The sequence below is a fragment of the Pongo abelii genome, chromosome 18, assembly GCF_028885655.2.
Source record: "Pongo abelii isolate AG06213 chromosome 18, NHGRI_mPonAbe1-v2.0_pri, whole genome shotgun sequence".
Lineage (NCBI taxonomy): Eukaryota > Metazoa > Chordata > Mammalia > Primates > Hominidae > Pongo > Pongo abelii.
The window spans coordinates 79,539,711-80,035,019 of NC_072003.2; the positions used below are offsets into that span (position 1 = coordinate 79,539,711).

At 41.3% G+C, this 495,309-nt stretch overlaps 1 protein-coding gene and 2 long non-coding RNA genes across 7 annotated transcripts; 1 reads left to right on the top strand and 2 right to left on the bottom strand.

Moving 5' to 3' along the window:
* Nucleotides 1-50,951: 50,951 nt before the first annotated feature.
* On the bottom strand, nt 50,952-438,958 carry LOC129050847 (uncharacterized). 3 transcript variants are annotated; one of them, XR_010137796.1, is made up of 3 exons: nt 438,838-438,958; nt 426,614-426,758; nt 50,952-51,834 (listed from the first exon to the last, which is right to left on the bottom strand). It is a non-coding gene; the product is annotated as an uncharacterized LOC129050847 (long non-coding RNA). The 3 variants fall into 3 exon arrangements; XR_010137795.1 differs by lacking the exon at nt 50,952-51,834 and adding an exon at nt 327,029-328,165; XR_008514700.2 differs by lacking the exon at nt 50,952-51,834 and adding an exon at nt 416,085-420,165.
* Nucleotides 438,753-448,639, top strand: DYNLRB2 (dynein light chain roadblock-type 2). 3 transcript variants are annotated; one of them, XM_003778668.5, is made up of 4 exons: nt 438,753-438,842; nt 441,268-441,343; nt 447,484-447,651; nt 448,510-448,639. In XM_003778668.5, exons 1-4 carry the CDS (start codon nt 438,753-438,755, stop codon nt 448,551-448,553), a joined length of 378 nt encoding a protein of 125 aa, XP_003778716.1. In that variant the 3' UTR covers nt 448,554-448,639. The 3 variants fall into 3 exon arrangements, with proteins under 3 accessions (XP_003778716.1, XP_002826713.1, XP_054390150.1); XM_002826667.5 differs by lacking the exon at nt 438,753-438,842 and adding an exon at nt 438,936-439,067; XM_054534175.1 differs by lacking the exon at nt 438,753-438,842 and adding an exon at nt 438,964-439,580.
* A 16,864-nt stretch (nt 448,640-465,503) lies between these two features.
* Nucleotides 465,504-467,267, bottom strand: LOC103892716 (uncharacterized). The gene is made up of 3 exons (XR_008514701.2): nt 466,971-467,267; nt 465,898-466,064; nt 465,504-465,709 (listed from the first exon to the last, which is right to left on the bottom strand). It is a non-coding gene; the product is annotated as an uncharacterized LOC103892716 (long non-coding RNA).
* Nucleotides 467,268-495,309: the final 28,042 nt, after the last annotated feature.

Below are 495,309 nucleotides of genomic sequence, written 5' to 3' on the forward strand. Positions count from 1 at the left end.
GCTCCAATCCCTCCATTGTCAAAGTCAGCAGCAGTGCATCAAATCCTTCTTGTGAGTGAAATCTTTCTAACTTCGTCTCCTGCTACCAACTGGAGAAAATTGCTAATCTTCCTATCTTCAAGTCAAAGAATTGGTAATGTTAATTACACCCACAAAATCCCTTTTGTCATGTAATGTAACAAAATCATGGGAGTAATATCCAGCATATTTATATTCCTGGAGATTAGAGCAGGAAATCTTGAAAACTTGGGGAAAATATTTTTTTACAGTTCTGCCTGCCACACTTAGAATGGGCTTTGTGCATTGGCCCTTGACTTCAATCTGATCCCTTAGACCTACAGTTATTGGCGTGGCTCTGACAACACCTTCCTCTTATTTCTGTGGCTGACATCTGTTGATTGACTACATCCCCACTAACCCTGGTGAAAAGATATCTGCCTCCACCTCCCACCTCATACCCAGCATTCCCTTCAGGCCTCATTTATGAGAACTGGAAAGTGACATGGGAACCTACTCTCCAAGCACCAAATTTTAATCCTAGTGTTTTTGTTTGTTTGTTTTCTCCCCACCCCACCTCCCTGTTTTCAGGATAAGGGAGAATATCTCCCCTTCCATAGCTCTCCCAGGTCCACTCTGAACCTCAGGGGAAATCTATGCCTTCTGGGATTTCTCTACATTACTATGCCTCCTTTCTTTAAGGCTGGCTGATCCTCAGAGTCATCCCAGTTTACTCTTGGCTTCAAAAAATGCTCAGAATAATGAATCACAACAAAAATGAGTTCTCCTTGAGATGAGTCAGCTGAGACAAGAGTGGAAACTCATGAACAGAAAACCAGTCTAACTTGCGTTGCCATTCGTGGTAACTTGGTTTCCGGACATCATTGCTCCTGGAAAGAGAAATGGTGTTTGATAGGAGCCAAGGAGAATCCTTGCTGTCATGACTGAACAGAAAGATGTTTTCACAGAGGCTAAGAAACAGGGGGTGGGGTACAGGTTTGTATTATGTGGGGGTAAAATACTTGGTTCTACTGCGCATCAAGCCAGAAGACAGAAAGCCAGGAAGATGAGAAAACCAAATTAAAATCAGGCAGAAAAGAGAATCTTCAAGGCTGAACATTACCTCCAAGAAAAATGTCCCCAAGTCAGTATCTAAGAAAGTGAATTGAAAGAGGCTTCTATGATCAAATATGGGGGAGGGGGAAAAGGGTGGAAAAGAATTAAGCAAGTTTTCTGACTGCAGAATATTTCACTCTTTAAATATTTAATGGGCATCGAGAATGTCCAAAGATGGGATACAGAAGGGTCAGTGAACTTTTTCTGTAAAGGGCCAGAGGGTAAATATTTTAGGCTTTGCAGGCCTAATGTTCTTTGTCGCAAGTACTCAACCCTGCCATTGCAGCAGAAAAGCAGCCACAAACAATATATAAATGAAGAGGTGTAGCTGTGTTCCAAGAAGATTTTATTTACAAAAACAAGCAGGGGGCAGGATTTGCCAGAATTTGATAATCTGCAAGGATAGGATATACAACATTAACAACATTTATTGGATCACAGAATCCCTCCATTCATTCATTCATTTGTTATTTTTATGGGACAAAATTAGGAGTTTCACCAGCAAGGCATGACTCTGGTTCACTACGGTTTCATGAACGCAAACTCGGGGAATATAAGGGAAATAACAGATATATGAGAATATAAGGGAAAATAAGGGAACTCAGAACACAGAAGACTCTCAAACAAAATTTGTTCAATAGAACACAGAGAATTAAATAGTACGATAAAACAATCTTTCCAGGAGAATGAAGTACACTGATAAGAGTTGTTATATTTGAAACAATGATTCAGAACAAGAAGCAACTATGTTTTAGAATAAAATAAAAAGGAGACTAGAAGAGAACTCAGGATGAGGAGAAAGAAGAGGAGGCAAAAAATAAGGAAAGAAATATTATCGAAAGAAGAAGGGGATGAAAAGGAAGAAGTGAAGGATCAAAAGATGAGTTTCCACCCACAAGAAAATGGCTTTCTCTGCCCCTGGCTGTGTATGAGAGCATCAGCATCAGTGTCCTGAAAGGGAAAACCTTTAATGAGGTGCTAAAAAACCCTCCTTGGCATTAATTTACAAGATCACTAGGCTGTCATAATTGCAGAAACATAAATCATCAAGAGATATTTCTTAACAGAAATGCAGGTCATTACAAAATACTGTTTAAAGTCACATTTACATATAAAAGGATCAAATGGATGTTTTCCCACTTGGTACCCACATCCCCTCCCCTCTCCACTGTGCTCCATGCACAGGAATCAGCACACAGCTCCAGGTAAGCCAGGGGCTTTGAAATCTTTACAGAGCATCCTCCCACAGGGGCTTGATGGATGCAGAGATGTGAGAACTGAAGGAAACCTTTGCAGGCAAAATCTCAGGACTGAAACACAGTGTCTCCACCTGATTAACTGCCACTTATGTTACTAAATGCCTGAATCCCTCACTTAACTGGGGTCTCCATGAGACCATTGGCCTTGTCTTTTTTTTCTGCATTGTATTCTTAATGCTCAGCCTGTACTAGAACACTCAGTAGATGCATGTTAAAAGCATTCATCAATTCTTCAGTACTCAGCTAAAAAGCTGCCTTCTTTCAGAAGGTTTCCCACATGTCCCTGTCTGGATGAAGGATCTACATCCTGAGACACTGTGGCATCCTGTTCTCTCTTGTGTGGTGGGACTTAGAGAAGTAAATTGACATGTTTACTGCAGCAATATTTACAATAGCAAAGATATGAAAGCAACCTAAGTGCCCATCAATGGATGAATAAATAAAGAAAATGGTGCATATACACAATGGCATATTATTTAGCCATAAAAAAGAATGAAATCTTGTCATTTTGCAGCAACATGGATAGAACTGGAGGTCATTATGTTAAGTGAAATAAGCCAGGCAAGGAAGGACAAGTATCACAAGTTCTCACGCTTATCTGGGAGCTAAAAAAAAAAAATCTCATAGAGGTAGAGAGTAGAATGGTGATTATCAGAGACTGGGAAAGGAAGAGGGGAAAGAAGATGAAGAGAAGTTGGTTAAAGAGTACAAAAATACACTGAGAAGAAATAAATTCTAGTATTTGATGGTACCGTAGGAAAATTATAGTTAACAATAATTTATTGTCTGTTTCAAAAAACCTAGAAGGTATTTGTAGTGCTCTCAACACACATACACACACACACACACACACACACACACACACGAAGATAAACATTTGAGGTAATGGATATCCCAGTTACCCTGATTTGATTATTATGCATTGTATTCAGGTATCAAAACATTATCACATGTACTCCCAAAGAATATACAACTATTACATAACAATAAAAAATAAATAAAAATAAGTCATGTTGCTAATACATACCTTTGAAGTGAATGGATGTTATAGAAATGATTATGTCTGTGTTCTTCCTTCCAAAAACCCACAACCTCAGTCCAATCATGAGAAAATCACCTGCCAAAACCCCACTTGAGGGCCATTCTACAAAATAGCCGACCATTCCTCCTTAAGACTGTCAAAGTCATCACACAAAAAAGTCAAAGAAGCTGTCACAGCCAACAGGAGCCAAAGGAGACAATGATGACTAAATGTAATGTGAGATCCTGGGTGGGAAAAGGATACTAAGAACTAAGAAAATCCAAGGAAAGTAGAGAGATCAGTGAATCATAATGTATCAATATTGATTCATCAATTGTGACAAACGGCCCACATTAATGCAAAATGTTAAAAATGGGAAATGAGTGCAAGGTATGGAGACGATCTGTAGTTTCCTTGCAACTTTTTCATAAATGTAAAACTACTGTCAAATAAAATGTTTAAGAAAATAAAATTGTGAACGAATAAAAACAGAAAAGCAAGGCCCCCATGAACACACTGGGGAGGGCTACCATTGTTTATTGTGAGAAAGGCGCCCCTCGGAGTTACGCAAACGGGCCTGGCTCATGCTGCACCATCCACACCTCTTTAACTCTAGGCCAGCTCTAAGTGAGGACCCTGGGTATGGCGCCCACTGCATCCATCACCACTCTTTCCCAAGTATCTTGTCTGTCCCATTGATAGTAGCATTTCTATTATGGCCATCGTTGCTTGATGCTTTCTCATGGAAGCAGAGGCTCCCCCACTTTGAAGTGCTAAGAACCACCTGGGGGTTCTTGTTAGAATGAAGTTTCCTGGGTTCCCTCCAGAGATTTTGACTCAATCTGTCTAAGGTGAGTCTAATTCATCTTTATTTTTAACAGACCTCAGAGGTGGTTTTGGTTTACACATTCTGATCAACCCTGATCTAAAAGGCTAAGCCCATTATGAAGTATCATTCTTTCACTTTTGTTTCCACATTTAGCACTGTGGTGCTAGGTACCATGTGCTTGGCAGATAGTTGACACTCAATAAATATTTGATGAAAAAATGAATGCATGCATGCATGAACTGTCAAGCTTAACATCCTAATTTTTGTTCTATTCAAGAACTCTGACATTGGATGTCATGCTTAGGGATCCATCGCTTTTAGGGAGCTGCAAACCATAGGGAATTAGACCAACAAACAATGTCCACCAACACCCAAGACCCTCCTGTGTGCAGATTGTGACTGAGAGCCAACATGGTGGGAAAGATTTTCTTTTCAAATGTGAGAGGGCTTCCTGCCATATGTTCTGAAGCTCAGGTCATTTTGCGATTTCTTCTTTTTCTATTTTGTAGGCTCTATTAGGTGGGTTGGTTTTCTGAATCAGCAGCTCAGTCATTAGTTTGGTTGCAATTGCAGGTAGAAAACTGGAGGCACTTTTTCCCCCACAGGCAGAAAGGTGCATCTGCAATTAACTAATTGCAGGCTGACACACACCTGGTGTAGAGGCTAGACGCACGCAGACACACACCTTGATATCCAAAATGCAGTCTCTGACCTGGGTGGCAGGAGAGACACACAGGATTTACGCTCTGAAGAGGTGAGGTGTTTGGGCAGAGAAAACCTCCTCTTTCTACGGGCACTCCTTCAGAGGTCATCCTTTGTGTGCCCTCAGGAGCAGAAGGACACATGGGAAGGTGGAACATTCCCTGTTCCCAGAATTCTTTTAGAATGGCCATCATTGTGTAAGTTAGAATATTGCCGGTTAATTGTTGGCTTCCTAAGAAAAATTATGAGCAGGGGAACGGTTCTGCATGGATTTAGTGTATTTGAATAATTTAGACCCCCGCCGTTAATTTGACAGGATTGTTTTTCTCTCGCAGTAGCCTGCTGCTACAAGAATTAAAACTGTCGGGAGTAGAAGGGGCTGTGCTGGAGCTTAGTAATGAGGTTTATCAGTCAATAAATGATTTTATACAGCAAATTAAACTGTAAATTTTGTTTGGGTGGTAAATATTTAGAGAATAAAGATATCTGGTTAATGAGGAGGGCTGGGTGTTTAAAAAAAGAGAGAAAAAAAAGGAAATGTCAACCTTTTAAATCTTGAATGTAGTTGGGATGGGTTGACAATATGCTCACTTACAGCTCTCTCTCTCTGTTTAAATAACAGAGAATGGCTTCATTGTTTTTTATTTAAGGACCCACTGGAAATTCTTCCCACCCATCTTTGACTTGTGCCTACCACCAGAATGAGGTAATATTTCTCTCACAAGTTTCTTAAGAACAAGTAAGAAAATAGACCTATTAAAATGCTCGTGAAGTAACACAGTATCTGACCCAAGGTTCATTTTTTCTACCATGATTTGTTTTTAAACACAGATACTCCAGAGGCCTGCTTGCCGGTATCATTGTCTCTCATAACATGTGGCTATTTAAATTTAAATTTATGTTAATTAAAATTGCATTTAAAAAATCTAGTTCCATGGTTGCATTTGCCACATTTCTGGTGTGAATGGTTACATGCAGCTAGTGGCTGCTGTGTTGGATGGCACAGATATAAACATTTCCATCACCACACGGAGATATGCCCTAGAATCTGTCTAATAACTGTGTACCTTGAGCTGGGGCACCCAGAAATTAGGGAATACCTGGGATAATTTAATTGGTACAGAATCTTCTTCTTATCATTATTATGTATTATGTATGTCTATGTATATGAAAAAGAAACTATACTATCATGTACATACATATACTTTCATATACATACAGATATTATGTATGTATATGTATGTATACTTTGATATACATACAGATATTATGTATTTGTATGTATATGAAAAACAGTATAACTATAACTCTTAACAAATCTGTGATTTCATACATATCTTTGGGACAAGGCATTTAAGTAATGTAAAGTTTTTAAAAACAACTCAGTTTAAGAATTATTAAAGAAATAAATATTGGTTAGGATTATTTGGCAAAAATCTTAAAGTGGTATATAAAGGAATGACTAATGTTTGAAAAATACTGTGTCAATGGACATCAAGGATTGGGAACATTAAGAGGTAAAAGAAAGAAGAAGTGAAAGTTTGTGAGCATGAAAGAAACATAGTGGAGTTGAGAGGATAGGTAAGGATGCTAAAATCAAACTTTTTCTTTTTAGTTTTTTGGAGATGGGATCTCACTTTGTGGCCTGGGCTGCAGTGCAGTGCTTATCCACAGGTGCAATCATAGCATACTACAGCCTTGAACTCCCGGGCTCAAGTGATCCTCCTGCCTGAGCCTCCCAAGTAGCTCGGGCTACAGGCTTAAATCAAACTTTTTGAACCTTCCAGTTTTGCTCTGGGCTGAATCAGACCATCATATTATCACATATTATAGCTACCTGAATCCTAAACAGTCAACACACACTCCCTAATTACAGCTCAGTTGGCATTGCCAGGAATCTCATTCAATATGAACTCACTGTATGTTTAAGATCTTTGGAACAAGGTCTTAGAAACTCTATGCAGCAGCCTAAAGATCACAAATATGACTGATATTTGCAAACAGACGTTGCAGGTTACAAGCCAAGAGTGAAGATTGGGACATTGCAACCTACACTCCCTGGCCCTCCATGTTGATAGGTCGAAAATCAAGTCACCATCAGTGGGACGGTTCCCTCTGCCCTCTTCTACCCCATGTGGCTTGTTCCTTGAGCCAACTCCCTTCATCTTCCTGTCCTAGTCCACCAGTCACATTCCAACTCTGCTCAGAGGACAGCCTTCATTTTGGAATCTGGCATTTTGAGACCTTGGTGACATAGTGCTATAACCTGCTCAAAAGAAAGTCAAGGAGACTAAAAGAGATAATCATAATCTTGCAATGTTCCAAACATAATCAACTTGAAACATTGGAAGAAGGCTTAATAAAAAGACTACTGATAAAGGTATGATCAAGGTCTAAGTAAACCACAAGGTTTAGCACCAAGAAAGCACCATTACTGTTGTTAGACCTGAAGGAACAAGGAAAGGGGGGAGGGGTTGTATGACACCTGGAGGGAGAGAACCACCTAATGGATGCTGTGATGGTGAGTGAGAAGAAGCAGCTTCTGTTGACCCGCAGGGAGGGAGCCAGAAGAATAAACAACCCAACCACACACCTCTCTCTTTTTCTTGTCTCCTTACTGATGCTTCCATTGGTTGAACCTAACTGAGAGCCAGACAGCAAGCATTTTGTTAATGAATCCTGCCTTCCAGGGCAGGGAGCGGAGTGCAGAGGGGTGGATTGCCAGGGAGGAGCAAAGGAAAGGGAAGCCACCAGCATACTAGTGCCCTCTGTTCAGGTTGACTAAGCCTCATTTTTCCTCCAGGTATGGGTGAAGGGGGTGTTGAGGCCAGGAGACTTGTGCTCTATTTGCACCACAGTTCCCTTGCAGGAGTTTATTCTCAATGGGGGCTCTCAGCTCTAGGGCATCACTGATTGTTCGGTGGTCCAAGGAGCACCTTTATATCCCATCTCCAAGAGGCAGAATCCATTAGCTAATTGTCTGGCTTCTATGGAGCTTGGCCACAAGACTTGGGAGGTGCCAGGCTTTCTCTTCCCCATTGTAATCTAAAGTCGCATACCTCAGTGCACCCACTTCCTAAGCTCTCAGGAAATAAGGCCTCTAGGCCATGTACAAGTATCAATGCTTTCAACAGCAGGTAAGAGAAAACCCGACTGCAAACGTGCTTGAATAGTAAGGATGTTGACTGGGTCACATAACCGGAAGTGCAGAGGTTCTCTGAACCTCAGATTCTCGCCCTGTCTTCTCACTCAGTCCTCCTCCCTTGCAGGCTTCAGTCTGACAGCAGGACAGTCGCAGCAGTTCCTGGCCTGTCTGCACACAACAATATTTGGACGAGAGGGGTTCTTGAAAACAGCTCTGTTGGTAGAAAAAGAACAGGAGTCTCAGATGTCACTATATGTTTTCTAGTACTCATGTTTAAAAATGTAAACAAGGAACTAGTGAAATTAAATTTCTTAAAATATATTTTCTTTAACCCAACATATGTAAAATGCCAGCATTTCAATACATGATCAATCGTAAAGAAAAAAGTTAAGAAGGTATTTTGCATTCCTTTTTCATACTAAGTGTTGGAGAGATGATGTCAATTTGGATTCACCACATTTCAAGTGCTCAGTAGCCATCTGTGTCAAGGGGTTACCTTGTTGGAAAGTGCAACTGTAGAAATTTCTAGAAGAGGGAGGAAGCCCCCCACAAACTGTGACTGGTATCCCAGTGGCATGATGGAGTCACATGCCTTTTATGAAACAATCAGTGGCCAGGAGACAATTTTCTTAGGACCAAATTAAACCCGTCTTTGATGCTGTGCTTGGAAGCATATGGGCTACCTATGAAGATGAGAAACATAAAATGTAAATTTAAAAATGGAATAAAATGACTTTCTATTGGAAGAGGGTGTGTTGTACCATTGAGTGGTCTACCAACAACGTCCATGAGAGACTGGCTTCTCTGTTAGAGACTTTCATTGACTCCTGGATGGAGGGTCCATTCTCTCCTTAAGTCCCTTTCCTCTAAATGAAGAGATCTCAGAGGTATGGGGTGGGGGGGTAGGGTAAGGTTTCCTCCTCTGAGGATGCAAGAAAGCTGACAGTGATGTAACAGACCCTGCCATTCAACTCTACAGAGATTGATTTAGGAGGCATCTGCCTCGTGGGGCTGATGGGGCCTTTTTGGGTTTAAAACTGCTTTGTCAAGTAAACCCTATCCGCTGTTTAAGCAACTTCTGTGCCCTTAGCATCCAAAGGAACCAGAATGAAAATTCAGGTGCTTTCCTTTAGGACTGGGAGAGGCTATGAAGTGTCAACACTCTGAGCAAAGGACTGTATGATAATAACAAAGTTTACCAATAAGTAAGCAGACACTAAATAATTATATGGATTCCCCAATTTAATTTTCTAAAAGAAAGTAATGAGTAAAAGAATGTGAGGTGGAAGCAAATGGGTTTGTGTTCTTTATTCAAGAAATGTAAGTCATTAGATTCTATTTTCTCACTGTTCATCCTTGTGATAAAGACGAATATTCAGGAGTTGTAGCAGTTGATTGTGGAATGCTGAATGTCCTCCAAGCATTGCTATTGCATGGGCTTGTTACTCAGGAGATGGAACTCAAACACAGCCTCTCTGAGCCTGAGGCCAAGGCAATGCTGTGTTCAGGTTAGAACCAAAAATGCCAAAGCACATGGTCCTCAGGGATAATGATTATTCCTGTGTGTTCCCTGTCTCTAGCTAGATCAAGGGAAGATCAGGCACAGAGAAAATATGTATTGAGTGAAAGTGAAGCTCAGACACACATCTGTCTATTGTGAAAGCATGAACTTTGCTTTCAGTGAATCTGGGTTTTATTTAGCAATCCATCACTTCCTGATTATGTGACCTTGGACAAACGCCACAATATTTATAAGCCTCAGTGTTCTCATCTGTGTCACGGGGATAATGGCTACCTCATGGTCTCAGGGTTTGGAATAAATGAGATGATCTAAGTCAAGCAGTTACCACTGAGATTGTCATGTATAGCAAGAGCTCAGTAAACATTAATTATTATTAATACTGTGGTTATTAATATTCACTACTGTTGCCACAAAAGCAATGATAATGAAGCCAAATCCACTGCATACAAAATACTTTACTCCTTATGCCTTAAGCATTTTGATAACAGACTAAGTTTTATTCACCTTTGCACGTGCCAAAACAAATAATAATAATGTACTGGAGAAAAAGAAGAAACTTAATAAATATTAGTTGAAGGATGAATAATTAAATGAATTTATGGGTGAGATGATAGAAAAGTTGCTATGTTTTCCCTGAAGAAAGAAGATCCCCTTAACAGAAGAGAGACTCTAAAGTGAGTTCCTAAGCCAGGCATCAGCACATTTTTTTCTGTAAAGGGCCAGATAGTAAATATTTTCATTTTGTGGGCCATACAGTCTCTGTCATGACTACTCACTTCTGCCATTGTAATGCAAAAGCAGTCATAGACAATACGTAAAGGAAGGAGCATGACTCTGTTGTAATACAACTTTTATTGTTTATTTATTTATTTATTTATTTTTACAAGAACAGGTGGCAGGTCACATTCAGCTCATGGGCCTTAGTGTGTGACCTCTATCCTAAGTAGAAGTCCTGTATGCAGCTCTGCTGACTGCTGTGTAATCAGTCACTCTCCCCTTGGCCATTCTGTAGCCTTTTGTTCATGCGTCTACTAGAGAGTTCATACTGAATTTTTCTCTGGTGCAACTTGACATGTTTACCACCGCCATATTTATCTTTGATTTTAGATCAGGAAGGAGTACCTTGCAGACTTCAGTATGAGCAAAGATCTGACCCCTGGGGTGCTCAGCCTCCTTTGAGGTGACTTCATGATGGAAGCTAAAAGAAGAGACTGTCATTCTTGCTGAACAAATGATCCCAGATGTTCCAGAAGGAAGGTATGCTTTCCCTGGTAGAAACTGTATTGACCACACAGAAACTTGTGCCAGGGTTAGGGAAAATTACTCTTAGGGTATTGAGAACCCCTGCTCCCAATTCAGCTCAGCACAGCCCAAATATTTCTCCAAAATCAGTGCATGAACAATGAATCATCCCTTTGTTGAATATGGCATCTGTTAAACAGCTTTTAATAATTTTTTAAAAATTCTTATTTTATCTGAGAACATCTGTGGCCATCTGGACACGCTCCTTCCTAGCATTTCACTTTTAAGTTGGATGTAACTATCAGATGTTCCTGCACAGATTCTGGGACAGATCTGGGTATCACTGAACAGGCATCAATTATACCGATGTCATGAGGCGTGTCAATCTCAGCAGGGAAAGTGACAGCTTTCTTATCATCAAACCAGCCAGCCTCCTGGTTAATTTGCTCGTATTGTCGATAACAGATCATGGTAGTGTTGGGTAGGAGCATACTGTTCTCCACATCATTCTTCCTTGTTGATTTTCTTCCCTCCCGAAAAAACTGAATTTGGCCGGGCATGGTGGCTCACACCTATAATCCCAGCACTTTGAGAGGCCACAGCAGGCAAATCACCTGAGGTCAGGAGTTTGAGACCAGCCTGACCAACATGATGAAATCCCATCTGTACTAAGAATACAAAAAAGTAGCCTGGTATGGTGATGGGTGCCTGTAATCCCAGCTACTCGGGAGGCTGAGGTATGAGAATCACTTGAACCCGGGAGGCAGAGGTTGCAGTGAGCTGAGATCACACTACTGCACTCTAACCTGGGCAACAGAGCAAGATACCATCTCAAAAAGCAAAACTAAACAAAACAAACAAACACTGAATCTTCTCTTTCTATTTTCCACATTGTGGGCATTATTCTTTCTAGAACTGAGTGCCCCTAATAGATCAATTCCTCCTTTAGCATGACTTTAGGACAATGCAGACTCACCTTTTTCCTTGAACTTAAGTCCTTTTAATTTTGCTTTTATTCCAGAAGAATATATGTCAGAATGTTTCCCCATTTTGGCAAGTCCTGGGAAACTGATTTAAGCAGGACTGGCAATTAAATAAATATTTAAGCCAATTCTCTTACAGGCAGATGACTAGAGATCACCTATATTAACTTGTTTCTGGGGACCTGTTAGGTATCTTTTTCTGTGCGTTTTAAGGAGTTTGGTTACAGCTTTTGAAGTGGTCCTCTTTTCTCTGTGCTTCAGTAAATCCTCTCCTATCTTTACTTTTTGAAATTAGATCCACATAATAAATCCCTACTACATGATTTTATACAATTAGAATATTGATTTCACTTTGTTTTGTTTTTGAATTTGCCTTTCTTTTTATTTTTCACAACATAGACTATTTAAGTTTCTCAGTGAAGCCTTAAAAGTCATTTGATGGTTTCAGGTGAACTATGATGGGCTCTTTTATATTTTCCTAAATGAAGAAAATGTTGGAATCTACCCTATGACACATTATTGCTTAAGCTTAAGAATGACTGTTCTGGCTCTTGATAATTAAACTCTCCTTTGCTAGTAATTTCAGGTCTATTAATCACCCATTTGAAAACTGCTTCTTATAAAATGTTTCTATAGACTTCTATCCTTATGCATTTCAAGTTGTGAAACACCAGAGGTTAGCAATGCCCCCTCCAGGAGTTTTGGGGAGTGTCTTTTTTGATGTTACATGCTAGGCATTCAATTGATCTGTCAACCCTAAAGTCAGTGGGCTGTGGTTTGTGTCATAATGATAGTTTTTCTATGATGAAACAAAAATTGTATTTGGGAATAATCAGAAAACTGTGTGAAAGTAGTGCTGAAGTAGACACTGGGTTGTAGCCCACTAAGACAGTCTTCATGTTCAATGCAAGGTGTGTCAGCCTGTTTCTCCAAACATAAAGTCTCTGCATTTCTATTTTCTCATCTATAAAAAAATAATTGTAAAGCTTAGTGTGCATTTTTGGATCTCTTCTCATCCATCCCACAACCTTTTATCTGAGAACGTCTCCCTTATAAGATCCATGAAGGGACCTCCAAAACCACATGGTGGCAAGTAAAGTTCCTATTCACTCCTACAGTGGTCATGTGCATTTGGACCAAAAACGATCACTTGCCCCAGAAAGAATCTTGGGTAGTTAGCTGGACTAATAAGATCCTTCCCTGCTTCGGAAAATAAAATTGGGATGTAAGCATACTGGGTCTTAAGCTGTGGACATTCAGAATGTAGTCTCCAATGGTCTAGTCATGTTTGTACCACATGCAGTGAGACAGAGAAAGAAGAGGGCAGAGACAGACCTGTAGAGAATTAAACTCAAAAGCTGATGTGATGGCAGGAAGGGGTGATTTCTTCACTTCCATTGGCAATATTCCAGTCCTGGCTCCCATTCCTCATATGCCTGGCTTCCACTTCTTCCTCTTGGCTTCCATAAAACCCTTCTGTGTCTTTCTACTTCACTCTCCTTTCCTTTTGTTTAATGTGATCTTTGCTACCGAATACCTTAAGACAGAAAGATAAAAGGAGATGTGTATCTAACATGCCTCCTTGAATGACTCAGATTTAGCCAATACTTTAGTTTCTCTTGCCATGTGCAGGCTGGCATGGGATATGCATACAGCAGACAGGGTTTGTATTCTGAGAAATGCTATCGCAATAAAAATTTAAATGGCGTGATATTATCTATAGGTTTCCAGGTAGTCAGTGTAGTTTACACAAGGAGAAAAAAGCCTCCTACAAGAATAACGTCTGAGTCCAAGCTTGTATCATTTTAACTTCAATGTGTGTGTGTGTTTGTGTGCTTGGGTGTACACATTTTTTAAAAACATTTTCAGATTCCTTAAATCTGTGTTCATCTGATCATTGGTTCAAGCCATCAGACCTGCCCTCTTGCCCACAATTCATACAAATGACTCTTTGTTTCCACCTTCTTTTCCACCTTCTCCTCATTTCTATGGTTTTATAAGAGCCTGGGGGATGAAATAATTCATTTTGATTCTGCTGGAGGCAGACAGTAAGGACCATTAGTATTGGCTTTTCCAGGATAACTAGGTGATTACATAGGGCAAGGAACAATAAAGACATTTTGTAAAATGAGTGCTTTATAGACATAATTTTATATATTAAAATAGCATAGTAGTTTGACCCTGGGAAGACTGAGGTTAGATTGTGAGAAGCTTTGATAGTTATGATAAAGAATATGGGTTTTAGCTCAAAAGCAAAAAGGTCCTCATTGAACTGATAGACTCTAAAAACAGCCTCCAGTAAACTTCACCTTCCTAGTATTCATGCCTTGGTATGGTTGCCTCCCACATGGCCTCTAGGCTGCTCCTATATTCACTTTCACTAATACAAAACAGCAGAAATGACTTCGGGCAGTGTTCACTTTTGTACTTTTGAGAGCCATAAGTCACCTTGTGAGAAGTTTCTCTACATTGATGGAGAGACCACATGGGGAGGCCACATAGGGAGGCTCCTTGCTAAGGTGCTAGACATGTAAGTGAAGCCTTCTTGGCAATTCTATCCCAAGCCTCCATCTGATTAGTGCTGCATGTAAGGTCCCAAGTGAGATCAGCAGAAGAGTCTTCCAGCTCAGCCCTAGTCAATCCAGAAGACTGTAAGACATAATATAACGGTTTTGTTTTAAACCAATGAGATAACCTAAATAGCTCCCTTTGCTTCTTCCTCTCTTACTTTGTTTTTCTGCATACCTTTTCTGTGTTGTCTTGTTGTCTATTTCACTCATACCCGAATTCCTTCCACATGACATTATTGCATGTATACTGTTATATAAAGGGTTCCTGGAAATGGCTTTTGTTAACACATTCTCCAATCATTTTTTCCTGCTCTTCCAATTCCCCTTGGCTCTTCTAGGGGCCTCATGTATCAGGGGAATGTTGGAGATAAAATACAAAGAGCAATCTCCAAGGAAGAATGATCATTGTACTCTTGAACATTCTGTGTCCCTCAGGGAAGTAATTAGCAACATCCAGCATTAATTTCCAAGGTTAATTGGCTTGTGGGAGTTGGAGTACAACATTCACAAACCTGAAGGGGTGGATTTTCTGATTAGCATGGCAAAAGACTCTTACCACTGTCCTCATATGGTATCCTGTCTCAAGTGACTTTCTGTTCTCCAGATGTGCTGACAGTCTAAACATAGGTAAAATAACATTTAAAAATACCAAGTATCTCTGTGGCCTGGGTCCTTCTGACTTGATCATGACTTTCCACTCCAGAGCACGGCATATGCCTGCTTCCACCCACCACACACGTTCAGTGGTTCCCTCTTCCTTCTCTATTCCTTACTCCCCCCCACCATCTGGTATCTGTCCAGGTTTCAGCCCAGCTCTGCCCACTGAGCTCCCAGCCGTGTAGTCTGATAATTTTCTTAATCTCTCTACGTCTCAGTTTCCTCATAAGCAAAATATAAAACATGAGCTTCATCTTAAATATGAGGCATTGTAGTGAAAGACATAATGCAATAATGGACAGCAGGAATTTTAGCATCACACAGACTTTCACCTGCTTTGCACATCTACATGGATAGACCTGGGCACATGCTGTCGGCTGTTAGGAGTCTCACTTTTGAATGAAGGTAAGATTAGTCCCTATGAAGCATTGATTCTGAAAAGCAAACTCAATAATGCATGCCAAACCCTGAGCAATGTGCCTGGCCCCTGAGAAACTACCTGTTCATAAATGTTAACTACTATTTTAGCACAGGGTTGCTGCTGCTTTTTAAGTGATAGATACATTTTGAAAATAATGTCATTATGGGTGTGTGGGAGGAGGAGGAGTCCAAACCAACAACCTGAAAAATATTTGACTTCAGTTGGAGCTTCCAAGACAATAGGACAGAAATGAGATGACAAAGATGCATCTTTAAATACCATTTTGTTCCTGATAAAGACTTCATCCTTCTCTCCGTAAAAAAATTATAACTGCAGCTAAACTTTCTAGGGATGCTTCCTGATTTTAGAAAGAACTAGCTTCATGCATGCTAAATGGGAATGAGCAGTATTTTTCCATGAACATTCCTAGCTGCTTTACATAGTTGCCTCTTTACCAAATACTATGTTTCCAATACTAAAATGCTCAAAATCTCTTGATCAGGATATTGAATTAGGAGTCCAAGGTTCAAGTCCAGGCTGTGTCACTTGGTGACTGTATGCCTTCAGAGAAGTTATTTAAGCTCTCTGAGACTTGATTTTTCCCTCTTGCAAAATGCAGATTCCATGAACGAGATCAGAATGTGAATTGAAGTATTGTTAAATGTGATTTATTTGGGGGCAATAAACTGCACCATTAAAACAAGTGTTGTTTGGCATGAGACTGCTAGGTGTCCCCAGCCAAGTACCCCCATCTCCTTCAGAAAGAGTTAGCAAGGCAAAGATGACCTGTCCACTCTGATTGGTTGTGGCTGCCTAGGAAATTACGATGAAAGGGATTCTAAGGATGCATCTGGCTGAGTGTTAGTGTTGAAATGTATTGGTGATGTCTGCCACAGTCATGGAGGGAGACATTACTGCTCATACATACTTTGCAATCTCAGATGAGGGTACTCCCTTTGGGGCTAGTTGACTTGAAAAGGTCACACTATAAACTCAGGGGTGGAGAGGAGTTCTGATTAACCAGGTGACTTTTCCTCAGCAAGTGGGAAGCAGAGGAAGCAACAGCTCCGAAAGAGAAGCCACTCTGCAAGCATGGACTCACCCTTCATTTCTAAATGAGCATGCCCAGAGCCCCAGCCACAGACCAGCTTCATTCCAACAGGTGAGAGAGACATGCACTCTTCACATTGCCCCAAAACTGCTCTGTCAAGCGTGACATTGAAGGACTGACACTGTGCTAGCCCAGAAACTGAGAAAGTCCACTGTTCCCGTGGCTCAGAAAACTCTCCTGGCTGCCTGGTCCCATTTGCAGACATTGAGCTGCAGCAGCTAACAAGCTCTGACACAGGCGGCCAGCACAGCTATTCACAGGCAAAAGCTCATTGCCCCAGCTCTGCCGGCCTTGCCTGTGCCTTGTTTGTTTTTCTACCCCGGGATGAAAAAGCACACAAATGACTCCAGGTGAAAAGCTCAAAGCTTTCTCAAACACCCACATAAACACATGGGTCTGAGCATGTTTATTCTTTCATGTCGTTTTGTTGTTTTGCATTCACAAAACCTTCAACAAGGTGTAAAGCACGACGTTTGTTTGTAAAACACCCAAACTTGAGTGGCTGGGCTGTCTGCCTTCATTATTTTAACCCTGGGATTGACAGTAAAAGACATAATATTTCAATAAAATAAAAGTATTGTCAGCAAAAAAAAAAAGTCTGATGACATACCGAGATGCAGCACTATGATAAACTAGTAAAAAAAAATTGATGAAAACCAGAAACACATAAGACTGCAATTTAATCTTTTTATTTGAAATATAAATATTGTTACTATCAAGCTTGACAGTATAGAAAATGTGTGCCCTGCAGCCTTCTGACAAAACAAAATTTATATTTAAAACTTCCTGAAATAATACCTTTTATCCATAGGGTTTTGTCACATTGCAATGGCTCTGAGCCTACTGTATGGCCCTGCACCTTTAATTATTTTATGCCTAGAAGACACATTTTAAATAGAACAGGCGGGTTACAAGAGTTTTGACAGCTGAAGCTGATTAAAATACTGACAACATGCACTCAATAGAATTCCCTGAGGTTTTTGTCAAAGACCCATAGGAAAGTTAAAGTATTTTTACCCACCAGTATGAAACATTCAGGCCAGGCTAGTGTCATTTGTTGCCTGGCCCTTGCCAGAGAGACGTTCAACAAAAATTCTCTTTTTTAAATGTTGGACGGCCGCAGACTGGAAAACCAGTCAGCTGATTGAGTTTGCTAATCTGTTTCCAGTTAACAAAGCCAGGGCCTCTTTCCAAGGCCAGCTGTTTCATCTCATTTGCCGAAGAGAAGAAAAGCTGGATGGCTTGCTTATTTATTTATCAGTCTCTTTTACAAGGGTGTTACCAACTGGGCTGGTTTCCTGGATCACGGCCGATCTAGTCCCCATGTTGTTTCTCATTAGGAAGTGTGACTTTTACAACTTCAAGTGAAAATCTAGTCTCTACCAATCCAGTCACTCCTGTTGCCCGATGCCCAGAACAGGGAGCTAGAAGTCACTGTAGTCAAGGAGCTGTACATCTGTAGAGGATCTCTGAAAGCAGAGGGTCTTTTTATATCTGAGGCTTGAATTTTTATTGCTGGATGTTCATGAGTCAAGGAATAGGATATGAACTCACCAGCTCATGAACATCCAGCCCTAAAATTCAAGCCTCAGATATCAAGAGATCTTCTTTTGCAGAGCCTGGTCTTGACCATTTTGCAACACTGCTCCTATGCCTTCTAAAACTTGTCCTACTCATCATTTATGTTGTTGTCCTCTAGCTCTTTGAAAAGTCCCAGGAGTGACCATTGTTCCATATCACAAGAATTAAAATTGTTAGTTTTCTAAGAAGCCAGAGGCTTTAGATTGATCTGTACACTTCGTGGAAGGAATCTGCTATTTCTACTAAAAGTTGATTATCTGGGATATAGGAAGGTCAGCAGGTCACTGAGTCTGTTGGTGACATCTTGAAATGGTGGTAGAAAGTCCTGCACCAGGTCATCTTTCCTGAGCCTTCATAAATCACTCAGAGACCAAGCCAATGCTTTGAGTGTCTACAGAGCTGGCTCCACGCAATCACCTCTTCCTCTCTCTGGGTATGACCCCAGAAATATCTACCTCTGCTTTTTCCTTTGGCCATATTTTTTAGATAGGCCTAGAAGATCCCTAGTCCTCTTCTAGGACAGGGACTCAACAGCTAGGGCCCTCTGTCACAGAGCTAAACACATTCCTGGCCTAGGAGTTGGAGAAGCTGAAGGAGGACCAAAGATGAGATACAGTAATGCAAGGCCCAGATGCTGCTTTATGCCAGAGAGGGGAGTCAGCAGATCAGTGATAATATGTGTGAGCTACAAAGTGGCAGACGCTTGCCTTTCACCCTCCACATATCCCTAGAATCTCCCCTGTGGCCTACCCTAATCAAAAACATAACAAAGAAAGAACTCTGGGAGACGGAGTTCAGCTTGACCTAGATGACATATTGCAAAGTCATTACAGGCACATAGAGGTATTCAATGCATCTGAATTAATAAGCAAAAGAAAAGAAGGAAAAAAGAGAGTAAGAGAGGGAGGGGAAGGAGGGAGATAGAAAGGGAAGGTAAGAGAGAAAAGAAAAAGAAGCAAAAAGCAAGGCTATCAAACTGTTCATAAAGGCATGGCATTCTGAACCCAGCATCTGAACCCCCAACACGCTTCCTAATGTATCTTCTTTTCTGGTATCTTTCTGCTCCTTCATTCCCACCTCCTGTGAGCCCACTATTTTCATAGGCTTTCCCCTAAATCCGTACTCTTAGATTCTGAAACAAATGAAAAAACAAACTAGAGTGTTAATGTGCTCCAAGATTCACCCCTACAATAAGATAGGGCTCAGAGCATTTGCTTTTACTCAGGGCTTAAATTTCAAGGGAAAGGATGAGTGATGGATGTCCAGGCCTGGGTTAGCCAACTACGGGGGCTCCCATTACCTCCTGACACTAAGGGGTCATTGATGATGCCATCTTTGAGCACACTCTTCCTATCTACGGTGCCCAGTGTCAAGAATGAAGGCACTTGGCCACCACATGCTAATGACAATCACATGGTCAAAGCAATGTGTGGATAAGATCTACAGCCAATGTCCATTGTCTTTCCACAGAGAAGACTGTACAGGATGTTTTAGACTTTGTGATAGTCTAGCTTGAGAATTTAAGGAGTGAATTCTATTGATAGCCAGCAGTCTCCACATATGCACACTATCATAATAATAGTATACGTAGTTCCTCTGATTGCTACCAGGTGAATATCCCTGAATTTTTGAAATCCAGTGAAAAATCTATAGCTAGACCATCCATAATGAGACCATTGTGGGGAAATCCTCCAAAACATTCAGAAATAAATACCACCCAACGAGCGAATGCTTCATCATTCTTTAGGATTCAATTCAAAGGAAATATCCTCCCCTGATCCTTTCAACCCCTTTTCACCAGGTAGGATGAGAAGTTCTCACTGTCTTATAAGTCTATTATCCATGCATTATTATACAATAATAAACATGAAGATGATGATAGAGGAGTATGGTTATTGGACATTTGCAAGCTACTAAACTGTAAGCTGTACACTTTCTGTCCATATTCTTATTTAATCCTTACTACAACCCTGTGAGATGGACCTTATTCTTCCCATTTTACAGATGTGAAAACGGACAATCAGATCAATTAAATACATTGAAAAGTCCATACAGCTGGTATGTGGGGCAAAGCCGTGAGTCTCACAGTTGGGGGAGTTTTCTGTCTTCAGCACATAACAAAACGTCTGGCTCACAGCAGATGTTCAGAAAGAGTTTGATAAATAAGGAAATATTGAATGATCTGCTGGGATATTAACTCCAGTCTTTCCACATCGGCATGTTTACTCCTGGTTCTCTTCATGAACAAGTCACCCAGCAATACTAAATTTGAAAGAAATTAATTTTCTCCTCCATTTAGGACTAGCTACCTAGTTTGTGAGGACCAGCGCAAAATAAAAATTCAGGGCTCTTCAAAATTATTAAGAATTTCAAGATGGTGAAAACAGTCTTAAACCACAGGTGGGGCCTTTCAGCACAAGGTCCCATGCACCTGCACAGATCACACACACCCCTGAAGCCAGTCCTGCCTCCACCCAAGATTGGAGATATTTTCGCAGAGGTCTTTCACATGGAGTTGAGGGTAGGCCCAAACTGGGTCATACTTTCCCATTCCCATACTCTGTTGTCTCTGACCCCAAACAACTTCCACATTCAGTGCTCAAGAGGAAACTACCATGCAGCCTTTTAGACTATATCCAAACATACATGGTCCTGGCCTTGCAGAGAAGTCCCCAGATACCTCCAAAAATGAGTAAGTGCCAACCCTAATGACGGTGGGAGCCATTGTATTGGTGGTCACTGCCATTCTGATCATGATTTTCAAGGAACTTCAGGGGTTTACTTATCACTTAAACAAAAGACGTGATGAATTTTAAAGACCCAGCTGCCCACAGTAAAACTCATTGCTGAAATTTGGGAGGTGCTATGTGTCTTAGACACAACAACATTTGCCAAGCTCTTGGTGGTTTTTTCACTTAAGGGCCTAATAAGTAAAATGTGGCCTCCTCATGCTGAGCAAAGTGGGACAGGGACTCAGACTTTATCCAAAACTCACTTGGACAACTGTCTTTTCCCAGGAGACCAATCAAACAAAGGAAAGCCAAAAGAGCAAGTAGGGAAAAGGACCACAAAAACTTCCAAACACAATGAATCCAAGAATGCATTCTTCCCCAGTACAGCTTGCTCTGTATCAGACAAAGTTTGGTCCTCATGTGGGAGGAGGTCACAGCGGGCAGGGCTAGGGGAGACAGTCTGAGTGTTCCACTGGCTCTGCTTCAGGCTGCCTGGCCCTGTTAAAACTCCCTCAGCATGTTCCCAGAGAGGACATCCCTGGAGTTCCTGTGTCCTGCCAATCCACCCAGGCCACCTACACAACCCAGAGAGAACACTAAAACGTGCTGTAGCATCACCCTTAATTCAACTAATTCAGGGAACTCTTCATCCAAACAGCATTATGGAATGGGTACTGAATTTTAAACCAGGTGACCCAGACACATTCAATGATACTGATGGTTCTTTACCATGGAACTTGAAATCTCTGGAATAGCAATATGCAATGGGAATTGAGTTAGATGGACAGATAGCCTGCCACACACTGGGTGAAAAGCAAACATCTGTCCCAATAAGAAGGCCTCCGATAACCTGGCGAGTTGTCATGAAGGGGCATATAACAATGCTGATTTCTAATCTCAAGTTTTGCCTGGCTAAGTGCAAGAAGGATACTGATTTTATATCCACAGTAGAATGAGAACAGATGGTTGCAATGAGATTGGTCTTATATTAGATTCCAAGAAATCAATTTCCATTCCATGCCATCCTAGACATTTTCTAATGCTCATTTGTCTCATCCTTGAGCTCTGTGAGGTGGTCTGAGGCCCAAGACGTAAGGGATTTGCTCTGGATCATATGGCTACTAAGTCAGAAATGCACTGCATGTCAGTGTATCGCAAAACTGGGGCAATTACTCCTAAAAAATTCACTCTAAAGACTTCAGCACAAAATGTCAAATCAGCCCAGCCCTGTAACCTGCAAAGGGGAACTAGCACCAGAGGTGGGTTGCCATTCCCACCCCTCATCAGTTGCTTCCTACACAGGAATCACAGGTTCCATTCCACTCCTTCATTGTTGGCAGTTTATTTGAAGGCTCTTGTTTGTGAAATCCCATTTGATGCCCAAGATAATTCAAATTATCCTCTCCTGCATCTGTTTTCTCTCATCTCTTTTCATCTGAAACACGATTATTATTATTTTGCTTTCTGGTTCCAATTATTAAAAAAAGATGAGCAAGGAGTGGAAAACAAGTTATGTGATGGATAAGAAGAGGAGCCCCTTTACACATAATTGGTCTTTGAGGTCTTTAATTATTTTTGTCTAACTTAAAATAACTAGGTGAGGGGAGTTGTCAGGGGATTGAGCCTCCAAAGACTCAGCCAGCTCGCAGAGGTGTTGGAGGACTGGTTAGCTTTGAGAACTCTGGGGCTTGCTAAGTAGATCATCTGGGGAAGGTTATATTTAGCATGACCACCTAATTCCAACTTGCTTGGTTTTGGGACTGGATGTCCTACACTCTAGGAAATCCTTCCATCCCAGACAAATGAGATAGTCACCCTAGTTAGGCTGGGGTGAAAAGGGCAGATGAGGAAGGGCAGGAAAATGACCCTAGGTGGCATTTTCGTGCAGCAAACTTGTGCCTATTCTGTGTCCAATACTCTATGAACCAGACCTACTCTTGCCTCTCTCAAAGTAGAAAGGGGTATCCAGTAGGGGTAACAGATATTTTCAGACATTTTCTGGAAAACTGCAAAGCAATATGGCTTATAATTTAAGAAATACGTGAACCACATGTACAGGTTAAGAGGATCTCCCGCCGTGGATGTTGAAAAAAACAGGCTTCTACTTGGCAGAGAAATTTGATCTGAGCTTTGAAGAATGAATATGGCATCAAAGAAAAGGCACAGAGGAAAGGACACTCCAGGTGGAAGGAACTCTGTGAGGGAAGAGCTGGAAGCAGGAGGGAATCACCGACCCAGCAGGGCTGGAGCAAACCCTCTTTGGGTGAAAGAAGATGAGGGTAGAAAGGGTCAGCAAACATTTCCTATAAATAAGCAGATAATAAATATTGTAATCACAACCACTTCACTGCTGTTGAAGTGCAAAAGCAGCCACAGGTGATATGTAAAGCAATGGGCACTGTTGCTGGATTCTACCAACACTTTTTTTTTTTTTTTTTTTAAGAAAACCAGGTAGGGGCCCCCAGGCCATAGTCTGCCAATTCATCATCTAGGAAAAAACGAAAAAACAAAAACAAAAAAAAAAACGTAGGCAGCAAATCTTGTTGGGCTTGAAATGACTAAGGAAGGTATTCTATAAGCATTAGGGGCCATTGAAGATAGGAAAGGAATGGATTTTCCTTTGACCTTTAAGGAAATACCAAGAAGTAGGAATTTTTTTTTTTTTTTTTTTTTTTTTTTTTTTTTTTTTTAGTATATCCATTCTTCTCTTTTAGAAGCTTATAAAAGCAACAACCAAGATAATATCACGTGGTTACTTTATTCCAAGGACTTCACTTGTATCATCTCATTTTACACAATAGCCTCAAAGCAAGACGTTTCTCCTTCCTTGTATTCCCATGGGCTTGGGGTAGAAAAATATCTGCTACTTCGTGTACAACCAGAATTGACTTCTGCAGCTCAGCTAGTTGACCAGAGGCTCAGAAAGGCAGTGTGTTCTCTGGCATTCATGAGCCATGTGGGTCAAGGCAGGAAGCACCTATGAGCACCCTAGGGAAGCAGGATTGGGGTAGGGCTCAGTTGTTAGAGTTTGGAATCAGCTACAGCTAGTGGATATCAAGAATGAGAGGCAAGTGAGGCACTTTCTACTATTGATAGGCACTTGTGTAGTTTTCTTATTTGAGCTATTACAAAGATTGCCCCTGTGGACGTTGTACTGCGTGTCTTTTGGTGAACATATGTCCACATTTGTGTTGGATGTATATTCCTTAGATGTGTTTTATACCAGCAAGTTTGCCAGACACATGCCCATTTATTAATCCCATAGATGCATGGTATCCTCTCTGGCTGTATACCGCTTTAGCCAGAAATCCTGAAGGCATAAGTACTTAATCACACACCCAAATCTCAATGAGGCAGAAATAGAGGGGATGGTCAGAGGGACACAGTGTCACCAATTAATGAGGAGGTGGGCAAGGCTCAGGGAAAATTTACCTCCAACCTGGGTCAGAAAATCCAGCTAATTATTACTTTATTGTGCTTTGATTCACACTTAATATCATTCTGAATCACTCCCCTTAAGCTATTCTTCTATGTTTCCCCTGCATAATGCCTTAAATAGAAATAAATTGCAACATTAGTTAACGGCATTACATCATGTGAATTTTAAACACCACAACTTGGGGGAAATAAAGCTTTATTAGGAGTCGAGTTATAAATCTGCATTAGACAAAGCTGCAGATATTTTTGGAAAGCGCCGGCTATTTGAGCTACTGAAAGAAAATCAGTTTCTTTCAATTCTCCTAATGCTGTGACTTTCACTGATACCATTGCCAACATTTCAGGGCCCTGTCTGTGACACAAAGCATGGGAATTGTGAACTTGGCTTCAGAAGTTGGGAGATGGGGAGGTAGGGAGGTGGGGAGACCAGGGTGGGGTGGGCATGGTTTCGGAGCTTAAGTTAAACTTAAAGTTGACCATAATATGCAAAAATAAAGAGGCTCTCAGTTGGAGGCAATCAGAGATGAATTTGGAAAAATCTGTTGTATTTTCTTACATCCAATCTTTAAAAGTCTTAAGAGTTCATGTCACTGAATATTCTCGGTATAAGGACAGCATGAATTGTATCAATTTACCATCAGATAGTTTGTCAAAACAGGAAGAATGTGAAATTCAGAGTCAGTTAAACCTTGTTCCAATTTGTGGCCTTGGGTAAGTTTCTTCATTTTCCTGAACAAGATTACCAGTTGTATAGGTTGCTCACTGCAAAAAGTTGCCCAGCTGAGGGGCGAAGTGAAGGCTGAAATCTTGCCTCTGCCCCCAGTCACCAAGTCACAGAACTGTCCACCATGGTCTCGTTTGTACAAAGTCACTGTCTAGGTTTGTGGTGGCCCTGACTCTGAGCCTTAGTTTCCCCAACTGTAACACACAGACAGAGTCACGAACATTGCAAAATTACTTTGGGAACTTCTTTTAAAGATCACACAAGTAAAGGGTGCAGCACACAGCCTGACACCTTATGTGTAATTGTTCTTCACAATTTTTGCCTTTCCAAATGTGATCTGAGAACAGAATATGTCCCGAGAGCGCTGCAGTTTTGATCTCCTGCCTTGGAGAGTCTCTCACTACCTTTAACTGGCAACAAAGTCCCTTTGAAGCCATTTGAGCAGATAGCTGATGCCAGATAGCTGGGTTTACATTCAGGGAAGCAAGCTGTTACTGCTAACTTGTCCTGCCCTGTAAAAGTAAAACAAGGGCCAAATTTCACTTAGCCTTCACCTAGCTAAATACCCAGTTGTCCCAAATTTACTTTTACAATCATTCATTCATTTAACAGATACCAATTGAGTGCCGGGTGTATGCCATTCTTATCTTGGTGCTAGGAGATGTAGCAGTAGATCAGATAGGGAAGGCGTCTCTTTTTTGGGGTGTTACAACGTAAAGGAAGCTTATCTCTTCCCAGATCCATCCACAAAGAGTTGCCTCTGTTTGGGTTGTCATTTTGTTATTAAAAGCAATGTAATGAATGTCACAGGAATTTGGGGGACTAGAAAAATAGTACTTATGATCACATAGCACATTATCATCATGTCTGTGGAAATGACAATGGCTATTATACAACAGAGTTTATCAAAGAAGATTCATGTAAATCAAGACACAAATGACAACAAATGATAGTTGAAGGTGGCCTTGTGATCCTACTGAAAAATATGATGCTTATAAAAAAGAACTAAGTCTGGATTTAACCAAAAGACCAGACCGACTGCTTTAGGTCAATTTCCATTCCATGGATTGGATCCCAAATATTCCATCGGATCCAGTTACAATCACTGAACCATTACAACCACTGGCATGAGATAACCATATCAGCTCAACTATTCAAGTTACTAATCTGATTTTTGCCACTTGACAATTGGACTAACTAATGTGGTTAAAATATGGTCGAGTTAGTTGCAGCATAGAGATATCATCTATGATTGATTGATCAAAGAGGGGAATATACAGAATGTCGAAATATAGGACAAGAAAAAAGACTGACTATGCCTGAGACTTGACCCTAAGTCCAAGAATTGCTTTTACATTAGCAGATGATCTGTCCATGGGGCAATTCATTGACCAATAGGGAAGTCCCCAAAGGTGTACCAAACGAGGTGCCATTACCCGTTCAATCTGGAATGACCGCACACTAAAACAGAAGAGACCGTCAGAACCGGAGAAACAGAACTAAAATGTAAAACTAGAAATATGGGAACTCAGTGCATTTAAGTTGGAAACTTGAGGCAAAAGATGGAGTGGGGAATATTCAAGACACAAAAGCCGAGGGAAAGTGTAAGCGACTAGCAAATCAAAAGAAAGTGATTTGTTTCTGTTGTAATTTTGCATCTGTTGCATGTCTGTTCTTAACATCTGCCCTGAGATTGATTTTGTGATAGTCCATGATTGATGGAGTAGAGTTTAGATGGGAAGGCCTTAAAGGAATAAAATAAGTCATATAAAACAAATAGTATAACAACACTCAAAGAACTGGGGTATGTGTGAATGTGGTAGACAATCATAGAAAATAATAACAATAAAAAGTTCAATGAAAGGAGACACGTTTTTGTGTTATAACAATGACATTATCATTCACTTTGTGTTAGTCTTTTCAACATATTTGAATGCTTGAGGTACTTACTTAATTTCATTTATATTATAATTAAAGACTTGAGCATTTGAGATAAAATTCCAGACTTTAGAAATCATTGCCACTTTATAAGAACATATATGAGTTGATAAGAGGGATTACCCTTGGCAAAGAGTGAGATAGACAGTTTTAATCTAGATGGCACAGTGGCTTTATCTGCATTTTTATTATTCTCATGAGAATTCATTTGGGAAACACATTTGTAATTAAAAATAAAAGTTTAAAAAGAAGTGATTTCTAAATTTAATTTTTTCAATTATTTTTAGATTCACATACAGTAAAATCGGCTTTGTGTGTGTAGTTCTGTAAATTTTATCACATGCATAGATTCTCGTAACTACTGTCACAATCAAGATATAGAACAGCTCTGTCACCCTCCCGAAAAAACCCTTGTGATATCTCTTTGTAGCACCCTCTCCTCCAATTCCTAACATTTGATAACCATTCATTTGTTCTCTGTTGATGTAGTTTGGTCTTTTCAAGAATGTCATATAAACAATATAATATAACCTTTTGAAGCTGGCATATTTTACCCAGTGTAATTAATATCTTCTAGATCCATCCAAGTTGTGGGCATCAACCATTTATTCCATTTTCTTCCTGAGAGTACTCCATTGGATAGATGCACCATGTTTTGTTTACCATTCATCCAGTGAAGGACATTTGGTTTGTTTCCCATTTTTAGCAATTATGAGTAGAGCTGGGATAAATATTCATGTGCAGGTTTTCATGTGAACATAAGTTTTCATTTCTCTAGGGTAAATACCCAGAAGTGAGATTGCTAGATCATATGATGTGTGCATTTAACTTTATGAAAAACTACCAAATTTTTTTTTCAGAGTGGTTGTACCATTTGAGATTCCCACCAACAACATATTAGAGTTCCAGCTGCTCCACATTCTCGTCATCACTTGATAGCATCAGTATTTTTTTGCCACTATAATAAGCATGTACTGGTATCTCATCATGGTTTTAATTTGCATTTCCCCAATTGCTGATGATGAAACATCTTTTCATGTGCTAATTTGCCTTCTGTATATCCTTTTCAGTGAAGTATCTATTCAAGATTTTTGCTCATTTTTCAAAGTTAGGTTTTTGCTTTGTTACTGTTGAGCTTTGAGATTTCTTTACATATTCTGTATATAAGTCTTTTGTTGTACATGTGACCTCCAAATATTTTCTCCTAGTGTGGAACTTATCTTTTCATTTTTTTTCTTTTTAGTCTTCGTATAAATTTATGAAGCACAAGTGCAATTTTGTTATATGGATATCATGCATACTGGTGAAGATGGGCTCTTACTCTATCACCCACATAACATACATTGTACTCATTAAGTAATTTCTCATCATTCATCCCCCTTCCACCTCCACCTCACCCTTCAGGGTCTCTAATGTCTATCATTCCACACTCTATGTCCATGTGTACACATCACTTAGCTCCCACTTACGAGTGAGAACATGCAGCATTTGTCTTTCCGTTTCTGAGTTATTTCACTTAAGAAACATCCTCCAGTTCCATCCATGTTGCTGTAAAAGACATGATTTAATATTTGTCCAATGGAAAAAAAATATCCAAAAAAGATACATGCATACATGCACTCATATATTTACTTAATTTATTTGTTTGTTTGTGTATTTATTTATTGAGACAGGGTCTTGCTCTGTCACCCAGGCTGGAGTGCAGTGGCACAGTCATGGCTCACTGCAGCCTCAACCTCCTTGGGCTCAAGTGATTCTCCCACCTCAGCCTCCTGCATAGCTGGGACTACAGGTATATGCCACCATGCCCAGCTAATTTTTTTTTTTTTTTTGTAGTGACAGGGTCTCACTACGTTACCCAAGCTGGTCCCAGACTCCTGGGCTCAAGCAATCCTCCCACCTTGGCATTCCATGTGCTGGGATTACAGACATGAGCCACCCTGCCTCAATCTTTTCATTTTTATAGCCATGTCTTCCACAGAGAAAACAGTTTTAATTGTGATGGAGCTCAATTATAAATGTTCTTTCTTTAATAAATTGTGCTTTTGATATCTTGTCTAAGAACTCTTTTCCTGTCTGCAGGTGACAAGTATTTTCTAAAATTATAAAAGTTTTTTTCTAAAGGTTTTAATATTCCCATTCTACTTTTAGACCCAGAATACAATTTGAGCTAATTTTGTGTAGGGTGTGAAGTTTAGGATGAGGTTCTTCAATTAATATGCCCAATTTTATAATAACATTTATTATAAACAATATCCTTTCTTCATTGAAGTGTCTTTATAACTTTTCAAATATCAACTGGCCATATTTGTGTGGGTCTATTTCTGGACTATCTCTTTTGTTCCATTTCATTTATGTGTCTCTCCTGTAACTAATACAACACTGTCTCTATTACTGTAGATTTATATAGTAAGTCTTACAATTAGGTAGAGTGATTTTTCCAACTTTATTTTTCTGTTACAAATTGTTTTAGTTGTTTCAGTTCCTTTGCCCTCCTCTATGGATTTCAGAATCAGTTTGTTTTTATCTACAAAAAAATCTGCTGAGATGTTAACTGTTAGTGCATTAAACCTATAAATCGATTTGGAGAGAACAGATAGTTTACTATGTTGAGTCTTCCTATTCATATCGTGGTATACCTTTCCAGTCATTTAGGTCTTCTTTTATGGCCACTTTGTAGTTTACAGAATACAGATCTTGTATATGACTTTTAGATTTATATCTAACTATTACATCCTTTTGATGGTATTATTTTTGTTTTTACATTTTGATTTCAGTTTGTCCCTGTTAGTATATAGAAATACAATGACTTCTGTAGTAACTTTGCATTCTGCGATTTTTCTAAAAAAACTTGTTAGCACTAAGAGTTTATATTTTTGTTGCCATTATTCATAGAGCCCCTGGAATTTTCTACAAATCCAATAGTGTATTCTGTGGGATTTTCTACAAATCCAATAGTGTATTCTGTAAACAGGAATTCTTTCTTTCCAATCTGTATATATTTTATTTCTTCAGCTTGCCTTACAGTACTGGCTAGGACTTCCATAAAAAATGTTTAATAGAAGCACTAAGATTAGAACTTCTTCCTTTGTTCCATATCTTAGGGGGAATGATTTTGGTCTTTCATCATTAAGTATAATGCTATGTGCATGTATGCATTGAAAACTTCATCAGACAATGTTATATTTTTGCTTGCAACCATCAAGCATATTTTAAACTCAGAGAAGAATTCACTATTTTATTCAGCCAGATATTTGCCATTTCTATTGCTCATCTTGTGTTTCTGATATTCCACGTTTCGATCTGCTATCACTTCCCTCCTGCTGAAGCACTTCCCTTAGAAATATTTTACAGCTGGTCTGGTGACAACAAATTCTCGCAGTGTTTTTTCATCTGAGAATGTTAGGGTGACTAACTGTTCTGGTTTGCCTAGTTTTAGCACCAAAAGTCATGCATCCTGGGAAACCTCTCAGTCCTGGGTAAACCAGGATGATTGGTCCTACAAGGTGTCTTTATTTTACCTTTATTCCTAAAGGATATTTTCACTGGTTGTTAATTTCTGGGATAACAATTCTATTCTTGCAGCCTTTAAAAAATGTTCCTCTCTCTCTGGTCTCCATGGTTTCTGAGGAGAAACAGAGAAACATTGTACAGTCATTCGAATTGTTATTCCCGTATAAGTAACATGATGTTTTTCCCTGGCTGTTTTCAAGATTTTCTTTCTTTATCTTTAGATTTCAATTATTTGATTATACTGTATCTGGAAGGTATTTCATTGTGTTTATGCTGCTTGAAATTCAGTGAACTTTGTGAACCTGTAGATTTATGTCTTCTACCAAGTTTGAGACATTTTAAGTCACTCTTTAAATATCTTTTTCTGTATCACACACTTTCTCCTTCTCTTCTGAGACTCCCATAATACAAAATTAAACCCTTCGGCATTCTTAAGGCTTTTTTTTCAGTTTTTTCTATCATCGTTTTGGGTCGAGTTTCTATTGATCTGTCTTCGAGTTTATACACTGACTTTCCTCTTTAATCTCAATTCTGATAAAGAACAGAGTGTGGTTTTTTTTTTTATTTAATTATATTTCTAAAATTCCTATTTTGTATATACCTTCTATTTGTTTGGTGAAAAGTACTATCATTCCATTCTTTTCCAAAATCATACACTCATGGTGTCTGTGTCTGTGAGTGTATTTCTGGATGAGATTAACATGAGAATTGGTGCAATGAGTAAGCAGATTTTGTATCCCATGTATCCCACATGTATCCCCAGAACTAAATATAAAAATTAGAGGAAAAAAAAAATCATTCCCTTTATCTGTATATATCATTTGTCCTGTTTCTCTGGAGAATTCTGACAAATACAGATAGTAAAGACCATCATTAAAGACACTTTTAGTATTTAAAAAAGTATACATCTTTACTTCTTGGATATTTTAATAATAGCTGTTTTAAAGTTTTTATCAGATACCCGTGCCATCTTGTCATTGGCTTTTATCTCTTCCCATTCAAGGGGATATTTTCCTGGTTCTTCGTATGCCACGTAGTGTTGGATTATATCCTGGATTTTTTAAATATTAAGCTAGGGAACATAGGATCTTGTTAAAATTGTATAGCAAACATTGACATTTTTGTTTCACTATGCAATCAACCCTATCGGGTCAGGCTGCAAATTTTCCCCAAACGTTTGTAGGTTGTAGTTGCAAGTTCAGTCCCATTTTCAAACACTATAGTGCTATTTGGATTTCTCCTGCCTGTGCCTCACCCAGTGAGCTGTCTGAGACTTGGGTGGTGGTCTGTCCCTTAGTTCAATTCTTTTTTTTTATTATTATTATACTTTAAGTTTTAGGGTACATGTGCGCAATGTGCAGGTTTGTTACATATGTATACATGTGCCATGTTGGTGTGCTGCACCCATTAACTCACCATTTAACATTAGGTATATCTCCTAATGCTATCCCTCCCCCCTCCCCCCACCCCACAACCGTCCCCGGTGTGTGATGTTCCCCTTCCTGTGTCCATGTGTTCTCATTATTCATTTCCCACCTATGAGTGAGAACATATGGTGTTTGGTTTTTTGTCCTTGCGATAGTTTGCTGAGAATGATGGTTTCCAGCTTCATCCATGTCCCTACAAAGGACATGAACTCATCACTTTTTATGGCTGCATAGTTTTCCATGGTGTATATGTGCCACATTTTCTTAATCCAGTCTATCATTGTTGGACATTGGGTTGGTTCCAAGTCTTTGCTATTGTGAACAGAGCCACAATAAACATATGTGTGCATGTGTCTTTATAGCAGCATGATTTATAATCCTTTGGGTATATACCCAATAATGGGATGGCTGGGTCAAATGGTAATTCTAGTTCTAGATCCCTGAGGAATCGCCACACTGACTTCCACAATGGTTGAACTAGTTTACAGTCCCACCAACAGTGTAAAAGTGTTCCTATTTCACCACATCCTCTCCAGCACCTGTTGTTTCCTGACTTTTAATGGTAGCCATTCTAACTGGTGTGAGATGGTATCTCATTGTGGTTTTGATTTGCATTTCTCTGATGGCCAGTGATGATGAGCATTTTTTCATGTGTCTTTTGGCTGCATAACTGTCTTCTTTTGAGAAGCGTCTGTTCATGTCCTTCGCCCACTTGTTGATGGGGTTGTTTTTTTTTTCTTATAAATTTGTTGGAGTTCATTGTAGATTCTGGATATTAGCCCTTTGTCAGATGAGTAGAATGAAAAAATTTTCTCCCATTCTGTAGGTTGCCTGTTCACTCTGATGGTAGTTTCTTTTGCTGTGCAGAAACTCTTTTTGATTAGATCTCATTTTTCAATTTTGGCTTTTGTTGCCATTGCTTTTGGTGTTTTAGAAATGAAGTCCTTGCCCATGCCTATGTCCTGAATGGTATTGCCTAGATTTTCTTCTAGGGTTTTTATGGTTTTATGTCTAACATGTAAGTCTTTAATCCATCTTGAATTAATTTTTGTATAAGGTATAAGGAAGGGATCCAGTTTCAGCTTTCTACATATGGCTAGCCAGTTTTCCCAGCACCATTTATTAAATAGGGAATCCTTTCCCCATTTCTTGTTTTTGTCAGGTTTCTCAAAGATCAGATGGTTGAAGATATGTGGCATTATTTCTGAGGGCTCTGTTCTGTTCCATTGATCTATAGCTCTGTTTTGGTACCAGTACCATGCTGTTTTGGTTACTGTAGCCTTGTATTAAAGTCAGGTAGCGTTATGCCTCCAGCTTTATTCTTTTGGCTTAGGATTGACTTGGTGATGCGGGCTCTTTTTTGGTTCCATATGAACTTTAAAGTAGCTTTTTCCAATTCTGTGAAGAAAGTCATTGGTAGCTTGATGGGGATGGCACTGAATCTATAAATTACCTTGGGCAGTATGGCCATTTTCACGATATTGATTCTTCCTACCCATGAACATGGAATGTTCTTCCATTTGTTTGTATCCTCTTTTATTTCCTTGAGCAGTGGTTTGTAGTTCTCCTTGAAGAGGTCGTTCGCATGCCTTGTAAGTTGGATTCCTAGGTATTTTATTCTCTTTGAAGCAATTGTGAATGGGAGTTCACTCATGATTTGGCTCTGAGTTTGTCTGTTATTGGTGTATAAGAATGCTTGTGATTTTTGTACACTGATTTTGTATCCTGAGACTTTGCTGAAGTTGCCTATCAGCTTAAGGAGATTTTGGGCTGAGACTCTGGGGTTTTCTAGATATACAATCATGTCATCTGCAAACAGGGACAATTTGACTTCCTCTTTTCCTAATTGAATACCCTTTATTTCCTTCTCCTGCCTGATTGGCCTGGCCAGAACTTCCAACACTCTGTTGAATAGGAGTGGTGAGAGAGGGCATCCCTGTCTTGTGCCAGTTTTCAAAGGGAATGCTTCCAGTTTTTGCCCATTCAGTATGATATTGGCTGTGGGTTTGTCATAGATAGCTCTTATTATTTTGAGATAGGTCCCATCAATACGTAATTTATTGAGAATTTTTAGCATAAAGCGTTGTTGAATTTTGTCAAACGACTTTTCTGCGTCTATTGAGATAATCATGTGGTTTTTGTCTTTGGTTCTTTTTATATGCTGGATTATGTTTATTGATTTGCATATGTTGAACTAGCCTTGCATCCCAGGGATGAAGCACACTTGATCATGGTGGATAAGCTTTTTCGTGTGCTGCTGGATTCAGTTTGCCAGTATTTTATTGAGGATTTTTGCATTGATGTTCATCAGGGATATTGATCTAAAATTCTTTTTTTGTTGTGTCTCTGCCAGGCTTTGGTATCAGGATGATGCTGGCCTCATAAAATGAGTTAGGGAGGATTCCCTCTTTTTCCATTGATTGGAATAATTTCAGAAGGCATGGTACCAGCTCCTCCTTGTACCTCTGGTAGAATTTGGCTGTGAATCCATCTGGTCCTGGACTTTTTTTGGTTGGTAAGCTATTAATTATTGCCTCAATTTCAGAGCCTGTTATTGGTCTATTCTGAGATTCAACTTCTTCCTGGTTTAGTCTTGGGAGGATGTATGTGTCGAGGAATTTATCCATTTCTTCTACATTTTCTAGTTTATTTGCATAGAGGTGTTTATAGTATTCTCTGATAGTAGTTTGTATTTCTGTGAGATCGGTGGTGATATCCCCTTTATCATTTTTTATTGCATCTATTTGATTCTTCTCTCTTTTCTTCTTCATTAGTCTTGCTAGCAGTCTGTCAATTTTGTTGATGTTTTCAAAAAACCAGCTCCTGGATTCATTGATTTGTTGAAGGGTTTTTTGTGTCTTTATTTCCTTCAGTTCTGCTCTGATCTTAGTTATTTCTTGCCTTCTGCTAGCTTTTGAATGTGTCTGCTCTTGCTTCTCTAGTTCTTTTCATTGTGATATTAGGGTGTCAATTTTGGATCTTTCCTGCTTTCTCTTGTGGGCATTTAGTGCCTTAAATTTCCCTCTACACACTGCTTTGAATGTGTCCCAGAGATTCTGGTATGTTGTGTCTTTGTTCTCTTTGGTTTCAAAGAACACCTTTATTTCTGCCTTCATTTCGTTATGTACCCAGTAGTCATTCAGGAGCAGGTTGTTCAGTTTCCATGTAGTTGAGCGGTTTTTAGTGAGTTTCTTAATCCTGAGTTCTACTTTGATTGCACTGTGGTCTGAGAGACAGTTTGTTATAATTTCTGTTCTTTTACATTTGCTGAGGAGTGCTTTACTTCCAACTATGTGGTCAGTTTTGGAATAGGTGTGGTGTGGTGCTGAAAAGAAAGTATATTCTGTTGATTTGGGGTGGAGAGTTCTGTAGATGTCTGTTAGGTCCACTTGGTGCAGAGGTGAGTTCAATTCCTGGATATCCTTGTTAACTTTCTGCCTCGTTGATCTGTCTAATGTTGACAGTGGGGTGTTAAAGTCTCCCATTATTATTGTCTGGGAGTCTAAGTCTCTTTCTAGGTCGCTAAGGACTTGCTTTATGAATCTGGGTGCTCCTGTATTGGGTGCCTATATATTTAGGATAGTTAGCTCTTTTTGTTGAATTGATCCCTTTACCATTATGTAATAGCCTTCTTTGTCTCTTTTGATCTTTGTTGGTTTAAAGTCTGTTTTATCAGAGACTAAGATTGCAACCTCTGCCTTTTTTTGTTTTCTATTTGCTTGGTAGATCTTCCTCCATCCCTTTATTTTGAGCCTGTGTGTGTCTCTGCACGTGAGATGGGTTTCCTGAATACAGCACACTGATGGGTCTTGACTCTTTATCCAGTTTGCCAGTCTGTATCTTCTAATTGGAGCATTTAGCCCATTTACATTTAAGGTTAATATTGTTGTGTGTGAATTTGATCCTGTCATTATGATGTTAGCTGGTTATTTTGCTCGTTAGTTGATGCAGTTTCTTCCTAGCCTCGATGGTCTTTACCATTTGGCATGTTTTTGCAGGGGCTGGTACCGTTTGTTCCTTTCCATGTTTAGTGCTTCCTTCAGGACCTCTTTTAGGGCAGGCCTGGTGGTGACAGAATCTCTCAGCATTTGCTTGTCTGTAAAGTATTTTATTTCTCCTTCACTTATGAAGTTTAGTTTGGCTGGATATGAAATTCTGGGTTGAAAATTCTTTTCTTTAAGAATGTTGAATATTGGCCCCCACTCTCTTCTGGCTTGTAGAGTTTCTGCTGAGAGATCAGCTGTTAGTCTGATGGGCTTCCCTTTGTGGGTAACCCAACCTTTCTCTCTGGCTGCCCTTAACATTTTTCCTTCATTTCAACTTTGGTGAATCTGACAATTATGTGTCTTGGAGTTGCGTTTCTCGGGGAGTATCTTTGTGGCATTCTCTGTATTTCCTGAATTTGAATGTTGGCCTGCCTTGCTAGATTGGGGAAGTTCTCCTGGAGAGTATCCTGCAGAGTGTTTTCCAACCTGGTTCCATTCTCCTTGTCACTTTCAGGTACACCAATCAGACATAGATTTGGTCTTTTCACATAGTCCCATATTTCTTGGAGGCTTTGTTCATTTCTTTTTATTCTTTTTTCTCTAAACTTCTCCTCTCTTCATTTCATTCATTTCATCTTCCATCGCTGATACCCTTTCTTCCAGTTGATCGCATTGGCTACTGAGGCTTGCGCATTCGTCACGTAGTTCTCGTGCTGTGGTTTTCAGCTCCATGAGTTTCTTTAAGGACTTCTCTGCATTGGTGATTCTAGTTAGCCATTCGTCTAATTTTTTTTCAAGGTTTTTAACTTCTTTGCCATTGGTTCAAACTTCCTCCTTTAGCTCGGAGTAGTTTGATCTTCTGAAGCCTTCTTCTCTCAACTCATCAAAGTCATTCTCCATCCAGCTTTGCTCCATTGCTGGTGAGGAGCTGCATTCCTTTGGAGGAGGAGAGGCGCTCTGATTTTTAGAGTTTCTGGTTTTTCTGCTCTGTTTTTTCCCCATCTTTGTGGTTTTATCTACCTTTGGTCTTTGATGATGGTGACGTACAGATGGGTTTTTGGTGTGGATGTCCTTTCTGTTTGTTAGTTTTCCTTCTAACAGTCAGGACCCTCAGCTGCAGGTCTGCTGGAGTTTGCAGGAGGTCCACTCTAGACCCTGTTTGCCTGGGTATCAGCAGCAGAGGCTGCAGAACAGCGGATATTGGTGAGCAGCAAATGTTGCTGCCTGATCGTTCCTCTGGAAGTTTTGTCTCAGAGGAGTACCCGGCATTGTGAGGTGTCAGTCTGCCCCTGCTGTGGGGTGGCTCCCAGTTAGGATGCTCGGGGGTCAGGGACCCACTTGAGGAGGCAGTCTGTCCATTCTCAGATCTCCAGCTGCATGCTGGGAGAACCACTACTCTCTTCAAAGCTGTCAGAGAGGGACATTTAAGTCTGCAGAGGTTCTGCTGCCTTTTGTTTGGCTATTCCCTGCCCCCAGAGGTGGAGTCTACAGAGGCAGGCAGGCCTCCTTGAGCTGCTGTGGGCTCCACCCAGTTCAAGCTTCCCAGCCAATTTGTTTACCTACTCAAGCCTCAGCAATGGTGGGCACCCCTCCCCCAGCCTCGCTGCCACCTTGCAGTTTGGTCTCAGACTGCTGTGCTAGCAAAGAGTGAGGCTCCATGGGCATAGGACCCTCCGAGCCAGGCACAGGATATAATCTCCTGGTGTGCCGTTTGCTAAGACCTTTGGAAAAGCACAGTATTAGGGTGGGAGTGACCCGATTTTCCAGGTGCCGTCTGTCACCCCTTTCTTTGACTAGAAAGGGAATTCCCTGACCCCTTGCACTTCCCAGGTGAGGCGATGCCTCGCCCTGCTTTACCTCACACTCGGTGCGCTGCACCCACTGTCCTGCACCCACTGTCCGACACTCCCCAGTGAGATGAACCCAGTACCTCAGTTGGAAATGCAGAAATCACCCATCTTCTGCGTCGCTCACGCTGGGAGCTGTAGACTGGAGCTGTTCCTATTTGGCCATCTTGGCTCCACCCCTCCCTTTGTTCAATTCTTCAAGTCTTTGGTGTGCTCTTTGTGATTAGAAACAGACATGCTCTGTGGGACAGTCAGCCCAGGAGTTCATACATAACATAAGGGGTTTTCTGTATTTTCTTAAGTTCCTCCCTTCCTGGTACTTCCTGCCATTCCGAGGCTCCTTTTTTTGGTTCCCCACCACCCAGCTGGGGCTTTAATTTCGTTGCTCTGCTGCAGGTTTCCTACAACTGTACCTACATCCACAAACAACTGGCAGGAAGACAGGGGAGGGAAAAAGCAACGAGGACTTGCCACATCCTCGGAACCAATGAGAGAGGAAGGTTCATCTCCACAAGAGTTTTAGTAGCTTGTGCATTCCCATCGCCATCACTGATGCTGCACTCTCACCACCATGTAATGATCAGCTGGGTGCTGGGGCTCAAGAGAGCAAAAATTTTCCAAAGTGAGGGATTTCCCCCACTTTTTTTGAGCTTTGGAAGTCCCCTTTCCTTTGCTTAGGGCATAGCTAGATGGTTGTGAGTTCTTTCTGCATTCATGGATGCCCACTTTTGTGCTTTGAGCTGCCTTGAGTCCAGGCTGTAGGATAGAGGAAGAAAGAAGATAGTAAACTCACCACAGGATCAATGGTACTTTGAATTTTGGTCTGTTTCCCAATCTACTATGCTACTTTTTACCTTCAGAGCCTTCAAACAGCTTCTCTAAGCATTATATTGAGCTTTAATAGCTTCATTCAATAGAAGAGACAGGATGGATACATCACTTTACCTGGAGTTGAAACCTGCTGCACCTATGTTTTCAGGTTTATTCTTGGGAATGTATATTTATTTCCATGGACAGAACCTAGGCACTGAAGTCAGAATTGAAATGGAATTTTTCTTTGACACTTATTAACTGTGTAAACATTAATACATGCTGTTTGGCTTCTATAAACCTCACCCTCCTTGTTAATCTGGGAGACTACTACATATCATTTAGTGTGTTGTCTCTTTCAAATAGGTAAAGTGTAAAGTGCCCGACACAGAGTAGGTGCTTAATTACTGTTCAATTATTGGTTTTCCATCCCCCTTTGTCTCCCTGATATCATCATCCTACAAAAAGGATGGTGGTGACATTGTTTAAGCTGAATGTGCAGCATCTTGTGACTGGGAAGTGGTGGAAAAGGAAGAAAAAAGGATCGTGGCTAGATGAACTTCAGGCAGCTTTAAACATGAGGACCTAAGATTCTCTACAAACAAGGTACAAAGAATACATAAAGCCACTTAAAACCATCAAGAGAGCAAGGCTGAGCTGCTACTGTCCTGTTTGGTATATCATTAGGAAGATTCCTATTAATATACCACAGCAGCTATTGACATTTCATTATACATGCTTAAGATATGACAGCAAGAAATTACAATATACATATTGAAAAGCCCAGCCTTAGATTTCCAACACTAGAAATAAAATGGAATATAGTAGAAACTGATCATTTAGCCAACTTAAAAAGGTAGCCGTTCCTTTTGGGAAGCAAAAGTATGGTTTCATAAAAAATTTATAAAAATTATTATATGTTTATGTATAGTAATATATAAAGGAAAATGCTTTACAAATATTAAGTTTGAGTGTCCAGAACATGAAAGCAGATACTTCAGCATTAAAATCGAGCCTTCCACATGGGCAAGACCTCCTTTGTTAAGGGCCATTCAGGAGGCTGTACTACAGACTCTGCTGTTTTCAACCTAGAGAGCAATTTTCAGCATTTTGCAAGGGTCCCTCACTTTCAGAACCTCAGCAGGGATTTGCTTTTTGGTGTCAGTAACAGTGGGGACATCCCTTGAGTGACAATTCTGTTTTTCTTTATGCCCTTCTTTGTGTAAGCTGCCAAACCACTAGGATGCAAATCTGTGGCCGGCCTCCATCTAGGGAACTAAAAGGCATGATGTGTTTATGTACTTTGCATACTGACCTCAGCACTGGTTTTGTCTGTGGTAAGCATGCATGTTACTCACACTATGTAAGAAGGAAAGGCCTCCGCAGAAACCAGTCTCTTGATCTCTAGGTCTCTGTAGTCTTTCCTCCTCACAGTTGCCCTGAGGATTATGCTGCAAAGTCAGTCTGAGGCTCTCATGCTTCTGCTTAGGAATGTTTCAATAACCCCCTATATTTCAAGACACAAGGAAACAGTAGGGTGTAGCAGCTTCAGGTTGTGGGTTGTGGGAGTTGCCTGAGCCATGCTTCAAATTCCAGACCAACCACAGCATGCCTTGAGCAAGTGACACAGCTGCTCTGTGCCTCAGTTTCCCTGTGCCTCTTCCACCTACCCTTTTAGCTCAGATCTCCTTGTGATATTTCATATGTCCAACACTCCAGTCAAATTTGATTGTCCCTTTTTCTTTGTACATACTTAACAGAATCTTCTCCAAATTTGCTCAAGCCATTTTTCCTGCCAAAATAGCCTCACTCCACTCAACAAAATTCAAACCATTCTTCAAGTGTCAACTCACATATTTTTCCATGGTCTGAAATTATCTTTCTCCTCATCATTCTTGTAGTATTTTGTCCTTGCTATCTCTCTGCAAATGCATTTATTTTATTTAATCTACATCCTAATCATTATGTAGTACCTACTATTACATTATAAGGCATTGGGTGAATCTTTGAGAGAATATATAAAAACGAAAACAGAAAAATAGGATCTTGCTCCTGATAGAGCTTTAACCAAGAAGGGAAAACACAAAAATGTTTAAGGTTAGGAGACCATGAAAGAATCTAAATGCCATAGAATTTTAGGATCCCTTTGTCGTTATTCTTACATATGTGTTGACCCTCTTAATTTTCTTCCTCATTGTATGTTTCTTATCTGCTTGTGGAACAATAAAGATGATAATAATGATGATGTATTTATTGCACATTGCTTGTGCCAGACACTGTGCTAAATGTGTTCTATCAGGTACTCTCAAACTTGGCTACACATTACAAATACCTGGGGAGACCTTAAACTTCCCAATCTGTATCCCGACCTGTTGAAACAGAAGTTTTTTAGTGTAACTCAGGCTTCTGTATCTTTAAAGCGCCCCAAGTAACTTCAATGTCCAGCCAAGGCTGAGAATCATTGCTTTCCATGCATTGTATTAGTGTTTTCCAGATTATCCTGGTGAAAACTATCATCTGGAATATTGGTTTAAAAAAAGCAAAAACAAAAATCAGAAGGTCATGGACCCCAAAGCCACTGCATCAGAATTTCCAAGGGAGTGTCCCAGGAAGCTGCATTCTTAACGAGTGACCTGGGTGATCCTTATCCTCAAAAAACTACAGAAACACTGCATCATATCATTTTATTTGCATGACAATTCTTTTATTTATGTACTATTACGTACTATTAATCTCACAGCTTTATAGATGCAGAAACTGGAGGGCAGAAAACTTAAAGCACTAGTACAAGGTCAGATTGAGCCAGGGTTTGAACCCAGGCAGTCTTATGTCAGAGACCACATCTTTAACCACCACTGGATTGGGTTGGGACACACTAAAATTGAAAGAGGGCAGAGGTCCAAGTAGAAACAGTAGACAGCTTGGCCAGGCGCAGTGACTCACGCCTGTAATCCCAGCACTTTGGGAGGCTCAGGTGGGTGGATCACCTGAAGTCACCAGTTCGAGAACAGCCTGGCCAACATAATGAAATGCTGTCTGTATTAAAAATAAAAAAAAAAAAATGAGGCTGGGCACAGTGGCTAACGCTTGGGAGTCTGAGGCGGACAGATCACGAGGTCAACAGATCGAGACCATCCTGGCCAACATGGTGAAACCCCATCTCTACTAAAAATACAAAAATTAGCTGGGCATGGTGGCACACACCTGTAGTCCCAGCGACTTAGGAGGCTAAGGCAGGAGAATCACTTGAACCTGGGAGGCAGAGGTTGCAGTGAGCTGAGATCGCACCACTGCACTCCAGCCTGGCAACAGAGCAAGACTCCGTCTCAAAAAAAGAAAAGAAAAAAAAATGAAACAGTAGACAGCTAGACAGCTTTTCAATGGCTGGGACCTTGTCTGATGCATCCCTGTGCTCCCTCACGTAATAGAGTGTCTGAGACCTAGGAGGCATTTAATGTTTGTTGAATAAATGAAAGAAGTGATTGATGAAGCATGACCCAGCAAACCTATCCTGGAAATACTGACCGCAGGTGAAAGTCAAGTCACTTGACATTTGGATGGATGGCATGGGATGTGACTTCTCCATTTGGGCCTCTGAAGCTTCCATCATCTTTCTGTGTGACTTGAGGCCAACATTTAGCTTGCCTCAGCCCCGAATCTATAAAATTGGAGGAATGCCATTCATCCACTTCCTCGGGTAGCATTTTGGAAATCTCAAGTTGTATACAGACACCAAACAATGATACAAATGTGTGCCGAAGGCAGACTGTGCTTCAGCCCCCAACACATGTGCACCGCTTATCGCTAAATTGCTCATTAGGATCATTGTTGGAAAACCAGCACAGTTCTCCCACCCTATGATTTCCGCAAGTTCTAGAGAACATCTTGTAACTTAGCACCGACTTTCTTTCCCCTTCTATCTGTGCTGTCTGGGGAGGTTTCTTGGAAGGAGGTGCAGATGAGAAGAATTTTGAAATGTGCTAGAGAGAGAAGGTCCAGGCATTCAATTCAAATCCCCCCTGTTGGTGAGCCTTGGGCTGGCACATCACCTTGCAGAGTCTCAGTGTGCTCATCTGTAAAAGGAAGATACCAACAGCACCGATGTCTTGGGATTCTGTGAAAATCAACCACAACAATGTTTATAAAGCTCTAAAAATGCCTGGCACGGAGTCAGAGTGAAATAAGTGGCTGTTGTTGTCATGCAATATCATCATTCTTGGTGTGGAACGAATCTGGACAATCTGGATTTTGCTCTGGGAGATCAATATATTTCCAACGTTGATAGAAAAGGATCCTCTCTAACAACCTTCACCACCACCATCACTACATCCTCTCACACATACCTCCAAAGAACAGGATTTCCCAACGTCCATGGATGTGGCACAACAGCTGTGTTGGAGGTCCATCTGTCAGCAATAAAACAATCCAAGGACGAAATCCAAACAAGGGAAGCTATTTTCAAATGTCGTGTTTAAATCCCTTCTGCTGTATTCCATTGCACTCAGAGTAAAATTTCAGTTAAAGGGGCCACACCACTTAGCCCCTGCCTATCTCCCCTGTCTTTTGTTCATCACGATCCAGGCACTCAGGGCTTCTTCATATTTTTCAAACCCACTACATTCATTTCCACCACAAGCCATTGTTCTTGCTCCTCTCTCTTTCTGGAACAGTCTATCCACAGAGCTGTCAGTGATTGACATGTTCTCTTCTTTAGATCTCTGCTGAAATTCCAACTTTTCAGGAGCTGATTTAGCAACCCAAGCTGCACTCCATCCCACTCCTGGTTCCACCAGGCACTTTATCATGTAACTATTTCCTTCATAACACATATTTTACTATCAAACATTATCTTCTGTGCTTCAGTTTACTTTTTTTCCTCCTCTTACTAGAATATAAGGACCATAAGAACGGGGACTATGTATAGCTTATTTACTTGTTATCTCCAGAACCAAATAGACCGCCAAGCTCATAATAAGTGATCAATAAATATTTGCTGAATGAATGAATGGGTGCGTATGCCAATAGCACATAAAACATATGCTGCACCATTTTGATATTTTTATAAATAAATCTCTGCCTTCATTAAATAAATAATTTCATAATTAAAGATCAAGATATCCTGGTTCATCATTCATTCATTTATTGCGTACTTGCTCAGTACCTGCAATAATCTAGTCTTTTCCCCGGGGTACAAAGATGAAGACATCAGTCTCACCCTTGGAAGCTTTCAGGGTAGAGGTGAGGGCAGTACGACTCGAGGTTATTGAGCCCCAATTCTATGGAGGCACGACCCTCAGTGGTTTAATATGGATTAACTCCATAAAATACTTCGCATAGCCTATGAGGAGGGCACTGATGCTGTCTCTATTCGACTGATGCTAACACTGAAGCCTAAAGACATTAAGCATCTTGACCAAGATGTGACAGTAATAAAGTGGGAGAGTGAGATGTAGAATCTCTGAAACTCTCTCCTCGGCACTGCTGCTCCATGTGGGGGATGCATAGGTTCCTGGGAAAGCAAGATGACTCCTTGAGGTAATTGATGGTCTTCAGAGATAATGTTGGGTGTAGAAGTTGTCTGCACACATGGCCACCAACCATCCCTGCCATCCCTGTGAGAGCGTGGCACAGTTTGCATAGAGTTGGAGTACATTTCCCCATCTCTGAAATCTAGGTGGGCCTGTGCTTGCTGTGACCAATGCGATGTGGCAGAGTGATGTGTGAATTTTGAAATATAGTTCTTTAGAGTCCTGAAAGGTTCTACAGTCATTCTCTGGGGATCTAGCTGTCATGTAAAGAAGCTCAGACTAGACACCTGAGTGGGAGACCATGTGCAGAGAGAGAGAAAACCAGCCATCCCCGGACATTCCCCACAGCAGAGCACTCAGACAAATGAGTCACATCACAGCAACATCATCTGGAATAGAGACAACCCGCCTCTACCCGACCTTGCTGAAATTGCAGAACTGCAGGCCAATGCATGGGTGTTGTCTGAAGTCACTAAATTCTAGGGTGGTTTATTGCACAGAAATGTAATAGATAACTGAAACTTTGAGAGAGTTTCTACCTCAACCAAATTCTATTAAACAGAGGCCCCGAGCTTTGGATGAAGTGTTGGTGATCTAAGTATGGGACCCAACATTTGCTTCCTCCATTTCCCTGAAGATTGTCTTAGAGGTAAATGTTGACTTAGAGGCAAGTGTAGCCTATAGTATGGTTTTTTTCCAGCTATTTTTCTCCTTTACTCTTACGTAAATGTTGCATTGAGATGGAAGAGGCTGTACTGTGAAATATGGCCACATTGAATCACCTACATTGAGTGGTGTTCACACTAAATTGGCTGTGCCCATAGTCTAGATGCAGGTGAGTTGATATCAAGGAGATTTTTAAAGGGAAATTGTATTTTTTTCCCTTGGACTCTGAAACTCTCCGCTCAAACTCTGATCCTTTTCCAGGTGAGGGAAAATGGGTGGTAACACTAGTTACACAATCACTATTATCCTGGTTAACCAGTCTATAATGCACATTAGTGTGAGGATTATATAATGCTCATTTCAGAGAGAAATATATGCACATTAAGGTTTTCAACTGGAAGTAGAGCCCCTTGTGCTTAGAAGGCTCTAAAAAGCAGGCTTAACAGCTGCCTCACCTACTCTCTCCATAAAAACCAAATGGCTCAGAAATTACTCTAAAATATCCAAATTGATTAAACTAATTCAGATTCATAAACCAGGACTTGGAAATCTTCAGTGGGTGCATCTGTCCATTTCCCATCAAGTTCAATGAGATTTCTATTATGCATAAAGTACCAATTGGGCAAATTCACACTTACATTTAATTTATGCATAATATTCGTTTCTGAACTTCTTTGTTTTAACAAAGATATAATTGATAGGTATAATTTTGAGCCAAAAGAAAGAAATGTTGATATAACAATGCAGATAGCTAGGCATAATGAAAAGAACACCAGCTTTGAAAGCTAAGTCTACAAGTCCCTGTTCTTCTTTTAAAAGATACAAACTTGTGAAAATATTTAAAGATTTCTGAGTGTGTCAGGTGCTATAGATTGGCTGACCTGACCCCTTCCTAAGTCCCTTCTCTCTGGCCACTCCTCAGTTACAGGTGCCCAAGCAGCAACCTCTGATCAATGAAACGAATGTGGAAAAGTCTGCGGGATGGGCTTCTGGGGAGGCTTTGGTTTTGGTGACATAAAGGGATGATCTCTGCAGTGTGGCTATTCATCCTCTTGTCCTTCATCCTTTTTCATCCTGAAAAGTCTACAGGATGGTGATGAGGAAAGAGAAAAAGGGTGTAGTCATTTACTGGCATAGTGTATTCAGAAAGTTCTGGAAAGCTTACCACTAGACTTCCTTGTTATATAGGACAAGTAAACCCCCATGTGTTTTATCACTTTAAGTTCAGGTGTCTGTTTCTTGCAGCTGAAGGCGTTTTGGTTTTTGCTGTTTGTTTGTTTCCCTCTTAATGATACATGAGCTTCCTCTATGCCCTAATAGGTAAAATGGCTACAGTGATTCCTGCTCTGCAGAGATATTCATGAGAAGTAAATGAGATGATAGCAAGGAAGAAATAAACAGCCATATAAAGGCAGGCGGTTGGTGCTATGCTCCCAGATAGGATATTGAGGGACACTTTTGTCTTTGTTTTATTTCAGTACTCTGTTACTATGATTATCTTTCCAAATACTTGGCAATTTTTTTGTCTTAACTAGGAAAAGGAGTATGGATAATGAGTTTCATTGAGGAGAGGGAAGTAGAGTTTTTTTGCTGTTAATGTTATAGAATCTTGAGCTGGATGCTGTGGCAAGAGCTATTTGGGAGGCTGAGGTGGGAGGATCACTTGAGGAGTGGAGTTTGAGGCTGTAGTATGCATCGATCATGCCTGTGAATAGTCACTGCACCCTAGCCTGGGCAACATAGTGAGATCTCATCTCTAAAACATATAAACATGTAGAATCTTATGTATTTATATTTTCCAATCTTTTGTTAATGCCTAGTTTTTCTAGTGGATTCTTACATATACATATGCATGTACACATGTGTGGGTATGTATACACACACACCATCTATGAATACAGTGAAGATGACACAGCTGAATTTGCCAGTAACAACTCCATGTGTTGGAGCTTTTTGCCAATTTAAATTCTCTGGTTACTTCACTACAGGTCAGTAATAATCTGTATCTCTAAAATGTCATAATTGACCCATTAAGTCATACAATTTTGCTATTTCCAAAGCATAGTTTTACAGTATATGGACTGAGTGGCAAGTTGACCAAAGAGGACATTTGTTTGTTTTATTTTTAACCACAAATGGGAAATCAGCTTATTCCATAAACCTGGCTTTAGGGAGATTATTTCATTAGATTGCAAGGTAATGTTATTAGCAGGCAGAAAATTCCTTTTGGCTTCCGAACACTCTTAATCCAACTCTGGGACTGTAATACATTCCTAAGGTATTTTTCATTGTTCTCAATACACTAAAAACATTGACTTCAACTTGTAAAGCCATAAAATATTTGCAGTTCTTTTCTAGTAACAATACCAGAAATCCTACATCACGCTGGTTTAATTCTTGTTTTATTTTATTTGGTTCCATTTTATTTTTCCCAGAAAGTGGAATCTGAGATAAACTCAAGCTCCCAGCTTTAGGAGAAAATACACAAAGTACCCTTCTATTCATTTAGCAGTGTGTGTGGAAGATTCAAGGAGGTCTTCTGAGAAAATAAGCCACACATCCTTCTGGGACCCAGTAAAACATCTCACAGTGCATTCTGAGACCCAGTTGCCTCACTGGGAATCAACCACCTCAACCATTTCCAAGGGAAACCAAGAGCCCAGTGTCACTTGGACAAGTTCCGTGTCCTTGAATTACTTATCTAACCAGGAAGCCAATTATTGCTCAAATTTTGTATTTCCAGAGCTCAAGACTTTTTGGTAATTCTCCAAGGAAAAATCAAAACAAAACTTTTTCAAAATTATAAATGTCCTCTGTGGAATTTCTTGCAAGCAAGGGTATTTAGGGTCACAATGTCAAAATGCCCTTAGGACCCAGTGTTATCGTTTTCTCTTGGTTTCCTGTTCCTGGAAAACTGCTCTCTAGATTGTTTTGATTAAGCCCAGTTTGAGGAGCCAGATTCTTAGCACATTCTCCACCATATTTTATGATAAATCTCATTCAATTTCCCGTGTAGGGTGGCAAGCTTTATTGCTTAACAAACATTGCATCTACCCTGCCATAATTTATATCTGAATGGGTTTATTATAGGCGTTGCGTTTCATTCATTGTGCAGCTAATTCCATAACATGCTTCCTGCTTTCTGTGTGGCTGTTTGGCCATTATCAGCTTCCAAGACAATTGAATCTTTCCCTTGCAGTTTCACAAAATGGTTTATGAATATGTAATACAAACTGTGTTAACAAGGCAAATATACTTTATTTCTTTTATGGCTGTTTCCAGGCTGTGGCTGGGAAGAAGAGGCATAACAGTGTGTCTCACTTAGGGTATGTTGTGCCCTTAATATAGTAATGCGCTCCCCTTAGCAGGTCTCTTTGAAGGCCTGCATTGTCTTGGAAAGAGCCATGCACTTTTGTGCGGCTCCCTGTGAAATGAGCCCCAGTCGGCCTCCCATGGATTCAATTATCTTCTCTACACGGATGGCACGTTCTTCTCCTTGCCTCCCCTAAGCTCGCTCTCCTGGTGTGGTCCTACGTGGCATTCTGACTACAAAATAGCTCCATTTGGGCGCCCTGCTGTCACGGTGGGAACAGAATTGCTCATTTTCTGCATATGGCTCCTTCCCTCTGCACTTTTCCCCAGGACCTTCACACCAAAGTCAAGGGCTTGTCCAGCTGAGTGAGAGACACTGATCAATCTCTGCTTTGGAAAGCAAGGGCCCACCTGGTCAGCAGCTGTTTATTATTCCACAGTGACTTGCTATGCAAGGCCAGGCGTGATGACTCATGTCTGTAATCCCAGCACTTTGGGAGGCCGAGGCAGGCAGATCACAAGGTTAGGAGATGGAGACCATCCTGGCTAACACAGTGAAACCCCGTCTCTACTAAAAATACAAAAAAAAAAAAAAAAAAAATTAGCTGGGCATGGTGGCGGGCGCCTGTAGTGCCAGCTACTCTGGAGGCTGAGGCAGGAGAATGGCATGAACCCAGGAGGCAGAGTTTGAAGTGAGCCGAGATTGCTCCACTGCACTCCAGCCTGGGCAACAAAGCAAGACCCCGTCTCAAAAAAAAAAAAAAAAAAAAAAAAAGGAAAGGAAATAGCTATCCAAATGCATTTTCAAGCTCCCTTGCACCCACCACTGGGGTGTGGGGACTGGTTCCCACCTGGGTCACCTCCCTCTTAACAGCATCCAGGAGACCACTTTAAGTTAGAAATGTGTAAAAGATATGAGATGTGCCCTTTATTCAACACCCATTATTCCAGGGATTTTATATCACCATATTGTTTTTGAAATAGGGATTTTTCCATTCACAGGTGAGAAAATTGAGGCTCTGAGAACTTGAGCAGCTCCTTTTAGATAACACTTCTAATGAAGGACCAAAGCAGGGCAGCAACTTGCCAATATCTGAGAAACAAAATCCATGGCCACCTGCTAAACTGATTTCAAATCTGTCCACTTATGTTCATACCCACTACCACCATCTTTGCTTGAACCAGCATCAACCCACCTGGAATGTTGGGAAGCTCCTTCCCAGATGCTCTCCCACATCCATTCTTACCTCTATCTGGTCCACACTCCACCCTGCGGTCAGGTGTTTCTTCTGAAGCAGCACCGTCTACTCCACTTTCTGCAGTGCAGGGCGTCTTCTAGACCCTACTATCCTGTGTGGTAGCCACGAGTCACGTGTGCTTATTGAGTATTTGAAATGCAGCCAGTGGGACTGAACAGCTGACATTTTAAATTAGCAAGTTTTTAGCCATTTAAAGGGACAGAGCCACACATAGCAAATGGCTACTAAACTGGACAGCACAATTCCAAAGTATAAATCTGACAAAGTCTCACTACAGTGCAACACAATTCAAAATATTCCCATTTCTCTTTGATTAAGAACCCAAGTCTCTAAGCCACCTTGCAAAGGCTGTGATTAATCTCCCATGGACATGTTCTAGGATGAGTATGCACCATCTCCACCTTACCCTCTGTGGACCAAGCCCTCTGCCCTCCCTCCACTTTCGAAACCATGCCATGTTCCTTTCCTGCTTGGGGCCCTCACTCAGAATATACTCTCTATGGAATTTTCTCCTGCATGTGCCTCAGCCCACACGTCAGTATCCTTCTCCTTCAGGGAAGCCTTCTCCAACCAATGATTTTCATCATCTCTCCGGACCTGCTCATACCATCCTTTTCTCCTTCCTATCACTCCAGGGCCACACTGTGAAATTATGTATTTAGTCTTTTAGTTTTCTGACTAAAGCCATTCTCCCTCTATTAGTTTCTGACTGCTACATAACAAGCTATCACAAACTTAGTGGCTTAAAATAACACAAGTTTATTTTCCTACAGTTGTGGAAGTGAAGAGTCTGAAATGGATCCATAGGACTGTGTTTCTTCTGGAGGCTCTAGGGGAGAATCTGTTTGCTTACATTTCCCAGCTTCAGGCCACCTGCCTTATTTGGCTTGCAGCCCCTTCCCCACAGCCAAAGCCTCCTGACCCTTCTGCCCACCTCTTTTGTCGAAGACCGTTGCGATAACATTGTATCCACCTGCATAATCGAGGTTAAGCTCCTCATCTCAAAGTTCTTCATATCTGAAAATTTCTTTTTGTCATGTAAGAAAATACAAGTTCTGGGGATTAGGATTCGGACACTTTGAGGGATCATTATTCTGCAAACCACACTTCCCAACTTTATTATAAATTTTGCAAGAGCAAGGTCTAACTACCATTGCCAAGTACGGTATCTGGAACATTGTGTGTGTGTGTGTGTGTGTGTAGGTATAAATATGTTCAATAAATGAACAATGTAATCTCTTTATCAGAAAGAAAGCACCTTGCAGAAGAAACCACATACCAACAGCTTACTAAGGAACTATGTAGCCCATATATTTTTGGACACTATGATTACCACTCCCCTTATACCAACTATAAAGAGAGGTAGAACTACAGCCCCTAATTAGCCTGTCCCCTTCGTAGGGTTTGTGAATGTGTCTGTCTGGGCTCTGGCCTGCCTTCTCTTTCCTTCCACCAGGCTTGTTCAGCATCACTGTTGCCAGTCCTGATTGATAACTCACACATTGAATTGATCATATCCTTGAATTAGAAGACAGATGGCACATGAACAGGAATCCAGGCAAATCAAGGCAAACACCTTGGAAGTGGCCACAGTATTTGGTCTGACCCCACGGCAGCACTTTCAAAAAGTTGTTTATTTTTTTCTCTGAGGATGTTGGGTGGAACAGCAGACATTAATAGGTTTCCACAAGCCACAGTGGCTATTTTTCAGATCATGGGTTCATATACATCAAAACATACACACACACACGCATATTTCTGTATAATCTGTTTTTTTAAGGCGTACAACAAAAATCTCATGTTGACAGCTGTTCACCGATCAGTAAATTTCAATATATATATTCATAAATCATGCACCATTCAAGAATGCTTTGGAGCTGAGTGGGCATTAAAGTCACCAAATCCAATGCCCTGATGTCTCTAGCCCTTTCTGTTATCACTGAGGAATCTGGAATTTGTCGCAGGCCTACCCACCTGCTGGTGGCAGGGAAAATAATTTGATTCCCAAGGTCTGTGCTTTTTCAATAGTTACAGTTTCTAGAAATGTTTCCTAGAATTTTGTTCCTTAGGTTTCTCATATTCTGATCTTGTTGTGAATTTGGATTTAGAGTCTAACAAATCTAGATGAAAAGCTTGGTCCTACTCACTTCCCGTGTTTTTTGGCACTGACCAAGTTAACTTCTCTGACCACTTTTTCTTCATGTGTAAAAGAAAAGAGAGGGGGCCGGGCATGGTGGCTCCTAGCACTGTAATCCTAGTACTTTGAGAGGCCAACGCTGGTGGATCACTTGCGGTCACGACTTCAAGAGCAGCCTGCTCAACATGGTGAAACTCCATCTCTACTAAAAATACGAAAATTAGCTGGGCGTGGTGGCGTGTGCCTGTAATCCCAGCTACTCAGGAGGCTGGGGCAGGAGAATCGCTTGAACCCGGGAGGCGGAGGTTGTAGTGAGCTCAGATGGTGACACTGCACTCCAGGCTGGGCGACACAGTGAGACCTGGAAAGGGGAGGGGAAGAGGAGGAGAAGGAAGAAAAACAAAAAAGGAAAACAAAGGGAGAGAATATTAGCTTTCTCATGTGGTTGTTGCAAGGATTAAATGAGACAATGCTTGCAGAATCGCATTTTACTGTATTTATCATCATATTGACAGAGCATTCTGTCTCCCTCCTCTCCTTCCTTCTGCTTTGTGTCTGCCTCTATGGAGACCTCTTCTTCTCTCTGCAGTTTGTCAGTTCATCCGCACCCAATACTTATCAAGGACTACCATGAGTCAGAGACTCTGCCAGCACTGGGCACAGAAGGAAGGAGGCCTTGTCTGGGACATCATGGTGCTTAAAGTCTAGAGAAGTGTCCAGAGAAGTCAACAAGTGGGAGGGTATGCGAGTGGGAAGGTATGGTGGGTCAGGGTGATTCAGGAGGCACAGCTGGGCCATAGGAGAGAGAACCCTGCCTAACTTAGGCACCAGAAAGCATCTAGTAATAAAAGTGATATCTGTGCTGACACCTATGGAACATGCAAGCATTAGCAAAGGAGAACAGGACAGTGTTCCCAGCAATGGGACAGGCATAAGTGAAAACCAAGAGGTGAATGGCACAGACCACGGAAGGGTGGAGAGAGAGGTTTAATTGTGGCTGGATCTTGAGTTATGGTGTGGGGCTAAAAGGCAAGACTCCGAGTGGGCAGGGGAGAATGCAGCAGGACTGAGAGACCAGGCCTAGGGTAGGGAAGGAAAAGAGATCCATGTCCCCTGAGGTCAGTCCATTCCTGCACCTGACACTGAGCTGGGCCTTGAGGATGTAGCAGGGGAGGAAACAGAGCAGCTCCCTGATTCCATGGCCTTCCAGTCTCTCGGGGAGCAAAGCAAGAGGCATGGCTAGCACATATGAGGAGCTCCAAGCATAGGAGTTACCAGGGAATCAAGTGTGGGGCTCTGGATCACGGACCACAGGAGAGGCAGACATTTCCAGTAGAGCCCAGCTCCTCAGGCTGCCCTGGAACTTCACAGTGGTCCATGGGATGTGGCCTCCCTGGGCTCTTACATCAGTGCTCACAGAGTCAGGAATGTGAGCTTTTCAATAAAAGTGCAGGCAATAGGCCCACAGGGAGCCCTGGCTCAAATGAGCTTTTATATTTTTATGTGGAACATAATCACGTTTAGCCATGATCGAGGCTGCCCGTTACTGCTATTAGAGCGTTTATGGTTCTAAGGGGGATATGAGACTTTGACAGTACGTGCTTGCAACTAAAAGCAACGGGGTGTGCTGAGGCTAGAAGCCACCTTGAAATGCCAGGAACACATCACTTGGGCTGATGTGCATTGCCTTTGAAAGCTGGACTGACAGGGCTAGGTGTTCACAGGTTCCAGAGAGGGTCCTCTCAGGAGGGACAGTGGGATCATAAAAGTAATAACCACCCAATATGTGTAGGTTCTTTGCATGCTTTATTTAGCATCTTCAGGATCCCTAAAGGTTTTTCCCATTCATTAGGCCTGTTTTCCATGTGTTGAAACCCAGGCTTAGAGAGCTTAGTGGTTTCTCCCAGAGGACATAGTCAGCAAGTGTGTTAGTTTCTTGTGTCTGCCTTAACAAGTCACCACAAACCGGGTGGCTTAAAGCAACAGAAACTTACTCTTTCTCACTTCTCAGAGGCCAGAAGTCCCAAATTAAGGTGTGGGCAGTGTTGGTTCCTTCTGGGACCCTAAGGAAGAAATTGTCCCTCAGCTCCCATGGCTGCTGGCACTCCTCCACGTTCCTTGGCTTGTGGGTGCATCACCCTATCTCCTCCTCCCTCCTCACGTGGCTTCTCTCTGCATCCCTGTATCTTCTCTTCTTCTTTTAAGGATGCCAGCCATTGAGTTTAGGGCCCACCTTCATGCGGGATAATTTCATCTTGAGATTCTTAACTGAGATTCTTAACTATGTCTGCAAAGGCCCTCTTTCCAAATAAGCTTACCTTCTGGGATTCTGGGTAAACATGAATTTGGGGAGGACACTACTCAACCACGACAGTAAGTAATGGAGACAGGGACTGAGCCAGGCCTCTCTGGGTGCAGCCACCCACACACAGGACACATGGTTGGATGATGCTTCATTTCCTCACAGCACCTCTGCTTCCCTGTGCTCCAGAGCACCCCCACCCCGCCCCCCCGCAGCTTTATCTTACTTCCTCACTGCAAGCTGGCTCCAATCCACTTCTCTCTAGTACAGACCAGGTCTCTGCAAAACTCTCCTTAGCCAGGGACACAGAGAGCCCTGAAAGAGTCACAAAGCCCCCAGAAACCCTATAGGGAAACACCATGGTACTTAAAGAAGCGAACCCTACTGCTCTTGGAATGTGACTCAACACTGAGTCTTAGCTCTGCTGCTCATAAGCTAGTGACTTTGGGTAAGTTCCCGCACCTCTCTGAGCCTCATTTTCCCTATCTGTAAATTGGGTACAACATCCCTTAGGTGTGCTTTTTGGAAATAAGCAGGTTAAAGGGCACACAGCTTCTGAAGGAGCTTCTGAAGGTTCCTGGCAAAGAGTAGGGGCTCATCAGATGTTTGCTGAATTTGAATCTACTTGCTTCTCTCAGTGACAGAGGGGGAAAGTGCGACCCCTAAAAAGAGAAAGGTTATTTGGGCTCCGTCAAGTACAAGATAATATAGGGGAGTAGCTGTAGATATAATTGGACATGTATCAGGCACAAGCATACATATATACACATGCATATACCCCAAATGTGTTGAATCATTGCTCTGTGGAAATATCTATGCCCCATTTATCGACCCATCCATCCATCTCTTCAGTTGAGAGCCTATGCTATATATCAGATCCCGTGTAAATGCTGCATTTACTTAGAGTAAGTGCATTTAATCTTCACAACTAACCTTGAGGTCTCTAGTTTCATATCCTATTGTACTGACAAATAAACATCACTTCCCCCAAGTTGAGTCACCCAGAAAGTGTCTGGGGAGCAGAGAGCATGTGCAGTTACCTCTTGCTGGCTGGGTCGGAAAAAGTTGAGGGAAAAGGTGGCATCTGAGTGGTGCCTTGGAAACACAGCTCATGAATCATCTGCGGCTCACTGTGCGGTGGAGGGAACATGGGAAGCAGAGCCAAATAAATTCAAGTTCGTGCTCTGGCTCTGCTGCCGGCTGGCTCTGTGACCTTGAGGTACTGACTATATCTTTCTGAGCCTTTATTTACTTTGCATATGTTGAAAGTGGATGAGGCAGGATATGGTGGTTCACACCTATATTCCCAGGGCTGGAGGAATGCTTGAGGCCAGGCTGGGCAATGTGGCAAGACCCCATCTCTACAAATTTTTTTTTTAGTTAGCAGGGGTTGGGGGTGGGGGTGCATGGTGGTATATACCTGTAGTCCTTGCTACTGGGGGAGGCTGAGGCAAGAAGATCACTGGAGTCCAGCAGTTTGTGGCTGCAGTGAGCTATGATCACACCACTGCACTCCAGCCTGGATGACCAAATAAGATCCTGTCTCAACAAAAAGGGGGGTGATAAGAGAACTCATGGGATAAATGTAGGTAAAAGGTATAAGGGTAGAAAACTGTTTGGCAGGACCAGTTAAAGCAGAACGAGATGCATGGGTGTATAACAGAAATGCACATGTGTGTATGAAGAGACATGCACAGAATGTCTATTGCAGCACCATCCATAACAACTCCAGATGGAACTAACCCAAATGTTTACCTATAGTGAATATCATATGCTATGCTATATTCACATGATGGAATACTTTAGAGCAAAAACGATGCGCAAAGTACAACTACCAGAACAATATAAGTGGATCTCGCCCATATAATGTTCATCAAAAGAAGCCAGTACGTACTGTATGATTCCAATTACATAAAACTAAAACACAGGCAAAAACTAATATATGGGGTTAGAATTGGGGTTAGTGGGCCGGACACAGGCTCACGCCTATAATCCCAGCACCTTGGGAGGCTGAGATGGGAGTTTGAGACCAGCCTGGCCAACATAGTGAAACCCCATCTCTACTAAAAATACAAAAATTAGCCGGGCATGCTGGCCACATGCCTGTAATACTAGCTACTCAGGGGGCTGAGTCAGGAGAATCACTTAAACCCAGGAAGTGGAGGTTGCAGTGAGCTGAGATCACTCCAGCCTGGGTGACAGAGTAAGACTCTGTCTAAAAAGAACTGGGGTAAGTGGTTTCCTTGGCAGGGGTGAGGGTGGAAGATGGTGAGAGGATGTACCTGGGGCACTGGCCACATTCCTCCCAAGGAGTTATGTTTGTGAAACCCCTCGGCCTGTAGAATTATGACCTGTGAAATTTATATACATATACACATGTAAAATATTTTAATAAAAGTTTTTTACTCATATGGCACAGCAGCTGGCTTCTAGAACATTTTCAGCAAGTGCAAGTTTTCTTTACTTGAATGATTGAATCACAATCCCTCCAAGAAAAGAACCCTCCATCTGCCTATGATGTTCTCAGTGACATCAAGCCACTGGGGCAGTCACAATATGGGGAGAGGAGCCATGCAAAGGGCCAGGAAGGCACAGGAGAAAGGTCAGAACATTGGAAAGGAAGAAGGGAGGCAGGCAGGGGTCTTTCTCATATCAGTTTAAGTCTCTGTGAGTTCCCGGAGCAGAGATTCCCTGATGAATATAAAAGTAGGCATCTATTAATGGTGCCATCTATTTTTTTCCCCAAAGTTTGGAAAATCAACCTGGACTCTCAGCAGTATCATCCTAATCTCTGCAGATCAAGCCATTGCCCACCTGGCCAGCTTCCCCTCTGCAGCCTTTTTTTCTCATCCCCAGATAACCAATCACACTGACCTTTGCCTGGCTTCCATATCTCCAGTTCTCAGCTTAAATAACAACCCCACCTATAATCCTAGCACTTTGGGAGGGCAAAGCAGGTGGATCACCTGAGGTCATGAGTTTGAGACCAGCCTGGCCAACATGGTGAAACCTCATCTCTACTAAAAATATAAAAATTAGCTGGGTGTGGTGGCACGTGCCTGTAATCCCAGCTACTTGGGAGGCTGAGGCAGGAGAATCACTGGAACCTGGGAGGTGGAGGTTGCAGTGAGCCCAGATCGCACCATTGCACTCCAGCCTGGGAGACAAGAGCGAAACTCCCTCTCAAAACAAACAAACAAAAAACCCTCAGACCACAGTAACTTCCTCCTCCTAAAGGACTCTCTTTCATACATCTGTGTTCTTTTGTCACTTTGGAATTGTCTCAGATTTTAATTCATTAACACTCGTTTGTCTCTTTGCTTGTTTATTTTCTGTTTCCTCTTCTACCAAGTTCATGTCCACCATTAAGTGCATCATTGCCCCTCTCCAGTGAAAGCCAGCAAGCACCCTTCACACAGCAGCCTTGTAAAAGACAGTCCTTGAATACATGGAATCAAAGGCATCTTAAGTTTGTTCATAAAAACAACAGATTTTCTCCTCCCTTAAATGTTTAAACAGCAAGAGTATTTTCACACAGGTAATTCCAGATTATTCAGATCCTCAAAATCCTAAGTTATTGTAGAAGGGTGTTTGCAATACAGGGGTTAGAAACTATAACACAGGAACCAGAAAAGATGTGAATGAATGACAAAGGGCCAGATATCACAATAGGGAGTGGTGGGGACAGCAGCAAACTGAAAGCCAGTACATGACCAAGCAAAATTCAGCAACTGCCTGTCAGTTCTGTCCAGCTGCTGCCATTTTGGAGTGCAGATGTCTTGTTGCCAGATCCCTCAGTTTTCTAAGAGAGGACATCAAAACCCCACATTTTTAATGTCAACTCTACCAGTGTTTTAATACTGGTAACGCATTCAGCATTTCTTAACAAGTATCTACCCAGTGTATAGCAAACTATTTCTGTAGGCTGCCTGCAGTTGACATCCTCCCTTCTGACCCTCGCCAAGCATTTCAGAAAAGGTAGACAGGCCTGCAGAAAAAGGAGATGGCTCATCACACATCACACAGTGAGTATGTGGCAAGGCGTGGTCTGGAACGCAGGCTCGGAGCTCAATGCAGTTTCCACTTCACCCTCAATGAGAAACACCTCTGTGCACACATTTGACTTAATTGAGATAAACCAGCCATCATAAAATTAAATTATGTCTCAAATTAAACATACTATATGGAAAAGATCCTATGTGCCTCTCTTTATTAGCATTAAATGAAAGCCCATAGCTCATGTGTAAGAGCCCATCACAAAAATCTTAGGGAAGAGGAAGAAGGCTATTTCCACATTTGACATTAATTTCCAGCCAACCTGGAGTCAGGGTGTCCCTACAAGGTGCCGTGTTGGAAAATGCTCCATTGTGAGACCTGAGCCCTCACTGCTTGCAGCAGCCCCTTTTTAATTCTGTCTCAGCAGCTCGGGCCTAACACTGTTATAGAAAAAGTAATCGTAAATCTGCATGAAGTTTCTGATGATTAGTTTTGCTTGGAATTGGGCCAAAGAGTCAGAGTTTTGCCAATTGCATATGTACATGTAAGTTCTTTCAAGAAAGAATTTGTTAATCCTTCCCACTAGGCTGAGGGTAAGGAGTTGAGGGGCCTCATGGAGGAGACAGTCTCCCTGACTTGACTTTATGCTGAAAGGTTGTGCAGCCACCTTAGTAAATGCTCTAATGACAATACTGTCTCACTTTATCCTCACTGTGGTGCAGACGGACACAGATTATACAATTTTTAGACAGACGAGGAAGCTGAGACTAATTTTCGGTAACTCGCCTAAGTGTACACAACTAGAAAGATGTTACACTTGAGTCTGGCCCTGTTCTCTCTGATTGCAAAGCCCCTGTTGCACAGACACGCAGCTGACATGTACACATTATTCTATATCAAATGATGCCAACTACTACATTTTACCAATTAGCCAGCGGTGAATGATCCATGCGGCTGATTATCATCTACCTGGCTTCCTTCCCCCTCCTTCTTAAAACTCTGATAATGTGCAGGGCATGATAGCAGTTGACTTAAAGAAAAGAATGAAAGAAATTAGAAAAGAGAAAAAGCAGCCAATGGTAAAGTGGTTCCTATGCTATTTAAAATATTAAATAAAGAATAAAAGAATGTAAAAAGAAAAAAAAAGCAATGCAAGAGCTCCAAATTACAGGTATAAAGATTATTTTAAATTTCATTTAATTAACCAGCGCTCTGTTTTGACAATGAACAGTGGGTTTTTGATGGGTTACAATGACTTTAGGAATTAGAAGATAATAAGAAAGCAGTATGCTGAGGTCGACAGTCAAGGGCTTGGGTTTCAGGCAATCAGGGCTTATATCTATTCTCACCTCTCTCTAAATACCTGTCATTTGGCACATTACCTCATCTCAACCTCTGTACCCAAAATAATGATGGCATTCTCTGGTGACAGATTAAATTTCCAATCTAGTCAGAAGCAGGAAAACAGAGGCCTTCAGAAGGGAATTCCCACAGGCTTTAAATTGACCTCCTATGTGCACCTGCACCCATGTACCCCACCTTCTTCTTGTTAAAGTAGAACTTGGAACCATAGCTACCTGATTCTGAAGTCCCCTAGGGTATGGGAATTGGAATTGGAAGATGTTACTGTATTGGCAGTGTGGATTTTGTTATTGTAAATGTGAAAGAACTTGCCACTCCAAAGCTGAGATAGCTTGATTTTCAGGCATTTTTTTCAGGCATTTGAGTTCTCTCCTGATGGCTGTGGGACCACCAGGCAGGAATCACTTACAAGTTGAGGACATCTGTGAGAACACACACACACACACACACACACACACACACACACACACACACACACGTGTGCTGGAAATTCTAGCAGGGAAGATGCAACAATTCCACCCTTGTTGCAAGGCATCTCCGGCCTAAGTTCATTTGGGTGACAATGTGGCATTGAGAATCAGGCAGACTTGGTTCCAAGTCACTCACCGGAGGAAGCCAGAGTGTGTGGGTGGAGATGCAGGAGGGAAAGTAGAGTGAAAGCACATGGACGTCCTCTTCTGATGGTTTCTATTTTACCACTCAGTGCTACAACAGGAAACTGATTTCTTACCAGGCGAGAGGATGGGGGCAAAGAGAGGAGACTGAGTTTAAAGAACAGAATGATTCATCTTTTTAAGCTATTGTGTTCCCACCAGATGAAGGACAGAAAAGCAACTGTCATTGAGCAGGTTTAGGTCATCACATATTTGGAGAGCTTTAAGAATCCTTTAGAGACCATCTTTCTTCATTTTTCAAACAGAAAACCAGGTCCTGAACAGAGATTAAATGCTCCCTCACTTCTTGGAACAGATTAAGGCAGTGGTTCTCAACTAGGGGCTATTTTGCCCCCTATCACAACCCCTGTTCATCTCTACAGGATACTTGACAATATTTGGAAATGTTTGTTGTCACAATTGGGGAAGGGGAGAGGGAGAGGTATTGCAACCAGTATCTGTTGAGTAGGACCAAGGATGCTGCTAAACATCGTATAATGCATGGGATAGCCCCCATCACAAAGAACAATCTAGCCCAAAGTGTGTCAAGAGTGCCTAGGTTAGAATACCCTGAATCAAACTGACATTTAACTTGTACAAAGCCATATTACACTCTCTAAACAGCCTGGGCATTTGGTCAACCAAAAATCTTTGAATACTCCCTCTCTCCAGTTGTTTGTGACCCCATAGCCCTTAAATAATTGACTTCTCTGGAGCTTACCATGTGTCCTTAGAGTTCTTGATTCCTATCTTCTAGAGTTAACAACCAATATTTGGAAACATTTGGGTGTAATAACTGCCAGATAGAGGTGCATGGCTGAATCAGGAAATAATAAAAGTTACGTTTTCAACTAAGAGAGCCCCTGAAATAAAAGCTAATAGAAAAACTGAATCTTCAAGGGTGTGTTATGAGTTTAAATGAACTGCGAGCTAAAATAAACTAGCTTGATCTCCCAACACAAATGGCAATTGTGGGTTGAATTTAGTTTAGGTATGCTGCAGTTGTAGGTAAACACACTGAATGCTAATGGTTTTATAATAGTCTTATTAATTCACCCTTCGTAGTTAATGTTTAAGATAAACTCTGTGTCTTTAGAGTAATTTATGCATTCCACTTTTAGAGAATTCCAATTGAATGAATATGAACCTAATCATTTTACACAAATGTTCTCCAAGGAGGGAGAAGAAAGTATGAACCGGGCAAAGACTCCCCACTGCTTTATTCATAATGGATCAGCCAATTCATTCCTTATTAATTTAATGGAGTACAAGTAAGCAGCGTAACAGCTTGAGTTTAGGAGTGTTTCACAAATGGGGCTTTTTGTCTGTCATCACTTAATCCTGCAGGCTAGGCCTCATAAATTGAATAAAAGAGGGAACTGGGTTTTAATTAAGTCCAAAGAATGAGGCTGCATCAAAAACACAACCACCACTGACAAACACAGGGGTGAAGTGTGTTTGGTTAATATCCCATGCTAACAGCATCCTGGCCCTGGGAGCCCTGACCAGAACCTTTTGATGTTGGGCTAGAGGGGAAATCCTTTCCTCATCATGGGCTTGCATCCTGAAGGGCAGTGAGAAGAAAGCCCATGTCTCTGAGCTCTTGCCAGCCCAGGCCTCCCCACAAAGCTGATGCTGAAGCAAAAAAGGCATTCCTGCCCCTGGTTTTGCATCTGTCCACATTTGGCTGGGAAACAGATTTTTTGACCAGGAGCCCAGTCCAGGGAAAAGGTGAATAATCTTTCCCAGGATCTTGTGTGTCCTATTGGAACGAATCTGGACTTCCAAGCCAGACAGACTCAGACTCAAATCTCAACTGCACAATGTAATAGCTACAGGTCCATGAATAGGATGGAGATAATGCTTTGCTGGGTTACTACTAAGATAAAGTGAGTTTATGTGGTCAGGCGCTGTGCAAAATGAGTGACTCATTGAGGATGTTCAATGAAACACAGTTAGCATCATGGTGATCATCTCCTACCTAAAGTAGAAATGTCCTTTTATAGAAACTGCAATAATAAGCCAAAATGGAAAACATTTCTCCATCCTTTCCTATAAAATTTCCCAGAAACCTCCACTTACTGAAGCCTTTGGTGGATCACTCTACTTCTGAAAAACTCCACTCAAGGTTCCTTGTGGGACATCTTGTCTGCCCCATGGCACATGGGGAGGCAGAATAATGGCCCCCAAAAGTGCATACATCCTAATTCCTGGAACCTGTGAGTGTGTTACCTCACCTAGCAAAGACGAAGACTTTGTGGATGTGATTGAACTAAGGATCTTAACCTGGATTAGCTGAGTCATCCCAATACAATCACAAGTGATGATAAAGAAAGAATGAAAGAGATGGGAGAGTCAGTGTCAGAGGGATAGAGGGTGGGAAAGGCACCAATGCTGGCTTTGAAGATGGAGGGAGGAGCCACGAGCCAAGGAATGCAGGCAGCCTCTAGACAATGGACAAGGCAAGGCAGTGGATTCTCCTCTATAGCCTCCAGAAGGAACACTGCCCTGCAGACACCTTAATTTCAGCCCAGTGAGACCCAGTTTGGGCTTCTGACTTCTAGAACTGAAAGATAAATTTGTGTCATTTTAAGCCACAAAGTTCGTGGTAATTTGTTACAGCAGTCATGGGAAACGAAATTTCTATTTCTACTAAGTCTACTAAATGAACTAAGTTTCATTTCTACTTTAAGTATGAGTGCCCAGCCAAACCACCCAAATCCCACTGTTTCTTTGGAAATAAGAATCTGTCGGATGAGTTCAGCCTTGTTCTTTAGCCGACATACCGATTATGATTTCTAGTTGTCTAATTTAAGATTATGAACTCCTCCATGACAAGCACAGAGACTATCAGGTTCTGTTCAGAACAGAGTCCCGCACACGTTTAAGAAATTTTACTGTTTCAAGAGAAGTGCTAAACTGCAATTTTTCTGGGACTATGAATTCCTCAAAGAACAGCTATCATTGTAATAGAAGGAGCTCCCCTCTTAATAAAAACAGCAGAAACAACGTCAGCGAGGACGTCTACCACAATGAGGATGACGTGGATGTCTTATTGAACAACAGCCTCACATCGTATTCTGAATGCCTATTTCACTAATGAACACACTGAGAGGTTAATAATTTGCTGAATCAAGATTCATACTCTGTACTTTGGTCCCAAAGCCCTGGATTTTTCCACTACCCAGAAAACTTGAGAATAGATGCTAGTTTTGCATAAAGTCATTTTAACTATTTTTGTATGATTATGATATTCATCTCATTAAAATTTTAGGAAAATTTTTAAGAAAAAAGATAAGGAACATTATTTTAAATTCTGCCAAAAAAGATAACACTCTCCCATCCTTTTTGATAGGAACCAGACAGAGGACAAGAGTCCACATGCTGAACCACTTAAATACACATGGCAGCTAAGAAGACAAGAGTTTTGGCAGGCCTGGAGGCTAAGAGAGTTAAGAGAATCCTCCTTGCCTAGTACAGTCCCAAGCTGCATCATAACCAGATGAAACGAAAAAGTCTTTTCTCCCAATCAAGCCAGCAGGAGAGCAAGGGTCTATGATACCTGGGGACAATGCACCACGCTTACACCCTCTCTAGCCACATGTATGCTACTGCAGAATTGGCAAAGATAGGTATGTTCCCATAGATGCAGCATGCATACATACTGGTGCCTGGAAACCATAAGCCCCTCCAAGGCTTTCCTGTGCTAAGCCTGATTTAGGAGCTGGTCACCCATGCCTGACTCAAGTCCAAGATCTGGGCTGGACAGCCTCTTCTGTATTTTCTAATGTGTGACGCCTATACTGTGTGCCCCTTCTGGGCTCCTCATGACTCCTGCCAGTCCTTTCATGGGTGGAGGCTTTGAGTGATCCTTGAGAACCAGGAGAGTAAGGAGTGACTTATATAGGATCAGAATAACCATGCAACTTCATCCCAGGAGCTGTGTGCTCAGTGGATGATTAAATGTGCTGTTTACTTTGTATCCTCGGTTGTCTACTCAGAGATCTTTTATTAAAGTTTGTGTAATGCTTCCTAGTCATTAAAACAGCATTTTGTAAATGGGCTTACTTTGGGAGGCTGAGATGCCCAGAAGCATGGAGGCACCTGTCTGGGGTGGAGACACCTGAGGCATTATTTACAGATTTATGTATTAAACAAACAAACCTGACACTCCTTTTCTATTCCAGAGTGCAACCCTTTTTAGTCATCAACCTGGGGGAGAGATCTCTTCTGCACATAAAAGTATCCCCACAGCATTGTGATCACACTGGAGAAAGTGGACGGGATAAAGAGAAGGAAGGACGTTTTGTTGAGTGCCTTCTATGTGCTGTTTGCTCTGCTGAGCTTCAAGTTTCTCAAATATAAATGGGGGAGAGGCTGGGTGCAGTGGCTTATGCCTATAATTCCAGAACTTTTGGAGGCCAAGGTGAGCAGATCACAAGGTCAGGAGTTCCAGACCAGCTTGGCCAACATAGTGAAACCCTGTCTCTACTAATAATACAAAAATTAGCTGGGCATGGTGGCATGCGCCTGCAATGCCAGCTACTCGGGAGGCTGAGGCAGGAAAATTGCTTGAACAGGGACCTGGGAAGCAGAGGTTGCAGTGAGCCGAGATCACGCCACTGCACTCCAGCCTGGGCTACAGAGTGAGACTCAAAAAATAAATATAAATAAATAAATGAGGGAGAACCATGATTCATAGGGTTCTTAATAATGAAGATAACAATACCAATGCCAATAACAACTGTCAGATATTCTGCATGCTGCACATTGTGCTAATTCTTTCCATGCATTTTCTCACCTAAGCCTTATAACATCCGGGCGGATAGGTACCATTTCACAGATGAAAAGACTGAGGAACAGAGTTTAAGGAAATTTCCCAAGATTGCAGAGCTACTGAAGGTCACAGACAGTATTTTGTCCTTGAGTAGTTAGTCTTCTAGAGCCCATAAGCTTCACCTCTGTGGTATCTGCTTCCCGTTTCGCAGGCATCACATGTCCCACTATTTGGGATAATAGAGCACAATGCATAGTACAGTCTTCCCACTTCAAAGCAGCATGATAAATGGAGACTAACAGTTCATCTAACTGGAGACGGCAGAGAAGGCTTCCTAGAGGAGGTGGCCCCTCTAGTATCTTGCTTTTCCTACAAGCACCCCTGTAGGCCCAGCTTTGGGAGGTTGGGGTAGGGGGGGCACATAGGTCCCAGATTGAAAAAGTGCTTCTGTTCCTTCCAACGAAGAGAACAGAAAGAGGTCCAGAGAGAGAGAAACATACAGGTGTCCTTCTTCAGCTTTCATGAACCTGAAGGCTGATTTCAAACAAGTTGTGCCCATTTGGGGCTGTGCCTAGAGGAAGAGAATGTTGGAATCATTCTCTTCTCTTCTTGTGCAACCACTTTTAGAGGCAGCTTGAGAAGAAAGTTTAATCAAAGTGGTTTTCAGACAGTGAAATACCTGAGTCAGGCCCCCACACCTGTGAAGGCCACTCTGTTCAGACTTCCTATAACATCTCTTATGGAGATATTCTATAGACTATATATAGGTATATATTGAAAAATATCAACTCAGGAATGACTTTCTCTCTGATAAGTGTTGAAAGAGCCTCTTTCATTAATAGCAAATCCTTTTGTTTCTGCCTTGCCCCTTCAACAGCAAAAAAAAAAAAAAATTTAAAAAGAATACAAATGCCAACTGGCCTTCACTCAAATGCACTTTTTTAAACCTAGGACTGCCTTCCTTATCCAAGTAATGGCTTTCAGACAGATTATAAGATCTTGTACCAAATTAAGCAAAAGATTGGAAGAATAAGGACACACTAAGAAAACACGTGCTGCCTCTTTAATATCTCAGATTTTCTTTAAACATAAAATTATAGCACAATGCACAAAAGGACGGAGGCATTATCCTTTATCACAATACCCAGCCAACTTTAACTCATCTCAAGTGTTATTATAAGAAATAGAATTTACTGCTATGGACTTCTCTTCAACACCACTCCTTCCCTGTTTAATGAAATGTCATTATTCCAATACAAACCCTTTCTTCTTGCAGCCTGTTCCCCCCCACCCAACCACTATATTTCATTTCCTGCAGTTACATGATATTATTGCCTTTTTTCCACAGCTATTGATTTAGGTGTGTATGGTTATTACAATGCAAAATAAAACAGCTCCCCCATCCATTCTACCTTGTACCATTGAACATTAACTTAATTTGTTTCAAATCTGCATTTGATTTGGCAAGGAAACCATTTATCTTTATGAAGAAAGCCCTCATAAAGTAGAGCGTTTAGGAGATCACTGCTTTAAAAATTTAATAGCCTTGTGTCTTATACACTAGAAAAATGAATTAAACCTTCAAATAGTATATGTCTCAATGTAACCTTTTTGCATTTCATACTATGTTTAATTTATTATATTCTGGAGGAGGAAAAAAGTTAGAGGACAGATCGCAGCATGCAGCTTGCTTCAGCATCGCATGAATAAAGTCAAGGTTTACCACTCATAAGCAGTGTGATTTGCAGGAATTCTCGTTCATCTCACGCTGAAGTTGACATTGCAATTTCAGGTGCTGCAAGAATGGGTTTTGTCCAGGGTTTTTCCGTGATAAAAGAAGGGGGTCTCTCCCTGGAACACTTGAAGTGCAGCCTGAGGGTAAAGGGAAGGAAGGGGGAAAGTAGAGCTAATAAAGGTATAATGACGCTTTAAAAGATTTAGAAATAAGAAAATGCTCCACTCAGAAGTAACAAGGTGCCTCTAAGAGGATGAGAAACAGTGTCTGAGCTTAGGTCCCAGAAAGGACCAGAAGATACTGGTATCAATGCCAAAAATAGCATCACGTGGGCCCTTAAATATATACTGCTAATAGATACTCATAGTTAAAAATAAAAAATTTAAAAAGAAATAAAAAGGAAGGACTGAGGCTGCAGCCCTTGCTCTCTCTCTTTATTGTAGACCTTCTTTTCTTTCTTGCTGCCTCCACCTGTCATATGTGTGGGTAACACAGGTTAGTGGGAGATGAATTTTAAAGAATAGAAAATTATCAACTTAACAACTTTCAGCTGAATGAAGATAATAGTTCAGTTCATACTTTGAAGTGTAGGGTAAGTCCACCATCATCACTACCATCACAATCATCACCCCCAGGTCTACGACTACTACCATCACTATCACCACCATCATCACCAACACCATCACCACCACCAGGGCTACCACCACTATGACCATCACCACCCCAGCACCACCATTATCACCAGTACCACCATTGCCATCACTATTGCCAATGCTATCACCATCATTACATGCGTGCTACCACCACCTTCACCATTACCACCTCATAACTACCAACATCACCACCACCATCACTACCACCAGCCATACAATCACCATCATCATCATCATTACCACCAGAGATACCACCACTACCATCACCATCACTGTCCCATCACTACCACTATCACCATCACCATCAACACCACCACCAATACCAACACCATCACCATCATCACCACCAGGGCTACCATCATCATCGCCACCACAAATACCATACTTTTATATATCCAATATGCTAAACTCTCTCCTTCAAAAATTCAACATTATTGAATTGCAGGTATCCATCCCTTTTTGCCAGAGAATTCAGGAAGTTGCAGGAATGGAAAGTGAGTTGCTCGATGTCACAAAGCAAGAGCCAAGATATGAATTCAAGTGTTTCTCAGTCCCAAACCATGTTGCATTTTTTGTATGTTTTCACTAAACCAGTTCAGTCCAAAATAATCTCTTATTATTTAGGACATTTTTTGTTTTCCAAAGATTCAGATGCTTGATTATTATGATAAAGTTTGAAACATAATCTGTTGAATTGGTCATGCTTGTAGAAAGGGTAATGGTCCCAGTGACTTGGCTAGAGAATGGTTCAGAGGAATGGCTCTCTGTCTCTTTCAATCACTGAGGACATCCAGTGCTGTTCTGGGAGCCTGCAGTGCCTCCTCTCTTTGTATTGTCTTCCCTATTCTTTACGCGCCTCTTCTTAAGCCCTTCTTTCTCCAGCTAGGCACTCCTGATTATGCCATCTCTAGCAAATCTCTTTTTTCTGCAGTAAGTATTTGTAATAAACAGCCAGCATTTATCTTATGCTTACTATGTGGTAGGCTTTGTGCTAAGTTCTTTCCATGGATTACCTCATTTAATTTGTACATTTCTGTAAATTGATATATCATTATGCTAATTTTAATGATGATAAAACAGAGGCTGAGATTAAACAACTTGCCTGAGGTCACCCGTGTACACTTGTGAACTGAACCCTAAATTCTGTCCCCCTGCATATTCTCCTGTACTCTGAGCACTCTGTTCCTTGCAGTTTGTCACCAAATTGCATTCTGTGCCTTTTTCACAACAGGACCTCACCCAACCTGTAATAGCTCCCAACAACACAGAGAAGAATATTAGGGATGTGGGTGCTGTTACATGCATTTGTGTTTCTTGATTGACAATACCTGCCAGCTGGACACCCAGAAACACACCTGTAAAGCAAAGTTAAGTTTATTGGCTTGTTGGAATTTGAGAAAACCACACCAAAGGGAGCCACATGTTGTCTAAGTAACAAGGTGCTAGAAAGAACTTACAGGATTTGGGCTTGTGTGAGGTGATTTTGAAGTAGATTCAAAAAAGTGGGAGTTTGCTCTCAATTGGGCACTGTGAGGAAGGGGAGGCAATTCTATGATTGTGTATCTTAGCACATCTGATCTATGGGGGGACAGACAACTGTGAGGTTTCAGCTGTGATTGGCAAGGAAGCTGCAGTCACCATATTATCTGGGAAAGAGGGACGGTTGGTATTTTGATGATCGGTACTTTATGTTGTATTTTTGAACAACACTCATGTTTTGTCTGTACTGAGACATGATTACAGAGTGGTCTTGTTTTTGCCTGACTCTGTCATGGTCACACAGACATTGTGACATTGGTGTTCCATAAAATTTTCATGTGCAACAGAAGAACACCAGGCCTGCTCTGAGTGTCAGGCCAGTTCCCAGAATTACAAAGGGCCAGTTTTTCATGTTAGATCGGCTCTCAGCTGTTAGCAGCTACTTTTCTCTTTCTCAATTCACTGTTGTTTCTCAGGAAAATGTCTGTGCCTGGAGCTCGAAACCAGTGAGAAAGTTTTCAAAGCACACTTAAGACCAAAGCCAAGGTAGGAGCCAGGCTCACCAATAACCATGGACCATCCAGTCTAAGATTCCACTGAGATCTACTTCCAAGCACATTCATTACAGGTATGGCGACCAGAAGAGTATTGTGGTCAAGAAAAAACACCCATAGAGTGTTTGGATTCATATTTTACCTTCACTAGATATTAGTTCTGTGATCTCAAAGACCTATCTTAGCTTCTGAGCTACCATTTTCTCATCGGGTAAAAGGAAGAGAATAATACTGCCTTTGTCATAGGGTTGCCATGAGAATCTATGAAATAATATATAAAAAGTGCTTACCAAGTAACAGACACATAGTAATTCCTCAGTAAATGGTAACCAACATGACTTCTTTTGCCACCCTCTTTGCTTACAAGGCTGCTGAAACTTTGGTCTTCTTTCTTTCTTTTAAACGTGCCAAGAGCCCTTGCTCTTCCTGGTGTCTTTACCTGGTGAGCTCTGCCCCATATATCCTTATAACTGTGTGGTGCACAGAATAATGGTCCCCAAAGATGTCCATGTCCTGATTCCCAGAACCTGGGAAGATACTACTTCACAAAGAAAAAGAGACTTTGCAAATATGAATGAGATAAAGACCTGAAGATAAGGAGATTAGCTTGATTTGTTCAAGTGGGTTTAATGTAGTTAAAAGACCCCTTAAAAGTGGACATGAAAGGAAGAAGAGTCAGGAATATAGATAGACCCACCACTGCTGGGTTTAAGCCTGGAGGAAGGGGCCACAAGCCAAGGATGGTGGGTGGCCACCAGAAGCTCAAACAGGCAAGGAAATGAATTCTTCCCTGGAGCCTCCATAAAAAATCATGGCCCTGATAACATCTTGATTTGGACCTAGTGAGACCTGTGTCTGACCAACAGCACTATAAGAAAATAAATTTGTGTTGTTTTAAGCCATTAAGTTTTAAGCCATCAAAATAACAACGTTATTTGTTACAGCAGCCAATACAAAACTGGATCCTTCCCACTCAAATCTCAGCTCAAATGTCACTACTCAAGAAGTCCTTCCAAACTGTTCAATCTAAATTACACATCCCATCCCTGCTCCCCAGACGCTGTCCAAGTCTCTCATTCTGTTTTTCACTTGGTACTTATCACTCTTTGCAATTACCTTCCAATGTATTTCTTTAGTTAATTCCCTCTTGCCCCACGTGAACTTGTTCTCCTCTGTATGAACACCACCGAAAAGAGCACTGTAGCAACAACATCTAAAAGAGTGCCTGGAATTTAACAGGAGGAAGGGGCCACAAGTCAGGGAACTTCTTACCTCTCATGTTCTTCAAACTGACCTTTAGGAAATTGAGCGTGGCATACAGTCTGCCATAGGCAATTAAAAAAAAAAAAGTCAGTTTACTCAGAATTGCAAACAAATGAGATCATCATATTTGGGACATGAGTGTTACTGTTTCTCTATCATTGCAAAATATCAGTAGTCTATTTTCACATTCTTTCCTGTTGAACCCACACAGAACCTCAGAATCCTTCCCAACCCAAAGTGCAAGACAGCCATTGGACATCAAATGTGGTTGAAGTATTTACAAGATAAAAAAAAATTATGTACTATACTTAAAGAGTAATGACTGAAAACAAAGGTTCAGAGAATTGTAGAAGAAACTAGGTACATGAAGGCTGAGGAAAAAGCGTAAATATAATAATAATAATTGATTGCCTACTATGTGCTAGGCACTGTCCTAAGCTTTGACATGCAATATCTTATCCAGTCCTCACATTGACTTGTTGAAATAGGCCTTATTTTTATTTCACTTCTGACAGATGGGGAAACTGAGGCATGAAGAAGTTAAGTACCTTTCCCAAGGTCACAGAGCTAATACGTGGCACAGTAGATATTTGAAACTCAGAACTTTAATTCTGGACACCTCACAGTTAGTTATTATATATACATATTGTCAGCTTGGGATATGGAGTGTGAGATCTCTTCCCTTGAATATTTGAAGGGCTGCCAAATAGAAAAGGATTAGATCTGTTCTATGTGGCTTCAAGGACACTGAGACAACCCTTCCCATTTGCATAATACATTCCCATAATTCACGCATTTAATCCTCAAAACAACCCCATGTGGTTGCCATAAAATCACAGGAATCTGTGATTGGGAGAGGAGAACTGCCTTGCCCAATTCACACAGTTCAAAAGTAGCATGATCAAACCTCAAACCCAATTCTCTTTACTAAATGTCTTGGGCTTGTTCCATTATGCTTAATTACCTGTAGCATGCATTCAACCAAAGTGGACTCTGCCTGTGCTATAGATCTTGCACTCTGCTCGGCTCTGAGAATTCAAAGACAAATCTGCTTTTAGGAAATTTATAGTCTAGTGGCAGAAATGCAAAAATAGCCCCTTGAAATCTGACATTATAGAAGCTATAGGAGAGATGTGAGATATACCAGAGAACAAAGAAAAGGGAGCCAGTCTCAAGGGGAGTGACATATAAGACAGAGAAGACCAGACCTGGATGCACAGACAGTATAGAGAGATCATTTTGGTTCAGTGTAATAAAGAACTTCCCACCAAATTTGCCAAATATAGAAACCTCATTTATTCTAGTGTCATCATAGAAGAAATTTAATAGATTATTTTTAAACTGCATAGCCAGAAAACCTCTAGCTACTAGCTGAAAGACTGAATTTAGTGGACCTTTAACTTTTTGCCAGCCTAAATCTTGTACGAGATCTTGGCTTTTCCATGAATTATTTGATGATTTACATAACTCAGTTGTATTTCACAAGTATTTGGTGGGCACCAACAAACTTCAGGCACTAAGGACTCAACCACTGTGTTTGAAAATGTTTCAGCCCAAGGGAAGAAAGGCATATGAGCCACCACCACATTTTTTAAACTAAGTGAGTCCCTGGAAGTATATGCTTACTGAAGTATGTTGCTCTTTTGTCAATTACAAAGAATTTTCTACAAGACATTTCTTGTCTTCAAAAATGACCCTCGAAAGTAGGCTGTTACCTTCTGAATATTCATTTACTCATTTAATCCACAAATATTGATGGAGTCCCATGCCTCTGTTGGTTGCTGAAAACTTCTTCAACCCAACAAAAGGCCCTCCTGAGTCCAAATGCAAGTGAAATGAATCACTGTCAATTAAGCCCTGAAGGGTCATGGTTGGTGTCTGGCATCCTTGGACCATTGCCATGGAAATGAAAAGGGAATCTGGAAGTTTGGCCCATTACTTCTTAGGAAAGTCTTCAATAGGAGCTTTCAACAGGCAATAAAATGAAATGGTGATAATAAATAGGCAGGTTTTACTCCACAGTAGATACTTCGGGGTAGACATAATGATGCTCCAAGGATGCCCACATTCTAATTCCAAAAACCTGTGAATATGCTACCTTATGTGACAAAAGGGGGAGCTTTGCAGATGTGATTACATTGAGGATCTTGTGATTGGGAGATTCCCCCAGATTAGTCAGTGTATTCAATATAATCACAAGGATCCTTACAAGAGGGAGGCAGGAGAATACGATTTAGAGGGAGGCTTGAAGATGCTCCGCTGCTGGCTTTGAAGATGAAAGAGGGGGCCATGAGTCAAGGAGTGCAGATGGCTTCTAGAAGCTGGAAAAGGCAAAAAAAAAAAAAAAAAGTGATTCTCTCCTAGACCCTCTGGAAGATTGCAACCCTGACAATACCTTAATTTTAGGATTTGTGACCTCCAGAAAGAAGCGATTTGTGGTTTTTACATAACGAAGTTTGTGCTCATTTATTACAGCAGCAATAGGAAAATAATACAGTGCAATGGTCTGAGTCATGTGCATATCAAGTAATTTACATTCATTTACTTAAAAAGAAATACTCACTGAGTATGATGTTCCAGGAATTACTCCAGGTTCTGAGCATACTGCAGCAGCCCAGTTTCAGTGGCTGCTTGTGAGGAGTTTATATAATCTCATGAGTAATAAATTTAAAAATGGCCCAGTAAGCTTGGCATTGCTACCTCCATTCCAGTAATAACAAAATGAATGCACAGGCCAGGCACAGTGGTTCACGTCTGTAATCCCAGCACTTTGGGAGGCCAAGGCGGGCAGATCACCTGAGGTCGGGAGTTTGAGACCAGCCTGACCAACATGGTGAGACCCCATCTCTACTAAAAATACAAAATTAGCCGGGTGTGGTGGCATGTGCCTGTAATCCCACATACATGGCAGGCTGAGGCAGGAGAACTGCTTGAACCCAGGAGGCAAAAGTTGCAGTGAGCTGAGATGGTGCCACTGCACTCCAACCTGGGTGACAAAAGCAAAACTCCATCTCAAAAAAAAGAAAGAAAGAAAATAAAATGAAGGCACAGAGGAGTAAAGTAACTTCTCCAAACTCTTTTGAGTTATAAATGGCCCAGCCAGGACCCAAATCCATCCACCTCACAAAAAGCCAATGCTATTTCCATCACTGTCCCATTTCCTTAGGGACAGTTCAAAAATGCAGATCTAAAATTCTTTCTCATGCCTAACCCTCCTATTTTCCTCTACATTCCCTGGGAAGCAGCATACATCCTTTCCTTGGATAGGACAACTGCCATTTCTAAAGCTGCTTTGAACCATGGTATTTCTTAACTCTTTTCTCTTTGGGATCACAGACATGTATCTTGTTATATGCGCCTCCTAATATTTTGATTATTTTGATGCAAATCCATCACTCATAATAAATCACCCTGCTTTCCAAATGCAATCGATTTTAGAAGCAAGGAAGCAAAAACTAAGTAAGCTCTGACAGTCTTTGGGAGTGTCCGTGATGGGAGAGACCTAAGAGGCTAAAAGCTATTTTCCTCACTGTCAACCCACTGGATGATTTTCCTTGCACAAACACATACCCATACAGTCTGACTAATGCTTGCCTTTTTGGACATATGTGAGCAAATAAATGTAATTACAAGCAAGATGTAATCACAATTGCTTTGCTATTAAAGCTGCTGTACACTCTTATAGCTTGGTTAACAATATATGCAGAAGGGTGGAATTGTTTGCTACTCTCCCAGGAAGAAAAACATGCAGAAGTATGGCCTCTTTTATATTATATCTGCAAAAATACAACATTTAAATGCAGAATTTGACTTTCCAGGAATTGCACCGAAAACCTTTTAACAGAAACAGCAGGGAGAGAAAGCTTTTTAAATCATGATACTCCATGAAGGATTATGAAAATGGAGGTCATCACACAAGACGAAATTGCAAGTACAATGAGGAAAATCTTCTCCTCTGTGTAAATACATGAGGACAATATGTTATTCTCTGTTAAGCTATCAGGGAATATTTTCAGCTTCTAGAAAAAAGAAAAGGAAAGCAGCCACCTTGTCAAAATGGATCTATTCAAAGTGATGTGCTTGGCTGGTACCTGGTAGTAATGGTCAGTTTCTTTTATATTGAACCAGAGTGTCTGAGAAGAGCTACCCTAAGACTCTTTCTCATAGCTTGTTAGACAACTGGGGATACAGAGGCTCACTGGAGACTTTCACCTGCATCCAGTCCTTGAGAGCAAGGAAGGACAAATCTACTCATGTCAGAATGTCTGAATGCCATCACAGCAGGCCAATGATGCAATCAATACAATCGGGTTTTTATTAAGTTTATATTCAACTAACTTGTCAGAAACTTCTGACCCTACCAATTGGGTTACATGACCAGCACTGTGTGCTGGACTCTTTGGTGAGACTGTCCAGAGAAAAGAGGTTACTGAACAATGTATCTGACTGATAAGTCATAGTGAAAGATCTGTAAAAGTAGAACCTTCACGCTACCATCTGTGTGTGTAGTGGTATACCCAAACATGAATATGCCTTGGGTAGGGGTCATGATTGATCAATAGATAGACAGATAGATGAGATAGGTAAGTAAATACGTTGATTTATTATTATTTTACTTGACATTTCTTGATCACTTACAATAAGCTGGGCAACTATCTCAACACTGAGAATATAAAGAAAAATAAGACATGGAGGAATTCTGCCCTCAAGCATGCTAGTGTCTATCTGGGAAAAACAGACAAATAAATAATACATCAATAAAAAGCAGCAAGCCCCATGCAATAGTAGGTGAAAGGGAGGCTGTTTTTTAATTTGTCCACATAAGGTCCCAAAATCTTGACTTACATTATGAATTGGGCTTATTAAGCTCACATACTTTTGTTAAACTCTAAAAATTGTATTGTTGTTGATTTTTTAAAACGTTGGACTTGTATTGAGAGCTAGGCATTTTATGTGAATGACCAATGCATAAAATAAAATAAACTATACAGCATTTTCTATATAATGAGCTTAAGTAATGCTGTATTTCTTCATTTCTGAAGTTCAGGTTTTTCACATTTTCAGCATAGTTGAAAGTAGGATGTTACCTCTTTCCATGGAATCTCAAAATTATAATTGGCATAACTTTCTTCTTTCTTAGATATACAATTATGTTATTATATATAAAATTATGTTCTGGCTTACTCTTAGAGGCTATAGACTATTATCTATATGAATATATTAATATATATTAATAATTATATAGATAGTACTGATTATGTACTGCTGTGCTGATAAATATTGTTATATAGTGGTGTGCTAATAAGTGTTTAACAATGAGATTTCTGTGGGATAAAAGCCCAATTTGTAAAATTTGCCACTTTTTGGTGTAGATACTCCCACCATGGTTGATTTCAAGCTATGAAGGTGACATCAATGAATGTGAGTTAAGAAAAGTTGCCCACAGTTGGCTCTGGAGAGCCCACCCAGGCCAGCACTAGTATATTACTGCACACACCTAAATCTAGGGCTATTTTCAAGCTCCTTCCAAACCAATGTGGCTCAGGTGGCAGACCAATGTCTGCTGGAACAACCTGTAAAGCTCTGTGAGAATGCTTTAATCATTATTACCCTGAGAATATTGTTATAAATAACCTATAGCATGGTTCTTATATTAATTTGCAGTCCCTTCTTATTAGGTTCTTATTCTTTGTTTGTGAGGGGAGTATTTCTATCTTTAAATCCTTTATCCAGCTTAAATCCTTTTGGTCTTTATCTATTTTGACATGTGGAATGTTCTTCTCTCAAAACTTGGGGTAACTGGTTCTTTCTCATCATTTAGGTCTCAGCTCAAATGTCAACTCTTCATAGAGGACTCCTCAGATGACTGTTCTAAAGTATTTCCTTTTCCCAGTCATTCTCTCTAAAACAAAGCTAGATTCAAAATGGTCTTCACTATCTGAAATTATCTTACCTATGTGTTTACTTGTGTAATAAGCTACTCTGTCCTGCACCAGAGTGAAAGCTCCACTCTAGCAGAAACCTACCTTCTTTGTCTATAGACAAATCTCCAGGGCCTGGAAGTCTACCTGGCACTGTTACGTAGTAGGCATATAACAAATAGTTCTTGAATGACCCAATCAATCATTCAGTCCAAGATTATAATATCAACCAGATATGTGCCTTTATGTTATTTTCTCATGAGGAAGAAAACTTTCTCTACATAGTAAAATAAACTAATCAATCACGTGGATGCCATAAGAGTTTAAAGTCTTCTATTTTTATTTAAAAAATATTTAGAGTAGACCTAGGAACTTCCATTTCCAGGCAAGGTGGAGTAAAAAATACCTGATTTATCCTCCTTCCTAAAACAACCGTAGAACAGACATATGAAACAATGGTTTGCAAGACACTGGATATCAGTCAATGAAGGACAGTGATCCAAAAGAGATGGGAAACAAATTGCCCCAGCTTTCTCAACCTGCTTAGGAGTATGCATGAGTAGTCTATAATATCACACTTAATGGTAAAAGACCACATTTTTTCTCCCTTTGATAAGAAAAGATATCTACTCTGACCACTTAAATTCAGCGTTGTACTGGATACTGTAGCCAATGCAATAAGGAAAGCAAAAGACAAAAATGTCATCCAGGTGAAAAACAAACAGTGAAAAATATGTTTATTAATATAGGACATGATCTTCTACATAGAAAATCTAGTGAAATTCACAAAAAAAGTGCTACAACTAAAAATGAGATTAATAAAGTTGCAGGACATAATGTACAAAACTCAATTGTATTTCTATATACCATCAATAAAAAGCTGAATTCTTAGAAACATACAACTTACTAAAATTGTAAGAAATTAAAAATCTAACCTTACCAATAATGAGCAAAGAGATTAAGTCAGTAATTAAAAACTCCCAACACAGAAAATCCCATGGCCTGATGACTTCACTGGTAATTTTTACCAAACATTTATAGACGATTAATGCCAAGCCTTCTCAAACTCTTCCAAAAATTAGATAGCAAGAACACTTCCACACTTATTTTACAAAGGCAGCAAAAATCCTCAACAAAATACTAGTAAACAAAATTCAACAGCACCTTAAAAGATCATACACCACGATCAAGTGGAATTTATTCCTAGGATGCAAGAATGGTTCAACATATACAAATCAAGAAATGTGATATGTCACATTAAAAGACTGAAGTATAAAAACCATATGATCATATCAATAGATGCAGGAAAATCATTTGACAAATATTATTTCATGATAAAAAATTCTCAACAGATTAGTTATAGAAGGAACGTACCTCAACACAATAAAGGCCATATACAATAAGCCCACAGCTGACATTATACTCATTGGAGAAAAAGCTGAGAGTTTTTCTTTTAAGATCAGGAACAAACATGCCTACTTTCCCAAAGTCTATTTAATTTAGTACTGGAAGTCTCAGCCCGAGCAATCAGGCAAGAAAAAGAAATAAAAGCGCATCCAAATTGGAAAGGAAGAAGTGAAATCGCTATTATTTGCAGAGGACATGATTATAAAGACTCCACCAAAAAATGTTGGAACTAATAAACAAATTTGGTAAAGTTACAGAATATAAATTTAGCCTACAAAAATTCTCATTTCTTTACACTAACAATGAATTATCTGAAAAACTAATCAAGAAAATACCATTTATGATAGAATCAAAAATAGAACATTTAGAGATAAATTTAATCAAGACAGTGAAAGATCTGTATGCTAAAACCTATAAAACACTGATGAAAGAAACTGAAGACAGCACAAATAAATGGAAGGATATCTATGTTCATGGATTTGAAGAATTAGTATTTTTAAAGTGCCCCAAAGCAATCCACGGATTCAGAGCAATCCCTGATTTCAAAATATACTGAAAAGGTATACTAATCAAAACAGTATGATATTGGTATAAAAACAGACATGTAGCCCAATGGAACAAAATAGAAAGCCTAGAAATAAATTCACATATTTACAGTTAATTGATCTTTGGCCAAGTTCCCAAGAACATATAATGGGGAAAGGACAGTCTCTTTAATAAGCAGTGTTGGGAAAATTGTTTATCCACATGCAGAAGTATGAAATTTCACACTTATTTCACAACATATATAAAATCCAATTCAAATAAAAACACGTAAGACTTAAGCTGTAAAACTTTCAGCAGAAAACATAGGGGAAAGCCTTCTTGATACTGGTTTTGGCAATTTTTTTGGGGGGGAGGTTTGAACCCAAAAGCACACGTAATATAAATAAAAATAGACACATAAGATTATATCAACTACACAGCTTCTGCAAAGCAAAGGCCATAATCAACTGAGTGGACAGAAAACCAACAGAATGGGAGAAAATATCTGCAAACAATGTATCTGATAAGGGGCTAATATTCAATATTTATAAAGAAGTGAAACAGCTCAATAGTAAGAAATCAACTGAATTTTAAAAAGAGGCAAAGGACCTGAATAGACATTCCCCAGAAGATGAGATGCAAATGTTCAACAGGTATATTAAAATATGCTCTTTATGGCTTATCATAAGGGAAATTCAAATCAAAACCACAATGAGATATCACCACACACCTGTCAGAATAGCTAGTATCAAAAAGACAAAAAAGTAAGTGTTGGTGAAGATGTGGAGAAAATGAAACCCCTGTATGCTATTGGTGAAAAAGTACATTAGTGCAACCATTATGAGAAACAATATGGAGATTCTTCACACATTACATACTACTAATTCAAATTAAAAATAGAACTACCACATGATCCAGCAATTCCATATTCCACTATGAGTATATATCCAAAAGAAACGAAATCGATATCTCAAAGAGATGTCTATACTCCCATGTTCATAGCAGCATTATTCACAATAGTCATGATATACAATTAACATAAATATCCATCAACTGATGAATGAAGAAAATGTGGTATATATGTACAATGGAATAGTATCCAGCCTTAAAAAAAAAAAGAAAATCCTGTAATTTGCAACATGAATGAACCTGGAGGATATTATGCTTAGTGAAATAAGCCAGGCACAAAAGACAAATGCTGCATGATCTCACTTATAGGTGGTATCTTAAGAAGTCAAATTCACGGAAGCAGAGAATAGTAGAATGATGGTTGCCTGGGACTGGGGGCAAAAGGTGGGAGGATGAGGAGATGTTGGTTAAAGTCTGCAAAGTATCAGTTCAACAGTAGGAATAAGCACTAAAGATCTATTGTACAACATGGCTACTATAGTTAATCATAACATACTGTATACTTAAAATCACTAAGAAAGTCAATCTTAAATATTCTCACCACCAAAAATAATAAGGATGTGAGCTGATGGACATGTGAAGTAGCTTGATTTAATCAGTTTGCAATCCATACATATATCTAAACATTACTATAAATATACACAATTTTATTTGTCAATTAGACCTTAATAAAGCTGGGGGAAAATAACCCTGGAAATTGAAATTTTAAAAATTTAATTTCAAAATAGGAAATACTCAGGAACAAATCTGACAAAGATATAAAAGATGTGTACCCTAACATGTGTAAAACATTGCTGGACACATTAAAGACCTAAATGAATGGAAAGATATACTATACTGTGTTCATGGGTCGGAAACTTCAATATGATTAAGATGTCAGTTCTCCCATATCAAAATCCCAGTGTGGTTTCTTTAATAGAAATTGAACAATCTCATTCTAAAAGCTATAAGGAAATGCAAAGGACCTAAATTAGCCAATACAACTTTTAAAAAGAATAAGGCTGGAGAGCTAACACTCCCAGATTTCAAGACTTATAATAAAATTTCAATAATCAAGATACAAGCAATTGATTTTTTACAAGGTGCAAAGGCAATTAGCTGGGCAAAGGATATCTTTATTTTAAATGGTACTGGAACAACTGGGTATCTACATCCAAAAATATTAACTTTAATCTATATCTTGAACAATATAGCCCTGCATTTATTTTTTTTTTATGTTTCATTGATTTTATTTGTCTTATCACATTGGCTGTGACTTCCAGTGAAGTCTTGGGCTCAGAGATGGTGAAATATATAGTTCTAAATTAAAACCTACAACTCTAAAACTTCTAGAAGAAAACATAAGAGAAAACCTTTTTGACACTGAGGTATGCGAAGATTTCTTACTCCTCTAAAAGTATGCAGAAATAAACAAATTGATAAACAGGACTTCATAAAAATTTTAAATGTCTACTCATCAAAAGACACTGTTAGGATAATGAAAAGATAAGCCACAATCTGAGAAAATATTTACAAACCATATGCCAGATAAATAACTTGTATCCAAAATATATAAAGAGCTCTTGAAAGCCAATACTAAGAAAACCCAATAAATAAAAAGATACATGGGTGGGAAATAAGCACAAAGAAGGTGCCCAACATCATTAGTCATTAAGGAAATGACGATTACAGCTACCAGAAGATACTTCTACATACCTGTTTGCTTGACTAAAACTAAAATGACTGATCACACCAAGTGTTGGAAAAGATTTGAAAAAGCTAGGAGTCCCATACAATTGCTGGTGGAAATGTACAGTGGTATGACTACTTTAGAAAGCAGCTTAGTGGTCTCTTAAAAAGTTAAACATCAGGCTGGGTATGGTGGCTCACACCTGTAATCCCAGCACTTTGGGAGGCCAAGGCGGGTGGATCACCTGAGGTCAGGAGTCCGAGACCAGCCTGACTAACATGGAGAAACCCCGTCTCTACTAAAAATACAAAATTTGCCCGGGCATGGTGGCACATGCCTGTAATCCAAGCTATTTTGGAGGCTAAGGCAGGAGAATTGCTTAAACCCGGGAGGCAGAGGTTGCGGTGAGCGGAGATTGCGGTGAGCCGATATGGTGCCATTGCACTCCAGCCTGGACAACAAGAGTGAAATTCCATCTCAAAAAACAAACAAACAAAAAAGTTATACATCTAACTACCATATGGTCCAACCATTATTTTCCTAGATATTTGCTCAAGAGAAAGGAAAATATTTGTCCATACCAAGTCTTTTACATGAACGTTTGTAGAAGCCTTATTTGTAATAGCCCCAAACTGGAAACTACCCAAATATCCATCAACAGGTAAATGGTTAAACAAACAGCTATATTCATACAATGGGATATTTCTTGACAGAACAAGAATGAACACTTGATACACACTACAACATGGATTAATCTCAAAATAATGAGGGTGAAAGAAGCCAAGCAAATATGAGTACACACTGTATAATCCCACTTACATAAAACTCTAGGAAAGACAAACTAATAAATATTGACAGAAAGCAGATCAGTGATGGTCTAGAGGGAAGGAGTGGCTGCAAAGGACACAAGGCAACATGTAGAGTAATGGAAATGTTCATTATCTTGATTGTGTGATGGTTTCCCCACAGTATACACATATCAAAATGTATCAAATTGTACATTTCAAATCTGTGTAGTTTATGTCAATTATACTTCAATATTGCTGTGGTTTTTTAAAAAGAAAAAGAGATATAGAAATTATTTTAGTGCCAGAATTCTTAAAATATCACCATACAAAGTGGATTGATGAATCAGAATAAAGACGTAGATAGACTAGTATTGATGATTCAGAATAAAGAGGTGGATGGACTACTTATTGATTGATTGACTGATTGAGACATTGTTCTCATTATGTTGGCCAGACTGGTCTTGAACTCCTGGGCTCAAGGAATCCTCCTGTCTCAGCCTCCTGAATAGCTGGGCCTCAGGCAGTCACCACCATACCTACTTTTTTTTTTCTTTTTTTTTACAAACAGGGTATGGCTGTGTTGCCCAAGCTGGTCTTGAACTACGGGGCTCAAGGGATCCTTTCTCCTCAGCCTCCTGAGTAGCTGGGAATACAGGCACCAGCCAAGGCACCTTGCTGCATGGACTAATTTAAATAACCAGTTTTAGCATAATTTATTTATTCTGGGTAGTGGAGTCTAAGTGCCTAATTATTAAGTAATCAGTCTGATCACCTTCTGCCTTTTTAAATCAGTTCTTCTTGTTAATGTGTATTCATTCGCTAAGTACTGAGCACCAACTGATAGCCAGCGGTCTTCTAATAAAGTATTTTAAAAACATGAAGTCTCCATTTCATGAGACTTGTATTCTAGTGAGTGAGACAGATGATTAAAATGCAAAATGAATCGATAATTACCCTTAAGTGGATAATCATTTTGTGTACCTACTATGTATTAGACAATGGAAAGGAGAGGTGAACAAGCTAGGGTTCCAGTCCCCTTGGGAATGTAATGCCCAAGCTAAGAGATGGACATCAAAGAAGTGATTATAATAAAGTGTATGCCATGGGACTGCATACTGGGGAAGCAATTTTCAAAGGGGTCATCCTAGACTCCCAGAGAAAATGAGGTGGAAGCTGACATTTTTGCTCTCCTGAGTAGCTATTTTGCAGCCATGTTTCCTAAAGTTTGAGGGTTATGTTTTAGGATAGGCCTCCAGATGGTCCTATGTGATCAAATTACAATCTGCCTTCTCTGAAGTACCAAAAAATAAAGTACAGATAATGTATAAAACACCAGACACCCAGCCCCAGCAATACAGAAGATAATAGGTCACTGTGGCCAAGAAATATTTAAATTGTGATCAGAGTATATTTTAGTCTTTCCTAAATAGATGAAATATCTAGTCCCCAAAACTTTCTATTCTCATATCTTTAGACCATGTGTCTATTTTTAGCTACATTATCGCAGTAAATAAAGGTCAATTAGCAGAAGCATTAAATTCTGAGTAATGCCAATGTCTACCTACTAAGAGAGAATGAATTCTTTAAACGCAGCAAGGAAGGAATGTGCACACATCAAAGGCGCTATACAGAGGGCATAACTCTCAGAGGTGCTTAAATTCTAAATCAAATCACCTTTTTTAAGTCAGCAAACATCTGAAACACTCACTCCATCAGTCAATATCAGATTTTCTGTGCTCAGAATCGTCTCCTTTTGAGTCCTTACTCAGGAAGAAACACAGAGTTTTTAGCATGAACATCAATAGTACTTCATGAGATAACATAAAAGGATAAATCAATTATTTTTTTCTACAGGGCAAAGTGGTCTTACAGGAAATTTGCTGTCAGTTTCATCCTATGAGACCTAGTCTTCACTAGAAAGTCAAATAAAGTCAGCAACAGAAACAAATAAGCATTCTTCTAATCACCTGGCTTTGGGAATAAGAGCAATTTCAGTGGTGCCAGAAGAGTAACTAGGGTTTTTTCTATCAGAAGTATTTTTTATATCTTGTCCTTGAACTTTATCAGGTACCAAACCAAATTTTCCTATATTTGACATCCCAAATAGGCCATCAAGAAACCAGAATATTTGAGCCGGAAAGAGTTTGAAAGCCTCTAACCCAACCTCTTCAATTTAGAGATGAGAAGACCGAAGCCTAGAAAGAGAGTCCAAGGTTTCTCTAATATCTCATTTTTATTCATTCAATAAATATCTACAATATCCTATGCATGTGTCATTTAATTTCCATAACATCATTGGGACAGGAGTTATGCTAATATTTAGATGGGGGGAAAAGATGGGACTATGAAGTCTTGAAAGTTGTCTGAGTTATTAAGTGACAGAACTGGACTTCAAACCCACATCTTAAGAGACTCCCAGTCCAATCATCTCTCTAACTTGACTCTGGCTGATGTCAGAAATGTTACAACCCATAGCTCCAGTGTTTAAACTTTTTCTCTCAGTAAAGCAAAAGGACTTGAAAAAACTGCAACTATTTAGATTATTTTTTGCCACAACAAATTCTAAAATTTCCTTTGCTTACCAGTAGCCTCTGGCTAGGGTCTAGGGCTGTGGGTAATAACGCTGTTGTCGTGCTTTCAAACTCTTGGCTAATGTGTTCTTACTGTGACCCCATTGCAGTACTTGCAGAATTGGAATAAATAGAGCATGGACGGTGTTCTTGGAGGAAAAGTTTAAAATTAAAGGATGCAGCTGGTTAGAGGTTGTTCCTGGGAAAACGGTTATTGTATCTGAGGTCCCATCAGGCTTGCAAATACATCAGATCCTCAGAGGACCAGTCACCCACTATGAGTAAAATGTCCACAGCAACCTTTCTAAAATGCATATCTGATCATATCTCTCCTCTCTTCTCTTTAGCCCTCTGGATAAAATCCTCACTCATTAATAGGGCTTGCAAAGCTTTTGAGATATGGGCCATCTTTCTCCATCTCCATTCTTCCAGGACAACCTGACTACCACTCTGCTTTCTTCATACATGCATACCCACTTTCCATTCTCAGCCTCCCTAAACTTCCCTCTCACCTCCAGATCCTTGCACAAGCTCTTCAGCCAGTGAAACTCCCCTCAACCTTCAGGCCTCTGCTCAGATGTAAAACTCTCTGAGAAGACTTTCCTGTGGCCTCAAGACTGTAGCCAATGTCCCTAGACTGGACCTCCTGCTCTCTCCACTTCATAGCCTTATCACAGCATAAGGGAATCAACTGTTTAATTTTGTCTGTTCACCAATATATTGTAAGCTCCCAATGCACCAATGTACCCAATGCCAGGCTTACTGACTGGCACACAGGAGACATATAATAATTATGTAACATGAATAAATATATGAATGAATGGATAAATGGATAAGTAATTATATGACTTGGCCTGTAAGAGTTATACTAAAGTTGCTTCAATTGAAAACAACAAAAGATTGGAAGTTTAGATTTTTTTTCAAGCGATTTTTTGGAGAGGTCATGGGGTCAGCCTAATTCCATGATCTGTAAACAAGACACTGCACAAAGGATGCACTGAATGCATATTCACCTTCTACATGTGAGAGGCTCCAGGACAATCCAGCTCTAAAGAAAAATCCACCAACAAAGGAGGTGACTCTAAAAGCAAACATACAATGTCTGCTACAGAATGTATTCCTCATTGATACTTAAATAGAACCCGAGAGAGACAGAGGCTTAATGAACAAAGACTCCAGAGAAGGCAGCCTGTCCCTGGGTAAAATGAAATCACTCCCGATTACCTGCGATCTACAGCAGTCATGAGCTCCTGTACACAATTTAAAGGTTATCTTGCAATTTAGAAAGAAAAAAAAAATTGCCAATTGAACCTAATGGCAAGTGACACTTGGGCTCAGCCACGATTAGAATCAGGCAGCTTTCTTCGGGTGGTTTAGTAGCAGCGGCTTCCCTGTGTTCACAGAGGGTTAATTCTGTGATCCTTGGGGACACCTTAATGGCCCTAGTTATCCAAACCTTGATTCAGAGCAGAGGCCACAGATTATGTTTTCTCTGCACATCGACAGACATATTAGGACATGAAGTGAAGATGACAGGTGGCGAATATTTCCTTTCTCCTCGGAAATGCCCCAGGAGAGTTTTCTATGGCGACCTCCTCAGACCCTGGCTTTGCATTAGAGTTATTGTCCTGAGAGAAGATTCAGTTAGAGCCTCTGATTCATTTCTTATAGTGCTCTCTTGTTTATTCTTGGTGGCAGCTAACTTGTAAAATTTTATTATGTTTTTTTTTTCTTGGTTTGTGTCATGGAAGAGCTAAAAAACAAACAAACAATGATTCTATCATCAGTTCTAAATGCAGCTGTATAAATCCACACCAAGGCTGGATGTCTACAGGGGAAATGCAAGATAACAGGTTGTTCTCTTCCAAGTGGTCGTTCTCTGGGTTTAGATTTCGTGTTTCTAACAGCCCAGAAGACAAAGGGAGTGAGGGAGGAAAGCATAAGGCTTGTGGGTACTATTGGTATAGTGGTCATTGGTATATTGGATTTCAAATTCTATCCTCTGTCCACACTGGTATTAGGGTGATCCTTATCAAGCACAGTATGATCCAATCACCACCACTAATCAGTGATTCACCAAAATGACCATGGCTTGCTGTAATTGCCACATTGAGGGCTTTCCAGATTCTGTTGCCCTGAGCTTCAAACTATGTATGCCAACTATACTAAATACACAGTATCCATCATAGATTCACTTTTTCAAGACTCTATGCCCTGCTTATACTTTTCTGTTAGAACACTGTTTATTTTCTCCCTCCATCCTTTTTTCCCTAACTGCTACTTATTTGTCCAGAATTAACTCAGATGTCATCTCTACCAAGCTGGTTCAACAATACCCTACTGAAATTAATCAATCTACTGAAATAACCCATTATATTTGCTGTTTGTCAAAACTACTGTCTGCTGTTCATGGTAGCTCATGCCTGTAATCCCAGCACTTTGCGAGGCAGAGGCAGGCAGCTCGCTTTTGCTCAGGAGTTCAAGATCAGCCTGGGTAACATGGTGAAACCCTGTATCTACAAAAATATATTAAAAAATTAGCCAGGCATAGTGGTGCATGCCTGTTGTCCCAGCTACTCAGGAGGCTGAGGTGGGAGGACTGCTTGAGCCCAGGAGGTGGAGGCTGCAGTGAGCTGGGATTGCACCACTGCACTATAGCTTGGGTGACAGAGTGAAACCTTGTCTCAAAAAAAGAAAAGAAAACAAAACAAAACAGAAAACCTACCCTCTACATGAGCATTCAGACCATGATATATTCATCTTTATATTTCCAAAGCCTAGCACAGTGCTTGGTACATGATGGGTATTCGAAACACCTTCACTGAACTGTTCATACTTTAACCTAGAGGCCATTATCTCCAAGACAGGATATTCTTCAAAGCTTGGTGGGTATTCCCTTATTTGCTCATGTAGCAGACTATTTAATCTCACTTGTAACATTAATTAGCATTTCTTTAAATTTGTCTATCTTTCCCTCTGGATCAGAAGCTTCTCAAGAGCAGACCAGAAAGTACATCCTCTTTGTTCACCAGGGCATGCCTGGAGCCACGTACAGTGCCTAGAACAAGATATGTGTTTAGTAGAAACATGCTGAATAAATAAATGAATGAACAAGGTATACAGATAAAAGGCCCCCTTCACAACAACCCTCTGGAGTTCAATAGTTTGAAATGCCTTGATTGTCCCTTAAAAGGTGAAAAGAAGGAGGAAGAGGAAAAAGATTAAAGTTAATGAACATAAATAAGAGGAAAGAAAGGAAACCGTTATCTTTAACTGACTGACTGTGCACAGACCCTGTGCTGGCCATTTGACGTGTGTGAATTCACTTAACCTCTACAAGTCTCTGTGGTAGAAAATGAATTCTGCTTCTGTTTAGAAGTGATGAGAAAGGCCCAGGAAAGCAGAGCATGGGGTCGGCATGGGAAGGAAACGCTGCAAAAGGATTTAGTGACTGCAGGAAAGTCTTTTGTTCAGGAGATGTTTTCATCAGCCCTTAGTATTTTATTGCCCTCCACCTCTTCCCTGCCTCTCTCAGATGCTGAGGAAAACTAAAAACCACCAAGAAAGTCAGATGGTTCCCCATTATATCCATACAAGTTCAAATTTCCATTAATTCCAGAAGGTTTTGCTGTCTCCACTGATTATTTCATCTTGCCCCCTGTTTCCCAGCATTCTTGGATCTAAAATATGCATCAGGAACTCTAGTGTCTCAGTAACGGTAAGCTATAGTCATGCATTTAATCAACAAGAAGCCACAATTTTATATTCACTGGCTAATGATGCTGTCAATCAGTTTTCCTCCTATCCTGCCAAAATCCTGACTGTCTGTTTGCATGACCTTCTCAGTGTGTTTATACACTTTGGGAATCCTCCCATCGAGATTTCTTCATGGCTTCAACACATCTTCAATTCCCTTAGAATTGGGCAGCCAAGTCCCTCCCTTCTGGGATCAGTAATCTGGATTTCCATTAGCTGGGTTGGTGTTCCTTAATCTGAAATTCCTGACTAAAACACCAGGTCTTGGACAATTTCCCAAATGTAGTAGAGGATGAATTCCCTTCTCCTTCTATCCATCTATTCATCTTCTATGCAACCAGGACCGTTCCTATCTCTTCTTGTTAAAGAATGGCTCTCTGTTCCCTTTGAGTTCTCCCTTCCCTACCTTTTGTACCATATTCCTGAATCATTGTAAACTCCCACCAGGTCAACAGTGGGACTAAGAAATGATGAAGATCATAGTCCCTGGATGGCAATGTGGACTTGGATTTCACTGCAGACACTGTACGGGTTGCTGGAGCAGTTGGGATGCCTGTCAAATGTGCAAGAAACTCATAGTGGTAAATTATGCTGTTCCTAGGCTCACACATCCGAGGGCTGCAGAGAAAATGAGAGGTTCCCAGAAAGCTTCTACTCTCTGCCTTAGGGATCATATAAATCTCACATTTGAGAGTGGGCTTGAGAAGTCAAGGGCATCATTACTATGTCATCTTGTTCTGCAGTTCTGAGGCCAATGAAGTAATGTAAGTAGCAGATTGTGTCCATGGATGCAAAAGATGTTCACAGAATCAAGTAAGACACATTTCACTCTCTAGGTAAATGATATAGCACAGACCAGCATGTGAGAGATTTTCAGTTTAAATACAGCTCAGACTCCATTATTTATCATTATTGATAATTTGAATTATTTTTAATGAAGGTAATCATCTTATGTTGATCACAAATTAATTTGAATAATCTACAACCCACTCACCTCAAATCTCCTCCTCAGCCTAAATCTCAATTAATGCCCCCAAAACTCTAAACCGGAACCTTAGAATTATCTCTGACATCTGAATCTTCTTCTTGCCTCTCTTTCTCTTTCTCTCTCCTCTTTATTAAAAAGTCTCTCCAGTCCACTTTTTATTTATCTCCACTGGCATTTCCTTTGTCCAGTGATTCTCAACATTTTTAACATTATCATCTTCCTAAAATGCCTTTTAACACATTTTTTCTTATCTCTTCCAATGAAAGTTTAATGTCACAAACACTGTGTATCTGGTAATGCACTGTGTGTATAGCTGTGCTTTACACATTTAAAAGCTAAACTTGTTATCACCCCTCAAGAACCAAATTTTGCTACCCCTGGGGTGATATCACTTTGTTGAGAAGATATGCCTTTATCAAGTTCACTGTCATCTTATTGTTGCTCAGCCCCATGCCATCAACCCAACCCTAGCAACGTTGGGCTCCAAAGTGCTCAGCAACTTCTCTGCACATTCCCGCAGCTTACTGTGTCCTGCTGTGCTTATGGCCTGCTTTGCTGTGGTCTGCCACACCATGAAAAAAAACTTCTGTATACTCCCTGAACCACAGGAAACCTGTAGGCTTTTGAAGATTTGAGGTTCTTGCCCAAAGAAAAAAAAACATATTTTACATAGGTAACCTCCACTCCCTACCCCCTTCTTCGTTACTCTTTCTTCCCCATCTTGTTCTAGTACAAATAAAACATTTCTCTCCTCACCTAGCTCATATAGATCCTCTCACAGTCTAAGCCACATCTCAATAAGGAATGGTATCTGAACACATAGAAGGTGCCCCAGGAAGGAGTTCTGACAAATGGAACGGCCTCCAGCTTCTTTCTTTTCTCTTTTTTTTTTTTTTTTTTTTTTTTTTGACAGAGTCTCACTCTGTAGCACAGGCTGAAGTGCAGTGGCACAATCTCAGCTCACTCCAACCTCCGCCTCTTGGATTCAAGCAATTCTCATGCGTCAGCCTCCCGAGTAGCTGGGACCACAAGGACATGTCACCACGCCCAGCTAATTTTTATATTTTTAGTAGAGACAGGGTTATGCCATGTTGGCCAGGCTGGTCTTGAACTCCTGGCCTCAAGTAATCCACCCACCTCAGCCTCCCAAAGTGCTGGGATTACTGGCATGAACCACACTGCACCTGGCCCTGCCTCCAATATCTTACACCTGTGCTTCTGCAATAATCTCCTTGTAGCTCTCCTTATATTTCTGACATCCCCTTTCTAAAATATTCATATCATTATTATACTCTAGTAGCCAAGATGCTCTTTCTAAAATAAAATCTTATCATTTTACTTTTCTTTCAAAAATTATTGAATGGCCACTCTGCCAATAGGAGAAGAAAGTTTAATGATAATAATAATGATGATGATAATAGCATCATATACAAAAACTATCAGGATATGGCTGCTATTGTCTTCTTATCCCCATTGCTCATCATATTCTGTTCTTTTTCCAGTTTTCTGTACACTCATATTTTTTAAGTTCCATCTGTATTTTCAGGAAATCTCTTCTTCATCCTTCAAAACCCAACTCATTTGGAACCATAAACTGGGCCAAGGTCCCAAATTCTGTGCTTACATGGCCTTCCAAGTAAACTTTTATACTAACAGTCATTATGATACATAATAATTGATAGTATCTATAGTTTCTTCTGCCAGGCAGAGTTTATCTAAATACCTAGTGCTTGGCACACAGTGGCCACTCATTAATTATTTGTTGAATTGAACTGCACTGTCTTACAAGGATGCACGATCTAAAAAGAGTGCAATTGATTAAGAATCCGACAGATCTTTAAAGACAAAGATGAAGGTCTTTGAGAACCATGATCTCACAAGCATGGCTTCCAGATACACGCAGGTGGGAGAGAAGCTCTTTCCATTAGGAGTAGAAGCCCTGCTCCTGACCTGTGGCTGCTGTAAAGCCCAGAACACCAAACTGCCATAACATAATGACAGACAAAAGCTGCAAAATTAAATTCAAGCTCATCTTGCAATTTTGTGTTTAGCCTTCTGTTGCCAACTAGGAGGTGCTTACACAACAGCTTAAGGGTTTACCACTAATGCCTTCCTTAAGACAGTATTGTCTGCTGGCAGTCAAAGCTCCACACTAAATTGCTGGTTGTGGTGGTGGCTGTGTTAGATAGCGAAAAGTCAGGAAAAAAAAAAAAAACCAATGGGATTAATCTTTCAGCTGTAATCCATTGTTGCTGGGTGGGAACAATGACTTTTGAGTTTCATTATGGCTCCAAATGAAATGGATGGAAACATCCCCCTCCCTAGTCTATATTATGAGCCTTAATTTGGGGTTTGTTATAATATAGGCTTATTCTCTCTCCTCTGAACTTGACCATGTTCATTCCTCAAGCTCAGGAGAAAGGGGATTTCATATCTTTCCCTGGATCATCTCCAGATCTCAAGTTTACATTTGATTTCACGAAAGAGAACTATCTCACCAAAATCAGTATTAGTGTGAATTGTAGTTGACTTGGACATTTCCTTCAAATTTGCTGAAAATTTCTACCTAAACTGTGATTCTAAAAAAAAAAAAAATCTTAATAGATGGATTGTGTTAATGAAGTGTGAACAAATTGGACTGGTTAAGGCTGGGGAGGAATTTTGCTTTAATCTGGCTGGGGAAGAGATGAATGCCATGTGGTCAAAAACAGGGCCCTAGAATCAGTTTGATCTGAGTCTATCATTCATGCTTTTTCAAGTTCATTTTTTCAAGTAGACTTTTTACTGAAGTCTAACATATGTAAAGGAATATTCCACATTATAAGTGTGCAGCTAGATGAGTCTTCACAAACTGAACAAACCCATACAACTATTATGTTGGTGCAAAATTAATTGCAGTTTTTGTAATTGCCATTACTTTCAATGGCAAAAATGCAGTTACTTTTGCGCCAATTGCACCCAGATAAATGAACATTACAATTAACACAGGAGCTCTGCTCATGTAACCTTGGTCACTACCAAGCCTCAATGTAACAATTCTCCTGACTTCCATCACCCTGCATTAATTTTGCTTGCTTTGTTGTACAATCATACAATATGAACTATTTTGTGGCTGCTTTTCTTTACTCAAATATTGATGAGATTCATCTATGTTTGTATATGGCCATAATTCATTCATTCTCAGTATTGTATAGTATTCCATTGGGTTAACATACCACAATCATTTTATCTATTCAATTGTTGATAGATATTGAATTGTTTCCACATTAGGGCTATTACAAAGAAGTCTTCTATGAGCATTCCATGAACATGCCTTTAGGTGAAAACGTTATGTGTTTCTGAAAAAGTACCTAAGAGTGAAACTGCTAAGTCACAGAGTAACTTATGTTCACCTTTTCCTGACCTCAATTTCAAATTCACCCTTCCTACTCTTCTTGGGTGACATTAAATAAGTCACTTACGATTCTCAAGCCTATTTCTCCGTCAGTGAATGGACAGAGTTAAAAAGTTGTTTTAACTCTGTCATGTTAAAAATTTGTTTTAAATATAAAATCGAGTGGCCGGGCACAGGGGCTCATGCCTGTAATCCCAGTACTTTGGGGGCCAAGGTGTGCAGATCACAAGGTCAAAAGATTGAGACCATCCTGGCCAACATGGTGAAACCCCGTCTCTCCTAAAAACACAAAAAATTAGCTAGTTGTGGTGGCACGTGCCTGTAGTTCCAGCTACTCAAGAGGCTGAGGCAAGAGAATTGCCTGAACCTAGGAGGCAGAAGTTGCAGTGAGCCAAGATTGTGCCACTGCACTCCAGCCTGGCAACAGAGTGAGACTGTCTCAAAAAAAAAAATTATATATATATATATATTTTCAAGTAACTTAAAGCATCTGGCACAGTTCTGATGTATAAGTAATATTTGTCCTAAAGATGTTTAGTGCTCACTGAGTAATCTACATGCTCCCGTATCTTTCCTGTCCTTTCTGAAGATCAATTGGGACATATGCCATGAGTTTTGGCCAATGGGATGTGAATGGAAATGAGTTGTGCTGCTTCTGGGCCATGAAGCCACCCATTCAATTCTCTCTTCTCTGCTTCAGAGCCCTGGAAAGCAAGTGTTGAAGCAGGGGCATCACAAGAAGTTGGGGTTCTCCAGGGTCCCCGAGGAACTATATGGAGCAGAAACTTCGCCAACTGGCATCGACATGTTATATGAACAAGACAGAAATTTTTGCAGTGTTGAGTCCCTGGTATTTCTAGGTTACATTATTACTGCAGCATACCATAGACTATCTGGAAAAATACAATAATCAAAGGATGAGATATGGCTCCGCCCCAATGAAACCACTAGAATTTCCCTTCAAAGAGTGGTATGACTCAGGTTCAACACAGACATCACATATTACTTCATTTCTGAATTACAAGGAAATCTTTTCTTACACTAAAGAGGAAAATTTGGAAGTGATCTTTTGCTGGAATGTGTTAATTGAAGAATCTCTCTTCTCTGTTAAGAAACCAGATTGTAATTCCAAAATTGTGTCTGATGTGCCCCAAACATAGCATTGCCTTCTAAAGAGAAGGCCCTTGGTGACTATTAGTTTAAAAACATAAAATTCTCTCCCACCAGGTTCAAAGCCAGCCTCATTCTTTTGTTCCTGTAAAGACTTTCTTTCTTTATGTTCCCTGGTGTCTATATGGCCTATGAGCTTTCTCCTAATGATTAAACTCCTAAAAATACTACAAAGCATGCTTAATAAGGCTTTTGTGTTTTTCTGGTTGCTATAGAGACTATTTAGCGTAGGACTTTAAGTACATGTAAATATGTATTTTGGGTAGTGTTCAAAGACATGTATAATTTACCCAGCCATAACAGCTACTTCAGAGTGTTGCAGTTCAGTATGATAAGGCATATGTAAAGCATTTTATAGTGTGTTATTTATAATTATTTACTTAACAGCCTACAACAACTTCTTCCATTGTGTAAAGGAAACAGGCATTTACCCTGTTTTAACAATGAATATCATTTACTCCATTGTAGCAATTGATAGTCTTGGGCACCATGCAGGCTGGTAAATATGCAATTGGTATAATGTTGATGCAGGACAGAAAACATGTTGACAGAGAGTTACTGGGAAAACAAAGGATCCTGCTGATGAAGCCTTGAGCTCATTAGAGAAGTTGTTAACTGAGCTACTCTGGCAGGAGAGGAAACCCCTGGAAAGAGGCCACTATCTGCTTTGAAGTCCCCCCCAGGGACGTACCCATAAGTGAAACAACAGAGATAATGGCAACAACAACTAATAGTTATTAAGTAAACTTGACTATGGACCGCAGGCATGGTGCTAAGTGCTTCACATTCATGATCTCATTTAATCCTCTCAACACCATAACTCTATGAAATGAGTACTGCCATTATCTTCACTTGTTGCATAAGGAAATTGAGTCAGAGAGGTTACACAAGTTGCCCAAGATCATCACAGGAAGATGGTGGATCCAGGAGTCAAATCGCGTACATGTTCCTCCAAAGCTTGTGCTTTTAAGTGTTGCTCCATATCACTGATGTTCCATCAGGGATTTCTTGAGCTACATCAAGCTTTCTCAGCAATATATCCACTAGACCTGCAGCACACACATTTTCTAAGCACACTGAGTTTTGGGCAATGTTCAATTCTACTATCTAAAGAAAAAGACGAGATCTCCACTGTACAGATACCTTACACATGTCATTTTTTAAGCCTCATGCATCTTCAGCTCATAGACTTCATCACCCATTTTGTTCAGATGAGGAACTAACTCTGGGGACAATCCTGTCCAACATGACACAGTATGCATGTAGAAGAGCCAGTACTCAATACCACATCAGGTATAATTCAAAAAACCTTCTCATTATTAAAAAGCACAGATACACGTGTTTCTCAACTATGGGACAAGCTGTTCCCCAGGGGATGTTTGATAATACCTGGAGACATTTTTGGTAGTCACAGTGGGTGGGGGAAATACTATTGACGTCTAGCAGGTAGAAGCAAGGATGCTGCTAAACATCCTACAATGCATAGGACAGCCTCCCACAACAAAAAATTATCTGCAAATGTCAATAGTGCTGAAGTTGAGAAACTCTGACTTCATGTAATTAAATACAGGCCAAGATGGAACAGGCAACATTATGTCTGTTGAAGTTAAGTTGAAATTATGCTGGTTGTTCATTTATCTGCTAAGCTGGAAAAATGGATTTTATGATTTAGGATTTTAAAACTTTGAAGAGTCAAGTCTTCATTTGTATATCCAGTTGTTTCGGAAAGGCATATAAAAGATACTTATAACCCAAAATATGTTCAATGAAACTTGTGATCAGTATGGACCCTTCTAGCATCTGAAATGAGATGGTAAGAGGCTCTGAGCTCATTCAGATACAGAGAAAGCCAACAAAGAATGTTTATCTGGATATTAAGCCTGATGAAGGCAAGAAATTTTCTGGTTAACTGCTGTTTTTGTCTTTCCAATTATAGTAGCTAGCGCATGGTCAATGCATGCTCATCACATACTCTAGTGAGTAACTGGTTCCCAGTGAGAACCATGTAATGGCTCCAGATGAATCCACCCTATCTCTCCTCCCCGATTTTTTCCTCGTAGCTCTCACAACTATATACTCACTGAGTCAGTCAGTCGGTTAATAAATATCTACTGCATATGCATTTCCTCTGGGATCTGTACTAGACTGGAACTTGTTCTCACCACTATTTTGATTTCTGACAAAGTGAAAAATCTAGTATCATTTTTGCAAAATACATTAAGCTCTGTAAGGACAGATGACTCTTCTCTGGTTTATTCAGAGCTGCATCCTTGAATGAGTCCTCTTCTAGGATAGTATCTGGCATATAGGAGTTGTCCATTAAGTATTTGTTGCCTAACGAAATAAATGAAATTACCATATTCTATGATGATGGGAAAACCCAGAAAACAGGAACAAAATTCAAGAAGAACCAGACTACTTACAAAATAGAAACACCAGGGTAAAACCAGTTCTAGACAAGTGTTGGATGGGTATACACAGGTACAAGCTATACCTGCAGGATGGAGAATGGAAAAGCATTCTAGAAGAGAAAGAAGTCCAGGGAAGTCCAGGGAAGTAGAGACAGCTGATAGCTTCCCTTTTGGTAAGATTCATTGTCTATTTACTCTCATCACTGGGGCTCCCTTGAGGGGAGCAAGCCTTATGTTTTAGCTATTTATACTTTGTTTCCTAATGGATCCAACCTTCTGATAGTTGTTAGAGATATGGCCCTGGATTAATAGAAGTCCTTCCCTGGACTTTAGGATTCACCCTTAGACATAAGAATAAACACAATTATCCTTTATGGAGCATTTTTCCATGTGTCAGATGCTAAGCCAGGTAGTTTATTTCTATTCTATTTACAACTTAATCTTAATTGGAACACCACAAGGAAGGTACAACCATTCCCATTTTGCAGTTGAGGAAGCTGAGAGTAAACTCTGCATAATGGCTAATTGCTTTTGGCTTTACAAAATAATGCATTCTAAGGAGAGAGTGTGAAGTTTCTGGGAGGGAACTCCAGCTAAGAGAGTGGTGATGATCTTATAATGCAGTGTTGGTCCTTCATGTCATCATGGGCCTAGCTCAGCTCCAATCATGCAGCTTTGCTGGGATTCCCAAGCAGGAAGTATCTAAGCAGGAAGCTGGAAGTGGTTAAGAGGTTTTGAAAAAATTAGCCAACCTAGAAGAGCCATAATAAAAGGAGGTCAGCAGTGTCAATCATTGAGTCCAAAAGGATGTAAGGAACTCTAGGATCAATATCCAGCTGGTCTGGACCATGGGCATGAGATAGAGAGCAGTCCAGTTGTCAATGGAAGGAGGACCTCACATCAGACAGGTGCACAAGCATTAGGATGAGGTTTATACAATTCTAGGAGACGGCTGCAAGACACGTAGTCCAGCCCTGGACATCTGGGCTGTCTTGAATTAGATGAGGGGTCCATACTGAAGCCCATGGGATAGACACAGGTCCAAGATGCACTCGAAGCATCAAGCTGAAGGAACATTAGGATTAGAAAAATCTCTGATGGAAAGGAGGGGGTAGGAAGAATCTTTCTGGCAAATATTTGTCGAGATTTTTTTATGTGCCTGCCACTGGGAATATAGTCATAGGCAAGAAACAAATGCTGTCTCCACCGAGTTTACAATCCAGCAAGACAGACAAATGAGATATACGTAACCTTCTGGTCAGCCCTGCTACAACATTCACCAATGGAGAAGGTGTAGTTGATCTTCTATGATTTTGCTACTCAAAATGTGGTTCATAGACCAGCAGCATCAGCAACACCTGGGAGTTTATTAGAAAAAAAAAAATTCTCAGGCCTCATCCCAGAGCTCCAGAATCAGATTCTGCACTTTGGCAAGATCCCAGGGGACCCCTATTTTCATTAAAGTTTGAGAAGCAGTGGTCTGCAAGCCCTCCTTCCAGAGCACAGTCTTTGGTGTACACCACCAGCACATGGGGGTTTGTCATCTCCTGCCACAGACATCCTCAGAGATATGAAGGTTATACCAGATTCAGCAGAGAACAGGCAAAGGGGAAGCAAAGTGTATTCTCAGTAGCTCCTGGAAATAATTACCGTTCTCTTAATAATAAATGAATAGGCTGCAGTCCCAGAACACATTGAGAACAAAGCAAAACATGTCAATATAAAATCCAGCAAATAAAACAATCAATTTAAAATAGATTTCTCTAAATGGTTTGCCTGCTTGGGCTAAGTGCCCCACCTCTGGGCTCACATAGCATATTGTGCTTATTCCTGCCTCAGTTCTTACTTTTTGATCTTGAACTTTCCTGACTATAATTTCTTTGAGGACCCTCTTCCCTGAAAAGACAAGAAAAGGATCTGGCCCCAAAAAGGATTAGAGACAGCTGTAAAAGGCTAAAAGAATAGTTCTCTATATGACATACTTTCAAAAGAAGAATAATATAGGCAGTTCCAAATTCCTTCACAAATATGGACTGAAAGGTTCACTCCCCATCCCCATTACCCAAAACCTCTCACCCCCTTGGAATATTCTAGACTGTCAGTGTCCGGTGTCAGCAATTAGTATTTGCCAACACAGTGAGTGGAGTCTGTTCTCTTCTGAGACTTTATGTACATTCACCAAAGACAACAGAAGACACTCACATATCTATTCCCTTCGATGGTGCCTTCCCATACAAACTCTGGCTTGGCCACATAACTTGCTTCAACATATAGGACAGAAGCAAACTCAATAGAAGCAGAAACTTAAAGAAACATTTCCATTTCCTCTGTCTTGTTCCCTTGTCTTCAGTAGGAGCCTGAACAAGCCTGGATTTGCCCACTGGAGGATGAGAAGACACTTGAAGCAGAGTCCAGAACACAGAGAAGAGTCCAATTAAGATCAGCAAAGCTGCCTAACCAACCCACACCTACCTACCCACAGAGAAATGGATGAGCTCTACCAAGCCCAGTTCACCCCAGTGGAAATGACTACCCATCTGCATATGCAAAGCTGAATAAATGCTTATCACTTGAAACCACTGGGTGTGGGGTTGTTATGCAGCAATAGCTAACTGCTGCAAGCCACCAAGTATAAGAAGCTTTCCTTCAGAGAACACCTAATTTCTTTTTACATACAAACCCGCTTTGCATTTGAATTTCTTGCTAAGGCTGAGCAGGCTTTAGGTATGAAAAAAAGTAAAGAAAAAAAGTCACAGAAACAGACCTTGCCTTCAAGTATGCTCATGTTTTGATGACACTTAGAAGGTCACTTAGAAACTGCTTTGAGTCAAGAAATTATCCCCAGAGGCTATTAAGAACATTTTCAGGGTCTATTTTGCTTCTTAATGTCTATGAAGGAAAACTCTATAAATTAAATCTTGTGTGAATATGAGTAGTAGAAAACAAATCGAACTAACTTAAACAATTAAAGAGAATAAGTAATTAAGGGTGCATGTGTCAGGATTTTTTTAGTTGTGAAGGACAAAAACCAAACTTAAACCAACATAAGCCAAAAATAAGGCACACATTGACTCATGTGACTGAGGAGTCATCCAAGGATGTTCTGATTTGAGTCACAATTGAATCGTGGAACTTCATTGTGTTCTGTTGTTTCCATCTTTGCCATTGGCCCATGTGTCCTTCAATCCTCTGGGAAAGATGTCCATTTAGCACATCTCCCCAAATTCCAAATTCTCCCCTGTTCCAAATTCCAGGCTCTAGAGCTCTGAATCCAAATTTCAAATAATCAATGAAAGGAAACCTGATTGTCCGGCTGCAGGTCAGGTGTGTACCTCTGATCTCATCTTCTGTCATATGGCATACAGACAGCGTGGTAGGCCTGGCCACTCTCAAATAGGACCATTGCGCAAACACCCCCAAAGCTAATGTCACCTGAGACACTTTTCCTCTCTCTCCTCCTGTCTCACTTCTTTCTCTGCCCTCACTGTTCTCCAGCATTCATTTTCCATACGTAGGATGGTGTTGAAAATGTTTGCAAACTGAATATTTGTTTTTAAAAGGATAGGTGACATAAAACCTCTGTCATTTTATTTTCCTCTTATGTCTGTTTTGCTTTTAAATAAATACATTCATCTCACGGAATGAAGGGGAAAGAAAGACAAGTATAATATTAATACCCAAAGTTAGAATGTTAATAATCTCAGAGGCTCTGTTCCTGACAAGATGTGTGACTTTCTAAAAGTGACTTCACTTCTCAGAGCATCGTCTTCTGAGCTATTAAATTCTCAGCAGAGGTTATAAAGTCTACCTTGGATGGTGGCTTCAGAGAGTCTGTAAAGCTCTAGATAAAAGCAAGCTCTAATTCAATGACAATAACGACGACTGTTATCACCACTGTTACTGCAAATAATGACAATAACAAATGATGTGGGGCTCAGGATTCAACAAGGTTTGGGCACTCATGAAACAAACCATGACAGCTGAGTGTCTCTTCCAATGCCTTTGAACCTCACTCAGTGGCCTTCAGTCTGATGAGCTGGCTGTGCTCTCCCAACTTCTGCCTTAGTGTTTGCTTATATCTTTGCATTTATGTGTGTATCTCTGATTTCTGACTTTATTTCTCTGCCTCCTTCCCTCTGACTCTACCTTTGTCTCTCACTCCCTCTCCTCTTTCTCTCTTTCTGTCGTTGTTTGTCTGTCTTCTGTCCTCCCTTAGTTTCTCACTCTGTCTCACCTCCCCAGATTCCTCTGTCTACCTTCCTTTCTGTCTCTTTCACTCACCCTCTCTAGTGGCCTTGGCACTAGATGGATTTCCCCACCTTGCTTCTGTCATCCAATCTGGCACGATATGTGCTTCCTTTTCCCTGTCACAAGCAATTGTGTCCTGTCTTGACAGCTTAAACAACAACAACAAAATAGTTTGTGCCAACCTCTGGATGCTTAAGCCAACATGGTCTAGCTGACCCCCTGCAAGGGGAAGGGTTCACCCAGTTTGCCAAACATGAGGCCCATGTGAGCACCACGGCACCAAGGAGTCACCTGGCTGCTGTCACCCAGACAGAGGTCCCACCCATTCCCTGGAAACCCCTAGGAGCAGGGATGCTAAAGCAGATATCCTGCCGTTTGTTAATAGTGGGCGGGTGGGGGAGTTTCCAGGCTTGGCTGTGATGAAACTGAAAAGGTTGAATCATTATTAAATGTTTAGAGAATGTGAAGCTGGCTTCCAGCCCTGTGTTTTCTGTAATATCAATTATTCCCAGAGAATGCTGCTGCTTGTTGGGCTGTGAGGTACCCAGAAAGAGGAAAGTATCACCAGCTCACCTCTAAGCTGCAGAAATAATATTGCCAAGGTAAGAGACTATGTGGGTGATCCTGAGAAAGACTCAAGGGAAGGGGAGGGATGACACTGACTAGGTAGATGAGCCAGGAAGAATAGAGATGATGAGAGGGTAGATAACCCACAGAAGAGCTGTTGACTGTTCCCCTGAACTTATTAGACAGATGTCCAAGAAGCTCCTATACTGTGAATGGTGCTTGCCTATAAACTACCGGACTGCCTTCACATCTCTGGGAAAAAAATGGAATTACTATTTTTGTCCCAAGAAATTTTGATCCTGTGCACAACCACAATTCCCACCTGCATACAGGAGTCTTTTTACTGTGGATCTCCAGCTCAGACCCCTCCTCTGAATTCCAGAATTCTGCCTCTATCATCTTCTTGTTGTCTCCCCTATGATGTACCAACAGCACTTCAGATTCAACCTGCCTAAGACTAAAGTTCTCCCGACCCAAGCCTAGTCCCTGCTGTCTCTCAGGAAATGGCCACACCTGTCTGTTGTTCATATACTTTATATAACTTTTTTTTGTTTTGTTTTGTTTTCTGAGATGGAGTCTCGCTCTGTGGCCCAGGCTGGAGTGCAGTGGCGCGATCTCAGCTCATTGCAAGCTCCGCCTCCTGGGTTCACGCCATTCTCCTGCCTCAGCTTCCTAAGTAGCTGGGACTACAGGTGCCCGCCACCGCGCCTGGCTAATTTTTTGTATTTTTAGTACAGACAGGGTTTCATCATGTTAGCCAGGATGGTCTCGATCTCCTGACCTCGTGATCTGCCCGCCTCGGCCTCCCAAAGTGCTGGGATTACAGGTGTGAGCCACCACACCAGGCCACTTTATATAGCTTTTGAAGCATAATCAAGAACATATAAAAATAAGATAAAATGTAAGATCACATATAAGATAAAATAAGATAAAAATAAGATATTACATACGTATATTACGTATATACATATATCTTATACATATTATATGTGTATATTATACATATAGAATACCTTATACATATTATAGATGTATATTATACATATATAATACCTTATACATTTTATAGTTGTATATTATACATATCTCATACATTTTATGTATGTATATTATATATAATACATATATACCTTATACATATTATATATACTCATATACCTTATACATATTACATATATTATACATATATACATATTATACATCTTACACATCTTATATATGTATATATTTTATATCTTAAGTATAACATATTAAGTATAATATGTAGAAGATATTATATATGTATATAGATGAGATATAAAATATATCATCTTCTTCCTGGTTTTACACAAAAAGTAGCACAACACACACACAGAGTTCTGCCTTGCTTTCTTTTACTTAACAATATACCTTAGAGATTGTTCCATTTCAGTACACAAACTGATGCCTCATTTTTACAGCTGCATAGTGTTCCATTCTATGGGTCTTCCGTAATTTAGGTAAATCAGTCTCTGGTCAAAGTTCTCACCATCTCCATTTCCTTCAACTCTTTAGCCAATCCCTCCCTAAGTCCAATCAATTTACCATCCAGCCATTTCTCTGAAACATCTTATCACTTCATCGTCATGTCCACTTCAGCCCAGATATAACAGCCTCATGGCCGAGCTCTCACCTGGACAAAGGCAACAGCTTCTGACTGATCTCTCCGCAATCAGCACCCCATAGCCAGAGAGAACCTTCCAAACTCTAACCAAGGAACCCCTTGCCTGCTCAGAACCCTTCAATTACTCTCAACAAAATGACCCAGAAATCATCAAAAAGCCCTAGAAGGCATGCTCTGGCCACCTTCTTCTCTCTGCTTCAGTGCTGAATGTTTCCATGTTCCCTGAAAATATCACACTCCTTTTTGCACACATTACCTCTTTAATCTGGAAGACTTTTTCCACACTCTCTGAAATTCCATCCTCTGGCTATCATTTATTTTTCATTTAATTTCTGCACAGGTAATACATTCACAGGATTCATAAATCCAAGTCTAAACATCCACATAGAATAAATTATCCATCTCACCCTGCCCACATCCACCCAATTCTCCCCATACCCTATCCCCACATCTCCATATACTTCAAGAGATTTTTAAAGCATATTCAAGCACCTATTCATAACCATATTCTCTCCTTTCTGGCTTTACAGAAAGGGTAGCATACTATGCATGCAGATCTGCACCTTGTTCCCTCTTGTTATTTAGCAATATAGCTTAGAGATCGTTTTACTTCAGTACATAAACTGATGCATCCTTTTTAGTGCTGTGTTGTATTCCATTCTACAAATATCCTGTAATTTATGTAAACTGTTCCCAAAGCGATAGGTACTAATTTTTTTCTATTTTAAATAGTACTGAAGACAATAATATTACACATTTCATTGCAAGCAGGTATACCTAGAAGAAAAATCCAAGAAAATAAACATTTTTAAAAGTTGATGTATTTGCAATTGCGATAAATGTTGCTAAAGTGCCCTTCATGAGGGTTTCAAATGACATTCTCACGCACTAGAGCCTGGTAGCCGCACTCTTACCAACAGATTGTTTTTGTTTTCCATCTGGTAGGTACAAATAGATTCTACCAGATATTTTTTAAAGACATACAGATTTGATAATTAACCAGTGTGATGCTTGCGTATAATGAGATTTGAGTGGCACACCGGGGTATACAAATTGAGTTGGACTAAGGATGCCAAGATCTGGACAGCCCATGGCCAAGGGCATCAATGTGCCAGCAAACCTCTCTGTCATACCAGTTAGAAAAATGCAATTTCAAGGAAAACATGTGTTTCTTTTTGGTTTTTGTGTTTTGTTTTGTTTTGTAAAAGAGTTTTGCTCTTGTCGCCCAGGCTGGAGTGCACTGATGTGATCTCATCTTACTGCAACCTCTACCTCCCTAGTTCAAGTGATTCTCCTGCCTCAGCCTCCCTAGTAGCTGGGATTATAGGTGCTCACAACCATGCCTGGATAATTTTTGTATTTTTAGTAGAGACCGGGTTTCGCCATGTTGGCCAAGCTGGTCTTGAATTCCTGACGTCAGGTGATCCACCCGCCTTGGCCTCCCAAAATGCTAGGATTACAGGCATGATCCACTGCGCCTGACTGGAAAACATGATTTTTATTCCAATTTCATAATTTAAAAAATTGCTTTTTTTAAAGAGCTGTGTTTATTTTTATTAAATGTCTATATTGAAGTTTTTACTTTATTCTTTTCCCAAATTGTAAACGAATTTTTGTATTTTTTTTATTATTATACTTTAAGTTTTAGGGTACATGTGCACAATGTGCAGGTTAGTTACGTATGTATACATGTGCCATGCTGGTGTACTGCACCCATTAACTCGTCATCTAGCATTAGGTATATCTCCCAATGCTAAAAAAAATGGCTTCTTAATCCAATTAACATAGGGGCATATTTGAAGACAGTGGAATTAGCTGGAGTGACCAAAGAACATAAGAATAAAAAGAGACTGGGAAGGACACATAGGCCTTGGTTATAAAGAAAAAAAAAAGCTTTCCTCATGCTGTGCACGCACAGGTGCAACTAATACTCAGCCACGTGACAACCTATGGAGTGGCTGCCTGACAACACAGGCTCAGGCAAGAGGCTTTGGGGTTAGAATGAGACAGAGCATAGACTGGAGACTCAGTCCTGCAACAAACCCCAAATCTAGCCTCAGCTGTGCAGCCTCATTTGAGGTGACTTGACCTCTCTCCATGACTCAATTCCTTTATTTGTAATATACAGGAGAATAATTTCTTAGAGTTGTGAGGAGAGCTAAATTAGATAAACCCTTGTAGAGTGCACAGTATTATCCCTGGCACAGTGGAAACACTAAGATGGTATCTATTATTTCATAATAAGTCTATTATAATTGGAATTATTATTATTGTACGGCATTAGAATGTGAGCCACAGCTCACTCATCAGTATAAGATACGTGGGCCTTGGGTCAGACAGAATTGGGTCTCTTCCCAAGATTTAGCTTCTCTAGTTGTTCTACTGGTGAGATTTTAATACTGTTCTCTTGCCTATCGAATGGGGGGAATAACTTTTATAAGGATGGTATGAGGTCAGAAAAACAGAATGCTTAGGACACAAGAGACTCCTCAGTAAGTCATGGCTATCATTCGAAACCTCAGCACCTAGCAGGAGGGGCTAGAAAATTGGAGTGTTTTATTTACTTATTTATTTTTTCCAGAGAACTTCATCTGGTTTTCCTCTACAGTTTGGACACAGACACACCCTCCCAAATAACAAGATCTGCAGTTTTTCCTTTACTGCTCAAGTGGATTCTCCAGGCCATGTAGAATCCACAACTGCGGCCCCGAGCCCTCCCCAGCCAGCTCCACAAGTCAAAGCTCTAATTCACTCTGAAAGGGCTTCAGCACCACCCCGTGAGGTCCTTAAATGTTTTATGAGCTCCCTGAAATGCTCAGATAATTAAAAACACTTTCTTAACTTAATAGCTTGGCTTAATGAAACCAGGACTTTATGTTTTATTTGGAAAGGGGTGAACATCCCAGTCATACTTATTAATATTTTTAAGAGTATGCCCAATTGTGTCCAGGGATGGAGGGAAATCATTGCTTCAAGGAGGGAAATGGGCTTTCCTGAGTTTCTGACAAGTCTTGGGCTTATTAGAGCTCATTACATCCAGGAAGCCTGAAAACCTAAATTAGCAATCACCACATATGACGTGGCAGGCTATTATTAAGGAGGCCACTTATTGTAGAAACATGGAATTCTCAATTAAAAAGTAGCCCACCTAGGCCCCAAAGGTTCAAGAGGATTACCTGTGTCATCTAGGCAGTCACTTCAAAAGCTAGCTGAGAAGCAGGCTCCTATGAGAGCAACTTTTTCTGTCAAGTCCAATAAACATGATCCTTTTAGGAAAAAATGCTATAATCTAAACAGGTTGAATGTAAACCCAATTGGTTTGGAAGGATAGAGGTACCAGTGAGACACAAGGATTCCAAACTGTAGTGGCCACCTGGTCCCTAGAAAGAGCAGACTGTTTAGAGTCCAGTTCTTTCCAGCAGTGGCCACATGGTACCCTGGGATGGGCTTGGACTTCAAGGTCACCTGCAGCGGTGTGCCAGAGCCAGTCTGTACCAGCCAATGAGAGAAGATTGTGTGCATCTCCTCCCAACTCTACAGTCAGTGATGTCACACTGACAGCTTCAAATCAGCCATGGTGGAGGTATTTACAACATGGAAACAGGCAGACACTACAAACCAGTGCTTTATTTTATCTTCAGGTAGCCAGGAGTTAAATATTACCCAGTACACCACTGGATTAGGTTCAAATCCTGGTTGGACAATTGTGAATATGGGCAGGGATAGTTTATTTAACTTTCCCGAGCATTCATTTCTCTATTAAAAATGGAGATAAAACTCTTTCCATACACAGTTTTGTTTTTTCTCCATGGCACTTACCCCCACCTAATATTATAATAAATCTGTATCTGTTGATGTTGTTATTCTGCTTGTGGTTATGTCTTTCTCCATAAAGCTCCCTCATTTATTCAAAAATGTGTACTGAGCACCTACTATGTCTCAGACACTATTCTAGGTACTTGGATACAGTAGTGAGCAAAACAGACCAAAATTTCTATTTTCATGGAATATACAAACCATAAATATAGTAAAGGGTATGTATATCAGATGGTGATAAGCACTATGCAGAAAAAAGTAGGCTGGGGAATAGAGCATGTTAGGATCAGAAACAGGCATTGCGACTTTAACAAGGGTAACCATGAGGATATCCTTTAGAATGTTACATTGGAGAAAACTGCAAGAGATGAGGAAGTGAGCCCGCTGGCCATATGGAAGGGAGCATCCCAGAGAGAGGGAAAGGGGACCGATGGCTGGGACCGTGACTAGAGTGTTTGAGGAATCCACAGAGACCACTGTGTTTGGAGCAGAGGGATAAAGGGCATGAGCCACAGAAGATGAGATAATAGCAGCGATGCGGTAGGATTTTATAGGGCATTCTGTAACCAACAGAACTTTCTGCAAGGATGAAAATGATCTATGTGGGTGTACACACAATGGTCGCTACTAACCACAGGTGACTATGGGGCATTTTAAATGTGGCTAGAGCAATTAAGGAAATCAATTTTTCATTTTATTTAGTTTTAAATAATTTTAATTGAAAAAGCCACACTTGGCTAGTTGCTGCAGTTCGGGACAGTGCAGTTACAGACCACTGTAAATATTTTTGTTGTTTGCCCTGTATGAGATGAAGAGCCAACAGGGAAACCAAACAAAACAGCTCTATGATCTGCCTGACCTTATCAAGTCTGGCTTTGGCTGCTCTGTGAAGGAGAAATTGCAGGGCAAGGCCAGTGAGAAAGCTGTGGCGGCCATCCAGCAGGACACGCCAATGGCTCCATGACAGAAAGGATTGCATTTTGCTCTCTTCTCTAGTTCCAGCACCTAAAACATAGAAGGTATTTTAGGATATCTGGGGAGTTAAATTGAATTAACTAAATAAGATTTTTATTTGCTCATTCAGTGCAATTTCTTCTGTCTTGCCTAAAATTTATGGGTTGGCAATGACATGTGAATGACATATTTGTCAGGTATGTAGGCAAGAGATTGGCCGAATCTGAATATTATTTGATACAATAAGTATAGCCCAAAGTTTATTCCATAGACATGGGTTTCATGGAATGTTAATGGGTACTAAACAGTAAAAGATATACAAATAAATTATATGATTAAAGAAGTTTGGGAAATGCCAACTTAAGCAAAATAAAAATTTCTTTACTGCAGTAAATATCAATGCCTTTCATATATTAATATAAATTGTGTCACTCCAACAGGACACAAACATGTAGGAAATATCTTCCAACTCTGTTTGAAATAGAGCCCCTCATTTTTCCTTAGCTGGGCATCTAGTCCAGTGGATGTTCAACAGAGCACTCCTCAGGAAATATTGCATTTGCTGAATCATGGAAAGAGAGACTGAATACAGGCTGCCACCCCAGACATTCTCTAACACATCACTCTGCTGTATTTTCTCTGTAGGACTTAACACTATCTCAAACTATCACCTTCATTTATGTGTTGACCTGCATATTTAACTATAACTTATGCAAGCAGGAAACCCAAGGGAGTTGAGGGGTCTTGTCTATCTGCTGACATATGTACTCAGTCCCTAGCACAGCAGAAGGCGACAACAAAAACATTAACTGAAAGAACAGCCAGTTAATGATCCCAGATAAATGGTATAGGAATTCAGTCCCTGGAATCCTTTGTTCTGGATGGCCTAGGGGACTCTGGAGAAGGTGCAACTCAGCCCAACCTCTGCAATGAGGAACAAAATGCTTCAGAGAGGCTAGGGCAGGCCTGCCAGGCAGAGCAAATGTTGTTTGCCCAGCACAGAGCTGTGAACATGCACAGTGGACAAAGACCATCCTCCTTGGGTTGGTGAACTGTAATCTCTTAGTCACATCAGATGGTGTTCAACTCTCTGTACAGAGTAGGGGGTCAGAAGGGATCTGGGATGGTTGAATGAACAACAGTTCTAATAGCTAATATCAGTCAAGTGCATGTACTAAGGATTTGACCAGCATCATTTAACTCTCTATCCATCTCATTTAACTCTCCCAGCAATCCAAGGGATGGATATTATCCCTTTCTATTGATGAGTAAGCTGAGTCTGAATTAAGAATCAAATGGTCTTAATCACCACGCAGTATTGCCTCCTCAAATAATTAGATTGTCCTGAGTGGACACGTTCATTTTTTAATAAGAACACAGTGCAAAAGACAAATACTGAAACAAACCCCAAGTTAGGACCTTAGAGGTAGAAGGACCACTCTATACTTGTCAGGAGTGTGGGAGCATTCAGGGAAATTTTCACAGAGAAGTTAATATTTGAGCAGCATATTAAGACGGGATGGCTCTTCCCTTGGCAAATGGGATTAAAGAGAGGGCATCATGAGAAGAAGGCACAGCCATGGGCAAAGCAGGAAGACTGGAGGTGGCTTACATGTTCAGAATCGCAGGCAAAGTCCAGTCTCCTTCAACTCACATTTAAGTGAATGTTTGAACATTCAAATTGATGTTTGAAAAACCAATGACTGCCAGACCTCTCAGGGGTCATACAAAATTATTTCTTCAGAGTGTCCTGGCAACAAAAAGCCAATTAAAGCCCCAGGAGTCAGTGACTGAGCACACACACAAAAAAAACAAATCCTCTGAGTCAACAACTCCCCTCCTCTGGTTCTTTCTCTTCCTTGATCATATTTCATTGGAAGAAGTAGCCATGAGTAAAGCAACCATGAGGGTTGAGTATCTCCCTTACAATGGAACCCATGATAATTACTGACTGTACCTTCTATAATAAGCCCTATAATTTATTACTCCAGCTTTGCTTCCTGGGCTTCATATCAATACCCCTCATGTGCAGTGGTGGTAGCGGAATAAGTGTCAAGTACTGAGCACAGACTTATTTAAAACTTTGTCCCTGAAATTTACTTTCACTGCAGTATATATGCCATAATCAGGAGCCCAAATAGCCCCTGGCTGGGATAAAAGATAGCACAGGATTGAGGAGAGACACACAGCCCTGGTGTGAGGCTGACCTGTCTGGATGCTGGTCCTTCCACTTTTACCACTCCCTGACTTTTTTCCCATTTCTAAAATATAAGTCCTACCTTTCAGGGTTTTAGAGGAAATAAAAGTTAATAATGCATGGAAAGAACCTGACCCAAAACCTAGCATATACTAAGAAGTCAATATATACTTATTTCCCTTGAATATCTACACTTTTAAGTCATTGTGCATGGGACTGGATCTCCATTGGCTCCTGTTGAGGGCCTGTCCCATGTTCTGCTCTGGGGTGGAAAAGGTGAAGGGTACACAAGTTGGAGAAGATGTACCTTTACCTATGGGGGGCTTATGGCTTAGCTGAGAATGCAGGTTGTATAGACATGTTGAAACCAGATAATGAGGATGGTTCTCATTCAAAAGTGGCTTCACACATTGTTTCAGTGCTAAAGGAGTTCAAAAGATGCATGATGGAAGGCTTCCAGAAGATGAGACTTAAAGAATCACTAGGATTTGGAATGGTAGAAAGTAGGGAAAATGAACACGATGAGCCAAAATCCTGGGTTGAGAGGGTCTTCAGATGATTACAAAAATAATAACAATAACTATTAGACCTGTTAATATTCAAGCACTGTTCCTCAATTTAGTAACAAAGTAGGCTCTAGAAAATTCTAGGAAGGCACAAATTTGAAATGTAAGCTTACAATTCCTCAGACATCAAGGTGATGTTTTGTTACTGGTCGAAATTCTCTTGATTGTAGATGCATGGGCATGGTTCTCTGAGATGGTGCAATTAACCTTTGCATCTTCACATAAAGATCAGTCATTTTAATGAGGCAAAAACCTTAGTATGCTCTCTGGCTTCACTTCAAAATGATGCTCCAGCTCTTATTGGGGAAAGGTACTAATCATTTCAATGTTTCTTAATGCCCCTAAAGACCTGTCTATATTTAGAAAAGTTGTGCCTGGGATTTTGTGACAGTATATGTGGAATTTGCTCATGTCATAATTTTATCTTCATTCATGGCTTCACATGACTCTAAGAAGAATGCACGTTGAAGCAGAAAAGCCATCAGGCACTTCTCTGGTTTGGGTTCTGCTGGATGCAATGCTTAGTGAGAAACCACCCTGAGAAGAAAAGGTTGAAGAGAGTGATTTACATGAAATGTGAACAGTGAAATATCATTAAGTCATAATCAGTTTATGTAGAATTAATGCCAAGTCAAAACAAAAACTGTTTTCTATCATTCTACCTGAGCTCTTTGCATAGACCCATGCCAGCTAAATCCAGGTCTATTTATCCTGTTCTTGAGAATCTCATTTAACAGGACACACAACTCACTCTTGTGCCTGCTCTTTACAACTAACCAACCTCTACCCTAACCAACCCCTAGCCTGAACATTCATTCTTGTTTAGTTGAGGCATCACAACTAAATAACAGGTGGTCACATAAACACCTATCACCACTGCCTACCCATGCCCATTTTCCACAAACGTAATCAGTTCTGTTACATCACTCTAAGTTTTGAATTATCAATACATCTCAAAAAGTTCTAGTTCCAATCATCATACTATATATTCTGGAAAGAAGGGACAACCAAGAGTTCAAAAATTATTTACTGAGCAGCTACCATACGCAAGTGGCTCTCCTGGGGTTGCAAAAATAAGGCAAGGTTTTTGGTTTCAAGAAGTTCAGTGTATTAAACCACAAGACATATTGTCCGTGTCCTTCAATGATCCTATTAGAGAATACTTATTTATTGATAAACAATTTGAAAACAGAGCTGAATTCACTGAATGCCTATATTCAGTGTGATGTCTTGGGACAAGACCTAATTCCTCTTTCTCTCCTTTCCCACCTGATAAACTCCCAGTCACTGATCCTTCAAGAAGGAGCTCAAAGGATTTATGCAACTTTGATAGATAAGAAAATGTTACTCCATCTATTATGTCACATCTTGTGGAGTAGCCTTAGTTTCTCCATATAAGCTGTTTTACTGATGCATCTGCCTTCTTTATTAGACTTAAGCTCCTTAAATACTGGAACTTGACTTTTTCATTTCTACACCCTGGCATCTAGTTTATTACCTGATCCAGTACATACTTGCTGCCTGAGTATGATGAACAAGTTTAGTGCCTGATCCAATACACACTTGCTGCCTGAGTATGATGAATAACTGAGTATGATGATTGTTGTTCTAATACGTATATGCTCCTCTGAATGCAAATACGTATTTGCTCCATTCTTTCAATGCAATTCCCATTTTTTATCGAGGTCCAGCCTAAAACCCATGGTCTTCAGATGATTACAAAAAAAAGTAACTATTAGATCTGTTAATATTCAAGCAATATTCCTCAATTTAGTAACAAAGTAGGCTTTGTTACTCAACCCTACTCACTTCATCTGGGTATTTATCCATAATTCTGGGGAGATACAAAAAAAAAAACGCAGCATGTAGGCCAAATCATTCATATAGATGTGTTTGCATGTGTCTCTGGAATATGTCCTTTGTTTTTATGCATATACCTATCCTATATCTTTGAAGCAATGTTCTTCTCACTATAAAACCTGCTATTATTATTTTACTCAATGAACCCATATTCTATCTTTTCTGATGTAAGCATGGCTACTACTGCTCTCTTTCATTTTCCCTTTACATAGAATATAGTTTTCCATCCCTTCTCTTTCAGTCTGTGTGTGTCCCTATAGGTGAAGTGAGTCTCTTGTAGGCAGCATGTAGTTAGGTCCTTTTTTAAAAAAAAAAAAAAAAAAAAAAAAAAACATCCATTTGGCCACTCTATCTTTTGACCACAGAGTTTAATCCATTTACATTAAAGGTAATTACTGATAGGTAAAGACTTACTAGTGACATTTGTTGTTTTCTTGTTATTTTGTAGATCCTTTGAATAAATTCATGTTCTAAACTTCTGTTTGTTTGCTTGTTTGCTTGCTTGTTTGAAGATCAAACTGCATTTATGAAGTAAAGACTTCCTTTTTCTGACTGGTACTCTGATCAGCATTAATAAGCAAGACTACCTCTATGAGTTAATAAAACTCCAATCCAAACAAAAAAAAATTAGCATGTTATACTTTTTGGACTGTGCTACTTTTTTTGTAGGTAAGTTCTTAAATGATTTGTGTTTGAAATACTAAGTAGGATTTTAGAAACCCCAGTAATACTTTTGCAGACCCCTAGAAGTATCCAGACTTCACGAGTAACAGTGATCATGAGTAACATGATTATCTGTCAATTACATGCCAGGTACCTTTCTTGTCCTAGCTTTGCCACCACTATGTGACCTTAGAAGTTATGTTCCTCCACGTCTCAGTACCAAATGTATAAAGTAGAGAGGGTATTCTCCTAAGAGTTATATACATTTAATGAGATAATGAATAAACTCCTTACCTAAAGTGCCCACTGCATACTTAGGTCCATGGTCCTGCCCTATCATCAGTAGGTAGCTATTACTATTTTTCAGACTTTCTATGACCTGCTCTTTTTTCTAACTGTCTTGCTGCATAACTACCTGTGGCATTTCAGAGTATGAAGTACTAGATTTTAAGGAAGAAATAGGATTGTGTCACAGGACAGGGAAGAATTAAGGCAGATAAGCTTGGGGGTTTTCATAAATCATGTAGATTTTAATTGGAAGCAGTGGTGTTTGCTACGGCTGGAAGACAAGAGGAGGAATAGGTCATTACCTGAGTATGTCAGCCCTCATCCAGTGGGATTGAGAACTTGGAGAGAGGGCCAGCAGAGAGTTATCATCCATTACTTAGACTTAAGTATATCAATTACTTGTTGATGAAGGCTCATGAGCAATCTATACCATGCTATGTTCATAAGCAGTATTACTGGTTGAGGCAAAACTGCTAAGGTAATATTGGAGTGATTTTCCCAGTGAAATGTGATATTCTAGTTCTCTCTTTGGCTCACACTGAAAGAGAGGATAAAATTTTAAAATCCAACAATTTAATACTCCACCAATCCAGGTTTGTGGAAGGCTTGTGGGGAAGAAGTCAGATCCTCCTAAGTTTATTTTATTCCAGGTCTCCTGGATCCATCATAAATGGAATTTATAGTTGGCTCTAAGAAGTGATGAAACCCCACGCATTCTTGTTTTTGCCCTCACAATATTGTAGCTTCCCATGAGCCTCCTTCAACTTTGCCCCTTGTTCACTCATCTTCTCCCTCCAGGGCATTGGCAGCCACCAGGTCACTGTTTTAGCAGTCTGTTTTGGATTGTTTTCAATCATTTTATGGCCTGTGAATTGTCTGGGTTAGAAGCTGCAGGCAGCACTAGTGAACAGTTCATGTTAGGAGCAAAGACATGAAGAAAATACTTCCTCACGCACTGTTTCTTGGAATTCTAGTCCATGAACTTCACGTGATTGTAAAATGAGAGAATGGTATGATGACATGTCAATATGTACATAACACTGGTTACCACTGACTATGAATCTCCTGGGGTGACCCATTCCATTGAGAATCAAGATTTCTTTCCCCAGTTTGCTTTGCCATTCTATTTCCAAGCTGTGTAACTGCAAATTTTAAGAACTGGCTTTAATTTCATTTTGTAGGAATCTAGTCAGGATCTCTAGTACATTAAATCTCTTTAGAGTCTTATTAATCTATTAAAGAAATCTCTACCAATGTATAACCAGTTTTAACTTGGAACAATTTTCACCCACATCTGTGTCCTTAGAAATCATTATTTACAAGCTATCCAACAGGCCTGGGAAAACAGAAGCTTTCTTTAAACAGTACATCTTCAGAGCAGACATGTATTATATTTATGTAATGAAGCGGTTGTCTGACTAGCTATATAACAACTCAGGTGTTTTTAAATAAGTAGAAAAAATGTAGCATGGAAACTTAATTCTGCTCCTGGAGCAGGTTGATAAATCTAGCCAAACATTTTTATTTTTTACAGTACATTAAGGGAACGTTTTTATGTAGTACAGTCATAGATCTTCACATTATTGGGAAGTGTGTTCTTATGTTGATTTTTGTCTTCAGAATTGCCTTAGGAAGACGTTCTTTCACTGGGAGTTCTATTTATGTTATTCTGGGGGAGAAAACTGTGCCCAAACTTGATTTGAATTAATTGAGGACTACAGAATGGTGTCTTCATGCCCCTCACTGCCAAAGGCTTTGTCTGCAGAAGAGGAGTTTTGCTTTTAAAAGGATAGCCAAGATTTTCAAAAATGGATGATGAATACATGGTTCGTCAAACTATTCTCACAACTTTTGTGTACTTTGAAATTTTCCATAATAAGTAGTTCTTTCAAAGGAACTGGCAATAGAAGGGGAAAAGGATATCTATGGGAAACCTATTAAAATTCATTTCCCATAGATACATTAGCATTCACTGTGTCCCAGACTCTGAGCTAAGAAGTATAGAGTGGAAACAAGAAACTGTCCTCAAGAAACTCATTCTCTAGTTGAAATAATTTTCAGGGACTGAATGTTTCCGTATCCTCAAAACTCTTATGTTAAAGCCTAAATCCCCAAAGTGAAGGAGTGGGAGCTTTGGGAATTAATTAGAGAGATGATCTCACCCCCTTCTCTCTCTCTCTCTCGCTTTCTCTGCCATTGAAGATATAGCAAAAAGGAAAGCCAGCCATCTGCAAGACATGAAGAAGGCCCTCACCAGACACTGAATCTGCTGATCTGCTTGTGCCTTGATGTTGAATTTCCAGCCCCCAGAACTGTGAGAGAAAAAAAAAATCTTGTTTAAGCCATCAGTCTGTGGTATTTTGTTATAGCAGCCTGAACTGACTAAGATAATACTGTATATAGATCTGGAAACTACTCAGCTATAAGAAACTAAATGGTGTTTAGTTTATCACCCCTGAAAGTTAAAGGGGTGATTTAACCGTGGTGCTCTGGGAAAATCTTCTAAAGGAGGTGATTGAGTGGGCATTAAAACATGATCATGGCTTCAAAATTCTAAGGAGGGTATGTGATATGGTTTGGCTCTGTCCCCACCCAAATCTCATCTTGAATTGTAGGTCCCATAACCCACACATGTTATGAGAGGGACTCTGTGGGAGGTAATTAAATCATGGGGGCCAGTCTTTCCGGTGCTGTTCTCAGGATAGAGAGTAAGTCTCATGAGATCTGATGGTTTTATACAAGGGCAGTTCCCCTGCACATGCTCGCGTGCCTGCCACCAGGTAAGATGTGTCTTTGCTCCTCCTTTGCCTTCCACCAAGACTGTGAGGCCTCCCCAGCCATGTGGAACTGTGAGTCCATTAAACCTCTTTTTCTTTATAAATTACCCAGTCTTGGGTATTTCTTCATAACAGTATGAAAATGGACTAATACAGTATGCTAGTCCACAGAATAGTATAAACATAGATAAAGAAAGATGGAGAAATAAGGAGTGTTCCATGTTCCCTGACTCACAAAAGAACGGTCTGGAGTGATTCTATTAGTAGGATTCAAAGGGAAAGGTGAGCTAAAGGCACATTATACCCAGAGAATTAAATTTCAAATGAGGCATTAAAAATTTAACCTGAAGAATTAGAAACTCATTCAAGGGACAGGGTTAAAGACATATCATCCTCCCACTTTGATTTTAAAAGAATAATGTTGCTAGTTATGGGAAATAAGAATTGAAGAAGATAGACATTGAAGATATTTAGATATAAATACTTTTAATCTATCCATTTCTTTATCTAGTCTCAAACTTCAATATCTCCTGCATCAAAAATAAGCGATGTACTCTCCGGTTTCTTTGCTTCTACTCTGACATCATAATCTGTTCCTCCTATTTAAGCTAGTGTGGTGAAGTATACAAAGAGCTCTCAATGAATCACACCGCCTTTTGTTCATAATCCTTTGCAATGTGACTTTGTTGCCCCTTCCATCAAGAATTAGAGACTATTTTCCTACCCCTGAATCTGGACTGGCTTTGTGAACATGCTTTGAGTGTGGCATAAGTAACACTGTGTGGCTTTTAATGATAGGCCATTGGTAAAGCAAGCTGGGAAAACAAAGGCCTTGCAGTTTCTGGTTTTGCTCTCATCAAATGCTCCAGCCACAATATATGAAAGCCAGAGATAGACAACTGAACAATAAGAAACAGCACGAAAAGAAAAACCCAGCCAACAGTTTGACAGTCACCTCCAGTGACTCAGACTTGTGATTAGAACCATCTGAGACCCTCCAGCCCCTGACATGCTGCTGGGTGACTGCATCCACATAACTAATCCCAGATCACAGCAGCAGAAGAACCACCCAGCTGAGCCAAGCCAACACAGAGACTCTTAAAAAATACAATAAATTATTGTTTTCAACTATAAAGTTTTGTGTCATTTGCTACGCAGATATAAGTAACTGAAACAGAAGTTGGTACCAGACGTGGAATGTACTCACAACAAAATTTAAAATATGTGGCATTGGCTTTGGGACCCCTTAGTAAGCAGAGGCTTGGGGAAAAGTGAAGAGACTGTTGGAGGCTAAGTAAGAGAAGGGTAACTATGTTATATTGTGATAGAAATATTAGCAAAAGTGTCAATGTGCAGTAACTTGAAAGATAGAAATTATACCTAATGAACTCATAGATCTGGCTAAAGGAATCACAAAACAGAAATTTGAAAGGGCCAATTGATTTTGCTAGCAGTGTCTGACAAGGTAAAAGAAAAAAAAAAGAGGAAGAAAGGAACTATTTAGTTTTCAAGCAGAATTAGAAGAAAATACAGAAGACCAAGGACTTACTGAGTTAAACAAATAAAAATGTCATTCATTCCCAGTCTCCACAACTGGTAAAAACAACTCTATATTTCAGGAAATAAGCCCTGGATCCAAGATCAAGTCAAACTTGGGACTGTAAGATTCTGAGTTAAGACCTTTGAAAGATTAAGTTTGTAAATTTTGATCTGCTCTACTACAAAAAAAAAGGATTTTAAGAATTTAAGGTTCCATCACACAGTAGGCCCACATGTAGCCCAAAACAGATACAGTTTATATCAAAAAGAATTAGGGATGTGATTTTTGATGTTTGGAGTAAACCAAATCAAGTTTTAGGAAATTTTAAACACATTAGATTAGTGACAACATTGGCAGCTTGGACGAAAAAAGATTAAGATAGTAGAAGATATAAAGAGGTTTTTGGTTCCTCCTACAGAACAAAGGTATGCTGAGAAAGCTACTAAGCTGCAGTAGGATATTTATTAAGACAAAAATAAAAACTTTTCAGAGGATATAGGTAAGAGCCCAGAATTAAAGGGGAACAATGGACTATGAACCACTCCTAGAATGTATAAAGAGCTGGCATGGTTGCTTGCATCTACAGCCCCAGCTACTCAGGAGGCTGAGGCAAGATGATCCCTTGAGACCAAGAGTTCAAGATCAACTTGGGCAACATAACAAGATTCTGTCTCTAAAATATATAATTTAAAAAAAAAGAAATGAAAGTATAAAGAGATCCTACTCAAAAAATAATTCTCCAGCCCTAGAGTAGGAAAAGCTGGGAGCAGGTGCCTGGCTGGATTTCAGAATCACTACCTTCCAGTGCCTGCTATGTGCTTCCATTTCCTCCCCATTTTGAACAGTGATATCTGTTGCTCTTATCAGATGTGCCTGCCTCATCATTACATACTGGGTGTGAGGTAAGCACATAGCTAGTCATTTCAGTCACATTTCTCTGGTTCAGGAAAACCCTCAGTCAGGGAGCCATGCCCCAAATGCCTCATCTGTCACTGGACAAGATGCAGAACATAAGATGCTTGACTTTGAGCCCAATGCTGTAATTGCATGACATTTGATAAGTTTTTAAAGGAGTTGGGTGTAATTTGCTTATGGGATAAATGGAAATTACTTTGGCCAGAGGGTAGACTGCTGTAGATTAATAATGATATAAATATTCACAATTACTTCCAACAAAAATGAGACATATTCATTTTTTGTAAATGTAACTATAACCACGTTACACATTGGTTTAAATCCTTTCCTTCATTAATCCAGTTTACAAATATATCTAAAGTCTCTACTATTGCTTAGCAAATCTCCTGGTCTCTGGGGATAAAATCAAATTAAACAAGATCTCTGCCTTCATGGGACTTGCAATCAAGCAGAGTTAAACAAATAACATAAATAAATAAATAACATCGCCTTAGGTAGGATGCTAGAATTGGGAGTACGGGGATGTAACTTTTATAGATGTCAAGGAATATCACTCTGAAGATCAACTACTTGAGATCTGAAAGTATCATCAGAGAGAATCATACACAGATCAGAAAAAAAGGATGTTACAAGAAGAAGGAACAGTGAGGTGGAAATAAACTGGACTTTCCTTAAGAAAAGCAAAACTGCTCGTGATCTGGGTTAGAAGAAACAAGGGGGAGAGTATGAGGCACGTAGATGTGGAAACAGGCTCAGATTATGCAGTAATACCATTGTTGTCCACTGTGGTAGAGTAGAACGTGGTTCAGTATACCACTGGCTTTCCCTGGGGTGCCATCTTTTCAAATGTAGGTATGGATGCTTGACTCCATGGTGCTATTAAGCAGTGGGTAGATGCTATCTATCTATCTATCTATCTATCTATCTATCTATGCAAATGAAACCACTACTCACATAAAAATATAGAAAATTTCCAGTATCTCAGATCCTTGTTCCTCTTCCCAGCTTATACCTGTCCTAAATGAAGCCACTATATTGACCTCTATCACTATAGAGCAGTTTTGGATGTTTTTGAACTTCATATTAATAGTATCATACAGTAAGCATTCTTTCATGTTTGGCTTCCTTCACTCAATGTTATATCTGTGGGATTCATCTATTTGCAAATATCAGTAGTTATAAATAGCTGGTTTTACCCTCTCCTTTTCCTTAATCACATTTGCCATCACCTATAATGCCAAGTGTCTGGGTATTTGCCCATATGTTTATTTCACACCTGCCTCCTATGCTAGAATGTAAGCTCCCCCACACATGGTCCTTGTCAGATTTATTAACTTCTGTATACCCAACACCTGATATGAGAAGTCAACAACAAATATCCACTGAAGGAAGAAGTAGGAACCTGCCCACAGCCTCGACACTCTGAGAGCCACATCTACCTGGAAATGAAAGTGGATCCAGCAGTCAGGGCAAACGGAGAGATTCTGAAGTTAGAATGAACAAAATAAAATGTGAAGGTGATAAGCCAGCGACTTGAAAGTGACTCAATGAATCTAACTTGGGTCACCAAGAGCATCTTAATGCTATTAAAAAATGGAGAATATGAGGATCTGGATTACATGTGTTCTTTTCAACCCTCTTTCACCTTATTCCAATAAGAGGACTGTACATTTCTTTTGGGGAACAAATTTTTCCTCAACTCCTGTTCCATCTTCATGAAACATCAATGTGGAGCTCAATTATAGTAGCTCACTTTCCTGCCCTAGACAAGTCAATAGGAGAATTCTACTTTTCTGGTCACTGTGCTTTCACTCGGGAGTAGACATGTGACCCAAAGAGGGCTGGACACAGAGTGCCCTGAGGTTCAAACTATGGACATTGGGAGAGGAGCACCCTACTCCAGTGGAATCCTGAACTGTAAGAAAAACACAGGCTGAAGCTGTCTATGGCCATCTTCCTGAATTTCCTGAAAGGAGTTCTAATTATGTATGAGAAAGCAGAGCTATCACATAAAAATAGAAGACAGAAGAAAGGAGAAAATCCTATTGACAGAGACTGGGCCCCTTTATCCAACACCTTGATTTCTCACTTATGAGATACAATAAGTTCCTTTATTTTCTTTAAGTTGGTTTGAGTTGTATTTCTATCATGGAATATGCATTGCATTTCCTTCACTCTCATTTTGAGGAGGAAAAAGCAAGTCTACAAGTGAGGAACTGCAGATGACTCTTCTGTCCAAGCCACGTACAAAACTGTTAACACAGAATAGTTTTACTCCTCTGAAAGCCATGCATAAGTGAAGTGCTGAAAACAGAGACTTAGGTGGTCAGTAGAGGTGGGGTAAGCTCTATTCTTCCCTCCAGCCTGATGCTGATTCTCATTTCCCAAAACTCAGTGATATCACTTAGTCATGATGCAGTGATGGAACGCCATCATTTTCATCCAAAGCATTCTACTTCTGGCACTCATCTAGGAATAATTTAAATAAGAAGAAAAAAAAAGTTGAGCTTGCGGTTGGATAGAATTCCATTTGGAAAGACCAGAACTTCTCAGTTGATTGGTGGCTCTGGGCCCTGGTGAGCAGAGGCAGAGTGGCCCCCCTGCCTAACTCTCCTTCTCTTCACATCCTGACAGTAGGGGCTCCACCGTCAACCCAGTGGGTGCTGGTGGGGGAGTTAAGTGAAGGCTAGAGATGCATCTTTCTGATTCACGGTGGGATCTAAGACAAGGCATTTTCCCTTCTGAGCCTTACTTCATTCATCAGTATAATAAAGGAACTGAATGAGGGGATTTTAATGGACTTTGATATTCTAAGAGTCTATATACCAAGGGACAGAACTTCCTTAAACCACAGGGTCTTTGCATATGCTGTTCCCTCTGCCTGGGTGCCACTCTCTATCTAGTAAATTCCTACTCATTATTTAGATCACAGCTAATGTACCACTTTCATAGGGACACCTTCTGTGAGTCCGATGAAACTACATGCTTCCATTTGAGAACGCTTAGCTGAAATCATTCTGGGGGCTAAATGGTTATTATCTGTTTCTTCTGGTAGATTTTTAGTACCTGGAGAACAGAGATCAAGTCTACTTTTGAACACTTTAGACTTATGTACCTTGAGTGCATGTGTGGGCATGTGCATGTGTGTGAAAGACACAGACAGAGAAGAGCTTTCTCTGCTCTCTAAAGTTGATGTTTGGCCTGAGGAGTCCAAGTCAGCCTGTTCTCTCTGATAAAACTTGGCCAGTGGGTAGAGTGAGAAGGCATTTTTTCACATCTGCCTCTTTAAACAAATAAAACGTTTGGGTTACAGAAATGCCAAAATAAAGAACGGAATGACTGTAACTCAAACTGATTTCAGAGCTTACGCTGAATTTTTGCCAGAAGTCAGCTCATTAGCTAGAGCACCTTCAGGGATTTCAGAGCAAGGCAGGGAACGTGCCCACAGAGGGCTGGAGGCACTTCAGTGAAGGTGCACCACGTGCAGCACATGGAGAAAGGTGTAGACAAAATTCAGCATGCTGAAAGGGTGGGAAGATGTAGACCCTGCTGCTACATCAACCGTTGTCAGACTCCCAGAGTCCTCCCATCCCCTTTCATTTCAAGGAATTTTCCTGGTTTTTCCAATCCCACCTGGAAAGTGGGACCCTGGTTCAACCAGAGGAAAAAAGGAAGGGCAGAAAAGGTGAGAGACAGAGAATATGAATGAGCCACGTAGGAACAGATGAGGAGGGACCCAAGAAAGAGAGATGGTTAGAACAAGGAAAGTCCACTGAAGACCCTCATCAGAGGAATGAGCAGAACTGAAGGGGCCAGAGACATGCCTTGTTGCCATAAGAACACAACTGCTTCTTTCCAGCCAACTCTCTCATTTATGTAGCACAGACCACACAATCTGTGAGTCACCCAGGCATTGAACCTCTTCCTGAGCCTCACCCGAGCCCACATCACAGAGAAGCTAAGGGACACCCCCAACACCCAAGGGCTGTATTGGAGCTGCACTTTGAATCAGGCCTGACTTAGATGTGTGGTCTATGCAGCACTGTGACATTCCTCCACACACATAAGCCTTGACCCCAAAGCCCTAATGCCTTTCATACAGTCAGTTGGTAAACATACATTGAGTGTCATCTAAGTGTCAAGCACTGTGCCAGACATTAAGGAAAACCATGTATACATACAGACACAACTTCTGCTCTCACAGAACTTACAATCTGGTGGAGGGGGTGTGGGGCAAGATGTAGTTCTCAAATAATAACAATACCAGACGCAGAAATTTCTCAAATAATAAATACCAAAGAGAGAAAGAAAAAAAAAAAAAAACAGAGACCAGCACTCAAGGGAAAGAAACAGTGTCCCATTACACTTTGTAATAAAGAAACGTGACCTAGAGATATGAGTAAGCACCTACTCAACGCCAATCTCTCTACTGAACTCTGAAGGTACAGAGAAAATGTGATGATATGTCCCCCAGGAACTTGCTGCCTGGAATAAGAAAGAGCCAAGTAAACACAGCAATACTGGGTGATGTGTGCTAAGATCCTGAGGCCCTGGGCAGAGCAACTGGGTATTTGGAAACACAGATCTAAGATCAGAGAAAGGTTTCCAGAGACTGTTACCTCTAACACCGCCTACAGAGAGGGAGTAGAAGTAGCTCAGACACGTGTAGAAATATGCCTTCAATACAAGGCATCAAGAGCCAGAGCATTAGAATGGTGGATCTAAAAAATAAAGAGGGTCTCTGAGTTTGCAGTCCTATTGCAGCAGGCTAATGGAAGCTTGGGGTTATTGTTTTTTTAAATTATGGCTTAAGGTTCACCTTCATTGCTGTAGACCAGTTATGTATTTCTAAATCAGTGTGTATTAACATCTCTTTGCATTAAAAAAAAAATTTAAACCTTGTGGCTAAAAGAAAAAGACTCTCCATTTAGGCCAGGCAAGAATATTCAGACTAGAAAGCTGAATTTTTGTCTTAATGTATTTTAAGGGGAGAAATTCAGCTCCCTGTCTCTCACTGTCTCCTGAACACCAACAGGAAGTACTAAGTCTGGCTGTGCATGACAGAGGTCCTCAGATTTGCAGCTAGGGCACCCAGTCACATTGTGTGGTGAGAGTCAAGTTCAAGAACTCCTCCTTGGCTGGAAAGAGTTCATTTTAACCAAAGAAGCGAGGAGTCGATGGCCTCTCAAATGAAACAGATAAGGCAAACAGAGGGTTCTTGTCAGAAACAAATGTTATGTCTCTCCCTCCTGAAAAGCTTACAGATGTTATCAGTAGGAGTCTAGTTGGGCCTAAAACGAGCCCCTGAGAAGTAATATTAACCAGACGCTTGGCAGATCGTTTATTTATCTCCCACTAAATTCAATAAAGAGACCCATATATAAATAAGAGAAAATAATGCGACTGTTAGTAATTTATCACTGGATAGAAAGCCATTGTTGCCCTTATCTCTTCAATGATGTTCTATTTCCAACTGGTAATGAATTACGAGGTTGCCACATCCCTCCCCAGTGGCAGGTCACTGGGGCCAAGCTGGGGGCTACAGCTCAAAACCCCGTTCAGAAACCTGGTGGCAGCTGTCTCAGGCTCATGCCCTCTGCCTTTGGAATCATGTGTGGACAGCCCAACGCCAAGGCCTGGAATGTCCCTTCTCCTCTGCGGGGGGGAAAAAAAAAGACATTATTTCTAAGAGGACCATATTCTTATCTTTTAAGTGCCTCTGCAGGAGGCATGGTTAAGAGCGCATTAGTAAAGCAGCATTTTATCCCTTATTTTGAAGTTCCCATCTTCCTTTTGGCCATTTATTCAAACAGTGTGTTCCACTTGGCTTCAAAGAAGTGCGTGAGATGGAAAAATCAATAATTTAAGGGAGTTTGTGTTCTAGAAATCAAAATGGTGGCTTGTTTTATCATAATATTAATCTTATTGATGGTGGTGGTAGCGAAGATGACAATGGTGATGGTGATGATGGTGATGAAGATATTGATGATGATAGGTAATATTTACTGCACACTTACTGCATTCCAGATATCACTTTAAGCACTTTATATAAATTATCTCATTTTTATTCTTCATGCAAACATATGTGTGGGTTTTATGTTTAGTTTTCAGGAGGAAACTAAAGCCTGAAAGGGTCAGTGCCTTGCCCACTCGCACAGAGCTGGTTAGTGGTCGAGTGGAGACTTAAACACAAGGATAGGATATGACTCCATTGTCTTTCCCACTAGCTGAGTTGAACAAATAAAGGACATACCTTCTAGGTGATGTTCATGATGAGGAAGAGCTTCAGAGGAAGTGAGGTCAAAACCATTGGTTGGCATCTTGAATAACAGAATGGAGCCTATGGACTTCTTAGGGCTACTGGAGACATTAACATTTTCAAGAAGGAAGGCAGCATGGCCCGGTTTGAATTTTAGGACTGTAATGACAGCATTACAGGAAACGATCTAGAGTGGCAACAAGGAGTCCGTAAGATAGGGAGACAAAATAGTTTGGCCATTGAGTAGCTGAGGTAGGAGAGGATGGGAACTTTAAAGAAGGTGATGGCCATGGGGCTGAAGAGGAGGGCACAGTTTATGGAACTAATTGACAGGATGTTCTGACACCATGCATGAATTGGCCCAGCAACAAGGCCAAGCCCTAAGTCCCTTAATTTAATTGCATCTTTAATTAGTCTCTTATGAAAGTGTATCCTTGAGGCTTTTTTGCAATATTTGGGTCCTTTTTCAACGCTTTATGGTATTCCCAAAGAAGGGGAGGACCATCTGAACCATCAGTATTGTTGACAGAATAGCCATCAATTGGGCTACATAATCTTCTGGGGCCTATCCTTCTTCATACCCTTTATCCATCTGGCAATGACATTGGGCCCCTGGCTGAGAAGGATTAGAACACAGGTGGTATGTGACCCAGAGAAGGCTAAGATTTCTTTCCTGTGACTATAGAATAGACACTAAGAGACCCCAGCTTCAGGCTGCCCGGTTATCACAGCAAACAAATGGATGGCCATTTTCAGTTGTGATTTGGTAAAGAAAGTCAGACTACAGCAAGAAAGAAGGAAAGACTAAATACAAAGAGAGGAGCAAAGACAAGAGATGGAGAACATCCTGATGACATGTCGGGTTCAAGTTTGAGCCTGATGGTAGCTCTTTCCCGACCCTTGAGAACCATTAAATATTCCCTAGCCTTATAATACAATGCCCCCCTTCCAAGTTCCTGTAGTTCAAACTGACTTCAGTTGCTTATAACCAAAAGACTCCTAACTAAGAAGACCTAGTGTCTAACTTGTTTTATAGGACCACTGACACCCTCATAATATTTATACCAGCTTCTTCCTCAAGACCTTACCAGTTAATTGTCTTCCTGGTAACAGAATGGGAAGAGTCATAGAAAGTGTATTCTCTGGGGAAATATTATGTCCTGCAGACAAAGTTAAAAAGAAAGCTCAATTGTTGAGTATCTACTATACTCAGGCATGTTACCAGATCCAAACATTAGCTCTGAATCGCATATATTATTGGTTTTAAGAGGGATAATTAGAAAGCATAAGTGGGTTATTTATGCTTTTGTGGACTGATCTATGAATGTTCAGCCCCTCTCCATAAAATCTATGACTACAAAGTCCATGCCATCAAAGAAAGAACCTTCACACCCTCTCTCTGAGCCATGCCATCATGGCTCTGTCTACTGGATACTACTGGCTGAATGCATGACCCTCTGCAGAACAGACAAGGAGAACCTATCACTTCTAAGAGACCCAGAGGCTGCCAGAATACAACACACCCACCTTCACTGGAAATGTCTTCATTCTTCTGCCTAGAGTGCTGAGAATTGTAACTTATTACTGAGCCAGAAGCCCTTTCTTACTTCCCTCTGGGGTGTAAATAAATTTTGCTTTGATTTTTGGATATCCAATGAGTCTCTTTTTGTTTATACAAAGCCCCACTCAGAGACAAGGTATCTGTTCACATTTATATCTTTAAAGCTAGCAAATGCATCATTACGTAGATGTAGACAAGGAATATTCTACAAATGGTCTTCCTTCCCAGAATGGTCAAGGAGGAAGACTGAGAATGAGAATGCCCAGCCTCTGGTTTGATAGTGGATCTTCCTCACAGCTGTTACTTGTCTTAATGTTTCAATACCATGTGACTTTAAGAGGCTATGTCACAGACTGACCCCATGAAGATAACAAGGAAGAATAAAGTGTAATTTATCCTGACCCACAGAGGAGGACAAGAGAAATGATCATAATTCATCTGTCACATGGACTAAGTAAAATGACCTTGTTGTTCTGGGTTCTACGAGGCATGTGCTCCAGGTTCTTATTGGCATTGGGAACATAGAAAGTGTGGTTTTGAATAGGTGAGGCATCTCCATGACCCAAACCGCTCTCTGAGGGCCAAAGAACATATTTTCTCTATCCCACAATCAGGGTGGGGTGCTATTTAACATCTGAAGATGTTCACATCATATAATTGTAGCTAACATCTTCTCAGCACTGACCATATGCTCTGCCACTGTGCTGAAAACATTATACAGATTGTCCAATTTGTCATAAAAACCTTGTGAGTTAATTCAATATTTTACACGTAAGGAAACTGAAGCACAGAAAAATTAAATAAAACTTGTCCCACATAGGACATCAACCCAAAGAGCCTAATTCCAGAAACTGTGCCCTTAACTGTCTAATTTATTCATGCTGATATCTGTACATCAGCCTGTGGATGCCAACATTTGGGACCAGGTAAAGAAGGTGAGGAAAGGAAGTAATATTTGAGTACTTATTATCTGTTTCTTACGTGAGAGCCACTTTATGTGCATTATTTTGCTTACATGTCAAAAATAATCCTGTGAAGCTCTGAGATTAAGTGACTTGCTCATTATTAAGTGGCTAAAAGCTGAGTCTGTATTTGAATCCACATATTCCTGGCTGCAAAGCAGGAATTCTTTCTACTTTTAAAATGTTTCCTTGTGTGTTTTTTTTTAAAGCACTACACAAATCACATAAATGACAAAATCAAAATCCCAGGAACTTATTTGAAAGTTTAGCTAAACCAACTGAAATAATGTGAGACAGATACATTTAACTTGGTGCTAGTCTTCATAACTCCTCCTTCTCCCTCAAAAAAAGTCATTTTCCTACCTCAAAGTTAAGAGGATATACTCCTATTTTTTACTCTAGAAAGTTTCAGGTTTTACATTTAAGTCTATAATACATCTCAAATTAATTTTTGTCAATGGTGTGAGGTAGGGGTGTCAGGTTTTTCTATAGGCTTATACAGATGCGGCACAAAATCTAACCGACCAAACATATGTAAATCCATTTCTGCACATTATTTTGTTCCATTTGTCCAGTTGTCTATCTTTATACAACTACCATACTGTCTTTATTATTGTAACTTTATAGTATGACTTGGAATAAGATGGTTGAAAACCTCTATCTTTTTTGGTTTTGAGATTGTCTTAGCTATTAATAGTCCTTTACATTCCCAGATAGATTTTAAAATTGATCTGTCAATTTCTATTAAAAAGCCTGTTGAGATTTTCATTTGAGATTGTGTTAAATCTGGAGATCAATTTGGGGAGAATGGACATCTTGACTATACTAAGTTTACTGACCTAAGAACATGGTATGTCTCTTTATATCTCTGTATTTATTTAGGGCTTTATCAATTTCTCTCAGAAATATTTTATATACCAGTTTTAGTATACAAATGTTATAATATTTTTGTTAAAGATATTTCTAAATGTTTTTGATGTCATTGCAAATTTTATTTTTTTAATTTTATTTTTCTGTCGATAGTTGCCAGTACATAGAAACTTTATTGAGTTTTGTATATTGACATTGTATCCTGCAACTTTAATAAATTTGCTTATTAATTCTATTAATTGTCTTATAGATTCAGTAGGATTTTTGTGTAAACAATTATACTGTCTGAAAATAAAGATAGTTTTACTTTTTCCTGTCCAATCTTTTAATATTTCTTTTATTTATTTTACCTTATTGCATGAGCTAGGACTTCTAGCACAATACTGAATAAAATTGTTGAGTGGTCATCCTTGCCTTATGCTTGATCTTAGAGGGGAAGCATTAATTCTGTAGGTTTTTCACAAACACTGTTAACCAAATTGAGGAAGTTTTTTTCTTTATTACAGTTTGTTATGTTTTTATTGTGAATTATTACAAAATCGTTGCTGTATTTTGCCAAATGCTTTCTTTTTAAACTTGTTCAGTTGATCATATGCTTTCTTTCCTTTATGTTATCAATGTGGTTACATACATTGATAGATATATTAATAAAATTTAAACGAATCTTACATTCCTGAAATCAACCCCACTTGGTCATTACACATCATCCTTTTTATATATTATTGAACTTGATTTGCATATGTTTCAGAAGATATTTTTCTCTATTCATGAGTAATATTACTTTATAATTTTTTTAAATAACTTTATCAGATTTTTCTCTCACAGATATGCTGGCCTTAAAAAACGAATTGTAAATGCTCCCTCTTTTATTATTTTCTGAAAGATATTGTGTAAGATTGATAATACTTCTTCCTTAAACATCAGATAAAATGTACCATTGAGTCCATTCATACCTTAAGTATTCTTTATGGGGTAGTTATCCAGCTAGTCTATTTCTTTATGAAAGTTGTATGAAATTTGTAGTAATAATGTTCATATTCCTTTTTTTATCCTTTTTCATTCTCAGTATTTTTGATTTATGGTTTCTATTTTTCTTAATCATCCTAGAGGTGACTTTTGACTTTGTAAATTTTCTCCATTTTTGTCTTTTTTGCATTAATTTCTGCTCTTGTCTTCATTATTTTCTTTCTTTCATTTAATTTGGGTTTAATTTTATCTTCTCTTTCTACCTTTTTAAGGTGGGAAATGAGACCATTGAGTTTTACATCTTTTTTTTTTTTTCCTTTTCCAATATAAACACATAAAGCTATAAACGTCCATCTAGCATGCTCTGGGAACATCTCACAAATTTAGACATGTTTTATTTTTATCATTCAGGTCAAAATATTTTTAACTTTTTTTATCCTTAATCAAATTTGTTACATAAAAATATGATGCTCAATTTCTGAATTTTTATTTTTTATTTTTATTTTTTATTATACTTTAAGTTCTGGGATACATGTGGAGAACATGCAGGTTTGTTACATAGGTATACACGTGCCACGGCAGTTTGCCATACCCATCAACCCATCATCTACATTAGGTATTTCTCCTAATGCTATCCCTCCCCTAGCCCACCACCCCCCGACAGGCCCCAGTGTGTGAGGTTCCCGTCTCTGTGTCCATGTGTTTTCATTGTTCAACTCCCACTTATGAGTGAGAACATGAGGTGTTTGGTTTTCTGTCCCTGTGTTACTTTGCTGAGAATGATGGTTTCCAGCTTCATCCATGTCCCTGAAAAGGACATGAACTCATCCTATTTTATGGCTGCATAATATTCCATGGTGTGTATATGCCACATTTTCTTTATCCAGTCTACCATTGATGGGCATTCGGGTTGGTTCCAAGTCTTCGCTATTGTGAACAGTGCTGCAATAAACATACGTGTGCATGTGCCTTTATAGTAGAATGATTTATAATATTTTTTGTATATACCCAGTAATGGGATTGCTGGGTCAAATGGTATTTCTGGTTCTAGATCCTTGAGGAACAGCCATACTGTCTTCCACAATGGCTGAACTAATTTACACTCCCACCAACAGTGTAAAAGCATTCCTATTTCTCCACATTCTCTTCAGCATCAGCTGTTTCCTGACTTTTTAATGATGGCCATTCTAACTGGTGTGAGATGGTATCTCATTGTGGTTTTGACAATTGCTACAAGGGAATAAAATACCTAGGACTGCAACTTACAAGGGATGTGAAGGACCTCTTCAAAGAGAACTGCAAACTACTGCTCAAGGAAATAAGAAAGGACACAAACAAATGGAAAAACATTCCATGCTCATGGATAGGAAAAAATCAGTAGTGTGAAAATGGGCATACTTCCCAAAGTAATTTGTAGATTCAATGCTATCCTCCCAATCAATCTACCACTGACTTTCTTCACAGAATTAGGAAAAAAAAAACTACCTTAAATTTCATATGGAACCAAAAAAGAGCCCATATAGCCAAGACAATCCTAAGCAAAAGAACAAAGCTGCAGGCATCACACTACCTGACTTCAAACTATACTTCAAGGCTACAGTAATCAAAACAGCATGGTACTGGTACCAAAACAGATACATAGACCAATGGAACAGAACAGAGGCCTCAAAAATAACATCACACATCTACAACCATCTGATCTTTGACAAACCTGACAAAAACCAGCAATGGGGAAAGGATGCCCTATTTAATAAACGGTGTTGGGAAAACTGGCTAGCCATATGCAGAAAACTGAAACTGGACCCCTTACTTACACCTCACACAAAAAACTAACTCAAGATGGATTAAAGACTTAAACGTAAGACCTAAAACCATAAAAACCCTAGAAGAAAACCTAGGTGATATCATTCAGGACATAGGCATGGGCAAAGACTTCATCACGAAAACACCAAAAGCAATGGCAACAAAAGCCAAAATTGACAAATGGGATCTAACTAAATGAAAGCGCTTCTGCACAGCAAAAGAAACTATCATCAGAGTGAAAAGGCAACCTACAGAATGGGAGAAAATTTTTGCCATCTATCCATCTGACAAAGGGCTAATATCCAGAATCTACAAAGAACTTAAACAAATTTACAAGAGAAAAACAACCCCATCAAAAAGTGGGCAAAGGATATGAACAGACACTTCTCAAAAGAAGATATTTATGCTGCCAACAAAGACATGAAAAAAAGACCATCACTGGTCATTAGGATTTTTCATTTTTTAAATAGCTCATTATTATTTCTAATTTAATTCCTTTGTTATCAGAGCACATACTACAAAAAAATTAAGTCTCTTGTGTTTTACCGAGATGTAGTTTATTTGAGACCACTATATGGTCTATTTTGGTGAACTTCCATGCGTACTTTACAACAATGTGTATTTTCTTGTTATAGTAGTCTATTAATGGCAAGTTAAATTAGGTTTATAATAATCTTGTTCTAATCCTCTATATTGTTACTGATTTACAAATCATCTATTTGTCCTGTGAATTACACCACGAAATATGCTGACATTCTCAATTAGGATTGTGGGTTTTTCTGTTCCTCATTTTTGTTTTGTCACTTCTTTTCTATGTGTATTTTGAAGCATTGTTGTTGGTTGCATACAATTTTAGAACTGTTATTTCTTTCTGGGAGGCCAAGACGGGCAGATCACAAAGTCAAAAGTTCGAGACCAGCCTGACCAACATGGTGAAACCCCATCTCTACTAAAAATAAAAAAATTAGCCAGGCATGGTGGCAGGCACCTGTAATCCCAGATACTTGGGAGGCTGAGGCAGGAGAATTGCTTGAACCCAAGAGGCGGAGGTTGCAGTAAGCCGAGATCGCACCACTGCACTCCATCCTGGGCAACAGAGCGAGGCTGTCTCAAAGAGGCAAAAAAAAGAGTTGTTATTTCTAACGAGTTGACACTCTTATTATGAAGTGTCTATGTTTCTGATAACATTCCTAAGACTGATGCCTATTTAATCCGATAGTAGTATAGCAACAAGAATTTCCTTGGGCTTAATGTCTTTATGGTATATCTTTTTCTACACTATTATTTTCAACTTACCTCTTTCTTCTTATTTATAGGGAGTCTCTCATAGACATACGTTGATTCTTGTTGCCACTTGTTAAAAAATAATTTTAACAATCACTGTCTTTTATTTGGACTCTTTAGACCATTTACATTCAATTTATTTGTTTATGTTGTTAGATTTAAGGATACATCTTTTTATTTGGCCCATCTATTTTTATCCTTTCCTTAGTCTGCTTGCCTCCTTTTGGGATAAGTCTTTATTTTATTTTTTATTACTTTAAATATTCCCTTTCATTAGCTTCACTAAATTTTGTGTTATACTTCTCTGTATTAATCTGGAGGTTCCTCTAGAGATTGTGAGTCCTTAAATAATACTATATTTAGAGTTATCACTTTATATAGCATGTACAAAGTTTGCAAAAATATAATTCTATTTATCTCCTTCCTTTCTTTGAGGTATATGTGTACTATACACAAACACACACACACACACTAATATATACACACATATATATACTCTTTATACATACTAATATATACTTACATAGTTCCCCCAATACAAGTTTTTATTTTGGCTTTAAATAATCAGTTGTCTTCTTTTAAAAAAAAAAGAACAGTTTAAAATAGACTTTTCACTTATTCATTTAAATTTTTTAATGTTTATCCATATACTTATAATTTTTATTGATCTTTTTTCCTGAAGATCTAAGTTTTCATTTGGTATGATTTTTCATCAGCCCAAAGAACTTTCTTCAGCATTTGTCATAGTGTAAATCTTTTGGTGAAGAATTAGCTTAGCTCTCCTTTAACTAAAAATGTAATGCCATTCTCAATTTAAAAAAAATATTTTTGCTGAATATAAAATTCTAGGTTGGCTTTTATTCTTTACACACTTTAAAAATGCCATTTTACTGTCTTCTAGATGCTATTGTTTCCAATTAGGAATCAGAGACCATTCATATCCTTTTCCCTTGTGTGTAATATGTTATTTTTCTCTGTATGCCTCTAAGATTTTCTCTTTATCTTTCGTTCTCAACAGTTTCATTATGATGTGCGTAAGTGCCTTTTTTTTGTATGTATCTGGCTTTGTGTTCACTAAGCTTCTTGGGTCCATAGGCTAACAATTTTCATCAAATTTGGAAATTTTCAGCCATTGGTTATTAAAATAATTTTTCTGTCTGTCCCATCTGGTTTTTCTATGATTTCAAAGTGTGAGGATCACTCAAGGCCATGAGATTGAGACCAGCCTGCGCAACACAGCAAGATCCCTTCTCCACATTTTTTAAAATTATTATTAGTCAGGCCTGATGGTATATACCTATAGTCTTGTCTACTCATGAGGCTGAAATGGGAGGATTCAAGGCTGTAGGGAGCTATGATAGTGACAGAGTGAGACCTCACCTCTGAAGAAAAAAAAAGAGTATTCCTTTCCAAAAGGATCACAGCCCTGTGCCAACTGCTCCCCAATAGCTAGAAACAGTTATCTTACATATTTCATTGCTTTTTATAGTTACTGATGATAGGAAGGTGAGTTCAGTGTGAGTTACTCCACCATGCCCAAAAGTAGCCTTCTGTACTTTTCAATAGAAACAAGTAAAAGTTTTATATGGAGAACTTACTAAATGTAACCTACTAAATGTAAAGTTCACATTGTAGAAACTTTTGAAAATATAAGGGAAGGATGAGCAATAAAATCACAAGTCTAGGAGAGAATAAAGGGATCCAGCACCTCATAGTAACAGGACTTTCTACTCTTCAGAGCTAATGTCATCAACCTAGTGATCTAGTCTCTTCTGGACACACACACATTTTAACAATATTCTAATGTTTCCTTATATACAAATGTTTATCTTCCTATTTTTCACTTAAGAATAAATTTTTCCATGACATTCAGTATCTTTTGAAAACATTGTTTTTTTATGGCTACAGATGTTCTGTCATTTCTACTGGACATTATTTAACCACTTTTGGCATGCATTCCATTCCCACATTTTTAATATTTATAAATAAAGTTGTATTGAACATATTTGTATATAAATAATCACATGCATTTCTGACTTTTCCCCCAAGAAGAAAAATTACTGTGTCAAAGAGTATGAACTTTACTTAGGCTCTCTACATTATTCTTCCAAATTACTTTCCATAATGATTCTTTATGGGATAGATACAGATATAACTTAAACTCCTCTTCAGTGCTATATTAATGTTTATTTTTCTGCATTCTTGCCAAATCTAAACATACTATTTTTAAATCTTTGTGAATTTTACAGCTAACATGCCTCTTTATTTGTATGCCAATTTACCTTAATTTATGTACCAGTGAGGCTGCATATTTTTGTCTATGGTTATTCACATTTCTTTTGCATCCTGCCTTTTTTTGTATCTTTAGCTCAAGATTAATAAGAATGTAGTGATTTTTTTCTCTTAATGATTCATATGTGTAAGCTCTCTTTTTAAAAATCCTTTGCCAGAAAAAGTTCTGATATTTGACAAGTTCAATATATTTGTATATATAATTTATACTTACAAATGTTATATATAAATTTCATATAAACATTTATAATTGTATATAATTTATAGATTATATACATTTATAATTATATATAATTTATATATAAATTATATACATTTGTAAATGTATATAATTATCAATTTATTTGTATATATACTTATAAATTATATATATTTGTACATATAATTTATTAGTAACATATATAAATTTGTAAGTATACATATATATATATAGACAGAGAGAGACAGAGAGAGAGAGAGAGAGAGAGAGAGCGCTTCTCTTCTTAGGGAGCTTACGGTGAAACAGTCAATACTGCCTGCAAATAACTGCACTGCCCACAAAGAACAATAAATACTCTAAGGGAACTCAAATGAACTGCTATGGCAATTCAGATAAGAAAGAGAACGTTTCCAGCTAAAAGAAGCAGGAAATGCTTCAAAAGAGATGTTGCTTTGTAGCTATGCCTGTATGTATGAATGACAACAGTGGATCACAACCTTTTTTTTTTTTTTTCCACTTTTATTTTAGGTTCATGGGTACAGGTACAGGTATGTTATATAGGTAAACTCATGTCACAGGAGTTTGTTGTACAGAGTATTTCATCACCTAGGTGCTAAACCTAGTTATTTTTTCTGCTTGTCTCCTTCCTCCCCCGACCTTTCACCCTCTGGTAGGTCCCAGTGTCTATCATTCTCTTTGTGTCTATGTGTTCTCATCATTCAGTTCCCACTTATAAGAGAGAACATGTGGCATTTGTTTTTCTGTTCTTGCATAAGTTTGCTAAGGATAATGGTCTTCAGCTCCATCCATGTTGCCACAAAGGACGTAATCTTGTTCTTTTTATGACTTCATAGTATTCCATGGTGTATATGTACCACGTTTTCTTTATCCAATCTGTTATTGATCACAAACTTTAAGGTACATCAGTGTCACATGAAGGCCTTGTCTAAACAGACATTGCTGGTCTGAGGTGGGGCCTGAGAATTTTCATTTCTAACATGCTCCCAGCACCAGTCAGAGCCCTGACTTTGAAAACAATTAAACAAAGAAAACTTGGGAAGAAAGCATTAAGTATTCCTAAGAGAGAAAGCACAAGTGTTAGAGAGAAATCATAACTATTACATAAGCGAAAAAGAATTCATACAGAAAAACAGTCTGAACAAAAATTGAAGAGTTTGTTTGCTTGTTTTGAGAAAAGGCCTCACTCTGTTGCCCACACTGACATGCAGTGGCATGACCATAGCTCATTGCAGTCTCAAGCATTTGGGCTCACACTTGAGCTCACACTTGAGCCTCAGCCTCCTGAGTAGCTGGGACTATGGACACATGCAACCATGCCAGCTGAAAACGTGTCTGGGTCCTGAGACAAACGAAACAAACACAGCACTTTAGGGTTCTTTTCCCTCCCTAAATTATAAAAAATCTATAGGGAATCAAAGGCATTCTTCAAATCTCCAAGGACTATATTTTACCCCAGGTTTATATACAATGTAAGTCTATTCACAGCAAAAGGAAAGAAGTGTGTCCCATCATCAGTAATTTTTGGCCACATTGAAGTTCATCCTATACTAACACTTTTTTTAATCCATTCACTTTTTAGTGTTTAACTTATTTTAAAATTAACTTTATTTTTAAATGCACTACACTAAGTAAATAACAGGAAAAATTTTCTCTGAATTAAAAGGTAACTGTAAAAATCAATAGCATGAAAATAAAACTTTATTATTAAATTTTAATTTGATATCATTGCTGGCAATAGCTTCTAAGCCTGATGTCTGCCCAATCTTTGCTTAAAGGGAGACATTAAGAGAAATCAGAAAGAAGTGTTCCCTGATAAAATACAAAATGCCTAGTTAAATTTGAACTTCACATAAACAGCAGGTACTTTTTATGTACAAGTATGCCCTGTGCACTATTTGGGACACACTTATACTAGAAGTATATTTATTATTTATCTGAACTTCAAATTTTAGTAGATGTCCTGCATTTTTATTTGCTAAATTTGGCAACCCTGGAAAGAGATTAACACTATGTACTGGCATCACACGGATCATTTCTCCTAGACATATTCAGAAATGTAGAAAGAGAATTGGAAAGAAAATCATTGTCTTATGATGTGTCTTACTATTATCTAATGCCTTGTGTAGGTGCCAACTAAAGTGGAGAGAGTACCTCCAGGGATAAGGAAGGGTCCTTCACTTTGTAAAATGCTGTCCTGAAACATGGATGGAAAACAGAGAATAGATTTTCAGACCATCTTGGACTCTCCACAGGCAAGATTGGCGTCTCTGCGTTGAAAACATCAATTGATCTAACTTTTACATACCAGAGGAGAATCTAAATCCCTCTGGGGACCCTAAAGGGAGTTTCAGGAAAGAAGAAAATGGGAGATTAGTAGCTAAATTCTCAAGCAATTAGTTTGACTAATGGGGAAACTGTATATACAAATGGCTGGGCTTTTAAACTAGCTTTCTTTAAGATAACCATCAAATTCCTAGATGTCAATTGAGGTTAATAAAAATAAAAAGTGTTTCTGTTTGCCTGCAAAGTTTTTTCCTTTCTAATATTAATTCCTTATCATCAAAATGCCTACTAATGAATACTTTCTCATAAACAATATGCAACCTAAGAAACGCATAAGGTTATGTTCCAATTTGTGTTATATATTGTTGTGTCTGAGTGGAGTGCCCCTCCAATTAGTGTCTCAGATTTGTGTGCTTTTTCTCCCACAAAAGGAGACTCAAGGAAAGCATGGTGCCTGCTAAAATGGACGGCAGGAGTAAAGATTACAACGTATATCCATTCTCTAAGTACCCAGAATGTTGACTCTTCCAGAGCCATCAGATCTCTTCACCTCCTTGCCTGGATCATCTAAAGCTCTGGAAAGTCTGAGCAGGTTGTATGATTGAGAATTAAATAAGGGGAACATGGGCAGATTGTCAACAAGCACTAAAGGTACTTCAACTAAAAGTTAAGTGAGAGTTATTTGCAAGGGAATGAACAAATGGCCCCGGATCTAAGCAGGGTACACTTGGAGTAAACTAATAGATTACATAGCCATCACATAAACACACCAAAAAGTAAAAAAATAGAGGAAATATTCTTGATAACATCATGGCAGATGGTTTACATTAACCAGCAAATGTAAATGATAGATCACTTCCACTTTACAGGGGATGAAACTGAGGCAAGGAAAAGCAGTGACTTACCCCATTTCTATTGCCTCCAAATCCTGCTCCACAGTAAACAGAAAAGATGGGAAAGACAGCCGGGCACGGTGACTCACGCCTGTAATCCTAGCAGTTTGGGAGGCGGAGGTGGGCGGATCACCTGATGTCAGGAGATAGAGACCAGCCTGACCAACATGGAGAAACCCCGTCTCTACTAAAAATACAAAATTAGCCAGGTGTGGTGGCACATGCCTGTAATCCCAGCTACTTGGGAGGCTGAGGCAGGAGAATAGCTTGAACTCGGGAGGTGGAGGTTGAGATGAGCTGAGATCAAGCCACTGCACTCCAGCCTGGGCAACATGAGTGAAACCCCATCTCAAAAAAAAAAAAAAAAAAAAAAAAAAAGATGGGAAAGACAGTGTCTAGCCCCAGGCTGTCTTCAAGAGCCAGACTTCTTGGCCACTCTCTCCTCATAGTGGAGACAGGAGGCTAAGCTTGGCGACACGAGCTGCTTCAATGACTCAACCTGCTTTGTTCTTGTGGCACACTCAACAAGCAATCCTCTGATGGCAGTTTGGCTTTCCGTGCAACCATTCAAATGCCAGAAATTGGGGAGTTGTGACACCATGAGCCTCTTAGTCTGCAAAGCAGTGATAAGCTTGCAATGTTCTGAGCTTGCAACAATGAAGAGTAGATCTTGGATCATGTTGATCAAAGGCTGGTTTTGTCAGAGGTGTTTGAACTGGAGCAACTCCATCTTGAATAGGTGCTAGGTCATATAAGGCTGCACCTACTGGGCTGCACTCCCAAGAGGTGCGGCATTCTAAGTCACAGGCTGAGATAGGAGGTCAGCACAAAATACAGGTCACAAAGACCTTACTGATAAAACAGTATGCGGTAAAGGAGCTGGCCAAATCCCACCAAAACCAAGAAGGCAATGAAAGTGACATCTGATCATCCTCACTGCTCATTACATGCTAATCATAATTCATTAGCATGCTAAGAGACACTCCCACCAGCATCATGATTGGTCACAGATGCCATAGCAATGTCTGAAAGTTACCCTATATGGTCTAAAAAAGGGAGGACCCCTCAGTTCTTTGAATTGCTCACCCCTTTGCCAGAAAACTCCTTAATAATCGCTTGTTTAGCACATAATCAAGAGATAACCATAAAAATAGTCAACCAGCAGCCCTCAGGGCTGCTCTGCCTATAGAGTAGCCATTGTTTTGTTTCTTTACTTCTCTAAAAACTTCCTTTCACTTTATGGATTTGCCTCCAATTCTTTCTTGTGTGAGATCCAAGAACCTCCCTTGGGGTCTGGATAGGGATCCCTTTCTAGTAACAGTTTCTCCTCTTCCTGGCCTGCCTTATAAACAACATATGGGGGCTTTCTTGCTCATGCATTCTCTTTTCTTCCTCTCTCTTTGCAGATCAGGAAGCCTGAGGAATAGATTTGTGAGTGGGAAAAGCCTTGTTTTGTGCCCAGCCCATCCAAATACACCTTTGCCCTCATGGTTGTTAATTTCCAGGAAGAAACTCCATTTGGAAAAGGCTTTTAAATGCTCCTCATACCCTTTCTTTCAGATTCTAGATTACGACATCCCCATGGGTACCAGTGGAGGACAAGGACCATGAATATTCCACGTCTGTCTGAAACCTTTATCAAGCAGAGGTCAAGAACAGCTCTTTCCTTTTCAAAATTCAAGGCAAGTGTCCAAAATTTTCAACCATGCGGATTTTTAAAGCAACAAAATTGAGACTGTCTTACCACCTAGAATTTCATGATTGTTCATTTATTCCATCACTGTATAAGCAGTTGTTCTATTATTTTATAAAAAGAACTAGAGTTGAATTAAGACTATCAAGCTATACCTTATATCAATGGAAGACAAGATTCATGGTTTAAATATTTTTTTCTTAGTTTAGCTTATTAGTCTTTTCTAAATTATCCTAATCACCGAGTATTATACTTATATATTCTGAAGTATTTAAAAGCATAAATAAGAATGAAAAGCAGCCCCAGGCAACTTCTTGCATTATACTGGGCAACTGCTGACATTCTAGGATCAAAAACTGAAACTAATATATCTACTTAGTCTGGTAGTAGACAAGGCAGCCTTCATTCTGACTTCTGCCCAACAGACAGGAAAGAGGAATTTACTTTTGGTCTGAGGGGACTGCCCTAAGATCAAATTGTTCCCCAATAGGCACCACGTTGCGATTTTCACTATGTGAAGGGCTAGGGGGTCAACCCCAAGGTCCGACCAGGTGGTGACAGATAAGTGAGTTCCTCTAGGGACCCAACACATACCTCCACCCAACCCAGAAGACCTGGCCTGACTTTTGCTGGGATCCAGCCAGCCATTCCAGAGAGCCAGGCCATCCCTACTCTGTGTCGATCAACCCTTCTCTCAAGTTAATGTTTGTATGCGGGATGCCAGCCAGAAAGATATCTCTGATTGGTTTTAGGGCTTATCTCAGGACTAACCTTGCGGACAGGCAGTCTCCAGGCTTTGAGGGATTTTCCTGTAAATTGCCTGGATAACAAACCCACAAAAACATCCAGCTTTGAGATGAAACAATAACAACAACCAAAAATTGTTTTTCCTGCTCAGTTAGGCATTTTGCTTGTGGGGAAGGAGTTGCACATGCTAGTTTATTAAATGTTCGCAACAATCAGTACCTTAAGCTATACTATAAGGGCTATTTTAGGGGTGGTGGTGGGGGTGGGGGTGGGGGTGGATCTAAGTCTTAGATTGAATGAATTGCCAGAGACTCAAAGCTAGAAACTGAGCAAGGAGAGAGTTTCTTTAACCACCATCAGCTTCAAGCTGATTCTCCCGGTATAAAGCTTTGGGATTCTAAAGACTCCATGCCCTGCAGATGTGAGCAGCCATTGGCATACAAAATGGTCTCATCCTTATGTTGCTATTTCTATTTCAGCCCTTTATTTTCTTCTAGCTCTTTCTTTCATTTCCTGTGTGATCTTGGGCAAGTCTCCTAATTCCTTTGACTTTCACTTTCCTCAGCAGTACAAGCACAGTTCTTTCCCAGATCACAGGAATTTAAAAAGGAAATGACTATGCCCAGATGTGAGAGGCAGTTGAACCTGCTGTAGTGAAGAGTTTTGAGCCTGGGAGTAGATTGGCAGCATTGGAATCCCATCTCTGTGGCCTTGGGAAAGTGACCTAAAGATCTGTTCCTCAGTGGAGAAGAAGGAATTTGTACCTCATAGGACTGTTGTACCTTTTAAATAAGTTACTGTATTAAAGGGGCTTGAAATAATTCCTTGCACGCTCTATGTTAAGTTGCTATTATTTTGTTCTAAATAAAATCACCTTAGCGAAATCAAAAACACATGTTAGATGCTGAGTAATGGGCAGCGATGCACCCTAGTCTTTTGTTTGCAAAAAGATGAGAATGAGAGCACCATTTCATTGGCCATGGGCTGATGTGAATTTCATACCAAACATGATATAACATGACTTTGAGAAGCCAACAGGACAGCAACCCCAGACCTCCAGACCACTATTTCAGTGTCTTGCGGTGATTCCTCCCATCCTTCTGGAGCCTCCACAGAGGCTCAGCTGCCCTGAAGGCAGAGGCAGGGCTAGCCTGAAGCCGAGGAAATGCCTGTGTAACTCAAGGGAGGAACAGCCAGGGATGCAACTGTGTAGGTCTGGGCTTCTGGAAGAGTTACTCCTCACCTCACTCCCCAGGGTCAAACTCAAAAAAAAACTTCACACAAAAAAGCAATTTACTTAGCCAGTCATTTTCTAGATTTGCTCAGCAATTATTTCAGCTATTTGTGTTTAAATGAGAGTTTTCTCCATTCCTGCCCAGTGTCTTTCTGCTTCACTGGGTGCAGAAGCCTTGGCAGCATTTTCCCTCCTGATAGCTGAACTTTCGCCATCACGGAGGCTGGGGGAAGTGGGAGAGCAGCTAAGGAAAAGCAAAAGTTGCAGGTTCTCAGAGTTTCTGAGACCATAAGGGCAGTGGTTAAAGAATGGAAAATGGGCCGCAGAGTCACCTGTGTGGAAGTTTAGTAAGAGATGATATTTGTGGCACTTTTCCTAGAGTTTCTGACTCAGTAGGTTTGGGGCAAGGACAGTGGTGTGGTGATAAATACTTAGCAACCAGCTTTCCGGAAAAATATGTAAATAGCCCTGATTGGGGAATTTTCAGATTCCCTAGTACCAGTACTCCCATCATGACCAGTTTCAAGCTACTAATTTGATGTCACTGAACAAACTACGGAAGAGATGTGCACAGTAAGCTTTTCTGAGCTGTTAAGAGCTGGTTCCTGTACACCACTGAGTCAAGGCCAGTAATCTCAAGTTTATTAACTTCTCCTGGATGATTCTGACACAGTGAATACTGTAACAGGCTTTTTAGGGTAGCAGAACTAGAGATAGAAAAGCACTATAAGTTTGAGCCTAGAGCTGAGATTAATTTGTTTGGGGCAGTTGATACATATTCATGTGCCACCATCACTATTTTTTGTTATATTCATGTGTATGCTGTACTATCTATTGCTTATTGCTTTCTTTTAATCTAGTCATTATTTTATCCTTTCCCTTAATTACACTGTATAAGAAACTATAATCACCACCTTAAGTGTAAAACTATAACTAGTTGCTATAAATAAAAAGCAAATGTAAAGAGGTTATAATAAAAGCTATATTGTTAAATTCTAGTTATATACCATTTTCTATCTTATGTTCTGAGCCTGAGGCCTGCTTTTCCTTTGTGAACAAATGTTGGAGTGGCATTAAAGTTCTATTACCACCAAATGGTGACATTCTCCTTCAGATAATTAGATTGGAAAGTAGTTGAAAAGGGAGTAAAGTTTTCTCTAGAAAAAAACAAGTTACATAAAGCAGGATATTAGCACAACTTATAACATTTCCCATTCCAGGGCAAGCCAAATAACAGAGCCTCAACTCACTGAGCCTTCTTGAAAATGGGAAGGATTAAGGTTTAGGGTGGTGATGAGGAGGAGGAGGATGACAGTAATGCTGATGAAGTTGATGATGATGATGGCGATAGTAATGGTGATGAAGCTGATGGTGATGGTGACGAAGTTGATGATGGTGATAGTGACGGTGATGAAATTGATGACAATGTTGAATAGTGATGGTGATGAAGTTGATGATGATAATGGTGATAGTGATGGTGATGAAGTTAATGGTGATGATGGCAATGAAGATTAGTTTTTCATTACTGACAAGAAATTTGGGACAAACCCTCCATTTACATCACCCCTAACTGCAGGTGAAGAAACTGACACTCCCATCATGACCAGTTTAAAGCTACTAATTTGATGTCACTGAACAAAGTGGGGATGAGATGTGTGCAGTAAGCTGTCCTGAGCTGGTAAGAGCTAGTGAGAGAACTTAGTTTACTTGGCCTCAATCACATGTTGATCACGGAGCCATAATCAGCTCCTAAATCAGGCTGACTCCAGAGCCAATATTAAGAATATATATTTCAACTTCTGCATTGGTTTCTTTTCCTTTCCTCATTGTTTTGTGGGTAGACTAAGGATTATTACGTATGCAAAGCACCTGACCCATGCCCAGTCCACCACAGCTTCACCTGAGATGTTGGCATTCATATTTTATGTGATGATGAGCTTATGACATGTTCTACATCCCCTAGTTAGTGATCTATAACTGATTCTTCCCCTAAAGTTATTCTCAAAGCAGAGACCTATTTAGCCCTCAAAGGAAAGGCTCTTCTCTGACATGTCAAGTGCTATGTACTAGAGACTCACGGTGACTCTTGCAGTCTTTTAGCTAGCTGATCCTCCCTCTAAGGGTGAAAATAAATGGAGAAACATTGACTTGGCTCCCAGTTGATGAGAAGTTGTTTTCCTTCTCATTGACCTTCTCAAGACAAGAGTTTTGAACTTTTGATAAGGTCTTTCTTCATAGTCAGAAGCATTTCTGCAAGAAGGTTTCATGAGAAGTCATCAGATCAAATTCTGAAACTAGAAGGCAGGGCACACACCTAAAGACATTTTGGATTTTTTACACCATTCATTTTACAGTGAGAAAGCAAGACGAAAAAAGCATGCCAAACCTCATAAGCTCTCAGCCTTCAACTAAAAGTTGATGATCTATTTCCATGCTACCCTGCTCAGCTTTCCCAGATCTATAGCTGAGGGTAAATGACAGAATGTGCCTGAAGTCATGAATACAGTTGCCAGTGATGAGACACTTGGCATCAATGGGCCTGTCTGTCTCTCTAAAATGAGGGAGAAAACAAACACATATTTTTCTATTTGTCAATGTAGTGGGATGATGGCACTAATAATAATTATGAAGTCATCATGAAATTTTTAAAATTATTAAATGAGTTGTATCTGCAAAAAATCATTATAATATCTAAATAACTCTACAAGTATTGGTTATTAATGTCACCCAAACTGGAAGGAGCTATTATCCAGAGATGAAAATGAGGGGTAGTTACTTGTTCATGCCTGATGCATATAGAGCATTTTTATACACATGGCGGTTTTACATCATCTCACTGCCTTGCCCCACACCCATCAACCCTATGAGCTAAGTATTGTTTTTAACTCTGCTTTTGCAAAAAAGAAAACTGAGGCTTGGTAAAATTAAACAACTTATGTGTGGTCATATGACCAGTAAGTAGAAAAGTCAGAATTCAGACCCAGGTATTATAAGCTGAATTACATTCCCCACAAAATTTGTATGTTGAAGTCTTAATCTTCAGTACCTCAGAATGTGACTATATTTGGAGATAGGCTCTTGAAGAGGTAATTAAGATATATGAGATCATATAAATTGACCCTAAACCAATATTACTGATTTCCTTATAAAAAAGAGGAGATTAGGATACCAACACACACCAAGAGAAGACCACATGAAGATATGAGAGATGACCATCTACAAACCAAGGAGAGAGGCCTCAGAAGAAATCAACCCTGCTGGCACCTTAATCTTCAACTTCCAGCCTCCAGAACTGTGAGAAATAAATTTCTGTTCTCTAAGCCAGTACCAGTTTGTGACATTTTGTTACGTCACCCCTAGAAAGCTAATATATCAGGTCTCTCATTTCATATCCCATATATATTCTACTATGCTACTCTATTGTGTGTGTGTGTGTGTGTGTGTGTGTGTTTGGTTACACTCTAAAATGCCATTATGAGTATCATAGTTTATAGTTTTTCTCATTGAAAGAGTGCATATATCCCCAGTCTCGTTGATTTAGATTGCCAAATATATTTATGTGGATAAGTCAAATACTCTCTGGGCTTTGCTCCCAAGACTCACAGCTATAATTTACTGAAATTTTCTCAGAAGCTTTCCAAGGGTGATGATCCTCTTTGTGAGTTCAGCAGTTCAACAGGCATCTAAGGTTTGCAAAAGAGTCAATGATCATTGGCATGCCCTGGTCTCAAGACATACAGGCCTCAAGCTGGAGCACTGACTACTACAAACCATGGCAGTCATCACTAATTACTGATAATATTATTTCCCACGGAGCCCAGTATTAGCTCCAGAATTCTTCTCAACACTAGATTACAGGAAACTGCTGTAAGATGATTGTACTGGACACATGAGAATGAACCCATATTCCCTTTCAGAACAGTCTGGAACTCTTCAGGGCTAGAACCACTTCATTCATCTCACTGTCCTAGTGATAACATGGATTTGTCCAGTAATACCCAACAAGGATTCCTCTCCAATGGTGACTCCCCAAGACCTAAAATATCTCTGCTTCTGCATTTTCTAAAGCCATTTTGGAGCTGGAAAACAATACTCAGCTAAAACACTAAATTAAGAAATTAGTTCACTGAACTGGGGGATAGGTAGTAATAAATGAGAAGTATGTGAAGACCAGGTGACACAGAAATAGTGAATCCAAGATGTAAGACTAGAGTCCCTTACATCTTTCCTCCTGTGATGAAATATGTTGACTCTTACAGTCTTGAATCCCAAGAACTAACATGTGTCTTTACCAAGTATTCTAGTTTCATATTGTACCAAACTACATCCAAACTCCATGGCTTTAAATAAAAGGTCATTTTATTTTGTTCACAACTTTGTAGATGAAGAATTCAGGAAGGGTTTAGTTGAGTGGTTCATCTCTGATGGAGAGTGATACCTGGTGGACAGCAGACACTAGAGGGTCACTTCCAAGGTGGTATTTCTTCTCACAAGCCTGGGCTGGGAAGGTTGACTGCGGATGCTGCCTCCTGACTTAGGGATCCTTTGGGGCCATTAAACAGACCATCTACAAGTAGTTTCTCCTTGGCACTCGGCCACCTGGTTCAAAGAAGGAACATCCCTAGGGGGACCTTTCTAAGAGGTCTAGGCTGAGGCTGCAAGACTTTTTATGACCTGACCCACAGGTGCCTCTGAACAACATTTCTATTGCCTCCCATTGGTTAAGCAAGTCACTAAGGCCACTCAGGTCCAAGAACAAGGGACTAAAACTCCACCCCTCCATGGGAGGAACAGCGAAACATTTGTACTCATTTCTTATCTACCATGCCAAACACACCCAGGTGTGGTTAGAAACAAGGCCATGGAATAAGAAGAGGACATGACCCTAATGCCCTGGGAAACAGATCCTGTGTGATTTTTGAAGTTTCTAACGACCTTATAAACACTGTTAGTTGTGTTAGTTGCTTTAGCAAATGCCCAACACCAGCAGATTTTTTTCAGAAAGTTTCCCAAGAGCTAAAACCCAAGAGTTAGAAACGCCTCAGATACCCTGAGTTCTTTGCAGACAGAATTTCACCCCAGACAACAAGAGGGTTTTCTTTGTTTTGCCTCAACTTCTCAATTAGAGGAATAGGAAAAGGTTCTGATGATAACCTGCCCAGAATCTACACACCTAGCAAGAAACACAGGTGGGTTTTGCAGAAGCCAAGCAGGAAACAACATGAGCCTTGAAAACGGGGGCATGTTTCCATGCTGCTCCGCAATCCTTAAGAAGAACTCAGGATTAAGAGCACACCGTCAAAATCTCAGATGACATTGTCATGTAGCTAAACATTACAAAACTCTAAGAGCCATTTTTAAAACGTAGTCTGAGAAAATGAACCATAATACCAATATGTTCAGATCCCCCACCCATACTGAACATGGGAAACTGAGACACCTGGGTCTTCCAGGCTCTCTGACAACACTGGGTAAATGCGGCATCAGTGACTAAGAGACCTGCTCATCATAATGGACTACTTTCTTTTGATTGTTTTAAAATCCTAAAATTATTGACTGTTGGGTAAATAAACACCTCTGAAAATATCCCACACCCAGGGCCTTGCCTTCTTTCAGCAGTGCAGGGAGGAGGGGTGCTCTATATGACTGTCAAGCTGCCCGCTTTGTGGACTCAGCACAGGGCCCTCTATGCCGTGTGGCCACAGAGGCCAGGAGGTCTGCCCTTATCCCGCCATTCCGGCAGTGAAAGGGATGGATACTGACGACTCAGTATCCTGTGTAGAAGCAAGAGAATAGGGGGAGGGGGCTAATAAGCCATCCCTCAGAAACATAAAGTCAAATTAGAGGTGACATGTGGGCCGCTGGGAAAGCTCCAGGCCTTGGCAGAAGCTGTGGCGCTTAGCGGACAGGTTGCAAGACTGAATGAAGCTGACACTCGACAAGTCTCCTCTCCCCTTGACCTCCTTGACCTGCATACCCTGCCTGCCTCCTCTCCTCCCCAAAGCCACTTCACTCTCTAAACCCATTCCCTGGACTTCCAAAAGTTTGAAATAAAATTAACCACATCAACAAAACACAAGACAGCTGTTGGTGATCCCACCTCAGTATCCAATGGCATCAAATCATAGGACGAGAACATGATATTCCTTCTCTTATTGAATTACCCTGAATCTTAATTGTCCCAAGTATTTTCTACCATTGATCACTGAAGGAAAAGATGAATCCAATAACTCAGTGATAAACTCAGGAAGGTTTCCTCTTACTATCTTTCCCTGCCTCCTTCCCTCCTTCCTTTCCTTTCTTCCTTCCCTTTTCTTTGTTTCTAAGAGAGTTCTCATTCTAATCTTCTGACTTGCATACATTGATTTATCAATAGCTCTTCTCAGCCAACTCCGCCCTTGTATCAAAGAATAAGACCCTACAGGCAGCAGCAATACTTTGATGCTGGAATAAAACCTGGACCTGAGCCAGCTGCCTCACAAAACCCACCCATAATTCTGCTTTCCCTTCCCCCTCCTGGAGACAATAATCTCCCCAAGTATGTGGAGAAGAGGGTATCTCAGGAAAGATAAGAACCTAAACACAGATACAAGGAGAAAACCCCAATCCCCCTGAAAAGCTCAGGATTCTAAAAAAAAAAAGGAAGTTTAAGTATTCTCTAAGTAAGTTTAGGACATAGAGATACTTATGGCCCAAAGTATTGCTTGCCTTAACTGATATGACAGAAAGGTGTAGTTTCTGGAGCCATACAGGTCTGTGTTCAAATGTCGTATTTGTCACTTAAAACTGTGAACCCACAGCCAGTTACTTAACTCGTAAAATGAAGACCAGAGTTATTACATTGTGAGGTTGAACAGCAATTAAATGAAATAGCATTAAATGAAACAAGATGACTGGCACATCATTGGGCACAATCAATGCTGGTTTCCATGACAAGTAATTTACACATAAAGAGGCACCATCACACATCGACAGCTACCTCCCACTCCAAAAATATGACAGCCAGGCAGCAAGCTCCCCGTTCTACTACCCTGCAACCTCGTTTATTCAATCATTTTGCCTTCTTTTTATTTCTTCCTCCCTCCCTTCATTTGTTAGTATTTATTGAGTACCATTTCTATAATAAGTCTTGCTAAGAGAAGGCAATGGAGTTATCAATAAGAACAAATGCTTGTTTTGTTCTTCTCAGGGAATATGGATCTTTTGCAACAAGTAGCTGAATTGTGAGTAAGTTTTCCTATGACCTCATTCTTCCTTTATTACAATTGGCAGCGTTTGTTACATTTCAATCATTACCTAACAGTTCTATAGTGGTTCACAGCCCATAATCTACTTTCACATTTTATAAAAGCACAGTGAGCCAGAGATTAAAGGTCCAACAAAGGGTATATCACAAGCTCATCTCGCTTTGTTTCTGATCAGTGACCTGCACCCAGGGCAGGACAATAGGGCAACATGGGGTGTGTAGAAGCATTCTGTCTACTGAGAGCAGGGCAGAGCTCCGTGCTTTCCACAGAGTGCATCTGGGGCCTGTGCTTTGGGACAATTTTGAACAGCAGGGTTCAGACTCAGTAGCCTTTCCCAGCTGGGCCTATTGATTCAGCCACGGGATTGTGCAATGCACAAGCTCCATTACATGCACGGCAATGTAAATGGTGACCCTTGATGTTGTGTGGTGCACAGCCCGTACAGCTGTACATAACGGCCACTCCATCCCTTGCACTCGCTGGAAATGAACAGTTTGTTCAACTCTAAAATCTCAGAAACAAACTGCTAAGCCATAGTTCCTCTCACTGAACAGAATCGATGTCAGACCATGCTTGGCTTAGTTTTTCTTCAATCATTTAACCTCTCCATGACTTAAAGTTCTCATCTGTAGAAGAGCTAGATACACTCAGAGGGCTTCTGGGGGAATCACTGACTTAGTGCCTGCAAGGTACTGCACACCATACCTGGAGTGCAGTGGGCACACATACATGTTCTCTGAAAGCCTAAGCTCAGCAAGGGGAGTCTGGAAAGAGAAAAACCTGCCTTTGGATTGAAACCCGCCTTTGAAATCTGGCTCTGCCCTTTTTGAATTGTGCAGGCTGTGTGTCCTTGGTTTCTTCTTGTCTGTAAAATGGCTCTAATTATGCTTCCTCAAGAGATTTTTGTGAAGGCTCAGTATACATATATATGCAAACAACACAGGATGCTGCATTAAATCATTTCTTTTCACTCTTCTTCTCCCCAACAGCAAAAGCTAGGGGTGAGAGAAGGCTTTGTGGTGATGCTCAAAGCTCATATCAGGTTAACCAGGACTTACTGAGGTTTTGCAGTGTTTTAAGTTTTTTTCATGGGCTCTATGAATACCAAAATAAAGGAGACAAACTATCTGTTAGGACTTGTGCTTCTCAAATCATCTGATAAAAAACCCAATTTTCTTTTTTTCCCAGTTCATTGTATTTCCAATGAATACTAATTATGAGAATGTGATATGACAAAAAGAATAAAATGCAAGATGCAAGCCCAGTTTTTTTTGTTTTTTGTTTTTGTTTTGTTTTGTTTTGTTTTTTTTTGAGGCACAGTTTCACTCTGTCACCCAGGCTGGGGTACAGTGGTGTGACCTTAACTCACTGCAACCTCTGCCTCCTGGGTTTAAGCAATTCTCATGCCTCAGCCTCCCAAGTAATTAGGACTACAGGTGCCTGCCACCATGCCTGGCTAATTTTTGTTTTCTGTTGTTGCTGTTATTGTTTGTTTGTTTTGTTTTGTTTTGTTTTGTTTAGTAGAGACAGGGTTTCACCATGTTGGCTAGGCTGGTCTTGAACTCCTGACCTCAGGTGATCCACCCACCTCAGCCTCCCAAAGTGCTGGGATTACAGGCACGAGCCACCACACCTAGCCCCAGCTTTTTATTACTGTTAGATTCCACAGATATAAGATGTCAATGTCAAATTGCTCTACAAGTTTCTAAATGTTTGCTCTCAATTTCTGTGCTTTTCTTACAATGGATGGGTAGCCAGTAGTTTGCAGACAGGAACTAGACAAAGGACCACACTGTTAGCAGCTCTGATTGAAATCCAGCAGTCGGCAAGTGTGCATTCGTCTATGTCAATGAGGAGACCGTATTATCTCTATCTGAATCCTTTGAGCACTTTAATTTTTAGCTCATTTGTTGCTTTCTCTTCCAGGCACTATGTTTCTTGGCAGAGACTGTATATGCCATCCCTGGTCTAGAATAAATTCTTAACAAGCAGCCTCCAGTAAAGACAACTAATGTCTGGGTATAACGGTGGACTTTTGAGAAAATAACTCATCCCTAAACTTTGCCCCCTCACCCTGCAATGCTTAGTCTCGACAGTTGGTATGGATTGAATCCTTTAAATTGATCAGAGACCCACCCCCACATTTGTATACCCTCAACCCCACACACCCATTCAAAGCAGAATATGACTTTGCCATTCCTAAAAGTTCAGGTTTGCCATAAGGGCAGAGCTAGCAGTTATAGGAATTTAGAACAAAGGCTGTCTCATGAAAGCCAGCCCTGGGAGCCACCAGACCCTCCATGCCAGTCGAGAGTGTCTCTTTTAAAAAGAAATAATTGTGCTCTTCTGACTAGGATGATAAAAAAAAAAAAAAAAATCTACCTCTTTCTGAAAGGAAGCCAGTCACTGCTTTTAATAAACTCTTTGGCTACAAAGATGAAACAGGCAGACAACAACAACAAAGAAGATATTATTAACATAATTTCATGTAATTGGATAGAAGGGTAATATTTATTTTAATATTACAGAGGAAATATCCCACAATGCAGACCCCGGATTAATTCTTTATATCTTTAGACTGCACTTATCAAATAAAATTGTACTTATGGAAAAAGCAAACACATAAATCTTGCCTCATTGTTGGCTGGCAACCCTAGCAAAGGCTAATTGTATTATATATCTTCTGCAGCTCTGCCTAGTGTTTGCCAGGTCCAAATGCATTATTATTTATTACATGAACAAATGCAATTTTCTTCTTGGAATCTGAGTTTGGAATTCCATGAAAGCCTAAATGTATCCCTTTTCTATTCAGGAGGAAAAAGAAAGACCCCCAATGAGTGTAACCTATAAGAGTCTTCCATGAAGCTCAACATCTAAGTTTCCCTTCAGAGACACCAAATCAAATCTCATGGAGTGGTCTCCAGAACGCCACTAGGATAAAGGTAAAGTTCTTTTAACCCTGCTCTTTGAAATGTCCCTTTCCTCCAGGGAAAAGCTTTGCTATGGATTTGCCAGAATCTGAATCAATATTTGACTTAGCGCTGTTTGTTTGCTTGCAGGGTCACTATGCACTTGATTGTTCCATATATGTACTATGTCCCCTCCTTCTTTAAAAAATAAAATTTTCTTTATTTTGTTTTTTCAAAAAGAGATGGGGTCTCCCTATGTTGCCCAGACTGGTCTCAATCTCCTGAACTCAAGCAATCCTGCCACCTCTGCCTCCATAAGTGTTGAGATTGTAGGCATGAGCCCCCATGCCCGGCCTTTCCTACTCTTCTAACTCTGCCTCTCCCTCTCTCTGTGTGTCTTCTGTCCTTCACATATGGCAAGGCTAAGTCCCATACTGAAGGCTGGCTGGTGCTATCTTGCCCTATCTATTTGTCAACTAGTCTTAAAAGTGCTACTCCGCTGCAGGCTGGGGCTAGCAGATTTTTTTCTTGCTCTCTGTTGACATTCTTCTAGGATTGGTGAGTATGTTATATTGTTCTAGAACATGTTTTAGCCTAACCACATTAGTAAAATGGATTTCTGCATGTTCCATCTCACCACATTTCCTTGCATTGAGGTTTAGGTGCAAATACTAATTACGTTAGTTTGTGGTTTCTTTCTCGCAATTATTTTCACATATATCTCTTTTAGAAAATTCACAGGGAGGATGACTAGGCAAATGGAGATTAATCTGATCAAATTTAGTTTCTTACTAAAAGGACATTTAATAACAACCAGAACACCAACACAGAGTTTTACCTCTGCTCTGGTTCAACTCAGCACAATTTGAACAGCTGTTGTGTGCTAGACACTAGGTTAGGGAGTTTTCACAGACTATCCTATAGTCATCATAGCCACTATGGGATTCATAAACTTCACCCCAACTCTTCTTGAGGATGGTGAAAATGAGATGCAGAAAGGTTGGCAGCTACTTGCAGAGTTGGGACTTGAATCCTGACTTCCCAACTTCATCCCCAAGGCTCTTTCCACAATACCACCCTTGGAAAGGGAAAATCCTTGCCAGGATAGACAGTGCATCTAGAGCAGTGTAGCATGTTTTAAAAGGAATTTCTCCTCCACCAATTCAAGAACTGAACAAAAGCAAAAAGTGTAAACAAACACACACAATCCTGCCCAGAGTGAAACCCACTAAATACAAATACTACAGTGGTGCATTCTGCTGGAGGGAGATCGTTTACCCTCTTTCCTTCATCAGCCCAATTAAAATCTCATCACACACAAAACAAAATCAAAGACATAGAGAGAAAGACTGTGGATTATGCCTCTAAGATGAAAAGCTAGCTTATTCTTTCTCTCCACTAACCTCTCTGCTCATGCTTAAATGTAAGTCCAACTGGCCATATTTCCAAGTTGACCACATTTCCCAGAGAATGTATAACTTATATTCTCCAATTCTGGCAAGGTGTTCTCCCTGGTCCCTGAAGTTAGCGACTTCCATAGAAAAACAAATTTTGTTTTGAATGCCTAGCTGAGGAAGGGGTTGCTGCATATTTGTTTCCTGTAGCCAATGGAGATCCAGCTAAAGTTCAGGACAGAGACACAGGGAAAACAAAAGAAAAATATTCTTCTATTGGCTTACCATAGTCTTGTTTCTGGACACAGCATGTCCCTTGAATAGCAATGATACATTCTTTGGATCAAATTCACAGATCATTTCTGCAAAGTTTTGCATGACACTGAGAGAAGGAGCAACCAAAGGACAGCAATCAGTTGCATAAGTAAAAGTGAGACATAAAACTTCATAGCAAACCTCAAATGATGTCACCCTCAAGGACCTCAAGGCCACAAAATTCAGAGAGCTTCCCAAATAAGCCATTACTGATTTTCACTGAACTGAAAAGCACCTTGGACCTTGCTCCTTTCCATTCATAAAAACATTGTTATCAGTGAATGAGCTCACCACCCAATGCAACTGTAAGCTCTTTGGCACGTTAAGTTAAATCACTGTTGAACTCAACTCTTCCCTTTGAACCCTGGGGAATATTAACATGTTCTCCCAAGGGCCAGGGAGGTACATATGTGTCCTTGACCCTCTCAAAATGAGGAGGATGGAAACTCCCATTTACTAGCCAAGTATATTTGCTAGGTTGATGATGTGCAAAGAGGATTGGTCAGAAACCTATCCAAAAAATCAGGACCAGCTCCATTATTTGTGGGACCCAGGGCAAAACAAAATAAAAAACATGAGACCTCTTGGTCAAAGATTATTAGGGATTTTTAAGACAGTGACAACAGAACATTAAACTCAGTGTGGGACCCTCCTAAGCATGGGGCCCTGTGTAACTGGTCAAGCCACATACCCATGTAGCTGGCCCTGCTCACAATCACCAAGAAGCCATTGTCATAGATTTCTAATAATGAACTGGACAGAGAACATGTCAAGAAAAGATATGGGGTTTATTTTATGATCAGCTGGCTTTTCAGAATCCTTCATGGTATGGAAGAGCCATCAGGATGGACTGTGTCTCTCTCACCTAAGGAGCAAACTAAGACAGGTCTCCATCGATACAACATTTTGGTCCTGGAGGTCCAAGGTTAAAAGAAAGGGGTGATGTGTATAAGGCAACTGATGCAACAGAAGGAAGAGGCAATAAATGGCTGTGGCTTAGAAAAAATTCAGCTAACCTCCTCCATCCAGCAGGGAGAGCAGGCAGTGAGTGAGGCAGACAGAACTTAATCACAGCACTATACCACAGAAATGCAAGAGAGAGGACTAGTACAAAGAAAATTATTTTCTTAAAAGAGAACAAGACATGGAATTAAAAATGCCTAGGACATCCACACCTAAGCTCTACCAGGTGCATGGATAAAACACAGTTTAACCAGCCCAGAGTTGTTAGCAGAGATCAAACTCTTAAGGAAAAAAATAAAACTATTGGAGAAATTCTAAGATGGAGATTCCTAAATCTACTTTTACCCTATGAATTTGGAAAAGACAACCATTTTTCAGTTTAGTAGCAGATATATGTCAAGACTGAAGAATCAAGTGCTTCAGCTTCTTTATATTTTTACCATGGTGTATATTTACTATGCATATGTTACATTCAGAGTATATTTTACATTAAATACATAAACTTTATGTAATAAAAAAGGTCATTATAAAGAGGATACAGTAATAATCTCTGAACCTTTAGCACCTAAAAAACAGAACCAGAATATATAGATATGGACACAACCAAGATCAGAAAAAAACAAAAAAGCAAAAATCCCAGAGTACACATGATGCATAAAGGAGAAATATCAAAATACTAGGAAAAAAAAGACGGGGACTCAAACAAGGGGTACAATAGTTGAGCCAAAGTTCTTCTTTCTTCTTTAGGGGCCAGGTAGTAAAGGCAATTTCACTGTCCCCTTAATTTTGACTCTAAACTCAGATGTGCTGACATATTATTGTCTCTTCTCCCAAGAGGGACATTAAACTAAGGTATCGTCCATTCAATTTCAGGCAGACTCTGAATATGATGGCCTCTACACTTGTTTGAGAATAATATCTCACTCTTCGATATTTAAAGGGGCTGGGAGTGAAGGTTGTATTGCAGGAACTTTTTTTTTCCCCCATAAAAATGTATACTTTGACATTTAACAAAATTAACAAACATTAATTGCACATAAAACCCACTTTGCTGAATTGCAGTGAGTCATTTAACCCTATGGACTAACCCACCCAAGAGCTTACAGGAGGAGAAGCAGAGTTGGCAATTCTCAGACATTAAGACACTCAGCTGCCTACACTCAAGCTCATTCGAGGTCAGAGAAAGCTATGTTGCAGAAAAAGAACGTGAGTCCAAATTAGCAATTTGGCAGCATTCTTCAAAAAGAAAAATGTAACCTCAGGACTTTCCCAGTGCTCTCAATTCAGTCTGCCAGGACGTGTCAATGGATTGTAGTCTTATTTGTACCCAGGGCAAGGGACGTCACTCCCCACAGCTTCCCCTTTCCTTGCATATATATAAAAATTAAGGAACTTTTTTTTCCATCTTCAATTTTGTGGGGGGGGGGGTGTAGGGGGGGCACGTCTCTCTCTGGCTAATTGCTGATTTTCTCTTAGCCCAAGGCTATGACACTTTCTGTCACATCACTTTCCTCACCAGCAGTTCCTCATCACAAAAATCATCTCTTTGTACTGTCTTCTCAAGATGTGAGGGAATTGTAGCAGTCCATTTCCACTTCCTCTCCCCATGAGGAGTGTGCTTCTAGGAAACAGGTGGCCTACAACTGCAGCTTTTCCTCTTTCATCTTCCAGTGGGACGGGCTATCCATCCCATGAGGAAGGGCATGGGCCCTATCTGTCTTACTGACTATTCTCTATTTAGGCCTGGATTACTCATAGATCCATATAAGATGCTCAGTAAAAGTTTGATGAATGAATAATGAGTGGTGGGGTGGGATGATTTATTATTTCTTTTCTCTAAGAAAAATTTTCCCAAAAACAATGAGTTCCAAAGAAATCACATTTGGCCACCAGTGCCAGATTGCAAACAGATGATAACAATGCATTCTCCATGGGTCCTATAGTAATTTTCTTTTGGGTTGTGTACACCTCAAAGCACTGCAGCCCAATGCAGAAGGACCCACAGAACCAGGGCATGAGAGACCAACTTTGAGAAGAGCAGTCACTGGGATCCCCTTATCTCACTAAGAGCTTCTTCAGAAAAACATAGGAGATGAATTGTCCATCATGTAAAAGATGGAAACCACTGTTGAGTGTTGTCCTGCCTTCAGTCACTGCTCTGTTAGAAAGTTTCAAACACTGATCATGAGGGGTTGAGGAAATGTTAGTGGATGATACCTCCAGGATAGAATGCTGATATCACAAAGGCGTGCAAAACGGGATGAAGTTAAATGTCAGATTGACAAAGCAGAATTAAAAATAAAATGCATTAAAGAGCAGAGGCAACAGTCTCATTTTCCATAGGCAATGGAATTATCCAAATTTAATACATAATAGTCACGCAGTTCTATAGGCAAAATAGACTCAAAATACAGAAAATCAAAATCATTAGAAATAGAAGTAGAAATTAACCAAAATATCTGCGTGATATGAATTCACCACTGATGTTATTGTCTGCAGCCATAAACACCTCCTAGAAACAACTTAAGGAGACTAACCAACTTGGCCTCTAACTAATGATTCATCAAATAGCTAGCTAAATAAAACAATATTAAGTAATACTCTTTGAAAGTTCGGGTAGATAAACATTTAATTAAGATACAGAACATTTTAATATGTAAGAATGATTTAAAAGGTATATAATAATTTTGTGTCTTATAGAGAACACCTTTATTTTTTTTCAAATGTTCCTGGCATATCTACAAAAATTGATTATTTAAATAAAGTTCCAAAAACACAATTCCTGCAAACACCATAGTTTAATTTTTAAAAAGCAATGAGATTAGAAGTGTAGAGCAAAAGATTAAAGCAAAACTTGCAATCATTTTGAGCAAGCACACTTTTAAATATTTCACAGGTCAGAGAAAGGCCAAAATTAAAATTTGTACCTATGCTTATAAATACATAGGTATTATACAATATAAAATGCCAGTATATGACAAATAAATCCACATGTGATGTATTAAACACTGTCGCTGGAAGCAAGTTTAAAGCTTTAAATATTTTATACACTTACACATATGTATGTGAAGCGTGTTTAAATATTAGGTATATAAAATATTTCTAGGCCGGGCGTGGTGGCTCACACCTGTAATCCCAGCACTTTGGGAGGCCAAGGCAGGTGGATCACCTGAGGTCAGGAGTTCAAGACCAGCCTGACCAACATGGTGAAACCACATCTCTACTAAAAATACAAAATTAGCCAGACGTGGTGGCACATGCCTGTAGTCTTAGCTACTCGGGAGGCTGACACAGAATTGTGTGAACCCGGGAGGTGGAGGTCACAGTGAGCTGAGATTGCACCATTGCACTTCAGCCTGGGCAACAAGAGCAAACCTCGGTCTCAAAAAAATAAAAATAAAAATAAGTTTCTAAACTTTAAATATTATATATGTATATTATGTTATATATAGTATACATATATTTATATTATTTATATTATTTTTATTAACAAACATGTTTGTTATCTTTTTTTCTCTTCAGTTGCAAAATAAAGCCTATGAAAATCATGGTGAAGGCAGGTGAAGGGGAGAATACAGGTAACAATAACTTAGTAAATTAAGAAAGAGAAAAAGCACATAACTAATCAATATATGGAATAACTGATACCTTTACGTGGCAGGGCAGAAAATAAAATGGACTCTATGAAGTCAAGTAATCCTCCACAAAAATGGAGTGAAAGGGAAAGAGAACACAAAAGTACAATGTATATACGAGGAACAAGGCAGAGTTTTTAAAACAGAATCGTCTAAGAAATTGTACTAATTTGAAAAATTAAAAAATACAGTGAAATGTTAAAGCATTTTCTAGTATGCTATTAAAATTGATCTACCTGCCTAGATCAGTAACTATTTATTTGAATAGAATCTTTAAGTTTCATGCAGTCACTTACATAAAATGGCCCTGGGTTCAATGGATTAATAGGTAAGTGATTTCAAGAATTAACTAATTTTCACAACATATAACCTTATCCAGAACATATAAAAAGGATAGACAATTTCCCAATTTGTTTTAAGAAGTGAATGTGACTCTGTAACTGCACTGAAAATATTCCCAAGGACAAACTGCAATTCACTCTCACTTAAGAACATAAATGTAAAAATTCTAAATAATACATTTTCAAACATAATCTTACAGTGTATTTAAAGAATACTACATACTAAGGAATACTCATATCATAATAAAAGTATCAGTTAATAATTAGGGAGATAAATCATAGAGTGATCCTCTTCAATCTGTCAAAGAAAAGGAAATTTTTTTACCTCAAAGAAGCCAAAAAGATATTTAATAATATTAAGCACCAAATGATGACAGAATTTTATCTAAATACTTTCTTAACAACATAAATAGTATCCATCTGTAATAGGTTGAATAGTGCTTCTGCAAAAGTTTATGTCCACCTGGAACCTCAGAATACAACCTTATTTGGAAATGAGGACTCTTTTTAATTTTTAAAAAATTGTTTAAAATCGTATTTTATTTATTTTTACTTTTTACTGTTTTAATCTTTTTTTCCTTTTTTTTTTTACCTTTTTGTTTTACACTTATACTTTTTACTTTTGTTTTCTCTTTCCTGCCTTTTTTTTAAAAAGGATTTTAGGAAATATAATCTTTGCCGGTGTAATTATAGTAAGGACAGAGATAAGATCACACTGGGCTAAGGCGGGCTCTCATCCAATGAGAGCATCCTTTTTAAGAGACAGTAACAGACAGAGGCACAGAAAAAGAGGTGACATGAAGATGGAGAGAGAGACTGAAGTGACATATCTGCAAGACAAGGAATGCCAAGGATTGCTAGCCACCACCAGAAGCTGGGAGAGAGGCCTGGGACAGTTTATCCCTCTGAGCCCCCAGAGGGCTCCGACCTGGCAGACACCTTGATTTCTAATTTCTGGCCTCCTCCAGAACTGTGATAAAATACATTTGCATGGTTTTAAGCCACCAGTTTATGATACTAGTTACAGCAGGCCTAGGAAACACCATCTTAAATCACGAGCCAACATCGCACTTACCTGTGAAACACCAAAAACATTCCCGTGAAATTCAGTGATAAGACAATAATTCCTGAAAGACTATTATAACTGAAAGTGTGGCTACTAAAGAGAAGGCACAAGGCAACTTTGATTTCATTTAACTGGCCTGTAGGGTGCCTAAGATGATGCTCTGAAGACCAGGAGAGTTAGGGAATGTTTATCAATGATCCAGCCACAGATTAAGGTGTTTGACACTGGTCACGCATTTACTCTTGTTACTACTCCTCCTGCACATGAAGAAAAGAAGGCTCAAGAACTTGCTCCTGGCAGGGCTGGCAGGCTGCTGGAAGGGTAGACAGGATTTAGCACAGGCTGCCTGACTCCAATGCCTTGGTGTTCCCACTACCCCAAGATCCCTCCCTGGCCTAAGTTTGATGCTTCTTTCCAGGCTTCCTGTTAATGACTGTATTAATCCATTCTCATGCTACGATGAAGAAATACCCAAGACTGGGCGATTTATACAGAAAAGAGGTTTAGTTGACTCACAGTTCCACGTGGCTGGGGAGGCCTCAAGAAACTTACAATCATGGTGGAAGGCACCTCTTCAGTGAGGGGCAGGAGAGAGAATAAGAGCCAGGAAGGGAAATGCCAGATGCTTATAAGACCATCAGATCTCATGAGAACTAACTATCATGAGAATAGCATGGGGGAAAACACACCCACAATTCAATCACCTCCCACTGGGTCTCTCCCGTGACATGTGGGGATTACAATTCAAGATGAGATTTGGGTGGGGACACAACCAAACCATGCCAATGACCATGTACTTCCCATTCACACCTGTAACTGTAAATTCCTTCAGAACAGGGAACCTGCTTTCATCTCTATACCTACACTATCACAATGAATTTATTTTACACAGAATGAATGAAAGATTGGCTGGAAGAAGGAAGGAAGAAAGAGAAAGGGAAAGGGAAGTAGGGAAAGAAGGAAGGAGGAAAGGAGACAGAGAATTTGGGTTGAACACAATACAAACTCACACTTCCCATAAAGAACAGCTCCTTTTCCTCCCAAGCCGATGGCTTTTTCCTTGTGATCTATGAACATGCCCTGTACTAGGCTCAAAAATGACCCACAAAGATGTCCACATCCTAATCCTGGGAAACTGTGGATATCTTACCTTACATGGCAGAAGGGACTTTGCAGATGTGATTAAGTTAAAAACCTTGAGATCAGGAGACTATGTTGGATTATTTGGGTAGGCTCAATGTTGTCACAATCACCTTCAGAAGAGAGAGGTACAGGGAGATTTGATTACACAGAAAAAGAGAAGGTCATGTGACCACAGAGGCAGCAATTAGAGTGATGTGGTCACAAGCCAAAAAATGCTGGCCACCAGAAGATGGAAGGGGCCAGGACCATGTCCTCCCCTAGAGCCTCCAGAGGGAGCTTGGTGCTGCTGACACTGCAATTTCAGCCTGTGATACAGATTTCAAACGTCTGACCTACAGATCTGAAGAGAATCAGGTGTGTTGTATTAAGCCATTGAGACTGTGGTAATTTACTACAGTAGCCATAAGACACTAACACACCCTAAGCAGCCCGAAAAGCACCAATTCCTAGTTAAACAGAGCCCTGGGTGCAGACTGATCTCAAGGCCATCAGAAATTGTACAGACACAGTAACAATAAATGTTAATAGGTAACGAGAGAGAGAAGGGGGGGATTGATACTTTTTATACTTTACAAAGCTATTTAATATATATTACCATTTAATTTAACCCTTCATGAACCCTAAGGTTGGTAAAGTAGTTCCTTTAATCTCCCCAATTAAAATTTGATTTTGATTACAAAATCTCCGCAGTTTACAAGTGAAATAGCAGAGGTTCTGGGAAGTAATTCACTCAAGAAGAATAAATACTTGATATTTATTGAATACTTACTATAGGCAAAGTATTTACTCTTTCTAAACAGCATGTACTGTAATCCTTAGAACAACCCTCTGTTTAGGTAATTACTATGATAAACTCCATCTTCCATTCCAGTAAAGTGAGGCTGGAAAATTAAGTTACTTGCTTGAAATCACATAGCTGGTAACAGACAGGGGCAGGACTACAAGTTCGAGTCTTCTGGGTATAGAGTCTAACTTCCTAACCACTAAGTCAGATTTACCCAGACCTGAACAGGGGCCAGGGGTGAGTCACAAAGCTGATTCTAACCTGTTGGTACTAGTCTTGAAGCAACAGCCCCTCCTCAAAGCAAAAAATATCAGGCAGGCATCAGTCTGAATTCTTGAATCCCCCTTCTTCTACTTCTTGTGTTAAGTATGAACAAGTTATTTAGCTCTTCTGAGCTACCTTTCTTTAATCTGTAAGACAGAGATAAAAACTTCTGCTACAGGGTTACCATAAAGATTAAATGAAAATGCATCAAAAAGGCATTTAGCATAGTACCTGGCATATAGTAGGTGCTTGATAAATGTTGTTTTTTTTCTTTTCTGGAAATATTGACATATGGGCACGACTCAGAGATGAAGAGTACATGTGGTCAATTAGGCTATTCATATTCTCCTAACTGTGGCAAAATTATGGATTTAAAAATCTCTTTGTGGATCAATTTCTCTAAGAATATTGAATTACAGAGAGGCCACTCATGTACTGAAGCAAAAGGGAACAAAGAATGTGGTGGGTGGAGTTTTTTTTTAATTGGCCCACAAGGAAGAATCACTGAGATGCTGGCAATGTTTCATCACCCTTTTCTCTGTTTATAAAGACAGTTGTGGCCAAATGGTCTAAACCCATATGTACCAATGGGGAAATTTGAGCTTTATGTACCAAGAGTGGTTGATTTCACAGGTTGTTTAATGCCCAGACAGTTTTTAATATTTTCCCAGAGGTCTTTGAAAGTATTGGGTGTATTTTGAAAAGTCAAATAAATATTTGTCATTTTATATAGGGCCATCATTTTTTGTTTGTTTGTGGTTTTTCTTCCTCTCTCAAACACAAATCAAGTGAAATATAAGGTCTGAGCCAAGTGCCCATGAGCTTATTAAAAATGAGTCCAAATGAATTTGCTGGCAAATGCTGGGAGTATGGAAATGAGGCAACACCGAAGAATCCCTGAGTGGGCTGGAGAAGGAATGCTGTGCCTGCTGCCCTTTGTGGTAAGCTAGGACCAGAAACCTGAGTAGCCAAGAATTAGCCCAGAGAGACGTACAGAGGCAGGGATGGGCCAGGGGAGAGGCACCTCAAAGGCCAAAGGCCAGGGAGCACAGAAGGCTGAATGCCTGGAAATCATGAGCTACTGACAATTGCCCCCACCTCCAACACACACACACACACACACACATTCACATACATGCACACACATATATACACATACATACACACACACACGCACATTCTGAGTCAGTTATTTCATAGCCAGAGCATACTCATTTAAGGATATCCAATTAAGACTAACTTCACAGCAAGATCCCATCCTAGAGGAAGGGACAATAATCATAGAATATTTTTACATGCCCCAATCACTGAGTTCCAACAATCCTTAACATTAGAAAAACACTTAAAACACTTCTGTCACTTATTCAGCATACATATGCTGAAAATATATATGTATGTATATTTATACATAAATACACACACACACACACACACACACACACATATGTATGAATGGATCAAAAAGGTATTCAGCTCAGTATCTGGCACACAGTAGGTGCTCCACAAATGTTGCTTTCTTTCTTTTCTGGAAATATTGATATATCAGGGGTATGACTCAGAGATGAAGAATATATTTAGTCAATTATGCTATCCATATTCTCCCAACTGTGACAGAATTATAATCATATAAAATTATATTCCCTTCCTAGAGGAGGGGAACTTGCTGTGAAGTTAGTCTTAACCAGATAGCCTTAACTGAGTATCTGAATGTGCTCCAACTATCCGATAACTGACTCAGAGTGAGTGAGTGAGTGGGGGTGGGGGTGTGTGTGTGTGTGTGTGTGTGTGTTTGTGTTGGAGGTAGGGCAGCTATCCCTTGCACATATATATATTTGTGTGTACATATGTATATATGTGTGTATATATGTGTATGTGTGTATATATACACACATATACGTGCGTGTGTATATATACACACGTATGTGTATATATACATATATATATGGAGAGAGAGAACAGATATCTCTCTCTGCGTGTATCTATCAGTCTAGAGAGAATCAGAGAGACTAGATGACGCTTTGTAGACCCTGGGGTAAAATGATGAGGAAAAATTGGCATAGTCCTACCTCATTAAACTCAGTGTCTCAGGAGTCCTCCCTGTCCATTTGGGTTCTCGCCACATTAATTCAGAACATGAGCATTCCTCATGAACCATCCCCATCTCCCTCCCATCAGTGCACTGCCTCCCCCTTCTCCCTACACGCTCCAGCCTCAGAAAGTGTAACCCTCATTACATCACTCCACTTAGAAATCCATGATTCCCTGTTGCCTACAAAGTCCCAGTTCCTCAGTAGAATGCAGAATGGAGGGTTGGCACCAATTTTTATTGTTTCCCTCCAGCCTCATCTTTAAGCTCCACCCCTGCTTTATGTTCCAGAAACTCCAATAGACGCTACTGTCCCCAGGTCACTATGTTGGAGAGCATATGCTTGTCTTGATGCTTCTGCTCAGCATTTTAAGTGAGACTGCATTGCGATGTCTACCCAGATTTCTACCTATTTCACAGGCTTCTGTCTGATTGGTCCTACATTAGACACCATTAAAATGATCTTTTAGATTACTCCATATTGGAAATTTCCAAAATGCAGTCTACACGTGGCAAAGTGTATCCTTGTTTGGCTGTATACTTACTCAGACCTAACCTGTGACAGGTTCTGTGTTTGCTTTGGGAGCCACAGAGATGAGTAATTATCCAGGATTCTATCTAGTTCAGGGGACATTGATAAGAAAATAGAGACAGAGCAGTGTGATGTATTAAACAACAGAACACTACAGGATTCAACTAAAATTAAGTGTTCATAGGAATGAGTGGTTGCTTTTGACTCAAGGGTAAGAGAATTCCCATAGAATACCTGATTCTTGGGTAAGATTTCAGTAGATTGTGGTACACAGAATAAAAGCCCCCAAAGATGCCCACTGCCTAGTCCCAGAATCCATGAACAGTCCTGCTTGGCAAAAGGGACTTTGCAGATGTGATTAAGAAGACTGAGATGGGGAGATTATCCTGGATTTCTGGGTGGGCCCAATGTAAGCCCAAGGGACCTTATAAGAGGAAGACAAGAGGGTCAGCGTAAGAGATAAAGATTTGAAGATGCTATGAGGCTGACTTTCAAGATGAAGAAGGGACCAGGAGCCAAGAATTCAGGCGGCTGAAATTCAGACTGAAAAAGGCAAGGAAAGATATTCTCCCCTAAAGCCTCCAGAAGGAGCACAGCCAACACCTTGATTTTAGACCCATTTTGGGGTCCTGACCTCCAGAACTGCAAGAGAATAAATGTGTGTTGTTTTAAGCCACTAAGTTTAGTATCAATAGGAAACTAACTTACACACACACAGGGGTTTACCAGGAATTCACTAGAACAACAACAAGTGCAAAGAGAAATGTCCTAGACCACTGTGCGGTCTAAGAAAAGCTCAGCAGGGTCATCGGGGAGTCCTCAAACCAAAGACACTTGTGAGGGGACTCTTGTGTCTCTCTGGACCGGGCCTGCCTTGCTCTGTCATTGGCTGGGAGCTGCCTGCAGGAAGAGTGGCCCGGGCACAACCACTGTGATAGCTTCACAGTACAGCAGCTGGGCCCTGATCCATCTTCCTCCCTGGAGTTAGGGGCTTCAGGACAGTCTGACCTTTGCCACTGCCATTGTGCCTGTTAGAAACCGCAGCCCCTGCCCCTAACCAGCCCAAGGTTAACCCACCTTCCGCAAAGGCTCTCAGGATACTGGGTTGAGGCAGGTGTACCTCTCTTCTCTGTCAATGCACCTGGGATGGAGAGACGGTCACTCCTGTTCCCCCTAAGACTGTGATCCTCCTTTCTTTTTCCATCTTGTTTTTGTCTTATTCATACCTGGCAGATGAGTCCTGGTGGCCCATTCAGTTTGAGGGAAAGAACCACCTTTTAGTTCTCTCTTAAGAACTAGGAATTAGCCTCTTTTTTAAAGTTGGTATCTCACTGTGTTACCCAAACTGGACTTGAACTCCTAGGCTCAAGTGATCACAGTAGCTGAGACTACAAGTGCACACTACCATACCCAGCAGTAATTAGTCAGTAATTAGATTAAAACATTCCCCTTTGTGGTTTATTTCAGTCTTCCCCAGATTTTTGAAACTGGAACTCCTGAGGCCCTCTCTTTTCAAGAGACTCATCCTGCCCTCGGTGCAGAAATAAGACACCCAGCACCAGTATTAGAGAGGACTTGGAACTCAGTTATTGAACTGTGCACCTGTTGGTTTTGAGCTGCTCCCTACCCAATAATCTTTGCTTCTGGTAACTGGACACTTCCTTGCTGCAGGAAACCCATTCTATGGGGTCTAAGTGAGTGGGATTGAGTCATAGTGCCCCAAAAAGAAAGAATGGAGCAAGCAGGTGATTCTGCCTGACCAATCATTTTAGAAGAGACACATTTGGGATAGTCCAGAAAGTGAAACCAGATCCATTGGATGCTACAGCCCCACATTACACAAAAATAAGATATGTAAAAAACATAGCACAAAGTAAACACTCACCAGTTGTCATTTCCCTCTCATAACTGTATCCATCCTCTTTTTTTATGTGGTCAGGTCTCCTGATGTAGATACCCACCCAATCTACCTTGGAAATCTACCTAGCACCTTCCAGATTCAATTTACTAGGCCAGAATCACTCTATATTTTTCCCGTCATTTGGACAGAGCACTCTGATCTACTTGGCTGAACTTTCTTGGGCCAGTTTTGAGGCCATCCAATTCTTGACTGAACCAGACACTGACTCTGGCCTCCTTCTCCTCCTCCTCTTCCTCCTCTTTCTCTTCCTCTTCCTCCTCCTACTCAGGTTCCCTAGAGATCCCAGTAGGCCAGCTTCCCTTACCTACAATGAAATTGTCTGCACCATTAAATGCTAAATGCAGAATCCACTCAGCACCTTGAGCATGGTTTATCCAGTGCAAACAGCAAAGGCAGCCTTAAGGCAGAATCTGCCATTCAACATGTGTTTAGGAAACTCCACCTTCATGGCCTCTGCCCTGCACCAGCAGCAGGTGACCAGCCCCCACCTACGTGGGGAGAGAAGACAAAAGGGCTTGGAGATAGCACTATTATATGTGGAAAAGAAAAAACTGCTGAAATTAGTCACGAAAGTCCCAAATATTTCCTGTTGTGAAGTCCAAGGCATGCATATGTGCAGTGGGAATAAAGTTATTAAGAAAGTTTTTAACTGTTTATATATGACTTACCTACCATCTGGTTTGGCTCTTTACAGAGAAATGGGAGAAAGAACCAATTATGTCCTTATGAAGTGGGGCCATGGGTTAAAAGGCGGCAAGAAATGCGGCCATGGGTTAAAAACCACATCTGCCATTGACCCTAAAGAAGTCTGGGCTGGAGGTCTCCAGGCATGTCTGATGTGGCTGTGGCTTCTGTCTGTCTACAAGAGGAAGAGAGCATTCAACAATGTTTCTTGAGGGTGACTCAGTGACAGCAAGGACATCCAGCCTCTATGTGATCTGCTTATCAAGAATTTGTTCTTTCTTGAATGAATGACCTCAATCCATCAGTTTCTGAGAGGTGGGATTTTGGTAGAGTTCTAGGCTTATCATCAGACCATTGTTTGAGTTGTTTGAGTCTCATCTCTGCCCTGTGTTCGCTAAGTCTGCTGTTCCCTCCTAGGCAATTTTCCTAACCTCTCTGAATCCTCAGATCCCCAGCTGTGAAATGGAAAGCATGAATACATAGGTCCTTGTGAGGTTCGTGACCCCGGTTCACTGTGGGAGCTCTGGGAATGTCAGCAGTGATGGTTGTAAAGATGGAGAAGAGAGGGGCAGTTCCTCATAACCATGCTTCCCTTCGCTCGGCTTGCACAGGAGAGTTTAGTAAAATTGTCCCTGGTTAAGCCTGTAGAATAAAGGCCACCCGGACCCAAGAGGAGGCACCAGAAAGCCATTTGGTGTCAGGGAAGATGATGAGAAGTATCAATTTCCTCAGCAATGCTAACAAGCAGGAACATGCAACCCTCTGGACAGCTGATGGCTCTCCTTAGTGTGATCAGCAGACAGAAGTTCAGCCACTGGATAGCAAAGCTTGCAAATGCTCCTCTCTCAGGACTGCAGGATCAGATGGGAAATCTCCGGAGAGGAGAATCTCAAGAGACCTGGGGCGCTTCCTATTTTGAATGAGGCCAGAAATACCCCAGGCAGAGCTGTCTTCTAGCAGGATGTTCCCCCAAGCTGGCCACGAGTGGGGATTAGAAGCAGACACCAAAGGCAAGTACAACCAACAGGGGAGAAGTTGGATGAACTCCTTAAAAGTTCAAACATTTAATTTTGTCCTGATTTTGTTCAGGGCTGAGGGTTCATTTCTTATTTTACCCAAATCAATTCAGCAACCTCTAGAGAGAAGACAAGGGTACTGCTATAATATTTCCAATGCCATTGCTAAATCAATGTCTTTACTCTGTCCTGAAACACCTAAAATGTCACGGGAAGTTAGAACCTTAAGTAGCTTAAAATAAGAGTATTACCATTTCAGTTTTCAACAATAAATATATGAAGTGGGAGGCTTCAGTATTATGTGATACACGTGTCAGCAGGTCTGACCCATTTTCGTTGTTTTAGGGAAAGACTGGATTTGATTTGATGCAGAAGTTTTCTTCTGCATTGTTTTGACAGAACAGTTCCATCTCAATTTGCTTCAAGGTTGTGTGCACATCACACTGGTCTCTGGCACCTGCTTGGGGACACTCATGGGTAGTCACAGCCAAAATTGCTTTCTGAAGGTGCTTTCTGATATCGCCTAAAACAATGTAAGAAGTTGGAAAGGGCTCCCAAGCTCTCAGAAGGCATTTCATAACAGACAGAGTCCATTTAAAGCTTCTGAGGACGTCACATTTGAGTGGAGATATGAAGACATAAGTGGAGAATGGACCTTAAGCAAAGGAGAGGCATGCATCTCAGCTGTATTAGTCAGTTCTCATGTTGCTAATAAAGACATACACTGGGTAATTCACAAAGGAAAAAGGTTTAGAGGACTCACAGTTCCACGTGAATGGAGAGGCCTCAAAATCACAGTGGAAGATGAAGGAAGAGCAAAGGGACGTCTTACATGGTAGCAGGCAAAAAAAAGCTTGTTCAGGGGAACTCCCATTTTTAAAACCATCAGATCTTGTGAGACTACCACGAGAACAGTACAGGAAAGACCCGCTCCCGTGATCCAATTACTTCCCACCACGTCTCTCCCATGACATGTGGGAATTATGGGAGCTACAATTCAAGATGAGATTTGGGTGGGGACAGAGCAAAACCATATTACTAGCAAAGAGCATATTTAAGAACCCAGTAGGAGGACTGGTGTGGTGCTGCAGTCAACTTGCACTGGCTCACCAGAGCCAATCATATTCAACTCTTTCCATCTCTGTGATCGATGTCATCACGTTTGTAGCTGGAAGCTGACATTGGTATGAGTATTTACACCATAAAAATTGGCAAATGCTACAAATCAGGACTTTCTTAAAAAAGCACAAGGACCTTATTTTCTTACTTGCACTCTTGTTTGTAGCAGTCTGAATAGAATATTATAAAAGCTCAGTAACTGAATTTTCTGGGAAGTGAGTTGGAGATAGATAGTCACAGAATTCGGTAATCTGCCTTCTCAACCAACTGTCTAACCTACAGAACAGAGGAAGGGACCAAACCCTGGGCTGATAGCCTGAACATCTTGATTTTCCTAGTTGGTTCCCAGAGAAGCAGAGTCCTATCTGCCTTTAGAAGCGACTCTTCCACTCACTGAGAACACAGACCATCACACATCTGAGTCTCACTTTCTTCATAGCATTCAGAATTTGTCTCAGTTAAAGATAACTTTTGAATCAAACTATTAGTATAATTTGTACTGGGTTTTACTTTTCTCAATGCCACCAAGGGACACACAAGTGTGCAACATCACTCGTTTGTCTACCTGCATTAGAGCAAGAAGAGGCAATCTACATCTAGCCTTTTCTACAAAAGCAATAAAATATATATGGATACAAATTATTAACAAGGGCTTAATTTTAAGAGTAAGAGCCCTGCAGTCAGTCATATTTAGTCAAATCTTGACTTCATCACATTATTTTCTGTGGCCAGGAAAGTTTATTTTTCATCTCTGTACCCAGGTGTCTGTATTTGCATGAATTTTGATAGCATCTACCTCCTAAATTGTAAAGATTTAATGAGACAATGCAAGTATAATCCTTGGCATAGTGCCTAGTATGTGGTAAGTTCCCCACAAATAGTAGTTAAATGTTTTGAAACTGCAAAATTATAGACCAGAAGGGGATCTAAAGAGTACTTGGTCAAATATTCTTCATGGTAGATCTGCCTCTTACTTGGAACCACTATGTGCTAACTTGTTTTCTGGATGTATGTTATTATTTACAGTTCTTTAAAGAGCGCTACAAGCTGCATATTATTATCCAGAATTTTCTGATACAGCACTTTTAGGGAGAGTGTAACTGACTTGCTTAAGGCCATAGTTAACACATGGCTGAAAGAGAATTTTGACTTAGATTTGCCTGTCTTCAAAACATATACTGTGCTGCTTCAATAGGTAAGAAAGTTCAGAGAGAGAGAATAATGTGCACAAGCTTAAAAAAGGAATAGTTGATTCCTATTCACAATCACAAATCTGCTGTAATCATGAAGGACTTCCTATCAAGCATTTTTTAAGTTACCTTTTTAATATTTTTTATCACTATTTCTTTCTGGATGAAAATGGAAGAAGAGGAAAGAATTTATAATCAAATATTTCCCAGTTTGTATCTTCCTCACCCTAGTTGAGATTTGCAACCATACTCTTCTGAGCCATTGCTCCTGTTCCTGCCAGTCCTGAATCCGGAGATACCATGTGTTTAAGCAAAATAAATTGAGAGATTAAGGGTAGGGAGATGGGAGGTAGAAATAGAACATAGGATCATAAAAAAAAAAAAAAAGGAATAGGCCTACTATGATTTAAATATTTGAATTCCATGCAAGTATGGTTTCCACCAACCCTCACTCTCACTGATCATCACACAACTAGATTTAGATCAGCTCAAAATAAACTACATGTTATGTACGGACCAATAATGGGACTTGTTCACATGTGGAAACGGGGCAGTAAATGCTTTTTGGTTATCCAAGGGTATTAATCAAAACTTTGTTTTTTCCCCTACTCACTCCACATAGATGTCTAAGCTTCCAAACATTGCTTATAGTCCCGTCTCCCACTGGACTTGTGCCTCAGTTTAATTTTGGAAAGCAGAATCATAACATCTCATAATGACATTGTGAGCAGTCGTCCAAAAGTACTAAGTATAATTCTACACACACAATGATTAGCCATCCATATTTGCTTTATTTCTCTTTCCCCAAAACACAACTTTGTCATCCAGCTGTGTCCCAATTTCAGCACTAGGGAGGACGTGATGTTCTGTTGGGTATACTCTGAACCATGAGTAACCCCAGCCCTTCTTTACAGAGAAACTGATTCCTCTATCAAGGACTCTTCATCAATGACGGGTAGTGGTGACAAGGAATCAAAGTGCAATCTTGGAACATTCAGCAAACATTAACTACTTCATTAGTGATCATTTCACTTTGGGTTCCATTGTATGTCAATTCATCACAGTGAGTGTGGGCAGCAAGTCCTGAGTGATAAATGAGCACCGCACCCAGGTACTTTCATAATTAAGCCATGTGGAGGAAGCAGGAGGACCAGGCTCGGCATCCCCATCCTTTGATAAGTCTGTGTTCACATCCAGGTCTCTTTATTTGCTTTCGAGAAAATGTATATGGAGAAGGAGAACTGCATCCAAGCCCAGCTCTGCTGATAACCAGCTGTGTGACCTTGCGTGAGCCACTATGCTGGCCATACTTAACGAAGAAGGGTGGACACAGTCAGGAAGACCTAGCTGGAGATTCCAGCACTGAACTTCCTAGTTGTGTGACCTTACAAAACCAGAAAAGAAGAGGATAGGCCAATACCCAGATGAACAGAGATGCAAAAATCCTCAACAAAATACTAGCAAACTGAATCCAGCACCACATCAAAAAGTTAATTCACCATGATCCACTAGGCTTCATTCCTGGGATGCAAGGTTGAGTCACCATATGAAAATCAATAAACACGATTCACCAGATAAACACAATTAAAAACAAAAACCATATGATCATCTCCATAGACACAGCAAGAGCTTTCAACAAAATCCAACATTCTTTCATGATTAAAAAAAAAAAAAAAAAAAAACACTCAAGAAACAGTCATCGACATACTGAATGGGCAAAAACTGGAAGCATTCCCCCTTGAGAATTGGAACAAGACAAAAATGCCCACTCTCACCACTCCTATTAAACATAGTACTGCAAGCCTAAGCCTAGCTGTGTGGCCTTGACCTTACAGGTTGGCTTCACAACCCATTACAACTCTGAATGTCTCTCCGTATTCCACAGCAGTGCTATGCTTATTTGAATGTTTATGATTGTGTTTTGGTTAGTTTGTTTACCATGAAAAATCATCTGATCTGACCCCCCCATATTAATTTCCCACTGCTGCTGTAACAAATGACTACATAGTGGCTTAAACCAACACAAGTTTGGTTGCTAAAAACCCAATGCCTTACAGCTCTCTAGGTCAGAAGTCCAAAATGGATCTCACTGGACTAAAATTGCATTGTCAGCAGGTCTAGGGTCCTTCTGGATGTTCTGGGGTAGAATTCATTTCACGGCCTCTTCCAGATTCTAGAGGTTCCCTGTATCCTTGGCTCTGGCCTCTTGCTCCATCTGCAGAGTACGTTGCTCCAGTGTTTGCTTGATTCTCACATCTCCTTCTCTGGCTTTTATGAGAACGCTCGTGATTACATGGGTCCCATTCACAAATTCAGAGTAATCTCCCCAACCCTTGCCTTAATTACATCTGCAAAGTCTCTTTTGCTCTGTCAGGTAACATAATCACAGGTCTTGGGATTAGAACATGGGCATCTTTTGGTGGTTGGGGGTCAGAGGGCATTTTTCTGCCTATCATACCTTCTTACAGTCAGTCAGATTAAAATTACATGACAAATACCCAGGAGAAAAAGTTACAACCTCTACTGGCAACTCACTTTGATGATAACAAGGAAATGCAAAAGAAAGGACAAAATTGCGATCAAAGGAAATCATTATTTAGCTCAGCTGACTTAAGCAAGTTCAATCAATCTGTGCTCATTTTCCATCTGTAAAGTGAGGATTATCATGTTACCAATGAAATAGATTTTCTGTAGGGATTAAATGAGGTGATATTCTCAAAGCATTTGGCACAGTGGCCAGAACATCATGGATATACTAAAATTCTAACCCTGAGGCTCCACCTTCTTTGCGATTACTACATCATTCATGTAAGAAGAAAGGGACTAGTTGATGAATACTCAAGGATAAGTATCATTGTGACTTGCTGACCTACACAGCATCTCCAGTTAACTCTCAGAGAAGACCTTGCCGACTTCTCTTGCCAGACTTAATCATATTATTTTAGATTTTAAAAGTAGTAAGTAAAGTGGATGGCAATTTAAAATGTACATTTCTAAATTTACATTTCTAGGAGAATTTTCTCCCTTCTTCTTCACCATAGCTCTCTACCCAGATGTGTTAATTATTTCTCCCCAGAAGAGGAGACTGAGAATCAGAGTGGTCAAGCCCAAAGTCAAGGCACTTAAGAAGCAGAAAGTCAGGCTCTAGTCTTGCTTTTACTACTCCAAACCTCACGCCTTTCCATTGTGTCATGCTGCCTGCATATTTGTTTGCAATGTGTCAGACTTATGTATTATAGCTGGGAAAATAAGGGCAAGGAATCCAAAAGACATTAACAGGTGAGTCAACTTTAAAACAGCTGCTGATTCAAAAGAATCCTACACTGCTTATTATACATATACACACATATATACATATGTGTGTATATGTATATATGTCTATGTATATATGTGTGGGTATATATGTGTATATGTATATGTATATACGTGTGTATATGTATATATGTATATACATAGTGTGAGTGTGGGCAGCAAGTCATGAGTGATAAATGAGCACCACACTCAGGTACTTTCATATACATATACATATGTATGTATATGTATATGTATATGTATATGTATATGTATATGTATATGTATATGTATGTATGTAAGTTCCTTGGGCTCGAAATACTAGAGTTGGGCTGACCTGGGTTTGAATTCTGGTTCTGAAATTACAGTGATATTCAACAAGTAACGACCTCTCCTAACCTCAGTGCCAGTTCCTGCTGGGGTAAAGTCCCAAGTCACTGTCATTTGGGCACAAAGGTGAGAGTGAATGTAACTGCTATGTGACAGATTTGGGGGAGAGTCTATATTTATGGAAACATTCCAAGGAGGGTTTTACTCAATTGATTCTTCTAGAACCCTTGCAATTAAATGGAAGCAATAACAAAGGCTGACAGGCTTAGCTAAGGTGAGACCGACTTTCCTTCCATCTATCTTGGCCATATTTTCTAGGGACGCTTATTTGGGGGAGATAAACATTTAGGTTTGAAGAAATCATACTCGATTTCTCTGGAGCCTTCTTGCTTCAGCTGGATATGCAAAGAGTTACAGTTTGGAAGGTGCACCGTAAATCCAGTGACAGCTATTCTGGAACTGACTGGAGACACTTTCAAACCTAATTAAAGTGGTTTCCCTTTTTGGATTTGCTCCAGGTATCCATTTACTGCATGGGCTAGAAACTAATGTGTAGCAAGATTTGGGATGAGGGCCCTTATACTGGGAGGTTTGTTATACATGATTAAGCTAAACCGTTTAGTTTAATTTGCAATAAAAGAAATTCCATTCCATATTCAAGAAATAAAGTAAGTAAAAAGAGAATTACAAATTAAAAATCTATTTTTTGAAACCAAGTACCTATTTCAGGAATTAGAAATATTTGCTTTGGAATTATTTCCTCAACCATAAGCCCAGTTCCTTCATACATAAGCCCAGTGACTATCCTCTCATTGTCTTTTTCATTTTCTCTTCCTTTCTAATCTCATGCTGATCTCCTTCCATTGTGATGTCATTGTAAAGAATGAATGTCATAAGTTACTTAACACAGTACCTGGCACATAGAAGGTGTCCACTAAATCATAACCAACATTGACATCCATTGTCAACATAATCATCATTGTCATCGTCATCATCGTGGCACCATCACCATTAATGCCATTTGTCTGAGACCCTCTCTTTTGGTGAGGAAGGGTAGGTTACAGGTGAAAACCAGAGCAACGCTGAGAAATCTAACTGGTGCCTAACAATTGCCTTCACTGAGTACCCAAAGCTAATGTTATCTCAATGGTACAAAGGAAGAACTGAGCCATAGATATGTTAACAATATTGCTTATGAATATATGTTTAACTCTCATTCACCCTGCACATCTCAGCCCAATCGTTGGCTACTCAGGGAAACCTTCCCTGAAGCCCTGGACAATCAAATCTTTCTGGTATGTAATCTTTTCGTATCACGCACCCACCAGCTTTCTAATTCTCACAATTGCATGTTTATTTTTATTTCTATTATTGTTTGACTACCATCTGTTTGTGCCATAACACTGTAAGCTCCTTATATGATTTTGCTTACCGTTATACCCCAGTTCTTCGCACACATAGGTAATCAATAATTTCATGTTTTGTTTTTTAGAGACAGAGTCTTGCTCTGTCACCCAGGCTGAAGTGCAGTGGTGCAATCATACCTCACTGCAAACCTCAAATTCGTGGGCTCAAGTGATCTTTCCCCCTCAGCCTCCCAAAGATCTACGATTAAAGTATTAGCCACCACACCCAGCCAGTAATTAATTATTGAATAAATGAAAGGATAAATGGATGAATCAAAAATACTAACAATAAAAAGTGTTGGCAAGGATATGGAGACATTGGAACACTTATACATTCTTGGAGGAACTATAAAATGGTACAGCCACTTTAGATAACAGTTTGGCAGTTCTTCAAGTTGTTAAATATAGAGTGAGTTACCACATGACCCAGCAATTCTGCTTCTAGGTACAGATTCAAGAAATTTGAAAACATATTTCTCCACACAAACTTTTGCAGGAATGTTCATAGTAGCACTGTGCATAATAGCCAAAAAAAATAAAAATCCCATATTCTCATCAACTAATGAATGGATAAACAAAATGTACTCTATTCATACAATGAAATAGTATTTGACTGTAAAAATAATTTTAAAAAACTTGACACATGTCACAGTACGGATGAATCTTGAAAACATTATACTGAGATAACCCAGCCACAAAAAGCAGTACATTGTATGATTCCATTTATATGAAATGTCCAGAATAGGCAGATCACAGAAATGTAGACTAGATTGGTGGCTTCCAGAAGCTAGGGGAAGAGAGAATGAGAAGTGGCTGTGAAGGGATAAGGAATTTCTCTTTGGGGTGATAAAAATGTTCTGGAATTAGACAGTGGTGATGGTTATACACCATGTGAATCCGCTATTTACACTGAATTGTGTACTTTAAAATGATAAATCTGAGTACAAAGGGTCTTAGGGCAGTGGACATACCCTGTTTGATACTGCAGTGGGGGATAGATGCCATGACACATTTGTCCACGTCCACAGAACATGTGGGAGTGAGCACTAATGTAAACTCTGAGCCCTAAGTGATTGTGTCAATGTAAAAGACTCATCGATTGTAACAAAGGTACCACTTTGGTGGGGGATGTTGATACTGGGGCAGGCTGTGCTTGAGTGAATGCAGGAGGTATATGGCAAATCCTTTTGCTTCTGCTCAATTTTGCTGTAAATCTAAAACCTATCTAAACAAAAATAAGGTCACTTTTTAAAAATGGTGACTCTTATGTGAATAACATCTCTGTAAAGTTGTTATTTTTTTTAAAATTGCATAATGTGCTGGAGCTTGTCTGACTCCAAAATACCCAGACTCCTCCTCGTACACTAGGCTGCTCTATTAGGCAGTAGCGCCTCTTCAGGGGCCACGTGCCTGTGGCTGTTCACCCAAATCTCTCCTGGGAGCTGGGAAGTAAATGGGGGACAAAAACCCCCTCCCAATTCCTGCCACACATTCATTGGGAAGGTTTCATTCTAGGAAGTTCAACTTCGAATACTTTCATAATGAATAATTTTAGATTACTGCCTCAGAAGTAATTGTAATGCACCTTTAGCAAAGTCTGTTTTCCATCTTGTAGAGCTGTTCCACACTACAGCTGTTGTAGTAAATACATTTTTTAATGATAGAATCATGCCTTGCTGTTCTAGTTCATCCCTGATTTCTTCTTGTTTAGGCCAAAGAGCACAAAGCTTATTTCTCACTAAAAAATGCATCCCAAACTTTATCCAGCCTCCCACCCACCCATTCCTAGCCAACTTTCACAACATCTCTGCACACTTGGAAAATTGTAGATAGAGGACACAGAGACTCTACACAGGATCCTATTAGAGAGAAATGGAAGAAACAGTGTTTTTTGATAATTTAAGGGCCGGGGGGTGGGGGGTTACAGCCAATTTTTGTACATAATCTCTAAAGACATGGGTGGACTTCCTCATGGATCTTTCCATCAAGTTTGCCATTGGAAGGAGGTACAAATCTGACTTTTAAAGCTTCTATGAATAAACTATTACTTAGGTATTTTTAAAGAAGTGAAACAAATTTAGATAACACACACAAGTTCCTTTTTTAAAATTACCTTTAGATATTTCTACTTCTCCCCAGAGTGTCACAGCAGCCCAGATATTCTCCGGAACCATCTCTCCATATCACACCCCTACTCCTGTCTCCTCACTGCACCCAAACTCAGCCCCAGGAAATTTGGGTATCACCTTTCTGAGTTCCTTCCTCGCTCAGTCCTTCTATGTTCCTCATTTAATCTACACGAAAGCTTTCTAATATATATATTACTATATTTGCATTTTAAGGACTAAAAAACTAAGGTTCCGAGTAGCAAAGTGACATGCCAAGGTCACACAGTTGATAAGTGGAGGCAAAGGGGCTGTGATTCTTTACTGTTCGATGAATCTCCAACATCTCTTTGTGCAACGCTATGCTTCCTTCTTGCCAATCTCCTTTAGCCAAAGTTCCTTGTCTTACAGTATGGGGAAACTGACATATGCTGACATTGTTCCAGACTGAAATCCACAGTTTAGCCTTTATCCATGACCCCACACTGCAAAACCATGAAGTGGAATGGATGCAAACCAATAAATACCTTTTCTGTACCTGATAGGAGAAAGCATTACACACATGAGATACCTGGCAACCTTACTTCTTTTGGGTATAAACAAAACACAAAAACGTCTGTTAAAATTATTGGAAAATACAAGATGATCTTTGACCAAATGTTAAATGGAAGGAAGCTGGGTTGGAAGCTGAGTCCTGACTGATGAACAGTACAGGGAACAGTACCTGTGTTGGCAACCGATAAACCAAACCTGATAGTGGAAATTACAGAGTTCAGTGCTAACTGCATTTTCTTCTTCCTTACGGAGACTGTGGTTGATGGAGGTTAAATTTCTACTTTTATTTGCAAAGAAGGGGGAGTTGTGCCATCTGTATTTCTATGAGAGTCATGTGGATCAAATCTTCTGCTCACTCCTTTCGTAAGTTCTTCCCCTTCAGAGGATGACCTTCTAAGCTGGCTGTCCAGAGAGAAAGATATTCACTGGGCTGCGTGCCACCAGTGCCTGGGTCTCACAGGCAAGAACCAGGGCCCCACTTGTAGAGTGACCCTGTAACAGGGCTTCTCAACTGGGAGGATTCTGTCCCTAGGTAATGTCTGAAGACATTTTGGTTTTCTTAACTTGAGGGTTGGGGATTGTTCTACTGGAAACCAGCGGGTCAGGGCTGCTTCTAAACATACTGCAATGTACAGGACAGCTTCCCACGACAAAGAATCATCCCAACCAAAATTCAATAGTGCAGACATTGAGTCAACCCTGCTCAGAAATGACCCATTCTTACTTCTTCTTCAAGCCCTGCTTAGACAAAGCACTATTTCCGATGTGGGAGGAGAATCGGCCTCCCCATCTCCATTTTACTTTCTCCCTTTCCCAGTTATGGACCAAGTAACCTGGACCATCCAGGAAGGCGTTGCCTAAGCCAGGTCCTTGGCAGTCTCTGGAGAAAAGTAGCCTGCTGCATGGCAAGAGTGGTACCATCTTGAATTGAAACCATCATGATGGCCAATGTTTGAGTCCTGAATACCAAGGTGTTCTGTAGCAAGGTCTTTCAACAATGCATGCAGCATAGATTATTGCCCCACATAAACATGCCTTTCTTACCTCCCCAGTGGTCCTGAGTTTCAGCAAGAAAGTCCAAAGATGTGGCCAGCTGCACATGTCTTTACTCTAAAAGCTTGCTATTATAAAGGATGGCTTCTGGAAAGCGGTTGTGGGAATCCACTTTCTCAAAGCCACCTGAGACATCACTTTTGTATGAAAGTCCCTATCAAATATTTTCCTTCTGAGAAATTGGATTTTTCAATGTCTTTCTTTGGCCTCTCAACTCCCTCAGCCTTTGGAGGTAGGTTTGCATAGACCTGCTCACTCCAGTATAGCATCTGAGAGTACTGTGTCTAGCTATTCTGTTTCAGCACTGGTTTGTGAATTTGATTTGGCTCTTCCTGGAATTACAATTACAATACTCCTCCTCTAGTTTAAAGGAAAAATAGGCAGAGGTTCAGGAAAGAGAAGCAGGTAGCTTCCTAAAGCCCCCAGCCTAATCTCTGCCTATTATAGAAGTCATGCATTTCATGGCAAATGGATTTCTGCGCAAGACTTATGGTGTTGTTTTTCATTCAGTGTTTGCCCCTTTTTATACAGCTCCCTTAACTCAGGAGACCAGAGAATAATAGGGAGGATGGCAGGATTTATGTGCCAAAATCTGACATAGAACTCCAAAATGCTAGCATCATGTTTAAGTCTGCCTTTCCAGCAAACCGTCATCTGTGAAACTGGGAATTGGCTGTCAGAGGAAATGGGACAGAGATATTTCATTTGCAATGAAAATTCCAGATCATCCCAAACTCAATGACTGAGACACATTTTCAAGAGGAACAGATGGGTCAGATGGGTGCTTGTGAGCATGAAGGCTTCAGATACTCAGGGGAGAAAGTTGTTTTAGCCAAACCTCCTGGGGGAGTCCATCTGGTCCAAGCTATAACAACTTACCCCATGAAGAGGCTAGATGAAGCTGATAATGCCTGAAGCTCTGAGAGGGCAGGAGTTTGTAGGAGGTGATGTTCTTCTTTATGGTGACCAATGGGCCATCTCTGGGAAAGAAGAAAGAAAATGCAGCTCTGTCTGAAGAGATGGTCCATAAATCTGATCTACCCTTCATGGATGGTGGAAAGCCCATACATGCAACCCACATGTGACCCAGCCTGGCTCCTGCATAATGAAAGGTTGACAGTTTTATGAGTTCCAGGTGAAAGATTGACAACATTCAAGGGCAAGTCTTAGTGGACATTCAATTCCCACGAGGTGGTATCATTTTTCACAGCATGGCTTTCCATGCCGCAAGTCATTAAGCTTCCAAAATCCCAAATTCCTTAGCCCTGCACAACGTTAGCTAATATTTTAATACGATCATTCTCTGAAATACAACTTTCTCTGGGATGATGCGCATTCATAGGAAAAGCCAAGAGTAGCATATCTCTATAAGCACAGGCGAGTTTAAAATAACAGTGAAAAAAAAAAAAAGGGTAACAGTGGCAAAAATTTAGCAGGATAGTTCTTAAACTTTTGGTTCTAGAACCCATTACACACTTACAATCCATCTAGGTCCCCAGACAGTTTCTGCTTTTGTAGGTTTTGTCAACATTTATATTTTAGAAATTCAAACCAATACAAAAACCAATACAATTTTAAATGCTTATTTATCAATGCACTTAAAATAACAACCATAAATCCATTACATGTTAGCATAAATAATGTAAATTTATTAAAAAATAACCAAAGTTTCCAAAACAAGAAACAATTTAGCAAGATGACTGGCATTATCTTAACTTTTTTTTGCAAATCCTTTTAATGTCTGAGTTAATAGAAAACAGCTAGATTCTCACATCTGATCCTGCATATAATCTTTTGTTAACTTATTATCAGGGTTGAAATATATAAAGAAAATTCAATCTCACATAGATATCCATGTAGAAAAAATAAACCTATTTTAATAGCCTTTTTAGATATTTGCGGGTAGTTTTTTGATACTACACCAAAACTCAACAAGGGGTATTCTTTGAAAGATTAGTTGCAATGTAGAATCTGAAATCATATCAATGAAAATTTTTTTTTTTTTTTTTACCATTTTATTTTTATTTTTATTTATTTATTTTTTTTTTTTTTTTTTTTTTTTTTTGCAGTTCTTTTCTGTACTGGTTGTGTTTTTTTTTTTTTTCTTTTATTATTATTATTATTATACTTTAGGTTTTATGGTACATGTGCGCAATGTGCAGGTAAGTTACATATGTATACATGTGCCAAAATTTTTGTATTCTATTTAATAAAAATTAATTGCTCCATTTTGCATATTGACTGTCTAACTATACATGATGCATTGGTCATTTAGATCACATGGATTCCCTGAGTTACAAAGATATTTTTCTCCAATATTTTTATATTTAATTTATACATTATTTTTAAAAACACATTTGTAAATACCACCAATCTCATCCCAAAAGTATTCATATATTCGGAAGCCATCAAGCTCACAGTTGCAGATACAAGTTTTTCACTGGAAACCTTGACTTGTACCATTGGCAACAGATACTGTCAATTGTTTTCCTTAAAATGACAGGCTCACTTTACTCATTTTCAAGAAAATGTCCACCATAATCATAAATGATCCATTGCTCTTCCAAGCAAAAACGGCATTCCATGAAAAAAAACAGGCTAGTTCAGCTCACAACTCAAGCTATCACACAAGTGGTTTTCTTTGAACCAACCATTGTTCTTTGCTATGTAACAGAAGTACTTTCTACGTATTTCTGACTTATCACACAAAATATTAAAAGATATGAACTCAGGAGTTGAGATTTAATGCAATTAATCATTTTTACTAATTTATCAAGAGCAATCTTAAGAAAGCTGGCTTCATTCATTTGTCTGTTTTTTTATTATAAGCACCCAGCAGTGAAGAATGCAATGACGACTTGTACGATTGGACGCTATCACTTTGATTCCTTCTAAGGAATTTTTATTCACCACCATTTTATTCACCACGGCCTTTTCACCATTGGGGCAACTGTCAACTAGGCAAATAAGATCTTACTATTATTAAGAAAGTAGTTTTGACCTCAAAGACTCCCTGAAAGAGACTTGGGGACTCCCTGAGGCCCATGGACCGCACTTAGAGGACCGTCAATCTAGGGACTGTGGGGATCTAAGAAGCTTCGCTGACCACAGTAGAGACAAGGATCTTACCCCTGCTTGTAAGGGCTTATGAGGAGAGTCTACTCGGATCTCAGTTGCCAATTCATCTATATTTGTATTTCAAAAAGAGTACACTTCCTGTAAAGATGAAAGCAGTGCAGACATATATGATGTTGATAGTAAAATTCTCTATAATCACAGTCAAGATTTTGGATTTCAATACAGCTTTCCTCAAATTATTTTCAGTGTGTATGAGGTAGATAGACAGATGGACATGGGATGAAAAATATATATATATATATTCCATTTTTTGTTTTATATATATAACAAAACAGATTATATTATAAATTAGATATTATATAGTGTATATATTAGCTATTCATTGTATTGTATATATATTGATTATATATGTAAATGGATATATATAACAAAAAGATGGATTATGCCAGGTATGCTGATCTTTGTTTTGCTGCTATCATTTAACAGTATCCCTTAAACCCCAGTTCATGACAACACATGTCCTTCTATCTCGTTATCATCTGATGGATGCAGAGTAAAAATTCCACTTAGGGCAGAGATGCAATTTCATTACCATCATTCCAGGCCTCAGATGTGGGGTTGGAATGTTGTTCTTCTACGGGAGGCAGCCAGGAAGTGGCAGCAAGGCCCTGCTGGGGTTTTCTCTGAGACGCAGCCCAGGAAGTGCCTATTTTTATCAGCATCCCTGTCCTTTCCTTCCCCATGGACTGGAAGGCAGTCTTTTAGGGTGTGTCAGTTTCCTCTTGCTGCTATAACAAATGACCACAAACTTCATGGCTTCAAACAACACAAATTTATTCTTCACAGCTCTGGAAGTCAGAAGTCTGAAGTGAGTCTTGGAAGGCTAAAGTTACAGGGTCCACAGAGCTGCATTTCTTCTAGTTTCAGGAAAAAAATTGTTTTCTTACTTTCTCCAGCTTCTAGAGGACAGTTATATTCCTTGGCTCGTGACCCTATTCCTCTATCTTCAAAGTAAGTCAACTCTTTGATGGTTCCATCATCACATCTCCTTTTCCTTCATTTACCTGACCCTCCTGCCTTCCTCTTACAAAGACCCTTATAGAGAGTGTCCATCTGGATAATCCCCCATCTAAGATCCTTATTTTTATCACATATGAAAAGTTTCCTTTGCCATGAAAGGTAATATATTCACAAGTTTCAGAGATGAGGCCGTGGACATCTTTGGGGAGTCGCCGTTTTTCCCCAGATTCTTCTGGGAGACACGAAAAGCAAGTCTTCAGGAGCCATTCTGAGACAGTCCTGGGAGCCAAGGCCAGTTCATAGAATGGGGACCAGGGAGTAGGGGACCGAGCAGACAAGAGAAACTACCTGGAGTCTACTTCCCCTCACCCCACAGCCTCTGTTTGATCCCTTCTCATAGCTGAAAAGATAACCCAGGTTCTACCTCCTCCAGGAGGCCACCCTAACCCCTCCTTCCTCTCTCCCTGACTATGCCCACAGCTCATTCTGTGCTTCTCTGGGATGTTACTGGTAAGCCTTAAGGCTTGGAAGCCAACACCTGAGTTCAGGTCTTAGTCCTGTGTTTACTGTTTAACTGTGGGCAAATAATTTAACCTCTGTGAGCCTGAGATTCCTTAACTACAAAATAGGGGTCATCCTACTTCCCTCATAAGGGCATAGTGAAGAATTAAATAAATGTAGGCAAAAAGTTTGTTCATTGTCTGGTACTTCATAGATGCTCCATAAATGAAGTGACCATCACTATTGTTATCAAAGTAACTATCAACCCTTATGTTAATTTATCTGTTAACTTTTCCATCTTCATTTTTCAACTCTAAATCTCTTAAGGGCAAAGATCCAAATCAATGGATCTTGTTTCTGTGCCTATTGCAAGTGATACCCCAAACTGGGAATCCCTTCAGGAATAGGAAAATGCACTGGGGCTCATATATTCACTCATCAAACAGCCCCTGAGCCCCTGCAATCCGCTAGTCACTGTCCTTGGTGCTGGGGATACAATGAGACAATCCTCACTCTCCTGCTGAAAGAGATGTTTAACAGCATTGTTGTAACAGACACAAGTGAAAGTCACCTTGGAAGCCCAGAGGAGAAGCAAGCATCTGTACTCTTTGGACAGGAGGCAGGAGGAAGGTACCAAGGAAGGCTTCACAGAAGAAATGAGGCTAAAGATAGGTTTTACTGGATGAGAACATGTTGAGAACACAGGTGGAGGGGAGAGGAAACTGAAAAGCAGCTGAAAAGGCATGGTGATGAGGGAGACAGCCTGGCATCTGCTGGATGAGTGTAAATTAACTGTCTGAGTATGGTGGAGGGGAGGAAAGGCAGAGAAGACAGAAGTAAGAGATAAGATGGAGGAGGCAATGAGAGACATGTAATCAAAGGCCATGATAAGGGTTTTGGTCTTTACACTGAGAGCACTGATGGATGGTTTGCCCCATAGTGGGGTAATCAGATGTTATATCAAGAACTCTCCTTTTGGCCACACTATGGGGACGTCTTTTTTGTTGTTGTTTTGTTTTTTTGTTTTGTTGTTGTTGTTGTTGTTTTTGAGACAAGAGTCTCACTCTGTCACCAAGGCTGGAATGCAGTGGCACAATTTTGGCTCACGGCAACCTCCGCCTCACAGGTTCAAGCGATTCTCAAGCCTCAGCCTCCCAAGTAGCCGGGATTTCAGGCGCGCACCACCAAACCTGGCTAATTTTTTATATTTTTAGTAGAGTAATTTTTTTTATATTTTACTGAAATAAATACTATATTTTAGTATTTCATGTTGGCCAGGCTGGTCTCAAACTCCTGACCTCAGGTGATCTGCCCGCCTCAGCCTCCTAAAGTGCTGGGATTACAGGTGTGAGCCACCACGCCCGGCCAGGCATGTCCTGAAGGGAAGCGTGATGGAGTAAACAGAGGAAAACCAACTGGGAGCTCACTGCATTCATCTAGATGAGAAGTTATGGGGGTTTGAAGAGAGGCAGGGGATGTAGGGTGGAAGGAAAACTTAGGAGAGCTATTCAGGGGTGATTATGTTATGAATCCTATGTCCAGACCTCAATTTCTTCACCAGGCAGGTCATTAGAGCAATAAATTACAAATTAATCTTAAAAAAAAAAAAAGAGAAAGTGTTTCACGTGAATTCTTCCTCTGCCCTGTGTGTGTATATTTGATGACTCTGTGTTTCCTCAGCAAAAGTCAATGAAACAATTAAGTCTCTGCCCATTTTTCCTCATCCTGATCTCCAACAGTGTTAAGAAAGGCTTGCGCTACACTTTTCCCACCCGGGCTTGTTAATAATTCATGCATTTGCCTTCTTCAGTTCATCTGTCTTTGCTGCTTAAACCCAGTGGAAAAGGGGAGGTTCTGGTTTGGCTTTCTGAATGCCCCATCCTTACAAACATTCAAATGGCCACGTCTTTAATGCCCATGATGTGGGGCTGGTAAAATTCTCTTTATCTTCCACCAAAACTCCAATAAGGAATATTTTTTAATGATCTCTGCTAATTTTGTCAGCTCATTTTCTGACAAGTTCTGTTTCACATGGATCATTTTGCCCAGAATAACTAGGGCTAAACTAGACATGGGGATTCCATTGCTACTCAGAATGTCACTCGTGGACCAGCAGTGTCACTTCCACCCTCAGGCTAGCAGCGTCAGCTTTGCCCTGGAAAGGGGTTCCTCAACCTTGGCCCTATTGACATTTGGGGCCAGAAAGCCCTCTATGGTGGGGGCTGTCATGTGTATCAGAGGATGTTTAGAAGCATCCGTGACTTCTACCCACTGGAGGCAAGTAGCACCCACACCCACCAGTTGTGACAATTAAAAATATCTGCAAGCACCCTCAAAGACAAAAGTCTCCCCAGTTGAAAACCAATGCCCACGGCCTTGATTGCACTGTAAACGCTCCAGCCCTGGCAGAGAGCTCATGGGTCACGATCTGCATTTTAATAAAAACCCAGGTGATTCCCAGACACATTAAAGTGCAAAAAGCCCTGGGCTCCAGGGCTGGTGCCCAAACTTGGCTGCCTACTGGAATCACCCAGGAATATTTAAGATAATTCTAGTGTCTGGGCCCCACCCCCAGAAACTCTGATTGAATTGGTGTAAGTACAACCTGCATGCTGGGATTTTTAAGACCTTCCCAGGTGATTCTGATGCAGCCAAGTTTAAAACCACCATTCCTCCCATAGTTTAGCCCTAATCCTCATATTTTGCAGATGTAGAAACTGAGGTGCAAAAGGGTCCAGGAACTTTCCCTTCTGGAAATCAGTAGAGCCCAGACTTATACCTTAAACATGCATAGTAAAAGTATCCTAGTTAGCACTCTATTCACCTTTTCTAATACCGCTGACAACTGTGACCATTATTTGTGTACTTCTTTAATTTCTGTTTTCCTGATTAGATGCTGAGGTCTCTGAGGGCAAGGACAATGTTTGTCTGGCTCTCCACGGCTGTGTATCTCCCCAGTGCTTAGAATTCCATCTTGCATATAGCAAACAAGCCATGATGTAACAAGGGAATGGATGAACAAGATGCACAGACAACAGAATAAAGAATGAACCTATGTCTGCCTGGTGCCAAGGCCCAATTCAGCAGACACCACTGAGAAAGTCAGAAAAGCACTACTGGTGTTCTATATGTGGCTTAGTGCACTCGATGCTCCTCCTGACTGCTCACTGGCTGGCCTTCCAGACTTGGTGAGTGCTCTCTGAGGCCCAGGGGGTGCCAAGGTCCAGGTCTAGGGAGCAATTGGAGCATCACACTCTCCAAGGCAAGCCTCCACTACACAGGAGCAGTAAGCCCGTAGTCCACCTCTAACAAGCCTCCCATCTTCCTGTGTGGCCAGGCCAAGTATGCCTCTTTATAGATAAGGACACTGAAGTTCAGATGAGCTACTAGCTCTTAAGTGTTAGAGGAGCTAGAATTCAGAAGGACTCTGTGGTGCCAACCCTACCAATAATCGGGCATAGACAGAAGTCTCTCCAGGTGCCCTGGGCTCAAGGAAACACTTTGGATCTCAGGCCCAGCTGCTTTCCAGCCTCATTTTGTACTTTTCTCCTCCCATCTCACTGCTTCTAACCCAATAGAGCTCTCCATCCTCCCAGCCACACTGACCTGTTTTTACTTTCTTAAATGTGTCACATTCCCTCTCGCCTCTGAGCTGTCACACATGCTGTTGCAGTGGTCTGCAACACTCTCCCATGGTTCATTCTTCATGTCCTACAGGAAGCCTTCCCAAACCACTCCTCACCAGGGAGACAACTCTGCTTCACATCCCTGCAATACACTCCAACTTCTACCACTGCACTCACAACACTGTCTGACGATAACTTCTTATTTGTCATTGCTACAGTGTGGCAGGCTTTTGGTGGGGGGAGGGGACAGACAGTGGCCATGTTCACCTGCTTCACCTCATATCCCAAAATATCTAGCATAATCCCTGGCCCGGAGTGTGTGCTGAATAAACAGTTATTCAAGGAATGAACAAGCCAAATGCTGCGCATAGCACCCAAGCTAAGGTTTGGGCTTCTATGCTCCCTTTCAGCCACAGTAAAGTGTGGAATTAGAATAAGACAATGGGGCAGGAGGGAAAGAGGGAGAGAAAGACTTTGATTTTGCTTGGATATTCAGAAAGTTGCATTATTTGTCAAGTAATCACAAAAGAATCAATTGTTAGATTCCTGCCTCCGTAGGGACCTTATCCTTCATCAGACCTCCTGGAAATGACCTGAATTATCAAAGGAAAAGCAAACACTGCTCAGCAGCAACCAAGTCCCTGACCACATGCAAGAAGCAGGGCCACCCCAAGACAGGGAACCAAGAGCCTGGATCAGCCACGATCGAGACAGGCAGGCATCTGGCCTCCATCAGAGACAGTATCCCCACCCAAGCCTGGCACTGCGCCCAGGGATTAAGGGCTTTCTAGGACATGGAAATGCAAATATTTGCATGAATAAAATTTAGCAAACTAGGATGTACAGTTTCTTGGGCCAACTCTGGGACCCATGGCTGTGTGTGTGGCTATGAATTTCTGTCGGCAGTTCAGCAGTCAGGGAAGAGTCAGGAAAGACATGAGGGTCTCTGCCTCTCTTGACTCCCCAACCTCATCTTAGGTATTAGAGATGCAGCTCGAGCATGAGAAATTTTGGGGAAAATAAACTCAGTCCTCCAAAAGCAGGGGTCCTCCTCCCCTAGAAGAAGGTACTATTATCTGGAGATCCTACAAGTAGCCCGATTCTAGGAAAAGGAAGGGAATGCCAGGCAGAGGGGACAGCCTAGGCAATGGTGTGGAGGCCATCGTGAAAAGGGCATGTTCTGGGGTGGTGAAATTGATCTATCACATACAAAACAGAATCAGTGAGTTAAAGCATTGAGCCACATTGAAGAGGATTTTGAAAACTGATGATGATGATGTATCAAATATAGATAGAGCCTTAGTTTTAATGCCGCCTTCTCTTACTTAAGAAAATTCAAATGATGCTTTTGTCCAGTGTCTGCAAGGACAAAAGCTCAACAGCTGTCAGCCATGTATATTCTCATTTGATTCCCACTAAGCCCCAGGACAGACTATCATTACCAGCAAGCAGCAAGAGGAAAAACCAAACAAAGGAAAAACAAAACCAAGTCTGTGTTAATAAACACACTCAGGATTTGGCTAGGATGGTACGCCAGTGTCCAGACATGCTGGAGCATCCAACCGTAAGGCCAGGGTCCTCTTCAGTTTAACACACCAGGCTCTGGAGCTAGAACTCTCCACCTGGCTCCAGCAGGGTCCAGGAATGACTTGAAGCAAGGCAGCATGGCACTTGCAAGAAGTACTTTATGGAGATTTCTCCGGCAGTACAGTGGAGGATGGGTTGAAATTGCAGAGAACTGTGTGCCAGGAGAAAGGCAACTTCCAAGTCTGGGGATAGGAAGGTCCTATAGAAAAGTGGTAATAGACAATAAAGGAAGTGGGGCATTCAAGAGATTTAGGGGGTGAGTCAATGCACGTGGTGGCAGGAAACACAGAAAAAAAGGGAAGAATTAAAATAATCACCTATGTACAGGAGATAGTTCCATGTGGCTGTTTGGATAAACCTAGGCACTTGGAGTTCCACAAGAATTGCAGACCTTCAAGGACCAGGCCCTCCTCTTCCTTCTCCTCTTTCTCATCCTCCTGCTGCTGCTTCTTTGGGATAATTTTTTGAGATGAGATTCACATAACATAAAATTAACTATTTTAAGTGAACAACTCAGAGGCACTAAGTCCATTCACAAAGTTATGCAGCCACCACCTCCATCTAGTTCCAAAACATTTTTATCATTCCAGAGCAAAATTCCTTACCCACGAGGCACTCTTTTCTCAGTTTTCATTCCCTCCAGCTCCTGGCACCCAACAGTCTGACTTCTGTCTCCGTGGATTTACCTATTCTGGTTATTTCAGATCCGTGGAATTATATGTGGTCCCTGTGGCTGACTTCTTTCACTCAGCATGTTTTTGAGGTTCATCCACACTGGAGCATGTATAAATACGTCATTCCTTTTGATGGCTAAACTATAACTCCTAGTGTGGACAGGCCACAGTTTTTTTTGTTTTGTTTTTATTTTTGTTTTCTTTTGAGACGGAGTCTCACTTTGTCACCCAGTGGCACAATCTAGGCTCATTGCAACCTCCATCTCCCAGGCTCAAGTGGTTCACCTGCCTCAGTCCCCCAAGCAGCTGGGACTACAGGCACATGCCACCATGTGTTTTTAGTAGAGATGGGGTTTCACCATGTTGACCAGGCTAGTCTCGAACTTCTGACCTCAAGTCATCCACCTGCCTTGGCCTCCCAAAGTGCTGGGATTACAGGCATAAGCCACCGTGCCTGGCTCACAATTTGTTTACCCATTCATCCAATGATGGACATTGGGGTTGTTTTCTCCTTTTGGCTAATGTGAATAGGGCCTCTATGAACATGTATATACATTCTATTGTTTAAGTCCCTGTTTTCCATCCTTCTTGGTACAAACCTAGGCGTGGAATTGCTGGGCCACCTGGTAATTCAATGTTTAACTTGTTGAGAAATTCTCACCTATTTTCCACAGTGGCTGCACCATTTTACACTCTCACCACAAATGTATGAGGGTTTCAATTTCTGCACTGCTGTTTCATCAACAATGTCCCTTCCTGCCCAACAGTAGGAGGTCAGGCTATGTGACCTTGAACTTAGCATAGCCACTTCATTTACTACGAATTAGCCCACTCTGCAAATCAGCATTCTTCCCAGCCCGCCCTTACCTTGAGCAGCCACAGTCTCACCCTCACGCCATTTTTGTGCATTCCCTTCAGTCCCAATAAATCTGCTAAACCCAATCCCCAACCTCACTCCTTAGCCCTCCCTACCAGGATGCACTGTAACTGCTCAGGACCATTCTCTTGCACTAGCTGAATTCTCTAACGTGAGGACATCAAATCAGTTTCATCTTATAAACCAGCTCTGACGGTGTTGGCTGCCCAGACTGGCTGTGTTTAGAAGGATTCTGAGACTGCATCTGTGCTGAAGATCATCATAGAATTAATGAGAGTTGTGGAAATGGGAAGACAGTGAACACGCACCACACTAGCCATCACCACCCCAGTTTCTATCAGCTTGTCCATTACTTTTTTTTTTTAAGGCAGAGTCCTGCTTTGTCACCCAGGCTGCAGTACTGGCATGATCTTGGCTCACTGCAATCTCCACCTCCTGGGTTCAAGCGATTCTCCTGCCTCAGCCTCCCGAGTTGCTGGGATTACAGGCATGTGCCACCATGCCTGGCTAATTTTTGTATCTTTTTTTAGTAGAGATGGGTTTTCACCATGTTGGCTAGGCTGGTTTCGAACTCCTGACCTCAGGTGATCCATCTGCCTCAGCCTCCCAAAGTTCTGGGGTGACAGGCGTGAGCCACCATGCCCAGCCTGCTTGTCCATTCTGTTTGCTCACACATGCTCACCCCACAATTCTGCCTCTCACCTCCTCTCCACCACAACTCAGTACAATTTCCCCTCACAGTTCTTTCTATCTGTTATCATCCCCCAGAACGTTCTTAGACACTACAATTCCTCAGCACTGGCCAAAACCATTTCTTTAGGGCACTGTTTATGACAAATGATAGGTTTGGTTGTGTCCCCACCCAAATCTCATCTTGAATTGTAGCTCCCACAATTCCCATGTGTCATGAGAGGGACCCGGTGGGAGGTAACGGAATCATGGTGGGGCAGGTCTTTTCCATGCTGTTCTCCTGACAGTAAGGCTCAGGAGATCTGATGGCTTTAAAAAGGGGAATTCCCCTGCACAAGCTCTCTCTCACCTGCCATCATGGAAGTCCCTTGCTCTTCCACCATAATTGTGAGGCCTCCCCAGCCATTTGGAACTGAGTCAATTAAACCTCTTTCCTTTATAAATTACCCAGTCTCAGGTATGTCTTTATTAGCAGCGTGAGAATGAACTAATACAACAAATAATAGCACAAACTCTTCTAAGCAGAGGAACAAAATTATGGGTAAGGGTAGAAATGAGCACTCACATCCACTATTTTGTCTCCAGACATGGCCACTGTGCCCTGACATTGTGAGCAAGAAGATGGGGACTCCCTGGGTGAAACAGATCTGAGGGTACATATTGTTTTCTCTATTTCTTGTTACCTTTCAGCACCATAGGCAACAGGCAGGGTATTGGCCAAGAGGTTGAGGAGCTAGATCTCATTGCATCCTGATTTTGTCCTGATGTGGAATTGTCAAGACCTCATATTTCAAAGGCGGCGATTGTTTTGAATGCCAACAATAAACTCTTGCTCTTTGACTCGCTCTGTGAGCCCCACAGGGTTTTAGATTTTTTTTTTCTTTTTCACTTTTAGGGTTTAGATCTTTTAAAGCCAGCACTACACAGAGCAGAAGTATATGAGTGAATTCCCCTGATTAGAGCTCTGCACATTGCCAACGGTGAGCTTTCGAAGGGCTGATTTTAACAGTATCTGTGTGGAAGCCAGCACCATTCAGTCAAGTGAAGACTGTAGCTGCTGGTGGCTTCTTTGCTTTGCATTCCTATCAGAGCAGAGTTGAGCAGATTAAGAAGCAGAGCAGATCTGGAAAGGCAGGCACCTGAAATTGTGTGCTCTCTTCATCCCCCTGCCCTCCTTCAAACTCTGGCATCCCTCCCTGGACAACTGCCACAAAGCTTTCCCCGCAGCCCGTCTCACATCACCACACTGCAGCCAGAGACGTCTTTCCCAAAGGGAAATGACCACTTTACTGTCATCCTTAAAATCCTTCACTGGCTCTCTCATCTCTCCAGCAGGGATTTAACCTGAGTCTAGGCACTCTCAGGCCCTCAGCGCTCTCTAGCCAGAGGCCAGCAAACATTTTCTGTAAAGGGCCAGAGAATAAAAATTTGCAGTTTTGCAGGCCATCATGCAGTCTCTATCACAGCTACTCAGTTCTGCCCTTGGGTGAGAAAGCAGCCATAGGTAATGTGCAAATCAATGGCTGTGGCTATGTTCCAATAAAACTTTATTCACCAAAAGCATGCCACTAGCTGGATTTGACTAACAGCCTGCTCTATACTGTCTAAATCTATAAGCAAAATGATGTTCCAGTGTGCATTTCTGGGGAGTAGGTTGGTAGCTTTCAGCAAACAGCCAAAGGGATTAATGACCCCCCAAGTGCTAACTGGGGAGGTCATTCTTCCGGACGTGATCACCTAGCCTTCCAACCCTTCATTGACCACGCTGGATGGCTTTCAATTGTAGTATACAACAGGCTCTCTCCTCCATCTCTGTCTTTGCACATGCTCAGCGTAGGCTGCCAGGTCCTATCCAGTGAATTCCTACAGTCAATAAATACCTGAGTACCCACTATCCACTACCCATTGCTAGTCACTAGTATAGTTTTCAGCCTTAGGGGAATTTATAGCCTAACAGGGAAGGAGAGATATAAGAAAACTGATACCAGAAAATTGTGCATCTTGTGACAATTGTGCTAAATTGTTACGATTATAACATTGTGAAACCTTTGTGCTCAGTATAGGGAAAGAAAAGGAGAGGTTACTATGAGTTAGGTGACTAACCTTCCTAGCTGGGTTCCCATGAAGTGAAATATTCAATGATAAAACCAAGAAGTCCCGGTTAAACAGGCTGAGTTTATAGGGTGATCCTGTGTGAGCATGTACCAAGGGACCCTAAGTTAGCGTGGAGGCTCAGGGAGAACGTGACAGCACAGTGAGAGATCTACACCCTGTAACTGTTGTTTTCCTTTTTTTTGCCTTTCACCTCATGACCACTGTGTTCTATGTCTTTCCTTGTCCTTCTTTTTCCAACTATCTTCATGCTTTTTGTAGATCCACTCACCTTCTCTCTCAGCAAGTCAAACTCTTTCCTCTTTAAAGACAGAAGACTTCCTTTGCACGTGGATATTTTTTGTGCTATTATACTTAAATTTTGAAGAGTTTTGTTTCATTTTTGAGGATTATACTTTTCTTTTTGTATAAGGTAATATAACACATGGGAAAATTAGAAAGCATGTAGAAGTATGAAGCAACAAAAAGAATATAAATCAATACTCAACTCCTCCTTATCATCATGAACGTAATCCCAGGATAGTCTCATCACATTTTTTTGTACTGGTTGAGAGATCACATCCCTATTGAGACTCTTGCTGCAATAAAGTCCTTTGAGTATATCTTTTTATGCTTGTAATTGTAGCAATAAAGGTTTTGCTTGTTTGTTATTTTTTAATATAACTGTGTACGTTACACAAAAGGCCCATCACTTAAACAGTACTATTTCTATTCTGGTAAGATAGTAGTTCATGGGTGGATGCAGACAGAACAGATGATAGATATTTATCAAGGAATAATGACTAAGCCTATTTGTAATGTCTACTTGTTTTAAATGAGGACACTATGCGCATTTGAGCTAGAATATAATATTCTAGAATCATAGCACAAAGGAGTCCTGTAGTAACTGTATTTGCCCAGCTACAAGAGGAGTAAAATGAGCTGGCAAGTTATTATTTTATCTATTGGGTTGAGCCATATGGAATCAACACTTCTGTAGCACAAATACAATCAGGTATTAGCCATTTAGCCATTTCATATGGTTCAACCTGTATGTGCCAAGTGTTGCTAAGTTCTCAAACTTAATTTACTTTGAATAGATGCATCACAAATTCACTTTTCTAAGAGAAGGCCCATATATCAGTGCCATAGCTCTGAGTTCCAATCCAGAATCCACCGCTTCTTATGAGATACAGAGTATAAGCCAAGTCTTTGTCTCTCTCAGCCTCAATTTCCTCAGCAGTAAAACATGTACAACAGCATCTATGTCATCAGGCCGCTGAGCGGATAGCAGAGAACTTGCAGGCAAAGTGCCTGTCTGGTGCAACGGTACACAAGAAGGTGTTTGATCAAAGTGGTCTCCCTTAATGGACTTCTACTTGTAAACCAAAAATAAAACCCTAAGCCTCCCCCACTGACTGAACAGGCCCCCTCTGAACCAAGGGAGACCTGAGAAATTGAATTCTGGACCACGATGGGAAGGGAGGTCAGAGAAACCTGGTTATATTCCCTCCCTTTTAGGGACAGCTGACCAGCATTAACATTAAAATAGAGATCACAAGACTGAAAACACAGACTCTTTGGCAACAACTTACCAAATTCCACCTTGACTCTGATATGGCCTCACATGACAGAAAGCAGATCCTGAAGGAAATCAAAATGTTTTACCCCATAATATACGTATTTGACATATTTTGAAACGGCCCTGCAAAGCCATCTTTTGTGGGGGAAATGTTACATCTGCAGAGAATCTCCATTAGTGCAGCTAGGCCTTTTCTGAACCTAGGAGAGATTAAATGAGAGTCTGATGCCTTTAAGGTCTAAAAAAAGACATTTCCCATATTCTTTCTAAGGCATGCTACCTGGAGGTTTCATGTATACAATCAGAACCTCAGCTTCCACTATCCCCCTTATCTTAACTCAAGCATTTACTTGAAGTCATTAGATAAACTTTAACTCTTTCAACCAATCGCCAATTCAGAAAATTTTTGAATCTACCTATAACCTGAAAGCCTCCTCCTCTCCTAAAAAAGTTCGACTTTTTCAGGCCAAAGCAGTTACATGTGTTGATTTATGCCTTTGCCTATAACTTCTGTGTCCCTAAAATGTATAAAAGCAAACTGTAACCCAACCTGCTTGCACATGCTTTCTCAGGAATTCCTGCGACCGCACCCCAGGCCATGATCACTCATTTTGGCTCAGAATAAGCCTCTTTAAAATATGTGACAGAGTTTGGCTTTTTCGCCAACATACTGAAAGCTCAGCCACAAGATCACACACTTGAGATACTCTAGCACACCCCTTACAATCCCCCCTCACCCAGTTCAGGAACACAGTGAGCCCCAAATGGGCTTAGCTGACCTCCTAGAGGTGAGGAAACCTGAGACCCTGAGACTTGAAGTGGTGCCTTAGTCTGTTCAGACTGCTGTAACAAAATACTGTAGACTGGGTGGCTTGTGAACAACAGAGATTTATTTCTCACAGTTATGGAGGCTACTAATTCTAAGATAAAGGCACTGACAGATTTGGTGTCTGGTAAGCCCGTGTTTTCTGGTTCATAGACAGCCATCTTCTCACTGTGTCTGACATAGTGGAAGCAATGAGCGAACCCCCTTGGGCCTTTTTAATAAGGGCATCAATTCCATTTATGAGGGCTCTGGCCTTATGCCCTTATCACCTCTCAAAGGCCCCACCCCCTAAGACCATCACCCTGATGGTTAAAATTTCAACATATGAATTTGGTGATGGGGAGGAATATTCAGGCCACAACAAGTAGCTTCCCCAATATCAGGCTAATTAGTGCCTCTGTTACGAGGTCAGCCATATTCTGCCTTTACGTTGACATATGACCCCACATAGCACAGGCACTGATGCTGAGCCATGTGATCAAGTGGATATGACCATCCCAGTGAAGGGAGGCGGATGACGCCTGCAGAGTGAGAAAAGTCACCACCGTGGGACCTCACAAAGCCACACATCCATTCCGATGAAACAGCTGGGATCCAGATGCTAAGTGTTCACCTCTAAAATGAAGCTTTCACTGGCAGCTCAAAAGTCATCAGAGTTTCTCTGCAAGGGTCTCGGACACGTGCAAAGACATTCCACTGAGTCATATTATAAATGGATACTGAAAGTTATAATGCTGTTACTCAGAATCACCAGTTACTTCCAAAATAGGTAAATTCTTCCACCCTGACATAGTAGTGGGTTTCTGCAGCCTCTGCCTTTTGGGAAAATAAACACCCCCAGAAGCCCCTGGGCAGATTTTAGAGAGAATCAGGTGTAAAAATCAGAGGGCACTCTTCTCACTGTCTCCTGTAAACCTGCTGATTTATGGAAACTGGGAGAGATTGCATTGCAAGATTGAAATCAGTGGCACAAAGCTCCCTCTCTCTCTTTCTTCTGCTGCCCAGAGCACTTTGCAGAACTCAGAGAATGATCCCAGCACTCAAAATGGGAAAATAAATAGCTCTGAAAGGATGTTTGAGAAAAACTAGCCATTTTCTCAACTTTGAAGATAATAGAAGAGCTGAGAGTAGGAAAGACAGAAAAGTAAGAGAATAATAAAAGTTAAGTCTCAGCCTCACCCTTCTGTTTCAAGTGATGTGGTCTTGCACAAGTAAAGTAGCAATACTAGGACTGTGGCAAGGCTACTAGATGCTTGCTAATATCCCTTCTCTTTCTGGCATAGTAAATGTCACTTTGCTAACAGACCATTTTCCTGGCCTTCCTTGTAGCTAGGTGTAGCCATGTAACAATGAGCTTTAAGCTGTGATGTGATAATTAACTTTGAAAAATGGCCTCTAAGAAGAAGTAGTATGCCCTTTCACTTCTACTTTCTCATGGCCTGGGATGCATACATAATGGCTAGAGCTTGAGCAGCCATATTGCACCATGAGGTAGCATGCTAAAAATTGCAGAGCAGCAAGATAGACAGAGCCTATGAACATCCCTAAAGATTTTAGGAAGCTGTCTTATCAACTTTAAATTGTCTATCTCTGACTTATTTTATTTGCAAGAATAAAACCTTAGTGTTTAAACCACTGTAGGAGAGTATACTTTTAATATGAAGTCACACTTAATCATAATGATACAAGTACCAAATTTATAGATTTGCTGTGAGTCTTACAAAGCTAACATGAACGCAAAATACCTGGAAAAACTACAAGAATGTAAGATTTTTCCCTTTCTTTCACACGTACACTGCCCCCTCCACCCAATACACATACCACATATTTCAAGGTTAAAGAATTATTTAAAAATTCATTTTATATGTAAGAAAAAAAACATGGATTTTTTCTTCCTTTGGATGAAGACTCAAAGAATAAACATTACACATGGGAGGGTTTGAATCCTGTCAGGCTACAGGGTCATTTTAACGAGGCTGAGTTTTAAATTTTGACCTTTAAACATCTAGAATAAAATAACAACTAGTCTTGAATGATATACAGAGCTCCCTTCACGACTTCTCCAATTGTGATTCTAAAACCAAAGGCCAAAATAAAACTCTTGATTTATTGTTTAAACCAGCTCCTCCCTCAGTGATCTTCCTCCCTGGAAATGCTATCACCACCCACACTGTTGTTCTGCATCTGCCAAAGCCACCCTTGTTCCTTCTCTTTCCCTCCTGTCATCTGACTCAGCAGCAAGTCCTGTTGATATCTGCAAAGCCTCTCACAAATCCATCCACTTTCCCCTCCATAGTCCCCACTGCCTGATGCCAGCCCCCAGGGATTTTCCCCTTGACAGCTGCCATAGCTCCTTGACTGGTGTAGTTCTTTCTGGTCCTGCTCCCATAAAGAATCGTAACGATCTTAAAAATGAGTATCAGATAATGTAATGTGTCTAAGGAAATTTTCCAATGGTTTCCCAACACAAGTTAGTGTAAAATGCTCACACTCCCTACCTCACCCACATCTCCTTCAGCCTCTCTCCCACTTGGTTCCTTGACTTCAGTCATGTGACTGTATTTTTATTTTTTTTAATACATGAAGTTTATTCCCACCGGGACTTTTGTATCCGCTATTCTTTTCTGAAAAGCCCTTCTCCCACATCTTTACATGGTGTCAGCCTCAACACTCAGATTTCAGCTGCTACCGACGCCTCCTACCTCTCTAAAGACTTGCCTCACCCTATGCCCCGGTCTCTATCACTTCCCTCTGTTTCAGCATCATCATAACACAGTGACTACCTGATGTTTGGGGATTTGTTTGAAATTCCCTTTGGCTTGAAACTTCATTGGAAAAGGGATCTTCTACAATGTGTTCATAGCTACATCCTCTGTGCTTGGCACATATTCAGCACTCAATAATTATTTTTTAAATGAATGAGTTAATTGACCATGCCAATCAAAATATTAAAATCAGCTGAGTTGATTTAACTCAACTAATGAAATTAACATTATTAATATTAAATTTAAATTGAATCCAAACAGAATCACTAATATTAATCCATCCATTAAGTATCCCAGACTTTAATGGACCCCACTACCATCCCTACTACTCCACCCTGTACCTCAGCACCCCAGCCAAAGGCTTTCTTTGGAAGTATACAGCCATTTGTTTAAACAAGCTTTAAAAAAAAAAGGACTAAACTGTTTCTCAATAGTAGGGGGTATTAGTAACAAAAATATTCCTGTTTATAGTCACACCATTTCCCTCCCTCTATTGGCAAATGAGAAGTGTTAAGAGGTTAAACCACTTTAACCATCTGCAGTTGATGGCAAAGCTTTTTCTAATTAAACAAATCCTACAGGTACAACTAAGCTAAGGAAAGCTGTTCATTTCTAATGTTAGGCAGCCATAACTGAGATAAGCATTTCTCCAGCTTTTTTTGGTCTTCGCCTAGGAACACGCCAAGTCGAGTCAATCATGATATCTCCAGGGTACTCCACCCACTCACACACACCCTAGGTATTGAGTCTTTTAAGCATAAAAAATAGAAATAGAGAAAAAGCCTGACTCTAAGCTTAACAAGGTAGAATCAAAATGTGTTAATATTTTTATTGAACAGGAAACCTGTGAGTTAAATAGCAATTAATAACATGATTCTCATTTTCTTTACTAAATCAAGATCTCAGAGGAATATTCTTATTGTAACTGACTGCTTATTAAAGTTTTTAAACAGTGTTTTGAACAAAGCAAAGATGGCAATGAGAATGAGGTTTAATTACTGGAAGATCACTCATTCAAGAGATAGATCTAGGTTCAAATCCCAGCTTAACTTCTTGTAACCCTCTTAGCTTTAGATAAATGCCATAGTTTGGATGTGGGTTCCCTCTAAATCTCACATTGAAATTTGATCCCTGATATGGTTTGGCTGTGTCTCCGCCCAAATCTCATCTTGAATTGTAGCTCCCATAATCCCATGTGTCATGGGAGGGACACAGGGGGAGGTAATTGAATCGTGGGGGCGGGTTTTTCCCACACTATTCTTGTGATAGTGAATAAGTCTCATGAGATCTGATTGCTTTATAAAGGGCAGTTCCCCTGCACAAGCTTCTTGCCTGCTGCCATGTAAGATGTCATGATTGTGAGGCCTCCCCAGCCATGTGGAACTGTGACTTCACTAAACCTCTTTCCTTTGTAAATTACCCAGTCTCCAGTATGTCTTTATTAGCAGGGTGAGAGCAGATTAATACAATTTCCAATGTTGGAAGTGAGGCCTACTCCACCTCCAGCATTGGAATTGGAGGTGGAGGAGGTGTTTGGGTTATGGGTATGGATCTCTCATAAATAGCTTGGTGTCATCCTTATGGGAATAAGTGAGTTTTCCCTCTACTGGTTCCCATGAGAGCTGATTGTTAAAAAGAGCCTGGCACCTCCAGGCTCTGCCACTGGCCTCCCCTTCTCACCATGTGACGTCTGCACACAGCAGCTCCCCTTTGCCCTCCGCCATGAGCGGAAGCAGCCTGAGGCCCTCACCAAATGAAGATACCAATCTTCACTTGAACTTTTCCAGACATCAGCATTGTGAGGCAAATAAACACTTTTTCTTCCTAAGTTACCCTGCCTTAGGAATTCCTTTACAGCAACACAAACAGACGAAGACAGTAAGTAACCCAAACTCCTTGAACTTCCATTTTCTCATTTTGTGAAGCAGGGATGAGAAACTATTCTGGCTTTGCAGGTTGCCGAAAGTATTAAAGTGCGATGTTACCAGGCAGAAAGAATTTTGCCAAATAGGTAGCCTTAAGAAAGTTCACAGCAAGTATCATGTCCTTCTCTTTTATATCTATATGTATTATTATTTCAGCCCTGAATCAAGACATTATCAGCAATGATGATTATTTAACCTAATAGCTATAGATAATTAGTCTAATAACTATCGATATAACATCCAATCATTTCAGATGGTTAGATTAAATGCAAATGATCTGGTTTCTCCCGAAGGATTTTAACATGATTTGTTGTTTCCTCGTAATGTTTTTGTTTTTTTTTTTTTTTTTTGGAGAAGGAGTCTCATTCTATTGCCCAGGGTGGAGTGCAGCAGTGTGATCTCAGCTCACTGCAAACTCCGCCTGCCGGGTTTAAGCAATTCTCCTGCCTCAGCCTCCAAAGTAGCTGGGACTACAGGCACATGCCACCATGCCCAGCTAATTTTTTGCATTTTTAGTAGAGACAGGGTTTCACCATACTGGCCAGGGTGGTCTCTAACTCCTGACCTCATGACCCACCCACCTCGGCCTCCCAAAGTGCTGGGATTACAGGTGTGAGCCAACGCGCCCAGCCCCAAAATAAAAAGTTTTAACACAGCTCATAAGGTACCGGATAATTCGGATCCTGCCTCCCTTTCCTACCTCAATTCCCATATCAAATCCCCTTCATCCCCCTTGTGCTCAACACTCTAAACACAATGTCTTTTTTTTTTTTTTTTTCCTTTTAAACATTTCAATGTTCCCCTGGATTTTTTATGTCTGGCTCCTTCTCATTTTCTAGCCTGAGCTCAAAGGTCACCAGCTCACAGTGGGACACTCCATGGCTGCTCAATATAAATATTCTCCCATCACTCTTCCCCATCACCCTGTTTATTTCCAGCAGGGCACATAGGTTCAATCCAAACCTGTCCTATGCATGTCTGTTTTCTAGTTTAACATCTGCCTGCTCACTAGGATGTATGTTCCTACCAAGAGGGATCTTACCTACTTCTCTGCCACTGGCTCAGAACAGGCTCCCAACAAGTATTTAATGGATAAACAAGCAAACAAACTTGTATAGTGATTGTTTCGATTTTTTCTCCAAAAGGACAACAAAACAAGGATGTGGGTGCAAGTGGTTTACTTGGGAGATAGTTTACGAAAAGCCAACAAGAAGTAGAAGAATGAGATGGGGAAGAGAAGGAAACTGGGAAAAGGTGAATATGCCAATGAGTAACCACCATGGGCAAACTGGAGCTCTTGCTAGAAGATGCTAGGAGAAGAAAGGACTTGTGGTTACACACACTCCCCACTCCCACTCCAGGAGAGATATGACTGTTTCTATCCACCAGTTCACTTAAGTTTTTGATTGAGGACTACTAATTTCTAAACATTCCAATCTTACTCCAAAACGCAGGCAGAGTGGGCTCCGGCAGCCAGAGAAAGCACTGAAAAAGTAGCAGAGGCTGGCAGTTGGAAAGCAGGCAGGTTGTACACCAAAGTGCTAAGTTCCAAGGGGATACGTGACAGCAACCTTAACTGTTCCAACTAAACTCAAAACATACATTCCAGCACTGAAAATTAGGGCCATTTTCTCGAGTCCATGAGCCATGCTGCAAACACACATAAACGATACAGAGAGGAGTACATACATGACACACACACAGCAGCTAACTTTTCTGCTCTCTTTTCAAGTGACATCTTAAATAAAACAGGACCCAAGAAAACAAAACCATTCTGTTTACCATTAAAGAAAAAGTCACAGCACTATATGGTTAAATACTACTCCTAGGATATCTGCTCAAACACACTGACACTCCCCCAGCCCCCAACAGTGGTCCAAGAATGGCTCTTGCTTGGGATTCAACATGATTTTGAAACAACTAATCTCATATGAACATGGTTTATGCTGCAAATTATTCTCTACAAAGAGCTATTAAAAATCAGTGATGAGTGAAAATAGTCTTCAAAATCTCATGTCAACATTCAAACCCTAGATTGAGTTTCTCCTCTCTAGTTTCATTCAAATAATTATGTTCCCTGGATTAAATGATACTTTTTTAATTTGATTGTATCCCACAGCCATATGTTTATTTGGATGAGGGAGAAAGGTATCTTAATTTCTTATAATAAGAGCTTTCAGGAAATCTGGCACTTCAGTGGCAAGACGGTAATCAAAACTGAATTCTATACAAGAGGTAAATTATATTGCCTTCCAAATTAATTTGCAAATGGCCACAATACTAATAAAATGCAGGCAAGACTGTGATTTCCCTTTTGCAAAAGTCCAGCTCCTCAGTAACCAGGAAAAGCAAACTCGCTAAGGAGCACGAGGTCAGCTACATGCTACGTGCCAGGAAGCCTGAATTTAACCCAAGATATGTGCAAGTTTTGAAAGTTGGAGCACAACTTTGGAGGAAATTTGCCTCTTTGTATTCTGTTCTCTTGTGGTCTGTGGCTGGTCCTGGAAGATGCCAGCATCCAGCTCCAGAAACTGGAATGGCTCTGCAGTATTACAAGCCCCTAAGCCCCTTATTTAGGAGTTTGAAGCTGATCCAGGTGTTAGTATGTTGCTTAACTTTATTTTTAACACTTACAGCAAAGATATTCCTCTGAAATCTACTTCAGGTGGCAAATGAAACTCTTACTACACTATGAGCAGTTTGAAGGCAAGAACTGGTGTATTTATTTCCAATGGCTACTGCAGAACATATTATCACAAACTTGGTGGCTTAAAGCAACACTAATTTAGTCTCTTGCAGTTCTAGAGGCTGGAGAAAAATTAATTTCCTTGTCTTTTCCAGTTTCTAGACACCAAGAACATTCCTTGGCTTGTGGCCCCGTATCACTCCAATATCTGCTTCCACCATTCCATCTCTTTTTCTTTTGAACTTCTTTCCTCTCTCTTAGAAGGACCCTATCCTTGGGTCCATCTGAAAAATCTAGGATCATCTTCCCATTTCAAGACCCTTAGGCCAGCTGCAGTGGCTCATATCTATAATCCTAGCAAGTAGGGAGGTCGAGGCAGGTAGATCACTTGAGGTCAGGAGTTCAAGGCCAGCCTCACCAACAGGGCGAAACCCCATCTCTACTAAAAATACAAAAACTAACCAGGCGTAGTGGCACGTGCCTGTAATCACAGCTACTTGGAGGCCGAGGCAGGAGAATCTCTTGAACCCAGGAGGCAGAGGTTGCAGTGAGTCAAAATCATGCCACTGCACTCCAGCCTGGGCGACAGAACAAGACTGTCCAAAATTAAAAAAAAAAAAAAATTAAAAAAAAAAACCCCTTAGTCATATCTACAAAGTCCCTTTTGCCACTGAGGTACATATTCACAGGTTCTGGGGATTAAAGCATAGATAGCTTTGTTGGCACTCTTCTTCCCATTACAATGGTAATCACCACTATGATCTGAGCGCCTAGACCAGAAAAGCCACATCCAGCTAACATGGAATATAGTAAAATAGCAACACAGTGAGGGCATTTGGAGCATGTGACTTGTGTATGAAATCAGGCAGGCTGGGTTGTGAATCCTGGCTCAACTGTTAGCCAACCAGCTTCCAGAACCTCTCTGAATCGCAATTTCCTCACCTGTTTAAAAGGATAGCTAATAGTACCCACTTTGAGTCATTGATGGCAAACATTAGATAATACTGGTTGAGAGAGTTTTTCCCAATGTTTGTCACAATCCAAGCTCAATAAGCTCTCACTGAAACACAGAATTAAACCAGGAGTCAACAAATGTTTCCTGTGAAGGACCAAAGAGTAAATGTCTTCAGCTCTGAAGGCCATAGAGTGTGTCACAGCTACACAGCTCTGCAACAGTAGCACAAAAACAGCCCGAGAGAGTACATGAACGAACAAGCAAAGCTGTGTTCCAATAAAACTTTATGAAAATTCTGATTTGAATGTTAGTTTTCACGTCATGAAACGTTTTTCTTTTGATTTTTTTCCCACTTTAAAAACATTCTTGCCCTGTAGGCCACTCAAAAACAGGTAACAGAATGGATTCGGCCCATGGGTCATGGGTTGCTGACCCCTAGACTAGGTAACTTCCAAACTCCCTTTTATTCAAGAGTCTATGATCATGTGAAAAAGAATAAGATGTTGGGAAGTGGGGGAAAGCAGCGACAGTTAAACCTAAGCTCTAGGGAATTTGCCTCTGAACCTTGTATTCAGTTTCCTTATGCTCTGTGGCTAGTCCTGGAAGATGCCAGCAAACACCCCCAGAAACTGAAATGAAGAAGGGATCTCATTTAGGACATAGCTTTGCAGAATAACAAGCCCCTAACCCCCTTATTTAGGAAGGAGTTTGAGGCTGATCCTGCTCTTAATATGTTAGTTAACTTTATTTTTAACACCTACAGCAAAGATGTTCCTTTGAAATCAACTTCAGGTGATGGGCGAGTCTCTTACTAGACTGTGAGCAGCTTGGAGGCAAGGACTTGCCTCTTAAATTTCTCTTTTTAAATAGCTGGATTACCTTCACCAGCTCATTTAAACTCTTTAAGTATCTGTTTTCTCATTAGCCAAATGAGAAACACATACCTCATATGAAAATTATGGAGATTAAAATGAGCAAATCACACAACACAGTGTCCACAGTGGCCTCTGCGACTCAGTCAACGTGGGTTTTCATCTCTTGTAATCTACCCTGGAGAAAGGATGTTTCTTCATTGGAAGAGTTTGGCTTTTTAAAAAGACAATTCCTAGTAACAAGATGTAAATGCCCAAGAAGGCTTTCTCCCCTCTTAATAGAGCACCAGGCCTGGTGATTTACCAAAAGTGACGACACACCAGGAACAGCAGTGGCTCTCACCGATTTTGCACGCTGCACTGGCCTTAACGAAACTGGGCTGGACAGAGAGAAGGCATCTGCTGCTGAGTCCCTCAGAATGCTTCCCTTCCTACTGGAGGTTGAGACTTGAGGGACAGTCCCGGGGTTGAATCCAAGGTTAATTTCAGTTAAATTCAGGGTTGGGAATTTCTCAACTGATTAAAAGAAGGAAGAAAGCAAATGTGTTGTGTCTTGCACATTCAATTCAATCTCCCTATCCCCACCCTCCCATCCCCCCATAACAAAACCCTTCTCCCTGCAACTTCCACTACAGCTCACAGAAGCACACAGCGATGAAACACCAGCTAAGCGCTTACATCATTTTACAATCAAGCATCTCCAAATCTGTTTATCTGATCAGCCCCAAATTCTGTCACAGCGTTGACATGTGCATTTCTAAATAATTTCAGGATGTCAACCTGAATAGACCCGCAGAATCGGAAAGTTAATTATCTTTGACAACTTTGCCAGCTAATTTCCTATTTATATGTACCAAACCGGGGGCCTCTCTCATCCCCTCTTGTCACAAAGGATTTATCAATCAGATCAAGGCCTAAAATTGTCTGCCAAGGCATTCCAGCTTCCAAAAGGGGCGTTTATCTGTTTGAAATCTTACCAACCATCCAATGACAGTGAAGTTGACATGAAACAGAAGAAGAACTACTTCCTTTCTCCTTGCGGCCCCAGCAGCTGAGGACCCCTCTGGCCAGCTACACCCTCCTGTCCCCCAGCCCAGCACCCCCACCCTCTCTTCCTCCTCTTGTGTTTATCTGCCTGCACTTGTCATGCCCCAATTTCCGAAGTGACAACAGCCTCACCTCTGCATTTCAGCTGACAAGCCCCGCCAAATGCCGGAGCCCTGCCTGTCTGAGCCAATCCTCTGACCCTCACTTAGAAAGGCGCACCCTGAGAAACCCAACAGGCCAGTGTTGACAGATGGCTTGATGGTGGTGGTTGGGGCTCCTGTTGTCACTACTTCCCTCTGACAGTTAGTCATGTTTAACTTTAATGGCCATTTCCGCTGTCAGGTTCCCTAGAAAGGAGCTGCTGCCTTACAAGACTGCAGCAGGCTGTGGCTGAGTCGGGGGCAGGCGCCAGCGTGGGCAAGGCTGCCTGGAGTTCTGATGCTGGTTCCTCATCAGAGGAGCTGCCGAGGAGGCAGTTGCAACCAGGACAGGATAATCAGGCTGGCTTGGACCTTCCCAGTTCCTGCCTTCAGCCACCAGAGGCACTGCATAGGAGGAAGGGCGCAGGCAGGAGGCTTTCCAATCATTCCTCCATCTATTCAACAGGCATTCACCTAACACGTTCTCCAATCTGATCACCGTGTGCATAAGGCCCTACCTTTCAGGAACTTCCTGTTTCATGGATGATATCCATTCACTTCTCTTGTTCAGCAAATCCATACCAAGGACCTTCTATCTACAAAGCACTATTCTAAGCCTTCTGAGCACTATCCTAAGCACTATTCTAAGGATATACCAGTGAAAAACAAATAAAGAAAAAATAATTCAAAAGAGCTGTTCTCATTCTATTGCAGGGGTCAGCAAACTAGGGCTAGTAGGAAAAATCCAGCCCACCATCTGTTTTTGTAAATAAAGTTTTATTGGAACACAGTCACAGCATTTGTCTGCATATTGTCTATGGCCGCTTTTGTGCTACATCTGCAGAGCTAAGTAGTTGGAACAGAGAACATATGTCCTGCAAAGTCTACAATATTTACTATCTGGCCTTTTACAGAAAAGGTTTGCTGACAGATAATTTCAATACAACAGGATAAGTGGCAATAGCAATTTATAGTGTCCAGAGGGAGCCTGGTTGGCTTTGTGAGGTCTGTGTTGTTCACTGTTGTTGCCACAATGCCTGGAAGTGTTTGGCACAGAATAGGTGCTCACCAAAAAGTTTTCCTTGGCTGGATAAGCGAAAGAACAGATACTCTGATGGGTAGGGGAATGGGTAGATGGAAAGGTTTTTAGAAGGTTTGGTGAAGGAGGTAATACTTACGCTGGATGTTGAGGAATAAAAAAGTATCTACCAAAAGAGGAAGAGGGGAAAAAGTTTTCTGAAAGAAGAAAATTCACTTGTCATATTTACAATGCAGGGGCATGAAACAGGATGGCAAATTTGAGGAAAAGAAAGATGGTGGAACATAGGAGTCTGGGTCAAGTCAAAGGGAAGAGGTTCACCATAAAGACTTGCATTTATAATCTTATTGAAGACAGGCAGCATGCATACCCTCAGGCTGAAGCCAGTGGAACTTCACAGAGTGCCCCCATACTTTGGAATATCTTCTTTAAAATGGAACTTGTCCTCCATTTCTTCCATCTGGGGCACTCTTAGGCCATTTAACCCATGTATGGAGTCAAACAGATGCCCCAAGGAGCTCTAGAACAATGCCTACGGGGTCATCCTGGGCCCTCCTGGCCAAGCCCCAGTTCCAGGAGGATGACCTAGCAAGCAACAGGCTCCCATTGGCTGGCATAGGATTTATCTCATGGAATTATGTGAGATTGCACCACTAAAATGCTGCTGCCAGGTGGAGTTTAGGATGACTATTATTTATGTCAGACACACGCTGAGTTTGGGGCTTTGGCTATTGACAGATCATTGCCAATCCTTGGGCCTGTAGGGTGGGCACCGGTATTGGCTTTTGCCATGTTCTGACAGCAGTGCCACCTGCAGGATATAACACCCAAGGGCAAATGGATGGTGGCAGGTGTCCTTTATCCTGTGTTCCTCCTAGTCTGCTGCTGATACCCAGGGGGGCTACCCACCTCCTCTGAAGGCTCCATGGAGAGTGGGGTTGACCATGCCTATCTCTTCTGAGGGCTCTACAATGTCAGATGGCTTTTTAATCGACATCCTCTCTTGCCTCTGTCCATGTGTTGATGTCCTGCTCTCCTATGTTAATGTCATGGTGGAAGAGAAGAAGATACTCTTTGCACAAACAGATTACTCTTCTTTCTCTATCCATGGGCCCTTGTCATCCTCCCCTGTGCTTCCCACTGTGTGGAAGACCGGCTGCTATCATCAAAAGAGGTCACGTGCTGGGAGCACTGTGATTACAGCCTCAAAAAGTTCGTAAGTTGACATGTCTACACATCCTATGTTTAAACAATAAAATTCTGAATGGTAGATTTAGTATGATCAGAAAACGAATCATGGTTCCCATTCTCCTGCATCCTCTTGATAAGATTGCATTTATGGTCATCATCGATGAAGCACAACCTTTGAGAGAATCACCGGAAACCAGTATTCAAAGGCAGCATGAAGCATGATGCAGCTCATGAATAATGACAGAACCAGCATTAAATAAATGGCCTTGGGATTTGTAGAGCAAGATGAACTGTGTTGCTTCAATATAAATAGGTTACAGAAAGCCATTGCGTTGGGAGTAAAATCAGTGTTGCTACCTTTTGCTCATGGTAGAAGATATGAAATTAGCCAGGAATGGCAGATGGGATAATAAAGAACATGAAGAGATGGTTTCCGGAATTAATAGTGCCTGAACTCTGCAAATGTATTGATTGGACAATAAATAAATTTATGTTCTCTGCCCACTGTTCTACGTATTCATCAGTAAATTGCTATATCTCATATGGACCCATAAATTCTATAATACATTTTAAAATCAAATTGTTTATATAGACACAATTATTGCCCAAGGTCTCACATACCCCGAGCGGTCCTGAAGGTACAAAATGTGCATTTCAGTCCCAGAGAAGCATGTTAAAAAAAAATAAGCCAACAATTAAAGAACCAACAAGTGACCTGGAGGAATCCTAGCCTTTACTCCTTTTCCTTGAAGGACATCTAGCATTGACCAGAAAATTCCTGACATTTTTTCCTCTCCTAGTTCTCACCTCCAACATTCTCCAGAGGCTTTTAGCCTTTTATCTGATACAACTCCTCCCAAAGCAGTCTGCTCAGTCTCCCTCCATCCTCCCCCTTCTCTCTTCTGTTAAACTTCTATACAGCTCAGTTTGACTTTCATCACCAAGTTAATCCACAACCCGGCCTTTCTCATCTTGTTACTCCAGCTTTATGGGCCTTCCTTAGTCCAGCAAGATGACACATAAAATTAACCATTACACCACATTAACAGTAAAGTGTAATAATAGAGTGTTAAAATAATAGAGTGTCCAAAATAATAGAGTATTAACATCCAATAGGGTACTAATATAGTTCAAATACAGTACTAATTTCCAAATTAGTAGGATGGAAAAAGGAAAGAAGAAAACTCAACCAGTTCCAATGAAAGAGTATGGGTAGAAAACAACAAGAAACAATTATGGTAAATAGCAACAACAAAATAAGATAGCATACATAAATTGAAACATATTGGTAATCATAATGGTAAATAAACTTCAGTTAAAAAAGATAGATACATATTGGAATAGAAAATTCATAAAATCAGACCAGAATTATCAAAAGTAAAGGGAATATATGTATTGTCATGTTCATATAATAGACAAATACTAGCTAAAAGTAAGCAGTGTAACAATATTAATGTCAGACTAAATATATCAGACTCTAATATAACAAAAAACATTGTTAATGATAAAGAGTTTTATGACATGATTCAAGGAATGTTTTCCTTGCATCTGCCTTATACTAGCATACACCTGATAATATAGCCTCAAAGACAAAGCAAAAACAAACAGAATTACAGAAAAAATGAACAAATGCACAATCAACAGAATATTTTAATGCATTCCTATCATTAATTGGTTAGTTCTTCAGTATTTGACTCATTACCTGATTTTCCATCTCAAAAATCTAAAAATGGCCCCAGAAGAAACAAACTCCACTGCTTGCATTTAGAGTTTCCTCCCAGATGGACTTTTAGGAACGGGGTGCCTGTGAACACTCTCATGCCACAAACAACCTATTCATCAGCTTATGTTTGCCAGACTAAGTTTTGAGATTTCTCCCAAAAGGCTGAGATAGGAATCAAAATACAGACCATGGTACGGGCCAGAACATTACTTTCCAGGGGAAATAAAGACTTAAGTAGCTGGATACAAAGGCTGCGAGAGGCTGTGTCAAGAAGATCTTGAAATTCTACAGCAGGTTTTGTCTTTGTCTCCACTATCAAAGCAGAAGGTATACGTGTCAGAAATAACACAAGATTTGGGGGCTTATGTAATTTGTGATTAATTTCACCTGGATCCATTGGTACTTGGGCCTCCGCATGTAAAAACTAATCTATGGAATGAATATAGGTAAAAATTTGTGTCACTGAAGCTGTCAAATGGTACATGAAATTCAACAGTCATCCCAAATACACCTTCTCTAACCAAGGTCACACACACTCATGTATCTGGGGGGCTCTCAGGGGGATATGGGGGATGTCTTGATATTAATCCTAGATGTTAAGTGCAGGTCTTCAGAAAACAAGAAAATGAGATTTTCTTTTGTGTGTTTAGATTTTTTTTTAATCAATAGACTTTATTTTTTAGAGCAATTTTACGTTTATAGAAGAATTGGCCAAGCGCAGTGACTCAAGCCTGGAATCCCAGCACTTCGGGAGGCCGAGGTGGGTGGATCACAAGTTCAGGAAATCGAGACCATCCTGGCTAACATGGTGAAACCCCATCTCTACTAAAAATACAAAAAGTTAGCCAGGCGTGGTGATGGGCACCTGTAGTCCCAGCTACTCGGGAGGCTGAGACAGGAGAATGGCGTGAACCCGGGAGGCGGAGCTTGCAGTAAGCCGCGATCATGCCACTGGACTCCAGCCTGAGTGACAAAGCGAGACTCTGTCTCAAAAAAAAAAAAAGAAGAAGAAGAATTGAGCAGAAAGTACAGTGGGTATAGTGGGTTCCATCTACTCCATCTCTTCCCTTCTCCCCCTCAATTTCCCCTATTATTACCACTTTGCACTAGTGTGGTACATTTATTACAATTGATCAATCAATAATAACACATTATTATTCACTAAAATCCACAGTTTACATTAGAGTTTACTCTGTGCATTGGATAGTTGTGTGGATTTTGAGTTTTGTTTTTAGGTTACTTTTTCCCTACATTTTTTTAGCACCTAAGGACTCCTTAAAATTTTCTTTAATGTACTAAGGCAAGCACATTTGTAAGCAGTAACTAGACTCCTTTTACAGTTACCTAAGGATACATCATTGTGAACAAACACTTCTGATTGATTCAGTCCAATTACACATAGATTCTGGAGCACTTACTGTACAGTGGGTGCTGAGTGCATAGTACTGGAAAAGAGAGAAAGAGTCTTTTTCCTCACAAAACTTAAAGTTTAATGAAAAAGATGAATATTCAGTAAGTCATTAGAAGGAGGCTTTCCTTTGAAAGGACACACAGAGGCTTCAAGAATCTAGCACACAAAGTGAGGAAATGCTGTCACCGGCTTCCTAGCCGTGGCTGAAGCAAAGAACTCTGATGTTCTGGTTCACTTTGGGGCCATCTCTCAAGTCAGTTCATGATTTCCAGGCGGTCTTGTCTAATCTGGAAGCTGGCTCAGGTCCCCACTTGCCTGGGTCCTGGGCATCTCAGAGTGCCCGAACCAGGCGCCTCTGAGGGGTCTGTCCTACAGGGCTTGGGCCCGTGGCTCCCAGAGCCACCTCTTGTCACATCCCTCTCTGCGGGTGTGAAGAATTAGCTGCCTCACTGCACTGACACCCTTTGTCTGGCAGTGCTGAGCTGGCCAGTTTGTGCCTGGATTTATTTCAGTCACGAATTTCCTGAGCTGCAAGGACTGGCTGAAGGGACAGGAACACTCTGAGACTGTTTGCCTTGTGTGTTAGTTTACTAGAGCTGCCTTAAGTGGCACAAACTGGGTGGCCTAAAACAACAAAAACATGTCCTCTCACAGTCTGGAGGCCAGAAGTCCAACACCAAGGCATTGATAGGGCCATGCTCCCCCTGAGGACTCTAGAAAAGAATCTGCTCCAGGTACACCCAGCTTCTTGGGGTTGGCCAGCCATCCTGGGCGCTCCTTGGCCTCTCGACATATTACTTGGATCTCTGCCTCTGTCATCATACCATGTTCTTCCTGTGTGACTCTACATCTCTGCACCCACATTTCCCTCTTCTAATGAGGACACAGTCATTGAATTAGGACTCACCCTAATCCAGCATCATCTCCTCTTAACTTCATTACATCTGCAAGGACCCCCCAACCCCCACCCCGGCCAACCCCACTTCCAAATAAGATCACATTCACAGGTGCCAGGCATTAGGACTTGGACATATCTCTCAGAGGGGACACAGTTTAACCCATGACACCTTCAATTCCCAAGGTTGGTTCACAGCTGGTTTCCCCCAGCGTGAAACTCAGTGGAAGTGAAGCTGACACTGGCAGAAGACACAGACATTGTTTCCAGACCCTTCAGCTGCGTCGGCGAATACCTGAATGATGATTGGGTCTAAGAGCTTAGGCAATGCCAAATGCCACATGCGTAGGTGATTTAAAGAAGGAACAGCCAGAAAGTGGGGCAGTTCTGCAAAACTGGAAAATCCAGGTGCTACAATTTCCCAGAGTCCTGAAGAAGATCATTTTTTGATCCCAAGTCAGACCCAGATGTCAGATGGGTCCTCGACTTCAGCAATTAAATATTGTCCATGATATATTTATTTCAAAACGTATTTGCTAAGTGTCTACACCACTCTAGGCACTGAAGATGGGTTGGTGGGGAGTAAGACAAATGTCTAACCATGGTGCTCATATTCTAGTAAAAGGAGACCAGCAATCGATAAGCAAATAAGTGAAAAGTAGAAAAAGGAACTCCTGCAGGGGGCATGGAATGTATGGAGGGAGTCAGGAGAGTGAGTGAGCGAGAGGCCATTCTTTGGAAGTCTGGCTTCTAATGGGGATGCCAAAGACAGAATGAATGCAGCAGCAGGCAGGCAAAGCAATGGACGTTCCCAGCTTGTTATTTATTTGCGGGATGGGAATAATTTGTATGTTGTCAGCTGCTGAAAGATTTCATGAGAGGGGTTTCAATTGCAGAAAGAGAGGACGTTATAGACGGCTGAAGGTCCTGAGGGCAGGAGATGTCTAGCGTTGAGGAATATCAAAAGTGGAGGAGGGAATTCCAGGAAAGGTGTGGAGGCAGGTGTATCACAGGGAGGAGCACACACCCATACCCTCCTCGCTTTCCTCCGTTGTCTATACAATAGGAGCAAGCTCTTCCAGCTGGGGATGGGTCCGGATCTGGAGGAGTCATCAAGTTCTCCAACTGTCATGAAATGGAGTTGAGAGTGGGACTTGGGGCTGGGGAAGAAGATTGAGGCAGAGCCAGCCAGGTGGAGGTTAGACATCTTGACTTCCCAGGAGCTAAGGAAACACAGAACTCCTTATAATGTGCTGGTTTTTTTCAGGAGCTCCGGATTCAAATCTTGGCTCCAACACCCTGGACAGTGGACAGGTCTCTTAATCTTTCAGCACTTCAGTTGCCTCATCTGTAAGTTGGTGATAACAAACTTCAAACTTCCCTGGGCTGCTCTAAGAACTGAATGAATGACTCCATGCTAAGTACTTAGAACAACGTCTGGTACATGGTGAGGCTTACTCAATGTCCATTATAACACAGGGACTTACCCCCTCTGTTACTTCAAGTTTGGGATGCCTCATACCTGCCAGGCACTGTTCCGGCTGTGGATAAAATAAAGACAAATATAAAGTCCTTGCCCTGGAGGAAACCACAGCCCATTAGAGAGCCACATATGCCAACGCAGAGGCAGAATCGCTGGGCAAAACAGAGCAAAAGGACAGAAAACTTGCTGTAGGCATGAAAGAAAGTCCCCATCCTCGTTGTTGGAAAGGCTCTCAGCCCACATTTTAGCCAGATTAGCTGGAATGTGAGAAATCATTTCCAGGAAGCCAAAGGTGCCCAGACCAGCTCCTGTCCTTTCTGCATCCTGTTTCCAGGCCTGAATAGGCTGAGCTCTTTGCTGCCACACTGTCTAAATTCTGCACCACTGAATTAGGGGGCTGTCCTGGCCCACCAAGGCTGCCTCCATCACTGTCTCTGCGCATCCTGGCATCTGGTCTGAAGGCTGCAGGCAGCAGTCAAATGCTCCCCTTGACACACGCTCAGCTAATGAGCCAGCTGGACATCCTGAGGAGAATTCCCTCTGACGACGTCCTCTGCAGACAGCCTGCAAACAAAGCTTCTGTGCACACTGATTTGAGACAGTGCCATCGTGTAAGGGACACTGTAATAATATTGCCTAACTCCATATGGTCCGCTTAACCTTCCAGCTTTGGGGGATTCAATCTCAGATTCACCATTCCCTATACATGAACAAGTTTAGTACTGACTATGTTTTGCAGCAATTGTCCAATACAGGTGTACATGCGGCAACAAATGATGATCTAATGCTTCTGCTTCCCAGGTAGTTCAGTGAGGACCACTGAATGCATCTTGCTTGGAAGAACCCATGTACGGTTACGCATCCCAACCACTCAGAAGCTCTGTGAACTTGTGCTCTGATTCTCAGTCTGCTCACTGCGAGATGGAGCTAACACTTCCTTCTCTCCCAACATGTCTGAGAAGACACAATGAAAAAATTCTTTGAGAAGCATTTGTTGGAAACAGGTTGGAAACTCTTCTTAGGTGCTGAGCAACTCTGGAAAAAGGAAATGCACATAAGAGCACCAGCCACCTAAAATCGTTTCCTGACAAGGCAGAAAATCAGTGCACTTATTAAGAGCCTTAGAATTTCCAAATGGAAGGAACCTAAGCGATAATGCAGATGCTCTCATTTAATCAAGAATCTCACTCCAAGAGGTTAGTGATAGGGCCAAGGTCACACCACAGGAGGATTAAAACTAGAATTTTGGGTCTCTAGGTCCTAGTCCTTTCACCACTGTATGGCACAGCCATGTCCCCGCTTATCCTTTGGAAGTCCTTGTTGCAGCCATGTTTATTGCAAAAACTCAAGGGTTCGTCCAGTGGAAAACACATACAAGAACTGAGAGTTTAGTTCCCTGTGTCACTTGCTCTTGTTTGAGGACCTGAGTTCTATCCTTGGTTCTTCTGACTTTCTCTGTGATTCTGTTTCTCACTGACAAATTGCCCTGAGGGTGGGCCTATATCCCCGCGACACTTCACAAACACCCCCAGCGTGTCCACATCTTTTCTAAACATGAGAGCCTTTATAGCAATTCCAAACACAGTCTCACTGGAGTTTGGGGACCAAATAATTTGTGAGAATTACTGGGGGTTGTTGTGGGCATTGTCAGGTAATTATCATTCCTGGCCTCCAGAATGCCAAATAGCACCTTCCCCACTTGTGATAATTAAAAATGTCTTCAGGCATTGTTAAATGTCACCTGGGGAGCAATGCCCCTCTTAGTTCAGAACTGCCTAAGACTGCGATGCTTCCAGATTTGTTCTTTTTGCTTAGTCTTGCTTTGACTATGTGGGCTCTTTTTTGGTTCCATATAAACTTTAGGATCTTTTTTTCCATTTTGTGAAGAATGATGGTGGTATTTTGACGGGAATTGCATTGAATTTGTAGATTGCTTTTGGCTGGTCATTTTCACAATGCTGATTCTACCCATCCATGAGCATGGGATGTGTTTCCATCTGTTCTTGTCGTCCATAATTTTTTTCAGCAATGTTTTGTAGTTTTCCTTGTAGAGGTCTTTCACCTCCCTGGTTAGGCATATTCCTAAGTTTATTTTCTTTTACTTTATTTGCAGCTATTGTTAAGGTGTTGAGTTCTTGATTTGATTCTAAGCTTGGTCGCTGTTTGTGTATAGCAGAGCTACTGATTTGTGTACATTGATTTTTGCACCCTGAAACTTTGCTGAATTCATTTAACAGTTCTAGGAGCTTTATGGATGAGTCTTCAGTGTTTTCTAGGTATATGATCATGTCATCAGCAAACAGCAACAGCTTGACTTCCTTTTTGTCAGATCACAGGGAAAATCTCTCTTCCAACCTCCTCTTGAGCCCACTCTACCCAGACCATCCCTCCTCTGGGAAGGGGCCCAGAGATAAAGTTGTAATCATGACTCTGTCTAGTTCTCAAGCCAATGTATGGTCTTCAAGCTCCACGAAGGCTGCCTCCAGAGATGGCCTTACTGGCTTCAAACAAAAATAAACAAGCCTGGATGGGGCCCTAAAAAAATAAGTGATTACTTGCTATTTTTTATAAAAGTATCATTCCAGTCTGCGGTATACACAATAAACTTCTTTTGTGTTTTCCTGAGTCATCAAAAACAAGTTAATTGAAGACTATTTTCTGATATCTTCTCTTAGAAAAAATTACTTGAAAATTCCTATTTTTGAACATTAGGAAAAGGTGGTTATTTTTAAAATGAGTTGTGGGGGATGGAAAAGGTACCCAAAATAATATTGAACAATCATTTATTAGAAATTTACTAATTATTGTTATTATCATCATCATAATTTTTATTTTCTAGCTTCATCAAAAGAGTCACAATTCTCAAAAGCACAAGAGGCAATCGACTGCATCTAATGAGATACAACCACGATATGGACGTCTTCTTAGTATTTCACTTCTTGTCGTCAATCCAGTGGAAATTCCAAGATACCACTGAATGAACAATTCTCAAGTCAACACTGAAGAACGCATCAAGATTTCCATTAAAAAAAGAGAGAGAAAACCCAGCATGTTCCCAGGCTTTTATTCATTTGTGTACCTATAAGAAGCAGCTGCAACTTTACATACAAGTGATTTCTTTTTACATAAAATGTTTTTTTGCCATTTTTAGTCACTGAAGCATTAAAAAAAATAAATACAGTGGAAGCATTTGAAAGGGCTTGCTTTAAAAAATAATTTTGTTGGTTTACTGAATGACTAGTTCTTGGTTTTTTGAAAAGTTTGTCGTACATCCTGTTCCCAATTCAATTTGTTTTTACCCCCAAAGACCTCTGTGCTTTTAACTGCTACTCTGATTTTTAAGGCAAAGATTTCTTTCTCCTGAAGATGTTCTGCTGCCTGAGATAAATGATATTCAGGGATTTTGAAAGTACTTTTAAGCATGCCATTAAGAAATCTAAATATGAAGACTATGAACATCAGAGGCAAAGGTGTCAGCAAGCAACCTGCTGTAGAAGGAGATTTTTCAGTCTACAGATGAGCAGATGTTATATTTAAAAAAAAAAAACAGTGTAAGAAAGCACCATTCTATATCTCACTTTTACACTTCACTCAAGACTCCATATGGACTGGTCTAGTAGCTTAAATGTCCACCAAAGATGTCCTTATTCTCCCCAAGCCAGCTAGCATCATTTCCTCCTTTATCCACTTTGCTTCACTCTCTCCTCTTTGTTTAGAAGTGGAGAAGGTCAGGACTCTACTTAATAAGTTTAAGTGCCTTGGTTGAGTAAACTTAGGGCCTTATAACTATTTCTATAACCCAACCCACACACTTACATACACTTCTGTCCTTCCTTGATTGCCCAGGTTCTCATCTAATTGGCAAGAAGCAAGTTCTCTATTGATGAGTAACAATCATCCCAAACTTAGTAGGCTAGAGGAGCTTGTTCCACATACTTTATTTCTCTTGGTTCTGTGGGTTGATGGTGGGTCTTCTAATCCAGGCCAGCTCACATGGGATGAGTGATCCAGGCTGGCCTCATTCATATCTCTAGAAGTTGGCTCAACGTCAGATGGGGCAACAAGATGGGCATGCATTTGGCCACATGTCAACATGCATCAGGCACACCTGGGTTCTCTCATGTGGTGTCGCCTCAGGACTCTAGAGAACACCAAGAGGACAGTCTCAGTGCAGTTTCCAGGCCTCTGCTTGCTTTAGGTTTGCTGTTGTCCCATTGGCCAGAGCAAGTCCTGAGGCCAGTTCAGAGTCAGTACAGGAGGTCACTACCCAAAGGCTGTGCTAGGAGAAGACAAATCACTTGTGGCCATTTTAAATCATTTATCACATTTAACAAATATTGTTAATTATCACATTAAATACCGTTGATCCTCATTATCCACAGATTCCGTATTTGCAAATTTGCCTACTCACCAAATGTATTTCTAACCCCAAAATCAACACTCTCAGCACTTTGATGGTCATTTGCAGACATGCATATGACAGTGAAAAAACAGCCACCCCACAGGCACGTTCCCAGCTGCGGTCAAACAAGGCCATGCTGTGCCTTCCTTTTTTGAGATAGAGTCTTACTCTGTCACCCAGGCTGGAGTGCCATCGTGTGATCTCAGCTCACTTCAACCTTTGCCTCCCAGGTTCAAGCAATTCTCCTTCCTCAGCCTCCCGAGTAGCTGGGATTGCAGGAGCCTGCCACACACCCAGCTAATTTTTATATTTTTAGTAGACACGGGGTTTTGCCATGTTGGCCAGGCTGGTCTCGAACTCCTGACCTCAGGTGATCCACCTGCCTCGGTCTCCACAAGTGCTGGGATTACAGGCATGAGCCACCGCACCCAGCCTCATGTTCTGCCTTGTTTCAGCTCTCATATTGCAAACTAGTAGCCTTCTTGCAATCTGTTTAGTGCCACAGTTTTTGTGTTTTTATGCTATTTGCTGGTGATTTCACTGCTTAAAATAGCCCCCAAGGATAGTAATGAAGTGCTGGCCCTGAGCACAAGAAGGCTGAGATGTGCCTTATGGAGAAAATGCACAAGCCTTGCTCAGACATGAGTTACAGCACTGTCGGCTATGAGTTCAATGTTGAAGAATTAAGCAGTCTTTAAACAGAAACACACATAAAATAAAGTTATGTATTGGATCCGTTGACAAAAATATTGTGGCCAGAAGCTCAAAAGACCCTAAACCCTTTTATTTCCCAGGAGCAATGGTTCAGTATTTGCTAAGTGAGTGTTCACAGTGACGCTACAGAATAGACTTAGCTACCATGCATATCGAGAATCAGCTGTGTTCACTGAGCTCCTTCTTCTGCCAAGTGCCATGCCTACAGCTGGGTGTTTGGTGAACTCCTGCTTTCAGGCAGCTTAAAGTTTAATGAGAGAGGCATGCATTAATTAATGACACTAATGAATGTGCAGTTTCAGGCAAGTCAGGGAAGATGCCCTAAGGATGTGAAGTGCCAACCGAGACCTAAAGAATGAATGGGAGCTCTACAGCTCAAACCCCTGGAAAAGCAGCTCTGAGCTGTAGATCTGAGCACAGGGGTGCAGTGGAGGGCATCCTCAGGAACATCTCCTGAGTAAGGGAAGCTGCATCAAGCAAAGGGAAAAGTGGCAACAGAGGCCTCAGCCAAGCCCACAAGAACTCTGGAGCTGAGCAAACTTAGCAGAAATGTCCCTGACAAAGCAAGAAGGCTGGGACTTTGTACCCTTACATCAACCAGTCATAAACTGATATGCAGTAGCTCCCTTCAGTTGAGGACAATCCGTGGGGAAAAGACTCAGCTGTCAGCCAATGACAGTCATGGAAGTTTTACAAATGAATGCTTTATAAAGTGAGCACTTCCCTCCTCCCCTCCAGCATCCCTAAAAAGGAAGGGCCACTCTGCCAAACAGGGGGAAGAGCACGTGCAAAGGCCCTGTGGTTAGAGGGGGGCATGGAACATGTGAGCAGTGTGAAGAAGACCCACACATGGCAGGGGCCTGGAGAGCAAGTATTAAAACAAGTGTGGAATGAGAGGAAGCTCAGAACAGGCCATGACGAGATCATGGACCCTCATAGGCCATGATTAGAGCTTTTATCCTCAACCTAAGAGTAATGTGAAGTCACGGAGATTTTAAGCAAAGGAAGTGACCTGCTTCAATGAAAAGAACAGAATTGAGCAGAGTAGGGAGAAGAGAGGCTGTGCAGATATGAGAAGACTGGCTTGTGTGTATTTAACAAGCAGCTAAGCAGGTGAGAAGAAGTGAATGAAGGTGAGAGGTGTTTAGACAGTAAGTCAACAGGACTTGATATGACACAGATGTGGGCAGCAAGGAAAAGAGGCATCACAGACACTGCTTGGTTCCTGATCTTCCCAAACAAACAAACAGAGGTACCCTGTGCTGGGATGGAGACTTCCAAAAGAGGACTAGGTTTGAGAAGATGGCAAGAGGAGGAAACTCACATTAGAATCAGCCAAATTATACTCAAAACAGTCAAATGGATATACCTGGCTGATACTCCAATTCACATGTTTGGCACTCAGAGATATGGGATGAAGATTTAAATGTATGAATCATGGCACTGAGATGGCAATGGAAGTCTCAGATGGGGATGAGACTGTCCAGGGAGCAGAGCAGAAGAGGGCCTAAGACTAGGAGCCATGGACATTCCACATTCAGTGGCCAGGTGAATAAGACAGAGGCAATAAAGGACCCTAAAGGACATCAAGACAAGTGGATGGAAACAGGAGGAAAAGAGGCCACAGGCCCCAACGAAAGACGTGGTTTCTATGAGGGAGTGGGCCAAAGTCAAGTGCTGCTGAGGAGGTCTGCTTGCATAAAGACTGAAAACTTTCCACTGGATTATTAGCAGGTAATAAAGTTGGTGTCGGTCTCAATTGTGAGAAAAGAAATAGGTAGAAGATTGTTTTCCATTTAAGGAAAGATAACTCTGGGTTTTAGAGAGACTAGCATCATCATGTTGCTAGATAAACTTGTTCCTTCTTTTTCTGCATTTGGCTCATGGAAGGAAAAGCTACAGGAAATCTTAGCATTCAGAGAAATGATTGTGTATGCTTTAAAGCCAAGGAAACACTGTCTTTGATTAGCTTGGAAACAGCCAGGTCTCTTTTGCTAGAAAGAAGATCAAAAACTTGGAGAGAAACCAAATATATGGAATATTGAGCAAGAATGAGATACTCTCTGAAACCTAAGTTTTACAAATTTTAACACCAAATCCTCATGAGTTTTCAGTGAGCCCTACATTCATTATTCATTCATTCATTCTAAATTGACACCACCACATTGGAAATTATTATAACAAGATTCAAGAAAATAGTCCTATTCCTTATGGTAGTGATTCTTCGTTTATGAATTTTATCCAAGGATCTAATTTAACAAAAACATACAAGAAATAAAATTATACGCAGGCATTTATTCAATGATGATTTTCTCCAAAAGCTGATCTTTGAAAAAAACAAATGTTCATTATTTGGGGAAAATTTTAATAAACATTTGTAAAGTAACAGGATGCAAATACTGGGTAATTATTAAAATGACTTCATAGTACCACAAGAGAAAATGTTGAAGTGAAAATAAAGTACGAAAGAGTAGGTTTGGTATTGCTTTATCTGTGTAAGTTATATATGGAGATAAAAATGAAGTCACTGAGTTACATAGTGAGGTCACAGATTTTCAATCTTTAAAGCCATTAATATTTTCGTTTTGCCTATTCATTTAAAATATGCAGAAGTAATATCTGGGAAAGTAGCACTGTAAGAAGAAAAATGCCTTCTGAAAGAGGCTTTGATGTAAAACTGAACAGAAACATAGCACTGTGCTCAGAATGAGATTACGTCTTGAATCCACATTACGATATTCAAGATGAATTAAATGGAAATGGCCTTCTCCATTGTTACCTTTAGCACTTACTGATGGGGGGACAATGATGTCTCCAATTTGCCTAAGTGTTTGGCATCTTTGAAACTTTGTTTTATCATTCACATCACCTCTGCAAAAGGAGTCATTTTGTACTAGCAGAGAATCCTACGTAATTAAGCAGACAGAACCTACTTTTCCCGTAATTATACCTGGAGGGATTTGAAAGTCCAGCTTATGAAACCGTTAAGGAAGGTTACAACTTGGGGGTTGGCTGGTGGATCTTCTCCCCTGCTGTGACCAAGTGCCGGAGATCTGGAAGAATTTAACAGCTTCCTGAGCACTTTGCCACACTGCCCCCACACTGAGAGAGGTATGGGAGTAAACCAGTACCTAAGGGGGCTTCTTTCCTCTTTGCCACTCCCTAGTCCCTGCTGTAGAAGTAGGAGGTGCTTTGTGGCCACCTCCTGGCAGGAAGGTCTGGCTCTCACAGCGGTCCGATCTGGGAATGTTGGCTGAGGGGTGATGGATTCTGAGCAGCCACACAGCACTCCACTAACATTAAAATATCTCCTCTCTTTTTTACCTCCCTGAATCACAGGGCTCATTCTAGCTACTGTAGCTGTCTTCTTGAGAAACAAGTGATCATTAAGGCCTGGCATGGATGTTCCATCTTAGCTCTGGGTGTCTACAAAAGAAAGGTGCCTCTTCTGTTCACAGAAAGAAATGTTTTGTTGTTCGTAATGAAATAAGAGGAGAAAAGACACACCATAAACCGATGACCAGACACCAACTTCTTCTGATCGCTAATTGTTGATCCCAGGCACTCAGATTCCTATAGAGCATACATGTTAGATTGAAAATAATGCTTGCAACTGACAATATCCACAGCAGGGAAAAGAAAGAAAATGGCCAGGTGCAGTGGTTCACGCCTGTAATCCCAGCACCTTGGGAAGCCGAGGCAGGCAGGTCACCTGAGGTCAGGAGTTTGAGAACAGCCTGGCCAACACGGCAAAACCCCATCTCTACTAAAAAGACAAAAATTAGCCAAGCGTAGTGGCACACACCTGTAGTCCCAGCTATTCAGGAGGCTGAGGCAGGAGAATTTCTTGAACCCAGGAGGTGGAGGTTGCAGTGAGCCAAGATCGCACCACTGCACTCCAGCCTGGGTGACAAGAGCGAAGCTGCGTCTCAAAAAAGAAAAAAAGAAAACTTGCACCAAATGCTGCACCAATTCAATGAATATTCCCTGCCTTTTACATAGTGATGATCTGGAGTTGATTGTGCTGATGCAAAAAGTCATTGTATTTGCAACAAAAACTATCCTTAGAGATTTGTGACTTTCGACAACTAAGTATATACTTCAAAGATGTGGAAGCATTTGGGGGAAGCAGAGTGAAAACCAAATATATTTTCAGAGCTTCTTTAAATTATCTGCTTCCCAAACCTTAAAGCTACACTCCTCCTCCAACCAAGAACCTATTTCCCAACACTGGACAGCAAATATCGGCATCTTAAATCATGGCCAAAGACCAGCCAGGAGAAGTAGAATCTCGTTTGCCAAAGCCTAGGTCTTGTTAAATAAATTCTTCCTTGACAGCAAAGAAAGCCCTGGCTAGGGAAATGGCTCCTTAAACATTTCCATTTAATTCAACAAAGATTTACTATGCACCTGCTGTTGGGACTACAGTCCAGGAGCTGAAAATGTTGGGGAGTGCATTTTCATGCATTTGGCTGAAGAAGGGGCAGCCGATTCTGGACCTCAAGAAGTATGTTAGCATCATCCAGACACTTTTCTGGATTTCCTGTATCTTCATCCTGCTCCTAAAGCCCATCCCTTTTATTCACTGGGGCACATATTTCTGTCCCTCATCAGTTCTGCCTGTTATAGACAACTTTGCCCTTTCTCATTTACATTTCTAGTATCTAGCCCTGCCCAGAACCCAGCCCAGTCCTCCCTGGCCCCCCGTCTCACTCAGCCTAACATTTAACATTCACCTCCCTACAGTCTTCTAATTCTCTAACGCTTCACTCATTTTCCATGTTGAATATCTGCCTTATGCCAGACAGTTGCCATCAGCACTGCCTCCCAACACTTGTAAGATCAGGCACACGCTATGGGCAGTACAAGAATCTGGGCCTATGAAGGTTGCCCCAGACAGGAAAGATCTCACTCATACACTCTGCAAGCTTACCACCTATCTAGGAAGAAATGCACCACAAATGATAGTCAGAATGGATCCAAAAAATCAGGAACCAAACCTGTGCTGTCTATAAGAAATGAGCTTTAAATATAAAGATATAGATATGGTGAAATAGAATAGATGCAAAAAAGTACCCCAGTCAATCAGTAAGCACAAGAAAGCTGTTGCAACTACAGTGATGTCAGACAAAGTAGACAAATAATATTTCCAGAGATAGAAAGGGAGCATTTCTTAATAAAATAAAAGGATCAATTCATCAAGAAGACATATGAATCATCAATATATATGTGCTTAATAACAGAGCCTCAAAGTACATGGAGTGAAAAATTATTAGAAAGTCCTTGTTTCCAAAAAATAAAAAATGAGTCTGTTGGTTACTATCACCCCTAAGGCCTAACTATATCATCTGTTTCCAGGTGGTTTTGGCCAGAGCTGACTTCACATGTGACTCCTAGGCAGACCTGTACCCCAGGCCTTTGCAACCAGCATGTGACTCATGCAGAGTCAACGAGATCCAATCGAGGGCTTAAAATGTTTTTTGAACCATAGAGAAAAATCAATGTAGTGCTGCTCCAGGGGAGCTGAGAACTGGAACGATGCTACTAGCAGCCATCCTTCCTTTATGAGAAAGGGGCCGAGATCAAGGGAAGCAGAGCAGAGGGATGAAGGCCTTGACACCATTGTTCAAGTCTCTGAATTCAGCCATGACTGAAGTCATAACCCCTGGACTTTTCTGTCCTGTTAGCTAATAAACTCCCTTTTTGTTTTAAGCTGGTGTATTCGGCCATTCCTACATGGCTATAAAAAATACCTAAAGCTGGGTAACTTATACAGAAAAGAGGTTGAATTGGCTCATGGTTCTGTACGCTGTACAGGAAGCATGGTGCCAGCATCTGCTTGGCTTCTGGGGAGACCTCAGGAAGCTTTTACTCATGGCAGAAGGTGAAGCAGAAGCAGACACATGACACGGCCAGGGCAGGAACAAGAGAGAGAGTGAGGGTAGGTGCCACACACTTTTAAACAACCAGATCTTGCAAAAACTCACTTACTATCAGGAGGATAGAAACAAGCTATGTGAGATCCATCCCCGTGACCTAAACACCTCCCACTAGGTCCCACCTCCAACACTGGGGATTATAATTCAACAGGAGATTTGAGCAGCGACAGACATTCAACTCTATCAGCTGGTTTAAGTTGAGAGCACTTTTCTTCAAACCAGAGAGTTGCAATTAATATATCACATTAACCCCCACCCATAGACACACATACCAACACTCTATATATCTTGTCCCCAAGGATAAGCTCCACAATTGAAAATCTGCTTTGATAGTGGATCTATGTGATGGATGAGATGACAGTCAATCCCTTGGTGTGGGGTAGGGAGCGATGCTGAGAATCGCTGCTGCCTATGAAATGTCTGGATTGCATCTGTCACGAGAAGCAGTCCTTTGCTTCCTGGTTCCGTCTCCTTTAGGTGGGAAAAGAGTAAAATAAATGAGAACAGGTTGAGAATTTCAGAGATATAAAGGATCTTAAATCTCCCGCTCCAGAAATCCTGAGGAGCAGTCAGGGAGGTGCAGACTGTAGGTATGGGAAGAAAATGCTGAGGGGAAGTGGGTTTGGGCCAGACTCCCTGTTACAGGATGGGGTCAAGACAGAGGGGGTGGCACCCCAAGCAGGATCTGAGGGTGCAGGTAGCAGCGAAGTGGTCAGAGCGGTGTTTTCAGAAGTGTAATAATGCATCTGGCTTCCTCAGTGCAGCCTGGCAGCACTGAATCTAACAGAAACCACAGGATGGTAGAGTTGCCAGGGAAAGAAAGATGCTGATGAGACATAGGTTCCATGATGAGCACCATTAAGATGAAGTAACCAATAATTAGAGAAAACAAACACCTAGGTAAAAGGAAGCCTGGGCGTGAATTCAGCCCCCACTGCACAAGCAGGCACTGATTGTCCACGATACAGTAACAAAATCAATTGCCGGGAGTTTCCACTGCCTGGAATGGCTGCCAGAAGGTTTTGCACACATCCCACCTTATCTCCAAGATTATTAGCTTAAAAGGGACAAAAGTCTTCAGTGGAACTTTGATGGCAAAATTCTAAGCCTCACTGAGTAGGCTGTAGAATATTTCAAGAAAAGGGCCTCCCCGGTGCACCAGGAAATTGAAAAAATTTGCCCCATAAAAACAAATGGCACACACTTTGCCACTCTGTGCCTCGCCTGCTTATCTGTAAAATGGGAACTCACTTTGTAGGTTGATGGGGAGATTGAACCAGATGACCCTGTGAAGGGCTACAGCTTTTCCCAGACACTCTTGCCATTTTTCTTCATTGAGACCCATGCCAACAGGGTTGAGAGTTCTCACTACTCACTCTCTAACAATTATTCATCGAACAGGGTTTGTTACCTAAACAATAATCTAGTGTTCCTAGTGGCCCGCCTACCACAAAGAGAATGTCCATGTGCCCGGCCTCCTTCTGTTCTGAGATTTTAGCTGGAGGTGATAAAAAACAAACAAACAAACCAGCAGCAGCAGCATGATTGGCCCTGCTGGAGGGAGGGTCCCAGTCAAAGGAATCACCAGCTGTCCTCCAGGAAAAGTGGCCAACCTGACAGGGGAACAGGGAAACACACCCCATGCCCAGCCAGGCCATTTTTCTCACTGGGTATCTCTGTTGATGGTTGAGGTTTATGGGATAATTTGGGAATTAATGGGTGATCCCCTCGGTAGCACCTCTACAACTGCCTGAAAGGCTGCCAGAGCCCTGCCCAGAGCTCTCCGTCTCCAGCATCATCACCATGTACCTGTTGAGTACTCAGGTGCCCAAGCACTGTGCTAAATACTTTACTCATTGGCTCCATTTATGCCTTACTGCAACTCAACGATGTCCGAACTATTATTGTCTATGGATTCTGAACTCATAGTTCATTGGGAAACTGAGTCAGAGACAACTTAGATATTCAGTTCCAGATCATAGACTTAGAAGCAGCAAAGCCTGGATTGCAACTACATTTGCCTGGCATCAGAGCCCATACTCTGAAACCACAATATGTTCTCTTCCTTCTCTCTGAGCCTGAAATTCAGATGCTGCTAGCACCTTTCTCCACTTTGACCAGCTCATCCTGCAACCTCTTGCCGTGCATGGCTGGAAAGTGTCCACTTTCAGGAAGGACCAGAAAGAAACCCAAGGACCATTGAAAAGAACTGTCCCCTTACCAGACACAACCACTCTTCTTCTCCCCATCACAATATTTGTAAAGAGGTGTGTGAGGGTGTGAGAGAGACAGACAGTGAGAGAGAGAGATTTTAGAATTTGAACAAAGGTAAATAAGAAAATTGGAATTAACAATATCCTTCAGAATTAGGTCACCTCAAGGTGGGAAGTCAAACCAGCTATTCTGCAAAGCCCCGTTATTACCTTTTGCAGTTCAGTAGCAGACCTGCACATGTGCCTCCAATCTGCTCCAATTTCTGTGTATTTAAATAAACTAAGTCAGGCCTTTTATGCCCTTCCTCTGCCACATGTTTCTTGTGCATGAGATCAGAGGTATTTGACACCATGTACTCCTGTCCACTAATCCAGCCTCTGCGAGGCAGTGATGATAAATATCATTGCAGCAGTTATCATTAGGACTGTTTACCATGTACCATGGACTGCTACATTTATTTTCTCCACCACTCTTTAAGTATTATTTTTATCATTTTATAGATTAGGAAACTGTAGCTCAGAGAAGCTAAATAACTTTCCCCAAATCGCACAGGTATTGAAGTAACAAAACTGGAACTCTCATCTGCCCAAATTCAACGCCTATATCCCTAACACCTTTGATAACACAAGATATGAGAATATGTGACTGTACCTTCTCATTTGTAGATCTAAAGTAGACTTTGAGGAACTAGACTTCACCTACCCACCCCAGCACAGGAATTCAACTAGTTAAATGACTCTGATTTTTCTCTGGAAAGAAATAATCCTAATACCAAGACTTCAATTACTCTGTGCAATTAAGTCCTGAGTGCTTGTTTGAACAATTAACTGAAATAATTATAAATGTATCTCTGTTACTACAATTGCGTATTAACAAAGGCTCAGGGCCAATTAATCATTACTCCATCAATATCTAATTTGCATAAGCCTATTCTCTTTAAAGACTCCATGTTTGGGGTGACAGGGCTCCTTCATCGATTATGGAAATATTCCCATCAAACTTCCCTGAGGCCGTCAAAAGGAATAAAAGGGGTTGTCTGTCCTCGGCTGCTCAGTACTCCATCCAATCCTCCCAGGGGCAGGGAAGGATGGAGAACAAAGGGGAAAAGATACAATTAACATGCAGTTCTCCACTGGGAGAGGGACTGACAGGGCTCAGGTTATGAGGATGATGGGCAGAGAGGGACATCTGGCCCACCCGAGGTCAAGTGAAAACTAGCATGGGAATCTCTTTTGGAGCCATCCAAATTCATTCATTCATTCAACAGATCCATCAACAGATATTTGCTTTCTGCTGTGTAATAGGTACTTGGGGCTGCAATAATGAATGAGCATCTTCTGGGTTCTCACTGAGTCAGGTAGACAACTAACTAGACATCAAGAGGGTTCCCTAGAAACAGATACCGAGATGGAGTTTGATGTGCAAGATGCTTATTAGGGTTCAGCACCTGTGAAAGGAAGGGAAGGAGCATGATTGGGCAGAGGGAGAAAGTAGGGTGTGATGCAGGCTTCACAAAGCCTCAGCCCACCTGGTGTGGGGCTCCAGGGCAAGCATACCTGTCAGAATTAGCCCAAACCCGGTGGAAATGGTGGCTTTGACACCCCACCTTGTTCAGGCACTGGAAGTGGTCTGCCCTGGTGGAGATGGCTCCCTGCAGCTGAGGGAGACCAGGAAGAAGCCCACGGTGGGCTGTCTACACTTCCTGCAGCTGGGCATCAAGTTCTTCCCTGAAAAAGGATTTGGGCTGTGCAGCTCTATGTCTGCCACAGTGGAAAATTGCTAGAGAGAATAACAACACTCTGAAGAAGGAGAAGAATGGTGCCATTGCAACAGAGAAGGTGCCCCTCATGCTGGCCTTAAGGGGCCTGGAAGTCAGAGTAGGCTTCTTGGAGGAGGTGACTTCAAAGCTGAGATCTGAGAAATTAGCAGACCGTAATTATGCAAAGAGGATAGGGAAATAATGTTTCAGGCAGAAGGAAGTGCTGAAGCTTAGGGTCTAAAGGGTTGTTACAAAAAAGAACAAGATTAGGCTGCAGACACAGATGTAGGTTACTGTTCAGTGTTGATTTAGCTCAACCAGCACTAGAGAATGGGACCACTGCCCAGAGTTCTCTCCTCCTCTGTAATCAAGGTTTTCATTCAGATGGACGCTGACATTTCTCAGGAGGAAGGCAAAGTGAGGAGACATCACCATGGAGATAGGCGTGGCAGGGCCATGACACATTCAACAACCTCTCTTCCAAACCTGAAAGTGAACTGTGCTGCTCAGGTTATTTATATATAGTAGTAAATAGGCAACACTGAGACATTTTTAAAAATAAACTATTGCAATTTTGTTTAGGGTTTTTTTTTTTTTTAATTTGCTATGCATCAATGGCTGTGCCTTCAGAGTTCCGGAAGATAATATTTCATTTAGCAAGCCGTCACCAAGCTCTCCTGGCTGCCATGTGCCCTGAGTGTTGCAGAGATAGATGAGACAAACTCCTGATCTCAAAGAATTTAAAAGTCCTACTGCAGTTACAGAATATTGCAGAGAAAAGACTGAATTACTGACATTAAGCAGAAAATGACGATTGCTGAAAAGAGCTATGGATAAAGGGAAAAAGTTACCAATGCAGAAAATATAGACAAGTATGGAAATCAACTATACAAACTATGCAAATCAACTATACAAACTATACCAATCAACTTTTTTCCCTCTTAACTGCTTGAGAAACTTCGTGCCTGCATCCTTGTGTGTGTGGCAGGAAGAGGAGGAGGAGTAGAAGAGGATTCACTCCGTGTGTGCAGGTAAATGCTACAAGGTGGCCACAGGGGGACAGTTGTCTCTGTCCCTGGGAGGAGAGCTACTACCAAAGCAAAGGCGTCATCTTAAACAGCCTCGACAACTCAAACACAAGGATAAAAATAGAAGCCCCAGAAGGATTTAGTGAAAATAAAATGAAATCTGAGAGCCCCAGAGGCAACCCTGGATTTGCTAGAGAGGCAAAGCTTAGTGCAATCTGGTGGACCCCAAGGTCAAGGGCAGGAAGCATTATAGCAGGCGAGAGCTTAGGAAGGGGCCGCTTGACCTGGCCCCGGGGTGGACAAAAGCCTAGGAGAACTAGATGAGACTAATGATTTTAACAAGACTCAGGCTTCACTCAGTGCTCTCGGATGCCTTGAGAAACTCTTACTCTTGCAAAACCACAAAACCTGCCTGACTCAGGAAAGACAGAGGGAAAGAGAATGCTTTACACAAAATACAATTCCAGATCCCTCATCAAGAAATATCTTCAAATGATTCCTTATAGGCAAGGCCCTGCAGCAGACACAGCAAAGAAAGTCTTCAAAAAAGCCTGGCCCCACACAAACACTTCTGGATCAGCATTTATGGCAGGCCTGCTGTATGCACAGCATCAGTACTGTTCACTTCAGCGACACCTCAACTTCATCCCAAGCACACGGGCATAAAGAAACAAAAGAATGCCTGTCACTGAAAAGCTCATGAGCTACTTGGCAGAGACCATACATAACCTAAACCAGCAATTCTCAACCTGGTTGCTCATATGAAACAGTTGGAAATCAATTCCGGGGCCCCATCCACAGATCCCCAGACCTATTGAATCTGAATCTCTGCTAGAGGAGCCTAAGAACCACTTGAAAGAGAAAGTTCTCCAGGTTGTGCTAGGGATTACCTGGATTTAGGAAAATATGCAGCATTTTTTCAGAGAGAACATCTCCCTTCTTAATATTTTTCTAGCTGAACACCTTTGGTTTTTAATACACAAGCTTCATAGGATGCAAATATTTACCAATATAACATCACTGCACCAATGTTGGTAAAGGAAAACATATATTTATCTCCCCAATACTCAGTGCAGTATAGTTTTTAAGACAATATGCAAATAAAGAATTGAGTGTCCTTCCAAATAAAACCAGTACAACGTCAGAATAATATGTAGCTATTTGAAAGCTGAGGGTCAAAAACAGAACTTGTGTCTCCAAACATGGCCGGTGCTAAGAAGTGTACTGTAGCATCACTGCAGAAGAGGTGGCTGATCCCTAACATCCGTATTAATTGTCTGACATTTTGCAACCAAAGTTTTAAACATTTTACATTCTAACATGATAGCTTGTTCCATATATAGGTATTTTACCTTGTCTTAGTTATGATTTAAAAAATTTGTTAAGGGTTGGGGGCTACTGGTTAATGCCATATAATTGTTCCTATCTAAAATAAATAGTTACAGGTCCCAAGTTAATCTTTTCGGGCAGAATGTGTGAGGTTGGGGAATAAATTATTGATGCTAAGTGGGAGATGACTATAATTCAAGTCTAACATGGTTCTTGCATCTGATAGGAGCAATATTCAGCACAGGGGGAGATCAACTCTACCTGTGTGCACCTGCGAAGCCACTGTGAGGCCCGTGAAAATGGCACTAGGCCTCAGCAGATGGTGAGGTGTTTTCCAGGCTGGAAAATGGAAAGGGGAAAGGAGATGAAATTTTAGGAGGAGAAAGAATTCCATGAGAAAGCAGAGATGTTTGAAATAGCTTGGTACTAGCTAGAGAATCTGACTTTGTGTATCTGGAACTTAAAGTGCATGTGAAGAGCTGAGAAGAAAGGAGAGTGGAGGCCGGGCATGGTGGCTCACACCTGTAATGCCAGCACTTTGGGAGGCCGAGGCAGGTGGATCATCTGAGGTCAGGAGTTCGATACCAGTCTAGCCAACATGGTGAAACCCCATCTCTACTAAATATACAAAAAATTAGCCTGGCTTGGTGGTGCACACCTGTAGTCCCAGCTACTCAGGAGGCTGAGGCAGGAGAATGGCTTGAACCCGGGAGGCAGAGGTTGCAGTGAGCCAAGATCGCACCACGGCATTCCAGCCTGGGTGACAGAGCAAGACAGAAAGAAAGAAGGAAGGAAGGAAGGAGGGAGGGAGGGAGGGAGGGAGGGAGGGAAGGAAAGGAAGGAAGGAGGGATGGAAGGAAGGGAAGGAAGGAAGGATGGAAGGAAGAAAGGGAGGGAAGGAAGAAAGGAAGAAAGAAAGGAAGGAAGGAAAGAAAGAAGAAAGGAAAGAAGGAAGGAAGGAAAGAAAAGGAAGGAAAGAAAGGAAGGAAGGAAGGAAGGAAGGAAGGAAGGAAGGAAAGAAAGAAAGAAAGAAAGAAAGAAAGAAAGAAAGAAAGAAAGAAAGAAAGAAAGAAAGAAAGAAAGAAAGAAAGAAAGAAAGGAAAGAAAGAGAAAGAAAGAAAGAAAGAAAGGAAGAAAGAAAGAAGGAAGGAAGGAAGAATGGAAGGAAGGAAGGGAGGGAAGGAAGGATGGAAGGAAGAAAGAAAGGAAGGAAGGAAGGAAGGAAGGAAGGAAAGAAAGAAGAAAGGAAAGAAAGAAGAAAGGAAAGAAGGAAGGAAAGAAAGAAAAGGAAGGAAAGAAAGAAAGGAAGGAAGGAAGGAAGAAGAAGGAAGGAAGGAAGGAAGGAAGAAGGAAGGAAGGAAGGAAAGGAAGGAAGGAAGGAAGAAGGGAGAGTGGAAAGAGAGGGATGGGTAGGTCATGCATTCATTCATTCATGCATGCATTCAGCATGTGTTTAATCAGCATCTACTATGTGCCAGGCACTGTTCAAGGCACTGAAGATACAGAAAGAAAAGAGACAAACCAAAAAAATCATCATCATGATCTCTTCCCTAAAATAGCTGAACACTCAGTAGGGGAGAAAGACATTAAACAAATGAACACAGATGGTCTTTAAGGTTATATAATGTGGGGAGAGACCTAAAGTGGTTTTGATGATCACAGGAAATTTCCCTGATAATTTTTTTTTAAGCTGGACTCTGAAGGTTGGGTCCCAGTTTATTAGCATAGGATACTGGATCCTTTGAACATTTTAAATGAGTTCTGGTTTGGTTGTGTATGGCACCTATGTCCCATTTACCCATTTTTTTCAGGTTTTAACATCCAGAAGGCAAAAATGGGTTGGCAAGGAGCCATAAGAGATGTGTTTGAGACAAATAGAGCAGAGAGGTAAGTGAGAGGCACAGGAAGGGAGGCTGTTGATGGAAAACCAGACATATGGAGGGGCAGTTTCTACAGTGGCTGTGGCTTAGCCCATTTGGACCAGTGCTCTCTGGCTGTGGCCAGCAAAGTCCTCCATGTAGTCTGCATTCAAGGACAGGCAGCGTAAAGCACAAGGTAACACTGATGACTTTGTATCTGGAAATGATTAATATTCCACCTTGGAGAGCAGCTCAGAGTAGCGCCATTCTTCTCAGCTCCTGAAAAGCACGGGTGGTCTCAATTGGACCTTGGAGAACATGAACAAACCGAGTAGGTGGCATTTGCACACTTTGGCTCCCCAAAAAATCCATCAAAGCATTTTAGAGACTGTGAAGTCCATAAAGATGGTTAGGTCTGCATTGTTCATTCCATCATTCATTCCACAGTTACTTTCTGAGTTGCTGCTATGGGCAAGCCACTGTGCTAGGAGAGGGTAGGAGGGAAGACATGAGAGGAAGCAGGAACTGCATGTGCAAAGGCCCTGAGGCTGCAAGGAGCATAGCAAGTAGGACAGACCTTAAGAAGGCCATTGTGGGAGAGAACCAAGGAGGGAAATCCTTGAGGGGAAAGGGGAGAGAATGGGCAGAGCCAGGTAGGCCATCCCATGCACAGTGAGATTACACTGAAGAGTTTTCAGCAGCCAGCAGCCATAAGTTCAACCAGCTTTGTTTCCAAAATATCATTCTAGCTGTACCATGAAGAGATCAGAGGGTAAAATGAGTGGCTGTGGTAAAAGCCAGTGAATTAAGAGACAAATTCACCCATTACACCAGGGGCTAATTGAGTTTGGACTAGGGAAGAGCTATTCAAACCCTAGTTTTCAGCCCAGCAGTATCACCACACCTGGGAGCTTCAGAAAGGCAAATTCCCAGCTCCTACCTAAACCCACTGCATCTAAATTGCTAGGAGTGGGGCCCAGGAATCTGATCTTCAGGTGATTCTTAGAACTCTCAAGTTCGAGAAACACTAGACCAGGGTAGTAGTGGCCCTGAGAAACGTTGTATGAAGATTTATTTTGAAAAAGTGAGTAAGTGGATCGATAAGAAATGATGAGTACATTTTGATAAATTTACATTATAGAATATTATGGCACTATTAAGAATTAGATGATGTATACAGAAAGATACTTTTGATGTACTATTACATGAAAAAGGAAAATGCTGGAGAAAGAGTATAACGGTTTATTAAAAACAGGTAGACATGCCTCTAGCCCCTATGTGTATATATTTGTATGTTTATATAAGAATATAAAAAGCTATAGAATACCATATATCCAAATGTTAACATCAGTTCCCTACTGGGCAGGGAGTGGAGAAGGATTGAAAGTGATTATTTACATTTTTATATATAGTTTTTCTTTTTTTGTTGTTAAAAACAAGCAACTTCGTAAATGCTTTTATAACTTAAAACTAAAAAAGTTTTGAATTATACAAGTATATAAATATACTCCTCAATAATTCAAACGCAACTAATACAGCAGTCATGCACACGCTGGGTGAGGGGCCCCAGCAGAAAGCACACTGGCCTAGGAATGGACAGATTTGCCTTCTAAATTGGGTTCTGCCCTGATTCCTGGCTGCTTCCCCTCCTTGGGCCTCTGTGAGATGAGACAGCTGTGCTAAAGCTGGACCTCCATACTTGTCCTTCATTACCATTTTTTTAAGTTTTTTTGTCTTTATGGTTCCTGGGTTTAGAGAAATGATCCTTAAACTAAGCTTATTAAACACTCAGGCGTTTCCTTCCATAGTGGTCAGTAAAATATCAAATTTCTGTCGGGCTTTTTAGACTATCAAAATTCAACCAAATCCCTTTTTAGGGGGACAACTGAACAAGAGGATATATATCTAGGGCCTTTTTCAGTCAACAGCATAAACACTCCTGATGCTGTGATTTTTCTTAGAACTTCCTGTGAAGAGTGTGGTCACTGGCAACAGGCAAAACAGAACATCACCAGGCTTCATGCGCTATGCTCATCCGGGCATGATCAACACAACGAAGGCCTACAGAGGTGCCTAGCTGTCCCCAAAGCATCAGTGTCAGGGGGCTGGGGTGGGGGGAGGGGAGAGAGGCCTTTGAGTGCAAGCGGCATTCTAGGCTCAAAAGAACCAACTGTGCTGACTCAAAAAAAAAAAAAAAAATTTTTTTTCAAAAATGCCTGTGGGTAAATTTGAGCTGCCCACAGCTCCCCAGGGGCATCTCGAACTTGCTGTCGAGCCATTTCTGTGGATTTCAGTCAAATTCTAATTTTAGTGTTCATTAAACACGGGTAATTCCCCAGCCGGTCCCTGCCTCACCTCGTACACGGAGTACATTGGCAATATAGGTCACCCAGGCTTTGAAAGCACTCCCATATCAAAGAGAAACCTTTTCATTATAAGTATTAACTTTATAAATAATGAACTTTAAAAAATTTTCCAAAGCTGTGGGGCAGGCATGAAGAGAGATGGCATCCTCCTTGTGAACAAGTGCATGAGTGTGGCTTGTTTTGGAGGTGACCATTCATGAGGTTTGCGTTCGGGGAGCTGGTATGGTGTGAAGAGGTACCTGCATCTATTCCTCCATTTGGAATGATATTTATTTAGACTAATAAGATGGGAGTGTGTAATGTTGGAAAAATTCACACAGGCAAATTCGTGCACGTGCACACACACATCCATCCATTATGGGCAGAGCCATGTCTACAGACAACAAACTGCATAAAACAGCATTTTATGCCTTTCTTTGCTTGTAAACACTTTCTTATCATAGCTGTATCAGTTAATATCTTTTTATGTGAAAGTAACTAAAACAAAAGCATGCTTAAATCCTAAGGATATTTAATATTCTACCCAACAGCCCAAAGGTGTTGACTCAAATACTAGCTGAATAGCCTCACCATCACAAGGTGGCTGCTGTGGCACCAGACATCACTTCCTCCAACAAGAGTATTCATGTGACAAGTCTCAATTGTCACATTAGGCATCAGAAATGTTTTCTTCCCTGTTAATACATTTGCATACATAGTTCCCGGCACCTTAACAAAGGTTCCTCCTTTTCTGTGCTCAGTTAACACCTATCCATTTCTTAGGACCTAACACAAGTGTCAGCTCCTGAAAGACCTTGTCCACCCTGACTGTTATCCACCCTGGAGTAGTCTACCCTGTCTGTCTCATTTTGTTCCCTACCATCAAAGCTTTTCTCATTCCTCCATGTAATTGTGTGTTTACCTGCTTTTCTCTGGACATTGTGAGCTGGATGAGGCAGGAACTGTGATTTGTTGGTCTCTGGATGTCCTGTGCTTTACCCAGGGCCTGTTCCTCTGTGTCTGTTGACTGAACAACAAAAGAAAATTGTCCAGGTGCCATTCTAAGCTCAAAAAACCAAATCCCTATGCATGGGGCATGGATTCAATGAGAGAGACCAGACCTGCCTTTACCAAGGCACAGGTGGGGAGGCCAGTTCTGCAGATGTGCAATGCAGGGACCTCATCTAGAATATTTGAGAATGGCTCCTACCTGCCAAACTCCAAGAGATTAACACATTCTTTAGGGCCCAGAGATTATGACGGGACTTCACAGAAGCTGTTAGAAGAACATGGGCACAACTAACCTACACTTTGAGATTGTGGTGGGGTGTAGGTGACCATCAGGGTAGACAGAGAAGGAGGTTTCATCTTTTTCTCCATTGGCACCCCCTGGCCAGTTTCCAAGAAAGGGCCTGGTTCTGCTGCTGCGGGCAGGACACATCTGTGGTGGCAGCAGGCCCAGGGAGCTGGCTCAGGGCCTAGTGGCTCTTGGCAAGTCAAGAGGAACAGGGTGGGGAGAGCCATTTTCCCCTCCTCACTCCTGGCCTCACAATCCTGCAAAGGCCAAGACCAGGCAAGCAAACAGAAACCAACTCTCTGAGAGCAACGGGCCAGGCTGGCCCGGGGCTGCAGTCAGCTTCAGGGCAGCGAGGAAACCCTGGGGTATGAGAGGTGTGGCTTCCAATCCAACCCAGTGCAGAGGGGAGCAAGTGGGAAGATGACACAGAATGACCACATCTTCTCAGTCCCAAAGAGGCAGCCTTGGGGCAGAGCCAAACCCTGTGTTTGAATCCTAGCTCTGCCATATAGGAGATACGGAGCCTTGGGGGATTTATTAACCTCTCTGCACCTCGGTTTTTTCATCACTAAAACTGGGATAATAATACCTGCCATGTTAGGTTGTTATGAAGATTATACAAGTTAATACCTTTAAGTGCTTACAAGAATGCCTGGCACATAGGGCATGCTATCTATATAAAATATAAACAATGAAGTGAGATAATTCACTAAAACATCAGGGAACAGATAAGCCTAGACCTTCCAGTTTACCTGGACTTTGGATGTTAGGCCCTGTCCACACAGCACAAGATGAAGGGGAGAGTTAGAAGCCACTACTAGTTAACCTGGTTAATTAAACCAGGTCACGAATGCTATGCACCAAGCATGCTACATCAGTGCCTGAATCATTGTTATCATAGCTTTCATAATACTGATGGTACCTTGTTCCATAATACACCTGAAAACAAATCAGTTCAGACCTTATACATGAGCTGGAGCTCAAAGGGTGTGCTATTTGAATTGTATTGCCACGGACCAGGTAGAAGGGAAACAGTTTTTGTGTCAAAGATTCACAGAATTGAGGGTATGAGGATGACTAGACTCAGACCAAATGTGAGGTCCAGAGCTCACCTGGAAAACTTTAAAAGGCCCAGGATCGCGTGGTGGTGGGCGCCTGTAGTCTCAGCTACTAGGGAGGCTGAGGCAGGAGAATGGCATGAACCCAGGAGGCAGAGCTTGCAGTGAGCCAAGATCGCGCCACTGCACTCCAGCCTGGGCGACAGAGAGAGACTCCCTTTCAAATAAAAAAAAGGCCCAGGATCTAAACTCTGGAGAGAAGACACGTCTCCAATGATGAGATGCATGGAAAGGGGGAAAGAACATGGTCTTCTTCTCAAAATATAAAATTAAACCATTACCATCTTGATGGTTTGATCAGCATCTGTTCCTTATACAGAAAGTACATTTTGTACTGGGGCTTTGTCCAAGTATTCAAATGTGTGTTGCTCCAATATTCTCCAGCTCCTCGCCTACCAGTCCTGGAGTTAATATTGTTTATGGGCTGTTAGTTTCCTTTGATTATTTTTATTGATGCCTGGTGCTTAAGAATCAGCAGATTGATGGCACTCCTGGAGCCAAACTCTGGGCAGATGCTAACCTGAGTCCTTTTCCCTACAGAGAGGACGCAGACACCGGAACACCAGAGGCAAGCCCCTGATGCCATGTTGAGCAGTCACAGAACCAGCCATTGTTGGGAGACATTGGGGGCATTAAGGAAAACCACATACAAAGCCACAGCTGTCATTGCTCCCATCATACCCCACAGGTAAGGCTGCTCCCTCCACTCCCTGACCCGCCAGGTACTTCTCTGATGCCATTGCATATGTGGTTCCCTTGGCCCAGGGTAATCTTTGCACATCTCTTCCTACAGAATAGTCATTCTGAAAGACTCTGCTCCAATTGAACCTTGATCAAGAAAACTTGTCTAAATTCTCACTCTGCATACTGGGAGAACCCTAAGCTGGCCCCTATTTTAACCCACAGACAAAGCCTCCTACTTATTTGAAGTTTTGCACATAGACTCTCAGATCCTCAGAACAAGAACCTTTCTTCATCTCTGCATGTCCTTCTAAGCGCTGTTCCTTGCATAAAAAATGAATAAACAATTTTCACATCTAAAGCATACATATAAGTGTGTAAATCTGTTAACCGTTACAAAGTGTATCAGTTTCCTGCGGCTGATGTAGCAAAGTGCCACAACTTCATGATTTGAAAACAACATACATTTGTTATCTTACAGTTCTGGAGGTCAAAGTCTGAAATAGGTCTTATGGGGATAAAAGAAGGACTGCATTCCTTCTGAAAGCTCTAGGGGAGAATTTCTTATCTTTTCCAGCTCCTAAAAGGCCATGCACATTCAATGACTCATGCCCCACCTGCCTCCACTTCAAAGGCAGTAGCATAGCATAGCATCTTTAAATCTTTCTCTCTCCCCTCCCTCTCATGCACACCTGCTTCCATTGCCCAACTCCTTTTTTTTGAGACCGAGTCTCGCTCTGTGGCCCAGGCTGGAGCGCAGTGGCATGATCTTGGTTCACTGCAACCTCTGCCTCCCAGATCCAAGTGATTTTCCTGCCTCAGCCTCCCAAGCAGCTTGGATTACAGACATGCACCACCACACCCAGCTAATTTTTGTGTGTTTAGTAGGGACAGGGTTTCACCATATTGGCCAGGGTGGTCTCAAACTCCTGACCTCAAGTGATCTGTCCGCCTCAGCGTCCCAAAGTGCTGGGATTATAGGCGTGACCACTATGCCTGGCCACGCAACTCCTTTTCTGACTCTGACCCTCCTGCCTCCCTCTTATAAAGACCCTCGTGATTATATCTCAGATAATCCAGGATAATGTCCCCATATCAAGATCCTTGATGCCATCTGCAAAGTCCCTTTTGCCATATAAGATAACATATTCACTGGTTCAGGGGATTAGGACATGAACACCTGTGGGGCTATTATTCTGTCTAAAACATGAAGGGAGCATGAGACTGTGGTAAAGCACTGATGCAGTACTTGGAGGAATCTGGGCCCTAGTTCTGATGCTGTTACTGCCTCCTGTGTGATCCTGGGGAAATTGTTTAACCTCTCTGAGCATAATTTTCTTCGCCTATGGAAACTCATGGGGTTACTTAGAAATATAAAAAGATTTATATTCAACAGAAAAGCACTTTTAAATACCAGGACACAAAACAAGCACAAGATCTGGTTTTTTCAGATACATTTTCTTTTTTAGGGATCTGCCAGCTAGACAGCTCTATTTAAATGGACTCGAAGTGAGACAGGATACAAACACACCACATTATTTAGAACACTACAAAAGCCACTACATCATAAAATTAAGGGATATGACCAGTGAGGCACTCAAAGGTAAATTCACAGCTGAATATTTTTTAAAAGCTTATATATAAGAGCCCTTATTGGATACCAAGCATTATCATACTTGATTCTCAAAACTACCCTACTATTATAACTCATTTACACTTAGGAAAATAGAAGTCTTAGAAATGTTAAACAGACACAAGAAGTGGTGGAAATAAACCGAATTTAAATCAAAGCTTCATAGTGCAAAACCTCTGTTCCTCAATCACTGTTCATCCTGGCTATCATAGCTTTTTCAGGGAGGCATCCAGTTTTGTTGATTTTCTTTTTATCTTATGTAGCAAAAACTTACATTATTACCATAGTCCCTTCTTACAATTTATGGGCACACCAGCCTGATTTATGAAGGCAAAAATCTCCATGGTTTTTGTAGATCTGCCTCTAGGTTGCCAGAACTCCATTTGCCCATGGTCATGGTAAACTTCTCCCTACAGACAACCCTTAACCAGTGATTGGCAGGTATAGGATATAAATGTCCCAGACTCCTCACACCTTGAGTGGGAAAATTTGGAGCTTTTGTTTACACCACTTCCCAGAGTTTCCATTCAGGTTTTAGCCTGAGTTGCCCACTATAGCAGTTGGCTTACTACCTCACCTCTTACTGGCTGCCTGCCCTCCCCTGTACAGGTGCTGGGCCCTTGGTTGGGTCTGCTTCTAGGATGGGGAACTCAAATGAGACATGTAGATAAGACAACCTAGAAACTTATAGTGGTTCCCAACATAGGTAAGGAAAAATGAAACAAAACACAACCCCATAAGTGAATTAAAGATAAAACAGCATTTAAAATGGTGGACTAAAATTGACATAAAACCAAAAAATGTGGACAACAATCTCAATATGCTTTTCCTAGAACACCAAGTAAAAAAAAACAAATGTTGAGAGGGAAGTTAATAGGTAAGAAAAACACATGGCAAAGTTCCAGCTCCAACTTATGGATAACTGGTGTTGCAGGAAACCAAAACAAATGAAACAAAAGTTAAATGGGAGCTACAATGAAGCTGAATAATTTATTCTGAAAGTGAAAAGGCAAGCAACATTAACACAAGTAATACCTAGACATAACCTCTTTTATTGCTGTTATTTTTTTTTAAATTCAAAAATAGAAGACTACTAAGAGTATTTAGGCAGAAAACTCAGTTTAACTATAAAAGAAGAGAATGCATGCTGGCCTTCCAACAACACATCCTAGAAGGAAACTGAGTAATGTCCATGTTAATGGTGTTTTAAAGGAGGAAAAAAATGGCTACCCTGTGAATATTATACCCAGCCAAATAGACAGGCATATCTGAAAATGATTCAGTGATAGATACGTAGTGACACATAAATTGTAACATGCGTTTTAGATTTTAGGGGAGAAAATTACTAAAATATTAGTAAAATGGAAAACCAAAATCTCTACATTGTTAATTCTGCTTTGATTAAAATCAAATTTAAAACAATCTCATAGTTAACTTTTGAGAGATCCTCAGATTTCGATTATTGATACAAAGCTGTGAGAATGCCCTAGGCAAAACGTTATCACATATAAATTATTTATACTGCCTACGTAATGTAAATAAGGGTATAAGATAGGGAATATTCAGATGCTTTTAAACCTACTAAGAATACAAATATTAGCCAATGTAGTAAAAGCTCTGTCAGTATGTTTTTAATCTTTCAAAATTTGAATTCTGACTAGTTTATTTGAAGCTCTAATGTCAGATTCTACATTAAGTTTAACTTTAATTGTTATATAATTTTAAAATTGAGACAATAATAACTTTTTTATAAATGGGAATTTTTATTTGCTCATTGTACTTTTGTTTTAGGAAACAATTTTAATTTACTCAAATCTAACTATGAATGTACTGAAGTTATAATTAACCAACATAAAAACAGTTCCTATCTCATCAAGTTATGAAATAAAACAAACCAACAGAAAACATCTCTCCTCCACTTTGTACAAATTATGATTCAAGCGAAACTCAGTGGTGACTACAATGAATACATTTTTAAATAGCACTGTGTCATGACTTTTTTCCCTCAACATGCAGAATACATGGACAAGAGATAAATCAAAACAAAGAACTCGAACATCAGCACAGTGTGTAAAATGATTGGTGGTAAATAGTAAAAACTTCTCCATGATGATAAAGTACAAATACAATAATATGAAGACAACCATGGAAAGATGTAACACATACAAAATCACAGTCCTATACAGAGTAAAAATAAAATCCAGATTCTGCACTACATTACCTTCTTAAAATATATATAAATATATATAATATATATAAAATATAATATATATATATATATACATTACTACACAACAATCCAAAACTTAGTGGCTTAAATCGACCATGGTGTATTCTGACTGAAGACCCCATGGGACGCCTGAATGGCTCTGTCAATCTGGACTGCCGGAACTGATCTCCTCGGCCACACTGGCTCATGCATCTGTGGGTGGCGGGCAGTTCATCTGGGCCTGGTAGTCATGGACAACCTCAGTTACCAGTCTGGCGGCTGGCTTGTCATCCTCTAAGGCCATCAGGTGATAGGGCCAAATATCTCTCAGCAACCTGCAGGGTCACCCATGCTTGCTTACACGATGGCTGCAGGTTTCCAAGAGACACCAGAAGGACACAAACCCTGATGCGGCCATTGTCACTCCACCTTATGCCATTGGCAAATCAAGTGTCGGAGCTGGCACAGACACCAGACTCCATCTCCTATAGGAGGAACTGCAAAACCATACTGCAAAGGGCACAGACACCAGGAAGGGGAAAGAATTCAGAACTTTTTCCACTGATTTTTGTAATCAATCTACCATGATTAGGGAGAGGATAATGGGAGGAAGTAAAATGGTACCATCTTCTTGATATTGATATAAAAATTATATTATTGGTATGGAATTATATTGATGACATAGTCTAAATTCAGAAAACTACACTATAAAACATTGTGGTATCCTATCTGTAAAGTAAAAAGATATAAAGAACTCATAAGTAAGTAATAAAAGGATCAATACTCTTAATTTAAAAAGCCAGGCAGGGTGGCTCACGCCTGTAATCCCAGTACTTTGGGAGGCCAAGGCAGGGGGATCACGAGGTCAGGAGATCGAGACCCATCCTGGCCAACATGGTGAAACCCCACCTCTACTAATATAAAAAATTAGCCTAGCATGGTGGCAGGTGCCTGTAATCCCAGCTACTCAGGAGGCTGAGGCAGGGGAATCGCTTGAACCTGGGAGGCAAAGACTGCAGTGAGCCGAGATCGTGCCACTGCAATGCAGCCTGGTAACACAGCCAGGCTCTGTCAAAAAAAAGAAAAGAAAAAAGAAAAAAAAGTGGCATGAGGCAATCCATGAAAGCAGAAATGTCATTGCTTAATCTGAAAAAATGTCCAACCTCATTAGCAACCAAATGGCCACTTTAAATGCATTTATGTGCATACACACATGTAGAAGTGTATATATGCACACACATACATATATTTACACACTTTTTATAAAAAAGATACATTTATGAATGTATGCTAAACACATTGAAAGGGTACAGTTTTAGTCTACAGCCATACCACCTTGAATGTACCCCATCTTGTCTGAAAAGATGCAGTTTTGCCTTCCATATTTGCAGACATTTTCTTTTTTTTTTTTTTTTTCGAGACGGAGTCTCACTCTTTCGCCCAGGCCGGACTGCAGTGGCGCGATCTCAGCTCCCTGCAAGTTCCACCTCCCGGGTTCACGCCATTCTCCAGCCTCAGCCTCCTAAGTAGCTGGGATTACAGGCGCCCGCCACCACGCCCGGCTAATTTTTTGTATTTCCAGTAGAGACCAGGTTTCACCGTGTTAGCCAAGATGGTCTTGATCTCCTGACCTCGTGATCCGCCCACCTCAGCCTCCAAAAGTGCTGGGATTACAGGCGTGAGCCACCGCGCCCGGCCCATTTTCTTAAAATGATAATACTTGCTGTCCTAGGAGTAGAGTTACTCTTATATACTAGTGAGAATGTAGTTTCTATTAAGTTTTCCGGATGCCAATTTCTCAACCTGTATCAAAAGCTTCAGCAATCAGTATGTTCTCTGGCAAAGCATACTAGGAAAAAATCAGCCATCTGTAACAATTTAGCTACAAGTTTTTTTAGAATGTCATATACAACAGTAAAACACTGCAAAGAACCTAAGGATCAACTGAAGGAAGTGAATTAAGCAAAGTAAAATACTTTGCTTAATGTAATAGAACACTTTTTGATCATTAAAATTATGTTGGGGATTAACTGATAGGTTTATTACATAATATTTGGAAAAAAAAACCACTATTTGTCAGATCTTTTTGTGTAAATGTGTACACCAACTGAAAAACACAAATACTAAGATGTAAATAAGAAACTGTACTTTTAAAGTTTTTTATTTTGCTTTTATTTTCCTGTTTCTCTAAAATTATTTTGTGATGCTATTACAATAAAATATAGTTAATTAATAGACAGCATGGTAAAATATTTGTAGCAAATGTGAGAAAAGACGGCTCAGCATCTGCCACATAGAAAGACTTACGAAAAGAAGTATTTGGCAAATAAAATGAACACATAAAACTACAGAAACAACTAATAATGAAATAATCTATTTCAATGGGGAGGAAATATATGCAAATTTCAACACTGGCTGAGTATGGTTAAAAGAATTTGTATACTTTTTTGGTGGAATTATAAATGTGTACAACCCTTCCAAGAAGCAACTGCACATGATTCAGGAGTCTCTAAATATAAGCCACAAAGCTGTAAAATATTAGAGGAAAGCATCAGAGAATATGTTAATGATCTTAAGATAGTCTTTCTGTACAAGACAAAAATAAATACCAAAACGGAGATACTCACACACAAGTCAAAATAAAAATTATATGGCAATAGAACCTCTAGCTAAGTTAAAAGGCAATCAAAAGATCGTGAGGCAGGATGAGCCTTCCAGCTATGGCTGAACAAGGAGATCAATGAATCATTTCCCCGAGAGCAACTCTACAGCCGGACAAAATTGACAAAGCCAACCATTTCCGTGCTCTAGAAATCACCAAAGGTATACAGCTATCTGAGAAGTACGTGTACCTGTGAAACTGCTGGACTTTAGGTAAGAGGAGGACAGCAGAATCCACCATGCTCACCCCACCACCATCACTACCAGCAGCAGCACTACTATGATCACCACCACCACCACCGTCACCGTCACCAGCAACATCACCGCCACCATCACTAGATTATTGCCCCTCTAACAGTTATATTGTCAGAGGCTCTGCCCAGTGGGGGGTAGACCAGCAGCTTCTCTGCCACAGTTAAAGGAGAAATGCCTAAGTCCAGTGGCGTTATCAATAGAGATAATGATCATGGAGGTGAGGAGGGCCCCTTGTTCTACCTGTCTGAGGTTACAATCATGTTTTGGGGGCAGTGTATTCCTGACTGAGTCTGCCCACATGCACAGGGAGGACCGGAGAGAACACAACATGGTATACCCCAACACTGGAATGCAGTAAAAAGAACTGCAGGCCTGATATTAAATAATGCTACAACATAGATGAGCCTAAGAACCATGATGCTAAGTGGAAGAAGCCAGACAGAAAAGATTACATATTGTCTGATTCTATTTCATATGAAATGCCCAAAGAAGGCAAATAGATTGAGACAGAAACAGATCAGTGGCTGCCTAGGGCTAGGGGTGGGAGCATGGATACACCGAAAATGGGCACAAGGGAAATTTCTGGGTTGGTGGAAAAGGTCCAGAACTGTATTGTGAGGATGAATGCACAACTCTGTAAATTTGCCCAAAAAAATCCCTGAATTGTATATTTAAAATGGTTGCATTTTATGGTAAGTTAATTATATCTCAATATAATTGTCTAAAAAAAGAGGAAGACAATATATGTGTATCTGTCACAAAAAGAGTGATATTGTTAAAACATAGGTCAGGCCGGGCGCAGTGGCTCATGCCTGTAATCCCAGCACTTTGGGAGGCTGAGGCAGGCATATCACTTGAGGTCAGGATTTTGAGACTAGCCTGGGCAACATGGCAAAACCCCATTTCTACCAAAAATCCAAAATTAGCCAGCCACGGTGGCATACGTCTGTAATCACAGCTACTCGGTGGGGGCTGAGGCAGGTGAATCACTCGAACCTGGGAGGCAGACGTTGCAGTGAGCTGAGATGGCGCCACTGCACTCCAGCCTGGACAACAGAGAAAATCTCCATCTCAAAAAATAAATAAAAATAAAATAAATAAAACATAGGCCAACAACTCAAAAGAAGACTGGACTAAGCAGATAAACAGGCAGTGTACAAAAGAACTACAGATATCCGTCTACATTTAGCAGGTATCTAATCCACCCAGAAATCAGGGGAATGCCAGTGAAAACACTGCGGTATCATGACCTCTTTCCAGCAACCTGACGAGAGAATGGTTGTTTCCATTTTTCAGATTAGAAACAGGCTCAGAGTGTTACAATAATTTGTCCAAGTTCATTCCCTCAGTACTTAAGTGAGAGCACTCTATCATTCACTTATAATCTCGCCTCCCTGATCTTTGTTACTGTTACCTTAATCCAACATATACAGGTACAGTAAGAATATCCAGATGCTACAGATCAGGATGGGCCGGGCCAGGCTCACTTAGTTCAGTAATGTGCTCTGCCAGGAATTTGTATTATTCCTATTAAGATCTAATGGCCCATCAGGGCCTGTTATAGATTTTTTGTTTTTCTCTTTATGGGTAGATATTGAGATTTCATTAATGTCAATTTATCACCAGAACCCTAAGCCTAACTAGTGTCGCCGTGGTTTGTTGCAGAAGCGGCAGGCAGTCTGTGAGTGCCGTGTTAGGTACAGTTTTAGGAGATTTTGCCCAAGCCACACCTGCTGCTCTATTTCAGACGATCTGGGAATCAGACAGCATTGGCTATTGCCCCAGCCACATAACTCACATAACCTTGCATCCCTGAGCAGGCCGCTTCACCTCATCTCTCTTGTGCCTCAATCTCCTCTTTTGTAAAAAGGGCCACTCCAATCTTGCTGAACTTAGAGAAGAGGCTGGATGTGAATAAGCTTAGGAAAATTTAACACTGAAAGAGTCTTCACTCATGCTATCTCCAACCCCACAACAACAGGCACAGAAAAGAAATCTTGTGTTAGGTTTTAAAGGTCTTAGCGAGCTATACTAACCTGGGTTTTAAACAACAAACCCAACCCCAAGCCACCCAGAACAAAAACACACTGTAATCAAAACGAAAGGCAAAGGCCTCCTACCTGCACAAAAGCCTCTGTTCCAAGGTTTTTGTTCCCGGAATTTGGGTGCCTCCAAGTCTTCCCACAGGCGCCTGAAGATCTGGGAAGGAAGGACGAGCAGCCAGCTTACCATCTTCCTATGACCAGGGCACTCAGCAGATACGGGGATTCTGAACCCAGATCACCTGGACACCAGATGCTCAGCAGTGCAAGGCTCCACCAGGTGATTCTGATGTGCCCTAACCTATGAAGTGCAGAAGGTCTCAAACTTAAATGTGTGGCAGAACCACCTGGGGAGCTACTAAAGAACAGAGACCCAGGGTCTTCGAAAGAGAACAGTACCTGGGACTCGGTCTGAGCACCAGGTTCTCCAAATGATCATAATAGGAGCCAAGTGTGAAAACCAATAGGTGAGGAGCTGTCTAGGGGTAGAGCATCCACTCTTCTGGGGAAGGTGCTCCTTGAGGTAAGGGACATCACCTATGCAGTACCTGGCATGCAGGAGGTATTGACTAAATGATAATTTTATCTTACTTACATGGCACGAGGGGAAAGAGAAGGCTATTTTGGACACTTTAGGACTGCAGGAAAGGCCCACAGAGATGCCTCTCTGCATTAGTTTGGTAAACTATGACTAGTTTCCATATCTTCCCAATCTCATGGTAGAACCAACTGTGGATACCAGCAATTTAACAATATGCCCGATGAGAACAGTTGTGTTGGGGCTGGAAGTAGAAAGGGAGGGATTATTTACTAGGAATTCCCACCTGCAAACACTTGCCCTGTGACCATCTCAAGGAATTTGTAATGAAATCTTCAAAAACCAAGGATGAGCGAAAAACAGGGTTTGAACGAGTAGAGTGCAAAGCTTTCTATCATTTTCAGGGCCTCCCCATCATAATAACCATTAATATTCAAAAATACAATGGGATAAGATAACATAAAAAGTATTCATTCACTCGCTCATTAATTCGTTCATTGAGGGCATGGTGGTTGACGGTCTGGAGTCTGGGATTGGGCTGCCTGATTCTGCCACTTGCAGTTACACATTTGTATCACTTAATCCCTTTGTTCTCAGTTTTCTGTTCCATAAAGTAGGGGTAATAACACTAACTCCTGGAGAATTTGGGTGGATTTAACAAGTTGTGTAAGTATCAGAACACTGTCAGGCACATAGTATGCCCCTATACATCCTAGCTATTATCACTTAGTTTTTCATAAGCAGCGGCCCTGTGCTACATGCTGAGAATGTAGAAATGATGCCCTCAAGGGGCTTTCAGGAAGGTACAGGAGATGGACAGGTGAGCCAACGAGTGTGGTCCAGTGTGGCAGGGCCCAGAACAATGACAGGAAATAAAGACAGAGGGGATGCAGAAGCTGGCACTGGAGCCAGATGGCTCTAGGGAGTTATTTGTTGGGTAAAATGGGGGTATCTCAGAAACTCCCCTGGATGTTAAAGAGGCTGGGAGGCTGAGCACGGTGGTTCATGCCTGCAATCCCAGCACATTTGGAGGCCGAGGCGGGTGGATCACGAGGTCAGGAGATCAAGAACAGCCTGACCGCATGGTGAAACCCCGTCTCTACTAAAAATACAAAACTTAGCTGGGCATGGTGGTGCATGCCTGTAATCCCAGATACTCAGGAGGCTGAGGCAGGAGAATCGCTTGAACCTGGGAGGCAGAGGTTGCAGTGAGCCAAAATCACGCCATCGCACTCCAACCTGGGCAACACAGAGAGACTCTGTCTCAAAAAAAACGAAAAAGGGAAAAAAGAAGCTGGGAAACCACTGGCTTAGAAGAAGAAAATGAGTAAAAGAAGGATAGGAAGGAACTGCTGGTGGAAGAGAGACATGAAGGGCTGCTGTGGGAAGGGGAAGGGACAAAGTGGCCTGGTGGGACTTTGAGCTTGCCTTTTGGATGTCCTCACCACCAAGCTGAGTCGCAGTTCTTCACCCATGTTGTTAATCTCTACTGATTCTTCTGAACTTTTCCTTCAACGATCTCATCCCAGTTTGTAGTTAGCCATTACAAATGATTACTTGTGTATGTTGATATGTTTGTCATCTGACCCTCCAAAAGTTAGGCTCTAGGAAGGTAGGAACCTTATCTGTTTCTCCATCACTGGGAGCTTGGCACTCAGCACATACCTGGCACATAGTAGCAGCTCAATAAATGTGTTGCATAATGAATTAATTGGGTAGCTGCACATAGTTGGATGTGGACAGTTCAGATGCATCTGAGAATTTGTTTAATTAGAATTACAGCCTTCTTCCTCCAAACCATTCTCAAACTCAGGCCTCAAATTACTTGCCTTCCTAAGGATTTTTCCACCATTCTCTATTTTTTTGACACTGGTGTTTCTTCAAAATCAATTCTCTGAGTGTCTGTCCACGCCTCACAGGCCAGATCTTAGTCAAGCCCATTGTTGAACTCCAACTTCCAAGATGGTGCTTGGGGTACAGTTCAAATCTAAATTTTATTGGTGAATCTGTTGGTTACATTTCAGGCAAGGCAGAAATAAAAAGCACACAGCTCTCTTGTCAACAAATTTTATCCCCCAGATCCTGAAAAATGTGGACTGTACATGAAAAACTCATTTTAAAAAATGAAAAGCCTATATTGATATAAGGCCTCAAAATATACTTTTCAAAACACAATGAAATCCATATTTCACCTGGACTGTGAACAATCCCAAGAGAATGTTAAATAATGCCACGAACGACACACCTTCAACAGATTGTTGGGGAATCAGAATGTGGACTTTTAAAGGAATCTCAGATCAGGAATTGTGGGCTCAGATGTTAATGTCACTTGCCTAAAATAAAAGGCACAGGTAACAATAGCCACAATGGAACACAGCAGTGTTACTAAACTCTAACTTAATGCTCCCACTTGCCAAACTCAAAAACCAACTCTCTCATTCATCCATTCCACAAAATTTTTCATGTGCATCTTCTATTTGCCAGGCACTGTTCTTCAAGTTCTGGGAATATGGCAGTGAGCCAACCTGACAAAACCCCTTGAATTTATGAAGCTTATATATTCCTGGAGGAGACATCCAATAAACGAATAACTGTGTAACATTTTGGATGATGAAAAGTGCTCCAAAATAAAGCAGAGCAAGAAGAGAGAGAATGTTGGAGATGGGGGGAAAGGGGTGGCGCTGTCTTAAATAGGGTGGACAGAGCCACTCTCACAGAAAAGACAGTGTTTGATTAAAGATTAGAGGGAGGTGAGAGATTGAACCACATGGATTTCTGGGGGAAGAACACTCCAGGACCTAGGGGATGAAGTATGCTGAGTTTCTGAGGTGGGAATGTGCTGTGTGTGTAACAAACAGCAAGGAGCAGTGGCAGCGAAAGATTGAGGGAGACAAGGAGAGAGAAGTGGGAATGAGTAGGGATGGGGGAGTGAGGAAGGTGAGGCTGGCAGAGCAGAGGGCTTTTCAGTCTTAGGTAAAGACTGACTAAATCTCTCTGTTAAACAGAAAAGTTTACAAGAGTTTGAGAAGCATAAAATACCAAAATGAAACTTTCATCTCCTAGAATCAGAAAGATAGTTCTAAGATGGCTAATGAATGAGCAGGGTGTCAAATGCCTTCAGATGTAATTTACCACCACCTAAAGTTATTGGCATACGAGCAAGGGTCGCATTGCCATATGTTGGAAATACACCACAACACTATTCCTGTTCCCTCTTTTTCCCCTGAACTCCAACACAGGTACAGGTATATGCTTCTTTCACTAGAAATGACAGAAATGGACATTTCCAGACAGTAAATGGGCCCACTGTTATTTTTAGGGCTTGGACAGCTGAAGCCACTGAACTCAAAAGTGCTCCCTTGATCAAAGAATCCTACAAGGATTCCTCAGCCCTGAGAGCTGTGTCTCTAATAGGATTATGCCTGAATTAAAAGACGGAACCATTTCTAACTGAGGGCACTCTCTGGCTTTGAAGTTTGCCTCAACAAATGATCCATTTTTCTACAAACCAGAGTCGGAGAATGACAAGGAAACTTGCAACTATTCCCAAATGGAGAGCTTTGCACAAGATCATCAGGGGAGAGGAAGCATTCGAACGAACACTCTGCATCTGCCTTTGAGCAAATGATGGCACAAAAGAGAAATATTTTTCTCTCCTGAAGCATTTGACAAGACTGTGGTCATTTTTCTCAGAAGCAAAAAGTGTCCAAGTCCTGAAATCATGTGTGTGTATGTGGGGGTGGGGGTGAGGGTGTGTGTGTGCATGAGCACAAACTTTTACATGAGCTCATTGCAGACTCCCATATGACATGTAAGTCAGCATGCATCAGGTGCCTACACAGTGTCAGGTGGATAGAGGTTAATGGCACATGTATTTTCTATTTACTACAAGGAGATCAAGAAGAAGAGGAAGAGAAGGAGGAGGAGGAGGAGGAGGAGGACGAGGAAGGAAGAGGAAAAGGAGAAAATGAGGAGGAAGAAGGAAGAGGAGGAGGAAGAGGAGGAGAAGGGTAGGGGCCAGGGGAAAAGTGATGAGGGGAAGAGAAGGACAAATGGAGGGGCAGAAGGAGAAGAAGGGAGAGAAGGAGGAGGAGAAGGAGGGACAGAGGGAGGAGAAAGAGAAGGAAGAGAAGTGAGGAGAGGAGGGAGAGAGAGAGAGGAGGAGGGAAAGAAAGAGGATGAGGAGAGAGAAAAGAGGAGGGAAGAAGGAGGAGACCAGGAAGAGGGAAGAAGCCACCTCATTCTCCTCATGTGCAAAATGGAAATAACAATGACATCTTCTTCACAAGATAATTGTGAGAATTCATTGATTGGCATAGGTAGTGATTGGCCCATAAGAAGCATCAAATAATGTATTTCGTTCTTTCCCTCCTTGCTCTTTATCAAGCTATCACCAGTTCACTTTTTTATGTCTCCCTCAGGAAAGCCTTCCCTGACCTCACCCAGATCACCTCTGTGTTCCCCACCTCACTCTGGTGAAGCACCCAGGTGTGCACAGGGCTGGTTCCTTCTGGAGGCTCTGGTGAAGAATCCTTTCCTCACTTTTTCTGATGTTTGGTGGCCACCTGCCTTCCCTGGCGGTGGCTGTGTCACTCCAATCGCTACTTCCACCAGCACTTTGCCTTCTCCTCATCTATAGACAAATTTCCCTCTCCCTTCATCTATAAAGGCATTTTTGGCTACATTTAGAGGCCACCCGGTTAACTTGAGATAATCTCCCCATATCAAGATCCTTAATTTAATCATGGCTGCAAAGTCCCTCTTGCCATAGAAGGTAACATTCACAGGTTCTGGATGTGAAGATAATAAACATCTTTGAGGGCCGTTATTCAGCCTATTCCACTCATGTTCTACATTTGTTTGGAATGTTTTTAGATGTAAACAACAGAAAACCTGGCCAACCCCGACTAATTTTTTCACATAAAAATAAAGCTGGAAGTAGGTAACGTTGGCTTTATGTAATCATGTCAACACAGGCACCTCTGTAATTCTCTTGACCCTACCCTTCTGGTCACAAAATGACACCTGTCACTGTAAACAATGTCTACCACAAAGGCAAGAAGTGGTATAGGGGTAACACCAACCTCATCTTTTTATGTTTTATTAGGAAAGCCAAAGGTTTCCCAGATACCCTCCCAGAATATGTGCCTCATGTTCCATTGACCAAAACTGGACCCTGGTTACATGGACCTAGTCTCTGGCATTGCATTTCCACTGTTTTTTTCTATTGGTTCTTGTAAAGAGTCACTAAATCTAATCCTCACTCAAGAGGAAGAAATTAGACCCCACTTTCTGAGTGGACAAGTATCAAAAATTTTGTAGACATATTTTAAACCACCATATTTACCAATTGTTTTTATGCTTTGATAATGTCCTTTTCACCTGAAGTCATTACTTGTACTAACTAGGAGCATGTAACATACCTTGTTATGGTAGCAATGGTGGGTAGAATAGCTGTCCTGTTTTAGCACTCAGGAAGCTCCAGTAACTCTGCAAAATACTTTAGTTTATTATTTCATTCAATCCTAACAACAACCTCATGAGCCTGGTATTTACCTGGTAACAGATTGGTGATTGTTTACCACCCCAGTAACCAGCCCTATGGGAGAAGCATAATTCTTGCCCCTTGACTGTGGGGTTGTCCATGTAGCTTACTTTGGCCAATGAAATGTCAGCAGGATTGAGAAAGGGCTTGATGAACGCTTGGTTGATTGGGCTCATGCTCTTGCCCCTCTGCCGTCGCCATGAGAGGGGCATGCTTCAGCTAGCCTGCTGCTCCAAGAGGATGAGGGGCATGTAGAGTAGCTGCCTCCCAGCAGCCTGCAGTCACGTGGGGGAGTCCAGCCAAGATCTGCAGTCTCCCGACTAAGAGCAGGCTAGTTCATCTCACACATGGATGTTTGACAAATTTTTTTTAAGTGAGTTTTGTTTTAAGCCACTAAATTTAGGGAGGTTTTTACAAAGCAATGGTTAAACACTACAAGCATCATCTCCATTTTCCAGATGTGGAAACAGAGGCTTGAAGAGGTAGAGAATTTGCCCAAGGTAACCCAGCTGTTAAGTGGCGAGGACAGGATTAACACCCAAATCTAGCTGCATTTCAAACCCATTCTCTTAGTTATTATGAAATTCTACTTGTGTTGAATCAATTTTTGAAGTTTAAATCATTCTCCCTACAGCTTCCGCCTTTTCCTTTATATTAGAGAACAACATCCTAGCAACAGACTAACAAAATTATAGAAAAAGTCAATAAGGGCCTCTTAGACCAAGAAAAAAAATAAAAATATAAAACAGAGTCACATAGCTCAAGTCCCTTCTGACAAAGCCCCATCGGTCTGACAGAGCAAACACAGAAAGGATTTAAATTTTAATTTCACTGTAAGGGTTTCTTTGGCTCAGAAACAACTCATCTCCCTTAATTTATCAGAAGATACAGTACTGTAATAAAATAAGACAAAAATCTTCCAAAGTGTAAAATGCATCTACTCTCAGAAGGTTTCCAAATTGTATATTAGTTTGCATTGAATTTATTTTCCTGATTAGATTGCCTTTTAGCTATACCAGTCCTAGAGGGATATGATGCCAGAATCACCAGGCAATTTTGCAAAGAAATCCATCAGTCCAAAAGGAAAGACTGTGTACTCTCTCACTCCAGGACTTCACAGTGAAGTTTGTTTGTTTGTTTATTTGTTTGTTTTTGAGACGGAGTCTCACTCTGTCGCCCAGGCTGGAGTGCAGTGGTGCGACCTCAGCTCACTGCAACCTCCGCCTCTGGGATTCAAGCGATTCTCCTGCCTCAGCCTCCTGAGTAGCTGGGATTACAGGCACACAACACCACACCCAGCTAATTTTTATATTTTTAGTAGAGACGGGGTTTCACCACTTTGGCCAGGCTGGTCTCGAACTTCTAACCTCAAGTGATACACCTGCCTCAGCCTCCCAAAGTTCTAGGATTACAGGCGTGAGCCACCATGCCCGGCCTCACAGTGAATGTTTTTACCAAGTGATCGAGGTTGGACCTCCTCAGCGAGGTCAGGAGAAGGAAAGAAGCCTGGTGTGGGAGACGCAGCTACTATGAGTCACCTGCATGCCAGCTGTGTTCAGTGCCTGTGTGCTTGAGGTATCTTATTTAAATTTTACCATCATTCTATGAGACATATCTTGTTCCATTTTTACAAATTAGAAAACAGAGGTTTGCAGAGTTTTAAGGAAACTTAGGCAGGGGTTACTCAACTAGTAAGAACAAGAATTAATATTTGAGGCTGGGCATGGTGGCTCATGCCTGTAATCCCAGCACTTTGGGATGCCGAGGCAGGTGTATTACCTGAGGTCAGGAGTTCGAGACCAGCCTGACCAACATGGAGAAACCTTGTCTCTACTAAAAATACAAAATTAGTTGTGTGTGGTGGTGCATGCCTGTAATCCCAGCTACTCAGGAGGCTGAGGCAGGAGAATCACTTGAACCTGGGAGGCGGAGGTTGTGGTGAGCCGAGATCACACCATTGCACTCTAGCCTGGGCAACAAGAGCAAAGCTCCGTCTCAAAAAAAAAAAAAGAATATTTGAGAGTTTTTTCTAATCATATATTTTATGTGGCTTTTCATTAAAATATTCTAATTCATTTGTAGAAATAAAATTATAATTTCTGAGTCAAACTTCTGTTGAAGTTTTGGGACTGGTGAATAGGAGATTCTATGATATAGAAAGCTTTTAACTATAAGTAAGAAAAACGTATTAATAGTGCATTAAATTATGAGATGTGTCTATCTAATATAACAGAGTCCAGAAGTGTGGTGGCTCCAGGGCTGGTTGACTCAGGGACAGGGACTGCACACAGCATCAGTACCACCACTCTTGTGCCCTTGGCAGACGTTATCCATCAACCACAACCTTCTTTCTGTTCAGCTCAAACTCATATTCAGAATCTTTCTTAACTAGAAGCTTTAAGAAGCTATTATCAACCAACTGGAATTAGCAAGCCATGCTAAAGCTATTCTTTTCTGATTCAGACTCCTTCTTGCCCAATGAATCAATAATTGGGAAGCACCTGCCATGCCTTCAGCTCTCCTGACAACAAAAGCGGTTGGAAATACAAGAGAAGCAGAGCAAATGGCCTCTCCCCTGAACAGGCTGAAATCTTGCTGGAGAAACAAAATATAGATACATGAAACAATGAAGGAACTTATTTTAAAACTGCACTAGGGCAGATAATAAAGAACAAATTCTCTACACCATTCGTAAAGAGATACACTCTAAAGGGATAATTTGGGAGTTACCCGGTTTGGTTTGGTTTGGTTTGGTTTTGGTTTTTGACCTGGGTCTTGCAACATTCTTATTAGGAATACCTCTACTTCCCACTAGGAAATGTCTTGCATTGATTTCACTTTATTATTCTATTCATAACCTATCTGATCAAAGCTAGAAAACTTCTGACAATATACAGGCTTTTTCTTTAATAGAAAAAAATATAATTTATGGAATACTCTTTTTGCTCAGTCATTAATAGGACGATATTAGTGTTTACTGTGTTGAAGCTTTTTTTTTTTTTCCAGAATTCTCCTCAGGCCATGATGACAAAGATAATTTTAGGTGTACTGTATATTTGTTGTTATTTATATTCATCCCCAAAGGTAATTCTTCTAACATATTTAATTTTGTACAATGTGTTTTAAATAATTTCTGCTGTCTTCCTCCAGCTGCTTCATAAGTTAGATAAAAACTTGATTCACGGTCTTTATTTCAGGTTTCAGGTTTTGCACTTTGCATCAAATTTTGTTAAAGAAACAACTCCCTGCATTGGAATTTGAAAATACCACTCAGTGAAATCTCAACTGTGCTGCAGTATTTTAAAATAAGATGTGTATGCAATGATGTTTAACAAGAGAAAGAGCTCATTTAAGGAAACTCGGAAATGATCATTTTCTTGGGTATCTGTTACAGCTAATTCTCAGCAAAGGGGCCAAGCAGAAGTCTTCCAACATTTAGAGACAGGACAGAAGATTACCAGGGAAAGGCATGGCTGAATCTGGAATTATGGGCAAATTAAGAAAACTCAAGATTAATGGCAGAGTGAAAAATTCAGTCATCATAAATTCTCAGACTCCTGTGGCCAAGAATCACTCCTGTGACCTACAGACCCTTATACATCATCGGCACCCACCATCGCTGCACAAACATCACCTTTGTAGGGCTGTTGCTCCCCAGCCCTCCCCTATATCCTTGCTTCGAGTCAGCATATGCCCCCACCGCCCCCCCATCTACTTGCTCTGATGTTGCCCAACCAGTCTTTGGTTTTGATTTATAACATAATCGATAAGAAATTGCAAGTCATTTTTTTGGTGTTTTTTTTTCTACTTTTACAACTTAATCTTTAAAATTCTTTGGAGATTTCATAAGTTTCTAAATTTAAAATTGTTTTTTCCTAATAGCATTCCATATTAATTTGGCCAGTAAAGGCAAGTAACATAAAGAGCTTTAGGAAATCCTCACAGGATATCATTTTATCACAATGAATAAAATACAACAGGTTTCAATTAAATGTTAACAAAAAGATTTTTTTCTTATTATAAAATCAAGACATGCTTATTGCAATACATTCAGAAAGCATTCAAAAGTATAAGGAGGAATTTCAAAGTCATCTTCAATCTCCCGGAATAACCACTGTTAACATATTAGGGTGTCTCAACAGAGACTCTTTCACATGCATGTACCCACATGTGTGTGTGTTTTCAGTAAAATGGGATCAAGCGTATATGATTCCTTGCGTTTTTCCACCGGATAATATACCACGGGCATTTTTTTTCTATGTCAGTAAGCATAGATTTCAATAATTGTATTAAATACTGCACAATATTCCACCATATTGATGTACCAAAATGTACTTTTCTAGCCTTATGTGATTGATCATATAGAGCAATTCCAGTATTTCAATATTATAAACCAGCCTGCTATGAGCATATACTTGGCATCCTTACCCAATTGTGGCCTAGATGATTTTTGCAAAATCACAATAATAGTTCTGCAATTCTGCCTGTTAATAAACCTTTCATGGTCACCATTCTCTCTGGATATTACAGGTGCTTGATGCAGACCCAGTAGCTGTGAATGCAGGATGACTAAAGGAGAGACATTCCTACACACCACCTTGGCTGAGGATGTCAAGAGCAATAGGATTAGGGCCTTTAAGGACTTCTTCAAGTGTTTATATAAAACACTCCCTAGGGCTCCAGAAATAGCTGGGAGACTGGAGGATGGGAAGCTGAAAATCTTCCCTGTCTTGATAAAGGTAGCTCAGAGAAAGACTATTATTGGTTTCTATTAATGTGACTGACTTCTGAGCTGTCAGGAGGCAAGCTTGCATTTTAGGGCAAATGAATAAATGTGTTTTGGATGTGCTACTAACAAAGGGACCAGCTTATTTTAAATTCTCCCCAGACACAAAACAAATAAAGAGAAAGTCTCAGAATCATCACTTTCAGATGCCAGCTCAGAGACCACCTGGAGAAACCTCACTGTCCCTCAGCAGTTCCCTGGACTGCCGCTTAGAAACCACCAGAATCAGGAACAGCCACCGCCAGAGAACAGCTTCATCCATTATCCGATGCTGCCTCCTTCTGCCGGCCATTAGCAGGTGAACCTTTTTTCCCCCCAAGGAGCACTGTTGCTGACTTCCAGTGTATGTAGCCAGGGTTTTAGGAGTATGGCTGCAGGGTCTGATGGAGCTCCGCAGCCATGACCACTCCCTATTAGGGAAAAACTTTAAAGCCATGGTGCTGGCTTTTCTCCTTATGATGAATGGGCAGCATGGCAGTGTGTTTTGTTATGCCAACACCATCATAAACGGCTTTAATAATTGCCTCAACCTCTCTGAAATCAGTTGTTTCTACAATTAATGACTGATTTCACAGGGCATTAACCATTCCCAGCAATAGTTCATTAACTGCTGGCGAGTGGGAATAAGCCATTGTTGGACGGTACTGATGCTGCCTTCAGAAGATTTGCCAATGGTGAGCAGGGACACGTGCCCAGAGGAAAATAACAATGAAGGCAGCTTTTCTGAGCACTTGGAGTCACAGTGCAGGGTGGTGGATGTCAGCAAGGTACTTGTAATATCTCAGCTCCAGCCTTAAGCTGTGGCAAGAAAGCCAAGAAGCAAGAGAACAGAGCTGAGAGCTAACCCAGAGAGGACTGTGCTGTCCACTGCAAATGGTCTAGAGTCTGCCTTATCTCCAAGCTCCTGTGATAAAGGAAGGTGGGGATCCATGGAGGATGATAGCAGGAGGTTTGGACAATGAATGGGGAAAGTGATAATCTGATTGTAAAAACCAATAGCCCTCTCTCCAGCACAGGACTTGAGCTTCATGAGAGCTGGCAGCAGGCCTTCTTCTCCTCAGCAAAGCATCTCCAAGGCCTAGACCAGTGCTGTCATGTGATAAGGGCTCAATAAGTATTTGTTGCATGAAGCTTAGGCACGGTGGCTCACACCTGTAATCCCAGCACTTTGGGAGGCCGAGGCAGGCAGACTGTGTGAGCCCAGGAGTCCGAGACCAGCCTGGCCAACATGGCAAAACCCCGTCTTTACTAAAAATACAAAAATTAGACAGTCGTAGTGGTATGTGCCTATAATCCCAGCTAGTCGGAAGGCTGAGGCACGAGAATCACCTGAATTCAGGAGGCAGAGGTTGCAATGATGCAGTGAGCCGAGATCATGCCACTGCATTCCAGCCTGGATGACAGAGCAAGACTAGTCTCAAAATATACATACGTACATACATATATATATATAAAATATTATAGTTATATATGCTTATGTTTATATATTATATACTATATATTATATATTGGTGTGTGTGTGTGTGTGTGTGTGTGTGTGTGTATATTCATTGTTGAATGAATGAAGAAACTAGAGACAAAGAGAAGCTCAAGACCAGAGCAAGACATCCTGGTTCAGAACAGAAACCAAGACCTGAAGGGAAATAGAGACAAACCCCTATTTCTGAAGGAGACCAAAAGGAGACCTAGAATAGGCCCGAGTTACAGATCATCTGCCTTTGAGGTTCAACTTTCTAAGGGCTCTATGCTCAGTCAAGATCATCTTGGAAATCAGACAAACTCAGAGACAACCCACACAATGCATCTGCGGGAAAATAGGACTGGGAAGGTAACTGTTTCTTCCCCAAGTGGTGCGTGCATTCAGACGGCCAACAAGGACACCATCTTGGTCCCTGGAATGACTCCTTTGGCCTCATCATAAACTCTTCTCTTTCCTCTGCTTTCTAGCCCACTGGCTTCCTCTTGGCTCCTCCCATACATCGTGATTTTTCCCACCCTTAGGCCTCTGCACACACTGCTCTCTCTGGATCTAGTGTGTTTCCCTCTCCTTTTTGGTTCAATCGATCCCTACCATCCCTCAGGCCTGGCTCCATCATGCTGCCACAGTGAAACCTCCCGACCACTGGAGGTGCTCCCAGCACCAGGCACCCCTTCTACACTGTTGCAGTCTGTCAGTGCCCTGTTGCTGTTTGGTCAAGACTCATCCCCCAAGGCTGTAAACTTCAGATACCCACATGCATCACATTCATCATTGTTTCCCCAGTGCCTAATACAGTGCCTGGAATGCAGTGGGTTTTCAATACATATTTTTTAAATGAATAAATGCTGATGAATGAGGTCCTTTATTTTCCAGTGGGCAACTAGATCAGAATAAATGAACTGGAGGAATCTGTCAAGTCCTCCAGCAACGAGATGTCTTCACAGTGCACACCTTTGACCATCTTGGGGAATGCAAAGCAGAGGAAACAACAGCAACGATCAAAGCAAATCATGGGCAGAACTGGCCCATTTTCCTCCTGTGTGTTTTCCTTTGCCTACTCAGGCTAAAACAGCACATTTCCTGGGAGGCTGGGTATCCTTACGGATGAATTCACCACTTTCAAGCATTTGACAAGGGTTGACTTGTTCTCATCTAAGTTGACACCCTGATGCTGGATCTCATGGGTCTCTGGCCTAAAAAAAAAAAAAAAAAAAAAAAAAAAAAAAAAAAATACACTGGAAACATCTCAAATCCTTCTGAAAGTTAAATTGGAATCCATCGACCTAATCTCTATCATGGGCATTATAAATCATTTTTAGATTAGTGTATTTTTGTTTTTGTTTTTATTTTTGTTTGTGCCTCTTAAAAATAGAAACAAGAAGAAATATGCCCCAGGGAAGGCTCACAGGGCCAACTGGGACCACTGCAGCTTTGTCATCGGAGGCTCCGCTCGGGGCTGAAGGGGCTGGGATTAAGGGAAAAACCAGCAAATGAGCTCAGAAAGGCAGGAACAAAAGCTGAAAGAGATGATCTCACCTCATAGCGCCAAAGGAACAAAGCTCCCACCCAGCCCCCTATGATGTTGCTTCAGTTTGGTCCTAGCCTTTGTAACCAAAGCTTAACGGTTTACGTGGGTGACGTGCAAGGCACTTTCACATTCATTAACTCATTTGATCCTCATAACTGGGGGAGGCGAGCAGAGCAGGGCTTACTCGGCCTCTTTCATTAAAGGAGAAAATAAAAGCTCAGCTTTCCAGTGTCAGTGACCCAGTCAGGGCTTGACACCTACTCTTTTGACCACCCCACCCCCTATCAGTTTCCATTGTCCCATGCAAATCTTCCTCCTAGTTTCAAAATAAAATCATAATACTAGCTGATATTTACTGAGGGCTTATTATGTAATGACATAATGACAAGGACTATATAAAAATGTTCTACATACATTAATTTATTAAATCCTGTCAATAGGATTCTGAAGGTATGTATTAGGTTCATGTAGCAGCTACAACAAATTGTCACAAACATGGTAGCCTCAAGCAACAGAAGTCCAAAATCAGTTTCACTGGGCTGAAAACAGAATGTCAGCAGGGCTAGTTCCTTCTGGAGGCTCCAGGAAAAATCTTTTATTTGCCTCTTTCAATTTCTGGGGGCTGCTGGCATTCCTTGGCTTGTGGCTGCATCACTCCAATCTCCAGGGATAGTATCTTCAAATTTCTCTGTTTTACCTTTATCTTTACATTCCTTCACTCTGCCTCCCTCACACAAGGACCCCTGTGATGCCATTAACAGCCTACCCTGATAATCCAGGATAATCTCTCCATCTCAAGATTCTTAACTTAATCACATCTGCAAAGACTTTTTCCAAATAAGCTAACATTTGCAAGTCCCAGGGAATTAACATGGATATCTTTGGGGGACCATTTTCAGCCCATCACAAGTGGGTAATGTTGATATTCTCCACTTTGCAGAAAGAGGAAACTGAGGCATGGAGAGATGAAATCACAAGCCTAAGGTGACACAACTAGTACAGGTAAAACTAGGGCTGCAACCCAGTCATTCTGACACCAGGGTCTGCTAAGCTGTCCTGTCTTCCTAACTTGCCCATAACTGGGGCAATCATTTTGAAGAAACAGAATAAAACACAACTCCAAAGAGAGTCTGAATATTTTCCCCTTAGCATTAGATTTGCAATTGGCTGTGGTTATGGCCCAGTGAAGTACGGTGTCTAGGAAGTGGGCCTTAGTCCTAGAATGTGGTCTCTTATCCACAGAGATTTTAGGCAGAATCACTCATCTGGCTTTAAACAAGCCATGTCTGAGAGGCTCTCATCTTGGGAACCACATCTCGTTTTCCAAGGAACCACTCTAAGGCATGGGCTGGTCCCCTTGCCTCAACCCCCAACATCCAGGTGCTTTGATCCAGCAGAGGTTCAGGGAGCAATCTCCATTCTAGTAGAACAGGCCAAGGAGAGGCTGGGTGTTTATGATTCCCACATAAATAGAAATAATGTTGTTTTGGAGCTTCTTTGCTACAAGCTTAGGGAGCTTACAGTCATGGTAGAAGGCTAAGGGGAGCTGGCATATCACATGGCGAGAGTAAAAGCAAAAGAGAGATAGAGGGAGGTCCACACACTTTTAAACAACCATATCTCATGTGAACTCTCACTTATCACCAAGGGGATGGAACTAAGCCATTCATGCGGGATCTATATATACAAAGTCCCACAACTCTAATACAATCATTTCCACTTTAGGTCCAAACTGGTCATGGGAATCCAAGGGTGACCCAACTTTGCAACAGCTTCTAGAAGTTTGCACCCAACTAAGAACTATGTATGTGTGGACAGAGGTGAGAAAAGACAGAATGACACACTCAGGATTGATGGGAACCTAGGAGACCATACCCTTTGACACTGTCTCAGAAAGGAGGTGATTTCCTTTCCACTTCTTCACTATGGACCTAGGTACAACAGACATGAAAGTGATAGTTAAAAATGGAATGAGCATGTGTATTGACTCAACTTCAGGTCTCAGATCCTGCAGGATTGACTGCAACCGGCAACAACTCATCTTCTTGAATTTCAAAATATAGCTGAGCCATCAGTAGCCCAGTGTGTGCACGATGGTCTATAGGAATGGCATCTCACAAAGGTAAATGGGGAACTGGAACATTGGGTGACAGCAAGAAATAAGGCAATGGATTGGTAGGGTTCAAAAACAAGTCTGGAGCAAATGTGAGTAAGGAGAGAAATAATTATTTCACAGTTTTCTCTCCATGGCCGGAGGACCATGTATTCATGTTTTGGATGAATGTTACACACCCAAGAATCAAAAAGCCAATTTACAAAGTCTCAAGGAGTCTCTTTCAGGCTATACTGAGTTACTACAGATGTCTTCAAAGAATAAAACTAAATCACAGCAACACACTCCTCTACTCTGCCGAGTGATCACCTTCAGGAGCTGGGGCCACTGCAGAGTCAGTCATTGTTTTTGGGACGGGAGTCATATGCTTTCCCCAAAGTACAAATGTGTTCCTGGAAGCCACAGCATCTCAACAGTGGAATGAAGCCCTGTCAGCACCAAAAGGTATGGGCAAGGCACCCAGTAAAATAATGGATTAGGATTCGAGATCAGGGTTCACATCCCTAACAGCCTCTTACAGACTCCATGCCTTCTGAGGAACCAGGGTAGCCAAAACAGAAACGAAATGAATCACATGCCACGGTATGTTATGGAATCTTTCTGATTTCAAGTTTTCTAACCCATGCAATGGGCATACGAATCTCCACCTCGATCTTTAAGAAGTTCCTGGGGCCAGGCGTGGTGGTTTTTACCTGTAATCCCAGCACCTTGGGAGGCCAAAGCAGGAGGATTGCTTGAAGCCAGGGGTTTGAGACCAGCCTGGGCAACATAGTGAGACTCCATCTCTAAAATAAAATGTTAAAAATTAAGTTCTTAGGAAAAATACATATATGAGAATGCTGTGTAAACTACAATGCACTTAGACTATAGATTTTTCAAACAAGAAAAGGATAAATAGCAGAAAAAAGATTATCTCTAAAACCAATTTCACATGTCATAAAAACACGTATTTGCTATTCTAGTATAGTTTCATTGGAGTTGAATAAAGGGGATTTTTAAAATTAAGTCTCAGACTCATCCCTATACTTAGAGGACAATTTTATCTGTGAAAGTGAGCCACCCATCTCAGCTAGAGTTGGACCTTCTGAGTCAGCGTATATGCTCACACCATAAAGCCTGCCTCTCACCCATATCCAACAATGACATCTACAATCTACTAACTTGCAATTTCATCCATTTTTTTTTACCCCAGAGCCAGGACTTATGCAACTTTAATTGCTGGGCCTTGTTCTTGCAGAATTCAGACAACAGCCCCTGTGCCAGAAGACCCCTTGCCACTACTCATCTAGACAGTTGGGTAAGGTAGCATCAGCTCCATAGACAAGGCAAGACCACAGACAATTCCCTTCCCCACCCCAATGAGGAGTTCTGCCTTCTGTGTTAGGATAGAGCAGAGCCCATTGTTTTCATAACATGGTGAATAACATACAGGGTATTTGTGAGAATTAGAAAAAGGGGTATCTGCTGGGTGGAAAAATTAGGAAAACATGCCCTGATCTCTGAGTAAACACAGTCCTGGACCAGTCCCCAGCTTGGATAGGATCCAAAGTGTTTTCTTTGGTCTACTAGGTTCTTGCCTGTTGGGTACCCATGTGCCTGGGGAAAGTCATGAAATTCCTACCCATTTTAGTCATGCAGGCCACTTGCACACATTTGCTCTTGACTTCCCTCTGCCAAGAATGTCCTCTCTTCATCACCATCCACTTTACCTGAAAAGCTCCTGTGCATCCTTCAAGATCCAACAAAGATAGTTCCCTAGATGAAGCCTTATTTCTCCCATAAGTTTTTCACCATCACCCTTACTTTATTGTAAGACCTATGAAGGCAGGAACCTGTCTTTTTTCCCTCACCTTTGACCCCCGCCTGCAGAGGCCAGCCCAATGCCTTACACATAGTAGCCGCTTATCCTGGTTGGTTGGATAAATTAATCAGTCTTTTAAGCCCCCATAGCACTTTGCACATATCTTGATAAACCTCCAGTGCCCTGTGTTGGAGCATATACCACCTTGTACTATGAAAGTGAGTTACTGGAGGGGAGGTCTTGTGCCTTTTGAGTTTGACATCCCCCAACTACTGCACAGAGCTGGGCAGAGCCCAAGTGCTCAGAATAGGCTTGTAGACCCAAGGTTTCCAAAGCATGGATGTAAAATAGCTGCTTCCAAATCTTTCCTTCTGAGGATCTATTCGCCTCCCCTCTCTCAGCAGTCAGAATAGTAATATGAAAGTTTCATGCACCTCACAGGGGCTAACAGCTTTCCTTAGGAATGAGGATCTGCTCTGAAGGCTTCTATCTGTTCCTCCTCAGCCATGAGCCGCTGACCTTATTCTGAAGGATAGACCAGGCAGACCCCAGGACACAGAAGACACTGCAGACAGGATTGGGTTTCCTTACTTCCCCATCTGTAAACTTTGTTGACTGTAGCTTTAAATATTTATGACCAATGCAGGAAGTTTGGCTGGAGCAGAGAAGAGCTGGTGGGGAGATCTGTTTCCCTCCAACCCGGGATGTTAGCAGAGTGCACGTTCAGCACTGTGCTCCTTCCCAAGACCGGGCGCTCCCAAATGTCAGCCCCAACCACGGTGGGTGGGGGTGACTGTGTGGGGATTTGAAATGATGGTTTTGTTCTCATCCATAAGCTATTTTTCTTATTCTAAGGGATGTACTCTTGACCCAATCATGGAACATTGACACAATGCATAAAATTGTCTCTCATCCCATCCCTCCTCAGAGGGGCCCAGCCATTGTGTTAAAAGACACAAAAGGTTTGATTGGGGCCAAAATTCCAAATCCATGCTGAGTGGGCAGGAGAAGCCAGAAGTAGGATGCTGCAGAGAGATGATGCGTTTTCTTTTTCTTTTTTTTTTAGGGAAGAGAAGAAACCTTCCAGATACGGCCTGTCCAATAGTTCCCAGCAGAAATACTGCAAGGAAGATACATCCTGACAATCACCACTGTTTATGCAGAATCTCTGGCAAACAGCATCCAACTCAGCGAATTTTCAAATATGTATCACCCCACCACAATATTCACCTCCCCCACACCACTTCCCGCTAGTGGATTTGGTTTAGGATCGTTTTCATGATTTGCACTCGTTTTTGTAAGCAACGAGAGGACCGACTCCAAGAGAAAAGCTAATCAGAGCTCTACCCAGAGACTCTGCAATTGAAATCAGATGTGCTGAAGGAAAAAGTAATGGAAACACAGAAAGGGAAGGGCTCACTGCTGATTTCATAGCAGAGAGGAGTAGCTGATGGAAGGGCATGGTCTCTGAGCAGAGGATCTGCAGGAATCCAGATGTGCAGTCACCCATTGTATTTATCATGCACAAGGCAACATCTGCATAAAACACCAAGCATTTGTGGGACCCAAACATCAGGCAAATAAAGGGTATTTGGGGAAGAAGGTGAAATAGCAAAATGGTTTGTACTGCCTGCAAGTAGCTGTGAAGAACTATTCAAAGGGAGTGAGAGGAGACACTGTGATTCCAGCTTTGTGTCTTTCAGGCAGTTCCATAGAGCAGAGCAGATGTGGTGAGAACTAGCTAAGCCACATGGTGGTAAAAACAAAACAACACAAGCAAACCAGGGAAAAGTGCGCTACCACAGAGGTCATTTTTACTTCTAGATTGGTTAGTGAGGAACCTTATAGGTAAAAATGTGACTTGGAATGCGAATGATCAAGGGTCTCAAGTAGTATGAAGTCACGGAAGAAACAGGATCACCCACAACTGTGCAAGGGTGCGCCAACGGGACAAATGGAAAAAACCAGAGGGTTCTTAAGCTTGTAAATGGTTCTGTCTTAGTCCACTCAGTAATCCCGTTAGGAACTTTTTAATCTGAAAATAAATAAATGATTAAATTCACTTGGCCTCCATTAAATGATTGTAGCTAACTGATGGCATGAAGTTAAACCACCAACTTAAAGGTAAAAATGCATTCGAAAAAACAGAAAAAATGAACAAGACCTGCTATTTAATAGCACAACAGGGTGACTACAGTCAGTAATAACTTAATTGTACATTTTTAAATAGTCTAATTTGATTGTTTGTAACTCAAAGATTAAAAGGCTGAGGGTAATGATACCCTATTCTCCATGATGTGATTATTTCACATTGCATTGCATGCCTATATCAAATCATCTCATTGTATCTCATAAATATGTACACCTACTGATATGGTTTAGCTCTGTGTCCCCACCCAAATCTCATCTCCAGATGTAATCCCCATGTGTCAGAGGAGGGACCTGGTGGGAGGTGATTGGAGCATGGGGACAGTTTCCCCCATGCTGTTTTTCTGATAATGAGTGAGTTCTCATGAGAACTGACGGTTTTAAAAGTGTTTGGCAGTTCCATCTTCTTTATCTCTCTCTCTCTCTTTCTTTCTCTCCCCTGCCACTTGGTGAAGAAGGTGCTTGCTTCTCCTTTGCCTTCTGCCATGATTGTAAGTTTCCTGAGGCCTCCCCAGCCATGCAGAACTGTGAGTCAATTAAATCTCTTTTATTTATAAATTACCCTGTCTCAGGTAGTATCTTTTATAACAGTGTGAAAATGGACTAATACACCTACAATGTACCCACAAAAATTAAAAATAGAAAAAAAATTTTAAATGCATTCAAAAATTAGCAAAGTCTAAAACCATCCTCTGATGAGATTACTGATAGATTACTGATATCAGTCATCTTTTTCCTTATTTTTCAGTAATCTCTCCCTTTTCAGTTCAGGACCAGTGAAAATGACCCACGTCGTGATTTACATGTCTCATGAGCTTAGCATACACAGCTCTGGTCTTCCTCCAGTTATTTCTTACATCTCTTTTCATGTATTTGAACATGTACTCTTCTGATGTTTAAAGACACACATATATGTGTGGATAAAATGCACCTTATGGAACACATAAAGACACTAATAGTTGCTATATCCACTCACCCAAATCAGATTGGAGATAATTAGCATATTTAGCAGCTTTCACTCAAAGGAACAAGGTTCACAAAAAAGGCGCATTATAAAGTTGACCTAATAAAGAACTCATTTAAAAACAAAATCTCAAAATCAGGCACACAGCATCACCAGCTAAATGTCACATGTTTTACCCCATATACCCTGCCTCTTGCCTTAAAAAAATATAAACAGAAAGCTGTTCAATTTAAAATTTCAATTTATAAATTGCTCTGCTATGATCTGTAACCACCATTAATAAATGATGATTGACTTTACCATTCTGTAACCACCCTCGTTTCACTCACGATATGTAGTCAATTATTTAGCAATAATGATGGCTGTGTGCTACGTTACTGCTTAATTTCACAGGCCTGGCTATGTTTTCAGATAAAGAGAGAATACAGACAAAAATGGGAAGTGTCTCCTTTTATTTAACATAGCTCTATTTCAGAGTTGCCATTAGTAATGGTAAAGGTGGCCTGGGAGAGGAGCTGACTGCATTTTTCAGCAGGACGTAGAGAGTGGAGCTTACGTGGATACAATCTGCCTGTAAAACATTCACCCAAACCGAGAAAGAACATCCTCATCACAGTGCAGTGTCCCTTATCCTGCACCGGTAAACCAGCCTCATGACCTCTGATGACAAGGGAAATCAGACGCTGGCCATGCAGAGGGAGAACTGACGTGACTCTGTTACATGTGGAATTTCAATCCTACCCTGAGGAACTGCTTTTTCATTTCACACAAGCCCTTTCCTCGTCACCCTGACCCGCCTCCGTTCCCCGGTCACTCAACTTGTATCTTCACACACACAGGACAGGGCTGCCTCTTCTAGTTGTGTTCCAAAGGAGTGGTTCTCCTGCAGGCTTCTATGAAATGAGGTGGCTGTTTCCACACTGAGAGGTGACTCCACAGTACATACTGCAATGCTTGCTAGTGTGATGGTCGCACAAACCAGACTCTGGTTTCTCCCCTGAACTTGAGTTTCATCAGTCCATCCAGGAGTGTTGTGGGCTGAATTGTGCCCCTACCTCCCACCCCAATTCATATGCTGAAGCCCTAATCCCCACAGTGATGGTATTTGGAAATGGAGCCCTTGGGAGTTAATTAGGTTTAGATGCAGTCATGCGGGTTGAGTTCCCGGGATAGGAGTAGTGCCTCTATAAGAAGAGACCAGAGAGCTCAGTTGCTCCTGCTCTGCCATAAGCAGACAGAGCAAGAAGGTAGTGGCTGTCTGCAAACCAGCAAAAGGGTCCTCACCAAGAGTCTGCCCATGCTGGCCTCCTAACCTCGAACTTCTACCTCCCCAAATGGAAGAAATAAATGTGTGTTGTTATTTAGCCACTCAGTCTACGGTTGCTTGTTATAGCAGCCTGAGCAGACTAAGACAAGGGGTTAAAAAAAACAGCTTCAGATAAAAATGTAATTAAGAATGACAAACATCTGGTATTCTGTTCACAGGAACAAATGCTTCACGACAAAGTGAGTGAGGCCCATCTGGCCCCTTCTGGAGCCCAACTCCACCCTTTCCTCACCGGGCAAGTGACTTGGCTTCTCTGGATCTCAGTTTCCTCATCTATAAAACAGCTCCCCAGCTTATGTGCCCACCCCAGAGAGCTTCCATGAAAATCCATCAAGACAAGACTCATATACATTTAGCACAGTGCTGGGTACCCCAATAAATATAATAAGATTCCCAATGAGCTTGGAAAGAAGATTGCCCTGAGAAAGAATACAACAAGCTGCCTTCAGTTACCTGACGGTTACCTTCAGAAAAAAAAATTTCCCTAGTGACCATCAAGGTACCGACCACCTGGAAATGGGAGACATTGTGCCTCTCTCTAGACCTGTCTCTGCTCCCAAAGTGCAGCATCTGCTCCTAGCACCCCATGGTCCCAGACAAATGCCCAAACTCCAACCTGCTGATTAAGTTGATGATCTGGCTTTCTGACATCCAAATATGATCTCATCCCCCTTCCTCACCCAATATCCCGAACCCCACTATCCAACAACGACTCTGTTTTCATTTCAGTACCACCATCTGGTGCCTCTAATTCTATCAACACCCAAACATATGGAAGGAACAACAAGACCCAGCAACATGAACCATTATTTTTAAAAACCAGACCAGGTCCTAAATACCAATTGATTGCTAAAAGGGCACTTACGGAGGTTTATTAAGTACATAGAACATAAATCTGCTTGGCATGTAATTAATTCAAAATTATAGAAACACTAAATGTGTAATTAAATCTACACGGAATGTTTAGGGCTTTCGCTGGCATTTACAAAGGAAGCTAAGGGAAATTTATTAGCTAGCAATTTATTGCTCAAAATACTGGCAAATCAGGAGTATGTTGATGGAAATCTAGCTTGTTGTCAATCTGCTGTTAGAGGCCAATTAAAGGTTCAAAGCCTTACAAACCAGTGGCCAAACAACAGGGTTGCCAAGTGTAGAGTTTGTCAGCTTCCACCGTTCGTCCTTTCCTTTCCATCTCAACAAGTGTTTGTATACCCAGGATGATAAGCACACCATACTCGTTACTTAAATGCTTAATTGACACATTAAAATGTGGTCCACAGAAGACCCAGATGAGATAAAAGCAATGTTATATTTGGAATCCTCACCAACTGACAAACTTCACTATGTTTAATCAGAATACACTATTTTTTTTTTCTGGCTCACTTTAAGTCAAAAGTATACATGAAAAATATGCAAAGTGAAGGAGTCAAAAGTTATTCCAGAAACTTTCCAACTTGTTTCTAGCCTCTGCAGCAGGTTAGAGCTAGAAAGGACTGTCTGGTGTCCAGAGCTGGCCTGACCCTCCCGAAGGTGATGGTGTGTTTCACAAATCCCACACATCCCATTGGTCAACATGGGTACAGGTGCTCTGGGGTACCCTTCGGAGACAACTCCAGTGATGTCACTTCACAAGCACCTGGAAGACTCTGAGACTGGAGCAATCAGGTGGAGCACCATGCAAGCGAAGCCTGAGAGCTGTGTTCCAGTGCCTTCTGGGGGTCCAGTCTCCAATTCTTCATTTCACAATTTGTTCAGAAGTGTTTCTGCTTTTCATTGCTGCATTGCAGACAGCTGGAGGTTCTAAGCCTATGCTTTCTAGAAGAATCCTCCATACCTTCAGATTAGGAAGGACTGGGGTTTCTATTCATTCTGCTATGTGTTAGCATTGCATTTGACTGCAAGTAGCATAAAACCCAGCTACTAATATCTTTAACAGCAGGAGTGTACTTGTTCCTCACACTACAAAAACCTGGAGAAATGTGGTCTACAGCCCATGAAAGTCTCCACGACATTATACCGCACCTTTCTCTATCATTTGCACAGTTATTTCATTGTGTTCATTCATCACCTAATGAAGTAAAATAGGGGCTGCAGTTCTGGCCATCATACCTACACTTCAGTAGGGATAAGGAGAAAAGGGAACATTTTATCATCTGGCAAAAAGAAAGGTCATTGTGACAAGACTAGTACTGGAAAAATGAAAGAACTCCCAGCAATTTCATAGCCAATGTATACTTACTTACACTTCTTGGTGGCCATTGTGTTGTGTTACCTTTTCACCTCTAGCTGGAAGGTGGCACTAAGAAGGGTATTATAATGGAGGTGAAACCAATTAACTAATGCTGTCTGCCATGTTACCCCTTTCTCATTCAGGCCCAGTGACCAGATATGCAATGTTTGGCATAGAGTGAAAACTCAGTATTTGTCAAATAAATGAACAATCAAATAAAGGCTCTGAGACCCTCCAGAAACCACTTTTCTAGTTTATTTATTCAGCCAGACACTATGCTAGATCCAGGCAATACAGAGGTGAACAAGTCAAATATTTGCTATTTTAAGCCAGAAAAAAAAAAAAAAAGATTTTTGAATGAAGAAAACAGGCCCTCTCTCTTAGTCCTTTTTCACACTGTGATAAAGACATATCCGAGACTGGGTAATTTATAAAGAAAAGCAGTTTAATTGACTCACAGTTCTGCATGGCTGGGGAGGTCTCAAGAAATTTATAATTATCACAGAAGGTGAAGAACCACCTCTTACCTGGAGGCAGGCAAGTGAGAGCAAGCAAGACCAGGGAGAAGTGCCTTATAAAACCATCCGCTCTCGTGAGAACTCACTCACTATCACGAGAACAGCAAGGGAGAAACCACCCCCATCATCCAATCACCTCCCACTGGGTCCCTCCCTCAGCTCTGGTGAGAACTCACTCACTATCAGGAGAGCAGCATGGGAGAAAACACCCCCATCATCCAATCACCTCTCACTGGGTCCCTCCCTCAGCTCTGGTGAGAACTCACTCACTAACAGGAGAGCAGCATGGGAGAAAACACCCCCATCATCCAATCACCTCTCACTGGGTCCCTCCCTCAGCTCTCCTGAGAACTCACTCACTATCACGAGAACAACATGGGAGAAACCACCCCCATCATCCAATCACCTCCTCCCACTGGGTCCCTCCCTGGACAAGTGGAGATCATGGAGATTACATTCAAGATGAGATTTGCAGGGGGTGGGGGTGTGGGGGGACACAGCCAAACCATATCATCCCCTAACTAGAAAGAACTAACACTCTAGACCAGCACAGTCCAATAGAACTTTCTATGATGATAGAAAGGTTCTCAACCTGTGCTGTCCATTACAGTAGCCACCAGCCATGTGTGAATACTGGGTACTTGAATTGTGGCTAGTGTGACTGAGGAGCTGAATTTATTATTTTATTTTAACTAATTTCAACTTATATTTAAATAGCCACATGGAGCTACTGGCTACCATATTGGTCCTCACAGGTTTGGCCATCATGCATACACATTTTAAAAAATCAGCAGATAACATCTTAATAGAGGGATGTCAAAATGTCATGGGACTCTAGAGGTAGAATCTAACTAACAGGGAGAGCAAGGAAGATTAAAAAAAACAGAAGATGGGTTTTTAATCAGGGTTTTGTGAGATGAATAGAAGCTTGCCACTTGATAAAGGAAGACAAGGGAAAGCATTTCAAGCAGAGGGAAAATTGTGGGCATAGAAAAAGGGAGAAAAATGAGAGTCAAGAGAGATCCTAAAACAGAACCACTTAGTTAAGCCACTCCCAAATTCCTGACCCACAGAAACTGAGATCAGGAATGTTTCCTATTTTTGAGTGATTTGTTACACAGCAATAGATAATAAATATAGGGTATACCATATTGTGTGTGTGTTGCTAACTTCATCACGTGTAAATAGTAACGGGGTGCAGAAACTATCAGAGGGGATGCTGTAGCTTGGAAGGAAGTAAAGGAGGGAGGGAGGGAGAGAGAGAGAAATAAAGAGAGGAAGGAAGGAAGGAAGGAAGAAAGGAGAGCGAGAAAGAAAGATCTACAAAAAATGTCCATGTGCCAAGATGTCCACCTCATCGCACCCAGTGCTAGCCTCTCAGAAAAACCTCTAAAAGCTCAAGAGAGTCCATGCTTCCAAGCTCTCCTATTGCTGATGAACCCAAGGCCTCGTGAAAATATCTACATCTCGTGCATGGATGGCTATTTAATTTCAAAAGCAACATTTGAAATAACATTAAGTTAGCCTGTCTAATTGTAGTCCCTGTGTACAATTAACCTTTTCTGCCTGATAATAAGCTAACAAGAAGGGTATGACTATGATTTTAAGGGTAGAATTCATATTTTTAACTTCCATGTGCCAAGCTGAGTAAAGGGTTTTATGCAAATACAGCAAAAAATATAGGCCCCCCAAAAGTCATCATCATTAGGCTTATTTCAAAATCAGATCTAATATTAATTCCTAGGCAATAACGCTCTTTGGAATGAAGAGACTTGATTACTCTATAGGAATTCTAATGAATAGCACTGCCACTCCCCCATCCCCACCACTGCCTTCTCTAAGAACTTTAAAGAATTTGTTTCTTCCTTTTTCTTTTTTTTTTTTTTTAGGTAATATGATATAAAGTAGGAAAATAACAGCTAGGAAACTTTTGGGCTCTGGAGCTAGAAGATCCTGGTCCTTAGAAGTCAGCCCTGGCAGCAGGAGCCAAAGAGCATTATCAGAAAAGTAGAAAGAGGCTGCTTACCCAAAAGGAGGTCAGTGATTCTCTGCAGGACTTAGAACCAGTATTGAATGGGTATAACTAGGACAACTCAGAGGATGGGGCTCTGGAGCAACTATACCCACCTGGGTGGAAACGCCAGTGTGGGGTTGGGGAATAGGGGAGAACAAAAACATTGAGGAGCAGGAAAACCTTCAAGAGTTGTTTGAATTCAGTGTTGTTTAAATTATCCTAATATTTATGATCTCCCCCCATATCTCCTAGTATGGTCTAGGAGATATACTCAGGCAGACATAGCCAGCAGCGCCATCTTGTTTTCCATGGCTGGGGAATTTTCTCCTCCACCTCTTCTCTCTGCCTTCATTTAGTGTTGTAAAACTATGAGATATCAGACCTGAAGCCCTCACCTTCACAAATGAGGAAACTGAGGCCCAAGAGGGAAGGTGTCCCACAGCAAATTGCACACGTGTTGCCCTAGCTGGGACAGGAACCCAGGACTCCTGAGTTTTTATTCAGTTTTCTTCCAACAATTCAAAAGAACAAATTCAATACTCACCGCCTCCAGGCTCACAGGGGTCACAGAAAAATGAAGGATTCTTATTCATGAGAACTGATTGTAATGTGCTCATTTCTTCTGATTAGGGAATCTTAAGAAGACACACTTCTTGGTTCTAATCGATATGGCCTTTTTAAAAAATCAAGTTTGTTTTCTTCTACCTCAGTCGATTTCGGTTCTAGTAACAAGACAGAGAGGTGTGAATTTCATTCAAATGAGGCTCTCAGTCAACTTTTCCTATGAGACAAAATGATACTGGAAAAGTAGCCATAAGGTGGTCCTACTAGCTATGGGATTTGACAGATTATAGCATCTTCCAGAAGAGGTGTGGAAGGATTCTTTCAGGGTGTAGGGCTGTGAATGTGCGCCTCAACACCCCCAACCTGGCCACGAACCAGTGATACCTTCTCTATGCCACAATGCAGAGGAAGGATTTCTTTTTCTGTTCTTCTTTCCCTTCAGTTGAAAAATTAATACACACAGATGGGGAAAATATAAAAACATATCAATAGAGTATGCACATTACTCCATCACACTCCCAAACCCCAGGGCCTGTCCTCAAATATAAGCACTGTTAACTGGATTTCCTATATCTTCATTTTTTCCCACCAAAGGGAACATTCCATACTCACTATATTGCCTGTGGTATTTTTCACTCAATGAAAGATCTTTGAGATCTTTTCATGTCACTGTAGAGAGATCCACTTTATTCTTTTTATTTTTTCCACAGGGGATCCATTTTATTCTTTTTTTTCAAAACTTCAAAATGTCCCGTGGTTCAAATACACAATCATTTATTTACCTTTCTCTTATTAATTAACATCCCAGTTATTCCCAGTCTTTTGTTTCTAAAAATCTGTGCTGAACAAATAGAGTCATATACAGGTCTGAAGGATAAATTTCCAGGAGTGGACATACTGGCTTGAAGGATGTGTGCATTTTAAAATCAAGGACAGGATCACAGTCATCAAGGCCCTCTGTACAAAACCAGCTGTCCATCTCAGTAACTCCCTCAGCCTGACACTTTTCCCAGCTTCCTCCAGCCCCTCAAACCTTCCCTCCTCCTCCATGTCATTCAGGTACTGTGTGTCTCCTCCACTACATGACAGCTCCACTGAGGACCAAATCCCCAATCCCCTCTGAGCCCCACCCCATGAGCCAGTTTTCAGAGAAAAGGGACTCTCATTAAATGTTTGCTTGAAGAATTCGTGATGCCTGAATGGAAGATGGTGTGAACAGCAGGCAATTAACAAGGGGCTCAAGTTTTTTTTCAATGGGTTGTACTCTCAACCCTTTCAGTAGGAACATTTGAGGTCTCTTCTTCCTTGAGTGGGGTGGAAGATGTCTTCCTTTTAGGTCATGCCCATATTCTTCAAGGTGACACCGCTTTTGCTGAAGGGGTGAAGAGCAGACCGAATCCTCACAGAGCAGTGTCCATGCTGCGTGTGTGTGTGTGTGTGTGTGCGCGCACATACCTGACCACAAAGCAGGCCATTCCATAAACAACTAGAACAGACTGCCCGTGACCTTCCGGAGAATCCCACATTACCCCCAGCAAAGCCTGCCAGGGGACTGCTGGTGCTCTTTTGTTCCGGGCTGATTGGAGCTGCCACAGACGGACGGAGTGCATCTCCCAGCGGCAGCTAGCTGTAAGCCAGGCGAAAGAGCAGGAAGCCCTCCTACAGACGCCCTGGCTAGGAATTCATGGTCGCAAGCAGCCTGGGGTCTCCTCCTCCAAGGAAGGGGAGAGCTTGCAGAAGATAAGGAAGCATGGCAATGAAAACCAGAACAGTGGTAGGTGATGTCCTAAGTGCTTTGCACACAATAGTACATCTGATCACCACCCAGTGGTACCAGGCTACTATGATCTGCATTTAAAGAGGAGGAAACCAAGGTAGAGAGGTAAAGTGTGTTTAAAGTCACACAGTTTGTACGTCAGTGTGCAGTGGGGACACAGTAGCCATCTAGGCCACAGCTCCAGAGTGCATGGCTACTTCCCCCCAGGGCTGGGGAGTCTGTCCACACTGCAGGCATGGCACTGAGCAATCCACGCCTATTTCAGGTGGTCTTCCCAGCAGCCCAGTGAGGCAGGGACCGTGAACAACTCCATCTGTCAATGAGGCCACAAGTGGTCACCTCAGTGTGTGCAAGATCTCTCTGCTAATAATTAGAGGGCTTAGGCACCCCTTGGGCCCCAAAGCTGGTGGGTGCTCAGCATCACTGCTCTGCAAGGACTCTGCTCCTGCTGGGCACAGCGACCACATCTGCCCTCTTGTTTTACATTTAAACCGCAAGTGACACTTTGCATACGTTCTGAGGACCTTGGAAAACATCAGCCAAACTCAAGGGCTGGTAAAACCTTTTGGTTGTAGAAATTTTCAATGCCTGACACTATAGAGATGTAGACAGGCAGGGGATCCCAAACAAAATACACTTGGCAAAGAAACAGAGGTCATCAACAGTCATCAACAGACAATACTAATAGATATTATTTTGTGAGCGCTTATTGCCAGATACTGTGCTAGGTGCTTGACCTTTTTAAAATCATTTATTGCTCACAACCACCTTCCAAAGGAGATAGTACTGTCTTCACTTTAGAGAATAGACAAGGTACACAGAAGTTTAGTAAGTTACCCAAGTCACACAGCTTGAAGGGCAGGGCCAGGATTCTAGGACAGGTAGTCTAGCTCCAGAGTACCATTGCCTCACTTAGCAAGTTTAAATAAATATATAGGAGATGCCCAGTTAAGTGTGAATTTCAGATGAATGATGAGTAATTGTTTTCATTAAGAATGGCCCATGCATGTCTCCAGTCTGTGGGCTGCCTGATTCACACCGTCATGGGGGGTTGGCACGGTGTCTCACAGACTCATCTTCAGTGTAGATTTTGAGTGGGAGAGACACTGACAGCCTTCCCTATCCTCTCTGACCCCACCAAAGCCAGGAGACCCTCCCTCCCACACACCCCTCTTCCCACCTGCAGGTGCAAGGTATAAACACACATTGCTGGCCTCCAACAGAGTCTCCATCCCTAACCTGCCAGTGGCTTCAGATGCTAAAGAGGGAGGGCTCTTTATTCACCGCTGGACCATGGAGCTTGGTTACAAGCCCAGTGGCTTGTTTCTGCTCTCCCCGAACTGAGGTTTGGAAGAAAGCTGAAGCCATTTTGTTTTGCATTTACACGACATGGATGAGCTTGGAAATGGGTAAAAAGAAGTGAAGAACCCTCCTACCCCTCACAAAGTCCCAGGCATCAATTCTGGGCTTCAGTCTGGGATGAAAATATAGGAACAGATGAGACCCCTCTGCAAATAACAAAAAGAGCTCATAGGGATGTGTTATCAGGGGAGAGAGTGAGCAGAGGGTTTTTGTTTTGTTTTGTTTGGCGAGGGAAGCATGGATTAAACCCTCAAAACAAATCTAAAGCCAAAGTTAAGAGTAAAAGGCAGCTCAGAGACAAGACAGATTTTCCAGACATCTATGAGGCCTGCTGTAGCACGTGGGGGTGGATCCAGATGTGAATTTCAAGATTGCCATTTGGGGTGTTCCTTGGGGCTAAGAACCATGAAGATGCGCATCCCCCCTGCGGTTTTACGACCATGCTTAGCAATGAGTGATGTTGCCTGGATCTGCTCACCTGCTGGGACGTTCTGCAGAGGATACCCAGGCCTCGCAGCCACGGCCTCCCTCCTTCCCAGAGCAGGGCTTGCTGGAGGTACAGACCTCCCCCTGGCCCCCAAAGCTTTCTGTTTCCACAAAAGGGATTATCAGCAAAACAGCATCCTGCGCAGCAGGTAATCATGGGCCACTTTCTCTTTAAATAGCTTCTTTGTAACCGCAAATATGTATGTTTTTCATAAAGCTCTGAAAATTGTACTAGGCCCTGGGGAGGTACCAAGTGGAAACGCGGGTGCCCAGAGATTAGAACTCCACTATTCCAGAGGTACAATGTGCTGTTTGTAAAAATTATAATAATACACCTGTACCACCATTGTCAATGTGGGCCAGCCACACGGGGGCTCATTAGTATTGTATTAGGGCTGCATGGGGAAACAGATAATGGCCCATAATGAAAAATGCCAAATTTTCTATATAATAAAAATGAACTTGATTAATGAAAATCACTTTCAGGGAAAGAGTTACAGCGTTGTTAGAAATAAAAAATGATGTATTAATCCGACATTCTTACAGATGGTCCCAACCTCCTGACAACTGCTATTCATTTGAGATGCTATTAGCATGCATAATTATGCTAATTAAGTTGTAATTAAGCACCAATTCTTCAGAGGGCTTTTTTTGTCTATCATTTAATACAACTCAGTTGCAAAGAGTGCTTAAAGCTTTGTACAGTGTTTCATTCAAAAGGGGTTCCCAAATTTCTTAGCAAAGATTTAGCAGCTGAGCCATGGATAGGAGCTATAATCCTTGTTTTGGTTAAAGAAAAGTCAGTAAATACCAGCGGGGTCTGCCAGTTGTTGATAAAATAATGAACGCTTTCTGCTAAAATAAGCACAGTTCAAACCAGGGCAATTACAATGAGAACAAAATGTATAATTATCAGTAGTGATAGAACCATTGTCATATTACATGGTCGGTTTTATTCTTTTTATTTGAAAAAAGGGGACTTAAGGAGTACATTCAATAAGAAATAATTAGGGAAAATGGCATTCAATATTTTATTAAAAGGAAAATAAATCAGAAAGCTGAAAATATCTCCCAGGGGTGGGGTTGTGAAAGAGAGAAAGAATCAGAGATTTTGTTTTCAGTTCCAAAAGCTATTGAGATAAACATTTTAAGAACATCATAAAACGATAAAGTGTACATAAAATGGTTTCTTCAACTCGACTATCTATGGAGGCAAAGACAGATTTTAGGGAAGAAGTTAGTTAAACTAGCAATTTAAGAATACATGCTTACAGATCAGTTTGACTGAATTTTACCACTTTTGTCCCCAAAATCTATTCTATACAAGTATGTTGGACACAGAGTTAAGTTTTGCTTCATTTTGTTCTGTCACTGGTTCTGCATGGATAAAGCCAGACACAGCCAGAGAGCTTAGAACAAAGGGGGTTTAATGAAGGCCTTGGGAATGGTGTTTGTTCTATGAGGAGGAGCTGGCCAGCCAGGGGCATTTTCTGGGACACCAGTGCCCTGCTCACCTTCCTCCCAAGGCAGAGAATTCTGTTACCTAGGAGCTGCCTACTCATCTTTATTCTGCCCTGAGCTGAAAGGGAAGAATCAAGAAACAGACCGGAAGAAGCCCCAATTCTCTGTAAAGTTCACTTGAAGTGACTTATTCTTTTAAACACCAAGAGCCTAGGCCACACTGCAACCCCGTCTCACTTCCCAAATCAGTGTGATCAGCTGCAGTTAAAGGAATAGCTCCAGGAGGGAGCATTGGAAATACTGTTGGGCCACAGCTGGGCAGCCTTTCTCCCTCCCTCTTCTAACCATAACATTAAAAAAAAAAAAAAAAAAAAAAATTCTTTCAAATGAGCTTTTTGCTTTCTTTTCTGTGCTAATCTCAATTTGAACTCGGTCTTTGCATTTATTTTATTTTAAGCCTCTGGAAAACTTACTCCTTGGGTAGGACACACTGCAGAAACCACTCACTTTGTTTAACCTTCACTTTCCCTGCCTGCAGTTCAGAGCAGGAGGGAGGTAATAGAGATAAATGGTGCCCTGGACGCCAGAAGCCATGAGCTGGTAGCCTGCCTCAGCCACAGCGGGTCATTCAGCTAGTGGTTTAGCAGTGTCCTCATCTGTAAGGTGGAACACCCATTAGCTGCTCTGAACAGTTCGCATGTGATGAGTAGATATAGCAGACAGTACAGAGACAAGGTGATAACAGTGGGCCACCATGCGGATGTTTGGGATTTCCAACCAATAAGAAGTCCAGTGTCAATGGCCCTCCTCTGAGGCTGAATGCCCAACATGGATTCTCCAGAGCCCCCAGTGATCACGAGAAAGTAGGTTCCTTACTGGACCTGAAGATACTAGGCCCAATGCACAGCTGCTTGATAAAAATGAGCTCTTCCCTGCCTTTTCTATACTTGGCAATTTAAAAAATCTTCCTTTGCTGGTGATCATGATTGCTGAGGTGAGAAGGAAATGAAATGGTTTCCATTCACAAGGCTAGAATGGCAGAATGATGAGGGGGACAACTTAAAGACCAGAGGTAACGTTTAAAAAAAAAATAGCAAAATCAGCATAAGCAAACTAAAAAGCAAATGACAAACAGGGGCAAATATTTGCAACGTATATCACAACAAAGTTAATAACCCAAAGATGTAAAAAACTCCTATAAATAAAGAAAAGCCCAACGATTTTATAGCAAAAGGAACAAGAGATACAGGAGTTCACAGAAAAACCATAATGGTTCTTAAATGTGTAAAAAGTCATTCATCTTTGCTAATAAAAAAAAAAAAGAAAAGTAAAACTACAGCTAAACAGAACTTCTCACCTATTATATTGGAAAAGAAAACCCCCCAAAGTTTGAAAAATATATACATACAAACACACCCAGAGATATTACATATATAATTATTAAATATACATGGGTATATTTAATATACTATACAAACAAATAAATATATACTGTACTGGTGAGGTAAAAACAAGGACTTTAATACTTGTTAGTATATATTTCAATTGTACAACTCCTATGGTGAGAAATATTAAATGTCTAGCAAAATTATATATGCCTTTTACTTAGAAATGCCAAAGAAACACTGGAAAAAAAAATAAGATGATATGACCCAAGTAGTTATTGAAGCTCTATTTGTAATAGTAAAAAACTAGAAAAAAATGCAAATGTCCATCTGTATGTAGTTTATTACATAAACTATGGTACCCTGCTCCAAGTGGAGTATTATGCAGCTATAAAAATGAATAAAATTATATCTGATACTGCTCCAAAGTGATTATCAGAAAATATTAATTTTAAAAATGCAAGGAGCAGAAAGCATGTATAGTATATTACCTTTTATTTGGGAATGATCAGAGAGAGAAAAAGAGGGTGTGTATTTGTTTATAACTACAAAAACACAGGTACATATAGCGGTAGTGCAAAAGGCTAGACTTCTTAAATATGCTTTGCTTTTCAGCTATGCCTTTCATAACAAGCAAATGTTTAACCAAATTGTATCAAAATTTAAATCAGAATAAGATAAAGTACTTTAAAATTAAAAACTAAGTGAAACAAATAAATATAACTATAAAATGTAATATCATCAAAAGTAACTTATTTCAGCCTGGTGCAGTGGCTCACACCTGTAATCCCAGCACTTTGAGAGGCTGAGGCGGGAAGATCACTTGAAGTCAGAAGTTTGAGACTAGCCTGGCCAACATGGTGAATCCCTGTCTCTACGAAAAATACAAAAATTAGCCAGGCATGGTGGCATGTGCCTATAGCCCCAGCTACCTGGGAGGCTGAGGCAGGAGAATCGCTTGAACCTGGGAGGCAGAAGTTACAGTGAGCCGAGATCATGCCACTGCACTCTAGCCTGGGTGACAGAGGGAAACTCAGTCTTAATCAATTATTTCAAGGGGCTTTAAAACACAATAATTTGACAATGAATTCCAAATGGCTATATCCTAAGGTCAAAAAAATCCACAAATAAATCTTTGTTTTCAGCATTTATATTGTTGGCATCAACTTACAGTGTATTTTTTATTAAAAATACGTTTTTCCAAGATTTTCTACTGAAAACACCGTGCACAATGATAACCCAACACAAAAAACATCCCAGGCCCAGACTCTGGCCTCAAAATACCTTTTCTCACTTGTAGAAAGTAACTGCTTTTTGGAGAAATGTCTGGTTCCAGACCGAGCACAGAAAATGTGCAAGATGGTCTTGGAACAAGCAGAAAAGAGACATACCAAGTCTCCTAGAGTTACATCAAGAGGTCTCAGGAGCTAAGGCGAAGGAACTTCCACTGGTCAAAGACAGGACAATTTGAGCATGAAAAGAATCCTCTCTTGCCATTGATTGAAACATATAGATCATGTTAAAAATCCGTAAAAAATTTATAATATTTTTTAAAATATCAGTGACCTCTGGAGAATGCTAGGGAAGTAAGTCATTATTTGGAAACTGTAAAATAGAGAGGAAAAAACAATCAAGAATTTTCCCTCCATTTGCTAAATAAATTCTACTTCAGAGCAAATTTAAATCTAGAAGAAGAGAAAGGAAAAGAGGGCAAGAAAGAGGAGAAGAAGAAAATTTTTTTGAAAAATTGCAAGTTAAAAAAATAGAAACCACTTTGAAACAGTGAAATAATGGCTCTGGTCAATGATTATCAGTAGCCAATTAAATCTGACCAATTTTAACATCACCGAAAGAGATACAAGGAGACCTTATGTACCTGCTGATAGAAGTACTCAAGGCCATCTATAAGATTTAGATTTAAAGGGGGAATCAAAAAGAATCATCAAGCCACTGGTGATTGATTTCATCAAATGCCATCAAAACTCCATCTAACTCAGATATTATAAATAGACTTCTAGTTCTCTGATGAATTTCATGGCCATATGTATCAGAAAACAATATTATCAAGCAGATATTTATTCTAGAAATGCAAGGATGGTTCAATAATAGTAAATAATCATTTCAAATGATATAGATAAAATATTTTACACATTTCATAGCCATTTATGACAGAAAGTGTTAGAGAACCAGCAATAAAATGAAGTTTTTAAACCTAACACAAAATGGTTTCTAAAAACTGATGATAAAATTCATCAACTGTGAAATATTAGAAACATGGTTTTCAAAGTCAAAAAAACACAAATGTCCTATAATCACTTTTATTCCTTTGTCCCAGAAAGAAAAATAAAAACTATACATAAATTGCTTCTACAAATTGCAATTATAATTACTTGTAATAATTATATACATATAATAATTAAAAATACAATTATTTGTAATTATACAAATTACATAATTTTCTAAAATTCATATGGGAAAGCAAAACTATTAGATCTAAAAGGATAATTTAGAAAACTTCCTGAATACAGGTTCAAAATAAAAATATATAAATAACATTGCTACAAACTAGCACTCACCATTTAGAAAATATTACAGAAAAAATTCAAGATACTTTACTGTTATCAAGGGATAAAAATTATTAAAATGTGAAAGACTTGTGAATTATTAAAATGTGAAAAAATATAGTAAAAATCATTGAAAGACACTAATATTTATAAAGGGAAAGATATATTACATTTAGAAAGGAGAAAATTAATAACATTAAGAATTTAAGCCCCTCCAAATTAATAGGTAATTGTAATACAGTTACCATTAAAATCCCAACAGAATTTTTCATGGAAGCTGGCAAACAGGTCCTAAAATTTATACCGAGGGAGAAAGATTCCAGAATGGCAAACAAAGGCCAGGCTCAATGGTTCATACCTGTTAGTCCCAACACTTTGGGAGGCCAAGGCAGGAGGATAGCTTGAGACCAGGAATCTGAGACCAGCCTGGCCAACATGGCAAAACCTCTTCTCTACCAAAAATATACACACACACACACAAAAAAAAAAAGTTGGGTGTGGTGGCACACTCCTATAGCCCCAGCTACTTGGGTAGCTGACACAGAAGAATTGCTTGAACCTGGGAGGTGGAATTCTAGAGAGCAGAGACTGTGCCACTGCACTCCAGCGTGGGCAACAGAGCCAGACTCTGTATCAAAAAAAACAAAAAAAATAGTGAAGACAATTATGAAAAAGAATAAGAAGAGAAAACTGTTTCAATACATATTGCTATGTAACAAACCACCTCAAATCTAAGTTGCTTAAAACAACAATGATTTATTTTGTTCATAAATCAACAATTTGGATGGTTCTCTGTGGGAATCTCTTATCTCTACTCCAAGAAGCAGGAGAAGCTAGAAATGCTGCTCAGGGCTGGAATCTTCTAACACATCATTTACTCACCTGCACAGTGGTTGATATTAACTATTGGCTGGGACTGCAGAGGAGATGTTGGCTGCAACATCTACACATGCCCCCCCACCACCCTCCACGTGGCTGCCTGGCTTCCTCACAGCATGGTGGCTGGTTTCCAAAAGTAGCCACAAAGAGCCAGGCAGAAGCTGTATCACATTTTATGATGTAGCCTTGAAAGTCACACAACATCACCTTCACTGCGTTCTATTAGTTAGAAATCGTCTCTAGGCTGGGCATGGTGGCTCACGCCCATAATCCCAGCACTTTCGGAGGTCGAGGAGGATGGATCACCTGAGGTTGGGAGTTCGAGACCAGCTTGGACAACATGGTGAAATCCCATCTCTACTAAAAATACAAAAATTAACCAGGTGTAGTGGCAGGTGCCTGTAATCCCAGCTACTCCAGAGGCGGAGGCAGGAGAATCGCTTGAACCCTGGAGGCAGAGTTTGCAGTGAGCCGAGATTGTGCCATTGCATTCCAGCCTGGGCGACAAGAGCAAGACTCTATCTCAAAAAAAAAAAAAAAAAAAGAAAAAAGAAAAAGAAAGAAAAAAGAAAAAGAAAGAAATCATCTCTAAAGCCTTCCCAGAATCAAGGGGTAGGGAATTAGACATTTTGATGAAAAAAATGTTAAAAAATTTACAGATACATTTAAAAACCACCAAAAGTACACTCCCATAAGACATAATACTTAAACAATAGCAACTAAGAATGACCCAGGAATAGGTAGTCAAATAGGAATGGAATGGAGGTAGAATGAATGGAAGTGGAATGGAACGGCATGGCATGATATGGCATGGCATGGAAGTGGAATGGGATGGAAGTGGAATGGAATGGAATAGAATGGAATGGAAGTAGAATGAATGGAAGAAGTGGAGTGGAATAGAATGGAAGTGGAGTGGAATGGCATGAAATCAGCTAGGACTGGGTAGGGCAAGATAGAACGACATGGAATGAAGAAACAAGAAACAGAGTCACATGAACACTTGATTTAAAAAGGATTTACATTACCAATGTATGAGGAAACTATGAACTATTTATTAAATGTGCTACCACAAATGATTTTCATATAGGAAGTAAAATTAGATTCTAACTTTAAACCACAGAAAAATTAATTCTAGATTAAATAAATATATAAAACATAAAAATCAAAATCAAAACTTTTACAAGAAAGAAATATAAGAGAATATATCTGTGACTCAGTAATATGGAATTATTTCTCAAAAAAGCACCAATGAGATTGAGAAGTTAGGTAGAGCAAGATAGCCAAATAGAAGCCTCCACCAATCACACCCTGCCACACACATACAGGAACACCAAATTTAACAATTATTAATATCTACACACACACACACACACACACACACACACACAGACACACACCACCTTCATAAGAACCAAAAATCAGCTATCAACTCAGGCCATGGTCGGGTAGAGCACCAAGCAGGCCCTTGGAGTCCCCAGTTCCAGGACCTCGCTGTTGGACAGCATTTCTGAACCTGCTCTTGGCCAGAGAGGAGCCCACTGCCTTGAAGCGTGACTCCTAGGCCTGGCAGCATTCAGCATAACCTAACAGAAGAGCTTTGGGGCCTTAAGTAAACATCGGCATTAGCCTGGCAGTAGTTAACATATATGCACTCAATACCGGAGCACTCAGATATATATAAAGCAAATATTATTAAAGGTAAAGAGAGATATATGATATGATAATAGCTGAAGATTTCAACACCCATTGGACAGATCTTCCAGACACAAAAAAATAGGACTTAGTCATCACTACAGACCAAATGGACCTACTAGATATTTACAGAACATTAACTCCAACAGCTTCAGAATACACATTCTTCTCCTCAGCACATGGATCATTCTGAAGGATAGACCACATGTTAGGTCACAAAACAAGTCTTAAAACATCCAAAAAAATTGAAATAATATCAAGCATCTTTTCTAACCACAATGGAATAAAACTAGAAATCAAAAACAAGAGGAATTTTGGAAACTATACAAACACACGGAAATTAAACAATATGTTCCTGAATGAGCAGTGGGTCAATGAAGACATTAAGAAGGAAATAGAAAAAATTTCTTGAAACAAATGATAATGGAAACACAATATACGAAACTTACAGGATACATCAAAAGCTGCACTAGGAGGAAAGTTTATGTCTATAAGCACCTATATCAAAAAAGAAGAAAAACTGTAAATAAAGGACCTAACAATGCATGTCAAAGAACTACAAAAGCAAGGGCAAATCAAACACAAAATTATTAGAAGAAAATAATTAATAAACATCAGAGCAGAAATAAATGAAATTGACACAAACAAAATATAAAAGATCAACAAAACAAAAAGTTGGTTTTTTGAAAAGTTAAACAAAATGGACAAACCCTTAACCAGACTAACAAAGAAAAAAATAAGGCCCAAATAAACAAAATCAGAGATGAAAAAGGAGACATTACCACCTATACCTCAGAATTCACAGGATCATTAATAGCTACTATGAGCACCTATATGCCAATAAGTTAGAAAATCTAGAAGAAATGAATAAATTCCTAGACATATAAAACCTACCAAGATTAAAACATGAAGAAATCGCAAACCTGAGCAGACTAACAAGTAATGAGATCGAATCCAGAAGAAAAAGCTTTCCAGCATAGAAAAGCCCAGGACACTATGACTTCACTGCTGAATTCTACCAAACATTTAAATAAGAACCAATATCAATCATACTCAAACAATTCTGAAAAACAGAGAAGGAGAGAATACTTCCAAACTTATTATATGAAGCCAGTATTACCTTGATAGCAAAACCAAAGACATATCAAAAAATAAAAAGAAAAAAGAAAAGAAAACTACAGGCCAATATCACCAATGAACACTGATGCAAAAATCCGCAATAAAATACTAGCAAGCCAAATTCAACACATTAAAAAGATAATTCATCATGATCAAGTGGGATTTACCCCTGGGATCCAAGGATGGTTCAACATACACAAATCAATCTATGCGATACATCATATCAACAGAATGAAGGACAAAAACCATATGATCATTTTGATTGATGCTGGAAAATATTTGATAAAATTCAACATCCTTTCATAATAAAAAACCATCAAAAAACAGTATAGAAAGAATATACCCTAAGAAAAACCACATATGACAGACCCACAGCTAGCATCATATGGAATGGAGAAAAACTGAAAGCCTTTCCTCTGAGATCTGGAACACAAAAAGGATGCCCACTTTCACCACCATCATTCAACAAAGCACTGGAAATCCTAAAGCAATCAAGTGAAAGAAAGAAATAAAACCATCCAAAGTGTAAAGGAAGAAGTCAAATTATCCTTGTTTGCAGATGATATGATCCTATATTTGAAAAAACCTAAAGACTCCACCACAAATCTATTAGAACTGGTCAACAAACTCAGCAAAGCTGCAGGATATAAAATCAGCATACAAAAAGCAGTAACATTTCTATAAGCCAATAGCGAACAATCTGAAAAAGCAATCAAGAAAGTAATCCCATTTACAATAGCCACAAATAAAATTAAATACCTAGGAATTAACTAAAGAAGACAAAGATCTCTACAATGAAAATTATAAAACATTGATGCAAGAAGTTGAAGAGGACACCAAAAAAAAAATGGAAAGATATTCCATGTTCATGGTTTGGAAAGGTCAACATTCTTAAGATATCCATATTACCCAAAGCAATCTACATATTCAATGCAATCTCTATCAAACTACCAATAACATTCTTCACAGAAATAGGAAAAACAATCCTAAAATGTATTTGGAACCATAAAAGACCCAGAATAGCCAAAGCTATCCTAAGGAAAAAGAACGTAACTGGAGGAATCACATTATCTGACTTCAAATTATACTAGAGCTATAGTAATCAAAACAGCAGGGTATTGGCATAAAAACACAGACCAATGGAACAGAATAGAGAATGCAGAAACAAATCCATACATGTAAAGTGAACTCATTTTCAACAAAAGTGCCAAAAACATACATTGGGGAAAGGACAGTCTCTTCAGTAAATGGTGCTGGGGAAGCTGAATATTCATATACAAAAGAATAAAACTAGACCCCTATCTCTCGCCATATAGAAAAATCAAATCAGAATGGACTAAAGACTTAAATGTAAGACCTCAAACTAAGAAACTACTATAAGAAAACATTGGGGAAACTCTCTAGGACACTTTACTGGGCAAAGATTTTCTCAAGTAACATCCCACAAGCACAAGCAACAAAGCAAAAATGAACAAATGAGATCACGTCAAGTTAAAAAGCTTTTGCACAGCAAAGGGTACAATCAACAGAGTGAAGAGACAACTCACATAATGGGAGAAAGTATTTACAAACTTCCCATCTGACAAGAGATTAACAACCAGAATATGCAAGGAGCTCAAACAACTCTATAGGAAAATAAATCCAATAATCTGATTTTAAAATGTGCAAAAGATCTGAATAGACATTTCTCAAAAGAAGATAAACAAATGGTAAACCGATCTATGAAAAGGTGCTCAGCATCATGATCATCAGAGAAATACAAATCAAAACTACAATGAGATATCATTTCACCCCATGTAAAATAGGCTTTTATCCAAAAGACAGGCAATGATAAATGCTGGTGATATTATGAAGAAAAAAGAACCCTTGTATACTGTTGGTGAGAATGTAAATTAGTACAACTACTATGGAGAAGCACAGCAGGGTGAAGAAAGTCAATAATAATTCAATTGTACAATTTATTTTATTTTTTGAGTGAGAGTCTCACTCTGTTGCCCAGGCTGGAGTGCAGTGGTGCGATCTTGGCTCACCGCAACCTCCACCTCCCAGGTTCAAACTATTCTCGTGTCTCAGTTTACCAAGTAGCTGGGATTACAGGCATGTGCCACCACACTCAGCTATTTTTTGTACTTTTAGTAGAAACAAGGTTTTGCCATGTTGGCCAGGCTGGTCTCGAACTCCTAGCCTCAAGTGATCCGCCCCCCCACCGCAGCCTCCCAAAGTGCTGGGATTACAGGCATGAGCCACCACCCCAGGCTAATTGTACATTTTAAAATAACTAAAAGAGTACAATTGAATTGTTTGTAACACAAAAGATAAATGCTTGAGGGAACGGATACCCCATTTACCCTGATGTGATATGTGTTACGCACCGCATGCCTATATCAAAATATCTCCTGTACCCCATAAATATATGCACCTACTAGTACCTACAAACATTAAAAATTAGGATTTTTTAAAATGCACCAAATCATAAGGAAGTTGTGACTTTTGACTACAATCAAGTTTCTAGTTTCTATATAACTAAAGACATGATAAAATTTTGAAAGATAAGCCACAGAGTTAGAGAAACAATTTAACTGATTCGTTATCAGTTTAACTGGTTAGTATCAGAATCTATAAAGGATGTTTAATATTCAATAAGGAAGAGACAAATAATGCAATAGAAAAATTAGCAAAAGCTACATGCATTTAATTCATAGAAAAGGACATACAAAGATCAAGAAACATAAAATGTTCCTTAACCTTTTTATTTATCAAGGAGATGTCATTGAAACAACTCTAACATACCATTTTCACATCCTAAAGGTATGCATTTTTCTTTTTTTTTTTTTTTTTTTTTTTTTCTTGAGACAGGATCTTGCTCTGTGGCCCAGGCTGGAGTGCATTGGTGCAATGCTAGCTCACTGCAGCCTTGAACTCCTGGGCTCAAGCAATCTTCCCACTTCAGCCTTCCAAAATGGCTGAGACTACAGGTCTCTGCCACCACACCCAGATAATTTACGGGTTTTTTTCAGAGATGGGGGTCTCATTATGTTGCCCAGGCCAGTCTTGAACTCTGGCTTCAAGTGATCCTCCCATCTCAGCCTCCCAGATTTTTAGGATTACAGTCTTAAGCCACTACACCCAGCCTGGCCCTTTTTTTTACGATTACAGTCTTAAGTCACTAAGCCACTACACCCAGCCTGGCCCTTTTTTTTTTTTTGAGATGGAGTCTCGCTCTTTTGCCCAGGCTGGAGCACAGTGGCGCAATCTTAGCTCACTGCAACCTCTGCCTCCTGGGTTCAAGTGATTCTCCTGCCTCAGCCTCCCGAGTAGCTGGGAGTATAAGCACGCACCACCAGGTCTGGCTAATTTTTATATTTTTAATAGAGATGGGGTTTCGCCATTTTGGCCAGGCTGATCTCAAACTCTTGACGCCTGCCCACCTCAGCCTCTCAAAGTGCTGAGATTACAGGCATGAGCCACCGTGCCTGGCCTAGACACTTTTTTTAAAGTGACAAATGCCAAATGTTGTAGGGACCAACATACACTACTGATGGATGTGCATTTTGGCAATTTGACAGCATCTAATAATACTAAAGATACACAAGCCTTGCCAATCAGTAACTCTGCTTCTTTAATGTATGTGCTATAGTGAAATGCTCACACACATACACAAGAAGAAATTCACAAATGAATTAGAGTTTTGTGAGATCAAAATAAATAGATACATAAAGGAAACACATACATGTTCATCAGGAGAGGAAAATATAAAATATGTCATACTCAAATAATGAAAAATTCAACACCTAAAATGAAAGAACTTAATTTACATGTATGTTGATTTGTAAAAGCAAGTTGCAGGATGGCACTACATAATATACCACTAATGCATTTTATACAATGTTATCTATCTGTACATGCCCATGAAGTCAATGTGTACAATTATGGAAGTGAAGGATACTCACCAAGACATTCATTTTCTCTGAGGAAGTGGGAAGGGAAATAGGTAAGGCCAGTAAGGGGTATGAAGGAGGCTTCAATGATATCTACCATATTTTATGTCACAATAATTACAAAAATGAAAATCCAAAGCAAAATGTCAAAATGTTAAACTTTGTTATTTCTAATTAACCATCAGAAGTATTTGTTATATTACTTTTATGGTGAACTCATTTATATTAAATATGCTAAATGCTTAATAAATTCAGCTACTGGAATATCAGTGGCAAGTTTAAGAAACTCAACTCAGCCAGATTAGACAAAAAGGGAATGCACTGACTCACAGCACCCAAAGAAAGATCGAAAGACCAAACCGTGAGTAGGACAGATTTGGAGTAGATCTTAGAAATGAATTTGAACCAAGAAACTGGACTGCCACTTGGACTCTCTCACCAACATCGGTGTCCGTGCCTTTCTGCGTAAAATAAGACTACCCTAATCCCACAACTTCAACTGCTGTTGCTGCTGCTGCTACTACTAGCAGCAATGAGCATTGACATAGTCCTCATGGTGTGCACATCAAGAATCTAAGCACTTTGCGTTTGACTAACTGAATCCTCTGATTTCACTGCAGCACATACCTTAGAGAAATGGAGTTGCTGATCAGCAATGGTTGTGCATCTTTAATATTATTAGATGCCGTCAAATTGCCAAAATACACATCTATCAGGAGTGCATGAGTGGTCCCTCCAACATTTGGTATTGTGACTTTAAAAAGTGCCTTTAAACAATACCATCTTATGGATAAAGAAACTGAGGCACAGAGAAGTGAAATTACCTGCACAACTCCTACAGCTGGGGATGAAACCTAGGCAGGTGTATTTATTCCTGATCACTAGAAATTGACTTTCACCACCTTGAATAAAACTCTGAGTATTGAGTATTTCAAATATTTTTGTTTTTCTTATACTTTCTGCCACTGAAGAAAGACAGCTGATCTTTCTGGCCTCGGGTTTAAAAATCCAAGGAGAAGGCTGTGATTAACCTATTTGGGGTCAGGTGCTCCTCCTGGATCTATCATCTGTGGTCTGAGAGTGGTAGGATGGGGCCGAGGTAGCAGTATTAGGGCATGGAACAAAATGGAAGTTTCTATGGAATTCATAAAGTTAGAGCAAGGAAAGAAGTTACCAGGAAAAATAAAAACTCAGTTTCCTAAGGGGTTGGGGGAAAGTGAGGATGAGGGGCTGGGTAGACAAATAATAGATGCCCCATACATTTTAACATGACATTAAATATGGTGTCTGTTTTTTATCCCTTTGTTTTATTTAAAATGCGAACAATGAGCATGTCTTGTATTATAACCTAAAAAAAATTCAGAAAGCTTTTCAGCATTCTTTCAGTGGCTGCCTCTCCTCTGAATTCTTCTCCCTTGCTCACTCCCTCCCCACTGGAAACAGATCCTGGCACACTGTGTTGGTGTATGAATGGAGTCAATGTCTCCCACACCATGCCTGAATTCCTCCTGAAAAGTTGAAAATGTTCTTTGTAAACATTCCAGCGTGAAGAAACTAGGAGAGTTACTTAAAGGTCATGCTCACATGTTGTTTTAAGTGATTAATTAAATGTTTTCATTTTATATTTTGGAATCAGGGTCAGAGAATAGAAAGAAACTATGTGTTATAGCCACGCAGACTTCGGTTCAAATCTTGGCTCTAGTGCTAATGGAAATCATTTTGAACATTTTTTCTTAACCTTCCTTATCTCAGATTCACAATTTTTTAAAATAGGGAAAATAAGAACAGCCTCATAGGATTGGGGGGAAGAGGGTTGAGTCTGGAATGAGTTTGATGAGTTTGTCCAGGTGGTAAGGTGATCATAGATTTGTGGGAGAATTTGTTAGTTTCGTAGAAGAGCGTCAGTTATCTTCCAGAAATCTGTAATTAGAGATGCATTTCTAGGCTGTTTTTCCTTTATTCAAGGGGAGAAGATCAACCCCCTCGGGTACATTCTCTGACAGTCCTGTGCTAGGGAGTACTGCCCCTGGAGAAGAACCCTCTCATTGTGTCTTCACTTAGCATTCTTGCCAGAGGACACATATGTTTCATCCCATGTTTCTGCTGAAGGATATTCTCCAGCTTGTCTAAAACCAGGGCCCAAGAAAGAGCCTCCTTTTGTCTTTCTCAACTAAGAGTCAGCCTAAAGGGCATTAATAATAAGCTATCTTGCACAATTTCTTTCCGCTCTATCAGAGACAGAGCAGATAGAAACCTGCCTCTTAAGAGAGTATTCAGGAAAAGCGTATTATTGCTGGAGTCTTGTATGAACTGTTCAACCTGTGGTGGACAAGGAGAAAAGAGAGAAGGGCATCTGTAGGAGGGAAACAGATCCCAAACTAGAAGAATCTGGATCAGCTAGAAAGGCAAGATGAGAACACAAGTGGAATGCTTGACTCATCTGCAGGGGACATTCACCTTTCCGGCATAGGGAGCAACAGTTCACGTCAAAGACTTAACAGAAGTTCATGGCTGGATTTAACCCTCAAGCTGAGTTCTGGGGCAATCCCTCCAGCATGGTGTGGAGGGCCAGTGAGAGTGAAGAAAGATGAGATGTAGAAGGTGATAAAGTCATAGAGGTAATGGGATTTAAGGAGTGCTGGTGAGGATAAAGGGAAGGGAACCAGCCCAAGGAATACTTAGGAGGCTGAATCTGTGCGGCTTGGGGATTGTTTGGACCTATGAGATGCAGAAGAGGAACATGTCAAGGATGAGTCCCAGTTACAGGATGGAGTGTTGAGTTAGCTACAGTTCCATTTGTTGAAAAGGGCGTGTGGACATAGTAGCAAGTTTCAGGGAGTGCAAAGCCCCAGGGATGGCTCTGAACACTGAAAGCAAGCATTCCTACCTTCATGGCCAGGACACTTCCACAATAAATTATAAACTGACCCTCATCTGTAGATAATCTCTTGTAAATTTGGTTAGCATAAGACATTCACACAAACTTCACGTAAATTCATAAAATTAGGTTGGAGAATGAAATTGGTGGAATTATAGAAACCTTATTCTTGTGCTTCCCTCTTTCTGGATTTGACACAGCTGCCAGCACCTCTCTCTCCATCTCTCTAATTTCAACAAGGAGTTCAGAGTTTAAGTCCCATAAATTACCAATTACCACAAGAGAGGTAGAAATAAGATGCTGAGGGAATTCAAAGAAGGCGCAAGTTGTCTGCATCTGGGATATGGGGGATACGATCACAGACAAGCAGGAAAGCACGACTTGATGTAGAGAAGAGTGGCATCTACTTAATTACAGAAGAAGGCTGTAGATGTTATCAGAGGATGGATGGAAACTTTGAAGTATTAATAAAAAAGTAAGAGAGTTGAAGCACACAGTACCTGGCAAACAGTAAGCACTCATTCAATGAGTCTCTGACCTGGATCTCAATCTTAGCTTAGCATCTTCTCAGTCATGGGGCTCTCCTTCACTCACATCCACACCTGAACTTTCAGACTATAGTCTCATGGCTAACAAGGTCATATTTTCTCAGTACTGACTGCGATTTATCTTCTATTGCCATTCATTTTTTCTTTTGAATCCAGTAGCTCTTATTTGGAGAAGAAGGAATTAAGAGACCAGTATGCACTGGGAAAAAAGTCTAAAGTTGCTGGTATTGCATCCAGAATAGGAGTGAGAAGAGTAGATTGAAAACAGTCTGCAAAAAACAGAAGAGAATCTACACCATTTGTGGGCTGTTCAGTTTCCTCCTAAAGAAAATCTCCCTGGCAGTATCTGGGAGACACTCAGTAAATTATGTTAAATGAGTGAGTAAGGAAACGAATTAATATCCAATCATTATAATAATAGCTAATATTTGTAAAGGACTTATCGTGTTACAGTCACAGTACACAATGATTTACATTCATCTCTTCTTCTTCTATTTTCCTCTTTTTATTCATTGGTGGTTAGGTAATTTTCCTAATATCACAGAACTAGTGAGAGATGAAATCAGGACACAAACTCATAATTGCAGTTATTTCAGTCTCACACTAATGCTGTTGCTATATTACATTTTACATCAAACAGTCATTTGATATAGACATGTTTTCATTTCTAAACTCAGAGTAACAGCAACAACATCCACAATGAGTATTGAAACATATTCTTATTCGACACATACTGGGAAGTAAAGTCACTATAAAAAAATCCCCAAGCTAACAAGCTGGCATTTGACCCCAAGTCTGCTAAGATCAAGTGAGGTCTTAATGTAAGACTGAAGAACAGCTGAGTATATCTTTTTATTCCCTTATCCAACAAATGTTTTTTGACAACCTCTTAAGTGCCATTCATACGTTAGATATTGGGGATAGAATGGTGAATCTGACAGGCATAGCCTCCTTCATGAGTCTTAAAGTGGAGGAAACAAAAGAAATAGGCAATGAAACACTACACACATCTATAAATAATTACTTCAGCAATTGATAGCTGCTATAGGAGTAAAACACAGGTAGAAAGAGAGAGAATGGGCAGGTAGAGAGGGCTACTTTTGATAGGGAGGTTGGGGAAGGCATCTCTGAAGGGGTAATGTTTAAGCCAAGACCTGAAAGTTAAGAAGCTTGTCATGGTTAAAAATATCCAGAGGAAAGGGTTTTTTTTTTTTTTACATCCCTATAAGAAAAACAACAAAATAGTAAGCATTTCCATGATAATCCTTAATTTTCCAAGCATTTCTGGATGCATTCTTTCACTTTTTCTGACTGGGAAAAGCCTATGGAAATCATTCCATTTTTGGGTCCTTTCCACAGATGGACTCAAGTTATTTGTTCACATTCCCCATTGCTATTTTGTTAGTATGTTGGTTAATAATTGCAGGTCAACAATAAGGCTGGCTTAAAGGTCAACCAACTCTGAGAGAGAGAAAATCCTCCAATTAGTTAAGAATCAGTGAAGAGTGATGCTTGGAGCCAGGGTGAAGAGTATCAAAGAAATCAAAGGGAAAGGTTCCCTGACCATTGTCCAAAAAGCAACCAATTGCTCTTTAGGGAAAGCCACACTTGGCCTGCCTAATGAGCCTTGAAACTTTGAGCAAACAAATTCAGAGACCACATTAGAGGCAAACAGAGGGCAAAGAGAGGGGATCATTAAACACACTGATTGGATGTGACCCTCTCCCCAGTTGTGGAGTTTAGCCACCCTGGTGAGCCTTCATGGGGGAGGCACAGTCAGCATGGACTGGGCCACACAATCTCCTCCAGGAGATCAGCCCAAACCCCCCTTCCTATTATTTTTCCATTAAGTTTCTGGCTGCCTCATCTTTTATTCCACATTGGACAGCCAGAACAGTTTCACTAAGAAGACTCGGAGATCACCAGGATATGCAGTGTGGACGATCACTATAAACAGGGCAGTCATTGCTAATTCATCGTGACACCCTTTTCTCTGAGCCTGCAAGCAGCCTCTGTGTTCCTCTCAACACAAATCTATAGGCAGCTACTATCACTCAATAAGAATCAGAACACAATAAGAAATCTATGTGTCATTTCTGCATTCTAAACCATTTTCATATCACCGTCATTAATATTGAATCACCACATGGCTCTCTATATGGATAGATACATTTGAGATTAGCCATTATAGTAGTAATTGCCACTAAATGAGCACCTACTATGCACTTAGAGAGCTCTCTACAGATTCTACTAACCCATTTTCTTTGCAACCCCAGGAAGTAAGAGATAATGTTAGCCCCATTTTACAAATAAGGGAACAACAGGCTCAAAGAGGTCAAGTAACTTGCAAAGATGTGGATCCCTGTGACTGAGCCAAAACATAAATCAAGATATATGCTGATTCCAAACTTGGGGCACTTTAGAGCACACCATATCATGATTAACTTTTTTGAGATACCAATATGGGGCACTTAAAGAATAAAAATTTCACCAGTTTCTACTAAACACAGAGCATAGCCCTATCAATAACTAGCCTTCTATTTCACATGTTTTCATTTCTAAACTCAGAGCAACAGCAACAAGATCCACAATGAGTATTGAAACATATTCTTATTTGACATATCCTGGGAAGTAAAATCACTATTTAAAAAATCCCCAAACTAACAAGCTGGCATTTAACCCCAAGTCTGCTAAGATCAAGTGAGATCTTAATATAAGACTGAAGAAGAGCTGAGTATATCTTTTTACTCCCTTCCTCAAACAACAAATAGTTCCTGGCTGCTCACTATGTACTAAGTCCTGTACTGAGCAGCGGCGCTATGGTGATGAACAATATCCCACATATTCCACATAGTTGGAGTTTCCAAACTAATAGAGGATACAGACATTAAATAAACAAGTAGATAGAAGATCACCTATTTATCGTCATCAGCTCTAAGAGCCCTGAAAAATTAAAACAATGGTCAGTTCAATTTTGAATGTGGGTAGAGAGAAGTGAGAAAAGTCTTCAGATGGCCTGAAAGGATAGGTCTCAAAGAGAAGCAACAAAATCTAAACACTCAACCACATATTATCACAATGCCAACAATCTAATAAAAATTACTGGACATGTGGAGAAGCAATATATTGTGACTCATGATCAGGAGAAAAATCAGAAAATAGAACCACACTCAGGAGAGACAGAGATGATGCTATCAGCAGACTTTAAAAGAGCTTTTATAAATAATCTCTAAAATTAAAATAAAAACCTGTAAGTAAAGAGACAATTATATATATACATATGTGTGTGTATATATATATATATATTTAAACTAAATGATAAATTATCCAAAATGAAAAAGTCATGGGATGGGCTTAATATAATAAATGAAAGAAAATATCAATGAGCCAGAAGAAATAAAAATGGAAACCATCCAAATGATGCACAGAGAAAAAAAAACTAAAAAAAAAAAAATCAGAGTTTCACTGACCCTTTAAATATGAAGTTTCTACCACACAAATAATTGGAATCCCAGAAAGAGAACGGTAAAATATATTTTTAAAAATAACAGTTGAACATTCTTCACATTTAATTAAAACTGTAAATCCATGGATCTAAGAACCTCAACGAATCCAAGACAGAATAAAAACAAAAACCACTAAATGTGTGTGTGTGTGTGTGTGTGTGTGTGTGTGTGTGTTTTCTATTTAAACAATCTATTGCTTTTTCTCTTTGTATAATCTATTTGCTGAAAACAGGTGATACAGAGAAAAATCTTAAAAGCAGAAAGTAAAAGACACATTATATAGGAAACAAACATAAGAACAATTGCAATGCAAGCCAGAATAGAACAGAACAACATTTGAAGTGTTTTTTTAAAATCCAGCCTAGAATTATATATACAACAGAAATATCATTAAAAGTAAAAGTAAAATATACATTTTCAGAAAAAAATGGAAATCAGTAGCAGACCTACAATACAAGAAATATTAAATGAAGCTCCTCATGCTGAAGAGAATGGTAGTGGCTGGAGATGTGGACCTACATAAAGGAATGAAGAGAACCAGAAATGATTAACATGTTGGTAAACATGAAAAAAACTTTCTATACTAATTTCTTTTAAAGCCATTGCCTGTTAAAATAAAAACAATGTTTTGTGAAATTTATAACAGGTAGAGAAACAGAATGTATGACAAAAGCACAAAAGACATAGAAGGGAAATGGAAGTGTATGATAAACATTATTCATAAAGTGTTAAAATATTATTTGAAGAGAGAGATCATTATGAATCCTAGAGAAATCACTAAGAAAATGAAACAGAGCTATAGTGGAAATAAAACAGAAAACTAAAAATTATTCAATTAAAGTTTTAAGTAAAAAGAGAAAAAACAATAGATTGTTTAAATAGAAAACAAGGTTCAAATGGGTAAAATCAAACGCATTTGGATAATTCCATTAAATGTAAATGGCATATAGACTCCATTAAATGAAAAAAATTATATTTTATAAAAAGCAAGCTCCAAGTGTAGACTATCTGTATTGAACACTTTAAATGTAAAGACATAAGTGAGTTAAAAATTAAAGGATAGGAAAAGAAATGCCATGCAAACACTAATCTTAAGAAAATTGGAGTGGCCATATTAATATCAGAGAATGGAGACTTCCAGACAGATCAAGGAATATAGCTAGGGCATTAGGGAATATTTTAGGCTGATAGAAATATACTATATTGTGATGTTAGTAAATACATAAGTACATGTATTTATCAGACATCATCAAAAAGTACACTTAAAATGATTGTGTTTCATTGTATATAAATTGTACTTCCATTGAAAAATAACGATTTTTTTTAAAAAAATGAAGTAGAACCATATATGATGATATGGGAAGATATTCAAGATATATTAATGAACAGAGCAAGTTAAAGAATTAGTTGTATATGTATATACATATATTATGTATGTATTACATTATACATATATGTATATACATATATTATGTATGTATTACATTATACATATATGTATATAATACATATATTATGTATGTATTACATTATACATATATGTATATAATACATATATTATGTATGTATTACATTATACATATATGTATATAATACATATATTAACATATATACACTAACATATATGTACATAGACACTATATACACTAATTGTATGTATGTATGTACATGTACACACATGCATATAGTGTGTATATATATCACATAGAACTTTTTTTTCAAAAGGATACACAGTAGAATGGTTAATTTGCTGCAGAGGAACTGGGGTTTGGCGAAGTCTTTTAGTTTTATCTTGTGTCTTTCTGAATTGCTCAAATTTTTCAAATAAGCACATAAATTCCTTTCAGACACATCAATAGGGTTATCTGCATAGTTAGAATATTATGGATATATATATTACACACATACATATACAGCTTTTAATTTTTTTAATGAATAAACATTTTTAAAATAAACAGGCTTTCATTTGGTTGTATTTACTGAACAAAATACTAGGACAAATTTTCAAAGGCATTTGGTTTCAATGTCCAGAGATTACGATGTTGCTATAAATTAGTCATTTACATATTCTCCCCAGATGCAATTCCTTGGTAATTTCTCGTCTATTCGATAATCCTATATCGAGCACCACAGGAAGCCACCTAGAAGCTACGCTAAGACTCAGCATTTCACAAGGCAGAAATAGGTACAGAAGTTACCTTAACAGCAAATGTGATCCTAGTTGGTAAACAAACCCCCAGAACATACTTATTTCTAAGAAGGTTTACATAGGGCCAAATCTTTTTCTTCCTTAGCTCTGCTTGGAACAAAATAATATGTTGATTGTAATGTATCAATTTAAAATAAGCCAACCAACGGATCAACCAATAAATATTGATTCCAGTCTTTTTTACCTGTGCCTCCAATTAAAATGACTGTTCACCTAGATAAACCAGATCTATTTGAAAAGTCTATATCATGTCATAAGGGATATTTCAAGGTTTCACAGTTATTTGTTCACACCCCCATTACTTTTATTCGTAGGTTGGTTCATCATCACAGGTGATTAGCCAGGCTGGAGTAAAGGTCAACCACCTCTAAGAGAAAGAAAATCTTTCAATTAGTTAAGAACTGGTGCTGAGCAATATTGGAGCCAGGGTGAGAAATATCAAAGAAATCAAACGAAAGCATGACCCAATTACTGTCCAAAAGGCAACCAATTATTCTTTAGGGAAAGCCAATCTTGGCCTACCTAATGGGAGATGACATCTACCCCCCATGTCTATGCTGTGTCATCCTAATGACACACCCAAAAATCATAGGCAGGTGCATCTTGGTGTAGGAGACACAGGCCCATCACCATCCACTCTAGTCTTTCTCTTGCCATCAACCTTCTCACGCCTCCTTTCTCCAGCATCACCACACTCTTCATGCCCTCCCTATATACAGCCTTCCCTTTCACCTGGCGGCATTTTTGTTTTTTTGTTGTTGTTGTTTGTCTGTCTGTTTGTTTTTTGAGACAGAGTCTCGCTCTGTGGCCAGGCTGGAGTGCAGTGGCACCATCTCAGCTCACTGCAACCTCTGCCTCCCGGGTTCAAGTGATTCTCCTGCCTCCTGCCTCAGCCTCCCAAGTAGCTGGGCCTATAGGCGCATGCCACCACACTTAGCTAATTTTTTTTCAGTAGAGACAGGGTTTCACCATGTTGGCCAGGATGGTCTCAATCTCCTGACCTCATGATCCACCCACTTCGGCCTCCCAAAGTACTGGGATTACAGGCATGAGGCACCATGCCCAGCCTCGCTGCATCTTAAGATCCAGCTCAAATGTTACCTCTTCTGCAAAGTCACCCCCAGCTTCCGCAGGAAAGTAGTTACTCCTTTGCCCGCAGTCCTGAACCCTTACCTCTGGCTATGAGAATCCACTGTATTACCACTATCATGTCTCCCCTCCTACCACATGGGTGCTTCTCACTTTTGGATACACATTACAGTTAACCTAACGAGTTAATTTCTTTTTACTTGGGCTTAATTCCCAGAGATTTCTATAGAGTGAGTCTGCAGGTATGGTCTCGGCATAGAAGGATGATTTCCCCAGGTGATCCTAATGTGCAGGTAAGGCTGAGACCCACAACAGGAGGCCAGTGCTTCAAAACTTTAATGTGCACATGAATCACCTAGAGTCTTGTCAAAATGAAGTTCAGTGTCAGGTGGTCTGGGGAGGGGCCCAAGATTCTGCACTTCTAGCAAGCTCCCAGCTGCCCCTGCGGCTGGACTCAGTGAGATATCAGATAGCAAATTCCTTGGGAGCAGGTAGCTGACACTGTGGTACTCGAAGACTGTGTTGTCAGGAATTCTCATACATTGCTGGAAAGTGAGCATTGACCCAACCACTTAGAACAGTAATCTGGCAGAACCTATTAACCTTAAAATATGCACATATATTTTGACCAGCAACCTTGTTTTTGATCATTAGAGGATAATAAGAGCACACGAGGCTGTTTGTAAGGAATATTTAGTGCAGCTTTGTTTGTGATGACAAAAAAAACTTAAAAAAACTAAATGTTTAAGAAAGAAATGGTTGACTGTAAATTATTTTTATACCTTTATGAAATATTATGTAGCCATCGAAAAGAATGACTTAGAGCTAAGTCTATGGATAAGGAGATTTAGTTCTGACATATTGTTAGTAAGAAAAAAAGGTTACCAAATAGCATTCATAGTATGATTCTATTTTTTCAAACAAATAGAAAAAGCCTATTACACAGGTTTATGTGTGTGTCTAGGCTTGACTGAGATGGCAAAAGATGTTGAAATGCACACCACTGGAAGTTGATATCAATTTGTCTCAGGTATTGATGGTGAGAAGCAAGTGAGGATGGAGGAGGGTATTCACTTTAAAAATCTTTATCTCATTTTCTTGGCTTTGGTGAGTATAACTCACTTCTGAAATCTTTAAAGGGTCATTAATGAAAAGAAAACAAAAATGTTTGCTAATATAGACTCCAATATGAAATGCCATCAGATGTTATATTTCTAGTTCTAAAATTCAATTCAGATCACAACCCCACTATAAGTTCTTCACTGCCTCACTGGCTCACTGGCCCCAAGTCTTGAGGACAAAGTACAAGTTCCTTAGCAAGGTGTGCAAGCCCCTACATGACCTGTTTACTGCCTGCCTCCCTACCTTCAGCCCTAGCTTCACCCTCCCCCTACCTGTATACATGCCTTCGTCATCCCAAGCATTCCATGTTCTCACTGGTCTCCAAGCTTTGCACATGCAGTGGCCTCTCTCTGCAATGCCTGTCCTTCCCTCCTTCACCTGGATTATTATTATTTTTCCTTCAAGGTTCAGCTCAGAGTTTCTTCCTCTAGGAAGACTTTCTGACAGCTCTACTGCAGGACTGGATTGGATGCTGCCTCTGTGGACTCTAATAGCACCCTCTGTCCCAGACTAGTCATTCTCAACTATAATTTTCTGTTTACTTGATACGTCTACTAACTTTTCATTAAGGATAGGGACCATACTTTGGGCCATCATAAATGCTCAACAAATATGTGTTGAATGGCTGAATCGCTGAGTAAAGTGGATGGGTGGGTGAATGATAAAGATGAATGGGTGAATGAATGGAAGGAAGGATAGATAATACAAATAGATGGATGGACGGGTGATTGATGGATAGATGAATGGCAGGCACAGAGCTGCAATGACTTTCTCAGGATCATATAGCCAGTGGCTTCTAAGAAAAAATAAGTATATGATACCAAAAAAGTAAAAGAAAGAAAAGAGTAATACTTTATCCCAGGTCTATTTACTCCTTCTGATGATGCCAGAGCCACCTTTGGACAGTCCATGAATCTGAAAATCCTTTTGGGTCAGGCTGGAAACCAGGACTGTCAGTTTAAAAGCAATGTTAGTACTCATCTTGCCACAGCCTCTGCTGGAACAAATGCCCTCAGACAGGTGACTCAGAGATCAGAAGTGGTACCATGTATTTTCTTTTCAAGCTCACTCAGGACCGAAATGAGATCTTCAGGTAGTTCAGAATCCCACACCCTCACACACACGTATACAAGTGCACACACATGCACACACACACATGCACACTCACAGGCAGTGGGTCAGTACAATGCAGGAGAAAATAGCAAGGCCTGCGATGCCAGAGAAGCTGCTGCAGCTCATTTAACACCAAATGACTTGTAATCCATCAGACCTGGCATTTTCTCTCTGCCTTTCTAGGGTGTCTTAATAAAGCTCTCCAAAATTTTATTGCTACTAAGAAAAATCAAGCACATAAAAATGCCTAGTCACCAGCCTATTGCAAACTAAATTTGGAGGTGAGTAGCATGGAATCATTTTGAGAGTAAAAGGGGTGCCAACTGGACACTGAGAGTAAACTGAGGTGTCTGAGACAAAGCAGGGTATATGTTCACCTTAGACACGAGGGTCTCTGAAATCACTGGTTTCCTGGCAACCGGCATGTATTTTTCAAATTTTAGTGGGACATAACAGTTTATTTTTAACATCATTGATGGAAGCAATAACTTTTCATTCATACCTGTATTTCGGTTTTCTGGCATGGAACCTGACGTGTAATTGTCCATTGAATGAATGAACCACATCAGTAATCATCACAGTGGGTCCACATAACTCAGCTCCCCTAGGGCCATCCCCTGGTGTAGGAAATAAACTTCCACAGCAAACTCCCTGACATCTCCCACCCATGCCTCCTCTCTGCACCCTCCCCTTCCTGATTTACATTCTCAGACCATCTCCTCACTCAGCACTACTCAGCCCTTTACTTCTTATTCTCTGTCATTTGATCGACCTCCTAACATCCTGATTGAAGACATAAAATAGGCCCTGGAGCTTATGATTCTAAGAAGGACACCAAAATGTGCCCTTTATGTCCTTCAGAATCACACACCCTTGCTGGGCTCTTCCTTCTTTTGTTTTGAGATGGAGTCACGCTGTGTCACCCAGGCTGGAGTACAATGGCTCCATCTCAGCTCACTGCAACCTCTGCCTCCCGAGTTCAACCGATTCTGCCTCAGCCTCCCGAGTAGCTGGGATTACAAGTGTGTGCCACCACATCTATTTTTTTTTTTTTTTTGTACTTTTAGTAGAGACAGGGTTTCACCGTGTTGACCAGGCTGCTCTCAAACTCCTGGCCTCGAGTGATCCGCCCGCCTTGGCCTCCCAAAGTGCTGGGATTACAGGCATGAGCCACCACACCCAGCGTCTTCCATCTTTTGTGAGCTCCTCCCTCACACACTTTCTCAGTTGGAGAAGGAAAAAGCCAACTCTGCTTGCATTAACCATGTGATATTTCTTCCTAAAGAAAACAAACGCCTCCTAGGGTTGGTTTGTTCTCCCTTGTCTAAACCATCATCCCATTTGTGTTTTAGCTTCATCCTCAAGCTAGGTTGTAAACTCTTTGAAAGAAGGAGCTGTGTCTTCATACTTTGAGATTTCCACCAATAAGAATATCCCATGGTAAACAGTGTGCTTGCTTCACTATACTGTTTCCTTGAAAGGACCAAGTGCAAAATGCCATTAATAGTCATTTAATTTACTTTTCTTTTCTGGCTTTTTTCTAGATGAATGTAGAGGTATTCCCAAGGGTTTTCATATATTTACTTTTCACCTTGATCCCCAAAATTCTTTTTACAATATAGTCTTAGAATCCTTAATCACAACTTCTCAAACCATTTGAGTTGATCATCTATGATGAAAAGGATGAGGGCAAGAGAAATATTTTAGGTTAATGATTCTCAAATTTGAGCTTGTATCAGAATCCACTGGAGTGTTTGTTAAAACACAGAACCCTCCAGCAGTTCTGATTCCAGTGGTCTGGGGTGTGGCCCAATAATTTGCATTTCTAACAAGTTCCCAGATGTTGCTGATGCTGCTGGTCCAGGAACCACACATGGAGAACCCTTGCTCCAGCCTTCAAGAATTCCTGGAAGACACATGTGTCTGCATTCTTTTTTTTTTTTTTTTTTTGAGATGGAGTCTCGCTCTGTCACCCAGGCTAGAGTGCAATGGTGCGATCTCTGCTCACTGCAAGCTCTGCCTCCTGGGTTCATGCCATTCTCCTGCCTCAGCCTCCCAAGTAGCTGGGACTACAGGCGTGCACCACCTCGCCTGGCTAATTTTTTGTACTTTTAGTAGAGACAGGGTTTCACCGTGTTAGCCAGGATGGTCTCAATCTCCTGACCTCGTGATCCGCCCACCTCGGCCTCCCAAAGTGCTGGGATTACAGGTGTGAGCCACCGCGCCCGGCCATGTGTCTGCCTTCTAATAGTGCTAGTGTCAAGATTTCTGCCTTTCAATTCTTCAGTCCAAATCTTAAATCTAAATCAATCAGATATAGAAGCCAATATGTTTATTAAGCACATACGGTGGGTCAGGGATTTGGGGGAGGTCAGGAACTTGGTGGAGTGCTTTTCATGCATCTCTCAATTCATCTTCCACAACCCTCTGAGATATAGCCCATGATTGCCCTAATTTTACAAATGAGAACACTAAGGCACAGAGAGAGAAGCTCTTCCCAAAGTCACGCATATATGACTCCAGAGCCAACACCCAGGAGCAGTGTTTACATTGCCTACACTCCGATATTACAGAATAATACATACAGCCTATGGAAAAGTGTACAAGGCAGGAACATGCCTGAAAGTGGAGCATCAGTGTGTTGTAAAACATCCTATCTGGTCAGCAATCCCTGAGACAGATGTACTGACCTCCTTTTCCACCTCCAGTAATCTGGCAGATGTCATTCAAATGCACAACTGCCTTGAGTTGAGTTCTTCTGAGAGCAGACCCTGAGACAAAGACACGGATTCACCATACATGGGAGGTGATCCCAGGAGGCATAAATAAGGAAGTGAGAAAATGAGACAGAGAATAGAGAAAAGCTAGTAAGTTGTGGCCCACTGGGACTTGTCCCCCTAGAGATCCTCTTTGGAACCAGTTAGAATAGACTTCAGAATTGAACACCCATGGGTGGGGAGCCTGGGGCATTTATCTATTGACTTCCATCTGCTGTTGGTTGAGGGTTAACTCCCTCCGCTTCTCAGTTGTACCCGCACAGTGCTGAGCAGGCCTTGTCAACTTCAGAGAAGGCCAGGCAGCAAGCTAATATCTAGCTTCCACTAGATGCACAGAAATTTGGCAAAAAGAAACATCACGCCTTCTCCTTCCAGACTGGGTGGGACAGTCTAACGGTGTCCGTGTCTCACTGGAGAAGTTTCTGGTATTGGGATGAAGAAAAGATGCATACCAGAGGGAGTCCAAACTCCAATCAGTGAGTTTTTTTAAAAGCTCGTATTTGTATATTTGATGTGCAACCTAATTAGACCAGAGCATCTTTAATTAAGTGTGTCAGCCCCAGTGGAAGCCATAGAGTTCAATGCTAATAAAGCTGATAAAGATTTTTGTTTCCCAGACTTCTTTTATTTAATGCCTCAACCATGTTAAGCCAATCTGTAACGTATGGGCAGTTCTCCCACTATGGATTTATCATTTGGGTGTTTCTTTCTGTGAATTAATGCAATCAAACTCCTTCCAGTGTTAATTATTTTTCTTCGAGAAGCAAATCCCAGAATTTAGCAATAACCAGCTGTAATTTACTGTCGGCAGTGCAGCAGAACGATGGACTCATGCTGCCTGCCACCACCCCGGGCACATGGGGAGAGGCCTCTGTGCTCTGGGGCTGACCTAAGCTTTCAGTGGTTCCAGACACAGGCAGAATTCTTGGCAACAGCCAGCCTCACCACCCCTCTAGGAGCATAAATCTTGTGGTTTGTAATAAGCATCCCTTCTAGAATTTTTGCTGGTCACTAGGCGACTGCACGCCTGGCAGACTTTGTGAGGTGGGATATACTGCACACACCACCTGCCTGGCCCCCCTTGTCAGGTCTTGCTAATAGAACACTGGACAAAAGTGTTGACCTTTGGGCCTTTCTAGTGCTCTTCCTGATGGCTGGAAAACTTTTCACCACACTGGCCCATAGCTAGCAATCTCTCCTTCTCCAGATCTTGGCTTGAACGTCACTTCTGTCCATCCCATTTAACAAAGTTCTCAGTCACACTGAATTTCTTTCTCAGTTCTCCTTTTTATTCAAAGCCTTTAGCACATGATCATAATTACCTGCTTTGCTTAACTATCTGTTTACTTACCATGTGCTTTCCCGTAGAATATAAGCACCCTGAGAGGGGGTCATGTAGCCTTATTTAGTGCTGCATCTCCAGCCTCTAGCACATTTGTAGGGTATAGAATAGATGTTTAGTCAATAACTATGTCGTAAATGGATAAGGAAATCTCAAAGGGATGACTATGTGCTTTTTCTACTCAAGTCCTGTCTACATCAGAAATATTATAGGTTATGAAGAACCACAAGTTTAGTTTGATACTTGATTGGGAGAGTCACACATCAGACAATAATAGAACAAAAGAGATCAACAATAAGACAGAATATATAGCCATCCTTGGCTAAATGATGAAGTGGGTCAGAATTTAGAATGAGCAAACCAGAATTTGAATTCTGGCTGTGTGACCTCAAGTCAATCATTTACCCCGTCTGATTTTTATCTCTTCATCCACAAAAATGAACACAACCATCACCAAGGAGGTACAAAAGCAAAATTGGTAAGCATAATTGTTCAATAAATGGTCTTTGAAACTGAACTGCAGGAAAACCAGTCTCAGAAGAAGAAATAGTGCTGTCCTTGGAGATATCTGTATATACAAGTAAATATATACCCAACTGGATTATTAAATTTGTGGCATAGGCCCACATGATTATATAAAATGTAGGGAGTCCTAGGATCAATTCCCAACATGGTAAGTCTTGCTGAAGTTACTTCGCCATAGTTTTATCGTAGCATTGCATAAGATACATTCCTGTGTCTTGGATATCTACTTTAAATAAAAGACAAAAATAAGACTTCCTTCATTTATCTTCATATCTCCTTCACACGTTCCAACATTGCTCATTCCTGGAATGACTTGGATATTTAGGGACATTGGTGTGGAAATGCCAGGAGAATAAGGCCCCTTTAGGATAACAGATGAGTCTAGCAAGCTGAACCCCAAGGACTGGGTACTTTCCTGTCAGCTTCAGAATGAGGGGAAACCTCCAAGTTAGTATGAAGCAGAAAACTCAAATGAGGAAGGCAGCTTTCATTCGGGAATATCTGAAATATCTTACTCTTTGCAAGGCATAGATTGCCCACCTGTTTTCTGAAGGGCTATGTTTCTCTCTATGTATACAGGTGAGAAAGGAAAGTTCTAGAAAAATACTCCTGACAACTCAAGATCTCAAGTCTGCTATCCAGTAATTGAAAGGCACAGGAAGAAGGGAGAAGACAAGAGAGCTGATCCCCATGCCATGATTTCATATTATTGAGTTCTCTCCACTGTGATCACCCAATAGCTCCCCACAACTCCTTCCATGGAAACCTGCCAACCCAGTTGCACCCTGCTTGACTAAAACTCTGTCGTTAGCAGGAAAACGTGCATGTCTTGCATGAGACAGTCTGGCTTTTCCCCAGTCCATAAGTACCGAGAGGCCAAGCTCAGGGTGACAGTTCCACGGCGCAACCCCAGAGCCTAAGCCACCGTTGCCCATATGCTTTCTGTGCTCAATAAATGTTGAGTAAATGTTTTCACTCAGTCCTCAACATGATCTTTCTCATCTTTAAAAGCAGCTCTATGTTCTTCTATGTAGACAAACACAGAAGTTTTAGTCCATCATGAAAGGAAGAAGCTGCCTTTCTTCCCAGGAAGGATGGCTGAACACATGACTTGAACTTGACTGAGTAATCCGCATGTATACTTGAACTTGACTGAGTAATCCGCATGTGTACTTGAACTTCATCAAGTAAACTTCATGTGTGTGCAATGAAATTTCACTGAATGTGTGTGTCTGAGAGGCCTCTAGGGTGAACACATCTGAAGTGGATATAATGTAAAAGATAGTTAACTTTTCATTAATCTCTTTAGATATCTCTGTTTCTAGTCCTAGATTAACCTTCCTCATAGGACAGAGATACATATTGCCATATTGCCCTTGGATAACTAATCTAACTTGTTACTCATGGCTGGGCATGAATTAAAGAACTAAAGCTAAAATTCATTCCAATTCATATCTGCATTGATGACTTGTAGAGGGGAATTTGATAGTATGTGATATTATTGTTGATAATATTCTCATTGATGTTTGATATTTTATCACATAAACTTGATAAATTAAATACATTTGATAATATTCTCTTTGGATTCAGAAATGATCTGAAGTCAAGGGATACTATCAACAAATGGGAAGGAGAGGTTACATTTTGGGAAGGCTTGGATCCTTAGGGAAAATTATCCCACAGGAACAGGATGAACCTTATAAATTATAAGCTCATGAACAATGGGTATAAGTGAACATACAGGGGGAAATAATAGATACTGGGGACTCCAAAAGTGGGGAAGGTGAGAGGGGGGCTGAGGGTTGAAAAATTATCTCTTGGTTACAATGTTCCTTACTTGGGTGAAGAGCACACTAGAAACCCAAGCCTCACTACTTATGCAATCTACCTATGTAACAAACCTGCACATGGACCCCTCGAATCTATAAAAAATAAAAATAATAAAAATCTTAAAAATAATTATAAGCTCAAAATGGTGTGATTTAAGACAAAAATGGACGTGGACACAATTGCTGGCCATAAGTGGAATATAAGTCAGCAATAAAACAGACACCAGGAAACAGGTCCACAGAGAGGAGACTAAAAATTTTATCTGTCTCTACCCATGCTCAACTTAGAATGAAATGGAATGAAGTAAATATTTGAGCTGGAAGTGCTATTATGAATCATCTAGTTCAACTTCCTCCTTTAAGAAATTTCAAAGTGGGAAAGTGACTTGCCCATGGTCACCTTAGTAATGAACAGCTGAGCTGGGGCTGGGATTCTGGCCTCAGCTCACCCCTATCTCTCAAACTCCAGTTGTAGTTACATCAGGTGATAGGGATTGCTTTGCTCTAGCTGTGAAGAGAGCAGTAAGAAGACACGTCCAAATGCTCTCTTTGACCTAGGATTGTGAATCGATGAGGGTTAGTTGCATGTGGAAATAGGGTCGATGGCTCACCAAAACTCCTTCCATGGAAACCTGGCAACCCAGATGCATCCTGCTTGGCTGAAACTCTGGTGTTAGCAGGAAAACTTGCTGTCTAGCAACTTCTATAGATACCAAGGACCCATATTCCAAAGGTGGAATACGTCCCATTGTTGATTTAATTTGAAAACTTCGTCATTGAGGTGGTTAAGCAAATTTGCACATTTTTTCTTTGATTCACTTTCATTGGTTACACAGGGAATAAATAGTTTGAGAAATGTGATTTTCTGAGTCCACTGCCAATGTCTCTGGAAAGCCAGTCTCAAACCACTCTTTCCTGGATCAGGCTGTTTCTCAGAACATTTCTGTGCACAGAGTCATGTGGCATCTCTCCAATCTCCCAGCTCATGATGGCTACTGCTATTCCGGCCACTCTTCATGTTTCTGGTGGCATGCTCTGTTCTGCTCCCACAGGAAATCATACTCTTGAGGTGCCCTCAGTCACTAAGTCCCAAAGACAGGCTGGTTGGCTTTCTAAGTTCTTACTGCAAACTTAGCATTTTTATTTAAATAGATCTTTTTTTTCTTTTTTTTTCTTGCAGCCCCCTTTCATTTCCCCTGGATCCTAGAACTGGTCTGCAAATGCCTACAAGTGACCATAAGCAGCTACTCTCACCAATCCTTTCCCCAGCTTTGTTCTTGGACTACATCTATGAGTTCAGGATGAGTTCCACCCCAACATGATAGGTATTCTAGGGCTTAGGCATGTCCTCGGACCTACAATCTGCCTGGATGGGATTCTTCAGCTTCAGTCCAAACAGGCCCTTTAGGTTTTTAAAGAATTGAACACCTTCTAAGTGCCCCTATCACCTGTCTTGATAGATGTATCTGATGTCTCCCCAAAGCGGTTTATTCTTTGTTCTAAGAACCCTTCTCTACTTTGTTGATCAGTATGGCTTCTGCACAGGAATGCAACTGTTTTGAGAGCAGAAGCCATCATATATGTATACACATACGTATAGCATATTATATAAATATGTGCATTTATTCCCAAGAATATTCAATGGGCACTGCCACTGTGAAGCTCTACTTAGATTTGGACATATACACCATGCTTAGTAAATGCCACTTCTCTTGAGTTTAAAAATTTCAAAACCAGAAGTAAATGGGAAAGAATCTAAGGCAACTATTAGGAGAGGGGAAGGTCATAAAATCAACTTTCCCCGCATCTGGAGTATAAGACACAAATTAGAATACATTTGCTCTTTTATTTACCCCGTGTTTGCCTGCTTTCACAGGGCATTCAGCTTTCCTCTCCCTAATTTTGGGTAAGTGCAATGGGGTCAACCTAATGATAGGTTTGGGATTGGTGTTAATCACCATCTGGTGGCTGTTCGTCAGGCTTAATGTGGAACTGGCAGCCCATGGAAGGGTCATGGTAATGCCTGTAAAACCTTCAAAGCTGGTGTCTGAGCCTGTTAGCAAAAGGTTTATGTATCAAGGTTTCAGATGGATGCATGAATGTTCTTGTTAATGATTTTGTTCTGGGAGGGCTAGTTTCTGAGCAGCAGTTTAACTTGTTAGGCAGAAATTAAACTCTGCCCCATATGCAGCTCATTGTCCCTCCTCTCTCAACATAGGAAACTTTCTGGTAGAAACCATTATGACTCCTAGTACTTGAAATTGCTGTTTTTGAGATAGGAAGCTGAGATAGAAGTTCCCTGGTTCTGATGAGCTTGGGAAACATGGTCAGTCTGACCATGCTACTTACTGGTTTAAAGCTTTCAGTGTTGTCCTGCTGCCCATGAGATAAAGACTGGTATCATTAACAAGGATCACTGAGCCTGATCATATACCCACAGCCTCAGCATTCTCCTCTTGTGCATTTCCCATGTTGTATATATAGGAATATTGTAGGATGTATAGGTATATCCTACAATAATCCCATGAGAAATGTATATGTTATTATTATCAGAGAGATTAAGTATCTTTCTAGGTCACAGATTTATAAGTGACGTGAGTGGGATTCAAAGCAAGAGCATCCAAAGACCATGCCTTTGAACTTTCACTTTTTTTTTTTTTTTTAAGACAGAGTCTTGCTCTGTCACCCAGGCTGGGGTGCAGTGACACAACCTTGGCTCACTGCAACCTCTGCTCCTGGATCCCAGTGATTCTACTACCTCAGTCTCCCGAGTAGCTGGGACGACAGACATGCGCTACCACGCTAGGCTAATTTTTGTATTTTTAGTGAAGACGGGGGTTTCACCATGGTGGCCAGGTTGGTCTTGAACTCCTGACGTCAGTTGATCTGCCTGCCTCAGCCTTCCAAAGTGTTGGGATTACAGGCGTGAGCCACTGCGCCCAGCCCATGCCCTTGAACTTTCAAACTACACAAGATTATTATGAGGATCAGAAAATAAAATAAATTTAAAAATTGTGTATATGAGACTCTGATGCACTCTACAAAATCACGAATATTATTACATTTTTTAAATAATGAAAAAATAAACAGGGAAAATCTATTGCAATTTTAGATCATATGCACTGTGTTTTTCTTTATTCTCCTAGCATTTTACATTGTGCATTCTGGTAATATTCATCTAACATTCAAAGTTAAGGCAGAAAGATCTCTCCACTTCTCAAATGCACTTGTAATTATTTTTCTATTATTCTGTACGCTGTGCTTTCGTAAAGACATCTCTAATCTATCTTTTCTTGGCATCTGTGACCTGGTTTATTTTCTCCCCACACTCTGTCTGCTCTGAACCTTATAATGAAACCAAAGGTTAAATGTTTGTAGACTCACTCAACACCCACAACATTAAAACAATTGGATGGAAAATAATCTCATCTTGACATGCTGGGGGAGATATGCTGCACACCCATTAGAGTTAATGGGAGTTACAGCCAAAATCAAGGTGAAGCCTCTGCTCCCAAGGGCACAAAAGCAAAGAGAAGAACAGGGGAAGTTTAAATTCAAAAAACCCCATAGCTGCATAAAGAAGTCTAGGAACCTGAGTTCTAGACTTTGTGAAAATTATGTATGTTGGAAACTGGTCTCTAGCCCTGGACTTGGACAAAAATAGAACTAGCTCTTCCATTTAGTAGCTGTTTCACCTTGAGAAAGTTAATTCCAATTAGACTCCAACTTATTCATCTTTAGAAAAGGCCTAAGAGTAGTATGTAATTAACTCAATTATGATGGATTTTATTGGAAAGCTAAATAATATTCTACATACAGAATACATTGTACAAAGTAAATACTCTAAAAATTAACTAAGGTTAGAATTATTATTCTCATTATCACCACCATCTCAATTATCAGCAACTTCATCACATTTGCAGAACACGTATTTTGTTCTCATGTCAATTGGCTTCCAAGCCCATTATCATTACAAACTTTCAGGGCCACAGTTGCTACCACCTAAATCTGACCCCCACAGGTAGTCATAGAGTGTTTCCTTCATGCACAGTCTCAGTTCATCTCCCCGAAGGCTCTAAAGCTGACATTATCCCTATTTCACAGTTGGTAGATATGGAAGCTCAGAGAGATTGAGCTGTGTATTAAATAGGACGGCATCTGTCATATCTGATAAACAAAGAGCAAGGTCAAGGTTTTTACAGACCTTTATGTAGGATACACCCATGGCCATAATAACCCCATCTTCCCAGCCCTTTTCTGTTTTTCCTCACACCATCAACGAAACTCCTAATATTTGATCATAAGTAGCATAGTGTTTTCAGGAAAGAAGGAGCTTATGAACCTACAAATATGGATTTTACCCCCAGTCAGTCCAGAAGGTATTTGTCCTTTGGGGTTTTCTTAGGAGATATTGAGGACCATTGATAAGTACCAGCAATCAGCATTTGTGATGTCCAGTTGGATCAATACTTCCTGGGAACATCAAAGACTTCCCTCTAAATCATAAGTCAACCATCATCAACACAGAAAGTCCAAATAGAAGCATAGGGGAGGAAATAAGTTCCAACTCTTTTTAAAAATACCCCAGCCCTAAGAGAAAAATATGAGATATTCGAAGAATACAAAGGGATTTCAGATACATCCCAAATAGAAGATATGGCTATAAACACAATATACAGGAGAAAAGACACAGGTACACTCATCATTGAAATGTCCAGACTCTATTTCGTAGGCTAGGTCCCCAGGAAGCCTCACCCTAATTCTGTCTAAATACCCTCTTTCTAAGCTTTCTTAGGACAAGACACCCAAGACTTAAAGGCAAACTCTCATTCTTCTTGGATAGTGCTGTGGGAAACTGTTTCTGTGTTCCTTTTGTGGATCTGTTAAAGAAAAATTACTCGTGACACTTGTTAAAGAACCATGAAGTAGACTTCATGTAGGACCATCACAATAGGTACCAGAACCACTGCAATAGGGTCTCACAGAGTGGAAGAGAGATTGGGCTCAACTCTGAGTACAGCATGAGCAAATGAGGATTTACAAAGAGCATGGTAGAGGTCACTGGATGAAAAATTCCTGAAAGGAAACATCAGGAGTAAAGGGGGATTTTGGCTAAACTGACATAACAGAATTCTTGCTGAAGATAGGCTAGGGTGATTGGAAGTCACCTCAGGCAGGTGGAGGGATGAGAAACACAATTAGGTGCTGAAAGTGACCAGATATCAAGGGTGGGGAGTTCTGGGTAAACTGAATTAGCTGGATTCTTGCTAAAATTGGACAATGCAGACAAAACCATGGAAACCCAAAAGTCAGGCCCAGTCAAAAAGTTCAGAGGAGCTTGAACAGAGTTTGATCAAGGAGACGATCTTTGTCAGGTCTCCTCTGTGGGGGAGGATTCTTCATAAGCTCTGAAGTGTAAAATAAAAAGGAGAAAACTAGCCAAACATCAACCACCTGGCAGCCTCAGCCCCCTGGATACATCAAAGTGACAATGGATGTCATTTGGACAGGAGTCTGTGCATAACTGCAGTCCAGGTTGGCTCCTTCTGTCATCTCCGTTCCCTCCCGCCCTTTCCCACCACTGTTGTGGGGAGGGTTGCCTTTGTTTGAAATACCACCCAAAGCGTAAAACATTTCACACAAGTTGAATTTACAAATAAAGAGCTAAATTCCATCGAAAACTAAGACATAATGCCTTATGTCTTAAGTACACAGTGGGGCGGGGCGGTGGGGGCGGTGTCAAGGACATTCTCCTGCCAAGTCAGTTTAAGTTTTAGATTTCAGCTACATTTTTTTTGAGCCAAGACCCATTTATTTAATCCTCATGATTAATGGGGTGAGCATTGTCATTCCCAGAACACAAATAAGGAAGCAGAGTCAGGAGAAGTTAAATTAAAGTGCTCCAGGCCAAACAACCCTTCAACAGCAGAGCTGGATTCAAATCCAGCTATTCTAGCTCCACATCCAAGGTTCCTGGTACTATCCCACCACACTTCCGCATAGTTTCCCACCAAGATACGCCCTGTGCCAGTATTAGAGCGAGTTCTCTTTTTTATATGTCTGAAGCTCATGGTTGGCTTCACTTTGCTTTATCTAAACTACTCTTTCTTCACTTCCATCCCCTAGAAATATTCAACCTAAAAATGAAGGTAGCCTCCCCTTAAATTCTCTAGTGGAAGGAAAGAAAAAAAGTGGTTTTCTGTTCTTTTCTTGGATTCACAGACAACTGTGGAGATGCGGCATGGCCTCGGATCTTGGCTGCTATTGTCCTCTGTATGTTTTATTCTTTCACATACACCTTAATTTGCCCAGGAAAGAAACAGATATCTGATATGACAAGTGTATGGTGTTTTGTTTTTTTTTTCTGGAGATCTGACTGTTTATTTTTTCCTTGGAAGGGTTAGAGTGTCTTTCAAAAGTTTCAGCCCTGGGTTTTTGAGTAACGTATCCGGGTGGCATGTCTGTCACTCTCCACGGTCCTCAAGTGAGCCTTGGCAATGTTCACATAATGGCATTTGTTGACAGGTTGTTAGGGCTGACAGTGAATATGTTTGAAAAACTGTCAAGCTAGTGAAAAAAAAAATTAAGGAGAGAGCCTCCTTACATTTGAAACAGCATGTTAAACTGTAAGTACGTCCTCAAAATGCAGAAACCTCCATTCTCATCTAGTTACATGCTCACAGTGACAGCCTGAGAAGGTAGAATCCCTAAAAATTAATGTCATCTTGTCACTTGAAAGGTCATAAGGCACATTACCACTGAACTCTATTTATCTGCATAAAATTGAGTTTGCCTTTAATGCTCAATAACAGGTGAATGGAAGAGAGGCATCATTGCAAATGCAGTCAGGGTGATGCAAGGTGTTTAACTGGGCAAGCAGAACTGCCCAAGGAGTTGGCAGGGAGCCCTAAAATGTGGCATTGCAAGTCTAGTCACTTGGGCCACTGTTGTGATTGATCTTTAATCAATAGGTTTTCAAGGATTGAGTTAACTCACAAGCGGTAATGGAAGCAATGAACGGACAGAGTGGCAATGTCAGTTACCCATCTGTTTGACAAAAGAAAACCCACCATGTCCTGAAGGTTTCCATTACTAGGCATATCAGAGGTCACAGAGAATGACATAGGGGCACATCCATGGCATTTTTCTATGGCCATTGAAATGTGGTAATGACTAAATCTGACTGTCAAATGCACATTGAAGGTCATTATCAGCACAATTCTAGCCTGGATGCTCACTCTGGGAAGCCTGCAACCTGGCCAGTCACCCAAGACAATCACTGATCCATGAAATCACAATAAAACAGATTAAGAACACTTCCAAAAATTATGAAGCATGATGATGTAGGTGTTGATGCTGTCTGCTGTCGGTGTGTTCATTTCTAGCTTGCTTGGCCCTCCTCGTCTAGAGATTTTTCCCTAACCTTCTGCTAATATAATCCTGGCATCAATTTCCTCATTTCTTCAAGTATGAAATCCATTGTACTGGTTGGCTTGGTGACACCCAACTGTGGTCATCAAAAAGGTATATCTAAAATTTAGCTATTCCTGAGTTGCTTAATAGTCACATGTCCATGAGCAACTTATTTAAGTTCTCTGAGATTCAACTTCCTCATCTGGGAGATGAAATAATGCTATCCTTATCATTCAGTTATCCTGGAAATCAAATTTGGGATAATATACGTGTAAGCATCATGTAAAGTCTGGTACATACTAGGTGCCTAATATTTTTTGTTTGGAAAACATAGACCCCTGAGGGAACAGAGGAGATCAAGGTCCTAGAAGCTTCCACCAACTTTACTTAGTGACTTTAGTGCTGCAAATGAATTGCTTTCCTTCAAAGCTAACTAATCTCCTTTTTAAAAGCAAGGTGTTTCCCTAGGCATTAGTGTAGCTTATACCGGGAGCTATGGATAAACTTGTGCTCAAGTCTAAAAACCTTTTAATTGTTTGGTTCAGAATGTGAGCGTTTCTATCAGGGCCTCCATCCAGCAGCTTAGATCTAAACAGTATCCTGGACTTTGCAAGCACTGCAAGATGTAGAGTTTAATCAACCAAGAGCTCTAAGGGGCTGGCAGTACACCATGCCTGAGGGGCAGGGCTGCTGTTTCCTCCCCGCTCAGGGAAGAATTTGTCATGAAAGAGAGTCAAGTCCGATTTTACAGTGCTGTCTGTGAGATTACCCCAGGGGGCGGGCAGAAAGCTGACAATGGAGGAGTTCTAGAGCACTGGGATTTGCCTTTGCAGCAAGTGTTTCCAACTGGAGCAGGGGTTGCAAAGGCAAGAAAGTCAAAGAGACCCCTCTACAGACAACTAACAGGAAGAAGTGATAACAGCTGTATTTTTAAGTAAACACTTTTTATTAAAGCACAAAAAGAAAACTCAGAGAAGTGCACAAATCGCAAATCTATCTTCAGAAATTTTCACAAAGTGCCCACACTTCTGCTACCAGACTAAAAACAAACTCAGGAACACAGAGAATATGGCCAGCCCACTGCCTGCTCCCCACCAGAACCTATTTGTTACCCCCCAGTTATCAGTCCCTTCCTCCTCAAAGGCAATCACTCTCCTAACTTCTAACACATAGATTCGTTTTGCTTCTCTTTGAACTTTACATACATAGAACCAAACTGTATGTACTCCTTTATGCCTGGCTTCATTCACTGAATGTTATGCTTGGTAGATTCACCCGCTTGCTATGTGCAGCCATAGCTCATTTTTTTCATTGTCATATAGCATTCCACTATAAAATACACTACAGTTTATCTCTCCATTCTAGTGTTGACAGTAATTTCAGTTGTGTTGCCATTCTGATTTATATGAATAATGCTTCTATGAATACTCATGCACATGCCTTTTGCGGTCACATACATATGCTCTTATGTTGGGTATATACCTGGGCTGGAATTGCTGATTATAGGGTATGCAGATGTTTAGTTTTAGTAGATACTGCCAAACAGTTTTCCAAAGTGGTTGCACCAACTTTTTCATCTCATCAGCAGTGTATGACAGTTCCACATGTTCCACATCTTCCCCAACACTTGGTATTGTCAGACAAAATTCTGGTATTCTGATGGATATGAGTAATAGCTACTTACTTTATCATATACCTTATAAGCTCTGTGTTAAGCAGCTTACATATTTTATATGCTTAAATCTTTCAGTAGCAATATTCCCATTTTATCAGAAAACTGATACTCAAAGAAATTAAGCTATTTTCCCAAAGTCACCTATTTTCTAATTTCTAAGTGTCAGAAGTGGAATATGATCCCACCTCTGTATGATTTCAAAGATTATGCTATTTCCATGATATTATGCTATTCTCAGTTGATTCTTAATTAATTCAAAAGGCTTTTTTGTTCCTGCAAAGACTTCAAAACTTTTAGTCACAACAATGTGTCTTAGTCAATTCTGGTAGCTCTAACAAATTACCATAGATTGAGTAGCTTAGCAACAAACACTGACTTCTCACAGTCCTATAAGCTGGAAGGCCCAAAGTCAAGGTGTTGACCCATTTGGTTTTTGGTGAGGACTATTTTCCTGCAGATAGTTATCTTCTAGTTGTATTCTCACATGGGAGAGGGGAAGCAAGATCTTTCCTGTCTCTTCTTTTAAGGACACTAACCTCATCACGAGGGCTTCACCCTCATGCCCTAATTATTAATATTTCCCAAAGGCCTCATCTCCAAATACTGTCACATTGGTGATGGTATTTGAATTTGGGGAGTACATAAACATTCAGTCCACAGCATGATGTAACTGACCCAGTCACAAACTAATTTTTATAAATAAGATGATTTAAAAATTAAGACACTAAAAAGGGGAAAATTACCAGGAAAAGGAGTCCACAATACAACATGAAAATACTAATGGTAGGATCTTGGACATTGTGTCCAAATAAGACATGCTTTCTCTGAACCAGCTAGGCTCCCCTGGTCCTGTGCTTTTTTTCTTTTTTTTTTTTTTTTTTTTTTTTTCTTTAACTTCAAACAGACCAAGGAATAAAGAAGCAGAGCCAAAACACAGAGTAGGATGTGCCCAAGCAGAAAGTTTTCTGCTATGGAGAGAGACTTGAGCTGAGAGAGCAGACAAATAAATATTTTACCATCAGTATCAGTCTCCCAACTCTGGTCCCACTGGGGTGGTAGAGATGCTTCAGATGGGAAAATGATTAGCCTGCCCACCATCTCCTCTGATCCAAACATCTCAAGATCCGAGTTAGCCATATAAACGTAGCCCCTCCCTTTCTATTCCAGGTACCATCACTCCCCTCAGCTCAAGTATAAGCCTCTCCCCATTTTCAGACATTGAAAACCCAAAGCATACTTCTCATTGGCTTCTACTTTTTTTGTCCCAAGGCTACCTTACAAAGCTTTCTTCTGCAGCTCTGCCACCTTACCTCTCTTTTCTCTTTTCATCAGTGACCTGCTCTTTTTAGTCTAAAATTTCATTATGAAAGAGTGTTACAAATCTGTAAAACATGTCTGTAATATAGTCCAGGCTACTGTGAAAGTCTTTGGCAAGAAAATTTCTGCTGAAGATCTTAGAGCTGGTCTGAAGATGAACTAAAATTTAATAAGAATGATTTACGGTAACACTCTTAGAAGCATACTTGCATGCATAGAAGCATCTATACTGTTGAAAATAAAGTTGGAGTAGAATCAAATGAACATTGTAAAGATTAACAGTCATTTTGCATATTTTTCATTTAATGATCAAAAAATGAAGCATGTCCAGCAATCATACTGCTGGGTATATACCCCAAAGAAAGGAAATCGGTATACTGAAAAGACATCTGACTCCCAGGTTTGTTGCAGTGCTGTTCACAGTAGCCGCAATTTAGAAGCAAGTGTCCATCAATAGATGAATGGATAAAGAAAACATGGTACATGCACACAATGGAGTACTATTTAGCCATAAGAAGAATGATATCCTGTCATTTTCAACAACATGGATGGAACTAGAAGTCATTATACTAAGTGAAATAAGCCAGACACAGAAAGACAAACGTTGCATGTTCTCACTTATTTGTGGGATCTAAAAATCAAATTGAACTCATCGACACAGAGTAGAAAGATGGTTACCAGAGGCTGGGAAGAGTGATGGAGATTGGGGATGGGGGAGTGTGGCAGCAGTGGTGAAAGGGAGGTGGGTATGGTTAATGTGTACATGAAAAATAGTAAGAGTAAGACCTAGTATATGATAGCACAACAGGGTGACTATCATCAGTAATAACTTAATTGTCTATTTTTAAATAAATATGGGTATAATTGGATTGTTTGTAACACAAAGGATAAAGGTTTGAGGGGATGGATACCTCATTCTCCATGATGTGATTATTACACATTGCATGCCTGTATCAAAACATCTCATGTACCCTGTGAATATATACACTTACTATGTACCCACAGAAATTAAACTTTTATTAAAAATGAAATATGAGCCAAAAGAACAAGACTAGTACCTACAGATTTATCAAAGGCAAGAGAAAAATAAAATTTTCACACTTTCTCTTCCCCATGTTTACTGAGATGATTTAGTTTCTGAGAAGTTTAGCAACTTTAGATGTCACATATGTCAGGAGCAAAACAAGACCTACTCAGTCTTCGCCACCAAATTCAACCAAGGACGTGCATCTAAGATGGGACCCTGAGCAAGTAACTTAACCCATAGCAATATTTGCAAACCCTGAGAACTCTTTTGAGAATTAGATTCAATAATACATGTTAAGCGTTTATAATATCTCTGGGCACACAGTAAGCCCTCAATAGATATTAACCATCATGATCACAATGGTTATTAAGATGATGTTGATGATGATATAGATGATGATGATGATGTCTCCAATATCAATCATGGTAGGAGACAGGAGTCAACAAAGTTTACAAACCACCAATCCTGAAAGTGTAAAGAAAATACACACTGAACTGTTCTTTTCTCACTCTTTGTTTCTACTGTAAAAATTCCTTATCTGATAATAACACAAGAAGAAAATGGGGCATGCATAAGAAAGCAGAATTGGATGGTATGGGGGAAGACTTGGAATGCTCATTCAACTAATTCTGATGATAGCAACTGAAAGACAAGCTGGGGGGTTGGGGGGATATCTATCTGGCGAGACCCTGTGAGAGAGAAAGACAGCTCCACCACGTAACTCTCCCTCCAATGACAGGCTGCTTCAGGAGGTTGCTTAGGCATCACAGCTAGATGGACGACGTGCAAGGCAAACTCTCAGTCTTTTATGTCATCCTGAGAGAAGAGATAGAAAGTGTATCTGCAACTCTATCCCTACCTTCCAAGGTGGTTTAGAATTGAGTTATGCTGCTGACCAGGGCTGAGGTGGGGCACAGCTTTCCTAACCACATATCTGAGTCACCCAACCTCTAAATTGGGTGTTCTCTTCCCCAAATTCTGTAATCTACCACTGACTCACCAAAGAATTCATGCAACTTGGAAATGTGTCCACCATCTTAGTTCAATTCAAAAAACACCCAATAGTTCTAAGAGGTTGACATTCATTCTTTTGAGTTTGTATACCCTTTTGAATATGTGGATAATCTGGGGCAAATTTTCAAGGAAAACATTATTCTTCAATGACATATTCACTTTCTTTCCAGTTCTCTATTTTGAGAGCATTCCTTTTCCTGCCTCTAGTTCCCAGATCCTGTGTACCAGCCTTTAGCTGCCTCTGGCCCCCAAACCTGATGCTGCTAGTCAGGCTTCTTCCTGTCAGAAGCCCTACTATGTGAATGGAGACTGCTTGACAAGAACTATTATTTAAATTCCTCATGTCTTTGCTAACTCCAACTCTCCTCACTAGAGTCCTTTTATGCCAGCAATCACAGCTTAGTGGCAGAAGCCAAGCAATGTCAATGAGATTAATTGACACTGGAGTCATAGACCACATCACTGATTCAACCAGAATTCTCACACACTACTGGCAAGAGCATAAAATGCTACTAATCACTTTGGTCCACAGTTTGGTAGTTTCATGTAAGTGTACCCCTAGACTTTCACCTGGCAATTCCAATCCTACCTATTCACCCAAGAGAAAAGAAAATATGTCTGCACAGAGAGTTGTAAAAGAATGCTCATAATAGCTATATGCATAATCACCAAAAACTGGAAACAAATTAAATATCCAGTAACAAGTGAACTAATAAAAAAAGGGTAGTATATTCATGCAATGTTTTATTATCAACAATAAAAAAGGAAGAAACTATCAATACATGGCAAAATAGATGAATCTAAGAAGCAATATGCTAAATATAAGAAGCCATTTTTAAAAGTATACACCATATGTGTGGTGGCAGGCGCCTGTAGTCCCAGCTACTTGGGAGGCTGAGGCAGGAGAATGGCATGAACCCAGGAGGCAGAGCGTGCAGTGAGCCGAGATTGCGCCACTGCACTCCAGCCTGGGCCACAGAGCGAGAGACTCTGTCTCAAAAAAAAAAGTATATGCCTGATGATTCCATTTATATGATGCCCTAGAACAAGAGAAAACTAGTCAAGAAAGTGGGTACCTTTGGATAATGGAGATTGACTGGAAGGGTACCAGGGAACTGTCTGGAGTGATGTTAATATTTTATATATTGATTGGCATGTTACATCGATGTATGCATTTGTCAAAACTCATTGAATCAGACCTTTATGATACATTTTGATACACATATGTTATCTCTCAATTCAGGCAGCAAGTGACCCATGATCAGGTGCTTCCTAGGAATACGCCCCAATTGTGTGCAAGTGGCTTAGCAGCTTGTGGTTGTATAGCCTAAAGGGTTTGAGCTTAAGTTTCCCCACTTGTAAGATGGGAAAATAATAGTACATCTCTTAGAAGATTAAATGCTAGAATGCATGCCAACTGCCTAGTATAATGGCTAGTGCAAAGTACACATTCAATAAATATTTGTTTCTCTCTTACCTTATGTGCCCTCATCTTTAAGCCCACCTTGTAAATGTGGACTGTATCTCTATAGAACAAAATTGTTCCTAACGTCATTGGACTCAAGGGATAAAATAATTACAAACATAGTGTAGTAAAAACAATATACTCCTTGTATTTTAATATTTTAATTTTAAAATAAAAATTAAAAGTTACTTTAATTTTAAAATAAAAATTAAAAGTTACTTTAATTTTAAAATAAAAATTAAAAGTTACTTTAATTTTAAAATAAAAATTAAAAGTTACTTTAATTTTAAAATAAAAATTAAAAGTTACTTTAATTTTAAAATAAAAATTAAAAGTTACTTTAATTTTAAAATAAAAATTAAAAGTTACTTTAATTTTAAAATAAAAATTAAAAGTTACTTTAATTTTAAAATAAAAATTAAAAGTTACTTTAATTTTAAAATAAAAATTAAAAGTTACTTTAATTTTAAAATAAAAATTAAAAGTTACTTTAATTTTAAAATAAAAATTAAAAGTTACTTTAATTTTAAAATAAAAATTAAAAGTTATTTTAATTTTAATATTTCCCATTTTAAGTAAAATATACATCCACATTCATTATGACTGTGTACAAGCTAACAATTTTTACAATTAAATAAAATCTGCCTTCCGTTTTTCAGCACTATCCTTTAGCCTTTCACTCCTGGAACAAGTCAAACAAAAACCAAAAGAGCAAAATCCCTAGCAAACAGAACTTTATAGATATTCTGACAAAGAAAAATTAACCTTAGCAGCAACAAATTCCTCAGCGCCACAGAGCTCCTTGACTTTTCCCTGCTGTGTTCAAATTCCCAAAATTAGAAGATGCTGTTTCAGAAGGCGAGTAGAATGTTGGTAAGATCACAGGCTTTGGAGTCACGCAAATGATTGGTTCATCTGCCAGCAAGGCCATTCACAGGCTATGGCACTTTGCACTAGTTCCTAAACAATAGTCTGTTTTCCTCTTCCATTAACTTTTTCCTAAAACAACTAATTCCCAATGATGTATGTTGACTGAATGAATAAATAAATGGATAGAGCTATAAAAGTGTGTTCCTCATGGTGGTAATCTAAGCATTAAATAACATATATTTAAACACCCTGCAAGTCCCCAGCCTTTGGACTATTATACATAGTTTACTTATTCCCCAATCTGAATGGGTACTACAGTGAGAATGCCTTAAATATGGGTCAAAATCCTAGCACACATCCTCGAATCTTGAAACTGTAGTTATTCTACTTTGATAGTAACACACACACACACACACAATTATCTCAGAGAGCTGAGGACAAAGGCAACTGAATTCACCACGTAGTTCTGACTGTCCCTCTCAGTAAGCTGATGCTTTTCTGTATGATAAGAGTGTCTCACCAAATACAAGCACTGGCTTCCAAAAACATGTCCAATTCATACTGAAAGCAAAACAAAATTATCACCGAAAAACATTCTGAGATTTGCTCATAAAATTAGTAATTTTTTTGTCACTCATTGCCATTAACAAGTAACTTGTGACCAAATAAATGTCACCATCCATTTTCTTTAATTAAAATAATAAATATTATGCAGTGACACAGATTGGCATTTATAACTCCATTTCTGTGACACAGGATTTATAACCAAGGCTTTCTTTGAGGAACTCCACAAATAAAGGTTATTAAGCTGCCACAAGATGAACACAAGCTCAAGTTAATGAAATCAGACAAGGAAAGGCAGTGACACATTGAGCCCTGATGCATGAAGAAAAAGGGAATCCCTACACAAAGCAAGAAGCTGGGGCTGGCAAAATATATATTTCATTTTAAAAATTTTATTTTTCTAGACAGTTCACCTTTAAATATATGCACGATGAACTCAGAGGCAACAGTAATTCCACTACCACATCCCTTGAGGGTGGGCCAAACTGTGGCTTTCCTGTTGCCTTGGGAATCGCTGTTGACCAATCTATGGTGCATTCTAAGGTAGGAAGAGTTTTCAAGTAAAGTAAAAATCATTCTGTCATGTGAATCTCCTACCAAAGAAACCAAATGAAGTGCTGTAATGTCCCAGTCACCTACTTTGAAGACATGGTTCTAGGTTCTTAAAAACGGAAACAGGATTGCCCTTTACAAAAAGAAAAAGAAAAAACAACAACAACAAAAAAAGGATGATAAGCCTGATAGTATTTCCCAAAAGAAAATCTCTTCTTACCTCTGGGATTCTGCTCTGGCTCAAAGTCAACACATGAATCCAATGCTCTCAACTCAAGCTCCATCCCTGGCTGAGCCCCATCCCCAGCTGGTCCAATCTTATGAAGCCACCTACAATATGCCAAGAGCCTGGAAATCCAGCTCAGTGCAATGGACTCAAACATCCCTCTCAAACTGCTGCTGTTCGAAGCCTCCAAGAAGCACTGGATGAAGGGAAATTGCACCTCCGCTGTTAAGATTTATCTCTGTGGATTTATTTACACCTCAGAACTGCAGACACCCCAACTTATGTCACTCCATATCCCTCTGAAAGCCACAAGACGGGGCTGGGCTGGCTGAGCCGTGCCCTTCAATTACAGGATCAGAAGAAAGGCCCCCAATAAAGGACATGGCTCCCAGCCCCTGCATTACTCTATTTCCAGCTGCATTTCTTAGCTATGGCTAAAGAGCACATCTGTCTACCTGAGGTTCAGATAGAGATCAGATTGCTGAATTACTGAATATTTCAAAAAAAAAGGAGGGAGGCGGGGAAATACAGCAACTCTGAATTGGAGGAGCTTCAATTCTGGAAGTGGCCAGAGTGGAGTTCAAATTTTGGCTCTAATACACGCTGGATTAGACTGACACATAATAGGGACTCAGCAAATATTAGCTCTCAATGTGTTAGTCTGTTTTCACACTGCTATAAGGAAATGTCCAAGACTGGGTAATTTATAAAGAAAACAGGTTTAATTGACTCACAGTTCTGCACAGCTGGGGAAGCCTCAAGAAACTTACAATCATGGCAGAAGGGGAAGCAGGCACATCTTACATGGTGGAAAGCAGGAGAGGGAGTGTGTGAGTGCACAGGAAAAACTGCCATTTGTAAAACCATCAGATCTCGTGAGAATTCACTATTAGGAGAACAGCATGGGAGGAACTGCCCTCGTAATCTAATCACTTCCCTCCCTCCACATGCGGGGATTACAGGTCCCTCCCTTGACATGTGGGGATTACAACTGAAGATGACATTTGAGACACAGAGCCAAACCATATCATCCAGCATGGAGAGAAAACTGCCTTCCCATTCCCTGCAGTGTCTCAGATAATCTAGGACAGTATATACATGTAAACATATAGATTCAAATTATGAAAAAAAGATTATATAATTAGATATAGTTTATATGAAATATATGTTTAAGCCAGGCTTGGTGGCTCATGACTGTAATCCCAGCACTTTGGGAGGCCGAGGCAGGTGGATCACCTGAGGTCAGGAGTTCGAGACCAGCCTGAACAGCATGTAGAAACCCTGTCTATACTAAAGATGTACAAAATTAGCCAGGTGTGGTGGCACATGCCTGTAATCCCAGCTACGCGGGAAGGCTGAGGCAGGAGAATAACTTGAACCCGGCAGGTGGAGGTTGCAGTGAGCTGAGATCGCGTCATTGCACTCCAGCCTGGGCAACAACAGCGAAACTCCATCTCAAAACAAAAAAGAAATGTATGCTTAGATATATTGATTATAATTTGACATATTTTATATAAACACACACACATATCCATAGCGTCACTTATGTTCAGATTACAGATTACATTTCCTTCCTGTAGCTTCAGTTGAGGTACATAAGATGGATTTACAGTCTAAAATTGATGCCCACTTCAGCATTAGGTTAGGAAAAGGGACTTCCCAAATCAGCCACCCTTCCCCATTAAAGGGTGGGCATGCCCAGGAAGGATATCATGAAGCCTCTGGATATATAGACAAGAATCCTTCTCCTCTGAATGATGCCTTGGCATTCCTTGACCTCTGAGACTCTGCTTCTGTGTTTCCTCTTTTCTATCCTCTCAAAGCTGACTAGCCCCATCCTAGAGACTCATTTTACCTTTGGGTATTAAAAATATTCTCACTCAGCTACAGATCTAACCTGTGTACTTGGGAGCCATTCCCAATCTATAAAATTGACATAGTTACCTCACAGGGTCTTCTTGAGGATTTTCAAAAACAGTAAGTAGATAATAGATGATGGATGGGTGGATGGATGGATGAATGGATAAGTGGATAGATGGACAGACGGATGGATGGACAGACAGACAGATGGATGGATGAATAGATGGACGGATGGATGGATGGATAGACAGATAGATGGATAGATAGACAGATGGACAGATAGATGGATGGACAGACAGATGACTGGCTTAGCAAATGCTCGGTAACTTTAGCTATTGTTTTTACTGAATTAAGACAACAATGGAGGGAAGGTGGGGATGGTTAGTGGGTGCAAAAAAACCCAGAAATAATAAATAAGACCTAGTATATGATAGCACAACAGGGTGGCTCTAAAAACACTGAGATTTTGTGACTCACATGACAGAAAGCTCACTCCTCTGTGAGGCAGCCTTTATTCTTCCACAAAAATTTCCAGAGCTCAATTTTTTCCTTCCATTGGTTTTGAGTCCACATCCTGAGACCATGTCAATCCCACTTCTCAGCGACAATCTTTTGGATAGTTGAACAATGATCACAGCACTGAAGGTGAAATCTAGTGCAGGAAAGATCTACATCAGTGAGATGAAGAGGCAGTAACCTGTTAAACACTTCCTCCAGTCTCAACACAGAACTTCTGGTCAATGTGTTCACATTGTCGATGTAAGCTACCATCAGCACAGAAATCCACTTCTTTGTGTTTTCCCAAATTTCTGCTTTCTTGATCTGAATCATGTGATATTAGATGTCTTCAGTTTCATTCCCCTGCTATCATCTAAATCAGGCCTTGGTTTTCTGTCCTGTGTCAGTATTTGCAAGTAGACAACACAGCACACTGTCAACATATGCATTATAACAAATAGAAGACAAGGCAGGACCAAATAGAGGTGGGCAGACTGCAGACCAGACAAGTCTCACTCTCAGGTCTCAGCTCCAAGCAAAAACTTCAAATCCATCCTTGAGAAAACTGACCTGCAAATGAAAGCTGAAGATTGCTGTCCAATAGCCAAAACTGCAGATGTTAACTACCTGAAAGACAAACCTGTGTATTGAGCAAGGTGTACAACTTAGTGAGGTGTAAATCAGAAGCATCTATGTTATTCACCAGTCACCACCCTGGACTATAGTCTGTTGATTTTCTACCTCTATTCTCTTACTAAACTTTTGGATAGATTCCAAAGCATCATGGTCACGTCCAGTTATGAACGGATGTTTGAAAGCCCAGTCCACCTTAAAACTCCAAGCCCATATTCGCTTTGAAACTCTCCCCTTCCTCATCACCAGCTGGGCTTGCGGCTGAGAGAACTGGAGGGGATTTGCTTTCATTTTCACTTCTCCTCCCTTTCTAGAACTTTCAAAGGACAGAATCCCAGTGGATGGCTCTAAGGAACCTCTTCCCTGGCATTGAAGATTAGGAGGAAAAATAGTGACTTGACTGGCAGTGGGGAAGCCACACAAGTCTCACTTTGTCACTGTCTGAGGATTCTGTTGGCTGGCAACTGCCTTTCCCAATATGGCAGGTGGTCTCTTCACCAAGGATCCTTTCCGAGGCAGCAGACAACTTTCCCCAGATCCTGCCCATCATTGAGGACTCTGTAGACGGGGAAAGCTTTGTCCCTTCAGCCACACTAACGACCCATGCCCCTATCCAGCACACCCAAGCACAGGCAACATCAAAAGACTGCTTCTCCTCCAACTCCATGTTGTTTCACCTGGAGCTGAGGAGCTGAAGTCCCTTTCCTGTGCTCCCTGAGGGTCACAAAAACCTAGGGTGGGGTAGTCTTCTCAGTTCTGTTCCCAGGCACATCCTGACTTCAGAAATCTCTAAGGCAGAAGCATCAGCCCCTAGTCCCTAAGTTCAGATACACTCCCATGTTCCAGGGGACACATGCCAACATCTCCCAAGAATATACCAATACACCATGCTCAAATGGTACCATCAGGCTGGGCCTGAAGGCTGCCAACTCAGCTATCATCCAATTAGGTATGACATGCCTATTTTTTTATTCTTTAAAGCATCCCCAGTCTTCAAAAGTGATGTCCCTGAAGTTATTCCCTTACATGGCTTAGAGGAAGAGAAAAATTTTAAACTCCACTGCACTTGGAGTCAATAATTCCCAACACTGATAAGTTCCCCCCGTTACCATGCTTCTAACTGGGATGAGATTGGGAGCCAGTTGTGCAAACCCCCAGAAAGCTGGAGTGGGGTTGGGATCCAGGAAAGCACCAAATCCAACTATTGACCTCTCTCTGAAATGGGTGGGATCCTTAGTAATGGTGTTTTTAACTCCAAGGCAACAGGGAAACTCTCCCTTACAGACTCCTTGCAATGTCCTAAGAGTGTTCCCACTGCTTTTCATTGTTACTGTACATACGGATTACCTGGGTGTTGTGTTTAAATGTGAATCCACTTTCAGCAGGTTCAGGATGGAGCCTGAGATTCTCACAAGTTTCTCGGTGGTGGTGCAGCTGCTGCAGGTCTGCAAACCACTCGTTAGCAAGTATATTTCATTTTTTTCTCTCACTGCTTTCGAGCCCCAGTAAATCTTTATTCTGAAACTAATAACTAACATTTATGAAGTGACTCACACGGGGCAAACCTTGTGCTGAGGGTGTCACATGCATTATATCGTTTAACTTTTAACAACCTTTTGAAACAGTGAAAAGTTATTATGTTCACTTGAAAGTCTAACTGGCCTTTAGAAGGGCTATGCAACTAGACTCAGGCTTCAAGCTTAGCAAGTGGCATCACCAAGATTTGAGCCCAGGGTGCATGTTCCTAACCACTTCAGTCAGAAGAATGCAGACCAAAAGTGAAGATTATAGCAAAGAAACTAAGACAAATGATTGAAAGCTACAAGAAAACTTCATTAAGTGGGGCTTAGATCAGATTCAGATGTCCCTGAGCTGGTTGTGTCTCATAGGAAAATTGCAATATTGAGCTCCCGAAATGGCCCCAGACACATTTAACCACAGGTTTACATTGCGAACTCCATTACTTTTCCTTTTTTTTCATCTATATTTCGTTTTTCAAGCAGCCTCTTCTATGTCGGGGGACCACATGAATAATAGATATGTCATTTTTAACCGTCAACAACATACCTTGTAAATGGTGTATGCAAGCTTTTAAATAACCCAGCAAACCATTCCTCTGACATCATTTTTATACCACACTTCGCAATGAAACTAGAAACGACTTGAAAAAAAAGCACATGGATTAAACTACACAATCACATTCACCCACACATTTTTGTCTGCATTTAATATTTCATTGGGTTCTGCATTCCCTCCTCCACTCTGATAACAACCGTCTGCCATCAAGGGAAGACAATTAAACTATTTCAGCATTTTCCTGCAGTTAAATAGGCTCATCTTTCCCTGTGACAGTTAGTTTATGGAGTCAAGAGGGGATCCCTGCCGCTCATGCCTTCTTGTAAGTGACATCAGGATGATTAAGAAAAACAAACTGTTTCCTTCTAACAAGATCCTGGCTAGTCATAGGTTTTCACTGCTCTGGGTTTGGACAAGGTGACATGAATTTCTCGCCTGCCTGTGATGAAAGGGCATTTATCCTATGACAAAATCTTGTCACAGATGTGTGCGCCTACACACAAAGTAAATCTTTCAGCCTATTTGTCAGGTGATACAAGGGTGTCATACCCCTGGGGGGAAAAAAAATCTGTGGCTACTCCACAGTTTATCAACATTTGGCATTTGGCATTTCTGCAAATGCCAGGCACATCATGAGCACTTAACCAAAATAGAAATTGAATTAGTAAGTCATTAACCTAAGGAAATGACATATTCTCAATTTTCTTCTTTTTGACTTTTTTTTTTTTTTTTAGAAAATTTCAAACACATACAGAAGTAAAGAGGGTAGCATTATGACATTCATATTACCCACCAGCTTCAATAATTTGTTGACTCAGGGAAATCTTTTTTCATTTATATCTCCCCACCCACACCCTCCGTACTTTTTTGTGTGTGAAGCAAATATCAGACATTTGTATCATTTTATGCATAAATCTCAATTATCATCTAAATATTATTTGAATATGTTATCTCGTCTCCCTCCTCACTATCCTTTCTTTAGACTCTTTTCATTTCGTAGAAATGGGGTCTCACTGTGTTGCCTAGGCTGGTCTCAAACTCTAGGCCTCAAGTGATCCTCCCACCCCGGCCTCCCAAAGTGCTATGATTACAGGTGTGAGCCACCATGCCTGGCCTCTTTAGACTCTTATTACCTGTTGTAGTGGGTTAAATAGTCATGCCCAAAAGGATACATCCAAGTCCTAATGCCTGGAAATTGTGAATGTGGTATCCTTATATTTGGAAAAAGAGCCTTTACAGATGTAACTAATTAAGTTAAGGAACTCAAGATGAGGTCATCTTGGATTTGGGGTTGTCCTTAAATCCAGTGCCAAGTATCCTTATAAGACAAAGGCAGAGTGGGACTTGAGACTTACTGCCACACAGGGAGAAGGCCACGTGAAGACAGAGACAAAGACTGGACTGATGTAACCCCAAGCCAATGAATGTCTGGAGCCACCAGAAACAAGAAAAGGCAAAGAAGGATTCTCCTCTAGCGCCTCCAGAGAGACCACGGCCCTGCTGACACCTTGATTTTGAACTTCTGGGCTCCAGAACCCTAAAAGAATAAAGTCCTGTTGTTTACTAAGCTACCAAATTTGTGGCAATTTCTTACAGCAGCCACGAGAAACGAATAGACCATCCTGGACAATGACCATCCCAATGTCTTCTACCAACATGGCTTCTCCTACCTCCTCTACCAGTCACCCCGAAGATGAGTAACACAAACCCATCTGTGCTGCCCCCACACTTGAACTCTTCAATGGCTCCCCAGTGCTGTCAGGGCATCACCCAAGTGTCTTTGGATGATATGATCTGCACCAAACTTTCAGCCACAATTCCTGACACTCCCCTTCCCCACCCCGCACATTTCAAGCCTTCACGTTCCAATGGAGTCACCCAGTTACCTCCACTTGCTAATGCTTTTCCTGCCCCTGTCCCTTTTCATACTGTTCCATTTGCCTGGAGCAGGGCTGTCCCAGAGAAACATAACTGAAATGAGCCACAAATAGAAGAGACACATGTAATTTTAAATGTTCTAATAGTCACATCAAAAAAATCAACCTCAATGGTATATTTTAGTTAACCCAACATACCCAAAATATTACCATTTCAACATATAATCAATCAACATAAAAGCATTATTAAGGAAACACTTTATATTCCTTTTTCTGACACTAAGTCATTAAAATCTAGTGTGTATTTTATACTTAGAGCATATCTCTATTCAGACTGCTAGCCACATTTGAAGTGGCTACTTCAGTAATCACAGGTGGCTAGTGCTAATGTATTGGACAATGCAGAATATTCTGAATCCTTTTTTTCAGCTTCATGAAATACTATTCATCCTTCAAAATCCAGCTGATTTCACAGCTATCTTCTGTGAAACTTTCTCTGATTATTTTCTATCTCCTGCCAACAGGATCAATTATTCCCTCCTCCATCCTAGATATGGACCCTTGACATGGATCCAGTATAGCCACTGTTCACACTGTGTTGTATTTAATTGTCGCCTGTGTGTCTCTTCTACTAGACAGAGAGCTTCTCAGAGGCCAAGATTGACCTTATTCATCTTTGTATCTTCACACCACTGGAGTACCATGCATAACGAAAGTCAGAGTGATGCAAATAAATGTTCTCTGAAGTAAATTCTGTCCCTTCCCATGGTGAGCACAAGAATCCTTTCCAATTATTTGTGTTCCTGCAAAGTTGGTGGTCAAATATAATCACACAACTCAAAAGTGCACAGGATTCTGTGTTTTACTTGTTGTTTTCACATTTTTTATCTCCTTTTATCCTCCTTTGTAGCCCCCTTTGTTGGATGAGGCACGTAAAGTCCAGAGAAGCAATGGCACTTGAATAATGTCACAGAGCTATTTGAAGGTCGAGGCGGGACTTGAACCTGGGACTCTGGATGGCCAGCCCAGTGCTCTTCCACATCCTGAAACCATGCTCACCTCCTAGCTCCCTCCACCCAAGTCAGGAGAGTCAGAATCAGACCTCACATTCATTTGCATCCTCTGGACGGGAACTATCTTCCATCTCTTCTGTATTTCCAGACCCTCACCATGCTTCAAGGCCTAACTTGATCCTTCTTTCTCTTTGAAGTTTTCATTTTCTACCAGCCTCTTGGCCCACAAGGACATATGGCCCATCTTAGAAAACCCTGCCCTTAAATAAGACACCATCTTGTCTTGTTCCATATTGCTTTCCCTTATTTTTCTTATTAGATCATGAGCCCTTAGAGGTCAAGAATAATGGCTTATTTCCCTTTTGCTCCCTTCCCATGATTACAAGAGAAAAAACAATTTCTTATTAGTAAGTATCTACTATAAGCCAGGCACTCTGTTAAATGCTTTCATATGGATGCTTTTATTTACTCCTCAAAAATCCTACAAATCAAGTTCAATTGCTCACTTTTTAGAAGAATAAACAAAGCAACAGAGATACTAAATAAATCACCTAAGATCATCCAGAGCTGCACACACAGAGGAACTCACAAGGAAGAGACATTTCTAGGTCAAATGGCCTGAGTTCAACCAACCTGCACATGGAGTAGAATCAGGGATGAGGAATCCCAACAAACATAATAAAATGGCTGCACGCTTCACCCCTCTCGCCAGAAGGGGATAATGTTTCTGGTTCTTGTATCATGGAAAAATGAGTTGCTCTGTTGAGACAGGGCTAGGTCCAACATGACTTCTTTCTCTGAATATTCAAAATCTACCACCTTTTAACCATTATGGATATTCCCACATTGATCAGAAAGACACCCAGCAGAAGAGGGCGCTCTGGCGGGGCTCCTCTTCATCACAGTATCTCCCGCAACTTTCCTTCATTTCCATCCCTTGAGAACACATCATCAATGTCTTCTCAACACCAAGACAATTGTGACTGCCTTCCAGCTGATTGTCCTACCTCTAGTTTCATACCTTCATCACCCTGCCTGCCACACTACTGCCACAATCATCTTTTCCAAATGGATAGATGAACATGGTACTCTGATGCTCAAAATATTCAAAGGATTCAGGCACTGGGAACATATCATTGAAATTCCCTTGTCTAACATTCAAGGCCCTCTGCCATCTGGCCACTATCTTTCAATCTTATCTCTTAACCATTACTCAACATGCTCCAACATTTAAACCACATTCAACTGCTGACTACTATGGAGTCCCTGGTTCTCCAAGGGCCCCAACCCTCATTTATTCCCCCTGCCCCAGCCAGCCCTTTTAAATACAATTGGTGAGACTTTGGTTGTAGCATAGAGAGCATACTGGCTTCACCACGGAAACAGAAAAGATGCTCTGGTCCAGGAAGAGGAAATGATGGGTCCTCAGTGGTAAGGAGGGAAAGTAGTGAGAATGGAGGATGAATGAACAGAGACAGTCTTACATTCCTAGGAAGAGTGAATAATGCTAGGAAAAAGCACATGTGAATGAGCCAAGACAACTTTCTAATCCTACTGAGAAAGAAAATACAAGGCAAGGCCCATTATATGGGCACACCAGAGATTGTTAGAATGTAAGGCTCCCATACAAATTAAAGGGATGTCAATGAAAGAAATCAGTACATATAGCCAGCTTTCTGTTCCTTTGTATTGGGCCAAGCTAGCTTAGACGGGCTTTGTTCCCATGTCTCGATGAGCTGATGAACAGACCATTAAATGCAGTAAACTCTAAGTGAACTCTAATGATTACCTAATCCTTCAGCACATCACTATGACCTCGTTACTGGACTTATTGCTACCAATACAGAGCCTGCTCATGGTATCGGGGCAATGAGTTGTATACAACCCCCTTGCCCTTGGAAGAGGACACAGAAGTATGACTAATACTTCCTGGTGGCTTGGCTCATGCTTTTCTCTTTCTTACAACACTATAACTGCACACATGGAAATCTTGCCTGTTCAACATCTGTTTCCTAAAACCATTCATTTTGTCCTTCTTTTTAAACCCCTCTCTCCCCTCTGAGCCTCTACAGTATTTTACTTCATCTCTCTTACAGTACACAACACTTTCCCTATTCTATCAACATTATTTGTGCTTTAATTTCTTCCCTTCTTGCAGGGAAGGCTCTGATCTATTCATGTCTGGATCCAACTCAACATCTGGCATTGAGTAGTCACTCCATAAACACTTATGGAACAAATGAATAAATGAAACATGATGTGTTACATAGTTAAAACACTCATTATTTTTAGGACTTCTCCAATATCAACAGGATAGTTAATTTTAGGTCTAGTAAATCAGCGTAAGTGTTCAGCGATCTTGGGGTGCCCTTTCTAAGTGAGCACAGCCTGATAGGTCTTAACCCCAAAAGAGCCACCTTAGCTTTTTCCTGGACACAGAAAACAATGATAGATAATGTGCGTTGAGTGTTCATTGAGTTTCAGTCATTGTTTCGAATACCTTATATGCATCTTCTCACATCCTCACATCTATCCTGAGATAGACAAATTACTTATAATCTCCATTGTGCAGATGAAAAAGTCCACGTACAGGAAAGTTCGTTTCCTATAAATGGCACATAGCAAAGAAGTGTTAAGAAAAAGATTCAGGCCAGGTGCAGTGGCTCACACCTCTAATCCCAGCACTTTGGGAGGCCGAGACGGGTGGATCATGAGGTCAGGAGATAGAGACCATCCTGACTAACACGGTGAAACCCCATCTGTAAAAATACAAAAAATTAGCCGGGCGCGGTGGCGGGCGCCTGTAGTCCCAGCTACTCAGGAGGCTGAGGCAGGAGAATGGCGTGAACCTGGGAGGCAGAGCTTGCAGTGAGCCGAGAGCGCGTCACTGCACTCCAGCCTGGGTGACAGAGCAAGACTCCATCTCAAAAAAGAAAAAGAAAAAAAGAAAAAGATTGAAGGCCACACAGTCTGACTTCAATGCTTCACTTTCTTTCCACAGAAAATGGACCTGCAACGTTTATAAGACAGAACTTGCTTTATAGTGTCAACCTTACTAACTGCCTGCCCTTGGGTATTATCACCTAATCTCCCCAAGTGTCAGGTTTTCTCAAATCTAAATGAGGACATGAGAAGTGTCTACTTTACAAAGTTGTTGTGAGGGTAAATGGCCTCATGGATATACAGTTTCTAGCACATAGCAGGCACTCAAAAATGGAGCTATTTGTATTGATCAGGAATCATTGTGTTGCAAAATCTATTTAAATCAGCTATAGGGAAAACAGGAATGTATTCATTTGTGTAATGGAAAAGTCCAGAAAGATGAGTGTTCAAACATAGCTGATTGGAGGCTCCAGTAATTTCGTTAGGACTGGAATGCTTCTTCTCTCCATTTCTTACCTCTATATTTCTCTCCCAGTTGGTTCATTCCCTAACTTGTTTCACACAGTGGTTGCTAGAAATTCCACATTTATAGCCACAGCTTGGTGACTGCAGGAAAAAAGGGCACCTCTTACCCACTAATTGTGGCACAAGTCACAATTTAGTCTCATTGAGTCGCTTGGGTCACCTACCGCTCCCTGAACCAATTGCTGTGATGAAGGGGATGGGGTTTATTGGCTGATCCCTGGAACCAGGAAGCCAGGGACAGTCCCAACCAAATGAGAAGAGAGATGGGGTGAATTGCTAAAGAAAGAAAAGGTACCATTTCCAGGAAAAGAATTGTTTCTGGACAGGCAAAATATCCACTCACCACGAACATGTTCAATGTTCTCATGTTCTAAACAAACGAAGTTTCCTGGCCTTTGCCCACTAACAATGGGTTCCTCCAGCCCGTGTCCACTGCCAGCCTGTCTTACAGACTTCTTCAAGCTCTCAGCATGCATGGGCCCTGTACTTCCTCCCAGCTACTGCAAAGCTCAAATTAGTCACTCTGTGGGCCCCTTCCGAGGCATATCAGAGACCAGCTGTGCGAGGACCTGTCACCTTCTTGTCAGCGAAAGTTTTCTGTCCAAAGAACTTTCGTCATCACTCCTTTCTCAAGTAGCTGGATGTCACTTGAAGAGACAGCTGAAGTCACTCACAATGGCTGGTCTCAAATCAGCGCTCACTGGCCTTGTCAGTAAAAGCCTCACCCCGCAGCGAAAACTGTCACTGATCATGTTTAGAGATGTACGCAGAGGTATTAGATTAGAAGAGAGAATGCACAAGATGGGAGTTTAAAAGAGGCCAAGTTGCAAGGGAAATCTTAATGGGAAGAAGTGAATGCTTAAGGTTGGAAGTAGTGGGAGGGCATCTTTTTCCAAAACCCAGGTTATACTTCCATCAAAACCAGCAAGAGCACACACATATGCACACACACGCACACACACATGTGCACACACAGACAGCAGCAGCCTATATGTATATACAACTTACCACATGCTGAGGATACACAGACCTCTTGCCAACACATTTTATAAATAACTGAGCCTTGACAGGAGATCAGTAAGTAGTTAATTTATCCAGATTACTATAAATAGCTAGTTTTCATATCAAAGCACTGCTAAATAAGATCAGAAAACATATATTCACTCAAAAAACTCAATCATCTTTTGGAGGAAAAAAGAATAAAGAGTCCACATATTAATCAAGTTGCATTTGTTGCCTTTCTCTCCATATACTCTTTATTTAGGGGAGGACTTCTTGACCTCAGTGTTACTGACACTCTAGGCTAGACAGTTTTTTGTGTGGGGATGGGGGCTGTCTCATGCATTGCATGATGCTTGAGAGCATCCCTGATCTCCATCCACTAGGTGCCAGGAGTCCTCCTCCAGTCACTGCCAAATGTTCTGTTGGGGCAAAATCTCCCCCAATTGAGAACTATTGGTCTCAAGACGGTAATAAATGCTATCTTCAATATTACTATAGTAGAATAATTGGCTAATCATTAATTTATATACATCAGCTAGGGATGTGAATTGTGCATTCATTTTGGGTAGCTTTGGTTTCTATTTATATCATTGTTAATCAATATTTATTACTAAAATGCTGACTATTCCTATAGTGCTTAAGTGGTTGACAGTCATTTCTGTAACAGTTCTGCCCAAACCTTGGGAAAGAGCACAACACAGGTAGAAGAAAATAGGGGCTGTCAAAGCATGCAGATTGTGTTTGAATCCAGATGTGCTACTAAGTGGCTGCACAATTTGGGTCCAGTTTCTTATCTTCTCTATGTTTGAATTGTTATCACTGTAAAACAGAAAATATTTCCATTTTGCCACTGTAAAATGGAAAATAGTTATCACAGAGGGAAGCTGTTAGTATTTTATAAAAGGTGATTATGTTCAAGAAGGCATTGACACACAATGGATGCTCAAAAAATGTTGGTTTACCCGGAGAACATACTTTGCTCTAAAAGGATCTTGCTGTATGATTAAAAACAAGGCTTCCTCTGTGAGAGTGATTTATCAAGCTAAGTAGAGCATAATAATAACATTGCTCTGCCTGTATAGCTTTTTGTTTTTCATGGAGTTTTTAATTGCCTTTCTATTCTCCTCCAACTATTTGTCTTTATAAAATCCTTAAGTATTTCTAGTGTCTCAAAAATGTATCAGAGCCTTTCTCCCCAGATTATCTCCCTATGGGAAGTTTTCATCCTTCTGTTTCCATGTAAGCAAATGGTGTGGTAGTAACATAACCCAGCTCCATCTCAGGACTTCTCATCATTACTCTTCTAAGTGGGATACATTATTTCCTGGATCTCTTGGCTTCTGCCCTCTTTTGCTGATGGGTATTCTATATGAGAGGCTAAAATTTTAATGCATATATGACTGTGAAAATTGCAAAAATAAATCAAGTTATACTATATGTAAGTATGAAGTCCTGAAACTGTATTTTTAACCAATGAATCCCAAAAATCACACATCCAAGGAGCACTGTCACCATAGGGAACCACACATTTATTATAAGGGTACTGCCATGGCCCATACCATGTTAATTCATTCCTTGGAATATTCTTTCAGAGTCTATGTTGTGTTAGAAATGTCATAAGGGAGAAAGATTTGATTTGAGAAACAATCAAAAGTTCTACAGTAAAGTGAGATGAAAAAATGAAAAGTGTTAACGCACAGCTTTCTTCTGCTATGGGGAATGAATGAGTTCATGTCCCTAATGTTCCACCTTAGTACTCCTAACCTACAAGCTTTGACCAACTTAGAGAGGTTACAGGAATCCTAGAAAGAGCATAAATTTTCTTTAAAAGATTGTCTTTTCCTTTAAAAAAAAAATGGATGTGCATGCTACTCTATGAGAATTAATTTTCCAATAAACGTTTTTTTCTGAGTTCTTAAAATCATATACAAGCTTCAGAAAGATAAAGAGCATGCAGCATCATATAATCTTCCCTGTAACTCTTGGCAGGAGTCAAAACCCAGATTAAACAGCACAGAGCTAACAAGTCAAGGAACAGGCAAAAGAATTAGTAATCTGCACACAGAATCCAACTGATACCAGAGTACAGTAAATTGTAGAGGAGCTGGTCATTCTCTAGCTGCACTCACTCCCTTGGGATCTCAGACACTTCAATGTCTTTAAATGTTATCTATCCTGGTGTCCTCCCAACTTTACATTTCTAGCTCAGACCTTCCTCTTGAAACCCACCCTACACTGCTTACTCAACATCCATGCCTAAAACCCTAACTAGACATCTCACATACAATGTGTCCAAAAGCAACTCCCAAACTTTAACCCCAAAGCCTGCTACTCCCATAATCTTCTCCATCTCAGTTGATGACAGCCTCATCCTACCAGTTGTTCATGTCAAAAACCTTGGAGTCATTCTTGATTTCTCCCTTTCTCTAAGAACTTATATCCAGTCTAGCAGCAGATCCAGTTGGCTATACGTTCAAAATGTATCTACAATCTGATCACGTCTCCCCTGACCCTTGGACACACCAGATATGCCCACCTTAAGGCCAGCATAGGGCCATTTTCTTCAACTGAAATGCTCTTCCTGTAGATATCACACAGCTATTCCCTTTATCAGCCTTAAGTCTTTGCTCAAATTTCACTTTTTCACTGAAAGCTAACCTGACTGGGCCACTGAATACTGCAAACACTGTTCCACTACCTTTTGCTCTACTTTTTCTTTGCTTTTTCTTTTTTTACAGCACTTCTAATTAATGTACTGATTTATTATGTTTACTGATTACTGTGTCTCTCCATAGAATGCAAGCTCTATGAGAGTAGTGGTCTTTTTTATGGGCATAAACCAAACTCTTGGAATGGTGCCAGCCACATAGTAGATGCTCAAAGAGTATGTGTCAAATAAGTGCATTGAATGATTGCATTTTCAAGACTCTTTCTACAAGTGTTCTGACACCAAAAACATTAGATGGGTTTATTGGAGATTTGAGATTGGCCAGAGGGAAGCAATGAAAGGTCAAGGCAATAAGACTGTTAAGGTGATGCTGAAGTGGCTACACACAGAGTCATGGTTAAGCAATAACAACATCCATATACGCAGTGCTTTGCAGTTTGCATAGGAACTTACTAGCCTGAGGGAGCAGGATTGAGGTAAGGAAATCAGATCATTACAATGGCAAAATCACACTTATAGGAGGGTGAAGGAACAGGATGGGATGGAGTTGAGGGTTATGGTCAGAAAGGACCATTTCAACCCAATTTAAAACATTAACAGGCAGAGCTCAGTGGCTCATGCCTGTAATCCCAGCGCCTTGGGAGGCCAAGGCAGGCGGATTGCCTGAGGTCAGGAGCTTGAAACTGGCCTGGCCAACATGATGAAACCCTGTCTCTACAAAAAATACAAAAATTAACCAAGTGTGGTGGTGCATGCCTGTAATCCCAGCTACTTGGTAGGCTGAGGTGGGAGAATCGCCTGAACCCAGGAGGTGGAGGTTGCAGTGAAGCGGGATCATGCCACTGCATTCCAGCCTGGGAAACAAAGCAAGACGCCATCTCAAAAAAAAAAAAAAAATTAACAAATGAAAATAGTATAACTGATCAACAAAACTACTTAATAAGTAGATCAAGGGAAATTCTAACAGTATTTTGAATTCTCAACAAAAGGGCATATAATTAGAATGGAGTCTTTTCAGAAAATAAAATACAAATCATCTCATATGAAAAAAATTCATCTTGAATGGTGATAAATGCTGATTAAAACAAAAGTAAAAAATATTTACATACTGTCATAGGAAAGACTTAAAATATAACAATATGCTTCAGAGAGTATAGTAAGACAAACATCTTCCTTCTCAAGGCAGAATATAAGTTAGACAATCCTTTTGAAAAGAAATTTATAAAATAAATCAAGACCGTTAAAACATTCTATGCTTTGGCCAGGAATTCTACTTCTAGGAATCTATGCCAAGAAAAAAATATAGAAATGTAGACAGATTTATATATAAAGATTCAGTATAATGTAAAACAAAAATCTAAAAATATTATAATGATTATATAAATCATGGCATTTTTATAGAGCAGAATGTTATGCAACCATCAGTAATTAGATTTATGAAAAATGTTAATGACATGGGAAATGCTCATGATATAAGGACAAACAAACTGAAATAGGGACGATACCATAAATGGCATATGGTCCCAACTAATATTAGTAGAACTCATTGCAAACCAATTCAGAAGTGGATTTTTTAAAAATTTTAATCTCTGTTAGGGTTATTGAAAAACAATATATTAACTTTGAGAAAAGCACACTTTCTTCATGAAGAGAGAAGTTAAAATTATATACTTTTAGAGTGACTATTCATATAAACCCTGAATTTTTTTACGCCTAATGGTTCATTATCCATATATTTGCATTAAAGTAATTCTCTATTTTAATACATGTGCACTTCTCTCAGTCTCAGTTTCCTAATTTTTCAAATGAAGCATAGTCTAAATCAGGGGTCAGCAAACCTTTTCTGCCAAGGGTCAGATAGCAAATACCTTGGGTTTTGTGGGCCAGAGAGTCTCTGCTGCAACTGTTCAACTCCTCTGTTGGAGCGCAAAAGCAGCCATAGACAACAGGGAAATGAATGGCTATGTGCCAATAAAACTTTATTTATAAATGCAGGCAGCAGACCAGATTTGGGCCACAGGTCATAGATTGCCAACCCTTGGACTAGATGATTTATAGTCTTTGATTAGCTGATAGTTCAACCCCTGTTGCAGAGGTCTAAGCACCAGCACACACCTGAGAAGAGGAAAAAAGCAGTGTACCATCATGAGAACCCTACAAGCTTTTGAGTTGGAAGAATCTGAGCTTGAGACCTAACTCACTTCCTAGTTGTGTCTGTTGTTGCAAGATACTTTCATCACTAAGATTCTTAGTATCCTCTTATGCAAAGTGGAGGAGTAGCACCTACTTAACACAGTTATCCTATGCCTTCAATGAGATAATGGAAGTCAAAGCCCAAACCCCACAACTTATAAATAAGGAGTTCTCAATAACTGGTAGATAGCCTCATTAAGATAACTCTGATAAACCAGGCGGCACATAATCCCCAGGTGCTGAATGATTTGAGGCTCACAGTGTAGACAGGAGGACATGTTGAGTCTGCAGCAGAGAACTGGCCAGGGTAAACTAGGTTATGCTGCAGTAACAAACCAGCCCAGAGTCTCAGTGGACTGAAACAATAAGATTTATTTCCTGCTCATGCTACGTGTCTATGGCTGGGGACTCTGTTCTTCCTGTAGGACCGTCTGGAGCTTTGCTGGTTGTAATGAGTGAGGGGAAAGTTAGGTGGCTAGATTGCGTACTGACTCTTAAAGCTTCTACCTGCAATGATGTGCATCAACTCCATTCCTATCTCATTGGCCAAAGCAAGTTACATAACGACACATAACTCATGGTGGGCTAGAAGTGCTAGCTACCTTGCTTCTAGAATGGGGTTGGGGGAGATCTGCACTAATAAGTGCACTAGTTTAGTTAACTGCACTAATAACTGCATTATAACAAGATAGGAAAATAATAGGCAACATTCACATCATTTAGCATATTCCAAAGTAGTGCTAACTCCTTTACTTACAAATTGCAAAATCAAGTCAGGAGAATAAAAACAGAGCCAGAAGTGAATGGAGCAAGACAATGGATCTGGGCTTCCCGATGGTAAAACAAAATCAGGGGGAAAATGCCTCAGATAAAACTTGCTTTTCCTGAAAACGCTTTCACCAACTCTCTCTCCCTGCCATCCCCTTTTTGTAGCTGGGCTTCATAACCCTTAAGAAGGCTGTGATCAAAATCTATAATCTAACGTCATGTCTAATTCTCTGAACTCCCAACATAAAGATTGTATGGACTAAATGTTTGTGTCCCGCTAAAATTCATATGTTGAAGCCCTGACCCCCCCACCAGGTCTATACTGGAGATAGAGCCTTTAAATAAGTGATTAAAGTTAAGTGAGGTCGACAGGACGTGGTAGCTCACACCTGTAATCCCAGCACTTTGGGAGGCTGAGGCGGGCGGATCACCTGAGGTCAGGAGTTCAATACCAGCCTGGCCAACATGGTGAAACCCCATCTCTACTAAAAATACAAAATTTAGCCAGGCGTGCTGGCTGCACCTGTAATGCCAGCTACTCCGGAGGCTGAGGCAGAAGAATTGCTTAAACCTGGGAGACAGTGGTTGCAGTGATTGCAGTGAGCCAAGATCGTGCCACTGCACTCCAGCTTGGGTGACAAGAGTGAAGTTCTATCTCCAAAAAAAAAAAAAAAAAAAAAAAAAAGTTAAGTGAGGTCATAAGGGGGAACCCCTGCTCTGATAGAAGTGGTGCACTATAAAAGGGAAAGAAACACTAGGGCTTTCTCTCTTTGCCATATGAGGATGCAGCAAGAAGGGGGCTGTCTATAAGCCAGGAAGAAAGTCCTCACCAGAAACTGAACTCTGCCAAAACCTTCATCTTGGACTTTCCAGCCTCCAGGACTGCAAGAAAATATATTTCTGTTGTTTAAACCACCTACTCTGTGGTATTTTGTTATAGCAGCCCAAGCCAACTAACACAAAGAGGTAAAGCATACAGGCATTCTCACTGGATTTGATTTTCCAAATACAAACTCAGCTTGTTCAAAATGACATAACATTCAAACACAGGTCTATGGAAATCCAAAGCTAAGGCTAGGTTGCTAAGACAAAGATGCAGCCTTTAAAATCAGAAGTAAAAAAAAAAAAGTACATTCAAAATTCAATTCTGCTATCCATGCGGCCTTGAGCATGTTGTGTAAGCTCACTGAATCCCACTTTCCTCATCTATAAATCTCTCATGGGTTCTAAATGGAGTCACGTGTAGTGACACGGAGAATGGACCACAGGTTTTGTTTTCTCTCCCTTCCCTCCCCTATCATAGTCTTTGGCATTGAAGCTCAAGGTTGAAAGAGAGAGAAAGGTTCTTTGAACACAAGCACTTATGCCAAGTGTGCTAAGAGGAGGTTAATTGCGGCACACTCCTCCTATCTTGCCCACCCAACAGCCAACTAGTGCCTCACTGGCTACCCGTGCCAAAGGCTGAGCTAAATTGGGAGCAGGTGGACATGAGCAAAGGGGTTAAAGCACACAGGGAAACCTAAGTCTCTCCAAGCTCCAGTGGAGGGATGAGACAGCCAGTTGAGCAGCCAGTCTTTCATCTTCACTGTCTTGGACTTGGTTAGGATTGGAATACATAATTTGGACCAACTTCAAGACCTGTTTTAACATTCTCACGGACCCTATTTGTATACATGATTAGCCAAACATAAAAGCTATTAGAGAAAGATTTTATCACTCCTTCCTTCTCCTCTGAAGAACACCCTAGGGTTAATTACAAGATGATTCCAAAAGCATACAATACAGCACACAGTAGATGCTCAACACATATCCCCTTTCCCCTTTTTCTCTGTCTTATTGTAACCACCCCATGGATTCTTGCCTGCCACACAAACAAAGCCAATTCACTGGGATAATAGTGTTGCAGTCAAGAAAGAGTTTATTGTTGCAAGGCAGCTGAGCAACAGGATGAGAGATGTTTCTCAGATCCACCTCCCCAAGAGCTCAGAGGCTAGGGTTTTTTAACGATAATTTCATGGGCGGGAAAGTAGGGAATGGGTGCTTCTGGTTGGTTGAGGATGGAATCATAGGAGTGTCAGAGATGTCTTTGTGTGCTGACTCCGTTCCTGGGTAGGGGTCACTGGTCAGGGTGACATTGCTTTTTCTACCAGAAGGCAAGGTCTGAAAAATACCTCAAGCAAGAGTCTTTGATTTTACAATAGCAATGTTATCTATAGGGGCAATTAGGGAACTTACAAATCTTGTGACCACCAGCCATGTGACACCTGAGAAGTCAACAAGTAGGAAGCAATGACTAGTTATCATTTAACTATGCAGATGTCTTAGCCGAATTCAGGCCCATCCCATAATTCTAATCTTGTGGCCTTCCATTGGTTTTACAAAAGTGGGTCCACAAACAAGAAGGGGGTAGTTTTGACAAGAGCTATTATCATCCTTAAGGTTAAACTATAAACTAAATTTCTCCCATAGTTAAGTTGGCCCATGCCTAGGGGTGGGCAAAAGCAGTTAGCTTGTGAGGTTAGAAGCAAGACAGAGTCTGCTATGTCAGATTTCTCTTACTGCCATCATTTTTGCAAAGGCAGTTTCATTATTACACTCCCAAGGTTTCAGAAATCTCGAAATTGGAAGAGAGGCAGCCAACATGTATGGAGCAAGCACAATGGTGCCAAGCATTTCCCAAACTCTCATTTATGCCTTACAACTCTTCCACCAGGAAGGTACTGATGAGAAAACCAAGGTACTGATGAGAAAACCAAGATGTCAGAAAAGGGAAGTGACCTGACCCTAGCCTCATAGTCCTCGTTGTTGCTCATGCCCAAGTCTTCCCTGGTCCAAACTCCAGACTCTTTCACGCAGCCTCTTGCGATGTACCTGGAACTTGGAGTCTGGCTTGGGTTGTTTCATTCCATGCCCTGACACAAAAATTAGCCAGAAAAGGACAAAATCCCCCAGAATACTTGTACCCTGGAGTCCCAACTCACCAAGACAGACAGACCTGAAGGGAAAATGTTTGCAAGAGTGATACAAGGACCCATGGAGAAAGGAAGGGGCTAGGAACAGACTTGGAAATAGAGGCCAAGCTTCTAATATAGAATAGACAAGCAATTTTCTGTGAGCTGCTGATTAAATACCTACCTCCCTCAGAGCCTCAGTATCCCCATCTGTAACATGACAAGGTGGTTGATTAAAGTGGTTGCAAGCCTCTAGCTCGAACACTTCATCATTGGCTCAGTTTTCTAGACACACAGAGCCGAAAGCTTTGGAGCCTACATTTTTCAGATAATCAGCTCAATTCACAATTCTGCCCATACACACAGCCAAAACAACAGAAGCAATGGGCTTTCTTAAGTTGAATGGAGACCTGCAGAATACAGTCCCCAGTAAAGAGAAACACTCCAGCCAAATGCAGATTAGATTCTCAAATGGAAAATCACATTCCACAGGTTCCTGGAGGAGGAGGATAGGGGAGGAAGCTGCTGCTTCCAATAAGAACTTCATTCCAGAAATCCCACATAATGGCCTCACAAGCGCCCTGGTGTGATAAAGAGATGACTATTCCAGTTGAGAGAATCGAGTCCTCAGGGAAAGGTGGGTGGAGGACCAGGGAGGGCTCTTCCAAGAGAGGTTGAGCTCAACTCTTTAAACTGGAATATTGACTCTTCTGTTTCCAGTGTGATGATTTGAACCTGGTGAATACCTCATCCCTGCCAAAAGCCTGTAGCAATTAAGTATGTTTTCAATTGGGAAATGGAAGCCTATCAGTCCTGCCAGGAAAACCAGAGAGCAAATCTTTATTAGGGCCTTGGGGCTCACACCAATATCTGGGACTGTCACCATCCCCACTGCCAACACAAGGGAACATTCTCCCTGCCTCTGAAACTCAGAATTTGGAATCAGAAGACACCAAGACTATTTTTATTTCTCAGTAAACTTCCAGGTGAAAAAAAGTAACAAAACATACTCTGCTTTTTCATTTTCAATTGGAAATTAAAACTATAAGAAATTCCTCCATGTTTGTATTACTCCTTCTTTGAAGGTTTTCCTGCTCTTCCCCATCTCTGAGCACTATGACACCCCACTCGGGGCCCTGCTGGGCAGAGCTGAACACTTCTCTATGTCACCAACACCATCCCTATCACATCCTCCTAGCACGACACATGATCACATAAATTGGCGTGTCTTCATGTGCCTGATTCCTCCTGAATTATTCTCCTTCAGCTCTCCTTATTCCTCCCTCCCTCTGTTAGGCACCAGAAGCAAATGTGACCTAAAAGGAAGGCCATGAGCCTGGAAGTCAGGTAGAGATGGTTCTAACCTCAGCCATACTGTGAATCACTCTGGACTAAATGGTTTTACATCACTATGACTTCTTCGTCAGTAAGATAGAGGAATAAAGACTTCATCACAGGCTTCTTTGGTTGGTTAAATGGAAAAAAAAAAAAGTATGACAAGAGTCTAATATATGGCAATCACAAGTTGTTCTGTCTCTTTCTTCTTTCTTGTTCTCCCACCTCTTCCAGACACACAGTTTCTGTGGAAAGACTATAATTACAGCCCAGAACTCTGGCGTGGCATGGAGAGGAACCCATGAGAGCATGTCATGGAGGGAAATCATGATTTCCATTTTCAACTGTGCCTGACTCAGTGTTCATGCAGCAAAGAACAGAGTGTTTAAGGGTCCTTGTCTGGTCTCCAGGAAATTCCCAGGAGAAAGCAAACCTGGTCTGTACTTTCTGTAGCTGCTGACTTATGAATGAATGCATGCTCTTCAAAAAGTACTTTTTAAAGGTTTCATTTTTTCCAAAGCTATTGACTTACAACTGGTATCTGGCTTTGACCCCAGAACAGGTGGCTTTAGGGAAGATTCCTGGAAGACAAAGACATGACACCCAAACCTAGAACTTGGTTTTGAATAATTAGAAATAAGGTCAGAGAAGGGATGGCATCCTCAGGTAGAGGAAAGGGGATTATTTGACAAAAGTGTAGAGGAACAGAATAAACCTGGGGACCCAAATGTGGGGTTAGGAAGTGGTGAGGGATAAAAAGGTCCCATCTATCACCAAAGCTGGCATAGAGAGGGCGCTCAAACAAAAGGGAATCTATTAGAAAATGAACTAATCAATCTAAAAGGGCATCAGTTGGGTTGCTTAAAACCTTCTACATCCATTACTCTGATCCTCTTCAAGTCCTGCCAGAATCCAGATAGAGAGAGAGGACACCCTAGCTCTGTTTCCTGCCAGTATGTCTGTTAAACCAGGGCCTCTGCCAGGTGAGTCTCCCTGCTGTGGAATGATGTCCTGGGATGCAGAGTTGCCAATGTGTACCTATTCATTTGCACTGAGAGAGAGGCACACCTCATCTCAGGACCCTCACAGACCCAAATGGTTTAGGAAAGCAGATTCTGAATCAAACCAAGCTCCTCTGAACAACCAGCCACCACCACTTGGCCATACCTGTAGCTGTGGAGTCAGGACTCTCTTTAGGGTCTTACAAAGGGAGAATAAATTGAATAAAGATTAAGGAGTATGAGCAGTGATAGGGTTTGCCTCTGTGTCTCCGCCCAAATCTCACCCCAAATTGTAATCCCCACTTATCAAGGGAGGGACCTGGTGGGAAGTGATTGGCTCATGCGGGGCAGTTTCCCCCATGCTGTTCTCATGATATAGAGTGAGTTCTCACAAGATCTGATGGTTTAAAAGTGAGACACTTCTTCACTCTCTCTCTCCTGCCACCAGGTGAATAAGGTGCTTGCTTCCCCTTCACCTTCCACCGTGATCGTAAGTTTCCTGAGGCCTCCCCAGCCATGCAGAACTGTGAGTCAAACCTCTTTCCTTTACAAATTACCCCATCTCAAGCGGTTCTGCATAGCAGTGCGAAAACAGACTAATACAAGCAGTACTCTTGCCCACCCCTAAATGTACAAGTGTCCCAGGGCAGCACTCAGGCACCTGTTTTAAGAACCACCTGACCCATCTCTGCACCCAGCTACGCTGACTCGGGAGGCAGGAACAAGCCCAAATCCTGGCTGGTCCTCATGACTTTGATCCTTCAAATATTGCATTTAAGAAAAAAAGAAAGAAAACATGGAAAGGCAGTTAGGTTTCCATTTTCAGTTGTGCCTGATGTAGTGTTCATGCAGCAAGGAACAGACAGTTTAAGGGACCTTGTCTGGTTTCCAAAGAATTCCCAGATGCAAATTTCCCAGGAGCAAGCAAACGTGGTCTTTACTTTCTGTAGCTGCTAACTTATGAAGGAATGCATGCTCTTCAAAAAATATTTTGTAAAGGTTTTCTTATTTTTTCCAAAGCCATCGACTTACAACTGGCATCTGTAGCCTACCAAAAGTAATTATAATAAATGAAGAGAAACTAGAGAAATGTTGCACAGGAAAGGGGAAATAAAAAGGAAATTATATATATATGTACAAATGCGTGTAGATGTGTGTATATACATATATAAATTCATTTTGTTTTCAAATTTAATGTCAAAACAACTATAATTGCTCATTCTCCTTGTGTCAGGGGAGCAGGGATCATGTGCTCAGATGCCACCAAATGCTTCTTAAGTTCTCAACTACAAAGGACATTTTCCCTGCTCCATTTCATTATGGGAACATAACTTCACTGTCACCAACCACACAAGGAAAATCAGGTAACACAAGAAGGAAGGATTGTGTCATTGTTGTTGCTGCTGCCGTATACAAAATATACAGTAATTGCAGAAAACCTCAAAAATATACACTCGTGAGAAAGATAACACAGAATCCTGCCACCCAGATGGCTGCTGTTCACATGCTTGGTGTACACCCTTCAACATTTCCCCCCTGCACCCAGGCACACACCTATACATCATAAACACGCATACACATATGTGTGCATGCAGACATTCACATGGATATAGGTACTATTGTCCTTGACACTTTTTTCTTCAGAATTCTGGCACAGATTGGAGGACCCCTGGGACAGAGGCAAGGCACCACCACCCACTGATGATAACTGTGAAATGTCTAGAACAGGGGCCCACACAGGTTTTCTGTAAAAAGGCAGATGATAATTATTTTAGGCTTTGCAGGCCAGAGGGTCACAACTACTCAACGCTGCTATTATACCTGGAAAAGCAACCACCGATAATATGTGAGAAAGTAGCTGTGGTTCTGTTCCAATAAAGCTTTATTTACAGAGCAGGAGGCGGGCTGGTGGCCCAAGAATAGTTTGCCACTCCCTGGTTTAGAACATACCATAAACCAGAAAGAGTCAAGAGGACGGGAGACAGATTGAAGTGCATCCCTCACTGAAGAGCAAATTTCTTTTCCGTGGTCTGTGCTAGTCTGTTGCAGCAAATGTTTCTGTTTTAATGTGCATCCTCTGATAAAATAATGACTATAGATAATTAGATTAAGTGAAGTTCACCCTTGTCCCAAAACAAGCTTTTTGAGACAGCCAATTTAACTCCCTTTTTCTAGCTCCAGTTTCAGGGAGGGAGCCAGAACAGAAGTCACGCTGACATGTCACAGGAATGCAGCAAGGTGAGGCCAGGGTGGCGTTTACTCATGTAAAACACCCTGGATCACACACCATCAGCAAATGATTTATTAAAAGCTACAAGATAAACACCGATAAAGTCTTCAAAGAGAGAGGCCCATGACATCTGCACAGGATGAGCGAATCAGAATGATTAATAGGGAAGGAGACAGGCTGGAAATACAGAAGACCTGCTCCACCTGTGGGGAAGATCCTGGAGAACACACTTCCCATCTGCAAACAGCCTTCCAAACTCAGGCAATAAAATACACCTCTAATAACAAAAGCCGTTTTGCACTATTTTCCCCACTAGGTTTTGAGATGTAGCTCCTAAGTCCTTCATAGTGTTCAGATCTGTACTGACACAGCCTATTCTCAACAGGCACCTGAAAGGCAGGGAGACCCTGCTTCTCCCCTTGAATCTTAATGACCAAGCAAATCTTAACGCACAGCTCCAGCCGGTAGGTTTTGCAGATGCACATCCTGCACCCTCTGAGTCGCCCTCTCTCCCTGGATGAGCCAGGCCTTTCAAGGATCAGTGCCTGCACTTAACTCAATGTTCTGCTCAGCTGCTCACTCCAACCTTGCCCTTTCTTGCAGCTTCTGCAGAGATCCAAGATGTCTTCTGGGAATTTCAGCAAACAAGGGGAAATGACACTCCAATTAAACCTTCCTCTGTGATTTTCTGTTTCTTCCCACCTCACACCCATGTGCACACATTCAACCACACTTGTTTTCTACGCAGCTACCTATGGAAACACACTCTTTTTGTGCCTGTCTCAGTGTTGGTTCCTGGAGATAAAAAGATTAATAAAATGCAGTTGGTGACCTTTAATAGCTTGTAGCCTATTGGGTAAGACAGATATGGACATAGAACACTCAACATCATGCAATCATGTTGTCGTCAGGGTATGTAAAGAGTACGAAAGATCCAAGGATAAACAGACACAGGCACACACAAAAATGCAATACCAAAAAGGCTGCAAGGAAGGATTGGAAATAGATAATGGTAAATGCCCCCTTCCCATTCCAAAAAAGGGTGTGGGAATGTGGATTAGATGAAGAAAGAGGTGGAAGGTATGTCATGTTTGGGTGTTTTGGTTTTGCATTAAAAATGCATTATACTTAGTGGTATTATTTCTACTACCATGTAATTTAATTCTAAAATCCTCTCATTGCAGTTGAGGCAGGAGAAGGGTAACAGCACCTAGGGGAAAAAATTCAAGGAGGCATTTGCTCCTGGAAGGATGGAGGTGTAGGGCTGGCTAAAGGAGCACAGAGAAGAGAGCAAGGAACCGTGTGAGCTTGGGAAAGACCTCAGGACACGGCCACGTTGGAGCTGGGCCTTGCAAATTGGGAGAAAGAGAGAGATAATCCTGGGAGAGGAGATGATTTGGCAGAGAGAGCAGCATGGGGGAAAGGCGGGGAAGTACAATGGAGGATGATGAGTAATTATGAATGCCAAGGACAGAGAATGTGGGGTGAGAAGGAGAAAGAAAAACACATATATGAATACTTGCACACACACAGTCATACATGCACATGCCTTAAAGACAGCATTTTCATTAAAGGGTCAACTTGTATGCTCACCAGCAATATCTAAAATGAGATTGAGTGGCTGGCTGCCCCAGCCTCATGGTTCCAGTCCAGATGCCCTCATGAAGCTCAGTATTATTGCTTTACTCTAAATAGTGTCTATATCTTGATGGATCTTGAGATCCATTCCAAGGGTGCCACTTAGACCTCTTGTCTCTTCTTCCTCCATCCCTTCCTTGAGTTGCCCTCTTCTAGGGACCATTTGACAAAGCTAAGTCACATAATAAAATTTTCTACTAAGTGTGCCAGACATCATTTCTAGTGCCTCACCTATATTATCTCATTTATATATCACAAAAATCTAACATGCACATAGTTATTATTATCATTTTATAGACAGGGCAACTTGGGGTCAGAGTGATTAAGTCGCTTAACCAGAACACAGAGGAAAGAAATGAGGAGGCCAGGCCTCAAACCCACACCAGCTGATGCCAAATAGGGGTATTTGGTTTTTTGTTTTTGTTTTGAGATGCAGTCTCTATCACACAGGCTGGAGTACAGTGGCACAATCACAGCTCAATGGAGCCTCGACCTCCTGGGCTGAAGCGATCCTCCTACCTCAGCCTCCCAAGTAACTGGGACTACAGCCACAGTCCACAACGCCTGGCTAATTTTCCTATTTTTTCTAGAGATGGGGTTTCACCATGTTGCCCAGGCTGGTCTTGAACTCCTGGACTCAAGTGATCCTCCTATCTCAACCTCCCAAAGTGCTGGCATTACTGGCGTGAGCCACCATCCCCGGCCTGATGCCTAACGTTATGCTAACTATTGTGCTATCCTCTGCAGTTAATTACAGAAGACACCTGCACAAAAATGCATGGCAGTCAGTGCAATAGAGAAGAGATGAAGACCTAACTTGGGGTTTCTGAACAAATAGTCCCTGTCCATATAGCACGAGCAAAGGTGGACGTAAACAGCACTGAGAAGTGAGCGGTTCTAAAGGCGTGCACCCTGCAGCTGTCAGTATCAGGTAAGTTGTGGGGAATTACCTCGGAGGTGGCTAGGGTTGAATCCTGGTATCCCGTCTCTGTAAGGAATCAGAAGATGCTGCCTACAGCCTGTTTCTGCTCTCAGGCCATTCTCTTTGCTCTTCAAATATCGTGGGGAAGGGGTTTTGCATTCATGTTGTGGAGGGTAATTGTTGTGAGTTCATCTATCAAAAAGCCACTAATGGGTGCATTTAGATAAGAAAGAGTGAAATGAAAGTCAACCAAAGCCCAAGTCTCAGTTGTTTGACTTCTGTGCGCCCCAAGGCACAGTTGTCCAAAAACAGACCGAACTGTGGGCAAAGGACAGCTTGGCTGTTTAGAAGTAAGGAAAGCCTTTCCTTCGGTCAACCCTGATTATGCTCTACAGGGGCATTAGGTTACCACTGAGAAACTGTACTGTCCTACCCTCATCCCAAAGTTGGGGACTCTGTGATCTGACAGAACCCTCTGCCTGTCGGGGAGACCTGGCCGTGAGAGCAGGGCGCCCGGGCCCTGAAACCGCAGGGATGCGGGTGCACGCCGGGCCATGACAAAGGAAACAGCGCCATCTTGTGGCTCCAGGAGAGATTAGCTACACTTCCCGCCCATTGTCTCAGGAGGGCAGGAAGTTAACTTACCAAGAAGAAATTTGAAATTTGGAAAACAAAAGTCAACCGTGCCTTTATGGACAGCATGGAAGGCAAAACGTGGCCCAGTCCCATTTTGTCTGATCTGTGGCTAAGGGAGAGAAATAGCAGTGTGTTAACAGTCGTCACCACCAAATGTAGGCGCTCCTGGGTACAGCAAAGCATTCCCTCACTTGGCATTAGGAGGGACCGGTCCTTGACCCAAGCACAGGTCCTTTCGGGTGCAAAAAGAGGACCAAGATAGAGGTCATAGATTACGCTCTGGATGTTGGTGACAATGGCTGCAAATCAAAAGCACTTAAGATTTGTGAGGCACTTTGTATGCATTAATGAATAATTAATAATTAATGAGCTAATACTTAATGAATAATTAAACAGTTGCTTAAAATTAACCCTCATAGCAACCCCAGAGGAGGTAAGGTGCTAGTACTGTCTCCATTTTTCAGATGAACAAACTAAGTCCCTCGGAAACAATGCAGGGTACCCTGGGCTAGGTTACCCAAGTACCTAGGATGACAGCCAAAATTGAAACGCAAGCCTAACTCGAGTCTCATGCCCTTAAGTTACTTCTACAGTTTCTTACATGATGCTCCAGAAACCAGCTACACTGGATACACACAGCATGTATATTGAGATACAAAAATATCTCACCCTACCCTAAACATACCGAGTCAGAATCTCTGGGTGGGTGTGAGAATTGGCACTTTAGCAAGTTCCCCAGGTGATGAGATACCCAGCCCACAGGTGCCCTGGCTAAACTGTGTCCCCCAAAGTTTGTATGTTGAAGCCCTAATCACCAGTATGATGGTATTTGGAGATGGGGCCTTTTGGAACTACTTCTTTTGGATGAGGTTACGGTGCTGGTGCCCACATGATGGGATTTGCACCCTTAGAAGAAGAAATGACCGGCTGGGCGTGGTGGCTCACTCCTGTAACCCCAGCACTTTGAGAGGCCAAGGTGGGCGGATCATGAGGTCAGGAGATCCAGACCATTCTGGCTAACAAGGTGAAACTGTGTCTCTACTGAAAATACAAAAAAAAAAAAGTCAGGCGTGGTGGTGGGCATCTGTAGTCCCAGCTACTCGGGAGGCTGAGGCAGAAGAATGGCATGAACCCGGGAGGCAGAGCTTGCAGTGAGCCAAGATCGCGCCACTGCACTCCAGCCTGAGCGACAGAACGAGACTCCATCAAAAAAAAAAAAAAGAAAGAAAGAAGAAATGACCAGAACTCTTTCTCTTTCTACCGTGCAAAGACATACCAAGAAAGCAACTGTCTGCCAGCCAAGAAGAGGGACTTCTCTGAAAACCAGCCATGCTGGACCTTGATCTTGGACTTCTAGAACTGTGAGAAATAAATTTTTGTTGTTTAAGCCACCCAGTCTATGGTATTTTGTCATGGCAGCCCGAGTGGATTAACGCACCAGGATACATATCCGTGGGCCAGGTCATTCGAGCTCATCAATAAATATGCCTGTTATATTAATGAATAACCAAGAGATTTCAACACTCTGGCCCTTGGAAGAACTGTGCCAAGGACACATGTGTACTATTTCCAGGATTTAGCCTCTTTTCCAACCTACCTCAAGGTGACATTGCCTTGGAATCTGTCTTCCAAATGTAAGAAGAACGGCCTCCTTCCTACATCACTAAAGATTCACGGGGGAGGGATTCCAAAAGCGGATGTGATAACCTGGTGTAAATGTGCAGAAATGGGAAGAGTAATAGGAGCTTTGCTTTGTGTAGTGCCTTACAGTTTACAAAGCTCTCTGGCACACGTGATTTCTTTAGATAGCTGGACTTTTCCCTGTGAGGTAGAGAGGCCATATAATTATGACCTTGGTTTACCAGATTATAAAGCAAAGGCATATGGAATCGCAGAGCCCTGCCCGTGGTCACCCACTAATGGCATGGAGAACTCAGCCTAGTTGCAAGTGCAAGTAAGATAACAGAAAAACATGGGCTGATCAGGAAATAAAATTAGAGGAGTTGCCATAGCTTGAAAGAGGGGTTTGTCTATCAGGATGTTTGCAGCAAGAAAATTCAACCCAGATGCTCAAATGACAAACAAGAGGCCTCAATAACAAGATGACATACAAGGCATGGGCAGGGATCAGGGAACAAACACAGAATGGGGTGCCCCTTGGGATCAGCAACAGGGGAAAACTGTTCCCTCTCCTAAGACTAAAATAGCAAGAAGAGGAAGAGATGGTGTTATGAACTAAGAAGATGGACAGGGAGTAAAATAAATAAGCCAAAACAAGGACACCAAAAGACAGGCTCTGCTTCTAGAGAAGCATTTCTCCAAAAACCAGTCACCCCATATTCACTTGAGTGGGAGGCCTGTTTTCTAAGAAACAAGTCAACCAGTGGCCTTTGAATGGGTCTTCCCAAGGAAGCCTATTTCTCAACCTCAGTCATGCTGGGAGTGGGTACTGGGTGGTCACTCTTCAGTAAGATGCAGGGACAGATCTCCTGGACTAATGAGTCCCTTGTCTTCCTTCAGCCCAGCACACTTGTGTGAAGTGGGAAGTTCAACACCTGAGAAGTAGAAATAACACGATAGTTCTTTATAGACTCCCCAGACTCTATTTCAACAGAAAAAAAATTAAAAAGAATATCCCTATTGCTCATAGATTGTTTACTGCTCTGTCAAACTTTTCTTGATATATTCTTTCCAGTTACACAAAGCTTTTAAAGACAAGGATGCAATATTTTATAAGTATGTATAAGGCAGGGCTTCTCAACCTTGGCCAGATCATTCTTTGCTGTGGAAGGCTGTGTGGTGTATTGTGGAGTGTTAGTAGCATCCTTGGACTCAACCCAGTAAATGTCAATAGCATATCCCTCCCCCTCAGTTATGACACCCCAAAATATCTCCAGACATTGCCAACCATCCCCTTAAGGGCAAAGTCACTCCCTCTCCTAGTGAAGTCCTGTTCTAAGTGATCCCAATTTGATGAGCTGAATTCTTCCATTAACAATGAGAGGGCCAGGGTTAGGGTTAGGTGAGTGATGATCTTAAGACCCTGTCTTTATTTAAATCTTGATGTTTTGTTGAACATGGATTTTTTTGGCATTAAATTTTTTAAATATTGCATTAAAATATTATCTTCACTATTGATTGTATTTCATGACCCCTTAAATTTTGCATTTGAACGAAGTGCTTTACTTGCCTCCCTTAGTCCCAGTCCTGGGCAAGGTACCCCTGGAGCCATGAATACCAGGAAACAAAGTTCTTTTGCTTCCTTCTCATTCATTCATTCATTCAGTCAGTCATTCAATTTTCCCAAGTACCCCTAGTATATAACCAGCTTACTGTTTGCAATAGCTGTATAACAACTCAAAGTATGGGTCACCATAATTTCCATGACATTTCCTACATAATAAAAATGAGGAATAGGCCCGGCATGGTGGCTCACGCCTGTAATTCCAGAGCTTTGGGAGGCCGAGGTGGGCGGATCACCTGAGGTCAGGAGTTCAAGACCAGCCTGGCCAACATGGTGAAACCCCATCTTTACTAAAAATACAAAATTTAGCCGGGCATAGTGGCGGGTGCCTGTAATCCCAACTACTTGGGAGGCTGAGGCAGCAGAATCGCTTGAACCCAGGAGGCGAAGGTTGTAGTGAGCTGAGATCATGCCACTGCACTCCAGCCTGAGCAACAAGAGCGAAACTCCATCTCAAAAAAAAAAAGGTATAAATAGAACTGCATTTGATGCCTCATAAAAAGCATCTTAGAAGGAAAATACTAAGAACCAAGGGACCAGTTACAAGGTAAAGCAATAGTCCAGGGCGGACACGACTATGCCTCAGACTAGGCATTGGCTGTGGACATGGAAAGAAATGTGAAGATTAAAAAGATAGAGCCAACAGATATTGGTGGTGAACTGAACGTAGGGAATGAAGATGAGAAGTTTGTCAAAGGTAACTCCCAGCTTTCTAACATGAGTAACTGGGTGCAGGTCATTACAACTGATGAAATGGAGAAGCCTCCAGAAGGAGCAGGGTGGGAATAACCAGGCAGAGGAATCAGGTGGGAGGAAACATGTGTCCGGGATCACAAGATGAGCTTGGCAGTGAGGGAGAAAAGGGGTGCCTGGGGTGCATCCACGTGGAGTTCTCAAACATGGAGACTGGCCTGGAGATGCAGCTGCAGGTGTTAGCAGCATTTAGATCCTACCTGAAGCTGTGGAGTGCATGAGCTTTCCTATGGAGGAAGGAGAACCACAAGAGGGTCTGGGACCAAGCCCTAAGGGACTCTCATATTCAAAAGGCAGGTAGAATCAACAGCAGACACTGAAATTAGGGGGTAAAAGTATGATTCAAAACAGGATATTTGCATAATCTCAAAGAATCTTCCCCTGAGGTAATTAATAATTACAAAGGAGGAACAGTCATTTAATTTTTTTTTTCTTCTTCTTCTTCTTCTTATTATTATTATACTTTAGGCTCTATGGTACATGTGCGCAACGTGCAGGTAAGTTACATATGTATACATGTGCCATGCTGGTGCGCTGCACCCACCAACTCGTCATCTAGCATTAGGTATATCTCCCAATGCTATCCCTCCCCGCTCCCCCCACCCCACAACAGTCCCCGAAGTGTGATGTTCCCCTTCCTGTGTCCAGCAGCATTATTCACAATAGCAAAGACTTGGAACCAACCCAAATGTCCAACAATGATAGACTGGATTAAGAAAATGTGGCACATATACACCATGGAATACTATGCAGCCATAAAAAATGATGAGTTCATGTCCTTTGTAGGGACATGGATGAAATTGGAAATCATCATTCTCAGTAAACTATCGCAGGAACAGTCATTTTAAAGTCGATGCTACCTTAACCAAGTAATCAAAATTAATCTCACAATGAGACACAGTAACATCATGTGCCTCCTGATTTGATGCACTGAGAAGGACACAGCATCACTTCTGTGATTTTCTTGCCAAAAGTGCATAACCTCAGTCTAAACAAAAGCAAACATCAGCAAAACCCAAAATAAAGGACACACTACAAAATAACAAGTGAGTACTCTTCAAGTCTGTCAATATCATGAAATACAAAGACAGAAGACTTGTCCCAGATTGGAGAATAATAAGATGACATGATGACTAAATGCAATGTGTAATCCTGGAATGAAGGCTGAACCAGGCAAAAGACATGAGTGAACCAACTGGAGAAATCTGAATAAGATCTGCCGATCAGTTATGAGTGTCAATACTAATTTCCTGGTTTTAAAAATTATACTATGGCTATGTAGAATGCTAACATTCCAGGAAGATAGATGAAGGGCAGATAGGAATTCCCCTGTAAAACTTTTGCAACTTTCTTGTAAGTCAAAATAAAGAGTTTTTAAAATATAGGTAGAGAAGGAGGACCCAGCGAGAGACAAAAATAGTGATCAGAGAGGAAGATGGGGATGGCATTGAGGAAGCCAAGCAAAGAGCCATATTAAGAAAAAAAAAGGGTATTCGATAAAGTTAAATGTTGCTGAAAGTCAAATAAAAATTTAAATGAGTCTCTTGGATTGTATCTCCTTTTCTGTATACTTTTTATTGAGGCTTAATATCAAAAAAGAAAAGTTCACAAATCACAAGGGAACACCTATGTATAAAAACAGCCAATTCAAGATACAGAACATTAACAACACCAAAAAGCCATTTCTGTACTAGCTGTTATTGTCCTTCCTTTCTACATACGTAATGGGTGTTGTGACTTCTACCGCCATGGGTTAGTTTTGCCTCTTTTTAAAAAATGGATATAGGGCCGGGCATGGTGGCTCATGCCTATAATCCCAGCACTTTGGGAGGCTGAGGCTGGAGGATACCCTGAAATCAGGAGTTCAAGACCAGCCTGGCCAACATGGTGAAACCCTATCTCTACTAAAAAATACAAAAACTAGCTGGGTGTGGTGGTACGCACCTGTAATCCCAGCTATTCCGGGGGGCTGAGGCAAGAGAATCGCTTGAACCGGGGAGGCGGAGGTTGCAGTGCGTAGAGTTCATGCCACTGCCCTACAGCCTGGGTGATAGAGCAAGACTGCGTCAAAAAAAAAAAAAAAAAAAAGAAAAGAAAAATTGATATAAATGGGCCAGGCAGGCACAGTGGCTCACACCTGTAATCCCAGCAATTTGGGAGGCTGAGACAGACAGATCACCTGAGGTCAGGAGTTCAAGACTAGCCTGGCCAATATGGTGAAACCCCATCTCTACTAAAAAAAAAAAAAAAAAAAAAAACACACACACACACACACAAAATTAGCTGGGCATGGTGGTGCATGCGTGTAATCCTAGCTACTTGGGAGGCCGAGGCAGGAAAATTACTTGAACCCAAGAGGCAGAGGTTGTGGTGAACGAAGATAGCACCATTGCACACCAGCCTGGGCAACAAGAGTGAAACTCCATCTAAAAAAATAAATAAGTAAATAAATAATTGATATGAACGGAAACTTACTGGTCTGGTTTTATCACTCAGTACTATGTGAGATTTGTCCATGTTGTTTCATATCGTGGTAGTTCATTTTCATTCCTGCATTGTATTCCATTATATGAATATAGCATGATCTGTTTATCCATTCTATTGCTGATGGCATTTGGGCTGTTTCCACTTCAGGGTTATTACAATTAGTGCTGTTGTGAATATTTTGTATATATCTTTTGAAACATATATGGATGTTTATCTGCTAGGTATCTATCTATAAGTAGAATTTCAATTGAATTTTACACTATGGATATGACAGGGGATAGCTGTTCAAAAGATTGATTGATGAGTTAATGGGAGGCATCAGCAAGTATGAATAATGCTCACATTCCCCCAAAGCGGCTGCAAATGCCATTTTGTACTTCATTCTCAATATTCATATGTTTATTCATGAAGGTGAGAAAAGGCCAAAGGCTTCATTCCATGAAAAAAAAAATCACATTGTGGGGCAAAGAAAAGATCTAGGAGTCAAAAATACTTGGGTTCAAACCCCAGCTGAGCCATGTTATTTGCTCTGCGAGCCTAGGCAACTTGTTTTATTTCTCTGAATTTTGGGTTCTTCAGTTTTAAAATTGAAATAGTATCTCCAATTCCAAACGTATTGCATTTGGAATAATGCCTGATTCAGGTAACAAACGTGGTAAATGTTCCTCAGAATATCCTCCTGGGAAATCTTGATCCAGCTTCTCCCAACTTCCCACCAAAATATTTATGGAGAAAACATGAAAATTTTAAATCCTGCAAAATGAAGTCAGCCAAGTGATAATAACTCTGATAAATTTCCCCTATCTACAAGGCTAAAGGAATAGAAAAGGAAAAGCACATTTGATAGGTATCCCATGCTGTAGGCAACAGTGCAAAGCTTCTCTTCTGAGTGTGGATAGAAACTTCTCTCACTATGGGCCCCCATCGTTCAGAAAAGCAAAGTCTATACCAAAAAGCAAACAAAAATAACATCTTTCTCTTGTGTCCATACTGCTGTTTAAGACATCCAAGGAGGCTCTCCTGGACCAGACTCACCTCCCGCTATTGACTGGATGTTTGGAGACCCAGAAAACAACATCAGAGGACGTTAAGTGCCAGGAGGTCTAGAGGTGACTCATGGTTTCCTGCAGGTGTAGTCTCCACAAACTAGAAATGATGACTGTGTCCCTGAAAGCAGGGACTGTTCATGTCAATTATTTAATTTCCATCTAAAATGTCAGAACTGGAACTAGAGGACAATTTCAAGACAACAACCAGGAATCCAACCCAGGAATTAGGGTTTCCTGAAAAAGCAACAAGAACAACTGGACTAAAAGACATTATCTAAGTCATAGTTAGAGTTTACTTGGCTGGTGGGGATGGGGAGATAGAAACTGATGATGCCGATGAGATTAGTATGAACTCCGAGTAATATCTATGAAAATTTCTTCAATCAGACTGATCTTGGCAAATGTTTCAATAACAAAAATTATAAAATGAGTTCTATAAAAATCCAAGCAAAGGGAAAAAAGCGACTATGATGAAATCAAAATTAAGGCAGGTATCAGACTTTTCCTCTGCTGTATACGAAATACCAAAAAACAATGAAGAAATATCTATAGCTTTGACAGGGGAATGGTTATAACTCGATTATTTTATTGGGTAAACCACAAGAAGAAATTCTCAGAAGCCATTTCATCTCAGAAACAATATCATCCATGCATTCTCCTTCAAAACTGCTTCAAAACAAGCAATTGAAAATACATCTGGCCAACAGAAATGTAATTCAAAACTCAATGAGACTATTAGTATAAAAATCACTTTTAGTTATAAAAGGAACTGCATTGGTCACTGCAATAATGACGGACACCCCCTGAGGGCTGACAAGGCATATTAGTTTTCTAATTATGGTAGCTAAAAACAACACACACTTATTATCTTACAGTTCTACAGGTCAGAAATCAAAAATGAATCTTACCAGGATAAAATCAAGGTATGGGCAGGACTGCATTCACTCTGGAGACTCTAAGGGAGAATCAATGCCTTTCCTTTTCAATTCTAGAAGTTACCTGCATTCCTTCTCGTGACCCTCCATCCATCTTTAAAGCCAGCAACACTGAGCCGAGACCTCACACAGTAAGATCTCGCAAGCTCTCTCTTTCCCTTCCTTCTTCCACTTATAAAGACCCTTATTACATTGGGCCCACCTGGATGGTCCAGGATAATCTCCTATCTCTCACACTGGACTCACTCGGATACTCCAGAATAATCTCCCATCTGTTACATTGAGCCCACCTGGATGGCCCAGGATAATCTTCTATCTCAAGGTCAGCTGATTAGCAACCTTAATTCCACCTGAAATCTCTATTTCCCTTTGTTATGTAAGCTAACATTTTCATAGGTTCTGGAGATTAAGATGGGAACATCTTTGGGGGACCATTATTCTGTTTGTCCTCGTAGTGCAATAATCCTCATTTAATTAACTAGCTCATTTCATCTCCATTTAATTTTCATGAGTTAGAAATATAATTAATCCACTTTATAGAAGAGGAAGCTCAGGTTTAAAGCAGCAGCCTCAGAGTCCTTCCAGTCAACTGAAACATTTTCTTGGTGGGCTATGCTGGCTCACACCCATGATCCCAGCACTTTGGGAGGCCACAGCGTGAGGCTGGCTTGAGGCCAGGAACTCAAGGCCAGCCTGGGCAATATGGCAAGACCTCGACTCTACAAACATTTTTTTTTTTTTCATTAGCTGGATGTGGTGATGCATGCCTGTAGTCCCAGCTACTGGGGAAGCTGAGGCAGGAGGATCACCTGAGTCCAGGAGTTTGAGGCTGAAGTGAGCTGTGACTGCACCACCGCACTCCAGCTGGGTGATGGAGCAAGACCCTGTCTCAAAAAAGAGAAACAAAAAAAAATTCTCGGCATTGTGCAACGGCTCAAGCCTGTAATCCTAGCACTTTGGGAGGCCAGGAAAGGTGGATCACTGGAAAACAGGAGTTCGAGACCAGCCTGGCCAACATGGTGAAACCTCGTCTTTACTAAAAACACAAAGATCAGCCAGGTGTGATGGTGCATGCCTGTAATTCCAGCTGTTCAAGAGGCTGAGGCACAATAATCACTTGAACCCAGGCAACAGAGATTACAGTGAGCCAAGATCGCACTACTGCACTCCAGCCTGGGTGACAGAGTGAGACTCTGTCTCAAAAAAAAAAAAAAAATGTATAGAGAGCTTTCCATACACATAGTTCAGACTTGGAGTCCAGTCTTGCCGAGGGAGAGATCATTGTTGTCATTATGCAGAGGAGGAAACTGAATCCTCTAGGAGGTGAGTGACTTGGCCAAGGTTATTCAGGAAGCTAGTGGCAGAGTAAAGACCTGGACTCTGAAGCCAGTGGTGTTCTACTTCATTTTGGAGTCTTTCAGGAATTCTGTTCTCACTTGAAATCCAAGTTTCTTGTTTCCAGAAGGGAAAAAAAAAAATCAATGCTCATTTTCTGTGTTTTGTCATAGCACCCATCCTGGAGCTTAGTTCAGCCTACAAAGGACCCCAGGACCTTACAGCCACCACAAAATGTGCTTTTATCACTCACAATGCAGAGAACCAATAAAACAGCTAGCGAGAAAGAAACCACATCTTTTAACTCCATCATCTCCAGAACCAAAAGGTTTTCATGTCGTAGGAAAAGGAGGGCTTGAGCTATGATTCTCAGAAGAACAAACTGCATTTTCATTCTGATAAAGAGAAGAGCTTATCTTCTCTTGATTTATATGACCCCATGATTCCAGAAAAAAACATAGAACCCTACACAGCCAATGGGAGCAGTTAGTGGAGCCATGTGTCACAGTCACCTTACTTAGCAAAGATCACTAGATGGCCTTTAAAAGGTAACACAAAAATGCTGTAGAACCTTGCCAGACGTAAGTTTTTCAGATGGCCAGTTGAGAAGTATAAAATGTGGCTAGCTGTTTCTTTCATTTTTGAGAAAAACAAATGACAGCTGGATTTTAACTACCTATTGTATTTTTACTCTCCCAAAACAGCTCAAAGAGTACTTTTCTTGTGCAGAGAGATATTTGCAATGAAGCTAACATGAAAGAATGGCCACGTCCCAATTATCCATCCATTCCTTCATTCTGGATGCTCGGAGGGTGGCCAAGGAATGGGGTGACTAAGGATATAGTCCATGTATTACAACCTCTCACACAGGCTGGAAAATTCTGATGCATGCATTCCTTGGTTTATTCCATGAGGCCTTTATTTTCAAAAATATTGTCTTAAATTTACTTTTGTGGAAAACCCCTAGAATATCCTAAAATTGAGTAAATTGTAGATCCATAGCATTTTGGCTGCCTAGTTCCAAATATACTTGATACATTTTTTTCAAACGTTGCCCACCCACCCCGTCTATGCTGTTAATTCCTATTCTCCTAGTCTCTTTTAGACTAAATGTTAATCGTCTAAATGTTAATCCTCTTCAATGTTAATCAAAATGCAATACGGAATACATCAGTCAGCTATTGCCAAAACAATTCTACGTAACAAACCAACCTAGCACTCAGTGGCTTTTTTTTTTTTTTTTTTTTTTTTTTTTTTTTGAGACAGAGTCTCACTCTGTTGCCCAGGCTAGAATGCAGTGGTGCAATCTGAGCAAACGGCAACCTCCGCCTCCCAGGTTCAAGCTATTCTCCTGCCTCAGCCTCCCAAGAAACTGGGATTATGGGTGCATGCCACCATGCCCAGCTAATTTTTGTATTTTTAGTAGACACGAGGTTTTACCATGTTGGCCAGGTTGGTCTCAAACTCCTGACCTCAGGTGATCCACACACCTCAGCCTCCCAAAGGGCTTGAATTACAGGCATAAGTCACCACACCAGCCCTATTCTTATTTTCACAGATACACAAATCAGCTTCAACTCATCTGGGCTGGGCTACACTCCAGGACGTGGGAGCCGGGCTGCAGAGGCAGTCGAAGTCTAATTCACAGGTATTTATTCGAGGGAGTGGCTGTGTTCCACAGCCTCGTTCTCAGGCTCAGGGATGAAGGCCTAGCAACAGCCCTTGGCATGTTCTTTTCCTGCTGGGTCGCTGGATCACAAAAGGGCATGCCCAAGTGTGCAAGCATTTTCCAAAGCTCTGCTCACAGCACTTATGCTAGCAACCCTTCAGCCAAAGCAAATCACATTGCCAAATTCAAGGCACCAGAAAGTAAATTTCCCCCATCATGTGGCCTTGGTAAGGATGTGAATGTAAAACACTAGTACAGAGTATTGAACAATCGAGGCCAATCATGTAAGATAACACATTAAGGTAGAATAGTAGATGGCACTGTGTATACAATTTAAAAAAAACTGACTATTGAGCAATACTAGAATACTAGTTAACACAATAACTCAAAAGCATGCTTTCTATTTAGAGGCAGGAAACAGGGTATATATGGACCAACCCAAACAGTGGCATTTGAATATATGGTTTTCCTACTTGAGTGAGGTCAGGTTGAATCTTAGAGGTTTTAAGGTCTACGTCATGAGAAATGTTCAGAGGGAAAGAGTAATCTTAGGTAAATATATTTCCAAATTACACTTAGATAGAAAAAGAGGTCTAAACTGGAAGGTTCTCTGGAGTTCCTTCCAACTCTGTCTCCGCATGGTTCCTAGCATGTATCAGATGTAGAGGAAGACATCAGCCTGCCCCTAGATGGTAACAGTCACAACAGGCTGACAGTTGCACTGTCCCATAGCTGGTGCCCTCAGCAGCCAGCAAGACCTTGTGCAAAGAGCCAGGGCTTTAGAGACAGGCAAGAGGGGGTCATAGTTCAGCTGGACCATCAGGTGAGTCCTTTGCTTCTCTGGGTCTCAACTGTACCATCTCTGAAATGAGTCAGACAGACCAGGCAATGTCTATGACCCATCTGATTCTGCAAGCTTAAGATTTTATGCCAACTTGGATGCATGGAGGAGTCAGCAATGCTCAGGTATGAGAGGTGGTCTAGGTAAGAAGTGCAGTTACCGAGAGGCAGAGAAAACTGTATTGATGGGCACAAGCAAAAATTGAATTAACAGTCACATATGGCTGAGTTGTCGGTCACTACATGCCTCCAGGCGATTCCCTTATCAACCATTCAGAGTCCTAAGTTTTTTTCCAGATTCCATCTTTGAGGTTAAGACATGGTCTCTGGAGTGAGACCTAGGAGAGTTTCCAACTCCAAACCCCACTCTTTGTCGAGTCTCACAGTACCCCAAAGGCCTGGTTTTCTACAGTTCTCTCTCCCCACAAATGAGACCACAAGGGCTGTTTCTCTTGCAGCCCAGGAGATAGGAAAAATAATAATACAAGCGATAAAAGAATTTTTATACAGAAATGTATTTTGGGGCTACGATGTAAAGTCCCTTTAGCAGGAGCCACAATTTTCTTAAATAATCGTTCCCATAATTGGCTACTTGTGGGAACAACTAATTGCGCATGTAATCATTTGCCTGTACAACTCAGCATCAACCAGTAATTAAAGGCAGAGCCGTCCTTGCTAAATTTGGCTCCAGAAATAATAGTAATATTTGCAAGAGTTCAATGTCTTCCTGCCAAGGAACTCTAAGCCCCATTCAAATGGGTATTATTATTTTTCAAAACATCTTGGAAAAGGGAGACCTGCAACCTTGCCCCAAAGCAAACACAGTCAGAGAAGAACTCTGCTGAATAATTCCCCTGCTTGCGTTTATTCTACCAGCTATGTTGAGCATATATCGAGCATCCTCCATGTGCTGGGTCTAATCCTTCCCTAAGCTAGTGTCTCCTTGATCTTCTGAGCCCTTCTCTTTGCATACCCTTTCAAAGGAGGTGGGAGGATAGAAAAAAATCATCCAAATCTGCAAAAGACTCACCTTAGTTAATTTCTCACAGGCCATAGATAGATCCCAACTAAGCAGTGACTCCTACCTACCCCAAACCCTGCCTGCCACACAGCCACTGTGTTGAAGCAGTATTTGTCATTTTGCATCTGGAAGGTTGCCGCAACCTCTCAGCGGACTCCCCTGGTTCCATACTTGTGCGTTTTGGGTCCAATCTTTTACCCGAAGAAAGCATGCATTGGTCTTCAATGAAAAAGCAGATCATGTATCCTCTGTCTGATGGAGGGTTGAATTATGACCCCCAAAAATATATGTCCATATCCTAACCCTCCAGTGCCTATGAATGGGTTCTTATTTGAAAATAAGGGTCTCTGCAGCTATAATTAAGGATCTCAATATGAAATGATTCTGGATTTAGGATGGGCCCTCAATCCAATGTTTGGTGTTCTTCACAGAAAAGGAAGAGGGAGATTGGACACAGACAGAGGAGAAGCCATGTGAAGACAGAGGCAGAGACGGGAGGGATCCCTGCAGACTCTACCAGCTCCCCCATCACCACGCTCCTCTTTCCCATCACCCTCCAACCTCCAAAACTCCCTCCCTTGCCCCAAACAAGCTTGCTCTGGCTCCCAGCTAAGGCTACGGGATTTTGTCTTAGAGAGATGTGAAGTTCTTGAAGGGTTGTAAATTGAGGAAAGGAGAAGCAGTTGGATTTATGCAGTGAAACTAATGTAATGGGCTTTTGGGTACTAGACGATCTGCTGAACCTCTGGCCTCTACACCCAGCCTGTCCCTCTCACTCTGCTATCTAAGCTACTGGGACCTTCCATCTACCCCTTTAATGAGCTGCATGCCCTTCTGCCACAGGGCCTTTGCATGTTCCAGTTTTCCCCACTCCACTGCCATCCAAATCAGTCTTTCCTTGCTTTTTGCCCAGATAGATGGGGCAAACATGAATACCAGGAATCTGATTAGGAGGCTATTACAGCCACAGAACCTCATATTTTAAGTACTTAGCTCATAGTCTTACCATAAACACTGTCTACGTAGCGCTATATTGAATTTAGATTTTACCAAACTCCTCAATGTTTTAGAGCAGGGACTGACAAATATTTTCAAAAAAAGGGTCAGATAGTATATATTTGAGCCTCTGTGGATCATGTAGTCTCTCTGGGTACTTATTTGACTCTGCCTGTGAAATATGAAATGGTGATGGACAACACAGAAACAAATGGGTGTGGCTGTGTTCCAATAAAACTTTATTTACAGAAACAGGCAATGGGCCAGATTTGGCAAGCAGATCAAAGTTTTCTAACTCCTGTTTTAGACGAAAATACTTGAAGCATCTACTGGTGGTCAACTTCGGTTTCACTTTCTCTCTAATTCAGTCTAGCTACCCAATCAGTACATGGACAAGCAGTTTCAGGAGGGTATGCTTATACATTGGCAGCTCTAATCTTAGTTGAGATCTTTAACAAGAAAGTTTCAAAAGCAAAAACTTGCAAGAAGAAATTTTCCCTCCCATTAAAAGTTAATATTTTACATGATTTCCCCTCAAATAAATAGATCATCCTTTGAGCCAGCTAATCCTTAATAAATGAGAATCTTTACACCAAACTGAACTGAGCATCCCTATTCCCACAGCTATGTCCCCTCATCCTGGCCCTCTTTAAAGATCCATTGATTACTGCCAAGTCTCCATTGGTGGGATTAATTAATTTATGAACTTGTTATTACATTTCATTGATTAAAATGTCCCTTCTTAAAGATTTAATTATACCCAAAGATAAAAGATCTGCTAATTATTGTCCTTTATCTAATTGAAGTTTTGTATTACAAATAAAGTTCAAAGGTTTAAGACAGTTGCCCTTTGAAACAGTTGGGCAAAGATGAGAATTTAATTAGAGATGAGACACCATTCTGTCTGATCTATTCCAATGAGAGAAAGAAAGCAAGCTGGACAAGATAGCTGGTCAGAAAAGGAAAATCTAGAAAATCTGTTAACCTTGTTGATCACTTAATAGTTTTTAGCAAATAGCTCCAGTTACATGCACTGTCAAAACAGTTTGCGTTGCTGGCACAGTCACACATTGTGTGAAGAGCAGGAATTCTGCCAAGCAAAGATAGACGAAGTATTTACATTTTCTTAAAAGTCTTGATGTGTGAAAAAGTCTCCAAAGAAGATTTTTTTTTTGTAATTTCATTTCTAAGATATTCTGAAGAGGAAATGAAAGTCATTCAGTAAACAAACTATTGAGAAACAGAGAAGCCTTTTGAAAAATACAAACACCCTGAAGTCACAAGGGTCTGGGTTCAAGTCTGCACGGAGGACTGGTGGAGGACCCTCCTTCCCCTGGAACTGAATCTTCTGTGGATGAGGGTCTCAGCTTCTTGTGCTGCCCATAAAGGATTGAGTTCGGAATGTGGGGGGCTCATTGGTCCGTGCTTGGTGATTAGGTAAAGCCAATCTACTTAATGGAAATAAGCTCATAATGGAATAAGATGATCTATTTATTTAAGGGGAAATCATGTAAATTATTAACTTTTATTGGAAATACGGATAATAATTCATATCCTTTTGTCTCCACAGCCGACCCCCCTCTTTCCTACTCCCCATGTCCCACCCCTTACCCAAATCAATGTGGGACAGTCAACTGCTCTTCAATCTGTAACTTTCTTTTGTACCTTGGTTGGCCTCTCATAAAATCTTAACTCATGAGAAGGAAAGAAAGGAGAAGAAGGCATCAACAAGCCCCGCTGGCCATAAATCTATGACCATATTTTCTAGCCAGCTTTAAAATACTAAAGGCAATATTTCAGACTTTATCTGTTTGACTCCTATATCTATCTGTCAATTAATTTTGAATTTGTAATAACAGGAAAATATCCTTATTTATTGGCCTGCTAAAATCCCAAATCTTAACAACTGTGTGACTTTGGATATTTTGCCTAATCTCTCTGAGTTCCAAGTTTCCCCAACAGTTCAAGTGGTAATGGTGAAATAACTTCCTTCATGGGGTTGTTGGAAGATTTAAAGTGCATTTAAGGTACTTTGTAGGGCAACTGGCACCTAGTAAGAGGTTGATACACAGTAAATATAATAATGCCTTCCATGAGCTAGAGAAGCAAAAAAAAAAAAAAGAGCAAGGTACAGTCTCTGCCCTCAAGAAGTTCAGTGTGTAATTTCCACTTTCACAATGTTCTTATACTAATAATTCCATCAAAATGTGTCCGTAAGAGGGAAGCAGGAAGCAAGTGATATTGAACATCAAAACACCTTATGTTTCACATTTGCTTCTTTTTAAACAGAATTCATCTGCACAGAGATGTTCCTCCACTTATGTCTCCTGAGGCTGAAATGCAATAGAGGCTCTAGGAAGGGAAGACCCCTGTATACTCAATGGGGAACCTACTGGGCATCACATCACTAAAGCAGGTCTTTGGGGAACTGCAGACGGGATGCAGAAGATGAAGAGAAGATCTTAAGGCCATTCAAAATGGGTAAAAATGGAGGGAAGACAGCTGGGTGGGGTGAAGGACATGAACTGCTATCCTCTGAAAAACAAGGGAATTAGGGTCAACAAGAGTAGACTGAGATAGAGGCTATGACACAGGCAGCACCTTTATGTGCCACAGGGCTATCACATAGCAGGGGCCAAATATATGCTGTGTTGTGATAACATACAGCCATTATTGTGATCATGGCTGAGTTTTATTGAGCTCTGTCCCATGCTTCACATGCCTTATCTTGTTTAATATTCCTAGCAACTGTCTGAGGCACATTCTTTTATCATATCTATTTTACAGATGTGGAAAACTGAGGGCCTGAAAGGTTAGGACATTTGTCCAGGACTGTAGACTCAGTCTGTCAGACTCCAGATCTCATGTTCTAAAGCAGGTTCTGGATCATTGCATAGAAAAATATTTTACAATGGTGTATTAGTCTGTTCTCATGCTGCTAATAAAGACATACCCAAGACTGGGTAATTTACAAAGGGAAGAGGTTTAACTGACTCTGTTCAGCATGGCTGGGGAGGCCTCACAACCATGGCAGAAAGTGAAAGAAGAACAAAGTCAAGGCTTACATGGTGGCAGGCAAGAGAGCATGTGCAGAGGAACTGCCCTTGATGAAACCTTCATATCTTGTGAGACTCACTCACTGTCACAAGAAGAGCAGCATGGCGGTGACCATCCCCATGATTCAATTACCTCCCACCTGGTTCCTCCCATGATGCATGGGGATAATGGGAGCTGCAATTCAAGATGAAATTTGGGTGGGGACACAGTCAAACCATATCAGATGGATATTTCATAAGCTCATCAGTGGCTTTCAGACACAGAAGATTCCTAGCCATTGTCACATAGAGGCTGGACCACCCAAGGGTGAGGTGGTTATAAATGACACAAAATGAAACTAGATCAAAATATTCCAAAACCTCAACCACGTTTCCCTCCCACTCCGAGTTTATGTCTCTGGAAGCCTTCCTCATTTCTTCCCCAGTAGACCTCAGAGGCTCACAATTGGAGGTACAGCTCAGGGAATATAATCCCCCAATGTCCTGCTGTCCTGAGCAAAAGAAAATATTAGGGCATCATGTCAATTGTTAGACAATGAAGACTGAATACACTAATACAGTGAATACTATTCAGCTATCAAAAATAATGTGCAGATACGTAAAAAGGTGTCTTCAATATTAAGGAGGAAAATTAAGATACAAAATGAAATGTAGTATATGTTTATATTATATATATGTATATATTTACACACATGCCCAATAAGAGGAGATGAAAAAGGGAAGGAGATGAAAAAGGGAAGGAAGAAAGAAGGAGGGAGACAAAGAACCTGTATCAAGTTACAATTGTGATTTATCTGTAAATTTGAGGGGGATTTTGTTTATACTTTATTTTTATCATGAAAGTTTCTGGTTTTCTATCATTACCATGTATTTATGTACTAAGAAGAAAAAAAAACATATAGTTCAAACTAGGCAATTTCTTATTCGAGAACACAAAACAAGCTAGATTTGGAGTCCATTTTCTATCATTTGATCACTTAGCAGCCACACCTCACACGTGCTTCGGGATTGGCTTACTCTTCCCACCTTACGACCAAGCTGTGGACACATTTGCTTCCATGTTAATCAGTGTCCAGGACCCCCTCGGGCTGCTGACCTGAGAATCGCCAGCTTCTGTCCCTTTCCTTGGGCTGCCAGAGTCAGCCCCACGCTGGCCTCTTAGAGGTTTGCCTGTCACCTCCCTAAGGCTTTCTGTCCCTAGCATCTCAGTTGAGAACCCCCATCCACCAGGGCAGGTGCTCCAATCCCCACTCTCCAAAAAAGGAGGGCTCTGGGCTCAGACACCCCCTCTGCAGGTCCAGTCCTCCTGATGTCAGATCCTTTCCCTAAGACTCCTTCAGTCTCCATGCCTGAGTCCCCTGAGAGGCCTGCAAAACCTGACAATCTTTCTGTTCCATCCAACCCAAATCTTTTGCTGTTATGATCCTTGCTGCTAACCTAAAGCCCTTGCCTTCTCTGCGTTTTTGTTGTTGACTTGTTTTTGGTTTTCATTTGTTTGTCAATTTTGGTTTTGTACTAAGTCTGAGCACACTTCTACCCCACCTAGAAGAGGTGGGGAGCCTTGCCTCATTTACCTACAATGAGATATCTGAATGGAAAAAAATATAATGATGGATCGAGAGAAGCCAATGGCTCCACGCAACATTGAGGATTAAGGACAACATTGTGGGAAGAGAAAGAGACAAGGTGCCCTCCCAAGGCTGCACAGAGCTGGCCATGCAGGCTGACTCCGTGAGTTTGCACCAGTTGCTTGAGCTGGCGCTCAGAGTGGGGATGTGGTTCATGCTGTTTTGGCATTGTACGTTCCTTCCCTCCCTGTGCTGCTCTGCTGGGACACCAGGCCCAGGGGTGTCTCTCAAAATGTTCTGATCAGAGAGGATCCCAGGACCTGATTATGAAAGGCTGTGGATGCACAGGAGGAGGCCAGCCTGTGGCTTTGTTCACAAAGCACTCCTTCTTTCACACCACATGGTGAGACCTCAGATGCATCCCCACACTTCCCAGGCAGAAGTCCTTTTGAACAGAACAGGACCCTTCCCTCACCCCTTGTCAATAGCTAAAGACAGTCTGGGAGAGCAGTGGCTGGAGGGCTCTTTGTCCTGCCCTATAGGATGTGCTTCTAGAACCTTCTTGACCTCGAACAGAGATCAGCGCCCATATGATCTCTATCAGCAGCCTACAAATTCTGAAAGCATAACAGACATGCCCTGGGCAATGTCACATCTCAAAACTGTCAAGTGTTGAATCTATTTTCTTAACCTACTGAGAAAACAACTTGATATGTGTTATGAGCTTAAGAAACAACCTTATTAATGACATCAAGCTATTGAGCAGTATTCACTGACTGTCAATTTACATTATGTAACAGAACGTGAAGCTCAATTTCCTTGTGTCACATTTATAATGATTAAATTATCAACAGATGTAAAGTCGTTCTGAGCCATAACAAGGTCCTATAAGGTGCTAATTAACTTAGCACTTTTCTAAAAAAAGAAATTCTGCCACGTTTTGATAGGAAATGTTGCCACTTGGGTATACTTACTGGTCCTCAGTAGCATACTTAGGACATATTTTGAAGAGCTTCCTTTTTACCGTGTTGCTAGTTCCTGGAGGAATAATAATATCATAAACATACCAGTTATCCCATTTGAGTCTGAAATCCATACTGCAACAACCCTATTGATTCTAAAATAGAAGAAATCACCTTCTATTAATGATACAGTGATTACTAACGTTGGCGAGAGGGTCAAAAGTTGCAGCTCAGGCTGGGTGTGGTGGCTCACACCTGTAGTCCCAGCACTCTGTGAGGCCAAGGCGAGAGGATTGCTTGAGCCCAGGAGTTCAAGGCCAGCCTGGGCAACATAGTGAGACCCCCATCTCTATAAAAAATAAATAAAATTAGCCAGGTGTGGTAGTGCTTGCCTGTGGTCCCAGCTACTCAGGAGGCTGAGACAGGAGGATCACTTGAGTCAGGAATGTCAAGGCTTCAGTGAGCTGTGAACATGCCACTGCACCCCAGCCTGGGCAACAGAGCAAGACCCCATCTAAAAAAAAATAACTGCACTAGAGGAGCCAAGATGGCCGAATAGGAACAGCTCCGGTCTACAGCTCCCAGCGCGAGCGACGCACAAGACGGGTGATTTCTGCATTTCCATCTGAGGTACCGTGTTCATCTCACTAGGGAGTGCCAGACAGTGGGCGCAGGTCAGTGGGTGAGTGCACCGTGCGCCAGCCGAAGCAGGGGCGAGGCATTGCCTCACTCGGGAAGCACAAGGGGTCAGGGAGTTCCCCTTCCAGGGGTGACAGACGGCACCTGGAAAATCGGGCCACTCCCACCCGAATACTGTGCTTTTCCGACGGGCTTAGGAAACGGTGCCCCAGGAGAGTATAGCCCGCACCTGGCTCAGAGGGTCCTACGCCCACGGAGTCTCGCTGATTGCTAGCACAGCAGTCTGAGATCAAACAGCAAGTCGGCAGCGAGGCTGGGGGAGGGGTGCCCGCCATTGCCCAGGCTCGCTTAGGTAAACAAAGCAGCCTGGAAGCTTGAACTGGGTGGAGCCCACCACAGCTCAAGGAGGCCTGCCTGCCTCTGTAGGCTCCACCTCTGGGGGCAGGGCACAGACAAACAAAAAGACAGCAGTAAGCTCTGCAGACTTAAATGTCCCTGTCTGACAGCTGTGAGGAGAGCAGTGGTTCTCCCAGCATGCAACTGGAGATCTGAGAACGGGCTGACTGCCTCCTCAAGTGGGTCCCTGACCCCTGACCCCCGAGCAGCCTAACTGGGAGGCACCCGCCAGCAGGGGCAGACTGATACCTCACACGGCCGGCCAGGTACTCCAACAGACCTGCAGCTGAGGGTCCTGTCTGTTAGAAGGAAAACTAACAGAAAGGACATCCACACCAAAAGCCCATCTGTACATCACCATCATCAAAGACCAAAAGTAGATAAAACCACAAAGATGGGGAAAAAACAAAGCAGAAAAACTGGAAACTCTAAAAAGCAGAGTACCTCTCCTCCTCCAAAGGAACGCAGTTCCTCACCAGCAACGGAACAAAGCTGGACGGAGAATGACTTTGATGAGCTGAGAGAAGAAGGCTTCAGACGATCAAATTACTCCGAGCTACGGGAGGATATTCAAACCAAAGGCAAAGAAGTTGAAAACTTTGAAAAAAATTTAGAAGAATGTATAACTAGAATAACCAATACAGAGAAGTGCTTAAAGGAGCTGATGGAGCTGAAAACCAAGGCTCGAGAACTACGTGAAGAATGCAGAAGCCTCAGGAGCTGATGCGATCAAATGGAAGAAAGGGTATCAGCCCTGGAAGATGAAATGAATGAAATGAAGCGAGAAGGGAAGTTTAGAGAAAAAAGAATAAAAAGAAACGAGCAAAGCCTCCAAGAAATGTGGGACTATGTGAAAAGACCAAATCTACGTCTCATTGGTGTACCTGAAAGTGACGGGGAGAATGGAAACAAGTTGGAAAACACTCTGCAGGATATTATCCAGGAGAACTTCCCCAATCTAGCAAGGCAGGCCAACATTCAGATTCAGGAAATACAGAGAACGCCACAAAGATACTCCTCGAGAAGAGCAACTCCAAGACACATAATTGTCAGATTCACCAAAGTTGAAATGAAGGAAAAAATGTTAAGGGCAGCCAGAGAGAAAGGTCGGGTTACCATCAAAGGGAAGCCCATCAGACTAACAGCGGATCTCTCGGCAGAAACCCTACAAGCCAGAAGAGAGTGGGGGCCAATATTCAACATTCTTAAAGAAAAGAATTTTCAACCCAGAATTTCATATCCTGCCAAACTAAGCTTCATAAGTGAAGGAGAAATAAAATACTTTACAGACAAGCAAATGCTGAGAGATTTTGTCACCACCAGGCCTGCCCTAAAAGAGCTCCTGAAGGAAGCGCTAAACATGGAAAGGCACAACCGGTACCAGCCACTGCAAAATCATACCGAAATGTAAAGACCATCGAGACTAGGAAGAGACTGCATCAACTAATGAGCAAAATAACCAGCTAACATCATAATGACAGGATCAGATTCACACATAACAATATTAACTTTAAATGTAAATGGACTAAATGCTCCAATTAAAAGACACAGACTGGCAAATTGGATAAAGACTCAAGACCCATCAGTGTGCTGTATTCAGGAAACCCATCTCACGGGCAGAGACACACATAGGCTCAAAATAAAAGGATGGAGGAAGATCTACCAAGCAAATGGAAAACAAAAAAAGGCAGGGGTTGCAATCCTAGTCTCTGATAAAACAGACTTTAAACCAACAAAGATCAAAAGAGACAAAGAAGGCCATTACATAATGGTAAAGGGATTAATTCAACAAGAAGAGCTAACTATCCTAAATATATATGCACCCAATACAGGAGCACCCAGATTCATAAAGCAAGTCCTGACTGACCTACAAAGAGACTTAGACTCCCACACATTAATAATGGGAGACTTTAACACCCCACTGTCAACATTAGACAGATCAACGAAACAGAAAATCAACAAGGATACCCAGGAATTGAACTCAGCTCTGCACCAAGCGGACCTAATAGACATCTACAGAACTCTCCACCCCAAATCAACAGAATATACATTTTTTTCAGCACCACACCACACCTATTCCAAAATTGACCATATACTTGGAAGTAAAGCTCTCCTTAATAAATGTAAAAGAACAGAAATTATAACAAACTATCTCTCAGATCACAGTGCAATCAAGGTAGAACTCAGGATTAAGAATCTTACTCAAAACCCCTCAACTACGTGGAAACTGAACAACCTGCTCCTGAATGACTACTGGGTACATAACGAAATGAAGGCAGAAATAAAGATGTTCTTTGAAACCAACGAGAACCAAGACACAACATACCAGAATCTCTGGGATGCATTCAAAGCAGTGTGTAGAGGGAAATTTATAGCACTAAATGCCCAAAAGAGAAAGCAGGAAAGATCCAAAATTGACACCCTAACATCACAATTAAAAGAACTAGAAAAGCAAGAGCAAACACATTCAAAAGCTAGCAGAAGGCAAGAAATAACTAAAATCAGAGCAGAACTGAAGGAAATAGAGACACAAAAAACCCTTCAAAAAATAAATGAATCCAGGAGCTGGTTTTTTGAAAGGATCAACAAAATTGATAGACCGCTAGCAAGATTAATAAAGAAAAAAAGAGAGAAGAATCAAATAGATGCAATAAAAAATGATAAAGGGGATATCACCACCGATCCCACAGAAATACAAACTACCATCAGAGAATATTACAAACACCTCTACGCAAATAAACTAGAAAATCTAGAAGAAATGGATAAATTCCTCGACACATACACCCTCCCAAGACTAAACCAGGAAGAAGTTGAATCTCTGAATAGACCAATAACAGGAGCTGAAATTGTGGCAATAATCAATAGCTTACCAACCAAAAAAAGTCCAGGACCAGATGGGTTCACAGCCGAATTCTACCAGAGGTACAAGGAGGAGCTGGTACCATTCCTTCTGAAACTATTCCAATCAATAGAAAAAGAGGGAATCCTTCCTAACTCATTTTATGAGGCCAGCATCATCCTGATACCAAAGCCTGGCAGAGACACAACAAAAAAAGAGAATTTTAGACCAATATCCTTGATGAACATTGATGCAAAAATCCTCAATAAAATACTGGCAAACAGAATCCAGCAGCACATCAAAAAGCTTATCCACCATGATCAAGTGGGCTTCATCCCTGGGATGCAAGGCTGGTTCAATATACGCAAATCAATAAATGTAATCCAGCATATAAACAGAACCAAAGTCAAAAACCACATGATTATCTCAATAGATGCAGAAAAGGCCTTTGACAAAATTCAACAACCCTTCATGCTAAAAACTCTCAATAAATTAGGTATTGATGGGTCGTATCTCAAAATAATAAGAGCTATTTATGACAAACCCACAGCCAATATCATACTGAATGGGCAAAAACTGGAAGCATTCCCTTTGAAAACTGGCACAAGATAGGGATGCCCTCTCTCACCACTTCTATTCAACATAGTGTTGGAAGTTCTGGCCAGGGCAATTAGGCAAGAGAAGGAAATAAAGGGTATTCAATTAGGAAAAGAGGAAGTCAAATTGTCCCTGTTTGCAGATGACATGATAGTATATCTAGAAAACCCCATTGTCTCAGCCCAAAATCTCCTTAAGCTGATAAGCAACTTCAGCAAAGTCTCAGGATACAAAATCAATGTACAAAAATCACAAGCATTCTTATACATCAATAACACACAAACAGAGAGCCAAATCATGAGTGAACTCCCATTCACAATTGCTTCAAAGAGAATAAAATACCTAGGAATCCAACTTACAAGGGATGTGAAGGACCTCTTCAAGGAGAACTACAAACCACTGCTCAAGGAAATAAAAGAGGATACAAACAAATGGAAGAACATTCCATGCTCATGGGTAGGAAGAATCAATATCATGAAAATGGCCATCCTTCCCAAGGTAATTTACAGATTCAATGCCATCCCCATCAAGTTACCAATGACTTTCTTCACAGAATTGGAAAAAACTACTTTAAAGTTCATATGGAACCAAAAAAGAGCCCGCATCACCAAGTCAATCCTAAGCCAAAAGAACAAAGCTGGAGGCATCACGCTACCTGACTTCAAACTATACTACAAGGCTACAGTAACCAAAACAGCATGGTACTGGTACCAAAACAGAGATATAGATCAATGGAACAGAACAGAGCCGTCAGAAATAATGCCACATATCTACAACTATCTGATCTTTGACAAACCTGACAAAAACAAGAAATGGGGAAAGGATTCCCTATTTAATAAATGGTGCTGGGAAAACTGGCTAGCCATATGTAGAAAGCTGAAACTGGATCCCTTCCTTACACCTTATACAAAAATCAATTCAAGATGGATTAAAGACTTAAATGTTAGACCTAAAACCATAAAAACCCTAGAAGAAAACCTAGGCAATACCATTCAGGACATAGGCATGGGCAAGGACTTCATGTCTAAAACACCAAAAGCAATGGCAACAAAAGCCAAAATTGACAAATGGGATCTAATTAAACTCAAGAGCTTCTGCACAGCAAAGGAAACTACCATCAGAGTGAACAGGCAGCCTACAAAATGGGAGAAAATTTTCGCAACCTACTCATCTGACAAAGGGCTAATATCCAGAATCTACAATGAACTCCAACAAATTTACAAGAAAAAAACAAACAACCCCATCAAAAAGTGGGCGAAGGACATGAACAGACACTTCTCAAAAGAAGACATTTATGCAGCCAAAAAACACATGAAAAAATGCTCACCATCACTGGCCATCAGAGAAATGCAAATCAAAACCACAATGAGATACCATCTCACACCAGTTAGAATGGCAATCATTCAAAAGTCAGGAAACAACAGGTGCTGGAGAGGATGTGGAGAAATAGGAACACTTTTACACTGTTGGTGGGACTGTAAACTAGTTCAACCCTTGTGGAAGTCAGTGTGGCGATTCCTCAGGGATCTAGAACTAGAAATTCCATTTGACCCAGCCATCCCATTACTGGGTATATACCCAAAGGACTATAAATCATGCTGCTATAAAGACACATGCACACGTATGTTTATTGCGGCATTATTCACAATAGCAAAGACTTGGAACCAACCCAAATGTCCAACAATGATAGACTGGATTAAGAAAATGTGGCACATATACACCATGGAATACTATGCAGCCATAAAAAATGATGAGTTCACGTCCTTTGTAGGGACATGGATGAAATTGGAAATCATCATTCTCAGTAAACTATCACAAGAACAAAAAACCAAACACCGCATATTCTCACTCATAGGTGGGAATTGAACAATGAGAACACATGGACACAGGAAGGGGAACATCACACTTCGGGGACTGTTGTGGGGTGTGGGGAGGGGGGAGAAAAAAATAAACAAATAAATAAATAAATAAATAAATAAATAAATAAATAAATAAAATAACTGCAGCTCAGGGGAACCCAGCAAGTACGTCTGTAAGTCTCCAGAATGTTCAGCTCCCTGTAACCTTTGCTGGGGGCACGGTGGGCACAAACCACAACCCCCATCCACAGGCTCGGAAATACTACGTGGTCCCTCCATAGACGTTACTTCTTTTCTTTTCAAGATTTAGAATTTTCCAGATTCTTCTAATCTGCAGATGGGGTGAAGATCAAGATCATACATTGTTCAAGGCTTTCAGGTCATTATTTTATCAGTCCACAGAGTCTCAGTAATGAACCTCAACTCCTATACATTTTTTTGTCTTTTTCCTCCATTCAAAATGGTTCACATATTACAAAATTCTTTTTAATCTTTAGTTGTGATGTTTGCATTGTAATTACATGTTTACAAGATGCCTTTATCATTTAGAAACGTACATATTAAAATAGTCAAAGACAAAATGATGAGATGTCTCAGCTTTGTCCCAAAATAATTTAATGGTGAGGAAGAAGTAGAAGATCTAAATGAAACAAGATTGCTTACAAATCGGCCATTGTTGAGGCTGGGTGCTGGGCACATAAGACTTTATTACATTATCTCTATTTTGTGTGTTTGAATTTTTCCATAATGAAAAGCTATAATAAATTTCTCAAAACAAAAAAAAATGGATCAGATTAGGAATTGGTTTGTGTCACTTTGGATAAAGACTAAGAAAATACATTTCAATTGTTTTGTTGTTGTTGTTGTTGTTTTTTTTGTAGTTAAGGCTGTTCCAAAGTGCATCTTAGAAAAGAATATATGACGCAGCTTCAGACAGTGTTAACTCACTTCAACAAAATAATACAAGATTTTATCTCAGGCCATAATTGACCTGAGAGATTCTGAAATATCTATATGATATCTACAGCTTGTGGACATCATGTGTACAGAAAAACTGGCAATAAGAGAGCCACGAAAGGTCTGTGTACTGAATTGAACAGAGACGACACACTCGTATGGAAAAAAGAAGTTTCCTGTGCAGAAGGAAGCACAATTTCAAACAATGTCAGGAATAGGTGGACTCGAGGTAATAACTTGGCACTGGATGATTGTATTCGTTCGTTTTCACACTGCTATAAAGAACTACCTAAGACTGGGTAATTTATTTAAAAAAAATAGGTTTAATTGACTCACAGTTCCACATGGCTGGGGAGGCCTCAGAAAACTTACAATCATGGTGGAAGGCAAAGGAAGAACAACGCACATCATACATGGTGGCAGGAGAGAGAGAGAAAGAGAATGGGGAACTGCCACACACTTTTAAACCATCAGATCTCGTGAGAACCCACTCACTCTCATGAGAGGAGCATGGGGTAAACCACCCCCATGTGTCCAATTACCTCTTACCAGGTCCCACCCCCAACACATGGGGGTAACAATTCAACCTGAGATTTGGGTGGGGACATAGAGCCAAACCATATCAATCACCTTGTATTTCAGCTTGCAAAGATGAGTGCATAGGAAGACCACAACTTTATGATGAGGTAGGTGGATGCTGTGAAAACTGATTATGCAAAATGGAGTCACTTTGGTCACACCCAACTAAAATAGAGTCTGGGAGCCATAGGGAAAAACACTCAGGTCACAAACACCTACTCCAGGAATTATCTCACCAGCCCAATCCAAAACCACAACAGCCAGCTACAACTTTATGACTGCAAATTTTACCTAGTAACTGCTACCACTCACCAGTCAGAACCTGCCAGCTCCTGTAAGCTACCATTGAACTTCCTTTCAAAATAATTTACATAACCTTCTTCCTTTCCTCCAATACAACCCCAGCCTTTCCCTTAGTTCTTCAGACACATCTAGGGGCTGCTCTGGTTTATATATCTCAAATTGCAATTCTACTTCTCATATATTATTCCAAAATAAATCCTTTGCTTGGAGATTCATCTCTATGTTTTTTGTTGCCAGTACTAACATTCTAATCTTGTAGATGAAGAGAATGAGATTCAGAAAGGTAGAAGACTATCCCAAACCCATAAGGTTAGTAAGAAACAGAGCAGGTATTCAAATTCAAGTTGGGTTTGCTCCAAAGCTCAAAGCCTTTCTACGTCATGACCCCAGAGCTTCCAGTTCTAAGGATGAAAGAGGATGTGAACAGTCTTTCTAGGCATCTCAAAATACAGGGACAGAAATCAGTTTTCATGAAATCACCTTAAAATGAGCACAACTCAGCATACATAGACGTAGGGGTAGGCATGGTGAATTATATATTTAAAAACTATTCTTATATTCAAATATGACTGGAAGTATTCAGCAGGCAAAAACAGTTGGCCTCCTTTTGGACTAAGATTTGAGGAGGAAAAAAGGACCTTTCTAGTAGATGAAGTTGTAACATACAGTACTTAGTGAAATAAATTCCTTCAATGTTAATTGCTGACACATCTTAAAGAAAGAGGGAGAACTGGAAGGTCACAGCAGACCCGCATGGTCTCTTGGGTCAAGATCATTTATTATTGTAAAATTAGATGCCTGAGATACTCTGCCTCCCAAGTGAAGTGGGTATCTGCAATGGAAAGACATTTCTAGAAGTCACTTAGTGAGCAAAGACAGAAAAAAAACACACAGTTTTGCCTAGAAAACCAAGGAATTTAGTATTCCTATGGGAAATGGGTCAGTAGATAATATGGCTTTGTACCATATCTCCCTTTTCGAAAGAAATAAAAGTATATTAAAGGCTCTGATAAGTCCTGCATTATGGAGACCCACTGAATGCAAAATTTCCCACAAACATATTTGTATTTCATCAAAAAGCCATTTTTGCATATTACTTATTAACATCTCAAGAAACTACAATGCCTGGAGACACCTTTCATAAAGGGCTGAAGAATACTGATGGGATTCCTAGGGAGTTATATACAGAATCTGATCTGCAATCAAAAGGTGAGACATGGGGATTAAACTTCCCAAGCCCCACACACTGCATCCAAGTAGACCTTGAACCCAACTTCAGCTGTAATTCAAATTAATTTCATAAAGAGCCAACAGGTAGTACCTAGGGTGTTTTGTAAACTTAAGCATGTTTTCAGAAGAGAATACGTTCTGGGGCTTGATTCCGTTGTAGTATTCAGAAGCAACTATTTGGAGCAAGTAGAATTGGAAATGAGCATTAAAGGATGGGTAAATCTACTCAGTAGGAGAGAAGAGGAAAAAAGGATTCACTTGAAGGAAGGAGAATGATGTATTCAAATTGCTTATAGCTTTAGTCATCACTGATCAAGCCAGGTAAATAAGTCATTTTAATTTCAGGTGCATTAAATTTAGTATTAGTATTGGTTAAAAAAAAAAAAAAAGATTAGTATTTGTTTTTGGGTTTTTTTTTTTTTTTGTAAAATAGCAGGGATCCACTGAAAATAGTTCCATTATTCATAAGCAATTACACAGAAAAAGCTTATTTATCAGCCATTCTAAACAAATAAGAGCATAAAGTAAACATGATTGATTTCCTAATTTCTGTGAGCGTGCCCCAATAGATTATATTGAAATTCTTCTTAAAGGTAGCATTTCTGTCGCTGCTCCTGTGACTACTACACTTAGAACTTCGTAGAAGCAGAAAGCAACTGAATCTACATAATGAGCTAGTGTTTTCCCAATTTATTATTGCTTCACAGATTTCACTCAGAAAGACACAGGCTTGTAGGTACTGTTTACAAATGAATGTTGGCCACTCTATAGCTGTACAGTCATCCCTCAGTATCCATAGGGGATTCATTCCAGGACCCTGCCATAGATACCAGACTCCACAGCTGTCCAAGTCCCTGATATAAAATAGCATAGTATTATGCAGCCATAAAAAAGAATGAGTTCATGTCCTTTGCAGGGAGATGGATGGAGCTGGAAACCATCATTCTCAGCAAACTAACACAAGAACAGAAAACCAAACACTGCATGTTCTCACTCATAAGTGGAAGATGAACAATGAGAACACATGGACACAGGGAGGGGAACATCACACACCAGGGCCTGTCGGGGGGTGGGGAGCTAGGGGAGGGAGAGCATTAGGAGAAATACCAAGGTAGATGACAGGTTGACGGGTGCAGCAAACCACCATAGCACATGTATACCTATGTAACAAACCTGCACGTTCTGCACTTGTGCCCAAGAACTTAAAGTATAATTTTAAAAAGCATAGATTTGCATATAACCTGTGCACATCCTCCTGTATACTTTAAATCATCTCTAAATTACTTATACCCATTGCAGTGTCAATGCTATGTAAATAGTTGCTATACTGTATTGTTTGGGGACAATGACAAGGACAAAAATTCCACAAATATTCAGTACATACACAACCATCCTTTTTCCCCCAATATTTCGATCCTCAGTTGTTTGAATCCACAGACATGGAACCCACGGCTATAGACAGCCAAGACTATTTTTATAAGTGAGAAGCCTGAGCCCATGGAAATGACCATTGTATAGTTATTTTATATAAATATTTTACTTAGAATATTTCTCCCTAAGCTGTTTATATGTTCCTTCTGCCCAAAAAGTCTTACTCACCTCAGTTCCATCCCTGTTTCACCTGAGAATTTCCTATTCATCCTTCAAGATGCAGCTGAGGTGCCATCTACTCCAGAAATCTTTCTGTACTTGCAGACAATGGAAATCTATCTCAAACTACCTTACGCAAAAAAAGGAGGAAACGTATGAGGAGAAGAGGGCATGAGGAGCCATTCACTGGATCATGTAACAAGAAGTACCAGGACTAATGTCCAGCAGCAGACATGGTTGAATCCAGAAGCTTGAATGCTATTATTGGGACATTGTCTTTCCCTCCTCCTAGGTCTGCTTTCCTCTGTTCTTTGGTTTCATTCTTAGGCAGATGCCCCAGCAGTTCAAGACAGTGTTCTCACTGTAACAGAAGAGCAATGCTAGTCTATTACACTATTACACCACTACGCTATTAAAATCCACCCTAAAATCTAAGAGTATATTTTTTGATTTTGACATAAATCTCTGCAACAGAATTTTAACGACCTTAGATTGATGTGGGGGACTGTCTCTCCATCTTTTCTAGTATATGTTCCATTCATAGGCAGACTTTCTCCAAATGATAAAAAAGATGGCCAGGGCCACCCCAAATTTACACTCCATCCCATTAGCAACCCTGGCTAAATGAGTCTCTGCCAATGGCTACGTCATAAAATCCCCAGGGAGACACTTATTGGTGTGGGTCACATGCCTACTGTTGTTCCCAGGGGTTTCTGAGTCAGCTCCACTCAGAACATGCAGGATTTATTCTTCACAAGAAAGAGTTTCATTATCAGCAAAGAGAAGAAAGGGGTACTGGAGAGACAGAAACAACAGTTGTCCTTGAACCCTGTTCAGAGCCTCCTCGTCTGGGTGAAGATCCTCTTTCCCAAGCTCTCACATAATCCTGGAAAAACCTCCGCTGGTGCAATTAAGCCTGTCTTGGTGCATTACTGTCACCTGGGTACGTGCAGCACTCCACAGTTGCACAGTAAATATTCATGGATAAGTGCATGAAGAAATGAGAATACCATTTCATGAAGCTCCAAGGAGAAGTATCAGTGACCACAGTCAATCAGAGTGGCTGTCATGGTAGAAAAGGCATGTGGGTTTGAAAAACAGATGGAGAGAGGGTGATGTTTGCTGGATGTGTGAGTGTGAGAGTGATGGAGAAGCCTCCCACTGATGGGAACATTGTCTTCTACATACAAATAACTCAGCAACATGGCAGCCACTTGCCTTATCTTTTCCAAGTCACATTTTAAATACACTTTCCTATTGCCCCTGAACCTGAACTTGGCCATATCAGGCCACAGATACAAATATGAAGTTTAGAAAATACCAACCCCAGAGCTCTAAACCCCTCAGCTTCATCAACAGAAAATGAGCTCTTACCTCACTCTATGCAAACTTCCTGGGGATCTCTTGTCAATTCCTTGGATGGAGTTGATAAGACCTTCGATTTCCTTCAATAGAAATGTCCATTTTACAAGTGAGGACACTGACTCTAGAAGTTCAATTTGGCCACAGCTACACAGCTGCTTTCTTCCTGAAGCCTGTTCTTGGTTGTCACCATAAGTCACCATAATCCCTACAATCAGAGATTATTCACATAAAAAAGTGGGGTGGGGCTGTGCAGAAATGTGGTAAGGAAACACACATTTGACTGATGTATGTTGAGTTCTATAGATGTAGAAAGGCCCTGGATTCTGTGTGTTCTGGATTTTAATTATCTGTTTATTTTAAATGTACATAGAATAATAACATTTAACTGGAAAGTAAATTTCAAGATGGCAGGGGGATCACTTTTGCCTATTTCTTTGACACAAACCTCTAGAGCCTAGAACAGTACCTGGCACACAGTAGTCCCTCAGAAAAAAAATAAAACCTATTGAATAAATATTTATTGAATACTGTTCTAAGAACTTTACAGTAATTCATGCATTTAGTCCTCACAACTACCTTATGAGGTAAATCTCAGTATCCTAATTTTATAGAGGAAGAAACTGAGACAGGGAGAATTTAAGTAATCAGGCTGAGGTCACATGGATTCTAAGTCATGGAGGTGAGATTCAAAACCAAGCAGTCTGGTTCCAGAGCTTACCCTCATAACCAGGTAGGAACCATATGGGACAGCTGTACCAGTTACCAACTGCTGTGTAACAAAGCACCCCAGCAGGTCCCAGCTTGAACAATCTTTTTATTTTGCTCACAGTTTTGGTGGCTAGGAATTCAAAAACAGCATAGCCAGGCAGTTTGTCTCTGATCTTCTGGACTTAGGTAGGATAACCGTTATGTCTCCATCTACTCCATCTCCATCTAATTCCAAGATGATTTCTTCTGGGGCACATCTGGTGCCTTGGTGGGAATGACTGGAAAGCTGGTCATAGCCGAACCCCTCTCTCTCCACATACTCTTGAGCCTGTCAATGTGAAGGCTTAAGTTTCCCAGAACAAGTATTTTGAAAGACAGGAAGTGGAGGTTACCTAAGCCTGGGCCTGGAAACTGGCACAGTGTCACCTCTACCTTATTTTGTTGGTCAAAGAAGCCATGGGGCCAGTCCTCTCAATGGGACCCCACCCCTCAATGGGAAATATGTCAAAAAATCTGTGGCCATTTTTAGTCCACCAAAATGGAAGTCCAACACAATTTGGAGATAGTGCCTACCTACTTCACATAATTTTATGGATACCTCATAGTTCACAATCACATTTCTAGAAGAACGCTCTTCCACAATGAAGTATCAATGGCATTTCCATGTTAGAAGACCCTTTTGTCATTAAGACAAGACTTCACTATTACGGAATTTAAGCATTTCCCGATCTTCACACAAATCTTTGCAACGAAACTTTAATTACTTTGACTTGGGGGAGGGGGTCTCTTCAGTCATTTTAATGTGTGTTTTATGTTTCCAGATGCTCATTCCTAGTTTTAGGAGGAAATGTTTCTCATTATCATAAAATTTACATGCTCATACATTTCATTGAAAGACTTATTCTTTCTAGGTGATAATAAACAATTCAGTAATTTGGAGGAAAAACATCACAGAAATAATTGTGAAATGGTAGTACAGAAATCTTCAGGAGAGGAGAAAGAGGTAGGGTGGTAAAGTAAAAAAGAGCAAAAAGGGCAAGATTCAGTTCTGCTCCTCAAATTCATCCCACATCTTGAAAAACTTGCTCAGTCTCTGGGAACCTAAGTTTCACCACACGTAAACGGAAAGGCTTTTACAAATAGGGCCCTCAACTGTGGCTCAAACCTCTTATCTTGCTTCTAGTCCTAATTCTACCAATAACTGTAGGTCTAAACAAAAGTTACCATAAACCTAAATAAAAGGTACTCATCTCTTTGAATCTGATAGTAATGGTGGTGATTCTGCAAAGAGAGCTAGTGTTCACCAAATAGTCTGTGTACAGTCCCACATTTTCCAAACTGTCCTGCAGTTAGGATACGGTCATGTGATCAGTTCTGACCAGTAGACTCTGAGCAGAAGGAATGGTGTCACCTCCAAGCCAAAGCTGATGAGAAACCAGGTCTACCTAAATTCAAAGCCCAATTTTTTTTTTTTTTTTAATTGAGACAGAGTCTCGTTCTGTTACCCAGGCTGGAGTGCAGTGTTGCAATCTCAGCTTACTGCAACCTCTGCCTCTGAGTTCAAGCGATTCTCCTGCCTCAGCCTCCCGAGTAGCTGGGATTACAGGCATCTGCCACTGTGCCCGGCTAATTTTTGTCTTTTTTTTTTTAGTAGAGATGGGGTTTCACCATGTTGGTCAGGCTGGTCTCAAACTCTTGACCTCAGGTGATCCACCCGCCTCGGCTTCCTAAAGTGCTAGGATTACAGGCATGAGCCACCGCACCCAGCCTAAAGCCCAAATTTTTAACCTCTTCCCAATATGGTTTCCTTCATTTCCCTCTCTATACAATTACGAGTGTGTTCCAACTAATCTACAAGGCCCTATCAAGATCTAATTTTTTTTTACTATTATAGCTTTTGTGAACAAAAGAGTGGAATTCAGAAATTGGTGTTCAATGCTCCACAGATCTACACTGACAATAAGAATAAGAGTAATTTTATTTGTATTGATTAAAAAGAAATTACATCTAACTTTTTCCTGTTGTGTCCATGTTCATTGTGTTTGGAATTTTTCTTTGTAATTTGATTGTTTTGTTGATTCTTATTAAGTAATCTCAGGTTCCATAGATTTCCAGACTATGGGTTTGAATTGAAGGACTCAGGTGGAAACAACTCAGATTTGTGTCAGCTTTAATCAAAGCTCACTCTTCTTTACAGACACAGATTCAAGGCTGAAATTCATCTGAATAATGTGGTATTGTCCCAAGTCTTGGTCACTACTGAAGTACCCAGGTTTGTTTTCCTAGTATTTGTTGTTTGTTAACATTCAACTTCTTTTAATTTAGTAAGTACATGTGTCACTCTCTTGAAAAATTCTGAGTTTTGACCAATGTCCCAAGTCTTGGTCACTACTGAAGTACCCAGGTTTGTTTCCCTAGTATTTGTTGTTTGTTAGCATTCAACTTCTTTTAATTTTAGTAAGTACATGTGTTACTCTCTTGAAAAATTCTGAATTTTGACCATTCAATCTCAAAAGAAGAAAACTCCAATGAGGCTTGGAACTCCTAAACACTAGGATGGAAATGAGAACAGGAAGGAGGAAAGTGGAATTAATTGAGTTCTGCCTGCGGAGGAGTAGCTTCCCTCCCTGCATGTTCAGAATGTCCTAAAAGCCGGTGTTTGCCTGCAATAAAGACAATCGCAAGAAAAAAACAAGAGCAACATGGAGTCTTCTTACACAGAAATTGAATAAATGGAGAAAGTCGGGGTAGCTAGGGTGACTGCAAATGTGGACATCCCTGAGGAAATCACTCTGCATGCTGGCAGTAGGGGACCCAAAGCAAAATGTCCAGATTCTAGCCCATTGTACCTACAGAGAAACTCATTCGTCAACCATCCCTAAGCTTCCTATTGCCTGTTCTTACATATGAATGAGTGAGAATCAACAGGCATTTGAGAAATGGCTGCAGCTTGCCAGAGAAAGATCAAGATAAGCAAGAAATGTGCTGACAGAGAAAACCAGAGATAGTACCCCCCAAAAAAGGGGGAAAAAACTACACACTATTTTAAAGATATTGGGAAAGTATTTATATCCATAAAATAAGAATGGGAAGTTACGTCAAAGGAATAACCCAAGACCATAAAAAGACAAAGTAGAAGAAATCCCTCAGAACTCAGAACAAAATGAGGGAAAATCTACTAGGGAGGCATCTATGCTTATAAACAAAGAGGGGAAAGATCTGGACGAATAACATACCAGACAGTGAACTGCTGCCTCTGGGAAGGGGGATTAAATGGACTAAGTGTAATTCATTTTTTACATTATATATTCCTGTATTTTTTATAAGTATTTATTCATGTGTGATTAAAATATAGTTCCTGCTTTAATCTCACTCTCATCAAATAATTTTTAAGAGACTGTCCTCATATGGACCTCTCAACAAAGTATAGAATATGGTGACCCTCTGAGAAGGTATTCCTATTCCTGTTTTGAGAAAGTACTCCTATCCCTGTTTCTCAGCTGAAATTTTTGAGGATTCCACTAGACTGAATTAATGCTTCAGACTAGAGTTTTGCAAAAAGAAGTTTTGCCCTTGCACTTACTTTGATATTGTGATATAATACAAAATATATATTTGGTCTCTGCCCCCAGTTCCTGGCACAGAGCCCCTAAAGCCCCGTAATTTCCTGAGAAATCAGGGTGCTAGGAGAATCTTTTGTTCTGATATTTGGTCTTTGACCTGGTTTCTAACACATACCTCCTAAATCTCTTGGAAATTCCCGGGTGATAGGAGAGTCTTTTGTTCCAACGAGGTGACTCTTGGTGAGTGTCTGAGTGGGGACTGGTCACCAGAAAGACCAACCCATGATAACAAACTCAGAGCTTCCAGCCCCATTCTCCATCCCCCTGGAGGAGGAGAGAGGCTGGAGATTGAGTTAATAAGTAATCATGTCTAAGTGATGAAACCTCCATAAAAATCCCTGAGCTACAAGCTTCAGAAATCCCAGGCTGCTGAACACGTCACAGTGATAGGAGGGTGGCATGCCAGGAGAGGGCATTAAAGCTCTGCACCCCTTGCCACATACCTTCCCCTATGCCATCTCTTTCATCTGACTGTTCATCCAGATGCTTTGTAATAAATCAGTAAAGGTAAGCAAAGCACTTTACTGAGTTCTGTGAGTCACTCTAACAAATGATCAAACCTGACAAGAGAATCAAGGGAACCCCAAATTGACAGCCAGTTGGTCAGAAGATGAAGAGGCCCCTGAAGTGAGGGACAGTTTTGTGGGATTCAGCCCTTAACCTGTGGTATCTGACTCAAACTCCAGGTAGAGAGTGCCCAAATTAAATTGAATTGTAGGACATCCAGTTAATGTCTGCTGGAGAATTGAATTGATGTATAGGAAAAAAGAACTACACATCTAGTGTCAGAACTTTTCTGTGTTGAGAGCGAGAGTATAGTAGGAAAAAGCAGTTAATTTGTCTTTTTCCTACCTTCCACATATTAAATGAGAATTTCTCAAAATGAGGCCCTGGAGATTCTTTTTAACAAGCCCCTCTCTCAGGTGATGCTGCACACACCAAAGTGAAGAGAACCATTGTTTCAGATTCTAATTTTGCCTGGAACTGATAAAAATGGAGCCACCAAGACACTGCCCTCCCAGGAAACCAACAGCTTCCCTTGCAAACATTTTCTGGGACTACCTTGCAGCTCTTCAGATTTCCAGATCAAATTAATGGTTGCTTGACTGTCTCCAAATCTAGACTTGTGGTGGACTATTCCAGTTTGAGAAGCTATAACAAGAAATACTAGGTGGCTTAGACAACAGAAATTTATTTCTCACAGTTCTGAAGACTGGGACGTACAGGATCAAGGTGCCAGCCAATTGGGTTCCTGGTGTAGGCCCTCTTCCTGGCTTGCAGATGACGCTTTGCTGTACCCTGTCATGGCAGAGAACTAGCTCTAGTCTCTTTCTCTTCTTAGAAAGACACTAATCCCATTATGGGGGCTTTGTCTCATGACTTCATCTAAACCCAATCACCTCCCAAAGGCCCTTCCTCCTAATACCATCCTACCGGGAGGCAGGGTTCCAACATCCCATTGGGAGGTAGGGTTCCAATATTCCATTGGGAGTTAGGGTTCCAACAACCCATGAGGAGGTAGGGTTCCAACATATGAATTTGGAGGGAACAAAAACATTCAGTCCATTACATGGACCTTGAAATTCAGAGGTATTGGGATAGTGGGGGATGCGTAACATGCACCAAATTTGGATTTTCCAGACAAAGATCACAGCAAAAGCATAATTACAATGTTTGGGGATGGCTCAGCCTTGAGGTAGCCCAAGGTCTGAGCCTGTGGCTAGATGGCCAAACCATAAACCCCCGTTTCAAGATCAGCATCATCACCTGATGTTCTAACAGAGACAAAACAGGCTTCCAAAGCCAACCTATCCTGGAATACAAGCTGTTTAGATGCTGAGATTTTGTTTACTCCTGAATAAATTCAATAAAGTGCCGTAACCGTTATAATAAATGCAGATGTCACTAATTACAACACTAGATTTTAAGTGCAATGCTAGTGTCTCAAGTGGCCTTTAAAACTGAGTAAAATCACAACCAATTCAAATTTAATTAAAACTATCAGTTTAATTTAGTTTGCTTTTACAATAAAAACTATACTAACCCATTAACTGCCTTCCGAATCTCCCATTACCAGGAGCAACAAGCAGCTTGTAGGCCTCCACTTTGATGAACAGTGCGATGCATTCATTTACCTTGTTATCCCGTGAAGTTTCCGTTGTTCTAGATCAAGTAAATGGCCAGTTTTTGTCTTTGAAAATGAAACTTTTTCAGGTAATTCGCCACGTAGTTAGAATACGCTTTTGTCCAATTTCTTGTGCTTTTGAAAATTCATCCCAAAGGGTCATTCTGAGGGCTTGATCATGGTATCCATTCTTGAGTTGAACTCACAGTTGCCAAGAAGAGATCTTTGAAAACTGAATAAAAGAACACTGGGAATCTGGGCAGTGATGATATAACCCTAGTCCTGCTTGTGTAAAGCTGATGTCTTGGAAAAACCGTTTCCGTGTCCAGAGCCTCAGTTTCTTCATGTGTCACACTGAGGATATTGGAGCAGATCTGTATGTCTACAAACTCTATTTTCATGATAGGTGTCATATCCGGGTATTACCTGACAACACTTCTAATTCATATGTACTGAGTGCAATCAGTTTCCAAGGCACCATCTGCTTCCGCCTCATCCTAGATAATATTTATGAACTCATGCAGTTTAATGTACCCATTATATATTTTTACTAATAAGATTAAAGTAAATATAAAACAACTAGAATTATTTGAAATGCTTAGCTAACAGCATCTTGCATACTCCCAGGGGACTATGTACCACATTTGGAGAATATTAGCATCCCTGACCTCAGAGATCCCTTTCTGCTCCAGAGATCTGCAAGTCTATGAAAAAGAATTGTATCATTTTACTCAGGTGAGCAAATGCACAGACACAAAAAATGAACTGCCTGCAGGGCTTATTTGCTTCACAGGCAAGAAGGTAGTGTCCGTTGAGAGAGAAGGGGTGATAGAAATAAAATTCAGAGGGTTGTATATTTTATTTTAGAAGAAGAGAAAGGCATCCAGTAATTTGGCAAATTTATGACAAACTGGAAAATCCAGCTAAATGTTGAAGAAAGATAAACATTGTAGAAAAAGAACTGAAGCAAGAAGACAAAACAGACAGACCTGTGAAAAGGTTTGCAATCTTTTAACCACTCATGAGAGAAAAATTTGGAACACAGAAGGAACCTGCCTATGTCTGTTTCAGCCTGGGTGGTATCCCTGTGTTCATCGGGTGCACTCTACAATGGGGCATCCTGGCTTTAGGCTGCCCCTTAGGATGATAAAACTATAATGAGAAAAATCATCAGCAAAGGAAATAAACAGAAACCAGAGAAGAATCCACATGTGATCTGGGTGCGTCCACCTCACAGGATGACCTGGAAAGGATGTGAAAGGAGATTAAAGGATGCTATGGATGAGGTCATTGTATTAGCCCATTTTCATGCCACTGATAAAGATGTACCTGGAGACTGGGCAATTTACAAAAGAAAGAAGTTTAATGGACTAACAGTTCCATGTGGCCTCACAATGATGGAGGAAGGTGAAAGGCACATCTCACATGGTGGCACACAACAGATGAGTGAGAGCCAAGTGAAAGGGGTTTCCCCTTGTAAAACCATCAGGTCTCATGAGACTTATTCACTACCACAAAAACAGTAAGGGGGAAACTGCCACCACGATTCAATTATCTCCCACCAGTCCCTCCCACAACAATGGGAATTATGGGAGATATTCAAGATGAGATTTGGGTGAGAACACAGCCAAATCAGTCATTAAGGGAATAATTTGGGATTTATAGAAAAGGCTGGGTTTTACGGAGAATCGGGCCATAGCTTCTCCGGGTGACATTGAGTGTTGTGATAAACAGGTAGCTACAGATTCATTTTGAGTCACCTGCTCTCCTCACTGGCACAGCTGCATGCATGGAGCCTGGACTAGGAAAGGTCACCATGGCCTGTGTAAATTGATGCAGACCCAAAGATGCTCTTCCTGTTTTAACATCAACCAGGAGGTGGCAGAGCCAGGAAAGAGTCAGCAGTAACCAGTATAATGTGAGAGAATGAACATACAAACAGACAATGACCAAACCATATATGACAATAGAACTCTGATCCACAACCTCTGCAGCATCCCAGGAAGCCAAATCCCAAACTCTGCAGCAATCAACCCAAAACAAAAGCTTGGTCAGTAACACAAAGCTTCCCTAATTTTTGGCTCTGCTTCCAACTCAGAACCAACCAAAGAAAGCTAAAAATATGTTCCCCAAATCAATCATATAGTATGCCTTGCTTCTAGTTAGCCACCTCCAGCTTCCCCATGCCACAGCCTCCAATCAGGCTACACCCAAAGTTTTCACTTTTTTTTTTTTTTTTTTACTATAAAGCTTTCCCACTTCCCTGCCTGCCTTTGAATCTCTGCCAACTGTAAGTGATAGCAGCTGACTCCTTTCTATAGCAAGCTCTGAATATATGGCCTCTGTTTGTCTTCATTCAGGCAGGCTTTGTTTCCACAAACAAGATGGCCCCTCATCTCGCTCCTATCTGAAATTGTCTAAAGTTTTGACCAGGGCTCACATGCACTTCAAAGTCTGGTGGCTGAACTGTGAGATAGATTGCATGCCTTCAGGCTGTGCCCATATGGTCCACACATAATTCTCATGTTGCCCTTTCACTCAAGACAAACAACACAACACACACACTTGTGCACGTGCACATGTACTACTGGGATTGGCTTGAATCATTTATGTACAACACTGAATTATTTATTTTCTCATTTTAAGTGTGTTAAAGGCCTCCACCAAAGTTTACCCTGGTGTATGCTAACCCTGAATTGGGACATTTGCTTCAACTTACATCATACCTAGGGCAGAAATCAAGTGGAGGCAGATCCTCACCAAAAAGATTTAACGAAGACACCACTGCTTATGGTGGTGTCTACAGCTAGAAGGCTATGTTTATGATGGACTCAACACACAAACCATTTTCTGATGGTTTTGAGACTTTTTTCCAGGGGTCAGCAAACTATGACCTATGGATCTGGCCCACAGCTTATTTTGTAAATAAAGTTTCATTGGCACACAGAAACACTTATTCATTTGCATTTTGTCTATGGTTGCTTTTACTCTGCAAAGGCAGAGTTGAGAGGTTGCAGTGAAGATGGTATGGCCTGCAAAGACTAAAATATTTGCTACCTAGTTTTCTACAGAAAAAGTTTGTTGAGCCCTGCTTAGCTTCTCCATGAACTCTAATGAATGGATGCCCCAAGTTATCCTGTCGTTTGATTAATATCCTGACACTTTCCTTAGGTGCCAGGCTGAGCATCCAGGTAGAAATAAGATGGCATTCTTACCCTCAAAAAGCTCCTAGGCCATCAGAAAAGAGAAAGGAAAACATCATACACACAGGGTGATACAAGCAAAGAACAAAGAAGTAAGATTGCAGGCAAGGCTTCAGGGAGGAAGTCAGTGAGCAAATTATGTAGTCCTTGTTCTTCCCCCACCTGGATCCATCCTCAACATTTTCTGCTATGTTCTGTGCCCTGGACGCCCCAGAACACTACATCTCCCATGTTCCCTTGTGTATTAGTCCATTTTTTTTTTTTTTTTTTTTTTAATTTATGAAGTATTTATTGATGATTCTTGGGTGTTTCTCGGAGAGGGGGATATGGGAGGGTCATAGGATAATAGTGGAGAGAAGGTCAGGAGATAAACACATGAACAAAGGTCTCTGGTTTTCCTAGGCAGAGGACCCTGCGGCCTTCTGCAGTGTTTGTGCCCCTGGGTACTGGAGATTAGGGAGTGGTGATGACTCTTAAAGAGCATGCTGCCTTCAAGCATCTGTTTAACAAAGTACATCTTGCACCGCCCTTAATCCATTTAACCCTGAGTTGACACAGCATATGTTTCAGAGAGCATGGGGCTGGGGGAAAGGCCATAGATCAACAGCATCCCAAGGCAGAAGAATTTCTCCTAGTCAGAACAAAATGGAATCTCCTATGCCCACCCCTTTCTACACAGACACAGCAACAATCTGATCTCTCCTTTCTTTCCCCACACTTCCCCCACTCTTCCTTTCAACAAAACCGCCATCGTCCTCATGGCCGGCTCCCGATGGTCGCTGTCTCTTCGGAGCTGTTGGGTACACCTCCCAGACAGGGCGGCCGGGCAGAGGCGCTCCTCGCTTCCCAGACGGGGCCGCCCGGGCAGAGGCGCTCCTCACTTCCCAGACGGGGCCGCCCGGGCAGAGGCGCTCCTCTCCTCCCAGACGGGGCGGCCGGGCAGAGGCGCTCCTCGCTTCCCAGACGGGGCCGCCCAGGCAGAGGCGCTCCTCGCTTCCCAGACCGGGCCGCCCGGGCAGAGGCGCTCCTCACTTTCTCCCAGACCGGGTGGCAGCCGGGCAGAGGCGCTCCTCACCTCCCAGACGGGGCGGCCGGGCAGCGGCGCTCCTCACTTCCCAGACCGGGCGGCCGGGCAGAGGCGCTCCTCACTTCCCAGATGGGGCGGCCGGGCAGAGACGCTCCTCACTTCCTCCCAGACGGGGTGGCGGCCGGGCAGAGGCGCTCCTCACCTCCCAGACAGGGCGGCCGGGCAGAGGCGCTCCTCACCTCCCAGACAGGGCGGCAGGGCAGAGGCGCTCCTCACTTCCCAGACTGGGCGGCCGGGCAGAGGCGCTCCTCACTTCCCAGACTGGGCGGCCGGGCAGAGGCGCTCCTCACCTCCTAGACGGGGTGGCCAGGCAGAGGCGCTCCTCACTTCCCAGACGGTGTGGCGGCTGGGCAGAGGCGCTCCTCCCTTCCCAGATGGGGCAGCCAGGCAGAGGCGCTCCTCACTTCCTCCCAGACGGGGTGGCGGCCAGGCAGAGGCGCTCCTCACTTCCCAGAGGGGGCGGCCGGGCAGAGGTGCTCCTCACTTCCTCCCAGACGGGGTGGTGGCTGGGCAGAGGCACTCCTCACCTCCCAGACGGGGCGGCCGGGCAGAGGTGCTCCTCATCTCCCAGACGGGGCGGCCAGGCAGAGGTGCTCCTCACTTCCCCCCAGACGGGGTGACGGCCGGGCAGAGGCACTCCTCACCTCCCAGATGGGGCGGCCGGACAGAGGCGCTCCTCACTTCCCATACAGGGTGGCAGCCGGGCAGAGGCGCTCCTCACTTCCCAGATGGGGCAGCTGGGCAGAGGTGCTCCTCACTTCCTCCCAGACGGGGTGGCGGCCAGGCAGAGGCGCTCCTCACTTCCCAGACTGGGCGGCCGGGCAGAGGCGCTCCTCACTTCCCAGACTGGGCGGCCGGGCAGAGGCGCTCCTCACTTCCCAGACTGGGCGGCCGGGCAGAGGCGCTCCTCACCTCCTAGACGGGGTGGCCAGGCAGAGGCGCTCCTCACTTCCCAGACGGTGTGGCGGCTGGGCAGAGGCGCTCCTCCCTTCCCAGATGGGGCAGCCAGGCAGAGGCGCTCCTCACTTCCCCCCAGACGGGGTGGCGGCCAGGCAGAGGCGCTCCTCACTTCCCAGAGGGGGTGGCCGGGCAGAGGTGCTCCTCACTTCCTCCCAGACGGGGTGGCGGCTGGGCAGAGGCACTCCTCACCTCCCAGACGGGGCGGCCGGGCAGAGGTGCTCCTCATCTCCCAGACGGGGCGGCCGGGCAGAGGTGCTCCTCACTTCCCCCCAGACGGGGTGACGGCCGGGCAGAGGCACTCCTCACCTCCCAGACGGGGCGGCCGGACAGAGGCGCTCCTCACTTCCCATACGGGGTGGCAGCCGGGCAGAGGCGCTCCTCACTTCCCAGATGGGGCAGCCGGGCAGAGGCGCTCCTCACTTCCTCCCAGATGGGGTGGCGGCCGGGCAGAGGCGCTCCTCACTTCCCAGACGGGGCGGCCGGGCAGAGGTGCTCCTCACTTCCTCCCAGACGGGGTGGCGGCCGGGCAGAGGCGCTCCTCACCTCCCAGACGGGGTGGCCGGGCAGAGGCGCTCCTCCCTTCCCAGACGCAGTGGCCAGGCAGAGGCGCTCCTCACCTCCCAGAGTGGGCGGCCAGGCAGAGGCGCTCCTCACTTCCCAGAGTGGGCAGCCGGGCAGAGGCGCTCCTCACTTCCCATAGGGAGTGGCAGCCAGGCAGAGGCGCTCCTCACTTCCCAGATGGGGCAGCTGGGCAGAGGTGCTCCTCACTTCCTCCCAGACGGGGTGGCGGCCAGGCAGAGGCGCTCCTCACCTCCCAGACGGGGCGGCCGGGCAGAGGCGCTCCTCACCTCCCAGACGGGGCGGCTGGGCAGAGGCGCTCCTCACCTCCCAGAAGGGGCGGCTGGGCAGAGGTGCTCCTCACTTCCCATATGGGGTGGCAGCCGGGCAGAGGCGCTCCTCACTTCCCAGACAGGGTGGCGGCCAGGCAGAGGCGCTCCTCACCTCCCAGATGGGGCAACCGGGCAGAGGCGCTCCTCACTTCCTCCCAGACGGGGTGGCGGCCAGGCAGAGGCGCTCCTCACCTCCCAGACGGGGCGGCCGGGCAGAGGTGCTCCTCATCTCCCAGACGGGGCAGCCGGGCAGAGGCGCTCCTCACTTCCTCCCAGATGGGGTGGCGGCCGGGCAGAGGCACTCCTCACCTCCCAGACGGGGCGGCCGGGCAGAGGCGCTCCTCACTTCCTCCCAGACGGGGTGGCGGCCGGGCAGAGGCGCTCCTCACCTCCCAGAAGGGGTGGCCAGGCAGAGGCGCTCCTCACCTCCCAGAAGGGGCGGCCGGGCAGAGGTGCTCCTCATCTCCCAGACGGGGCAGCCGGGCAGAGGCGCTCCTCCCTTCCTCCCAGACGGGGTGGCAGCCGGGCAGAGGCGCTCCTCACATCCCAGACGATGGGCGGCCGGGCAGAGGCGCTCCTCACTTCCCAGATAGGGCGGCCGGGCAGAGGGGTTCCTCACATCCCAGACGATGGGCGGCCAGGCAGAGATGCTCCTCACTTTCTAGACGGGGTGGCGGCGTGGCAGAGGCTGTAATCTTAGCACTTTAAGAGGCCAAGGCAGGAGGCTGGTAGGTGGAGGTTGCAGCGAGCCGAGATCACACCACTGCACTCCAGCCTGAGCACCATTGAGCATTGAGTTAGCCAGACTCCGTCTGCAATCCCAGCACCTCGGGAGGCCGAGGCAGGCAGATCACTCGAGGCCAGGAGCTGGAGACCAGCCCGGTCAACACGGCGAAACCCCGTCTCCACCAAAAATACAAAAACCATTCAGGCGTGGCGGCGTGCGCCTGCAATCCCAGGCACTCGGCAGGCCGAGGCAGGAGAGTCACCGGAGCCCGAGGCAGGGAGGTTGCAGCGAGCCGGATCATGGCAGTACAGTCCAGCTTCGGTAACAGCGGGAGACCGAAAAAAGAAGGAGAGGGAGACCGAAGAAAGGGGAGAGGGAGAGAGGGAGAGGGGGAGAGGGGGAGAGGGGGAGAGGGGGAGAGGGGGAGAGGGGGAGAGGGGGAGAGGGGGAGGGGGAGAGGGAGAGGGAGAGGGAGAGGGAGAGGGAGAGGGAGAGGGAGAGGCTAGTCCATTCTTAATGCTGCTACAAAGAATTGCCCAAGACTGGGTAATTTATAAAGAAAAGAGGTTTAATTGACTCCCAGTTCCGCAGGGCTGGGGAGGCCTCAAGAAACTTACAACCATGGTAGAAGGGAAAGCAAACACGTGCTTCTTTACATGGCAGCAGGAAGGAGAAGAATGAGTGTCCAGTGAAGGGGGAAGCCCCTTATAAAACCATCAGATCTCGTGAGAACTAACTCACTATCACAGGAACAGAATGGGAGAACCCCCACCCCCATGATTCAATTATCTCCACCTGGTCCCTCCCATGACATAAATCTCAAGATGAGATTTAGTTGGGGACACAGCCAAACCATGTCACCTTGCCTGCTGGCAGACAGTTGGGTTTGAACAATGAGAGTTACCTGTAGGAGATCAGAAAGTGGGCAAAGAGAGAGGCCAGAGTGTTTCTTCCCTGCTTCACCATATCTCTGAGAGTATCTGTGTCTCACCATGATCACAGGTCCTTCCGGATGCTCCTCTCCCACATTTCCAGTTATCTCTGCATTTCCATAACACTATGTACACCGAGGCATTGAAATGGCTTCTTATCATTGCCCATCTCTAGGGACTTCACTCATCATCCATTGTTCATTTTTGTAAGGCTGCCCATATCTCAGTCAATAAACTCCCTGCCCTTGAACCATCTGAACCTCCATTTGGACCATCAGTTCCTTGCTGGGACTTTGACCAATACAGCCCTTGTCTCTGTCTTTCTATAACTCATTTAATTAATCAACTGGCCTAACCCACTCACTCTGGACATAAGGTCAAAACACATTCACCCAACACTTGCATGAACACACAGCATTATATCAGAGGACAGATATTTAAAAGCTGATATTTATATTCATAAAAATGTCTATTATCAGCCTTGCCCAGGCCCATTTTGAGAGCATATTTTAAGGATAAGAAGCTCTTTCCATGAGCAATCAGAGTTTATGTCTGGCCTTCTATCCATATGAGTAGATGAGCATCATTATAAGCCTGCTCTAGGGATTGCAATGTTCCCAAACATTGTTACACAGTCAACAGTTATAATGAGTAAGGCACTTATTGCTCGCCAGTAAGTGGCACTGTCCTTTTTGTTCTCTTCTGAGTCAATCTCTTTATTGTTTTCACTCCTTTGGTAGAGATTGTTTTAATATGTCCTATTTCTGAGCAAATTCTCTCAGCTCATCTTCAAAATTCTGAAATTCCACTTGTGTTCCCGCTGGACCATGTTTGTTTATAAGGTCACAAAAGGTTTCTTTAAGCTAAATCAAGCTGGGTAGCATTTCTGTGCCTGAAGTTTTCCATAAGCAATATCTGCAACAAGACAGAGTGGATTTTAAATCATTCGTAAGAGACTGAGCTCCATGTCCAGGCTGACCCTAAGGATATTTCTCGCCCATTTTTTTTTTTTATGTTGAATGACATAATGGATGTGAAAGTTCTTTGTGAACCATAAAGACCTTTCTAATGTAGGGGATTATGACGATGATCTCAGAGTTTGGGAACATCCTGTCTTCTCAGGTTTATTTTATTATCCATTTTCCAGGGGTCAACAGATTCTAAAGGAGAACAGGACTTTTTTCCAAGACCTCCTATTTCATTTGGGATGGAAGAGAATATAATTAATAACACAGTTATTCATTCAATTATTTATAAAATATTTATTGGATACTTTCTATGTGTCAAGCATTGAACCAGGGTGCTGGGGAAAAAAATGACATAAAAACACAATTCTTGTCCTTAAGGAGATTAACATTAATTTGGTTCTTACTCTGTGATAGGCACAGAGCTGAATACTTCACACACATTATCTCTATTAGTCTTCAGAACGACACTAACTTAATTACATTATCCACATTTTACAAATAACATGTAAAAACAAAAACAACCATGTCAATGATGAACATTTATTGAGTAGTGCTGACTGTGGGTCAGGTAGTGACCTAAATGCTTTATAAGCATCTCAATGAATCCTCAAAATATCCTTAAGAGGATTACATTATTCCTATTTCCCAACCAATAACTAACATTTATTGACCACTTAATGTTGGTAAGGCATGGCCCTAAGCACTTTACATGCATTATCTCATTTAATTTTTTAAGAACATCATGAAGGAGATACCACTATTATCCAAGTGCTTAGACTCTAAGTGCTTAAGGAACATGCCCAGGCTCATATAGCTGGAATTAGTAGAGTTGACACTGAAACTCAGTTCATTATAAAGCCCATAGCCTAAAGCATGCCACTAGACTGCCTCTCACGAACATATTTTATTCCCAGGATAACTGACTCTCAAAGGAAAAACAAACAAAAAGATGTCAAGGCACACATCACAGCCAACATTAAAGAGGGACTGTTGGGAAATAAATCTGAAAGCAGATACTGCCTTTATTCACTTTTCAGTCTTTTTGGATAGTTGGTGGCTTTGAGTTTTCAAATATAGACTGCAATTTTTCTTAATTTACTATGGGATTTGTACTGTTAATAAATACAGTCTAATAAATCACTACAAAGAAAAACAAGGCTTTAACCCTTAAATTTTCCTTAGCTCATTGCTGATACCAGTGTTTTCTAAGTAAACTGCCAAGCACTTTACGTATAACCATACACCTTCCAGGAAGTGATCTCTTGCCAACTAGAAGATTCTGATGAGTCTCACTGCTCCGCTCCCCAAATTTTATTTAAAGGTGGGGTCTCTATAAATTTCAATCACTTTTTCCCTACAGAAAAATGTATTGCTTCTAAAATGCAGCAATATGAGAATTTTTTTCACCATGATTATATTCTATACACAATGTTTAATAAATTCATTAAGTTAATGCTTAGTTGAGGTTGACATTAGATCTTTAAACACACACATCAAGTCTGAAAGCTCAATCAAAAGCTATTGGCATAGTGATGTGCTATAAACCCAAGACAATTAGAACTATTCTACATATAATATTTCAGTGTGGGGCCAGGAAGAAGAATGTTACCTTAAATTCCAGAACCTTCTAGAAGCTTCCACCTCTCCACATTTGGTCTTTTAGGCTGCTAATGATCCTGGTGTGGTATATTGGAAGGGGAAATGGACTTGGACTCAGAAAGTTTGGCTTCTACTCCCATGCACTAGTTGAGTTACATTGCACGAACCACCCTCCCACTCTGTACCCTACTTTTCATCTGTGAAATGAGGATAAACATTGTGTCCATATCACACAGTTGCTTGGAGCATCAAATTAGACAAATGTTAATTATTACTATTATAATATTTATTGGTTGTTTCCCATTTACCACATATGAGGATTATGTGCTTTAGGTAGTAATCCCATTAAACCATTAAAATAACTTCATGAGGCCAGGTGTGGTGGCTCATGCCTGTAATCCCAGCATTTTGGAGGGTGGAGATGGGTGGATCACCTGAGGTGAGGAGTTCGAGACCAGCCTGGCCAACATGGTGAAACCCTCTCTCTACTAAAAGAAGATAAAAAATAAAAAACAAAATAACTCCATGAGGTAGGAACTATTTTTCTCCTTACGGTACCCATAGGGGAAAGTGAAGTCAGGAAGTACACAGTAGTCACAACGGGACAGAGATGGGATTGTTAGAAAGATGCCAACAGACACAATTAGAAAAGGTGATGACTAAGATTAAAGAAATTTTCAGAGACTTCAACAAGGAAAGATCTAACACAGAATGCTGCAATAAAAGGTATGTCACCCAGATAATAATGCTCTCCATAGGACATACACCAATGGGTATTATCACCCGCCCCCGGCAGAATCTACATTCTGTTAAGTGCAACAAGCATAACTAGGACAAGGATGCAAAGTTTAAAGAGACACCAAAAAGCTTAATAATCAAGATGAACAACATTTAATGCTTTTTTTTTTTTTTTTTTTTTTTGAGACAGGGTCTCATTCTGTCACCCAGGCCAGAGTGCAGTGGCAATCACCACTCACAATACAACCTACCTCTGCCTCCTGGGCTTAAGCGATCCTCCCGGCTCAGCCTGCTAAGTAGCTGGGACTATAGGCGTGCACCAATGCACCCAGCTATTTTCTGTATTTGTTTTTTAGAGACAGGGTTTCACATGTTTCCCAGGATGTTAATGCAATATTTTTAAAGTAAAAATTACTGCAAAACATCCATGATGAACAAAATATCAAAAATTTAAATAAAGGAAGTTTCTGACCCTACACAGCACAGCTAATTTCAACACTGTTGATTAGTGGGTCTGATTTTTTTCTCAATAATTTTCCCTTTACCATTCAGTCAAATCAGTTTTAAGACCTCCTTGTACCTCCTCTCTCTATCTCCCCATCTCCTGTTTGACTCTTCATAGTACTCTAGTTTTAGGCTTGGCTGCCTGTCAGGTGCAAGTAACATGTGAAAAACAATTCAGGCACATTGTAGTGTTTACTGAGAATCTGCATAAGGCTAAGGTCAGCTTCCTAGTCCTGGAAATACTACACATACTGCAGGTCCAGAATAAAGGCTCTTTTGCTTTAATTCTGCCAGAAATAATATAGGATGCCCAGTTAAATTTGAATTTCAGATGAACAACAATTTTTTTGGTATGGGTATATCCCATGCAAAATTTTGGCATATTTATGCTAAAAAATTTAGCAAAAATAAATAAATTTTCTTGGCTGCAAAATGGAATAGAATAGGCCAGAACAATACAGAATAAAAAGGTCAGAAGTTCAAATGTAATGGGATGGCATAGAATAGAATGGCTAGTAATAAAATATAATTGCACAGAATGGCATAGAATGGGATGGAGGAGAAGAAAATGGAAAAGAGGGGAATGAAATAGAACAGATGCCTGACATCTAGTTTGTTTCAGTGCGTTGTCATTTCTTTATACTTGTGAAATTCACAGAGGATGGGTTTGAATAACTGCTCCCCAAGAACCATAGTAGCTCAGGCTGAGTTTTGCAGATCAAAATAGAGGAAGAGGCCCCTCAATCCTGAAGACCCTCTGTTCAGAATATCCAGCACTAGGAATCTTCTTTTATTTCCAGGTGGGAGAGGAGCTGGGAAATTCCACACTGTAGATGGTTCCCTTTTAAGTTATCTCTTCCTTGGATAACTCATGCTCAAGCCTCTTCCTAATGCTCGATATGAGACATCTACAGGACAAAGTGATTTTGAAGTAAAATCACATGCAGACTTTTGGCTTTGGCTAATCTGTCTATAAACTTCAGAAACACTATGTTGAAAGACTTGGATGTTGCAAAGGAAGCATGTAAATTTGACTCATAGTTGTCTAGTATCTTTGGAGGAGGCACAAACAGTTCCAAAGAACATGCTGCCGAGAGCTCCCCCGGGGTCAGCTTTACAGCCAGGATTGTCATCCTCCCATGAGGGACTTGATCCTGCATCACCACGACGTCCTTGGAGACCATGTCCTTAAATGGTAGTCTGTGAGCCTGGAAACCAAAAAGGGAGATGAAGCCCAAGCAGACCAGTCTATTTAAAGGTGCTGGTGGGAATAGGAAAGTCCCTGGTGGATTAAGAGAGTCAAAGAGTCTCCATGACAGGACCACAGACATCTCACCAACTCCCCTGGCCTTGAGTTTACCCTTCTCAAGACCCACAGAAAGTCCAAATTTATCAAAGGAGTATGCTAAGGACCAGATAAAACCCAGAGCCCAGAATTTCAGCTGATAGAATTTTGTTAATGTGATTATTACAGCACGTGTGTATTTTGTGTGTTCTGAAACATGTTGGCATGCGTTACTATGTGATACTCACAGTAAGTCTGTGAAAGAGGCTGGGAGAATCTGATTATTCCCATTTTTCAGATGAAGTTTCCTGTTTTTTGAGACAGGGTTTTACTCTGTTACCCAGGCTGGAGTGCAGTGGCATGATCTCAGCTCACTGTAGCCTCAACCTCCTGGGCTCAAGCAATCCTCCCACCTTAGCCTCCCAAGCAGCTGGGACTACAGGTGTGCACCACCACACCTGGCTAATTTTTTTGTATTTTTTGCAGATACAGGGTTTTACCACATTGCCCAGGCTAGTCTTGAACTCCTCAACTGAGCTCAAGTGATCCACCCACCTCAGCCTTCCAAAGTGCTGGGATAACAGGCATGAGCCATCATGCCCAGCCTTTCAGATGAAGTTTCTAATGTCCAGAGGGGTTTAATGTCTTGCCCATATCTATGCAGTTGGTAATTAGCAGGGCTGGGACCGTGTCTTGGATCTTCCAGCTGGATTGCTTGGGGACAGTGCGGTACCTCCTGCTACTTGTCTTGGACATCCTGGAAAATAGGCTTCTCTTCATGGGTTCACTCACCATTTGACTACCCAAGACCCCTCCTTCTCCTTGCTACAATGGCCAGAATTCCTCTCACACCAGCTGTTCTCAGCACAATGCCTCCCCTAAACATCCTTCTCCATGATATTAATGCACAGTGGTTTAAGGTGACAGGTCCAGGAGTCAGACTGCCTCCGTGTGAATCTTGGCCCTGCCAGTTATTATCTGTATTACATTCCATGAGTTACCTACCCTGTCTTATCTGTGTAACAGGGATGGCAGGACCTACCTCACAGAGTTGGTGTGAGGATTACGTCTCTAAGAATGGGACCAAACACAAATGAAATGCTTAATATTACCCTAGTCCTGAAGTCCTATGGACTTTCAATTCATCATGGATGATTTTGGAAGACTACTGACATATCAAAAAAGATTAACAATGTCTGTGAAGGAAAGAAGGAAATGCAGATGGTAAGAAAATTCCTTCAGAGGTACGTCCTCATTTTTTTTTTTTGTATATTTACTTCATTTTCCAGTAAGCCAGCAATGTTTCATAGTCATGCATTCAACATTTGAAAGACAGAGGGCAATGACCAAAAGCAAGATGTTCAGAATATCTTTGTAAGATATAAAACTCCAGGACTCTGCTACTTATTCTGTTATTCAGCTCAGTCTCCCAGCAGAACTCATGCTGGTAACCCTGATTCACACTAATATGTTGCTTTTAGTGAGCATTTTATATAAGCCAAGCTTGCTGCTAAGCATTTTACATCAATTTATGATTCAGATCACAACTCTATGGGACAGGGAGTTTTTGCCCCATTTTACAGATGGGAAAACTGAGACTCACAGAAGGGTCACATAATAGTATGTGGCAAGACAGAGTCCAAACCTACCTCTATCTAATGCCAAAAGCCTAGTGGTTAAGCACCACACCATGCATGTTACTCCATCTCTTCTCAAGAATAAGCTCAGCTAATTACTAAATCAATTATTTAATAAGCAAAAAGAGCCCCATTTTTAACCCGATATATGAAACAGATAATAATATAAAAAGGAACTTCTGTGGATAAACCAGGGGTTGGGCTCCACATTAGTTTACTGTTGTCTATAAAAAGTTGACACTAATTTAGCTGCTTAAACCAACACCCATTAACTAGCTCACAGTTCTGTAAGTCACAGTCCCAGGGGGACTTGGATAGAGTCTCTGCTTTGGGTCTCAAAAGCCAAAATCAAGTTGTTGGCCAGGCTGGGCACTTATCTGGAGACTCTGGAGAAGGGTCCCCTTCCACACTTATTCAGGCTGTAGGTAGAATTCAGTACCTTATGATTACAAGAATGGTGTCTCCATTTCCTTGCTGGCTGTCAGCATGTGGTCACTCTCTGCTCCTAGAAACCACCCACCTTCCTTCTCACGTGGCTTCCCCAAACTCCAAAGCAGCAATGGTGTGTCAAATCCTTCTCATGTTCCTAACGTCTCTGACTTCCTCTTCTGCTACCAGCCAAAGAAAACTCTCTGCTTTCAAAGTGTTCCCCTTAGTGGGGCAGGATCATGTGCATAATGTTGGTATCTTATGGTCACCTGACTTGGGATTTGAATTACATCTGCAAATTCCCTTCACAGCACTAACTAGATCAGTGTTGGATCGAATAGACAGGGGATGGAAATCTTGGGTGGCTATCTTAGCATTTCTCTTTACCAAAGGACCCAAACTCCACATGCCTACCTGCCTGTAGCAGCCCCAAAAGTGCCCTAGAACACTCTAGAACACAGTTTAATAAACCTGCTTTTTGTACTCTAAATCAGGGTTTCACAACCTCAACGCTACTGACGTTTGGGGTCAGATAGCTTTTTTTTTTTAAACCTTGAATATGTACAATTTTTATTTCTTAATTATACCTCAGTAAAGCTGAAAAAAATTAACAGGATAGAAAGGATAAACTCACAGTTCTATAATGATAGTTCTTTCATTATTAAGAATAATTATTCTCAATAATAATTCTGTTCTGTGCATTGTAGGATGTTTTGCAGCATCCCTGGCCTTGACCCACTAGACAACGAGCACTTCCAGTGGTAACAATCAAAAATGTCTCCAGATATTGCCAAATGTCCCCGGGAGGCAACATCACCACCAGTTGAAGACCACTGGTCTAGATTAAAATGCAGAGAAGCAGAGCATTTTGTTTCCTGAGACCTAGTGAACTAATTTGGGAGAAAAAGGCATAAATTTGTAAAAGTTTAAGTAACATTTCAGAATTTAAACCAAAGGCAAAGGTACAGAAACAGTGGTGACAGAAGCTGTGTGCTTGGCTGCTAAGCAAGTGCCATTTACAGATAATAGAAGAACTTCAGGAAATGGGAAGGTTGGTGTGTACTCCCATTAGAACAGTCCAGGAAAGTCTCATGAAGGAGGAAATGTCCAGAATTGTATTTTATTTTTATTTATTTATTTATTTATTTATTTATTTTGAGACGGAGTCTCGCTCTCACCCAGGCTGGAGTGCAGTGGCGCGATCTCGGCTCACTGCAACCTCCGCCTCCCTGGTTCATGCCATTCGCCTGCCTCAGCCTCCCGAGTAGCTGGGACTACAGGCACCTGCTACCATGCCCAGCTAATTTTTCTGTATTTTTAGTAGAGACGGGGTTTCACCATGTTAGCCAGGACGGTCTCGATCTCCTGACCTCGTGATCCGCCCGCCTCGGCCTCCCAAATTGCTGGGATTACAGGCGTGAGCCACCGCGCCCAGCCCAGAATTGTATTTTAAAATGAATAATGCCACTTCCAGGTTCATCCCAGAGGCCAAGAAGAGAAATATGAAAAAATGTCGTTGGTATTTTAGAAATACTGAAAGCTTGGAGACAACCTAGATGTACATGAACAGGGGAAAGGGTAAAGCAGTGGTGTATTAATGAGAGTTCATCAGAGAAATAGAACCAATAGAACCTATATATATTGTGTGTATATATGTATGCACAATATATATATGTGTGTGTGTGTATATATAGATATACATATATAGTATATATTTATATTTGTATACATACAATATGCATATATATATATATAGTGTGTGTGTGTGCATATAGGGTGGGAAGTATTTATTATAAGCAATTGGTTCATGCAATTATAGAGGCTGACAAGTCCCAAGATCTGCAGTTATCACACTAGAGAACCAGGAGAGCCAATGGTTTAGTTCCAGTCCCAGTCCTAAGGCCTAAGAACGAGGAGCTGATAGTGTATTTCCAGTCCAAACACCAGCAGGCTCAAAACCCAATGTTTCAGTTCAAGAGCCCAGGTTTCCATTCAAGCCAAAGGCAGGAAAACACTGATGTCCCAGCTTCATGCAGTCAGGCAGGAGGACATTTTCTCAGCTGTTTTGTTCTATTCAGGCCTTCAACTGATTGGATGAGGCCCACCCACATTGGGGCAACCTGCTTTACTCAGTCTATCAATGTAAATGTTAAACTCATCCAAAAACAGCCTCCCGGAAGCATCCAGAATAATGCTGACCAAATGTCAAACCCCGTGGCCCAATTAAGTTGACACATACAATTAACCATCACAAATGGATTCATTCACGCAGAGGAAGACCATGCAGCCATTTTTTAATGCAATAAATGCATATATTCTGATCCAGGAGAATGTCCACAATGTGTTATTTGTTTAAAACAAACGTCAATTTGCAGAAGAGTATGTATACTATGGTCCCACATGAATAAAAGAGAAAGTAAACTATATGAAACAACATAGACATATGCATTTTTAAAGAATGTGTGTATAAACACAGAAAAATTCTAGAAGGATACGCAGCAGACTCAGTGGTTTTCTATCCCCTCCTCCTCCCACACAGAGTACGGGGTATTTGTGCCTTACTGGAGACTTTCATTTTTTATGTAAATCACTGAAATGTGCTAAGTACTTGCTAAATGCTCAGCACCAGGCTAGCAAGCTACATGCACGCTGTCAATTAATATGCATCACAATCCCATAAAAATGCTTCCTCTGTCTTACAGGGGACACAGAACTAAGGCCTAGGGAGGGTCAATAACTGTCCCAAGTTCACTAGCTTAGGATACCACAGAGCCACTCCTCCATCCCAGGTCTGTCTGACCCACGACAGAGAAATGCTCATAATGTACTGTCTCTACAAAGAGACAGTTTTCATGTTAAAAATAAATATAATTATATATTTTATTCTTTAACATAGAATATATATGTATGTATATATGTTTATAGTTGATGTACCTATATTACCCCTATTTTTTTAAAGATACATTTTCTTTTTTTTTTTTCTTTTTTTTTTTTTTTGAGACAGAGTCTCATTCTGTCACCCAGGCTGGAGCACAGTGGCGTGATCTTGGCTCCCTGCAACTTCCGCCTCCTGAGCTCAAGCGATTCTCCTGCCCCAGCCTCCCGAGTAGCTGAGATTACAGGCATGCACCACCACGCCTGGCTTATTTTTGTATTTTTAGTAGAGATAGGGTTTCACCACATTGGCCAAGCTGGTCTCAAACTCCCATCCTCACTTGATCCACCCACCTCAGCCTCCCAAAGTGCTGGGATTACAGGCGTGAGCCACCGCGCCCAGCCAAAAGAATACATTTTCATACTTACTCCAAAACAATAAAAATAGATAAGATCTGGGAAAGGAGAAAGCAAAAGCAAATTAACTAGGGGGAAATTTTTTTTTAACTGTTTTATTTTGCGTCTCCCCAGAAGCAGAGCCTAAGTACAAGGACTTAGATGCATGCTTTGCTTGTTTGGGAGATGATCCAGAGAAGTAGGAAAAGCCAAGATAAGGAAACATACAGGCTCACTGCTGCAGACACCAGGGTTTGATTCTTCTGGGATCTCTGAGCAGTAGGTAAAGGAGGAAAAGATGGGTAGTTTTCCACTGGCTTCCATCCCCCCTTTATGGAGGGCTAGCCCCAGGGGGGTTAACTCCCCAGGAGAGAAAGCTTGAGGTGGGATTCTGTCATTTGAGGTGTGTCTCACCTGAAGTTGAAAGAGAATTAGATCAAGGAGATGCAAGACAAGGAGCCAAAGAACTCTGTTACATATACCACTTAAAAAATCACCTGAAGGATCACTTGAGCCCAGGAGCTCGAGGCTGCAGTGAGCCGTGATTGTGCCACTACACTCCAGCCTGGGCGACAGAGTGAGACCCTGTCTTAAAAGAAAAAGAAAAGAAAAAAAGGCAAAAGGAAATCACCTGAAAGGGGATCTACAGATCACTTTTGTTTTTCTAAGCAGTCTTTTTTCTAAGAAAAAAATACAGAAAGTAGCACAGAATATTCGCGTGAGCCAACCCTGACTGGTAACCCGTTGAAGTACATTTCCGAATGAACGCTGCCGGGAGAGAGGGGCACACAGTCAGCAGATAAGGTTGCAGGGGAATGAAGCCATAACACAGAGCACAGCTTTTTCCTTGTGGGGAGGTCTTTCAGATGCTGGTGATGAACCACACAAGCTCCACTGCTCTGAAGTCAGGCTCACAGAAAGGAACAAACGGCAGGGAGAGGTTTACATCAAATTGCATCTGAACTTTCAACTACGTTCCTCCTAACAGCTGCCTTGGGTAAGAATCCCGGCAAGTGCTTTTAAATTTTTATTCATGTGCAGACAGGAGAGGAGGTGAGGAAACAATTCTGAGATGAAGAACTCCAAATTATGAGAAGAATGCCAACTGTCAATAATCAAAATAATTCTTCTCTGCATAATCAACACCACATCGGCACAGCTGCTGACGAAGAAACAATAAACACCAAATAAAAATAAAAATTTCTCTCTCTTTTTTTCATGCTACCTTACAAGGAAAATCTGTACTGGAGCAACGCTTTGTGGAATAGTTCCTAAAACATGCAATCAACATTTTCTTGAAATTACAGCTGGCATCCTGTATCTAGCAAACTTCTTTCTTTCCACGTTCTTATTTATACCTTGTAGAGACAGCTTAAAACTCAATTGCTAGTGCCATGTGTTTAACAATTGATTGTGTACTGCCCAATGCCACACCTGACTTTAGAGCATTGAGATTAGATATGTACATGTGTGTCTCTGCTGTACGTGATTAGGATCATATGACACTGATCAGTTCCACAGGGTCATTAGGCAGGAGTCCTAAACTTGCTCTTTATTTCATAGGATGACATCAATCACAGTTTGAGGAGCAAGACAATCTCAGGTTTCTGAATTTAACTTCACAGGGTCCAGAGTCATTAGAGTGTAACATATTGGCTCTGGACTCAGACAACTGGGTTGGAATTACACACCACCATTCACTATCACGTGACTTCAGAATGTCACTTGACCTCTGGAGGTCTCAATGTATTCATCTGTAGAATGGGAATAAGAATACTCCCTCAGATGTTTGTTGTAGGAATTGTAAAGTAATTTGTGGAATATGTTCACACAAGGCATGGCTCACAGTGAGCACATGGCCAGAGTTAACTATTATAACTGCTCTGGGGTTGAGGAATAGTTCATCCCTCTGTCCTGAATTTCCTTCTATAACATAGTAATGGCCTACACTCCCTTTGACTTAGAAGGATTTCTACTTCTTCCCTATTTACTACAACTTGGCTATTCATTTGATTGTGAATTGCCCAAAGAACTATTAATGTCTGCATTCTGTAGGGGTTACAGGTAGTGGCGCAAGAGGTTAAGGGTGCCCTAGGGAAATGAGCACGAGTCTCCCACATCAAAGGGTGAAGATCCACCAGCTAGTTGATTTAGCTCCTTTTCGGAACATATTCCCTTCATGTGGGTGGCTATAGTGTTGTGCGGGTGGCGCTGAAACTTGGAGATGATAGAGAACTATTCCTTCAAGGAAGAGATTTTCTTGAACTTTTTGGCCTTGGTCAAAAATGAACCCTTGTGAGACTGGCCACCAAGGATCACATGGCAGAGGTGGTGCTATGTGTTTCTTCTTTCGGGGCACACAAAAAACTACATTTCCCAGATTCCCTTGGAGTTAGATTAGAACCATGTGGCCAATATGATGTGAGTAAGAGAGACACTTTTGAGGCTTGTCTTAAAAATATCTAAAAATATTTCATCATGTCTTTGATGACCTTTCTTGTTATTCAGCATTCTAGACAGAGGGAAGAGAAAACGAAAAGGTCTTGAGACAGAAACAAGGTGATGGGTTAGAAGCCTACCCAGAACTAAGCTTAAGGCCTCAAATATATATCTCAAAAAGGAGTGAGTTGAGAGAGGTGGGCAAGGGGTAATCCAGTTCATGAATTAATATGTAAATACTTTATTCATGGGACAGCACCTCAGCCTCTCATTCACAGCCCATTTGTTATTCTAACAAGTTTCATTATCTGGCTTCCAAATCCAGAACAAATTAGAGACAGGTAATTTGCTAATCTTTTTCTTTTCTGTTTTTTTTTTTTTTTTTTTTTGGAGACAGAGTCTTGCTCTGTCGACCAGGCTGGAATGTAGTGGCACCATGTCAGCTCACTGCAACCTCCACCTCCCAAGTTCAGCAATTCTCCTGCCTCAGTCTCCTGAGTAACTGGAATTACAGGCGCTCGCCACCACTCCCAGCTAATTTTGTATTTTTAGTAGAGAGGGGGTTCACCATGTTGGCCAGACTGGTCTCGAACTCCTGACCTCAAGTGATTCGCCTGCCTGAGCCTCCCAAAGGGCTGGGATTACAGGCATGAGCCACCACGCCCAGCTGAAGCAGCTAATCTGATGGGAGCACAGAACTGCTACAAGTAGACATACCCTCATCGATAAGATAAGGGTATTCTATCCCACCCACAAGCCCTCCACTTCTCATAGGTTTACAAGGCCATTCCCTTCAACTTTCCTCATACGACATGATATCAATTCCCTTTTCACTTTAGCTCTCTCCTTTAAACCTCCTCTCATTCTCTTAAATCCTCTCACATCAAAATTTAATGCAATGTTGCATGTGTGGCTCCGTCAACAATGATTGGAGCCTGTGTTTAAGAGGCAGCCACAAACTCTGTTCCAGGGACAGAAACGTAGAGTAACTGAATAAAGAAAGCAAGTACAAGACAACAAGAAATAGTGTGCCTTATGGTGAGTAAATGAAAAGAAAATGCCCAGCCAAAGCCATTCTTGCATCAATCACGAGAAGGGATCCAATATTCTGACCCAGAAGATTTGTGTAAGTCAGTTGAGACATGGCATTTTTGCCCAATATGAGTGAAAGAAAGAACGGATATTTCATATTTTAGGGAAAAATGTTTTCATCCCTGCTGTTGGACACAAACAAAGAAGCATGAGCCGCCATCTTGCCACTGGCCACCACCTTACAACCCTGAGGAGCAGGCCCCGCATTGAGAAAATCAGGATGGAAACGTGGAAGGCACCTGCATCCTTGATGACGCCACGAATCACTGAACCAACCAGTCCTAGAGCGTACCCTAACTTTAATTTCTGTATGAGAACAAATGTTTTCATTTTTTAAGACAGTTTCAGTTGGGACTTCTCATCTCACCCTCAGCAGCATCCTAGAAAACACAGAATTCCATTTTTAAGTGCTGTGATAACCAAATAAGACTTTCCCAGGAGCAAGACAGAACTCTTGGGTACTTGAAATGTGAGCTATACTGTAAGTGCAAAATACTCCCAGATTTTGAAAGACTTAGTGAAGAAAAAAAAAAATTAAGGATCTGATTAATACACTTTTTATGTCGATTATATCTTAAAACAATAATATTTTCTGTATGTTGTTTTAAATAAAATATATTCAAGTCAATTTGCCTATTTCTTATCTTTTTTAATTTGCTTACTAGAAAATTTAATATTACTTATGTATTCACATTGTATTTCTATTAGACAGCACTGATCCAGTTATTGTACTTCTTCCAATCAGCCTGAGGACATTAGATCTCTTAAAATTATTTACTAATACTTCATTTACTGTCCACAAGAGTCTCTGAACTCTTCTTAGCCTTTCTTATGCTTAATCATTCTCTCCATTCTGTTTTCTGCAGTTATTTTCTTAAGCTAAGAAAATTATGTTGATCCTAATAATAGCTTATGAGTCCATTGCTACAGGCCAATGGTTCACCAGAAGACATGCTGGAAATGTGTGGGGGCAGTTTGGGTTGTCACATAAGGGGAAGGGGACACTGTGGCATTTAGTGAGCAGGGGCTTGGATATTGCATAGTGGATAAGAGAACTGTCTCACTTCCCATTCCCACATGCCAATCCCTATACCTATGTATAAAACTGACCAGAAGCTGATTTCATTTTACTTATAAATATAGGTATTTTTTACATGGGGCTAATGTAAATGAATTCTCCAGGAAAGCGACTGCTTTGTAAATGAAGTGAAAAGTATACTTTGTTTTGCTCAGAACTTCAGAAGTTATTCATCATTTAGAAAAATCACACATTTACAACAGTGGCACTACTGGTATATGAATCACCAGAGTAGCTCAACTGCTTTGATCCACATTTGAGCTGCTCCACTAAGATAATTCTATGCATAGGTACTATTAGGTTAGTACAAAAGTAATTGCAGTTTTTACCATTAATAATACACCTGTTAAATTTTTATTTCAAACTGTCAAATATAAAGAAAAATTGTCAACAATATTCAGTTGAATATTGTTTTCTCTTAAATTCAAACTAATTCATTACATCAGAGGCAAGCATCTAAGTACAATCAGTTCTGATATAATATAATATATGCATTCCTACAAATCACTTCATTATGCAAAATCATGCAGCATAACATTCAAAAACTTCAATATTGACACATTTAAAGAAACAAATAAAAATGGTTGCACGGTTTTACAGATGTTAAATGGTTAAGAAATATATAAGTACTACAACGCACATGGTACTTTACCTTGAAAAAGACCGAAAGTTTGCTTGTGTACCTATGGGCCATGGAAACGTACAGCTTGTGAGTTACTGTGGAGAGTCACTCAGAAGCTGCACCTTTCTGTGGAAAGAAGAGTTGTCTGAATGAGAAGAAAGGGTGTAACACCAGCTGTAGATGGGTACGGCTCACCACATGCAAAAAACTAACGTTGCTGGAAGATGTTTGAGTTGTATGCAAGTGGACTCAGCTGGCTGCAGTTTCCTCTGTTTACCTCGTGTTTATCATGAAAGAAATCACGCATATGCAAACGGAAATGTTTATTTGTTCCTTCCTGTATCAGTCGTGCTATAATTAATCTGCATTTCCAAAACAAGTATTATGGCAGAACCAATCGTGTGTCATTATTTCCTAGTGTGATTTTATTTTTTAATGCCCTTTATTTCTCCTTTATACTACATTTAGGGCTTTATATTAAAGTTTGGAAATTACATGTCTAGGTGGCTGAGACATTCAGTTCACAATAATGAAAGTGGAACTTAAAAATATTTCATATAAAGAGGGTGTTGGGTCTAAAAGGGTTGAGAACCTCTGATCCAACCTACTGAGTAGTTGCTAAAGAATTCCATTTCTATGCATTTGTTACTCCTCTTTGGTACATGCAATCCATAGATTTAATAAATGTGTCTCTCACAGAGCCATTCAAATCACCAAAATGATTTTTTTTTCCAGGACAGGACTAAAGAAAGAATTCAGGTCTTGCCAGTAGAAATCGCCCTCTCATGCATCCATTAACCAGCCCCTAGACATTCACTCAATCACAAAACGACCTCATCTTTCATATCTGTCCATTTTGCCCAGAAGGTTAGCAAAAGAAACCCCGCCCAGGAACTTCCTGGGCTTAAGCCAGACCACGAAGCCAGACCATGCTGCTTGCCACGTTCACATAATCCTCTGGTCTAAAATTCTCACCAAATAGAGAAGCTCATGTCATTGAGCTTTTCTGGAAATGCCTAAGCCTGCTGATGTTCCTTTAGAAAATGGTGTCCTGAATGGAAACCGGTGTTCTGTGGTCTGCCCAGCACAGGAAATACCAACACATGAATATAACACCTATTTTTATTTTGGTTTTGGTTTTTATAAATGGAGACATTTTCAAAAGAAAAGAAAAAAAATTATTGGGCTGGAGCAACAGTTTCCAAATCCCATCACCTGGGTAGTATTTAAAAATACATAGAACCAGTCCCTACTCCAGATCCACTGAGGGAGAATTTCTGGAGTTAGATTCCAGCAAGTGACATTAAAAACAATTTTTGCAGGAGTTTCTGGTGTGCAGCAATCATGCTCGGAAGCAAACATCTCAATCATTATGTCCTTCAAGTAGATATTAATAACTAGTGAATGCTAATACACATGCCAACTACTGTGCTGGGGCTGGGGCTTCAAAACCATGGTTTTCTAACTTGTAAGAGATACACAGTCTAATACACAGTGTTGACTGCCATACAAGAGGCAAATATTATGATAAAGCAGGTATTTCCCAACCTTTTTTCATTATTACCACAAGAAGAGCCATTTTAGATATCTTTTCCCTAATCTCTACCGACCATGAAATTTTATATACTGTGTATCTGTTTATGTGTTATGTATATCTACATTTTATACATAAAAATAATCTTTTTGTCCCCCTCCCCAAATAACCAGTTCATGCCCCTTGGGGGCAATATTACCTGCATTGAGAATGCATGTGATAAAGGTATATGGAAAGGATAACGGGGCACAGTTAGTCAACTAACCGCCTGGGACAGTCAGGGAGGGCACATGAGGAAGTGACATTTGAACTAGGTTTTGTAGGATAAGTAAGAGTTTCCCATCTGAGAAAAGGGAGAGAAATGCGTTTAGGAGGAACAGCTCCCATGCGTGTTTGCTAAGTGTTTGCAAAGCATGGTGTGCTCTGAGACCTGTACATCCACAGAAGGAGTGAGGCATTTTAAAATACAGATATTAAAATAAAATTTTCATTAAAAAACTGATGCTTGGCCAGGCGCGGTGACTCACGCCTGTAATCCCAGCACTTTGGGAGGCCGAGGCGGGCAGATCACGAGCTCAGGAGATCAAGACCATCCTGGCTAACACGGTGAAACCCCGTCTCTACTAAAAATACAAAAACTTAGCCGGGCGTGGTGGAGGGCACCTGCAGCCTCAGCTACTCGGGAGGCTGAGGCAGGAGAATGGCGTGAACCCGGGAGGCGGAGCTTGTAGTGAGCCGAGATCACGCCACTGCACTCCAGCCTGGGCGACAGAGTGAGACTCCGTCTCAAAAAAAAAAAAAAAACTGAGTCTTATGAAGCATCAAATCCTGGAATCCTTTGCAGGTGGGGTGAGTACACAGGGAGCGGAAATTGTAAGAACATTGAGTTAGTAAAGACAGGTACTTGGTGCCTTTAACTTCAGCTTATGTCTCAGATGGAAAGGCTCCTGAGTAATAAATAATAGAGCATACTTTGTGCATAGTTCATTCACTATTCTTCCAGACACATTTCAAATACCATTCAAAGTAAGTTGTGAAAGCTCTGATTAATATACAACACAGAGCTCTCTCTATATACTCTCAAGGGTAAAAATCCTGCTGAAAAGTCAGTTCTTTTTAAAGCTGAGCATCTAACACCACCTTGTGAATGATAATAAATGGCAGGCTAAGCTGCAAGGTAGCCCAGCCCTCTGTCTGAGTCTGCATGTTTTATTTACACAAAAATGCATACCCGTTCTTTGGCCAAGAGACCATGATCGTCTTCCGGTGAGATAAGATTTCCTATGGGACTCCTGGTATTTCCCAATTCCAACTTGGTCAGAAATAGCAACCCAAACTCTCATGGGTTTGTTTTCCTTTTTTTTTTTTATTCTTCTTCTTCTTCTTGATAATTCCCATTCAAGCAACATTAGGAATGTACATGTATTTGCTCTTAAAATAATATTCCAGTTATCTTTCCTACAATCGGAGAAGTTTAGGATTTTTTAACAACTTCAAATCTTGCTATTGTTGTAAGAGAGAAAATCCATACACCACCATCTTCATCCCGCTAAGTATGGACATAGAAACTTAATATGAAAATGGAAATTCTTGAACTAAACATCTTGAGAAGGGTGGCACTTGGACATTCTAGAATGGAACATGGCAATACCAGTTTTAATACAAGAAGACATTCTTCCACAGGTGGTTCCTCTGAAACACAAGCAAGCTGCTTGCTTCTTGATGGTGGTGTATTTTTCCTATTCACAGAAGCCTATAATAGCATGATGAAGTAGAACTTGCTGGCAATTGGGGCATTTGTCTTACCATACTTTAAAAAACCACCAAAAAGCAGCCAACTGGGTGCTCTGAGAATCAAATCAGGCACTGTACGTGAATTCAATTCACAAAGGGTTTTGGACACTGGTCACTCTTCTAGGCCCTTCAGCACTTAAGCAAATGCCTTGTGTCGAGAGTCCTTCGCATGGTCTTTATCTGCAGTCACATCTTTTTCCCACTTTTTTATGGACTTCTTGAAGACAGAATCTGTGTCATCATCATCATATCTCCAGCAGTTACAAGAATGAGGCACCTTACAAGCATATCTTGAGAAAGTAGATAAATGAATGAATGAATACATGAAGAATAAACTAGAGGAAGTCAGGATATTGCCATAATACTATGAGAAGACTTGTCAATCAATAAGGCTATCTCCCGACCATGACAAGTAGCTAGGAGAGCCATTCATACCAAATGCTAAAACCACCAACAAAACCAGGAGAAAGGCAACCCTCCAGCACATCCCACTCAAAATAAAGTTCCCTATCTGCAAAAGGATTGTGTTGTCAACTTTCCATACTAAGAGTGGTCCCCCACATAGAGGGGAACAACACACACTGGGGCCTGTCAGAGGGTGGAGGTTGGGAGGAGGGAGAGAAGTAGGAAAAATAATTAATGGATATAAGGCTTATAACCCGGGTGATGAAATAATCTGTACAATCAACCTCCATGACACACATTTACCTACATAACCAACCTGCACATCCTGCACATGTACCCCTGAGCCTAAAATAGAAGTTAAGAAAAAAAATGACCCCCATATTTCCAGCAGTTGTTCTGAATTAAGAAGTCAGATGCCTGGTTTTCAAAATATTATATGCAACGATGCTTAATTGTGAGGATAGGTTCGATGCCAGCATCTCTGTCACCAGAAATGCGGGAAAAAATGTGGAGAAAAAAATGCAAAGAACACAAAGCCATTCTCAGCTCCACAATAACCTTAGTCAATGAGTCCGGTGAGTATAAGGTGAAAGCTAATTTTTTCTACTTGTAATGTGCATTTTATCCATTTAGTTGTTCAATATCTATGTTAGCCATTTGGGGTATTTAGTAGTATATTAGTCTGCTAATGCTGCTATAGCAGAATACCACAGATTGGGTAGCTTAAATAACAGATATTTATTTTCTCATAGTTCTGGACGCTAGAAGTTCAACATCCAGTTGCTGGCAAGTTAGTTTCTGGTGAGGCCTCTCTTCTCAGCCTGTAGATGGCCACCTACTCACTGCGTCCTCATATGGTGGAGGGAGACAGATCTCTAGTATCTCTCCCCCTTTTTATAAGGATGCCAGTCCTATTGGATTAAAGCCCCACCCATATGATCTCGTTTAACCTTTATTATTTCCTTAAAGGCTCTCTCTCCAAATCCAGTAACACTGGGGGTTTGAGCTTCAACGTATGGGTTCAGGGGTGGGGAGATAAATTCAGTCCATAACAAGCAAACAAACTAAATTTAATGCATATGTTTTTCATTCCTTCATCTGTGAATGTTTACCGAAGAACTACGGTATATCAGATGCTCACTAGGTGACAGAGACACAGCAGTGCCCAAGACAGCTATAGTCCTTTTCCAGCCTCATGGAGCTTTTCATCCACTTCTAGAGATAGGAATTAGCACGAAATTATACAATTAATTTCAAAAGTGATCATGAGGAGGAAGAATCAATAGTATTAGACAAATGCAACAAGCATAATTCAGAGCCTAAAACTTCATGTGGAAATCAGGATGCTTGGTAATGTGCAGGGCGCCACAACAAATACAAATTTATATTATGGGTGAAAAAAATGAAGAGAAAACCAGTACTCATGAAAGAAATACAATTGTGTCTGCCCTCTCCAATTCTAATAATTAGAATTCCATCCATTTCAGTGAGTACTGCTCAGCATTAGATGTATTTATTTCTTAATGGTCATTATGGGCCCAAAGATAATTATACAAGGATATTGCAGCATTGTTTGTGGAAGAAAGAGTAATAACCAAGTGTCCATCAAAGGGGAATTGGGTACATGCATAAAATACCTCTATACAGTATTCAAAAGAAGAGACTAGTGCTGTATATACTAATATGAAACTACATACTAAAAAAACTGTTGCGTTTAAAAAAATGAAGTGTAGCATGAAATGCAGAGTGTGCTTCCGTGTGTGAAATTTCAGGAGAGTCGTATAGATTCAAGTAGACTTGCACATACACAAACTACCTCTGGAAGAATATATGAAAGATGATGACAGCCAGCGGTTGTTGCCTCAAGAAGGGTAAGGGGGTGTCTGAAGGTCAGGAGTAGTAAAGAGACACAGTTTTATTACAGTTGGAAATGTATCATACCTTATTAGAGAAAACATGATCTCAAACAGCATATATGAAGAAAAGTTGTATTAACCAACAATAGAAGCTCATTTTGTAATCGGCCTCCATCTCCAATGTGTTTGCTTAACAGGATTCTCTAAATGTTTAGACATAAGGTAAATGGAATTAGATAGGTAGAAGGCGAGATTTAAGTATCATTGGGAGAAGTTGGAAGTTGGAGAGTTAAAAAGGTGAGGGGTGAGAGATTCCTATGACCAGCAAACAAGTTTGGAGGATGAAGTTTTGATTAGAAAAAGTAATTTTAGATGGCAAATAGATACATTGTTGGATAAAAAGTGATTCACATAATGAGACAATTATTCCCTTTTCAAGTCTTTTTTTTATGGCTCAGTTATGATCAAAGAAGAAGTCTCAGTGTGGTGAAAGTATGTCTTTAAGACCTCTGGACACTTTCCTGAAGTTAAAATTCAATAACACTGTTTTGATTTCATTGTTTCTTTTTACAAATACCCTTCTTGGGGCAAGTGACTCTAGCTTCCCACTTACGTATTTTTTCTAAAATAAATGTACTTAATTTTAATTTTTTAATGAGCCATTTTTAATGAAAATTTTAAGTAATATAAGAGGTGCAGGGAGATAGCAAAAATTATAAACATGAAACATGAATGACTAAAGTTTAGGAAGCAGTGGCTTGAGAAACAAATTCTTCTCAGCCTGGAGTGTGGGGAAGCTGCACAATTGTGTGGGTGTGATTGTTGTTGATCTTTAATTTCCATCGCACCAAAGAAGCAGTGAATAAAAATGAGAGAGCTTTTCTTTTTTTTAGGAAGCTGCAATTTCATTCTCATTGCCAGTGATATGTAATGAGAATATCGTTACTTTCCTAGAGTTGATTCTTTGGGTGACTAAGACTCCTTAGAACCAAGAATGCAGGCACAAACTCTGAAGGCCTAATTAAAACTATGATTCTTGCCCCGGTACATAACACTAACTCTTTTGTTAGCATCCCATGAGAAGAAACACCTCAACTCAAATCACATTTTCCTACCTTCTCCCTTGCCAATTCTGCCACTTTTTCATTAGCTAATCCCAATTAAAACACTTTGTTACTAACACCATAAATCTCTGCCACTCTCAATAAGCATAAATTATATGGCAAATAACTATATTCTATGTCTATCCAGAAAAATAACACCTCCCACCCCCCTCCTGTTTTTTGCCATCTTGGGACTCAGAGCTTCTAAGTCAACACTCATGCTTTTTAATTTGGGTCCCCTGCCCCCTCTAATTACTTACCTATAAAGCTACACTTTTTTAAGGAAGAAAATCATCACCAATGCCCTCCTCTAAACTTAATCATAAACTGCGCTTTTTCTTCCTGTTTGTGAACAATTTGAGGTAGTAGGAAAGGCTTGGTCGTTATATTTACAGCTAACTCTGCCGTTTATCAATGGAATGACCTGGAACAGCCACACTGGTTCACACCTGGGCCTGAATCATAAATGGAGGAGATCGACCTCACGGGATTTTGTTTCAAAATTAATTAAGACACATATAGACTGTGTTTAGCACAGTGCCTGGCACAAAATGTGGGCTCATATTGTGTAAAGCGAAGTGGTGATTTTGTTTGCTTCTCCCATAGTCAGCAATTGCTTAACCCAACATTTCATATGATAAACTAACAAAAAGAAACATACCTCATCCTGTGATTGATTTTCAAGTTCATTTATTCCTCATTTCTCTGTGGTTTAATTTAATTAAATTGAGCAGCCCATCAAATATTGATTTTAATAAAATCTTGATTAAGATTTGAGCAATTATCAAACACTCTTTTTCATACCATTCTTGCATTTCAATAGAACCAACCTCAAAAACCAATTTGCTTTTAAAATAAAGAAGTGATTTTATATATATTCTTCAGGCCATTTTCAGAAATAAAGAAAAAATGGCCTCCCATTGTTGTTATTAGCCGAGATAAGCAGCAATGTCTGACTAGCGTTTTAAAAAACTTAATCCAGTAGTTATCTCATCCTCAATGAATAGTAGAAAGGGAAACTCAAAAAAGAATTAAGTCCTTTAATAAACATTAATTTGGCTCCTACTGTGTAAGAAGTACCATTTTACCCAATGCAAGTAGAGGTAAGGAAAAGCTAATTATGTAGTTAGTTTTAATGTATGTGGAAAAATTCAGCCACACATAAAAGTTTTTGACTTCATTAAATAATAACCAGAGACCTACATTTATTCCAATCCTTAAAATTACTGTTGTGCAATTTATGAATATAGGCTCATTATTAGGAGAATCTAATGTAAATGTGATGGTATAAATTATCAATAGTATTATATTAGCAATTAACCATAAGTGTAAGACATTTAATAAGTTAAATATTTGGTTTGATAGTTAAGCACTAAAAAAACGGTTTAGCCAATAGCTGTCACAGCAGCACCACCTAGAGGCCTGTGAGGAGTAACACAGGTCATTTCCCCAAACTTGCCTTCTTAAGAGACAAAGAGCAGTAGCTACTCCATTTCAGCACCTTGTGTCACCGAAAGCATTTTAATTCTATTCAGCATATTCCTAAATCTTGAAATATTTATAAAATAGCTAAATGAAATTGAATAACCTCAAAATCACAATGTATTTTTGCAAAAGATGCCAATTTTCCCCCTGGCATAGGAGATGAAACTGGGCAAATACGGAACCAGCCCAGGTCTTGGGACATTACAACGTGAGACACAGGCATCCTCTCTCTAACACACACCTCCTTATTCTGTCTTGATCCCAAACACATGAGCGCCCAGGCCGACGGCACATTTGATAGCACTTCAAAGTTATGTTCCTGAGCTACTGCCCAAAGTGCAGTTAGAGATGTTGAGAAGAAATTAACTTTCCATTGTTAACATTGTTTATATCAGAAGATCCACTTACTAGTTCCCTTCCACTAGCCAAAGCTGAACTAATGTTCTGGAGGTGGAATTGAAAGAGAAATGACAAAAAATTTTTCTTTTTTATTATTTCCCACCCTCTCTTCTGTTGTCTTTTATAATTTTTCTCAACCTCTCAACCTGAAAATTTCCTTGGATTAAAATTTAGATAATAAAACAAATCAGTTCTTCATAGAAATGAGAACACTCCTTATATTATTTGGTTCCATAATTTCAGCAGACTTTGCTGATCATCAGCTGACTGCAGCTTCACAGGGGAATGGCAAAAACAAAAACAAAAACAAAACATAACAAAACAAAACAGCACATGTACTGCACATACAAGTTGGGGCTAGTGAGGCACAAAAGTACTGCTCATCTCCATTACCACTTGAGGGCGCTGTCTGCCTCAGTGAGGCGGGGGTGCTGAGTCAGTATTTTGCCAGTCTGTGTAGCAAATGCAGAAGTCTGCCTTAACCTGTACTTTCTGGCCTCCATATATGAAGCCGGGGTTCCTACCTGAGCACACTAGTAAAGGAAAGGCGGCAGGTCCATTCATGCACATGCTCTGAATTTCAGGTAATACACTTGAGCACAGTTTACCAAAATAATACTAGGTTTTGCCTAGAGAAGTTTTTTCCCCAACCTGTATGCTAAAGTCATAGCTGAAATCACATCAAACTGCAGTAACTTTAGTTTTTTGAAACATCAAGCTTTTCTTGCACCTGCTTTTCCCTCTGTTCCACCCCTACACCTACTCACCTAACTAGTGTCCGAGCCTCCTTTAGATCTCAGCTTAGATAGCACTAGTCCAGGATTCCTTCTAGGATCTCCTCACGCTGGGTTAGGATGACCTTCTGTGTGCACCATTTGCAACCTTAACTTCTCCTATTGGGAAACTTGGTGTGCAGTTTTGCAACTGTTTGTTCATTAACCGTATCCCCCACAAGACTGTAGGCACTGTACAAGCAGGGGATATTTTTATCTTATTTATGGTTGTATTCCCTTCACCCCCACAATTCTGCCTCAAATATTCCAACAATATTGTTGAAGGAGGCCGGGTGCGGTGGCTCACGCCTGTAATCCCAGCACTTTGGGAGGCCAAGACAGGGGGATCACGAGGTCAGGAGATCGAGACCATCCTAGCTAACACGGTGAAACCCCATCTCTACTAAAAATACAAAAAAATAGCCGGGCATGGTGGTGGGCGCCTGTAGTCCCAGCTACTTGGGAGGCTGAGGCAGGAGAATGGCATGAACCCAGGAGGCAGAGGTTGCAGTGAGCCGAGATCATGCCACTGCACTCCAGCCTGGGCAACAGAGCGAGACTCCGTCTCAAATATATATATATATATAGTTGAAGGAATGACTGTCCCATATAAGTCTGCTTTATCTCGGGAGGGACTCTAATGTTCTATTCATAGTCTCCATTTATTTGCCTTCTAAGCATGTGCCTCAGCATCCACCATTTTGCTCCCACTCTTACCTTGTTCTTTTAAGATCCAAAGTGGTCAGAAGAAGTGATCAAGATTCAACAAGGTAAGCTGTCTCCTGATGGTCAAGACATTCTCTTCACCATGTCCAGGCTCCTTAGAGGATCCACAGACAACTCATTCCAATTTCTGAGTCAGCTGCAAGAGAAGAAGTCAACCAAATAGATTTACAAAAGGGATCGGATCATGCTGGAATGTCTGGTGTGACATTACAAGGCAGCATCCTCCTGGGAAGAAGATGTAACTCCTTCCTTTTGCCAGTCATGTAACAATGTCCTCTTCTCTGTTGTATGCAGTTGGCAGAACAACACAGAAGGAGGACAAGGGAGCTCAGCCTTGTTTCTTGCTCGGCCACTTATTGTGTCCATGACAGGCTATATTTTGGAATGAGAATAGCATAGAGCAATCCAGATAACTTGGAGGATATACAATAGGCACTCCAAGACAGAAGCAGAACTATCATGGGGAAAGTTCCAGAATGGGGTGAAATGAGATTTACCACTCTGGATCCTTATTCCATCATTTGGTTTCTTTGCCTCAGACACAACATCTGTAAAATGGAGCCAAGCTTGACAAATTCAAAGGGACATTATAAGGCAAGTGAGACACAGCACATGGAAGTGCTTGGAAAACTATGCCCAGGAAACAAAAAATAAGAGATTAGTGTTTATAGAAGAGCAGCAGACTGCCATACTATCCACTATCCATATCTTTAGGTTTTAAAGGTTGGAGGACAATGTTTCACTGTCTTCACCCTGACAAATGTTTACTTCAATTAGGAAATAAAATTTAGAGAAAAATTGGCCCAGCATATATTAAATGATAATCAGTGGATCCTGAGCATGAGAACCAGTTAGTGATCATTTAGAGTGAAATACAAGGAAAATGGCATATACAGTTGCTCTGTTTTGTTTTCATACTTACAATTGTGTAGATGAAAATATACATGCAGAACATGGTAAGTAAACACGTCTCAGTCGACTCTCTTAGAAAAGACTCGTAGCCTTTATTCATTCATAAAAGCATGTTTTTAATTACTGGAAACTGGCAACACACAGCATGAGAATTTTCCCAGACAAAAGACATCGTCACATTTTTCAAGAGACACAGCAAACCCCAAGCAGGATAAATACAAAGAAAACCACGCATAATAAAACTGCAATGTATGCACGAAAAGATAGAGCTGCAAAATATTTAAAGCAAAAAGTGATAGAACTGAAAGAAGAAACAGACACATCCTTGATGATAGTTGAAGAATTCAACATCCCTTTCTCAACAATTGATAGAAAAATCAGACAGAAGAATCACCAACGATAGAGAACTTAACAATATCATCAATCAACAGAATTTAATTGACATTTACGGAACACTCCCACCATTTTAATTGGCATTTCCCCAATGGCTAACGATGCTGAGTATCTTTTGCAGTGCTTATTTACCATCTGTATATCTACTTCAGTGGAAAGTTTCTATCTGTCTTTTGCCCATTTTCGAACTGGATCATGTTGTTGTTGTTGTTGCTGCTGTTTTTTGTTGTTTTTACTGTTGAGTTTTGAGAGTTCCTTAATTATCCCAGATAGTAGTCCTTAGATACATGATGTGCAAATATTTGCTCCCAGTCTGCAGCTTGTCTACTATTCTCTTAAGATGGTCTCTTGAAGAGCAACAGTTTTAACTTTGATAAAGTCTAATTTATAAATTTTTCCTTTTATGAATTGTATTTTTGGTGCCAAGTCTAAGAACTCTCAAACTCTCACCACCACACTTTTCTTTTCTTTTTCTTTCTTTTTCAGTGTGTGTACTGTCTTTATCTGATTTGAAGACCAGGGTAATGCTAACTTTATAAAATCATGAAATGAATTGGGAAGTTTTCCCCCTTCTTCTATTTTCTGAAAGAGATTGTACAGAAACGATGTTAATTCTTCTTCAAATATTTGGTGGAATTATTTAGTGAGTCCCCAGTGGAGATTTCTTTTGGGGAATGTTTTAGTCCGTTAGTCACCAATACCAGCTATGACCATGTGACCAGTTGCTAAAAACGAGGACTGTAATTGTCATGAATATTTCCTTCTTATTTTGTTAAGAACATGTTTGTGCATGTATATACTTGTACTAAGAAAATACCTTTCTTCATACTCATTTTATTTCCTTTCTTTTTCCTTTATCATGTGATATAAGATTTATTGACTTCATATCAGCATTTAAGTATTGTTAACTTTATGTAATAGCATTTGAGTTGGGGATTGATGCATTTCCAGTTGTACAAAGGATAGCTGTTAGGCATATTTATGATTATGTTAGGCATAATTATGACCTTATTTCTGTCTTTATTTGAAGATTATGTATGATTTTAGGAGATGTATATGGGTTCAAGTTGACAGTGGGTGGATTTGTAACGGTTAATATTGAGTGTCAACTTGATTGGATTGAAGGATGCAAAGTATTGTTCCTGGGTGTGTCTGTGAGGGTGTTGCCAAAGGAGATTAACATTTGAGTCAGTGGACTGGCAAAAGTAGACCCACTCTCAATCTGGGTGGGCACAATCTAATCAGCTGCCAGTGTCACCAGAATAAAAGCAGGCAGAAGAACGTCGAAAGACAAGACTGGTTTAGTCTTCTGGCCTACGTCTTTCTCCCATGCTGGATGCTTCCTGCCCTCGAACTTCAGACTCCAGTTCTTCAGCTTTGGGACTCCAACTGGCTTCCTTACTCCTCAGCTTGCAGACGGCCTATTGTGGGACCTCAACTTGGCATGATGTGACTCAATACTCCTTAATAAACTCCCCTTTATATATACATCTAACCTATCAGTTCTGTCCCTCTAGAGAACCCTGACTAATACAGGGAACTTTTAAATATGAACTCAATTTATTTTGTTTTTCTTTTCCAAGTTTCTTGAAGTGAGAGTTCAGATTAAGACTTTTCATTTTTTCTAATGAGAGCACGTATAATTTTTCCCTCTAACTGCTTTAGTTGGGTTCCACAAATTTGATACATCTTATTTCATTGTCTTTCAGCTCATTGTATTTAAAAAATTTCTCTTGAGACCGCCTCTTTCAACTAGAATTATTTAGAAATGTGTTGGTTAGTTTTCAGGTGTTTGCAGATATTCCTATTATCTTTCTGTTATTGATTTCTATCTTGAATCCACTGTAGTCTGAGAACACACTCTGTATAATATCCATTCTTTTAAATTTGTTAAGGTTTATCTTACAGTCCAGGGTGTGGCCTATCTTGTTGTATATGTTCTTTGGGCACTTAAAAAGGATACGTCTTCTACTGACGTTGGTGAGAGTGTTCTATAAATGTCAATTAAATTCTGTTGGTTGATGATATTAAGTTCTCTATCCTTGGTGATTCTTCTTTCTGGTTTTTCTATCAATTGTTGACAGAGGGATGTTGAATTCTTCAACTATCATTGAGGAAGTGTCTGTTTCTTCTTTCAACTCTATTACCGTTTGCTTTAAATATTTTGCAGCTCTATCGTTTTGTGCATACATTTTAATTTTTAGGTTTGCTATGTATTCTTGGTGGACTGATCATCTTATCATTATATAATGGTTCTGTCTCTGGTAATTTTCTTTCCTCTGAAGTCTATTTATCCGGTATTTATGTAGTCACTCACTTTCTTTGGATTAATGTTTACACAACATTTTTTTCATCTTGTTATTTTCTGCCTGCCAATATTATTATATTTTTAAATCAGTTTCTTGTAGATGATATATAGTTCAGTCATGTTTGTTCTAATGCTCTCTGATGACCTCTGTCTTTGTATTGGTGTATCTAGACTATTTATACTTAATGTTATTGTTAATAGGCTAGGGTGTGATGGAAGCGGCAGACTGGGTTCCCACATTATCTTTACTGAAGCTGCTGGGGGCAGAGGACAACTAGTTAACACCCAGCAGGGACAAAAGTCCCAACTCCCTACTCATTCTTCTCTGGCAATACTATGACAGAGGATGGAGGGAATTATGGCAATATAAGAGTGGAAATCTATATTCTTTTCTTGGGCTTTCATGGTTTTTTTCTGTGGTGTTTGGCTGGAGTAGAGTGGTTTTTTTCTGAGAGTTTCCATCTTTTTAGGCTGGACATTTGTTGATCCTTTGGGTAGAAAAGGTAGGATTTCATTGGGACTTTTAAAACTTTTCTGTGCCTGTTGACATTTCTGGGCTGCCAGCTCCTTGTGCAAGATATCCTAGTCTAGGATATATGTGACAAAAAGAAATCTCAAGTAACTTATGAGCATGTCATTCCTTGGATCCCAAGGTCCCTAGCCAATCTGTCTGGTTATCTCAATCTCTTCTGTTTGTATATATAATCTTCAGAGTTATTAGGTATAATTAGGGGAAACAATAGGGAGAAGCATGTCTACTTCATCTTTACAGAAACAGAAATCACTGATAATTTTTGGTTTCTTAATTCATTCTGACAACCTCTATCTTTTAATGAGTCTGCTTATGTGATGTATATGTAATTATTGATGTATCAGGATTTGATTGTTCCATCTATTTACCATTCTACTGTTTGCCCTTTTCCCTTTTGGGTTGCCCAAACAATTTTTCATACGATAATTTATCTACTTCGCCTTTTTACTATATCAGTTTGTAATTTTTCTTATTGGTTGCCCAAGAGATTATATAGCTCATTTTCACAATCTACTTAGAACCAACACCTGACCACTTCAATTGAAATGTAGGAAACTTACCCTTAGATTAGTCTCTTTACCCTCCCTTTACTTTGTAGTTACCTTACATATTACATTTACATTCTTTCAAAACCCCAAAAAATGCTATAATCTTTTTCAACCATCAAACATATTTTAAAGAATTCAAGCGAGTAACAGTCTATTACAGGATTCAGCAAACTTTTTCTGCTGAGGGCCAGATAATAAATATTTTAGGCTTTGCAGACCATACAGTGTCTGTCACAACTATTCAACTCTGTGCTTATAGAATGAAAACAGCCAAAAACAACACATAGCCAAATGAGCATAACTGTGTTCCATTTAAATCATATTAATCAAAATAGATGGTGAGCTGAATTTGGTACGTGGGCTATAGTTTGCTGACCCCTAGTGTATTATAGTGTATTATAGTTATATTTTTAGTTTCTTCTTCCTTCATTTCTAATGTTGTATGTTTTCCTCTCATATCATTTCACTTCTGTCTTAAGAACTTCATTTAATGTTTTTTTAAGTGCATGTTTGCTGGCACTAAATTTTCCTTCATCCAAGAATGTCTTGGCCGAGCACGGTGGCTCATGCCTTTAATCCCAGCACTTTGGGAGGCCAAGGCAGGCAGATCATGAGCTCAGGAGATGGAGACCATCCTGGCTAACACGGTGAAACCCCATCTCTACTAAAAATACAAAAAATGAGCCAGGCGTGGTGGCGGGCGCCTTTAGTCCCAGCTACTCAGGAGGCTAAGGCAGGAGAATGGGGTGAACCCAGGAGGCGGAGCTTGCAGCAAGCCGAGATCGCGCCACTGCACTCCAGCCTGGGCGACACAGCGAGACTGTGACTCAAAAACAAAACAAAACAAAACAAAAAGTCTTTATTTCTCCCTTTATTACTGAAGGGTATTTTTGCTCTATATAGAAAATTGGGTCGACAATATTTTCTCTCAGCTCTTTAAACAGATAGTTCCCCTCCAAGGTTTATGACCAGGAATCATTCCTGTATAAATCAAAATCATTTCTCTATAAATAATACTTCATTTTTCTCTGACTGCTTTCAAACTTTTTCTTTATCTTCAGATTTTAGCATTTTGATTATGACGTATTTGGATATAAATTCATTTTTGCTTATCCTCTTTGGGATTCACTGAGCTCCTTGAATCTATAGATTTGTATCTTTTAAGATATATTTTTAAAATTTAACTATTATTTATTCAAATTTTTTTCTGCACTACCCTGTTTCTCTTCTCCCTCTGAGACACTGATGACAAATCTTAGATTTTGGAGATTTTTCACAGTTCCTTGAGGGTTTGCTTTCTCTCTCTTTGGCTCATATTGGATAGTTTCTTTTGATCTATTTTCAAGTTCATTGACTCTTTCCTCTAACATCTCCAGTCTGCTGTTTAGCTCACCCAGTGAGGTTTTTGTTTGTAATTTTGTCAGTTCTAAAATCTTCATTTGCTCCTTCTTTACAGCATATATTTACATCATCTATTTCCTACCTGAGATTTTCTATCTTTCCATTTGTTTCAAGAACCTTTGTCCTTACTTCCTGGACTACTTTGATTATAGTTATTTTAAAGTCTTTGCCAGATAATTCTAAAATCTGTGTCATCTCCCATCACAAGAGAGTCTATTGATTCTCTTTTCTTAAAAAAGTTTTTTTCTGGACTTTTGTAAGTCAAGTGATTTGGGGTTGTATACTGAACACTTTGAATATTAGGTAATGAAATGCTGAGTTTTATTTAAATCCCATAAAGAATGTTGGTATTTTTGTTTTTGCCAGAAATCAATCCAATTTGGTTCTGGCTCCAAGCTCTGACCAGCCTTCTGTGGCTTATGGTTTCAATGTAGGTTCCACTTTCCAAGAATTTGAAGAAATATTTGGATCTGATCCATGTTTATTCTACCCAGTCAGCAGTCTTGGACTTGTGCAGTGGTCTATACCACAGTTCTATTCTCAAAGTCTTTGATATATTGTCTGGGATCAGAAACACATATGCTCAGTCAGGGGTAAGCCTGGGAGTCCAAAAACAACTTAATGGGGTTGCCTTCCTGAGAAATTCCCTCACTGTGAATCCCCTGATAGTTTCAAATTCTCTGGGGTTTTTCTTGTTAGTCCTCAGGCCAGAATGCTGAGACTTTACCCAACTCTGCCACACTCTGTAATTGTATCTGTGTCGAGGTCCAGTGGTAAGAGAACACAGAAAAAAACAGTGAAGTCTACCACACACTCTTGAAACCAAAGCCCCTCTGGTCAGAGAATAAGGTCCCTGTATTAGTCTGGTTTGTGTTGCTATAAAGGAATACCTAAAGTTGGGTAATTTTTAGGGTATAATTAGAGAGTGCCAGTGATATCAATAAGTATTTCCCACAACTGACCCAATGTCATAGAACTGCAGTATTATAAAGTTTCAGAAAATCAATCATTTTCTTCTTATTAGAACAAAGGCACCTCTAATTTCTTAATTGTTATATATTCCAGTAATTAATTTTTTTATGGGATTAGTACTTTGGTATCTTGTTTAAGAAAGCTTTCCCTAGCCCAAGGTAATGAAGATGTTTCATTTATTTTCTCATGGATATCAAACTGACACAGTGTCACATATTGGAAAAAAACACGTCTCCCCCACTGGACTACAGCGCCACTTTTGCTACACACCGAGCGTCCATATAGGTATGCACAATTGAGAGACACAATTAAGAGAATAAAATGTAAGCCACAGAGTAGAACAGATTTGTAATAGATAGATATAGGTGTAGCTGTAGGTATTCATGTAAATGTAGACATATACAAATAATCATCAAAAATCATGTACCACCGGGCACACACACGTGCACGTGCACACACACACACAAAAAAAATCCAAAAAATATAAGTCAATAATTATGTGGGGGAAAAAGTGATCAATCTTATCAGTAATGAAGGAGATGCAAATTAAAACCACATGAGACACTACACATACCAAAATGGCTAAAATCTAAAAGTATGACAATATTAATTATTGGCAAGGCTGTAGACCAAAAGAAATTATCTTGCACTATAGTGTTAGGTACATTGGCACACTGGCACAACCACAGTGGAAAACAGTTTGACAATGTGTGATAATGGATCATACTCTATGACTCAGCAATTCCACTCCTGCATATATATATATATATATATATATATATATATATATATATACCTGAAACAAACGCATGCCTACGTGCACCAAATGACATGTGAAAGAATGCTTTGGCAGCATTATTCATAATAGTCAAAACCTAGAAACAACGAAAATATCTCTCAGCAGTAAAAGTACAAATTGTAGTGTTTTCTAAAAGTGAGCACTACACAGCAATAAAAATGAAGAAACCACAACTGCACACAACATAGATGACTATCATACACACAATGCTGAGTAAAATTGTGCCCAAAACAAAAGATTACATACCAGGTAATTCCACTTATGTAATTTTAAATGAGGCAAACTAAATTATACTGTTAGAAGTCAGATAACTAAATTTGCAAGCAGAGCAGGAATAATGATTGGGACTGGCCAAGTAGCAGTTTCTTGGGTGTGAAGTGTTCTATTCATTTTAACCTGGTTTGGGGGCTTACGTGTTCACTTCATGGTAACTCACCCCCTGTACATTTGTTTTGTGCACCTTACTTTTGTATGTGTTATACTTCCCAATCAAAGTAATTTTGAAACTAAATAGATCAGAGACCTCAAGACTGGATTATCTCAGAAAAGGAGAGGTACATAAAGAGCATGACATTTTATTGCTCCCCTCAGCCCTTCCTTTCTTCTTCTTTGAACAAAGTTAATCGACCAGGAAATATTTACGGTTTACCCTCAACCATAAGATACTGAGAATAGCTATGATGTGCAGTACACCAAGATGGGAACTGCTTGCTGGAGCTAGACATACAAAAATGGGAATTATGTTAAAATGGGATTAGAGGTAGATGAAACAGATGAAGGTTCTAAATTAATAACAGGTTGTCTACAAAGAGAAAGGGAAAGGTTCTTTAGTGAGAACGTCAACAATATGAATTACAGAGATTTTTCCTAGGGAGGGTAAGAAGGAAGAGAGGTTGAGGAGAGGATAGTGAAGAAGGGAGACAAGAAGGAAATGGGGGAAGGAAATGGGGAGGAAAGGTTAGAGAAAAGATGAGGAGGGAAAGAGGAGGGAAGGAATGCAGGGAAGAAGGAAAGATGGACCAAAGAAAGGAAAAGACAGAAGAAAGAAACATGGTTAAATGATCCACACTGGTCACCTGGTATGAGCCAGACATTTCACCCACATAATATTTAAACCTCGCATCTCAACGTTCTAAGGTAGATACTATCTTTCTTACTTTATAAATGAAGAAACTGATGCTCTGTTTATTTTATTCAAGGAAATATGCCTAGAAATGTCAACCCCACATGCACACAACTCCAAATGCTGTGCTCTAGGAAAACACTTAATTCCAACAGGAAGGATTCCCTTATGGAAAGCAAATACTTCTATTACACTTAGGTCTTGAAAGGAGTCACCCCAGAGGGTGCCTTTGTCCTAAGAAGAAGAAAATGACTGATTTTCTGAAACTTAAAATCTATAATACTGCCATTCTATGACATTGGGTCAGTTTTAGGAAATACTTATTGATATTACTGGCATCTTCTAATTATGCCCTAGTATTAAGGAGTATTTTATTTTATTATTTTGTTGTACTTTTTTTATTTGAGACAAGTCTCACTCTGTCACCCAGGCTGGTGAGAGTGGTGTGATTGTGGCTCACTGCAACCTCAAACTCCCAGCCTCAAGTGATTCTCTTGCCTCAGCCTTCCAAGTAGCTGGGACCACCACGCCCAGCCTTTTTTTTCTTTTTTAATTTTTAGTAGAAATGATGTCTTGCTTTGTTGCCCAGGCTGTTCTCAAACTACTGGCCTTAAGCAATCCTCCTGCCTCAGCTCCCAAAACACTGGTGTTACAAATGTAAGCCACCACAACTGGCCTGTGAACATGTTAGAAGAATGTAGTGTCTATTTTCTGGAGGGAAACCAGAAGAATACCAGGAGAAGTTCTGGTAAGTGACAAACAATGCCTTACCTTATGAGAAAATGGGCACAAAATTTATTCCACGGCCAAGTTCATAATATTTGCCAACTGCCAAGAATGCCAAAGATAGCTATATGGGTTGGTAAAGAAAATACCAAGAAAAAACTCAAGATCATTAAGTTATCTGGATTTCTTCAAGCTAACCAGAGAGCAGTAGCAAAGTATCAAAGAGCAAGAGAGACTCCCAGAAGAAAATCATCTCCTTCTAACAAAATTATATGTGAAAAATGGACTTGGTCTCTGCATGTATCACTTTTGGGATTAAGTCAGAGTACTTGCAAAAAGTATTATTCATTAATATTTTCACTTATGTTCAAAGTTATTTAGCACTTACTGTGAGTCAAAAAGAAAGGCTGAGGGGATGGGAGAAAGAGGAGAGGGTAAAAGGGGAATTCACATATATTGGGGATGGGGTAGGAAACATGTAAGACATTGTAAAGACACTTTATATAGCACAGCTCTGGATATTCATTACAGGTCCAAAAAAGGCATGAAAATTAAACCGAGCTACCTCCAAGGAATAATTAGAAGTGAAAAATTGATAAAGGGGAAATGGCTCAAGTTCTCCTCATTGATTTTCTGTGCACAGAGTCAAACTTGACTGTTGGTTGGAAGTCAGTTTGGCTACTTCTTATTTCTTTTTCAGCAGTTGGGTTCTCCTGTCAGTGCGTTTTATGCTAGAATCGTTCTTTGCTCTAATTACAGCTGTCAGCTATTGAATGAGCTTGACATCCTGACTCCAGAAACAAGGAAATTAACACTCCATGCATATGCAGTTGGTTCCTTCATTAAAGCTGATTGACATATCAGACATGGTGCACTGTCACTGATTTTTGTAAGAAAAATAAATGGCTACACAATCAAGTGGAATCTCCTTGATCAGAACACCCAGAGAACCCAAGAATCAGTCTTCATTCAACTCAGCCAGTATTTCTGTAAAGACCTATATTTGTATTACTGCAAAATGGTAGCTATAGTCAATCAGGTAAGAGCCAGATCTGTACACACATGCATGCATACACACACAAGCACACAAATGCACATGCACACGCACACACCAGACTCAGACTCCTTCCCCACGGCTATAGCAGTCCTTTCCAAAGCAACTTTGTTGGAGTACCAGGTGTTGAGAGTCAAGCGGGATTCTTTGGCTATTAATAGTGAACTGGCTTTCTGAGATATACAAATTTCTTGGAGGGAAAAAAAGGAGAGAACTACAGTGATCAGAATCACCCACACCTCAACAAAAATTAGAGCAGAACTACAGTTTCTCAGAGTATTTCTGATAGTTAATATAATAAAATGACAGATGTGGAGTTGAAATTGATCATCAAGTCCAAACCTGCCAATGAGTTCAAAACTGTCCCAGAGCATCCCTAACATGGCCCATTCAGAATCCAGTTGACATTCCTAGCATGATGCATGCCTTGTTTAGTGTGAGACTACTTTCTGGAAATGGATGCACAAACAGAATCGGTATCACAGGAAGTTGTTACGGCATTATCCCTATGAAGATGCATTCTCAACTTACAGCTTGTATTTTGTAATCAATATTTGTCCTCCTCTAACCTCAGGAAGTCATAACACGACTCCAGCCATAAAATTTTCCTGCTGTGCTTCTTCATACAATAGTGGCTCTTTTCCTCCTAGGCTATAAGGATATTATCAATGTCCCTCAAAAGGTCAAGTGACTTCCGACCATCCCTAACTGATCTTTAACGTGTTTCCTCCAACAGTTCCTTAAACACCCAATGGAATGCTCTTCTATGGCAATGTATAGAACCTCCGGAACTACCACTTGCAATTTTTTAGTAACTCAGAACTGTTGATTTTTAAAATGGCAAAAATACAGATCCTAATGGATACTGACAACCAACAGAAATACTGACAAGTAGCAACTCTTCGATGGAGTTGAGAACAGGAAGAGGGTGCTATAACTAGGTGAGAACATAAAATGTGCAACTGTGCTTACTCTACTGATCTTGGAGTAGACAGATATAAAGTAATTTTTTTAAGTACATAAGGTTGTACTATTTGATGCTCTGATATATTTTTCTTCAATATAAAAACTATTGGGAGGCAAGTGAACATTATCTGCCCTGCACAGGGCAGTACTAATGGACAGTCACAGGCAGCTAAGACTATCACCAAACCCCTAGAGCAGCCCAACCCCGAAGTCAGATGGCCCTGTCCCCTGTTTACTTGCTCCAGGGCAAGTATCACACGTGGACATTACTGCTTCCGGTACTGTTTCGTGCATTTTGTTTGGTGCATTTTGTCCGTCTCCCTGGCACCTGGTGGGTGGTGAATCAGCCGTTTTTGAACGAATGAGTGGTTATTATATTAATTCGTGCCTCAATGAATGAATGAATGGACGAACACAGGCCGGGAGCCTGACCCACTTCCCTCTTCCCTCGCGGGACCCACCGCCCCAGGATTGGGCGAACCTCAGGTGAGCGCCGGCTCCCCTCTTCCGCGAACCTTCGCCTACGGCGGCCGGCAGGCATCAGGGGTGCGGTCAGGGCGGAAAAGCCGACTCGCGAACGCGCAGGCGCAGCCCTGACGCTTCCGGGGGGGCACTTCCTTCTTTGTCTCCTAGCAACGGCGGGTAGCGTTGTTGACATCGTGGGAGGCTGTGCCGCCGGCCTGAGCCCAGAGTTTCGCGGCCTCCGCGATGGTAAATCTGGGGTCTCAGTCCACGCCCCGCCGTTCCAAGGACGTCGATCGGCAAGGACCTTCGCACCCAGCTTCTGGGGCCCACCCAGGCACGGGCGGTCCAGGGGCCGCGGCGGAGGCTGGTGGCTCCAGGATCTTCCTGGAGGGGCGAGAGGGAGACCTTGGAAAGGGGGAAGAAGATGTCTAGATGAGTGGAAGCTGTCTTGGGAATTGATTTCGCGGGGGTGGTACATAGGGAGGGGTGATGTTAAGAAAGGGAAGAGAGAGATCGGGAGGATGAAGAATGCTCAGGGGAGTGAGAAATCCGGGGAGCCAGGAAAGTTTCCAAAGAGGGGGCGGGAGGCCGAGATGAAGAGGAAAAAAAATCAGACCCTTAGAGAGAAGGAAGAGGTGGGACAGGGAAAGCAAGGGAACGGAAGGGTGAGAAGGGAAGATACTGAGAAAGAAGAAAGGGAAATAAAGAAAAAGGAAAGAAGTGATGGGAGACCCGCCCCACTCCCCCCCAGAAAAAGAGGTAAGAAAAAAAAAAGTAGAGACTGTGGAAAGCAAAGGGCGTTAAGAGAAGAATGAAATGGGAATTGGAGATGGGGATTAAGAAATTATACTAGGAGCACTCAGAAATCATGAGAAGAGAAACAGCTGGGTGGAGAAATGGCAAGGCCAGGGAAAGAAAAGAAAGGAGTTTGGGAGATAAGTAAAGGGAGAAAGATAAATGAGGACACAGTGGCTGTAAGAAGCTGTGGACATCGTCTTAAAGATTGCCCAAAATGCAGTAAATTATTGATCTCCTGTTCATCGCTTACGGTTTAGTGCAGTGTTTCTCAAAATGAGATGCAAACATTCGTTGCTACATAAGATGGCCCAGAAATGCTGAATAAGAGTGAATCACATCGTGAGAAAGTTATTCCTCTTCCATTTTGTTCAATCTTCAGACTACATACAGGAGAAAATTTCTGTTACTATTAGGTCCTTAATACCACTGTCATTTGGAAATTTCCATTTTTTCATCCGAAGAGCAGGCCTCAGGCTCAGAGCTTTCGTTGCGGTAGAATTTAATGATATGCTATCTCTTCATTTTGTTCATTTTGTTTGTTTTACAGTTATTTCTATTTATGAGGAATAACATCAGGTTTCCATTTGTGGTAGTGACATATGGTTTCCTCTTACAATGCATTTATTTAAGCTTTTAGCAGTGAGATAATTTAAAGAACACCTAGATAAATAATATACATGGCATTCATAATGGCAAGAATCATGAATCTAGTACACAAATGCCTAAAGTTAAGAAAACAATGGCTCTGATGCTGAAATAGAGAAAATCAGTGCTCCTGCCCATACCAAGTGCAGAGGAAAACTATCTTGAAGTAACATAATGTTCACCTGTGCAATATTGAGGAAAAAAGAATATAGCAAACCCTCATCAAGAGAATTTGCAGAATACTGTTTGAATTCAGAATATCCAGTGATTGCTCAGTCATGAACAATTTGCAGGTTTGGAGAAGATCGTTCTTGTCTTTGAGTTTTCTAGAGGGGAAGAAAACATACAATACACTCTACACATAAGATTCCGAATGAGTTTAAAACACAGTAATAGATTCCAGAATAATCATTCATAGTTGAACATTCAGCTTGCACTGAGATGCAAGCTATAGTTATCAAGAAAATCCTAGAATCCTGGAATACTTTGTTTTTATAGACTATCCTTTAAATTTAATTATCTGAACTGATTAGGTCACATTAATGAAAATAAGATTTCTCAATAAGGACTACTTTTAAACAGAGGCAGGCCATGATATAGCTCTATAAATATTTAAAGCACTATAATGTAGAAAAGGAATTTTCGTTTGAATACAGCAGGGTCAATGAATGAAAGATAATCTGGGACGAATTTCCATGCAATGTAAAGAATACTTTTCTAGTAAATGGAAACATAAAAATGGAGTGAACTCCTGTGAGGCAGTAAGCTCTCTGTCTCTACAAGGGTTCAAGCCAAGAGATTTGTCAGGATTGTATCCAGGAGGTCTTATGTAGGTATTTATGTGGGACTTGACAATTTCAAAGCTGTCATTTAAAAATCTGAGATTATCACACCTGGCACCTTAGGTTAAGGAGATAGTAGGTATCTTTCTAAACATTATTCTCCTTAGGGTTTGAGCTAGCAGAGGGCCCTTTTGGTTAATTATCTTCCTGGTCTCTTTCAGGCAGAGGTGGAGGAAACCTTAAAGAGGATCCAGAGTCATAAAGGGGTTATTGGAACTATGGTTGTAAATGCAGAAGGTAAATATATCACAGGCTGTCTTCTTGACATACAGAAGCCAACCAGGAACCTGTTTGCCGTGTTAGTCCTTAAGACAAACATCTACAAATTTGACATCAAAAATATATTTATATATTTTAGCTCTGGCATTCACTTACCAAACATCTATTGAGTATCTGTTATATGCCAAATGCTCTGCTAAGATCTGGGGACATAAATATGAATAAGACATGTCTAAAAATGTCTATATACTCCTAAGAAGCACTACACATTGTTTACTTTTTAAAGCTTTGGTAATTCTCTTCCAACATTTCAGAAGTGCCAATAAAACTGTCATATAGAAGACAGGGAGAATATCATTGTTGGTAGTTCGTTTGTGTTTCAACATTATGAACCGTACAGAATTTCAGTCTTTATTTTAAATGGAACTTGTTCCTTGAACATATTTTATTTAAAAATCTTTGAGAATTAATGGTATAATTTATAATGTAGTCTTTCTGGATATAGCATGAAAAGGTCCTATACATTTCCAACTGTGAAATCTGTAGACTTACCAGAAACTTGCTCTTGCTGCACAATCCTTGTTAAGAATCCACATCACATTTACTTTGGCACATTGCTCCACGCTCAGCTATGGTGGCAACCTCTTAAGAGTTCCTGCTGGTTTCATCGCTAATTCAGACATTTGTAAGGGCAAGGGGTGCCAGAAATTCCAGAGCATTAGTTAAAATAAGAGTAGCTACTTTACATAATTTGTGGTGCAACCATGGAATTGGCCTATTACCAACTCAGTGCCTTGGAAAAATCCATCAGTAAATATTTATTGAGCAACTACCAACTGAAAGTCTGCTTAAATTCTGAACTACAACTCCTTACCACTAAGAATGGACAATAACCTATTTTACTGGTGGTTTTTATCATTAAATGAGACAATAATTGTTGAATGCTTGGCATAATACTCAATACTTGAGAGTAATTAAATAGTTATGAGAATGTAGGGATTTTTAATTCATTTATACAGATAAAACATTTGATTTGTTTTATAACCAGTAACTCAAGGCCAAATGAATGAGAGAGATAATAGAACATAATAAATTTTCGAGCTTGAATAATCAGGGGGAAGAGAGGATTTAAGATCTGCCTTGCAGGTAAGTCACAAACTATGCAGAATATTTCCAGGAAGCATTCCAGCCCTAGTACGTGGATCTGGTTGCATTGATTTTATTTCCAGGTATTTGCATACACTCTGCCACGGCTCCGAAGATGAGCCGTCCATGTGATTTCATAGAGGTGGTGTGTTAGTCTCCTTTGGCTACAGTAACAAACTACAACACACCTGTTAACTTAAAACAACAGAAACGTATTCTCCTCCAGTTCTGGAGGTTAGAAGTTGAAATCAAGATGTCCGAAGGCTCATGCTGTCTCTGAAGACTCTGTGGGAGGATCATTCCTTACCTCTTCCTAGCTTCTGGTAGTTGTCAATCTTTAGTGTTCCTTGGCCTATAGACATATCACTCCAGTCTCTGCCTCCATCATCACGTGGCATTCTCATCTTTGTGTCTGTTTATGTTTCATTATAAGAACCCCAGTTATTGGATTAGGACCTACCCGAATCCAGTGTGACCTCATCTTAACTAATTACATCTGCAAAGACCCTGTTTCCAAATAAGGCCACCTTCTGAGGTTTATATTGGACTTGAATTTGGGGATCTGGGGGGTCTAGGGGGATACTCTTCAACCCTGTACAGGTGCATTCACCTGTGACACCCAGAACCACTCATCTAATGTGATTCTTTGGAAGATCTTGGTCTAAAGTAGATAATCCTGGTGATATGCATCAAAGGTCTGAAAAATATTCACCCCCTTGATCTACAATTTTACTCCTAGCAATTTATCCTCAAGAGTGATGAAGAAAATATTTAGGTATAAGGATACTCACTGAGGCATCATATATAATAGCAATAAATAAATAAACAACAAATAAGTAAATAAATGTATCCTAACAGTAGGGGAATTTTTAAAGTAACTATGTAATATTTACTTGATGAACACTAGTCTATTTAAAAGGTTAAAGACTAGTGTCTTGGGAAACTACTCACAGTATTAGATGAAAACAGCAGAGAACAAAGTGGCCACCGGCGTGTTCTAATCCTATCTATGGCCAGGTGCACACATACACTTCAAATAAATAGGGAAGCAAGAGTAGGGATATGTTATAGTGATCACCCTGAGTAGTGAGACGAAAAGTGATTTTCACTTTATTTTCCTGAGGTTCCTCAATTAACACTTCTCTTATCCGAAGGCAACAAAATATTATTTTCAATACCCATTAGCTTCTTTTTTTTTTTTTTTTTTTTTTTTTTTTGTTGAGACAGAGTCTCTCTCTGTCATCCAGGCTGGAGTGCAATGGCACGATCTCAGCTCACTGCAAGCTCTGCCTCCCTGGTTCACGCCATTCTCCTGCCTCAGCCTCCCAAGTAGCTGGGACTACAGGCGCCCGCCACCACACCTGGCTAATTTTTTGGGCTTTTTTAGTAGAGACAGGGTTTCACCATGGTCTTGATCTCCTGACCTCGTGATCCACCCGCCTCAGCCTCCCAAAGTGCTGGGATTACAGGCGTGAGCCACCGCGCCCAGCCTTCAATACCCATTAACTTCTAATTAACCTCTACTAGGATAAGTTTGTATTAGGATTCAGGACACTTTTCAAGGTTTCTGGGTACTTAAGAGTTTTTACCTGAAAGCCAAATTAACCTTTTTTCCCTAAAATATAAATGAAGGGCTTATTTTTATGGTTGGATTATTAATAACCAGAGTATATCACAAGGATGTTTATTAATGGCATATGGTGTAAGCTATGTGAACAGAATGTAACAAAATACTCAATTTCAACAACCTACTCAATTTTAGATGAAAGCATCATTTATTTCAGTGCAGCTTTGTAGCTTTTCAGCTTTGGGAAGTCCCATGAAATTTAATACCAAAATATTTAGCTAAAATGGTGTTTTATGTATTCTTGTTTTCTACTAGCGGTTTTGGTCTACTAAATCTAGGCAAATCATTTTAGCATTTTCAGATTGTATTTGTGGTTAGGTCAGACTTCTACCATGCTTATTCATTTAGATATCATCATATGCCATGTTATATATAGTCCTTCAGTTTCACTGTTACTGAAACACAGACTTCCTATTGATGACCGTAAAGTAGTCTTCCCAATTTAGGCCAATGCTACATGTTTTTATTAGAGTAGATTTTTGTTAGCATTGGTTTCTCATTTATAAAACCATTCATTGTTTACAATATTGCAACACCGATCATTGAATTAGATACTGGCAAATATGTATATTTGTCACCCAGGCAGTCAGATCTGTCATATTTTCTTATGTATGTAAGTCTGATTTCTACAGGCTCTTAATTTTAAATATTCCTGACATTTCGAACAATCTATCATTTGAGTTTCATTAGATTGTAACAGCCATCCAGCCAATTCCTTTTATTTTGAAATACAATCTATCAACCAAAGCACAAATGTGCAGTTGAAGATGACAAATTGAAATAATGGGTGCCGGCTTACTAGGATCACAGGGAGTCATAGTGTAAAGTAGTGCCATCAGATTTTAGAATGCACATGCTCTTTGTTCTAGGAGCTTCATTTTAGGAATTTATCCTACACATATATAAAAATGTATAAATGTGAAATGAGATGACCAAGGACATATTCTGTAGCCTTGTTTACAAAAGTAAAAGATTGGGAACAGCCTAAATGTTTATCAATAGGACATATTACGTATATTACAAAACATCAATTCAACAAACTTATTCAGTCACTAATGAGTGACTTATGTGTACTGAATCAAACAATTTCCAAAGAGTATTAAATTTAAAAATCAAGGTACAGAATAGACAATGGTATCATTAAAATGAAGATTACAAACACAAACACATACATTCTTGAATAGACCTAGAATGTCTCTAGAAGGCTTCTAAAAAACCAGTGGTTGTTTCTCAGAAGGGAAGTGGGTAAATTTTATACCATGTGCTAAGATTACTTCTCAATGAATTTTTTTAATTACCTCACATGGTGCCAAGCAAGAGTTCAATAAATATTTGTTGATTGATTTTTTCCAAGTGTGTATGGCGGATATGAAAAACTCCATGTGTTTCCACCGTGCACACTTATTATTCAAAAAGGCTAGCTGTTTTATTTATTGACTTGGATCATGAACAGACTAAGTAGACCTGAGCATCTGATTCATAATCCTGTCATCTACATTTTAAATAATTTATTCTGGTTGTATTTCTTGTTTTGCTACTGAGCATTGCACCCTTAGTAGGTAGTCACTACTTAGGATGCGAAATAAAACTGCTCGTCAACAAGTTCCCATCAAAGGTTGCATGCTTGCTACATTTCCATTTCCTGCTTGTTAAAGATCCATGCTTTGTGACCTTCAGGTGTGCAAGACAGCTGACTGCCTTCCAGAGAAAAAGTGGCCAACAAATCATAATAAAAGATTAGCAAGGTTTTTATGATGCTTTATTTATTGAATAGGTTTTCCTGTAAATATTATCCTCATACTGTTTAGCAAAACATTCTGGACACAGCAGTTATCTTAAAAGAAAGAGAAATCAGTCTTTTCAAAGTCAAAATTGATGGTCTTCAAGATTTTTATGAAAACCTGGTAAAATCCTAAGTTTGTAACACTCTTCCACTCTTGAAAGCGCTCATCTTGTTTAATCGTTTCTGGACCTACATTCTCTGAAGGAAACCAGGAGCCATGTTAGGCTCATCTCTTGAGTGCCCTTAATACAGATACCTAAGGAATTTGATAGCAATCCCAAATTCACCTTCATATCTCCTCCTAAAATAAAAGCCCATTTGCAAATCAAATCCCTGGAATTCTCTGGCTATTTAGTAGTTCTCAAAATAATATGAAGGCTATCTCTGATTAGATACGATTTATGTAGAATACCTACCACAGTGTCTGGTACATAATAGGAATTAATGCTGGGTGTTCCAAGTTGAGTTAGATTGATTTCAACTGAATTGAATTACACTTGCATATTCTTCGGGCTAGAATTTTCCACTTAATAGTTTCTGTTTTAAACTCATGTAACATAACAATAGAGCAGACTGGGCATGGTGGCTCACGCCTGTAAACCCAGCACTGTGGGAGGCATGAGGCGGGTGGATGACCTGAGGTCAGGAGTTCAGCCTAACCAACATGGTGAAACCCTGTCTCTACTAAAAATACAACAATTAGCTGGGCGTGGTGGTGGGTGCCTGTAATCTCAGCTACTCGGGAAGCTGAGGCAGGAGAATTGCTGGAACCCAGGAGGCGGAGGTTGCAATGAGCCGAGATCACGCCGTCATACTCCAGCCTGGGCCTACAATAGCAAAACTCCATCTCAAAAAAAAAAAAATCACACAAGTAGCCAAATTTAATAGTGACAAAGCCAAAAATGAGTGCAAACCAGGGAATGCACAGCAAAACTACAATATCCTTATTACCACATTTTCTAACATAAAATTTAGGATTTATGAAATACTGTGTGAGGAGTCCCTTTTGATGTACCCTCTAGCATGTGCAGTGATATCCCTTTATGTTTCTGGCCTCAGGGAAGAAGACTAACACCATGTCACAGATCAAGCCCTTCAGAGCAGACTCACTATAGACAAGATGTTCGGGGGAGTGCATTTCATATAAAAATATGTTAACTTAGTACTCAAGTAGTCAGTTAACAGCTTCTGAAGGATTTATGCACAAAAACATTCATCATCACCCCATTAGCTGTAAAAAAATATAAGGTACCAAATGACCAAACAACAGGAGATTGATTATATGTCCATAAAATAGTGAAGTATGCAGTTATTAAAAATAATGTTGATTACATTGTCAACAAGGACAACTTGTATGTTACAATTTTAATGAAGAAAAAAGCAACAGTCAAGTTTGCAAATATAGTTTCACACAACTATACTTAAAAATCTACATAGAGACAAAAGGATTTGAGGGAAATAAACTAAAATTGTTACCAGAGAGGGATAAGCCATCACTTTTTTCTCCTCTTTACAATTATCAGTGTTTTCCAATACTTCCACAATGTACTTATTACTTTTCTAATCAGAAAAAATATTAACCAAAATTAAATTTCATAATAGGTATTCCCATCCGAACAACCTTGGACAACTCAACAACTGTTCAGTATGCAGGCCTTCTTCACCACCTGACAATGAAAGCCAAAAGCACAGTTCGCGATATTGATCCTCAGAACGACCTGACTTTTCTTAGGATCAGATCAAAGAAACACGAAATCATGGTAGCTCCAGGTAATTTGGCATTTCATTTCCTAGTTAAATCATCTTTCTACTTTGCTGATAAAAAGCCTTATTTCTATGAATGGGAAGTATAGATTTTAGTATACAATATAAAACATAATATTCTATTACAAAATGATGTTTGAATGTAAAAATCCCAACCAAAAAATTGTATGAAATTAGCGGTTAATATGACCCATGACTTTTGAACAGGTTGAATTTTGCCCACTTGCATTTATTATTAGTAATGAAAAAATTTAGAAAATGTAGGTCTCATTTTCAGCAAACTTAGCATACAGACTCTGCAGAATGGGAGAAATGTTCCCTGTCCTGGGGACAAAGTAGGCAGTGAACCCAAGGCCTGTGGGTTCTTAAACCATGCCTGTGAGGAAAGTACATCCACCAGGCCTACCAGAAGACAGCAGCCACAGAAACACTCCTTTCCCTGAAGGAATTAGGTTCACAATGTTACAAAATCACTGTACAATGGGACCTATGCCACTAAACTAATCTAGAACAAACCTCTGTAACAGCAAATCCATCAAATCAGAATTGCCTATAAACTGAATAAAGTTTTTTGCTACACCAGTGTCCTCACCCTGGCTACACATTAAATCACTTGGAGGACTTTTTAACATTTTTTCCATTCCTGGGACTCCACCCCAAACCAATGAAATTAGAATCTCTGAGGCCCTAGGAAATGGGTATTTTCTAAAGACTGAACAGGTAATTCGGATGTGCAGCCAGGGTGGGAAACCATCTGTCTGCACAAGGTCCCTGTGATGTTTTGAAGAGAAAAGCAGACTAGTTGAAATATTCCTTGATTAAATTTAAATTAAGGGTGAATTGATTTTATCCATCTCTTCATAGATAAGGAATATCTTCTGATCGTCATTCAGAATCCATGTGAATAGACCTGCGATGGCCAAGGCTGTCTAAGCGACACTGGGTTGGAAACACTTGGCTCTCTCATGAGTATTAAAATTCTATTTCAATCTAACTGACCTTTCAAACATTCTTTTCTATTTCTACACCTAAACTGTTCTGTATGTCTCATTTAGTCCCTTTTGATTATATTGTGAAGTTGTACTTTAGTGATACAATAAGTGAATTCTGGTATATATGTCTCTATTGTCTTATAATCCACAAAACCAAGGATTCTAGTAAGACAGTGCTCCTTGTGATAATTCTTTCAGTCTAGAAGTAGCTGTCATCAAGTACAGAAGTAGAATTTCGCCCATTTCTATGGTATACCAAGGAGATTCAGTAGAGCATTGTGGGAGCTATAAGGAGAGTAGAAAGTCCCAATACTCAAAGAGTGTTCAGTGGTTTCCCAGGTTAAATAAGGACAGTAGGGAGTCAGAATCATGGTTCCCACTGGGGTCAGCGCCAACCTAAGCAGCTCCTCCATCCCTCGGACTTGTGCTTCTAGCACACCAGTCTGAGGGGACCAGGAATGAGTCTTAGGCAAGGTTTCATATATATAAGGCTGAGTAGATAACTCCAGAGGGTTTTATTTTTACTGGATGTTGCAAACATTCAGAAAATCATGAAAATAATATAACAAATCTAACAGATTTCCATGCACCCCAAACCCATAGAGAAGAGATGTTAATATTTTGCCACATTTGCTTTATATCCTCTTTTTTTCCAACTAAACTTTGCATTTTGAGGTAACTGAAGTTCCATGTGAAATTTTCAGAAATAATATAGTGATTCTGTGTGCCCTTTATACAGTTTCCCCCTGTTGCAACATCCTCCAAAACACTAGGGTAGTATCACAACCAGGAAATTGACAGTGACTCAATCAAGATACAGAATATCTCGGCAGGATTCCTCAGATGCCCTTTGGTAGCACCTCCCTCCAACCCTTGACCCCTGACAGCCACTAAGCTGTCCTCTGTTTATATAATTTTTTAATATCAAAAATGTTATGTAGGCCAGGCACGGTGGCTCCCGCTTGTAATCTCAGCATTTTGGGAGGCCGAGGCAAGCAGATCACCTGAGATCAGGAGTTCAAGACCAGCCTGGCCAACATGGTGAAACCCCATCTCAACTAAAAATACAAAAACTAGCCAGGCATGGTGGTGTGTGCCTGTAATCCCAGCTACTCGGGAGGCTGAGGCAGGAGAATCGTTTGAACCTGGGAGGTGGAGGTTGCAGTGAGCTGAGATCGCACCACTTCACTCCAGCCTGAGCAACAACAGAGTTAGATTCTGTCTCAAAAAAAAAAAAGTAAGCAGAATAATACAGTATGTAACCTTTAGGGACTGACTTTTTCCCTCTGCATCATTCTCTTGAGATTCATCCAAAAAATAAGAAATGAAACATTACAGATACAGCTGAAGCCTGCTCCTCCTCCTTGTGCCTCTGTCCTCCTTCCCCAGAAGATTCTTGTCAGGAGGCACAGGTTACCCAATGCAAGGGTCCACAGGCACTTTCACCTAAGTTTCTGCCACAGCTCCACATGAAGCCAAGTATGAGAATGATGCCTGGTAAGTTTATTAGTTCGGCCACACCACTGGCCCCAACTTGCACGCTGTGAGGCTATCAGAGCCAACCCAGACAGATGGTAGTATCAGCAGAAAAGAAGAGCCACACCAAATCCCTAAGGTTAAAGGGATTTACTCTTCCAAGTGGTGATGGGAGAGGAGACAGGTCATGGATGGAACTTACCCAAGGCTGAGGGAGACAAGGGAGACTGAAGCCGAACAGCCAAACCTTTACATGCAACAGATGTCTGAGCCCCACTGCATAACTCAGTACTCCTGGGAGCAGGGCCTGCACATGTAAATTTTGCAAATGTTCTCTAGGTAGTTGCAATGCAGTTGCAGGCCGAGACATGCTCAATCGTGGTCAGGAATGCAGGTTTTAGAGTCATTGGCCCTAGATTCTTCAAATTCTGGCTCCACTGCTTGTCAGCAGTAGGAGCCTCATCGCCTCATCTATAAAACAGGGTGATAAAAGAACCTAACAGAGGTTTGTTTATGAGAATCAGGTGAACTGATACAGATAAAATATCTGGCACACAGTGAATATTCAACAAATGTTTGCTTTTGCCGACACTGTTGCCGTCACTTAAAAATGGCTCTTACTTGGGTGCTGAGGAGGAGTAGCCCAAGACACATATAAATGAGTTTTAGGGACAAGTCTGATATTCCTCACATCATCAAGCCACACAATTATAAGGAGGTTGCTGACTCTGTCTGCAGAGAGAACACAGCAAATAAGGAAATGAGCCCAAAGTATAACAGGAGTGTGTCTGCCTTAACCTGTGGGATGAATAAAACCAGAAGGATTGTAGGATAGGGAAGCTACACCATGGCACATAGCTGACTTTGGGGCCATTTTCCTATACTTTTTATTTTCAAAGACTTCAGACTTATAGAAGATTAGAAAGAATAACACAAGGAACACCATACAAGTTTCACCTACATTCACCAACTGTTAATATTTTATGACATTTGCTTCATCTCTCTGTAAGTACATATTATATATAGATATAGATATAGATGCACACACACATAGCATATAAAAGCTGCAAATACTATAATAGCAGGTATTTCTCCAAAATTAAAGAATCCTCTTACATAACCACCACACCAATTTCATACTTAAGAAGTTTAATATTAATGCAATAATATCATATAACATGCAATCATATTCAAATTGACACAGTGGTCCCAATAATGTTCTTTATAGCTTTTTTTTTAAAAAAAAATCTAAGGGCCTATCAAGGGGTCACATGTTGCATTTGGTTGTCACGTCTCTTTTGTTTTTTAGCTGTTCTTAGAAACTTATTCTCCATTTTGCGACCTGTAGGTGGTATCCAATTTGTATTTGCTCTCCCTAGAGACCCCAGTGCCACCTGACCCCCATTCTCCATGAGCCCCTCCTGATTGGGCCCAGACACTGTCTGTAATGACAGGAAATGAAGCTGCAGAGTGGGTCTTCATCACAAGTGAGTGACTGCCCTCATCTCAACCTCTTCCTTCAGCGCAGTGAAGCCTGAGTAACATGGTACTCATTCAGCCCTGGACAGCTTTGGCATCTGCTAACAGTTTCCAACATAAACAAGGTCTTGCTAGAATCTAAATGACAAGGAAATACGCTAGTGAAGGGAAATCCATTCTTTTTAGAGTCTCAAATCGTCACACCTGGAAAGAACCATAGAGATCCTCTATCTGACCCTTTGGTTTTACAGGTGAGGATTTCACTTGAGCCTGGTGTCAGGTGTCTTTAAGACATCAGGTATGTGAACTTGTATTGGTCTGGCCGTGCTTATCGAACTGGCGCTTATGACATTATCAGGGGCTCATGCCCTTGTGAGAACCCTCCATACCATCCCCAAAAATTGTTTTTAGGAGGCACAGAATATCTCATCGTTTTAAAGTGTACCAGAGGTAACATTTGATTCTAATACCCAAATCTGTCTTCTTCCCATAGTTTCCTGCCCACCCAGAGCTTGTCATCAGATGCATGGCTAAGTGGTAAAGCCATTTCCTTCCTCCTGACACAGCCAGAAATTTCAAGCCCTATTTGCAACATAGCAGTGTGAAATCTCTGGCAGGTGCAGATGGCACGGCTGCAAGTGCCAGAACTCTATGTGGGCTCTTCAGGGGAGGAAGACACTTGCATCCCACTGGGCAGGAAATTCACAGTAGTTGCATTACAGTCCTGCCTGTACCTTTGCATCCAGAGGAAATTGTGAGGCTTTTTTGGGGCAGAGACTGTGGCAGCAAAAGGAAGAATTTGCCAGAGCCAGTTACAACAAAGGAGGATGTGATCTCGGGAAGTTTGCACCACACCTCTCTCCCTTCTGGCACATACAACTTCATATTCCCTCTTGGATTCATAACAGCATAGTTAATGACCTATATCTAAAAGATGGCTGGACCTATAGACTGAAGATTCACACCTATCCAAAACCATCAGCAAAGCTTTCAATTCCTATGGGAAGTGCAAGCCTGGGTTCATATAGTGCTCCCTCTTAGTCTAACTTGCTATAAATTTTGCCTGAACAATAGAAGAGCTATTTGCAGAGTCTCTGGAGGAACATATTCCAACCATAAATATTAATGATAATGAACCTGGAAAGACCAGCTTAATAAAATAGCTGAAAATGAATTTATACATCATTAGCATTATGAGCTCCCAAATCTTCATCTCTGAACAGCTGGACTATCCCAGTAGAGGATGAGCGGGAACCCACCTAGACCTCCAGAGTGATGCCTCCTGCAGACCCTTTTACTGGGTATGTTCTGGCTTTTGAAATAAATTACCTATTCTCTTCTAAAGCCAAAATTACTACAGACTAAGGCTGGACACTTTGTCTCCCCTCTTGGTCTTTGAAAAATTACAATTATCCCCAATTTGTGTTTGATATGGGGCAAAATATCTCCACTCTTTTCATGTTAGAAAATAATGTAATGTCCTTGAAATGGAAACTATCACATGTGTAGGTGAAATGCCTATATATATTCATTCAACCAATATTTGGTCTTATATTCTTTGTTGAAAAAAAAGACAAGAAAGGCCGGGCGCAGTGTCTCACGCCTGTAATCCCAGCACTTTGGGAGGCCGAGGCAGATGGATCACCTGAGGTCAGGAATTACCAGCCCTGCCAACATGGTAAAGCCCCGTTTCTACGAAAAATACAAAAATTAGCTGGGTGTGGTGGCAGGCGACTATAATCCCAGCTACTAGGGAGGCTGAGGCTGGAGAATTGCTTGAACCGAGGAGGCAGAGGTTGCAGTGAACCACTGCACTCCAGCCTGGGCAACAAGAGCGAAACTCTGTCTAAAAACAAAACAAACAAACAAAAAGACAGGAAAACATGGATCATATGTGGGGCATAACAGTTTTCAGAGAGGTATAATGTCTTCTAATGGAGGATTTACAAAGATAAGTTGGTCTCTCAAATCCTGAGAATCATAGGGCTAGAAGGCTCCCGTAACCCAAAAGCATCTCTAATAATGGAAACTCAGGCATTCCCTGAGCAGTTTGGACTACATAAGGTTCATAAGTCTTTTCTGGTATGTTTCTTATGCAAGATTTGACATAGAGGGTTAGCCATGCACCCAGCCATTCCTTGAACCCATAGAAAAGAACACTGAATCTTCTTACTTCCTCCTGGCTTCTTACCCCAGGAAACCTCCATTCTGTATTTCCCTTCAGCATATATGGTTTCAGGACTCCCTCTATAGATGTCACCAGCCTAGAACACTCCTCACAAACAGAATCGATTTTAAAATTCTCTCTCTTTGGTCAACTTTACAACTTGAGACACAATATGATACAGCTGAGAAAACATGACATCTGGGGTCTGACTCTATGACTTACTAGCAGAGTCAACAACTTTGAACCTCAGTTTTCCTGTCTACAAAAGTGAAGAATGTCCACCCACAGCAGCCTTGAATTCTGAACTATACAGGACAGCATAGATGCCAATTACTGTTATTAATAATAGCAATAGCGGCAAAATACAAGCCATTTAATGCATCTCACTGCAGCGTCTTCTCATCTTTAATTGTAAATATTAATAGGTTTATACAGTGGTGAGCCTGTGGTGCACAATGTTGTGTAATCCCTTTCCTTTTCATTTGGTTAGCATTTCCACATTCCCAACTAGAACTCATATTGATGTTTAATATCCAAATGCAGTTTCATCAGGTTGGTCAGTGGTAAAGACGTGGTCCAGGTGAGGCCAATGAGAGATGTTTCCTTAGTATTTAGATGTGGAAATTTCCATGTGACTTGACCTATGCACGAAAACACAGGTGTTGGGGTAGCCGTGCGTTCCACATGGGAGTAGCATAGAAAGCCAGTTCTGAGAAGAAAAGGATGCTGCATTGTGACATGGAACGAGAGGTACAGTGTTCATTCCAGGGGCTCCTTGCAGTTTTCTGGGTCCTCAGCTGCATTTTGGCACTTGGATTCTATGTGGCAGCCCTGAGGTCTTACAATAAGTCTTCCATTTTGTATACACTGCCAGAGTAGGTTTCTGTTGCCTGAAACCAAAAAGATTTTAACCAACAATTTTGGGCTATATTTGGGTCGCCCCTGGCTGTTTTAATCAGACACAGTGGAGGAAGTGGAGCCAGCTCGGGAGGTGAGCATTAATCAGAGGCTCTGAACAATGGGGTCATGGTCACTCCCTCCCTAGCTTCCAATATGGCCAGTCAGGAGGACAGGGCACTAATGGGCCTGTCAGGAGGTGGACTCGGGGACAGAGAGACACTGAGGTGTCACTCTCACTGGGGAGCAGGGACTTTAGTCTATTTCCACCTGGTGAGTGGCCTCTGCCTTTGTCATTGGCTACAAAAAGAATGGGCCACCTGGACTCCGGGCAGGTGCATTTCCGAAGCAGCACTGCAGGTGTCCGAGAGCGTCTGGAGTGGTGGAGATCCACACACTAGAAAAAAGGGATAAAGTACAGTATGGAATAACCTGACTTCCTACTCTCCCCTGTTTCCAGAAGGCAGTGAGGTACAGAAGAAAGGACACTGTTTTATAGCCAGGTCTGTCTTTGGCTCACAGCCCCGCCATCAATAGTAAAAATAACAAGAAGAACAGCAGCGGCAACAGCTAACATTTGTTGATCATTTAGTATGTGACAGGCACATTAAATCCTCACAACAGTCTCATTTTACAGATAAGAACACCAAGGCATAGAAAAGTTTCACAGATTGCCCAAGGTCAATCAAGCTCTTAAATGTCAAAGGAGGCACCCAAACCCCAATACTTGACTCCAGCACACACTGGCAGCCACTCCTTTACATGGCGTATTCACCAGACATTTGGCAAGGAAATTAACATCTCTGACCTCAGAATCCTTACCTGTAAAATACTTGCTGTAAATCCTGCATTGTAGGTTGTTAGGAGACTAAAAAAAATCATAGAAAGCATCTCACATTTTGTAGATGTTCAACAATTATTGCTATTATCATCATCGCCATCATCAATACTATGTGGAGAACCAACAAGTGCTGAGAGATGACCACCATGGCAGTTATGTTATCACTGTAAATACAATCAATATCATAATTTTGACACTTAACAATATCTGATGGGGTTCACCTGATAGAGAAGTTACTCCTAATCTTTTCTTCAAAGCCCCTCAGATCTCTGGCAACCAACCATCCATATGGATCAACAGGATTTCAGATCACCATTCCATTCATGGAACATCATCATATCTGGAATTGCCAAAAGGATTAACTTTCCCATGGAGAACACATCTACTGTTTTGTGTGTTCATCAAACCTACACTTTATCCCATTATGTCTACACATAAAACTAGTTTGTTCTATGATTTATCCTCCTTCCACTGTCTAAACTTATAACCAGTTTGAAACATTCCTTCTTACCCTGTCCCCATTCTGCCTACACATATAGCCAGCTTTTCTATTTTGTCTAGATTAGTTGGCCAATTCAATCCATCAGACTGATTTTCTGGTCTATATTGACTAACTACATTGACTCAACAATCAAGAGAAGGTGAATTGGTCGTGCTTTTTTTTTTTTTTTTTTTTTTTGAGACGGAATCTCGCTCTGCCACCCAGGCTGGAGTGCAGTGGCGCGATCTCAGCTCACTGCAAGCTCCGCCTCCCGGGTTCACGCCATTCTCTTGCCTCAGCCTTCTGAGTAGCTGGGACTACAGGCGCCCGCCACCACACTCAGCTAATTTTTTGTATTTTTAGTAGAGATGGGGTTTCACCGTGTTAGCCAAGATGGTCTCGATCTCCTGACCTTGTGATCCACCTGCCTGGGCCTCCCAAAGTGCTGGGATTACAGGCGTGAGCGACCACGCCCGGCCTGGTTGTGCTTTTGACAGTCCATTAATCTTCTGCATTGCCTTATTCTTACTCCAGTACCTGGCAGAAAAATCTAGCACACGGTGGGTTCCCAGTGTCTGAGGGTTAAATGATCAATGTTTATCCGCATCCTGTTTTCCTATTTTAGAAACACTGCTCCCTGGATCACAAGATTGTTTGCAAAAAAGGTCCACCAAGGTAATCAGTGCCTTTGAAGAAGACAGAGTTAGCTAAATCTCCTAAAAATTCTCAAGACAGGATCCTGACCAATTAATTAGCAGCTTCAAAACTTGAAGTTCTCAATTCACACTGCAAAATGAATCAAGGCAGGTCACTGACTCTCACAGGCCTCCTTCTGTATCTGCTCCTGCACAACTTTCTGCTTCTTGAATAGCCTCAAGGAAATATCTGGAGCCTCCTGATCAATGCCAGGAGAGCAGAAGGCCCAGCTTCTCAGAATAAGCTCCAGCCATCTCAGCTGCACCCTTTGTGGAGCGTAAATGGGAGGCCTGTATCAGCAAGTCCCACATCTCTGGGAAAAGAATCATCAGACTGCAATGCCCCAAATGGTGACGGCAGCCAGATCTTTTATTCAATATGAGCTTTAAGTTGTTCACCAACTCTGAACCTTTGCATTGGGCATTCGATCATATCTCAGGGGAAGTGGAGGAAAGTAAACGTCTAGTCTCTCCAAGAAAAAAATTTAAAAGCACAACACCGTCAGTGAGGGCAGGAGGACAGGAAAGGGGATATTATCGGACATGTTTACCTGTTCTTGCCAAACCTGGCAAATTCCAGGAGAGGCAAAGAGAGATTATTAACCATTTATGAAATCTTGAATTAATAAAAACGCTGGCTTCATCTAAGGCTCTAACGGAAAGAAGGTGTGCTTCTTAATCAGGGAACTATTAACCAGGTGGCATCCCATTCTGCAAGCATTTAACCATAATTACTTTAAGCCAGGCACAGTTTATGCCCATGAACAGAGATGGGTGACATCATGTCTGCCTAAAGGAGCTCCTGGTGTAATAAGGGAAATAGGCATGCAGAGACATACATGTTTAATACAGTAAGTTAATAGCAGCACATGAAGTATGAGTGAGGGACAGTGGAAATGCAGAAAAAGGACTGCTGGTGTGCATGGTGTTTGAGGAAAGCTGCATTAGGACAGACACACCTGAGCTGGACTATAAAGGGGGAATAGGAGTTTACGGTGGAAAGAAGAGAGAAAGCACTATCTGGACATAAGGAACCCCAAAGGAGGGCACACTCTAGGCAAATGGTTTTTCAAACCTTGCTTTAGGAAAGAGTAGCCTTTGCTAACACAGAACCTTGATCAAAGGCCAGCAAAGCTACTCTCCATGAAGCAGGACGGGGCTCCTTTTCCATGCCATTCTCTCATCCTGCCTTGGCTACTCCACACTTCATGGTCCTCACCAGAGTCGCATGGAACCCCAGGGCTATACAAGCAGACTTAGGAAACCACTGAACTAAGCAATACAAATTCTGCATTTGCAATGGTTCAAGTAGAACTCGGATGGCCTTTTGAAAGTTTTGATACTGTCAGGCCACCCTAGATCCTTCCAGCTTTACTCCCCTCATCAAGTCTGATGACTCCATTCTTTCTTTGGAGGTGTCTGAAATTACCACCATGGTCACCTCCTGCAAAATCAGTTAGGTGTGTGGGTTCCCATCTCTCTTCACGTCTGGAAATGACTTACAAACAAGGATCTATCTTCTCCCTGCATTTTCTCCCACCAAAACCCACAAATTTTATTTAATGAAAAGTCACATAGCACTCAATATACCTGGACAGTGTTCCAAGCCCCTCCCAGATCTAACCAGCACCAAGTAGATACTTCATCAAAACATGAATTAAAAACACCCTTTCAAATCTCAGCTTATTTTTCAAGATGATCTATTCCAGGATTTTCCACACTTGCCTGATCATAACAGCAAGTTATGATACTTAAAAATGCTGGTACTTAAGAATCCAGATTCGCAGGATTCTGATGATCACTTCTCGTGTCTTTCTTTTCCAAGCGTGGTCAGGCAAGAGCAGCACCAGCACCACTTGGGAGCTTGTCAGAAATGCAGAATCCTAGGCCCTATCCCAGACCTACTGAGTCAGAATCTGCATTTAACCAGATTCCTAGGATTTTCTCATTCCCATTAAAGTTTGAGAAGCACTACTCCAAGTCAGGGAACTTTATTCCGCCACCCCCCACCCCCAGCAAATGCCCTGGAGGAGAGGGGCAATAATTGGGAAAGTGGGTGAACATAGCAGCTCCATCCCTCTTCTCTGAATGAATCTCCCTCCACGGCCAAGTCCAGGCCACCCACAGCCACAGTCAGGAACCCTGAGAGAAGAAAAGGACTGTTGTATATAAGTCAAGGTACGCCCCCATCCTGACTAAAAGAAAGAGAAAGCAGACCCCTGCAAAATCCACCCAAAGTAGGGAATCCTGATTCCCCAGCCAGGTTTCATGTCCCAAGCATTTGTGAGTTCCCAGGGGAGCCTCAGGCTGCCAGTGAGCCAGTGCAGCCATTTTCCATGTGGCATCTCCATGACCTTCCCCTACACCTCCTCCAACCCTCTTCCCTTGGCACTCACATGTCCACAGGACAATGCCATTCCTCCCAGAACTACTGAGTTCCGAACATCACAGACACTTCCTACAGGAACCACTGAAGTAGAGGATACAACCCCACTCACCTGCCACCACCATGTCCTCCCAAGCACGATTGCCACCTGCAAGGTCCGTCTGGAATTAGAAGACGGGAGTCCTGTTTGGGCACCTTGGGAAGTCTACTCTTTGAGTTTTCACATTCCAGAAACTTTCCTAGGTATAGACCTCATTCATCTAATCAGAATGATTCTTTCACTCAGAGAAGTTAGCCTTACCGAGTTATGCCTGCTTGTCGTGACTTCCTCTTCACTTAGGGTGAGTTCTTTCCTGGGAGCTCCTAAACATGCATGCAAACATATTTCTGATAGAGCCAGCTTATTCATCGGTTAGATGTGCCTGGATCCCAGTGTGAACACAACCTGGGCTCAAACCAGGTTCCTAGAGCATGCGTGCAATGCAGTGTAGAGTAAAGGAGTCCATGCTTTGTTCTAGTTATTTACGAATGTCACCCCACTTGATTTCAAAATTACCTAGCCTGGCAGGCCTTATTAATCCCATGTTTCTGATAAGGAAAACGAGGTTCCTATGAGGGCAGTATCTTGCTCAGAGCTACACTGTTTGACTCAAAGCTTCTTGAGTTCAGAAACTACGTCTTATTTCTCAGTATCTGTCTCCCCAGATCCTGTGCATTGTTCAGTATCTGCACTTCGTCTGTGCTCGCAAATGTCTGTTGAATAAAAGAGTAAATGAATTGTTAATGTGGGCACAATCCACGTCAGCAGTGGTGGGGATGCAAATAGGGACACATGCTTTAAATGAAAACACTCATCACTGGGAGCTCCACCTTCCAGATCCTTGGGACATCTGGGTTCTCTTGGACCTATCCCTTTCCAGCTCTTCCCAGACCACTGACCCTGGTGTACTTTCTATTCCTGTCAATACAGAGGACAAGATGGCCCACCCTCAAGGTTAGGATAATCACCTCCAGCACAGCCAGAAACTCCCTCACATGTGTTTGTGGGTGTGTTTGTGTGTGTTTGCGGGCGTCTTTGTGTGTGTGTGTGCACATGAAAACATTTTACAAGATATACATCAAGACAACATTAATCATAGTGATTTCTTTTTTGGGGGGGGTGGGGGGGTAGGCAGAGTCTCGCTCTGTCACTCAGGCTGAAGTGAGTGCAATGGCACGATCTCAGCTCACTGCAACCTCCACCTCCCAGGTTTAAGCGATTCTCCCACCTCAGCCTCCCAAGTAGCTGGGATTACAGACACCCACCATCAAGCCCGGCTAATCACAGTGATTTCTGAGTGAGTGGGATTATGCCCAATTTTATTTTCTCCCTTTCCACCTTTACACTTTTTTTCTTCAATTTAAATTTGTATTGAGGCATGACATGCATATAAAGAGCACACATCACTTAAGTACCTAGCTTGAGTAATTTTAACAAACTGAACCTATTCGTGAACCCAACACCCAAATCAAGACCCCACACATGACCAGCTCCCAAAAGGTACATTTGGGGCTCCCTTTCAGTCCCTAATGCCCACCCCCAAGAGTCACCAAGAGCCTGACTTTTATCACCAGAGAAGAATGTTTTCTATCTCTCTGTGTGTACTTTGTATAAAGAGAATCTCACTCTTTTGTGTCTGGCTTCTTTCAATCATCAGAACTCTAGTGAGATTTGTCCGTATTATGCGTGAGCCATAAATCACTTGTTCTCATAGCTATTTATTACTTTTTTAGGCATGAAAACTGTAACATAAATATTTTTAACAGAAAAAAGAAACAAGAGAAGTCAATGCTTTCAGCCACTGGTCCCCAGACACTAGCAATCCAGCAATCTCAGTGGAAAGAACAAACACTCTGGAATCATAGGTTCAAATCCAGACCTGGCCACTCACCTTTCCAAAGACTGTTATTTCACAATGTGAGCCTCAGTTTCTTAATCTGAAAAATGGTAATCTTCACAGTTCCATGTGCAGGCACTGGTGACTTCCACCCAGATGTCCTTGCATTCTGTTTATTCCTGCTCAATGTTCGTCTGCTGGCCTTGGGTATTTTTGTATCCAAATGCCCTTGGGTTGCTAAAGCCTTTTATAGGCACAGATGGGAACCACAGGCGCCTGGGAGTTTATTTATGCTGAGCCTCAACATCCAGCATATGTGGGTGCAGGGGTATGGAACTCCAGCTTTCTGGCATCTAGGACAGGTGCACTATACACTCCAGGGTTCCCCTGCAGGAGCAAACTCAAGCTCCCCTCCACAGGTATCAGCCTGAAATCACTCTTCCTGGGCTTCTCTCTCTTTTCACCCCTCTCCCCTTCTCCTCTGCCAGTTTTCCCTGGGAGTTCCTCCTTAATAAGTCACGTGCACAGGATTTTTTTGTTTTGTTTTGTTTTGTTTTGTTTTTTGTTTTTTTGAGACAGCGTCTGTCTCTGTTGCCCAGGCTGGAATGCAGTGGCGTGATCTCGGCTCATGGCAACCTCCACTTCCCAGGTTCAAGCAATTCTCCTATCTCAGCCTCCCAAGTAGCTGGGATTACAGACACCTGCCACCGTGCCCAGCTACTTTTTGTATTTTTAGTAGAGACAGGGTTTCACCAGGTTGGCCAGGCTGGTCTCAAACTCCTGACTTCAGGTGATCCGCCCGCCTCAGCCTCCCAAAGTGCTGGGATTACAGGCATGAGCCACCGCGCCCGGCCACAGGAATCTTTATATGTGGTCCACAGGAACCTGGCCTGATGTTCCCTAAAGGTTGTTGCAAGGTAAACATGGATAGTTGTGTATAAATCACCTGGCACCGACAGGTGCTCGCACCTGTTAAATCTGTTCCCCATATCAACAGCAGGTTGGCTTTGCTCTGTGGCCATAGGCCTCAAATCATAAAATTCCCCAGGGTTAGAAGGAACTATAAATGTCCTGGACTCCTGGAGTCCTGAATTACTTAAATCACTCTTATCTCTCCCTGAAGAGTATTACGATGGCTTCTAAATGAAATAACCAGGGACAGCAGTCTCCCCACAAAACTCCAGCTTTATTGCATTACAATCAGCACAGCCATCTCGAGTGGAGATGAAGCTGTGAAGAGCGGATATTAAAGCCACCGGCTGCTCTGAGTGTCCCCAGATTGGCAGCTAGATTACTGGCCTGGGCAGCACCTGCACCCTCTCCATTCTACCCCAGCTGGCTGCAGGAGGCTCTGTCCCTGGGCAACAGTGGGCACCCTTTGTGAAGCACCCACTTTTCCTGGGAAAGAGGGCTACCTGCACCATAATCTAAAAGTACAGAAAGATGTTAAAAATAGGAAGGAAAAACATAGCAAACGCGGAATTATCTCTTTTCTTAAAAAAAGAAAATTCATTGTATCTGAATAATCCGTGGCACTGATCTGTATTCTAAGAGCAGGCTTTAGACTTGTTTCCCTCAACAGGAAGCGACCATCGGGGCCAGATACCGACAGGAAGCAGTTCTTTCATATTAATAGTTGCCGTTTATGTGCCGTGCACTCCTCTAAATGTTTAACAGTCTTTGAAGAAGCTATGTTCATCTTTGATTTGCAGATGAGGAAATGGAGATGTCAAGGAGGTAAACAGCTTACCTCTGAACCCATGCAGCAGGTGGTAACAGAGCTGAGACTCAAACCCCATTCTGTCTGCTTCCAAGGCTGTCTTGTTAAGCAGAGCTATGGCCAGGAATTTGGATTCAAAAGATGTTTTAGTTTCCTTTAGTTTTACTGCAAACTGGGTGGCTTAAAATAACATAAATGCTCCTCATAGTTCCTGAAGCTAAAATCCCTCCTTGTATCTTTCTAGCTCTGGTGGTGGCTGGCAATTCCAGGCTTGTAGCGGCACCACTCCAACCTCCGCTCTTATGGTCACAAGGCATTATCCCTGTGTGTCTGTCTTTGTGTCATCCTCCTTCTTCTTACTAGGACACCAGCCCTATTGGATTAAGAGCCCACCCTACTCCAGTGTGACCTCATCCTAACTAATTACATCTGCACCAACCCTATTTCCAAAGAAGGTCAGATTCTTAGATACTGGGGTTGTGACTTCAGCATGTCTTTTGTGGAGACATGATTCAACTCACAACAAGCAGCCAGAAACTCAATTTCTTTCTTTCTTTCTTTCTTTCCTTCCTTCTTTCTTTCTTTCCTTTTCTTTCTTTCTTCCTTCCTGCCTTCCTTCCTTCTTTCTCTTTCTTTCTTTCTTTTTTTTTTTTTTTTTGATGGAGTTTTGCTCTTGTCGCCCAGGCTGGAATGCAACAGTGCGATCTCAGCTCCTCAGCTCACTGCAACCTCCACCTCCCAAGTTCAAGCGATTCTCCTGTCTCAGCCTCCTGAGTAGCTGGGATTACAGGTGCCCACCACCATGCCCAGCTGCTTTTTGTATTTTTATTAAAGATGGGGTTTTGCCATGTTGGCCAGGCTGGTCTCAAACACCTGACCTCAGGTGATCCACCCGCCTCAGCTTCCCAAAGTGCTGGGGTTACAGGCATAAGCCACCACACCTGGCCCAGAAATTCAGTTTCTAAACAAGGAAATTCAAAGAAACAGAGGAGGGGCTTTTTCTCTTCCCTCACAGAGGGACCCCTGGTCAGGCACTCAGCGCCTTTGATCTTAAGTCTCCATCTCTGTCTTTGTTCACCTGCTGCTGAGGTACTGGTCTCAGAAGAAGAGGCCAGCTCAGCACTGCAACAGGAAAAAGGAAGAGCATGGGGGAGGGAGTTCAAGCTTCATAATATGGTGCCCTCTTAATTGCAGTATTCTGGGGCAAAACCCTATGACCCGTTCTAGTTAAGACTCTACTCATAAAATACTTCTTCCAGATGGGGTCCTTGACTGCAAGCATGGAAACTAACTCTGGATGATTTTAATGGAAAGGAAATCTATTTTAAAGATAGGATCTAGCTCACTCAATAGCCAAGAAGGCTGGAGGACCAACTTAAACAGTGGCCAGGAGCAAGGGAGTCTAAGAGACAGCCAAAATCAGGACCAGCCAGCCCAATGCAGACATTAGTGCCACTGAGCATGGTCCCGCTGCCATGGGCCCACAGCCCTGCTGCCGGTAGGCCTTTGACATTACCACTGCTACCACCACACTAACAGCAAAGATTCTTCACTACCCCTGACTTTTTAGGCCACTGGCTCCAGATTCATAGTCATTGGTTGAGCTTGAGCCTAGCACACCCATCTAAGGACTTGTTGCAAGGAAGTCTGGGAAAGCATGAATTTATCTTCTTGAGCCTTAATAGAGAAAGATGGCCACTGACTCCTCCTACAATGAGTCATACCCTGAGCAGTTACACAAATATAGGAAGGAGGTTCAAATGTTGGGCAAACAATGCAAAGTTGGTTTTTAGGGAAGATTCAATCTGGGTGTCCAGGAGCAAAGGTAAGATGGCAGGTGTCAGGGCCAAATCTGCTAAAAAGGGAGTTCACAGCTCATGGACTGGAGAGATTGGTGCCAGAAGTCTCTGAGAGGCCACAGAGACAGAACATAGATTAGGGATTGCCCTGGGCTGCAGATGGGGGAATGGGGAGTGGCTGCTTTTTAAGGAGATAAAAATGTTCTGGAATTAGATTGTGGTGATGGCGGCATGACATTGTAAATATACTAAAAACCACTGAATTGTACACATTAAAAGGGTGAATTTTATGTTATATGATTTTACCTCAAAAAAAAAAGTTTCAGAGGGGTAGCCAGACCCCTCAAGTTCAAGTTCGCAAAGAAACAGAATTCCATCATCAAAAACTAATGCAATGGGCACCGGAGTTCCGTTAAGTTCCCCATAAGAGTGATTCAATTTGATGAACATGTGTTGGTCTAGAGGAATGGAATCAGTGGGCCAAATACGTCAGTGGTCCCAAATCTCCCACTTTCTTCTTGGAAAAGACTCCATCTCTTTGCTCGCTGAGTCACAATGAAGACAAACGTTCCCCGTTGTTTCTGCTCAGAATCACTGGAAGAGAATGCCCAGTGATGATGGGTTTTCTACCTGAGATAGAAGCTTTTTGTTTTAAATGAACTTATATTGGGGCAATAGGGGACACAGAATACAGAACTAGAATATGAACGATATTTGGTGTCGTAGAGCCTGTGGCCCCTATGCCAGGGACTGCCCACTGAATCCTCTCCCCATTCTGTGAGGTGGGGAGAGGATTGGGGTTGGGGCTGGTGGTAACTAGCTCCCTTTTCACAGATAAGAAAAGTGAGCCACAGAGAAATGGTGTCATTGGTGTCTGGGATGTCTGCCTTCAGAATTCTCAACCAATCTTCATTACCACATCTGCCTTGGGCATATTTATGCAAGGATGTAGCATGCCATGGGAGTAAGTAAGGTGGTGGGAGTGCGGGGAGAAGAACGGAGATAAGGGCGAGACCCTGTAGAAGAGACCGAATAACTTTGAAGGACAGAAGTGTTCAATTTTCCATTTTTAATTTTGGGGCTATGCGTGCCCAAACCTTTAGCCAAGTCTCTTGTAGAAACAAAGGTCTTGTGTATGCAGAGTTTTTTTTTTGTTTTTGTTTTTGTTTTTTCTGTTGTTGTTGCTGCTGTTGTTTTGGCAGGAGGTGGTTGACTGGTTAATAAAAGAAGATAAGTTTCACATTTGGATCCAGGCTGGCAGAAACAAAGGAACAGAGATGAGATTTAGAGATGGGAACTTCCTAAAAGAAGCCAGAAGTCAGATCTAAAGGTGAACTTGAGGTGGTAAAACCACCTTGGAATTCACAGGAATTGCAGCTACTCATAACTAGATCTTAAGGGGTGGGGAGACCGCATCGTTATATGGATTCTGCATTTCTTACCCCCCATATTAGGCTTTGAGCCTTTTCAGGCCAGGATCCAAATTTGGGTTCATCTTCAAAGTTCCACTAGCACATTGTAAGGACTCCATAACTGTTTGCTGAATTAATACATTCAAGGAGATGCTTCTTGTGCATACATCATTATGTAAGTCAGAAATTGTATTTGCCTACAAGTAAAAGACCAGATTTCAGTGTTTAAATAGGTAAGAAATCGAAAGGTGAGCATAAAGTCTGCTGTATGTCACAATGTCACAAATGTGCTTCTATCATTGTGTTCTTCACGTCTTTCAAATATCCTCATGATCCCAAAGTGGCTGCTGTGTCTCCAGGCCACACCCCACCACTCCCACCCTCCCCACTCAACCACATCCCCACCTCTCCCACCCTCCCCACTCAACCACATCCCCACCGCTCTTGTTCTCCCCACTCAACCACACCCCCACTTCTCCCACCCTCCCTACTCAAACACACCCCCACCACTCCCATTCTCCCCACTCAACCACATCCCCACCACTTCCATCCTCCCCACTCAACCACACCCCCACCTCTCCTATTCTCCCCACTCAACCACACCCCCACCTCTCCCACCCTCCCCACTCAACCACACCCCCACCATTCCCACCCTCCCCACTCAAACACACCCCCACCATTCCCACCCTCCCCACTCAACCACACCCCCACCATTCCCACCCTCCCCACTCAAACACACCCCCACCGTTCCCACCCTCCCCACTCAAACACACCCCCACCATTCCCACCCTCCCCACTCAACCACATCCCCACCATTCCCACCCTCCCCACTCAACCACACCCCCACCTCTCCCACACTCCCTACTCAAACACACCCCCACCACTCCCATTTTCCCCACTCAACCACATCCCCACCACTCCCACCCTCCCCACTCAACCACATCCCCACCTCTCCCACCCTCCCTACTCAAACACACCCCCACTGCTCCCATTCTCCCCACTCAACCACATCCCCACCATTCCCACCCTCCCCACTCAACCACACCCCCACCTCTCCCACCCTCCCCACTCAACCACACCCCCATCTCTCCCACCCTCCTCACCTCCTCCACAACGAGTTCTTATGGCTCCAGCCACACCAGTTCCTTCTGAGAGCCTTGTTCTCGTCTTCTCCATGCTCCTTCCTGCCGCATGTTCATGTCAGGAGGAAGAAAAGGAAAGAGACCAGTGGTTTTCTCTGAGCCAGGCTTTACTTGAGAAGGAAAGGCTTTCCAGGAACCTCTGGCTACATTTCACCAGCTAGAACTGGCTCCAAGTGGAGGGAGGCAAAGTAGAAGGGAGTTGATACATAGGTCGTAAGAAAGGAAGGGTCTTGACGTTCCTTTCAACCCAGCTGGGGATCTATCTGAAATGTAAGCATTGTTGATATCATTGCAAGAGTGACAATGGCTATGAAGGAGAAAGACAGGTGCCAGCAAATGAGGAAACTGAGGCTGTGAGAGATGAACTTGCCTTAAATTACACAGCTGGGACTCTAGGGGACTTAGAAGCCCATTGTCTTTATACCAGCTGCTGGGAGAGCAGACAGCAGCAGCCTCTCCTCTCCCGTTCTCCAGGTTCCTTCCAGTGAGGTCTGTGTTTGTTCTTTCTCAGAGGCCAGGCCAAGCCAGACCTCACAGGCAAAGCACTTTGTCTGGCGGCAAAGTCTTATATCAAACAAATTAAAGGCCTCTCAGGTCTGCAACTCTGCTCCTGCCTGGAAGCCAGGGATGGAGGGATGATGCTGGGGCCACAGGTACTCTGAGTCATCGCCAGGGGGTGGCAGCTCTGGATAAGGCAGCAGTAGACCTCGGGCAGCCCCGCACTCCTGGGGACCAGGGGCCTGGCCTGGAAAGGACCTGCATTACTGGGGATTCACACCACCCTCCCCTCACCCTGGACACCCTGCCATGATGGCTCAGGTCACAGACTAGACTGGGCCCCTCTGCCAGCCTTCCCCCGACTTCACAATGCTGTATTATCAGAAACCAAGAGGTGTACAGCAGAGTCTGGGTTGGGTTGGGGGGAGTGGTAATGACTCTCTATGACTCATTTTGAAGGGCCCAGAGTCAGCGTGAGAGAGGGTGGAGGGCAAACCCAATAGCAGCTCAGAGGAGCCACAACCAGCCATAAAAATAGGTTTCATATCACAGCCTGGTACATCCACTGCAGATAAGCATACAGCACAGAAACACATTTGCAGCAGCAACCCTTCCTTCACTCAGTGAAATAAACTGTGATTTTATTCTATTCTATTTCCTTCCTTCCTTCCTTCCTTCTTTCCTTCCTTCCTTCCTTCCTTCTTTTTGTTCTCTCTCTCTCTCCATCTCTCTTTGACAAATGCTGGTTGGTTGAGACCCAAAAAAATAATGTCATGATACCTTGAGGGGAAACCTGTTGTTAAATTATGGTGACTTAGCATATTGGCTTTGCAGCACAACTGAACTCGGTTTGAACTTGCTGATGTGTGAACCAAGCCAAGTAACTTAGTCTCTGGCATCGGACCACTTTTCTAAACCACTAACACCATGATTCCAGTTCCTGACCTTTCTTCTGGACCATACCATGACCTCCAACCCGTCCTCTCTAAAATGCACCCTGGACCTCGTGGCTGCATGTTCCCACTGCATGCACTTTCCACCTGCAGCCCGCCAGCCCTTGTCCACACCCCTCATGCATTCCTTTTGATCTTAATAAAAAGACAAATTTCCTGCCTTGGCTGGAAAAATCAACAAAGGCTAAGTGGTTTCCCGCTCTCCCCACTCAAGTCCACCCCCACTACTCCACCCTCCCACCCTCCCAACTCAACACCACCACCACCACTCCCGCCCCCCTACTCAACCCCACCCCACCACTCCACCCTCCCCACTCAACCCCACCCCACGACTCCACCCTCCACACGCAACCCCACCCTCACCACTCCCACCCTCCCCACTCAACCTCACCCTCACCACTTCCATCCTCCACACTCAGCCCCACTCCACCACTCCATCCTCCACACTCAACCCCACCCCTACCACTCCCATCCTCCACACTCAACCTCACCCCCATGACTCCACCCTCCCCACTCAACCCCACCCCCATGACTCCACCCTCCCCATTCAACCCCACCCTCACCACTTCCACCCTCCACACTCAACTCCACCCCACCATTCCCACCCTCCACACTCAATCTCACCCCCAACACTCCATCTCACCCCCAACACTCCCACCCTCAATCTCACCCCCACCACTCCCACCCTCCCCACTCATTCTCACCCCCACCACTCCATCCTCCCCACTCAACTGCACCCCATCACTCCCACCCACCCCACTCAGTCTCACCCCCACCACTCCATCTTCCACATTCAACCCCACCCCTACCACTCCCACCCTCCCCACTCAACCCCACCCCCACCACTCCCACCCTCCACACTCAACCCCACCCCCACCACTCCGACCCTCCACACTCAATCCCACCCTCACCACTTCCACCCTTCACACTCAACCCCACCCTCACCACTCCCACTCTCCCCATTCAACCCCACCCCACCTCTCCCTCCCTCCACACTCAACCCCACCCCCACCACTCCCACCCTCCACACTCAACCTACTTCCATCACTCCCACACTTCCCCCAAAATGGGGAAGGAGGAAGGGAAGAAAGGGGGTCTGAAATGCAATAATGTATGTAAGGAATTTAGCACTATTTTTGGCATAGAGTGAGCACTCACTCAAGGTGGGGACCATCTCTATCCCCAAGTGCTGATGTTGAAACTAATTGCTGAGAGGAGAGAAGTGTCTAGGCATTGGGTGATGAGGTCAGATCTGTGTTTTAGGAGTGGTGTATACTTTTGCTGGCTTCTGCTCTTTGGTTCCATCTTTGAAAGCCCATGACCTTCTGTTCTTCCTGACGTCATGGGTGCTCTCGTCCTATCCCGTGGCTACATCCCGCCTCTGGGCTGGAGACCCCCACACTCATATCACGAGCCCAGCTTCTGTCCTTGACTCCAGGCTCGTTCATCCAGCTGCCTGCTGGACATGTCCCCTCAACTCTCCAGCGGGCAACTCAAAATAATCATGGCCACAAAACCCCTTGACCAGCCTCTCCTCCCCACTCAAGCCTGCCCTCTCTCCCCATCTCAGTAAAGGGCGCCTTCTTCATTCTGGGCTTTCCTTCACAGCCCCACATCCTCCATCAGCAAGTCTTTGTGGTTCTACCTCAAAATAAATCCCCAATGGACGCTCTCCAGTCCCACTGGCACCATCCAAGCCTCCATCGTGGCTCATTTCCCAGGATCGGCAGAATAATAGGCCCCAAAGGTGCCCACTACCCCAAATCTCCAAAACTTGTGACTGGGTGACCTCACATGGCAACAGGGACTTTCGAGATGTGATTAAGCTAAGGACCTTGAGAGAGTGAGATTATCCTTGTTGTCTAGATGAGCCCGGTGGTAGTCCATTCTTGAACTGCTATAAAGAAACATCTGAGACTGGGTCATTTGTAAAAAAAGAGGTTTAATCGGCTCACAGTTCTGCAGGCTGTACATGAAGCATGGTAGCATCTCTTTCTGGGGAGGCTTCTGGAAGCTTCTCTTCATGGTGGAAGGCAAATCGAGAGCAGGCGCCTCACATGGCGAAAGCAGGAGCAAGAGAGGCAGGGGGAGACGCTCCCTATTTTTAAATGACCTGATCTCATGAGAATTCACTCACTATCAAGAGGACAGTACCAAGGGGGAGGGTACTGTCCCCATTCATGAGAAATCCACCCCCATGATCCAGTCACCTCCCACTAGGCCCCACCTCCAACACTCAGGACTACATTTCAATAGGAGATTTGGGCAGGCTCACAGATCCAAACTATATTAAGTCCAATGTAATCAGAGGGGTCCTTAGCAAAGGGAGGCAGGACGGTCAGAGTTACTGGAGAGGTGATGATGAGGGAGAGACAGAGAGAGAAGGAGGAGGGAGATTTGAAAATGCTATATTTCTGTTTTTTAAGATGGTTGAGAAGCCACAAACTGCATCTGCAGGCAGCCTCTAGAAGCTGGGAAAGGCAAGGAATGGATTCTCCCTTGGAGCTTTCAGAAGGAACACAGTCCTGCTGACACCTTGATTTTAACCCAGTGAGACCCATGTCAGATTTCTGACCTACAAAACCATGGGATAATAAATGTGTGTGTGTGTGTTTTTTTAAGCCACATGAGATTTGTGGTACGCTTGTTACAGCAGCAATGGGAAACTCACCCACCTCTTCACTGTCTCTGCCTCTTAACTGGTCTCCCTAGGGTTCCTCTCGGCCTGTTACTCCATTCTCTGCACAGTAGACAACGTGGGCTTCATAAAAGCTTCTATCAGATCACATCACTTTGGCAAAGAAAACCTTCCAATGGCTTCTATCATCCTTAGAACAAAATTCCAACTCTTCAACATGGCTGAAGAAGTCCAGTTCCTGGTCTCTCTGAGTATACCCTCCTTCTGATGTCCCCCTCTTACCCCTGCTTCTCTAGACTCTAGACACCCTGGATGCCTTTCTGTTCCTTGAGAAATTCACCCATGTTGCCACCTCCAGGCATTTTTCTGGGCTGTTTCTCTTCCAGGAATTTTCTTGTCATTTGTCTTTAAGGGCTTGGTCTGAGGTCTTCTCTGATGACATCTGCATGTTAAAAAAAAAAAAAGCCTCTCTCTCCTTGGCAAATCTCTATCATGTTCCCCTGCTTTATTTAATCTCTACCATTTATCAGTAACTGAAATGATCTTATTCATTTATTTATTTATTTGCCTACAATTGTGTAGTCGATGCAGGGAGTTAGGCAATTGTTTCTCAGTCCCCCAGCACTTGAATGATGGCTGGGCTATGGCAGCACTCGATATTTATCAGTTTGGATGAAGGAATGCATGCATGCATGAATGAATGAAAGGAGGAACACAGCCCTGTATAGTGGCTGATGCAGAGTCAGTGTTGAATAAATATGACTTATTTAATATCCTTATCATGATGATCACCAATGAGAAAGCGGCTTGCTCACCATGAAGTCCTACACACATGTGTGGCTTCCTCATTAACTGTGTTAGCTCCCCTGCTCGGGGAGAGCCAGCTGGGACTGCCTTGGGTCTCAGCACCCCAAGAATCAAGTTCAAAGACGCAGGGGCCTGGCATGGGTTGCAGGAAGTCTGAGCTGGCAGAGACCCAGTCTAGTGACCAGACAAGAAGAAAGAAACTTCCTTGGAGGAGACGCTTGTGTTATTACAAGTGCAAACTTAGAGAGGCAACAAACGCCTATTTCTCAGTGTATGCGCACACACACACACACACACACACCCCACCTCAGACCCACCAGGGCCCTGCCAGACAGATCTAGCAGATGAGAAACTGGAGGATGAATTTGCAGATGCCTCCCAAGGCGCTGTCTGGAGCGACCCTCCCATCATTAACACTCTATGCAGCTGAGCACATGCTTTTTACTGGGATGAGTATAAATAAACAACAACAGGAGACTTGAAAAAATGACCCCCAGAGGAAACCCGATCCTCAGGCAATTAGAGCACTTCTGTTCAGATAATTGCCGGTTGAAATGGTGAGCTGGGTGCCAATCCTCCAAAGGCAACAACATTGGCCACTACAGGCTGATTGCAGCACCCCCAGCCATGCAAGCCTCCCTGCCTTTGTCTGCTGCTCAGTGAAGGGACACCCAGAGTATGAACAGTGCGGGCACCATGTTCAGTGAATCTGGCAGTGAGTGTGGCCAAGGCAGGGGTTCTCACAGGGGTGGGTGATTTTAGTCCCCAAGGTAAGTTTGGCAATGTCTGGAAACAATTTTTGTTGCTCCATCTGGCATTTAATGGGTGGAAGCCAAAGATGCTGCTAAATGCCCTGCAATGCCCAGGATAAGCTCCCACAATAGAGAATTGTACAGCCCAAAGTTATCTGCAGTGCTGCAGTTGAGAAGCCCTGGTTTAGAGAGAGGAGCTTCCTAAACATCTACAAAGGCAGAAGTTGCTAATTGACTCGGAACACCCACCATGGGCCAAACACTGTCAAACATAAGGCTCCATCGCTGAATCCTCATAACAGCATTATGAGGTTTAATTACCACCTTCGTTTCACAGATAATGAATGAAACTGAAATGCAAAGGAGCTTCTAGAAGATGTTAAGCAACTTCTTCAAGATCCCACTGCTAGTCCACACACAGCCAGCCTTCGAAGCCAAATTGACCCCAAAGCCTGGCTTTTGGCCCCAAGCATAACCAGCGCTCACAGTTATAAAGCTCTTACTTTGTGCCAGTCACTCACATATACCACCTTCTAGACTCCATGGGAAATGTGGAATGGTCAGGAAAACACAGCCTTTGGCTTCCTATGGACCTGAATTCTATGACCTGCTCTGCCATTTTTATTTGCCACGAAATCTTGGGCATGTTAGTGAAACTCTCTTGTTTCTTTATCTGTGAAATGGGCCAATAGTGTGACCCGCCAAAGGGTTTATGCAGTATTGTATGTAAATGCCTTCCAACAGGGCCTACACACTGACCTCAGTGAACAGTAGCTATGACTGTGATTGTTACCACTGAGTTTGAAATTTAGAGCCACAGAGGTGCTGATTTTTATTAGGGAAACGGCCATATAGCACAAGCAAGGAAGACTGAGGGTGGGGGGCAAGAAGGGGAGAGGGACAGGAGGCAATCCATTCCTGTAGCTGCCAGAACTGTTGCACCCAATGTCCCTTCGTCCTCTCTCCTTTGGGGAAAGTGCTGTGTTTGGTTTGCTGGTGAAGGCCCATGATCCTCTGTCTCACAGAAATAATCAAACCTGTAAACATAAAAGAGTGAGCTGCAGGGAGGGCAGGAGGATTCCACTGCAGAGCATAGGGCCACTCTGTCTTTGAGCCTGTTGGAGGTGGGGCAGGGGCTAGGATCACCCCCACACAACACACATACCCAGGCTTCTTCCCATATGAAGGTAGGAGAATTGACATATCTTCACCACCTGTTCTGCAAAGGTACTTTATATACAGCTCATCCAATTTTCCCAGAAATCCCTGCAAAGTCATATTACACCCATCTCACAACTGGGAAAATTGAGGCCCAGGGAGGTTTGTTAATGTGGTCACAGTTGTACAGCTGGGAAATGGCAGCTCTGAGCCCTGATTCAGTGCTGATGCCTTTAACCACTTCACCTCAGGCCCAGTGTGACAGCAATATGGTGCTAAGACTGGTGGGCCCACTGGGGGCTTCTCTCTGCCTCCTTTCTCTACCCCACTAGGGACTGTTGGCCACAGTAAGCATATGTCCCAAGCCCCAGACCAGCCTCTTGGTCTGAAAAGATTGAGTGTACTCAGCAGGCACAATGGGACTAAAATCAGGACCTCCTAGAACAGCACTGTCCCACAGAACTTTTGGACAATGCAAATGTTCTGTATTCATGCTATCCAATATAGTGGCCACTAGAGGTGTGAGCTAGTACTATTTCAGAACAGGATGTTCAATTTTATTTAATTTTAATCAATTGAATTTATATATTTAAAGTCACATGTGGCTAGTGGCTTCCACATTGGACAATGCAGAGAAAACGTAGGACTCAGTCTGTGGGCTTTTTGCTAACCATGTCTTTGCAATGATTCCTTCAGGTCAACCAGCCCTCTATTTCTCTGGGCTAAGGGGTGAGGAAGCCTCTTGGATGAGCTGAGTTCACAGAGGATCCCGCTTTCCTGTTTCCAGTCAGTCACAGGTCAGTCAGCCCACCCACAGACATATGCTGAGACCCTATTGTGAGCCAAGCCCAAGCCAGGTGTGGGCACCATCCCTACCCTGGAGGAGGTCCTGGGCTAATAGGGCAAGTTAAAGAATAGCAATAATCATATAATGATAGCAATGATGATGATGATAGTGATGGTGGTGGTGCCAGTGATGATGAAGATAGTGAAAATGGCAATAATGACAGTAGTGATGGTGGTGGTGATGATAGTGATAAACATGGTGGTAGTAATGATGAAGATGGTGATGATGTTGATGATGGTGATGATGATGATGGTGCTGAAGATGGTGATGACTATAGTGGTGGTGATGACTATAGTGATGGTGATGAAGATGGTGATGACTATAGTGATGGTGATGAAGATGGTGATGACTATAGTGATGGTGATGATGGTGATGAAGATGGCGATGACTATAGTGATGATGATGATGGTGATGAAGATGGTGATGACTATAGTGATGGTGATGATGGTGATGAAGATGGTGATGACTATAGTGATGATGATGATGGTGATGAAGATGGTGATGACTATAGTGATGGTGATGATGGTGACGAAGATGGTGATGAAGACGGTGATGACTAAAGTGATGGTGATGATGGTGATGAAGATGGTGATGACTATAGTGATGGTGATGATGATGATGGTGATGATATTGATGATGGTGATGATAATGGTGATGAAGATGGAGATGACTGTAGTGGTGATGATGATGGTGATGAAGATGGTAATGACTATAGTGATGGTGATGATGGTGATGAAGACAGTGATGACTATAGTGATGGTGATGATGATGATGGTGATGATAATGGTGATGAAGATGGTGATGACTATAGTGATGGTGATGATGTTGATGATGGTAACAGTGGTGATGATGGTGATAATAACAATGGTGATGGTGGTGATGATGGTGATGGTGATGATGACAGACAATGATGCAGCTAATGATGAACAATGATAGTGTTGATGATAAAAGCACTATTGATGAAATAAGAACAGGGACTTGGAATCACTCTCTGGATTCAAATCCACATTCCACCACTTACTAGCTATGAAGCCATGGGCAAGTCATTTACCCTCTTTGACCCTCAGATTTCTCTTTTGAAAAATAAAATTAATAAAAGCATGTCTGCCCAAGATGGCTAAGATCATTAAATAAAACATGTAAAGCATAACCTGACACATGAAGGAATGAATAAATATTAGCTTTATTATTATTATTCACTACTATTTATTCGGGGCATACTATTTCTCAATGTCTTAATCTCAATTAGTCTTCACATTGACTCTACCTTGGATAAGTTAGAGAGGCTCAGATAAGTTTAGAGAATTTGCCCAGGTTCTTAGGAACAAGTGGGAGTGCTGTGATTTGAATGCCCGTCTACACGACTTCAAAACTTTTCAAGTTGCCCAGTGTGCTGCAAGTTAGGCACAATAAGCAGACTCAACATGGTATGTCAGAAAGAGAGACAATGTCGATGCCTGCGTGCACCAGCTAAGTGGTTGGGACAACTCCACTTCTTGTGGCCTCAGTGCCTCACCCATAAAATAGAACCATTTCTATCCCTGGATCAGTGTAGGGAATCCATGGAAGCATATGAGTTCATCAATACAGTAGTCCATGGAAAAGCCTCATGTGGAGCTGGCACCCAGCCGCAGTCAATATTAGCTCACGTTATCCGCGAGTATTGAATCATTTTTCACAGGCCCGACATACAGCACCCCACAAGCACTCCCTCGATGACCTTTCCTCTCTCCCCTTTAATGACACACAGTGTTAACCTCCAAAGCCCTTTACCTGAGTGGGACAAGGGAGTGTGTTACCTCCCCACACAGTTTTGCACTGCTCGGCAAGGCCACAACGAGAGGGGTATGAGCTCTTCAGGGTCTTGGTACATCCCTGCCACAGACCCTCCCCAGGTTATCCCCCTGGTGCATCAGAGTGTAAAGACTCCACAAGGAATTCTGAAATCACCAATGATCTGCGAGGTGAGAGCTGCCAGGGAAGGGAGAGGGTATTTATAAACCTGGCGCCGGTGACTGAGCCCTTAGGAACCTGAGAGAGAGCAGCTTTCCTGCCCCGCAGGGAAACCAAAGAGGAAAAACACCAACAGGCTTCAACTTTGGGCTCGAGTCAAAAGCCACTGAGGGTGCATCCAAGTCCCCTTCTAAATTTAGAACATTCAGCCAAACCAGTTCTCCAGCTCACCAAGCGTTTTTCCCGTTGGCTGGGGAAAGCCAGGGGTCTTCTGAAAGCCAGGGACACAGATGGGAGGTCAGATCCAAACCCATTTTGCCTCCATTTTTGTTTCCATTGCAATGGGGCCAGGACACTCCAGGCCTTTCCCATGCGTGAGACAGGAGAGTGGGGTATAAAGCAATTTGAAGTCAGAGAGGAGGTTCAAATGTTGGCACTGGCTGCTGGTTCTAACCAGCCTAAGATCTCAGACTAGCATCTTAAGCTTCCTGTATCTCAGTTCCTTCATCTATAAGGTAAGCAAAACCTTGGACAAGTGACTTTTACCCAGGTGAGTCTTCATTTCCTCACCTCTTACAACAGGAAAGGAAGGCTTCCCAGGTATCTTCTAGTCCCCAACCCTCAGTTTCCCTATATTTCTCTTTCTTTCTTTTTCTTTCTTTCTTCTTTCTTTCTTTCTTTCCTTCTTCCTTCCTTCCTTCGTTTCTCTCTTTTCTTTTTTTTTTTTTGAAGGAGTTTCACTCTTGTTGCCCAGAGGGGAGTAGTACAATAGCATGATCTCGGCTCATCGCAACCTTTGCCTCCTGTGTTCAAGTGATTCTCCTGCCTCAACCTCCCGAGTAGCGGGGATTACAGGCATGCACCACCATGCCTGGCTAATTTTGTATTTTTAGTAGAGATGGGGTTTCTCCATGTGGTCAGGGTGGTCTCGAGCTCCCAACCTGAGGTGATCCACCCACCCCAGCTTCCGAAAGTGCTGGGATTGCAGGCTTGAGCTACCGTGCCCGGCCAATTTCCCTATATTTCACAGGAGAGCAAGACTTACTAGATATCTTCCAGTCCCCAAGCCTCAGTTTCCCTATCTTTCACAGGGAAAAATTACGACTCAGAAAAATTCCACAAGGGTTAAGTAGAACAGCAAGCCAAGAGTGCCTAGCCCAGGGACATACGGTGACACTCAATCCGTGTGGGTAGAACCAAGATGGAAACTAGAATCTGAAAGTCTCTATTCTGAGTCTCTCTCTCTCCTTCTTTTTTTAATAGCTTCAACACACGTATTTAAACATTACCCATGTGATCCCCGGCCCTATTATTAGTCCAGAGATCAAAACAGGGGTCAGAGCAATTGTAATCAAAAGCCATTTCCCTATCCCCGACCCTGGTGCTATGGTCTGAATTTTCGTGTTCCCCTAAAATTCCTATGTTGAAACGTAACTGCCAAGGCGATGGTATTAGGAGACGGGGCCTTTAGGAGTTGATTAGGTTATGAGGGCAAATCCACCATGAATGGAATCAGTGCCCTTATAAAACAGGCCTGAGAGAGCTCCCTGCTCCTTCCACTATGTGAGGACGCAGTGAGAAGGTGCCATCTGAGAAAGCAGGCTCTCACCAGACATAAAATCTACTGGTGCCTTGATCTTGGACTTCCCAGCCTCTAGCACTGTGAGAAATGGATTTCAGTTGCTTATAGGCTACCCAGTTTATGGTATTTTGTTACAGCAGCCTGGATGAATTAGTACTATCTCCTTCATTAATAATAAAAATAGTAGCTAAAAGCAATTGAGCACTTACTATGTACAGACATTGGGTTAAGACTTTACATAAATTATATAATTAAATCAATTATCAATGGTTAATATATATGTCAGAACCTAGGGTCATTTGACACAACAATAAAAATATAAAATAGCAATAGCAACACCAAAACTTTCCTTCTCTGACTTAATCTTCCCATTATCCCCACTATATGCTACCAGGGGCATCATACATCAGCTCAAGAACAAGCCCCTTTTGGGTATTCCATGGAGCCTGCCATATATTCCTGCTCGCCAGCTCCAGTGCCATCTCTCTGTGGGAGCGTCCGTTGCTGTTCCCAAAGCCCCACTGCACTGCACTATGTCCTCTAGCTTGATGCCATCCTGGGCTCCAACAACCACCCCAGCTGGGAAAGTACCTATCCCCACTCGGGCTACATCCTGTTTCCCTGGTTAAAAAATATCACGGCTCTGTGCTTGCAGTGCCTCACCAGTGTTGATATGAAGCAGTTCTTTGGTTCTGTGCTCAGGTTTTACCGTAGCTGCCTTGCTCTAGGGGGAGTTCAGTGGGGATGCGCATTCCTCAGATACAGACCTCTGTTCTTGGAGCAAGCTTTTGGCCTGGATTCAATCTTCCTTCAGAATATTTATTTTGCAGGAGGCCCTGAGCAAAGAACCTCCATAAGGCCATCCCATCATCTTCTAGACAGGCCCAGACATTTTTGACTCCTGGGGTGAACACAATAGTTTGTGCTTCCCAGCTGAGACTCACACTCAGAAGATCAAGCTTCTGGCCAGCCATGTAGCGGCTCAAAGCTTGCGGTTGTCTTCTTAGTACTGGGTTGGTTTTGAAATGACTCATCCGCAGCGTCTGGCTGCTTTTTGTGAGAAACTCTGTGCATTGTTGAGGCAAATGGTTAGCATGAGAGGTGCATCTCTGCACATCATGATTGTTCAATACATGCTCAAAGATTTAGACTAAATTTCACTCATGCATTCATCAAATATGTATTGAGCTTCTGCTCTGTACACCCTACAATGGCCCTAGCATGGCAGTTGGAGACACTGTGATGTGCAAAACATAGTCGCATAGCTGAAAGGGTCAGATATTCATTTATTCAAAAAATGGGCACAAAAATGTACAAAATGTAAAAAATATCTTCCCTTGTGGAACTTGCATTTGAGCATGAATAAGTACATGCAATGAAGCACCAAGGGGAGCTGCTATCAGAGAACTCTGGAAGAATACAACAGGGTGAAGAAGAGGAATGATTAATTCTATGTGGAGAGGGGAGGAGGATAAGGGAAGGCTCCTGGCGGTGGGGGAGAGAGGTGATCCCTGAGTGAAGTATTGATAGAATAATAGGTATTAATAGGTTTTGAAGACAAGGACACAGTGTGAACAAAGGAATGGGACTGCTGGCTGGTAGGGGAAACCAAGAGTAGATTGTAGAAGTTGGAACATTGAGTACAGGGAGAAAAAGGAGTGGCATCATGAGAAGAGATGAGGTCTATGAAGACCTCAAAATGAGAACTTCTAGTCCGTGGTTCCCTAGGAAGCTGAGCCGGAAGGTAAAGCTTTCCAGGGAGTGCAATCCCTGGGAAGTAGAAGTGAGGGAAAGGGGGAGTAAGTAAGGGAGGCACTGGGAGCAAATAGAAGGACGTCATTACCCAACTGGTCATGACTTGGTGACAAGATGATCTCTTTGGCTTTACCAGGCATCTTTGCAGAGAACGTGAGAAAGATCGCATCTCTGAAACATCCATATAAGTGAGGGAAGACAGGGGACTTTATACAAGGCTTCTGTAAGGCATTGGTCAACATTTGCCCCATAGGTGGTTAACTCCTGCACTTCTGATGTGTAAGCACTTGGCATGTGGGAACACCAGGTGGATCATGCAGTGTCTCGCACCTGGAGGAAGCCCCTGGGCCAGAGAAAAGTGGGTCATGCAGGCTCAAGGCTGGAGGAGACCCTAACAGTAACTGGGATTTGGAGCAACAGTAGAGGCATGCTCCTCCCTTTGGAATTCAGGCCCAGGTGACCAGCATTAACATCAACACAGACCTTAAGACTGACAGAAAAGACTCTTTAAGTCTGATAAGAAACATGTATATCTATTCTCTCTGAAGCCTACTACCTGACTTCCCCACCTGCTGCCACAGCAACCTGGCTACAAAACTAGGGAACAGTACAAGACGCTGCTAGGGCTGCCCGAGCTAGAAAGCAAGTCAAGTGCTCAGATACAGGATGCTGTTTAAACTGAATCTGGTACAAAGCCTTTGACGGATTTTAATCTGTAGAGTAATGTATTTAAATTTGCATTTTTAAAAGACTACTCCTGGATTTCTCAAAGAACTGAAAGTAGATATGCTATTTGATCCAGCAATCCCACTAATGGGTATCTTCTCAAAGGAAAAGAAATCATTATATAAAAAAGATACCTGCTCATATGTTTATCACAGCACTATGCACAGTAGCAAAGATAGGGAATCAACCTAAATGTCCACCAACTAATGAGTGGATAAAGAAAATATGGCATGGATATACATATGTATGTATATACCATATAAAAGTGGTGTACACACACACACACACACACACACACACCAAAGAAAACTACTCAGCAACTTAAAAAAAGAGTGAAATAATGTCTTTTGCAGCAACTTGGATGGGACTGGAGGCCATTATCCTAAGTGAGGTAACTCAGGAATGGGAAACCAAATACCACATGTTCTCACTTATAAGTGAGAGCTAAGTTATGGGTACACAAAAGCGTGCAGAGTGGTATAATCACATTAGAGACTCAGAAGGAGGAAGGGTGGGAGGGGGGTGAAGGATAAAAAAAAAATCACCTTTTGGGCACAATGTAGTAGTGTGATGCGTACCCAAGTATTCATCACACCACTCAGGAGATGAGTACACTAAAAGCCCAGACTTTACTACTGTATAATTCATCCACATAACAAAAAACCACTTGTACCCCTAAAGCTATTAAAATAAAAACATTTAATAATAAAAAATTTAAAATAAATAAAAAGACCACCCCAGCTGCAGAGTAAAGAATGGGTTTTGAATTCTCCAAAGAGTGCTCCATGCACCAATGGAGATATTTCACAGTATTTTGTGTCTTTATGTTGTGCACAGGTTTATTTTACTAGCTAAGTTTTTAGAAAATTTATGTGTGTATGTTTTACAGGTATTTATATAGACAGTACAATGTTAGATTTTATATAATAAATGAAGTCAATGTAAACAAACATATGTGCAAGGTTGAATACTATAGATGGGAGAGAGATATGGACAAAATCAAAAAGGTAAAGTTTAGGAAATGCTGGATTAGACTGGAGGGTAAGTGACCAGGGGAGAGAGAATCAGGAGATAAAATGAAAGAACCTACCGTGATAGGAATGAGAGGAAGGGATAGATAAAAACAATGTTGAGGAGTCAGGTTTCAAAGATTAAAATTCAATGATGCTTTAGCAACAAGAAGGTAAAGGATTCATGGAAGGTCAGATGCAGAACTTCACCCCTTCGACTCTGTGTCCCAACCCCACGGGTTCATTGGACAGAGGATGAGCTGCTGATTTGTCAACCAAGAGCTCCAAAGCCAGATGTGCATGCCGTACGTGTGCTTCAAATGAAGAAGTGTGGACCTCAGTGTGGACCTTCGGAAATGGTGAGGACTGTCTGGGCCGGAGAAGAGCCAACACAGCAGTGGCACAATCGCAACCAGCTGATGAACCATTCTTGTAGGAAATAACCCCAGCCACTTGGGTCCCAGCCTGGTGAGTCAGCACCCAGGCTGCTGCTTGTCACCCACCAAGAAATGCACATGTTTGGAAATTTGATGACATCTGGAGTTTCAGTCTTAATCAGGCTGGTTTTGGCATTTCCTTTCCAGGCATGGAGCTGTTTCTGGGTATTTTTCAAAATTGTCTATAGGCAATGCCATAGAAAATCCCCTAAACTAAATCTTGCTAAAGCCACACCTTGCAATTCCATGACTTTTGCACATTTATCTCATGATTTTCTGAGTAGCCACACCAACAAAGACTGGAGCAGAGACTGTAAAGGGATGGAGACAAGCTGTACCTAGGCAGAAAAGTTTCCCCACCTGCTGCCTCATGCCCATCTCTGCTGTGTACCAGGTGTAAACTAAAAATAAAATTCTAAGCCCCTCAACCGTCTGAACGGACCCCTCCCCTTGGCCAAGGGCATTCTAAAGTTAGCCTGAAAAACTAATGCAGGCCATCATGGGAAGCAGGAGTTGGACATGCTCCTCCCTTTGGAATTCAGGCCCAGCTAACCAGTATTAACATCAACACAAACCTTAAGACTGATAGAAAAGACTCTTTAAGTCTGATAAGAAACATGTACATCTATTCTCTCTGAAGCCTACTACCTGGAGGCTTCAACTGCATGATAAAAGCCTGGTCTCCACAACCCCTTATTTAACTCAGACATTCCTTTCTATTGATTCCAAGTCTTTAGACAATTACTTAACTCTTTCCGTCAACTGTCAATCAGAAGATCTTTGATCTACCTATGACCTGGAACTACCCCTCCACCCCAACCACCACCACCCCACCCCCTCACTCCCTCATTTTCACTTCTAGTTGTTCCACCATTCTGGACCAAACCAATGTACAGCTTACATGTATTAATTGATGTCTTATGTCTTCCTAAAATGTATAAAACCAAGTTGTAGCCCGACCACCTTGGGCACATGTTGTCAGGATCTCCTGAGGGCTCTGTCATGGGCCATGGGTCACTCATATTTGGCTCAGAATAAATCTCTTCAAATATTTCACAGAGCTTGACTCTTTTCATCAACACAGGTGTGACAGTGGCAAATCAGTTATCTGGGGTTCTCCTACTTCATCTAAAAACTGGAGGAAATATGATCAGTAAAGTACTTTGCAATTGCTCAATGTCTTGCAGTCATGATGATGATTTTGAGATGTCTTATACTTTGTCTTTTGTCATCAGCACTCCTCCAGCTCACAGATTCTCTTACTCCTTGCGAATGAATTTTGGACCAAGAATAGCCGTATCTGTGAGTTTGTTTTGAGTCAAAAGCCTGGTCGACACATTACTACCTAACTGCCAGTCTACCAGTCTAGGATCATAGCACTAACCACTGCAACCCCAAAAGTGGTGTGTCCAACACCACTTTCTTGGATGACGCATGGTGTGGGGCAGCAGTTCTCAAAGTATTTTCTGGGAAACTCTAGGGGTCCCTAAGATACCTCCAGAGAGCCTGTGAAGTCAAGCTATTTTCATATTAATAATACTAAGGTGTTGTTTACTTTTTTCATTCTTACTGTCATGAGCGTCTGGTTGAATATTCCAGAAGCTACATGATATGTGATATCACAACAGATTGAATACAGAAGCAGTTATAAAATCCACCCGTCATCTATTACATCAGACATTTAAAAAATTTTTAAAAATACGAAAGAATGCCACTCTTGTCACTAGTTTTTTATTTTGGAAAATGCAGTTGTTTTTCATAAAAATGTTATTCATGTCAATATGTAATGGGTCTATTATTGTTATATTTATGTGAGTTAATACTTTTTAAAATTTCTTCATTAAATTTCTAATATCTTAAATATCAGTAGATACCACTCATATAAATAAAAGCTCTTTGGTTTCTTCATTTTTTTCATGAATCCTTAATTATATTTATTTTTTAAATATAAGAATATTTTTAAAAGTATAACCACAGTAGGATTAACCACCTAAAAATTAACAATAATTCCTTAATATCATGAAATATTCATTGTTCCAATATTTCAGATTGACACACACACACATACACAGTTTTTTATTTAAATTGGGATCTGAAGTAGTCCTTATATGGCAATTGGTAGATATGCCTCCTGGGTACTCTCATCCCACTGATATTTTTTTCTTTGAAATTCATTTGGTAATAAAACCAAATGCTGAAATATTTTGTGTGGTTTTCTACATTCTAGGTTTGACTAATTGCATTGATGGAGTTTTGTTTAACATATTTCTCTGTCCTCTGTATTTCCTGGACATTAGAAGTTTCATTTAGAGGCACGATTATACCCAGGTGGGATAATACTTTCAAGGGTGCTTTCTCGGTGGTGGTGTGTCCTAGCATGAGAAGGCACAAGATGTCTGATTGGGGAAGTTGACAGGAATGGTGATCACAAATCTGATAACTCATTAGTGGTTGCAGCTCAATCACTTTTAAGAGCATGAAAGGATCCTGTGACCAAAGTGTATAAGAAAACCCAGCGTAAAGATCACAGTTTTTCAAATGAGACGGCTCCATACCCCACTCTCAGCAGTTGCCATTTATTAGCTGAGACTAGGAATGGATTTGGAAAAGTTACTTAACCTCTTTGAAATTCAGTTTCCTCGTCTGTAAAATGAGGATCATAATATTCTCCAACCAACTGGTCGATTGTAAAAACTAAACAAAACAACAGATACAAAATCAGTGTGTGACACCCAGGGTATGGAAGGTACTCAATTGATTATCTCTCTCTCCCTTGATAACAATCAAATTCAGAAGCTGACCGGGAAAACGATTCTGAGTGAGTCCTGAGTAAAAGTGGACAGTGAGCTGAAGAGGGAGACAAAGAAACTCTCCCTCACTTCTTCTGAGGTACAGGGGCCACCCCATCCCACCTTGAGCTAGGCCCTATCAGAACTACTATGGGCTTGTGATTCAGATAGAGATGGTTTCCAAGCATGATTCTGCCATTATCTGGCTGTGTGATCTCTTGGAGCAAAGAGCCAAGTTCCTTGGGGGCCATGATACATAACTCTTGGGTTCATTGTGAGGAATCATGATCTACCACAGATGGTATACTGACTATGGGACCAGATGTGTTACATATAGGCAACAATGGTGCTGGTTGCTTGCAATGTGTTAATAATACTATAACTGTATTAGGAACAATTGTTGTTGCTGCTGTTGGTGGTGATGATGTGGGTATTGTTGAAGAAGAGGGGGAAACTAACCTCTCTCATTCCACAGCTAAGAAACATAAAGGGTAAAAATTGGGATCTCAGGATTGATTAATGGGCACACAACCTTCCAAGTTGAGCTCCCTTGTACAGCATGACTAGAAAATATAATGGGACCTCTTGTCTACCTTTCATTCCCAAGTACACCTTCTCTTCTTATTCCTCTTATTCAGGCAGAAAAGCTAAGGAATGGAAGCCCTCCCTCCAGAGGTGCACACCAGCCAAGGGAAGAGATGTGTATTTTGTCTCTGGGACCCAGTCAACAAGGCCTAGTGCATGTCAGGCTCTCACTGATCAGAGGGGCACCCCCATCTCCCATGGAGAAACTTGAACAAGGAGTAGAGAGAAGTGCAAGTTGTCTTGCCAGCACTTCTGAGTCACTGGTGGGGGTTCCTACACTAAGAGCAGAAGTAGGAACATGGGAAGTGGGAGAGAGAGCTTCCCCTGTACTAATAAAAATTTAAAAACGGCCTCCATGATGATAATCCAAAAAACTGACAAGACCAAATGCTGATGTTGATGTGGAGCAACAAGAATTCTCATTCATTGCTGGTGGGAATGTAAAATGGTGTAGCTACTTTGGAAGATAATTTAACAGTCTTACAAAGCTAAAGCTAAACATAGTCCTGCCATACTACCCAGTATTTGTACTCCCAGGTATTTACGCAAATGAGTTGAAAACTTATGTTCATGCAAAAAGTTGCACATGAATGTTTATGTGCAGCTTTGTTCATGATTACTGAAACTTGGAAGCAATCAACACATCCTCCAGTAAGTGAATGGATAAAAAATTATGGTACATCAATACAATAGAGTTTCTTTGTTTTTTTATTTTCTACAACAGGGCCTCACTCTGTCACCCAGGGTGGAGGGTAGTGGTGCGATCATAGCTCCCTGCATACTTGAACTCCTGGACTCAAGCAATCCTCCTGCCTCAGCCTGCCGAGTGGCTGGGACTTGCAGGCATGCACCACCACAACTGGCCTCCCATACAATAGAATATTATTCAACAATAAAAAGAAATTTTTAATAAAGTCACAAAGAAGACATGGAAAAAGTTAAATGCATATTGCTCAGCAAAATAGGCCAGTCTGAAAAAGCTACATACTGTTTGACTTCAACTACATGAAATTCTGGAAAAGGCAAAACTATAGAAATAGTAAAAAAAAAAAAAAAAGTTGCCGGGGTTTCAGAGGAGAGAGGTAAGGATGAATGGCTAGAGCGTCGGAGACATTTTTAGGGCAGTGAAACTATTCTGTATGATACTATAATGATGGATACATGACATTACATGTTTGTCAAAACCACAGACTGTACAACACAGAGTGAACCGTCATGTAAACTATGGCCTTTCGTTAGTAATATTAATGAATCAATATTGTTTCATCAGTTGTTGCAAATATACCACACTAATGCAAGATGGCAATAATAGAGAAAAGTGTATGGGGTTCGGGGAAGGGGGTATATGAGAACTCTGTGCTATCTGCCCAATTTTTCTGTAAACTTTAAACTGCCCTAAAAAGTAACATACATTAATTAGAAAACAAGCAAACATAGGATTAATTTCTTTCTGAGCCAGCTAACAGATCTTCAGACCTGAAAAAATAATTCTGACAGTTAATTCTGACAAATAATTCTGACAATGGATGCCCAGCCCCAGAATCCCGGCAGAGAGAAAGACGACGGTCACCGATAAATCACAACACAGGCATCGCAAAGGGACCAGAAACCCCTCATGTCTAAGTTCTTGACCCACAGGCCCAAGGAAGAAGCTGATCCCTGCCCCAAGCCCCAGTGAAACTCTGCTGAACTCATCCACTCTGACCACCATTGCCATCCCTGATCTCCCAGCTGGTGAAGAGGATGCCATGCTCTCTCAGAAGAGAATCACTAGTGCCCCCCTAAGAAAACCAACCCTAGAGGACTCAGATTCCCTCAGGGTCCACCTTGTCACTAACCCGCATCTGCCACCTAAATCCCCTTCCCTGCAACACCAAGGTTGAATGGGTATTCAAGCAAAATGGCCCCAAGTAAATAGCTTGAGCTGCCATCACATGTACTGTGAGCTCACCAGCACCTTCCCCAGGCTGCAGTGGGGGCAAAAGGAAGGAGAAGAAGACTGGGGTGACATTCTCCTGGGAGAATGTCAGTGTGCTGAGCCCTCTTCCCTTCTCTGGCTTGACTCAGACCATCAGAGTTGGGTTTTGCCATCAATTAAACTCACAGGTAAAAGCAGCATCCTGAGTTGCAATATCATTTAATATTATTTTCAATTGCTTTAACAACACTATCAAGTCCAACAGCTTGAGTCCAGTACACAGAGATCAATGTCTGGGTATCACACTGCAGTTGAAAAAGTAGGGAATCTAAACCCATAAGCTAAAGTTAACATCACCAGTAAAAGAACAAATGGACACCAAGTGCCTCCAGATATGATGCGCTGAGAAAGACATAACAGTGCGTTCATGATGTCCTTGCCAAAAGTGCATAGCCTGAATTTTATAATGGGGAAAGTTCAGACAAACCCAAATTGAGGGACATTCTACAAAATATCACTGGCCTGTTAAAGCATCCTTAAAATGTCAAGGTCAAAGACATCTCAGAAAGGTGAAGGAACTGTTCCACGTTAAAGGCAACTAAAAAGATGTGACAACTAAATGTGATGCATAATCCTAGATTGGATTCTGGACCAGAAAAAGGATATTCATGGGACAATTGGAAACATTTGAATAATTAAATTGTAATATTGTTATGAAGGTTAACTTTCTAATTCTTACGATTATGTCACACACAAGAAGTTGGCATTTAGGGGATTTGGGTGAAGGGTATGTGGAATTATTTTTGCTACTATTTTTGCAACTTTTTTGTAAATCTGAAATTATTTCAGAATTAAAAGTTTTAAAACAAACGGAAATATAAACAATAGAGTTGCTGCTTCACTGTTTACCACTGTGTCCTTGGGTGAGTCACTTCATCTCTTTGAGCCCCAGTTTTCTCTCCTATCAAATGGAGGCACTAAAAGAGACTGAGAGCCTAGGCAAAACAGTGACACCTCGTTTCTACAAAAAATTTTAAAAATTAGCCAAGCATGGTGGCATGCACCTGTAGTCACAGCTACTCAGGAGGCAGAAGTGGCAGGGTCGCTTGAGCCTTGGAAGCAGAGGTTGCAGTGAGCAGAGATGACACCACTGCACTCCAACCTGGGCAACAGAGCAAGACCCTGTCTCAGAAAAAGAAAACGGGGCACGTATACACCATGGAATACTACGCAGCCATAAAAGAGGATGAGTTCACGTCCTTTGCAGAGACATGGATGAAGCTGGAAACCATCATTCTCAGTAACTAACAGGAACAGAAAACCAAACACCACATGTTCTCACCCATAAGTGGGAGTTGAAAAATGAGAACACATGGACACAGGGAGGCGAATATCACACACCAGGGCCTGTCAGAGGGTGGGGGGCTAGGGGAGGGATAACATTAGGAGAAATACCTGATGTAGATGATGGGTTGATGAGTGCAGCAAACCACCATGGCACGTGTGTACCTAAGTAACAAACCTGCATGTTCTGCACATGTATCCCAGAACTCAAAGTACAATAAAATGATAATAATAATAATAAAGCCGGGCTCAGTGGCTCACACCTGTAATCCTAGCAGTTTGGGAGCCTGAGGCAGGAGGATCATGAGGTCAGGAGATCGAGACCATCCTGGCTAACACGGTGAAATCCCGTCTCTACTAAAAATACAAAAAATTAGCCAGGCATGATGGCGGGCACCTGTAGTCCCAGCTGCTCCGGAGGCTGAGGCAGGAAAATGGCGTGAACTCGGGAGGGGCAGCTTGCAGTGAGCCGAGATCGCACCACCACACTCCAGCCTGGGTGACAGAGCGAGACTCTGTCTCAAAAATATAATAATAATAAGAAGAAGAAGAAGAAGAAGAATAGAGAGATTGGGCATAAAAAATACCTTATAAATAAGGAACTAACCTGAAATAACTGCACGTTATTTAATAGTATGTCTGCATGCTATTAAACACATTTAGGATCATATACAATCCTGAAAACAACAACAGAAACCTAGACAAGAAATCTGAAGCCAAGAGGCTATGGCATCACAATACACCGCACAGTAAGGGAGGCAGAATTCGAACCCAGGTCTATTTGATTCCAAATGCCAAGCTCTCCCAGCTCCACCAGGGCTGTCACCATGAGGACAACTTGATGAATGACACAAGACACAGGTCAGAGGAGAAGAGAGACCCAAAGACTCCACAATCAAACAGGAAATGTGGCCAAGAGTAGATATAATCTTCAAGACACAACCGCAAGCTAAGAAAAAACATTATCAACCACAGATCTATTCCACCAAAGATTGGCCCACAACATCTGAATATTCTCTTCTTTGCCAATAACTGCTTGTTACCATCCAAATTGTAGTGAGAGCAGCTCATGTGTCTCTTTTTGCAAGTGAAAGTGTAAATAAGGTGGCTGCACAGGTGGCACACTGGGACACAGTATGTGCCATGAGGATGGAACCCATTAGGTCCTCTGTCACCTTGAGACTGCACGCACCTGCCATCTGTCCTGGCAAAGCCCAGGGCTCCAAGCTCCACAACAGCAGGAAAACTCCAAGGATCAGCCTTCTCGACCTGGCCCGCCGAGCTTGTCCCTGAGAGCTCTATCTTTGTGTGCTTCTCTGCACACAGTGGCTACATCTGCGGACCCCCCAACCATCCTACAGCCACCAATCATTGGTAAGGCCCTTAATCCAGGAGGTTATTAAGTTACACCCCACAAGTCACCATCTGGCTGGTGGGGATTTCCTAAGTGGGTGGGGTCTCCTGGCACTTCTTGAATTACACCAGCTTGGATGTCAGTCCCCAATGACAGAGTCTCAGAGACTCTCTCTGCCTCCAAGTTCACTCCCAACCCTCCTGCCCCAGTCTTCAGCCGGGATTCCACTGCTTTTAAGGGGAAAGGGAGAAGGTGAATGTCAGGGGATGAACACTTATGGGCCACCTACTACGAGCCAGCCCCTCTTCCAGGCATTTTCTACACTTGGCTCACATAAATTTTACAAAAACCTGTAGTAGGTGTTATTGTGCCCATTGACTAGATTACTTAAAGTGACCATAATCAAGACCGTGTCATTCATCAAAGTCAAATCAGAGATTTAAATGCAAGGTCATCTGGCTTCAAACTATGCTCTTTCTACTAAAACCTAAGAATCTCTAACATTCTTGCCTTTGCTCTCTCTGGCCACTTTTCTCTGCAAAATCTCCCCAGATTTGTTACCAATTGACAATCTTTGTGGAGGAATTATCATGGGTCACGCACACACTGTCGTTTCCCACTCACCTGATACCAAGCACAGCCTCCTTCTCATCCTTGGGCAAGACAGTGGCTGCCCTATACAAGTGCCCAGGATACCCCTCCTGCCCTCATCTTGAACTTCCCCGTGTTGGCTCTTGAGACTACTGTCCATTCTGCTGCTGGCTTCTGGGTTCGGGCTCTTGGCCAGGCATTCCAGATCAGTGCACTCGTCATGTCTTCTGATCTTGGATGCCAACTTCTGGGCTCGGCTTCGTGCCCAGCTTAGGCACACTCCTGGTCCAGTGCCACCACATCCATGTTTCCAGGAAGGGATGTGAATGATGAAGTAGAAACACCACTGGAAATCTCCAAATGCAAGAGCTTCCAATGGGACTGCTTTATGGAATCCCGGGGGAAAGTACACCAAGTCTCATACACACTCATTTAATCTTCTCACCAATCCTGAGAGAGGTAGTGGGAGCCCCAAATACAGATGAGGACACAGAAGGCCACAGAAGAGGAGGGGCGTGCCATGGCCCCTCAATCAGGGAGTTTCTCTAGGGGGACAATGCTCCGCTTGGTTACCAGCAAAGACCCTGCTTGCAGATCCTTCTCTGGGAAAGCAGAGGGGCTTTAGCACATCACGACCAGCTTTCTCCTGGGCCCCACTTCAGCTGTGCCCAGGCCTGCATGTGTTCAGAGCAAGACGCCCGTGCTGAGTTCACTGACTAGAGTGCCCTAAGCCCTGCCCATGGCATTCACCATCCTAAGTATTAACATGGTCACTATGCATATGACATGGTCACTATTTGCAACAACTGATGAAACAATATTGATTCATTAATATTACTAATGAAAGGCCATAGTTTACATGACGGTTCACTCTGTGTTGTACAGTTAAGTGGCAATACCATGCCAGCAATTGTCCTAAAGATATGCACACATGTGTATTTGTATATGTAGGCATGTATGTATCTATCTATATAATCTCATATTTTAAAATAAATCTAATACACATATAATCTCATGCACAGGTGTAAAGTTCATTTAATCACTAAAGAGTGACAATGTGCCCAAAACTCTTCTAAGCATTCTATATGTAGATAAAAATCTCATGTATATATGTATATAATCTTATTTAAATATATATTTCATATATTTGTATAAATCTAATATACCTAACACACACATACGCAAAAATCACATTAAGTCTTTAAATAGTGACTTTATGCCAACAACTGTACTAATAATTGTGTATAATAATGACATGTCATCTAATTTACATGACTCATATAAAAGATCTTGCAAATATATATATATACACATGTGAAAATCTCATTTAATCATTAAACAGTGACTATATGTTAACAACTGTTCTAAATACTATATATACTCATTTATATATAAATCTCATATGCAAATTTCATTTAATCATTAAAAATGACTATAGGCCAATAACTGTTTTCTATATTATACATTATAATTTTAGATTTCAGTGTCATTTATATACTTAAATAAACTTTAAATATATATGTATTTTTATATATAATTTCACAAATATGCAGACACACAGACATATACACAGGTGTGTGTAACTCTGTTAACCCTTCAAAAGGTCCCTAGAGGCAGGCACAGTTGTTATTCTCAAAGGCTGAGCAAAGCCAGACACCTGGCACCTGTGATAATCAGATGTATTAGTCCGCCCTCACACTTCCATAAAGAACTACCTGAGACTGGGTAATTCACGAAGAAAAGAGGTTTGAGTCACAGTTCAGCAGGCTTAACAGGAAGCATGATTGAGAAGCCTCAGGAAATTTACTATCATGGTGGAAGGTGAAAGGGAAGCAAGTACCTTCTTCACTGGCGGCAGGAGAGAGAGCAACTGGGGATGTGCCACACACTTTTAAACCATCAGATCTCATGAGAACTCACTATCACAAGAACAGCATAGGGGAAACTGCCCCCACAATCCAGTCACTTCCTACCAGGTCCCTCCCCCAACATTGGGAATTACAGTTCGACATGAGATTTGGGTGGGGACACAGAGTCAAATCATACCACCAGGTCTCAGCTGGGCTCCTGGAACTCACACTTAGACCTGCTCCCACAAATCCCAGAGCCACTCCTGCCTCAGTTATGGGCAATTCTAGTTTTGCAGCTGCTCGGGCTCAAAGTCCCAGGCTCACCCTTGACTCCTCTCTCTGTCTGACTCCACAGCCCATCCACCTGCAAATCTTTGCCTTCAAAACAGACTCAGGGTTTTGCTCCTTTTCACCACCTCAACCACCCCACCTCTGATTAAATTCAAGCCTCTGTTGAGGTGCAGATGGACAATCCCAAGAGTCTCATGTTACTGACCTAGCTCCTGCCATCACTGGCTTTTGTCTATTTACATAGAGGAAATTTGTTAAGGCACAAGTCAGCCCAGGCACTCCTCTCTGCACCCTCCAGGGTCTCCCATCTCACTTGGAGTGAAAGCTCAAGTCACTGTCACAGACCACAAAGCCCTACAGTGTGTCTCTCACATGGAGAATGCCACCACATAGAAATCACCACTTTCTAATGCCTGGATAATTTCTAGATGTAATTTGTGTATCTCACATTTATTAAGAAGGGTTTGTTAAGAGGACTCCATTAGAGAGAACTGTGCTACCCACTATTACACACACACACCCATAAAGCAAGAAAAGAGGTCTCCCCCTTCATCTCAGGTTGAAGAATGGGGCCTTACCTATACCTCCCAAAACTTGGGAGGACATAGTAGATTGGTGTCTGACTCATGCCTGGGAAATCGCTTGCATCAGTTTGGACAGAGGATGCATGAGTGTTTCCCATGAACCACATGTGGTGTGGCATGGCAAAGAAATGGGCTGGGGACTGTCTTTCCCTAAAGGGGTCAACTGAGATGAACTAGAAAAGCTGACAGTGGACAACCAGACTCCTAGGAGCTGAAGGAATAGCTGATGACATAGGGTTCATCTGGCAATTATAGGGGACTGCCCACCATCAACTGAGGAAGGTCACTAAAATCTCATACAATTTCACTATGCGAGAGAGTCAGGTATAAACACCTGAGGCCCACAGAATGAAAAGCCCCACCTGTCAACAGCATCAGTCACAGAAGGTCTTTCCTGCTTTTCCCAGTGCAGAAAAGGCAGCAAGGAACAGAGACATTTTAAATGAAGTTGGGAGCAATGATTCTTATGTGGAAAATGGTCATTTTTGATTATTGAATTGAGACTGTGTTTGTGACTAGTAACTCTTACCTATGAATGAGAGAAAGGTCCTGAAACCCATCAAGATTTCATTCAGGATTAAGGAAGGACTACTCCCATTAAACAGACTTAAAGGGACAGTGAGAGGCAAATCAAGTTGCTTTTGTGATTGCACTCCATTACTGCTTATTCAGTATACTGCTTGATCATTTAATTACTGATATATCTGATGGATGTGGGGTCTCAGCACACTTCACTCTCTTTGCTCTTAACTTTCACCTCCCCTATTGGGGGAGGGGTTCTTTCAGCATAATGTCACATCAAAGCTAGCAAGTGAGAGATAATTGAAATAAGGAGGGTTTGTCTTATAGATATTATACTCCGAAACATCAAAAAGACCTCATCCAATCTACTGGAGGGGCCATAAGAAGCTAGGAGCAAAGGACCCCTCAGCTTTGACCTTTACTACTTAAGATGAAGGGGAAAACAGTCACACCAAACAACGATGACACCAAGAACAACAGAAAGCAAAAAGGAAAGGGAGGCCAGCAGAGGGAAAATCCTGAGCTCCATCCAATTCTGGCTTCCCCACAGACTGAAAAGTATGGAGAATATGAACAATTAATGTGGCACCATCTTCTAGACTCTAAGTGTTCATAATTGTGTAAGACGTTCTCTCCAGCACTGTACTGTAGACATGTCAAGAACCATGGCAGATTACCCACCCTTCTCACATTACTAGACTCCAAGCTCCTGTATGACTGGGGCTTTCTGAGTAATCTCATGATTCCCCAGCACCTGTGCAGCTCCTGAGACAGAGCAGGGGGCCCATTAGCCATTACTGAATGGATGGAAGAATGGATGAACAAACAGATAGATGGATGGATGGATGATGGATGGAAGGATAATGTATGGATGAATGGAAGGATGATATATGGATGGATGGATAAAAGGATGACAGATGGATGGATGACGGGCAGATGGACAAATAGGATGGATGGAAGAATGACAGAATGACATGTGGATAATTGGATTATGGACAGACAGATGAACAGACAGGACGGATAAATGGGTGGATAAATAGACGAATAGAAGAATCACAGATAAATGGATGGTTGGATGATGGACAGATGGATGGACAGGATGGATGGATGGAAGGATGGCAGATGGACAGATGGTTGAATGATAGACATGTGAATCGACAGGATGGATGGAAGAATGGGTGGAAAAATGGAGGAACAGAAGGATGACAGATGAATAATGGATAAATGGATAGATAGAAATGGATGGATGGATAGACAGAAGAATGACAGATATATGAATGGTTGGATGATGGACAAATGGACAGGATAGATGGATGAATGGATGGGTGGAAGGATGGATGGGTAGATGGACGTATG

What these genes read in the sequence shown, in the direction of transcription:
- DYNLRB2 (XM_003778668.5), top strand. Translation starts at nt 438,753, where the DNA reads ATGAATGAATGGACGAACACAGGCCGGGAGCCTGACCCACTTCCCTCT. An exon ending in CAGGATTGGGCGAACCTCAG is followed by an intron (nt 438,843 to 441,267) that starts GTGAGCGCCGGC and finishes GGTCTCTTTCAG; the next exon opens with GCAGAGGTGGAGGAAACCTT. An exon ending in CGAAATCATGGTAGCTCCAG is followed by an intron (nt 447,652 to 448,509) that starts GTAATTTGGCAT and finishes ATCTCTTCATAG; the next exon opens with ATAAGGAATATCTTCTGATC.